This window comes from Pristis pectinata, chromosome 15, assembly GCF_009764475.1.
Source record: "Pristis pectinata isolate sPriPec2 chromosome 15, sPriPec2.1.pri, whole genome shotgun sequence".
Classification (NCBI taxonomy): domain Eukaryota; kingdom Metazoa; phylum Chordata; class Chondrichthyes; order Rhinopristiformes; family Pristidae; genus Pristis; species Pristis pectinata.
Window position 1 is genome coordinate 4,546,108 of NC_067419.1, and position 554,014 is coordinate 5,100,121.

The 554,014-nt window shown below is 46.7% G+C and overlaps 6 protein-coding genes across 7 annotated transcripts; 3 read left to right on the forward strand and 3 right to left on the reverse strand.

The window, feature by feature from the left end:
- Positions 1 to 7,900: 7,900 nt before the first annotated feature.
- Positions 7,901 to 279,740, reverse strand: LOC127578525 (transmembrane protein 178B-like). The gene is given in 5 exon segments (XM_052030665.1): positions 7,901 to 8,161; positions 8,163 to 8,211; positions 43,570 to 43,753; positions 211,520 to 211,633; positions 278,855 to 279,740. Coding segments are annotated over 5 exon segments (987 nt in total). The 5' UTR covers positions 279,234 to 279,740.
- LOC127578526 (uncharacterized) lies at positions 279,403 to 316,848 on the reverse strand. Its single transcript, XM_052030666.1, is given in 9 exon segments — positions 279,403 to 279,595; positions 284,656 to 284,753; positions 312,454 to 312,767; positions 313,916 to 314,280; positions 314,319 to 314,430; positions 314,477 to 314,603; positions 314,606 to 314,696; positions 315,103 to 315,259; positions 316,824 to 316,848. Coding segments are annotated over 9 exon segments (1,482 nt in total).
- mrps33 (mitochondrial ribosomal protein S33) lies at positions 315,203 to 320,118 on the forward strand. Of its 2 annotated transcripts, none has more exons than XM_052030410.1 (3): positions 315,203 to 315,292; positions 317,033 to 317,279; positions 318,897 to 320,118. In XM_052030410.1, the coding sequence occupies exons 2-3, from the start codon at positions 317,065 to 317,067 to the stop codon at positions 319,000 to 319,002; spliced, it is 321 nt and encodes a 106-aa protein (XP_051886370.1). In that variant the 5' UTR covers positions 315,203 to 315,292; positions 317,033 to 317,064; the 3' UTR covers positions 319,003 to 320,118. The 2 variants fall into 2 exon arrangements, with proteins under 2 accessions (XP_051886370.1, XP_051886369.1); XM_052030409.1 differs by lacking the exon at positions 315,203 to 315,292 and adding an exon at positions 315,353 to 315,721.
- Positions 320,119 to 376,471: 56,353 nt separating this feature from the next.
- Positions 376,472 to 461,590, forward strand: braf (B-Raf proto-oncogene, serine/threonine kinase). The gene is given in 20 exon segments (XM_052030384.1): positions 376,472 to 376,504; positions 376,506 to 376,568; positions 392,305 to 392,562; positions 399,449 to 399,552; positions 407,173 to 407,275; positions 409,917 to 410,065; positions 411,379 to 411,498; positions 418,356 to 418,515; positions 419,576 to 419,615; positions 422,028 to 422,147; positions 429,248 to 429,384; positions 431,808 to 431,925; positions 434,313 to 434,397; positions 437,743 to 437,919; positions 438,435 to 438,481; positions 443,543 to 443,661; positions 452,224 to 452,355; positions 454,119 to 454,253; positions 457,369 to 457,522; positions 460,629 to 461,590. Coding segments are annotated over 20 exon segments (2,265 nt in total). The 5' UTR covers positions 376,472 to 376,483; the 3' UTR covers positions 460,652 to 461,590.
- Positions 461,591 to 470,385: 8,795 nt separating this feature from the next.
- wee2 (WEE2 oocyte meiosis inhibiting kinase) lies at positions 470,386 to 493,636 on the reverse strand. The gene is made up of 11 exons (XM_052030402.1): positions 493,226 to 493,636; positions 490,845 to 491,065; positions 487,634 to 487,691; positions 484,988 to 485,157; positions 482,626 to 482,747; positions 480,020 to 480,166; positions 478,420 to 478,530; positions 478,048 to 478,133; positions 476,818 to 476,988; positions 473,691 to 473,836; positions 470,386 to 471,186 (listed from the first exon to the last, which is right to left on the reverse strand). The coding sequence occupies exons 1-11, from the start codon at positions 493,523 to 493,525 to the stop codon at positions 471,033 to 471,035; spliced, it is 1,686 nt and encodes a 561-aa protein (XP_051886362.1). The 5' UTR covers positions 493,526 to 493,636; the 3' UTR covers positions 470,386 to 471,032.
- A 9,880-nt stretch (positions 493,637 to 503,516) lies between these two features.
- On the forward strand, positions 503,517 to 552,263 carry LOC127578386 (differentially expressed in FDCP 6 homolog). Its single transcript, XM_052030356.1, has 12 exons — positions 503,517 to 503,771; positions 512,586 to 512,726; positions 514,370 to 514,552; positions 516,220 to 516,450; positions 529,460 to 529,606; positions 536,508 to 536,616; positions 537,238 to 537,419; positions 539,171 to 539,278; positions 542,961 to 543,127; positions 544,184 to 544,361; positions 547,915 to 548,005; positions 550,417 to 552,263. Exons 1-12 carry the CDS (start codon positions 503,676 to 503,678, stop codon positions 550,650 to 550,652), a joined length of 1,869 nt encoding a protein of 622 aa, XP_051886316.1. The 5' UTR covers positions 503,517 to 503,675; the 3' UTR covers positions 550,653 to 552,263.
- The last annotated feature ends 1,751 nt before the right edge of the window (positions 552,264 to 554,014 follow it).

The following is a 554,014-nucleotide window of genomic DNA, read 5'->3' on the forward strand; positions in this document are numbered from 1 at the left end:
ATAGGTCTCTTGAGGAATATAGAGTAGCAAGGAAGGAACTTAAGAAGGGGCTGAGGAGAGCAAGACATGAAGACATGAAAAAAGACATGTAAAGGCCTTGGCGAGTAGGGTTAAGGAAAACCCCAAGGCATGTTTCACTTATGTGAAGAGCAGAAGGATGACGAGAGTAAAGGTAGGTCCGATTAGAGACAAAGGTGGGAAGATGTGCCTGGAAGCTGTGGAAGTGGGTGAGGTTCTCAGTGAATACTTCTCTTCAGTAATCACCAAGGAGAGGGGCCTTGATGACGCTGAGGACAGTGTTGATGAGGTTAATGTTCTAGATCATGTTGATATCAAGAGAGAGGATGTGTTGGAGGTTTTAGAAAATATTAGGGCAGATAAGTCCCTGGGGCCTGATGGAATATTCCCCAGGCTGCTCCACGAAGCGAGGGAGGAGATTGCTGAACTGTTGGCTGGAATCTTTGAGTCCCTGTTGTCCACGGGAATGGTACCAGAGGATTGGAGGGTGGCAAATATTGTCCCCTTATTCAAAAAAGGTAGTAGGGATAGTTCAGGGAATTATAGACCAGTGAGCCTTACGTCTGTGGTGGGCAAGCTGTTGGAAAAGATTCTTAGAGATAGGATCTATGCGCATTTAGAGAATCATAGTCTGATCAGGGACAGACAGCATGGCTTTGTGAAGGGCAGATCATGTCTCACAAGCCTGATAGTGTTCTTTGAGGAGGTGACCAGACAGATTGATGAGGGTAGTGCAGTAGATGTGGTCTACATGGATTTTAGTAAGGCATTTGACAAGATTCCATATGGTAGGCTGCTTCAGAAGGTCAGAAGACATGGGATCCAAGGAAGCTTGGCCATGTGGATTCAGAACTGACTTGCCTGTAGAAAGCAGAGGGTTGTGGTGGAGGGAGTGCATTCAGATTGGTGGGCTGTGACTAGCGGTGTCCCACAAGGATCGATTCTGGGACCTCTGCTTTTTGTGATTTTTATTAATGACTTGGATGAGAGGGTAGAAGGGTAGGTTTGCAAGTTTGCAGATGGCACAAAGGTTGGTGGTGTTGTGGATAGTGTGGAGGATTGTTGAAGATTGCAGGGGGACATTGATAGGATGCAGAGCTGGGCTGAGAAGTGGCAGATGGGGTTCAATCCGGAGAAGTGTGAGGTGGTACACTTTGGAAGGACAAATTCCAAGGCAGAGTACAAAGTTAATGACGGGATTCTTGGTAGTGTGGAGGAGCAGAGGGATCTGTGGGTCCATATCCACAGATCCCTGAAAGTTGCCTCATAGGTGGATGGGGTAGTTCAGAAAACTTATGGGCTGTTAGCTTTCTTAAGTTGAGTGATCGAGTTTAAGAGCTGTGAGGTAATGATGCAGCTCTACAAAACTCTGGTTAGACCACACTTAGAGTACTGTGTCCAGTTCTCGTCGCCTCATTATAGGAAGGATGTGGAAGCATTGGAGGATGAGGGGAGGCATGATAGAGGTGTACAAAATATTAAGAGGAATAGATGGAGTGGACAGCCAGCGCCTCTCTCCCAGGGCATCAATGCTCAATACTAGAGGGCATGGTTTTAAAGTAATGTGTGGGAAGTTCATGGGAGATATCAGAGGGAGGTTTTTTACCCAGAGAGTGGTTGGGGCATGGGATGCGCTGCCTGGGGTGGTGGTGGAGGCAGGTACATTGGTCAAATTCAAGAGATTACTAGCTAAGCATATGGAGGAATTTAAAACAGGGGGATATGTGGGAGGAAGGGGTTAGATAGTCTTAGGTGAGGTTTAAAGGTTGGCACAACATTGTGGGCCGAAGGGCCTGTATTGTGCTGTACTGTTCTATGATTCTATGATATTTAACTATATGTGGGTGTGCTGTGTGTTGAGGTGGTTCAATGTTACGGAGAAGTCTTGATGGATGGAAGGCAAATGCTCTGTGAGTGATGGGGGTGTAGCAGTGCATGAGGCTGCTGCCACAGTTCCTTAGTGATGACCCCATGGGTGATTCATTAAAACACGAACAGTACTCCACAGACTCTTTTGTTGTTCTATTTGTGTTGTCTCTTGTAAAAATTGGGTATAATTTATGTTTAATTTACATTTTTCTTGTGAATGCTGCTTACCTGATGCTCTGTGCCTGTGATGCTGCTGCAAGTAAGCTTTTCATTGCACCTGTGCACACATGTACTTGTGCAGATGACAATGAACTCGACCTTGACTTTGAGGTACATCCACTGGCCTCCTCCATATCCTTCCAGGGCCTGGATTGGCTTCCTTGGCTGTTTTGCACAGAAGACTTTCCTCAGTCTCTCCACCAAAACATCCAGAGGAACTGAGAAGCTAGGCCTTCTCTGTGCTCTGTCAGAGCCCCCACCAACTTTCTCAAACCTGTGGAGTGATGTCCAGCAGTAGTTGGAAGCTATGAGCATCCCTCCTCCCTTTGAGAAAGGTACAGCAATCCCAATATCCGGGTGGGAGTCGAACTTAATGGCCACGTGGCACTGGGTCATTGATGTAGGTGAATCATCCCTCATGATCCTAGCCATCATTTTCCATGATTATCCATGTTCTCCATGAGCATGTGTGGAATTTGATTGGGATTGGAAATCAGGACCAACATCTCATCTTGTACCAAGTTAATTGATAAATTGGATGGAGGGATAAAGTTTGATACTTAGTCTGCAGACACAGTAAGAGTGTGTGAATACCAGTATTTGTAATGGGAATGTGCACAGATTAATTGCCTCAACTAATTGGGCAGTCAAACCATGGAACTTAATATGAGATGTGTGAGATCATTCTCTTTGAATCTTGGAAAGGGTAAGTCAGGATATTTTGTAAAGGGTAATACAATTTAACCATGGACACTGTCTCTGAATGTGTAATACTGCTGCGGTGTGGCTCTTGCTGTGGCCTGGATTTTGTTGGAATATTGGCCTTTGTCTCCAAGGAGACAGACTGTATAGCAGGATGGATCCAATCTGGTGAATCTCCCAGCAAATCAGTCTTCTCTCAGCGGTCAGCGATGATGAAAGGTGTCGTCTCCTGAGCTATCACATGGCACGTACCAATAACATGCCCACCACTGCCCATTTTGGGTTTCTCCAGGACCATGCTGCTCCAGAGATCATCATGGCCTTTGTCCACACATGGACCAGAGAGCTGAACTCCAAAGGTGAAGTGAGAGTGACTTCTCTTGCTATGAAGGGCAGCACTTGACTGAGTATGGTATCAAGAAGCCCTGGTAAAACTGAAGTCAGTAGGCACCAAGGAGAAAACACTCCTCTGGTTGGAGTCAAAGCTCACAGCAAGGATGACATTGTGGTTCTCAGATATCAATCGTCCCAGCCCTAGGACGTCACTGGAGGAGTTCTTCAGGGCAGTGTCCTAGACCCAACCATCCTCGGCTGCTTCATCAATGACCTTCCTTCCGTCATAAGGTCAGAGGTGGGGATGTTTGTCGATGATTGCACAATGTTCAATTTCATTCACAACTCCTCAGCAAATGAGGCAGTCCCTGTCTGAACGCAGCAAGACCTGGACAACGTTCAAGCATGGGCTGATAAGTGATATTTGTGCCATAATAGTGCGGGGACTTACCATCTCCGACAAGAGAGGTTTGAAGCACATGTGCATATTGTCCAATAGCATTATTATCTCTCCCACCAACATCCCGGGAAGTCACTATTGATCTGACACTCAACCGGACCAGTGGATAAACACAAGAGGGTGAAGAATAATCTCCAGTTGCTTGTTTGAGTGTAGCTCCAAAAACACTCAAATAGCTCAATGCCATTCAGAACGAATGCAGTCCATTTGACTGGCACCCCATCCACCAGGCCCGAGCATTCATTCCTTCCACCACCAACACACCATAGTGGCGGTGTGTGAGCTAGAGAATGCAGCCCTACTCTGACACCACCATCTGCTGGTTCGCCTCACACCATCTTGACATTGAAGCTTATTGGCCATTCCTTCATTATTGTTGGGTCTAAAATCCCGGAATTCCCAACCCAATAACACCAGGTGGATCTCAGTGATTCAAAAAGGGGAGGGAGGGGGAGAGAGTCACCTCCACTGTCTCAGGGGCAGTTAAGGTTGGGCAATAAATGCTGGCCTTGTTGACGCTCCCCCCGGCTTGAAAAATTAATCAAAACTAAGGAATGCTTGTGCCGGTCGGAGCCCCGGAGAGACTCCATCTGGAATGCTGGGATCGGTATAGGAAAATCCAACACAGATGGAGGAGAGGATGCTGTGCAGATTCACCAAAATGACACTGGGAAAAGTAAAGGCAGCACAGAAAAGAAGCAAGCCAGGAAGCGCTTCCCCACACAACAGAAGGCAGAAACCTGCTCCTCTGTCCCCCGAGGGATCTGTCAGTGCTCCGTGTGGTGGAGTTTCATGCTGTGATTGATGGATTTTTTTTGGAGTAAGGCTGTAAGAGAATTTGGAACAGAGACAGGAAAGTGTGGGTCAGTCTTGTCTTGGTTGGGTAATCCGTGGACAGTGCGGTTGCCTGTAATTTATTAAATAGAGGCATTTCCTTTTTTAGTAGAAAACTCTGTGGAGGCAGAGGTGGGAGTCAGGGCTTCAGATGACAATATAAACCTTTAGAGCAAAGCCTGAGCTGCTGTGGGTTTATAATGTCAGTGGTGGGGAAGACCAGGCATCTGATCAGGAAAGGTTGGGTTGCAACTTTGCCCATGGTTCTCATCAATCGGTCAGTTAATCATTCTCCTAAACTTATATTTCTTCTTTTTCTCCCTCTCAACTTACAGTAATGTCGTTGTTTATTTTGTTACATAAGTTATGCATAATTCATGTTAAGTTTATGTTAACTTATGTTTGTAATGTACTGTGCTGCTGCAAAAAGCTAATTTTCATGGCATTTATACCCTGGGTATGTATGCCTATGAGAATAAACTTGAACTTGAACTTACATATTAATGTTACCTTAATGTTATATAAAATCACAAGGCCGGGTGGATGCTGAGTCTAGAAGAGGCCTGCTCAAATATTTTGGGCCTGGTGGACCATTGTGTGATCAGATGAGATCCATTTACCAAAATTGTGTGTACACATCCACGCACATGATGCAGTAGGTGGACGGTAATCCGTTTGACTTCACTTGAACGATCAAGGCCGAATGTGGCACAGACTTTGGAGCCCAAACCAGGCCCTAACCGAACAGCTGGGGCCAGTTTCAGATGTATTTAAAGCTGGGGCACTGCTGGAGAGCCTAAAGACTCCAATCTTCCTCCAAGTCCTTCCCATTGTTACTGATCACCTCTCCCACCCCCTTCCCGTGTGCTGGTCCTCAGTGGCCCAATATCATCTGCCCAGCTCTCCTGATTCATGAGCTCGGACCCTCTACAATCTACTGCACGATTCTCTCTCAGACTTGATAACTAGAGAGACTGCAGGTGCTAGAACAAAGCAATGGAAGAACCCTGTGGGTCAAGCAGCATCCGTGGAAGTCGACGTTTCATGTCAGACACCAGTGGTCCTGATGCAGGGTCTCGACCCAACATGTTGACTTACATCTTTTGCTTCCACAGATGCTGCTCGACCCACTGAGTTCTTGCAGCATTCTGCTTTTTTTTCTCTCTCTCTCGGATTCCTTTCTTTCCTGACCTCAGCAAGTTGCCTCCTCTATCGCGTGTGACCCCCCACTAGGTCCTGTAGGGAGGGCAACCAGTGGGCCAATCCAAGCGTTAGCATGTGCCAAATTTGGGGGTGCAGCTCTAGAACTTGGGAGCGTAGTTTCCGGACAAGAAGTTGGGCATTTAGGAATGAGGTGCGGAGAACTTCCTTCACTCAAGGCATTTGTGAATGTGGGCTGTGAACGTTCACCCAAGGTTAGATTCTGAGGGAACCAATAGAAACGGAGACTGCGCAGGAGAGTGGAGTTGTAGTAGAAGGCCGGCCTTGCTCATTGAACAATTCAGCAGGGTTGTGCCAGTTCCTATAACACAACAGCACGTCTGAGAGCCTGGATTCTTCTTCCCAGGAGCCGTTCCTTTGTTTTGGAGAACCGCATGCATCTTCCTTCAGGTAATGAGAGGTAATCAAGGAATACTAGGGAGCTGCAGCTCAGTTAACTTATAACCTATCATCAGGAATGAGTGGAGTTGATAACTAAGTGTGGGGTGCCCACAGACAGTGAAAACATTCCATCAGTCAAGTAGTGCCAATATGGATTTCCATACACCATGAAGAAGGCCATTTGACCCACTGAGTCTCTGCCAGCACTCAGAGCAATCCTATTCACCACTAATTTTCCCTGTAACCTACTCTTCCCACACTTCCATTAACTCCCCTCAGATTCCACCACGAATCTACCCACTGGGGACGATTTACAGCGGCCAATTAACCTGCCAACCTGGGCGTCTCTGGGATGCGGGAGGAAACCGGAGCACCCGGGGGAACCCCACACGGACACAGAGAGGAACTCCACATAGAGAACACCGGATGTCAGGGATTGGTGTTCATGTACAAGATCATTAAAATAGTGGAAAAGTCTTAAGCAAGGCTGGCTTTAATATCTCAGGATCTGGAATACTGGGATGTAGAAATTATTCTGCAGCTGCACTAAACCCTGGTTATACCATTTCTGGAGCAGTTCAAGACACTGCATCTTAAGAAGGTTATATTGACCAGGCAGAGTTGGCAGAGTTAATTAATGTAGAGAGATTTCCTAACCTGGGTTGTATTTCCTGGAATTTAGAACAATAGGGGCGATTGAATTGAATGGAACTAATATTGTGGAAAGCGAGAAAAACCGAGTCCCTTGGTTGGGGTCTAAGATGACAGCACAGTAGCGCAGCTAGTAGAGCCACTGCCTTGCAGAGCTGGAGACCCCGGTTCGATCCTGACCCCAGGTGCTACCTGTGTGGAGTTTGTACGTTCTCCCCGTGACTGTGTGGGTTTCCTCCAGGTGCTCTGGTTCCCTCCCACATCCCAAAAGACGTGTGGTTGGTAGATTTATTGGCCACTGTGCCTTGTCCCTGGTGTGCTGGTGGGTGGTAGAATCTGGGGGGGGGGGGGGGGGGGGGAGGTGGTTGATGGGAATGCGGAGAGAAAATAGGATTTAACGTAGGATTAGTGTAAATGGGTGCTCGATGGTCAGCATGGACTCTTGTGGGCTGAATGGCCTTTTTTCTATTGTCTATCTCTCTATCACTGGGGAGTACAGTTTGAAAACTGGTGACAGGTCTTTCAAATGTGGCCTTAAAGGAAGACTTCACCACAGAAAAAAACAGGAGTAATTCGAAACTCTCCTCTGTGAATGGCTATTGGTGCTCAGTGAACTGTTAATCTTCAACCTGAGACTGGTGGATTTTTATTAACTAACAGTGTTGAAGGATATAGGACAAGTCGGAGTTAGTTCAAAGTAAGCCGTGATCTAAATGAGTGGTAAATGGCCTACTCCTGCTCCAATGTTTCAATGACCATCTCAAGCCGTTTGATGATGGGGTTGAATTTTAATTAAAAAATAATGAAGATCTCATCACACATTATCAGGGCATAATTCAACCCCTGATTCAAAGTCAGTTTCCAGTACAGTTTATTTCTGCAGGGAAGAAAATAAATTACAGTTTCACGAGTTACACTGATCGTAAAATACACACACACGCACACCCACGCACGCACAATGTTGGTATGAAAGTGATCTGTGAAAATACATTCGACACACAAAGTTCTGGGTTTAATGGAGGAGATTTCTGTACACTACATCAGGTAAGTTGGGGCATATCCACCTGATAAACTTGACTAATCAAATCTATTCATCAGCACAACCAAGATGTAGGAGGGTGATCATCTCTGTTGAATGGAACAGTATAGATACAGCATATACATAGTGTTCTTCTTCATCAAAGAATTAAGACTAACATATAAGTTCAAGAATTATACACTGCTCAGGGTTTGCTGTTGAATAATTTTCCCAGCTTGTGCCATCAAAAGGTCCATCAAGCCAGGCACCAAGTTGAGCAGACCCCTGGCTGGTTTCCCCTCTGAAATGGCACATCCTTTGAGCTCTAGCAGACAGTCCCCATTCTCCGGCCTGGATTTTGGGTAGCTTGTCCTGGGGACGGTCTGGACCGAGGGCGCCAGAGTGCAGAGAAGCCAGCAATGAGCGTCAAGCCGAGGGCCGCCCCAGGCACAGAAACATGGACCAGCCGTACCGGGCTGATGTCACGGGCAGACCGTACAGGTATCTGGGTAGCGGGAGAGTTCAAAGTAATTCCAGCGACGCAGGTGCCACAGTGAAATGATGCCAAAACGTCCCTGTGAAAGAGACAAGAACTTTTAATTAAATCCACACAGTAGCAACAGCCCAGTAAAAATCTAAATGCATAGACAAGGCAGCTCGAGAATGTCTTGGTAGCGACGTGGTACTGTGACTTCTCATTCAAAGGTTGTTTGATGAAGGATTCTCCTTCCCCTGTTCAGCTTTGCAGTGCTGGTCATCCTGCCTCCCCTCCTCCCATGACTATGTGGGTGGGGTCACACAGGCAATCCTGGGTACACTACCTTGGAGCTATTACACGGAACATAGAAACCGTACATCGCAGGAACAGGCCTTCGGCCCACAATGTCTGCGCGAACACGATTGCTGGATTAAGCTAAATCTCTTCTGCCTGCACGTGGTCCACATCCCTCCACTCTCTGCACATTCACGTGTCTAACAGCCTCTTAACTGCTGCTATCGGATCTGCTTCCACCACTAGCCCAGGCAGCCTGTTCCAGGCACCCACACTCCCCGTGTTAAAAATTTACCTCACACATCTCCTTTAAACTTTTCCCCCTCTCACCTAAATGCATGTCCTCTAGTGCCTGACATTTCTACCCTGGGGAAAAGATTCTGACTGTCTACATTATCGATGCCTCTCGTAATCTTATAAACTTCGATCAGGTCTCCCCTCAGTCTCTGAAGCTCCAGACAAAACAACCCAACATTGTCCAAACTCTCCTTATAGCTATTGATCCATGTGAGATGACAGCTCATTGAATAATGAGAGAATATCACAGGAGCAATGATTAAAGCAATGCAAAAGTGGCGATATAAATTTCTCCCGCTCTTATAATTGGCATGTAAGCTAAGATGAGCTACTTTGAGCCAACGACCCGCACTCACTGCCGATAGTTGGGATAGCACAGTGCTGTAGAGCTGCTATTCACAGCACCAGTGACCTGGGTTCAATCCCAACCTCTGGTGCTGTCTGTGTGGAGTTTGCACGTTCTCCCTGCGACACTGCCTGCTTCCTCTGGGCTGTAAATCGCCCCCGGTGTGTGGGTGAGTGGTGGGATCTGGGGGGAGTTTAAGGGAACGTGGGGGAGAATAAAAAGGGTTCAGAGTAAACAGGGGGGGGGGGGGTTGATGGTCGGTATGGACTCGGTGGGCCGAAGGGCCTGTTTCCATGCTGCATGACTAAGTCCTCGCTTTATCTTGCTCTCCTCCATTCTGTGTGACTTCAAGGGGACCAGGGTAAGCTCTAACTGGCAATATTACCTGACAGCTAGTACCTTGTAAGAATTGCACAAAATAGATCTACTGGGTGGGAAAACACCTCTGTGAGGAGAGACAAGACCTTTTAGTTGAAGCCACATCATTGCAACTGAGTTAAAAACATGAATGTATAGACAAGGCAGCTACAGAATGTTCTGGAAGCAGTTGAATTCTGAGCAATGACACGGTACATTAACCTCTCACACAAAGGCTCTGATGAATGATTTTCTTTCCCTTTCAATTTTGCAGACCTGGCTCCATCCGACCTCCCACTGCACAGCGCTCCTTGCAGACCTGTCCCCAGTACCCCTGGTCCTCACCTCCTCTCCCCCCGCCCTCCACCCTCAGCAGATCATCTTTCACAATCTCTGCCACCTTCCACAAGATTCCATCACAGGACACACTTCCCTCCTCCCTTTAAAGGTAAGTGATAAGATAAGATCTCCTTATCAGTCACATGTACATCCAAACACACAGTGAGATGCATCTTTTGCGTAGAGTGTTCTGGGGGCAGCCCGCAAGTGTCGTCACACTTCCAGCGCCAACGTAGCGTGCCCACAGCTTCCTAACCCGTACACCTTTGGAATATGGCAGGAAACCAGAGCACCCGGAGGAAACCCACGCAGACACACGGGGAGAACGTACAAACTCCTTACTGACAGCAGCCGGAATTGAAGCCGGGTCGCTGGCGCCGTAAAACATTATGTTTCCGCTACACTACCGTGCCTGCCCTTTTCAGCATTTTGAAGAGACCCCAAAGGACCCCCCTCCATCCCCACCAACCACTCTCCATCTCTCGGCACCCTCCCTTGCAACCATTGGAGATGCAACAACTGTCCTCACACCTCTTCCCCTCCCACCGCCCAGGGACCCAAGCAGTCTTTCCAGGTGAAGCGGCGATTCACCTGCACTTCTTCCTATCCGGTGTACTGCAGTCAGTGCTCACCACGTGGTCCCCCCTACACCGGAGAAACCAAACGCAGATTGGGTGACCACTTTGTGAAACAACTGCGCTCCATCTTCAGGGGCGGGTCCTCAGCTTCCTGTTGCCTGGCACCTTTAATTCTCCATCCCAATCTGACCTTTTTGTCTGTGGTCTCAAGAACCGCGATACCAAGATCCAAAGTAAACTTAACGAACCGCACCTTATCTTCCATCTAGCCATGTTTCAGCACTCCAGCCTCAACAATGAGTTCAACAATTTCAGATGCTTTGCTTTCTTCATGGTCATTTCTGCTATGGGTCATCCATCTGCAGTGTTGACTCAGTTTTTTTCCCCTCCATTACCACGGCCTGACCTGCTCGGCATTTCCAGTATCTCAGTATCTCACTGCTTTCACCTCTTCCTTTGTGTGTTGCCCCCTCAACCTGTTCTAACCACCCTCATTAACCCATCAACCAGATGGCCTCATTGGCAGCCAATCACGATGCCACGCTGCCTTCACCCAATCAGAAACGTTACTTCTGTCCAATACGTCCCTCTCTGCAACTTAAAGCAAACGTTTTCTCTCTGACAAAGGGTCTTCATCTTGAAACATTATCTCAGTTTCTCCTTCCACAGATGCTCTCTGCCCTGCCAAGCGTGCCCAGCATTTCCTAATTTTTATATAGACAGACACGTTCCCCACCAGTACTGTACCTCAGTGTTATACAGTGACAGACCCATCCCCACCAGTACTGTACCCTAGTGTTATACAGTGACAGACACGTCCCCACCGGTAATGTACCCCAGTGTCATGCAGCGACAGATCCATCCCCACTGGTACTGTATCCCAGTGTTATCCAGTGACAGACCCGTCCCCACCAGTACTGTACCCCAGTGTCATACAGTGACAGTCCCGTCCCCACCGGTACTGTACCCCAGTGCTATACAGTGACAGACCCATCCCCACCAGTACTGTACCCCAGTGTTATACTGCGACAGATCCGTCCCCACTGGTACTGTATCCCAGTGTTATACAGTGACAGACTCGTCCCCACCGGTACTGTACCCCAGTGATATACAGTGACAGACCCATCCCCACCGGTAATGTACCCCAGTGTTACACAGCGAAAGATCCGTCCCCACCAGTACTGTACCCCAGTGTTATACAGTGACAGCTCCGTCCCCACCGGTACTGTACCCCAGTGTCATACAGTGACAGACCCATCCCCACCAGTACTGTACCCCAGTGTTATACAGCAACAGACCCATCCCCACTGGTACTGTATCCCAGTGTTATACAGTGACAGACCTGTCCCCAACAGTATTGTACCCCGGTGTTATACAGTGACTGACCTGTCCCCATCAGTACTGTATCCCGGTGTTATACAGTGACAGACCTGTGTCCAATGGTACTGTATCTCAATGTTATACCAAGACAAACCTACCCCACCAGTGCTGTACCATTGTATTATTAAGCACAGGCCTTTACACACATTATTTAATGGATCAATGTGCCTTTTGGAGGCTCACCCTGACTGCAGAAGGACAGACTGCTGAACCTCTGTGTATTTTTCTCAGTTTTCACGTGTCCAATGCAGGCTGATGGATTTGCTGGCATCATTGGTTTGTAGGTGATTATGTCCCTCAGTATTGTGTAAAAATCTGATAATAGCCCCCGAAGAAGGAGGAGGTGAGTCAACACTCATGTTGAGAGGGCTTGAAAGGAGTCGACAAGGGAATAAGGCTGCGATGCCACCATGAACTCGTGTGTAGCTGCATTGTTGACAGGATGAGCGTTTCAGGTGGTTTGAAGTGGATTAGTTCGGGTGGGCTGTTTCCACAGACCGCCCTCTGATACACAAGTACATTCATAAGGAGGAAAGGATTGTCAATCACACACTTAAAAATAAATTTCCATCATTACGCACTTGACAGAACAGGTTGCTAAATGGATGGCATTTGAATTCAGTAAAACGTTTGATGGGTACATATTAAAACAGTTTTTATTTTAAACTGCCACCAAAGACTTCCAAGTACCTATGAATTATCCAGGAGTGGCTGTGCTATTATTAAATAGCATTTTCTTCCAAACATTCCTGATTCAGGAAGAGGTTTGATCAGCTGATAATTGCCCTTCTGTCTTGGTTGCCCTGCACATAGTTATTGAGATAGAGGAACCTGGCCCATTGCCTTAATAGATTGGATTCACTGCTATTATGTAAACTGGGGTAGTGCTGACTCCTTTATTTTCTCCGCGTTACAATTTGCTGATCATGCATCCAATTGGCTTGAGGCAAGAGAAAATATAATTGGTACAAGGAATGGAAAATAAGGGAGGGGAAGGATATATTAATGAAGCAAGGACCTTTCCGTGTCCTTGGTGACAGTGGTTGAGGCAGGAGTTGAGTTTGAAACTGAGTGGCTAACCTGGCCTAACGCTCCCAGTTGCAGTATAGAAGGATTCCTTTGGATGCTGTGTTAAACCAAGTCCTGGCTGCTCCGTCATTTGGGTGGGTAATGTCCCAAAGCACCAGTTGCAGAAGAGCAGAAAGAGCTCTTACCCTTTTCCTGGCCCATATTTATCCAAGGGCTCTAAATAGACCAAATGCTTATAGAACACAGAGCAGTATAGCACAGGAACAGGTATCTGTGCTGACCATGTTGCCAATCCACACTAATCCTGACTGCCTGCACATGGTGCATATCCCTCCACTCCCTGCTTGTTCATGTGCCTGTACAAATACCTCTCAAACATTTCCATTGTATCTGCTTCCACCACCTCATCTAGCAGTGCGTTCCTCTCTGTGTAAATAAAACCTTGCCGCGCCAATCTCCTTTAAACCTCCCCCCCCCCCACCTTAAAGCCTTGAAGCTATGCCTTGTAGTATTTGACATTCGATTACTTTATTATTGTTTGTGGGATCTTGCTAGGTTTGTCTTAGAACAACACTGGATTTTGGAGGTGTGTTCCTTGCTGAACAATAGCTGCCTCAGGTACCTGCAATTTTCACCCATAAACCTTACATCTAGAATGAGTTCATAGCTCATAAAATGGCGCTCGGTGAGGGCTGGTCTATAGAAATAATGTGGCTCTGACGGGCAGGAAGCCCTTACTGAGGAACACCACTTTCTTTTGCTCTTTTCTCTTTAATTATGAAGTGGAATTTTTCAATCCACCGGCCTCGAAACGAAAGCTCCCACCAAAGAGCACTGTGGGAGCACCTTCCCCGAAGCACACCTCAAGAGGCTTCAAGCAGGCCGCTCACTGCCACCTTCTCAAGGGCCATTGGGGGTGGAGGGGCTTGGAACACTCACATCCAAGAAAACAAATAGTTGAAACAAAAAAGTCCAAAGCTTTACAAGGACTGCCTTACAGGAGTTAGCTCAGAGCATCAGACCAAAATTTGAATCGAGCTTCTCCCTGAAGGGGAAAATACACAACCAAGGTCCAGAGAAATGGTTTTAAATGGGTAAGAAACTTTAAGTTATTCCCAGCACATTTCTGACAGTTTTTCAAAGAGTCCATTGAATATCTTTTTCCCATTATTGAGCGATTCAATACCAGAGGGCATGCATTTAAGGTGAGGGGGGTAGGATCAGAACAGACATGAGGGGTATGTTTTTTACTCAGAGAGTGGTGGATGCCTGGAGTGCGTTGCCTGATAGGGTGGTGGAGGCACATTCATTGGGGGCTTTTAAGAGGGGCTTGGATGGGCACATGAATGAGAGGAAAATAGAGGGATATGGGCACTCTGTAGGTAGGAGGGATTAGCCTTGTCAGCACAACATTGTGGGCCGAAGGACCTGTTCTGTGCTGTACTGTTCTATGTTCTATGTTCCTACATGCAGAGGAGGCCATTCGGTCCTCACACATGTGCTGGTTCTCTCTGTCCAAAGGGAACTCCCCACTTCCATCTCAGTTCCTGATCAATTGCCCTGAATCCCTTTCACATTCTTTTATTTGAACCACTGACAATTTTGTTTTAAGCAGTTTTACTGTCTTGGCCTCAAAGGCCACGCACAAAAACATTCTCCACTTTATCTAAGCCACAGTGTCGGGGGTGATATACAGACAAACATTGAGGACAGATTAACGCTCAGAAAGCAGACAGCAAAACAAACGGGTCATTTTTGGGTTGGGAATCTGGGCTGGGTTGGTCCTGGGCTCGATCTGTTCACAATCTATGTCAATGAATTGAACACAGGGATCAAGTGTAATATATCCAACTCTGGTGTGGATCTAAAGCCAGGTGGGAATGTGGCCATAATTCCCATAATCCCCTGAGCTCCAGAAAATGCTCTATCCATTGTGTGGTTGCATCTTATAAGCTGTCAAGCCACAGCAAAACAGCAGGAGAAGACATCCCCCATGATTTGCCACAGGTTTCCATGGGATTCCAGGAGAGCTGTTCGTGAAGCAGAAATTGAGTGAGTGACCCTGACGGTGTCTGTGCCATTCAAACACTGGCATTCCCAGCTGGGCTCTCAGGAAAAGAGCAGAGCGAGGCTTTCTCTTGTTATTCTCGAGAGCAACTGCTTCTCTACTTGAGCTGTCGAATGCAACCGATGTTTACAGAACACAGTCTCTGTCCCAGGAGCCCCTGGCTACTTCAGGTAGGGGTTATGTTAGTGAATGGCTCTCACTGCAAGGTGTCTCCTCCTAAGGTCTCTGAGTAGGACTTACATTGGGTGTTCCTTTGCCTAACACAATCTAGTACCCTCAGGAACTGCTTCAGTCTGATTCACCCACTGCTCTGCACTCATCAGTTGCCCCAGACCATGCTTCAACCCTGAATGCACAATGTCCCACTCACTGTTATGATGTCCAGTGACATCTCCCGCTTAATACCATCCAGGTCGATGGAGCCTGCTTGATCAGCACCCCATCCACCACACTGAAAACCCCTCCCTCCAACAGTGGAGCCCCCTGGCCACAGTGTGTGCCATCTACAAGCTTCTCCAACAGCCCCCCCCAAATAAACCCGTCACCTCTCCCTCTTCAAGGGTGGCTGGTGCATGGGAACAGCACCGCCTCCAGCTCACACTCCCTTCCTGACTTGGAAATGTGCCAGCACGTGCCATAAGCGACAGGATACTGAGGAATGTCAAGGAATAAAAGGTCCCTGAACAGCATGTCCACAGGTCCCTGAAGGTGGCAGGCCAGGGAGGTATGATGGTTTAGAAGTCACATGATATATTGGCCAAGGGGCTGAATGTAGGAGCAGGGAGGTCTTGTTGGAGCTGGTTAGGTCACAGCTAAACAAGCAGGCACTGAAAAAGGAGTTGACAGCACCGGAGAGAGTTCAGAGGAGACTTATGAAGGTGTTATCCGGGCTGGAGGTTTTGACAAGCAGTGATAATTTTTCCTCTGAAAAGAGGAAGCTGTGGGGAGATTTAACTGAGGTATGTACAGTTCTGACATGGAGTGTATAGGAAGGACCTGCTTCCTTCAGTAGGGAGGTAAATAGGTAGAAGCATTAGATGACCATCATTGAAAGTTTTTCTTACCCAAAGACTGGTAGGGGTCTGGAGCGCACGACTAGGTAGAGGAAGAAACTCTTTTCTCATTTTAAAAAAGTCTGGTCGATCACTTAGTGTGCCATAAACAGTGTGCGCTACATATGAGTGTGTGTACCTTTAAGATCTGTGTGCACCATGAGGCATGACCTTGATACATTGTTGTACCAGACACTGCTGTTAGCTTTGTAAGTGGCTGCCTTCAATAAAGGATGTGCTGTTAGCCCAGACTTGTCTAAGCAATAGAAATTGCAGCAACACTAAAGAAACCCATTGAATGGGGGTTGAATAGCTCCTCAGCTGGCAATGCAGACACAATTGGCCTTGTTCTGTAGAAAGGGAAACAAAGGACCACAGAGGCTGGAATCTAGATGGAAAACACGACAATGCTGGAGGAACTCAGCAGGCCGGGCAGCATCCGTGGAGAAAAACAGGCGGTCAACGTTTCGGGTCAGGACCCTTCTTCAGGACTGAAGATAGGAAAAGGGGAAGCCCGATATATAGGAGGGAAAAGCAGAGCAGTGATAGGTGGACAAAAGAGGGGAGGCGGGGTGGGCACAGGGTGGTGATAGGTAGATGCAGGTAAGAGATAGTGATGGGCAGGTGTGGGGGAGGAGGGGAGAGCAGATCCACCGGGGGATGGGTCAAAGGGAAGGAGAGAGGGAAAAAAAGGCTAGGAAAGGGAAGAAGAGAAGAAGCGTGGTGGGGGGTAGGGTTATGTGGGGGGGGGTCAGGGGGTGTTGTGGGGGGAGGGGGGGGTGGGAATTACCTAAAGTAGGAGAATTAAATGTTGATGCCGTTAGGCTGCAAGGTTCCAAGACGGAAAATGAGGTGCTGTTCCTCCAGTTTGTGCTGGGAATTCTCCTGGCAGTGGAGGAGGCCGAGGACGGACATATCAGTGATAGTGTGGGAGGGGGAGTTGAAGTGATCGGCAACGGGGAGATGCAGGTCACGGTTACAGACAAAGCGCAGGTGTTCTGCGAAACGGTCACCTAGTCTGCGTTTGGTCTCACCAATGTATAGGAGGCCATTGTGCTGTAAATTTCTATGATTTGGTGATGCTCCATTGGTGCTGGATGAAATATTGAACTCTCAGCCTGATGGCACTGTGCACCATTCACTGGATGGGCAGTTTAAGAAGATCCACCACCAGGTGTGGGCAATAAATACTAGACTTGCAGCACAAACTTGAATAAGAAAGGAAGAACCGTGTTCCTTACAGCAGATGTCACAACTGTCTCATACTGCTTTGCAGCCTGGAAAGTACTTCCGTAAAGCTGGAAGTGATTGTACACAGTGAGGTCGTGGAAATAGCAATGTGATAATGATAAGAGAGTCTCTCAGTGATAAGGGCGGGACAAATCTTTTCTAGGAGACTGGGTGTTACACCCAAGCTTTTCAGAATAATGTTCTGGGATCTTTTACACCCACTTGGGGCTTCTTCCGAGAAACAGCACTTCCAGCAGTGCTCCTCCCTCACAACTGTACTGGAATGTCTGTGTCTTCCAGAGGGGAGCTTAAACGCTCCATTTTCTGAGGGTTGTGAACTGAGCTTGAGTTAATATAAAATGAAGGGAAAACTCCTGAACATTCACCCACATCATCTAACGTGAACCAATAAAAATTAATACAATGCCAGTTTCTAGCCAACTACAGGCATGGCTACTTCAGCAACATTTTAGCTCAATGCATCAAACATCCAATAAAATCAGTCGGCATCACAAGCATCCTTATTGAGCAAACTTGCACCAAATGGAGTAAAGCACATGCAATGGTCAAAAACCATTTCAATTCCTCTTTTTACTAAATCTTTTTACTTACCAAGCTGCACACAGAAAGCTACACGCTGATGTACATCTACAGTGTAATTGGTTTATTATTGTCACATGTACCGAGATACAGTGAAAAGCTTTTGTTTTGCATGCCATCCAGACAGATCATTCCATATGTAAGTACATCGAGGTAGTACAAAAGGGATAAAAGAAACAGAACACAGAATATAGTGTTACAGTTACAGAGAAAGTGCAGTGCAGGTAGACAAATAAAGTGCAGGGGCCATGACAAGGTAGACTGAGAGATCAAGAATTCATCTTTATAAGAGGTCCACTCAAGAGTGTAACAATGTGTACTGAAATGTTAGACCACAACAGTGTTAATCATTATCATCTACTAATCGTAATGATTAATGATAATAATTATTAACACTGTTGTGTTTCCCATCGAGTTCTGGGTGAGGTATATCTAAAGACACTATAGGAAGCTAGAGAAAAAGTTGTGGGAGCCCTCGCTGAGATACTTGCAACATCGTTATCCTCTGGCGAGGTGCTGGAAGACTGGAGGATCACAAATGTTGTGCCTTTACCTAAGAAGGGCGCTAAGGACAGACCTGGTAATTATAGACCCGTTAGCCTAACATCTGTGGTAAGTTGCTGGAAAACATTCTGAGGGATAAGATATACTTACATTTGGAAAGGCAGGGGTTAATTAGGGGTTGCCAGCATGGCTGCATGCGTGGGAGATTTTGGCTTACGAATTTGATTGAGTTTTTTGATGGTGATGAGGAAGGTTGACGAGGGGAGGGTAGTAGATGTAGTATATATGGATTTCAGTAAGCCTTCTCATGAGGTTCAGCATGGTAGGCTGCTCTGGAACGTTAGACTGCATGGCATTGAAGGAGAGCTAGCAAACTGGATACAAAATTGGCTGGATGGTAGGAAACATAGGGTGATGGTGGAAGGATGTTTCTCAGACTGGAGGTCTGTGACTAGTGGGGTGCCTCAGGGTTCGGTGCTGGGCCCATTTTGCTGTTTGTCATCTATATCAACGATTTGGATGAGAACGTACGAGGAATAGTTAGTAAGTCTGTCGATGACACCAAAATAGGTGACGTCGTGGGCAGTGAAGTGGAGTTCCAGGAATTGCAGCGGGATCTTGATCGGTTGGGTAGGTGGGCTGAGGAATGGCAAATGGAATTTAATTCAGACAAGTGCAAAGTGTTACATTTTGGAAGGACAAATCAAGGTAGGACTTTACATTGAATGGAAGGGTCCAGGGTACTGTTGTAGAACAGAAGGGCCTTGGAGCACAAGTGCATAGTTCCCTGAAAGTGGTGTCATGGATAGACAGGGCAGTGAAGAAGGCTTTTGGTACGCTGGCCTTCATCGGTCAGGGCATTGAATATAGAAGCTGGGAGGTTATGTTGCAATTGTACAAGACGTTGGTGAGGCCACACTTACCAGAGTATTGTGTTCCGTTTTGGTCACCTTATTATTAGGAAGGATGTGATTAAACTGGAAAGAGCACAAAAAACATTTACAAGGACGTTGCCAGGACTCGAGGGACTGAGTTATAGGGAGAGGTTGGACAGGCTGGGCCTTTACTCCTTGGAGAGTAGGAGACTTTAGGAGTGATCTCATAGAGGTGTGTAAAATCCTGACCGGCATAGATAGGGTGAGCGGTCTTTTCTTCAGGGTTGGGGAATTGAAAACGAGAGGACATAGTTGAAAGGTGAGAGGTGAAAGGTTTAATAAGAACCTGAGGGGTTACGTTTCTACACAGCGGGTGGTAGATGTATGGAACCAGCTGCCAGAGGAAGTGCGTGAGGCAGGTACATTAGATACATTAAAGAAGTATGTGGACAGGTCTGTGGACGACAAGAGTTTAGAGGGATATGGGCCAAGTGCCAGGAAATTGGATCAGCTTGAATATACATCTTGGTCGGCATGGACGCGTATGGGCTGAAGAGCCTTCTTTGGTGCTGTACAACTCTATGACCCCATTAAACACATCTGGACTTCCAATTTAGCAGAGGCATGTGGTGATTGGCTTGGAAACCTGAACAGAGCTTGGGGAAGGAGCTCCTCTGTTCTCTGCACTGACCTCGCAGGGTGCTATCTGGAACTACACACAGTATTTCCAGGTTTCTGTAACTTTCATTGCACAATATCTGCAGTCTATGCTTTGCTGATTATCCCACTGGGAGTTAACCAGAAGTCCAGGCCTCCCCTTACTCACTCCCGCCATTCCCTCCACCTCCGCAAGCCCTCACCTCCAGCCACTCCACTGCCCCTGACAAGATCCATACCACCTAATTCTCTTAAATGTTTCTGTGTATTTACCTTACTGACAATAATTTAACCAGTCAGCAGGAAAGGAGCAAGTTTGAAATGGATATATGAGCATAATATTAGACATGCCCCTAACACAGGTTAGTTGTACTGAGCACTCTCAATACCAATGCAGCACAGAGTTTGATGCAGAGCAGAGTTAGTTCTACATACAGAGCAAATCTCCCTCTATTAATCACACCCAGGGGAAAACAAAGTGAATTAAAGCTCCCGCTAGTGAAAAAAAAAACCTGGGTGCTGGAAGAACGCAGTGGGTCAGGCAGCATCTGTGGAGGGAAATGAACAGTCGATACTTTGGGTCAAGACCCTTCATCCAGACTGAATGAGTAGAGTGGAGACAGCCAGTGTAAATAGGTAAGGGGGAGGGGTGGTCAAGAGCTAGCAAGTGATAGGTGGATCTGGGAGAGGAGGGCTTGATTGGCAGATGGAGTTAGGTGTGGTGGAGGGAGGGTGGAGATGGTGACAGAGGCTGGGAGGTGATTAGTGAGGACAGCAGCTCCCTCTACCGTGTCCCAAGGCTGGGACAGTACAAGGTTAGATGGAGAACTAAGTTCCGTCCAGAGTGTCCCGTTAAATACAAATGCTTTTGAAGTGTGCCATGCATTGAGGGATACAAACTGAACGTGAGGGTCATAGGATTTGAAGGTTTGATGAGGATAAGGATTAGGGGCCTAAGAGGACAAATCCGCGAACATCCGTCAAGTGCTGCCACTATTACATCTGGGCAGCTAGTCGGAAAATTGGAAATCAATGCCATTAATTCACCAATTATCTGTGCATGCTTTGGAATTACAATGCATGATCTGTCCAGTGTTATTAATTATGGAAGTGACATCTGATCAATTAGTTGAATATCACCAGTGGATATATATTGTTGTTAAGTATTACACTGTATGGCTTCTGGTTATATTCCTCCAAATAATCATGGTGCATCAGTGGATTCCCAGTTCCAACTGAGAGGCCGATATCAACTGGGAATAATGGTGTTCCAATAACAAAAATACATGCTGGGAACACTCAGCAGGTAAGGCAGCATCTGTGGAGGGAGGAACAGAGTTAATGTTTTGGAACAATGACCTCTCATCCCTGATGCTGCCTGATCTGCTGGGCTTTTAACATGGAGCGTAGAACAGTACAGCACAGGAACAGGTCCTTTGGCCCACGATGTTGTGCCAAATTAATTAAACTAGTAATCAAAAGCCTACTAAACTAGTCCCTTCTGCCTACACGTCCTTAGCCCTCCATTCTCTGCACATTCATGTGCCTATCTAAAGCCTCCTAATCGACCCTATTGTATCTGCCTTCACCCCCACCCCTGCCAGCACATTCCAGGCACCTACCCCTCTCTGTGTAAAAAAACTGGCTTCAAGTTGCATTTCTTAAAGACCTCCACTGGAGGTGTGGATGTTTGTGGGGCAAATCATGCTAGGTGCTGTACTGACGAGGTTATCAACACCAGTGCAATATGTGCACGGAGTAGGTAGATTATCAGTGTGTAATGCTGATCTGAAGGCAGAGCTGTCAATGTGAAGCTTGACAATATGGCCTCCCCTAACCTCACGTACCCAGCAGCAGGCAGAATACACCCAGCAATGTCAACCAAAGGGTTCAACAACTTCCTTCAGGCCAGCTCTGCAGTGGCTCCTTCTCACAGTTGACGTGAGTCCACGAGTACTATAGAGAGTCATAGAGTTGTGCAGCAGAGAAATGGACCATTCGACCACATCCATGCCCACCTACACCAGTCCCATTACAGTTGGTTCGGACTGTGGGACCCCTCAGCCTAGCAGTTGCTGAAGGATTCTCGGTGACTTTCAAGGCTTCTGTGCAAATCAGTTATGGCCAGATGTGGGTGCATTGCTTGCCATTGCCCTGAGCGACAGGAGAGCGAGCAGAGGACAAACTGAGCATGAGGAAGGGAGTTAGGTGAGGGAGAAGAAACCTCACAAACAGCTCAGGTAGCAACACTGCTACCCAAACAACAAGAAGCAACAGGCGAGCCCACTGGACACTGAACAGAATATTTTTAGAACATATTGTATGGCACTTGGGATGTTGACGCAGCTGGTATAGAGCATTTTGTAGCGGAACAAATAGCCCTGGTCAAGTCAGACCTAGTGGGGATATAAACAGGCCACTGGATTGTTCTCTTGAAGATAACAAGGTTACAGGGTTGTAGCAGTCTTTGTAGTAACATCAATGGGAATACAGGCGGAAGTACACAGGAAAGATTTAATTGGACTGTTGGCTCCTGATGGGCTGATTGTGAAATTGCTACAGGATGGGAAAAAGACGGGGTTCCTCATAAAGCAAATAAATTCCGCAGGGACTCACGGAGAGGTGACAGGTCTGTTAGCCAAGTGGTCAGCCAGAAGATAACAGTACAAATGACCCTTGGAGGCACGTGGTTTTGATTGACTCATTGAAAGGAAAGGATGTATGGACACAATCAGATAGCGGCAGGGTTCAGTGAAGAAGTACCAATAAAATGTTTGTATATTGGCCAAGAACATGCTCATCTACGGCATGTCCTTAGAATTGGATGATACAGGTCACATGTAATAATACTTAGGGTATAATAATCACTGAACGACTTGTCCTGGAACTCTGTATTTGAATGCTCGAATAAACCAACAAACAAATAGACTAAGTACTCTGGATTTGGAGGATGATTGAATTTCCACAAGCACAGGCACAGTAGTGTAGCGGCTCGCGTAACGCTATTACAGCACCAGCGACCCAGGTTCAATACTGGTCACTGTCTGTAAGGAGTTTGTACATTCTCCCCGTGTCTGCATGGGTTTCCTCCGGGTGCTCCGGTTTCCTCCCGCATTCCAAAGATGTACAGGTTAGGAAGTTGTGGGCATGCTATGTTGGCGCCAGAAGCGTGGCGACACTTGCGGGCTGCCCTCCAGAACACTCTACGCAAAAGATGCTTTTCACTGTGTGTTTCGATGTACATAAGATCGTATCCTATCCATCTTAAAGCTGAAGCCAAAATCAGCTGCACCTGCAATCTTAGAGCAGGGTGCGTTGTCAATAGTTGTCAAGGTGACAGTTCCAGTGCATCCGTGTCCTTCCAGGTTGGAGCTGGAGATCTTTGCAATATCTCACAGGGCACCACTGACTGCTGCTTAAGAGATGCTTTCTGTCCCAACATGCTGAAAACCTTTCATTACCTCTAGTCAGTCAGTGGAGACAGTACATAGTTTTGCTTGTGTTACAAGTTTCCCCAATTTGTAGGTTCAATTACGTCATTTTGTAAGTACCATACGTTACATATATAATGGGATGCCATCTCCTCAACATACATTTGGTGTGTTATAGAGTCAGATACTCATAGAGTTACACAGCACAGAAACAGGCCCTTCAGCCCATCTCTGCTGACCATCAGTCACCAGGCAGTAAGTTGGTGCTGGTATGCTGCTTCATTCTGTGGCAGTCCACCATGACACCAGGAGCAAAAGAAAAACTGTTCACTAGACAAGATTTCTCTGCCAGATGATTCTAGTGAGCAACCCCAGCCATTACAAACCATGCAGGCACACGAGATGCAACAGGGCGTGCTAAAACAATATTGTCGCCGTTAGCCCAGTCTGCAGTACCCCTGCACTGCTCAGCGGGGTGGGTGCCATGCAGCTCCACTGAAAGCTGCAAAATCTACTCTCCCTACAGCCCCGTCTTCTGCCGTATGGGAGCACGTGGACGAGAAAGGGGTGACGGAACTGGGACAAGAGCTCCTTTCTTCTCTGAGAAAGATCCATCTGAGAGAGATTCCTGTAACCACAGTCCTAATTATTACATAGAACATCACAGCGCAGTACAGGCCCTTCGGCCCCCGATGTTGTGCCGACATTTTATCCTGCTCTAAGATCTAGCTAACCCTTCCCTCCCACATCGCCCCCCTATTTTTCTATCATTCATGTATCTAAGAGTCTCTTCAATGTCCCTAATGTATTTTCCCCCACAACCTCTGCCAGCAGTGCGTTCCATGCACCCACCACTCTCAGTGTAAAGAACTTACCCCTGACATCCCCCTTATACCTTCCTCCACTCACCTTAGACTTGTGTCCCCTCGTGTTAGCCGAGAAACAGCCCTGAAACTTTAACTTCCCTCTGCTACTGACATTCACACCATACGTTCAACCACAATGCAACAATGAATGCCACACTGTGAACCTTGCAGGAAAGATGCTGAATGAAATAACACCTTTTGCGTATGATGGTAACTAATCACCCTTCTGCATTACTTAGTGCCTCTCTTCCCTGTGCATTTGCCAGTGCCTTCTATGTCATAAGGAAATATATAAGGAACAGCTGAGTGATCTCGCTCTGCAGTGAGCTAGCACCAACTCTCTCCCCTATCGGGCTCCAGCTCGCGTGACCAGTGCCTACCAATCTCTCTATACTGTCTCCAAAATGAGATGCGGTGTTGGGTTCTGAGCTGGTGGCCGTGAGTGTGAAACAGGGTCTCAGTGTGTCTGCATCGTCTCCCCTTCCTGGCCTGTCTTCCTGACAGTGTGAAGCGGAAAGGGGGAGAAATGCTTGTGACAGCGTGGGGAGGGTAGAAGGAAGACACTTACATCGTTCATCCGTGAATCCGAGGGGAGTATACGGAGGGGGAGGTAGGACATGGAAGGAAGGATTGGGTCTTTGGTGTCGGTCTGACCCCTGCACAGCCTCACTAATGGCTGTTCCCAGCTTTGACCACCAAGGTGACATTGCTCTGACCAACTGTCCCCTGCTAGTTAACTCCTGCTGCGTCGGGTCTTTCCCTACCTTCTCTGAGGTGCTTTATGGAGTGCTGTGCAATGCGGCTTGGGTGAGTTAGCTGATGTGGTTGAGTGCAAGCAGTGAGATGTGGGTGTGAAGCTCACAGCAGAGTTAGTGTGTGAGGATATCAGTGTTAGGAATCCAACCCGATGGAGATTGTTGGTCAGGATAAAGTGGGCAGTAATACATCTGAAGGTACATTCACTGAGCTCGATGGCACGTGTGAAGTCACTGAACGTCCTGCGATATTACATGGAGACACTAGAGACCGCAAACGCTGGAATCTGCAGCAACAAACAATCTGCTGGAGGAACTCAGTGGGTCGAGCAGCATCTGCAGGAGAAAAGGAATTGCTGACATTTCGGGTCAAAACCCTGCATCTGGACCCAGGTCAACATTTCCTTTCCCCCCGCAGACGCTGCTCGACCCACTGAGTTCCTCCAGCAGGTTGCTTGTTGCTGTGATATTGGGACTTGACAACTGGACTTGATGCTTAGCGCTGTCTACTCCCACCTCTCTCTCAGCACATATCCCGAGGGTCCCCCCCCCTTCGGATTCAGGGGATCTCTTTCAATCTGTGCTTCCAACAAGTCTGGAGCCTGCTTCCTTCCCACCCTGTGTCCCCAAGTCCGATTCACTTACTTCGCAACTCCCAGGCTTGGCTCCTGTCACATCCCCTGTGAAAGGCACGGCTCGGCCTTAACCAGCCGGCTTAGCTGTGATGTGAATGAGTTGTGGAAACATCCATCAAGGATGAGCAGCATCAAGTTTGGGACTTGTGTGATCAACAGCACTTCACGTTGTCAGCGCTGGTTGAAAGGTTATCCATTTTAGCAAAACCAGCCTTGGAGAAATAAATCACAAAGTTGGTCTCAAATGGATGGGTACCTGTCTGTCCCATGAACACCTCAATTTGCCACGGTGTTTTTTTTAAACATCACTTGTATCTTCAGTCAGCTATGACCACACACTGATTGGCTTTACATTCTTTAGCCCTGCTGGTCCTGTAGTGTGTGCTCAGAGATTGCAGATACAGTTGAGTGAAAGAGTCATACAGCACAGAAACAGGCCCTTCAGCCCATCGAGTCCATGCCATAGAGACAAGATGGGGGAATGCTCCCCAGAATCGGTTCTGAACTGTATTATGGTAACACCGCCTCATGCCACAGCAAGGAAGATATCTTTAAACAGCATCTTACTGTACCACTCAGGGAGAATTAACCACTTTGACACAGAGTGGATTTTTCCAAGTAAACATATTAATTAAAAAGCAGAAAATGCTAGAAACATCAGAAGAAGTGTCTTGGACTTGAAACATTAACTCTGCTTCTCTCTCCACAGATGTTGCCTGACCTGCTGGGTGTTTCCAGCATTTTATGTTTCTATTTCAGATTGCCAGCATCTGCAGTTTTTCTGATTTTCAACCACACTAGTGTGTCCACTGAGACTCCAAAACTTTAATGAGATGAGTGCTCAAATAAACTCACTCACAGGCATTGTTCGGGCAGGATGTATGTGCTGCTCCAAAATGTGGCATGGAGTTTTGCTTTAGATTAGATCAGTTTATTGTCATATACACCAGGGTGCACAATGAAATTCCTTGTTTGTATGAAGCCCACAGAGCAAACAGTAGACATGCTAATAATAAACACAATAAATACAGCAATGAGCACAAAACAGCAGAAAGGTGCAAAGACTGTAGTGCAATCTGGAGTAGTGCATAAAGAAATGCTAAAGTGACAATAACGGAATAACCGAGAGAGGTAGAGTTAAGGGTTCGAGAACAAGGCAGCACCACCGGGAAGGGGATGTGAGAGAGCTGATTGGTTCAGGAGTCCGATAGCAGCGGGGAAGAAGCTGCTCTTGAGTCTGGATGTCCGGGCTTTCAAGCTCCCAGAAGGTAGAAGAGAGAAGAGGGAATGGCCAGGGGTGCAGGTGTCACTGACGATACCGTTAGCCTCCTGAAGCAACGCACCGTGATGGTGGACTGGGTGGAAGAGGTGCCGAGCCTATGACGGACTGGGCAGTGTTTACTCTCTCGGGTTCCGTCGGTCTAGAGCAGAGCAGTTGCCGTACCAGGCTGAGGTGTAACCCCCTCAGGGTGTTTCTATAGTGCATTTGTAGAAGTTCGAGAGAATCCTTGTGGAAATGCCGAATCTTCCCAGACGCCTTGGAAGGTACGTATGCTGATGCACTTTCTTGATCTCCGCTTCAGTGTGGAGGGACCAGGAGAAGCTGCCAGTGATATGAATGCCAAGGAACTTGAAGCTGTCCACCATCTCTACAGCAGCCACATTGATAAGGAGAGGGTTGTGTTCACCCACTCAGCTCAACAACCAGCTCTTTCGTCTTGCTGATGTTAAGGGCTAGGTTGTTGTTCTGACACCATGACACAAGGTTTGTGATCTTTTCACGTCCAACCAAATGACAGACAGACTTGGTTCAACATCTCATCTGAAACGCATCCAGTCAGTGTCATTACCCAGGAGGTGACTATGTGGGCTGTGTGAAAGAACACTCCTATTCATTCCATTGCACTATTCACCAGGAGAGCTGTAAAATTCCCCCTTTCAGCGTTTACTGTCAGCCCAGCTCAAGTTGGGGGACTGCACTCATAATCTTCCAACTCAGTTTGTTTCCCCATCTCTTACAGGTGCTCGCAGTCCTTAATCACATCCCAAAACACTGACTCTTTTCCATTATTCCCACAGTCAATGAATGTTCCTTAGGTATCACCATATTCCAAAGGCTTCACCACCCAGTCACCAATCAACCGTTCCGGCTTGTCGACTGGAAAGGGCTTTGTTCTGGCAGGAGTGAATGGAATTCAGAAGTACTCCAAGTCAGGCTTCTAGCCCAGCATGGCGGCTTGTGGCTTCTCCCAGCTGAGGATCACAGCCTCTCACTTTGTTGACTTCTGGGTCCTTCAGTCAAGGGAAAACTGTGGAAGGAGGAACATCCACCTACCAGGCCTCTTACTGAAAGGTGAAGCTCAATGCATTTAACAGAGGCCTTTCAATGCTGCCATGGTTACTGGGTAGTTCCCTCTCCATAGATGAAAGTTTTGTAAATCCTACAGCTGGATGTAGAATGGAGAGGGGAAAAGGCAGGATTATGAAACAGAAACAGCTTTCTGCTTTCACCTCGAGTGATGCTTTCAGGCTCCAGACCAAAGCTCACTCCTGGGATTTATCTTATGTTTGACATGTTACTTTCAATCACATATTAAGTGTTTTATGTTATACACAAGGTAGTGGGGTCACAGAGGAAATCAGAGACACACTTCAACAACCTCCACACACTTTGTTGAAATGCATGTTTTAATTCACAGATGGCCAAGGTTAGACCCTGGATTGTGCACTGGAAACCAATCTCAATCTCATCCAAACAGGACTCGATAGCCGATCAGTGAGCTGTTTTGCCGAATTAACCTTCATTGTAGTTCCCTCTCTCCGTCTTCCTGTTCCCCTCCTCACACCTTCCACTACTCTCACCTGACCCTCCTTCCTCCTCACTCTATCACCCTTCCCTCTCCTCTCCCCTATCCTTCTACCCTTACCGTCACACTCACCTCCTCCTCACCCCTCCTTCTCTATCATGAAACTCTTCCCCCCTTCCTTTGTTTCCCATGTTCCCGATCCCTTCATTCTCCATCTCTTTTATTTCTCTCCACCATTCTTCCTCTCTTCATTCCCCCTCTCCTCTCCCGCCTCTCCCACCATCTCCTCTCCCTCTGCATTTTCCCCTCCTTCTCCACCCTCCCAATCTATAAAGAAATATGAACACCCATAGGCCATACAGTCGCCCTCTCTAAGCCTGTTCTGCCATTAAAGAAGATAAAATTGATACTCTAGCTTATGTCCACTTTCCTAAAGTTCCCGAAAGGCTATTGCTCCTAGTCTTGAGGATTCCCACTGATCCTCCTGAAATGGAGAACTCCAAAGATTCACAACCCTCTGAGTAGAGAAGGTTCTCCTCATCTCACGTTGACCCCACTGATACCTTGGCCACTGCTTCTAGAGTCTTCAGTGCAAGGGAACAGTCCCTCACCATCCATTCACCTTCCAAGCCCACCACCCCTACCAGCTAGAAGGACGAGGGCAGCAAAAGCATGGGGGCCACCACCCCTGGAAGTTGCCCCTCCAAGCACACACCATCTTGACTTGGAAATATATCGCCGTTCCTTCACCGCCACTGGGTCAAAGTCCTGGAACTCCCTCCCTAATAGCATTGTTGGATGTACCCTCACATCACCTTCCCAAGGGCAACTTGGCATGGGCAATTAATGCTAATTCAATACAGTTCTACAAGATCTCCTCTCATTCTTCTGAACTCCAGATAGGTCAGGCTCACCCTAAATAATCCTTACAGGGAATCCCATCATCCCAACATTCCAATGAATTTATGCTACAAATCCTCCAAGGTGGACAGCCATTTATCCTTCATAGATACGGAGATCAGAACTGCATCAGGGGTACCCCCAGATATCTCCCCCTCTCCCTTTTCTCTCTGTTTCCCTCCCTCTCCCTTTCCCCCTTCCTTTCCTTTTATCTCTTCTTCTCTTCTTCCCCCTCCCCTCTTCCTTTCTGCCATTGCCCTTCCCTCTCCACCACCACGTGGGGCTACAGATTGGGGATGGTGGGGATCTTTGGGTAACGATACGAGGACTATTACGGTTACACACAGTATTGGATGCATTTCCCTTGAAAATACTTTGGACCTGAGTAGTTCATCCAGCTGCTGCATTACTGCTGGAATTGATTGGACATTGACCACAGTGGGATGAATGTGGGGCTGCTTGGGACCAAGTCATAAATGAAGAAGCATTTCTAATGATTTTTTTGTTGTCTTCCAAATCAATCTCCAGGAATTGCATTTCTTTAGATAAATGCAGAATGGCTCGTTCTGAGTACCTTTACTCACTGAGAGATGAGAAATAAATTCTATATCTTTATGAAATGCAATCAAATGGATTTTTATCTCAATTCATCTGGAAGGAATAAAAACAAGAATTGGGAATTGAACTTTCGGCACCAGGGAGGTAACTCCTCTTGGCACAGATCCAGCACAGCTGGAAGCCTTCTTCCTCAGACTGACGTAGAGATAGCAGTCTAACCCCTGTAACACTGCCGTGGGGATAGGACAGAAAAATTGCATGAAGGTGGAAGATCTTATAGAGTCAGGAGAGTCCTACAGCACGGATACAGGCCCTTCGGTCCAACCAGTCCATGCTGACCATGGTGGACACCCATCTAGTCCCAACTTCCTGCGGTCGGCCCATATCCCTCCAAGCCTTGCCCCTCCATGTACCTATCCAAGTGGTTCTTGAATGATACAATTGTACCTGCCTCACCCACTTCCTCTGGCAGCTAGTTCCATATACTCACCACTCTCTACGTGAAAAAGTTGCCCCTTGTCCCTTTTAAATCTTTCCCCTTTGACCCTAAATCTATGCCCCCTAGTTTTGGACTCCCCTACCCTGGGGAAAAGACTGTTACCGACCACATTATCTATGCCCCTCATGACTTTATAAACCTCTATAAGATCACCCCTCATTCTCCTACGCTCCAAGGAACAGGTCTTTAATCCTGGCCAACCTCTCCCTATAACTCAGGCCCTCGAGTCCCGGCAACATCCTTGTAAATCTTCTCTGCACTCTTTCCAGTTTAACCACTGACTTCCTATAACAAGGTGACCAGAACTGGACACAGTACTCCAAGTGCGGCTTTAGAATGATGAAGCAGGCTCGAGGGGCTAATTCAGCTGATATTTCTTAAGTTCCTAAATACTTGAACTTGAATTCCCCCACTGCCACTATGGGATTCAATGGATCAGATACCTGGCTCCTGACCCTGTAATTTAACCACCACTACACTACTCAATCCTCTATTATTGCCTGGGACGCGCAAGTGTGTTGGAGTCACAGACTCAGAGACAGCCTTTGGCCCACAATATCATGCCGACCAGTTACACTGATCCCATTTACCAGTATGTAAATGAACAAGTATTTGACTTTCCAAGGCACAGAAATCTGTAGCCCTCCGTGCCTTGGAAAGTCAAATACTTGTTCAATATTATGAGAGTTCCTGCCTCCAGCATGCCCTCAGGCAGTGTGTTCCACATCACAGACGCCCTCTGGATGAAACAGTTCTTCCTCAGATCCCCTCTAAACCTTGTACTTTTGCTGTAAACCTATGCCCTATAGTTGTAGGTACGTCCGTTATGGGTAAAAGTTTTCTCCTATCTATCCCGTCTGTGCCCCTCACAATTCAGTATGGCCGACCTGGGTAACAAACAGGTGTCGTTTTTACAGATTTCCTTAAGTCGATGTTGTCTATAAGTCGGAAAGTACACAAAAATTACTCGATGTGGTAACTGCACCATCGCTGTATTGTAATGAACTGCATCAAAAGCATAAGCCTGATAAGAAAGAACAATTACTAAAGGTGGGGGGAGAGAGAGTGAGAAGAGATTAGTTCTGCCACTCATATGTACATACGTCAGACTTTTTAGTTCAATAATATTATGTGAGCTCATTCGTATGTACGGGGTCTATAAGTCGGGCGTTCGTAACCCAGGGACGGCCTGTGTACCTCAATCAGGTCCCACCTCAGCCTCCATCGCTCCAAGGAAACCAAACCCAGCTCACCCAATCTCTCCTCACAATAGTGCCTCCTTGTCAGAGACACCTTTTCCCAGATGCAACGTGAAATGCAGGCCCTGTCTTCCTTCTCAGGTGGAAGCAGAAGACCCCTTGTATCTTGTCTAGGAGTTGGGGAGTCATCCCTGTTTATTGCCGAATACACGTTCTTCAGCCAACATCGCCAAAGCGGACTGCATTGTTATTTGTGGGATGACATTGCTCTTTGTGGGACCTGGCTGTGTGAGACTTGGGGGCTGTGTTTCCTACAGTACGGCAGAACCTCTGCTTCAAACTCCATTCAAAAGTCTGCAAACATACAAGGATTTTGTGAAAAATGTGTTATAAATAAAACTTTTCTTTCTTTCTTACCCAACAAAATATGTGTCCAAGTTCATTCACCCACTTCCAGGGCTTCACTGACATCAAGTATTGCTCTCCAGTGTTTGGCACTGGCTAACTCAGAGAGCAGCCAGGTATCAGAGGACCCTGGTTGTTTAGCTACTGGTTGCACACTGAGCTACAGGATGGGATGGCTGCTCATTACTTGTCAGATATCCCATGCGAGATTTTGCAATGCCACCTGATTTCTGGCGGAACTCATTGAAATGTACTTGTCGCAGTGTGAAGCTCATTGCTCCTGTTCTTCAGTGCTGTGTCAGTCTCACTGTGAGATGTATGGGAGTTTATAGCTTTTGTGTTTCATCCTATTCTTTTTTTGACTTTCAGTCCTTAACTTTTGCTCTGAAATGTATCCTTCACTGTATGTATTTAACTGACTGATAACTCAGCAGTGATCTGGATATGCAAAGAATTGGATCAGTTAAGTGCCTGGGTTAAGGGATAACAGATGGATGTTATTGGGGGAAAATAGTGGAATGGGAGGGATAAATCAGATGGTAAAGAATGTGCTTCGGTTCTAATCAACAGTTTCAATGTTTTGCAACTACCCGACGCAAATGAGTTCTACAGATATGCAAGAAGGAAATGTCCCCACAGTTTGACACCTTGCTAGAAGTGAGTCTGTGTCAGGTCGGGATTTTTAAATGATAAGGCTGACTCTGGGTCCATTTTAATGTGGGTTATTTGTCTACCTGCACTGCACTTTCTAACTGCAACACTATATTCTGCATTGTTTTCTTTTTACTACCTTGATGTAATTATGTATGGCATGGTTGATCTGGATGGCACGCAGGACAAAAGGGTGTTCACTGTATCTCAGTACATTTGACAATAATAAACCAATACACTGGATGTTTTGTCAGAGAGCAGAGAAATGAGGGGGCGGGGGGAATGGACGGTAACAGTGCAGGCCACTGTGACTTCTGCTCTTTGCAAAATTATCCTTTCACAATCCATAAGTAAAAGTAGACAAAGAAAGGCGTCCAGGGTGATTGCTGATCATTGAAAGCAGTACGCAGTCAATGTAAGGTGCTTATTAACTAGGTTTGCCTCTTAAGGACATTTATCTGCAGGTCGATCCACTCAGGTATTGTACAGCTCACTGGTGTGATGGAATCTGGAATATTGCTTGGGCATGATATTCAAAGGGGCACTGATGCTGTACAGATGCCTCGGGGTGAATGGGAAGAATCCATGAGAGACTGCCAGAGCCAAGTGAGTTAGCAGCAGTGAACAGAAAATAATTGAGGGGATGTGATCCTGATTCAGAGGCTGAAGCTCAATGCTTAACTCAAGCAGTGAATGTAGAGTGTATTGACATGAATATCAAATGAATGAGCCTGTTTAGTTTTCCTTTTACTCTGCAGAGTAATGGACCTGTAGAATCAATCACCAGCTGAACCATTAATATTGTGTCAGTTAGTGCAATGAGAAAAGTGTCCTGAAAATTGCATTAAGGAGAGGGTTGGGGTTTGTATAGTCAAAACAGGTGGTGTCTAACAAGTACTCTGTTGAGTGAGATGGTTCCTCAGTCACAGTGTGACACCAGGGAAACAGGCTATTCGGCCCATCATGTCTGCACCAACCACCTGGCATCCTGACCAAACATTCACACTAATCCCATTTTTCCATTCACATCCCTACTAACCTCCCCCCCTCCCCCCCCCCCCACCCTGACCTACACACTAGGTACAGCCGCCAATTAACCTACCAAACCTCAATTCTTTGGGATGTGGGAGGAAACCAGAGCACTCAGAGGAAACACAGGTGGTCACAGGGAGAACGTGCAAACTCCGCACACACAGCACCCGAGGTCGGGTTCGAACCCGGGTCTCTGGCACTGTAAGGCAGTGACACTAACTGCTACAAGGAGGCACAAGAGAGACCGCAGGTGCTGGAAATCCGGAACAACGCACACACACAATGCTGCAGGAACTCAGCAGGTCAGGCAGCATCTGTGGAGGGGACATGGACGGTCGACGTTTCGGGTCGAGACCCTTCATCAGGACTGGAAAGGAAGAGGGCAGAAGCCAGAATAAGAAGGTGGGGGGAGGGGGAGGAGCACGAGCTGGCAGGTGATAGGTGAGTCCAGGTGAGGGGGGGGGGAGGTAGGTGGGTGGGGGAGGGGAAGGAAGAGGGAATGACGTGAGGAACTGGGAGGTGATGGGTGGAAGAGGCAAAGGGCTGAAGAAGATGGAATCTGATCGGAGTGGGAGCATGGCATAAAGGGAAGGGGTGGGCAGGTCATGAGGGCAGGGGAGGGGAAAGAGAAGGGATCACAGGAATGAGGGAAAACAAAGGGGGGGGGGAAGGAAAACAGAGAGGAGGGGTTACGGGAAGTTAGAGAAATCGATGTTGATGCCGTCAGGTTGGAGACTAACCACGACGCCACATAAGGGTTGCACTATTGGAGTTATCCGGATGGTACAGCACATGACGAGACAATTTGTCCCACTGACCCTATGCTGTGGCATCTGGGCCCTCACTGCCTCACTCCTCACACAAAGCACACCAGCTTCTTTGTGGCCTAAAAGCAAATAGAAACTGCAGATGCTGGAAATCTGAAATAAAGAAGCAGAAAATGCTGAAACTGCTCAGCTGGTCAGGCAGCATCTGAGGAGAGGGAAGCAGAGATGATGTTCCAGTTCGATGATCTTGACGATTAGAACTGGGAGAAGCAAGAAAACAGGTGTGGTTTAAGCTGCAGAGAGGGGTGGGGGAAGGAAGGGTGGAGAGAACAAGAGGGAGTGTGTGAGATAGAGTGGAGACCCGGGAGTATCCTGGAACACAAGTGGTGATGGTACCTTCTGAGAGAGGGCAGTGAAGGCTTGTTTATCACAGATGATCTGCCTGCAGGAGATTTACATAGAAGGAGATGGTCTTCTTTTCTCACCTCTATTCTCATTCATTTCCTTCTGCAGGAAGGGTTACAACAGGGTTCTGTCCCTGAGAACTATTCGTAACCCGAGTTGTCTGCAATCCAGAAACGCAGCCGGCAATGTACTTAAATAAAAACATAGGCCAACCGAGGGCAGTGTGTAGTTAAACCAGGGTGTTTAAGTCAACCACTCAGATATTGACACAAACCGAGTTCCCACACGGCAGGAGATGACTGCAGCCCCACAGCAGCTACCACGCCGGTCTCCCGCACGCTTGTTCCTATGTACAGGCTGTACATAAGTCAGGTGTTCATAACCTGGGGAGGATCCTGTATTTATCCTTCACCAATAACATCCATTCGCTCAGGCTCCATCCTCTCACAGACATACTCTCTGTTCTATCCACCTCTCCCCCTTCTCTGCAACCTAAAGCATGCTGGTTTCCTCACTTTCCCCAGTTCTGATGAGAGGTTTCTCACTCCACGGATACTGCCAGACCTGCCGAGTACATCCAGCATCCTCTCTCAGACTTTCGATTCCTCTGTGGTGCATGAGGTAAGAGGAAAGGTGGCTTGGGCCATCCCAGGACATTGGAGCCAGCTGAGACCCAAGTCCTGCTGGCAATTCTGTCATTGGCCTTTTGCAACAGTTTCAAACACTGCGGAGGTTTAATGCGATGAATGGAAGCAGCTGGACGGCTGTGAGTGACCCATTCTCTTTGCAGAACTCTCCATCCTGAAGAAATGGATATCAAATAATGCAACAAACGAGGTAATGTAAGATTGATGGCTGGAAAGCAGGTAAACATTTACATTAAATTATTGCCAGCTCGCCTTCGGGGTCTTTTGGTGATGTCTCGGAATCCATGTACGTTAACAATTATTTTCAGGACTTTCTGCCAGATCCATTCGATCAGCTTAATTAAATGGGAATAATCTGACTGGGAGGTAAAAACAAGCCCCGATATACAGAGGGATGCATTTAATTAGAATTCAAGTGCATTAATAAGATCAGGTGGTTATCTCAAAATGGACAAAAGACTGAAGGCTTGACAAGCTTCCCAGTTAGATCGGAGAAGGTTATTCCTACGGATCTTGAACAATAAAAGCCGGAGAGATTGGAGGCTCCTATTTTTGGAATGATGGCTACACGGGGATGTTTTGGAAGCTCAGTTGGTAAAACGTGTGAGTGATCATAGCAAGTAAACCAGCAGGTTCGCAACAACGGAGAGAAAGGAGGCAATAAAAAGGGGAGAGACAGGAAAACAGCGACCAAAATAACTGGAGACACAAGAGACTGCAGAAGCCGGAATCTGAAGCAGGAAGCAATCTGCTGGAGGAACTCAGTGGGTCAGGCAGCATCTGTAGGAGGGAATGGACAGTCGACATTTCAGATTGAGACCCTTCATCTGGACTGAAAGAGTAGAAGGGAGACAGACAGTATAAAGGGGCCAAGGGGTGGAGCAAGAGCTGGCAAGCAATAGGTGATCGGCAGATGGAGATAGGTGGGGGATGGAAGGGCAGAAATAGTTCAGAGGTCCGGAGGTGATTGGTGGAGGCAACAAAGGGGCTGCAGGAGATGGAGTCTGATAGGAGAGGGTGGAGCATGGAACCAAGTGAGGGAGGTGGGGAGGGCAGATAGGAACAGTGGGGGGGGGGGGAATGGATCCAGTGGGAGGAGTGTGTGTGGGTGATGGGCAGTGGGATGGGTGGAGGAGGGGAAAGAAACAGGGTGAGGTGTTGGGTGTGTGTAGGAGGATCTGGGTATTGGTATTGGTTTATTATTGTCACTTGTACCGAGGTGCAGTGAAAAACTTGTCTTGCAAACCGATCGTACAGATCAATTCATTACACAGTGCAGTTACATTGGGTTAGTACAGAATCCATTGGGATAGTACAGAGTGCATTGATGTAGTACAGGGTAAAAACAATAACAGTGCAGAGTAAAGTGTCACAGCTACAGAGAAAGTGCAGTGCAATAAGGTGCAAGGTCACAACAAGGAAGATCGTGAGGTCAGAGTCCATCTCATCATATAAGGGAACCCTTCAATAGTCTTATCACCGTGGGGTAGAAGCTGTCCTTAAGTCTGGTGGTATGTGTCCTTAGGCTCCTGTATCTTCTACCCGATGGAAGAGGAGAGAAGAGAGAATGACCCGGGTGGGTGGGGACTTTGATTATGCTGGCTGCTTCACCAAGACAGTGAGAGTCCAAGGAGGGGAGGCTGGTTTCCGTGATGCGCTGGGCTGTGTCCACAACTCTCTTCAGTTTCTTGCTGTCCTGGGCAGAGCAGTTGCTGTACCAAGCTGTGATACATCCAGATAGGATGCTTTCTATGGTGCCTCGATAAAAGTTGGTGAGAGTCAAAGGGGACAAACCGAATTTCAATAGCCTCCTATGGAAGTAGAGGCACTGGTGAGCTTTCTTAGCTGTGGCATCTACGTGATTTGACCAGGACAGGCTGTTGGTGATGTTCACTCCCAGGAACTTGAAACTCTCAACCCTCTCGACCTCAGCACCGTTGATGTCGACAGGTGCATGTACACTGCCCCCTTTCCTGAAGTCAATGACCAGCTCTTTTGTTTTGTTGACATTGAGGGAAAGGTTGTTGTCATGGAAAAGGTACGGGACGGGGATCAGGATAACCCCTCTGCCCATTTTGGAATATTGCTGTGGGATTTTCACATCCAGCAGGGAGGGAAGCCAAGCTGTCAATTTAGAGGGACTCCCCGTTGAGAAGCACCGTCTCCCATTCTTCACACCAGCGTCAGCTGAGTCCCAGGCAATGGAGAGGGAAGGTTCGGTCCTGTACCCGACTAGCGCCAAGAAGCAGCGAGGTGCAGTCACGCAGCACAGAAACAGGCCCTTCAGCCCACCGTCAAATACCTATCCCATCCACCAGCACTTGGCCGTAGCACACTCTGCTTGGTGACTCAAGTCCTTGTCCAGATGCTTCCTGAATGTTGTGAGAGGAGACCAGTTGAGGACGGGTGAAGCAGAGCTGAAAAGCCTGCTGGGTTTCAGTTTTGGCGAAAGTAGCAGAAGATCCCCAAATTTCCTGGCTCTCGGCAGTAACGACTCAGTGGAAGGAAATCGATTCCGTGGCAGTGGTTTTCATTGACGTAACACTGGTTCATGAGGGACCAATTTCAGGGTGCAACATCCTGTGTTTGTTCATCAGTAGGGGTTCGTCCACCATTGGTTGGTGAACATCAATGAACCCCAACTGAAAAGGGTATTGGGCCTCGTGTGTAGGTAAAGAGTGGTCCTAACAGCTGTTCCTAGACCCCTGTCAGAGCTTCCGCATGACTGAGGGGAGCAGAGCTGGATTCCGACCACGACCATCTCACACACAGGCTTATCCAGCAACCCCAGACACTGCCACATTGCCTGTCCCGCTCTCTGCAGAGAGTTGTGGGCAACAGCTCAGCACATCACGGAAACCAGCCTCCCCTCCATGGGCTCTTGTCTATACCTCTCACTGCCTCGGGAAAGCAGCCAACATAATCAAAGACCCACCCACCCCGGACATTCTCTCTTCTCCCTTCTCCCATCGGGCAGAAGATACAGAAAGCTGAAAGCACGTACCGCCAGGTCAAGGACAGCTTCTATCCCGCTGTTATAAGACTAGTGAATGATAAGATGGACTCTTGACCTCACAATCTACCTCATTACTGCCCTTGCACCTTATTCTGCCTGTACTGCACTTCCTCTGTAACTGTAACACTATATTCTGCATTCTGTTATTGTTTTCCCTTGTACTACCTCAATGCGCTGATGTGATGTAATGATCTGTATACATGGCATGCAAAACAAAGTTTTTCACTGCATCTCGGTACATGTGACAATAATAACGCCTGTACAATGGATCTTCAGCACCATTGCCTCTTCCTTTATTTCTATTTTTAGACCTTCCCAGACTGTGCATGTGTCCCTGTAATGCAAAGGTTCCATTTCCCCACCTCTGACATTTCTCACTCTGATGAACATAAAATTCATTACTGGAAGGCTTTTATCTCCCATACATCTTTCCAAACATCGACATTATCTACTGTTAGCACCAGACACCTGAAGAACAGATAATAGATTTATCCATAATCCTTCAGGGAAAAAAGAAAATGTGGTTTCAGCAGATTGTGATACAGAATCTGAATGGCTTCAGCCAATGTCACCATTTTAATGACTTTCTCAACTCAAACGGATTGTACAAGAACATTAAAAGGCAATCGAGTCCATATCATGGACCTACATGAGGGACAGAATGTGCCAAGGAGGGAGTTAAAAGAGAATAACTTGTGTTAATTGAGTCCTTATTGAATAAGTCTGAACGTCATAGAATCACAGAGTTATAGAGTATGGAAACAGGCCCTTCAGCCCAACGTGTCCCTGCCAACCAAGGTGCCTAGCTGAGGTGGCCCATATCCCTCTAAACCTTTCCTGTCCAAATGTCTTTGAAATGTTGAAATTGTACCTGCCTCCACCACCTCACCCGGCAGCTGGTTCCCTATATCCACCACCCTATGTGTGAAAAACTTCTCCCTCAAGTCCCCGTTAAATCTTTCCCCTCTCACCTCAAACCTGTGCCCTCTAGTTTCAACTCCTCTATCCTTGACTGTGACCATCCACCTTATCTATGCCCATCTTGATTTTTTAAATCTCCATCAGGTCACCCCTCAGCTTCCTTCAGTCCAGGGAAAATAGTCCTAGCCTATCCAGTCTCTCCTCATAACTCAAGCCCTCTAGTCCCAGTAGCACCCCTGTGAATCTTTTCCACGCCTCCCTAGCTTAATGACAATACAATGTCGTGGTCTTTCTGAGGTTACCGTCCCCAAAAAACTGACCCTGACTTACCTTTACCTCAAATTACCCATGTATATTACAGGGGCTGCCTTGGTGCTCAGCTCCATCCATTCATTAGGTTCGACACTGGACGGTGGGATACATTTCCAGGCAGCGGAATTGACATACTGGCATTGGGTTTGCTATCTGAAAGTGGCATGGTGGGGATCGTACCAGGAAATTACGCTCTGGATGTGAGATTGGAACTTTAATAGTGGCATGTGTAAGTAAAATGTGTTTCAGGATGGTGGGCTTTTATCTGAGGTCGGGGCCGTACTGGGGGTTATATCGGGATTTGAATACAGTGGTTTGTACTCTGATAGTGGTTGGGAACTGAATGATTTTGTTGGCACCCAGCTGCTTGTATCTTTGTTCTAGAGTTGGTATCTGGGGATAGGGTTGGCATTTGGGCAAAGGGTTGGCATCAGCCATCTGTGGTTGGTACTTGGAGTGGTTTGACATCTGGGAGGGTGGTGGTGTCTGTGTTGCTTACAATCCTGGTATTTGGGGGCTGGGATTGGTATCTGAGGGCATGGGAGGTGGGTTTGTATCTGGGGGTAGGGAGGATGATTGGTATCTGGAGACATGGCATTGGTATCTGGAAGGAGCACATGAATCTGAGCTACAATTGGTATTTGGCAGAAGGAGTTGGTATCTAAGAGCTCTGGTTGGTGTCTAGGAGGTGGTGCTCATATCTGAAGGTGTGGGGTTTGTATGTGGGACGTTTGGTATCTATTGGAGGAGTTGGAATGGGACTGGTGTTGGAATTTGGCATACAGGATTGGTATATGGGGACACAGTTGGGATCTGTGTGCTGAGGGTCATATCTGGGCACCTTTGCCATCTGGACATAGGGTTGTTAAATGGCAGGTTTGGTATCTGGGGCAGGAGGTTGGTATCTGTGTGCTGAAGTAGGTATCTGCGGTTAGAATCTGCGGAGGAGGTTGGTATCTGAGATTAGTATCTGCTGAGGGTATCTGGGGCTGGGTTTTGGTGCTGGATTTGGTATCTGGGGTTGGTGTTTGGTGCTGAGTTGGTATCTGGGGTTGGTATTTGGGTTTTACGGTTGGTACCTGGGGTTGATATTTGGTGCTAGGATTAGTATCTGGGGTTGGTATTTGAATTAGGGTTAGTATCTGGGGTTAGTATTTGGTATTAAGGTTGGTATCTGACGCTGATATCTGGAGGTGGTACTTAGTATTAGTGTTGATATCTGGGATTGGTAACTGGGGTTGGTATATGGTGCTAGGATTAGAGTTTGGGGTTAGTATCTGGGGTTGGTATTTGGTGTTAGGGTTGGTATCTGGGTTTGGTATTCGGTATTGGGGTTGGTATCTGGGGTGGTATCTGGGGTTGGTATCTGGGATGGTGTCTGGGACTGATGTTTGATGCTGTGTTGGTATCTAGAAGCTGAGATGAAATGCTCCCTCTCGCTTTGAACCGGGATTACCCTGGCTGGGCTTGTTGAGGTCCAACGTCCCTGCACCTGCTGCCCTCATGGACCTGCTGGGGAGCTCCTTCCATCACCAGCACACTCTGTTGCAGCTATCAGGGAATCAGGGAGCTCCTCTTAAGAGGAGGTCCCCGGGGAAGCTTCTGTGGAGGCATCGGAAGGGCTCTAGTTAAATAGGGCTCCTGTCCCTATATTTCTCTGCTGGTTACCAAGCAGCAGCTCAGCACCTGGTGAATGGTCATGGTGACAGGATCAGAGCTCGCTGTGTGATGAGGTGCCTCACCCTTTGCTCCACCTTGCCTTGTTTGTGACTGTCAGATGAATAAAGCTTAAGTGAAGGAGCACTGGTTGATGTCTATCATTGTGCGGTGATAGATCAGCAGGATGGCAATGAGCTGATTGACTGAAGTCTCTGTCAGTTGCCCTTTGCAGATCATTAGCTCTCTCTGACAATCGCATCCACAGGTTTTCAATCAACCTGCAGTGTGCAACAAGTGTAGTGAGCGGGAGAAGGTAATTTACCTCAACAAACCTCTCTTGTTGCTCACAACACCCACTCACTTACCCTGTCAATGCTTCTTTCTGCATCCTGAAATGTAGTGGACACCTCTTGAAAGATCTGGCCTTGGTACCTGATAACCCTCGCTTTGGCTGCACTGTTTTTGCCCCTGATTTTAAAGTCGAGTGCTTCCTTTTGCATTTCTTCCTGGGATGTGGGCTTCAGCTTTCATTGGCCACCAAACTGTAGTCTCTTGTCGAGCTGCTCCCTCACAGCTCCAGCGACCCAGATTCAATTCTGACCTCTGGTGCTGACTGTGTGGAGGTTGCACATTTGCCCTGAGACTGTGTGGGTTTCCACTGGATGCTCTGATTTCCTCCCACATCCCAATGACTTGTGGGCTGTAGGTTGTCCCTAGTGTGCAGCTGAGTGGTAGAATCTGGGAGGGTGGCGGGGGAATTGATGGGAACATGGGGAGAAATACCTTGCAGGGAAATTAGTGGGGGAATGGGATTGCTGTGTGAGTCAGTACAGGCTCGATGAGCTGAATGGCCTCCTTGGTCATGTGTGCATCATACGTGAAGGTGACCCGAGAGCATCCAACGTTGAACAAAAGTGACAGGCTTCCTTCACTGACAGACTTTCTCCACGGATGCTGCCTGGCCTGCTGAGTTCCTCCAGCATCAGAGTGTTATTCATCTAGATTCCAGCATCTGCAGTCCTTTGTTTCTCTTGTGAAATTAGTTAGCTTTTTACGCTAATCTGTTAGCTTTTTCTTGCCATTTTATCCATTCAATATCCCTTGGATTAATAGATTTTACTGAATTTCTAACTTGCTGTAGAGAGATGTGAGCCCATAATGTTAGGTTACTAGTCCTGTCCCAGAACCACAGTGCTCCCAAACCCTTCTGTTTACATAGCAGATCTGTCTTGGCCACATCAATCTTCCTTATTCGCAGCATGTAAGGCCTCATTGTCTGCAGAGACAAGCCAAGCCCATGCAGGACAAAGAGATAAAAGCTCAGCAGGTCAGACAGCATCTGTGAAAAGAGAAACCCTTCTGAAATGTTGACTGTTTCTCTCTCCACACAAGCTGCCTGACCTGCTGACTGTTTGCTTCAGATTTCAGGCACTTACAGTTTTTTTTAAATTTTCAAGGTGCTAACTGCTTTTTGATGTTAAACCATCTAGTTCTGGCAACTTCTATTGTCTGTCTCAGTGTGGTTCCCAGATAACTTCTCCCTATTGGCTTTTGACTGCCAAACCCCTTCTCCAATTGCTTTGTAGCCCTGTTCTTTGTTTGGTGCACCTTTCAGCTTGAAACCCTTGCCTTCAAGTCTGCATTGCACTTTTGTTTTACATTTATTTTCAGGAACTGGGTATCGATCATAGTCAAAGACCCCACCCACCCGGGACATTCTCTCTTCTCTCCTCTTCCATCGGGTAGAAGATACAGGAGCCTGAGGGCACGTACCACCAGACTTAAGGACAGCTTCTACCCCACTGTGATAAGACTATTGAACGGTTCCCTTATACGATGAGATGGACTCTGACCTCACGATCTACCTTGTTGTGACCTTGCACCTTATTGCACTGCACTTTCTCTGTAGCTGTGACACTTTACTCTGTACTGTTATTGTTTTTACCTGTACTACATCAATGCACTCTGTACCAACCCAATGTAACTGCACTGTGTAATGAATTGACCTGTACGATTGGTTTGCAAGACAAGTTTTTCACTGTTACTCGGTAAAAGTGACAATAATAAACCAATACCAATACCAATACCAATATGATGACAAGGGCAATATTTATTGCCCATTCCTAACTGCCCGTGAGAACTTCCAGGTTCATCCCTCGTGTCTCACCCCCTTTTGATGAAAGGCCATCAACCTGAAACATTAACTCTCTTTCGCTTCTCACAGATGCCTCCTGACTTGCTGAATGTTTGCCGAATTTTCTCCTTGTATTTCAAGTTTACAACACCTGCAGTAACTTTGCCTTGGAATCCTTACATCCTGGGATGTGACCGGATGGGAAAAACTGGATGGACAACCTTACCTCCCATGAGGAACAGTAAGCCAGCCACGTACTGCATCAGTCCCCGATCCCAACAGCAGCCAAGGATCCCGATTATCCAGCCAAAGAGGATGATAGCAACTGCCATTCCCATGAATCCAGCTGTCATCCGACGCAGATCTGCAGAGCGAAAGAGAGAAGGCAAGGCTCATTAATCTTTACAGGGGAAGTGTCCTTTCTCCCACTGCTGATGTCTGCTGCCATAAAATATCTGCTTGGCTGATTGTTCTGCCTGTGTTAGAGTTGTACAGTAGAGAAACAGGCCCTTCGGCCCACCATGTCCATGCTGACCCTTGTACTTCTCTATACCAGTCCCATTTACCCGCATGTGGTCTGTAGTCTTCTCTATTCCTGTGAACTTAATATAGGTCCTAAAAGAATGTCCCACAGAGGGCCAAGACATTCCCGGTGAATATCAGGTGGACAACTCATTCAGATAGAAATCAAGGTACCTGACGTTGCAGAATTCAATATCGAATCCAGAAGGTTCAGCTTGTTTTTTTTAACATTTTTTTCTTTTTCTCCCCTCTTTGAGTGGAGGACGTGCCCAGCCTGACCTGCCAGGTGTGTCTTCCTGCTCTGCATTTTGCAACTTCTACATTCTTTTGTCTATGTTCTCACTCTCGAACTGCTCCCATTCACTCATTGACCAGACAACCTTGTTTACAGCTTATCCCCACGGACACCCCAGTTTTACCTAATCAGAGACACCCCCACTCCCCCCAGCTTTACACACTTCTTTTGTCTCCTTCTCAGTTCTGATGAAGGGTCTTCGATCTGAAATGTTAGCTCTGTTTCTCTTCCCACAGATGCGGCCTGACCTGCTGAGTATTTCTATTGTAGAGGTAGAGAAAAGGCTGTCAAGAATTAGTTAATGAGCAGTCTGGTCAGTTTCCAATTGGCTGGGGAGGTGGGGTGCCCTGATGATGGATGCATCAGATCACCAATGGCAGGGGTGTATGGGCGGGGCATTTGCAGGTGAGAAGTCATGAGGTGAGAGAACAGCAATTGTTCCTGTCAGAATTTGCAACCTTAGATCTTGCAGTATTTGAGGAAAAGAGTTGGTCTGCAAACATGCCACCATCCCTTCCCTTCATGCTACTTGGTGCTCCCCTGGATTACCTGTGACCCATCCCCATGGTGATTACTAGCACCAAGTGGTGGTGCTTTCAGGAGGGTTCGACTGCATTGGGGAAATTAGCAGTAGAGGCGATATCTGGGCTGTGAAGTGAATCACTAACGTGTAAGGTCTAATATCACTCCCAAAGTACATCACCAAGACTATTTGTGGAACAGCACAGCAGAAGCTGACTACTGGCTCTTTTAAAGAACAATCCATTTACTGCCTTCCCCACTCTTTCCTGACATCATTGAAATTATGCTTCCCCACGCAGTTATTCAATTCTCTTTTGTAAGCTATAGCTGAATCTTTATCCACCACCATATCAGACAGTGCAGATCACTGCCACTCAACGTGTCAAACCATTTTGGCTCCTGTCACTCTTGATTCTTCAACCATTTTCTTTCACTCTGTGCCCACCTCATTACCATGTCTCCCTCCCACTGGAAACAGCTTCATTTAGTTACTCCATTTAAGGCGTCCATGATTTTAAACAAATTTTTCCTGTTTTGAGAAGCAAGAGACTGCAGGTTTAAATTTCACGGGCGAACACCTCCCAGGAGCATCTCCACTGCCTACTATTTGTCAAACCTGCTCACGTCTCGTAGTAGTTCACAGACTAGTGCCCTGCATATTGACAAACACTGCAGCCATTTTGCTTAGTGCATGACCTCTCACACGGGAAACCTGCCCTAAAATGGTTTGCAATCAATGAATCTGCGGAATGCTGTAATGCAGAAAACACAGCAATCAATGTGCCACATCGAGATCCCATACACTGTTACATGATAAGAGCCAGAGCACCAGTTTGTGTTGTGTGCTGCAGGACACCAGCAGAGTTCTGACCAATGTTGTGAATAGTGCTGTGGGATATTTGATCTGAAATAGCAGACAGGAGTCTGGAAATTGCTTTACCCTTTAGGGGCATTAATGTAGTGTCATGGGCCACCCTGGAGTTCCAACTAGATTCAAAGAACAGCACTGTTGGGTTTCCCTGTTCAATGCCACAACTTGTATAGAGTTTCATATTGATCTACTGCGCACAATACAGTCAGCACTCTTCCAGCTACTGAGGTGTGTTGCTACTTATTGAATGGATGCTGCAGTGGTGGGAGGGATGGAGAGTACTCCCGGGGGACCTTTCCCATCCATTCACCAGGGGACTGGGGAAGAATAGCGCCTACAAGGATCATGTTCTTTGTACAAGGGGCCCACAGAGACCCTCAAGGTGCTTGTGGCAAGATGTTGCCAGTGAGGAGGAACACTGTGTGAATGCTGTCCATGAAGGGTTGTGCTTTGGGGAAGCCTACAATGTAGGCAAGTGTCAGTATGTCCCCTGCCTGCTGCCTTGGGCTGACTTCTCCCGTGAGTGTGGAGTTTGGGTAACCTTGCTAATGCAGCAGTGAGCTGCAACTGCGAGATGTGGTGGAAATTAGCACCGGCAGCATGCAACAGTCCTAAGGGTAGGAGTGAGGGTGACTGTGACCCTGACCTCCACGGACCAGTCCAGGCACACCTATGAGGCTGGGTTAGAGGTCACAGCTCGATGCGGATAACAATGTAGTTTGAGTGTTGGCCCACTCTCAGGACAGTGCGCAGTTCTGGTCACTGAGGATGTCATTAGGCTGGAAAGGGTGCTGTAAAGGTTCACGAGGATGTTACCAGGACTGAAGGGCTTGAGACCAGATAGACTGGGGCTTTTTCCCCTGGGGCGCTGAGGGGTGACCCTATCAAATCATGAGGGGCACAGAGAAGGAGGATGGTCGCGGACTTTTTCCCAGAGTCTAAAACCAGAGGGCATAGGTTTAAGGTGAGAGGGGAAAGATTTATAGGGAACCTGAGGGGCAGGTTTTTCACACAGAGGGTGGTGAGTATATGGAACGAACTGCCAGAGGAAGTGGAAGAAGCGGGTACAATTACGTTTAAGATACATTTGGGCAGGTACATGGATAGGAAAGGTGTAGAGGGATATGGGCCAAATGCAGGCAAATGGGACTAGCTCAGATAGACAACTTGGTCGGCATGGACAAGTTGGGCCGAAGGCCTGTTTCTGTGTTGTAATGTTCTATGTCTCTATGTTTCCATAAACAATTAGTGAAGCTGGGTGTGTTGTAAGTACAAAGTCATTTTTCAGGATAGTGAGGTTAAAAATCAAGACTGTCAATGGATGTTGATGTCACTCAGTGGCACGGTAATGTAGCGGTTAGCGTGACGCTATTACAGCGCCAGTGACCCAGGTTCAATTCCGGCCGCTCTCTGTAAGGAGTTTGTACATTCTCCCTGTGTCTGCGTGGGTTTCCTCCGGGTGCTCCGGTTTCCTCCCACATTCCAAAGGTGCACGGGTTAGGAAGTTGTGGGCATGCTATGTTGGCGCCGGAAGCGTGGTGACACTTGCGGGCTGCCCCCAGAACACCCGACGCAAAAAGATGCATTTCACTGTGTGTTTCAATGTACATGTGACTAATAAAGAAATCTTATCTTATGTTAAGTGTCCAGCTCTCAGTTCAAGAGGGCCACTGACCATGGATCTGATATCCAGACCTACCTTTACATAGCTTCTGGGATCAACAACCTTCATCTCAATGGGGGGGGGCGGGCGGGGGAGTGGAAATCACCTCCCAATAGCAAACGATCCCGAGCAGCCAAGCTGTGAATGGAGGCAGGAGTCCTCTGACACTGAGGCAAGAGTGCTACTGACTAAGCCAAGCTGATACTGGGGCGAGCACGGTTCTAGCAACAGTCGTCAGAATGGGAACCCATGGTTGGAAGGTTGCCTTCTAATACCCACTGAAGTGTTTATACAGCCATACAACATGGGAACTGGCCCGTCAGCCCAACAACAGTCGTCAGAATGGGAACCCATGGTTGGAAGGTTGCCTTCTAATACCCACTGAAGTGTTTATACAGCCATACAGCATGGGAACTGGCCCTTCAGCCCAACAACAGTCGTCAGAATGGGAACCCATGGTTGGAAGGTTGCCTTCTAATACCCACTGAAGTGTTTATACAGCCATACAACATGGGAACTGGCCCTTCAGCCCAACAAGTCCACACTGACCATCAAACACCCATAATCCCATATTATTCATTTCCATCAAGTCTCCTCAGATTCTACTACCCACCTACACACACTTGAGGCAACTTACACTGACGGTGCTATAACACTTGCCATTTCCAGCTGACTACCATCCCTTAGCATCCGTGGAAGGCTGGCTGTGTCCCCTTGATCAACATCGGCACCATTCTGTTAACAGCGCTGTAGAAATGCAACATTTGTTTGCTTGCTTCCTCTGTCAACAAGCCATCCAATCTCAGTCAGTGCCGCAGCTGAGCCCAAGTCTGTCCTCCCCAAATCCCCTTCACGTTGTTTTGTATACCGCTCGCTGCCTTGTGTTTTCCTACATCAGACTATAAGAGTGTTATAGTACACTTCTCCCCTGAGTATAATCCAGCACTGCTTAATTAGGGCCTTGACATTAATTAAATGCTGAATATAAAATGAGAAATGAAATGAAGTGTCTTGCTGACAGTATTATTACATTTATGAAACTAAGTGAGTCCCTGCACATAGATTTGCAATAAAGACCCATCTACGAGAAGCTAACTGGAAGCTTTAAGCATTAGCATACGGTAATGTTTATGCTATCGGGCTGGTAGTCCAGAGAGTCTGAGCTCAAATCCTTCTGTGACTGGTTGAGCATTTCAACTCACCTTAACACAAAATTAACTGCAAGTAATCGAAGCCTGTTCTCAGTTAAAAGTGGGCATGAGCTGGCAGGTTGCTACGAGACACAAATAGTGGCAAGAAGGAAGGACGTCGGTGTCCTTACCCGGTCTGACTCCAGCCTCATACCTCTGTGGCTGGCTCTTAACCAGGCTTTCAAAGGATGCAACAAGACACTCATCTGTATCGCATGGTGAGTGTTGGCAGGCCATATCACAGTGAGACCTCACCTGATGCCTGTACTCCCCAGTAGAAGCTACTCAGTGGGTCTCAGCAGTACTAGCTCCATATGGTGATTGTTTTCCATCCCGCTGGTGCCACCAGAAACCTGAAAGAGATCAGCCGATAGCACGCAGTGGTGACGGGACCGGCGTGGTCCTTTGTCAGCTGATGGACTCTCACCCCTCAGTCAGAAGGTCATGGGCTTCCGCTCCAGAACCCAGGTCTGAGCCCCTTGATCCAGACTGGAATATCGACACACCGCCCGAGAGAGCCAAGTCAACAGAGTTGCTGCCTCGAGGGGATTGTGAAGCCAAAAGCCGGTCAGCCCTCTTGGAGCGAGGTTAAAGTTCTCACACAACCGGCTCAAAGGGCACCATTTGAGAGGAATGAAGAAGACACGCTGTCATGTTCATTGAGGGCTCATCGCCATATTCTCATGGGCAGCTGGAGATGGCCAAGAATTCCTCACAACATAGAAAGAGGCAATTTGGCCCGTCAAGTCCATGCCAGCTCTCAGACTATCAATCCTATTTCCCAAGAAACAAAGGACTGCAGATGCTGGAATCCAGATGAACATTGAATTCTCCCACTTTAAGTAATCCCCCCCCCCCCCCTTGCCCCCAAACGCCCCCCCCCACCACGCTTCTCCTTTTCTTCCCTTTCCTAGCCTCTTTTTTTCTACTTTTTCCCCTCTCTCTCCTTCCCTTTGACCCATCCCCCAGTGGATCTGCTCTCCCCTCCTCCCCCGCACCTGCCCATCACCATCTCTTACCTGCATCAACCTATCGCCACCCTGTGCCCACCCCGCCTCCCCTCTTTTTCCCACCTATCACTGCTCTGCTTTTCCCTCCTATATATCGGGCTTCCCCCTTTTCCTATCTTCAGTCCTGAAGAAGGGTCCTGACCCCAAACGTTGACGCCTGCTTTTCTCCATGGATGCTGCCTGGCCTGCTGAGTTCCTCCAGCACCATAGTGTTTTTCAATCCTATTCTCCCACTTACTTTCTGTGTAACCCATTTCCTCTCACACGCCCATTAATACCCCACTCATTCTCCTACCTCCCACCTACAATGGAGGTAATTTAAAGCAGCCAATTAACCTACCAACCCGCACGTCTTTGGGATGTGGGAGGAAACCGGATCACCTGGAGGAAACCCACATGGTCACAGGGAGAACGTGCAAACTCCACACAGACAGCACCGGCGGTCAGGATTGAACCCAGCTCTCTGGCGCTGTGAGCTACCAGCTCTACTAGCTGCACACAGTGCCCTTAAATCCCGAGAACAAATGAAAATAAAGGCTGCAGGCAGTTGCCAGAATGACTGGGGATCTGCTTGCTTTTACGGGGATCATCTCTCCAGCCTCTGGGAATTTCCCCTATGCACCCTGGCCTGTGTTCATGCTTCAACCAAGAGCACAAAAACAGATTATTGTGATCTTTTCATTGCAGTTTGAGTGACTTTGCTGTGTGCAAATTTATCTGCCACTTTCTCCTGCAGTGTCTGCATAGCATAACAAGTACTTCAGTGGCCGTGACCTGCCTTGGAACATCCGGAGGAAGTGAAGGGCACTCTAGAAATGCACTTTCTTTTTTTTCCCTTATCTTTGTGATCTTTGCTGCCAAGGGAAAGATTAAAATGTAATTAGATAAACAATTTACACCACAGACCTGAAAAAATACAAGGGCAACACCTTTACGGGAGGAATAGTCCAGGTACTGTCAGCCACAGTAGACCTCTAAGTTGTCACATTTTGAAGTATGATGAGCAGGCTAGTGAAGATGCATGGGTTAATCAAGGACGGCAACATGGATTGGGAATTAAAGGGTTAATGTATGAGGACCATTTGATGGCTCTGGGCCTGTACTCACTGGAGTTCAGAAGGATGAGGGAGGATCTCATTGAAACCTCCCGAATATCAAAAGGCCTGGATAGAGTGGATGTGGAGAGGATGTTTCCAGTAGTGGGAGAGTCTGGGACCAGAGGGCACAGCCTCAGAATAGAAGGGTGTCCCTTTAGAACTGAGATGAGGAGAAATTTCTTCAGCCAGGGGGCGGTGAATCTGTGGAATTCATTGCCACAGACTGCTGTGGAGGCTGTCATTGGGTATATCTAAAGCGGAGGTTGATAGGTTCTTGATTAGTAAGGGCGTCAGAGGTTACGGGGAGAAGGCAGGAGAATGGGGTTGAGAGGGAAAAATAAATCAGCCATGATCAAATGCCAGAGCAGACTCAATAGGCCGAATGGCCTAATTCTGCTCCTATGTCTTATGGTCTTAAAGGCAAGTCGTATGTGACAAACAGATAAGGGGTGTTAAGTGGTGCATAGTGAGTTAATTAGATAGCATGAAAGAAGTGTAGCCAAACGAGTGCAGATGCTGGAACCTGGAGCAAGAAACTACTGGAGGAACTCAACGAGTCAGACATCATCTGTGGAGGGAAATGTACTGTCGACGTCTCAGGTCGACCCTACACCTGGACTCAAAATGGGTGCTGGGGTTTGCAATTCATTACTGGCTGGTCCATTTGATCAGCACAACACTTGTACTACAACCTCGCGAAGATGGTGTCAGCGACCAGCCAGCTCTTCCTGTGACGTCCATCGTCTTAGAGCCACGCACGAGGCTGAACCTCATGTGTCCACACCCCTGAAGGGGTCGCGCTGTGTTGCTGGAGAAAGCCCCGTCACACGTTGCCGGAACCTTGGCATAGGCAGGGCTGATCATGGTCATCCCAATTTCCTGGAGGTCTTGGTTAAAGTAGGCGGGGGGTGGGGGTAAGTGTGGACCAGGAATTCCATCGGGGACACACTGAAAGACGAGTGGGTGGAGGTAGCCAGCTTAGGTCAATCCCAGGAGGCAAGTCCCGAAGACACAGCCACGAACAATCTGCTGGAGGAACTCAGCGAGTCGAGCAGCATCTGAAGGGGAAAGGAACTGTCGACATTTCGGATCGAAACCCTGCAAGCTCAACCCCATGAGGGGTGGAGCTTGCAGCAGATTGTCTTCTGCAATCTGATTCTCCAGCGGATTGTCTTTTACTGTAGTATTAGCTCTGGAGACCAATGTCCATTTTCACAACACTCCAACAGGCTGCCTGCACTGCTGAGGGACTGCACTCAGTGTCTGTCTCCTGAACACAATAGGAGCAGGACCATTAGGACCATTCTTACTTCCTTCAAGAGATGGTGGGAGGGATCGTCCTGAGATCTGGTAGTCCTTAGTCACGGACTCATGGAAACAGCCTCTTCAGCCCAACGAGACCATGCTGACCGTCAAGTACCCATTTACTCCAATCCCACAATAATCCCATTTTATTCTCCCTGCGTTCCCCATCCACTGACTCTGCTGAAGGTACTGTGGAAGGAGAGCTCCAACTCAGACCCACTTAGCAGCAAACATCCAGCTGATAGGGTCCCCAGTGTCCCTTCTCCACTTTCAGCTGTCAAGAGGCAGAGGTAGCACGGTGCACTTTCTCAAGGAATTTTTGAGCACATCCTTGAATCTTTTCCTCGGTCTGTCTGGTAATCTCTTCCTGTGAGAGAGCTCAGAACAGGAGGTCTGTTTGGGGCATCTGGTGTTGGGCGTGTGAATGACATGGCTTGCCCACTGGAGCTGATTTAGTGTAATTAGAGCCTCGACACTGGGGGCATTGGGCTGGGATGAACACTGACATTGATTCACTTATCCTTTGAGTGGATTTGGAGAACTTTGCAGAGACAGTATAACTGGTTACTCTGTGGAACAAAGGCAGTGTGCACCAGTGCTTAGACATGCCTGCTGTAGGCAGTCCAAGTCTCGGAAGTGTTTAGAACATATAACATAGAACACCTACAGCACAGTACAGGCCCTTTGGCCCACAATGTTGTGCTGACATTTTATCCTGCTCTAATATCTATCTGACCCTTTCCTCCCACATAGCCCTTCATTTCTCTATCATTCATGTGTCTACCTAAAAGTCTCTTAAATATCCCTAATGTATCTGACCCCACCACCTCTGCAGGCAGTGCGTTCCATGCACCCACCACTCTCTGTGTAAAAAACTTACCCCTGACATCTCCCTTATACCTTCCTCTAATCACCTTAAAATTATGCCCCCTCGTGTTAGCCATTTTCATCCTGGAAAAAGTCTGTGACTGTCCACTCGATCTATGCCTCTTATCATCTTGTGCACCTCTATCAAGTCACGTCTCATCCTCCTTCTCTCCAAAGAGAAAAGCCCCAGCTCGCTCAACCTATCCTCATAAGACATGGTCTCCAATCCAGGCAGCATCCTGGTAAATCTCCTCCGCACCCTCTCCAAAGCTTCCACATCCTTCCTATAGTGAGGCAACCAGAACTGAACACAATACTCCAAGTGTGGTCTAACCAGAGTTCTATAGCGCTGCAACATTACCTTGCAGCTCTTGAACTCAATACCCCAATTAATGAAGGCCAACACTCCATATGCCTTCTTAACAACCCTATTGACCTGCGTGGCAACCTTGAGGGATCTATGGACGTGGACCCCAAGATCCCTCTGTTCCTCCACACTGCTAAGAGTCCTGCTATTAACCTTGCATTCTGCCTTCAAATTTGATCTCCCAAAGTGTATCACTTCACACTTCTCTGGGTTGAACTCCATCTGCCACTTCTCAGCCCAGGTCTGCATTCTATCAATATCCTGTTATCATCTACAGCAACCTTCTACACTATCCACAACACCACCAACCTTTGTATCATCAGCAAACTTACTAACCCACCCTTCCACATCCTCATCCAAGTCATTTATAAAAATCACAAAGAGCAGGGGTCCCAGAACAGAGGAGGTCAGGGATCACAAATAGACCATGAGTTTTGTACAGGCTTGATCTGTAAACATGTTTTACCTCACACGGCCAAAGACTGTTCTAGTGCACAGGAGGTGAATTTCATCATTGACACCTGCCTTCTTTGGGTGATAGCTCCCAAGATAAGGCAAGTGGTCTAACCTTTCAAGGGTCTGAAGCTTTATTGTCAGAGGGCCATGTGGTGCAGTGGGGTTAGGCAGTAGAGGACTCTGGATTGGCACTGACCCCTGCGGCACCTCACTCACCACTGATTGCCAATCAGGAAAACACCCATTTATCCCAACTCTCAGCCTTCTATTGGTTAACAATCCTCTGTCCATGCTAATACCTTACCCACAACTCCGTGCATCCTTATCTTATGGATAAGTCTTTTATGCGGTACCTTATCGAACACCTTCTGGAAATCCAAGTATATAACATCCACCTGTTCCCCTCTATCCACTGCGTTCATTATATCCTCAAAGAACTCTAGTAAGTTTGTCAAACAGGAATCCATGCTGTGTCTGCCTGATGGAGCCACTTCTATCCAGATCGCTATTTCTTCCTTAATGATAGCTTCAAGCATTTTCCCGACTATAGACGTTAAGCTAATTGGCCTACAGTTACCTGCCTTTTGCCTATATCCTTTTTTAAACAGCAGCATGACATTCGCTGTCTTCCAATCCGCTGGGACCTGCCCAGAGTCCAGGGATTTTGGTAAATCATCACAAACGCCTCTACTATAACTTCTGCCATTTCTTTCAGTACCCTGGGACGTATCCCACCAGGATCAGGGGACTTGTCTACCTTTAGGCCTACCAGTTTGCTCATCACTACCTCTTTAGTGACAGAATTGTATCAAGGTCCTCACCTCCCATCGCATCCATAACATCTCTCTTTGGCATGTTAGATGTGTCCTCCACCGTGAAGACCGACACAAAATAGTCATTCAAGGCCTCGGCCATTTCCACATTACCCACTTCTATTGGCCTTTAGATGTCTGTGGTCTCTTTATACTTCATAAGTATATTCAACAGATTGCAAGAATGTAAAAGACTGCAGGAAAGTGGAGGCAGGCTTGTGGAGTGGGCAAATAGGCGCACATGGGGGATGTCCCTTGCAGTACGTTTAGGGAATTGAAATGGAGAACTCTTTGGAAGGTAGTGGGTCGAAAGACAGATCTAGAGGGTCAAATACTAGAGGTGGGACCACAGACATCTAAAGGCCAATAGAAGTTTGGGTTATTGTAGGGGAGTCATAGTGTACAAGAGTGTTAAAACATTGGGCATGTTTGGAGCTGTGTGTGAAGTTTTGCAGAAAAGGCATCGAAATCAATGAGATTATAGACTGTAGAACAGACCTTTTACAAATACTATTTCTGTTGGAGATGAAAAGACTAGACATTTAATGGATGTTACATTACAGAGGGTCCTTCTATTGTGGATAAGGGAAGATTATTTCCTGTGGCTGTGAAGCCAGAGCTGGGAGATCGTTAATTTAATGTGGTTTTTAATCCCCAAAATTCCAGTTGCAGCTAAGAGATAAGTGGGTCTGGCAACAAACAATCTGCCGGAGAAACCCAGCAGGTCGAGCAGCACCTGTGGGAGGAAAGGAATTGTCGACGTTTCGGGTCGAAACCCTGTATCAGGAGAAGTGCGTGGTCTCTGGTCTAGCGACTTGTTAATTCTCTGGAAGCTTGCAATATTGATGTTGGTTGAGTTCTATTAGGCAGGAAATTTGGAGCAAAGATTGGTAGAATGAGCGAAGGCAGTTAATTGACTGGTGGAGATGGTTCACAGGGCTGAATGGCCTAATCTCCTACACCTATTTTTTCCCGTTCCCTTTAAATGGCCATTGACTATTCTCACTCAGGCACCTTCATCTCTGTGACCCTGTCAGTCACACGTCAGGCAAAAAAGAGGTTATTGAAAGAGAAAATTAGGGATGTTTGTATGAAGATTTATCGCATTCCTACAGGCCACAGACTGACAATGACATCACAGAGTCCGGTCACACCTTATTGTCCTATTGATCAACTGCAGTCCGATTTCTTCATTATGTGATTATTCCTCTGCTTGACATGCAATATTCAGCTGACAAACGGCATAAAGGAGTTGGCAAGGAAGGCAGGAGATTGAATCTGAGGAAGCAGCTTGTGACAGGTACACAGTGGAATTAAATTTTTGACATCGTAAATCATTGGGGAAGGTGAATGTTCCCAAGGAGCTTATTTTTTGCAGTGTCATTTATTTTGAGTCTGGTACTATTCCAGTTTCATCTTTTAGTAGACGAGGCAGAGTCAGATCAACCCAAGGCAAGTCTTCAGATAAGGAGCCGGTTTAACTTGGGCAGATGATGGGTTGTGGAAACTGTAATTAAGAGCTGAACCCATTAAAGATGGCCACAGAATGCTCCTTCATCCAAAACATGGCCACTCAGACCCTCGAGCCTCTTCCGTCCCCCGGTTAGATCAAGACTGACCTGAACTTCAGCTCCATTCCATTCCCCTACCAAAATCTATCCATCCTACACTTGAGATACCCAATTAACACCCCCTAACCCACCAATATTCATAGAGAGTAATACAGCAGAGAAACAGGCTCTTCGGCCCAACCTGTCCATGCTGACTAAGATGCTGACCTTTCAGTGTTTGGCCCATATCCCTCCAAACCTCTCCTCTCCATGTACCTCTCCAAATGTCTTTTAAATGTTGTTATTATTCCTACATTAACCACTTTCTCCAGCAGTTCATTCCATATACAGACCACCCTCTGTGTGAAGAAGTTGCCCCTCAGTTGCCTTTTAAATCTTTCCCCTCTCACCTTAATCCCATGCGCTCTAGTTTTAGATTCCCTTTCCCTGGGAAACAGACTGTGTGCAATCACCCAATCTATGCCCCTCATGATTTTATACACCTCTGTAAGGCGCGTTCGGCGAAAAGGTTCCAGGTTTCGAACACAGTGTGAAAGTGCGCTTCCCAATTTCAGTGCTTAAATGGGTCCCCTTAAGTCAGCTGATTTCAAAATGCTGCAGGCTTCTTTGATTTAACACTGGCGTGCGAGACTGTGGAAACTCAGATCCTAATATTTCTAGTGTCCAAAATCCAGCCCGTTAGCAGCATTGCTGGATGGATCACCAGATCCCAGCAAGGGCTGGGTAACTGATGTTAAAGGGGGGCAGTGGTGAGGCATGCATTTGAACTGAAATTGGAATTGGTTTATTATTGTCACATGTACCGAGGTGCAGTAAAAAACTTGTCTTGCATAACGTTCACACAGATCAATTCATTGCAACAGTGCATTGAGGTAGTACAAGGTAAAATAACAGAATGCAGAATAAAGTGTAACAGGTACAGAGAAAGAGCAGTGCAGGTAGACAATAAGGTGCAAGGTCATAACAAGGTAGATTGTGAGGTCAAGAGTCCACTTGGATGAGCAGCATCGTTAGAAAGAGAAGCAGAGTTAGTGTTTCAGATCTGAGTCGACTTTCGCAGAGTCGGGAAAGAGAGAAAACAAGTTAGTTTTATGTGGGAAAGAATTAATAGGACTAAGAGAATATCTCTGACAGGGTTGGACCAAATTGGAAGTTACAAGGTTTCTAACTCATTTGGTCTTGCCCTTTCAAAGATATTCCCTTTAACCTATTTGTCCCTTCCCCACTTTCTCTACTACTGAAATCGAACTTGTTTTATCTCTCTCTCAGTTCTGACAAAGGGTCCTGTATCTGAAACATTAACTCTTGCTTCTCTTCCCACAGGCGCTGCCTGACCAGCTGAGCTTTTCCAGCATTTTCTGTCTCTGGATTTCAGATTTTCAGCACTGGCAAGATTTTTTTGTTGATTTGCATTTGCGACGGATGAGCAATTCTGAAGATCAAAGAGCAGTTCTTATGTTGAATTTCTAACTATTGGCTTAAAAAGACCCCAAAGCCTTGTTGCAAATTCCTCCTGAAATTCAGCAGGAGGGCTGGGGATGGATGTGCCAGGGTTACATAGAAAAACTGGTTCAAGAACTCCTTCATCCTGGGGCTCTTCCCTCCCATCTCAGAGGGAGATGATCTTGCAAGGTTAGGAAAAGTTTGTCCGAAAGCTGCAGTTAATGCATATTTAGTACATTTGTACGTGATTTACAACCACGTTGCCCAATCTAAGGATCATCCTGTGTATTAAGTAACTGCACATGGAAGTTATGTGGACATGACATCCTGCAATTGATGCTCATTAAATTTTCAGTGGATAAGCTAAGTGAAGGATTTTATTCATTTTTCATAGTATGAGGGTCACTAGCAAGGAAGGAATTAGTCACAGCACAAAAACAGGCCCTTCAGCCCAACTTGTCCATGCTGACCAAGTTGTCTGCCTGTGCTAGTCCCATTTGCCTGCATTTGTCCCATATCCTTCTAAACATTTCCTATCCGTGTACTGTTCTAAGTGTCTTTTAAACATTGTAATTGTACCTGCCTCTACAGCGATCTCTGTGGAGCTCGTTCCATATACCCACCACCTTTTGTGTGGAAAAACCTGCCCCTCAGGTCCCTTTTAAACCTTTCTCCTCCCACCTTAAACCTGTGCCCTCTAGTTTTAGACTCCCCTACCCTGGGCAAAAGACTATGACCATCCACCTTATCTCTGCCCCGCATGATTTTATAAACCTCTATAAGGCCACTCCTCAGCCTCCTGCGTTCCAGGGACAAAAGCCCCAGCCTATCCAGCCTCTCCTCATAACTCAAGCCCTCCAGTCCCGGTAATATCCTCATAAATCTTTCCTGCACCCTTTCCAGCTGAATGACATCCGTCCTATAGCTGGGCGACCAGAAGCGCACACAATACCCCGAGTGTGGTCTCACCAACGACTTGTGCAGTTGTAACATGACGTCCCAACTTCTGTACTCAGTGCCCTGAGCGATGAAGGCAAATGTGCCAAAGGCCTTCCTCACCACTCTGTCTACCTGTGTCACCATTTTCAGGGAACTATGTACCTGTACCCCAAGGTCTCTCTGTTCTATAACACTCTCCAGGGCACTGCCATTTACTGGGTAAGTCCTGCCTTGTTTAACTTACCAAAATGCAAGATATCGCACTTGTTTGAGTTAAATTCCACCTGCCATTCCTTGGCCCATTTCTCCAGTTGATCTAGATCCCACTGTAATCTTGGACAACCCTCTCCACTGCCAACACCACTAATTTTGATGTCATCCACAAACTTACTAACCATGCCACCTGCATTCTCATCCAAATAGTTAACATAGATGACAAACAACAGCGGACCCAGCACCGATCCCTGCGGCACACCACTGGTCACAGGCCTCCAAACTGAAAAACAACCCTCCACTCCCACCCTTTGACTCCTTCCACCAAGCCAATTTTGGTATCCAACTGGCGAGCTCACCCTGGATCCCATGTCATCTAATCTTTTGAACTAGCCTACCACGTGGGACCTTGTCAAAGGTCTTGCTAAAGTCCATGCAGACCTCGTTTATCGTCTTAGTTGCCTCTTCAGAGAACTCAGTCAAATTTGCGAGCTGCTTTATCGCTCATCTCTAATTTCGTTTGAGGAGGTGATTTTGAGGCTCTTTTTTTGGATGCATGCAGTGGTGGAGGGGCATCACAGTGGCACAGCTCATAGTTCTGCTGCCTCACAGCGTCAGAGACCTGGTTCAATCCTGACCCCATGTGCTGTCTGTGTGGAGTTTGCACGTTCTCCCTGTGGCCACATGGGTTTCCCCCCGGGTGTGCTGGTCTCCTCCCGCATCCAAAAAGAAAGTGCGGGTTGGCCGCTGTAAATTGCTCTGAGTGTGCGGGTGAGTGGTGGAGCCTGGGGGCGAGTTGACTGAGAAAAAATGGGATTAGTGTAAGTGGGTGGTTGACAGTTGGCAAGGACTCAATGGGCCGAAGGGCATGTTTCCTTCTATGGACCCTATGAATATTTAGGATGGTTGTAAGGGCTGCTTTATCCTGGATGGTATCAAGCTTGTAGGATATTGTAGCTCACTCATCCAGGCAGGTGAAGAGTGTTCCAGCAACTTCATAGTTGCTGGAAAGGCTTCAAGCCAATAGGATGCAGGTCACTCACCACAGGATACCCAGCCTGTGACCAGATCCTGTAGTCACAGTATTTATGTGGTTGGTGCAGTTGAGTTTCTGGTCAATGCTGACCTGCCCAGGATGTTGATGGTAGGAGACCTGGCAATGTTGCAGCAAATGTGTCAGAAATATGGCAGAGATCTGGCAAATGGAGTGGGAGAGTCTAAAACTGTCGAGTTTGGCAGGAAAATAAGAGTGTTTAGGAGTAATTAGGAAAGCTAAGAGAATAGCGGGTGCACCTGTCCTGCAGGTGGGACTGGACTTACCCACGGATTGTGATGGAGAAGTCTTGCACATCGTAAGGTGAGTCCAATCACGTCATGCTCTTGCTAGACTGGGACACTCATCCCAGTTTAGACACCAGCCCTGAAGTGCCAGTGAGGAGGACTTCTCAAGATCAACTGGGCTGGGAGAAACTTTAAACCTGGTGTCGTAGTCAGCACTGGGCAGCCTGATTTTATCTGATATTAATTCACACTCTATCTGATTTTATTCCTACTCTGTTTTCATGCAATTGAATGGTTTCAAATGGGCCAGTTCACAGGGCAGATGAGATTCAACCTCATGGCTGTTGGTCTGGAATGACAAGTCAGGCTAGGTATCCATCTCTGAAGGACATTGGAAAGGGAATTCTCAAAAGTAGGTCAAATTCAACAGCTCATCACTGATGATAACAAACATTCCTCGGTTGTGTAGAAAAGAATGCCCTTGTTTTTTTTAAGTGTTTATTTTTTTCAAGGTCAATGTGTTGCTGGCAAGTCTGGCCTTTAATGCTCATCTCTAATTACCCTTGGACTGAACTTGTTTGGCCACAGAGACATTTAAGAGTCACATAATAAGAGTAGGTTTGCTTCCCTTAAGGACACGTGAATTGTGGGTTTTTGCAAATCCGGTATTTTCACGGTCATCATTACTAAATAACATATTAAATATTAAATTTCAGCTTGTCAACTGAACTAAAATTCCACAACTGCCCTGGTAGAATTTGAACTCAGGTCTCTAAACTGGTAGATCAGGTCTCTGGACTACTAGTCTTGTAACTTAACTGTGGGTCACTACTCTACACTGGCTCGGTAGAAGACAGGAGGGGAGGTAGAAGGAGGCCATTTGGCCCATCTATGCTAGTTCAAAGAGCAATCTCATTCCTCATTACTTTTCCCTGTAACCTCTTCGTCCATATTCCCATCAGTTCTACCCCCTACCCATGCTATTTATAGGGGCAATGTATAATGGCCAATTAAAATACCACACTCATCTTTGAAGACAGAAGGAGGCCATTCAGCCCATTGAGTCCATTCTGGCTCCCATTCCCTCCAGTAATTTTCCCTGTAACCTATTCTCCCCACATTCCCAACAACTCCCCCTAGATTCCACTACTCGCCCACCCACTAGAAGCAATTTACAGCGGCCAATTAACCTACCAACCCGCACGTCTTTGGGATGTGGGAGGAAAACTGGAGCGCCCACGCAGTCAGAGGGAGAACATGCAGACTCCACACAGACAGTAGCTGAGGTCAGGATCAAACCCGTGTCTCTGGAGCTGTGAGGCAGTGGCTGTACCAGCATTGCCACTGTGTCACCCACAAGGAGTCAACGGAGGGAGTATCCTTCAACAGATGCAGGAGTTGGAGATGCTGAGAATATCTGCTCACGGGTGGTTTGTGCTGAATACTAATGATCAAGTATCAAAAATACTTTTGTGATCTAGCAGGAAAAAACAGCCAGCAAATTACATGCCTGATTTGACCAGGACCCATTGATGATGAAGGTGCAGTGGAGCTCCTGGGGATTGAATGCGAGCTGAAGCCAGCACTTTCCAGTAGAAGCCCACTGGAACCAGCACGCTGAAGCCCAGGGAAGCTCTGTGATTGGATGGAGACCAAGGGGGACTGAATGACACGGTGGTGCAGGCTGAGAGAGGAGCTGCAGGCTTGTTAATCACAGCTGATCTGTCCAGCAGAGGTGTAAATAAAGGGAGATCAGCAAGGACGGAGGAGGAAGAAGTGCTGGACTAAGTCCTCAACACAGCAATCACTGGAAATCTAAATGAAAAAGAATGCTGGAAGTCCCCAGTAGGTCAGGCGACAGTGCGGAAGGGAGGAGATGGCATTAGCATTGCAGGGCGATGACTTTAGATTGGGACTGGCCAGTTCAGATACAAACTGGAGATGCTGGTTGTGTGGTGGCGATGGTGGGGGGTGGGTGTTAGTGCTGGTTGGGGTTGGTCGGGGTAAGGTTGGGGTGGGTCATTCAGCTGGGTCAGGAGACTGGTGAGTGGGGTGTGGGGGCCAAAAGAGAGCCAATTAGGCAAAATACTTAAAGGGGGGGGGGGTATACCTTAGAACACAGAATGCTGGAACAGGCTCTTCAGGCCACTGTCTGCACCTAACACGATGCCAAATTAAACTAAATCTCTTCTGCCTGGATGTGATCCATATCCCTCCATGCCCTGCACATTCATGTGTCTATCTAACAGCCTCCATCTTATCTGCTTCCACCGTTAACCCTGGCAACCTGTTCCAGGCACCCACCGCTCTGTGTGTAAAAACTTGTCCCGCATATCTCCTTTAATCTTTCCCCCTTCTCACCTTAAATGCATGTCCTGTCGCACTTGACATTCCTACCCTGGGAAGAAGGTTCTGACTGTCCATTTTTATCTATGCCTCTCATAATCTTAAAAACTTCTGTCAGGTCTCCCCCTCAACCTAGCTGGGTTCCTAGCACTGCTCTTTTGACTTGTTCAGGGAGGTGCCCTTTAACTGGAACAGAAGCAAGTTTCACGGGCTTATTGGGTGGACTGTGGGTGCACCAGCTGCTCAGATGTCACCAAGAATCTCAGAAGGTGGCGCCCACATTTTGCAAGCTCGTGGAGATCATTGAACGCATCCAGGCTCCTCCCTGCATTATCATTGGACACAGGGCTAAAAACCACAGGCCTTAAAAATACCCTGGTCACCAAATTTCTCAAACCTTTCCTTCCCCAGTGGAAGTTGGACTGTGCGGCAAATAACAAGGTGGTGCTTGAGCAGTTCAACTTATGGGCCTTTGCAATCATTGCCTTAATTTGCACTTGGATGATGGGGTAGAAGGGTGGGTTGGCAAGTTTGCAGATGACACAAAGGTTGGTGGTGTTGTGGATAAGGTAGAGGATTGTTGAAGATTGCAGAGGGACATTGATAGGATGCAGAGCTGGGCTGAGAAGTGGCAGATGGAATTCAATCTGGAGAAGTGTGAGGTGGTACACTTTGGAAGGACAAACTCCAAGGCAGAGTACAAAGTTAATGGCAGGATTCTGGGTAGTGTGGAGGAGCAGAGGGATCTGGGGGTCCATATCCACAGATCCCTGAAAGTTGCCTCACAGGTGGATAGGGTAGTTAAGAAAGCTTATGGAGTGTTAGCTTTCATAAGTCGTGGGATCGAATTTAAGAGCCGCGAGGTAATGATGCAGCTCTACAAAACTCTGGTTAGACCACACTTAGAGTACTGTGTCCATTTCTGGTCGCCCCATTATAGGAAGGATGTGGAAGCATTGGAAAGGGTGTAGAGGAGATTTACCAGGATGCTGCCTGGTTTGGAGTGTATGCATTATGAGGAGAGACTAAGGGAGCTAGGGTTTTACTCTTTGGAGAGAAGGAGGGTGAGAGGAGACATGATAGAGGTATACAAAATATTAAGAGGAATAGATAGAGTGGACAGCCAGCGCCTCTTTCCCAGGGCACCAATGCTCAATACAAGAGGGCATGGCTTTAAAGTAATGGGTGGGAAGTTCAAGGGAGATATCAGAAGAAGGTTTTTTACCCAGAGGGTGGTAGGGGCATGGAATGCGCTGCCTGGGGTGGTGGTGGAGGCAGGTATATTGGTCAGGTTCAAGAGATTGCTAAATAAGCATATGGAGGGATTTAAAATAGAGGGATATGTGGGAAGAAGGGGTTAGATAGTCTTAGGTGAGGTTTAAAGGTTGGCACAACTTTGTGGGCTGAAGGGCCTGTATTGTGCTGTACTCTTCTATGGTTCTATGGTAAATTTGGGGAAGCTCCTCAAATAATTGAGAAGTCTGTACAGATGAAGCTAGGATATGTCCAATAAAAAAAAGACTGATCTAAAGAGATAGGATTGCAGAAGCACCTGAAGGAAGGTTAGAGGGGAGCAAGCATCGCTGGACTCGGGGGTTCAGTGGGCACATGGGTGATGGTGGACTGTGATGAGATTTACGATGATGATCCTGGGCCGGAGAGAATCACAGGCCAAGGTGCTGAGTATGATGAGAAATGAACCTCATTAGATAACTTGCCTATGCAACTGTAGCAGAAATGCACAAATTAGACACAAATGGAAATTGTTTACCTTGCATTTTGTTCCCTTCGGGGAAGAAATAAATTTGGGCCCAAGACTCGGTCTGAATGTGAAAGGCAGTCAGTGCTAGGGATAAAGACTCCACTGATAGGAATTCAAACAACTGACTGGCATCTGAAACCCAGAGGCGTTGTAGCAAATGGAGCAGTAACATTTCCAGCACATGCTCATTATGAAGTACTGGAGAGACAGACACATTGCTCAGCTCTGTCAGGCCTTATTGTAATGTGTCACATTTTCACTACATTGTTGAGTCAATACATATCTTCCCATCCATCCATCCACTGATCTACTCCCTTTGGAATGCTCACATATCCGCGGATCAGGCCTTAATGAGCCATGATCTTATTGCGAACGACTGGATTAACCTTGCTGGTTTGACTGAAACCTGGCTCGATGCTGGTGCCACCTCACTGAAGCCTTCCCACTGTTACATCTTCAACCACCTGACCTTCATCGGCAGACCCCACTGCAATCAGCTCCCTGGCTCTGTCTCCTTATTCAAGCATCTCATCTCATACCATCGCCCGAGCCTTACCCCAAGCTTCTCACTGAGATATTTCCAGCACTCTTCTCCCCTTGGGCTCCGGAGCAAGTGCCATCACCCTCACTGATCTCATCCTCTTCTTAACTCATCACCCTTCTCCAGTTCACAGCTTCTGATCCTCTCCTGCGTGAACTCTCCACCCCGTTGCCCTTGTGATCCTTCATGCCAATTCTCCTCACCTTCAGCACAAACAAAGCCATCACCAACCATTTTTTGGAACCATCATTCACGCCCAGCTTTACCTCTCTCTGTGTCTGTGTCACCAGAGGAATAGTCCCCTCTGTCACTTATGGTGACATATTCAAACTCCCAGTAGCCCACCCTTTGCCCTTTACTTACCAAAACACCCCATCATTTTCTCCTTCTGTGTTGTGAGTATCAGCAACCTTTGTGCTCCCTGCTTTAAAGTTAGAGCAATGTTTGCTTTTCACCCGTTTCGAGGCGTCCCTTGGCATTTGGCAACTTACAGAAGGTTTCTGCCAGAGTTCCTGCAATTTTCTCCCTTATTTCCTCGAGAATCCTCGGGATGCATCTTAATCACCTATTGAGATTCATTTCTTCACTAGGTTTGCACAGCTGTTTGGCAGCCTTACTGGCATTATAACCTATTCCTTTTGTTTCCAGACCAAATAAATTAACCACCTCCTCCCCGGTAAAAACACTGCAGCAAAGACACATTTCCCACTGAGTATCAGTTGTCTTGCACTCACCCAACCTCACTTCTAGTAAGATAAGATGATCTCTTTATTGGTCACACGTACATCAAAACAAACAGTGAAATGCATCTTTTGCATGGAGTGTTCTGGAGGCAGCCCGCAAGTGTCGCCACGCTTCCGGCGCCAACGTAGTGAGCTGCTTTATCCCCCACACTTTCTTTCGTCATTCTAATTATGAGTGACTTGCCTTATAGGGAATTCTTCATTCCCTTTTTGTTTACCCGTAACAGGGATGTCACCTTCTACAAAACTTTGCCATTTTCTTCCTGGCCTTTATGAGTTTCTTTGTATTCCTGCTTAGAATCATAACGTCGTACAGCACAGAAACAGGCCCTTAGGCCCACCATGTCCATGCTGACTATTATGTACCCATCTTTACAGACTCCTATTTATTGACTACAGCTCCACCTTCAATATCATAACTCCAGACAAGTGCATCTCCAAACTCCCAGACATAGGACTCAGCATCTCCCTTGGCAACTGGATCCTTGACTTTCTGACCAATAGACGGCAATCAGTGAGGATAAGCAGCAACACCTCTGCCATGATTATCCTCAACACTGGTGCCCTACAAGGCTACGTCTTATACACTCATGACTGTGCGACCTAATTCTGCTCTAACTCCATCCACAAGTTCGCAGACAACACCACTGTAGTAAGCAGTATCTCAAACAGCAATGAGCCGGGGTACAGGAAGGAGACAGAGAGTTCAGTGGCACGATGCCATGACAACAACTTTTTCCTCAATGTCAGCAAAACGAAAGAGCTGGTCATTGACTTCAGGAAAGGGGGCGGTGTACATGCCCCAGTATGTATCAATAATTCTGAGGTGCAGATGGTTGAGAGCTTCAGGTTCCTAGGTGTAAACATCACCAATAGCTTGTCCTGGTCCAACCACGTAGATGCTATGGCCAAGGAAGCTCACCAGCATCAGGAGGCTAGAGCAATTCAGCATGCCCCTGTTGACCCTCACTGATTTTTATAGATACACTACAGAAAGCATCCTATCTGGTGGCACCACAGCTTGGTACAGCAACTGTTCTGCCCAAGACCGCAAGAAATTGCAGAGTTGTGGACACAGCCCAGTCCATCACGAAAACCAGCCTCCCCTCCGTTGACTCTGTCTGCACTTCCTGCTGCCTCAGGAAAGCAGCCAAATAATCAAAGACGCCTCCAGCCCGACATTCTCTCTTTTCTCCCCTTCCATCAGGCAGAAGATACAAAAGCTTGAAAACATGCACCACCAGCCTCAAGGACAGCTTCTATCCCACTGTTATAAGACTATAGAATGGACTTCTTGTACAATAAGGATGAACTATTGACCTCACAATCTACCTCTTGCACCTTATTGTACAGTAACACTATATTCTGCATTGTGTTATTGCTTTTCCCTTTGTACTGCCTCAATGTACTTATGTTTAGAAATGATCTGTATGGATGACATGCTCAACAAAGTTTTTCACTTTACCTTGGTACATGTGACAATAATAAACCAATTACCATTTACCAGCATTTGATCTGTTGCCTTCTATGCCATGGTGATTCAAGTGGTTATCTAGATACTTCTTAAATTTAACCAGGCAGGAATGTCTTTAAGCTTGGGGCCATGTACACATTGGTTAACTGGTTCCAGAATCACCTTCTTCAGGCAACTCCTCCATCGCTCTGCCCTCCCAGAGGCTAGGATCAATCCATCAAGATTCCTCCAGCGAATAACGCTATTTCTTGGTATTTGTTTGGTGATTCTTGCTAATGCAATGATCGCTGGTGCTCATGACACACCCGACTTTGTGCTGAAGAACTGAAGGGCTTATTACTCAATCAGCTTAACGATGTTTTCTCCCCTTATTGTCTCTTATACGAGCCAAGCCACAAGACAGGTCACTGACTCCAGCCTGTCTTCCAGTAGAGATGTTATTACCCCAGTCAACTGCACGAAAATTTTGTGCTCCCGGCTGTTGCAACTGGTCCCTTATCTCCCAGCTGCAGCTCAGAGCTTTTACCTTGTCATACGGTCATAGAGAGGCACACAAATGAACAGGCCCACTCAGTCCACACTGACCATCAATCACCCCATCAGCCACGTTCCCCACATTCCCATCGACTACAACCCCCCACCACCAACCCCCCCCCCAGATTCTACCACTCACCTACACACTCGGGACAACTTGCAGCCAGTTAACCAGAGCTTTGGGATGTCAGACCACCTAGAGGTCACAGGGTGTAACAGATTCCTAAGTCGGCTTACAGACTTCCCAGCCACCTGCCTTTTCTGCTGCCAGGAAGAGACGGTGTATCGTGTATATGCGAAGTGTGAGAGGTTGCAGCCTCTATTTGAGTACCTGAACATGCTCCTCATGTTTAGGCTGCACTTCAGCCCCACGTTCCTGATTTTTGGTCACCTGGTGTGGGGGTGTGTGGGGCGGGGGGGGGGGGGGGGTGGTGGGTCGGTCGAGGGATCTCCTGATCACTTTGCTTCTGGACCTAGCCAGGGTGGCCATTCATGGGTCTAGGTGGTGGGCTGTCAAGGTGTTCTACTCAAGCCGATTGCCTGCCCCTCTCCTGGGGTTATGTCTGTGCCCATTCCTAGGTGTAAACATCACCAATAGCTTGTCCTGGTCCAACCGTGTAGATGCTATGGCCAAGGAAGCACACCAGCATCAGGAGGCTAGAGGTGTGGGGAAGGGGTGCGCGGTATCCACAGGTACAATGAGGGATTTCTGGGACCAGCGGGCGCACCAGGGGCTTGAGTGCATTCTGGATGGCGACGACTGTGTTATAATCTGAAACTGTAAATTGTGTGCATCGTGAAGTATTGTAATATTGAAGTAATGTGATTCTATCATCACTGAATAAACTACCCATGGAAAAGGGGAAAAAAAGGTAAAAACAACAGGGTCACAGGGAGAACATGCAAACTCCACACAGACAGCACCAGAGGTCAGGATTGAACCCGGGCCTCTGCTGCTGTGAGGCAGCAGCTCTACCAGCTTCACCAGTGTGCTGCTCTGTTATCCTGGATATCTACAGCAAGACCCCCATTCATCTCTGTAATAAAATGGTTCTGTGCTTGTTCTTTTTGTTTTCATGTCCTCTCTCACATGTGCCTCCCTACTGAAGTTGAAATATCCTGCTACAGTCCCCACTTCTCTCTTTTCATGGCCTCATCTAAACGATTTATATCCATCCAGATATGCATCTCATTGATTGGAATCATCCTACCATGTCCTGTGACGTTAATGTTGTGTAATTCATCAACTCCTGCAAAGCTTTACAGGTCACATCTTACTTTTCAGCCTTGTGTTCATGCACTAATCCAATACGGTTAACCACTGCTATCAACTATTTAACAGGCCACCCCAGGCAGCAAACGGGTTCCGTTTTTACAGATGTTCAATTAGTCAATTTTGTCGACGTCGGAAAATACACAGAAATAACTTGATACGGTAACTGCACTTCCTCAGAATCATCGTGAATGGCATCAAAAGACTGAACAAGTACTAGGTGGAGAGAGGGGGGAAACTAGTTCTGCTGCTCATAAGTACGTATGTCGGACTTTTGAAAGTTAATATTATGGGAGCTTGTTCATATGTAGGGGTGTCCCTAAGTCAGCTGTTTGTAACGCGGGACGGTCTGTTTCTATCCCACCAATGGAATCAGAATCACTGACACCTAATGTGTGTTTTCATGGGTAAACTTTACCCCAGTTGGGATGAATGATCTCCATTGCACCACCCCACTGATGCCAAATTTTAATCCCCCTCCCTCCTGTGACACTTTATTCTGCATTCTGTTATTGTTCTACCCTGTACTACCTCAATGCACTGTGTAATGAATTGACCTGTACGATCGGTTTGCAAGACAAGTTTTCCACTGTACCTCGGTACAAGTGACAATAATAAACCAATTCCAATTCCATTCTCAATTGCCCACCATCCTGTGTGTCAAGTCCTCTAACCCACTGGTGTGGGGACTGGAAGATAGGAAGGGGTGGCCCTAACTAGGTCAGTCAGGCAACCCTTTGCATCATCTGAAAGTGCGGCGGGTGAGTCTGCTGGTCAAGTCATCTGTGTAATCTCCATCATGTAACTCGTGGCAAGCATGGATAAAATGGAGCAATCTTTTCTCTCTCTCTCTCTCTCTCTCTTCTGAGCGCTGGCTGCTTTCAATCGAGTTGTAAACAAGTTGTTACACTGCGGGGGAGTTGTAACAGCAGAGGACTTGCAGATTGCTCCGTCGCGTGGAAGCAATGATTAATCAGTGAAAACTGAGACTGCCACTGCAATACGCGGCTGTGTAATCACCTTCATTTAGAAAGTGCCTCCTCGGGAATCAGAGCGTGGGATTGGGGATGAATGTTAGGTCCCTCAAAAAGGGGAGGAAGATTCTTTGGAGGCCTTGGAGGAATAGACAAGAACGGAACAGGAATATTAGCCAGAGTATTGGAGGGGAAGGAATATGTGCGCCCGGTTACAGGCTCTGTCAGGTTACAGTCTTCGGATTGGCTTGCAGTTCAGACTGGTTTTGCTGATAGCATTTTGATCTCAGGATGGGGGGCTGCTGCAGCCTGTGGAAGGGTAAATGGAGGGCTGGCGCAGGGAAGAGTGGGCAGCGGGGGTGGTGCCAACCAAGCCTGTTTTCATTGCCCCTCATCAACTGTCCCTGGCCTTTGCTGCAGTCTGCAGGGTGAAGGTGGCACCAGTGGCCCATTGTGCCCATGCCTGAGGCTCCCCTCTCCCACTCTTTCCCTGTCTCCTGTTCAAGTGAGGCTCCGACTGCCCTTCGATAGATTGAACCTGCATTCACCACCCGGTCCAGCAGTGCCGCCAGATCGATGGCTGTAAAAGTCTCTTAAGATATCTTTATTAGTCACATGTACATCGAAACACACAGTGAAATGCATCTTTTGCATAGAGTGTTCTGGGGGCAGCCCACAAGTGTCGCCACGCTTCCGGCGCCAACATAGCATGCCCACAACTTCCTAACCCGTACGTCTTTGGAATGTGGGAGGAAACCGGAGCACCCGGAGGAAACCCACACAGACACGGGCAGAACGTACAAATTCCTTACAGACGGTGGCCGGAATTGAACCCGGGTCGCTGGTGCTGTAATAGTGTCACGCTAATCGCTACACTACTGTGCCTGCCCTCAGTTTTTATGCTCAATGATTTGAAATCTGTGATCCACATCCTGCTGCTGGGCATGGTTTCGTTCAGAAGTGTCTATTCACCTTATTCTTTATAGTTATTCTCTATAGTGTTGGATTCGACTGTTTTAATTAGTTTTTTAATGTGTATAGTGTTTAATACACCTCAAGTGGCTGTACAAGGGATGGCTGCTTCCTAGCTTATTGGTTCGTCCATCAGGTGAGTGTGTGTTTTCTCATTGGTTGGTTTGGTCACAGGTATCTAATAGGTTTTCTGATTGGACTATTGTTAGCGAAGGAGTTCCTCTTATCTCAGGTATAAAAGGTGTCGTTTTTTGTTAATCTCTCTCTTGCTCCCTTCCCCCCCATGCCCCCCCCACCCTCCTCCCCGCCCCCAACCCTAGCTCATCTTTAGTTCCCTTTGTCTTGGCTCATCTCCCAGTAGTAAAGCCGGTGCCGTGTGCTCTGTGACTGTTTCCTTGTTTTAAATTTTTCCAATAAAACTTTGTGAAGCACCAAGTTGTTTTCAACTCATTCTTGGACTCCTGAAAGAACCTGCGGATCTGAAAACAACCGGATCCGATAGTAGTAATGACTGATTTTCTGACATCAGGCAGTAGCAGGGTAAGCTGGGTGAAGATAGCATGTTCCCTTCCCAGTAGCTCATTGGTCAGGTCTCCTGGGCAGCACAGTGGCGCAGCTGGTTGAGCCGCTACCTCGCAGCGCCAGAGACCCCGGTTTGATCCTGACCTTGGGTGCTGTCCAATGTGGAGTTTGCACGTTCTCCCTGTGACCGAGTGGGTCTCCTCTGGGTGCTCCGGTTTCCTCCCACGTTCCAAAGACATGCCAGTTGGTAGGTTAATCGGCTGCTGTAGATTGCCCTTGGTGTGTGGATGAGAGGTAGGATCTGGAGGGAGTTGATGGGAATGTGGGGAGAATAACAAATGGGATTAGTGTAGGATTGGTGCAAGTGGGTGTTTGATGGTCAGTGCGGATTTGTTGGGCTGAAGGGCCTGTTTCTGTGCTGTATCTCTCTGTGGTAATTAGACAGCTTAAAATGGCAATCAGCTTTTTAAAATAATGAATTCAGTTCTCAGATTACTACAGTGGGATACAACCTCTGAATTATTAGCCCAGTTCTCAGTTTAGCAGAGCCGTAACAGAGCCACTATGCTGCTTTATCCAGTAAGCAGGTTAAATATTAGTTGATGCACACTTCTCCGAATTCTTCCTGACAGCTGCAGAAGGGACAGGGCTGTCCCTTGAGGAACTGACTGGATCACTGACTCCTTGGCAATGAGCTTCCATTTCCCACCTTCGCCTGCCAATCTACTTCCCATCCGGACTGACCAAGGTGTACCGCTGGGGGAGGGAGGAGGTGCGGGCAGCAGGGAGCACCGTGTAATGCGGGGGATGCACTTGTCAATCAGCATCTTCGAGGCGAAGGGGCAGCGGTAATGAAGGCACTGAACGGCCTCAGGGAGAAAAGGAGAAAGCTCACAGCCCAGGAATGAGTGAGAGCGGCTGTGACAGCAGAACATCGCTGGTACGACACACAAGTAGTGCCTTCTGTTGTGGTACAGCTGGCAGAGCTGCTGCCTCACAGCTCCAGAGACCTGGGTTCGAATCTGACCTCCGGTGCTGTCTGTGTGGTGTTTTACAGTGCCCAATTAACCTACCAATCTCCCAAATGCTGCTGTAGATTAACATGACTGTGTAAATGAGTGATAAAATCTGGGGACAGTTGACAGGGACGTGGGGAGAATTTAAAAAAGTGGGTTTAATGTAGGATAAGTGTAAATGGGTGGCTGGTGGTCAACATGGACTCAGTGGGCCAAAGGGCCTGTTTCGACACTGTTTCTCTCACTGTCTCTCTCTCTGTCTCTCTCTTTACTCCACTCCAACTATTAAACACACACCTACACTAATCTCATTTCACTCTCCCCACATTCCCGTCAACTCCCCACAGATTCTACCACTCACCTACACACTAGGGGCAATTTACAGCAGCCAATTAACCCGCCAACCCTTACATCTTTGGGATGCGAGAGGAAACCGGAGCACCTGAAGGAAGCCCACGCAGTCACTGGGAGACCTTGCAAACTCCACACAGACAGCACCGGAGGTCAGGATTGAGGCAGGCGTTCTACCTGCCACCCTGGCTGATGCTGGGATCTTACTCTTTGTGGCCCTGCTGCACTCACAATGAGCTAGGTGGGAAATTTAGAGTATATTACCCAGACACAGTGATGAAGGAATGGCATGTCAAGATCCCACAAGCAACAATGTGGTGAAAGACCAGTTTGTTGGTGATAACTGATAATTGGTTTGTTATTGTCACATACACCAGGATACAGTGAAAAACTTTGTCTTGCATGCCATCCATACAGAACAGTCCATGCATGAGTACATCGAGGTAGTACAAAGGAAAACCGATGACAGAATGCAGAATGTAGTGTTACAGTTAAAGTGCAGTGCAGGTGGACAATAAGGTGCAAGGGCCACATTGAGGTAGATCGAGAGATCAGGAGTTCATCTCATCATATGATGTCTGTTCAAGATTCTTATAACAGTGGGATAGAAGCTGTCCTTGAGCCTGGCGGTATGTGTTTTCAAGCTTTCGCACCTTCTGCCTGAGAGGAAAGGGGAGAAGAGAGAATGGCTGAGTGGGAGGGGTGCTTGATTATGTTGGCTGTTTTCCTGAGGGAGCGAGAAGGGAGGCTGGTTTTCCTGATAGACTGAGCTGTGTCCACAACTCTCTGCAATTTCTTGTGGTCTTGGGCAGAGCAATTGCCATACCAAGTCGTGATGCATCCAGATTGGATGCTTTCTGCGTTGTCAGAGATAGAATGCTGGCTGGAATCTTGGAAGAAATACCCTCACGATTGTACTGGGGGTTCTTTTGACCTCCACCCGTACTGGACAGATGTTGAATCCAAGACCAGAACAAAGGGTATCGAATGAAGCAGCTGACCCTCAGTCCCGGACTCAAAGCCTCGAACAGAGCTTGAACCCAACCCCTGCTGATATATGGGCGAGAGTGCGACCAACTAAGTCAAGCTGACATGTGCAACACACCTTTAAAAACAGAGCCATTTTAGGAGGATATCTCAGAAAGTAACTTCTGATGAAGGGTTTGTATTTCTCCAAGGGAAGTCCAAGTGCTAATGAAATGTTAACAACGGAAATGAAAGGCCTGTCATTTTCTCAGTCTCTCAGGCTGGCTGTGTGCTGCCAGCTGCAAGGGGACACAGTGCTGGAAGAGGTGAGAATACAAGGGGTCCTGACTGCCTTATGCAAAACTCACTCTTAGATGGATCACTGAGTGCTTTCAGTTGGAACAGAAAATGCATAAGATAGCAGCTGCACAGTGAATTCATTTACTAAACCAATCTGCTGAAACTCAAAAAGAGATAAGCAATGAATAGATGACTTGAGATCTGACATCTTCCCCTTGATAGAGCACTTACTGCATGAGGAGAGTCTGTTCTTCTCAAAGGCACAATGAAAGTACACTCCACGATACAGCCCACATTCAACTGCTTCACACAGTGCAGGTTCTTACTGACAAAAGCTCAGGGAAGGGTTGGGGCTCGTGTTATGGGAACCAAACAAGCTTGAAATTAGATTCTTTTGGTTAAACTGCGATAAGGTTTGGGGCTGGTGTCACAAAATGGTGGGGGAGAGGAGGGAAGAAGAGGGAATAAAAATTAAAATCGTCATCCTTTGAACTTCTACATAAGATGGATAAGACAGCGAATGACTGAAGGAGCCACACACCGGCACGAATTTTACGTTCCCCATTCAAACTGGGTCCCAGGTTTAAATCTGGTCCTGTCGGATGGGATGAAAGACTCACAGAATCATTAGTTATCCAGCACGGAAACAGGCCCTTCGGTCCAACTTGTCCACGTCGACCAAATTGTCTACCTGAGTTAGTTCCTTTTGTGTTTGTCCCATATCCCTCTAAACCTTTCCTATCCACGTACCTGTCTAATTTTAAACATTGTAATTGTGCCTGCCTCTACAGCTTCCTCTGGCAACTCATTCTATATACCTGCCGCCCTCTGTGTGAAAAAGTTGCCCCTTGCGTCCTTTTTAAATCTTTCCCCTCTCGCTTTAAGCCTATGCCCTCATGTTGTAGACTCCCTTACCCTGGGAAAAAGAACATGACCATTCACCTTATCTTCAGCTCTCCTTTCCCTACCGGGGATTTAAGCACAATTACCGCATGATTCCTAAAATGGGAGTACCATCATCCCCAAAGTTCTCTCCGAGTCATGGCCCACCCAGGCATTCCGTTATTATCCTGGAATGTGGGATTAAGCAAAGACAGCAGTAGTCATGAAGAAAGGAGAATACATACAGGTCTGGGCACATCCACAAAATGGAGAGGAAAGTGGATTCTGTGGAGTCCAAATTCAGTTCCTGGTGACTTGTGTCCGCAATAGTAAAAATGTCTCAGTGTCACTTCAGTGGACTCAAAGACCCTTGTGATGTGGAAATGCATAGAAAAATCACAATAATATGTTCCTTTGAGGTTACAGTTGATAAATAGTTGGGAAAGTTGAAAGGGAGCTTAATCCTCTGCCCAATTGTACCAGAGCTGGTGTATTTGAAGGAATACTGTGTGTGTGTGTGAAATGGAAGGACCCCCTACCTGAGTATCGGAATCATTTGTAATAATTGTTTAAAAGTAGATTTTTTAGGAGCCATACTTGAGAGATAACAGCATGGAAACAGGCCCTTCAGCCCACTAACCATCTGCCTACAGTAATCCTACATTAATCTCATATTTTTTTCTCCCCACACTCCCATCAGCTTCCTGCCCACACCCCCCGCATGTTGTCAAAATGTCTCCATTGAACGTCCAACAGATCATTGGTGGAACCTCAGATGGACCTGCCACCTAACCATGTTCAGCGGAGTCTTGCCCAGTCCTGACAGGGCTAGATTTTATCTATTCGTTGTCAATCACTCTCGGCTTGGGAGGAATACCAGGCATATATTTAGCACCACCTAACCCTCCATGTGGGAACAGGGTAAATTTAAATCAGATTTTACTTCTTGCCCGATCCAACGCCCCATCAAGATCTGAGGTACTCCTACTCTGTTGGATAAAACCCTCTCCATTGTGTGTTTTCCTTCAGCATTTGTTTGCTTCCTGACCTTCTCTCAGCTGAACGTAAGGTGGCCTCATCCGTCACTACAGTCTCAGCTAGGAGTTTTGGGTAAAGGGTATCATATGCCTTGAAGTCCTGGTGTAAAGCTAACAATCATTACATATCAGTGAGATTTCCCGCTGTTTTCCCAAATCTGCTGCTTGGCTTCCAATTTCCACCTCTCGCTCCCTTTCACATGGTGATTCACTTGCTCAACTCAACTTCTCCAACCCAGAGCACTACTGCAGCCCACTGAATCACTCAGCTCTCTCAAACACACTCCCTTCTGCCCCCTCCTATTCTGTTCCTCCAGCTGTTCTACTTCTGTTTCACCCGTCCTGACGCCACCACCTCCTGTTAGTTTTCCTTCAACTGAGGAACTTTCTTCACTGTGACTAACAGGGCCCTTGATTGCATCTCTCCCATTTCTGCACACCTGATCTAACCCCATTCCCTTGCTTTTAGGACCACCACAGGATTCCCCGTGTCCTCATCACCCCTGGCAACCAACAGATTATCCCCTTCCCACTTTTGTCACCTCCCATGTGATGCCATCGACAATATCTTCCCTTTGCTCCCCTTTCCAGCATCCCAAAGGGTCTGTTCCCCCTGTGACCCCCCCCACCGCCCCCCCCCGGTTTACCCTCCAATCACCTCAGCAGCCCCTCCGTTCCCATGGCATCAAACTGCAAGCTTAGAACGGCAGCTAGCAGTTAGACTTTTAGAAAGTACAATGGGAAAAGAAACCAACTTTGCACAGGCACCAGCTTACTGTGAGAAGTAGGTGAAACCAGCCATCTGAATAAACAGGCCTGGGGTTAAGGGTCCTTCACCCTTTGTGGTCACAAAGTTGCTTGTCTATAGGTTCAAACACTCCTCCTCAGTGGAACAATAACTTACTTGCATTTCTTTCCACTGGACTATATTCAAGGTGGCACCTCTTCCACATTTGAAAAACCAAATGTAAATTGGATGGTGATTTTGCAAAAGCATGATCCCGAGTTTCCAGTTGCCTGTCATTTTCATCCTCCATCTCATTCCTGCTCTGGTCCCTTCACCCTTGGACTCCTATGAAGGTGAAGGCAAGCTTGAGGAATAGTGTCTCCTGATGGGGCACTTTACAGCCTTCTGGACTCAGATCACAGCCCACTAGCTCGCTTTGGTGATGATTTAGCTTTGCCTACCTGCCCCAGGTCTATACTTGTCTTTTGCTCCTTCCCAGCCCCATTAGCTAGAAGGCCGTCATCAGTGGGAATCTACAGGCCTCAGGACTGGGTCCCCTTCTATTTTCAGTATAAATTAATGACTTTGGCTTCATCGTGGCAGACGAAATCAAAGAAGTTGGCAGATGGTACGAAAATTGGTTGTGTGGTGAGCAGGGAAGCCTCAGACTGCAAGAAGACATAAACGATCTGGTCAATTGGGCAGCAGGGGATGCACTTGGGGAAGCAGAACAAGAGAATGTACAATAAATGGCAGGAAAGAGTATGCAGGACGGGGTGACCTTGGGACGGTAGGTCCATGGACCGTCAAAGGCGGCAGGACAGGTTGTTAAGGTGGTTAAGTGCCACCCAGGAACATTCCTTTATTAGCCCTAGACCCTTGATATCAGGGCAGCGTTTGACCGAGTGTGGCATCAAAAAGCCCGGGTAAAACCGAGGTCGAACTGAAGAGGAAGAGGAAGAGGAAAGTGTGAAGAGGAAAGCAGTCCAATGGTTGAAGTCACACCTCGCACAGAGGAAGAAGATTGTGGTTGTCCGAAGTCAATCATCCAGCCCCAGTACATCACTGCGGGAGATCCTCAGGGCAGGGTCCTAGGACCAGCTGCAAAATTTGCAGCAGTTACTTACTCAGACTATTCCAACAGTACCTCCCAGTCCTCAAAAGGACAAGAGCAGCAGGTACATGGTACACCACCACCTGCAGGCTCCTCTCCGAGTTGTACACCATCCAGATTTAGAAACACTTTGCAATTCCTTCCTTGTAGATGACTTGAAATCCTGGAACTCCCTGCCCAACAACACTGTGGGAGTTCCTCTCCTTGAAGAACTACAGAGGTCCAATGTAGCCACTCACCACCACCTTCTCAAGGGCAATTAGGGATGGGCCATAAGTATTGGTCTAGCTGGCAATGTTCAGATCTAACAAAAATGGATGCAAGTAATAGAATATAAGGATAGGGTGGTCATGCTGGAACGCTAGTTAGACCACAGCTTGCGTATTGCAGATGGCTCTGCTCACCACTTTACAGGAAGGATGTGATTGCACTGGAGAGGGTGCGGGGGGTGGGGGGTGGTGGGTGGAATAACATGAGGATGTTTCCAGGACTGGAAGATTGTAGCTATGAGGAAAAGATTGGATAGGCCGGAGTAGTTTATAACTGAGAAGGCTGAGAGGAGGCTTAATTAAAATCTATAAAATCATACTGCGCCAAGACAAGAGTAAATAGGAAAGGTAAATTTCCCTCAGCAGAGGCATCAAAAACCAGGAGGAATTGATTTAATGCCATTGGTGAGAAGGATTAAAAGGAGAGACGAGGAAAGACATTTCACCAAGAGGGTGGTGGGGGTCTGGGACTCCCTGCCAGAGAGGGTGGGGAGGCAGAAAGTCTCATCACATTTAAACAGTACTTGAAGAGTCATAAGGTGGACCTTTAGCCCACCACATCCATGCCGACCTTTTTGCCCATCTATACCAATCCCATTTGCCTGCATCAGGACCGTATCCTACCACCCCCCTCCCTGTCAAAACACCTCTTAAACACGGTGACCGGATCTGGCTCCACCACTTCCTCTAGCAGCTGTGATCTACAGGGCCATGGACCCAGTGGTGGATGGTGGGATCAGGCTGGGGAAGCACCGACAATGGGCTGAATGGCCTCCTGTGACGTAAATTTTTGGATTTCTCTTTTAACTTCAGAGAATCCAAGTCTAACGAAAGGAGTGAGTTCAGCCCCAGGCCCTGAGTTTTCACCTGTGTGGGTTTTACAGTCCAGGCATGTCCTTCATTACTCAAACAGCGGCAGATTAATGGCTCATCTCTCTGCTAAAAATGTTTATCTCCAAAGTGTTTATCCGCCCTGCCAGACTCGCATTGCATTACCGGCAGGATTCCAACCATAGGCAGCAGCGCTAAACACCAGCACTAAATCACAGCTGTTTGTAGGTGCTCAGGAACAGCACAACCGTGCTCAGTCTTAGAGGGGGAGGGGGTAGGAGGGTATGCGGGGAGGTTGGAGGGGTAGAGGGGAGAACTGGGAAGGGAGGAAGGAAGAGGAGGGGACTGGAGGTAAGAAGGGAAAGGGGAGGGAGGAAGATGCTGAAATGGGAAGGGGCTATTAAGAGAAGGAGGGAAGGGAAGACGAAGGGGGAAGGAAGGGATAGAGGGCAGAGGTTGGAGAAATAGCTGTAGATCATGAGCCGGGGTTCCGTTGCACCCCTTTAACCAATGGTGGGCCTGTGTAATGTCTAGTCCACTAGACTCAGTGGTCTCCACTGACCAGGAGAGCCATACAGAGGGACCACTGGGAGTGACTGATGTAGGCATACTGTACAGAGGATGTAGCTCAGTGTGACGTGTGTCACCTATCCAGAGCAGCCTACGTCCCTGATTTTCCTGAATTAGAGGGCTTCATAGAACTATGGAGTCATAGAGAGATACAGCAGAGGAACAGGTCCTTCAGCACACTGTCCACACCAACTATCAACCACCCATTTACACCAATCCTACGCTAATCCTCATTTTATTAGATAAGACTTTTTTATTGGTCACATGTACATCAAAACACACAGTGAAATGCATCTTTTGCGTAGAGTGTTCTGGGGGCAGCCCGCAAGTGTCATCACGCTTCCGGCGCCAACCTAGCATGTCCACAACTTCCTAACCCGTACGTCTTTGGAATGTGGGAGGAAACTGGAGCACCCGGAGGAAACCCACGCAGGCACGGGGAGAACGTACAAACCCCTTACAGACAGTGGCCAGAATCAAACCCAGGTCACTGGCACTGTAATAGCGTTATGCTAACCGCTACACTACCATGCCTCGCAACATTCCCAGGAACATCCCTCCAGATTCTACCACTCACCTGCAAACTAGGGGAAATTTACAGCCACCAATTAACCTACCAACCCTGCATATCTTCAGGATGTGGGAGGTAACTGGAGCACCTGGGGGTGGGGTGGGGTGTGGGGAAGACACACATGGTCACGAAGAATGTGCAGACTCTACACGGACAGCAACCAAGGTCAGGAGTGAACGCCGGTCTCTGTGAGGCAGCAGCACCAACTTTTGTGCCATTGTGTTGCACTGTGTCATAGAGTCAGCACAGAAACACTGGTTCATGCCAACCAAGATGCCCATCCAAGCTAGTCCCACTTGCCCGCGACTGGCCCATAACCTTTTAACCTTTCCTGTACTGCCACACAGTTTCTGTTGGAAAACTGATGTTAGGGCAAAAGGTGTTTGGGAGTGATGGATTCCTGACAGTATACGCCACATGGAATAGGGCAGACTGATGGTCTCCATCATGAGCAGTTATTCAGCTCACGTGACCAGTTCCAGTTCTAAAAGCTGCTCTCAACTCTCACGTAATCCATCACTGTGATCATTTAGTTTACTTCTTGGCTGTGAGTGTGGCTTTCAGCATTCATCGATCATATCCATGTCACATAGGTCTATGCACTCTCTTTAACACCATAATGGATCCTCTCTCGCTGCCATGGACGGTGCCAGGAAAGTGTGCTTCCAAATGTATGGCCCTAATGGGACCTTGCACCAAACACAGACTATTATCTTTCATTCTGTTTGTGCAGCACCATCACCTGATGGATCAACATGGGTTCTCCAGCATCCTATACTCTCCCCTACTCTGCCCCATCACCTCCTCTCCTGTGCCCACTCTTTATATTGCCAGACCTGACCCCTTCAGGGAGAGCTTGGCATTAGTGGCTGATATGCACAGAAGGGATACCTCATCCATTAGGTAGGTACTGAAGGAGTTACCCAGAGTTATCTCCTGAACTAGCTTCAGTTGCCTAAGGCAGTGGGAGAGATATCTCCCAGAGTTTTTATCCCGAGTAAGCTTTGTCATCTGTTTCCTTGCCTCTCCCAACACTGATCATGTCTGCAGGTGGGGAGCAGAGTGGTCTCTCACAAGTTATCACTGTCATGCGGGACAGAGTAGATGGATCTTTAGAGAATTAGTACTGAGGGAAGGCAGCGCTGTCTGAGGAGCAGCACTAGGGGAGTGCTGAAACGTCAGGCTGAGGTGCTATCTCTCCGAGAGCAAAATTAAATGGTGACCTTGGCTGTATCGTAAGAAGAGGTGGGGTAGTTCCTCTCCTGTGGGCTGGTCAATATTCATCCCCTAACCAGCAGCAGCAACACTCCTCTATTTTGCGACTGTCTTTCTGTGTGTGAACAGGCTGCTATGTCACAGAGTCACAGTCGTGCAGCACAGAGACAGGCCCTTCAGCCTGACTGGTTCATGCTCATCTACACTCATCCCATTTACCTGCATTAGGACCATATCTTTCCATGCCTTGTCCACTAAAGTGTCTGTTGAAATGTCTCAAATGATTGTATCTGATTCTGCCACCTCCTCTGTCAGCATGTTCCAGATATCAACCATTCTCTCTGTGAAAAGGTTACCCCTTGGATCACTTTTAAAGCTCCTCCCTCTCACCTTAAACCTATACCCTCTTGTTTTTGACCCTTTACTCTGGGACATCCTGGGCACATACAATGGACTCTGCAGAGGACATGGTGCAGACGCAGGTTATTTCTTCAATAAAGCATTCCGGGACATGAGCCTCACTAATGGACCTGGCGATAATTGCCTTGTGGACTGTACACAGAATTACAGAGCGCACAGTACCTAGACAAGGTCCTTCACCACAATGCCACATCAGGTTCAATGTCCCATGTGGATAACCAATGGCTGAAACGTCCTGGTGGGAGGTGGATCACATGTCAGAGCTTGGGGTGCAAGGCTTCAGTGTTTCTTACAGCTGATGAACCCGGTTTGCATCCAGTGGCCCTCAACTGCCTGAATTCCCCAGCACAGCTTTGCACTGAGAGCACTACATCCTGCAATCCACCCCCCAGCAAAGGTGAGGTGATCACCCTTCCCTTCTGTTGCTCAGCCTTGAGAGGCCTTTTACAGAAGAGAGAGAGTTTCAGACTTGCAGTGCCCAACTGTGAGAAGAAGTGGTTCTTGGCACCACCCTTGGACAGCGTGGCTGTAAGTTTAAGATAATGACAACTTGATCTTGATTCCTCCACCAGAGGAAACAGGGTCCCTCTGTGCAGTGTGCTAAAACAGTTCACCATTGTGAAAAGCTAGCTAAGATTGTGATTCAGCCTTCTAACTTCAAGGGAACGCAAGCCCAGTCCATGGAACCAGTACACATCATCGAGAGACACTTTAGTGACAGTATACTCCACCTGCACTGGTTAAAATTTCCTTCCAGAGGAGAGGTCCCCAGGTCCAAATCAGAAAGGTCCTGACCTGTTCAACTGAAGCTCTTCTAGACACAAAGGCAAAAGCCCAATAGATCCTCTGAGAGAAGTGGAAATAGGAAACACACACACAAACACATATGCATATGTATACGCACACACACACAAAGTCACTCATACACATGCATACATACACACATGTACATAGGTACGTGAGTGGGCTCGCGCACACACCCACACATGCAAATACACTCACAAACGCACACATAAATACATGCACTTACAGGCGCGTGAATGCACTCACAATGCATATGTGCACTAAGGCACACATAAAGATTCTCATGCATGCATGCACGTGCACTCACACGTACACACACACACGTGCCCACATACACAATACATACATGCACACACACACACACACACACACACACACACACGCACTCACACACGTGAGCACGCAAAACTGAATGGGGGATGGTGGGGTTGGAAGAAGAATTGAGCCAGGGCTGTGGTGGTGTTGGGGCAGGGTTGTTCAGGATGGGGTGGGGGATGGAGAGAGGGGTCATAGAACATGGAACAGTACAGCACAGGAACAGGCCCTTTGGCCCACCATGTTGTGCCAAACTAACTAAGCTAATGATGCCTAATTACACTAATCCCTTCTGCCTGCACATGGTCCACATCCCTCCATCCTCTACACATTCATCTGCCTATCTAAGAGCTTTTTAAACGCCTCTATCAAATCTCCCTCCACCACCACACCTGGCAGCACATTCCAGGCACCCGCCACTTTCTGTGTAAAAAACCTATCCTGCACATTTCCTTTGAAATTTCCCCCTCTCACCTTAAATACATGCTCTCTGGTATTAGACATTTTGACTGTGAGAAAAAGATACCAACTGTCTACTCTATCTATGCCTATCATAATTTTATAAACCTCTATGTGTTCTCCCCTCAGCTTCCACCGCTCTAGAGAAAACGACCCAAGTTTGTCCAACCTCCCCTTATACTACATGCCCTCTAATCCAGGTAAACCTCTTCTGCACCCTCTCCAAAGCCTCCATATCTTCCTATAATGAGGCAATCAGAATTGAATGCAATACTCCAAATGTGGCCTAACCAGAGTTTTATAAAGCTGCAACATAACTTCCTGACTCTTGAACTCAATGCCTTGACTAATAAAGGCATGCATGCCATATGCCTTCTTTACCACCTTATCAACTTGTGCAGCTGTCTTCAGGGAGTTATGAACTTGGATCCCAAGATCCCTCTGTACATCAATGCTGTTAAGAATCCTGCCATTAACTGTGTACTTTCCCTTCACATTTGGTCTCCCAAAATGCAACACCTCACACCTGGCTGGATTAAACTCCATCTGCCATTTCTCTGCCCACATCTGCAACTGATCTATTTCCCAGTGTATCCTTTGGCAAACTTCTACACTATCCACAATGCCACCAACCTTTGTGTCATGTGCAAACCTACTAACCCACCAATCCACGTTTTTATCCCAATCATTTATATATATCACAAACAGCAGAGGTCCCAGTATGGATCCCTGCGGAACACCACTAGTCACAGATCTCCAACCAGAGTAAGACCAATCGACCACTACCCTTTGTCTTTTATGGGCGAGCCAATTCTGAATCCAAATGGCCAAGTCACCATGGCTCCCATGCATCTTAATCTTCTAGATGAGCCTCCCATGAGGGACCTTGTTGAATGCCTTGCTAAAATCCATGTCGACAACATCCACAGCTCTACCCTCATCAATCACCTTGTCATCTCGTCAAAAGAACTCAATCAAGTTAGTAAGACATGACCTGCCCTGCACAAAGCCATGTTGATTGTCCCCAATTAGGCCATGCTTTTCCAAATGCTCATAAATCCTATCCCTAAGAATCCTCCCCAATAGCTTCCCTACCACTGACGTGAGACTCACTGGTCTATAGTTTCCAGGATTATCCCTATTTCCCCTCTTGAATAATGGAACAACATTAGCTACTTGTCAGTCCTCTGGGACCTCACCTGCGGCTAGAGAGGAACACGAAGCTCTCAGTCAATGCCCCAGCAACCTCGCCTCTCTCTACATCTGAGGTATATTCCATGAGGCCCTGGGGACTTGTCCACCTTAAAGTTCTTCAAGAGACCATTGACAAGGATAGAGGAAGAGTGTCCGGGATCACAGCTGAACATTCGACGATTGTGGCTGGGGATGGTGGGGAGTGGGTTGTTGGCAGCAACATGGGATGGGTGGGTGAGGTGTGAAAACCAGGACAATGTAGGGTGCAAGGTCTGTGAGGGACACATGTCCCATCCAGCTCTGCCTCAAAGGTGCCCAACTATGATCACTTCTGAGGCAACATTGAGTGGAATGTACTATTTTATAGTCACTGCCCGATTAACCTGAGTGGTCAACGTGCTTCATACATTACTGGGAGCCTGCTGTCAGAAGCAGCATCTGACAGTGGGTGAATTCACCCAAGTGCAACAGACACAGAAATCACAAGGCAGACTCACCCTGGAAAAGGCCAGTGGAATTTCCCACTTTTTAATGTATATTTTCAGGATGCATGTGTCACTGGCAAGGCCAGCATTTTATTGCCTAATCCCTAATTGGCCATGACAAGGTGGGGGGGTGAGCTGCCTTCTTGAACCACTGCAGTCCTTCTGGAGAAGGTGCTCCCACAGTGATGTTGGGGAGGCAGTTCCAGGACTTAGACCCGTTTTGTAGACCGAGCACATTGCAGCCACTGTGAGCCAGTGGTGGTGGGAGTCAGTGCCAGCATGGCTGATTGGGTCTAATGGGGGATCAATTCTCACACACTCACACGGTAGAATGAGGCATAGATATTTTAAGTGGAGTATAACAAGGAAAAGTCTCTCACACAGTATAATGGGGCATTAAACATACATCATATTATAGGAAATAAATGAATAAATACAGTATATTGAAAGTGAAATGTGAAAAACACCCATATCCATATATACACACACACATACACACACACACACACACACACACACACACACACACACACACACACACACACACACACACACACACACACACACACACACACAATGTAAAGGAGAATGTACTGCCTCCCTTTTGGACTGCAGACATTGAGGTCTAGGTACTGAGAAATGCCAATGGATACAATCGTAAAGATTCCTCCCCCTCAGGAGTGGAATGTTGAAAGGATAAGATTAAGGAAACGGAAAACTATTCCCATCACAAGATTTTGAATATAATGAATTGGTTTGACTTGCTAATTCACATTGCCTTGCCCTTCTTGATTTAATAAACAATCAAACACTTTTCCTTAATGACTTAGTCAAATTTCCCCAGCAATATCTGCAGCCTACAGCTTTGGAGCAGGCTGTTACCCGATATATACAATGATATAATCCACGTCAGATGGGTTTGCAACTCTGCTGAAACAAGAAGTATTATATTGTTCCATTCACTAGCACAGCAGCTGCATTCATCTCTGCCTGGTGATGCTGTGTGCTGGTTTTCATCATATGTAGAGTCACTCATTCACAACCTGGGGACGGGCAGCAGTGTCTGAGCTGCACTCAGCAGAGAGGGAAGCTTTGCTCTTGGTGTATGGAGAGGAAAGGGTAACCAGAAGATGTTACCCTGGCAACAGTATATAAATCGCAGCACACATGATAGCTGATGAGAACCAGTGTAAGTATAGATACAGACTCCATAAAGATAATCCCAGGATAATAATAACCAAACATCAGTTAAAACATCAATGGGCATCACATGAAAGAGAGAACAATCAATACTCTCCTTCAGTGTTAGGTTTCCATTTCATGCACACATTTGGGTCTTTTGTAATGAGCCAATAAAAATTTGCTGAAGAGAACTTATAATTTAATATCCCACACTGTGGTTTGTACCGATTGGACTTTTTATACCCTGGGTTGCAAACTGGTTAGACGGGCCCAGAAACTTGCTGCATGCTCACTCTTATTCCTGGATAAGACCACAGTTGGCCAACTTCACCGGGCTCAGGAAGACCACAGGAACACTCTCTAGTCCGCCTGACCTCTGCACCAGCCAGTCAAGCATCAAGAGCACGGGGCTCAGCTTCGGCCAACCATTAAAGAACCTTACATCTTCAAACACAGGAGACGGGTTTGTGATCGAATTCACCACTGCTTCAAAGAACCCAGCGCAGCCTTTGGTTAATTGAGAAGGGTGTTTGAAGATCAAGACCTCAGACTAGGCTCAAAACTCATGTTCTACTGGCCAGCGGTGATCCCTGCCCTTCTATATGTTTCTGATGCCCGGACTAGCTGCAGCAGGGACTTCAACACACTGGAAGAATTTTTCCCAAATTTCACCAAGTACCGCAGAAGAGAACCAATTCCAGTCCCCGGACATCCCCAGTAATGAAGCCCTAGCAACATTGGGCAGGCCACACTAAAACTGATGGTGAACACCTGACCCGAAACATTGACTGCCTGCTTTCCTCCACAGATGCTGCCTGACCTGCTGAGTTCCTCCAGCATCATCGTGTTTTTCATCTAGATGTGAGTGTCTGCAGTCCTTTGTTTCTCTAGGTGGACTCTTGAGCTCCATCGTGGGAAGAGATTAAAGGGAGGTCAGAGGAAAAAAGTTTAAGGATGTTCAAAAAAAAATCAAGTACAAGTCCAGCAAGTAAAGGTCAGTCCGTTTAACCCTGTGGTGGGAAACATTGATTTGGGGCAGGATTAATGGTCACCTGGAGGAAAATGGATGAAGTAAAGATAAGATTTTTTAAGATATCTTTATTAGTCACATGTACATCGAAACACACAGTGAGATGCATCTTTGTGTAGAGTGTTCTGGGGGCAGCCCGCAAGTGTTGCCATGCTTCCGGCGCCAACGTAGCATGCCCACAACTTCCTAACCTGTACGTCTTTGGAATGTGGGAGGAAACGGGAGCACCCGGAGGAAACCCACGCAGACACACGGGGAGAACGTACAAACTCCTTGCAGACAACGGCGGGAATTGAACCCGGGTCGCTGGCGCTGTAAAGCATTACGCTAACCGCTACACTACCGTGCCTGCCAGCACAGATTCGTTAAGGGTAAAGTTAACCAATCTGATAGAACTCTTGGATGAAATAACAGAGAGAGATGATGAGGATAATGCAGTTGATGTGGTGTTCATGGACTTGAAGAGATTAAGGTGGCACTACCAGGCTTATCAGTGAAGCTGAAGCACCTTCCAGCTTCTGGGACCATTCCCATTCTCTCCTCCTCCATCTGCCTATCACCTGCTAGGTCTTGCTCCACCCCTTCCTTCCACCATTTTACACTGGCTCTCTCCCCACCACCACCCCTATCTGTCCAAATGAAGAGTCTTAACCCGAAATGCCAACTGTCCTCTTCTCTCTCTAGATGCTGCCTGACCCGCTGAATTCCTCCAGCGTTTTCTGTGTGTTACCTAAAGAAGATGGCGCACTAACAGCTTCTCAGGGGAATACATGGCAGACTTCTTAATGGTGACCAATTCTCAGGGAGAAATGAGAAAGGGATCCTTATGCTGTGTGCTGGATTTTCTGCACCTTTTGTGCAGAGCTCCCTCCCACCACGACACTGGAGGAGGTATAACCTGGGGGGATTTATGTGTTCAGGGTAACGTCAGCATGGGCCAAGTGACTTGACTTGACTTGACTATCTTTTTCTTTATCCCTAATTGACCCAAACTAGCAGCCCGCTTGGTACGTTGTTCCAGGTTCATAGTCACATTTTGGGCCAGACTAGGGAAGGAGGCCAGATTTCCTTCCCATTGGATTTTCACTCTAACCCATTGGTCATGGTTACTGATGCCAATATCTCAGCTGCAGATCGATTTAGGTAATTCACTGGAATTATAATCCCCCAGCTGCCAGGTGGAATTTGGACATCTCCACATCATTAGTGCAGATCTCAAAGTCAAGGTCAAAGTCGAGTTTATTGTCATATGCAGGCACGGTAGTGTAGCAGTTAGCATAACGCTATTAACAGCGCCAGTGACGGGGTTCAATTCCGGCCACTGTCTGTAAGGAGTTTGTACGTTCTCCCCATGTGTCTGTGTGGATTTCCTCCGGGTGCTCCGGTTTCCTCCCACATTCCAAAGACGTACAGGCTAGGAAGTTGTGGGCATGCTATGTTGGTGCCGGAAGCGTGGTGACACTTGCGGGCTGCCCCCAGAACACTCTACGCAAAAGATGCATCTCACTGTGTGTTTCGATGTACATGTGACTAATAAAGATATCTTATCTTACATGTATGCTCAGGTGCAATAAAAAACTTACTTGCAGCAGCACTACAGGCACATAGCAACATATACAAGAAAAAACATAAATTATACACAATTGTTACAAGAAAGAACACTACTAGAACAAAAAGGTCCATTTTAGTGCAAAGTGATCAAAGTGGTCATAGTGTTGCTAAACTGTAGTGATTACAGTTATGCCAGCTGGATCAAGAACCGAATAGCTGTTCTTGACCCTGGATTACACCCACATGCTGCCTGTCATGTTGATCAGCTGTGGCTCATTCAGAAGAGTGAGGTGGGGGAAGTGGTGGTCACATTATCCCTGAGAGGTCTGTTGGCTCGAAGTTGCACATAGGGTGTGCTGTGCAAACTTATCTTCAGTTTGCTGTCTGGATTTGATACAAATTCGGGCAACAGGGTTGCAGATGTTCCATTGTCTACCTTGTGAAGGACAGCCAGACTCTGTTTTGTGTTGTTGAAATAACACTCACTAATCTCATCTGTCCTCCCTCCTGGTGACGGATGGTTTATCTGGGATTCTGTCACCAGCTTGCAGTAAGATGAGTGCAAGTTCTCTCAGCACACACAAGCCTTCAGACAAATCGAGCCAAGTCCCAGATGGATGCAGTATGGAACTTCTGGGGAACTGGGCTTCAATCATTGGAATTCTGGGGGAGTTGACAAGCAGGAATCTCACCTAAAGCAGTGGCTGATGTTCAAGCTGCATCCAGGGCTGAGCACAAATCTGGGCTGCAGCGCCCAGGGAGGGCTATGTCACCGGAGACATGCAGGAGGCATTAAACCAAAGTACTGTCTCCATTCTGAGGTGGATTTTCATAGAATCTTAGAACATCTACAAAAGAGAAATTTGTGGCCCACTGTGTCTGTGAGGGTCTACAGATAGAATGAAGGTGGCCCGCTGTGTGAGGGTCTGCAGATAGAATGAAGGTGGCCCGCTGTGTGAGGGTCTGCAGATAGAATGAAGGTGGCCCACTGGGTGAGGGTCTACAGATAGAATGAAGGTGGCCCACTGTGTCTGTGAGGGTCTACAGATAGAATGAAGGTGGCCCACTGTGTGAGGGTCTACAGATAGAATGAAGGTGGCCCGCTGTGTGAGGGTCTACAGTTAGAATGAAGGCGGCCCACTGTGTGAGGGTCTACAGACAGAATGAAGGTGGCCCACTGTGTGAGGGTCTACAGGTAGAATGAAGGTGGACACTGTGTGAGGGTCTACAGATAGAATGAAGGTGGCCCACTGTGTGAGGGTCTACAGGTAGAATGAAGGTGGACACTGTGTGAGGGTCTACAGATAGAATGAAGGTGATTGGTACAGGAATCAGAGAACTTTTTTACACAGTGATTAGTGTCTGAAATCTACTGCCAGATGTAGCATAGAAACAGATTCAATTGCAGTGCTCTAGAGGGCACTGGTAAGCACCTGAAAGGAAGAATTTGCTGTGGGGAATGGGCAGTGGAGTGGGAAGAGCATATATTGAGCTGGTATGGACACCATGGGCCAAATGGCCTTCTGCTATGATTACATTCTGTGATTGTGGTAAAGAAGTGCCCAGTCTAATCCCAGCTTCCTGCACTAACTCACTGCTCTTCAAGATAAGATCCAGGTCCCGGCTGAAGGTGACAAGTGTTTCTGCCTCAAGCCCCCTTTCAGGCAGTGAGTTCCTGACCCCCACTACCGAAAAACAAAATCCTCATCTTCCCTCTAATCCTATTGCCAATTACTTTATACCTATTCCCCCTGGTTTTTGACCCAATGCCGAGGGAATAGTTTGTTCCTACTTGATGTGGGCCCCTCATAATTGTATGCAGCTCAATTAAGTTTCCACAGTCTCTTCTCATTCAAAGAAAATGTATTTCCTCTCAGCTACAATATTCCAGTCCTGACAACTTCCTCATAAGTCTTTGGTGGGAATCACATCTTTCCTCTAAGGTGTTAACAAGAACTGTATGCGGTGCTGAAGTTGTGGCCTAACTAGTGTTATGTATGATTCTGGTGTAACTTCCTCAATCTTACACTCTATGCCTCAACTAATAAAAGGAAAACATCCCAAATGTCTTTTTCACCAACTTATTGACATCCTGCTACCTTTAAGGATCTGGAGACTGCACTCTAAGGTCCCTCTGTTCCTCCATACAGTTCGATATCCTCCCATTCATTGTACATTCCCTTGCCTAGCTGGAGTTCACTAATGCACTACGTCCCACTTCTCCCAATTAAACTCTATTTACCACTTTTCTATGCAACTGATCAAGCCACCTTTACCTTTCTACAGTCTAAAGCTTCCTTCCTCTCTGTTTCTCTTCTCCCCCCTCCCATCTTAATATCTTATCTTCTGCCCGATGGGAGGGGGGAGAAGACAAAATGTCTGGGGTGGCCTTGTGATAAACAGAGAGGAAGGAAGCTTTAGACTGTAGAAAGATAAGATATTTATTTATTAGTCACATGTAGATCGAAACACACAGTGCAATACATCTTTTTGCGTTACTGAGGATGTTCTGGGGGCCGCCTGCAAGTGTCGTCACTCTTCCGGCACCAACATAGCATGCCCACAGCTCCTAACCCTTACGTTTTTGGAATGTGGGAGGAAACCGGAGCACCCGGAGGAAACCCACGCAGACATGGGGAGAACGTACAAACTCCTTACGGGCAGCGGCAGAATCGAACCCGGGTCGCTGGCACTGTAATAGCGTTACGCTAACCGCTACACTACCGTGTCGCCTGCTACATGCCTTAAAGCATGTGCCACCAGTCTCAAGTAAAGCTTCTATCCCGCTGTTATGAGACTACTGTACAGTCCCTAAGTACAATAAGATGGACTCTTGACCTCACAATCCATCTTGTTGTGGCCTTGCACCTTATTGTCTGCCTGCACTGCATTTCCTCTGTAACTGTCACATATACATCGAAACACACAGTGCAATGCATCTTTTTGCGTTCTGTTATTGCTTTTCCCTTCTACTATGTGATGAAATGATCTCTATGGATGACATGCAAAACAAAGTTTTTCACTGTAACTTGGTATATGTGACAATAATAAACCAATTTACCAATTTAAATTTACCGATTTTACTAATCTATGCATCATCTGCAAACTTCTTTATCATGTCTTCCACCTTAAAGTCTGCATCTACTAATACTGAGTACAGAAAGCAAGAGGCCTAATGCTGAGTCCTATGGAAACTCACTGGTGCCAGCCTTCCAGGTCATGGGGCCAGATAGAAGCAAAAGGTAGCATAGGTCTGGATGCAAATGGGGAAAGCAGGATCATCACCAGCTCCAACTCTCTGAAAAAATGGGATGTGATTTGAAATTATGATATGCCCCAAAATGTAGATTGAGAAGTGGAGGAAGTGAAATAGTTAATGGACCATGTGAAAGCGAGCAAGGTAGGAAGCCAAGCTGTGGAGTTTTCACCTTCTTTGATAGCTATCCCACCCACCGTGGGTTTACCCACTCTATGGGAATATAGGTGCAGGGTTGGGCAATGGAATCCCATCTTGGAAGTTCTCTTCGAAAATGAGTCCAAGTGTCTCACAAGCCCAAAGCCCTTCCTGCACAAGAATGCCCCATTCATTGATGTGTCTAATCTGTTTCGCTGCAGCCTCCTGCATCATATGGGGAGATCTGCTGAGAATCCTTCACTGGAGATGCTGCTCTCTAATTTAGCATTTACCACCATTTGCACAATGCTTAGCCAACCCTTTCCTGTCTCACTGCTCCCACCGTCACACGGTTCGCCTTTGTTACATCCTTTCCCTTTAGACCAACTGGATTCACACAGCAGGTTACACAGAGTGGCGGGTCCCAATGGCCAAGACCTTCCTGAGTTCCAACCTTGCTTGCAGATCTAGCTAAACACTCAGTTGTTGGTGCTCTTATCTCTATGTTTGATCACTGTGGGATCAAATCCCACTCTATACACTTCAGCACATGGATTTCGTTTGACAATCCGATGTAGGCTACATGGACTTCATCAAAGATCCCTGAAGGCGGCAGCACAGGTAGATAAGGTGGTGAAAAAGGCATATGGGATACTTGCCTTCTTTAGCTAGGGCTTGGATATAAGCGCAGAGATGTTGTGGTACAAGGTTATTAAACACTGGTCAGACCATGGCTGGTCAACTATCCATAAGAAGGACATGATTGCACTGGAGATGGTGCAGAGGAGATTCAGCAGGATATTGCCTGTGATGGAGCATTTCAGAGAGATGGGATGGGCTGTATTTGTTTCCGACTGAGCACAAGAAGCTGATAGGGGACCTGATAAGAGATATACAAAATTAGGAGGGACATTGATAGGGTAATAAACTTTTCCACTTAGCAGAGGTGCCTAAAGCTAGAGGGCATAGGTTTGGGGTAAGAGGTTTACAGGGGGTATGAGGAAGAAGTTTTTTACCCAGAGAGTGGTTAGAATCTGGAACGCACTGTTGAGTGTGTGGTGGAGGCAGAGGCTCTCATGATATTTAAGCAGTATCTAGGCAAGACATAAAAGGCTCAGGTGCTGGTAAAAATGGTGGGCTGAAGGGCCTGTTTCTGTGCTGTATGGCTCTATGACTCTATGGCATTAGAGCTCACATTAACATTCAGGTGAAGATGAATTAGCACCTAGCTCAGTAATACAGTGTGGCCAGAAATTTACTATCTGCCCAATCAGTTCTTCAAAAAGTAATAAAATGGCAGGAAATCTCAGAAAGCTAATCCTTTTCAGATTTATTTAAAGAATACAATGCATTTGTTCCCTGAATTTCTTATCACTGTGGGAGCCGAATTGATCAAAACAGTTTTCATTAAAATTCAGAATGATTCTTCTCCATGGAATTCCTTTTTTGTAACATTCAAGTAGACATTTTTTAAGGTCTTGGAAAAGAACGACTGGAGTTTGGAAAATAATGCCATCAAATTTAAAATTGAACTATGTGTTACAGAATGAGTGAATGATAAAGCTTTTCTTTAATTTCCACTTCTAGCCAGCCGGTTACTGATAAGCCAGGTAACGTTGTGTTGAAATAAAAAGTGCAAGTATCTAATTTCCAACTGGATTTTAAAGTTCCGCATTGCATTCATTGGGTGAGATAGGTGTCCTATGGTGAGTGCCTCACCCCCTGACAGACCAAAGCCTTTCCACCATCTGCAAGACTTAAGTTATGTGTGTGATGTCGGGGGATCACCGAGGGGGTTGGTGCCATTCTGAAGGGTTATATCAGGGGAACATCTCAGGGAATGGGGCCACTGTGATGCAACAGTGCTCAGTGGAGAGGTTATTGAGCCATATAGGCTACTCAGTGGCTCACCAAATATATCAGTGGTGGGAGACGTTAGTGGGATACCATGGGGTCCCATGGGAGTGCGAACTAGTGGGATATAGTGAGACATAGATAGGGCAGATCGTCAGTGTCTGTTTCCCAGGGCAGGGGTGTCTAAAACTGGAGGACATAGGTTTAAGGTGAGAGGGAGGAGGTTTAAGGGGGATCTGAGGAATACATTTTTCACACAGAGAGTAGGTGGTATCTGGAATGAGCTGCCAGAGGAGGTGGTGGAGGCAGGAACAGCATTTAAGGGGCATCTGGACAGGTACTTGAATGGGCAGGGCATAGAGGGATGTGGAATTAATGCAGCCAAGTGGGATTAATACAGATAGACATGACGGTTGGGACAGATGGGGTAGGCAGAAGGGCCTGTTTCTATGCTGTACGCCTCTGTGTCTTTATGACTCTATGACATCAAAGAGTCAGTGGGAGCAAGATATCAATTCCACTAATCAGGTGGAAGTCCCCATCGAAAGGAAGTTTGTCCTGATGCTAAGGGCAGTCACTCACTTTTCCTTTGGAATCCAGCTCTTTGGTCCAGCTCGAGGTCCTGAGTGAAACCCAAATTGTGCTTCAATGGACAGATTATTGATGAGTAGGTGCTTCTTCATGGTATTGTTAACGGTAGCTTCCCTCACTTTGTTGATGATCGAGAGAGGGCTGATTGGGTGGTAATTAGCCAGAGTGGATCTGTCCTGCTTTACTTGAACAGGATACACAGTACCTAGACGATTTTCCAGAATGTCAGCAGATGCCTGTTTTGCAACTGTAATGGAACAGTTTGGCTCAAGGTGCTGCTCATACTGGAGTGCAGATCTAGCCTTTGCTGAGTCCAATGCTCTCAGCTGTTTCTTGATATCAGGTGGAGTGAATTGGCTGGAGACTGGCTTCTGTGATGGTGGGGACTCAGGAGGGAGCTGAGGTGGATCACCTGATCAGCACAAATCTGCCCACTTCCCTCCACAGGTGCTGCCTGGACCCACTGAGTTCCTCCAGCATCTTGTTTGTTGCATCTAATGGCTGAACCTGATTGTGAATGCTTTAGCCTTATCTCCAGCAGGCATATACTGGACCCTGTCCATCGCTGAGGATGAGGAGGTTCTTGGAACGCAGAGCTTCGACCTGACTTGTAGGTTGTGAGATTGTTTCAGTCTGTCTGTTGCTCTGCTGCTTTTGCTGTTTAGCACCGATGTGGTCCTGAATTGCAGTTTTGCTAGGTTGGCACCACATAGTTAGGAAGAGTTGGTGCTGCTCCCATCATGACCTTCCGTACTCCTCACCGAACCAGGGTTGATCCCCCATCTTGACAGCAATGGCAGAGTGAGGGATAACCCAGGCCACCAGGTCACAGATCCTGCTGATGGACCACACTGTACACAGATTTACACTGCCAGATCTGCTCTGAGTCCATCCCATTTGGTAAAATGGTCCTGCCACACAACACAATGGACCACGTACTTGATGTGAAGGCGGGACGCCTACTAACGTTGTTGTGGTGATAGGTGAGGTTGCAGTGCTTTGATCTGATCCATTAGTTAGTGGGAGGTGGCTTAGCTCTGTCTGTCTCCTGCTGTTTTTTGCGGACGGGTACCAGACAGTGACTGGAAAACCCAGGGTTGCTTTCCTTCGAATCTGGAGTAGAGGGGGAGAAATTGCTTCCACTGGCAGCCCAAAGAGACAGATTTAAAATAATTGCCAAAAAAACACATATGGGAGTTGAAAAGTATTTTTTACACAGAGCGTTAATATGAACTGCAATCCACTGCCTGGAGGGATGCTGGAGGCAAATTCAATAATAACTAATTAAAGGGAAGTAGGTCTCTATGTAAAAGGGAAAAATACAGAACTTTTATGGGGAAGGAGTTGGGGACTGTAGGAGCTCATCCATTGCTCTTCCAATGATAGGATAAATGGCCTCATTCTACAGTAAATTGTAAAACCTAATCCAATGGTATTTTGGGTTATGGCAAGAGGTGAGGGGGGAAACTTTGATTTCAGCCTAGTTACGAATTCAAGTCTCTGGATTAGGGCTTGAACCCTGATTTAGAATTACGAGGACAGCCACTTTTGCCATGCTGCTCTGGCACCCATGAGCTGGTCCAGCCTCCTTACAAAACTTGCATCCTAACCGACAAAATGATTTCTATCCACTGTGGGTGTAGAGTTTTTGAATGCAACAGAAACAACTTCAAAAGTCAAGCAGGTGTCTCGAGTCCCAGTCCCCAGGGTGAAGAACTGCAGTTACCCATAATGAGTGAGTCACTCTCTGCTCTTGAAAGCACAGTCGGTGCTTTCACGATGAAATATTCATCAGCTTTAAATGAGTAGCGTGCCGTATAAGATGAAAGGCAGCGCTTCATCTGGTCTCAGTCCCACAGAGGGAGCAGGCAAAAGGGCTGGGGGTCAGGTTGGTGGGGAGACAGAAGGCAAGAGGGGGACACAACTTGGGGTGCCTGGCAACCAACCAGGAGATAATCCAGACAATAGGAAACAGGAGGCTACTTGCTCCCTCAAGCTTGGTCCTTGCATCCAATCCCAATACACTCCTGATCCCCAGCAACCTCACCAATCCTTGCCAGTCCTGTGGTGAAGAAGGTGCAACTCCCCGACATCCTTCTGATGTTTGCTGTGATTTTTCCTTGGGAGGGGGAGGCGGAGGAGGAGGAGGAGGGGGGGGGGTAAAGCCCGGATTTATTGATCATTCCCCCACCAGCTGAAAGGGCAATAGTGAGCATGAATTGCAGCCCGTCTTTTGTAACTGTACAACTGGGTGACCATCACTGAGGACAGTTCAGGCTCAACTGTGCCAGTGAAGGCTGGGTGCACCTTTAGGCCAGAGCCAGGGAAGGTCACGTTTCTTTCCCTGTAGATAAGAGTTAAATAGCTGATGTTGTCAAGTCACCTGGCACACCCCAGTCACTTTTTATTTCCAGATAGTTAAGAATAGGTGGATGGACTTGGAGCTTTCTGAATTACTAAACACCGGATTATCATCCCAGGAATAGAACTGCCAAACCATCCAGGGTATGATCTTCAAGGGGCTGTAACCCAAACTAATCTCCACTGCAAAATTCATCCTGTTACTGCTAGCTGGCATCCTCTAATGGAAGACTTAAACCTTCAGATTGTCTTTCCAGAAAAACAAAATTTAAGTCGCTGCGTATTTCAGCTGACTGACGTGCAGCAGCTGAACCACAAATCGGAATACTTGGATTTCACATTTTTGTCTGATCTGGATTTAGACAAGTGAGACATTACTGATTACCGTTCCCCTCCCTCCTCCCACACTCTTCTCAGCCTAGTGCTTTCCCCCATCGTTGCGACTGGTTCTTAAAGCTGTGGTGAAAAAAAACTGACGAAGGCTTCAGATCCTCCCGAGAAAATGCTCACGCTTACCTAACAAGGAGAAGGTGGATTACCTTTTACGTTCAGTCAGAATGTGTCAGCTTTTCGTCATTGGTTACAGGGTGAGCAGGAATGCCATTCATTCCACTGATGATGCCCCTGCTCAGAATACCATGTGTGACAGCACTGGAATGGCACAAGACATTTGGCCCCTGAACCACCTCCGTTTTTCATTCAGATCATGGCTGATTCATTCACCTGTGTAAGCTCCGTATCCCTTTAGAACCCTACTCACTCTTAAAGCCTTCAAACACCTTTCCAGTTTCACCATTTAATAAGATCTTGGTTGACCTGAGTGTCACTCCAACTCCACGTTCCCATCTACTCTTAGTAACCTTTCAGCCCTCCCTTTGCTTATCATCTACCTACTTCTGCCTGAAAAATATTCAAAGTTCCTGCTCTCATCACCTGTTGAAGAAGAGAGTTCCAAAGACCCACAAACGTCCAAGAGGGAAAAAAAAATTCTGCCTCTTCTCTGTCTCAGATGGGTGACCCCTTATATTTCAACAGTGATCCTTGGTTTTAGGTTCTCCCAGAAGAGGAAATGTCCTCTCCACATGCACTCTGTCAAGACTCCTCAGTACATTGAACGCAGAACAGTACAGCACAGGAACAGGCATGATGTCTGCGCCGAACAGGATGCCAATTTAAACTAATCCCATCTGCCCGCATGTGCTCCAGATCCTTCCACTCCCTGCCCGTTCATGTGCCTGTCTAAATGCCTCTTAAACGTTGCTATTGTATCTGCTTCCACCATCTCCCCTGGCAGCCCGTTCCAGGCACCCACCACTCTCTGTGTAAAAAACTTGCCTTGTAAATCTCCTTTCAGCTTTCCCCCTCTCACCTTAAAGCTATGCCCTCTGGAATTTGACATTTCCATCCTGGGAAGAAGACTCTGACGATCCACCCTATCTATGCCTCTCATAATTTTATGTACTTCTGTAAGGTTACCCCTCAGCCTCCGACGCTTGTCCAATCTCTCCTTACACACTTAATATCCTGTAATCCAGGCAGCATCCTGGTGAACCTCTTCTGCACCCTCTCCAAAGCCTCCACATCCTACCTGCAATGGGGTGACCAGAACTGCACACAATACTCCAGATGTGGTCTGACCAAAGTTTTATACAGCTGCAGCTTGACTTCCTATCATTTTACTCAGTGCCCCGACCGATGAAGGCAAGCACGCCGTACACCTTCTTTACCACCCTATCCACATGCATTGTCGCTTTCAGGGAGCGATGGATTTGACCCCAGGATCCCTCTGTACATCGTTGCTCCTAAGGGCCCTGCCACTTACTGTATACTTTTCTCTTATACTGGACCTCCCGAAGTGCAACACCTCACCTACACATTTCATTCAAGCCCCTCTCACTCTTCTAACCTCAGTGGTGAACAAGCTTAAGCTGCTCTCATTACTTTGGCCGAAGTGGACTCGAGACCCTCAGTGGTTGACTCTTATCGGTCCTCTGGAATAGCTCAGGAAACCACTCAATTCAGAAGGCAGTCAAGGAGGGACAATGGGTTGGGCACAGCAGTTAGTGTTGCTGCCCAGTTCCAGAGACCCGGGTTCGTCAGGTGCTGTCTGCGTGGAGTTTGCACGTTCTCTCTGTGACTGCGTGGGATTCCTCCGGGCACCCTGGTTTCCTCCCCCATCCCAAAGACGTGGGGGTTGGTCGGTTAATTGCCCCAGGGTGGGTGGATGGTAAGAGAATCGGGGGGTAGATGACGGATATATGAGAGAGAAGGGGTTACAAGGAAACAAGTTGTGGAAATAGGACTGAAAAGATAGGATAGATGTGAACGAGTACCTGGCAAGGACTCACTGGGCCAGGGGGCCTGAATCATATGACAATCATAAGGCAATAAATGACGGTACTAGAAGTGACGTCCATGTGCTGTGAACAAATTAACAGAAAGTAAGATGGACCGAGTAACTATGCCAGATTTCCTCCTTGAAAGAAACCATTGAACCAGTTGGATTTTGTTTTTGCTGGTTTCACGGCCAGTGTTACTTATACTTATTCTTAGTGCAGAATTTATTTTCCTTTTTCCGGTTGCTCTGCAGCTTTGTGGGTGAATGGAGGTAACACACTCTCTGCGCTGCCACTTCCCGCTCCCTCTGCGTCTGATGCCAGTTAATCCCAGGGGAGTCCTTGGCCTGTGCCAATGGCAAACCTTCCTTCATTTTACATTATGACACAGAAGGAGGCCATTTGGCCCATCAAGTCCATGCCGGTTCCCAGGGGAGCAATCCCAAAAATCCCTTTCCCCACCCCTCTTTATTTCACTGCACCCCTGCAACTTACTGTCACACATGCCCGTCGACTGCTCTTTGATTGATTTTGCCATTAACCAGTCGGGAGTAATTTACAGTGGCTAATTAACCCTCCTGCACAGCTCTGGGGTGTGGGAGGAAATTGGAGTCTGTGACAGAAACAGGGAGAATGTGCAAACTCCACACAGATAAGACAAGATATAAGATATCTTTGTTAGTCACATGTACATCGAAACACATAGTGAAATGCGTCTTTTGCGTAGAGTGTTCTGGGGGGCAGCCCGCAAGTGTCGTCACGCTTCCGGCGCCAACATAGCATGCCCACAACTTCCTAACCCCTACGTCTTTGGAATGTGGGAGGAAACCGGAGCACCCGGAGGACACTGGAGGTCAGGGTCAAACCAGGGTCGCTGGAGGTGGAAGGGAGCAGCACTACCTGCAGTGCCACAGCATGTCATCATTCTGCTGGAGCTGGGCTGGAGAACTCAGTGAGCAAGACACACAACTTGCTGGAGGAAGGGTCCTGATGAAGGGCCTTGACCTGAAACATCGACTGTTTATTTCTCTCCATAGGTGCTGCCTGACCTGCTGAGTTCCCCCAGCATTTTGTGTGTGTGTTGCTCCAGATTCCAGCATCTGCAGAATCTCTTGTGTCTCAGTGGGCAAATCTAGGCACAGGGAGTGGGCAGGGGAAATATGGAGCACCAACCTGAATGGCCAGGCTGCCAATTAAATCTCAAATGGGAGAAGTGACTTAAAATGGATGGAAGGAGGAAGGGGTGATCCCACACTACTTGGCCCATTTAATGAGCACTTGCAACAAAAATTACTCACCATTATGGAAAAAAAACGGTCCTTGTGATTTTCATACCCTCCAGTACATTTGACAACTAATTCAGTGTTTTTAAAATTACGAGGAAAGCCAGTCATTGAATAGTAAGAGTCCACCAACACAGCCAGACGTTTTGCAGAGGTTGCTAGGGGAACCATATTGGGCTGGGTACTGAGGCAAACATCCCTGCTCTCATTCAAGTCGTTGCGTTAGGTTCTTTGCAGCCTTGTGAGAGAGCAGATGCAGCCTCAGTTCAAAGGAGCGCAGTTCAAATCCCGTCACTGCAGGCAGGGAATTTAAGTTCAAATGATTAAAAATAAGTTTGGAATTTAAAATAATAATAGTTTCAGTAATGGTAACCTTGAAACTACCAGACGGTTATAAAAACCTGGTTCACTAACGCCATTCAGAGGAGGAAATTTGTCCTCCTTACCTAGTAGGGTCTACTTGTGACTCCAGATCCACCAATTGGTTATCTGGTTGACCTTTAACCACCTCCTCAGTTCAGAGGCAATTAGGGATGACAATAAATGCTGGCATTGCCTGCGACCTCAACATCCCGTGAACGAACACGTTTTGACAAGGCCTCGGCGAGACAGTGTGCCTGACAGTGCAGCACTCCCTCAGTAATGGAACGGCAGCCTGGATTATGCGCTGAAACCTTTGGAACAGGTCCTGAGAGGCTGCGATGCACTAATTCGCAGCTGACACCTTGTGTATGACACAGTGTTTCGGAGGCGGGAGACACCCAAGGCTGATGATGATCTGGCAGAGGCCATGTGAAAGGTCGACCCACACCAGGCCTGCCATCTGTGCTTGCACTGAGCGCAGGATGGAGCTATCAAGTACAACATTGTGATTCCCTCACCTTCAACAAATTAGTACTCAAGTCATTCTGCACGCCAGCTTGTTGCCACTTGTAACCCGATAATCCAGGCAAGAAAATCATCTGTGGAGATACAGTTCTGCAGATGACGATGCCTTGGCCTGTTTACTTCCCTTGGCTTTAGTTTATTTCTGTCGTGTATGATCTCTAGCATCATATTCCTCACAGTCACATCCTTGCTCTAATTTTCTTAAAGAGGAAAACATGCTCATTGGCCCAAATGCAGAAATACAAGGATTTCATGAAAGTAGAGCACAAAACAGCATGCACGGGGGCCAGGTCATTTAGTCAGCATGGAAACAGGCCCTTCAGCCCAACTCATCCATGCTGACTAAGCTGTCCACTTGAGCTAGTCCCACTTGCCTGCATTTGGCCCATATCCCTCTAAACTTTTCCTGTCCATGTACCTGTCCAAATGTCTGTTAAATGTTGTAATTGTACCAAAGTTAAGGTGTAGGAGAGAGGTAGGAAGTCAGACCTGACCGAATCCTTGCCAGCCTCACGTTCCCAGCTTTTCATTTCTCTTTCTCTTTACAGACACAGAAAGGGGGAGAGAAAGAGGAGAGTGACTGAGATATGGAAGCAAGAGAGGCGGGAGGGAGAGGAGAGAGCCCGAAAAGAGATTAGTGAGTAAGAGAGACAGAGAAAAGAGGTGAGAGGGAGGGGAAAGAGAGAAAGCAGGCTGCCCCCAGAACACTACGCAAAAAGATGCATTTCACTGTGTGTTTCGGTGTGCATGCGACTAATAAAGACGTCTTGTCTTATAAAGTGTGAGCTTTAGTGGAAAGAAGGCAGGATAGACAGGGAGAAAGATAGAAGGCTGAGAAATGGACAGAAGAGGAGCTGGTGATAGAGAAAGGCTGAGAAATAGAGAAGGATAAAGATCAGAATAAATAGAGTGCAGAGAGAGAGAGATGCAGTGTCAGAGAGGGAGAAACAGCAGAAGGAAATGGCAGGAGAAGGTGCGGGTAATGGGCAGTCGACAACCAACCTGGACTGGGGGCCACCTCAGTGTGACACACATCAGTAGGTCTCCCATCGAGCTGGTGAAGAGTCCAGCTCCACAGACTATCACTCCAACCCACTGAAACTCAGGGTTTGGCGAGTGGGAGAAAGAGGTGTTCTTCTGGGAGTTTGTCTGTTAAATTAACTCACTGAGCAGAAGTGGAGGCATGGCAGGACATCTCACATCCAATGAAATGCACATCCTATTCTATCTGGGAACCCCAGGAGTTCCCACAAGTGTTGGAAGTCTTGTCAAGTGCAGGAGCTCGAGCTGCATGCTTCGGTGCTTGAACAACACCTGACGTCGCTGGAAGCTATCCATGGATGAGTGTTCTGTGAATCACATCTCTGGAGGTGGTCACCCTGCAGAGTGGCAGCAGGGAGGGGATGGGTGACTGACAGGCAGACTAACAGAACAGGTAGAGAGCTCAGGAGACAAATCCAACTGCTAGTAACTACTGAGGGGTCATCGCACAGGTTGCCCTCCATCACCTCCTCTCATTGTCCAAAGAGTTGCTCCCGAATCACAGTGTTGGTTCTGCCCAACCAGAGGCACAGTGGACATGACCTTCACAGTGTGACAGTCAAAGACAGTCCCCATCACACCCCAGCCCCACCATCGTTGTCTCACACCCCCACCCCACCCCCACCACTGTTCCCCATCACACCCCCACCCCCACCATCATTCTCTCACACCCCACCCATCACACCCCCACCCCCACCGCCATTCTCCAACACCCCCACCCCACCCCCACCACCGTTCCCCATCACACACCCACCCCCACCACCGTCCTGTCATCCCCCACCCTCAACCATTCAGTCTCACCCTCACCCTCACTACCGTTCCCCATCACACCCCCACCCCACTCCACCACCATTCCCCATGATATCCCCACCACCACTCTCTTACCCTCACCCCCACCACTGTTCCCCATCACACCCCCCACCCCCCCAACCATTCTGTCACACCCCACCCCCACCACCGTTCCCTGTCAGACACCCACCACCACCCCTGTTCCCTGTCACATACCAACTCTACGGCACTGACTGGCTGTTACTCCGTCTAAATCTTTAACACTGTACCCAGCATCACAGTGGGCGCAACTTCACCACACAGACTGTGGCCGTTCATTGTTGCTCCCTGCCACCTTCTCACCCACGGGTGGGCGTGTGCCACCTTGTCCATGTCACCCTCACCTCAAGAATGAATATTTACCAGGGCTGTTGGGTTCAGAAGCTGTCTGCAGGGGCTGGGCTGCTGTGATGAGATGTCGGAATGGTTGTTCCCTGCTGGAATAATTGGTCAGCATCCGAGACAAGGAGTAGAGAGATCGTGACTGCCCTATATCCGGAGATGGAGGACATCTGTCCTCTTCTAATACAACCATGTGCCAAGTGACGCAATATAATAACATGCACCCTCCTGCCCCCTCCCCCTGCTTATTGCATTGGAGAGAGTGCAGGGCAGATTGACCAGGATGCTGCCTAGATTGGAGGACTTTAGTTATGGGGAGAGATTGGGTAGTCTGGGCTTGTTTTGACCTGGAGTGAAGGAGGTGAGGGGTGAACTGATAGAGGTATACAAGATTATGAGAGGCACAGTTAGGTTAAGATAAGATATTTATTTATTAGTCACATGTACATCGAAACACGCAGTGAAATGCGTCTTTTTGCGTTACTGAGAATGTGCTGGGGGCAGCCCGCAAGTGTCACCACACTTCCGGCGTCAACACAGCATGCCCACAACTTCCTAACCCGTACATCTTTTTGGAATGTCGGAGGAAGCTGGAGCACGCGGAGGAAACCCACGTAGACACAGGGAGAATGTGCAAACTCCTTACAGACAGTGGCCGGAATTGAACCCGGGTCGCTGGTGCTGTAATAGCATTATGCTAACCGCTACACTACCCTGCCACAGGTTAGATGGTCAAGATCTTTTTTTCCCATGAGGGCATAGATTTAAGGCGAGAAGAAGGAGTTTTAAAAAGAATCTGAGGGCTACATTTTTTTCACGCAGAGAGTGGTTGACATCTGGAACGCGCTGCCAAAGGAGGTGTTGGAATCTGATACAATTACTATGTTTAAGAGACAATTGGACAGATTCTTGCATAGGCAAGGTACAGGAGGACACAGACCTAATGCATGGAAATGGGATCAGGGTAGATGGACAAAGAGGTTGGCTGTGGACTCGGGTGGGCTGAAGGAGCTGTTTCTGTGCTGTATGACTCTGTGACGCTATGACCCTGCCCTGCCCCGGGATTTGACAGAACTCCCAAAGGAAGATGGCTCCTCTTTATGAGCACTGATGTTGGTGTTGGGCTCCAATGATCCACAGAACGGGCTCAGTCCCACAGTGGGAATCTGAGGCTGAAATTTGCTTTAGGTAAATGAAAGGCTGGTGTCAATAGAAGAGACCATTAATCGGTCCAACATCAGAATCCCCCATCCGGTTCACAGGATGCTCCAGGGAAGGAAACCTCCCTTACTTGGCCTGGTGTGACTCCAATTCCACACTGGTGTGGCCGATAAGGTGGCCTCCCAGAACACCCAGTTGGGTCACCTGGCCACCAGTAATCGGAGGAGATAGCGCCCAGGGCCAACCCCTAGGGGTAACGGGCAATAAGCGCCACTCCCAAGAAGGAAGGTCTTCATGGGGGAATGGAATCGCAGCAGCGGTATTGGTCACACGTATGTCGAAACACCGTGAAATGCATCTTTTGTGTAGAGTGTTCTGGGGGCAGCCCTCAAGTGTCGCCACGCTTCTGGCGCCAACATAGCATGCCCACAACTTCCTAACCCGTACGTCTTTGGAATGTGGGAGGAAACTGGAGTACCCGGAGGAAACCCATGCAGACACGGGGAGAACGTACAAACTCCTTACAGACAGCAGCCGGAATTGAACCCAGCTCGCTGGCGCTGTAATAGCATTACGCTAACCACTACACTACCATGCCTAAGCCGTGAAGGGCAGCCATTTCTCAAAAACTGGTGAGAGTGCCAGGTGCGGAGGAGAGAGAACGACAACTGCCCTTCACGACTCACTGCCACCCTCACGCAGAACAGAAAATCAAACAGGACAATTGTTGCAGCATTGGGCTGGCTGTTTTCCACCTCCCCACCCCCCCCTCCCTCACCACCCAACCCCTCTCCACCCTCCTCCTCCATCTGTCCCCTGCTCCTCCCCTCCTCCTAGTCCCTGGTTGTTTCCTTGTGTCTATCTCTCAGCCGATGCTGAAAAGGCAGGTGTGAAGTGAGACTGTGCAGGAGGCAGGTCTAGTGCACAGAAGGCTCTCAGCAGATAGTACCTCTCCCCAACTGCGTGCACAGAATTAAAACAGATCTGCGCAGGCAACTGTCAGACTGGAAGGAGCCAAGATGAGGGCCAACGCCCACCACTCAGGAGCCCCAATGCGGCGGAGAAGATGGGGGAAGGTGGGCAGTCCTGACTGGGAGACACTGACCGCTGGCCCCATAGGAAGTTGTGCAAAGGCTGAGGGACAGCAGGAGAGGTTTCAGGAACTCTGTCTCAGCAAATGGAGATGCACAGTGCAAGTCGGAGTTCACACCAGCATTGGGCCGTGGGTAGAGCAGAATTCACGAGCGTTTAGGATAGAGTTCGGTGAGGCAGGGAAGGCTGATAAACCTTGCTCTGCTCTCACCAGTTCTGGCCGCTCACAACCCCGCAGGATTTCTGGACGAGTTCTTCTGGTCGTTGACCAGAACTTTATCCCACCTGTTCTTCCCTCATCTCCATGTCGATGTCGCACAGAGAAAGACTCTTGCCTTTCCCACTCTCAGGAACCCCCAGAGCACAATACAGCCTATACACTGTGGTCATTGTTTTACAGGTTACATGGCAGGTCAAGGGAAATAAAACTGTTTATCTGAATACAGTGATGTGGAGGGAGGGGATCATACCAGGGAGACCTCCCTTGATCATCCATCGGAGAGGGAACCTGGACCTTGGTGCAACGTTATGTTTAACAGGTCACTGACAGTGTGGCGCTGCCTCCATTAACCATTTGCCATACTTCGTACCAACCCTTGGAGAGTACAGCCCTTCCCATTCTAACCGTTTGTCAGTGCTGTGCTCCCTAAGTACTAACCATTTGACAGTACATCACTCACTCCGCACTCACGCATTGATAGTACAGCACACAATCAGCATTAACCCTTCGAGAGTGCAGCACGCTCACAGGACTAACCCATACAGCAATCCGTTTTACCCCTTCATCAGCACAGCACTCAGCACTAACCCATTCCGTACAGACTCCCTCAGTATTAACCCTTTCAGTACAGACTCCCTCAGCACTAACCCTTTCAGTACAGACTCCTTCGGCACGAACCCTTTCAGTACAGACTCCCTCAGAATTAACCCTTTCAGTACAGACTCCTTCGGCACTAACCCTTTCAGTACAGACTCCCTCAGTATTAACCCTTTCAGTATAGACTCCCTCAGCACTAACCCTTTCAGTACAGACTCCTTCGGCACGAACCCTTTCAGTACAGACTCCCTCAGAATTAACCCTTTCAGTACAGACTCCTTCGGCACTAACCCTTTCAGTACAGACTCCCTCAGTATTAACCCTTTCAGTATAGACTCCCTCAGTACTAACCCTTTCAGTACAGAATCTCTCATCTAAATATCTAAAGGTTCATTCCCTCCACCACTGCAGTGTGTACCATTGATTAAAGGTACCATATCAACTTGGCAAGGACTTCCAAACCCAAGGCCTCAACACCAAGAAGAACAATAGCAACATCAGACAAAAATCTGCAAATTCCGGTCAAATGAAAAATCACTGTTTTTGGGAAATATATCAATCCTTTGTCATTGGTCAGCCAATGACAAGAACTCTGCCTAACTTTCCGTGATAGTACCTCAGTGAAAGGAAGTGCAACAGTTTAAGAAGGGACCCCACCACCAACTGGTCAAGAGCAATTTGGAATTGGGAAGAATTCAAGCCTCGCCGGTGATGTTTTCTGTGGGATCTTGCTGTACTTTCTATATTCCAACATTGGCTACACCTAAAGACCTTAATTGGCAGAAAAGCCCTTTGAATCATCCAAGGCTTTCTACATAAATCTTTTTCTTCGGATGCTTTGGAAATGCACAACATAGGAAGGAGATCAACTGAACAACATGGAGATAAGGAGGGGACAGAGAAATGCACAGCGATGGCGTCCATGCAGAGAGAAAGCTGAGGCAAGCTGGACCTGCAAGTTGCTTGAAGACAACATTTACAAGATGACTGGTTTGGTGAGACCTCGGTCGTGACCTGACAGTGGAACCGAAAAGTAAGCTAAGGGGTGGGGAATGAACCTTTTACATTTTTGGCCTGTGGTATAACCTGTTTAATCAATGCCTCAAGCAGCCCACGGACATAACCTTTACTGCCCCTCGTTTGTTTATAACCCACATACTTCCCTTTCAATGAATGAAGGTGAACAGTGTCAAAGCTGGGATATAGACATCCCCAGGGATGGTGGGAGGAGTTGGAAATAATTTAACCTAACTCACTGGGCAAGTTCTGATGGGCATCCGCTCTACTTACCTCCCAACTTTACTATGCAATGAAACCCCCTCAGTTGAAAACCCAACTTTCAGATCCTGCTGGATGCTTCTGACCCAGAATGATAACACATATCCCACCATGCGCTTCAAGGTTGGAAACTCCTAGAGGAAAATATCTTCCCTGAGGTAGGTCAGACAGCAGCAGGAGTCCAGGACAAGTGATTTTTCATTTCTCTCCCACCAGATAATGGGATGCTGGGGGGAGAAACTCGGGCATCTGGGCACTGGCTCCAATTTTTCACTCTTACTGCTTTGTGCACCAGCTCCCCAATGTACAGGCCACACAAGGATAATGACAACAAGGAATGTCTCACCACCCGCAGATCAGAGGAAGGGAGATGTTCTTCTTGATTGTTGCATCCTTGGTTTCTGATATGCTACTATCAATGGCCATGAATTGAGCTGAACTCCAGAATTCCTTCCTAAAACACCTTCTCTCCTCCTTTAAGAATCCCCCAACTCTTTGGCCCAGCTTTTGCTCTCCTGCTCTATCCCGCTATGTGACCCAGTGTGAGTTTTTGTCTGATGTTGATCCTGCAAAGCAACATTGGTCCTAGGGTATTGAAGGCACTGTCAAAATATATGACTTGGCAACTCCATCTATTCCTTTGCATAATGAAAGCCACCACAGGCCATCCTAGTTTTCAAAGTCTGCTGTACACTTCAAGCTCACATCATTTTTCACGTCAAAATTTCGTGTCATCCAAGTCAGTGATAATAAATCTGATTCTGAGCTCTTTTGACTGGGCATGACTTTAGAGAGAACATCTTGACTGTAGACACACAGAGGTATCTTTATCCAAGGCAGCTAATGACATATTTCAAAGGAATCATTTACCTGACACATGACTACAATAAAATGGTGAAGCTTGCACTGCCTTTATAGATCACGTATTACCAAGATTATATACTATTGTATGGTATGTGTGACCAAGATCATTCTCCCAATGCTTTGAATAAATAATGGAGGATTTATCATAATACCACAGACTGCCCTGAGGGGTAAGAGTTGTGGGAGGGTGTGACAAGAGATTTTTGCCACTTATCAGCCCGTACCTGAGTAGTATCCTGAACAAAATCAGAAAATGCTGGAAACACTATCAAATTGTCTTCAACCTAAAACAACAACCGTTTCTCCCTCCACTGATGCTGTCTGACTGCTGAGTGTTTCCAGTATTTTTTACTTTTACTTCAGATTTTGATTTTCGTTTACTGAACGGTGTCTAGGACTTTGTGCAGGTAGGCACAGACTGCTTTGCTATCTGCAGATTCACCAACATAATGGAACACTAGAATCACCTGTCAAAAGACCCAGCTTATTATACGAGCAAAGTAGATGAATGCATCAGAGCTGCACAACAGACCATCTGGGTATTATTCACACAATTCTAGCAAATAAATCCAACAATAAACTATGTACATTGTCCTTAAACAGAGAGTACTCTTGCCCCAACGTCAGAGGTTTATAGATTCAAATTCCGCCTCTCAGACTTGGACACAATATATTAGCTGATACTCAAGCACATCTGAAACCTATCTGCCCTCTTAGGTAGATGAATGAAAAACAATAGCATTATTCAAAGAACTTAGGAGTTTTCCCCCATGTCTCTCGAACAATACCACATAAAGTAGATGATCTGGTTATTATTCCCCTGCTGTCAGTAAACATACCACCACACTTGCTTCTGTAACAGAGGTAGTTACTTGGCTGGGAAATATCTTGCAAAGGCTTGAGGATTTTAGAAAGTGCTTTATCCTTCTTTACCCCAAACCCCTTCTTTATATAGAGCTGTCAAGCTAATAACCCAGAGACAGGACTAACAATTTACAGACGGTTTAAATGCGGTTAAAAACAATCTGGAATTTTACAAAAATACAAACTACTGGATTTTCATAACCACCTATCTGGTTAACAAATGACCTTCAGGGGAGGAAAAGTGGCATTCTTCCCAAATCTGGCCTCTACATGAATCGAAATAGAACATAGAACATAGTACATCACAGCACAGTACAGGCCCTTCGGCCCACAATGTGTCGACATTTTATCCTGCTCTAATATTGATCTAACCCTTCCCTCCCACATAGCCCTCCATTTTTCTATCATTCATGTGGCTATCTAAGAATCTCTTAAATGTCCCTAATATATCTGCCCCCACAACCTCTGCTGGCAGTGTGTTCCACACACCCACGACTGTGTAAAAAACGTACCTCTGACATCCCCCTTATACCTTCCTCCAATCACCTTAAAGTTATGCCCCCTCGTCCGCAGCAAGGTGACAATTTTAACACCATAGTGCAGCGGGCAGCATTAACTATTATACATTCACAAAAGCCTTTGACTCATTCCGGTGAGAGGGACTATAGAGCATCCTCATGTAATTTGGATGTGCTCAGAAAGTCATCCTCAGTCTCTCCTGCATAATGGCATGCAAGTCATGATACCAAAGAGTAATTGTATGATTGGTCACAGGAGCTTAGAGGTGCTTGTAATTGGGGCATACGTTACAAATAGACTGGATGTCATATTAGCAGTAATAAAGTGGAAGGCAAATACCTGGTATGTAGAGGAGATGGTTTTCCAGGTCAATATATCAGTAAACCAACTTGGAAAAAGACAATTTTAAGATAAGGTATCTTTATTAGTCACATGTACATCGAAACACACAGTGAAATACATCTTTTTGCATAGAGTGTTCTGGGGGCAGCCCGCAAGTGTCACCACGCTTCCGGCGCCAACATGGCATGCCCACAACTTCCTGACCCGTACGTCTTTGGAATGTGGGGGGAAACCGGAGCACCCGGAGGAAACCCATGCAGATACGGGGAGAACGTACAAACTCCTTACAGACAACGGCCGGATTTGAACATGGGTCGCTGGCGCTGTAAAGCATTACGCTAACCGCTATACTACCTAGTATTGTACAATGAGAAAGATTGATGAAATATCTAGTTGTAAAGAAGCTTGTAGGGAAGAGTGAGCATAATATGACAGAATTTTACACAAGGGTCTTAAATCCAAACGAAGAAACTATGAAGGTATGAGTGGAGATTACAGTTGTGGTTGATTAGTAAACTAATCAACCACGGTACAGTAGCGTAGCGGTTAGCGCAATGCTATTACAGCGCCAGTGATTGGGTTCGATTCCCGTCACTGTCTGTAAGGAGTTTGTACGTTCTCCCGTGTCTGCATGGGTTTCCTCCGGGTGCTCCGGTTTCCTCCGGGTGCTCCGGTTTCCTCCCACATTGCAAAGACGTATGGTTAACTTGGGTTTAAAAAATGGGCAGTGCGGACTTATTGGGCTGGAAGGGCCTGTTACCACGCTGTAAATAAAGTTTAAAAATTTAATATGATGATGGACAGGCAACGGCTTGCATTTAAAAATAATGCACGATTTGTAAAAAAAAAATTCTTTCACAGCATAAAATCCCAACAGGAGAAGTATTCCATCCATGGCTGACAGGAGGAATTGAAGAGAGTATTAATTCGAAAGAAGAGGCTTATAAAACAGTCAGAGATAGCACTAAGCAGGAGGATTTGGAACATTTTAGAACTCAGGAAAGGAAGACAAAGAAATTGATACAGAAAGGGAAGGAAGAATATGAGGAATGCAAGAGTTCTAATAAGTATGTCAAAAGGAAAAGACTAGCAAGGAATAATATGGGTCCCTTACAGACAGAGACAGGGAATAATGAAATAGCAGAAGAATTAAACAAATACTATGTGTCTGCCTTCATAGAAGAAGGTGCAAAAATCCTGCCAGTAATACCAGGGTTGATTGAGAATGAAGGAAATTAGTCTCAGTGAAAAAAGTACCAGAGAGGCTGGTGAGAGTGAAAGCCAATAAATCCCATTGATAGATGATCTGTATCAAGAGAACTTCGAAAGAGATGGCTGCAGAGAGAGTATTTGTTCATCATTATTTAACATTCAATGGATTCTAGAATGGTTCCTGTAGAAAGGCAGATAGCAAATGTGATCCTACTGTTTAAGAAGCAAGGGAGATAGGGAGAAAGAAAGCAGGAAATTACAGCCTTGTGATGTCCGTAGTAAGAAAATGCTGGGATCTGTCACTAAGGATGTAATAACAGAACACCAAAAAAAAGAATAAAAGTTAAAAAAAATACTGTGAATGCAGGAAACCTGAAACAACAAGCACAGCTGTGCCTTCTGGTGAGCCCTATAGCTCTGCATTTCACAGCTTTTATATCCCTTTGTTAGTGTTCTCTCTCGCTAATTTCCCTTAATAACCTATCAACCAGATAACGTTATCAACAGGTTATCCCCACAGTAACCTGGACTCACCCCATCAGAGATATTCCCTTTGTCCAATCCATCCCTCCCTCCTCTACCGTCTCTGCAACTTATAACTAATTTGTTTTCTCTCTTTGCAAAAGCAAGCTGCTGGAGGAACACAGCAGGTCAGGCAGCATCTGCTGAGGGAAATGGACAATCAACATTTTGGGTCGTCTCCTGCCCTGCCTGTGGGAGAGTCCACTGTTCCCACATTGGCTCCAATGTGTCACCGAAAGCATCCTATCCGGGTGCATCACAACTTGGTATGGCAACTGGTCTGCTCGAGACCACAAAAAATTGAAGAGAGTTGAGGAGACAGCTCAGTTCATCACGAACACCATCTTTCCCTCTATGGACTCCCTACTTCTCGCTGCCTCAGTAAAACAGCAAGCATAAGCAAGGACCCCTCCCATCCCGGACATTCTCTCTTCTCCCCCCTTCCATCAGGCAGAACTGGACCTCTTGTATGCTAAGATGGACTCTTGACCTCACAATCTACCTCATCATGGCCCTTGCACCTTATCGTCTGCCTGCACTTCACTTTCTCAGCAACTGTAACACTATATTCTGCATTCTGTTATTGTTTTTCCCTTGTACTACCTCGATGTACTGATGTTTTGAAATGATTTATATGGATGGCATACAAAACTAAGATTTTCACTGTATCTTGGTACATGTGACAGTAATAATCCAATTCCATTCACCTCAGAATCCATGCAACCAGGGCAAAAGCAAGTCATCCTCGATCCTGAGGGATAGAGAAGAAGGGTCATTTCCCACTCTGACTTTAGTCAGATGTTTCTACATCAGGTGGGGTTGGAGCTGAAAGTAATTTTTCAGATGAAAAAAAAATCACTCTTTCTAAATTCACTGTTAATTTTCTGCAACATTAAAGAAGCTGTTATCTGTAGCTTGGGCTTCACCTTGCTTTTAATCACATTTTTCCCACTGTCAAAGTACTTTGAGATTAGTCTGGTGTGAACAAGTTCTGAATGGTGGTTCTAGTTTGACGGATTCTATATTTAATTTATTTTCGCTGCTGCATCTGTAGTTATCTGTGCACAAAGCACAGTGGCAGTGGGCTGGTCAGCTCTCTTTTTCCACAGTCCACTTGACAAACCTCCTCCTCCTCTGACCACAGCAGACTGATAAGGAATAACTCCAGGTCTCTGCATTTGCCCATTTTCAATGGACAATTGTCCAACTACCCTCCAACCTCCCAGGAAGATAGAATGGTCAAAATATAACCATTTTAAAAAAGCTAATGGAGTAATGCAACAAGATAATGAAAAAGCCTGAAGGAAATTGACCTTTATCTCTCAGCTGTCTGGAATGAAGCAGAGAGGAATGAAGCAGGGTCTGCTGTATAAATCTCTGGTTGTCCAGAGTTAGGAAGCAGACTAGACCAGAGGCGGTCTGATCTTTCTACTGTTCATGCTGGACTTCTGTGTGCTGGTGACACTTCGACTGGAGCTCCTCAGTACCATCCGAATGCAAATATATTGGCTGTGGAGGGCATTGTCATCCAGATCAATCAGAGTAGGAGGGTAAAATTATGAGGTCAATGTTGGATGGGGCACAGAAGGGGGGTGAACTACGCAAAGTGATTGTCAATTAGAGATGACGGGGTAGATAGGGAGAAACTATTCTAGGTGTAAACATCACCAATAGCTTGTCCTGGTCCAACCAACCATGTGGATGCTACGGCCAAGGACGTGCACCAGTGCCTCTACATCCTCAGAAGGCTGAGGAAATCCGGCATGTCCCCGTTGACCCTCACCAATTTTATAGATGCACCATAGCAAGCATCCCATCTGGACGCATCATGGTTTGCTATGGCAACTGCTCTGCCCAAGGCTGCATGAAGCTGCAGACAGTTGTAGACACAGCTCAGTCCATCATGAGAACAGCTTACCTTCCATGGACTCTGTCTGCACCTCTCGCTGCCTTGGAAAAGCAGCCAGCATAATCAAAGACCCCACCCACCCCGGACATTCTCTCTTCTCCCTCTTTCATTGGGCAGAAGATACAAAAGCTTGAGAACACACACCACCAGGCTCAATGACAGCTTCTATCCCGTTGCTATAAGACTACTGAACAGACCTCTTGTAAGATAAAGATGAACTCTTGACCTCAAAATCTATCTCGTCGTGGCACTTGCACCTTGTCATCTGCCTGCACTGCACTTTCTCTGTATCTGTAACACTTTATTCTGCATTCTATTACTACTTTTCCCTTTGTACTACCTCGATGTAGTTAAGTACGGCACGATCTGTCTGGATGCCATGCAGACAAAAGCTTTCACTTTATCTCGGTACATGTGACAATAATAAACCGATTGAAAGTTATTTCCTCTGATGAGAGGGCTGAACTAAGGAGGTATGTCCTTAAAATTAGACAGGCCACTCAGGGGTGACATCAGGGACTATCTCTTCACACAAATAACTGTTAAGGCTAGGGGTGGGGGGGGGGGCAATTAAAAATTTCAAAATTGAGGCTGTTTGGGAAAATATAGCTCCTTTTTAGGTAACTGATCTTCAGAAGTCTGAAGCTCAATAGGACATAAATTAAGTGTAGTTGGAACAGTGCAGCAGAGTGACACAGCTGGTAGAGCCTCTGCCTCCCAGTGCCACAGATCCGGGTTCAATCCTGACCTCCGGTGCTGTCTGTGCGGGGTTTGTACGTTCTCCCCGTGACTGCGTGGGTTTCCTCCGGTTTCCTTGTAAATTCCAAAGACGTGCGGGTTGGTAGTAGGTTTATTGGCCGCCGTGAATTGCCCCTCATGTGTAGGTGAGGGGTAGAACCTGGGGGGAGTTGGTCAGAATGTGGGGAGAGCAGAAAATGGGATTGGCGTAAATGGGTGGGTGATGGTTGGCACAGACTCGATGGGCCAAAGGACCTGTTTCCGTGCTGTGTCTCTCTGACTCTGTCTTATGATTTTGTGTTTACCAGCCTGGCCGCAGTACAAACATACACTGTCTCTTTTATAAATATACACGGAGCATCCTTACATGAGAGAGATGTGAGCACGGTCAGAAGCACGAAAGGCTGGAGACTGACAGGAAAATGAAACAGACAGATGTGTCAGGGAGGAAGGGAGTTTATGATTCTCCTGTAGGGGACAGTCCTCGTGTCATGCCCTGTGAATCATCCAAATAAAAGAAACCTAAAAGGTCAAATACTTATACTGTTGCTTCTGTCACTGAATCTCACTGGATTTTGCACTGCTCTGTCCTTACTCTCACCAGTTAGAAGGTAATGATCACGCTATTCTGCTCCATTAACATCAAAGGCAATCAGCATTTAAGCCAACATTCATGTTGCCACAAAGTGAGAGATAATGGCGCCAGTGACAATTTATTTACTGAGACATGGGGAGTGCAGTCAGCTACGGAAGGCTGGTACTGTTGGTGAAGGGGAAGTGGTGATTAAATTCAATCTTTCATGTCATTATCGTAATACCTTTCAATACCTCGGGACATGCAAAGTGCATTACAACCAACTAACTACTTTTCAAATGTGATCGCTGCAGGGAATGCTATTGCTTGAAAGTACAACAGCTAATCTGTGCACAGCAAGCTTCCACTAACGACAACCTGATAATGACCCGACAGTCTGTTCCACTCTGTTGGGTGAGGGATTAAATGTTGGTGAAGACAGCATAAGAACTCCCCAATTCCCCTTCAAGGCAGTGTCACAGGATCTTAGTTCAATATCTAGTCCAGAAGACCTCTGAAGGTGCAGCCTTCATGCAGCACAGGGAGTGGTAGCTAGAGCCATGTGATTACATCACTGGAGTGGAACCTGAATTCACATGCTGTTGCCAACCAAGCCCAATCAGCTACCGCATCCTGGCTGATAGGCAAACATCATCAAAACTGGATTTAGACTGTTATAGTGTTGTTGCTACTTGAAGCAAACTGATGTAAGTAGAGGTAATCATGTGCTGGGTGCCCCTGACTGGCTGGTCCCTGATTGATCCAACCAATGTACTGGGTACCCCTGACTGGCTGGTCCCTGATTGGTCCAACCAATGTGCTGGGTGCCCCTGACTGGCTGGACTCTGATTGATCCAACCAATGTGCTGGGTGCCCCTGACTGGCTGGTCCCTGATTGGCCCAACCAATGTGCTGGGTGCCCCTGAATGGCTGGTCTCTGATTCGTCAGATCAATGCGCTGGGTGCCACTGACTAGCCTCTGATCCGTCAGCCTACACTAAATCATTTGGGTTATAAAATGCCGATTTAGAAATCTCAATGTTACAGTTGAGCAGACTGCTCTTTCAACTTGCTTCCCTGAATGCCCACCCAATACTGGGGAAGTGGGAAACAAATGAACTGAGAAGGATACCCCTTTCAACCTCTCCTCTTCACATTTTAAGGACAATCTACAGACCCATCTGATTTAAGTCTGGCAAGTTAGAGGTTCTTACAGAGCCACACACTGTGGGTTTGCACAGGGAGTGATAAATGATTCCAACTGGCCATTGTGAGTAACTCGAGGGAGGCAGGAACAAATGCCTAGATAGGTGAAGGGGTCAGTATTTGTCCACATTTAATCAGATGCGTGCCAGAAATGGATACTTAGCGGACTGAGCCTTAATCTGTAATTAACCTGTGCAGTACCAGCCCAGGGATTGATTGCTGGGACACTGTGAAGGGAATGTTGCTCCACACCTAGTACAGTCATGGAGTCATACAGCACAGAAACAGGCCCTTCAGCTGTCCTTGATGACGATCAATCACACACTTACATTGATCCAACCCTAGTCCCATTTTATTCTCTCTGCACTCCCCTCAACTCCCCTCAGACTCTGCCATTCACCTACACACTCAGGATGATTTACAGTAGGCAATTAACCAATTAATCTCTGGAATTCTCTGCCCCAGAGGGTGGTGGAGGCCAGATCATTAGATATATTGAAGATGGAGAGAGATAACTATTTGAAAGATCGAAGAACTGAGGGCGATGGGGAACTGGCACAGAAGAGGGGTTAAGGCCTGGGGTAGATCAGCCATGATCATATTGAATGGTGGCACAGGCTTGGGGGGCCGAGTGGCCTATTCCTGCCCTTATCTATTTTTGTTCTTGTTTACCAACTTATTCTTGCTGGGGCAGCACGGTGGCACAGCAGGTAGAGCCGCTGCCTCACAGCTCCAGAGATCCAGGTTCAATCCCGAACTCGGGTGCTGTCTGTGTGGAGTCTGCACGTTCTCCCTGTGACCTCATGGTTTCCTCCCACATCACTAAGACATGCGAGTCAGTGGGTTAATGGGTAGCTCTAAAATTACCCCTGGCATGTGGGTGAGTGGTAGAATGTGGGGGGAGCTGCTGAGAAAATGGGGAGAATAAAAAAATGGGATCAGGGGAAAAATGGGTGGTTGATGGTCAACACAGACCTATTGGGCCAAAGGGCCTGTTTGGTATTGGAATTGGCTTATTATTGTCACTTGTACCGAGGTACAGTGAGAAACCTGTCTTGCATACCTTTCGTACAGGTCAATTCATTACACAGTGCAGTTACACTGGGTTAGTACAGAGTGCATTGATGTTTCTGTGCTGTGCTGTATCTCTCTATAACTCTATAGGATCACAGTCCTAGCATCGGGAGTGTCTGATGCAGGGAAGTGGATGCTCTGGATGAATGCACCCAAGATCTATAAACATAAGGTCCACTGGGCAAGAGGGAGCAAGTGTACCATGAACTGATACTAGGTGTTAAAGCTGGGTGACCGGACGCTTTCTGTTCTGTTCACTCACGGTGTTATCCTTCGCTGTGGATCCTGGCTGTTTATCTAACCCCTCACTACTCACAGGCTGCGCTGTGACATGTTTACCTTTCATTGTGCCTGCTCCATCCTTAACCTTAAGGAGAGAGGATAATCAGTGAAGCATGTCATCACTCAGCTAAAGGTCATCTACCCTTTTAATTGGCTCCTCAGCTGGTGAGGAAGAATGGGGGTAGGGGAGGGGAGGGGAGGGGACAGGAGGGGAGGGGAGGTTGGGGGGGGGGAAGAGAGGTACTATTGCCGGTGCACTGTTTATCACTTGGACAAGGGTTGGCTGATTAATGACAACATGGGCTAATGCTTGGGGCAAGGCTCACATCAATCAATCCCACTCAACAGTTCATAATGTTATTAGAGATTAAGTAGAGAAGCCTACCATTTATATAACACCTTATCACATCTCTCAGCAGCAGTTCAAAATGTTCTGCGCAGAATGAGTAACTTTGAAACATCAACCAGAATTCCTTCGGAAAATGTGGGAACCATGTTGTGTCGTAGGGAATCCCAAAAATTGAAATGGACAGTCACTTAACTCATCTCGTAATTTTGGGATTTAGTTTGAGGGAGGGTAACTTCTGTGGATCATTTGCATACAGCTGAGAGGGCAAGGAGGGCCCTGATTTAACACTTACATCCCCACAGTGCTCGGGTTGACGTTGGCTTGAGCTTGGGGGATGAAAACTGGCTGCAGAGACACCATGTCACTTAGAGGGCTGACCTCAATAAGCCACGCCCACCATGGCCAAGAGAAGACAGGATGGCTGTTCAGTCTGTTGACACGCTTTCAGAAGGAATATAATTATGTTATAGAAACACAGGAAAATGAAGAAGCTGAACATGTGATATAAAAGCTGCAAACACTGATTTCAACAAGTTGAAATACCCTGCCTCTCCAGTTTGTGTTAGAACTGTCTCGTTCTGATGAAAAGTCATCAAACTGGAGCGTGAACACCATTTTATTCTCTTCACGGATGCTACACAATCTGCTGGGAATTCTCTTTTATTTCCAGTGGCTGTGATATTTTGTACCTCACAGGTCCACATTCACCTCCTGTTTACACCCCCTCCAGGCAGATCAGCCGTAACTGACAAGCCTTCACCACACTCTCTCAGCCGGCACCACCCACCACTTGGGTCATTCAGTCCCTTTTGGTCTCTATCCTATCACAGACATTCCTTTCATTCTCTCCACCTTTTCTCTGCAACATCTATGTCATAACTTTTCCCATTTCTGATGAAAAGTCATGAATTTGTATTCTGTATATACTGTTTTTTTTACACTATTTGTACTTGCACGATTTTTTTGTCTGTGTTTATTGTATGTCCTCTGTTCTATGTATGTCCTCTGTTGTGTGAGTCTGGGGGAATCGACATTTTGTTCCTCCATGTGTTTTTATAGCAGATGGGTGAATGGCAATAAAGTAACTTGAACTTGAACTAAGTTTCTTTCTGCACAGGTGTCGCCTGACCCGCTGAACATTTCCAGGATTCCCTGTTTTATTTACAGTTCCACTACTATAGACAGCCGTCTTCCAGAGGAGACTTGGAGGAAATGTTCCCACTTACGGTAGGTGCAGACAAGTTTTCAGTGTACCTCGGGAATGATCCCTCCACAGTTAGGTGAGCACTGGCTTCATCATTTAGTTTTCGTCACTGGAAAACATCGCAGGAGCAAGAGAAGGTCCCTTGAGACCACTCTTGCATCCTGTTAGATTGTGAGGCGGCACAGACTGGCACTTAGTAGAACGACTGCCTCACAGCTCCAGTAATCCAGGTTCAATTCTGACCTCGGGTGCTGGAGACGCAGAGACTGCAGATGCTGGAATCTGGAGCAACAGAAAATCTGCTGGAGGAACTCGGAGAGAGTCGAGCAGCATCTTGTGGGGTTGAAGGGAACTGTTGATATTTCAGGTCCTGTTGCAGGGTTTCCACCCGAAACGTCGACAAGATTTTTTTGTTGCTCCTGACCTGGGGTGCTGTCTGTGTGGAGTTTGCGTGTTCTCCCTGTGACCGTGTGGGTTTCCCCCAAGTGCTCTGATTTCCCTTCCACATCCCAAAGACATGCGGGTTGGTAAGTTGATCGGCTGCTGTGAGTTGCTCCAATATGTGTGGTGGAATCAGGGGGGAGGGGGAGTGGGAATTGATGGAGTGTGGGGAGAATAAAATGGGATTCATGTAGGATTAGTGTAAATGGGTGGTTGATGGTTGACAAGGCGGACTGAAGGGCCTGTTTCCGTGTGATGTCTCTCGATGACTCCACTTAATTCCACATCTCTCGATCCACCCAACATAACCTAAACCTAGATATGTCCAGAATCCCAGCCATTTGGGCGAGAGTTCCAGATCCCAACTTCTCTGTGTGTGTTTGACAGACAATAATGCTCTTTTCCTTGGGATAGTGCAGAGACAGCACTGTGACACATGTCCCTGGCTGTTCACTTCAGAAGCTACAATCCAGACACCTTGATTGGAAAACACTCGTTAATAAATACCTCCAGAGAGATGACAGGGACTGCACGTCAAATTAAAAACAAAACTGTTGGTTTAATTAAAAGAAAAATCTGCCAATCAAACATGGACTTAATTCATTCTCAAGGGGCGTTTGGGTTTTAGCTGAGTAGCCCTTTCTCTCCCTTAGTCACTCAAACCACTCAAAACAATTCATCCTGCAGCTGAAGCATTGCATTATTCTGAGAAGTGATTTCTGTTCTACCACCGAGTTTACAGAACTGAAGGAGGATTTTAAGGTAAATCTATGATGACAATGCCTGACTCTTGTATGGCTGACCTCTGACTTCTTGGATTGGGACCAGTTCAGCCTCATTCTCTGTTCAATGCGGTCAGGAGAGTGTCGGCAGAGGATGGGATTAAAACAAAAAAACAAAGCAGCTGCATCGTCAGCCCTTTCAGAGATGAGCGCAAGAATTAAAGGGAAGTGGATGCATGGGGAATTGCCAATGATGGTCCTGTCTTGTGTGAGAGGAACCTGGCAAATGGAAGTCCTCAGCAGCTGGAGCTGAATGCGGTATTAAGGTCACTCTGTCTTAGAGCCATACAGCAGGGAAGCAGGCTCTTCAGCCCATCAAGTCCGTGCCAACAGTCAAGCACACATTTATTCTCCCTGCATTCCCATCAACTCCTCTCAGATCCTACCCCATCACCCACGCACTAGAGGCAATTTACAGCAGTCAATTAACCCAGCGACCCCAATGTCTTTGGGATGTGGGAGGAGACCCGAAGGAAACCTACACAGTCAACAGGGGGAGCGTGCAAACTCCACACAGATGGCACCTGGGGCCAGCATTGGACCTGGGTCTACTGGGCTGTGCCACTGTGCCTTGTCAGAAGGTGCCATAGACGTTCTATCTTCTCAGCTCATCCAACCATCCCCACACCCTCTAAAGCACAAAGGATGTTTGTTTACATGTTTATGCGTTGTTTGGGATCTGGGAATTGTTTGGGAGGGCCAGCATCTATTGCCCACCTAACTGTTCCCGGGAAGGTGATGATGGATCCCCTTGGTGAACTTCTGCGGTCCTTTGGGTGAAGGCGCTCCCAAAGGGCTGCTGAATTGGCCATTCCAGGAATCTGGATGGCAAATCCAATGACATATTCCCCGTGGTTCTGCTACCTGGGGAGGTTTGGCAGAAGCTTAGAGCGGCAACAGAGCATTTTGTAGATGGTCATACTGCAGCCTCTTTGCATCAGTGGTAGGGGGAATAATAGTTTAGGGTAAACATCCCAAATATGCGCAGGTTGGTACATTAATTGCCCACTGTAAATTGCCCCTAGTGTGTGGTGAGTGGTAGAATCCGGGAGGAGTTAATGGGAATGTGGGGAAAATGAAATGGGATTTGTGTGGGATTAGTGCAAATGGATGTTTGATGGTCGGCATGGACTCTGCGGGCCGAAGGGCCTTTTTCCATTCTGTATAACTCTATGACTCCATTATAGGGGATGAGGGTTTGTGCTTCTTGAGCGTTGTTGGAACTGTACTCATCCAGATGTGGAGAGCGTTCCATCACAATCTTGACTTGTGCCTTGTAGATGGTGGAAAGGTCCTGGGGTGTCAGGAGGTGAGTCACTTGCTGCGGGATACTCATCCCCTGACCTGCTCTTGTAGTCATGGTATTTATATGGCTGCTGCTTTTTCTGAGGAGCCACGAATAGAATAGTAAATGAATTGAAGAAGAGAAAACAGAAACGAGGTGGTTAAGTTAAATCTTTGGACAACACTGACTGGACCCCAGTACTGGGCCCATATTTTACAAAGGATAAGACATTAGAGACTGCAGAGAAGATACTGACCACTGCATCTCCGGGTGCTGACCTGTGCTGTAGCCTAGGTGTGCCTCTGCACTATGAAGCCTGGTGATGACAGTGCTCAGCCCAGATGTTGCTTCACTCCATGAAACGATCATGAACTATACCATGAGCTCAGCAGTTGTCCTACAAAGTGAGCCCAGATGTCACTTATGTCATGCTAGACCTTGCCTGCACCGTGGGGCCAGATCTCACCTCTGCCGTGGGACCAGACCTCGCCTGCACCATGGGACCAGACTTCACCTGTGGTGTGGGGCCAGACCTCGTCTGCATCGTGAGACCAGACCTCGCCTGCACCAAGGGACCAGATCTCACCTGCACCGTGGGCTCAGGTGTTGTTGTCCTGCACTGTGGGTCAAGATATTAACCAATGGGCCTATATTCGATTCATTCTCAGCAGAGATTGGTATGAAGCAAGGTTTTGACATACAGTGTCTTTACTTCCTCAGGAGGCAAAAGAAATTCAACATGTCTTCATTGACCCTTACTAATTTTTATCGATGCACCATAGAAACCATCCTATCCGGATACATCACAGCTTGGTATGGCAACTGCTCTGCCTGAGACCGTAAGAAAGTGAAGAGAGCTGTGGACATAGCTCAGCACATCACAGAAACCATAGACTCTGTCTACACTTCTCGCTGCCTTGGTAAAGCAGCCAACATAATCAAAGGCTCCACTCACCCTGGGCATTCTCTCTTCTCCCCCCTCCCACTGGGCAGGACCTACAAAAGGACAACTTCTATCCCGCTGTTATAAAACTATTGAAAGGTCCCCTTGTACGATAAGATGGACTCTTAACCTCACAATCTACTTCGTCATAGCCTTGCACCTTATTGTCTGCCTGCACTGCACTTTCTCTGTAACTGTAACACTTTATTCTGCATTCTGTGTTGTTTTCCCTTGTACTATCTCAATGGTACCGATGTGATGAAATGATCTGTATGGGTGGCATGCAAAACAAAGTTTTTCACTGTACCTCGGTACATGTGACAATAATAAACCAATTTACCAATTTACCCAGCACTTCCTTGCTGCAGTGTTGATCTCACCTCCAACAAACTCACGTGGGACTAGAGCTAACCTTCTGCACTAATGGAAAACTCTGCAACACATGGGCTTGACACTCAGAACGACAGTGACCCGAACCTCTGTAGTTGAGCTGCAGCTCGCAGGAGAAGCTAGTGATCATGCACGGTCAGAGGCCGAGCTCCAAGCCATCTGCACCTTGTTCACTGCAGCACACAAGAGGATAGGTCCTACACTCAACATCCGCTCGGGAAAGGTCCTTGATCAACCTGCCCTCGCTGCACTACACTACCCCCAACAGTAAAGAGTCATGGTAAGACTCTGGAAAGTGTGGACCACTTCTATCTCAGGAGCCAACTACACACACACACACACACACACACACACACACACACACACACACACACACACACACACACACACACACACACGTGCATGTACACGCACACACATGTGCACAACACACACATGCACAAAACACACACAGATACACACATGCACTACATACACACAGATACATACACATGCACACACGCGCACAACACATGGATACACACACACTCACACGCACATGTACAAACATATAGACAACCAACATACACCCACCCACAAATACACACAGACACACAGAGATTACACACCAACATACACCCACAAACACATAGGGACACATACACACACACACAAACACTTAGATAATACACATCAACATACACCCACCCACAAACATACATACCCATATACACACAGAAGATACACCAACACAGACAGACAGACAGACAGTCTCTCTCTCTCTCTCACTCTCTCTCTCCCTCCCTCCCTCCGTCTTGAGCTTCAGTGCCACATTCCTCATCCCGAGATATTTGGTCAGCACTGGGTGTTCAGAATCCGACATGCTCCAGCCAACATTCACTGCCTGTCTATAAATGATCCTCAGTATCAGTATAAACCAGTACCGCGCCAGCATTTGTTTATGATGGTAATCAAAGTGGTATTAACGGCTCTCGCTGGGAATTCATTCCACACATTCACTGCCTTGTGGGCAGGGCAAACAGTCCATCTGATTACCAGTCCTGCTGCAGGCTTGTTAATGTTCTCAGTATGTGCCCCAGTTCCAAGCTTGCAGTGCAAGTTGATCAGCTACCTGCACCACTGAAATACAGATTGTTTATATTTTACAGATCTGTGTTTAGCCCTGTCCAAAGCCTTGCTTCTGCTGGACGACTTACAATTTGCAGGATGCAATCAGCTGCATGCTACTGATCTTCTGATACCTATTGTGAAATGATCTGAGTGTGTTTAAAATGAACTTGGCATGCTCTGTTTAGAGAGTCTCCCTCCAAATGCCATCCATAGCCCCTGCTGAATAAAAATGGGGAAGATAGGAACAACTTGAGTGTGTACGATGGAACGGGCAGAGGCTCTGGAGGAAGTGCAGGACAGATTTAACCATTCTAAAAGGGAACTGGGCCAGTACAGATGGCCAGGGAGAGGGACAAGCTGGGTTGCTCTTGCAAAGAGCTGTCATGGATGCAATAGGCCGAATGGCCTCCTTCCTGTGATTCTGCAATTCCACCCCTACCTGAACTAAGATGAAATGCTTACCGGAAAAGACCATAAGCATAAAATAAAACCAGGGACCCAGCAGGGAGCTTGTGAGCATCTCTTTATCCATGGAGCAAGCAGAATGTGGAACCTGCCGAACAAGGATTAGCTGAGCGAGAAGCACCGATGCAATTCAGGGAGAAAGGATTAGAAGGGTGAGATGAAGATGGGTGGGAGGAGCCTTGTGTGCAGCATAAACATCGTCACAGAGATGTCGGGCTGAATGGCTTGCTTTGTGCTCTTTAAATATGACAAGATTTATTCTCCGGTGTGGTGTTTCTGCACACTGGGATTAATTCAAGGTTCACATCGAATCCTGTTAGAGGTGTTAGGGAGATGACAATGCTTTTTCACATGAAAGGAATGTGACTCATCACTAAGGTAACTAGAATCAGTGGGCATTAAGAAAAAAAACTGCATTTCCATCACCCCAGCATGTCCCCAACCCTTCACTGCCAGTTAGTTGGTTAATGAGATGTGTCCATCACAGTAACGCAGGGAAGGCATCAGACGGTCACCACAGCGTGTTGCACAGAGGGAGGACTTTGGGTAGAATGCCAGGAAGAACTCTTCACCAGAACTGACCAAGGGGCTTTGACCTGAACCGTCAATTGTTCCTCTCTCCACAGATGCTGCCTGACCTGCTGAGTGTTCCCAATACTTTGTTGTTTTTATTTCAGGTTTCCAGCATCTGCAGTTTGCTCTGATTTTCTCCAGGAAGAACACACTTGTTCCCCCGAGTGTGATGGGATCTTTTCCACCCATGACATCTCATCTCAAAAACGGCGCCTCTGGAAGTTGAGCCCTCCCCACACTGATGTTTACAAGCTCAACTTGCTCTCAGGTGACCAAGTTGCGGGTGGCACAGAGTTGCAGCTAATTGAACTGCTGCCTCACTGCCCCAGAAGCCTGGGGTCAATCCTGACCTCCGGTGCTGTCTGTGTGGAGTTTGCACGTTCTCCCCGTGACCATGTGGGTTTCCCCAGGGTGCTCCGGTTTCCTCCCACATCCCAAAGATGTGTGGGCTGGTGAGCTATAAACTGCCTTAGTATGTAGGTCAGTGGGTAGAATCCGGGGGGGAGTTTATGGGAAAGTGTGGAGAATAAAATGGGATTAGTGTGAGATTAGTGTAAAATGGGTGGTTGATGCTCAGTGCAGACTTGATGGGTGGAAGGCCCTGTTTCCGTGTTGTATGACTGTGAGAATCCACAACTTCTGACACAGATGCTAAAGTCTGAGCACCTGACTCCTTACCTTCCCTTGTGCTGCAGTGCTCTTCCAGCAGTAGGTCTGTGGCTCACAGGTAGACATTCTCCGAGCTGGGTAGAGAACATGAGTATCTGAGAATGGTGAGGGGGTGGATCTACGGGGTAAAGGGGTAAGTTGTTCAGGGACCTGTGATACACCCTTTTGGGCTCCAGAATTTGGTGAAGAACTTGCTTGGAGAAGCAAGTGAGAGAGTGGAGGCAAGAGAAGGAACATGCTCAATGTTATTACTGATGTGTATCACTGTGCTTTCTGTCCTCTGGAGACTGCAGCCATTCTATTAATATTCTCCAGACGAGCTGAACCATTTCATGCATATTTCTGAGCAATTTATTTTTTATCTTGCTGCTACCTTCTTGAGAAGTCATTTGAAGCCAATTTGAAGCTCTGACTGTATCTGAGAGACCAGTATCTCATTTCAGACTCACTTTCCCTCAACTTCTCTCTCATGGTCTAGTCTTGTGTTGGGTGCAGACCCAGTGACACCCTATACAGCAGGCCGTTGGCCCTGTGGGGTGACTCCTGAAGTACCACAGGACCACTGGCTTGGAACAAACAGCTCAGCCCCGGTAGCACAACTGCCTCACAGCCCCAGTGACCCGGGTTCAATCCTGACCTCTGGTGCTGACCGTGTGGAGTTTGCATGTTCTCCCTGTGACCATGTGGGTTTCCCCTGGGTGCTCTGGCTTCCTCCCACATCCCATGTGTTGGTAGGCTAACTGGTAGGGTAGGTAAATGGCAAAAGAACCAAAGGGGAGTTGCTAGATATGAGAGAGAGAATGGGTTGCGAGAGAAATGGACTGAAGGGGTTGCTCTGGGGAGAAGCAGCATGTATCTGATAGTTTGAATGGCCACCTTCAGTGCTGTAATAAGAAGGAGGATTCTATCTGCCCTGAGTTGGCTGGATTCTTCCTGCCCACACTTTGGAGTTATGCAGGCCAACACCAACACCAAGACTAACACCAGCTCCAACACCAACACCAACACCAAGACTAACACCAAGACTAAGACCAGCTCCAACACCAACACCAACACCAACACCAACACCAAGACTAACACCAACACCAACACCAACACCAAGACTAACACCAACACCAAGACTAACACCAACACCAAGACTAACACCAGCTCCACCACCAACTCCAGTTCAAGTCAAGTTTCATCACCAACTCGAAGTGTTTGGCTCATTCAGGACCTTCTCATTCTGAGTAGCACCTTGCCCAATGTAGCATGGGAGGAACTCTTCCCTATCCATGATGTTGCCTGATCTGTCTACGACTTTTAACACTCTGTTGCAGTCGTTCAGATTTTTGTCGTCCCCAGAATTTTGCCTTTTGTACCCGAGGAGCCCCTCGTCTCGTACCAATGGGCTGCGAATACGATTTCCCAGTGCAGATTTCTCCTGGAAACTGGCCTCCAGGATAGGGAGATCGGAAGTTCAGTCTGGATGTGGAGGAGGGGTTGGGGGAGGCAAAATTAGTGACAGAACCTGGAGCAGGAGAAGAGATGAGCTTCACCCCCTTTAAGCTGGTCCTAACACTCTGCTGAGTGTTCCCCTTATGACATCATGTCTGAGGAGCGAGGAGGGAGGAGTGGGGGAGAGGGGATGTTCACTCCATGGGGAGTGCCAGGGAAGTCAGCGACTTAATAATTGGAATAGGAGAAGGCCAGTTGACCCCTTGTGCTTGCTCCACCATTTAATAAGACCATGGCTGAGCATTTATCTCTCCTGCACTAACCCTGTATCTCTGGAACCCACTCCTGCTTCTGGCCTCCAGAAAATACTAGCTCCCTTTCGCAGGCACGGTAGTGTAGCAGTTAGCATAATGCTATTACAGCACCAGCGACTGGGGTTCGAATCCGGCCACTGTCTGTAAGGAGTTTGTACGTTCTCTCTGTGTCTGCATGTGTTTCTTCCGGGTGCTCCGGTTTCACCCTGAGCCCCAAATATTGGCACGGTGCAACGGGTGAATCTGCTGGGTTGAACAACTGTCTGTCAAAGCCCTCTGGAGATGGTGAAACCTGGCCAGTGGGAAAATCAGAGGCTGTCAGCTTCCCATAATTCTAGGAGGTGAATGCCCGTGTCTGCTTAGGTTTCCTCCGGGTGCTCCGGTTTCCTCCCATATTCCAAAGACGTATGGTTTAGGAAGTTGTGGGTGTGCTATATTGGCGCCGGAAGTGTGGCGACACTTGCAGGCTGCCCCCAGAACACTCTATGCAAAAGATACATTTCACTGTGTGTTTTGATGTACATGTGACTAATAAAGAAATCTTATCTTATCTTATGACTTGGGGATTATACCTGGGAGAGCAGAGCAGTGCAGAGCTCGCTGAGCTGCTGCCTCACAGTTCCAGCGACCCGGGTTCAATCCTGACCTCGGCTGCTGTCTGTGTGGGGTTCGCACCTTCTCCCTGTGACTTTGTGAGTTTCCTCCGGGTGCTCTGGTTCCCTCCCACATGCCAAACGTGTGCAGGTTGGTGGGTGAATTGGTCGCTGCAGACTGACCCGAGTGCAGGTGGGTGGCAGAATCTGGGGGGCAGCTGATGAGAATGTGAGGGGAATAAAATGGGTGCTCGATGGTTGGCACGGACTTGGGTGGGGTGTGGGTGCCGAAGGGCCTGTCTCCATGACTCTGCCTTACGTTGCTTGGTTACATGAGCTCTTGACTGCCAGGGGATGTTTTCAAGAAGCCAAGGGGTTGATCCTGACCGGCACCTCTCCCCTCAGGTAACGCGCACCCTGCCTCTCACCTGCTGCCTGAAGCAGTGCGTGCGCCAAGTATCAGCGGGGTTAATTGGGTTTAAGCCATGTATTTATCCAGAACTACTATAATACAAAGGAGGCAGGAAACAAAAGCCAAGACCTTATTCTCCAGCGGGGAGCACAGCTGAGCTCGGCTCCAGCGCATCATTGATATTCAGGCCAGGGTGGCAGGGTGCCACAGTTACCATGGAAATGGAGGGGAGGCAGCTGTTACCTGCAGACAGCTGGAGAGAGGAAGAAGCAAGAGAATAATGTGTGTGGTTCTGATCACAGAGGCAAAAATAAAATCATGATTGGTAGGGCATAAAACGAATAGATGTTTTCACTTCAAGCTGCCTCTCCTTAGACTAATTGGGCCATCAAGATGCACAGGCCAACAGGTAATTAAAGCTCACAGTCATCTGTTATCAGTGCTCTACCAGGGCAGAGTCCCACTGGTCATGACCTGATGGATCAAAGTATCAGTGTTTATCTAAGTCCAAGCACTAACTGCTTTGGATCTCATGGTAACTGTCACTTGCGTCACAGCTTGGTATGGCAACAGCTCTGCCCAAGGCCGCAAGAAATTGCAGAGAGTTGTGAACACAGCCCAGTCCATCACAAAGACCAGCCTCCCATCCATTGACTCCGTCTACACTTCCTGCAACCAAAGACCCCACCCACCCCGGACATTCTCTCTCCTCCCCACTCCCATCGGGCAGAAGATACAAAAGCTGGAGGACACGGACCAGCAGGCCCAAGGACAGCTTCTACCCCGCTGTGATAAGGCTCTTGAACAGACCTCTTATATGATAAAGAACTCCTGATCTCTCAGTCTACCTCGTCGTGGCCCTTGCACCTTAGTGTCTGCCTGCACTGTACTTTCTCTGTAACTGTACCACTATATACTGCATTCTGTTATTGTTTTCCCTTTTGTACAACTTCAGTTCACTAATGTATGGAATGACCTGTCTGAATTGCACGCAAACAGAAGTTTTCCCACTGCATCTCTCTACATGCGACAATAATAAACCAGCTATCGATTCTTGCAATTTGGGTATGACTGGCAAGGTTGCCAGTTCATGCCACACTCCTGTTCATCCTGTAAACTGGTGGAGGGTCACCTGCGGACCAAGTGGTGAAGGGACTCCCAGGGCGTTACTAGCCAGGGTTCAGCTAACTCTGCCCAGGATGTTTGATGCCAGGGAGGTCCCTTCTTCAGTTTTGGCATCCAAGCACAACACACTCCCATTGATCTCTACACACAGCAGCACAGTGGTGTAGCTGCCAGAACACAACCTCACAGCACCAGAGACTCAGGTTCCATCCTGTCCTCCGGTGCTGTCTGCACGGAGTTTGCATGTCCTCCCTGTGACTGAGTTTCCTCCGGGTGCTCCAGTTTCCCCCCACATCCCCACGACATACAGGTCAGTAAGTGGGGAGAATAAAATGGGATTAATTGTGCCAATGGCAGCTGATGGTTGGTGTGGAATCGATGGGCCGAAGGGCCTGTTTCCATGCTGTATCTCCCAATGACTCTGTAACAACAGATTCTTGATCCACAGGATCACAGAAGTGGGCAGCACACAAGGAGGCCATTCGCCCCCTCGTGACCGTGCTGGCTCTTTGAAAGAGCAGTTCCAATGTGCCCAGGCCCCCTGCTCCTTCCTGTGATTTCTCTCCCACCACTCCCTCAAGCAGTGCAACAGCTCCTTTACCCGTTGTGTACCTGGTCACTGACTGATGGCGCACTAACTGTCCCATATCCGGGTTAGTGAGTAGCTTTCACTCCCATCAGCGAGGTTTTGCTCCTCATCCTCCCTCTGCCAATCTGTCTTCTGCTTACCAAACCTCCTACCCAGCGGAAACAAGCTCTCCTTTTATTTGTTTGATCAAAACCATTCATAATTTTGAACACTGCTGCTTGATCTTTTGTGGATTAAAATGAAGCAAGCATCATGTTCCCCCTTCCGTGTTGTATGCATTCTCAGCGCTGATGTCTGTCCACCTTACTTCATGTCAGTTCTAATCATTTAATTGTGTGCTCCCATTATATCACAGCACCTGCCATTTGGCTGTTTATTAGAATTTCTTCTCATGTTGCATGCTTGGAACCATTCCCGTTTAACGGGAACTGATGGACAATGCAGACTGGGAGGTATTGGACCAAAAGTGCAAGGGTTCGGAAAGGAAATGGAAGAAAGATGTCAGAAGGGTGTGCTCAGGAGGTGAGGTGGACTTGCAGGGAGGCAACATGCCCGGCTCACAGGTAGATCTGCAGGTAAAGAGAATATTCAAACCCCTCCACGCAGGTCAACAGGTGGCGGTGTGGCAATACTGCAGAGTACTGAGCATGCTTAATTGCTTTTGGGAATTCTATTGCGGAGACCAAAGCACATATTCCATTCCAACTATTCCACAAGGGCACAGAGGCATACAGTATAAAGGCAGGGAGCTTATGCTAGGACTGCACACAACACCAGTTGGACTACAGCTTGACTATAGCCTATCATGTTACAGTAGAGTTGTGATTACGCCAGACAGGGTGCAGAGGAGATTTACGAGGGTGTTGCCAGGACCAGTGAACTGTTGCGGTGAGGAAAGGTTGGATAAGCAAGAGTTGCTTTCTTTGGAACAGAGGAGGCTGAGTGGAGGTTGGAGTGAGGTGTATAAAATTATGAAGGGCCTTGACAGTGGAAATTGGAAGAGGCTATTTTCCTTAACATTGGGATCAAAAGATAAGTGGCATGATTGCAGAATACTTAGTGAACATAATAGAGGGATGAGGAAAATGTTTTCACCCTGAGGGAGCTGGAGGTCTGGAACTCACTGCCTGAAGGGATGAGGGAGACAGGACCCCTCATCGTATTTGAACAGTACTTGGATGTGTACTCAAAGAGTCACTGCAGGGCTACAGAGCTAGTATGGAAAGGCAAGGTTAGCTGCATAGATTCATAGAAATGATGCGGAAGGAGGCTATTGGGTCCATCGTGTGTATGTCAGTCAAGGATCCGCCCTGATCCCACCTTCCCAGACTAGATACCTAGCCCTGTGGGTCATGGCTCTTCAAGTACACACCCAAGTACTGTCAAGATGTGATGAGGGTTTCTGCCTCCCCCACCAACTCAGGCAGAGAGTTCCCAACCCCACTACCCTCTGGGTGAAACAGTTTTTCCCTTATCTCCTCTCCAACCCTTGCACGAATTACTTTAAATCTGTGCTCCCCAGTTTTTGACCCCACTGCTAAGGGAAATACTTACACTACTTTGGTCACTGACAATTTTAGACATCTCAACTGAGTCTCTGCTCAGCCTCCTCTTTTCCAAAGAAAACAACCTCAGCTTATCCAATCCTTCCTCACGGCTACAATATCCAAGTCCTGACAACATCCTCGTAAATGCTTTCTCCACCCTTGCCAGTGCAATCACACCTTTCCTGTCATGTGGTGTCCTGAACAGTGCACAGTACTCAAGCTGTGATCTGACTAGTGTTGCATAAAGTTCCAGTGAACCTCCCTGCTCTTCTACTTGATGCCTTGGCCATAAAAGAAAGTATCCTATATACCTTTCTAACCACTCTTGTCCTGCTACATTTAAAGATCTCTGCACATAATATTCCAGGGGCCCTCTGCTCCTCCACCCTTCTCAATATCCCCCATTTACTACATATTCCCTTGCTTTTAAATGCTTCCCAATGCAATGCATTACCTCACAGTTCCCCGGATTGAATTCCATCTGCCACATTTCTGCCCAGCTCACCAGATCGTCGGTGCCTTCCTGCTGTCTAAAGACTGTCAATCACAAGGGCAACCTTAGTATCATCTGCAGGTTGCACCTTCAGGTCGGGTAGCTCTTTCTCCACCCGCAAATAACCACGTTTTGTATTGTAAACGTTCTGTGACTGTAACACAGAAGATGCACCGTTAGAAACATCGTCTTCCCAATGAGACCTTTAAATGACACCCAATCTGCCCTCTCAAATGAGCGTACAGGATGGGAGAAGAGGAAAGGTCCTGTCCAATATTAGCCCCTCAGTAAAACAGGTTACCTTGACGTTATCACAGTCTGCTTGCTGTGTACAAACTGGTTGCTGCATTTACTACACTGTAACTGCACATCTTGAACACATTTCATTAGCTTGTTGGAATCTACCTTCAGAAACCCCAAGGCCACGAGAAGCCCCCGTCTTTTATATATTCAGCTGAGTCCGAAACATAAAATGGCAGGTGGAACCATGAGAAAGAAGTGCAGCCAGTGATTTGCCCATGTCAAGCTGGGAGCCCAACAGGGACAGCTGTGCCTGGTTTTCTGACCTTTACTTCAGCAAGCCCGATGCTTAAGTTGTTTACATGAGCTAATCAGTTCTTGGTGAGGCTTGACATTCATCAGACAAATGAGGCCAGGAAAATGCAAACAAAGCACTGCAAGATGAACAGAATTGGAAAGCAGGAGGTTAGGACAAATCAACATCAAACCTTGGTTGGAATGAATGCCCTTTGAGGACAGTCAACAAGGTTGACTCACCATTTTCCAAAATATTAACCAAATCTAGGTGTCTAGGTATAAGTAAAACAAGAATTTCAGGGGAAGCGTCCTAATCCAGAGAGTAGGTAGTGATAGGGAGCTTGAGGGAGAAAACAATGATGCACTTAAGATAACAGTGGATAATGATGAGGGTGGAAATAGGAGCATAACATTAGTGGGATGGAATGAAGAGGGGTGAGGGGGCTTGAGTGGCGTCTAAGCACTGGTCTGGCCTGTTGGGGTGAATGGTTGGCTTCTTGGATGGAAGGTCTCAGCAAGTTCTGCCGCAGGCAGGTTTGGGGGTTTCAGCTACAGGGCAGACACACAGACAGAACTGGAGCACAGTTGAAGGTGGAAAAGCAAAGAACCAGCCTTGCATTTATGTAGCACCTGTCACGACTTCGGAATTCTGAAGTGCTCTGTAGTTAATGAACTGCTTTATAAGTGTCTCATGTCAGGGAAGGGAAATTCAATGTGTACAACTGAGGTAAAGGAATCATTGAAGGATCAAAAGATATGGTGTTCAGGTTGGGACTTGGATTGCCCAAGATGTTGCATGGTGGAGTCAGCTTATACAGCCCCTTTATAGCTACTCCTGGGTCCTTATAGATAGAATGACAGAATTGTTACAACAAAGGCCCTTCAGCCTGTTAAATCTGTGCCAGCTCTTTGTAGATCAATCCCATTCCCCCATTCATTCCCCACTATAGCCCCTCAAGTGGCTATCCCATTCTCTCCCGGTCAATTCTGCTTTCCACCAACCTCACAGGCAGTGAGTTCCAGATCATACCGACCCGCTCAGCAAAAAGCATTCTCCTCACCTGCCCCCTCTACCTTTCCCCCAGTGCTTTAAATCTGAGCCCTCTGCTTCTTCAATCATCTGGTAGTAGGAACTGTTTCCCTCCACTAATCTTGTTCTACATCTCTATCAGATCTCCTCTCAACTTTCTTTACTCCAAGGAAATCCCTGCTTCTCCAGTCTGTCCCTTTAGATGGAATTCCTCATGCCTGGAACCCATCCGGTAAATATTTTCTGCTCATCCTTCCTAAAGTTGCAGACTACACACAAGTTGACAGAGTTGTGGACGATGAGGAAGGTTGTCAAAGGATACCATGGGATATGGATCAGTTGGAAATGTTGGTGGAGAAATGGCAGATGGAGTTTAATCTGGACAAGCGTGTGGTGATGCATTCTGTGACATTAAATGTAAGAGGAAAGTATACAGTAAATGGCAGAACCCTTAGGAACATTGATGTACATAAGGACCTTGGGGTACAACTCCATAGCTCCCTGAAAGTGGCAACACAAGTAGATAGGGTGGTAAAGAAGGCATACGGTATGCTTGCCTTTCTCAGTTGGGCCATTGGGTATAAAAATGGGGAAGTCATGTTGCAGCTGTATAAAATTTTGGTTAGGGTACATTTGGAGTATTGTGTACAGTTCTGGTCGCCCCTTTACAGGATGGATGTGGAGAGGGTGCAGAGGAGGTTCATCAGGATGTTGCCTGGATTAGACAGCATTAGCTATAAGGAAATGTTGGCCAAACCTGGATCATTTTCTCTGGAGTGCCAGAGGCTGAGGGGGGGGGGGGGGTGACCTGATTGAAGTATATAAAATTATGAGAGGCATAGATAGAGTAGATTGTCAGTGTCTTTTCCCCAGGGTGAAAATACCACTATCTACGTTAAATGAGGTGTTCAGAACTGCTCACATTACTTCCGTTGTGGCCTTACCTGTGTTTCAATATTATGTTTCTCCAGGTTCCGTATTACAAACTGCTCTCTCAACATGACCTACCACTTTCAAGGATTCAAATACACACTTAGGTCCCTCTGTAACTGCACTGACTCTAGAACTGATAATCGGTTGAAATGCTTTTCCACTGAGAGTCCAAGACGTCAGAAGAACTCATTTCTGGCAAAGGAGACTTCAGTTCAATGTCCCACCCCAAAGTTTTAAAAATATCAGACTGAATATTAGCTTCTATTTATCTTTCTTTTAGACAGCAGTTTGTCCTGAACTCATTTTACTTTAATGCTACGTTCCTGAAGGGGTCCTGCGGCTGACACATAGGTGGTCAAAGCCTTGCCCGCTTTAACATGTCAAATGGTGAGACCATTATTCAAATCGCACAGCGGCAGTTCTACACAATGTTACTAAATGCTTGTCATCTTGTGTTTCAGGACTGGAGATCGCAGTGATATTAACAGTGATGAGCGTTCGGAGGAGACACAACTATTAATGTCTTGTGATCCGTATCAAAAGAAAGGACACTTGCAGAGTGCAGCTGGAAGCTTACAGCTTAAATGACCATCATGGATAGGTGAGACCACACTTTGCTATTCAGCCCAGTTGTGTATTCAAGCTGAACTAAAACCATAAAATGCTGGAAGTACTCAGCAAGTCAGGCAGCATCTGTTGTGCGAGAACCAGAGTCAATGACCTTAAATAAGTGCTGGGCAAGTGACTAGTCAAGCATGTTTAAGATTGCAGGTTGGGGGAGGCGTGGAGAGAACAGAGGGAATATCTGTGACTGGGTGGAGACCATAAGGCACACGTGTTGGTACTGGCTGAGGGAGGGTGGTGAAGGCTTGCTAATTGCTCCTGATCTGTCCGGAGGAGGCTCAAAAAGAGAGGATAGAAGAAAATCCTTCTGGACTGTAGGATATAAAAACCTGCAGCTGCTGGAATTCTGAAATAAAACAGAGAACGCTGGAAGTATTCAGCAGGTCAAGGCAGCACCTGTAGAGAGAGAAACAGAGTTAAGATTACAGGTTGATGACCTTTCATCAGAACTGGCCAGTTCTGATACAAACTGGACAGGTCGGTTATCTGAAATAGTTGAATTCATTGCCAAATTCTGATGGTTATAATGGACTGAGGTGTTGTTCATTGACTTTACATTAGACTTCAGTGGAAAGGCTAAAGACTGAGAGTTCAGAATGGGGTTGGGATCGAGAACTGAAGTGACAGAACACTGAAGCTCAGCATCACCTTGTGGACTGAGCATAAATATTCTACAATGCAGCACCCAATCTGCATTTGGTTCCTCCACTGTGGAGGAGATAACACGGTGAGCAGCGAATGTAGTACACAGCATTGGAAGAAGTGCAAGTGAATCGTTGCTTCACCTGGAAGGACCCTTTGTGTCCCTGAATGGTGGGAAGGGGAAAGGTAAGGGGCACTTGTTGCACTTCCCGTGGCTGCATGAGATGGAGATTGGGTGTGGCTCGAAGTGGAAGAGTGAACCAGGAAACGTGAGGGAACAATCCCTTTGGAATGCCGGGCGGAAGTGGAAGATGTGTCTGGTTGAGGCGCCTCGTTGGAAATGGCTGAAGCCACAAAAGGACGGACGTGGCGGTTGGTGACAAGGAAGGTGGGTGGGAGGAGAGGGTGTGGGAGCAGAATTGCAAGAAGTAGGAAGGACATGCCAACTACAGTACAGAGGAAGCCATAGATGAGGAAGAAGAAAACATCTGGGAAGCACGTGCAGAAAGTATTGACATCAGAAGAGACACAACAACGCTGGAGGAGCTGGGTGAATGGGATGGAGTCTTTACAGGAAGCAAGGTGGGTGTGGGGGTCCTTTGGTTAGTAGTGGATACCGGTTCTAACCTATCCCATGAGATGGAGAATGAGAAGTCAGGGAAGGGAAGAGTCAGATACGGAGCAGTGTGGAAACAGCCAGCAAAGGTAATGAGGCTTCCAAGTTCTAGACGAGAGCAGGAAGCAGCTGCACTGTCAACAGTACGTTGGGCAAAATGGTGAGGAAGGAGACATGAATGGGACCAAAAGAAGAACTGCTCCATGTATCCCACAACGGGATAGCATGGTTTTGGCCCATGAGGGGTCCCATGGCTATACCTACGACTCGGAGCAAGTGTGTGGAGGAAGTTATTCAATGTTAGAGCGAGTTCAAACATGTGCAGCGCAGGGGTGGTGGAGGGGACTGGTTGGGCCTCAGTTCAAAGAAGGTCACTCAGACCATCCAGGTGTGGGATGTAGAGGGACAGGACATCCACGGTGAAAATAAGCCACTTAGGACCAGGGAACTGGAAACTGACAAAGTGGCAGAGGGCATCAGAGGTGCTGGAGATAAAAATATGTTTCTCTCTCCACAGAAGCTGCCCAACCTGCTGAATATTTCCAGCATTTTCTACTTTTACTTCAGATTTCCAAAACATGTTGTAATTTTGCTTTCGATGGGTATCGAAGCTTTCTGTCTTACCTGTCTGTATGGACTTATTTCATATTTCTGTCACATTTGATATTTTTATCTCTAAGCCTTCTTCCCAGAATCAGTTTAATTTTTATAATTCCAGCCCCTCACTTAATGGGGGGACAGGAGGTCACCTTCCATTGATATGAACTCAATGTGACCCTCAACCCTCCCTACGTGTCATATAAAAGAATCACTTCACGCTCCAGGAAGAATTACATTAAAATTTAATGTCTGGCCGTCACACTCCCTGACTTTTAAAGCAGGGCCATATTTTCTGCAGGGATTTATACCGGCTCAATGGCAGGGGAGGGAATGAGCAATCACCTTCATTGCACCTTAGGATGGAATAGAGGGCAAGGAATAGAGGAGAAGGAATAGGAATCCAATGGCAGAGAAGATGCACATACACAGCAATTCTCCTGATGTTAAGATGTTCTGGTGTACCTCATCATTTAACCTTTACTGCAAGATGCTGTTAGGTATGGAGTTCGATGACTTGATGCCATGATCATGAAGGACTGGTGTTGTATATATGGTTAGGGTGGTGTGTGGCACAGTGGAGCAGCTGGTACAGCCGCTGCCTCACAGCGCCGGAGACCCAGGTTCAATCCTGACCTCGGACGCTGCCCGTGTAGAGTTTGCATATTCTCCCTGTGGGTTTCCTCCGGGTGCTCTGGTTTCCTCCCACATCCCAAAGGCGTGTGGGGTGGTAGGTTAATTGGCTGCTGTAGATTGCCCCTAGTGTGTAGATGAGTGGTAGAATCAGGTGGAGTAGATGGGAATGTTATAGGGACAATTAGTTTCAGAACAGGACTCGATGGGCTGAAATGGCCTCCTATGTCATAAGGACATATGGGAATGTATTTTAGCATGGACAAATCTTTCTCTCTGTAGGTATGTGTGCATTATACAGGATCCTGATTGGATAGGTACACCTGTTTTGCAACAAGGCAACAATGTCAGACATACTGTCTACACCAATAGCTTAAAGTCTCAAGTAACAGCTTAAGGGTACTGCCTTCCAAAATAAACCACTACTGACGTCTACGTTGGGGCTCAATGTGCTTGTGAATACACTGCAAACTAATGACAAGAATCGTAGCTTTTCTTCAGGATTGCTGAAAGACATTGAAGACATTCCCTGGGGAAGTTTTAGGGTGAATTCACAGATCTTGCGCTGTGTTTTGCTGGAATCTCATTTATTGATGGTCTCCGTGTTTATCGAGTGCGCACTATTGCAAGGCAGAGTGGAGAGGGGTGCCAGGTTTACTTATCACTGGAATGTCACAGGCACCATGGAACAGGACAACAGGGCTAAATCAGGAGCCCTGCACGTGTGACTGTGCTCAAGAACCATTTAGTCCATCTATCAAATGGAAGGGGATGTTCTTTGAAGCGAACAATATCACAGAGGCTACAGGAGAATACAACACCACGAGAGCCCAACACCATATGGTACATGTGCGTGAGAAAACAATATTCCTGACAGAGATCGGGCCGGGAACTTGCAGCACAACGAGCAACCTTCTCACCTCTTGCCAGGTGAAGGATGTCATGTTTAATGATGCGCAAAAACTGGACAATCACTTTAATCTGAAGCTGTGAGAAGAACTTGAAAGCTACACATATGGGACCAGGGGGCCAGAAGCAGGGTGAGACAATTAGTGAGTACCTTGTTTCATCTGGCAAGAACTTGCCCTTGCTTTGCAGTTTTGGTGTTTGATGCTCCCCCACCCCCACATCCCCAACTAGCTTTGTGTGGGGGCTGGTGGGGGGGGGGGGAGGGGAATCAGACATTGGGAGTATCAGATGTGTTCAGTCTCTGGTTGCCTGATGTTCACCTATTTTCACTGGAAATGGTTTAACCTTGGTGCTGGGGAAATAATCAGGGACAGAACCAGAGGACAGGGATTGATTAGAGAAAGTCAGCATGAACTTGTCAAAGGCAAATCATGTCTAGGTTACACAGCATGGAAAGATGCCCCTCAGCCCATTGTGTACATATCAGTCATCAAGTAACTACCTACATACACCTACCATAGCCTCCCCTGCATTGGCATTTTAACTACTATTTATTAAACATTGTGAGAGTAGCTGCCTCCATCACCAGCGCATTTCAGTTTTCAACCACCTTCTGGCTGAAAAAATTCTTCCTCAAGTCACCTCTAAACCTCCTATTCCTTACCTTAAACCTATACCCTCTGGTTATAGGCAGCATGGTAGTGCAGAAGGCAGCATGGTAGTATAGTAGGTGGCATGGCAGTGTAGCAGGCAGCATGGTAGTGTAGCGGTTAGCGTAACGCTATTACAGCGCCAGCGACCCGGGTTCAATTCCGGCCGCTGTCTGTAAGGAGTTTGTACGTTCTCCCCGTGTCTGCGTGGGTTTCCTCCGGGTGCTCCGGTTCCCTCCCACATTCCAATGACATATGGGTTAGGAGCTGTGAGCGTGCTATGTTGGCGCCGGAAGTGTGGCGGCACTTGCGGGCTGCACCCCAGCACATTCTCAGTAACGCAAAAACAATGCACTTCACTGTGTGGTTCAATGTGCATGTGACAAATAAATAAATAAATAAATGTCTTTTTTTTAATGTACTGGGGTGAGCAGAACATAGAACAACAGTGCAGGCAAAAGCAGTTGTTTAAAAGAAAGCTGGAGAAGTATATATATGCTTGATAATAATGGACAGGGCAATGGGCAGAGGATGGGGTATTCGGACCAACTGGACTGCTCTTACCAACAGCCAGTGTGGACTTCATCCTTCCATACTGTAACAATTCTATTATTACATGAATCTTAGAACCTTAGAATTATTACATGAATCTTGCTTTCCATTTTTTCCCTATCGTTCTATTCTCCTCCTCGTATCAGATGAGCTTTCTCCAATGACACTTCAGAATGAAATAGTCCAGGAAACACAGAGTAAGACTGCCTCTGTCTCCAAAGAGAAAGGATCTATGGGCAGATGAAGCACGGCTGAGGCAGGGGCAACAGTGAACAGTGAAATCCACCACATTCAGGCCAAATGCCCACAAGACAATGACTGTCGACACTACACGTTAAAATGACTGACACACTATATATACTTCAAACAATCATGTATCAAAGACAGTATACACTTCAAGTAATAATGTGTCAAAAACACGATACACTTCAAAAAATAATGGGTCAAAAACACTATGAACTGAAAACAATAATATGTCAAACACATTTTACACCATACACACATCCGCTCAACCTCAAACACTAATGGCTCTGACACACTGTCTATACCTCAAACACTAACGACTCTGATACACTGTCTAGACCTCAGTCACTAGAGGGTCTGACACTGTCTATACTGCAAACAATCATGCATCTGACACACTCTCACCACCTCAAACACTAACAGCTCTGACACACTGTCTATAACTGAATCATTAAGGGGTCTGACACACTGTCTACACCTCAAATATTAACAGCTCTGACACTCTGCCTATGCCTCAAAGACGAAGTGGTCTGACACACTGTCGACAGCTCAAGCACTAACACATCTCACCCAAATTAGGAGTGTAACGGATGAGAAAATTGAAGCAAACATAGAGGTTAAAGCAAGCAAATCCAGTTGGCAGGTCAGGCAGGGGCAGGACAGGGAGTGTGGAAGGTCTGATGAGCTAAACTGCATTTACTTTAACACAAGAGACCTGACTGGTAAGGCAGATGAACTCAGAGCATGGATAGGAACACGGCATTGTGATATTGCAGCTATTACGGAAGCATGGTTGAGGGATGGGCAGGACTGGCAGCTCAATGCTCTGGAATATCATTGCTTCCAGCGTGATAGGGATGGAGGGAACAGAGGAGAGGAAGTTGCACCATTGATTAGGGAGAACATCACGGTAGTTCTTAGAGAGGATATCCTAGGGAGACAAATGGATAGAGCTTAGAAATAAGAAAGGGGTGATCACTTTGATGGGATTATACTACAGGTCCCCCAGTAGTCAGTGGGAATTAGAGGAGGGAGATTGTAGGTAGCTGTGGGAATAACAGGGTTGTAATAGTAGGTGATGGAGGACATCGAAGCTAATGAGTTCAGCGAAGAGAACATGGATATCTTGGAGCATATCAACATTATGTAGGAGGAGGTTTTTGAGGTCCTGAAATGGATAAAGATCCTAGGTGTATCCTAGGACATTATGGGAAGCAAAGGAGGAGATTGCTGGGCCTCTGCAGAAGTTTTCTTTGTTAGCCACAGGTGAGGTACCAGAAGACTGGAGGATGGCTAATGTTGTGCTTTTGTTTAAGAAGGACAGCAGGTATAAGTTAGGCAACTACAGGCCGATAAACCAAACATCAGTGGTTGGAAAGCTATTGGAAGGGATTCTGAAGGACAGGACTTATTTGCATTTGGAAAAGCAAGGACTGATTAGGGATAGTTAGATTGGCTTTGTGTGTGAGAAATCATGTATCACAAATTTAACTGAACTTTTTGAAGAGGTAATGGACAGGATTGGCAAGGGCAGGGCAGTCGGCATTGTCTACATGGACTTTAACAAGGTTTTTGACAAGCTCCTGCATGGCAGGCTGGTCCAGAAGGTCAGATCACATGGGATCCAGGGTGAGCTAGCACTGAGTACAAGAGTTGGGACATCATGTTACAGCTGTACAAAACATTGGTGAGACCACACTTGAAGTACTGTATGCACTACTGGTTGCCTAGGTATAGGTAGGATGTGATTAAGCCAGAGAGGGTGCAGAAGGCATTCACAAGGATGTTGCTGGGACTGGAGTGCTTGAGATATCTGGATGGACTGTTTTCTTTGGAGTGAACGAGACTGAGAGGTGACCTTGTGGAGGTTTATAAGATCATGAGGGGCATAAACAGGGTAGGTAGTCATAGTCTTTTGCTGAAAGTAGGGGTGTCTAAAACTTAAGGTGAGAGGGGAAAGATTTATAGGGGACCTGAGAGGCAAGTTTTTTGCACAGACAGTGGTGAGTAAGTGGAACGAACTGCCAAAGGAAGTGGTAGAGGCGGGTAAAATGATAACATATCAAAGACATTTGGACAGGTACATGGATAGGAAAGGTTTAGGCCAAACTCAGGCAGATGGGCCTAGCTCACGTGGGCACCTTGGCTGGCATGGATGAGTTGGGCTGAAGGGGCCAGTTTCCATGCTGTAAGACACTATGACTCTATGATCAACAGGTATCACCCTCTCTCTACACTGCAAACAGTAATGCCCTGACACACTGTCCACACCTCAAACACTAACAGAACTGACATACTGCCTGCACCTAAAACACTAAAGGGTCTGACACACTGTCTACACGTCAAACACCAACGGATTTGACACATTGTCTATACGTCAAACGCTAATGAATCTGACACACTGTCCACACCTCACACTTGAGCAGATCTGCCACACTCAATATATCTCAAGTACTAAGTGGTCTGTCACACTCTCCACACCTCAGACACTAATGGGACTGACACACTGTCTACACCTGAAATACTAATGGTCTGACACAATGCCTACAGCTCAACAATTAAAAGGTCTAAGGCACTGTCTACACTTGAAATAGTAATACCTTTCACACACTGTCTACATCTGAAACACTATTGGGTCTGACACTGTCTACATCTCAAGCACTAACAGGACATATATCCTGTCCACACCTGAATCATTAAGGTGCCTGACACACCATCTACACTTCAAACAGTAATGTCCCTGACACATTTTATGCACCTCAAATACTAGTGGGTCTGACACAGTGTCCACCCCCGAAATATTAATGGGCCTGATACACTGTCTACACCTCAAACACTAATGTGTTCTATACATTGTCCACACTACATAATCTAACGGTCTGGCATATTGCCTACACCCGAAATGTTAATGGGTCTGACACATCGTTTACACTATAAACACTAACAGGTCTGACAGACTGTCTACACATCAAACACTAATGGCCTGACACATTATCTGCACCTCAACCACTAACCGAGATGTCACACTATCTACATCTCAAACACTAAAGGTTCCGATACACTCTCTACACCAGAATCATTCAGAGGCCTGACACACCTTCAACACCTTAAACACTAATAAGTCTGACACATTGTCTACAAACAAAGCACTAAGTTTTCTGACAAACTATCTGTACTTCAATTGCTAATGGATCTCATACTGTCAACATCCAAACACGAATAGGTCTGACACTCTCTCTACACCTCAAACAATTACAGGCCTGACACATTGTCTACAACTGAATCACTATAGGGTCTGACACACCGTCTACACTTCAAACACTAACAGGTCTGACACACTATCTACACAAACATTCATGGTCTGACATACTGACTACACCTCAAACACTAACAGGTCTGACACACTGACTACACCTCAAACACTAACAGGCATGACATACTGTCTACACCTCAAATACTAACAGGTCTGATGCACTGTCTACAGCTCAAACATTAATGGTCTGATACACTGACTACACCTCAAACACTCACAGGCTTGATGCACTGTCTACAGTTCAAACACTAACAGGTCTGATGCACTGTCTACACCTCAAACACTAATGATTTTCCACCTTTAATTCAGATTAGTCAGGCATCCTGAACTCGTGTTACGTCCTCACATTGCATTTGGCTCCACCCCCTTGAAGGCCAGTAAGTCATTTTAAAATCTGACCTTTATTATTTTCCTTTTAGCTTTAGTTATTAACTTCCATCTGATGGTTTTAGCTCCCTTGATGTGTTCTCTTGGCATGGGCTCAGCATCGCGGCATTGCAAGCTTGCAGAAGTCCTGCCAGAAGCATTGCATCCTGTCACTCTATCAACCGAACCCCCAGGGAAGGGATTAGTGGTCATTTCCATTCTAAGCGCTATGACTCACTCCATTTTATTTGAATAATTTAAATCAATTGGAAGAAAACGCTCCTCAGCTCTTTGTTAATGGTTATTACATTCTCGGAAAGCTGCAGATACTGCAATAACTGGTGGGTCACTGCTTATTCCTAATATGGCGGGAATCATAAAGACAATAAATGAAGGACCAGCAGTTATATGGAGCCTTCTACTACCCCAGGACATCCAAGTCTTCCACCAGCAGTAAATTATTTCTTTTTATGTGCAATCAATGACGTACCACGGGCACCGCAGTAGCTAAGGTACGCACAGCAATATGGCATAAGAGGCAATATAAGAAAGGCCGAGTTACTTTGGTGTTGGTGTTGCTCTGCTATGAATGCATGGAGCACTGTTTCAAAAGGTGGTCTTTCTGAGAGGGCAGCACTCCCTCTCACTGCACTGAAGTGCCAGTTATGACTGAAGAGAGATGTAAACTCCAGTCTCCAGCTCACAGGTGGGAAAGCTCTCAGTGAGCCTGTGCTGCACTGAGCATGATGTCTCACAGCTCCAGCGGCCCGGATTCAACCTGAGTTGTCTTCCTGTGGGCTTCCTCCAGGGTGCTCTGCTTTCCTCTCACACCCCAGTGATGTGTAGTTGGGTTAACTGGATACTGTAATTCAACCCCTGGTGTAGGTAGGTCATAGAGGAGTCATGGTGTCACAGAAACAGGCCCTTCTGCACCGAACATCAACCACCCATTTACACTAATCCTGAATTAATCCTATTTTATTCTTCCCACATTCCCATCAACTCGCCTCAGATTCCACCACTCACCTACACAGCAGGGGTAATTTACAGCGGCCAATTAACCTACCAACCTTCATGTTTTTGGGATGTGGGAGCACTCAGAGGAAACCCAGGCAGTCACAGGGAGAACGTGCAAACTCCACAAAGAGAGCACTGGAGGTCAGGATTGAACCCAGGTCGCTGGAGCGGTGAGGTAGAGACTCTACTAGCTGCCCCACTGTGCTGCCCAAGTTAATGGGCATCAGGTTACAGGGAAATAACTGGGGGGAAATGGGACAGGTGGGATTGTTTTGTGAGTCAGTACTGACTTGATGAGCCAAATGGCCTCCTTTTATGTTGTAAAGAAATATGAGAAATTACACTGTAAGTACTTTACATTGTCCCAGTCTCTGATTGGTTAGAACTGACCTCATTACTACTGAGAAGACCAACCACCATCCCTGTTCCCTAGATCCATCACTGCTGGGATTCCGTGTGAAGGGGTGAACTCTTGGGGAAGTTAACCCCCTGCAGAATCTGTTTATACTGGACAACCTCCTGACCTTTGCGTCTAACACCAACTCCCATGCTGGTCTCAGATCTCACACACAGGCCACTGGGAGTCTGTGGGATTCTAAGCTACACAGCAGAGTTGTTTAAAAAGCACCAGCTTAATATGAAATGGGTTGCTTAGCCTAACATCTGTGGTCTGACATCAAAGCAATGTTTGAATAAGGACCCAAGGCCTGTCTTCAGACTGATGTACGCTGGTTCTAACATGAATCATAGATTGGAATAGTCCAGTCAACTGGGTTGAGGCTGGTTCTTATCGCATCTGGGATAGGGTGAGACTCTGGTGGCAATTTAGTGGGGTCGTGTACCCGAGGATGCCTAAAATTTGCCCAATCCTGTAGTGGCAGGGTACGACTGAACTACCAGGCAGAAGACGACTCATCTACCTGTCACTAATCACCAGCAGAACATGACTGAACACAACAGTGCAATTACAACCATACCAGCTCATTATATAACTGTATGACTGCAACCAAACCAGCTCTTTATATAACCACATGACTACAACCAAACCAGCTCATTATACAACTGTCCTGATGAAGGGTCTTGGCCCAAAACGTCGACTGTTCATTTCCCTCCCTAGATGCTGCCTGACCTGCTGAGTTCCTCCAGCACTTTGTGTGCATTGCTCATTGTGCAACTGTATTACTACAACCAAATCAGCTCATTGTGCAACTGTATTACTACAACCAAATCAGCTCATTATACAACTGTGTGACTACAACCAAACCAGCTGTTTCTACACCTGAAGAATACAACAAAACTGCCTTCTGCAGTATAGCTATCAGGGTAATGTAAGACTGAATTACCTGGTAAAGTATTACCAGGTGGGTTCTCACCGCACAGCTAGCTTCTGTACATCTGGTAGAGTATGACTGGACTTGCAGAATCTCTACAGCTTGTGGAATGTAAATCCCTGCCTATCATTGTGCACTTTGTGGTACACAACTGAACACTTTGAGCGAGTGAGCATGCCTGAACTGCAGAGTAGAGTACGGTTCAACTGCCTGTCTTTCTACACCTGATGAAGTATGGCCCAATCAACTATCTCTTCCCCTTAATCCAGATTGTGTGTGTGTGTGTGAGAGAGAAAGAGAGAGAAAGAGAGAGAATGAATCATGTGCACACTTAGCAGAATGAGGACGTTTGAAACACCTTTGTCCGCACATTTGTAAGAGTGCAGAGTATCTGCAAACTCCCAGTCACTGTACAGCAGGCAGTATGTCTTTTCCCCAGGGTAGGAGAGCCCAGAACTAGCGAGCATAGGTTAAGGGTGAGAGAGGAAAGATTTAAAAGGGACGTGAGGAACAAGTTTTTCCACACAGAGGGTGGTGAGTATGAGCAGCCAGAGGGTTGAGGCAGGTACAACAGTATCATTTGAGAAGCCCTTGGATAGGTACATGGAGGGGCAGGGCTTGGAGGGAAATGCAGGGAAATTGGGACTAGTTGGGCAGGCACAGTGGTTGGCATGGACTAGTTGGGCTGAAGGGCCTGTATCTATGACTCTATAATCATGACTGAACCCACGATCTCTATACACAGGGCAGCAAGAGCATGACTGAGCTCCTTGCATGTGTACAGCTGGTACAGATAGTCCAGTCACGACTGTGTGGCCAGATTCTGCTCTAACTCCATCTACAAGTTTGCAGATGATACCACTGTTGTAGGCCGTATCTCAAACAGTGATGAGTTGGAGTACAGGAAGGAGATAGAGAGCTTAGTGGAATGGTGTCATGACAACAACCTTTCCTTCAATGTCAACAAAACAAAAGAGCTGGTCATTGACTTCAGGAAAGGGGGCAGTGTACATGCACCTGTCTACATCAACAGTGCTGAGGTCGAGAGGGTTGACAGCTTCAAGTTCCTGGGCGTAAACATCACCAACAGCCTGTCCTGGTCAAATCACGTAGATGCCATAGCCAAGAAAGCTCACTAGCGCCTCTACTTCCTCGAGAGACTAAAGAAATTTGGTTTGTCCCCTTTGACTCTCACCAACTTTTACCGATGCACCACAGAAAGCATCCTATCTGGATGTATCAAGGCTCGGTATGGCAACTGCTCTGCCCAGGACCGCAAGAAGCTGCAGAGAGTTGTGGACACAGCCCAGCGCATCACGAACACCAGCCTCCCCTCCTTGGACTCTGTCTTTACCTCTCGCTGTCTTGGTGTAGCAGCCAGCATAATCAAAGACCCCATCCACCCGGGACATTCTCTCTTCTCTCCTCCTCCATCGGGTAGAAGATACAGGAGCCTGAGGGCACGTACCACCAGACTTAAGGACAGCTTCTACCCCACTGTGATAAGACTATTGAACGGTTCCCTTATACAATGGGATGGACTATGACCTTACGATCTACCTTGTTGTGATCTTGCACCTTATTGCACTGCACTTCCTCTGTAGCTGTGACACTTTACTCTGTACTGTTACCGTTTTTACCTGTACTACATCAATGCACTTTGTACTAACTGAATGTAACTGCACTGTGTAATGAATTGACCTGTACGAGTGGTTTGTAAGACAAGCTTTTCACTGTACCTCGGTACAAGTGACAATAATAAACCAATACCAATACCAACTGAACCCATTGTCTGTGTATACTCTCCAGTGTGTGACTGAGCTTCCTCTTGTGCTTCTCCAGGAGGGAATGACTGGTGGTGATCCTGCTTGTTCCAGGAGGGTTTCAGAGCTTCCTTCTTCACATCTGAAGGCAGCTCTATGAACTTCTCATTAAACACTGCTGCTTAACTATTCACTCATTGCATCACAGTAAGGTGCAAATAACAGAGTGCTCTGTATGTGATTGAAAACTGAGATCCAGCTGTACTGGAATCAAGCCTATTGCTCCTACTTTGTTCCTTCATTACTCGTATTACCTTCCTCACTCTTTCCTTCCCTGAATGATTATGAAGATCCCACCTCAGCACCAGTTGATATGTACAGTGCATCACCCCAGTGCTGAGACATGAGAATTATTGTATGTATGAGACTTAGGTCCATTGAAATCATCTTCTCCTATTCCATTGGGAACTTGAGACAGCTTGGAACTCATTGCTTGAGGGGCTTGTGGAGGCAGAGACTCTCACAATATTTAAGAAGTATCTAGATGAGCACTGAACCGCCAAGGTATAAAAGCCCATGGACCAAGTGCTGGCAAATGGGATAAATGGGTGCTTGATGGTCAAGTGTGGACATGGTGGGTTAAAGGGGCCTGCTTCTGTGCTGTATATGACTCTATCAGCATTGCAGTTGCGACCATCAACTTCTCTCAGTGAGTCTACAGCAAGCCGAGGTAGGAGGGAGGAGAATACTGGAAACCATGGCCTTGTGTTGCACTTTGGAAAGGAGCAAGTCCTCTGGCGCAACTGAAGGAGTCTTGTATGTTTTCGTAAGGGAAAACGAGACGGCTATTGGGTGTTCCAAGTGGAGGCTCAAGAGGTTGGGATGGCTGGCTGCCTCGAGCCTGACTGGGCCTGTGCTGTGGCTGGCATTGGAGGAAGCTCAGTGCTGTGATGGTTAGATAGCGTTGGGTTGGGAGCTGGCTTTGGAGCCCATTTCTGTCATTATTAAAGATTAGGGTTGCATCAAAGCCCATTGATGGCTGGGAGTGGGGGAGGCATCAAGAGCCTTTGCTTTGACGTTAGGGCAGGGAGAAGACAGCTCCTCCTGTGCTGATCGGAGCAGAATGGATTGCGCCAGGGATGTGGTGAGTGGATTCCCTCCACATCTCTCAACATCTTCCCAAATGTTTGAGATTCTCTTCATTGCACAACCTCTCACTTTTCTGGATTAAATTCCATTTGCCACTTTCCCAGAAAAACAAAGGACTGCAGATGCTGGAATCCTGATGAAAAACACGATGATGCTGGAGGAACTCAGCAGGCCGGGCAGCATCCGTAGAGAAAAGCAGGCGGTCAACGTTTTGGGTCAGGACCCTTCTTCAGGGCTGGAGATAGGAAAAGAGGGAAGCCCAATATATAGGAGGGAGAAGCAGAGCAGTGATAGGTGGACAATGGAGGGGAGGCGGGGTGGGCACAGGGAGGTGATAGGTAGACAGTGATAGGCAGGTGCGGGGGAGGACGGGAGAGCAGATCCACTGGGGAGTGGGTCAAAGGTACGGAGAGAGAGGGAAAAAAGTAGAAAAAAAGAGACAAGGAAAGGGAAGAAGAGAAGAAGCGTGGTGGTGGGGGGTGTGGGTGGGGTGTTGTGGGGAATCTACCAACCCGCCCGTCTTGGGGATGGGGGAGGAAACCAAAGCACCCAAGGGAAACCCACACGGTCACAGGGAGAAGGTTCAACCTCCACACAGAGAGCGCCGGAGGTCAGGATTGAACCCAGGTCTCTGGAGCTGTGAGGCAGCAGCTCTACTGGCTGCGCCACTGCGCCGCCCCCTTTGTAAGAAACCGGGCAACAAAGGACATTCACGGTGAAGAAAGGTGAAGTGAAGGACAAGTAGATGGGTGCATTTGTAGCTCTGAGCAGCAAAGGGGATCTTGTCAGGAAGGAATGGTTGGGCCTGTGAAACAGAAGTGTGGATCCTGGCTATTGTTTCCCGGATCTAATATTGAGCACATTGCATGTGCAGTAAAAGGCACGGCCTGGAACTCTGCGGAGTCTCCCGACTTCCTGCTGCAACTCAGCTGAGAGGCACCCGGACCGTCTACGTGTTGCCCATTGCGGAGAGTTCCATTTGTGTGGGGAGTTTCATCGACACATTCTTTCTCGCTTTTTGCCTTTGCAAAACGGGCCCATTCGCCAAGTGTCTGCGTGGTGTACCAGCTCGAGGAATCTATCAGCAGGACCAAGTAGGGATGCTACCTTGAATAAAATAGAAGACACTGGAAACACTCAGCAGGTCGGGCAGCTTGGGTGGAGAGAGAAACAGAGGTAACATTTCAGGTCAGTGACCTTTCACCAGAACTAGGAACAGCCAGGAGTCAAACATGTTTTAAGGTGCAGAAAAGGATGGAGGACAATGGGAATGTGTGTGATGGAGAGAGACTGGACGACACGGTGGTCTTGGTGTTGGCTGAGAGAGAAGGCGAAGGCTTGATGAGTAAGCAGAGAGGAGAAGGGAAAATAATGCTGGGATGGTACAGTATGAAAGACTGCTGGAAACCTGAAATAAAAGCAGCTCTGGTAGGATCCATGGAGAGAGAAAACTTGCTGCACAACAGTGCTGCTGGTGGAGCCGCTGCCTCACAGCGCCAGAGATACAGGTTCGATCCTGGCCTCGAGTGCCGTATGTGAAGTTTGCATGTTCTCCCTGTGACCGTGTGGATTTCCTTCAGGTGCTGCAGTTTCCTCCCATGTCATAGAGTCATACAGCAGAGAAACAGGCCCTTCGGCCCAACTGGTCCATGCCGACCAAGATTCCCGTCTAAGCTAGTCCCATTTGCCTGTGTTTGGCCCATATCCTTCTAAACCCTCCCTATCCATGTACCTGTCCAGGTACCTTTTATGGCAGCACATTGAAAGACATGCAGACTGGTAGGTTAAATGGCTGTTGTAAATTGCTCCTTGTGTGTGGGTGAGTGGTAGGATCTGGGGGAGTTGACAAGAATGTGGGGAGAACACAAAAAAATGGGATTAACGTAGGATTAGTGGATATAGGTGGTTGATGGGCGGTGTGGACGATGGGCTGAAGGTCCTGTTTCCATGCTGTATTTGTCGATGGCTTTATTAGAAGTTGGTGACCTTTCCTCAGCTGTGACACAAACTGGAAAGGTAGGTTATCTGAAATTGTTGAATTCAATGTTGAGTCCTGAGTGCTGTGAGATGCTGAGTTGGAGGATGAGGTGTTGTTGCTGAAGCTTACATTGGGCTTCATTGAAACAGTGTCTGATGCCAAAGGTGAAGAGGTTAGAGTGAGATAGAGAATTAAAATGACAATAAGTGTTAGCTGAGGGTCACTGTTGCAAATTGAACAGAGGTGTTCCGTAAAGTGGCTTCTTTAATCTATGGAAGACCATGTCATCAGTGCATTTGGTCTCTGCAATCTACAGAAGATTACGTCCTCGACGCCAAATGCAATACATAGATTGGAAGAGGTGCTTCACCTGGAGAAGTGCTTGGGCCCCTGGATGACGGGAAGGGAAGAGGTAAAAGGGCAGGTGTAGTGGTTGCATGGGGAAATTCCATGTGGGGGGGGGCGTGTTTAGTGAAGATGGAAGAGAGAACCAGGGAGTTGCAGAGGGATCAGTCCATTCAGAGTGATGAGGGGAGGGGAGGGGACAGGAAGGTGTGTCTAGTGGTGGCAAAATGTTGAAAGTAGTTCTCAAGCTTACGTTGGGCTTCACATGAAGTGTTGGCAGCCCGAGTCAGAAAGGGCAAGAGTGTGAGTGAGATGGGGAATTAAAATGACAGCAATGGAAGATCAGGGTCACTCATGTGAACTGATAGGAGGTATAGCGGAGAGACTGGATCCATAAATTGGAAGAGTTGGAGCAAAATTGGATCTGGACCATCCACTGAACATCTCTTCAGGAAACTGTCAGGTGACTTTTGCCCACCAACCTCTTTGCCTCCTCTCTTGAGGGTGCTCACCCCATGTTGAGGGCCTCATTCAATGGGTGCTGGCTGCTCTCTGGTGTCCTTCATGTGAGGTATTTTACAACGGGGCTTAAGGTGATCCACTTCCCAGTAGGAGACCCTGGACAGTTCTCAGGAGCAGGTTGCCTGGTGGATTCCCCACCGCTAATTCACCATCTGTGGTCTTAATGTGAAAGGCCACGCTGAACAAACCCTGCCATGAGCAGTCGCACTATGTATTGTGTGTGAACAGGGATTCCGTGTGAGAGGGGGTATGTTACAGGGAAGCCCAGCAAGGGATGATGGGCTGAATGGCCTCCTTCTCTGTCATAAGGAAATATGAAACATCAGTCTTTTTCTCTGACTCCCTGTCTGCAATAAGACTAGGCAAATTATTACTGTTAACAAATGGTGGACCACGTCATATCTCTGCTTGATTCACACCCAATTCTGCTGTTAGGTTCCAGTAGCCCACACGGAGCAGCGCAATGCTGCAGCAAGAGGACCCTCTCTGTGGTGTCCTGGGATGCCTGTATGTGGTAGGCATTGGAGTGGCACAGTGGTGTCGCTGGCAATGCTGCTGCCCCACAGTTCCAGTGAGCCAGGTTCGATTCTGACCTCCGGTGCTGTCTGTGAGGAGTTTGCACCTTCTCCCTGTGAACGCGTGGCTTTCCACCAGGTTCCCCCCATAACCCAAAGACATGCGGGTCGGAAGGTAAATTGCCCCTGACCTGTAGCTGAGTGGTAGATTCTGGGGAGATTTGAGGGGAATGTGGGGAGAATAAAATGGGTCACTATTTCCAATCTTCCCTCCTCCACTTGCCTATCACCCCCTCCTCACCTGGATCCACCTGCCAGCTCTAGCTCCACCCCTTCCCCTCACCTCTTTATACTTCCTATCTCCTCTTCCATCTCTTAGTCCAGATAAAGGGTCTCGACCTCAAACATCGACTGTCCATTTTCCTCCACAGATGCTGCCTGACCCGCTGAGTTCCTCCAGCATTTTGCTTTTTTTCCTTCCAGATTCCAGCATCTGCAGTCTCTTGTTCCTCCAGAGTGAAATGGTATCTGTGTAGAATTGGTGTAAATGAGTGGTTGATGGTCAGTACAGACCTGGTGGGCCAAAGGGCCTGTTTCTGTGCTCTATGTCCAGGTGTGTTATATGAAAGACTTCCAAGAAGCTGAATGAGTGGGTAGAGTGCCTGACGCATCTTGCACTTAAACCGATTGAATCTGGGAGCGGAGTAGAGAGAGAGGCAGGCTTTGCAGTGCCTGTATTCAACAGGGATTGCTGCTAATCAGTCACACAGCAACAGCTCTCTGTCATCATGAGAAAGAACAGCAGCGCCAGTGCAATTTAGATTAGCAGTACAGCTACACAGCATGGAGTGCACTCTCTCAGCAGGCCAGATATAAAAGTCTGATTACTTCATTTACTCTGCTTCCAGGTATGAGAGCAAGAGAGAGGGAATTTATTTTCTCACTTAACTGCCTGCATTTGGCGGAGAACAAATGATCAAAATTTGCTGGGGAAATCTGTGAGTTAAATGCGCTTGCTGTTACTAATGGGTAAGTTGTCCAGCAAGTTGTGACGGGGAAGAAATACAAACTGCCTCAAGCTACCAGATGATTTGGGTTTCTCTACTTTTCAGCCCCATGGTAACACCGGTCCGCCTCAACCTGCAGAAAATTCTACACATTAATTACCATCTAAACTCCCTGCAGAAGATTAAAATGGTATGCAATAACATAAGGGCTCCTCTAATGACAGGACTTGTACCCTGGCAACAACATTCAACCTCTGGTTCAACAGGGGAGCTTAAAACCACAGAGTTTCAACCTGACTCTTAATAAATTGTTTTTGAAATTTCTGTTAATATATTACATTTATTTTACTTATTTGCTTTTGTCTTGCCTCCCTTTCCTTTCTATTTGTGATTCACACTGCTCCCTTCCCCGTTGTCCCTCTGACAGCAGAGATAGGATCTGTAGGCATTTAGAGAATCATGGACTGATTAAGGACAGCCAGCATGGCTTTGTGAAGGGAAGATCATGTCTCACAAGCCTGAAAGGGTTCTCTGAGGAGGTGAATAGGCAGATTAGTGAGGGTAGTGCAGTAGATGTGGTCTACATGGATTTTAGTAAGGCATTTGACAAGGTTCCACATGGTAGGCTTCTTCAGAAGGTCAGAGGGCATGGGATCCAAGGAAGCTTGGCCATGTGGATTCAGAATTGGCTTGCCTGTAGAAAGCAGAAGGTTGTGGTGGAGGGAGTGCATTCAGATTGGAGGGCTGTGACTGGCGGTGTCCCACAAGGATCGATTCTGGGACATCTGCTTTTTCATGATTTTTATTAATGACTTGGATGAGGGGGTAGAAGGGTGGGTTGGCAAGTTTGTAGATGACACAAAGGTCAGTGGTGTTGTGGATAGTGTGGAGGATTGATAGGATTCAGAGCTGGGTTGAGAAGTGGCAGATGGAGTTCAATCCAGAGAAGTGTGAGCTGGTACACTTTGGAAGGACAAACTCCAAGGCAGAGTACAAAGTTAATGGCAGGATTCTGGGTAGTGTGGAGGACCAGAGGGATCTGGGGGTTCATATCCACAGATCCCTTACAGGTGGATAGGGTAGTTCAGAAAGCGTATGGGATGTTAGCTTTCATAAGTCATGGGATCGAGTTTAAGAGCCACGTGGTAATGATGCAGCTCTACAAAACTCTGGTTAGACCACACTTGGAGTACTGTGTCCATTTCTGGTCACCTCATTATAAGAAGGATGTGGAAGCGTTGGAAAGGGTGTAGAGGAGATTTACCAGGATGCTGCCTGGTTTGGAGAGTATGGATTATGAGGAGAGACTAAGGGAGATAGGGCTTTACTCTTTGGAGAGGAGGAGGATGAGAGGAGACATGATAGAGGTGTACAAAATATTAAGGGGAATAGATAGAGTGGACAGCCAGCGCCTCTTTCCCAGGGCACCAATGCTCAATACAAGAGGGCATGGCTTTAAAGTAATGGGTAGGAAGATCAAGGGAGATATCAGAGGAAGGTTTTTTTACCCAGAGAGTGGTTGGGGCATGGAATGCGCTGCCTGGGGTGGTGGTGGAGGCAGGTACATTGGTCAAATTTAAGAGATTGTTAGATAAGCATATGGAGGAATTTAAAATAGAAGGATGTGGGGGAGGAAGGGGTTAGATAGTCTTAGGCGAGGTTTAAAGGTCAGCACAACATTGTGGGCTGAAGGGCCTGTATTGTGCTGTACTGTTCTGTGATTCTATGATTCATGCTTAAATCTCATCGAAGGAGATACGTGGCTGGTCCCACCATTCACATAGGACCCCAATGCCCTCATTGCCCTCCTTGCTGTTATCAGCACACAATCCCATTACAAGAACTCCAAGCCAAAGTGTAGGGGCAAAACCAGAGACATCCATCAGACTCCCTGCAGCAGCTGCTGCTGGGCCAGTGTCTCCCACCGGTAGACCATGATGCTGGAAGGATATTATAAGGTGGGTTTGGATTGTCCCCGATCCCTGGTACTTGTGGTCAGATCAAGTCTGGTGCAACATAATGGAACCTTCCCCCTCTCCATTCAACCTCAAGAGAGGCCACAGTAGGTGATGTCCAGAGCAGGCAAGATTAATTGCTGGCCCTTGTTGTAGAGTGACAGAGCGCAGGAACAGGTCTATTGATCCACTGAGTCCATGCCAACTACCAAGCACCCATTTACATCCCAGGTTTTTTTCATTCACCCGACATTCATGGAGAATTCCCAAGGAGAGCCGGTGTGTGATGAGCACTGATGTATTTCCCTACACAGTCTCGGCCTTGGATTCAGACCCATTAAACCAGGGCAGGACATACACAGTGAACGGTAGGGACCTGGAGAGTGCTGTTGAGCAGAGAGACCGAGGGGTACAAGTACATGGTGCCCTGAAAGTGGTAACACAAGTAGACAGGGTGGTGAAGTATGGCATGCTTGCCTTCATTGGCCAAGGCAATGTGTACAAGAATTGGGATGTCATGTCACAGCTGTTGAAGATGCTGGTGAGACCATACTTGGAGTACTATGTGTGGTTCTGGTTGCTATACAAAAGGAAGGATGTGATTAAGCTAGAGAGGGTGCAGAAATGATTGATGAGGATCTTGTCAGGAGTAGAGGACTTATAAGGAGAGGTTGGACAGGCTGGGGTTGTTTTCCCTGGAGCGAAGGAGGCTGAGGGGTGTTCTTGCAGAGGTTTATAAAATTATGAGGGGCATAGATAGGGTAGATAGTCACAGTCTTTTCCCCAGGGTAGGTGAGTCTAAAACTAGGGGGCATAGGTTTAAGGTGAGAGGGGAAAAATTTTAAAGGAGATCTGAGGGGCAAGTTTTTCACACAGAGGGTGGTGGGTATATGGAACGAGCTGCCAGAGGAAGTGGAAGTACAATTACAATGTCTAAAAAACATTTGGACAGGTACATGGATAGGAAAGGTTTAGAGGGATATGTGCCAAACACAGGGAATGGGACTAGCTTAGATGGGCAGCTTGGTTGGCATGAATGAGTTGGGCCAAAGGGCCTGTTTCCACGCTACGTAACTCGATAAACCTACGAATCTATCAACTTACCTCAATTAGTAGATGGTGGAAGAGTGCTGTAGTGTACTTAGCATGTGGAGAGGTAACAAGTGGGGCAGGGGTGGTACCAAAGCTACAAGTCCACCCATCAAAGTGTCTTTCACCTCCCCTTCTCTGTCAGTGATCTTACGGATAAAGGGTCACGGGCAGCAAGCAGTACCAGTCACTGAGTACCTCCCGTGGTACTTAAGAACATAAGAAGGTAAGAAATAGGAGCGGGGTAGGTCATCTGGTTCTGCTGTTTATCATAATCATAGCTGATTTTCAACCCCATTTTCCTGCTCTATCCCCGTATCCTTTGAATCCCTTAACATCCAGAAACTTATCGATCTCTGTTTTGAATGAACTCCATGAATGACCCTCCATAAACCTCCGGGACAGATTTCAAAGATCCACCACCAAGGAATTTCTACTAATTTCAGTTCCAAACAGCCTCTCTATTCTTTTCTGAGACTCTTCAACCAGGAGAAACATCCTCCCTGCATCTAGTGCGTCGAGCCCTGAACGTATCTTGTAACTTACGGTCAGATCAGCCCCCATTTTTTCTAAACTCTAGAGAATACAGGCCTAGTCTGCTCCAACTCAACTTATAAGGCAAACTCCTCTCACCGGAGCTGGTCAACTGTATCTTCACTGCACCCTCTCTATGCATCCATTTCTTAGGTATGGAGACCAAAATTGTACACAACACTCCAGGTGCAATCGCACCACTGCCCTCTATAATTACAGTAAGATATCATTACTCCTGTCTTCAAATCCTCGTGGAATAAAGGCCACATACCAGCTGCTTTCCTAATTGTTGCTGCAGCTGTACGTTAGCTCTCAGTGACGTGTACAAGGGCACCCAGGTCCCTTTGAGCATCAACATTTCCCAATCTATTCCCATTTATAAAATACTCAGCACTTGTGCATCGGAGTGGACACCCCCACATTGTCCCATACTGTACTCTGTCCGCACGTGCACCTCCACTGTACAGAATAGCAGTATTACAGACCGCAGCGTAAGGTGCAAAGGCACCTTTTGAACTTGGGCAGTATCACAGGGTCCGAGAAAGAAGTTGATTTGAATCACAGAGCAGTACAGCAATGGACCCTTTCAGACCACCTCATCCATGCCGACTGTGATGCCCATCTCCACTAATCCCATTTGCCTGCATTACCCCTGTGTCCCAAGTACCCTGCCTAAATACCCTTTAAACATTGTAATTGCTTCTGCCTCAACCACCTCCTCTGGCAGCTCGTTCCAGCTATTCCCCACCCTCTCTATGAAAAGCTTAACCCCTCAGAGTGCCTTTAAATTTTTCCCCTCTCAGCTTAATCCTGTGCCGTCTAGACTCCCCTGCCTCGGGAAAAAGATTCTGACTATCTGTCCTATCTGTGCCCCTCATAATTTGATAAACCGTTATAAGGTCACCCCTCAGCCCGCTACATTCCAGTGAGCCTATCCAATCTGTCCTTATAACTACAGCCCTCCATTCCTGGTGAATCTCTTCCTCAGTCTCTCTGTTGCTACCACATCCTTCCAGTACTGTGGCAACCAGAACTGTAAACAATACTCTGAATGTGGTTGAACCAATGCTTTGTACAATTGAAACATGATGTAGAAACTCTTAATCTAAATGCCTCAGCCTATGAAGGCAAACATACTAAATGCCCTTGTCACCACCCTATCCATCTGTGTTGCCACTTTCAGTAGGCTATGAACTTGCACCCCAACATCTCTCTGTACATCAAAACTCCTAAGGTCCCTGCCATTGATTCCAATGGAACTTGACTTCCATTACGTCACATTTGTCTGGATTAAATTTCATATCCCTCGACTCCAACCAACTTTCCAGCCAATATATGACCTGCTGTATCTTTCTTTGCTATCTACAACTCCACCAGTTTTCATGTCATCTGCAAACAGAAGTGGCAATCAGGCCTACAGCCTGACATAACCAACTGGTCTGGAATATCGGAGGGAGTCTCTGCTCTGGATTCCTAGCTTGGAGCCTTGGACCAAACTCCCAGATCCTGGTCTCCCTGACCAATGACCAAGGTGGACAGCAGAACCCAGATCCAGGCCATGTTACCCCAGCCCCATGCTGCACATGTTCCACCTCCCGCTCAGGGGCTCAGGTGGGCTTCAGCTGATGGCAGCAGGTGTACCGGGTGGGCAGTAAGACCTGGCAGGATCAGGGAGCAGATGGCAGCTTACAATGGCCAGGAGCCTGTGCCCTCCAACCTCTGCCTATCACAGGTTCAGAGCGAGCTGTCGAACAGCGGGAGCCATCACATTTATGCCGCAGTGTGGCAGCAAAAGTGACATCAAGGCTGCACAGGTAACTAATGGCACTATTAATGTAACAATCATTTCAATGTACTGAATGAGTGACCTACATTACTCTGGTGTGCTCACAAGCAGTGCTCCAGCTCTCAGCGCTGAAAAGCTGAAGCATAAGGACAGACATTAACCACTGCAAGGCACAGTGGTGGTGAAGTATGGAGTGCAAGAGAAAAGTGCAAGCAGGCACCTGGGACACAGACTGAGGATCAAGCTGGATCAAACCAGGTGTCCTACTGTGGGAGAAGCCGGGATCATACCGGGTATCCCATTGTGGGAGAATCTGGGTTCAAACTGGGATTCCCAGTGTGGGAGAATCTAAGAGGAATAGATAGAGTGGACAGCCAGTGCCTCTTTCCCAGGGCACCAATGCTCAATACAAGAGGGCATGGCTTTAAGGTAATGGGTGGGAAGTTCAAGGGAGATGTCAAAGGGAGGTTTTTCACCCAGAGAGTGGTTGGTGCATGGAATGCGCTGCCTGGGGTGGTGGTGGAGGCTGATACGTTGGTCAAGTTCAAGAGATTGTTAGATAAGCATATGGAGGAATTTAAGATAGAGGTATATGTGGGAGGAAGGGGTTAGTTATTCTTAGGTGTGGTTTGAAGGTTGGCACAACATGGTGGGCTGAAGGGCCTGTATTGTGCTGTATTGTTCTATGGTTAAACTGGGTGTCCTACTGTGGGGAGAATCTGAGATCAAACCAGGTTTTAGTGCAGTTCCGTTTTCGGGAATTGTGTGCTGCTGACGACCAGCATTTATTGCCCGTCTTTCCTTGCCCTTGAGAAGGTGGGGCTGAGCCGGCTTCTTGAACCACTGCAGTCCTTCCAGTGAAGGTGCTCCCAGAGTGATGTTGGGGAGGCAGTTCCAGGATTCAGACCCAGTGATGGTGAAGGAATGGCAATACATTTCCAAGTCAGGATGGTGTGTGACTTGGAAGGGAACCTGCAGGGGGTGGTGTCCCCTGCACTAGCTCGGGGATACCATCTAGACCTATACTGGGCCTTGACCAATATCTTCGTGTCCTCCCTAGCCACAGGCAAGGTCCTGGAGGACTGGCGAGTAGCTAATGTTGTTCCAGTATTCAAGAAAGGAAATAGGGATAATCCTGGAAACTATAGACCGGTGAGTCTCACGCCAGTTGTAGGGAAGTTACTGGAGAGGATCCTTAGGGATAGGATTCATGAGCATTTGGAAAACCATGGCCTAATTAGGGAGAGTCAGCCTGGCTTTGTGCAGAGCAAGTCGTGCATTACTAACTTGATTGAGTTTTTCGAGGAGGTGGTGAAGGTTATTGATGAAGGTAGAGCTGTGGATATTGTCTACATGGATTTTAATAAGGTGTTTGACAAGGCCCCTCAAGGGAAGTTCATCCAGAAGATTAAGATGCAAGGGATCCATGGTGGATTAGCCATTCGGATTCAGAATTGGCTTGCCCATAGAAGACAAAGGGTAGTGGTTGATGGGACTTATCGTGGGTAGAGGTCTGTGACTAGTGGTGCTCCACAGGGATCCATACTGGGACCTCTGTTGTTTGTGATATGTATAAATGACCTGGATGAAAATGTAAATAGGTGAGTTAGTAAGATGATACGAAGATTGGTGGTGGTGTGGATAGCGTAGAAGACTGCCAAAGGATAGAGCAGGATATAGAGCAGTTGCAGATTTGGGCGGAGAAATGGCAGATGGAGTTTAACCTGGCCAAATGTGAGGTGTTGCACTTTGGGAGATCAAATGTGAAGGGACAGTCCACTGTTAATGGCAAGACTCTTAACAGTGTTGATATGCAGAGGGATCTTGGGGTCAAGTCCATAGCTCCCTGAAAGAGGCTACACAGGTTGATAGGGTGGTAAAGAAGGCATATGGCATGCTCGCCCTTATTAGTCGAGGAACTAAATTCAAGAGTTGGGAAGTTGTGTTGCAGCTTTGTAAAACTCCAGTTAGGCTGCATCTGGAGTATTGCATTCATTTCTGGTCGCCCCATTACAGGAAGGATGTGGAGGCTTTGGAGAGGATGCAGAAGAGGTTTACCAGGATGCTACCTGGATTAGAGGGCATGTGCTACAAGGAGAGGTTGGACAAATTTGGGCTGTTTTCTCTGGAGCGGTGGAGGCTGAGGAGAGATCTGATAGCGGTTTAAAAGATTATGAGAGGCATAGAGACAGCTGGTAACCTTTTCCCAGGAATGAAATGTCTAATACTAGAGGACATGCATTTAAGGTGAGAGGGGATAGGTTCAAAGGAGATGTGTGGGGCAAGTTTGTTTTACATAGAGAGGGGTGGGTGCCTGGAATGCACTGCCAGGGGTGGTGGTGGAGGCAGATACAATAGGGGCATTCGAGAAGCTCATTGCTAGGCACATGATTGTGCAGGAAATGAAGGGATATGGACATTGCATAGGGAGAAGGAAATAGTTTAGTTGGGCATTTGATTATTAATTTAATTAGTTCGGCACAACATCGTGGGCTGAAGGGCCTGTTCCTGTGCTGTACTGTTCTATGTTCAGCTGCTCTTGTCCTCCTTAGTGGTGGAGGCCATGGGTTTGGGAGGTGCTGTTGGAGTAGCCTGGTACAATAAGAGCAGTGCAATTTGTAGATAATGCACACTGCAGCTAATGCGTGCCAGTATTGAATGCTTAGAGTGCAACTAGCGGGCTGCTTTGTTCTAGGTTCCGCCAAGTTTCTTGAGAGATGTTGGAACTGCAATTACCCAGCAACTGGAGAGTTTCCATCGCACTCCTGAGTTGTGCCTTCTGTAAAGACCTTAGGGTTTCAGGAGGTGAGTCACTCACTGGAAGTTGCACAGCCTCTGATCTGCTTTTATCGTCCTGCTATTTCTGTAGCTGGTCCCATTGAGTTGCTAGTCAGTGGTAACTCCCAGGATGGAGACTTGGTAATGGTAATGCCAAGGGTACATAATTAGACTCTTTCGTGTTGGAGACAGTCATTGTGTGTTAGCTTTGTAACGTGATTGTTACTTGCCACTGATCAGCCTGTGTCTGAATGTTATCTTGCTGCCTGCAGGCATGGGCTGCTTGATTTGCTCAAGAGTTTTGTACGTGATTGAACATTATGCAATCTTCTTGCAAACATCCTCACTTCTGGTCTTATGACGGAAGGAAGGTCATAGATGAAACAGCTGGAGATGGTTGGACCCAGGACGCTGCCCTGCGGAACTCCAAAAACCACAACCATCTTCCTTTCTGTGAGGTATGACTCCGAAGCCTGGAGTGTTTTCCCCCTGGGGCCCGTTGACTTCAGGTTTACCAGCCCTCCATGATGCCCACTCCATCAAATGCTGCCTCGACATCAAAGCCAGTCATTCTCACCTCACCTCTGGAATTCAGCTTTTATTCTGACACCTTGTGATTTATACCACAGAAGGAAGTTATTTTGCCCAAAGAGTGAATCCATGCTGAATAGAAAACTTTATTAGTTTCTCTCTCTCCTCACAATGATCTGGAACCACGCAAGTTACAGCTCTGGGTGCGTGCTGCTAGGGGTGTTTTAAGAGGTTTTGTCTCCCATCTCCTTCAGGAAGTAAGTTCCAAACAGAAACTACTAATTGGGTGAACTAAGATTTCCTCAAATCCCCTCTAACCTCTCTACCAATTACCATGTCCCTGAGTTACTGAGCTCTCTGTCAAAGGATCTCGATCTTCTTGTCGACAGCTCAGTTAAATCTCCCCTCAGCTTCTCTTTCAAACAACCCAGCCTTGTCAGTCCCCTTTCATAACTATAATTCTCCAGTGTGCTCGTAAGTCTCCTCTGCACCCATTCCAGTACTGATGCATCCTTTCTGTCGGGTGGAGAACCGAACTGGATGCAGTGCTCCAGCTGTTACCTAAGTAGTGATTTATGGGGGTGTTTAAAGAGGAGTTGGATACATTTTGAAAGAATGGGTAACTGAAGGTTATGGGGAACTGGCACAGAAGAGGAGATGAGACCTGGGGCAGATCAGCCATGATCATATTGATTCGTGGGGCAGGTTAGAGGGGCCGAGTGGCCTCCCCTGCTCTTATTTTCCTAAGTTCTTATGTCCACTGCAGGTACTTCCTGCTGTTGACCATCCAACATTTTCCAGCTCCACAGTAGGTGTTCACCTTTCCTAGGTAAACTCTTGTATCTTGTGGTAGCTGATCCCTCAGGATGAACTCCTGGATCCCAGAAACAATCCAACTGATGATGATTGACTGCAAATCTGCAAAGCTGCAGTTATCCGCAAACAATCTTAGATCCATCAGGAAAGTATCCAAGGGTTCTCCCTGCTTCTGTTAGCGTGTGAAGAGCTGGTAATGATCAACTGTTTCATTTCCAGGCGATTGCAACGTGCTCGGAAAACATCTGAGGCACTTATTCTCCAGGGCCTCACTTGAGAGCTTCATGGCATGGTGCCGTTCTCTCCCCTTGTGACCAACGAGATGCAACAACATCTGCTCTGGTTTATCTTCTGTGGCCACTTAATATACAGTGTGAACACCTTCCACTCCTCAGTCGCTCTGTCTCAGAAGTCCTCATGGACTCATCTCCCAACAGTTATGTAGGAAATCTGCCCACAGAATCTGTGCCAGGTTAGTCCAGTCTTTTGAATGGAGGACAGTGGCAGTGAGAGAGGTTATTAAGTCCTTTAAATTTTTCTTCATTTTTAGTGCACTTAATTCGAAACATTTTTGGTAGAAATATTTCCTTTATTATACAAGAACGCAATAAGCCGAGCAGGCTACTCAACCCCTGGTGTGTACACCGCCATTCACTGAGGTCACAGCTAATCGTTTACCTCAGCCCCACTGTCCTACAACTAACCCCATATCCTTTGATCTCCTTAATAGTTAAAAATCCTTTGATCTCTGTTTTGAATGTACTCAGTGACTGTGTCTTTGCAGCCCTATAGGGTAGAAAATTTCAGAGATTCACCATTCTCTGGGCGAGAAGTTTCACCTCATCTCTTCCTTAAATGGCCGACCCCTTAATCTGAGGCAGACCCCTGGCCCTGGACTCCTCAGCCAGGGATTTCTACCCTTGACCTGTCTGTGACTATCAAAGATGTTCACACACTTAATAGGTACTTGGACAGGTACATGGATAGGAAAGGTTTAGAGGGATATGGTCCAAATGCAGGCAAATGGGACAAGCTTATAAGGGAATCTCGGTTGGCATGGACCAGTTGGGCCGAAGGGCCTGTTTCCATGCTGTATGACTCTATGATATGATCAGTCGCATTGACAACTTTGCCAACCAGTAGCCTGAGGGATGGCTTCACCCACACTCAAAACAATTCTGTGGAGGGGCTCATCTCTGTCCATAAGACCATAAGACATAGGAGCAGAATTAAGCCATTCGGCCCATCGAGTCTACTCTGCCATTCGATCATGGCTGATTTATTATTCCCTCTCAACCCCATTCTCCTGCCTTCTCCCCGTAACCTTTGATGCCCTTACTAATCAAGAACCTATCAACCTCCACTTTAAATATACCCAGTGACTTGGCCTCCACAGTCATCTGTGGCAATGAATTCCACAGATTCGCCACCCTCTGACTAAAGAAATTCCTCCTCATCTCTGCTCTAAAGGAACGTCCTTCTATTCTGAGGCTGTGCCCTCTGGTCCTAGACTCTCCCTCTACTGGAAACATCCTCTCCATGTCGGTAGCAGTCGATTGGAAAGGCATCACGTTACCTGAGAGACATCGCACCTGGGGGCCTGTTGCACAAGAATGCAAGGAAATAGGAACAGGAGAAGACCACTTGGCCTCTCAAGCCTGGCCCAGGCCACAACTATTCTTGCCTATGGTCCTGAATTCCCTGATCTTTCAAAAAACAATCTACCTCTTCTTTAAATACTCCCATTGATCTACCCTCCCCAATCCTCCAGAGCAGAGAATTCCACAGATTCACCACCTTCTGCAATAAGAAGTTTCTGCACACCTGAGTTCAAATGGCCACCCCCAAATCTTGTGACTACATCCTCTTGTCCAAGACTCCCTGATTGGTAGTTGGTAGTGAAAACATCTCAATATCTACCCCAACACATCCCCTTGACATCCTAGTTTCAGTAAGATCACCCCTCATTCTTCTAAAGTCAGGCCAGTGAGATAAACTCTGCCTTTCAGTGGAAGCTCCACACCAACATTTTTTCGTGACACTTGTGGAAGGAATAAATATTGGTCAGGATACCGGGAGATCTCCAATGTCCTGGGTGCCATTGAGCCTTCTATCTCCACCCAACATGAGAAGTCTTCAACCCCAGCCCCATGGAACCATAGAACAATACAACACAATACAGGCCCTTCAGTCCACCATGTTGTGCCGACCTCTAAACCACGCCTAAGACTATCTAACCCCTTCCTCCCACATATCCCCCTATTTTAAATTCCTCCATATGCTTATCTAACAATCTCTTGAATTTGACCAACGTACCTGCCTCCACCACCACCCCAGGCAGCGCATTCTATGCACCAACCACTCTCTGGGTGAAAAACCTCCCTCTGATATCTCCCTTGAACTTCCCACCCATTACTTTAAAGCCATGCCCTCTTGTATTGCGCATTGGTGCACTAGGAAAAAGGCGCTGGCTGTCTACTCTATCTATTTCTCTTAATATTTTGTATACCTCTATCATGTCTCCTCTCATCCTCCTTCTCTCCAAAGAGTAAAGCCCTAACTCATAATCCTCATAATCCATACTCTCTAATCCAGGCAGCATCCTGGTAAAATCAGGTATAAGGAGGCCCCAATCTGCTTCCTTATAATAACACTCTATTGTTGTTATCAATTATTTCCACCAGTATTCTGCACCTTTGTGGCTGCTTCTAATGTAAGTATTTTCTGCAATAGTTCATCCGGAGACCATCAGTGCCCCATGATCTGCACTTCTTGCATTAACCCTGTCTGCCCAGTCCCAATCTTTCAGTCAAAATTGTCTGCCATTCTGGATCTTTCTTAGTACTTGCCTGTGTATCTGTTTCTCCCTCCAACAAGGTTTCTTCTGCTGCCCACATATGGCAAAGAAGGCATTTGGCATGCTTACCTTAATTGGTCAGGGCACTGAGTACAAGAGTTGGGGTGCCATGTTATAGCTGTACGTTAGTGAAACCACACTTGGAGTATTGTGTGCAGTTCTTTTCGCCCAGCTATAGGGAGGACGTCATTAAGCTGGAAAGGGTGCAGAAAAGGTTCACAAGGATGTTACTAGGACTGGAGGGCTTGAGCTATAAGGAGAGATTGAATAGGCTGGAGCTTTTTCCCTGGAGTATAGGAGGCTGAGGGGTGACCTTATAGAGGTTTATAAAATCATGAGGGGCACAGATGACGTGAATGGTCTTTTTCCCAGGGTCGGGGACTCTAAAGCTAGAGGGCACAGGTTTAAGGTGGGAGGAGAAAGGACACCTGAGGGACAAGTTTTTCACACAGAGGGTGGTGGGTGGTGGGTGGTGGGTGTATGGAACGAGCTGCCAGATGACGTGGTAGAGGTGGATACATTCACAATTAAAAGACGCTTGGACAGGTACATGGATAGGAATGGTTTAGAGGGATATGGGACTTGGTCGGCACGGGCAGGTTGGGGTAAAGGCCCTGTTTCCATGCCGTCTAGGCCATGAATCTGTGAATCTCTATCCTTGTATTGCTTCAGCTCCCTCTCCCTTCAGCCTGAACTTGCAAATCAATCAGCCACGGACCAAGGTCTTGTTATGTTACCATTCACTCCCTGCTCAATGCTTCCAGCAGTCGGAGGGAGAGAATTCCTTCCCCTGCCTTCGGGCAGTGAGACAATCAGTTACTGAGATGCCTGGCAATCAGGGGTTTCACTGCAGGGGACGGGCCCAGCAGGACTTTATTGAAGGAAGTCACATTTATCTTCCGCTTGACACCGAATGAGTGAGCTGGAGTCCATCGCTGCCTCAGGCTGTCCATCACTTGTTGCACATGCGGGCCGATAATTGAAGGGGGACTGTTTGATTGAGTTCATGAACTGACAGCAAAGGCTGCTCAATAAATCCTGCCAGGATTTTGTAGCCTCCAAACCCGATGACTCCTGGCTGTCCACAGTCCATAAGCCTGAGTTCATCCAAACTCTGCTGCATCTCCTGACTTGCACCAAGACCTTCACCCCTCATCGCTGCGTTTCTGGCAAGGCAGTGCGTTAGTTTTAAAATGTGATGAATTAAAAACCTCCTCCAGAATTACAGTCCTCCACAAGTTCCCTTCCTGTGCTACCACGAGAGGTGAAACCCATGCACTTTCAGCTCCTCTGTTACCAATGTTGTGGGTCTCTACGCAGGCGAGACAGCGATTTCCTTGCTCCCCAATCGGTTCGCCAAGTTGACTGCCCATGCTGCAGTCTCCCCCACAGCGGGGGGAAATAATTGTGGCACACCGTTCACTCTGAAATCCTCTTCAGATAGATTGTCCACCTATCTCCATTGAGCCCTTACGTAAGCTTGAGGAAATTCCAATCAGGCACATTGCAACAAATGAGGCTCAACATTGAGTTCAATAATTTCAGAGTATCCTTTTTGGACAGCAGCTGTTGATAGAATTCTCCATCTTCCACCTCCCCCTTGCCACCTCTCCCACCACCATCCTCCTTTGGCTTCCTTTCCAGCCCTTCTGTCTTTTAATCTCTCCTCCAATCACATACCTTCCCTTTCATTCCCACCCACTTTCTCTAACGCTGAACCTGACTGTAACCCGTTTAAGCTCTTAGCTTTTTCCAGTTCTGACTAAAGGTCTTCAACCTGAAACTTTGACTCTGTTTCTCTCTCCATAGATGCTGCCCGACCTGCTGAGTCACAGTAGGCACAGTAGTGTGTGTGGGCAGGCATGGTAGTGTAGCGGTTAGCATAACGCTTTACAGCGCCAGCGACCCGGGTTCAATTCCCGTCGCTGTCTGTAAGGAATCTGTACGTTCTCCCTGTGTCTGCGTGGGTTTCTTCCGGGTGACGTTCCAAAGATGTACGGGTTAGGAAGTTGTGGGCGTGCTATGTTGGCGCCGGAAGCGTGGCGACACTTGCGGGCTGCCCCCAGAACACTCTACGCAAAAAGATGCACTTCACTGTGTGCTTCGATGTACGTGACTAATAAAGGTATCTTATCTCATCTTATCTTGAGTGCTTCCAACATTTTACATTCATCTGGTCAATGTAATATAGCATTAGATATAAATAAAAGAACAACATTCAATTAAGTCTTTCTTAGGGCAACACAGTGGCACAGCTGGTAGAGCCACTGCCTCACACCTCTGGCGACCCAGGTTCAATCCTGACCTCCGGTGCTGTCTGTGTGGAGTTTACACGTTCTCCCTGTGGCCACATGGGTTTCGTCTGGCCTCTCCAGTTTCCTCCCACATCCCAAAGACATACAGGTGGGGAGGTGAATTGACCTCTGTAGATCGTCTCTGGTGTGTAGGTAAGTGGTAGAATCTGGGAGGAGTTTGATGAGAATGTGGGGAGAATAAAATGGGATCAGTGTAGGATTAGGGTAAATGGATGCTTGCTGGTCAGTATGGATAGTGGGCCGAAGGGCCTGTTTCTGTGTTCTATGATTCGCTGACTCTGCAACCCCACGGTTCTCAAACACTGCGTGGCCAATGTGGTACTTCTTGTTTCCAGTCACTATTGCAACATAGGGAAACACAGCCAGCAAGATGCTCCACGGGAGCCGGAGGTGAGGTAGTGATAGCAAAGTAATGCAGATCTGAAATAAAGCTGTTTGTTATCAATGATCAGATTCTTTCCTTTCATCCATTTTCGAGGATCTAGGCATTACTGGCATTCATTGTCCAATCCTAAATACCTTCTGAGTGGGTGTGACATCATTTCAGAGGGCATTTTTAGAAGTTCAACACGTGGTGTCAGATGGAGCCAGACTGGGTCTGAAGGATATCAGTTAAGCAGGTGGGTTTCCACAACAACCCGGTAGCTCTTGTGGTCACTATTGCTTAGAGTAGTCACGGCTTTTGCAAATTCCAGATTGCCAACTGATTGCCAGCAGCCACAGTGGGACCTGAACTCTGTCTCTGGATCAAGACTCTTGACGACAAGTCAGGTAACAACAGCTGCACCACTACCCGAACCGGTTTTTGATGTTGAAACCAGTTGCTACTGGTATCGGTTTATTATTGTCACATGTACTGAGATAAAGTGAAAAGGTTTTGTTTTGCATGCCATCCAGACAGACCATGCCATACGCAATCACATCGAGGTAGTAAAACAGAATGCAGGATATAGGTTTGCAGTTACAGAGAAAGTGCAGTGCAGTGCAGGTAGACAAATAAAGTGCAAGGGCCACAGTGAGGTAATTTGGGAGATCAAGAATTCATCTTTAGCATATGAGAGGTCCATTCAAGAGTCTTATAACAGCCAGATAGAAGCTGTCTGGTGGTACGTGTTCTCAAGCTTTTGTATCTTCATCCCGATGGGAGGGGGGAGAAGAGAGAATGACTGGGGTGGGAGGGGTCTTTGATCATGTTGGCTGCTTTCCTAAGGCAGTGGGAAGTGTCAGTGAAGGGGAGGCTGGTTTGCGTGATGGACTAGGCCGTGTTCACAACTCTCTCCAATTACTTGCAGTCTTGGGCAGAGCTGTTGCCATACCAAGCTGTGATGCAGGTGAAGGTGTTACCGCGAGATCCAGAGCAGTTTCTGCTTGGACCAGATAAACATCAGATACTTTGATTCATCAGGCCATGACTAGTGGGACACTGCCCTGGTGCAGCAGTGATAATGGATCACTGTGAACTTTAATTACCTGTTGGCCTGTGCATCTTGATCCGGATAGGATACTTTCTGTGGTGCATCTATAAAAATTGGTGAGAGTCATTGGGGACATGCTGAATTTGCTTCACCTTCGGAGGAAGTAGAGGCGTTGGTGTGCTCTCTTGGCCATAGTGTCCATGTGGCTGGACTAGGACAAATTGTTGGTGATATTTACACCAAGGAACTTGAAGCTCTCAACCATCTCCACCAACTCCAGGGTACCAGGGAGCTCTCTCCCATTCTCCTGTGAACAGTGGTCAGAGGATACTTTACATACTGTTGGGTTAATGACTCATCTGAACAGTAGCACCTCTGACAGTGCAGTTTCCCTCACTCCTGTGGCGGCAATGTCATCATAGATTGTTGCGGTGAAGGTTTCCAGAGTGCAGCTCTCTCCTCCCGACTTTCTGACAGAAGCAACAGAGATACCACGGAGCCAGTGGTGGAACTCATTCTCCTGCCCGGCAGTCCTCTCCCCTCCATCGTCTCCCACTGCAGCTCTTACTTCATCACCGCCACAGAAAACATATCCGAGGTGACCAACCCTCAGCAGAGGGCCTACGCCACCACGTCACTTCCACCGAGGCTCGGCGAGGGCGGCTTGGGACTCCCTCTGTCCAGATCCCGTGCCTCTCAGGAATCCTGCTGCATCCATTCTCCATTTCATTCCGCCAGAACCACCAGCAAACAAAACCGTTGCACCAAGCACAGACACAGGATGTGTGTTGTCACATCCGCCTGGCATTGCTTTTAAAGGCCTCATCAAATGCATTAATCCCCCAGTGCCGATGAAGATTAGGGGCACAGCTCACAATGGGGATCACTTCACGCTTACAGTGCCGATCCCCCTACCTGCCCCTCCTCCCCTCTCCCTCCAGGTGTTACTTATTCCACAAAACCACAGATTTAAAAGAAAGGAAATCTTTTTGGTAAATGTGATTCAAAGGTCTTGCTGATATTCAGTGAGTGACTCAACTCTCCTGCTGGCTTTATTCAGCTGCACCGGATTTAGCTCGGTTCTCTGTCTCTCTTGCTCTCTCTCTCTCTGCTGGATAGGCTTCAGTGCTCATCCCCATCCACCGAAATATCCCAAGTAAAAATCCTGTTGCTCAGCCAGCTCCATCAACAAGGCTTACACGAGTAAGGGCATGTGTGCATACATCACCACCCATGTGCCTCATTGGCATCTCCCTTCTTAAAGCTAGTAAGGGTGTGTGAAGTACAAGCCATTTCACAACCTGTGCCACTGTGTCGTCATCAGCTGAAATGATCGGAATCGTCTGTTTTTCCTCAGAATGAGGCCATTTCGTCAGGTCTGTGCCCCACGAAATCTCCCTGTAGCCTCTTCTCCCCACATCCCCATCAACTGCCCCCAGACTCCACCTCTCATCCACACACTAAGAGCAATTTGCATTGGCCACAATTAACCTACCAATCTGCAAGTCATTGGGATGTGGGTGGAAACCGGAGCGCCCGGAGGAATCCCGTGCAGTCAGAGGGAGAACATACAAACTCCACACAGACAGCAGCGGAGGTAAGGACTGAAGCCAGGTCTCTGGTGCTGTGAGGGAGGGGGTCTACTAACTGCACCACTGTGTCACCCACGCTGCTGCTGACACTTCGGTGATATCGAGTTAATTAAAGTTCTGGTTTGCCCTTTCTGGCTTCAGTCTATCCCATTACTCAGTCCTCTTCCCAAATCCTAAGTTCCCAATTTTAAGATGACAGGCCAAGCAAACAGCAATGTCTAAGGATGCATTATGCAATCATATTTCACACCATAATCTGCAATAGCTCTGACTGGATACAGTTAGATTCAACAGTACAATTACCTTCATATTAATGAACAGGCTTTTCTCCCCCCAACTAGGTCATCTTACCCAAGCAACAAAATAAACCCTACCCACCCTCTTGCTCTTAACTCTGGCTCTTTAGTGGAAAGAATACACATCAATGTGGCTGTTAGGATGCAGGGGGAGCATCAGTGTGTTTATGTGGGTGGCAGGGTAGAGTCATAGAGTAATACAGCAAGGAAACAGGCCCTTCAGCCCAACTTGTCCATGCTAGAGGCAAGGTATGATTCGAGAAGGGAGCTCAGGCCCATGGCAGGTGCAGGCCATTATCTGGTGGTAGAAGAAGATTAGAGGGATGAGGCTCAATTGGAGAGTGTGAAGAGTGGTGAAGGGGAAATCTTTTACTAGAGGGGAACTTTTGGTGCTCAGTTTATGATGCTACAGACAGTGTTACAATGAGTTGTGGGTCCAGCTCCCTCCTCCCGCAGGTTTCCCACCCCTTCCAAGAAAACAGCAGCAGGAGGAGGCCACTCAGCCCCTCAAACCTACCCTGCCGTTCAATATGGCCATGGCTGATCTACCCCAGGCCTCATCTCCTCTTCTGTGCCAGTTCCCCACAGCCCTGAACTCCCTGATGTTTCAAAAATTCATGTACCACCTCTTTAAATACCCCCAGTGATCTAGCCTACAAAACCCTCCTGGGGCAGACGATTCCAGAGATTCACCACCTTCTGCGAGTTCCTGTGTATTTCTGTTTTAAATACTGCCCCCTAATCTTGTAATTATGTTCCCTCGCTCACAACTCCCCCACTAGTGAAATCATCTCAGCACCTGCCCTGTCACATCCCCTCTTACATGTTTCAAAGAACACCCCTCATTCTTCTAATCTCCAAAGAAGGTAGTTTTAATTTCTTGACAGGGCAACCCTTTCATCCCAGGAATTAGCCTTTAATGCATGCGGGTTGGACTTTGGAAGTATTGTTGCAGTTATACATGGTGTTGGTGAATTAGCCTAGTGAATCCCTTTCAGATTGTCCCCAACACCAGCATATCCCTTCTTATATAAGGGGAACTAAGCTCTGAGCCAGCCTCACCAACGCCCTGTACAGCTGTAATAGGGTTGGCACGGTAGTGTAGCGGTTAGCGTAACGCTATTATAGCGCCAGCGACCCAGCTTCAATTCCGGCCACTGTCTGTAAGGAGTTTGTACGTTCTCCCCGTGTCTGCGTAGGGTTCCTCCAAGTGCTCCGGTTACCTCCCAAGACGTACGGGTTAGGAAGTTGTGGGCATGCTATGTTGGCACCAGAAGCGTGGCGACACTTGCGGGCTGCCCCCAGAACACTCTACGCAAAAGATGCATCTCACTGTGTGTTTCGATGTACATGTGGCTAACAAAGATATTATATCTCTTATCTCATATCTTAACAATACTTCCAAACTCCAACCCGCATGCAGTGGAAGGCCAACATGGCCTTTGCCTTCCTAATCACCTGCATCAACTGCCTGGTAACGTTTTGTGATTCATGCACCAACACACCTAGATCCCTCAATATCATTCACTTGCATTTCTCTCTCCATTTAGATAATAACCTGCCTTTTGTTTCCTCTTACTGAAGTGCATGACCTCAGACTTTCCCACACTGAATTCCATTTGCCTAGATTTTGCCCACTCACTGAATCTATCTATATCCCATTGTCGAGTCCAAAATATCCTCAATGCAACCTGCCCTCCCAGTGATTTCAGTGTCATCGGCAAACTTGGATAACCTACTTTCTGCTCCTTCTCCAGGTCATGAATATAAACTGTAAATAATTGAGGGCCAAAGACTGACCCTTGGGGCACTCCACTTGCTTCAACCTTCCAGCCTGAATAAGACCCATTTATTCTGGCTCTGTCCTCTATGTGATAACTGAACCCATGCCAACCCACTTCCCCCAATACCTGGAGCTCTTATCTTGTGAACCAGCCTTTTATTCGGCACCTTGTCAAATACCTTTTGGAAATCCAAATACACTATACATATCTGGAGCAACACACAAAAAGTGCTGGAGGAACTCAGCAGGTCAGGCAGCATCCACAGAGGGAAATGAACAGCCGACGTTTCAAGCTGAGACCCTTCATCAGGACAGGAAAGGAAGAGGGCAGAAGCCGGAATAAAAGGGTGGGGGGAAGGGGAGGAGCACGAGCTGGTCCAGGTGAGGGGGGAAGGTAGGTAGGTGTGGGGGGAAGTGGGAATGATGTGAGGAGCTGGGAAGTGACGGGTGGAAGAGGCAAAGGGCTGATGAAGATGGAATCTGATAGGAGAGGACAGAGGACCATGGAATAAAGGGAAGGAGGTGGGGAACCAGAGGGAGGAGGGTGTGGGTGAGGGTCAGGTTGTGAGGGTGGGGGAGGGGAAAGAGAGCGGGTGAAAAAAAGGGAGGGGAACAGAGGGGAGTGGTTACTAGAAGTTAGAGAAATCGATGTTGATTGGAGACTACCAAGACAGAATATGAGGTGTTGTTCCTCTAATCTGTGTCTAGCCTCAACGTGGCAGTAGAGGAGGCCATGGACAGATATGTCAGTATGGGAATGGGAAGCGGAATTAAAATGGCTGGCCACCGGGAGATCCTGGCTGTTGTGGCAGACAGAGCGAAGGTTCTCGATGAAGCGATCCCCCAATCTGCGTCGGGTCTCTCCAATGTAGAGGAGGCCACACCGGGAGCACCGGATGCAATAAATGACACCAGTGGATTCACAAGTAAAGGACTGCCTCACCTGGAAGAACTGTTTAGGGCCCTGAATGGTGGTGAGGGAGGAGGTATAGGGACAGGTGTAACATTTGGGATGGTTGCGGGGGTAAGTACCTGGAGGTGGATCGGTGGAGAGGGACGAGCGAACAAAGGAGTCACAGAGAGAGTGATCCCTGCAGAAAGCAGAGGGGAGGGGAGGGGAGGGGAAGATGTGCCTGGTGGTGGGATCCCATTAGAGATGGCGGAAGTTGAAGAGAATATGTTGGATGCCGAGGCTTGTGGGGTGGTAGGTGAGGACAAGGGGACCCCCATCCCTGTTATGTCGGAGGGGGGGGGGTGGTTATGGGGTGAGGGCAGACATGGGGGAAATGGAGGAGGTGCGGGTGAGGGCTGCATTGAGGGGAAACCCCGTTTGCTGAAAAAGGAGGACATCTCGGATGTCCTGGAATGGAAAGCCTCATCATGAGAACAGATGCAGCGGAGGCAGCGGAACTGAGAGAAGGGAATAGCATCCTTGCAAGTGACAGGATGGGAAGACATAACTTTAGGAGTCAGTGGGTTTGTAAAAGATGTTGGGTAGATAATCTGTCTCTGGAGATGGAGACTGAGGGACCTAAAAGTGGTCTGCAGCTTCCCCTCTATAGACTCTGCCTGTTATATCCTCATGGAACTCTGGCAAATTTATCAAACATGATTTCTCTTTCATAAAGCTATGTTGATTTGGTTTGATTGCAGTAAGCTTCTATAAATGACGTTATTTCTTCCTTGATTATAGACTCCAGTATCTTGCCAACAGATGTTAAGCTAACAGGCCTACAGCTTCCTGCTTTTTGTCTTCCTCCCATCTTGAACAAGGGCATCACGATTTTCCAATCCACTAGTACCCTCCCGAAACTCAGTGAGTTTTGACAAACTTCAACCAATGTCTCCACCGCCTCTCTAGTCACTTCCTTTAAAATCCTTGGATGCAGGCTATCCGATCCTGGTGACTTGTCTGCCTTTAGTCTCATTAGTTTCTTCCGATACCTTGTCCCTTGTGATAGAGATTGTTTCAAGTCCTTCCATGCTATTTGAATCTAGCCCATCTGTTATTGTGATGCTTGCAGTGTCCTTTGTCAAGAAGACAAAGGCAAAGTACTGGTATATTATTATCTGCCATTTCATTGTTTTTCGATATAATTCCCCATCTCACTCTCCAAAGTCCTAAATTTCCCATAGCTATCATCTTCCTTTTTAAATATCCATAGAAGTCCTTGCTATATGTTTTGATATCATTTGCCAGTTTTTTCTCATAATTAATTTTCTGTCTCCTTATTAGGTTTTTACTCTCCCTCTGTTGGTTCCAGAAAAATCCCCAGTAGCACTTCCCAAAATTTGTAGGCTTTAATTTTCGAATTAAGATTTTCCTTGACCTCCTTTGTTAACCATGGATGGTTCATTTTTCTCATGGAATTCCTCTTTCTAATTGGAATAAATGTCTGCTCTACGTCAGGAGCCTCAGACAGTGAGTGCATGCCCGGTGTCTCCTGGAGTAATGGACAATAACAAGAAGTCCCCAATTTTTCCCATCTGAATATTTGCTCAGCTGACTCTTCCTCTGGCCCTCAGAAGCCCGACACTTGGGATGCAATCTCTAAGCTGTCCCAAGGGAAGCCAGGATGGAATGTGTTTGGAACAGTTTGGATATGTGACTGGTGGTGGGTACTGGAAATGTGAGGTTAATGAACTGAAAACCTTCCCAACCCCCTTCATTGCTTTAAAAATAGCAGACTTTCAGTGTGCTGTGTCCACGTGGGCCAGATCTCCAAGAACAATGAGAGGAAATACAGGAAGGAACATAGTGGTATGGTATCAAGACAATAACCTTTCCTCCAATGCCATCAAAACAAAAGAGCTGGTCATTGACTTCAGGAAGCAAGGCAGAGTACATGCCCCTGTCTATATCAATGGTATTGAGGTGGAGATAGTTGAGAGTTTCAACGTCCAAGGTGTAAATATCACCAACTTGTCCTGGTCCAACCATGTAGTCTATATGGCCAAGAAAGCACACCAATACCTCTACTTCCTCAGAAGGCTAAAGAAATTCAGCATGTCCCCAGTGACCCTCACCAATTTTTATTGATGCACCATAGAAAGCATCCCATCCAGACACATCACAGCTTGGCATGTCAACGGCTCTGCCCAAGACTGCAAGAAATTGCAGGGAGTTGTGAACACAGCCCAGTCTATCGCAAAAACCAGCCTCCCCTCCCATTAACTCTGTCTACACTTACTGCTACCTTGGGAAAGCAGCCAATATAAATAAAGACCCCTCCTACCCTGATCATTCTCTCTTCCTCCCCGCCCGTCCCCCAATCAGGCAGAAGATACAAGAGCTTGCAAACATGTACCACAGGCTCAAGGACAGCTTCAATCCTGCTGCTATAAGACTCTTGAATGGATCTCTTACACGATAAAGATGAATTCTTGATCTCTCAATCTACCTTGTCATGGGCCTTACACCTTATTGTCTGCCTGCACTGCACTTTCTCTGTAACTGTAACACTATATTCTGTATTCTGTTTTGTACTCCCTCAATGTACTTGTGTGTGGAATGATCTGTCTGGATGGCATGCATACAAAAGCTTTTCACTGTATCTCGGTACATGTGACAATAATAAACTGATTACCAATTACCACCTTAAATAATTTCCATGCTTTAACATCAAATATAGCATTCTCAGAGGTGGGGGGGGGGAGGGGAAGAAGAAAAGAGGGGCGATTAACGCTCTCAATAAATTATCAGGAAAGGGACAGAAATGTTCTAGTGAAAATCTTAGGTCTAGGATTGATTCAGGCTCTGATCATTAACACTCAAAGTGGCGGGCAAGAAAATTCATTCAGTCCAGGGTAAAAACATGCTCTCTACAATAGCAGGTTAGGATTAACAACAGGTCCAGGATCTTGATGGTGAGACACCCATTTAGGGGATGCTCACTCCAGGTGTCAGTGGACTAATTCTGGTTACTGGTGATTGTTTGCAACCCATCTTTCTTCTCCACAAGCTGAGATCAATATTTGAAATCTGAACACAATTGTTTAGCAAAGCACCGTGAAGTGTTACAAGAAGCCCACGTTGCTAAGTAACAGTAATCACGTAAGGAACCAAAGGTTCACAGCTCAACCTGTGTTAAAGAGCAATGGAACTTGTCAGTAAACAGATCAATAACTGGAGCCTTCCAAGCATTCTAATCGGTTCTAGCGATGTTGTTCTGAGAACTACAACTTGCATCCATATTGAGGCACCACTTGGGACATTTTACAGTGTTAAATGGAGTGTATCAAAGCATTAGTTGTGGCTGTTTGATTTGGTGCAATGTTGAAAGGTGCTTCTCAAAGGAAGACCACCAGAAGTTGATCAAAAAGTGACCACAGGGTGTGAACATTTGCAGGGTTCTTCAACCACCCTTACTCCCAGAGGGAGAATGCTTAGGCTTTGAGGAGATCTTTACAGTGAAGATTTTGTAATGCAGGAACCAGATCAAACAGATCAAGCAGAAATTCCCATTGCAGAATATAGAGGACTGTGATTGATGGAAAGGGTTGGAGATATTGGGGCAGGGTTGCAAGGATGTTGCATGGGCTTTTGATATTGGGAAGGGACAAGCATCATAGTGGAGCACGTAGTGAGGAGCCCCCCAAAACCAGTGAGCTCGGGCAAGAACATGCAGTTGCTGTGTGCAGTTTGACGTAGGACTAAATGTAAGGCCCTGGTCTCAAAGCAGCCCAGGCAAGGATGGTCGGTTAGTGAAGGCCCACTGTCCATCTCTTCCCCAGCAGTAGATAAAACTGGCCCTGAAATTGATGTTGTGTTTTCTCTTTGAAACATGGTCTTGAGAAGGTGTGTGCCAGGCCTGTGTCTTACTTCTGGTAATGACAGAGAGAAGCAAAGAACTAATTTCGTGACAGGTCTAGTTACATACTTACATGTCCAGGGCTTGAAAAGCCTACCAGCCCACAGATGCCTTGTACCACTTCCTTGGACTAAATACCCCTGCCGCCACCACACTGTGAGAGTTACAGGGCAGGAATCGCCAACCTTTCAGGGACAAGAGCAATGATATTTCAGCGGGATCTGCAGCTCACAGCACCAGAGACCCGGGTTCAATCCGACCTCCGGTGCTGCCGGCGTGGAGTTTGCACGTTGTTCCTGTGACCCCCCCCCGTGGTTTCCTCAGGGTACTCCGGTTTCCACCCACGTCCCAAAGATGTGCAGGTTGGTAGGTTGATTGGCCGCTGTATATTGTCCCCACCGTGTAGGGCAGTTGATGGGAATGTGTACAGAATAAAATGGGATTAATGCAGGATTAGTATGAACGGGTGCTTAATGGTTGGCATGGACTCAATGGGCTGAAGGGCCTGTTCCCATGTTTCTTTGGCTCATGTTTTTAATCGCTGAGCAATTGGACTGTGGCACCTTCACCGCTCTATAGTGACAACATAACTACAACAACGTAGTGACCAACTCTTCACCAAAGAATAAATGTCAGCCCGGTGGAAGGCTGAGTTCTGTTGACCATGTCAGAGTCAGAGTTTGAGAGAGTGGCAGAACATTCTGCTCCTCCTCCCCAGCCCAGAGATGGTGAGTGGTAGAATTTACAGGCTGTCGATAGCAATGGGAAGAATAAAATGGGATCAATGTAGATGGGATAGTTGATGGATTCGATGGACTGAAGGGTCCGTTTCCAATGCTGTATGACTCCACCGGCTGGAGCTCACCACTGGTAACAAGCACAGCTTGGGTACGTGACCAGCCTTCCTCCTTTGAGCAGTTGGGTCTGATTGGCGGAAGTGTACCAAGGAGAAGGGCAGAGGAGTGCTTTGTGTAAGTGTGCATGGCATTGAAATTACAGGGGATGGCTGTGTGGAGGGCATTCACTGATCTAGCCCAGCTTCCTAACCTACACTCACGGAGATAGTGTGCTGACTTCAGGACTTGTGGTGGATTCCATCAACACCCCCACAGATTTAAGTTCAGCGTTCTCCCTCTAGCACCACTGTATACAGCCACTGCCCATTCACTGTGCTAATGCTGCCAGACCCACTTCTTCACCGAGATGGAAGTGGTAACCAAGGGCCAGTCAGCAGTTGCCGAGGTGTGCTGGCTAAGGTTCTGATTCACTAGTGGAGCTTCTGACAACAGCAGTGATTAGCCTCTCTTGCTTATCAGGGTCTGCCTGTTTATATCACTGCCCTCAAGGTGTAGTTGATTAGCAACATAGGTCATCAACATTACAACTGTGCAGAAGAGCAGCTCATACGCCATGGGAACAAAGTCTTTAGACCATGACTTAACAGTGAACTAGCAAAGACGGTTATCTTCCATAAGTGGGTTTTGGATGCATACAAGGCTGTCTGAGTGAACGTTGCCACACTCGGCAGGCACAGCAGTGTAGCAGTTAGCGTAACACTATTACAGCGCCAGCAACCTGGGTTCAATTCCCGCCGCTGTCTGTAAGGACTTTGTACGTTCTCCCTGCGTCTGCGTGGGTTTCCTCCGGGTGCTCCGGTTTCCTCCCACACTCCAAAGACGTACAGGTTAGGAAGTTGTGGGCATGCTATGTCGGCGTCGGAAGCGTGGCGACACTTGCGGGCTGCCCCCAGAACACTCTACACAAAAGATGCATTTCACGGTGTGTTTTGATGTACATGTAACTAATAAAGAAATCTTATCTTATCTTACTGTGAAGGCTGTCCTTTGTGAATGGTCCTACAGACCATGTGCGCGGGAGTGGGGCTTGTGGACAACCTCCCCACTGTCAGCCAAAGGGTTAATTCCATTCTCAGAGCCACGTGTGTATACTGGAAAAGAAAAGTCCCTCCAGTCTTGGGGAGCTGTCAAAAGGATATGGCATGCTTCAACCTCAGCTGTCAAATGATTTCTCAATGCACATTCACCACTGTTTCCTCTGCAATCTGCTCTCCATCACTCATCTGACAATACCTGCCAACATTTTTCATTCAAAGGTCCTACTTTATCACACCTCTCCTGTCTGCTGCCTGTGTCCTGCAACCGACTGAGGGAGATGAGGCTGAAAATACCACAGCTGGAGCAAGGCCTTTGGTGCCCCGGGAGAGGAGGCTGATATTTCATGCTTCTTTATGAGATTGAAGGGTGCCATTCATCTATGCTAGCTCTCAGAGAAATACTTCCATTCCCATTCCTCCCCTTATTTCCCCTGTCAGCTAACTTCTCTCCCACGCACATCAACTCTCCCCTGATTCTGCCACCACCCACCTACACACCAGGGGCAACTCACAGCAGATAATTAACCCACCAACCCGCACGTCTCTGGGATATGGGGGGGGGAGGGGGAGAACCCCTGTGGCCAGGGGGAGAACGTGCAAACTCAACACAGACAGCACCCTGGCGCTGTGAGGCAGCAGCATTACCTGCTGTGTCACTCTGCCACCCCCTTGGTACTTCAGGAGACCCAGCTTTGTGTCAGCTGTGGCTCAGGTTGGCCCTCTGGCCTCCAATTCAGCAGGTTGTGGGTTCTAGACCCACTCAGGGTCTAGTCAAGATACTTGACTATTTTTAACCATTATGAGAAGCTTAGACAGGGTAGATACTCAGAATCCTTTATCCATGACAGGGGCATCAAACAACAAGAGGGCATAAGCTCAGTGTGAGAGGAAGGAATCTGAGGGTTAAACTTACAGAGAGTGGTTGATATTTGGAACTTGCTGCCGGGAAGATGGTGGAATCAGATAACCATTTCAATAGAATCTTAAATAGGCAAGGCGTAGACAGACTCAGTCCTAATGTGGGCAAATGGGATGAGAGTGGATGGCCAAAGAGGTCAGCATGGACATGGTGGGCCGAAGGGCCAGTTTCTGTGCTGTATGATTCAGGAACTAAACATCAGTTCCTTTCCTGCGTTGCTGCACTTTTAATGCAGAGCTAACTATGAGAACCCCAGCCTCACTGCTACTTTGGCAGGAGCATCTGGGGCATTCCTTTCTTAAAGGTAAAATGGAAGGGATGTGATACTTAAAGAAGCGCTGATGGCTGAATTCATCCACTCTCGTCACTGTCTGGATCACTCAGAGTGAATGGAAGTGACTCCATGGCATTTAGTCAAAGGGCAGGTCACTTCCCTCCAGAGTCCTGGCCAACCTCTATCCTTCAACCAACATCATTCCAACAGTCATTAACACACCGCAGACTTTGGGATCTTGCCGATTAAAAATTGGCTCTTGGAATTCTACGTTACTCCAGAGACTATACCTTCACATTGGCTGGAAAGTACCTTGCAGGAATCCAAAGATGCAGGAGGGGTGATAGGGAGACACATCCTTTTTATGTTGTCTTGGTGCTGTCACAATAAAAGCGACAGAGAATGAGAATGAAGTTCATATCAGCTTAATTATTTCTAAATTGTCTTTAAGCCGAGTTTTACTGACCACTGGAGCAACAAGCAAGGTAGTGTAGTGGTTAGCATAACGCTTTACAGCGCCAGCAACCCAGGTTCAATTCCCGCCGTGGTCTGTGAGGAGTTTGTACGTTCTCCCTGTGTGCCTGCGTGGGTTTCCTTCGGGTGCTCTGGTTTCCTCCCACATTCCAAAGACATGCAGGTTAGGAAGTTGTGGGCATGCTATGTTGGTGCTGGAAGCGTGGCGACACTTGCGGGCTGCCCCCAGAACACTCTACGCAAAAGATGCATTTCGCTGTGTGTTTCGATGTACATGTGACTAATAAAAATCTTACCTGTTGGAGGAACTCAGCAGGTCAGGCAACATCTGTAGAGGGAAGTGGACAGTCAATGTCAAACATAGACTGTCCACTTCTCTCCACAGATGCTGCCTGGCCTGCTGAGATCATCCAGCAGTTGGTTTTTGCTCCAGATTCCAGTACCTGCAGTCTCTTCTGTTTCCATTTTACTGACCACTGAATCATTTGTCAGGATTCACACCCGATAGTCTCTCATCATATCTCCTACTGGATTTTTGTGAGTGGTCATGGACAGGAACTTCTGCTTTATTTTGGAGTTTAATCCAGCCAAGTGTGAGGTGTTGCACTTTGGGAGATCATATGTAAAAGGACAGTACCCAGTTAATGGCAGGACCCTTCACAACATTGATGAATAGAAGGATCTTGGGGTCCAGGTCCATAGCTCCCTGAAAGTGGCTGCACAGGTTGATAGGGTGGTAAAGAAAGCATATGGCATGCTCGCCTTTATTTGTCAAGGCACTGAGTTCGAGAGTCAGGAAGTTATGTTGCAGCTTTATCGAGGCTTCAGAGGGCTTGTGCTATAAGGAGAAGTTGAGTAAACTTGGGTTGTTCTCTCTGGAGCGCCAGAGGCCGAGAGGAGACCAGATAGGAGTTTATAAGATTATGAGAGGCAGAGATAGAAAGATAGCTGGTATCTTTCTCCCAGGGTCGAAATGTCTAATACTGGAGGGTGTGCATTTAAGGGTGAGAGGGGGTAAGTTCCAAGGAGATATGAGGGGCAAGTTTTTACGCAGAGAGTAGTGGTGCCTGGAATGTGCTGCCTGGAGTGGTGGTGGAGGCAGATATGATAAAATGTGCAGAGAATATGGACCTTGTGCAGGCCGAAGGGATTAGTTTAGTTGGATGTTTAATTACTAGTTTAATTAGTTCACACAACACTGTGGGCAAAAGGGCCTGTTCCTGTGCTGTTCTATTTTAACAGTATGATGGTTCTAGGTGAAGTAACCATCCAGACTACCTTCAGCACCCTCTGAAAGAGCAGCCTTTCTTCAGTAATGACACACCCATGATGCAGCGCTGACTCTCTCACTAGTGACACCTTGAACATCACAGTCCTGACTCAGTAGTGACTCTTCCCATGTTGTAGCACCTCCCTCAGTGCCACCTGCCTCTCACAGAACCGCCCCCTCAATACCGCTTTGGAGTGTCAGTCTGAATGATGGGCTCTAATTTCAACAAATAGGCAATCCAACTGAGGGATCTACAGTGAGAAGCCAGGGTGAGGCGGAGGTCCTGGTTCAGGGTGAAGAGAGGATTCGAGAGCAAGGTCACAAAACAGAAAAAAAAGCAACTCAGCGAAAATTTATTATTCAACTAACATCATTAAAGCAGAATAAATGTTCACAATCACATCACAGTTTGTGAGATCTTGCAGTATGCAAACTGGCTGCTGTATTTTCTGTGTTACAACAGTCCTACATCGGGTGTAAAGCAGGTTGGGGCGTTCTCAGATTACGTAAGGCACACAATGTGCCAGGTTATTCCTATTTCTAGTTGTGCGTGCGTTCTTTTTCTCACTTAGACCATGTTTCTCTTCATAGTATTAGTGATTTCATCAGTGACTAGGCTTGAACCTCCTGGGGCTGTGTGAAGATGCCATAAGGCTACAAGTCAGAGACTTTGCTTATTGATACCAAGACTTTCAGCCTTGAAGATGGCAGGGTGGTGCAGATAGCAGAGCTGCTGCCTCACAGCTCCAGAGACCCAGGTTCGATCCTGACCTCTGGTGCTGTCTGTGTGGAGTTTGCACGTTCTCCCAACGGCTACGTGGTTCTCCCCAGGTGCTGCGGTTTCCTCCCACATCCCAAAGACTGTGGTTTGGCAGGTTAATTGGCTGCCGTCCATTGTCCTAGTGTGGTTAAGTGGCCAAGAGGTTGATGGGCATGTGGGAGGGAATATAGCAAGCACGGTAGTGTAGCGGTTAGCGTAACACCTTACAGCGCCAGCGACCCGGGTTCAATTCCCGCCACTGTCTGTAAGGAGTTTGTGCGTTCTCCCCGTGTCTGCGTGGGTTTCCTCCGGGTGCTCCGGTTTCCTCCTACATTCCAAAGACGTACGGGTTAGGAAGTTATGGGCATGCTATGTTGGCGCCGGAAGTGTGTCGACACTTGTGGGCTGCCCCCAGAACACTGTACGCAAAAGATGCATTTCACTGTGTGTTTCGATGTACATGTGACTGATAAATAAATCTTAAAAAAATAAGTTGCTGAGCTACAGGAAAGTAAGGAAGAGCGAATGCAGCTGTTGGGAGCTGGCATGTAGGTGACAGACTGAATGGCCTCCTTCTGTGTTGTACAAAGTAGCCTAGGGTTGATAGTCACAGTACTGGTTAATACTACTGAAGCCTGACACCGTAATGCATCTAACCTTGCCACAGCAGCGTCCAATTTATCAGGATACAACCTCACTGGAGTCCACTGTCAGCTCTCTCACAGTGGGCTCCCAACACATAAATACAGGGGTAACGTTCCCCAGTGTCACCCCGAGAACCCGTAGAATGGGGCTTGTGCTGGAGGTTGCTGATGGTTTGCTGCAGAGCGTGCTTCAGAAACAGGGCGCACTTCCTTACAGTCACAGCTGCAGATTCTCCCTCTGATTCCTTTCCCTCGCCCGTTCACCTCTTCTTTCTCCTGCTGCTTCCCCTCTCCTTTATCCAGACCCACCTCACTCTACTTGGATTCTCTCTCCCTCTTCAGTCTCCTCTCCAGCCTCTTGCTTCTCCCTCACCTTCTCTTCCATGTATTGTTATTGGCCTCATTCCCCTTTGCTACCAATTCCTCAGGACGGCACTGGCAGTTCTCACCCAACATTAATTACCCCGGAGTTGGTGCTGTAACGGAGAGGCTTGCTAACTATTTCAAATGGTTTTTAAGAGTCAGTCATGTGGTCTGGGACTGAAGTGACAGATCAGGGAAGATCTTCCTGAGACAATGATAATCATAGAGCATAGAACATTACAGCACAGTGCAGGCCCTTCGGCCCACGTGTATATGTGTTTCCAGAACATATGATACAATGAGTGGAAGAGCAGACTTCTCTACATGGGTGGTCCTGTAAGCCAGGTGATGCATTTAACCCTGTTTCCAATGGGACATTTACATAGAACATAGAACATTACAGCACAGTCCAGGCCCTTCGGCCCACAATGTTGTGCCAGCATTTTATCCTGCTCTAAGATCTATCTAACCCTTCCCTCCCACACAGCCCTCCATTTCTCTATCATTCATGTGGCTGTCTAAGAGTCTCTTAAATGTCCCTAATGTATCTGCCCCCACAACCTCTGCAGGCAGTGTGTTCCACGCACCCACCACTCTCTGTGTAAAGAACTTACCCGTGACATCCCCCTTATACCTTCCTCCAATCACCTTAAAATGATACCCTTTCATCTTTCCCTACAATCCACTTGTTTCACGGCTGCTTTCACAGATATCAACTTTTCATTTCCAGATTCTAAAAATTCAGTTCAAATCCCAAACTATTATTGGGATCAGAAATCACATGATATGCATTACTTGTTCATACCACCGTCTACCATGGTACTCAAGCCCAAGGTTCTGGTAATCCAGTTCTGTGGCCCTGCACATCCAACCCTGAAGCCCCAGTGATCTAGGCCTGAATCCTGGTAATCCTGGGGTCCCTGTTCATCCAGCTGTGAGCCCCTGATATTCTGCTCCCGAGACCCTGGGAATCCAGCCCAGAGCACAGGGCAATCTCATCCAGAACATGGCTAATTGGGCTGCAGGTGGTGAGTCATGGGTCACACAGACCTCCTTCCCAAACCCCAGGTATAGTCTCACCTGTGGCAAAGCTCACCCACGTATAATTGCTGATATACCACGTACCCAAGTGACTTCAGTTCAGTGCGGTGTCAATGGCGTTAGCAGGGACAGGCAGTCATGTCAATGAAGCCCTCTGCATCTGAAGGGTGCGGTCAGCGCCACACTGAATGATATGCCCCTGCACTGTGAAGGACAGGGAATGGGCACTGTTATCTCTCCAGGATGAGTCAGCCTGGCAGCTGGCAGCCTCAGGCAGGGCCAGTGCAATCTCTGCCAGCCTTGCCATCATGATTAACGAGCTCAAGGACAGGACGCTGTGTAATTGAATCTTGCTGGCAAGGTATGTGCGTAGAAAGAGCCTTGCTGTGTTTTTGTTTCATTGTGCACGTAATCTGTGCGATACCTGGACTGGAAGTGTTTGATGGGACAGTATATAGGGAACATTACTCTGCATCTAACCCATTCTGTCTCTGCCCTGGGAATGATTATGGAGACATTTAATGAGGCCTTTCCTCTACATATGTCCTGAACGGCAGCTGCCCTGGGAGTATCTGATAGGACAGAGTTGAGGGAGCTTGATTGAGTATCTAATTTGCATTGCACTCACCTCTGGGTGTTTGATGGGACAGTGCAGATAGAGCTATTGTCTATCTCACCCATCTTGTGCCCACCATGGGAGTGTTTGACAGGACAGTGCCGATAGAGCTTCACTCTGTATCCGGGGAGATTTTTACAGAACGTGAGAGTACTTGACCCTAACAACTGCATGAAAAGAAAACTACTGCATCCAAGGCCCTGATTTTTCTGGCAGAAAGTGATCTTTGAAGAGAAGCAGCTGGTACTACTGAACACACACGGCAGCCTGAGCCAAGCAGTTCCTTTCTCAACACCTAGTTCACCCAGTGATTTTAAAGGAGACCTGCATGCCACTGGTAGGGATCCTGTCTTCCAAAGATAGGTCCCCAATTGGAGCTAAAGAAGTTATCTCGGCATTGTACAACTAGTCCTCGAAAGGGGACTGTCTCCAAAATAGAGAGAAATGCCCTGTTTCACTCAGTGTTCAGGACATCCTGTGATGCCTTTGAACAGAATCTGAGGGCCTTTCTCCAAACCTCTGACACTGATACATGGTGCTTTCTCTCAGCCTATTGTATCAATGGAAACCATCAGGTATACAATCCACATGCCTAATGGTTTACAGTTAGTGTTACACCTGTCCTGATGCAGAAGGCAATACAGACCAGGAGATTCCAACTGATGCATTCACTCACTCATAATTTTGGTTCTTGTTGATTCAGTCCAGTTTACCCAATGCAACTCTTGGCTTACTGCAGTGGGTCAATGGGCAAAGAACCATCCCATTCTGATCTCAATCCAGTAACACGGTTGGAAGGGGACTGCTGGATAGAGTGAAGGTGGAGGATGGAATGAAGATAGGAAGGACCACGTGGATAAAGCAAAGTAGGGACAGTGAGAAGATGTAGAGACGATAGATTGAGATTTGAGAGAGGACAGAATGAAGGCCGTGCCTGTTTTGGCTCCGTGAAACAGCTTTCCAGTCAGTCCCAGCCTCTGCTTGTTCCCCGCTTCATAGCAAACTTTCTTTTTTCAGCGCTTTGTCCAATTCCTTTTTGAATGTGATTGGGAAATCCGGTGTGCAGCCCAGATCACCACAACCTGCTGTGTAAAGGAAAATCTGCTCACATTCCACATTGCCCCTACTTCCTTCATTTAACACCTTTGGCTACCTCCCATCAGGAAACCCTGACATACTTTACGAAAACCCTTCTGACTTGGCACACCTCCATTAGAGCCCCTCGTGTTTCTCTGCTGTAATGAGAACAACACCAGCTCCTCCAGTCTCCCAGACACCCGGAGCTGGTTTATTCCACTGAGGGTGCACTACAGCACTCTCCATTCCTTTTGATTAGGTACCTTCCCACCTGCAGGCAGGACCTTGTCCCTTCACCAGGTGACCATGGTCCTCTCCATGGCAAGCACCTCCAGGCTATTTGTCTGCACAGAGCAAGCACCACTACCAAGAACAACCCTGATGACTGGCAGGGCACCAGAGTGGGTCCCCAGGTTGATGTTCTGGGGCAGCCAAACTGCCGCAACTGTAGCCCCTTGTCTGAGACCGTGTGACTGCACAGACTAAGCCACAGTGTGGGCTGTAACTCTGGGACCCTCCTGATCTGTGTGGCTCACTCCCACACTGGGCCATCAGCCCCCGGCACTTTGACGCAGGAAATCCAGAAAACTCTCAGCTTCGGCTGTCTTTCCGTAAAGGAGGACTGACCATTCAGATGGAGGAATCGCTTCCAATTCCAATTGTTTTTCGGACTGCCTGACCAGACACAGCTCTCTCCCACCGCAGCACACACTCCTTGCCCATCCTCCAACCCTGCACCTTGCCTCTGATTCTGTCTCAGTAATTTACATAATGATACACCCGCCTACCGAGGGCTTAAAGTGTTCAGAAACACCGGGCCCTTTTTAAATCTTCAGGCGTGTGAAGTAAAATCAAAGCATCTGTCAGGGAGAAAAAGCTTTCTCTTCTTGATTTTGTCTCCTGGTTTGAGTTATTCGTTAATGTCTGTGTTCCGACCCACTCAGTGATTGCCTGCCACCTGTCAGTAAGCAATGATGCGTTAATTAGCAGCCAAGCTGAACTGATGGGTAATTACACAGAGACATTCCTTACCCAACCCACTTATGTCAAATTCTACTTACAAAACACTGCTGTCACATCCAGCAGCGGGGGGTAAACATACTGCCTGCCTTACTTCCTGACGGCTTTCTGCCTGCCCCATGCCCACCCCATTTCCCATTCCCCTCCTCAAACCCAGTGCCCAACTCTCTCCCACCTATCACCCCCCAGCTCTGTCCTGTCATCCAAGCCGAAGCTCGAGCCCACCTCTAACTCATTCTCTGACCCAACTTTATCCTAAATTCTGTTCTACCTCTCTCTCTCAAACCCTCTTCTTTGTCTCTCAACTGATGCTTTACTAATATAGAGTTGGAAAAGATGCCGGTCCTAATGTTAGTGAGTCCTGCACAGGGGTTTGGTCACCTTACCTAAGAAAAGATATAGTAGTGTTGGAGGCAGCCCAAAGAAGAGTGACCAGGCTAATCCCTGGAATGAGAGGATTGTCCTATTAAGAGAGGCTAATCATGTTAGATCTATATTCCTTGGAGTTTAAAAGGGTGATCTTATTGAAACACATAATATCCTAAGAGGGGTCAGACATGGTAGACGTTGAGACAAGTGGAAGCACCTCGAACGAGGGGACATAGTTTCAAGATAAGGGGCCGGTCACTTAAAACTGAGGTATGTGGAGATTTCTTTTCACAGAGGATGGTGAATGCCTGGACTTCTCTGCCCCAGAGAGTTGTAGAGGCGAGATCATTACACGTACTTAAAGTGGAGGTAGATACATTCTTGAAAGATCGGAGAATTAAGGTTAATGGGGAACTGGGAACAGAAGAGTTGAGGCCAGCCTGGATCAACCACAATCATATTGAATGGCGGGGCAGGGTTGAGGAGCCGAGAGGCTGACTGGGTTTCTTGTGATGGAGGACAGGACATTTTTCCTCCCTCACCTCCAATGGCTGGAGCCATCAATCAGGGAAACACTCAGCAGGCCAGGCAGCATCCTTGGAGAGAGAGCAACAGTTATTGTTTCAGGCCAGACACTCCTTTGCCAGAACTCTATGCCTAAAACAATGACTCTGTTTCTCTCTCCACAGATGCTGCCTGACCCGCTGAGTGTTTTCCTTTAGCATTTTCTGTGTTTATTTCAAATTTCCAATAACTTCAGATTTTTCATTTGCAAGAGAATTTAATTTGCAGGGTTCCATTAGGAATGGTCTGAAAATATGACAGCAGGCAGAGATCTCCATATTGAGCTACTGATGTAATCGTTATATCAAAGCATCAATCTACACTACTTAGTTGATATAGAGACAGAATTATTCACTGGCTGAGCAAAGCCAGAGCTCTGACAGTTCTGGCACCGAATGTTCCTCGTATCTGAGGTAACTATTTGAACTGCCTGCCTCTCAACCTGCAGAGCCAGCAGAACATAGCAGAGTACAGCACAGGAACAGGCCCTTCAGCCCACGATGTTGTGCTGAACTAATAAAACTAGTAATTAAATGCCTAACTAAACTAATCCCTTCTGCCTACGTGATGTTCATATCCCTGCACATTCATGTGCCTATCTAAGAGCCTCTTAAAGATCGTATCTGCCTCCATCACCACCCCTGGCAGCGCATTCCAGGCACCCACCCCTCTCTGTGTATAAAAACTTGCCCTTCACATCTCCTTTAAACTTACCCCCTCTCACCTTAAATGCATGCCTCTAGTATTAGACATTTTGACCCTGGGAAAAAGATTATGACTGTCTATCTGTGCCTCTCATAATCTTATAAACTCCTATCAGGTCTCCCCTCAGCTTCCACCGCTCCAGAGAGAACAATCCAAATTTGTCCAGCCTCTCCTGATAGCACATGCCCTCTAATCCAGGCGGCATCCCGGTAAACCTCTTCTGCACCCTCTCCAAAGCCTCCGCATCCTTCCTATAATGAGGCAACCCGAATTGAATGTAATACTCCAGATACGGCCTAACCAGAGTTTTATAAAGCTGCAACATAACTTCCTGACTCTTGAACTCAATGCCTCGACTAATAATGGTAAGTATGCCATACACCTTCTTCACCACACTGTCAACCTGTGTAGCCACTTTCAGGGAGCTATGGATTTGGACCCCAAGAACCCTCTGTACTTCTTGAGAATTCCTGATGTGAAGTAAGGCAGAGATAGGGATATCCGTTACCACAACAATAAGTCATTTTTTAGGTTAACTAATTGAATCAATACTTAGGGCACTTGTGCTAAATTGCTCTTAATGCAGGGCTTAGATCCCATACAACCTTATCAAAAGAAAAGGGAGATAAATGTGTTTCCAGAACATATGATACAATGAATGGAAGAGCGGACTTCTCTACATAGGTGGTCCTGTGAGCCAGGTGATACATTTAACCCTGTCTCCAATGGGACATTTACATAGAACATAGATCATAGAAAATTACAGCACAGTACAGGCCCTTCAGCTCACAATGTTGTGCCGACATTTTATCCTGCTCGAAGATCTATTTAACCCTTCCCTCCCACATAGCCCTCCATTTCTCTGTCACTCACGTGGCTATCTAAGAGTCTATTAAATGTCCCTAATGTATTTGCCCCCACCACCTCTGCCAGCAGTGCGTTCCACGCACCCACCATACTCTGTGTAAAAAACTTACCTCTGACATCCCCCTTATATCTTCCTCCAATCACCTTAAAATTATGTCCCCTCGTGTTAGCAATTGTTGCCCTGGGAAAAAGTCTCTGTCCATTCGATCTACGCCTCTTATCATCTTGTACAACTCTATCAAGTCACCTCTCATCGTCCTTCTTTCTAAAGAGAAAAGCCCTAGCTTGCTCATCCTATCCTCATAAGACATGTTCTCCAATCCAGGCAACATCCTGGTAAATCTCTTCTGCACCCTCCCTAAAGCTTCCATATCCTTCCTATAATGAGGCGACCAGAACTGAACACAATACTGCAAGTGTGGTCTGACCAGAGTTCTATAGAGCTGCAACATCACCTCATGGCTCTTGAACTCAATACCCTGACTAATGAAGGCCAACGCTCCATACGCCTTCTTAACAACCCGATCGACCTGCGCGGCAACCTTGAAGGATCTATGGACGTGGACCCAAAGATCCCTCTGTTCCTCCACACTGCTAAGAGTCCTGCCATTAACCTTGTAATTTGTAAGGCCAGCGTTTAACATCCATGTCTATTTGCCCTTGTTGAGCAGCTTCCTTGAAGTGCTAAAGTCCTTGTGGCGCATATAGTCCTGAATACTGATTTACAACCTCACCCAATCACTGCAATTTTTGGGCTACCAATGACGGAATCTGGCCGCCTATCTGCTGCTGCTTGTCGTGTGATTGCTTTTGTTACATTAATGGCCAAGCGATCCATTTTGTTTAAATGGAAGGATCCAATACCCCTACTACTTTTCAATGGTTCTCTCAAACTATATCACGTTTAAACTTAGAAAAAATAAGGAGTGGCACTGTTGATTCTTCGCTTAAATTTGAGGAAGTTTGGAGTCCATTCATTCAATATTTTCATATGATATAGATCCCTTTTCAATAATCTTTGAACAGAGGAGCGGAGTTGATGACATAATAATGCTCTTCGTTCATCGAGAAATATCAGTCCAATTTTTTTTTCTTCTGAAATTTATTTCTAGTTTGTTTCATCTTATTATTTACAATTTTTTTTCAATTTGTGTTTTTTTTCATATAATAAATCTTTTTCTTTCTCATTTTGATTTTTTTTGTAATATATTCATTTACTAAGAAACCATGGGGCTTAGAATATATCTTTTTTTATTCTTTATGACTATATATGTCATGATTGTCCTCCTGATCTCTTTGTATTACGTGTATAATTACCAATGTTATATGTATTATTCTGTATTAATTTGAAAATTAATAAAAAGATCGAAAAAGAAAGATACTCCAACAGTCCTGTCCGGTGGGAATTCCATGAAAGTAACCCAGCCACAGATCGGCACCACATTTCCTAATCGAGATGACATGTGACCTGGAAGGGAATTTAGAGGTGGGGCTGCTCCCAAGCATCTCTGCCCTTACTTTTCAAGGTAGGTACTGTTGAAAAAGACCAGAGGATCTGGTACTCAGAGCAGACTGCAGCCAAGGTACACTGCCAGTAGAGGAAGTGAATGCTTCACTTGTTGATGGAGTCCAGATTGAGCAAGCTGCTTTGCCCTGCTAGAAGTGAAAACAGAGGATGCTAGAAACACTCAGCAGGTCAGGCAGCATCTGTGTTTCGACCGGATGACTTTTCAACTTGGAAAGATTAGAGATAAAAGCTGCCAAGAAAGGGAGAGGTGCAGAGTAAATATGAAGATCTCTGAAGGTCTGGTAAAAAGGACAGATTAACTGGGGTTAGGTATCTAGCCCTGGCTTTTAGTAATTACCAACCAACCAACAGCAACTTACATATGGAGCCTTTGATATGGTAACATGCCCCTTGGAGTTTCATTGGTATATATTCAGAGACAATTTGGCTTCAAGCATCACAGAGAGGGATAGAGACAGACTCATAAACTGTCCAGCAAGTAGTGGGCCCGAAGGAGATTTTGTAAAAGTGAGCAAGAGTTAGAAAGGCAAATGGGTTGTGGAAGGAAATTCCAGAGTGTAGGGTCTCGAGAGCTGTTTGTGGTTGTCAAGGGGGAAAGATGGAGATCAGAGATGGGGAATAAATGGAACTGGAAGACTCCAACAAGTTCAAGTTTATTGTTATAGACATATATACCCAGGGTATAAATGCCACTAAAGTTAGCTTTTAGCAGCAGCACAGCACAAACAAGACACACACAAGTTAACAAAGTTTTAATTTAACATAAATTATACATAACTTATTATACATAACAAAATAAACACAACGACTTTAGTGCAAGTTGAGCGAAAAAAGAAATATAGTCTGAGGCAGTGTTAGGGTTTTTCAGGTTGGTTCAAGAACCTGATGGCTGTGGGGAAGAAGTTGTTGTTGTTCCTTGAGGTGTGGGTCTTCAGAATCCTGCACCTCCTGCCTGAAGGCAGCATCGAGAAGAGGGCATGGCCCGGATGGTGGTGGTCCTTAATGATGGATGTTGACTTCCTGAGACATTGCCTCTTGTAGATGTCCTCGATGGTGGCAAGAGCTGTACTGGCTGAGTCCACAACTCTCTGTCCCCTCTTGCATTCCTGTGCATTGGAGTTTCCATACCAGGCCGTGATGCAACCAGTCAGAATGTTTTCCACTGTACATCTGTAGAAGTTTGCCAGGGTCTTCAATGACATGTCGTCTCTCCCTAAACTTCTAGGAAAGTAGAGAGGCTGGTGCACATTCTTCATGGTTGCATCTATGTGCTGGGGTCCTAGGATAGATCCTCTGAGATACTGACACCCAGGAACTTGAAGCTGCTCACCCTTTCCACCGCTGACCCTCCAACGAGGACTGGTGCTTGTTCAAGCGTGAGATCGGAGAAGCAGGATGAGAAGTATTAGAGAGAGGGGTTGCTGACGGGGGGGGGGGGGGGGGGGGGGCCAATGCACACCACCTCCAGCCAGTCGCTCTCTGCAGGAGGACACAGCATAGGATTTGGCTGCGAAATAGGCTGAAGGGTTTAGGAGCCAGCAGTACGTTCACTGCATGCTGGAGCAGTACAGCACTGGTGAGGAATAAGAATCGTAATTTACTTTCTGAATTAGCCCTTAGCATTGGGTAAGCAAAGCGTGGCACCTGGAATTAAGATAAAGGCCATGTTAAAGTGAACATTCTCTGCTGCGGAATACGAAAAACTGCAGCACCATCGTGGATTTCTGTCCACAGGCTTAAAGGACGGGCTTATCTCTCTATTACAGCTGTGAACATGCAGCAGTAATTCACTGTCTTGGTAGATGCCCACTCCAGGCAGTTGGGTATTTATCTCCCAGATACAACTGGCAGATCATTTTACAATGTTCACTCTGGACACACTCAGAACTGAATCTGGGTCAATACCCACACTGGCAAAACCAGTGGCTTCCATTCTCCAGCATTAATAACAAAGAGCTGTGGCTCAGTGCACAGAGCTTCAGCCTCTGAATTAGAAGGTCGTGGGTTCAAGGCCCACGCTGGATAGATGTGCATGTAGACATGAGGTCCGTGCGGTCATTCAGTCCAGCACTGAGGACACAGGCACTCACAAAGGAACTGTGTTTGGGGAAGGACAGCTGAGGTTGTGTATGCTCTGGCAGGTGGATGTAAAAGATACCTTAGCACTCTTTCAAGAGCAGCAGAGTTACAGATACAATCAAACAACATGGAAACAGGCCCTTTGATTCACCGTTCCATGCGGAACATCAAGCACCCATCTACTCTAATCCCATTCTATTCCTCTCATCTGCCCCAGACTTTACCATTCACCCACACACTACGGGCAACCTACAGTGATCAATTAACCTACCAAACCTGCACGTCTTTGGGGTGTGGGATGAAAACCGGAGCACGCGCAGGAAACCCACACGGTGCAAACCACACAGACAGCGCCAGAGGTCAGGATTGAACCTGGGTCACGGGAGCCCTGAGGAAGAAGCTCTACTGGCTGTGCCATCGCACTGTCACTTGTCCTCTGTATTTTGGCAAATACTAATCCATCAACCAATGTCATTGAAACAGATTACCTGATTATTAACACACTGCTGTGTATAAAGTGACTGTTGTATTTGTTACGTTACAGCAATAACTGAACCTCAGAAACACTTCACAATGACTGCAGAGTCCAGAAAGATGCTACAGAAATGCACGTCTGTCTACGTGCTTGTACTTGTCGTGCATTGTCTGCCCACTGTGTAAGTCATTGGCAGTGATGTAGAGAAACTGCTTCACGCGGGCCCAGGGATTCCATCAGTTTGACTCTGCCCTTCCTCCGAGGATCAGTGGGTCACATGGATTCGCCTCCAACCCAAGGACCCTTTAGCTCAGAACGCTTCTTCTGCTTCTCCTCACCACTTAAATCAACAGAGCCTATTTAGGGTTCCTGCCGCGATGATCCACTGTTGAGGTAGAGGTACTGATGCATCATTTTTATCAAGCTCAGAGTGAAACAGATGTCCATATAGACAAATGGACCTAATTAGGGAGAAGCAATAGCATTGTGATGAATGAACCCAATTGCATGCCTTGGACGCAAATAGTCCAGAATTAATGGATAAGTCTGCTTCTACTCAGAGAGCAGCCAGTTTTCATCCTCCGCGATGCTTGCTTAGAAAATATTTCATCGAAATCCTGCAGCAATAGATAAATCCTGGAGCCACGATCAATCTGTGCAAGTAATATTCACACCATATTTACAGCAGACAAAGACTGTTGCAAGACGCATTGTCTTCCTAACATTCATCATCAATGTTCTGTGGGTTACGCTGACCACAAAGAGATGAGCCAGGTAAATACCTTTAGGAGGAAGTCAGGGCCTGAGTATCCTGGGCCAAGTCACACAGTTCCTGATTCCACCAAGCTCTTCCATGTCAAAAGAAATGTGACGGAACGCACTCCATCTGCCTGGGTGAGTGCAGCTTCAGCAACACTGAAGAGGTCTGTCATCATCCAGGACAAAACAGCTGCTTCGTGGGCACCCCAAATGTTCATTCCCCACACCAGCGGCGTACTGGTGTGTGCCTTCTATGAAATGCACTGCAGCAGCAGGCCAAGGTTTCTTCAGCAACACACCCAGACTTCTGTCTTCCTCCACCTGGAATATCACTGCCTCCAAGTTCCACTCTATGTCATTCATTTGCCTGTCCATCGTGTTAGTTCTCAGCAGTCATGAGGTCGATCCCTCAAGGTCATTGGGTCATAAGGTTCAAACACCCTCTGTCAGGAGCTCTGCAAAGAGAGCAAATCTCCGATACCTTTTCAAGCAGGGTTAGAGTTCGGCATTAAATGCTGGCATTGCCAGTGATGGCCACATTGCTGAGAATGGATTAAAAATGAAACTTGCTTCCCACTCCTAGCACTAGTTGAGCATGCTCTGTGTTCAATGAGCTGAGGGCCGTTAGCATTGACCATTAAGCACTGGAGCTCATTGCTGCAAAATAAGTCTCCCTCTACTCTCCCTGCTCTGTGACCAGCCTCAGGAAACTCCTCTTACACAAACCATTGTGCAGAATATCTGAGTGAGACCATCCATCTCAGCACGAGTGCTATCCAGAGCGTCAATGTCTCACCAAAGACACAGCTGGAGAGAAGCCGAGTCATAATTCTAGTCTCCACGGTATCTACATTCATGAGTTAATAGATTCCTTTGTCTAACAAAATACAGACACAACATTTTAATATGGTTACATTAAGTGTTCCTTCTATAAGTTATGTTGTATAACTGCTGAGCCTCATTCTCCAGTTAGTAATGCCCAGCTGGATGAGAAGGAGGCTAACAGCCCCTACCCAGCCAGCTGGGACCTTTCAGCAGGACTGAATCACCCTTCCAATCGGATTGCTGAGCCTTCCTCCAACTGAAATCAAACAGTTTCAAGAGGAGCAGGCTGTCCATTGGCAGCACTGCAGTGCAACTGGGAGAGCTGTTGCCTTACGGCTCCAGAGACCCCGGTTCAATCCCGACTGTCTGTGTGGAGTTTGCACGTTCTCCCTGTGGCTCTGGTTTCCTCCCACGTCCCAAAGATATGCTGTTTGTTAGGTTAATTGCCCACTGCAAATTACCTCTCCTGAATCTGGGGGGGGGGGGGTGGTGGGGTTAGTATGTGGGGAGAATAAAATGGGCATCTTTAGTCAGAATCCCAACCTGTTACCCGATGCTGTGTGGAAGGCAGAAATTCTCTCCCGGTCTCCCACTGCGGTTTCCACAGGTAGAAACCTGGCAGATCTGACTAATCCTGCCTCGGACTAAAGTCAAAGTCAAAGTCGAGTTTATCGTCATATGTATAAGTCCATGTGTGCACAGGTGCAATGAAAAACTTACTTGCAGCAGAATCACAGGCACATAGCATCAGATAAGCAGCATTCACAAGAGAAACATAAATTAAACATAAATTGTAGACAATTTTTACAAGAATGAACACAATCAGAACAAAACATACAAAGTCCATTTTAGTGTAAAGTGGTCAAAGTGGTTATAGTATTGCTACACTGTGGTGATTAGGGTTTTGCCGGGTTGCTTCAAGAACCAAATGGTTGAAGGGAAGTAGCTGTTCTTGAACCTGGTGGTGTGGGACTTCAGGCTTCTGTAACTCCTGCCCGATAGTAGCTGCGAGAAGATGGCATGTGAAGATAACCGCATCCAGCAACTGTGCTGCATCCTATGAGTGAGACTAAAGCCTCTCCCTGTCGGCACAAATGGGGAGGATCCCACTTACCAATATTTTGTGTTCAATGTCATTGGGACAGGGCCGCTGATCATTTATCTTGCAGCTGCTTGAAGGAACACAACTTAGTCGCTGTGTCTGCCTATGCAATAGCAGTGATTATATGTCAGAGTAACTCATGCACTGTATAAGGACTCTGTCCGTAACAATGTGCTGAATAAATGAATTTTACATGCTTTCCAGTTGGATGATTTAAGCAGATTACTATACTCCCTAATTTATTAAATTAGTTTTAATAAAAACTGATTTAGCTCCTTTTCTAGCCCCACGTTGCTCCAATGCATGGGAGCCAATGAGTATACCACTGGGACCAACAAACAGCAGTGAGTGAATGGGGCTGACACAGTTGGGGGCATGCTCGTCTGCCTGAGAAAGTAGTGGGTTCAAGTTCCATTGCGGAGACGTTACTCAAAAGTCTCAGCTGAGCCTGCAGGGACATGCTGGGAGTGCTACATTGTCAGAGGGGGTATTACAGATCTAAACACAGCCTCTCTGTCTCCACTACCCAACCCTACCCTACCCTCTCAGGTGGATTTGAGGATCCCACGGTACTATTTCAAAGGACAATCCCGGCCATTAGAAACCACTCAATCACCGTTTCCAAAGCACATTATCTGGTCACTAACACACTTCAATTTGTTTTTGCACAAAATATGTTTTCTACTATATGACAGTGACTAAAATGGATGTAAAATACTTTGGGATGACGTGAAAGATGTTATGTAAATGGGTGCCTTGCCTTGGGTGACGCTGGTTGCTGGATTAACGCCACAGGACCTTGGGGAACAGAAGGAAGCTCTTGTGCCCACTAGGCTTGTTCCAGCTATTTGAACTGACTGCCAGTTCATCCCACTCTCCACACCTCCCCTACTGTTTCTCCCTTTCAACTATCTATCTTTTCCCTTTCAAAATCTATGGAACAGTGCAGCCTAGATAATATTCAATTGTTGAGAAGTAAGTTCTCACCACCCTTCTGATCCTTTTGCCAACTGCATTAAACCCAAGTCCAATGGGTTACACACCTTCCTCACTACCAATAATTACTTCACCAGAACCCTCCATTAAACTTCCCCCTAACCTCCGTCTGAAGGAGAACAATCCCGGTTCCTCCACATGAACGGAGATTTGTTTACCATCCCAACATCAGTAATGCCGGCAGTCCAGGGAACAGTTGCAAAGGAACTGAGTGATCACAGAAGGTAAGTACATGAGGTTATCAATGCAAGCTGACAGAGGATATTTTACTTGGACTGCATTAAATCGATGCTCAGTTGTAAGGGTTGATTTCTTCAAACACAGAATTATCATATTAAAGCAGCTGGGTGCCATTCAGATTTAGAGCAGCTTTCAATACAGAGGCTAATTTGGCAGCTCAGTAAGTCAATAAGGCAATCCATTGTATTAAGTCAATAGAGAGGCCTTTCTCTCACTGGATATAACATGCAGGGAAGGATTAGGCCTGACTGTTTCCACCCTATTTTTACAAAACTACACTCCTGCGATGTGATTTTAGGGTGGTGGCTGGTCCCGAGGGGGCTACCCATGCCAGTTGGCAGGGGTGATTAACTAGGGTCCCCATCCCGGGTCGCTCCAGCAGAGTGTGTGAGAGGTGAGGAAGAGCCCACAGAGCATTGGAACAGGAGCCACTGGAAGGAAGGAGTCTCACTGGGAGGGCAACACGGGAAAACAGGCAAGAGGAAAAAATGCCCTGGAGACACTTGGCCAATCAGGCAGCAGCCGCAGCAAGAAAAACACAGTCCGTGCTTCAGGTTGATGGCCTTTCATCGGAGAGCTCAGCCACTCATGGGACAATCTGCAGGGAGACGTCCCCGTGCAATTGCTGGCCTGGCCCTTTTAAGAGGGATGTCACAGGTGCGACCAGGCAGTGTGAGCCGCCTCAGTGCAGTTAGCAGCTGGCACACAATGCAGTCGCATTGCCCAGGGGGTGGAGGGGGCAGACGTTCAGGCTGGGTGGCTTGCCAGTCAAAGGAGATGCACGGCCCTGGAAGGTGTCAACCTTCTAGAGTGTCGTTGGAGCTACTTCTACACAGCCATGGGCAGAGTGTTCCATCTGGGGAGGTGTGGGGTTGAGGGGAGGAGGGGTTAGTAAGGGTTTAGTAAGGGCTGAGTACCTGTCTCTGAAGGTCTCTTCCAGGCATGGTAATTCAGGGTAATATATCTGGTCAATGGCAATCACTTCCCTCTTACCCCTACAACACTTGGGAAGGGATGGTGGAGGATTCAGCCAGGGTAAGATTGTTGATGTCAAGGGTAGGTAGCTGGATTTTCTGTGGGGGATGGGATGGGATGGGAAGTGCCTAGTGTAGCGGTTAGCTTAATGCCATTACAGCACTAGCAGCCTGGGTTCAATTCCAGCTGCTGTCTGTAAGGAGTTTGTACGTTCTCCCTGTGTGTCTGCATGGGTTTCCTCCGGGTGCTCCGGTTTCCTCCCACATTCCAAGGACGTAAGGGTTAGGAAGTTGTGGGCATGCTATGTTGGCGCCGGAAGCGTGGCGACACCTGCAGGCTGCCCCCAGAACACTCAACGCAAAAGGTGTACTTCACCGAGTGTTTCGATCTACGTGACCAATAAAGATACCTGATCTTAGCTTCCTCCCCGCACCAAAGGATGATTAATCTGGCCTTGCAGTGTGGCCAAGAGGAAGCCTCTCATTGTCACACTCTCTCTCCAATATAAGATAAGATCTCTTTATTGGTCACATGTACATCGAAACACACAGTGAAATGCATCTTTTCTGTCAAGTGTTCTGACGGTAGCTGGCAATGGCCACATCTACATGAGGGTTAAATTGTGGAGGATATATGAAGCCATTATAGATCACCAGACCCTCTCTCTGTTGGCCTGGGATGTGGGTGTTTTGGTAGGCATTGGAGTGGCACAGTGGCATAGCTCATAGAGCCGCTACCTCGGAGCTCCAGGAACCCAGGTTCAATCCTGATCTCCAGCCCCCCCTGTATGGAACTTGCACATTCTCCCTCTGATCACATGGGTTTTTCCCAGGAAGAAACACCCAGAGGAAACCCACAGCATCACAGGGAGAACTTGCAAATTCCACACAGAGGTCAGGATTGAATCAGAATCAGATCTATTATCACTGACTTAGATGACGTGAAATTTGTTGTTTTGCAAAGGCATAAAGTTCCTCTAAATTACAAAAATAAATAAACAGTGCAAAAAAAAAGGAATAATGAGGTAGTGTTCATGGACCATTCAGAAATCTGATGGCAGAGGAGAAGAAGCTGTTCCTGAATCGTTGAGTGTGGGTCTTCAGGCTCTTGTACCTCCTCCCCGATGGTAGTAATGAGAAGAGGGCATGTCCCGGGTGGTGAGGGGTCTTAGTGATGGATGCCACCTTCTTGAGGTACTGCCTCTCGAAGAGGTCTCGATGGTGGGGACAGTTGTACCCATGATGGAGCTGGCTAAGTCTACAACCCTCTGCAGCCTCCTGCAATCCTGTGCATTGGAGCCTCCATACCAGGAGGTGATGCAACTAGTCAGAATGTCCTCCACTGGATCCCAGATCTCTGGAGCTATGAGGCAGCAGCTCTACCACCATAACACTGGCTTGTCACTGAGCTCAACAACTTTAGCTCATAAATCACTGCCACTACTTTCTCTTGACAGCAGGTGCTGGGAATGGGCAAAGTGCGCCACAGGGAACGGAAGTGAAGGAGCCGACCTGAAATTTAACCTTATTTCTCTCACCTGACCATCAGAACCTTCTCTGCATTTTCATTTCAGATTTCCAGCACTTGCGATATTTTGCTGACTCTTATCATCTGTTTTGTCTGCTAGGACATGGAGCAGACAAAGGTTCCTTGACTCAATTACTGATATAGAAGCCAACCAACATGGAGCAGGTATTAGACAGGAAGAGCAATTGCCCCAGGTTTGCTTAGTCCTTCAGATATTTCCTGGGAAAACACAGCAACTGAATCTGCAACTTATTGCCCGCAGAGACGACTAAGCAAGAAGGGACAAACTTTACTTTGTTGCTATTGAGAAATCTCAGTAAAAGGATGAAAGAGCCCTTGTGTCCAAGATCACACCAGGTTTATAAAGGTGATGAACACAAGAATACAAGACAATAGGAGCAGGAGTAAAGCAGCAGGTTCCTCAAGCCTGCCTCACCAATCGATATGGTCCTGGCTGGTCGATGCTGGCCTCAACTTCTCTTCTGTACCAGTTCCCCATAACCCTCAATTCCTCGATCGTTCAAATACTTATCCATCTCCACCTTAATCATATCTAATAACCTGTCCCACACCGATCTCTGAGGTTGAGAATTCCAGAGATTCACTCCTCTGAGAGAAGAATTTTCTAGGCAGCTGCTTTAATGACTGGTCCCTTATTTGGTAGCTATGTCCCCTTGTTCCTGACTCTCCCACTAGTGAGATGAGGTAGATCATTGTCTAGGCGATGTTGAGCTAAGGTTTTATGAATATTTGAGGAGGGAGCCAAGAAAGCAGAGAGGAAGGAAGGACAAAATGATTACCAGAAGGGATACTCTGTCAAAGTACAAGGTCTCGTTGAGGAGCATTCAGGATGGTATTGAGAACCTCAAGGCCATAGATCAGAAGCAAGCAATGGAAGGGGTGCCCCAGCTCACAAATTACCCACCCGCCTGCCTCATCAGCTACCACCTACCCCAGCTGTGGTAGAGTGTGTGGGTCCCACATGGGCTTCATCAGTTACCTCAGAACCCACAGAACCGGTGTGGAAGTAAGTCACTATTGATCCCAAAAGACTGCCTAACAAGTTCATGGTATCGAGCAGTTTCCAGGCAGTAAATCTGAGCTCCAGTAAGCACTGATTTATGATTGCAAATTATGTTTTTGTCTCAGACACCACTGTCAGTGTTGGTTAAAGCCAGTGGTGTGGGAGTAGGTCCCAGGTTGCATGACTGGGGTGAGTGGGTCCCACTGACTTAGTCTTTGAATGCCCATGAATGTCAGGACTTTGACCGGTTTGACACGGGGTATGATGTGGCCAGCAGCAACACCTCTACACAGTGTGTGAGACGAGTCGTTCCACTCCACTCGCACGACGTCGGACAGTCCAGAGTCTCGGGGGGGGGGGGGGGGGGGCAGCTGAGACCTTGGGAGGGAAGAACCATACGTGGTTTGCTTGTGAACTATCCTCTGAAGTTGCAGTCAACACAGACAGACCACGCCAACCAAAATCCTTGGACCTAAAGGGACTCCAGGATGAATACAATGCCAGAGACATTCAATACAGGCTCAGAGTCTTCTGAGGTATTGGTATTGGTATTGGTTTATTATTGTCACTTGTACCGAGGTACAGTGAAAAACTTGTCTTGCATACTGATCGTACAGGTCAATTCATTACACAGTGCAGTTACACTGAGTTAGTACAGAGTGCATTGAGGTAATACAGGTAAAAACAATAACAGTACAGAGTAAAGTGTCACAGCTACAGAGAAAGTGCAGTGCAATAAGGTACAAGGTCACAGCAAGGTAGATCATGAGGTCAGAGTCTGTCTCATTGTATAAGGGAACTGTTCAATAGTCTTATCACAGTGGGAAGAAGCTGACTTAAGTCTGGTGGTACGTGCCCTCAGGCTCCTGTATCTTCTACCCGATGGAAGAGGAGAGAAGAGAGAATGTTCCGGGTGGGTGGGGTCTTTGATTATGCTGGCTGCTACACCAAGACAACGAGAGGTAAAGACAGGTTTGGACTCTCCCAACTAAATGAGGGTGGGTGTTGTACAGTCATATGGAAACAGACCCAACAGTCCACACCAATCATCAAGCACACATTTACACTAATCCCATTTTATTTTTCCCACATTCCCAATGAACTCCCCCCAGATCCTACCACTCACCCAACATACTAGGGGCAGTTTACAGTGACCAACTAACCCACCAACCCGCATATCTTTGAGATGTCGGAGAAAACTGGAGCACCCGGAGGAAACCCACAGGGTCAGAGGGGAACATGCAAACTCCACACAGACAGCGCTGGAGTTTGCCTACATTATGAAACTGGTGAACGGCATGTTGTGATGAGAAGATTGTGGCTCTGCAACGGGATATAGATAGATTGAGTGAGTGGGCGAAAACCTGGCACATGGAGTTTAATGTGGGGAAGTGTGAGAGAATGTACTTCAGTAAGAGGAATAAAAAGGTGTATTATTATCTAAATGTAGACAGACACCAGAAGTACAGAGCAATCTGGGTCTTCTTGTGGATAAATCATAAAAAGTTAGCAGGAAGGTGCAGCAAGCAGTTATGAGGGCAAACGACATATTGGCCTTTATTGCAAAGGGGTTAGAGGTTAGAAATAGCAAAGTATTGTTACAATTGCATAGGGCACTGGTGAGGCCACTCCTGAAGTACTATGCACAGTTTTGGTCCCCGTGCCTCAGAAGGGATATAGCGGCATTAGAGACAGTCCAAAGGAGATTCACAGGGCTAATTCCCTGGATGAAGAGCTGTCCTACCAAGGGAGGTTACACAGGCTGGGTCTGCATTCTTTCAAGCTTAGAAGAACGAGACATGATCTCGTTCAAACATGAAGGATCCCAAGGGGGCATGACAGGATCGATGCTGACAGGATCGATGCTGAGATGTTTTCACTGCCGGGAGAATCTCGAACAAGGGGACATAGTTACAAGTGGATGGTCATTTAAAACCAAGGTGCGTAGAAATTCCAGCTCACGGAGGACGGTATCTCTGGAATACTCTGCTCCAGAGGGTTGTAAAAGCTGTATCATTAGCAGTGGGGGTAGATACATTTTTGAAAGATCAGGCTATTGAGAGTGACGGGGATCTGGCACACAGGAGGATCTGAGGCCTGGGGAAGGTCAGCCATGATCATATTGAATGGTGGGGTAGGCTTGAGGGACCGAGTGGCCTACTCCTTCTCCTATTTACTTGTGTTCCTGTGGAAGTCAAGATTGAACCCAGGTCACCGGAGCAGTGAGGCAGCAGTCCTACTGGCTGCACCACAGTGCTGCCCATTTCCGTTGGTTGCTCCAAGCGTGATACCGTGCTAAGGCGGCACGGTAGCGTAGCGGTTAGCGCAACGTTATTACAGCACCAGCGATCGGGGTTCGATTCCCGTCGCTGTCTGTAAGGAGTTTGTACATTCTCCCGTGTCTGCGTGGGTTTCCTCCGGGTGCTCCGGTTTCCTCCCACATTCCAAAGACGTACGGGTAGGTTAATTTGGGTTTAAAATGGGCGGCACGGACTCGTTGGGCCAGAAGGGCCTGTTACCACGCTGTAAAAATAAAAAAAATAATGGCCAAAATCAGGTTTTTGTCATGTTTGGTTGATGATTAACCATTGTCCAGGACACCAGGGTATCTCCCTGCTCTTCCACAAAGATGCCATGGTATGACTTACAACCACTTGAGAGGGAGACCACCCTCGAGTTATAGTCGTATCAGGTATCAGCCTGCATTATGGACAAGAAGTAGAAGTAGGAGTAGGCCATTTGGCCTCCTGATATCCTGCTGTTCCATTCAACAAGATCACGGCTGGGTTTCTACCATTTTCCTGCCCTTCTCCTCAACATCCCACAATATCCGGAAATCTATCGATTTCTGAGCTCAACGACTGAGCCCAAAAGAACGCTGGGCAGAGAATTCCAAAGATTCAGCACCATCTATCTCTTCATTTCACTCCTAAACGGCTTAACCTTTATTTTGAAACTGTGACCACTGATTCTGGACTCCCCATTCAGGGGAAACATCCCCTCAGTTTCTACCCTCTAAGAATTTTGCACTTTTCAGTGAGGTCTCCTCTCATTCTCCTAAACTCTAGGGTGTAGAGGACTAGACAACTCAATCGCTCCTCATTTGACAGACTCATCAGCCCAGGAACCGGTCTGGTGAATCTTCACTGCACTCTCTCTGTAGCAACTATAAGGAGACCAAAATTGTACACAGTATTCCAGCTGTGGTCTCATCAAGGCTTTGTATAATTGTATAAGACACATTTATTCTTTAATTCAAATCCTCTGGCAATAAATCTTGTCCTTGTCCTCTTGCCTACTGACCGAGAGTGCCACTAAGTGAGCCACAGCTGGTGTTTTCCTCTGACTTGCTCCTGCACCTGCCAGCGATGGGTCAGAGAGAGAGTTACAATGCCACTCTCAGCGCTGCATTCATCAACACCAAAGGCGGCTTTGAAGACACGCGCAGCAACTGGTCTTGCGACAGTTATCACACTAGGATTAGCGGCCTTTACTATTCATGAATGCAGACATAGAGGGATGCAGCATGGAAACAGGCCTTTTGGCCCATCAAGTTCGCACTGACGATCAACATAAGAACACAAGAAATAGGAGCAGGAGTAGGCCATCTGGCCCGTCGAGCCTGCTCCGCCATTCAAAAAGATCCACCTACCTGCCTTTTCCCCATAGCCCTTAATTCCCCTACGATGCAAAAAATCTATCTAACTGTGTCTTAAATATATTTAATGAGGTAGCCTCTACTGCTTCCCTGGGCAGAGAATTCCACAGATTCACTACTCTCTGGGAAAAGTAGTTCCTCCTCATCTCCGTCCTAAATCTATTCCCCCGAATCTTGAGGCTATGTCCTCTAGTTCTAGTCTCACCTACCAGTGGAAACAACTTTCCTGCCTCCATCTTATCTATCCCTTTCATAATTTGATATGTTTCTATAAGATCCCATCTCATTCTTCTGAAGTCCAATGAGTATAGTCTCAGGTGACTCTCTTCATAGGCTCACCCCCTCATCTCCAGAATCAACCCAGTGAACCTCCTCTGCACCGCCTCCAAAGCCAGTATATCCTTCCTCAAGTAAGGAGACCAGAACTGCACGCAGTACTCCAGGTGCGGCCTCGCCAGTACCTACCCTGTACAGTTGCAGCATAACCTTCCTGCTCTCAAATTCAATGAAGGCCCACATTCCATTTGCCTCCTTGATCAACCACCCATTTACACTAATCCTCCATTAATTCCTTTTTTTCTTATTCCCCCCCCAAATGCTATCATCCACCTACACACCAGGGGCTATTTACAGTGGCCAATTAACCTACCAACCCACATGTCTTTGGGATGGGGGTGGAAACCCATGCGGTGACAGGGAGAACATGCTAACTCCATACAGACAGCACTTGAGGTCAGGATTGAACCCAGGACTCTGGCACTGTGAGGCAGCTACTCTCCCAGCTGTGTCACAGTGCCGCCCTATTGTACGGCTCCTTGCCAACGTTCTTTGCCCACTTGCCTTGAGCTCCTTGCCAACGATCTAAAGGTATCTATTTAAGTATCACTTTTCCTGGGAAAGATCTCTGGGGGCTGTTGAGGATCTGTAAGTTTTAGTCTGCTATTCCAAGGACCTGACGATTATATTCCTGCTGGATCTGGATTGTACCGGAGGTGAAAGTGCAGGAATTAATCGTGAAGTGTTTCTCAAATCCACGACCTTCTGACTCAGTGCTTCTGTAGCTAGTCAGCGGGAGTGAGAAATCCTGGCAGATTTCTCTTAAATCCTCATTAAAGTTATAGAGATACAGCATGGAAACAGGCCCTTCAGCCCACCAAGTCTGTGCCAACCATCAGACACCCACTTACACTTATCCTTTATTCTCCCAACATTCCCGTCAACTCCCATCAGATTCTACCCCTCACATACACACTAGGGACAATTTACAGCGGCCAATTAACCTCCCAACCCACACGTCTTTGGGATGTGGGAGGAAACCGAAACACCCGGAGGAAACACACACGGTCACAGGGAGAGCGTGAAAATTCCACACAGACAGCACCTGAGGTCGGGATCAAATCCGGATCTCTGGCACTGTGAGGCAGGGGCGCTAACCAGCTGCACTTCTGTTCCTTGTTGTGTGAAGCTCAGGTCAGGGTCACCCGGACAGAACTCAAAGGTGAGGCTTTTTAAATGCAACATTGAGTGAAATTCAGAAGCCCAGGACTGTTTGCTTCCTGCTGACTCAATTGGCTTCGGATCATAGTCAGGTTACCAAATGCACATCATTCAACATTGCCTGATTATTTGATTAAAAAAATTCAATCAAAAATATCACTGGGAGGCATAGAACCAAAAAAAACACCAATTAAAAGTGACCTTCTGAAGTGATTCTAGCTGGCTGGTTTTATAGAGTCACAGAGTGATAGTCATAGAGTCATACAACACGGAAACAGGCCCTTCGGCCCAACTCATCCATGCCAACCATCTAAGCTAGTCCCATTTGCATGCCCTTGGCCCATAGCCCTCTAAACCTTTCCCATCCATGCACCTGTCCAAATATCTTTTAAATGTTCTTATTGTACCTGGCTCAACACTTTTTCTGGCAGCTTTCATATACACACCACCCTCTTGTGAAGGAGTTGCCCCTCAGTTTCCTTTAAAATCTCTCTCCTCTCACAAACTTATACCCTCTAGTTTTTGATTCCTTTTCTTTGGGAAAAAGACTGCGTGCATTCACTTTATTTATGTCCCTCACAATTTTACACACCTCTAAAAGGTCACCCCTCTGTCTCCTACGCGCCAAGGAATAAAGTCCTAGCTTGCCCAACCCCTCCCTACAACTCAGGCCCTCAAGTCCTGGCAACATTCTCACAAATCTTCTTTGCACTTATTTCAACTTAATGACGTCTTTCCGATAACAGCATAACCAAAAGCGTACACAATACTCCAAGTGCAGCCTCATCAATGTCCTGTACAACTCAGCACCCTAACTCAGCGTCCTAACTAATGATGGCCAGCATGCCAAACGCCTTCTTCACCACCCTGTCTACCTGTGACACCACTTTCAGCAAACTATGTACTTGTACTCTTAGGTCCCTCTGTTCCACAACACTCCTCACCACCCCTCCCCACCACCACCACCCCCCCCCCACCCCGGGCCCTACCGTTCACTGTTAAAGTTCTGCTCTGGGTTGACTTCCCAATATGCAACACCTTGAACTTACCTGAATTGAAAGCCATTTGCTATTCCTTGGCCCACTTACCTAGATGATCAAGATACCCCTGTAGTTTTTGATTCCTCCCTGTCTGTGATACCACTTATTTTAGTGTTATCTGGCAATGACAAACAACAATGGGCCCAGCACCTATCCCTGGGGCACACCACTAGTCATGGGCCTCCAGTCTGAAAAACAACCTTCTACTATCACCCTCTGCTTCCTGCCATTGTGCCAATTATGTATCCAATTAGCCAGCCCTCCCTGGATCCCATGCGATCTAACCTCTCAGACTGGCCTACTATGTGGGACTTTGTCAAAGGCCTTGCTAAAGTCCCTGTAGGCAAAGTCCACCACCCTGGCCTCATCAATCCTCTTGGTTACTTTTGAAGGCCGAGGGGAGGGTGGTTGTGGGACAGGGCTGGCTCCTGTTACAGTACACGAGAGCTCACTCTAATTTCTAAAATGAAGGTGACGAGGGGCACCGCGGTGGCGGGGCGGGGGTGGTGATGGTGGGGGGGGGGGGGAAGGGCGGGAATGAGGAAGAACAGAGGACTGATCTTTGCATTGTAGGTGAATCCTTGGCCTGACATGAGATGACCCAGAGTGGACACAGCCGGATGACAGAAGAAAGACTTTGGATGCGCAGGGGGTTCTCACTCCTACACCAATATCCCTCACTTCACATTTCCATCAGTTTCTCTCTCCCAATCTACATTCTTCAAGTCTCCTGGGTTACAGCGATACACCTCCTTTCCTCAGCCTCATTACCTTTCTCCTCTCTGCCTTCACTCCTTCCCTCGGTGACCCCTCCCCCTTCCCCTCCTCCTCTTCCCCTCTCTCAACCTCTGTTCTAAAGAACTTAACCCCAACCCAGCCAATAATTTCTCATTACTAAACTGGTCCAGCTTCGTACATTTCCTTTGCTCAGCTTGCCCATGACATCTGCCCTTGACCCTATCCTGACCAAACTAGAGTCATACAGCACTGTAACAGGCCATTCAGCCACTGAGTTCGTGCTAACCATCATCCACCCACCGACGCTACCGCTGTACTAATTCTATTATATTTCTCCCCACTTTCCCATCAACCCCATGATTCTACCACTCACCCAGTTTACAGCAGTCGATTAAACCTACCAGCCTGTAGTTGGGACGTGGGAGGAAACTGGAGTGCATGGAAACCCACACGGTCACAGGGAGAACGTGCAAACTCCACGCAGATAGCGCCTGAGGTCGGGATCGAACCCGGATCTCTGGCTCTGCGAGGCAGGGGCTCTACCAGCTGTGTTACTCTTCCTTGTCTCACTTATCTCACCCTTTTCTTTGCTGGTCTATGCTGGCTGCCTTTCCAACAAGCCCTCAGCCTCCATTCTTCCATGGTCCCAAGCTCCTGTTTCTTTAACCTCCGGCAGCCCTATATCTTCTGAATTTCTGCTCCTTTACAACTCCAGCACATCCCCAATTTTAATTACTCCCCCAAAGGCAGCCTGTTTTCAACTGCCTTAGCCCTCCTCTCCAGAAACCCATTCTTAAACCAAGCGTTTTCTCACCAGCCCTCACAGCTCCTCTTGTAGTTCAGTCCAAGTAGGTTGCAATACGTATAGATGACAAGGCACCTTATCAGTGGGTCCACAACAGAGCCAATCTCAGTAAAGATCAGTGTTGTACAAGGCTATGTCATTGTCATGACACTTTTCTCAATCTTTCTCACCGCAGTGCTGTACCTCACCTCTAACAAGCTTCCTACTGGGATAAAGCTAATCTACAGGACTAATGGGAAACTGCTCGACGTAGGTCTCCCCTACAGTACTTGCCTTTGTGCATGTTCGGAGGCCAAGCTCCAAGTCACCGTTCACTCAAGCGTTTGAGAGGATAGGCCTTACACTCAGCATCCGCAAGAGCAAAGTCCTCCTTCAAACCGTTGTGCGTCACTGGCCCCCCCCCCCCCCAATGGTAAAAGTTCCCAGTGAGACCCTGCTAAACGTGGACCATTTCCCACATCTTGGGAGCCACCTTCTGACAGAGGTGGACATCAGTGATGAAATTCCCCACTGCTTTCGAGCTGAGGGAAGGGGTGGGAAATCCAAATCCAGCACAAAGCCCATGGTCTACAGCACAGCAATGATCCTTGTCCTCCTGTATACTTCTGAGACATGGACTACCTACAGCATGCACCTCAAAGAACAAGAAGGATGCCACAAATCCGTTCAATCCTCCAAATGTTTTAGCAGGTAAAGGGAACCAGTATCAGCTTCCTCTCCAAGCCCACATCCCCAGTACTGAGGGCCCTTGTTACACCCAGCTGGGCAGGTCACATCATTCACATGCCCAACACCAGATTCCTGGAAGAGTCCCATATTCCGAGCTCTGTCAGGGGAAGCAATCACCAGGTGGACGGAGGAAAACATTCAAGGATGTGCTCAAAGCCTCCTCGAAAAAAATGCTACATTCCCACTGACTCCTGGGAATCACTCAAAGTGGAGAAGGAGCGTTCAGGATGGTACTGAGGACTGCACAGAGGTTCTGTGTAAGTGATGGAAGGGGTATACATGCTACCCACACACCTCCCTCATCAGGCACCTCCTGCCCCATCTGTGGAAGAGTCTGTGCCTCAGGACCCACAGAAGCAGAGTGGAAGTAGGTCATCCTCGATCCTGAGAGACTACCTGCAAAGAATGTCCCGCTTTCTCCAAACAAGCCACAGAAATCCCATCAAGCAACAATCCTGAGCCTGTTATAACCAGAAAAGCACAAGGGTTATAGACTTACGTAGGGAGTGCCACTCGTCTTGCCGGATGGTTTTTGTGATGTTGTATGAAAGGTTTTTCGGAAGGATTGCTGAGGAGTAGTGATATTTGATTGGTGTACACCTGTCTATCACACCTGCCGGAAGAAAAACAAAGGACTTGTCAAAAACATTGTATGTCATTTCTCCTGCACAGCTCATCCACGATGGGTTCTATTAATTCCCCCCCACACCCCTTCAACAACACCAGAATTTCTTTCTGTGCCTTCCATCTCTCTCCCTATCCCAAATGTTGGTATCCAGGGAAATCTGGCTGTCTGCGTGAGTGACCCAGGAAGGTAGCACACAGGTACAGCAAGTAATTGGGAAGGCTAAAGGAATGTTGGGATTCACTGCAAAAGGGATGTAGGGCACGGGTAAGGCCACATCTGACATAACACTAACAGTGGGGTCTCCATATTTGGGGAGTGGTATATCTGCCTGGGAGGCGATGTAGAGAAGTTTCATTCTGTTGATTCCTGGTACGAAAGACGAGGAGACTGGGTCCATCCACTTCACAGAGAAGAACGAGAGGGGATCTCGTTGAAGCAGACAGGATTGATAGGGTAGAAAATGCTCCCTTTGGTAGCGGGATCTAGAAATGAGGCTGCATGTCAGGAGCACACAGAAGCGAAGTTGGCCACTTAAGATTTAAATGAGAAGGAATTTCTTCTTCAATAGAATTCTGAATTTTTGGAATTCTCTGTCCTGGGGAGCTTAATCATTAAAGATATTCAGAGCTGAGATAGACAGATTCTTGGATGACTAGAGTACGGGAATCAGGAAAGAGAGTGGAGTTAGGCCAGTGTTGGGTCAGTCATGGTCACTGGATGGCAAAGAGGAACTGAGAGGCTGTGTAGTTACTTCTACTGCTATTTAATGCAGTTACTTCCCGTTTGCTCTCCCCATCCCCCACTATCTCCTCCATCTTCCCAGCATGTCTCTTGCTTCCATCTATCCATTTCCTGCTCTGGCACACTCTCTCTTAGTCTCTCTCTCTCTCTCGCCACCCTCTCTCTTTCTCTTTTGCCACACTATTGCTTTGTCAGTCTATCTGTCCCTCCCTCTCACACACACGCAGAGCCTTCTCATCTCTCGCTCGCTTTCTATCCATCTGAGTCTGACTGTGTCTGAGACCAACTTTCTCATAAAAAACACACCAGTGGTGAAGATTGACAATAGCAATTGGGAGCAGGAGTCCTGACATGTGATGTCTGCCAGGGATCAGTCATCCAGACAAAATCCAGACAAAGTAGGCTGCCTTTCATCCTGTTTGCTTTTGATTTCAAATACCATCCTTACCCTGGACTGACCTCCATGTGACTCCAGTTCCACATTGATGTGTTGATTCCTAGCTGCCCGCTCATATGAGCTAGAAAGCTCTCAGGCTCAAAACAGGAGCTGCCCATTACTTTCTGAGGAACAACAGGACCTTCAAACCTCCCGAGAATGACACTCACAGCTTGGGCAGGTCCTGCTCCAGCAGAAACTACCCAGGTGGTGACAATGAACGCTAAAAGCTCAGGTCGGTTGTACAGAAAAACTCCAGGACCTCACGCACCACAGGCACAAACTTGCACTAACACTAACGCAAATTAAACAACACCAACCTCACCAATGCGACTGAATACACTAAAGAATTTGAGAGCAGTTGTTAGAAAAACAGTGGAATTCTATGCTTCAAGCCAACACAAACTGAATGCTTAATTATTTAAGGAAGCTTCTATTATTTATTACTTTAGCTTTTATTAAACCACAGCACTTTTGGATTAACAGGCAGCCTCCTGCTTTCTTCACCACTTAGCTCACTTGTCTCATCGCCATGGTTACAACACCGGGTCTACTGGGAGAACTCCATTCTGCTTCCACACTTTGTTAGTCCCTCAGAATCCACCACCTAAGCAAGGAACTACGCTCAGGAGCAATCCACGTCAACAGATTTCCTTTAAGGCCAGGAAAACGGGTCGTTGTCATGTATATAAGCATAGCACAATGCCCACTCTGAGCATCTCCATCCTTCCACTGGCTTGTACAGCTATTTCTTTAATATTCAATCCTGAAAGGGTCAAAATTTACCCAGTTAAAAATGGGATAGATCAAAGACATTATTCTCAATCCTTGTGGAAATCTCTGTTCCTCTCCCTGTCAAGGTTTGAGGCTTCTTACCCTTATCCACACTATCATCAACCTCCATAAGGTCACCTGCTCCTCCCCGTCTCAACTAATTCACCGCTAAAACCCTCAGCTAATGCCTTGTTGTATCTTGACTCAACTATTCCAAATGCTTCACTGGCCAACCCCCCATCCACCAGCATCCATAAATTTAAGCTCAAGCGTAAACTTTGCTGCCTATATCCTAAGTCACCCATCAACCTTTGCTCACTGCCCTACATTGACCCAATGCCACTGTTTTAAAATCCTCTTCCTCATGCTCAAACCCCTCAATGATGCCTAACTCTGAAAACACTTCTAGCTGACATCCCTTCAAACTGATGAAAACAGAAAATACTCAGCTGGTCAGGCAGCGTCTGTAGAGAGGGAAATGGAGCCAAGGTTTCAGTTTCATCAGGACCAGGGAAAGTGAGAAAACAAGCCCGTTTCACTGTGCAGAGAAAGGGTTGGGATGGAGGGTACAGAACACAGAAGGTGGAGATAGTGAACTTGGCTGGAGACCAAGGGAGACTGAATGACACAAGTAATGGTGGTGCCTGCTGAGGGAGGGGGGTTATTGTTAGTTAGTGGCAGCTGATCCATCTGAAGGACGTGCAAACAGAAGATGAATGAGAGCATCGGTGTACCATTCAGTAAATTTGTAAGCACAATTTTGACATACAAAACTACTAGGGCAGAAATAATGCATAAGATCAGTGTCCCTGTTACTATCCAAGATACAGTCAGTGCAAAGGCATAGATGGCAGATAATTGTTAAAGAATCCTTTTCTAGTCAGTATATAGCAAGCCCAACAAAAGCAGGTTCTGGATTTAATTTTTGTGATTGAAACTGGGTAGGCAGAAGGAGTATCAGTGGGAAACATTCTTGCAGGAATTCACTTAGAATTAGCATAGTTATGGAAAAAGACGGAGATAAGGTTGGAACAAAAGGTTTAAATTGGGTTAAGGCCAATTCTACAAGACTGGGAAATGACTTTGCAAAAGTAGATGGGAACCAGCTACTTGGAGGTAAATCAGTCTCAGAGCAGTGGGAAGAGAGTCATGATTGAGGAAAACATCTCAGGAAAAGGTTGGGACTGTGAAATCTAGAGCCCTCTGGATGCCAAGGTGTATTGAAGGTAGGATAAGGGAGAGAATGGGAGCTTATGTCAGACATCACAGGCTCAACACAGCAGAAAGCCTGGAGACAATAGAAAGTGCTAGGGTGGAACTAGAAGGGAAAGCAGGAAAGTAGGGGGAGAGTATGAAAAAATGTTGACAAATAAAATCAAAGAAATATGAGGATATTTTACACGTACATAAAGAGCAAGGTGATTTAACTACAAATAGAGTATTCCCCTTGTATGGAATCAAAGGACGCGGTAAGGTTCCTAATGAGTATTTTGTGACTGTCTTCACAAAACTGGGGATGAAACTGATGCTGTAGTTAAGCTGAATGAGTGCAAAATCCTGGATGGGATAAACATAGCAAGAGACTAAGTATTAAGGTGTCTAATGTTTTTGAAAATGGATAAGTTGTCAAGCCCGGAAGAAATGTATCCCAGGTTGTTAAAAGAAGCAAGGGAGGAAATTGCAGACATTTTGACTGCAAGTTTTCAACCATCCCCGGCTACAAGGCAGGGGGTGGGGGGAGTATCAGTGGTTTGGAAGACTGCTACCAGTTCTACTATTGTTTAGAAAGGGAGGAGGGTATAAGGAAAGTAGTTATAGACCAGTTCATTTAACTTCAGTGGTGAAAAAATTACTGGAATCTAATCTAAGGCCATGGAATAGACTTTCAGTTTGGAAGTGACAGAGTGACCGTGGGCAGTGGGCAAGGATTTGGTATGGTGAGGCTGAGTCTCACTAACTTGGTTGAATTCTTTGAGGTGATAACAAATAGGGGTACAGCGCTTGATGTAGTCTGCATGGATTTTAATGGGGTTTGTCACAAGGTCTTACATGGTGGGCTGGTTGCAAAGTAAAACCCCCTGGGATCCAGAGGAGGGTGACAAATTGGATCCAAAGTTGGTTCATTGGCAGAAAGCAAATGGTAGTGATTGACAGATGTTCTGGAAGGTCGGCACTAGTGGAGTTCCACAGGGTCTTGTTTTTTTTTGCAATATATATTCATGATCTAGACCTAAATGTAAAGGGGATCGTAGAGGAGTTTGTGGATGACAAGAAAAGTAAAATGGCTGTAAGGTTGCCAGAGAGGAGGAAAGCTTTAGACTGCAGGAAGATATAGATGGCCTGGACAGTTGGGCAGAAAAATGGAAAATAGAAATTAATGCAGAGGTCATGCATTTTTGGAAGGTGCAGCTACGCAAGGGAATATACAACAAGTAGCTGTTAAGTGGCGTGGATGAACAGGGGGACTTTGATCCACAAATTCTGAAAGGAGGACAGACAGTGGTTTAAAAGGCACTGGATACACTTTCCTTTACTAGCTGAGGCATAGGATCTAAACAAGCCTTTAAGGAACGACTCACCAGTCTTCACCACTCTCCCTCAGCAGACATTGCCACCACCTGTGTATCATTCAGTTTCTCTTGGTCTTCCCCCATCAGCCATATTCCCTTCTCTCCATCCCTCTCCCCCTTCTCTGAAGTGATGAATATTCTGAGCGGTTTTTTCTTTGATTATAACAGAGTATAAGAACAAGTGGGATTGTATTAGAACTGTATGCAGAATTGAGTTAGACCTCAATTCTGATCACCACATTACAGGAAAGGTGTGACTACACTGGAGAGGGTGCAGATGAGATTTATGGGGATGTTGCCAGGATTGGGAAATTGTAGCTGTGAGGAAAGATTGGATTGGCAGGGGTTGTTTTCACTGGAACAGGGAAGTCTGAAGGGAGTCTTAATGAGGTGTATAAAAATATAAGATGCTTAAATAATGTAAATAGGAAGGATCTATTTCTCTTAGTAGAGGGGTCAAAAACCAGGGAAAAAATAGATTTAAAACAATTGGTAGAAGAGTTAGAGGAGATAAGGCAAAAAAAATCGCCTAGAAAAGAGTACAGTTTTAAGGTGAGGGGGGGGGGAGTTTAAAGGGATGTGCGGGGCATGTTTTGTTTTCACACACACACACACACACACACACACACACACACACACACACACACAGTGGGTGCTTGGAACTCACTGCCAGGGGTGGCGGTGGAGGCAGATACGATAGTGGCACTCATGAGGCTTTTAGGTAGGCACATGAATATGCAGGGTAAAGAGGGATATGGATCATGTGCAGGCAGATGAGATTGGTTTAATTTGGCATCATGTTTGTTACAGACATCGTGGGCCGAAGGGCCTGCACCTGAGCTGTATTGTTTTATGTTCTATGTAGAGTAGAGGGGGGGGTTTGAAGAAGTGGGAGAGGCAGAAACACTCATTACATTCTAACAGTACTTGAATGCCTACTTGAAGAGCTGTGACCTGCTACGAAACTCGTGTGGGAAGGTGGGATCAGGCTGGGGAGCTAGCACAGGATGGGACAAATGGCCTCCTTCTGTGTTGTAAATCTTCAGTGATTCAGGAAGAGTGCTCCCTGTCAGTGAAGGTCTGTACTGTCAAAGTCAAAATCCAATTTATTGTCATACACACAAGTACATGTGTGCACAGGTGCAATGAAAAACTTGCAGCAGCATCACAGGCACATAGCATTAGATACAGAGCATTCACAAGAAAAACAAATTAAATATAAATTATACAAAATTAAACAAGAAAGCACACAATTAGAACAAAAAGAACAAAGTTCATTGTAGTGCAAAGTAGTCACAGTGTTGCTGTACTGAGTAGTGATTATGGTTGTGCAGGCTGGTTGAGAAACCGAATGGTTGAAGGGAAGTAGCAGCAGGCATGTTCTTTGTGTAAGGGGACAGGGAGACCCTTATGGGTTACAGCTAGGCACCAGTGGCAGGACTTTGCCGAGCAGTATTCCGTAAGGAAGAACACCACAAGTGCGCTTGCACCGTGGAGAAGCCGGCAATACAGGCAAATGACCGTGTCCACACTCTGCAAGGCTGGTGTGGGCTGAAGGAGGTGCAGCCGACTTTGCCTCTGAGACCATGGAGTTTGGCTGCATGGGAAACCTGTGAGATGTGGCTGAGATCAGCCTGCAGAGATCCTGTGCCTGGGAAGCTGAGAGCAACTGCACTCCTGACCTCCAGAGGCACAGCACATCAGGCACATGTGTGCTGTTGTACTTGAGGTCACAGATCTCAGCGAGGACCAAGAATGTAGTTTGGGTGCTGGCCCTTTAAGTAGCAGACTCAGCGAGGACAGGGGCGGAGCTGGTGGGCAGCACAGTGGTACGGCTGGTAGAGCCGCTGCCTCACAGCGCCAGAGACGCAGGTTCAATCCTGACCTTCGGTGCTGTCTGCGTGGAGTTTGCACGTTCACCCTGTGATTGTGTAGAATTCCCCCAGGGGCTCCAGTTTCTTCCCACGTCCCAAAGACGTGCAGGTTAGTAGGTAAATTGGCCACTGTAAATTGCCCCTAGTGTGTGGGTGAGTGGCAGTATCTGGGGGGGAGTTGATGAGAATATGGGAAGAATAAAAAAATGGAGTTAATGTAAGGCTAGTGTAAGTGGGTGGATGATGGTCAGTGCGTACTCTGTAAGGTCTGTGTTGTACTTCTCTATGTCTCTATGAGTTTAAATCCTGAGTGTGAGTAAATAATAACTGTTATTTTACAGACCAATCAGGTTTAAAATCACACTGAAGATGACCTTTGGAAACAACCCCTCCTGTTAATATCATTTAGGGGGAGGGGTTTATACCAGAGGATGCAGGGAGGATGTTGCCCCTGGCTGGGGAGTCTAAAACCAAGCAACACAGAGTAGAGGGGTCAGAGATGGAGAAAACTTTCTTCACCAAGAGGGCAGTGAATCTCTGAAGACCTCTGCCTGAGAGGGGATGCTCAGTCACGAGAATATTTGGTATTGGATTTTCCCCAGGCTGCTTCGAGAGGCTAGGGAGGAGATTGTTGAACCGCTGGTAAGGATCTTTGAGTCCTCGTTGTCCACGGGGATGGTGCTGGAGGATTGGAGGGTTGCGAATGTTGTCCCCTTGTTCAAAAAAGGTAATAGGGATAGGCCAGGGAATTATAGACCAGTGAGTCTCACGTCTGTGGTGGGTAAGCTGTTAGAAAGGATTCTAAGGGATAGGATTTATGAACACCTAGAGAATCATGGACTGATTAGGGACAGCCAGCATGGCTTTGTGAAGGGAAGATCTTGCCTCACAAGCCTGATAGAGTTCTTTGAGGAGGTGACAAGGAAGATTGATGAGGGCAGTGCAGTGGATGTGGTTTACATGGATTTTAGTAAGGCGTTTGATAAGGTTCCTCATGGTAGGCTTCTTCAGAAGGTCAGAGGCCAAGGGATCCAAGGAAGCTTGGCTGTGTGGATTAGGAATTGGCTTGCATGTAGAAAGCAGAGGGTTGTGGTGGAAGGAGTGCCCTCGGATTGGAAGGCAGTGACTAGTGGTGTCCCACAGGGATCGGTTCTGGGACCTCTACTTTTTGTGATCTTTCTAGATGACTTAGATGAGGGGGTGGAAGGCTGGGTTAGTAAGTTTGCGGACGACACTAAGATCAGCGGCATTGTGGATAGTGTGGAGGGCTGTCGGAGCTTACAGAGGGATATTGATAGGATGCAGAGCTGGGCTGACAAGTGGCAGATGGAGTTCAATCCGGCGAAGTGTGAGGTGGTACACTTTGGAAGGACAAACTCCAGGGCAGAGTACTGGGTAAATAGCAAGGTACTTGGCAGTGTGGAGGAGCAGAGGGATCTGGGGGTTCACATTCACAGTTCACTGAAAGTTGCCTCACAGGTGGAAAGAGCAGTTAAGAAGGCCAATGGGATGTTGGCTTTCATAAATCGCGGGATTGAGTTTAAGAGCCGCGAGGTGATGATGCAGGTTTACAAAACTCTAGTTAGGCCACACTTAGAGTACTGTGTTCAGTTCTGGTCGCCTCATTATAGGAAGGATGTGGAGGCGTTGGAGAGGGTGCAGAGGAGATTTACCAGGATGCTGCCTGGATTAGAGAGTATTGAATATGAGGAGAGGCGTAAGGTGCTAGGGCTTTATTCACTGGAAAGGAGGAGGATGAGAGGAGACCATGATAGAGGTATATAAAATATTGAGAGGAATAGATAGAGTAGACAGCGCCTCCTTCCCAGGGAACCAATGCTCAAGACGAGAGGGCGTGGCTTTAAGGTTACGGGTGGGAGGTTCAGGGGAGATGTCAGGGGAAGGTTTTTCACCCAGAGAGTGGTTGGTGCATGGAATACACTGCCTGGGGTGGTGGTGGAGGCAGATACATTGGACAGGTTCAAGAGCTTGTTGGATAGGCATATGGAGGAGTGTGGGATGGGGGGATATGCGGGAGGAAGGGGTTAGATAGTGTGAGGGTGGTTTGATGGACGGCACAACATGGTGGGCCAAAGGGCCTGTTTTGTGCTGTATGGTTCTATGGTATTGGTTTATTATTGTCACATTTACTGAGGTGCAGTGAAAAACTTGTCTTGCATACCGTTCGTACAGATCAATTCATTACACAGTGCATTGAGGTAGTACAGGGTAAACACAATAACAGAATATAAAATGTCACAGCTACAGGGAAGTGCATTGCAGGCAGACAATAAGGTCAAGGTCAAACAAGGTAGATTGTGAGGTCAAGAGTCCATCTTATCGTAAAAGGGAACTGTTCAATAGTCTTATCACTGTAGGACAGAAGCTGTCCTTGTGCCCTCAGGCTCCTGTATCTTCTGCCTGATGGGAGAGGAGAGAAGAGAGAATGACCTGGGTGGGTGAGGTCTTTGATTATGCTGGCTGCTTCACCAAGGCAGCAATCAATAGGTTTTGGGATTTTAGGGATGTCAAGGGTTATGGGGTTAGAAGTGCAGAGATAAAAGATCAGGCATGATCTTATTAAGTGATAGAGCAGGTACGAGGGGCCGAATGGTCCACTTCTGCTTCTGTTTCTTATGTTCTTAAAAAGGTGCTACCACCATGCAAATCATTGCCAAAGAATCATCGATCTTCCTGGAGGATGCTACAACACCCAGAAACCTTGATCTGGGCTAAGCGAACCTTCAGCTGGCCGGCACTTTCTTCACTAGTCGTGTGAAGGAATTCCTCACCCATTAAATCAGGATGAGTTGGATGGCAATCTTCATCAGGATAGTGGCTGAGGCACGCTGGCCAAGACATTGGAGAGAGTCTCTCATCTCCATTCAATGTCACACTACCTGTAACTTACACCTGAATCCACAACCACAGATTATTTTCAGTTGACACAGAAAGAGGCCATTTAGCCCAACTCTCAGGGCAAACCCATCAGTTTCCTGTAACCGATTCTCCCTCACATGCCCATTAACTCCCACCGATTCTGCCACCACCCTTCTATGCCAGGGTTAGTTGGCAGGCATGGTAGTGTAGCAGTTAGCATAACGCTATTACAGTGCCAGTGACCCAGGTTCAATTCTTGCCGCTGTCTTGTAAGGACTTTGTATGTTGTCCCCATGTCTGTGTGGGTTTCCTCCGGGTGCTCCGGTTTCCTCCCACATTCCAAAGATGTACAGGTTAGGAAGTTGTGGGCATGCTATGTTGGCGCCGGAAGCGTGGCGACACTTGCGGGCTGCCCCCAGAACACTCTACGCAAAAGATGCATTTCACTGTGTGTTTCGATGTACACATGACTAATAAAGATATCTTATGTTACCTTAATGTAAAATAACCAATTAACCCACCAACCCACACTTCTTTGGGATGTGGGAGGAAACTGGAATACCCAGAGGAAACCCACATGGTCGCGGGGAGAACGTGCAAACTCCACACAGACAGCACCCGAGCTCTGGATCAAACCCGGGTCGTTGGAGCTGTAAGGTCGTAATGCTACCTCACTGTGCTGCCCTAATAAGAGCACTGCAGCATCACTGAATTGACTCTGCACTTACTATAAAGGACACACAGAGACATAGCGGAGAGATGACACTAATGCAACGCTATTGCCTCCCCTTCGCCCTCATCAGACTAATACCCCTGCTGTTTAAGCTGCCATTCCATTCTCCCTCAGCTCTCCCTACTCCCTCTTTTCTTCCAGTGTCCCACTGTGAGCCAGATCAGCAGGACCTCCGTCCAGGGAAGGGTTAGGGTGGATCCTCCAGCTCTCGGCAATGCTGCTGCTAATCCCAAGAGCTTGCTTCACTTTGCCCCAGCTCCAGAACTGCTCGTTAAACTTTAATTCCTGCAATGCGAGTGTCATGACCAAAGCCGGAATTCATTATCCACGCCCCAGTTGAACGGTTGGTGGTGGGTCTGACTGAATCGCACCAGGCAGGTATCTTCTGTACCCGAGAACCCTGGCCCTCCACTTGCCTCACAGATCGATCTCATGGCCGCTGGACCGAGTCACATGGTAGCCAGGCCAGGACTGTGAGATTCTCTCCCTCAGGATCGCTAATGAAATGGATGGAAATTAATGAAATTCTGGCTGCTTCATGGTCACTTTTACTAATATTGTAACAGTTTGTTTCTCGCAATGTTAAAATAAGATGCAAATCAAATTTTCAACTGTGAAAGTCAGGTTCAAATTCTCATTTTCTGAGTTGTTGCTCCAGCAGTAAAAGTATTTCAGTACCAGCCTCTGCACTACCATTCCAGTAATATGGACACTGAAATATTGTTGCAGAAAACAATCTGCTGGAGGAACTCAGCGGGTTGAGCAGCATCTGTGGGGGAAAGGAACTGTTGACGTTTCGGGTCAAGACCCTGCATCAGGACACGAAATGTTAACATTTCCTCTCCCACACAGATGCTGCTTGACCCACTGAGTTCTTCCAGCAGTTTGTTTTTCGCTCCAGATGTTAGCATCTGCCATCTGTTGCGTCTCCACTGGGTTACAGGTCCAATACTATGAACACTAAAGTATCATACTCTATCTTCCATTATTTTTAAAACACAGCATTATTTTCCTTCTCTCAGGGAATTTTTAAAGGACATTTGTTCAGAAGATGTGGATGCCACTGGCAAGGCCAGCATCTATTGCCTATCCCTATTTGCCCCTGAACAGTGCAGGCAGCTAAGAGTCAGGCATGGAGGCCAGATGGGGTAAGCATGGCAGATTTCCTTCCATGATGGGCATTCACAAACCAGTTGTGTTTTTACACCAACCATTATATCAACATTTGTTTTATTGCGAACTTTTGGTTTCCTCTACCCTGTTGAACTGTGGAGGCTGAGCCATTGACGAGTTCAAGGCTGAGATAGAACGGGCTATGAGGAACCAAGTATTATGAGAACCAGGCAGGAAAGCAGAGGCAAGAGATCCGATCAGCCATGATCTTGCTGAACAGAGGGAAAGACTTTAAGGTGAGAGGGGAAAGATTTCAAAGGGACCTGAGGGACAACTTCTTCAAGCAGAGGGTCTTGTAGAGGTGTATAAAATCAAGAGGGGCATAGATAGGATGAATGCACTCAGTCTTTCTCCCAGGGTTAGGGAATCAAGAACTAGAGGGCGGAGGTTTAAGGTGAGAGGGGAAAGATTTAATAGGAACTTGAGGGACAACTTTTTCACACAGAGGGTGGTACATATATGGAACGAGCTGCCAGAGGAAGTGATTGAGGCAGGTACAATTCTGACATTTAAAAGACATTTGGACAAGTACATGGATAGGAAAGGTTGAGAGGAATATGGGCCAAATGCAGGCAAATGAGACTGGCTTAGATGGGCATCTTGGAAGGCATGGACCAGTTAGGTCTATGCATCTATGACTCTATGACACCACAGAACCAGGCCCATCGGCCCATCGAGTCTGGAATGACCATCACCCAACCACCCATTTACACTAAGCCTGTACTCTTCTCTGTTAATCTCCCTACGTTCTTGTCAACTCCCCCCCCAGATCCTACCACTCACCTACACCCTTGGGGAAACTTACAGCAGCCGATTAACCTACCAACCCGCACGAATTCATGGTGTAGGAGGAAACCGAAGCGCATGGTCACAGGGAGAACATACGAACTTCACACAGACAGCACCAGAGGTCAGGATCGAACCCATGTCGCTGAAGCCGTGGGACAGTATCTCTACCAGCTGTGCCACTGTGCTGCCCTACTGTATCATCCTTCCCTGGATTACTACTCCAGCAACATAACCACTACAACATGCACTGCAGCATTTTACCATGGCTTGTTTAACGGTCTGTCTATACCTCTCGCTGCCTTGGTGAAGCAGCCAGCATAATTAAAGACCCCACCTACCCGGGTCATTCTTTCTTCTCCCCTCTCCCATCAGGCAGAAGATACAGGAGCCTGAGGGCAAATACCACCAGGCTCAAGGACATCAAGGACACAGTGATAAGACTACTGAACAGTTCCCTTATACAATGAGATGGACTCTTGACCTCACAATCTACCTTGTTATGGCCTTGCACCTTATTGTCTACCTGCAATGCACTTCCCTGTAGCTGTGACACTTTACTCTGCATTCTGTTATTGTTTTTACCCTGTACTACCTCAATGCACTGTGCAACGAATTGATCTGTATGAACGGTATGCAAGACAAGTTTTTCACTGTACTTCGGTACAAGTGACAATATTAAACCAATACCAATACTACCAGAAGCCGCAGCCTCCACTGCCTAAACAACAGGGCACCTTGTACCTGGGAACATCACAATGTACAGATTCCCCTACAGGTCGCACTTTGTACTGGCTCAGAATTACATTGCTGTTCTTTCATCAATGTTGGGCCTAAACCCTTCCCTTCCAACAACACTGTGAACCCCTTTGCCATAAAGGCTACAGTAGTTCAGTGAGGATACTGTCACCACCTCCTCAAGGGCAAGTGCGATCCTTCCAGCAGCAGCTGCCTCCTTTCAGTGAACATGGTCCATATTGTTCCTGTGATTATTAGTTCGGTAATAAAATCACAACAGCACTGTTCTCTGGGCTACTAGTCACTAATATAACTACTAAAGTACCATTTGCTGAGTTACCAGTTCCATTGACTGTGTAACCAATCTGAGAACATGATCACTACAGTATTGATCAGCTGGTTACTGGTCCACTAATATAATCAATACTGTGCAGTTCTTCAGGTTACTAGTATTGAAATATAATCATAATGCTATTCTTCTGGTGACAAACACAGTAATAAAACCACTGCTTTGCTGCTTTCTATGTTTACAAATCTTGTGATTAACATTTTATCACTGTTCTTGGGGTTTCCCAGTGTTACTTGTCCAGCTAAATGTCAACGTCCTGTATTGTTCTTTGTATTACTGACCTAGCAACATAACCACTACAGTACTGTCAGCAGGGTTACTGGTCCAGACGATATCGTAGAATTCTTTGTGTTACTGATCCAGCAAAATAATCACTGCAGTACTGTTGTCCAGTTACTGTTCTAATCCAGTAATGTATTCAGGGTTCCTGGTTTCCTCTCAAATCCCAAAGATGTGTGGTTTGGTAGGTTAATTGACCACTGTAAGTTGCCCCTGGTGTGTAGGTGAGTGGTAGAATCTGGGGGAGTTGATGGGAATTCTTAATGGTTGTGCAGACTCAGTGAGCCAGTTTCCGTGCTGTCTCTCTCTCTGTCTCCATAAGATATAGGAGCAGAATTAGGCCATTCGGCCCATCGAGTCTGGTCCGGCATTCAATCATGACTGTCTTTTTTTTGCAACCCCATTCTTCTGCCTTCTCCCTGTGACCCTTAACCCCATAACCAATCAAGAACCTATCAATCTCTACTTTAAATAACACCCAATGACTTGGTCTCCACAGCCCGTTGTGGCAACAAGTTCCACAGATTCACCACCGTCTGGCTGTAGAAGTTCCTTTCAGTTTTAAAAGGGATACACCTTTACTCTGAGTCTGTGCCCTCAGATCCTAGACTCTCCTACTACTGGAAACATCCTCTCCACATCCACTCGATCCAGGCCTTTCAAGTCTCAGTGCATACAGACACCAAAGTATTGCTCCCTGGGTCACACCTCCAGCCATGTAGAGATTGTTCTGAGTTCCTTCGAGTTACTAATCCAGTAATTTACTAATCCAGCAACATTTCCTGGTTATGTCCACCACTGAACCATTCTCTGAGTTATTGACCTTGTAATATAGCCATTATTTCCATTCTCCATGTGGAATTCTCCATGTGGAATTAGATAGGTCCTTGGGGGGCTGTGGGGAATTGGATTGATGAGGGGCTGACAGAGACTCAATGGGCTCAACACCCTCCTTCTGTGTTGGAACTACAACAAGGGATCCAGGGAGGCTTGGCCGTGTGGATTCAGAATGGGCTTTCCTGTAGAAAGCAGAGGGTTGTGGTGGAGGGAGTGCATTTAGATTGGAGAGCTGTGACTAGCAGTGTCCCACAAGGATCGATTCTGGGGCCTCTGCTTTTCGTGATATTTATTAATGACTTGGTTGAGGGGGGTAGAAGGGTGGGTTGGCAAGTTTGCAGATGACACAAAGGTTGGTGGTGTTGTGGATAGTGTAGACGATTGTCGAAGATTGCAGAGGGACATTGATAGGATGCAGAGCTGGGCTGAGAAGTGGCAGATGGAGTTCAATCCGGAGAAGTGTGAGGTGGTACACTTTAGAAGGACAAACTCCAAGGCAGAGTACAAAGTTAATGGCAGGATTCTGGGTAGTGTGGAGGAGCAGAGGGATCTGGGGGTCCATATCCACAGATCCCTGAAAGTTTCCTCACAGGTAGATAGGGTGGTTAAGAAAGCTTATGGAGTGTTAGCTTTCATAAGTCGAGGGATCGAGTTTAAGAGCCGTGAGGTAATGATGCAGTTCTATAAAACTCTGGTTAGACCACACTTAGAGTACTGTGTCCAGTTCTGGTCACCTCATTATAGGAAGGATGTGGAAGCGTTGGAAAGGGTGCAGAGGAGATTTATCAGGATGCTGCCTGGTTTGGAGAGTATGGATTATGAGGAGAGACTAAAGGAGCTAGGGCTTTACTCTTTGGAGAGGAGGATGAGAGGAGACATGATAGAGGTGTACAAAATATTAAGAGGAATAGATAGAGTGGACACCCAGTGCCTCTTTTCCAGGGCACCAACGCTCAATACAAGAGGGCATGGCTTTAAAGTAATGGGTGGGAAGTTCAAGGGAGATATCAGAGGAAGGTTTTTTACCCAGAGAGTGGTTGGGGCATGGAATGTGCTGCCTGGGGTGGTGGTGGAGGCTGGTACATTGGTCAAGTTCAAGAGATTACTAGGTAAGCATATGGAGGAATTTAAAATAGGGGGATATGTGGGAGGAAGGTGTTAGATAGTCTTAGGCAAGGTTTAAAGGTTGGCACAACATTGTGGGCCGAAGGGCCTGTATTGTGCTGTACTTTCTATGATTCTATAATTCTAAGGATGTAACCACCGCTGTACTATTCCCCACGACATAGCAACATAACCAGCACAGTACCAGTACCGCTGGAGTGTTACTGGTCTGGCAACATAACTAAACCATTACATAATTTATCCCGAATAATCACTTGGCAATGTGCCAGATCTAAGATTGTGACACACACATTGAAGTTGAATCTATAACACAGTCAGCTCTAACACTGTCAATGGAATGCAGTTGCTTGGCAACCAGCACATTTTGTACGTGATTACACCTTCAGGATGCCTGTTTCTCAGTCCCATTGACAAGCGGCAAGAGAGGCTGGGAGAACGTGAAGGGGTTGTCCAGCTCTCCCACAGAATCTGAAATCTGTTGATTAGTATCTGAAAAGTCTACGTTTCAAGCAGCATTAACAGAGAAGTTCACACAGAAGCTGCTATGACCAAGAAGGACTTGCATCTGTGAGAGGCTGGATTAAAGGATCCTGCACCTCATTCTGTTGAGAAAACAAGACCAGTTCCTGCATTTGACAGCTCAAAGGCCACAGGCTGAAAATGTCTCCTGATTACTGTCACAGAGAACAGAACCAGGCCCTTCAGTCCATCTCATCCATACTGGCCAAGATGTCTATCTCAGCCAGTCCCATTTGGCTCATATTCCTCTGAACCTTTCCTATCTATGAACCTGTCCAAATGTCTTTTAAGTGTAATTGAACCTGCCTCAACCACTTCCTCTGGCAGCTCGTTCCATATACTCACCTCCCTCTGTGTGGAAAACCTGCCCCTTAGGTCCATTTTAAATCTTCCCTCTCTCACCTTAAATTGATGCTCTTTAGCTTTAGACTCCCCTATCCTGGGAAAAAGGCTGTGACCATCCATCTCATCAATGCCCCTCTTGATTTTCTGTGGGTAATCAATGTGACTAAACCCACATCAGCAAGGTCAGCCCAGGACCCTCGCCCAGCCCAGGGCCTTGATGGTCTCGACTTCAGCGTCAACGGTGCTGAGGTCAAGAGGGTTGAGAGCTTCAAGTTCCTAGGAGTGAACATCACCAATAGCTTGTCCTGGTCCAACCACATAGATGTCACGGCCAAGAAAGCTCACTGGTGCCTCCACTTCCTCAGGAGGCTAAAGAAATTTGGTATGTCGCCGTCAACTCTTACCAATTTTTATCGATGCACCATAGAAAGCATCCTATCTGGATGCCTCACGGCTTGGTACAGCAACTGCTCTGCCCAGGACTGCAAGAAACTGTAGAGAATTGTGGACACAGCCCAGCGCATCACGGAAACCAGCCTCCCCTCCATGGACTCTGTCTATACTTCTCACTGCCTCGGTAAAGCAGCCAGCATAATCGACCATATCCACCGCAAACATTCTCTCTTCTCCCCTCTCCCATCGGGCAGAAGATACAAAAATCTGAAAGCACGTACCACCAGACTCAAGGACAGCTTCTATCCCGCTGTTATAAGAATATTGAACAGTCCCTTAGTACAATAAGATGGACTCTTGACCTCACAATCTACCTTGTTATGACCTTGCACCTTATTGTCTACCTGCACTGCACTTTCTCTGTAACTGTAACACTTTACTCTGCATTCTGTGTTGTTTTACCCTGTACCACCTCAATGCACTGTGTAATGAATTGATCTGTACAAACGGTATGCAAGACAAGTTTCTCACTGTACCTCGGTACAAGTGACAATAATAAACCAATTCCAATTCCAGCCTGTGTTGGATGAGTTGGTCTCATCCTTGGGGCTGTGTTACACGGGGCTGTGAACATCAAAGCCCCTTCCCCATGGTGCCATACACAGCTGGAGTTGTACCTGGTGCCTGGTGGGCATTGATTCTGTTCTCCTGCACAACATCTGCTCTCTGACATCAGAAAACTAACTCATGTTTTACATCAGGGCTGCTGAGGGTCGACACTGGATGCTGCATTACTGCCTCCTAACAAAGGCCCTTCACTGGACTTTGAAAAGTATCAGCATATCTTAACACTGTGAGCAGCTCCTTTGTGACGTTTCCTCCTATTCCTTACAGATAGGGTAGGTGAGAAACCCTCTGATACATCAGAGACACAACGCCCAACACACTGACCAGCCATCAACCAAGCCAAATCCAACGCTCGACGCCTTCAGCAGAGAAGGGAAGAAATTCAACTTATCCTGAAGTAGTGAACATACTGAGAGTAACATAACATCCATGAGAGAGGTAAAAAGCCATCACAGTGGAATAGACATTGTGACAGTGCAATAAGCACCCAGATCAGCTTGATAAATACACCTTACGGGTAACAGTATTAGAAACCCTGTGACAGAGTGCACAGGTATGTCTGTGTCAGAAACACAGTGAGTGTGGTAAACACCTGTAACAGTGAAAAACATCCAAAACGGTGTTGAGAAAGACTATAACAGCGCTGAATATCTGTGTCAGTGTAACTGGCACCCACAGAATGCTACAGACATCTGTAACAGCGTAATACATGTTTGAAACAGTACAATAAAACCTGTGGCAGTGTGTTAAGCACCTTCAACAGTGGTAATCACAAGTTATGCTGTGATAGCCACTTACAACAATAAGTGTAACAGTGGGATAAATACTCATCAATGCACTAAACACCACAACGGTAGCATAAACACAGCCAGTGCACAATTACCAGCAATAATATGAGTGGTAGTACAGTGATCACCCACTATAATGCAATAGTGACAGAACAATAAAAAAAAACCCTGGTAGTTTCAGCAAAGGAAGACAAAAAAATGCAGACACTGGAAATCTGAAATAAAATCAGAAAATGCTGCAAACACACGGCAGGTCAGGTAGCATCAATGGAAGGAGAAACACAATTAACATTTCAGGTCCTGACCTGCTGAGTGTTTCCAAAACTCTCTGGCCTTATTTCAGCAGAGGAAGATGTTGCTGAGATTCTCATCGGGATAAAAATTGATGAAGACTAGATAGTAGGAAGGATAAATGCACCTAAAATGGATAAATTACCTGATCCTGATGGAATTACTGAGAGAGTTAAGGGGGGGAATTGCAGAGACTCAGCCATGATCTTCCAAGGATCCTATGATTCAGGGGGTGGTGCTGAGGACCGGAAAACTATAAATGTCACGCCCTTGTTCAAAAGAAGATGCAGGGTTAAATCCAGTAACTAAAAGCCTATCAATTTAACCTCTATCATGGGAAAAGTTTGAGAGTGTAGAAAAGATTTATGAGGATGTTGCCAGGACTAGAGGCCCTGACTTACAGGGAGAGGTCGGCCAGGCTAGGTCTTTACTCCTTTCGCGTTGGAGAATGAGGGGTCATCTTAGAGGTTTATAAAGTCATAAGGGGCACAGGTAAGGTCGATGGTAGCAGTCTTTTACCCAGGGTAAGGGAGTCCAAAACTAAGGGGCATAGGTTTACGCGAGAGGGGAAAGATTTAAAAGGGACTTGAGGGGCAACTTTTCCACGCAGAGGGTGGTGAGTTTATGGAACGGGCTGCCAGAGGAAGTGGTTGAGGCAGGTACAAGAAGCACTTGGGTAGGTACATGGACGGGTGGGGCTTGAAGGGATATGGGCCGAACGCAGGAAATTGGGACCAGATGGGTGGGCACCATGGTCAGCAGGGACTTGTTGGGCCAAAGGGCCTGTATCCGTGCTGTATGACTCTTATGACTGTAAATAATTGCAGCAGAATTGGATTGATTAGAGAAAACTTGCATGTATTTATTAAGATAAAATCATTTTTAACTAACCTGATAAGAGTTTTTTTGATGAAATAGCAGAGAGAATTGATGAGAGAAGTGTGGCTAATGTGGCATATATGGAGTTCCAAAAGACATTTACTAAAATGCTACATAAGGAGCCGAGAGGAGCTATATAGGACTCGGGTCAGACCCCACTTGGAGTACTGTGCTCATTTCTGGTCACCTCACTACAGGAAGGATGTGGAAGCCATAGATTTACAAGGATATTGCCTGGATTGGGATTCAGAAGAGATTTACAAAGATGTTGCCTGGATTGGGGAGCATGCCTTAGGAAAACAGGTTGAGTGAACTCGGCCTTTTCTCCTTGGAGCGACGGAGGATGAGAGGTGACCTGATAGTGGTGTATAAGGTAAGAGGCATTGATAGTGTAGATAGTCAAGAGGCTTTTTCCCAGGGCTGAAATGGTTGCCACAAGAGGATACAGGTTTAAGGTGCTGGGAAGTAGGTACAGAGGAGATGTCAGGGGTAAGCTTTTTACTCAGAGAGTGGTGAGTGCATGGAATGGGCTGCCAGCAACAGTGGTGGAGGCGGATACCATAGGGTCATTTAAGAGACTTTTAGATATGTACATGGAGCTGAGAAAAATAGAGAGCTATGGGTAAGCTTAGTAATTTCTAAGGTAGGGACATGTTCGGCACAACTTTGTGGGCTGAAAGGCCTGTATTGTGTTGTAGGTTTTCTATGTTTCTGTGTTTCTATTACAAGTTGTCATCAAGATTGTAGCACACGAAATGAAAGGGGCTGTAGTGGCATGGATAAAAGACTGGCCAGGTAACAGAGAGAGCAGGAAGAAGGAGACTGAGGTGACATGATAGAGGTATATAAAATTATGAGGCGTAGATAAGGTAGATAGCCGGAGTCTGTTTCCCATGGTAGGGGTGTCTAAAACTTGAGGGCATATGCTTAAGGTGAGAGGGTAAAGCAAAGGGATTTGCAGGATAAATTTTTCACACAAAGAGTAGTTGGTATCTGAAATGGGCTGCCAGAGGAGGTGGTGCAGGCAGAGACAGTAGCAAGAGGATCTGTACAGGTAGACGAAGGAGCAGGGCACAGAGGGATATGGAATTAATGCAGACAAGTGGGATTAGTATAGATAGACATGATGGTCAGCATAGACATTTCTATGCCGTACAACACTATGACTTGACAGGCTGAACAGCCTCCTGTGTTGTAACCATTCTGGGATGAGGAGTCACATGAAGTGCTGCTTAAATGGAACACTGCTTCAACAGAGAGTAAAGGTCAGAAACTTGTGAGCCTGGGAATAAGGTGAGGAAGGAGCAAGAGGTGCCACCATGCCTCCAATTCATATTTCCTTATGACATAGGAGGAGGACATATGGCCCATCGAGTCTATTCCAGCTCCCAGAGAAATCCCCTCAATCCCAGTCCCCCAATTACTTACCTGCAATTATTCCCTCCCACATGCCCATTAACACCACTACCCCCAATTCTCCAAACCAGCACCTACACTAGAGGCAATTTACAGTAGCTAATTTACATAACAACTGTCCTATTAACAACTGTCCTAAAAGGACATGACCTCCTGAAGAAAGGTCCTGACCCAAAACATTGACCGCCTGCCTTTCTCCACAGATGCTGCCTGGCCTGCTGAGTTCCTGCAGCATCATTATGTTTTTCATCTAGATTCCAGCATCTGCAGTCCTTTATTTCTCCTGGACCAAAGTGTCCAGGTAGCTTTCTCCTTTCTTGTTATATCATAATGCCCGCAGCTTAGAAAATCTTTGGGATTTGGGATATGGGATGAACTCGAAGCAGCTGGAGGAAACCCACATGTTCACAGGGAGAACGAGAGCTCCACATAGGATCCAAGGACAGGATTGAACCCAGTGGATCTACTAGCTGAGCCACTGTGGTAGCTTAGGCAGAAAATACATTGTAGCCAGAGTGTTGCAGTTACAGCTTACGGTGTATAAGATTAGATGCAGTATTTAACTCTTAGGATAAACTAATTGATTATGATGGCATGGTAGCATAGTGGTTAGCACAATGCTTTACAGCGCGAGCGACCCGGGTTCAAATCCGGCCACTGTCTGTAAGGAGTTTGTACGTTCTCCCCGTGTGTCTGTGTGGGTTTCCTCCGGGTGCTCCGGTTTCCTCCCACATTCCAAAGACGTACCAGTTAGGAAGTTGTGGGCATGCTATGTTGGCGCCGGAAGCATGGCGACACTTTCAGGCTGCCCCCCAAAATCACTACGCAAAATATGTATTTCACTGTGTGTTTCAATGTACATATGACTAATAACGATCTTATCTTAAAAAACAAAGTTGATATCAAGTAACTGGAAACATAAGCAAATTGAGTGCAGTTATCAAATTCTATAGGGATTGCAAGGCAGGTGATGTATTGTAACTGCAGCATTTGGGAGCTGGAGATCAGTGAGATGCTGGCAACCACACCTGTCATAAGGGTCACCAGTTTAAGGAATCACCAGTCTTTCAGCTGGTCTGAGCTGCAGGCATTAGGATATAACTGGGGGTTTGAAACTTCCCTGGGCACATTGATACAGGAAGCAGTCCAGGTCAGGTGGCAAATCTGGGTTGGGCAGAGGTCAAGGACTCTGAGTCGAACAGGTAAGGGGAATCAGGTGGCAGTGCCAGGGGAGTTTCAACCGAAGCACTTGTCCAAGTGGGAGGCAGACTGAATGGATGAGGGCAAGGACTACAGTGAGAAACGATGAGCTGGCTGCAGAACCATTATACAGGGGGGTCATTCAAGTGGGGAGAAGAACGAAGAGTGGCACTGCATGATGGGTGCTGTCCTCAGGGCCAGAGTTATGGACATCTCCTCCAGTTTAGAACCTGTTTTTATTTCTAATATCCAGCATCTGCAGTTGTTTGCTTTTCCCCCTGGTTCTAGATTCCCTCACTTGGGAAGACATTCTCTCTGCGCTGGCCGCTTCAAACACCTCAATAAGAGGACCGCTTTTTCTTCTAACCTCCAGAGAGAATTGGCCTAATCAATATCAAGATACAAAAGCCTGAGAACACGTACCACCAGTCTCAAGGACAGCTTCTATCCCTCTGTCATAAGACCCTTGAGCAGACCTCTTATACGATAAAGATGAACGTCTAATCTCTCAATTTACCTCATGATGACCCTTCCCTTTCATTCACCGACCTGCACTGCACTTTCTCTGTAACTGTAACACTATACTCTGCATTCTGTTTTTTTTCTTTTGTACTACCTCAACGTACTTATGCATGGAATGAAATGTCTGGATGGCACGCAAACCAAAGCTTTTCAGTGTATCTCGGTACATGTGACAATAATAAACTAATTACCAATCCACACTCTTTTGGAATAGGCGTCCCCTTCATCCCAGGAATCAATGGACTGAAAGTTTCCTGCACTACCTCCAAGACAAATATATCTTCATCTAAATAGGGATACAGGTGTCGTCTCACTAAAGCTCTGTGCATTTGTACATTTCAGCTAACTCGCTGCCTGATCTGCTGGGAATTTCCAACGTTCTCCTCTTGGTTACAGGTTTCAGCAACAGCATTAACTTGTGCCTTGGCTTGCTTCCTCTCTCTCCAACTTCCCTCATTAACCTATCAACAAGACGGTTTCAGCAACAGCTTATCACCATGGCAATCCCAGTCTCACCCACTCAGAGATATTCCCTTGTCCCATCCACCTCTCCCTCCCCCACAGTGCAATCTAAATCCAAAACCTGCTTTCTCTCTTGCCCATTTCTGAAATGTGAACTGTTCCTCTCTCCACCGCTGCTGCCCAATCTGCTGAGTGTTTCCAGCATTTTCTGTTCCGCGTTTCAGATTTCCAGGCACCTGCAGTTTATTGATTTTGAACAGTTACAGCAAGGCCTCCCTGTATTGTCTGCACCCGTCTTTCAACAGAGGCCAAAATTCCAATTGCTTTCCAAACTTCTTCCTGTGCCAGGTTTTACCTTCCCACACTTTCTGTAAGAGGACACCCAGATCTCTCCGAACACCAGCATTCAAGAGTCTCACACCATTTACATAACGTCTTATGTTACTACTCTTCCAATCAAAATGGATCACTTCACATATCTGTGCATTATCTGCACCATCTGCCGTGTCTTGGCCCACTCACACAACTTATCTTTACCTCCTTTAAGGCTCCTCACAAAATAACTCCCCCCTCCCCCACACTGTTTGTATTGTCAGCCAACTTGGCTACAGCACAGTTAGTCCCTTCCTCTGACAGCAGTGCAGGTTTTAAATAGTCGAAGGCTCAGCTGTGGCAGCCCACCAGTTACCGCTTGCCAATCTGAAGCTGACACGTTCGCCCTTGCTCTCTGCAAAAGCACAACACTGCAGACGCTCTAATTCTGAAATGAAAACAGGAGATTCAGGAAACACTGAGCAGTTCAGGCAGCATGCATGGATGGAGTCAATGCTTCAGGTTGGTGACAGTGTAATAAATCCTGTGACAGTGTTATAGAATCATGGAATCATACAGCACATCAAGGGGCCCTTTCGGCCCACCTTATCCACGCTGACTGTGTTGCCTATCTATGCTAATCCCATTTGCCCGCATTAGGCCCATATCCCTCTATGCCCTTCCTATCCAAATACCTGTCCAAATGACTCTTAACTGTTGTAGTTGTATCTGCCTCCACTACCCCCTCTGGCAGCTCATTCCAGGTATTCACCACCCACTGAGTTAAAAACCTACCCCTCAGATCTCCGTTAAATTTCTCCCCCCTCGTCTTAATCCTGTGCCCTCTAGTTCCAGACTCCCTTGACCCAGTAAAACAAAATCCTGACCATCTATCCTATCTATGCCCCTCATCATTTTATGAACCTCTGTAAAGGTCACCCCTCAGCCTACTATGTTCCAGCTAGAATAAACCCAGCCTATCCAATCTCTCTTTAACTACAGCCCTCCATTCCAGGCAATGTCCCGGTGGATCTCTTCTGCACTCTCTCTATCGCTTCCACACTCTTCCTTTAGTGTGGCGACCAGAACTGTACACAATACTCCAAGTGCATTCTAACCAATATTTCGTACAGCTGCAAGATTATGTCCCAACTCTTATATTCAATGCCTTGGCCTAAGAAGGCAAGCATACTAAATGTTTCCTTTACCACCCTATGCACTTGTGTTGCCATTTTCAGTGAGCTACAGACTTGCACCCTAAGGTCCCTCTGTACACCAACACTTCTAAGGTCCCTGGCATTCACTCTGTATGTCCAACCAGAATTTGACTTCCTAAAGTGCATTATCTCATACTTGCCTGGATTAAGCTCTATCTCCCCCTGCTCCACCGAAGTTTCCAGCTGATCCAAGTCCCGCTGTATTCTTAGACAACCTTATTCACTATCTATGTCTCCACCAATTTGTTGATACTTGTGAAAGTCTGATAAACATCTGCAATAGTGTGATAGACCCAGTAACACTGCGATAAACATCTCCAACATAACATTAAGCACTGTGTCTGTGTGATAAACCCAGGGGCGAAAATAATCTAAATTCCTTATTGGTAGCTAGCCACATAAATTCTGCAGCCATGGGAGCAGGTTAGAGGCTGGGTTGCCTTCAGTGAGTGACTCACCTCCAGGCCCTTCCACCATCTGCAAGGCACCAGTTGCCTGGATAAGTGCAGCTCCAGCAACTTTCAGGGTTTGCCACCATCCAGGACAAGGCAGCCTCCTTGATTGGCACCCCAGCTACCATCCTAAACTTTCACTCCCTCCAGTGGCTGCAGTGTGAGCCATCTACAAAACGCACTGCAGTTTCTTGCCTGGGCTTCTCTGATAGTGCTTCTCAAACCTCTAACCTCTTATCAACAGGATGGACAGGGGAATATATCACACTGTCATAGAATAGATCACATTGTCATGGGGTATATCACACTGTCGCACAATATATCACACAGTCATGGGGTATATCCCATTGTCACACAATATATCCCATTGTTGCACAGTATGTCACACTGTCATGGGGTATATCACACTGTCACAATATATTACACTGTCACACAATATATCACACTGTCACGGGGTAAATCACACAAAATTAATCACTCTGTGACTGTCGTTGAATATATCATAATATCTATCACACAGGGTATATTACAGGGTGTACTACAGGGTTTCTCACACTGTGGTAAGGTACATCACAATGTTACAGGTCGATCACGCAGGGTGTATTACACTGTCACGGGGTTTATCACCTGGTCAGGGAAACGCCACCACCTGCAGATTCCCCTCCAGGTCGCACATCATCCTGACCTGGAAATATATCACCAGTCCTTCATGGTCACTGGATCTAAATCCTGGAACCCCCTCCCCAACAGCACTGTGGGAGCACCTTCACCAGAAGGACTGCAGTGGTTCAGAAAGGTGGTTCTCCATTACCTGCTCAAGGGCAATTAGGGATGGTTAATGAATGATGGCCTTGTCAGTGTTTGAAAAAAATAAATAAATTTTAAAAATCTGCAACAGTGTGATACAACCTGTGAAAATGTGATACGCATGTGTGCTAAACTTAGTCACATTGTAATAAACACCTGTGATGGTGGATAAATCTTGAGAGAGTGTGAAAGAGACCTGCAGTAGTGTGAGAACACCTGCAGAATGATAAACCCTCTGACCAGGTGATAAACCCCGTGACGGCGTGATCGACCTGTAACATTGTGATGTACCTTACCACAGTGTGAGAAACCCTGTAGTACTGTAATATACCCTGTGTGATAGATATTATGATATATTCAACGACAGTCACAGAGTGATTAATTTTGTGTGATTTACCCCGTGACAGTGTGATATATTGTGTGACAGTGTAATATATTGTGACAGTGTGATATACCCCATGACAGTGTGACATACTGTGCAACAATGGGATATATTGTGTGACAATAGGATATACCCCATGACTGTGTGATATATTGTGTGAGTGTGATATACCCTGTGACAGTGTGATATGAACATAAATGCATTCCCTCTCACACACGCTGTCTATGAGCAGGTAATAGTCTTCACCTGCTAACATTCTATACTGTTTCCAAGACCCTTAATCCTCTTTTTCCTGGTCCAGGGAATCCAAAGTGAAGCAAACCATCTTCAAGTAATGTTCGCTGATTAAATAATGCAAACAATGGTGAGAGAATGGGGAACAATAGGGCCTCAGCTATCAACAGTTAACCACAGCTCACTGACCTCCATGAAGTGAAACAGAAGGGACCCTATGTCCCATTCAGTCTCTCATGTGTTCCACTCTATCTCAGATATTCCCTTTCTTCTCCCCACTCCCACCCCCAAATTCTCTGCAACTTAAAACATCTTCATTTTCTAACTTCTCTTCAATCTGATGCAAGATCACTGACCTGAAGCATTACCTCGGTTTCTCTCTCCACAGATGCTGCCTGACCTGCTGAGTATCTTCAGAATTTTCTGCTTTTACTTTGAACTTCCAGATGAGCCCTGTGCCCAATATGTACTTGCACACTAATGTTTCACACTCTTGTGGCACTGTTAATAGTTGTCATTTTAGGGCCCACGAAAGTACAGTTAAAGGTCTACCCCTCCGAGATCAGAACCTTGGTTTTGTTTGTGGAGCTCAGCGGGAACCCTGAAGTCCAGGTGACATTGGGTTTGGCATCCTTGGGAAAATCTTTGTACAATACTAATTGCTCTGTGCTTCATAAAATGCATTACATAAAATTTGCATAATGGCCATCAATTCCATGCAGAAACAACATATTATTTGGTTGGTGGAAGTTCTGCAGCATTGCTCTGTAAGTGAGAGGATTTACTGTTTAACAACCTCCTTCACACGAGCTTCTGTTTTTCACATTTAGAAACCTGCCTAAAATCCCCAAAATGGTTCAGAAGGAGCATATTATTTCAATTGAATTTACAATCAGAATAAAGTGGAGTCACTGACAAGGACCAATCAGATTGGACGTCATGATTCAAATCAATCATCCAGTTGAGCTGAAATCACTGGGACTTAAAGCTCAGAGAAAGAAATGCATTCATAAGAAAACAATTTCTGCTTCGATTTTTAAACTGTCAGTACAGAAACCACTGAAGCTGCTCATTGCAAATGCTGTCTCATGTGAGCAGCTTATAATAGACAAGGAGCAGCTGCTGGTATTTCAAATACAAGGCTTGACTGACAAAGCTTCAACAATTCATCACTGAGATTCTTTATAAGGATTTTGGAAAAAGGAAAGCAACTTTCAAATCCTCTTTTGGTTTTAACACATGCTCTTAGGAACACATTGAAGTCATGCAAAACTCTCTGCAACTGCAAGGGCAGAAGAGAATAAGCTGTCTTGACATTGCATCATCAAACGCTCCCTGGGCAGATGGTGAGTGGGGTTAGACAAGGTAAAGTTCTCTCTACACCAACACAAACATGACATCCTTGGAGGGCGAAGCTGAGTTAAACATTTCAGGTCACTGACCTTGCATCGGAACTGGGAAAAGTTGGAAATCAAAAAACTTTGAAGTTGCAGAGAAGGGGGAAGCAAGAGAGACTGGATGACACAAGTGCTGGTGGTGCCTGCTGAGAGAGGGTGGTGAAGGCTTGCTGATCTGTCTGACGCTGGTGTGAACAGAAGGAGATGAATGGTGAGAGCGGAGAGAGAAATTGACAATGCTGGAACCGTGAGATATAAAGACTGGAGTTGCTAGAAATCTGAAGTTAAAGAATTCTGGGGGCACTCGGGTCAGGCGGCATCTGTGGAGAGAGATAAGTGGGGTCAATGTTACGGCTGGAAGACCATTCATCAGAACCAGCCAACACAGGAGAGGCTGGATATCTGAAGTCCTTGTTGTTCTGAGGGATGTGATGTGCCCATTCACAATATGAGGTACTGTTCCTTGAGCTTACATTGGAACAGGATGGGGGGCCAAAGACAGAGGGGTCGGAGTGGGACGGTGATGGAAAATTAAAGTGACAGGCAACTGGAGGCTCAGGGTCACCTGCCAATTGCCTGTTGTTTTAATTCTCATCCAGCGAACGATCAGTTCTGACGACAGGGCATCAACCTGTAACATTAATTTACTTTCTCCCTCCACAGATGCTGCCTGACCTGCTGAGTATTTCCAGATTTCCAGCAAATGTAGATTATGTTTCTCAATGACATACATTGCACAGGTTAGATAGAGTGCTCCTCCCTCTACAAATTCTCCATTGAAGACTACCTGGACAGGCCCAGTGTGAGTTAGACACAGAGTGAAAACTTTTGAGAACTGGTGTAGCAATTTAGCTACAGAGTAAAGCTCCTTCCCCAACTAATATTCCCAGGGTTGGAAAAGCAAGGGCTAGTTAAAGTGGAAAGTTCCCCATACAATGAATACTTTGAACATCTCCAGCACAAGGTTAAGACACTGTCCAATCAAACACTTCTAAGGCAGGTACCATGGGCTACAGACAGATAAACAGATCCTATGAAACTTTCCAAGACAAAGCCAACATTGGTTAATGAAGTCTCCCTACACTACAGCATCAAAGTCTACCAGGCCAGGTGAAGAGCAGCATAAATCCAAAGTAAATCTCCCTTAAATCCATGCAGTTAATTAATCTCACAGGGTTAATAGACTGTAGATTGGATTGCATGTAAAGTTTCCACTGCACTGAACCATTAAATATTCCCAAGTCAGGTGCAATACAGCTGGGATAAGGCTCCATCACACTATCCCATTAAACACTCCTAGTACAAGGTTAGGTACAGAGCTAAAGCTTCCTGTCTGGTACCATCAAACACTTCCAGGGTAGGTGTAGCATGGGTTAGACACCAAATAATGCTTCCTTAACGGTATCAAATACTCCCAAGGTAGGTACTGCATCTGAGGTCATGTTAGATGGAATGTGAATCAACCCTGCATTGCTTTTTATACAGAAGAAAGCTCTAACAACCCAATCCAATTAAATACTTCCAAAACAGAACCAGCACAGGCAAGCGCACTGAGGACAGGTAAAGCACCAGCTGCTTATGCTGAAAAGATCTCTTCCCATTGCCCCAGTAATTTCCTCCAGGGCAAGTACATCATTTGTACACCAAACACAACCATGATAGGTACAACAGGGTCTTTAGTTCCTGTTGCATTGTCCCACCCAACACTTCCAGGATGGTAGAGCATGGATTCAATGAAGAGGAAAGCTCAGTGTACACAGCCCTACCAAACAGTCTCACTAACTGGTGTGGAGCAAATCCCAAAACCTCAGAATTGTTACAGTACTGGAGGAGGCCATTCAACCCACAGAGTCCAGACTGGCTCTATGTACGAACAATACCAGTCGTACCAAACCCAAGCCCCTCCCACTATCCCCCCACCCACCACCACCTCTCCCCACACACCTGCAACTTCTTCCCTTTCAGACTCTTGCCAACTCTCTTTGAACACTGAATCTGCCTCCACTTCTACCCTTGACAGTGTGTTCCAGAACCCAGCCACTCTCACTGCAGAAAATATTTTTCCTCAGGTCACTTCTAGTTCTTCTGCCAATTTCCTTCATCCACTGTCCCCTGGTTCTTGAACCCTCCACCAATGAGAACAGTTTCTCTCCATCTGCTCTCTCTGTGCCCTTCATGAATTTAAAAACCTCCATTAGACCTTCCCACAACCTCTGTTGTTCCAATGAGAACAATCCTGCCTGTTCCTATCCATCTGCACAACTAAAAACCCCTCTTCACTGAAATCATCTTGGCGAATCGCTTCTGCACCCTCCTCTAAAGTTTCTACACCTTTCATTAAGTATGTTTTACAGATATTCACCCTGACCACTGCTCTATACCTCCATTTATAAAGCCCAATTATGAAAATTGAAAAAAGAATGTTGAAAACACTCAGCAGGTCAGGCAGCATCTGTGGGAAGAGAAATGGAGTTAACATTACAGGTTGAAGACCCCTCATCAAAACCGGGAAAGGGGGATAAAAAAGCAGTTTTTACAACCCATCCCCATGGTACATTCACCCATCTGACTGCATAACCCCTACAACTCATTATCAGAGCAACACTGGCCTCACCATCCATGGAACTCTGGGCTTTAATTTCCCTGCCCTTCTCCCTGAGACCTCCTCTTTAGTGACCTTCCCTGTTGTCCAGTACAGCGTTGCCTGCCAAGCTTTGTTTCCCATTCACCTGTACCAGGTCTGCTCTCATCCCATTGGAATGCTCTATATTTTTTTCCTCACAGATATTCTAAATTCTTCTGATATTATGATCGCTGTTTCCTAGATGCTCCCCGCTGCTATTTGCTCCACTTTGCCTGGCTCATTACCCAGAGCCAAGTGCAACAATTTTATCTCCCTTGTTGGGCCAGGAAGCTCCTGATCTAAGCATGTTTCAGAAACTCCTCCCCCTCTTTGCCCCTTGCTTGTCCCAGTCTATATTTGGATAGCTCAGCCCCCCCCCCCCATTCATTCTACTCCATGGCTTTTGCACATCTCAGCAGTTTCTCTGCAGGTTTGCTCCCCAGTATCCTTCCCACCGGTTGGCATCCTGTACAGTGTAATCACACCTCTATTGCTTCTTTACTCTAAACAGATGGTTCCGTCCCTGATCGTCCCAGGATATCCTCTCTCCAGCACCACAAAATTCTCCTTCATCATTACCCTTGCTCCTCCTTTATTCCCTTCCTTACCTTTCCTGACAGGCTTGTGTCCAAGGATGTTTAAAAGCCATTCCTACCCTCTTCATTAAAGCCAAGTCTCTCTTTGTTGCCATGACATTGTAATACCATGCAGTTAACTGCAACATCACAACCTCTCTTGGAACCCACTCCATCACCTGCCCAACTTCTCCGCACCTATTTCTGAGCCCCCTGCCCAGCACTCCACTCTCCAACCCACAGCCTCTGCGTTCCTCCTTCTGATACCCATAATCCATTCCCCAACTTCCTCTGCAATGAAGGGAGACCTTGGAGGAACCTCCACTACATGCAGCATCCGTGTCAGGAGCCAACACAACTGGGAAGTTGAGTCAAACTTTATACTAACAACTGAGATCCATGGGAAGAATTTGGACCTCCCTGCTCCATGCCAATTATTTCTTGTTCGAATGTTCATGCCCATGTTATCAGGCTTCTGAGCTCCGAAGAGCCATAATTAACAGAGAACAATGGTGCACCTAATGGAGTCGCTGCCTCATGATGCCAGGGGCCCAGGTTCAATCCTGATCTCTGGTGCTGCCTGTGTGGAGTTTGCATATCCTCCATAACAGTGTGGGTTCCCTCCGGGTGCTCTGCCTTCCCCCCACATCCCAGAGACGTGCGGGTTGGTAGGTTAATTGGCCGCTGTAAAATTTCTTTAGTGTGTGGGTGAGTGGCAGAATGTTGGGGGGGGAGGGAAGTTGATGGGAATGTGGGGAGAATAAAAAGTGGGATTAATGTAGGATTAGTGTAAATGGATGGTTGGTGGTTGGCACGGACTCTGTGGGCCGAAGGGTCTGCTTCCCTGCTGTATCTCTCTAACTGCAGCAAATTGGCATCGATACAGGAGCCTTCAGCAAGACGAACCTTTTTGAAATTGGGTCACCAGAAGACGTAAGCAATCACTTATACTGGTCAACTAACAGTGAACCCAGGATATAAGGAGTCCGGTTTGGTTTGGAAGAGTCTGTCCTCAGTACATGTACCCAACCAGTAACCATCAGTGAGAGGATCCTGCAGCTGGAAGTGGACATAAGCCAGATGTTCAATGCTGGAGCCCTCAGGAGGATGAGACTTGTGTCCTCCCGCAGACGAACACTTGGTTATACAAGATAGCAACCAGTGAGTTTTATTCGCAACAGATCATCGCAAACATCTCCGCAGAGCAGACCTATTGTTCTCAGTGATCTCATTGCCCTTGTAGGTAGCTCTGAGAGCACAGGGAGTACGTCATTGACCAACAGGGCAGTGAGAACAGCTCGGGACACTCCCTGTGCTGCTTGCCCTCACAGCAGAAGTGCCCTGCTCAGGATCCTGTATGGCAGCCTCCTGACCCATTGCAGAAATATTTCAGAGCTACCGTCAATCCACAGCGCCAACTGTGACACCGACTGTAGTGCCGACAGTGCCATTGTCAGGGCCAATCTCCAACTGCACACGGACAGTATCCGTCACACACAGCTAAGATGCGAAGCTTGCCTCTGTCTTCACGAACGTGAAGGACTCTGGCACTTGAACCAGCTTCCATAGTGTGCCTGAGCATGTTCCTGAAAATGGGAAGCCTGACCCCGACACCCTTTAGCAATGTCTCAAGAACCCTTCACTGCTTGTTGCCAGGATTGCCTGCAGAGGGAATGATACCCTGACTGGTTGGATGCGTCTGGAATATCTGCCTCTCTCACTCACAGCAAAGTACAGCCAAGCTCCCCAACTCTGCCTCAGCAATCAACATCGGCCCTCACTTCCAAGGAGGCTGAGGCTGGGTTCAGAAAGTTTTCACAGAATGTGCCCAGAGGTAAGATGTGTACAAGAAGGTTTTGATCTCCTTTGAAAGGTTGTCAGCGCAAGAACAGAACAAGCTGTGTACAGAGTAAAGTTCCTTCTGGACTGCCCATCAAAACACCACCCAGGGCGTTTGTAGCACAGGGCAGCTACAGACTAAAGACTTGCCCCAGGGAAGGAAGGGCATGGGTTGAATATAGAGGAAAATTCCCCTTGGATAGTACCTTTAATTCTATTCACAAGCCTTCAGCAAATGAATCAGACCTTGCCAGCAAGTGGTAAGACTTAGACAGCATTCAGGCTTGGGCTGATATATGGCAGATAACGAGCGCAACACTAAAGTGCCAAACAGCGACCATCTCCACAAAGAAACGTTTAAGCTACCTTTGGCATTCAATGTCATTACCACTGTGGAGTCATCTGCCATCAACATCCTGGGGGTCACCATAGACCAGAAACTCAACTAAGTCAGCTACAACAATGCTGTAGCTACAAGATGTTGGGTATCCTGCAGTGAGTGATACATCTCTTGATTTCCCCAAGAGCTTTCCATCTACAAGGCAAAAGTCAGCAGTGTGATGTTATACTCCGCACTTGCCTGTGTTAGTGCAATCCCAGCACCATTTGACTGACATCCCTTCCACCACTGGCATACAATGGCTGCTGTGTGTATCATCAACAAACTGCACTGCAGTTCCTTGCCCAGACTACTCCAACAGCACCTCACAAACCCACAACTTCTATCTCCAAGAAGGACAAGGGCATCAGCTGCAGGGGAATACACCATCTGCAAGTTCCTGCAAGTTACACAAGATGTTGGCTTGGAAATATATTATCAGACTTCCATTGCCACTGGATCTAAATCTTGGAACTGCCTCCCCAACAACACGGTGGGAGTACCTTCACCAGAAAGTCTGCAGCAGTTCAAGAAGACAGCTCACCACCACCTTCCCAGGGGTAGTTGGGGATAGGCAATCAGATGCTGCACGTACAGATCCCTAAAACTGAATAAACAAAAAAAATCCCACAGCCAATACACCATGGGTTATATGAAAACATGCAGCTCTTCCCACCCTTCTCTTCAAACACTGGAGGCAAGTTCGATGTGGATTTCCTAGGCAGTGATATTTTCTCTGCACTGCCCCATCAAATACTCCCAGGACTTGTACAACAGCAGTTAAGAATTCACTGTAAACAACCCCAGAAAACTCCCCCAGCACAGGTTAGATACAGACTAAAGCCTCCAGCTTGCTTTCTGAATAAACACTCACAGGCTAGATACTGCATGAGCTAGATGCAGATTAAAATTCTTCTGCACTACCCTGTCAAACATTGTCAGATTAGGTACAGCATAGTTTGATACAGTTTTAAGTATCCTCACTCTCCCAAGGCAGGGTTGGTACAGATTAGGCAGATTACAAAATTCTCATTATACAAGCCCATCAAATACTTCCAGAACAGATACAGCTGAGTATGTATGCAGAATAAATTTTGTTCCAGATTACTTATCCCATATTATTCCTACTTTGGCAGCGTTTGTTAGGTTGCAATATAATTCTCTCTGGGCTGCCCCACTGGAGATAAGTACAATGTCTGGAGGATAGCTCCTTCTGCACTGCTACATCAAGTACTCCCTGGACAGGTACACTACAGGTTTAATACAGAGTAAAGTGCCCTCCACACTGCGCTCCTTACACTCCAAGGAAAGGTACAGCATGCATTTCATTCAGGGTAGAGCTACCCTGCTCTGTCAAGCTACAATTCTGTAGAATCATTGAATTGTACATCATGGAAACAGGCCATTTGGCCCAACTTGTCTATGTCAACTCGTGGGCCTCCTTCCATGTTAATCCTGTCACCCAGCAGGTCTATAATCCTCTATGCCTAAGTGATTCAAATGCTCATCTAAATACTTCTTAAATGCTGTCAGTAATCCAGCTTCAATCTCTCTCAGGCAGTGCATTCCCGGTACTTTCCGAATGGGGTAAAAGTTCAAGGTGCAGCTCCTTCAGAAATGCCTCACTAAACCCTTCCTGGGGAGGTAACAACAGAGGGCAAGGTAGGGAATAAAGCTGCCATCACACTCCCCATGCTCAGGCACAACAAGGGTTAGATACAGAGTAAACAACTTCTATTGTTTCCTTAAAGAGATATGGAACAGACTGGATAGCACAAAAGCTTTCCTACGCTGACCTGGGCAATAAAATGACGAGTTCATTCCTCTGGTCTTTTTTTTTGACTACAATACAGCACCATGGTCAGCAACACTGGAACATGTGCCAGACACCCAGATACTGTAACAGGATAACACCAATCACTCTTCCACAGAGCTAGGCTGAGTACTTCTAACAAAGGGTCATCAATCTGAAATGTTAGCTCTGCTTCTCTTCCCCCAGTGCTGCCGGACCTGAGGAGTGTTTCCAGCATTTTCTGCTCTTATTTCAGTTTATTCCGATATTCACTATGTTAAATAATGCTTTCCGAACCACAGTCCTGTTCCCAGCTTCGTTTCAGGGCTTAACTGTGGATTATTTTGTTCTCAACTCCTCACATTGAACACATTACAAAAACCCTGCCATTAGTAGCACTGAGTGCTGCTCAGATTTAAAGCCCTCAACCACGCATTCAATTTGCTCCATATTCTCCCTCTGCCTATCTCTGTAACCTCTACCAGCCTTACAACCCTACAGGGTATCAGTACCCTTACCCTAGCCTCTGGACCAACCTGAATTCAATCACTAGAAATTGTGCCTTGAGATTCCAATGTCCTAACCCTGCAGTCCCCTGCATGAACCTCTCATCTCTCCACCTCTTTTATAATGCTCCTTAAAGACAAACTCATACTTATATTAATCTCTTTTTCATATTTTCACATGACACAGCAGGCCAATCAGCCCATCGAGTCCATGTCAGCTCTCAGAGCAATCCCATCAGTCTGATTCCCCACTTATACCTCTCCCACCCACTCCCTTTCACATGCCCATCCTACCACCCATCTACGCTAGAGACAATTTAGTGCCCAACTTTCTTCCCAGCACGTCTTTGAGATGTGGGAGGAAACTAGAGCACCCGGAGAGAACCTACGCAGTCATAGGAGAGAACATGCAAACTCCTCGTAAGCAGCGCCAGAGGTCAGGATTGGACCTGCACCCCTGGAACAGTGCAGCAATAGCACTGCCTGCTGTGCCACTGTGCTGCCCTCTTTAACCAAACCTTTGACCATCTGTCAAGTTTTCTCCAATAATATTCCTGTGAGTTGCCTTGGGATATTTTATATAAATGCAAATTAATGTTGAACAGCTATTTGTGAGGAGATATTGGGTTTATAGAGCTAAAATTGCTAGTCCCTATTTGAATATCCTTGATCCTTCCTTACCATACCCCTCAGTCTCTGCAAACTGACCGAAATCTCTCTTCAGCACACTGTAAGTTTGTACCCTGATGCTGTGCTCCCAGTGCATGCCATTCTTGTCACACAACCACTGTCTTCCACTGTGAGCGCAGCATTGTGGAATATCTTCCTACTCCCTAGTCTTGGTTAAAAAATTATTCATGCAATTTTACTTACTTGTGTGCAAGAAAATTCTCTTAAATTGTGGTTACGTTTTCGTTTTTCTTGACTATTTTGTTCTAATTCTAAAAGCTACCAATAGTGTATTTTTCTGGCATCTAGTTCCATTAAATCTGAATTTTCAAGCACTAATAATGGGAAATTAGCCAATCCCTTTTTCTTTAGTTTATTCATTCACAGAATGTGATCGCAAATATTATCAGTTTGTGACTTCACTGGTAGAAGCTCTCTTTCTTTCTTTTTTCAATCTTTTTATTAGTTTCCAAATTAATACAGATTAATGTAGAACATCGATGATTGTACATGTAATACAAAGAGATCAGGAGAACAATCATAGCATAGATAATCATAAAGAACAATAAAATATTTAAAAAACCTTTAGATCTCACGATCTCTTAGTAGATGAGTATAATATAAAAGAAAGGAAAGAAAAAGATTTATTGTGTATATAAAAGAAATGAAAAAAAATCCCCAAATCAATAAAAAATTGTAAATAATATAACAAACCAAACTAAAAAGAAAATTTCAAAAAAAAAGACAAAAAAAAAGAAAAAAATTGGACTGAAATTTTTCAATAAAAACAGAGCAATATTATGTCGTCAACTCCGTTCCTCTGAATTGAAAAGTTATTGAAAAGGGATCTATATCATTTGAAAATATTGAATAAATGGACTCCAAATATCTTCAAATTTAAGCAAAGGATCAACAGTACCAGTCCTAATTTTTTCCAAGTTTAAACATGATATAGTTTGAGAGAACGGTAGAAGCTGTACAAACCGCAACAGTTTACTTCATGGAAGTCTTGTGTGAAGAATGCTCAAATTTACAGGCCGTATTATTAAGGCATTAGGAACTGTACAATCCTATCAATGTTTAGCTACTGAAAGATAGACAATTGTAATTAAAATGGAAATATGGAGCTTGACAACACAAAGCAACCAATAAGCACTATATAAGCACTAACCAATAAGTGACATTAACAGAGAGAAAAAAATTAGGATGCAACATATAAGTGACTAGACAAAATTAGATTCTAATGCTTATTGGACCAGATATCCAGGGATTAATTAATTACAGATCAGGTGAGCTTGGGCATTAATTAGAAACAGACTAAATACATTCAGAGGCTCAAAGTCAATGCATAATCAACCAATACATAACAGACAAGGTAAATAGCTTTAATATGGAACTGAAATAAAGCAAGAAGTTCTGAAAATACTCAGCTGGTCAGACAGCATCTGTAGAGAGAGAGAAAAGTCAGAAGATAAGCAAGTTGTAAGATTCAGAGAAGAGGGAGGGTTGGAGAATACAAAGGCAATGTCTGTGATAGGGTGGAGACCAGAGAAATTGAATGACACAGGCGGTGTGTGTGTCGGCGGAGAGCGGGTGGTGAAGATTCGCTAACTGCAGCTGATCTGGCTCCAGGTGGTGTAAGCAGGGGGGCGATGTGAGTGAGGACGAAAGAGGGGGAGAAAAGGGCAATATTGCAGCTGTGAGCTACAGAATGCGACAGCTTAAAATATCCAGCAGGGCAGGCAGCATCTGTGAAATAAGTGATGAGCTGAGTTAATGTCTGATGCAAAGCTGACTAGGGCTCATGCAGGGTCACCGACTCAGGGCTCAATAAATAAAAGTTAGTTAAGGGGTAGATATGTAGCAGGCCAGGGAAACTCTGACATCCCTACAAAACTGATCAGCAAGATCAGTATAGCACAAAATAAGGTGAATCAACCCACTCATTTGACCTTGGCTCTTTCAATGAGCAATCCATTGGGTGGCAACTTTTTCTCCTGTGCATATCCATCCACCTTTCTTTTGTTAGCTATTGAGTCTGGACCCCTCATTCCCAATTTCACTTTTGAATTGTTCCAGCATTTTTTTATTGTTTTCATTTCAGATTTCCAGCATTTGAACTTCTTTTGATCTTCATTCCCTCTGGTAAAAGATCCTCCAGCCACCAGAGCAGGTTATTTCTGTTTTATCTGAACCTTCTATAGTTTGAGTCATTGCTATTAAAGCTCCTCTTAGACTACTCTGGTCTAAGGACAACAATGCAGCCTCAGCACAAAATTGTAATTTCCTCATTCCTGGAACCATTCCATTAAATTTCTTCTGCATTCCCTAAAAATTCCTATCCTCCTATGCACTTTAAGATGCAATTCCCTGAGCTGGACACAGTACTCCAGCTGGGATGAATCCTGATGTCTTATATAGGTTTACCATATTTTAATGGTTTCTGTATTCTATGACTTACAGCATTTAATGCTTTTTTTAAACTACCTTATAACTACCATAAACAGTGGAGTAGAATTGCAGCAGAGCTTGTCCTGTGAAACATTAGAAAATTCATGTCTAATGATACTCAGAAACAGAAATTTTAAAAAAATAGGAACGGGGTAGGCCAATCAGCCCTTCAAATGTATTCTGCGATCCAATACAATCCTAGCTGATCATCAATCTTAATACCGTACTCCCACTCTCTCACTGTGGCCCCAGATGTTTTTTGGTGTCTAGAAATTTACCTATTTCCTTCCAACAAAGTCAAGAACAGGGGCTTCAGCAGCAGATGAACTGTGAAGGGGCTAGAATCGGCCACTGTTACAGAGGTGATAAAGGACTCCTTTTGATGGAGTGAATAGATGATCAGAGGCAGGATTAAAGAGTATCCATGGTTGTAGATTGTCTGGCTCAGTCTCCCAATTGCCAGGGCAAGGGATGGAGTCAGTTCCTAGGAGCCAATCCATAACTAGTCAGGTATATTCAGTTACTAAAACACAGCAAGCCCAGTGAAGAGAGTACTTAACACATCATTGACTAGCTAAGCTCAAATCCAGGACAAAGTTCAAACTTGGAAAAACATAGGTCAAAAAATAAAATCAGAGTTGTTGAAGGAAAATCATATCTCACTAAGCTGACCGATAAAGTAATGGCGAAGGGTCATAAGGCTAGTGTGAGGGATGTGGTGTGCATGAATTTTCAAGAAGCATTTGATGAAGTGCCACAGTGAAAATGAAACCCATGTGTTTTCAAGGGTCAATAGCAGCATGGATACAAAACTAGCTCAGAACGTGGTGATGAGCCACTTTTCATAGAGTCATAGAGCAATACCGCATGGATACAGGCCCTTCGGCCCAACCAGTCCATGCCCACCCATCTAGTCCCAATTTCCTGCATTCGGCCCATATCCCTCTAAACCCAAGGCAGAAGACTCGATGGTCAGAAAACATAGATTTACAGGGAGTGGGGAAAAGAATTCGCGGCAACACGAGGAAGTGTGTTTTTCAAACAGACCACTTACTTTAGCCTCAGGTTGGGGAAGCTTTTAAAAATAATAATCAGGGAAAATTTTAAAAGGCACTTAGCAAAGTCTTAATTGATACAGGAGAGTCAGCACAATTTGTTAAAGGCAAATTATGTTTGGCTAATCAGATTGAACTTTCTTGATAAGGAATGCCGTAGGGGTTGACTATGTATACTACACTTGCCTGCCCATTCCGAAGTTCCAGTGAGCCCGGTTCAATCCTGACCCTCTGGTGGAATTTGCACGTTCTCCCTGTGACAGTGTGGGCTTCCTTCGGGTGCTCCGGTTCCCAAAGATGTGAGGGTTGGTATTGTCGGGCTGCTGTAAGTTGCCCCTTGTGTGTAGGTGGGTGGCAGAATCCGAGGGGAGTTGATGGGAATGTGGGGAGAGTAAAATGGGATTGGTATAGATGGGTGTTTGATGGTTGGCACGGAGCCAGTGGACCGAAGGACCTTTGCTGTATGGTTCTGTGACATGGATATTCAGAAGGAGTTTAATAAAGTCCCATATAACAGGAAGGTTCACAAAACTGAGGCCCATGTAACTAAAGAGTCATCAGCAGCATGGATAAGAAATTGGTTTAAAGGCAGAAAGTTGTGACAAATGGTTGTCTTTCCTGAAGAGCGCAGCCAGCAGTGTTCTCTAGGGGTCAGTGCCGGGACCACTGCTTTTATTTTTGGATATATATTAATAACTCACACCTGGGTACTTGGGGTAAAATTTTAAATTTTGCCGATGACCCAAAGCTTGGAAGTGTGGTAAACAGCGAGGAGGACAATAATGTACTGTGGGGAGACATAGCTAGGTTGACTGAGTGGGTAGACAGATAGAATTCACTACAGACAAGTATGAAGTAGTAGGCTTTGGCATAAAAAATAAAGAAAGGAAATATAGACTAAATGGCACAGTTCTAAAGGGGTGTGCAGGAACAGAAGGATCTGGGTGAACAAGAGCATCAATTCTTGCAAGTGGCTTCGTATAATGAGAGTGTGGTTAATGAAGTACATCGAAGCACAAGTATAAAAGCAGTGAAGATCTAATGCTCCAGAATGAAAGATTAGTTAGGCCACCATTGAGTACTGTATCTAGTCCTGGTCACCTCACCTTAGGAAGGAGGTGGGTGTACGAGAGGAGGTGCAGCAAGGATACACTGGACTGGTTCCAGGGCTGAGGGATTTCAGCTGCAAGGACAGAATGGAGAAGATGGGGTTATTCTCCTTGGAATGAAGAGGATTGAGAGGAGATTTGAAGGAGATTGTACAAGATGGTTCAAGAGCTAGGAGTGATCAATTTAAAGCTTGTAGCAAAAGGTTCCAGGGAGATGCGAGGAAAAACTTCTTGGTTGTTGAGGGTAGTTATAATCTAGAACTCACTGCCTGTAGGGGTGGTGGATCAATCAGGGCTTCAGAAAGAACTGGAACGGAGAAAGGATGAGGAATGAGTGGGTGGCTGGGTAGGTGAGGAGGGGTTTGGTTTGATCATGTTTCTCCACCAGGAGTTGGCACACACTCGAGCATTGAATGGCCTCTTTTCAGTGCTGCAATGACTCTACGACTCCATGTCTTCATGATAAACAACTGAGCAGATAAACAGAAGGAACCAGACAAATTCAGACTCCGCCACAAGAAGAAATGGAAAACAGATGTGAATGCAGTCTCATTGCTTGAAAATTTTGAAAACCATTAGCAAATATACTCTGAAATAATCAGCGATTTGAAGGAGAGATTATATTATCTGAAAGGGTATTTTGTAACAAATTGCCATCCTCCCGAACCGATGCTGAGTGTTAAAGATAACCGTGTATGGTACAACTAGTCCAGGTGGCAGTGTCTCCCTGGAGGAGCCATTCACTGAATGCCACAACTGTCATCTGCAATTTATTTAGAAGGAGGCTTCTGAAGTTAATGCTGCATAAGCAGATGTATAGAGTAAGCATGAGGTGTCGCACTAATCATGCATTCTCTGATCCACTCATTAATTTACAATAACATGATGTTGGCCTAGAAATTAGATTGGGCCCAAATACCATGGGATCGTGTTAGATTGGCAGTGTCACCTTATCGTTAGTCAGGCGGGCAGCCAATGCTACTCAGGACACTTAGGACAAGGGGTTGACAAACTGGCCTCATGATGCCTCTAATAAATAACCAACCCCTGCCCACCCCCCATCCCCCCCTCAAGGCTTGTACCGAGTAACAATGGGGTAGGAGTTTTCTCCTTTCATTTTCTTTCACCTTTATTGTATTTCACCCTAGGTACTTGTCTATTCACAATGAAATGTTACCCTTTCCTTGTCCATTCACAATGAAATTTTATCCTTGCCCTCTCTTTAATTTCATTAAGGCCCCTTTGCTGTTTCAGAAAGAGAAGCCAAGCCTTCCTCAAGTTGCAGAATCCCAGGATCTGACTCCCGGGCAGACCAGTTCAGAGATTGGCACTGAGACAAGAGGAGCCATCAATGGATGGTGGATCACCGGTACCAACTATGGAATAGGAGACAGAATTCCATGGATACAGCTGGCTACAGGTGAGATCACATACAAGATGGGCAGCACAGAACACAGAACACCAGATCCCAGGGTTGGGTGAACTGAAGAAGGCTAACAAGCAACAGTAAAGTTTATATCACCTGTCAGATCTGATGGCTCAGAACAAGGAGGAATTTAGCTTACACTGAGTATAGAGGCTCTTCTCTATACATAATATAATTAGTACTTTTAACACTTCTGACACATAGCCTGGTCACCTTCAGAGGGCTACAATCTATTCTAAACATGGAATAAACCTACACAATCTTAGACCACCAGGTACCAGTTTTAAATTTGTAAAATGGACACACTAGATTGAATTGTAAGACTATTCAATATGAATAAGTGGTAGGCAGTTAATTTAATGATAATACAACACTTTACTGTCCGAGTGGGTTTAGATACCAATAAAAATGTTCTCTCTGCTTTCCAATGCAGAGTAAGAACCACCAGCTGGGTTTACAGCAATCAGCAATGTATGTAGAGCAACTTATCATCACCACTCAGGCTGGCTGAGAGCACCAGCACACTTGGAGATAGCTCTCTGCTCCTGGAAAGGGACACTTGTCTGAGGCAGTGATGGACTTGCACTGCTCACATCAAATAGGGCATTTGTCACAGAGGGATACAGCATGGAAACAGGCCCTTCAGCCCACCTAGTCCATGCCAACCATCAGCTACCCATTTTTGCACTAATCCTACCCTAACCCATTTTATTCTCCTTGGAACCCACGTAGTCACAGGGAGAACGTGCAAACTCCACACAGACAGGACCCGAGATCAGGATTGAACCTGGGTCTCTGGAGTTATGAGGCAACAGCTCTACCACGTGCTGCATGTTTGTATGAACCACTTTTACTTCTCCCCAAACCATGACCGGAAGGGAAAAAGCTCGCTTGTATTTGCTTTATGTGGCAGGAATGCACACCAAACATTTGGGTATGTATCCCAATTCTTCCCTCACAAAGCCCCTTATTAAAGATATAAATGCAGCCAATGTATGGTCGAGGCTAGCATCATCTAATCTTAGTTGGCACAAAGTGACAACCACTTCCCAATGTAAATTCCTTCCCAAGGCATTGGGGATTAACTGGACAGGCATTCTGATATGCAAGTCATAGAATTGTACAGCAGAGAAATGGGCCCTTGTGGCCCAGTTCATCCACACTGACCGTGATGTCTGTCATCGCTAATCCCATTTGCCTGCACTAGACTCTATATCTCCTATCCAAGTACCAGTCCAACTGCCTCTTAAATGCGGTAGTTGTATCTGCCTCTACCACCTCCTCTGGCGGCTCCTTTCAAATAACCACCACCGTCTGTATGAAAAACCTACCCCTCAGATCTCCTTTAAATTTCTCCCCCCTCACCTTAAACCTGTGCCCTCTACTTCTAGACTCCCCAGCCCAAGGAAAAAGATTCTGACTCTCTATCCTATCTGTGCCCCTCATAATTTTACAAACCTCTATAAGGTCACCCCTCAATCTCCCACATCTCAATGACAATCAACCCAGTTAACACAATCTCTCCTTATAACTACAGCCCTCCATTCCAGTCAACACCCTGATGAATCTCTTCTATACCCTCTAGTGCTATCACTTCCTTCCTGCACTGCGGCGACCAGAATTTTGCAGAACACCCCAAATGCAATCTAACCACTGTTCTGTCCATGTTGATTTACAACGTGATGTTCCAACTCTTGTACTCAACGCCTTAGCCTATGAAGGCAAGCAATACCAAATGTCTTCTTCACTACCCTATCCACCTGCGTCACCACTTTCAGTGAGCTATGGACTAACAATCCAAGGTCCCTCTGTACACTCCTGAGGTCCCTGCCATTTACTCTGTATGTCCCACAAGAATTTGGCTTCCCAAAGTGCATTACTTCACATTTGTCTGGATTAAATGATATGTACATACAGGGAAGTGTTCTCAGAACTGGGCTTATCCTACCGACCCTCCCTCAAAAAAATGTTTTCACCCTGAATGTATTTGGATTGTGCCTGAGTGGGTGGTAGATACAAGTACTCTCACAGTATTCAACATGTATCTAGACGAGCACCTGAATCATCAAGGCATGGAAGGTGACATACCAGGTGCTGTAATTGGGATTGGCATGGACTTGCTGGGTCAAAGTCCCTGTTTCTGTGCTCTATGATTCTACGACTTAATGACTAAAAGCTGGGCATACTGGTCAGAGATGAGTGCATTCAATTTGCAACTCGCTAGTTTTTAATTCTGTGATGAAAAATTCAGAAGTTACAAATTGGGTACACTGACCCTTGTGGCATTTTCTTCGTCCATTAAGCAAGATCAGCAGAAATAGATGAAAGAGTTTGCTGTGCTATTTCTTGTGGTACAAAACCACCGCATAGAACACATAAACTACACCTTTGCAAACGCTTTCATTCACTGGAACAATCTGATAACAATGTGAGCATCAACAATCTCTTTCATAAATTCAGTGAGAATGAATCAGTTCATTTTCATAGAATCATTTGAAAACACTTGAATCTCCATGATGAAGGGAAATGGGGATGTGGACCAGAGATAAAAAAAGTCAGCTCTGCTCAAAGGAAAAGACCAATCAGCCTTTCAATTACATGTACTAATCTGACCAGTCTCAATCTGCTGTATCAGAACTTGAGATAGCGAATAAATTGCTAAACCACTTGTCCTGTTGCACCTATGACTATGACCCAATACCAGTGGATTAATTTCAGACCATAAACCACACAGTGCTGAGAGAGTTCTGCAGTGTTGGAGTTGTTATTTTTAGATGCAATATTAAGCCAAATCTTCCTCTGATGTGTGTCACGAATCAGAGACAAGGAGTAGGTTTTCTTCTGGTATTGTGGCCAAGATTCCACCCACAGCCACCAACTGATCATTCGTTTCAATGTTAGTTCAGAGATAGTGTTGGGCAATTTGCCAGTGATTTTGCCTACATTGCAGTGACCGGATAACAAATTATGAAGCAGTTGGGTTTGATCTTAGCAATATGTTACAGCATTATAGAAATAAAAAGGTTTTCTTTTTTTTTAGCTCTTCATAAAGTGCAAATTTATTTGGAAATAATTTGTTGTTATACTGAAAAAAAAGTCAGTGTATGCTGTAAAGAACTAAATGCATCCCTACTCCTGGAAATGTTATGATATTACAAAGAAATCAAAATATAAGTGTTTTAAATACTTAGGAGGTCAGGAAGCATGTGTGAAGAAAAAGGCAGATTTAATGTTCTGGGGTCATTGACTTTTCATTATATAACTCAACAATGAATGTGATTTTGGTCTTTGGCTACATGGTCTTTCAGAAGGCCTTCGACAAGGTGCCATACAAGGTATTATTAAACATTATCTCCCAGTATTGGGAGCCATATACTAGCGTGGATTGAGGATTGTTATCAGCTAGAAGAAGGGGCCACTGCCTCAAGATAAAAAGTCAGCCATTTAGGACAGATGAGGAAAAAAGTCTTCAATCGGAGGGAAGAGAACCTTTTGAATTCTCTACCCTAGAGGGCTGCTGAGTCGCAGTCACTCTGTACATTCAAGACAGAGATCAATAGATTTTTGGATATTAAGGAAATTCAGGGATATGCAGGAAAGTGGTGCTGCGATAACTGATCAGCCGTGATCTCATTGAATGGGGAAGCAGACCAAGGGGCTGAATGGCCTACTCCTGCTCTTCTTTATGATCTTCTGTCATGAGATGGTGACAGTTGCTCCTGTGACAAATATATGCTCATCACGGCCATACAATGTGCATAATACACAATATATGAAGTAGGTATCTCCAAATTGGACTGCACCGGTTTTGGTCTGCTAAACGTCCTTGTAGCATCGCATTGGGACACTTCCACCTACCCCCACCCTCTGCAAAACAAGTGTGCAGCAGCATCAGTGCGGCTTTCATCTCACAAGATGTTCTGTCACCGCCCGCAGTCTGTCTCCAGTGGTATCATTGGAGCATGGCAAAGTGGAGAAAGCTGTATCTCACTAACGCACGATCATCGGCATTTAAAGGTACGATCCTGACGGTAGCCAAGCACCAGTGGCCCAGAGGCTTCCATGGGGGAAGGGGGAGGGGGTTGTAGGGTCAAGGGTCTTCACCGCTGTGTATCCGCTTCCCTCCCTGACACCCGCCACTCCCAGTCCCATGCTTGTGCTACCTGCCAGGTGATCACTGGGCCAACCTTAACATATTTGCTTATTAGTTGCATTCTCCAAGAAGCACGTTCTTAACATGAACACAGAATGGGCAGGTTGGACACTTTCGGTCAGTTTTGGGACTGACTTGCAAGTGGCTCATTGTCAGCAGAGTAACCTTGGGAATGTGGGGAGAATAAAAGTGAGGTTGGTGTACTTGGGTGCTTAATGGTCAGTGTGGATCTGGTGGGCCAAAGGGTCTGTTTCTGTGCTGTATGACTCTCTAACCTAATTTAAGAACATTTTGTTGAACTGCTGTTTTTTGTGTGTGTGTGTGGATTTTCCAACAGTGGTATTTTCTGGACTTCTGAGCTTCAACTCAAGGGATGAAAACATGTTGCTCAATGACTGACATCATTAGGTGGACATCCAAGGCTGAATAGACATTGGACCCACCAGTGTGAACCACACCTAAGCCAATTTTTGCACTTGATGTAATTTCACACAGATATGATCTCTAATACAATATAATTCTGGTTAAAACTGACTTACTCCCACAGAACTGAGAAGGAAACAATACTAATCAATCCAATCTCTGTACAAGAATGTCCAGATGATAAAAGTTAGCTTTTGCTACATCTGTGGCACTTACCTCACTTTCTACTGGATACACTGATACAATATTCAGAAGCAATCTGATTCGAATTCACATGAACAGGAAGTAAAGCTTAATCTATTTCAAAATGTTTCTGATATGGAATAACTTCCAGAGCTATAATTACGATTACAGATTATGTCAGGAAGCAGTGAATTATCACCAGCAATGCTGTGACAAGATCACTTTCTTTAGAACACATTGTACATTTCAGGACAACGGATAGCTCAGGTGCAGTAAGCAAATGCAAGGCACTTTATTGAATTCCAGCACCGCTGACAGGTTCAGTACAGCAAATAAAGATACTGTCTATATGATGTGTGTTAATGAACTTCAAAACAAAGGACAGCTCAAATATTGTGAGGATACTGGCCCCACAGGTATTTGCAGCTTTGCAGGCAGCTTCAGGATGATAAACAGAAGGAGAATTTATCAATGCTGTGAATTGTTTCACGAATGTAGAGAGCTCCATATAGCAACAACAGCATGTATGTCTTCTATATCTGTGCATCTTACTGAACAACACAACTATCAGGAGTAAACCCACTGTATTGTAATAAAACAATGGACAAGAGCCGCTGTCAGTTTCCAAAGACCTATCTGTTCGGTGAGATCTAATGGTCTCAGAAAAAATTTTAAATTATGTAATATTGAGAGTGTGCCAAAAATTAGAATATTCATCCAAATGCAGGCTTTCTATTTACTGTGATTATTTTTAAGCCTGGAAAATGAAGCACTTTTCATTCACAGGATGTTAGACTTTCCTTTTGTTTATGCCTGCCCCCCACCAACTCAACATCTACTTCTCACTTTTTCTTGGCCTCACTCTTCCCCCAACCTTTCCTATGTTGCAACCTCTGTCTCATGTTCTTTCCCAGATGTTTTCATAACTGTCCCTCCTAAGTTGCAGCCACACTCTCTACATCGTTCTCAAAAAGTTACTAGTGTTGGAGTCAATTCATTGGCTCCAATTGCAATTCTTTCTTTCTCAAAAGCTCCAAGTGCGGGGGGACTCAGTCACCCCGTCCTACAAATGACAAGCTTTTAAAGACCAACCATTTCATCTAAGCTTACGGTGAGTTACACTGATGCTACAAGTCAAAGGCCATTCAGCCCAACTGGTTTGACTAACATCCTGGTTCGACACAAACCACAGCCCACCCTTCTGCATCGATACAACATTTCATGTTTATCTAGCTTCCCCCTTAAAGCATTAATCCAATTTGCCACAGCTACTCCTTGGGTAATGCTTTCTATATTCTTGATACTAAATATAAAGAGGTTACTCCTACTTTCCATATTGGTCATGTTGGTGGCTGTATTTTACTTATGGTAATGAAATCTAGTCCTCACAAGAGGAAGCATCGTGTTGACTTTTACTGTTGGTTCTAGTCAGTATGTTAGATTTTCCTTGTATGCTGAAATTAAAGTAAGTCCAGGATTCCAGAGTTCATTCCAACTCTGAAATGCCCAGTGGTCACTGGACTACTGGACCAGAGCACAGTCTTACTGCGAATTCCCAGCTTAGGGTGAGATGATCATCCTTTCGGCCCTGTGCTAGGTCAAACTTTAGGGGCACAGACCTTCTGGGTAGATGGGGAGACACATGCCAGATAAAGTTTAATGCAAAAAAATGCAAAGAGATATATTCTGGTAGGGGCGATGAGAATAGAAAATATGTTATATTTTTGCCCATAGTTTTGAACCCCTACAAGTAAAAACATTTGCTCTAGATCTGTCTTATTGAATCTTCAGCATTTTAAAGCCCTTCATCCCATCTCCCCTCAGCCTTCATTTTCCTACAGCAAGCAGCCTCATCTTGTTCAATCTATCTCATCCTTATAACCTTTCAGTTCCAGTATGATTATATTGAATTGTTTTTGTTCTTCCTGTGATGCTTCACTATCTTGTTTTATAACATGGAACCAGACTTGTGCACAGCGCACCTAGTGTGCTCTAAGGTTCTACATAAGTTCAACACATTTCATTGCTTTTCAATTCCCTTCCTCTAGAAATAAACTTAATGCTGGTTTTGCTTTTTTAAATGGACATTAACCAGAGTCGCTATCCCTAATGATTTACGTGTCTGAACCCTTTTGTCCTTTTGCCCTTCTGTTCCATTTAGATTCTTATCTGGAGTCCGGTTTCCTACCAAAGTACATCACCTCACACTTTCGTATCGAAATTCATTTCCCAATTAAGCTGCAATGCTACAAGCTTATCGATGTCTCCTTGTGTGTATTTACAATCCTCTTTTCAATTAACCACACCACCCAATTTGATATTGTCTTCAAGATCATAAACTGCATTTCCGGTTCATATTCCAAATCATCAATATTAATTATGGACATCAGAGGTCCTAGTGTCAATCCCGGTGGAACATATTTGGCCAATTTGAGAGACTCAGCTTACTCCAAATTCAATTTTCTATTCTGTTCTCAGCACTGTATTCACTCTGTGACCCATCCCCTGAATCCAAGTGTTCTGAATGTAGTTGTGTGTCTACTATGTAGCTCCTTTCTTTTATTTGTTTTTGTTTTGTGACTGGGTGTTGCTGGCAAGGTCAGCATTTGTTTCACATCCCCAAATGCCCTTGAGAAGGGGATGGTGAGCTGCTTTCTTGAATGATTACAGTCTTTCTGATGAAAAAACTCCACAAGTGTTCTTGGGTAGAGTTTCCTTGTCCAAATGTGGCACTTTCTGGACCATTTCAGGGTGTACTCGAAAGTCAAATACCTGGGAAGAGTCTGGAGTCACATAGAGGCCAGGTAGGGGCAAGGATGGCAGGTTTCTTTCGCTGAGCACTGATGTATTCAATGTCAGACCAACAGTTTTTGTGGTCATCATAATGAAGGCTAATTATTTTTCAGCCAAATTCCAGATTGTTAATTGGAATTGAGTGCCATGGTGGGATTTGAATTTAGGCCTCTGGATTGTTAGTTCAGGTCTCAGAATTGCCAGTCTGATGATTTAGTCACATCACCACCACTTCCCTCAGACCTTTTCAAGAGACCTTTGAAAGTCCAAAATCATCTACTCTTCCTGTTACATCTTCAAAGAATTCAAATACCTTCCTATTTTAAAGTTGTACTAACAGCTTTGTGTTACATCATTGGTTTCCAGATGTACTTTTGGTCTCCCTTGTTTTCCATTTTAATTCTCAATCATGGCAACAGCGGTAGCTCAGTGGACCTAATTTTCCCTGTGTCAGCAGGTTAGGTGCTCAGATTCCACTCTGGAGATCTAAGCACAAATTGTGGACTGCGGAGGGAATGCAGTAATGAGGGAGCTGACAACTTGCATGTGACATGTTAAGCACTTTTGTCCTTTCAGGTAGATTCCACATCAATCAGAGTTGTCCCGACCAAGATTTTTTAATTGTTTAAGTATCACTAAAGAAATCATCTGGTTATTTGCCTGATTGATGAACTGTAGGAGTGTTGTATGCTAATAGGTTGCTGAAATTCCCTATGTCACAATAATGACATCACTTCAGAATGCATTGGCCACTCCTGTAGTTGTGAAACGTGCCAAAGAAATGCAAGAACTTTTTATCTTAGGCATATTCTGCACATTGTTCTCCAAGTTGCTTGTTTATTTTGCAAGTACAGGAACTGAGCTACATTCTGTTAAGTACTTTAAAGAAGATGTATGAGCTCAGAACCAGGCCAAAAGAGCTAGTGGCAATGTAGGCACTGGAAACTAATCAGAAAGTGCCAGTTTCTCAGCTCAGGAGGAAAATAATATCATAAAGGCATTGTAGATCAATTGTGAGGAATTGATGCTCTAAGGAAGAAGGGTAGGCTAATATCTCAAAAGCAAATCATTATCGCAAGTGGTCTGCTTAGCTTTTCATCTCTGGTGTTGGTTGACTTGATGTGCATTCTTTATTGTTTAGTTCTGCAATGTATGGTACACTATATCACATGCTATAAGCTAGTGGCATGGGTAATTAAATGGTGCGAATACAAGTCACAGATGTTCTATCCCACATAGAAAACAGATGTAGTATCCCAGGAATATGCTGCAGAGTATTTTAGCATCTGCTCTGTGTGGGTGCCTGTTCAGTATATTTCTCACATTGCATTTACTCAGTTTATGCGATGCTAATTTGGATTTGGACCAGCAGTTAGAAGCATAGCACTTCCCCTTTCCCATACCTCAGCTGCATGCTGGTTGAAGCATTTATTGCACCTTTTCATATCCAATTCACTGCAAAATGAGCATCACTCAGGACTGGAGATGCAAACAAATATATCCACAAAAATAGACACAATTTTAATGTAATATCAAATATGTACTATTAAGTGCATGGTTGCCCCTGAGCTTTTCTCATAACTGCAGTGACATTTGCAGCTCCTTTGTGGCCTAACTGACATGCACTTTTGTCACCCAGACAATCTTGGCTTAATCGTATCACAGACTCCCTCTAATCTCTCCATTCTTTCCCCTGTCTGCAAATTTTCTTATTTTTCCAGTTCTGATGAAGAGTCATCAGTCTGAAATGCTGACTCTGCTTTCTCTCTCAGCAGATGCTGCCCGACCTGTGGAGTATCCCCAGCATTTATTCTCTGTTTCAGGTTTCCAGCATCGGCAGCTTTTTGCTGTCGAGTGACCGTAAGATTTTCAGTTTTACCAAGCTCCAAGATTACCTACCAGATGTCACTTATTTCCAATCACCTGCCTTCTAAATGTTCCAAGTGCCACCAGAAATGATCCTGTACCTAAATGAATGAATAACCAGTGTGGATCAGCTTCTCCTCCAGGAGTAATTGATGCAACCAGCTCAATGGAGCTTGGCAATGTTTCAGCACCCTGGATAGCTCCTCGGTCGCTGGGATTTAGTGTGTGCACCATCATTTTACTCAATTGACAGCTGCAAGATAAGTGTTGTCACTGTAAAGTGCACTGTGCAATTTTAGCATTTCATGTAGCTCCAATCTGATTGTTTTGCACTTCCTTCCTCCTTGTCCAATGTGTAACAGTCAGTGTTTTAGCTGTGTATTTTCCAGACACATTAATGCAGATTTTTCATAAAACATTATATGCTATTGTGACCCTATCACCAACATTTTCATTGTTTAATGTACACATTATTGATTTCCCTACAGTCACTCCGAATGGTAATAACGTTAAGCATTTAGAGACGTTTCAAATGATTCTGAAGATGTCACATAAATTAATTCCAAGGTAACAATTTCACTGAGTGATTTTCTACCAAGAAATCAACAAAGCCTCACGTTTCTCCCACCGCGCCTGTGCCTCGGCATCTTAACATGACATTAGCGTTTAAGTAACTAAGGGAGAGGTTGTTGATGGCAATGAGATGGGTGGGGGATGGTTCGATGAAGCTCACACACATCCATTCCTGACGCAGCGCACCAGGCAGTTTGTATTGCAGGAGCAAAGGCACAATCATTCTCCGAGACCACAGCCAGGAATTATAAAAAATATTTGGTTGCAACCTCTGGACATCCCAAAGCACTTTAAAGCCACTGCCGTAATGTAGGAAGCATGGTAGCTGATTTATTTGTAGGAGGCTGCCACAAACAGAAAGGCCAAATGATCGGGTTTATCAGTGATATTAATAGTGGGCTCACAACTGGTAGGACAACGGGGACAATCTCCAAACTAGTACAATGTGATCTTTGACGCCCTGATACAGTGTGTAGACCGGGCCTCGGTTCAACGTTTTCTCTGGAAGGCAATACAGAATTCCTCAGTGCTTCACAGGTGTGCCAAGCATCATTTTTTGGTTGGATTAAACCCATCACGTTCACACTCGGAGGCTACTGCTAGTAATTGAGGCACAGTTGATACTGGGTAGTCAGAGGAAGCTGGAGGTGACTGGTGATCTACTTATCCAGTGAGTGGGAATTCAAGGACGTTCAGACCATTATGTCTGTACAAGTAAAAAAATGCACTCTTACAACCTGATCCCACCTTTCAGCACTGGGTATATACCTCTGCATGTCACAGCTCTTTAACTACTCATCAAAGTACAGTTTAAGTGTGATGAGGGTTTTGACCTCTATCATTCTTACATCTATGAGTTCCAGATCCCACTCTGTACATGAAAAACTTCTTGCTCAGCTCATCCCAATCCTTCTACATTGAATGGGTGCTCTCCAGTCTTTGGCCCCTCAGTTAAGTGAAAATCTTCCTTCCTATTTATTCTGTCTACACCTCCCAAAATTTTGTGTAAGTCTCCCCTCAGCCACTCCTGTTCAAAGAAAACAACCCAAGCTCACACAGTTACTATTCATCGGTACAACTGTCCGGCTGTGGCAACGTCTTCCTAAATCTCCTCTCCAACCTCTCCAGTGCAACCACATCTTTCCGGTAATGTGTTGACCAGAACTCTGCGCAGTACTCAGACGCTGGTCTAATTAGTGTTGTATACAGCTCCAGCGTAATATCCCTGCCCATACCTAACAGGGAAAAATTAATGGGACAATGTGAGCTGGCATAGACTCGATGGGCCGAAATGACCTCCTTCTATGTCATAAGGAAAGACATAAAATACATTTCCTTGCTGGGCTGATACAGTAAAGCATCCTGTGTGAGTTTTTAGGCACCTTATCTGCTTACCCTGCTACCTTTAAGGATCACTGGGCATACACCACAAGGTCTCTCTGTCCAAATCCTCTAATTTATTCTATATTCCTTTTCTTTGTTGCATCTTCCCAGTTGCATTACCACACACCTCCTCTCCAACTTCTCTGGGTTAAATTCCATTTGCCACTCTTCCATCCAACTGACTGATCATCTACGTCCTCCTGGAGTCGAAAGCTTCCCTTCTCCTTGCCAACCACACAACCAATTTTTGCATCATCTATAAACTTCATTAATATCTTATAAAAATCAAGGCATCAGGTACAGAGTCTGTACAACCCCATTAATAATAGCCCTTAGTCCTAAAAACACCCATCAATCATTACCCTCTGCTCCCTGCCAGTGAGCCAACTCTTAGTCCTGTTTGCCACCCCCCACCCCTTGGATCCCATGCACCTTTATACTTTGACCAGCAGCCATGCAGGACCTAGCTAAAAGCCTTGCTGAAATCCACATAGCTTGCACACATTGACTCTGTTTGCCACCTCCTCGAAAATTTAATCAAGATAGACATGGCCTTCTCTGAACACATCCATCCTAATCTGTGTCTCTCTAAATGAAGCTTTATACAGTCCCTCAGAATTGATTCCAATAATCTACCCACCACTTAAGTTAACCTCCTGTTAGTACCCTATTACCCTGTTATTACTGTTTAGTCCTTCTTTTTCTAAACAATAGTACAAGACAAGGAGTCCTCCAATCCTCTGGCACCACAATGTTGCTACCAACATTGACCTTGAGTGGGGATTACCATCAATTTCGGGGCCAAAGAGTTGCTATCACGACTGACAATGAGGTAAGACCAACATGGACTTCCATTGACATGGAGTAGGATACTCTTAATAGTAGGGTGGGATCACCATTCCAGATGCAGGGTTTCGACCCGAAACGTCGACAATTCCTTTCCTCCCACAGATGCTGCTTGACCCACTGGGTTCTTCCAGCGGATTGTGTCTTGCTCCAGATTCCACCGTCTGCAATCTCTTGTGTCTCCAGCTGTACTAACCATACCACTGTGCTGCCCAGTGTTGACCAGAAACCAGTCAGCACTTTAATTCTCTGCCCTGTTCCCACCCTAACCTCCTTGTCTTCAGCCTCCCACGTTGCTCCAATGATCCCAACGTGAACTCGAGGAGTTACACCACACCTTCCATCTCAGTACACCGAACTCTCCATACTTTATACAGAATTTAACAACTTCAGGTAACCACTCCACAGGTGTGGTTTTTTGCCTCTGTTTCCACTACCAGTCTTTGAAAATCCTTGTTACCTTTGCAACTGACAGAGATTTCCTCGGTTCTCTCCCACCGCCCCCCCCCCTCTGCAAATTGTTTTCTCATTTTCTGATGAAGGATCCTTGACCTGAAGCATCGACTGTATTTCTCTCACCGTGGACGCTGCCTGACCTGCAGACTGCATCCACTACATCCCATTTTGTTTCAGCTTTCCAGCATCTGCAATGTTTTAGTAAAAGCGTTTTTCTATCCTTGTTTCCCAACATACAGAGAGTGCAGAGTTGTAGATAGTGCTCTCTAATTATATGTAGCGTAGCGGTTAGCGCGACGCTATTACAGCGCCAGTGATCGGGATTCGATTCCCGTCGCTGTCTGTAAGGAGTTTGTATGTTCTCCCCGTGTTTGTGTGGGTTTCCTCCGGGAGCTCCGGTTTCCTCCCACATTCCAAAGATGTACAGATAGGTTAATTTGGGGTTTAAAATGGGCGGCGCAGACTCGTTGGGCTGGAAGGGCCTGTTACCACGCTGTAAATAAAATTTAAAAAAAACTCACTTCCGCAATATGGAAATGCTGGAGAGAGCTTGTTCAGTGGAATTGAGGAGCTGCTGGTTCCTATCTATTCAGGCAACATGGCGGACACTGATGCTTTGAAGAGAAAAGTTTCAAGGGTTGCACCCTGACTTTACTGCACACCAAATATTGTTAGATAGCTTCCCATTTTGAGGATACTTTAAAGGAGGGTCAATTCTAGCCATGGCCAGATCCAGCTGGTGCCACTGTCTTTATCTGAAGATGTCTTCATGATACCTTATGGCATTATCATTGACGGAATGGAACTATCGCAGATATTATGGTAAAATTAACAACAGGAAGGTATTGAAATTGTGATAGGAAAACACATGATTATCGGGCAAGACTGATATTAACTGGAGCATGAGTACAAAGGTTTGTGGGGTGTCATTATTAGTGATAGACGACCACTGACACAGTCGGGACTGCCACAAACAGTGTAGTGGAACTGTCGATAACATCGACAGTTATAAGACAATTATAAGCAGCATTGTGATGTTGCCATTGACAATGGTCTAAAGGAGCCATTGACAATGTGTGAGAAACATCATGGTTAGTAGGCTGGGATGACCATTGGTAGCACAGTTAGATACCAAAGATACTAAGGATGGGATTCTCAGTAAATTAAGATTACCATTGATAATGTGATAAACCTATCAGTGAAAGAGGGTCTGCCATTGACCAGAGAGCAACACTACTATTGACTTTGGGGCTGGAAATCATTGGAAGTGGATCAGACTACCAGACATGGAGGTCTAAAACTACCAAGCATAAAGCTTAGGTCAACCAATTTGAAAAGGATGGGGCCAGCACTGGCACTGGGTTTGCTGACCATTGTCACAGATGAAACCATTGATAGAGGGAGAACACTATGATTGGCAACAGGGTGGGATTGCCATTGGCCATGAAATGTTCCAGTAATATTGTAAAACTGCCAATCATAATGTCAGTGACAATAGTGTAGCACAACTGCTGACAGTAGAGTGGGCTTATCATTGACGATAGGGTTGATCTAGACTGTGGGATGAAGTCAACGGAGAGAGACTTCACCTGACACCTGACTATAGTGTCGGACCAGCATTGGTGTAGACTGGAGCTCTTTTCTTTACACTGCAGTGACACTATAACTGAGACCGACACTTAGACTGCATTGGGGCCACCACTGATTGAAAAGGATAGGGCCACCATTACCTGTAGGTGGGATTACCACTGAGAGAACTGGAAAAAGCATTGACAAGGGGTGACAGACCAGTGAAGGATGTGGTGGATGGGAGGGAGGGGCACCAATGTAGGGTGGTGGATGACTGACTGGCACTGAATGGGGGGGGGGGGGGGCTGGGTACCAGCACCTTCAATGGGACGGGGCCAGCAATGGGTGGGATGAGCAATGTCAGGGAGAGCATCCTGTGCTAATAGGGTGAAAGTACCACCAGTAGGGAGGGTAACAGTGGGAATGCAGTTGTCAGAGGCTTGAGAGGGCATGGTCTGTTACAATCATCAAAGGAATGCAGGGAGTCAGCTGGGATGACTGTTGGCAATGATATAAGTACTGCTGACAACAGGATGGAACAGCCATTGACAGCATTGAGTGTGGAATAGGATTATATTTGAAAATGAGGTGAGACTACCAATAAAAGAGGGTGCAACCATCACTGACAGCAGGATGGGCCCATCTAACGTCGGATCCGGTTACTTTCAAATCTGCAGGTTCTTTCAGGAGTCCAAGAATGAGTTCAAAACAACTTGGTGCTTCAAAGTTTTATTGGAAAAGTTTAAAACAAAGAAACAGTCACAGAGCACACGGCACTGGCTTTACTACTGGAAGATGAGCCAAGACAAAGGAACTAAAGACGAGCTCAGGCCGGGGGGGGGGGGGGGTGGGCAGGGGGTGGGCAGGGGGGAAGGGAGCAAGAGAGTGATTAACAAAAAACGACACCTTTTATACCTGAGATAAGAGGTATTCCTTAGCTAACAATAGTCCAATCAGGAAACCTATTAGATACCTGTGGCAAAACCAACCAATGAGAAAACACATTCACCTGATGGACAAACCAATAAGCTAAAAAATCGGTTATACCATGTACAGCCACTTCAGGTGTATTAAACACTATACATGTTAACAAACTAATTAAAACAGTCAAATCCAACACTAATGATAATCTGGATCTACTGCTGACCTGGAGATAGAGCAACCCTGGGCCGAGATTACCATTAACTTTGGACTGAGATAACATTAAAGTGAAGCAGGACTGCCATTAACGGTGGGGTGAGAATATTACTTACACCTGGTATGGAACTAATATTGACCTTGGTAAGGGATATCATTAACAGTGGGTGGAACGACCATTCACAATGGGGCAAGACCACCACTGAAAGTGGCAACGTTATTTCCTTTGATAGCAGGTTGTATCACTGAGAGTAACAACAACACCAGACTACTACTGACACCTGGGTTGGACTATCTTTGTTGTATGACTGCCTTTGAAAGTGGTAAAACAACACCATTGATGGTGGCATGCCACCAAAATTAAGGCAGGTTACTGGAATAATTTCACAGAGCTACCACGGACATACAGCAGGGCTTAAACAGAGTCAAAGTCATGGAAACAGGCCCATCTGGCTACAGTATCTGCACTGACTGTCAAGTATCTTAATAATAATCCCACTGCAACATCAGCCCCAGATCACTGTCAGCCCCAGGGTTAATTGGTATATGGTAGCCCCAGTCCAGTGACAAGGGTAATACCATCCTATTGTCAGTGATAGTCTTGATCAACTATCAATCATCTGATTGATATCAATCATAATCAAAGACCCCACCCACCCGGGTCATTCTCTCTTCTCGCCTCTTCCATCGGGTAGAAGATACAGGAGCCTGAGGGCACGTACCACCAGACAAGGAGAGCTTCTATCCCACTGTGATAAGACTATGGAATGGTTCCCTTATACAACGAGATGGACTCTGGCCTCACGATCTACCTTGTTGTGACCTTGCACCTTATTGCACTGCACTTTCTCTGTAGTTGTGACACTTCTCTCTGTACTGTTATTGTTTTCACCTGTACTACCTCAATGCACTCTGTACTACCTCAATGTAACTGCACTGTGTAATGAATTGACCTGTACGATCGGTTTGTAAGACAAGTTTTTCACTGTACCTCGGTACAAGTGACAATAATAAACCAATACTGATATTATCTCCTTTACCATTGGAGGCTCTTATCAATTATCACTGTGAATTGCACTAATAATTACCACTGTCATTCCATCCTACCACCAGTAATACTGCTACGTCCCTGTTATTGGTAATCTTTCCACACCACCAATCGTAGTCCGATTTCACATCAATAGTAATCCCTTTGCGACTGTTAACGGAAAATGCCCACATCCCATGTCATTCACGGTTCTGCCCCATAGTCAACGGTAGTTGCAACTACTGTCAATGACAGTCTTTTCCCAGTCTCAATGATAGTTTTACTTCAATGCCGATGGTATGTCTACCTTACTGTCCAATATAGTCTTACCACGTCGTCAAAGGTAGCCTTACCCCACTGCCAGTGCAATTCAACCTTCTGTCAAGGGTAATCTACCCTCACCAACAACGGAAACCTATTCACTTTCAGTTGTAATCCCACCCAATTATCAATGGCATTTAATCCCCTTTCAGTTGTAGTCCCACATCACTATCAATGGTAGACTTAACCCAAAGCCATTGACAACAGTAGCCTCACTCCACTGTCAATGATTGTCTTTATCCACAAAGAGTGGCAGTTTTACCCCATAGTCAGTGCAAGTATCACTGCACTCTCCATGATCGTAAGGTTGCTCTGAATAATATTGCATCCTACTTTCACAGACCTTGTTCCACTTGTAATCCCACCCAAATGATTATGATATTCTTAAACCAATCTCAACAGTAATCGCACCATATTGTCAATACTATTCCCAACCTACAGCATCCCTGTGAGAATGGGACAGCCAGCTCATTGATAGTGGCTGTTCCCCTGCACCATAAATTATAGTGCCACTCATTTGTCAATAGTAGGTTCAGCCTTTTGACAATAGTAGTATCACCCACGCTTATTTCTCCCACAGCAATGGAATGGCAAATTACCAAAATGCCAATGGTAGGCTTACGCCACACTCAGTAGTAGTCTTCCTGCACTCTCAATGGCCATCAGACCTTGCCATCAATGATACTCCAACTCTTTATATTAATGGTATTCCCTGCCAATGCTAGTTTCACAAAAATAACAGTTTCACCATCATCCATTGTCAATGGTGGTGCCTAACTAATGACAATGGTAACCTATGCTACAGCTAACAGCATTCAGACATCAAAAGCACTCCCAGCTCAATGTCATTGCCATTTCTACCCCAACATCAGAGATAGTCCCATCCTACTGTCAACAGTAGTCACCCCATATTGATGCCAGATGCCCCATCCTGGTATCAATGGAACCCCCACTGCCAATTGTTCTCACTCCCGGTCACTTGTGGTTCCACTTCCCACAGTCAATGGCTATCCACCTTATAATCAATGAGAATGTTATGCACTATTGACAGTGATCCTAGTTTAACCCAATGTCATCGGCAGTTCCCACTCCTTTGTCAATGGCAGTGTTATTCCATTGAAAATGAAACTGCTACCTGTGCCTCAGTGACCAATTACCCCACTTTCAACGATATCCGTACTTCACTATAAATGGTGTTCCCACTGTCCTATAAAAATAGTTGCTCCCTATTCTCTACAGGTGTGTGACCCCAGTGCTTTTGGCAACCCCATCCACTTTACCCTCTCAAAAGTCAACCCAAGGCACAGTCAATAGTCATCCCAATGTGCTATCAGTTATGATCACAGCCCGGTATCAATGGTGGTCCCAATCTACTCGCCCTGTCTTATGGTGGTCACACCTTCAGTCAGTTCTGATCCTACCCCCTTGTCAATGGCAGTTATAGTTCATTATCAATGGTAATAGGGCAGTATTATTGATAATGCCAACCGCAGTTGTGCCACTGTCAAAAGTAGTTCCATATACTGTCAACAGCATTTTTATATCACTGTCTGTGCCAACCTTCCCCCATACAGCAAATGAGTCCTACCCTGCTATCAGCAGTAGTCAATCCCAACATTAGCAGAGGGATGTCTCTATCATTGGTAGGGTGTGAGACAGCCATTGACTGCCAGAGTAAGACTACCAGTGACAAATGAGTAGAACTGTCATTGACTGTGGGGTAAAACTACCATCCACTGTGGTGTTGCACTCCCATTGAAACTACCAATGGCATTAGTTTGGAACTAGCATTAATAATGGGGTAAGGTAACCTTTTAAAATGGTTAACATTAAAACTGACAATAAATAAGACTACTAGGGACACCAGGTGTGGGACTATGATTGACAGTTGGATAGATCTTCTATTGAGAGTAGCAAGGATAACACATCCTTGATAGTAGTGCATCAGTGACTGTTGGTGGGACTACCCTGAACAGGGTGCTGAGACTGCTGCTGACACTGGGATGGCACTACAGTTGACAATGAAGTGGACCTAGCATTGACAATGGTTTGAAAGTACCATTGACCATGAGCTGATGTTACCGATGGAAATAGGGTAGACCTACCATTGCCTTTAGGGTAGGACTGGCAACCAAAAGGATGGTACTACCATTGGTTGTTGGTAGGACTACCACTAGCAATGGGTGATACTAACACAGAGAGATCTGGCTACAACTGACAGAGGAAGTTAACAGCAGGGGGGGATCAATTACCAGCGACGGCGTGGATGACAATCAATGGCAAGGTGACCACTCATTGTAAAATGAGAGTGCCATGATCAGGCTGTGAGATTACATTCAGAATGGAGTGGTCAGAAAGGTGAAGGCATTACCATCTATTCTGTGACACTGGGATTACACTGTTCTTGTCAGTGGTGTGGTGATAGTGGGGTTATGACAGTCTGGTGACACGACCTCTGACAGTAGTGATAGATGGATGCCATTGCACTTGACCATTGTGTAGTGACATCAGGGCTGTGGTAATAAGGTGATACTATTATTCACGATGGAGTGACACTGCCTTTGACAGTGCAATAGTTACAGAAGGTTGACACTATCATTACCAGTGGAGTGACACCATCATTGACATTTGGATGATGACAGTGGGGTGAGCCTACTGTTGTCAAATAAGGTGACTACACTGTGACAAGACTATTTGTTCACTAACTGTGGTATCAGTGACCTACTGGTGACAGATCAGATCTAAAGCAGTGGCATAATATTCTTGCATTGTAATAAGGTACAAAATTGGAGTCTGATTTTTGTGCTTAAGAGAAGCTAGATATTGGTTTTATTAACTGTGTATTACACTCCAATGTCCCTTAAGAAGTTCATGGATTGGTCATTTCACAATAAACGAAGATATGTTGCCTCATAGTGATTGGACTATAACTACCTAATAGTGAGGCGCGCAGACCAAAAAGTCTTAGGTTCAATTCCTAACCTGGGCAGATCCAGTCTCATTGCTTCCACTTTAAAGAAGGGAATAATTTTGAATACCAAAGCCTTTTAAACATTGTACATGCCATGATCCCATGAACAACAAAGGAACAACAAAATTCTGAGTGTTGTTAGTCAAGGAAGATCTGGGTACCAAAATGTAATACTCTTCTTCAAATAAACCTGTTTATTGAACCACCAATAGCAACTCATCCACAAAACCAACATCTCTAGCAATGAAACACAGTGTTAATCCCATACAAATGAAGACTGCAACTCTGTGTCTGAATATCCCCTTATCCATAAAACTTTCCATCGTATATGACCATCATTAGGTCTGCCAGGGGAAGAAGTGTTTGCATTCAGACCCGTCATATTTAAATAAGGCTGCAAATATTTCCACAGGTTAACAATAATCTCTAAGGAAAGAGAGAAGATAGGAAAACAACAGCATTGCCACCTGTCAGACTATTAACTAGTTTAACAATTCTTCCACTACTTCACACCACTTCCCAAGGCAAGTGGGTGAAGATACAAAAACAACATGTGCTCAAATCTCTGGAGTGGGGATTGAACTCACAGCCTTCCGACTCAGTGCAACCACTGAGGCATGGTTGATAGCCAATTAAATTAGAAAACCATTCAACGCAGATGGTTTGTTGAAAATGCAAGTGAAATCTCCCCGCAAAACAGTGGGACATTTTGCGAGGCACGACGAAATTACAAGGCAGAAGAGTGGCACAGTAGAGCCACTGCCTCCCAGCTCCCGCCATCGGGGTTCAGTCCTGACCTCGGGTGCTGTCTGTGTAGAGTTTGCGCGTTCTCCCTGTGGCCGTGTGGGTTTATATTGGGTGCTCCACTTTCTTCCCACATCCCCAAGATGTGCAGATTGGTAAGGTAATTGGCCCCTGGGGTAAGTTGGTGGTGGAATCTGGGGGGGGGGGGGTGGGAGGGAGTTGATGGGAATCTGGATAGAATAAAATGTAGAGTTAGTGTGGATGGATGTTTGGTGGCTGTTGCAGACCTCGTGGGCTGTACCAGCTGTATCTCTACAAGACTCTATGATCTATTCTTTGGTGTCTGGTCCACCTTGTGACTGAGCAAGATCCGTTTAACCGAAATACTGGTGTCCTCTTGTCGTACACCAAGGAGCCAAGCTGCAGTGTGTGGATCTGCATCAACACCCGCTCCCGAGTTTTAATTCAGCTTGCTCATTCTTATTAAGTCCTGAAGTCCCAGAGCATTCTTTGTTTTTTTTTTCTCCTCAACCACAGTAGCCCAGACAAAGCCACAGGCAACATGCTAAATGTGGTCTTGTTTTGACCTGCACAGAATGAACTAATCTCTTTGATGATTTAATCATAACTCCTGAAAATGTTGTCCAATACCAGCTTCATGCTGATAGGATACTTTCCACAAACCTCTGCCTTTTCTATATTAGATAACAGGCCAGCCATTCTCCTCTGTGAATACACGCTCCCACTGTGACAAATTAATCGTTTAGCTCATCATCTTCCCATGTTTCCTCCTCCTTAAGATCTAATGTCATCCTCTCCGAATATTTCAATGTAGCCTTAACAATGAACTCCTGAAATAAATGGGATCCCTTCCACTGCTCCTGAACTATTGAGAATGATTAACAATTGTGCTGCTCCTTACTGGAAGCCTTATCCACCAGTCTTATTAACTAGTGTTGTCAACTCAGTGCCAGATGACACCAGCAGTCAAATAACACTAACCAGCATTAGCAGACCAAGTTCTGTAACAAACTACTATCTTGCATTTGCGATCTCGTATCGCAACAAATTAACGTCACCAATATGTGCTGGGATTTACTGATGCCAACAGTTCAACAGAACTGTTCGTAATATATCCTCACAAAGCAGTGCTAACAATTCCTTATCACAAACCAGGTAAAAATATTCTACTGGTAGCAAAGATAGAGTAACTTTTGGAACCAGTTAACAGTGCTTAACTGATAGTTCTAAATCATAGAAATTTACAGCACAGAATGAGGACACTCAGCTCATCACATTCACACAGACCAAAAAAGAAATAGTAAGACGAATCCCATTTCCAACACTCGGTCCTTAGCCCTGTAAGTTATATCATAGCAGGTGCTGAACCAGAAGTATTTGAAATATCACTTTCAGCCGGGGAGTTTCAGGTCCCTACCACTCTTTGACTGAATAGCCCTTCCCTCAAATTGGCTGTAATCCTTTTTCATCCATTAATCTACACCCTTAGATGTGGACTTCTTTGTTAAGGATAATAGTTCTTCGTCATAGTGTCTCATAACTTTATACAGCTCAATTGAATCTCCCTTCTGTATCTCCATTAAACATAAATCACCCCAGACCAGCCAATATTTCTTCCTGAGCAAAGTTCTTTAAATCTGGTAACCTCCTCATTATTTCTGCTGAGTTCTAGTCTAATGTCATTAATTAGAGATGGGGCAAAATTTCACAGACCAATGCTTAGGGCCTAACAATACTCACTGGAGCTAACTATTCAATATCACTAACCACTGATCACTGCCAACCAATCACCAGTGCCTAACATCAAGAACTGGTACCACCAGACTTGCATGACTACCAGCACCAGCAGTTCTGTTATCATTAACAGATGATAATGATATTACACAGTCTGATACCACTGATGAGAATTACCAATCTGGTATCACTAAATAGCACTGCAAGGATAGCAACACCATCCACTGTTGATAAAACAGTGATAAAACAATGATGATGTCCTCATTTCAAAATGTTTTATTAATTACCACCATCAATTAGCTATCACTGATCGTGCCTCAACTTGTACTAATGTGATGGTCAATGTCACTCGGCTAGTGCTAGATGTCAGCAACAGACTCCAACAGTCTAATGTCACCAATAAGTACCATTGGTTAAATATCAAAATCCTATGCTAGAACCCTAATATCGCTAATTATTGTCAGCAGTCCAACATTGATAACTATTGCTAGCAATTAAGCATCTCTGATGATTGTGAGTAAACTAACTTCACTAACTAGTGCTGATAATCCAATGTCATCAACTAGTGCTTGTAGTCTAATGCTACCAACCAGCATAGCAGTCTATCATCTCTCACTGATGTGAGCAGTGTCATTTCACCAAACAGCAAGAGGAGTCTATTGTCTCTAACCAGTTACTGTATTAAAATATGATTAAGCGTGCTGGCAATCTCATTTTATTACACAACGGGAGCAATTTAATATCACTGACTAGTGCAAACAGTCTAATGTTAATGAAAGATGCTGCCAATCCAATGTTACTGTTGGTGGTTTAACTTCCTTCTGTCTAATCTCAGTAAAGAATACAGTTATATCGATATTGCTAACCAGTACTATTACCTAACGTCAGTGATCAGTGACAATACTTTAATTTCAGCAACTGATTAACATCCAATATCACAAGCCAATAATTCCCATCCAACGTAACTAAGTGTTGCTACCACTTTATTGTAAGTGATCAGTGCCTCTTCTAGTTCAATGTCTCAGGCAAGTGTTTCTAATGCAGTGTCACTGACTAGTCCTCATGATGCCGATTTGACGGGGTTGGACGGGTCCCAAAGCCTGAGTCTCACATTGTTACCAGTACCAGCATCCTACAGGATTCGCAGCTCTAAATTTTTGTTTAATTGTAACACTTCTGAAAAGCTTTGAAAATTCAAGAAGCAATTAACTGTTCTCCACCCACGTAGGTGTACGCCAGCTGGTAGCAGTCTCAGTTACAGAGCTGCACAAACACAGCCACCCACCTCCAACCAGGGAACATAATGAGAAAGACACATATGACGGAATTCCATTCGTCCCTTTGAAACTGCGAACTGTGCCATCTCCCATCCTCTCTGTAATCTCAGTATACTGGAATCTACGCTGGTCACATGTACCCTTCACCAACTCTCCAACTCCATCCCTTCCACTTCACTTCAAGCCCATGGGACTCCTCCCCTCGCTCACAGATTCCCTCCTCCTGCCACCTGCAAACACACGGTGAGACCTTACGAGAATTCTTCTTCCCTCCTACCCTTTTCATACCTCGGAGGCCTCTTGATCCCAGGCTCTGGTTTTCAACAACAAGAAGTGAACCCTTTGCCTGCATCGGCCTGGTGAGGTTGACATCCAGCGGTCTAAAGCGGAAAACCTTAAACTTTCAGTCACCACACATCAGCTTCATTTTATTCCACAGGAAGCATGGTCTTTAGGCCCACCTAAAGACCATGCAAAGACCATGTCAACCAGTACTCAAAATCCCAGACGGCCACTGGGTACCGATGCCACCTTATTTTGGAAAATCTGGGTCTAGATGCAAATGTTTGCTCTGTTGTGTTACCCAGAAATTTGCTTCTCAAGTATTAAGGAGATCAAGGAATCTGGGGTTAGTGCAGGAAAGTAGCACGGAGGTAAAAAAAAGATTACCCCTGGTCTTATTGTTATGATGGAGCAGGAACGTGAGGCCAGATGGTCTACTCCTCCTTCTATGTTCCTATGCTATTCGGATGCATCTGCTTTTAATTCCTTCCCGTCACCCACTCAGTTGGTGCTGGGTTAGGCGATCAGAGACCAGGGTACAGGGTAGGTAGAGATCAAGGCCAGGATTCCGCTCCTGATTGCTACCCAATCACGCAGTTGGGCATTAGTTGAAGGAAGAACCAAGCACAAGCTGATGCCACAGTCGAACGGGCAGCCAATGCTCGGACATCACCTATAGAACTGCCACTGGTGACAGAATGCCTGTGGGAGGACAGACCAGGGTAGAACAGTCCCCTGCAGGATATTTATGTCATCCCGTCTGACTGAGGTGGGTAAAGGGGAAACGTGAAGAGTTCAGAAAATTTCACATGGTTCCTGAGCATCTAGCCTCTGACTTCACTGTAGCTAGGATACAGTGAGTGTTGAACCTGGAGGGTGGACGTACATAACTTCGCTGAAGCATTTGCAATGAAAAAACATTCAAGGCCCGTCCAATCTGACCCTTGCCCCCAATTAATTATCCACAGTCACTCACAGTTCCCCTGCTAAAGTAGAAGGTAATTACCAGAAATTCAGAATGACCCCATTTGGGGGTTAAACTACGAGCACAGGTTCCATTGCACGGGTTTATATCCACCGTTCCCCCCCCCCCAACCACCCCCACCCCCACCTTCCACGAGTGTTTGGGTAGCTAGTTGGAGACTTTGGGGGTGATTATAGGCAAGAGGGAAGGAAACTATTTGGCTGGGCGAGGGAAATCTAGGAAAAAGGGGAGGATGGCAATGACCAGGGAGCTCTCCTGGACACAGGGTGCTGGAGTAATGTAGAGCTCCCTCTTCCAAAAGCTGTGTGGAGTTAGCGGTCAACTCACAATTTCAACGCCAGGACTTTTGCTTTGCTGGGCGGGGGGGTTGGGTAAATGTAGCTGGGCAGAGGGCAGCCTGGGTGGAATAGGACAGGCGGGAAGGGCCGAAGGGCCTGTGGTGGACCACAAACAACCCAATCATCCACCCCCCCCCCCCTTCCCTCAGAAGCCCCACGTACCTTTGGCGATGAGCTCGGCGATGTCCTGGTCGAAGCCGAGCCGGTGGCAAGTCCTCCACAGGCCGGTATTGGTGGAGTTGTACATCCTGCCGCACTCGTCGGCCGCGCTCATGGCGAAGAGCTGGCGCCGGTTGCGGGCGCCGAGCAGCCTCTCCTCCCAGCGGTCGAGCCGGCGGCGGCTGGCGCGCAGGGGCAGGTTGTTGGAGGTGTAGATGAAGCCCGGGTGGTTGGTGCGGCTGGCGTAGTTCCTGCACCTCTCCCGGTGCCTCCTGGCGTCTGTCTGGTACCAGTGGTCGGAGCAGATGGCCACGGCCAACATGCCCAGGGCGCACAGGGCCATGGAGAGGCCGGCGTACAGCAAGAGCCGCCCGGCTGCCATCTCATTCACGCCACAGCCTTCAGCATCCTAGCAGCGGGAGGGGGGGTGGGGAAAGCACGGGGGGGGGGGGGGGGGGGGGAAGGTGGGGGGTGAGATTGAGAGGCTGGGGAAACACAAACGGGGAGCAGCGAGAGGAGGGGGGTGGTGGGGAAGGGGAGGAGGGGGGTGGTCATTCGCCGCCAACCTCGGCGCGGGAGGAGAAGGTGGTCCCCGCGTCAACGGGCTGCAGCCCCGAGTACTGGCATCTGCCTCGCCTCACGTCAGGAGCTCTCCACCATTCCCCCTCAGCCCGCCCGCCGGACTCCCTCGCCGGTCTCCGGGACAAGCAGACTGGGGTGGGCGGGTGTGTGCACAGTGGCAGTCTAAACAAAAAAAAACAAAACAAAACAAAACAAAAGCCTCCTGCTTTAAAACAGATAATGATCTGCAGTCACAAGCAACCGTGCAGCCCCGGAATGAAGATCCCCAGGAATGAAATACAACAGTCAGCCGGAGAGGAGGGAGGGAGGGAGGGAGGGGAGGGGAGGGGGGGGGGGGGAAGAGAACTGATGTAATTCAGCCGAAGGCTGGATCATATTTTATTTATCCGCCTCCTTAAAGCGAGGGCGTCGGATGTGCGTGCTGCAAAGCGCCTCCTTCCAGCCGTGGAGATCCCGGCTCCGGCCACCGAGAACAATGCCCCGGTTTCAATGTTTTGCATTGTGCTCAAGGGAAGATAAAATGAAAGTCCCTTTTTGTTCAACCCCCAGGTTATAACAGACCGGGCAAGCCACGCCTTAGCGAAATGTTACATCCACAATGAAACGTGTCAGTATTTTAAAACGCGTTTGATGCTCAGGTAATCGCTTTTTTAGTTTGTAAAATGAACACTGGCATCCGTTGAAAGTCCGGATTTATTTTGGTTTATGGCCGTTTAATTAAAACGCGCTTTGTTGTGGAGCAGGCTGGCATTAAAGCGGCGCTGGACCTACTGAACGGTGAAGGGTTAAGACGTTGGGGTGGAGGGTGAAGGGAGAGTTTTATTTTGCGAATCAGTTTTCATAGTATAATACACCTGTCAGATAACCTCGAAAGGGGGGGATAATCTACAAAAGATGGTCAAGGATTCATTTTCTTTCAAATGTGCTTTTTTTTTATCAGTTGCTTACTTTCAGATATATTGTTCAGGTAAAAATCAATCGCCTTTAAGGTTCAGTACCACGCTGGGAATGCGTGGATCGGGGGGAGGGGGACACTGTTAACGAAGTTGGGACCCGCGTTTTACCCTGGGGGGCCTGTCCTCAGTCTGCTGTGGGTTAGTCCTTTCACACCGGGGTTCTCACTGGGATTATGTCATGTGCACCCCTAAATGGCTTGAAGTTATCAGTCCATTAGACCGTTATATTTCCGGACCGTCCCGCTCTCAGCGGTGGGAATACCATCTCTGTGTTAATACGGAGCCCGCTTTGGGAAGGGCTTGGGGTTGGGGGTGACCCCACGGCCACCATAGCGAGGGGAATCCCGACCCTGCCTCGCTTATAAACGTGGAGACACAAAGGAGAGGCTGCAGATGTTAGAAATCTGGAGCAACACACACACACACACACACAAAGCTGGAGGAACTCAAGCGAATCGGGCAGCATACAGGGTGTGAAATGAACAGTAGATATTTCGGGCCGAGGCCCCTTCATCAGGGCCGAGACGTCAACTGTTCACTTCCCACCATAGATGCTGCCCGACCCGCTGAGTTCCTCCAGCATATTGTGCATGTTACTCGCTGATAAACGTCCGAGGAAAAGCTCAGTTGCCCTACTGGTCGGGGGTACTCGCACCGGAGGGAAATTCCGCCCGGGGCAAAAGGTGCGAGGGGAGTTAAAGAAATGAACTCTTTCATCCTTCAGAAAGGCACCGTATCAACCATTATTGACAGGGCTGAAAGGCAAAGGAATAAAAAGAGAGGCCGAGGTAGGTGCAGCGTTATGTCTTTGCAAGAATGAGCAGGAATCTGCACTCCCAGCGGGTACAGAATATAGTTTGGCGTCACTGTACCCACCAGCTACTGGTGTAGAAAACATTCTACAGGCAATACATGACCTGTGGTCTGAAACTGAACAACGTTAACCACAAATTTGAATCTTAAAGTAAAATTAAGAGAGTTTTGGGAAGACAAATTTGACATGGTAGCAGTTGTCTGGCGAGGAAAATTCCATATCACATGAATAATGTGAAAGCTGGATTTGGCTTTAGAAAAAAATCTAATGGTAACCTGTGATGAGTGTGTGTGTGTTTATGTGTGTGTGTGAGAGAGAAAGAGACAGACAGACAGACAGAGATGCAATGATTGGCAATGATTGCACATTGGCAGCCCTTGATTAGCTGGGAGACTGGTGAATTTATGGAGGCATTTGGGAAATTTAAGCGAAAAGGTAAACTGACAATGAATGGTTTTCTGGAAGGCATGAAGGTCAGCTACATTCTCTTGCAGATGGGAGAGAAAGGCCTGGATATTTTCAACAGTTGGGAATTAAGTGAGTCAGGGACTAAACGTCTTGACAAGATCTTTGAAAGATTCAGCACTGAGCCAAAATTGAATCAATGGATCTACAGATAGGAGCTCCAGAGCCTGAGGCAGGAACAAGTTGAGCCACTTCATGGTTTTCTTACAAGGCTTGGAAACACAGGTACAAGCTCAAGGAAATGGATCAAATATTCTTGGACAAACTCATTGGGGATTCAGCACACCCAGATGTGTAGAAAGTCTTGATGGAGGAAGAGGAGCTTCCTGGTGTACAAGCTACAGAAACAGTCAAGAGCACAAGCAAGCAGATAAAGGCTCTTTCTTCTCAAACAGCCAAAATCTGGATCCATCCTGGGAGAGAATGCAAAGTCGATGCAGCTTAGACAACAGAATACAACCCAGACTGCAAGAAGGCAGTGCAGGATGATGACTTCAGACAGGAAGAAAATACCAGGCGTGCCCATCATGTGTAAAACTCAACCGAAGGGAGAAGACGTGCATACTAAAGTGTAAATCTCCAGAGAAAATGCCAAAAGAATACAGGGACCGATAGCAGAGGGAGGGAACCAGGTCACGCAGACCATGAAAATTGGCAGAGAGTGTGAGGACACAGCAGATACTGAAATCTTCGGGGGAGGGGTCTCCCAGAGATCACAAGATCACAAGACAAGGGAGCAGAAGTAGGCCATTCGGCCCATCGAGTCTACTCCAAAGAAAAGGAAAAAAGAAAAAGAAATGAGAAATTGAGGGGGGGGGGCAAAATAAAACCTAACGCCAATTTCCGACCTCATCCCCATATCCCTTGATACCCCGACTATTTAGATATCTATTTATCTCTTCCTTAAACGCCTCCAATGATCTGGCCTCCACTGCTGTACCTGGCAAGGAATTCCACGAATTCACCACCCTCTGGCTAAAGAAGAGGAATGAAATCCACACAACTGTCCAGATCAGAAAAAGGATAAATCCACACCCATTGACAACAAGCTAAGCCTGGATACAAGAGCAGAAAGTAACATTATACAAATCAGGTTATCCCGAAAGGTCTTCCTGAGAAACCTAAAAGATTATGGATATCCAAAGGGCAAATTTCCAGAACTTGGAATGACCCAAATCAAAGGGATGCAGAAAGGGATGCAGAAATTGTTGCCAGGATGGGTCCAGAGTTTGGCTGTTAGCTGCATGTCTGTACCTCAAAGATGGAAGGACCTGCCTCCTTGGGTCAGAGGAGATGTGAGGAAGTACAGTGGGTTTCAGTTAAACCAGGAGGTGGAGGAGGTGGCACTGATAATTGAATGCCAACCAGAATCAGGTCTTTTTGTCACTGACATTTGTTGTGAAATCCCGGTGGATCTGCTCTCCCCTCCTCCCCCACACCTGCCTATCACTATCTCTTACCTGCATCTACCTATCACCACCCTGTGCCCACCCCGCCTCCCATCTTTTGTCCACCTATCACTGCTCTGGTTCCCCCACCCCCCCACCATATATTGGGCTTCCCCTTTACCCATCTTCAGTCCTGAAGAAGGGTCCTGACCCGAAATGTCGACCACCTGCTTTTCTCCACAGATGCTGCCCGGCCTGCTGAGTTCCTCCAGCATCATCGTGTTTTTCATCTGGATTCCAGCATCTGCAGTCCTTTGTTTCTCTCTGTCGTGAAATGTGTTGTTTTGCAGCAGCAGTACAGTGCAAGACATGAAAATTACAATGTTACCAAAAACAAATAAATAGATCAGAAATAAATAGATAGATAGATAAAGTAAATAGAGTGGAAAAGGGCTATCTTCAACAAAAAGCAATATAATAATAAAAACTAATAATATGATAATAATAAAATAAACTTTTTGTTCTAATTGTGTTCATTCTTGTAAAAATTGTGTACAATTTATGTTTAATTTATGTTTATATTGTGAATGTTGCTTGTATGATGCTATGTGCCTGTGATGCTGCTGTAAGCTTTTCATTGCACCTGTGCACACATGCACTTGTGCATATGTCAATAAACTTGACTTAGATTTTGACTTTGACTTTGACTTTGACAAAACAGATCAAACGCAGATGTTTCAGAAGCTTTTGATGTCACAGTTGGAAGTTTTGAAGGTTTTGAAGATCACATCACCATTGACCTCCAAGTGAAGCCAGTGATACTTTATAGGGAAAGTGGGTCAATCACATTAAATAGAAAGCTTCTAAAGAAGTTGCAAGGGATGGGTCAGAAGGGGTTATAGACAAGCTCACTAAATCTATTTACCAGGAGAACTCCATTGTGAAGAGAGAGAACCCCTTTGACGGCTGGGGTGTTACCTAGACCCAAATGACTTTAATCAGGTCATCGTGTGGAAACACTACCCAACAATTCACTGTAGCATTGGTTAAATTTTCAACAGACCTGGTACCATAAATGGGAACTAGAATGAGAAGGTTGATGAGCAATCTTCACTGTTGGCAGTACATAACACCACTTGTCACCAATTCCTTTAATCTAAGTCTCATCTACTATGCCAATATTCCTTTGCACCTTCTGATACAAGCTCCAACATCTACCTTTAGGCCTTCAAAAAAGCCATGATATGTTTCAGCTGGAAGTGGACAAGATCTACAAAGGATGCAAGGCAGCAGTAGGCATAGCAGATGAGATCTAGGTTCAAGGAGTGGATGACAAGGTCTTTTACTGGCATCTCCATGAAGCAATAGAAAGAACCAGAAAAGGCAGAACTCGAACTAAATGCTGAGAAATGCATCATAAAAAAGAAAGATTAGCTGTCCCTGGAAATATTATCCATGCCAAACAGAGTTAAACCAAGCCTAGAAAAAGTCACGGCTACAAAGGAGATAAAAACACCAAGAACTAGAAAGAGAAGCTTTCTAGGCCTATTCCAATACATGAATTCTTTCACTCCTCTCATGACAGAACATAGGACAAACCTGAGTGAACAAATGATGAAAGTTGCTGAGTAACAGAGGCCATAATCCATGGAACATGTTTTAACAGACTTAAGGAGGAGGTGTGTACTGACGTGATTCTGTCAGAACAGAACAGGAAAAAAAACATCATTTTATGCCTGAGAGCAGCTCCAATACAAGAGAATAAGTCAATACCATTTACAACAAAATCACTCACATCAGCAGAAATGAGGTTTGTCAACACAGAATGGAAACAATGAGCAGATGGAAGGAAGTTCCATATCTATCCCTAGGAATGAAAACTCATAGAAGAAAGTGTTCAACAAACCCTTGAGTAAATCCAGAAGAAGAAAAGTGTGTAGAGCACCAGAAAGACTTCAAAAATTATTCTCAAGGCTTTAACAGTGATTAAGAAACCAGGAACAGAAATAATGCTTGCAAATGGAAGCACTGCCTTATCCATTACCACATTGGGAGCTGAGGTGAGAGATGTAGGTCTAGATGTTCATGTCTCAAATGAATAAGATCAGAGACAAAACCAACAACGAGGAGGAGTTGCATATGCCTTCTCAACAAGTGACCGATGAGTCGTCCCCGAAAAGACATAAAAAATATTGCCGATGATCAATATCAATATCAATATCAATATCAATATCAGAGGAGACACCTTCCTGGAAGATGCTGTCCCAGTGCTGGGTGCAGGATCATCAGAACCAAAAAGGTGCCTGGAGAATAGCTCCATGAGATTCATGAAGACCTGGTGGGTATAAAGGACCTTTTCCTGATTTATCAAAAACAAGAAGGTATGGGTTTAAAGTAAGAGGTAGGAGATTTAAAGGGGATCTGAGGGGTAAGTTTTTTTTATAGATAGAGTTTTTTATAGCTACTTGGAATGCGCTGCCAAAGGAAGTGGTGGAATCAGATACAATCACTGCGTTTAAGAGGCATTTAGACAGGCACTTATTTAAGCAAGGCATACGAGGGTACAGTTCTTATGTGGACAAGTGGGATTAATACAGGATGGCAAAAAGGTTAGCGTAGTGTCGTGGGCCAAAGGGCCCATCTCTGTGCTATATGACTCTATGACTCTATATGAGACTTGAGAGACGTTTCAACTACCTATTGGTTTGATACCTACAAAGGTACAGAGAGAATAATGTCAACATGCTGTGTATTCCTGAAATATCGAAGTACATGAAATAGAGGAGGTTGTGGCTACTGAGATGTCACCAAGATTGGCATACCATGGAAGCTAATTGGTTTACACACAATCAAGGAGGTCTCCTCATAGCTGTAGACCACCATGAAGATGTAAAACTGAGAGCTACAACAACCACCACAGCAGTTCCAGATGAATGGTCTCGACCCAAAATATCGACTGTCCATTTCTCTCCACAGACGCTGCCTGACCCACTGAGTTCCTCCAGGGTCTTGTTTGTTACAGCAGTTCAAATCCTGTTAATAGAACAAGAGATTCCTCGTAATACACGTCTTGAGAACTTAGAGAGTTTTCAGAGTGATATGGGGTCACCATCATAACCTTGTCCCCACACTATCCAAGAAAACACATGCCATGGAGAGAACGGTACAACCAGTTAAGAGAACAAATCAGAGAGACAGGGGAAGATCTGACCCTTGCCTTATTGTCATTCTTGGCTACAGGTCTTCGGGTTGATGGAACTCATCTGCCCACAGACTGAATGGCAGAAAGTAAAAGAGAACTTTACCAAGCAAACTTTATCCTCCACAAAACTAAGACAATGACTGACTGATGTATAAGGTAAAAGAAGCCAACACTACAATAACCATACATCATTTCTCGAGTGGGGAACTAACTCACGTACAAAATCTAGTTGTGAAAACCTGGAACCCAGCTAAAGATATCAGTGATGTTACTACCCCCAAGTTATTCATCATAACGGAGACATGTCCTCAGAAGAGATGGAACAGAATCTGCCCCCAGTCTACATCAGAAATGATGAAGAAAGATACCCAGCAACATCAAGGATAACTTCTACATCAGGAGTGATAGGCACCACATCACTAGCCCAGTGCATCCACATCGCAGAGAGGGATGGCCACATTCAAGTCCATGAAATGGATATGCAATATCTTACCTCCCCTGAAATATCATGGGTGATGTGTTAAGAAACATGACAAGTGAACATGGGGTTTAAGTTTAAAGATCGAGCATCCATGTTAGGCTTTAAGAAAAATGTCAGAAAAGCCATTCTTTTGAAAAGAAAAAGACACTGTTTTTATTGCAAGAATGAATAGGCACAGGTATACTGTGGAGAAAATACACATGGTATATGTTGGCAGCACATGCCTGTGGTGTGATAGTGACATAGTGTAAACCAGGGAACTGAGCCTAATAGTATAATTGAGGAACAGAGATCTGGGAACAACAAGCCAAAACACAGTAATAGGGAGGTGGGCTTGAAACCACTTCCAGCCTGTCTGTCACAGAGAACCCCAGCCTTACGTTACATGTTGACAGTTAACCATCTTACAACAGATAGCATGCACTGACCAAACCCGGAGAAAATGTATCCTCACAGCCATTCTCACATAAAGAATGAAAGATCTTGCATTTCTGTAGCCCCTTTCACTTCTTCAGGATGTCCCAAAGCTTTTTATAGTCAATGAAGTACTTTTGGAAGGAGTCACAGTCACAGGATGGGAAATGTTGCGTACAGATTTCCACTGAGGGGATTCCACAAACAGCAATAAGATGAATGAGCAGTTCATTATGGTGAAGTTGGTTGGGGGAAGAATGTTAGCCACATCACCGGGAGAACCCGCATGCTCAAGTCTGAAATAGTGCCACACAATCTTTACATGCTATAAATGCTAATGAAGCCCAGAATGGTCTGGGCCAACCAGGGAGATGATTAGCTGTGTGTAGTCTGCTTGGGGGAGAGAGTGGTGGTATAATCCATTCCTGTTTGCTTCTGAATGAATAACACAGCTGACTGCAACTAACTGGAAGAATCACCTCCCAAACCCTGATGCCACATTGGCCATTTTCTCCATGCACGGCATTGGGAGGCATCATCATGATGTCTTTTTCACTTATAATATGCCAATACTTCCTGATATCTTGCACTACTGCTGATTATAACCTGGGATATACAACATTATAACAGGAGAATGTTACACTAGCTGGACCATCATGTTAAATAATGTACCATAAGGGGAACATGTCTTAACCTGACATCCCTTTAAAAAGCAAAGTTGAATTACTGTAAATAGAGACGTACTGAGGCCAGTTATGGAATAATGCTGCATGTGGAAGATTTCAGTTTGATCAGCAGCTGCTTGTATATTCCTAGTGCCAGGTCAGAAGAAGACAACCGGCATCCAAATATTTGGTGAAGGCAGGTGGATTTGATTGTGCTGCTCCCACACCATCTATGATCCATCCCCTCCGCATTAGCAATGGTATATGGTGCTCGTGTCAAGCTGTCAACATGTAACATAGGGCTGGGGTTCTCTGTGACAGACAGGCTGGAAGTGGTTTCAAGCCCACCTCCCTATTACTGTGTTTTGGCTTGCTGTTCCCAGATCTCTGCTCCTCAATTATACTATTAGGCTCAGTTCCCTGGTTTACAAGCATTGCCCGTGATTCAGGACTATGACCGCACATACCCCTGGTCAGTTTCATGCCGGATATTCTGTCGCATTATCCCTGCTTCTTCCTTCTGCTGAGGCTGGTACTTGCTTAAATCACTCTGGTTCTACCGCTCCATTCATCTCCTAGAGTGAGTAGCAAAAATTCCAGATTCCAGACTTTGAGATCCGTTAGGAGAGAAACACAGAATAGCAGAGAGGGAGGGAGAGCGGCAATGCAGAAAATCCTGAAAGATGCAAAGTGCTGGGGAATATATTGTTTTTAAAAAAAGACTGCAGATGCTGCGATCCTGAAGTAAAATCAGAAACTGCTGGGAACACCGAGCAGGTCAGGCTGTATCTGTGGGAAGAGAAACAGAGTTAATGTTTCAGGTCGAAGACCCTTCCTCAGAACTGCCTGACCTGCTGAGAGTTTCCAGCATTTGCTGTTTTTATAGCACCATTTGCAACATTTGGCCTATGTAACAAACACAGCTTGTTTTTAAAGTGTTAGAGGCATGGAATTGTCGAACCTCGTGGCGCAGGAGGAACAGGCCTCTATGCCTGCTCTTTGGAGGAGCCATTTCCAGAATCAGAATCAGGTTTATTATCACTTACATGTCATGAAATTTGTTGTTTTGCGGCAACAGTACAGTGCAAGACATAAGGACGTGAAAATTACTATAAGTTACAAAAAGTAAATAAATAGTGCAAAAGAGGAATAACGAGGTAGTGTTCATGTACCATTCAGAAATCTGATGGTGGAGGGGAAGAAGCTGTTCCTGAATCGTTGAGTGTGGGTCTTCAGGCTCCTGTACCTCCTCCCCAATGGTAGTAATGAGAAGAGGGCATGTCATAGGTGGTGAGGGTCCTCAATGATGGATGCCGCCTTCTTGAGGCACCGCCTCTTGAAGATGTCCTCAGTGGCGGGGAGGGTTGTGCCTGTGATGGATTTACTTCATTCAGGGCCGCTCCCTTCCCTACATTTTTTTTAAATGTTTACTTATCAAATTGATCCTTACCTTCTGTAAGTTACTCTGGATTCTAGACCACTTTTACGCCATGTCCAAATAACCTGCAGTACATAAGTAATTATCGAACCCTTTCCTCTTCTTTCAATGATCTGAACTTGATTCCCACTGCTTACTGATCAGTGATCTATGACGATCATTATTCTTCATTTACTCTATCAAAACCCCTCAGTATTTGAGGGGCTTTCCACACCTCCTCTTAACATTTTTGTTACAATCCCAATTTCTCTAGTGGTTCCTCACAAAACTCCCCCACTTGATATTGCCTTCACTTCCGCTGAACCAGTGACGTCAACAAATTTCCCTCTTTGCTTTTGAGTTCCACACCCCTATTTATAGGATACAGCAGTTTACATCACTGCAGTCTGAAAACATTTGTCAATCACTGTTCACTGATGTTTTAGACAGCTTTCTGTGCATGCAGTTCCATTATCTCGGATACCCTATGCTTTCTGTGCTGCAGATTATCAAAGAGCAAAATGCAACCAGTGCATTTCTATTGTCAACACAATGCAAAATCAATGCTGGCTGAGCGTTTAATAGAAACCTGCCAACAATCAATGTCGGACTTAAGTTTTATATCTTTCACCCTTTTGTCATCCCTCTGGTACATATCCCATAACCAAATATATTCAAAGGATTATTCTTACAACTTGTACAATCCTCATTCTGACTTCCCTCAATTTTCTAATTCAGATGCCTTCTGGGTCAGGGTCTTTTCTGTATTGAATTTGTTAAAATATTTCCAGCACTATAATCTGTAGCTACCACATCTAAGCTCTGAAATCTCCTCCTCTTGTGCATTTCCTTTCCTACTCGCTCAGCTTACTGTGAAAAGATTTCATTCCGAACCTCTCCGTTTCCAATGTTTCCTCTTTTATTTTAGATTAAAAGCCTTCTCCTTCATCAGTTCCTCTTTTTGTATCCCTCTGTACCCTTGTCTCTTCCTACCACCAGTCTCCAAGATATAGGAGCTCCTCGGATTCTAGTCCCTCATGAATCCCTGATCCACAATGGAGGCACTGCCTTTAGCTAATAACATATCCAACTCTCTATCTCTCTTTATCCCCTAAGACTGCTCTCAAAGCCTCTGTCTTTGACCAAGTGTTTGGTCACCTGCCTTGATAGCTGCAAGCAAACTACTGCAGATGCTGGAGATCTGAAATGAAACCAGAAAACCTGAAACATCAACTCTGTTTCCCACTCCACAGATGCTGGCTGACCTACTAAGTGTTTTCCAGCATTTTCTGTTTTATGCCCCAATCTCTTCTTCAACTTATTTCAGTATTTTTTTTCTGATTATGCTCCTCACTTGCAGCATTTCATTTCATTCAAGAACACCTGAAAATAGGAGCAGGAGTAGGTCACCAGGCCCCTCCAGCCTTCCCCGCCATCCAATCCGATCATGGCTGATCTATGCTGGCTGCAACTCCTTCTCTGTGCCAGTTCCCCGTAGCCCTCAATACCCCGATCTTTGAAAAATTTATCTGCCTTCACTTTAAATACTTCTGATGACCTGGGCTCTGCGGTAGAGAATACGAGAGATTTGCCACCCTCTGCACAAGTAAATTTCTACACAGCTCAGTTTTAAATGACCAGCCCTTTATCTTTCAACTATATCACCTCGTTTAAGACTTCCCCACCAGTGAAAATACCTCAACCTTGTCATGCCCCTTCGGAATCTTATGTCTCAATAAGATCACCATTCATTCTCCTAAACTCCAATGAATACAGATCCAAAGGTAAGTTATTTATAAAATCCTTCATTGCATTGCCTTCCTGATACTTCATTGCCTCCGTTGCCTTTCTCCCTTCCTTTCCTCTGTGGCCGATCTTCCTATTCATTGTCAAGATTTAATTTAATCAGGAATTCTCCTCCTAGCAACCATTTTCTGTGCTCTTTAGTATTTATGAGAGCCCCTGTTTGAAAGTCCCCCCTCCCCACACCCCCCCCCCCGTCTCTATTGTCTCCCCAGTTTGTCAGGGGTTCTTGGAGCAGACTGCCCCCTCCTTTCCTCACCAATCCTGAACTGGTGGGAGGAATTGCATCGCCTTGTCTTGCCGCTGTAAAAATGGACCTAAGAGTCCAGGCCAAATGAATTTAATAAAATTCTAGCTTTTTCCCATTTTGTTACAACATTTGGGAAAGTGGACTCTTAAATGTCCCTCACCTGAAGTTCCTCAGCCACAGCTCACCACAGAGGCACAAGGTATCCAAGGAATACAGTAATGCAAGGGCATGAGTAACAAAACCAGCATTATTTAGCACAGTTCCAACATTCGCACTGGATTATAACCCAACCTCTGATGGAATGAATGGGCATTTGAACAGGTATTTAAGAGGCACTTGGACAGGTAAGGTAGACAGGAAAGGCGTAGAGGGATTCAGGCCTAATGCAGACAAGTGGGATTGATGAAGATAGGCACCATGTTCGACAGGCCAATTCTGTGCTGTATGATGCTGTGAATTGAGTGGTAATGTGGACAGTCCTCAAACTTGTAACATATTCTGCTTGTAAATCAAGGTACCAAGTAACACTAGAGACAAACCTTCTTGGGAGAAACAAGCATTTTCAAGCCCCTGATTCCCATTGAGCTGGATATAACAGAATGTAAGAAAGCGGGTGTATAAGGCAGAGGAATGTGAAGTCAGAGCTGGTGTCATCCTCCTTATATTCTTCCTCCTCATATTCTTCCTCCTCTATCCGTTCACACCAAAGGACAGTCAAGGGCACAAAACACAGCGTTATTTGAAGAGTATTCCTGATAAAATAGTCACAGCAAGCTTCTAAAATATATATTGTCCTGTTAATGCACGTTATGCAGTGGCTTGTTAAAAGCAGGCCAGATGTCTGGAAGACATAGTCTCAACTGTCTGTTAGATAAGAAATGTGGTTGATAAATTGTGAGTCAGTCAATGAGAAGGCAAGAAACAATACTGAAGTGAACATGGGTTGTGTCATAGATGTACTGGGAAGAGTAGGTCTCAATGTTGCAGGGAACTAAAGAGTATTTGTATCAGATGTCCAGAGAGTAACAAACAATCTAACACATCAAACAGTTGTACAAGTGATCAGAGCTAAGGGCACAGCTAGTAGAACCACTGCTTCACAACGCCAGAGACCCCTGTCCAATCCTGACCTTGGGTGGTGTCTTGAGTTTGCATGTTCTTCCAGTGATCACGTGGGTTTCCTCCCACAAACCAAAGACGTGCAAGTTAGCAGGCTAATTGGCCACTGTAAATTGCCCCTAGTGTGAAGGTGAGTGATAGAATCTGGGGGGAGTTGAAGAGAATGTGGGGAGAATAAAAAATGGGATTAAAGTCGGATTCATGTAAAAATGGGTGATACGGACTTGATGAGCCAAAGGGCCTGATCCCATGCTGTATCTCTATGTCTCTATGACTATAACTCTAACCTCACCAAGTTTATGTCAACAGTGTAAACACAGAACCGGATGACGTATTGTACCACGGTTGTTCTACATAACTAAAGCCCTAAAAGATTCAACGCATGAGGGATTCTTGGGCAGCCCTCAACTGGTCTTAAACAAAAATCTAAAGTGCTGGAAGCACTCAACAGGTCACGCAACATCAGTGGGGAGAGAAGCAGAGTCAACCTTTCGGGTTGAGGTCCCTTTGTCAGAACTGCAAAAGTGAGGAAGCAAACATCTTAAATTACAGAGAGGGGGTGGTGTAGAGAGAACAAAGACATTGTCCGTGAAAGGATGCTCACCAATGTTGTCAAGGTAACAATTAGTTTAAGAATCACTGGTTTGAGAAAACAAGAAAAAATATTGGAATGGGAAGACACAGCCACATCTGTGGCAATAAAAGTTTACCTGCAATTGTTGAACTCAGTGTAGAATCCTGTAGGTTGTAATGTGTCCTGCTGGAAGATGAGGTGTGGTTCTTTGAGCTTGCAGTGGGCTTCGTTGGAGCAATGTAGGAGGCTGAAGACAGAGTGGAAGTGAGACAGAGAATTAAAGAGAAAAAAGAAACTCAGGGTAGCCCTTCTAGAGTTGAATGGACATGTTCTGCAAAGTGGTCACTCGGTTTGCATTTGGTTTCTCCGATGTAGCAGAGGCAACCTACAGAGTTGAAGGAAGTGCAGCTGCTTTGCTACTTCGTCTGGAAGAAATGTTTAGGTCCCTGGCTGATTGGGTAAAGAGGTAAAAGTGCTTCTCCTGCCACTGCAGTGGAAAGTGGCAAGGGGAGTGCTTGGTGGAGAGGGAAGAGCAGACCAGGGAGCTTCAGAGGGAATGATCCCTTTGGAGTGGAGGGGAAGATGCATGCGGTGGTGGGGGGATCCTGTTGGAGGTGGTGGAAATGATGGTGGATGATCCGTTGAACGTGGAGGCTGGTGGGATGGAAGATGAGGACAAGGCATGTTCTGGTAGAAGAGGAGGTGAAGGCAGAAATGTGGGAACTACGGGAGACGTGGTTAGGAAATGAGTCAACTATGGTAGAGGGGAAGACATTTTTTGAAAAAAATGGAACACTTCTTAAGGGCACTGGTGTGGAAAGGCTCATCATCAAACCACAGATGATTGAGGTGGAGAAGATGGGAGAATGGACTGGAGTCCTTATAGGAAACAGAGTGGGAGACAGTGTGGTCGAGATAGTTATGGGAGTTGATGGGCTTATAACATTGGTAGCTAAACCACTACATGAGATGGAGATAGTGGTGTCAGGAAAGGGAAGAGTCAATGATGATCACGTAAGAGCGAGAGCAGGGTGGAAACTGGCAGCAAAAATATTGAGAAACAAAGGGCTGCAGATGCTGGAAACTAGATGCAGGGTCCTGACCCGAAACGTTGACCGCCTACTTTTCTCCACGGATGCTGCCTGGCCTGCAGGGTTCCTCCAGCGTAATCGTGTTTTTGAGTTCTGTGTGAGTGCAGGAAGCAGCACCAATACCATCACCAATGTAACAGAAAGTAAGTTGAGGGAGGTCTTGATAGGGATTGAAACAATTCCAATTATCCCCACTAAAAGACAGGCATAGCTGGGGCCATGCCTACGCCTTTGATTGGAGAAAGTGAATGGAGTTGGAGGGGAAGCTGTACAATGTAAGAACGAGTTCAGCCTGACAAAGGAGGGTGGGAGTGGTAGATGGACGGAGAGTGGTTGGGGTTCTGTTCAAGGAAGAATCAAAGGGCCCTTGGACCATCCTGGTGTAGGGCGGAGACATGGACGTCCACAACAAAGATGAGCCAGTTGGGACCAAGAAACGGTCAAAGTGGCAGAGGGCATCGGAGGTGTCACAAGATGTGAGAGGGAGGGGACTAGGGCCAAGGGGGAAAGGGTGGAGTCAAAATAGGAAGAAATAAGTTCTGTGGGACAAGAACAGGTTGGAACAGTCAATCTACCAGGATGGCTCTGCTTGTGAATCTTGAGGAAGTAGAGGTGGGCTGTGCACACTTGGGTGGCCGTGAGGTTGGAGGCTGAGGAGGGAGAATCTGTCGGGGAGACGATGGCCTGATGTTCAGTGACAAGGTGAAACTCTCTTCCTTTAAGAGCGGAGGGTGCAGGGGCTTTGGATATTTTTAAAGTTGAGGTATTGATCCTTCATAAGCAAGGAGGTAACCATAAGTAACCATAGGGAGATAGGAATGCAAAGTTAAGGTCGTAATCAGATCTGTCACGGTCTTATTAAGTGGTGGAGAAATGTTGAGGAGGCTACTCCTGCTGCTTATTCATGTGTTTATATGTAGTCTTCTAACCAGGTCGGTAGTTTGCCCTCAGTTCCACGCAGGATCTTGTTGAATGCCTTCGGAACACCCATAAAAACTCTTTTATTTTAATCCTGCAAAAAAAGCATGGTTTTCACCAGCCCTTAAGTGAGGGGGCCATTCCAAAGTCAAAAGCCAACATATCGCCGTCGGTCACAAACATAATGGGACACATAGCTAAGGAAGGCAGGATTCAGCTGCCTTCTAGAATTTTTCCATCTAGATTCCAGCATCTGCAGAATTCCCTCCTAGAGAGATATTAGTGAGGCAAATGGGCTTTTAACAACAATCCAGCAGCCTTGTGGTCATCAATGCTGATCTTACTTTTATATTCCTGGTTTATTTAATTAATTGCATTTAAACTTATCATCAGCTGTGATAGGATTTAAACATGTCTCTGGACCATTAGTCCAGCTATGGACTGCTAGTCCGATAACTCAACCTGCACCGTGATATATTTACTTCGGTCACATCCTCGAAATAATTGAGTTAGTTCATTTTCATAAAACAGCCAAAGCTTCTCACAGAAATTTAGCCAAAAGTGGGTGAAGAAAACAAGACTGATTCTTATTAAAATTGCAAAATGAATCTTGAAGAATTGGATGATGAATGAGCTATCGATTTCAATAGCTCACCAAAAGAAGGGCATGAAAAAAGCAATGCTTAAAGCTTAAAGCAAATATTAATCACAATGATGTTTACAATAAATGATGGAGACAGAGCAAGGGTCAGTTCCGCAATCAAGACTGCTTCACTCCCCAAGCTAGCTGGTGGGACTTCCAGTGGGGTCACACGCATGGGGTTGCATATAAGATTGGGTTAGTTTCAGAATCAGGTATAGGGTTTGGAGCCATGGAACATAGAACAGTACAGCACAGGGACAGGCCCTTTGGCACAAGATGTCTGCACTGACCGTGATGCCAAGCTAACTAATCCCATCTGCCTGCATATTGTCTATGTCCCTCTGTTCCCTGCTTGTTCACATGTCTGTCAGGGTGTTAGTTTACAGACAACAGGGCAATTGCCCCACGTGTTTGTTCTCCTCATTACTTGAGATTATTAGCCCCACTGCTGTCACTTTGATTTGGCCCGCATCTTCATTCCCTTGGTCCAATTCCACCTGCCTCTATGCACTTGCCTTTAGGGGTCACACCAGAGAGAGTTCGGGCAAAATATCACTTTGTTTAAAAGATGTTGTTGAAGGAACAGTTATATGTTTGGGCTGGGGTTAGGGAAAGAGTTGTAGTTAGAATTAAGGACAAAGTTCGGACTCTTGAACGGACCTCTCATACGCTAAAGGATGAACTCTTGATCTCCCAATCTACCTCGCCGTGGCCCTTGCGCTTCATTTGTCTACCTGCACTGCACTTTCTCTGTAACTGTGACACTATTCTGCATTCTGTTTTCTTTTTACTACCTCAGTGTGATTATGTATGGCATGATTTGTCTGGATGGCACACAAAAGAATTTTCACTGCATCTTGGCACATGTGACAATAATAAACCAATACAATCCCAAAGTGAGGCTATGAGTTAGAGATTTTGGGATTAGGAACAGGTATAGTGTTATGATTACAGTAAAAGAAACAAATTACATTTCTATAGCACCTTGCTTGACCTCCAGACATTCCAAAGTATTCTACTACCAATGGAGTCCTTTTATCAAATGATGGTCAATATTGTGGAATTAAGTTAGGGATTAGAGTTAGCAACTAACCGTGGAAAATGCATACCGTCCACCATCACCAAGACCCACACAGGGCCACAAGACACTAAAGGCACATCTGCACGCCGCTGGTGAGGTGATACGTTAGATAAGTTTTAAGGGGAACAGAATTCCCGAATTGTTTTATTCAATGCCACAAAATACATTGAAGGATGGGATCTAGGAACCCGAAGGCAAAGATCAGGACTCTGGTGGTTAAAGTTGTGGTTTCTTCATACTTGAAAACATAGAAAGCTCAAATCTTTAGCTCAATCTCTCAGGTGCATTTCTGATCCATCTCATTGAAAGAAATTTAATGTTTAAGAAGGGGTTTTAGCATGTTTTGCACAAAGCCATTTGCCAGCATTATCACAAGAGGCGTGCTCTCGGACACTGTGCTATCGGGGGTAGGGGTAGGTGCCACTCTGCTACCGGGACATGGAAGTCTCATGTGAAAAGGTTCCACCAAAGAAACTCGCCCTTCTTGCCCATGGAAGTCAAGCAGAGCCAGACCCAGTCTCCTATTCTGAGGCCTCCTTCTCCACCTATTGGCCAGCAGGAGCATTGCAGAACTCCCCAACAGCTGAGTGTGACCTGGAACCAACCCATAAGTGTGACACCGGGCACCAGGTTTCCAAGTCTGGGGGGGGGGGGGGGGGGGTGGCCACCCTCCTGGATGTGTTACAAGGCTTCCTACCTCCAGATGCCTGGCCTGATATCAGTAGTAGGAAAAATGCTCAGATCTATTATCGAGGAAGTGGTAACAAGGTACTTAGGAAATAAAAGTAGATTTGGGCAGAGTCAACATGAACTTATAAAAAATTTATTAGAGCTTTTGAGATGACAGCCAGTAGAACAGATAAGGGTGACCAGTGGATATGGTGTGCTTGGACCTTTAGAAGACCTTGCATAAGGTGCTACACAAAAGTTAGGAAGTAGATGCATGGTATCGGGCGTTATATACTGGCATGGATCGAGGATAGGTAGATGGACAGAAAACACAGACTGGGGAATAAATGGATCGTTTTCAGACCAGCAAGCTGTGACTTGTGGAAATCAGTGCTGGGACCCTGCCTGTTCACAATCTCCGTCAATAGTTTGGGTGAAGGAACCGTCCAGTGTGCAGTTATGGAGTCACAGAGTCATACAACACGGCAGCAAGCCCTTCGGCCCAACTCGTCCGTGCTGACCAAGTTGCCTACCTGAGGTAGTCCCATCTGCCTGCATTTGGCCCATGTCCCTCTAAACCTATAAAACTAGCCGTGAGTTGTAAAGAGGATGCAGCGAGAACTCAGAGGGATATGGATAAGCTAAGTGAATTGGGGAGGATGTGGCAGATTAAATATAATGCAGAAAAACATGAGGTCATCCACTTTAGTGGAAAAACAGAAAAGCAGAGCATTTTTAAAATGATGAGTGATGGAAAGGTGTTGGTGTTCACAGAGACCTCAGTATCCTTGTACATGAATCACTGAAAGGTAACATCCAGGTACAGTAAGCAATTAGGGAAAGCTACATGTATATTGGTCTCTATTGAAAGAGAATTTGAGTTCAAGAGTAAAAAGAAATTATATTTCATAGCAGTGCCTCAGGGTTGAGGATAACTTGCCTTAGTTCCGGTTCAATGGGTTCTGAGGTGACTGATGAGGCTGTATTGGGACCCACAAACTCTGCCGTAAGTGGGGCAGGAGGTGCTTGGCGGGGCACCCAGCTGGATAGTTTGGCACACTCCTTCTGCGATCCTCATGGTGCTTCCTTGTGACCTGACGCAAGGACTCGGGGGCTTTCACTGCCAGTCCCAGTGTTCCTTCCTCCCTTTGAACCGATCACAGCCCAGGGATTCCCAGGACACACTGGGATGTTACATACTTTCAAGGAAGCTTTCAGAACATCTTTGAATCATTTCCCCTGTGCTCCTGGTAAATTAAAGTCAAAGAGTTATATAACACAGATTCAGGCCCTTTGGCCCAACTTGTCCATGCCAACCAAGATGCCTCCCTGAGCCAGTCCCATTTGTCTGCATTTGGCCTATATCCCTCTGAACCTTTATCCATGTACCTGTTCAAATGTTTTTTTTAAATGTTGTAATTGTACCCCGTGTCTACCACTTCCTCTGGCAGCTCGTTCCATATACCCACCACCCTCTGTGTAATAAAACGTGCCCCTCATGTCCCCTTTAAATCTTTCCCCTCTCAGCTTAAACCTATGCCCTCCGGTTTTAGACTCCTCTACCCTGAGAAAAAGATTGTGGCCGTCCAACTTATCTATGCTGCTCGTGCTTCAATATCCAAGGGAGGATATACCTGCGATTGAGGAAATGCAACAGAAGTTCACACAATATTCCAGGTGTGGTCTCACCAACATCTTGTAGAGCTGTAACATGATGTCCCAACTCCTGTACTCAATGCCCTGCCCGATGAAGACATGCATGCCTTACACCCTCTTCACCATCTTGTCTACCTGTGTCACCACCACAACATTCCCCAGGGTGCTGTCATTCACTGTATAAGCTATAGAGTCGTATAACACGGAGACAGACCTTTTGGCCCAACAGGCCCATGCCAACCAAGATGCCCATCCAAGCTAGTCCCATTTGCCTGCATTTGGCCCAAATCCTTCCGAACCTTTCCTATCCGTGTACCTGTCCAACTCTCTCTGAAACGTTGTTGTTGTAACCACCTCAACCACTTCCTCTGCAGCTCATTCCATTTATGTACCAATCTGTGTAAGAAAAGTTGCCCGTCAAGTTCCCATTAAATCTTTCCATTCAATTTTTGATTCCCCAACCCTGGGAAAAAAACTGAGTGCATTCACCCTCTCTATGCCTCTAACGATTTTATACACCTCTCTAAAGTTACCCCTCGGTCTCCTACGCTCCAAGGAAAAAGGTCCTAGCCTGTCCAACCTCTGCCTATAACTCAGTCCCTCTTGAGTCCAGGCAACGTTCTTGTAAATCTTTTCTGTACTCTTTCCAGTTTAATAACATCTTTCCTATAGCAGGGTGACCAAAACTGAACACAATGCTCCAAATCCTGCCCTGGTTTAACTTCCAAAAATGCATCACTTCACACTTGTCTGAGTTAAATTCCATCGGTCTTTCCTTTGCCCACTCTCCCAGATGATCTAAATTACACAGGGTAATGGTGAGATCACACCTGGAAGATTGTGTGTGGGTCTGGCTTCACTATCCGAGGGAGGATACGCCTGTGATTGAGGAACTGCAACAGAAGTTCACTGGATTGATCCCTGGAATGGAGGATTTGTTTATGTGGGGAAAAATTAAGAAGAACCTGAATTCAGAAGAATGAGTAATGATCTCAGAAGGGTCACAGCCTCCAACTAGGGGGTTGGCTGTTTGGAATAGAGATGAGAAGAAAATTTAATATGAAGAAATTTTGGAATTCTTTAAAAGCTGTGGAAACTCAGTCCATGAGTATATTTAAGGCAGAGGTTGGTATATTTTTGGATATTAAACGTTCATGCAGGGAATTGGCACTGAAGGAGCAGGATTAGGCCCTTCAAAACTGCTCCTGGTCCCCGATCCCTCCGTCAAAGGAAACATCCTACAGGCATCTACTCAGTAGAGCCCTCATGTATGTTTTAATGAGGAGACCTCGCATACTTCTAAACTCTGGAGAACAGAGGCCGAGCCTTTTAATCTCTCCTCCTGTGACAGATCAGGACCCAGTGGGCTTTGGAGAGATGTTTGAGCAGTCTGTGGTGAGCCCTGGAACAGGGTCAGTCAGGTCAGCAGAGTGTCCCTTTAAGAAATATGGACATAAAAAATATAGGAAATAGGAGCAGGAGTAGGCTAACTGGCCTCTCAAAGTTACTCTGCCGTTCATCAGGACATGGCTGCTGTACTAACTCCACAACATTTTCCTGCCCTGTCCCCATATACCTTAGTATTCAGAAATCTATCAATTCCCAAATGAATTCAATGACTGAGCCTCCACGGTCCCCTGGAAAAAATTCCAAAGATTCACCACCCTCTATCCTCATCTCAGGCCCGAATGACCTGGCATTTATTTCTGGTGCTAGACTCCTCTGTCAGGGGAAGCATCCTCCCTGCATCCAGCCTGTCAAGCCCTCCTAGAGTTTTGTACTTATCAAAGATGAACTCTTGATTTCTCACTTGAACTTGAACAAACTACCTCCACCGTTGTAGGCCATATCTCAAACGGCAATGAGTCGGAGTACAGGAAGGAGATAGAGAGCTTAGTGGAATGGTGTCATGACAACAACCTTTCCCTCAGTGTCAACAAAACAAAAGAGCTGGTCATTGACTTCAGGAAAGGGGGTGGTGTACATGCACCTGTCTACATCAATGGTGCTGTGGTTGAGAGGGTTGAGAGCTTCAAGTTCCTGGGAGTGAACATCACCAACAGCCTGTCCAAATCAAATCACGTAGGTGCCATGGCCAAGAAAGCTCACCAGCGCTTCTCCTTCCTCAGGAGGCTAAAGAAATTTGGTTTGTCCCCTTTGACTCTCACCAACTTTTACCAATGCACCATAGAAAGCATCCTATCTGGATGCATCACGGCTTGGAATGGCAACTGCTCTGCCCAGGACCGCAAGAAGCTGCAGAGAGTTGTTGACACAGCTCAGCGTATCACGGACACCAGCCTCCCCTCCTTGGACTCTGTCTTTACCTCTCGTTGTCTTGGCGAAGCAGCCAGCATAATCAAAGACCCCACCCACCCGGGACATTCTCTCTTCTCTCCTCTTCCATCGGGTAGGAGATACAGGAGCCTGAGGGCACGTACCACCAGGCTTAAGTCAGCTTCTACCCCACTGTGATAAGACTATTGAACAGTTCCCTTATACAATGAGATGGACTATGACCTCATGATCTACCTTGTTGTGACCTTGCACCTTATTGCACTGCACTTTCTCTGTAGCTGTGACACTTTACTCTGTACTGTTACTGTTTTTACCTGTACTACATCAATGCACTCTGTACTGACTCAATGTAACTGCACAGCGTAGTGAATTGACCTGTACGATCGGTATGCAAGACAAGTTTTTCACTGTACCTCAGTACAAGTGACAATAATAAACCAATACCAATACCAAAAGTCATGGCCCTTGCACCTTATTGTCTATACGCACTGCACATTCTTCGTAGTATTATATTCTGCATTCTCTTATTTCTTTTCCCTTTGTACTACCTTGATGTACTTATGTTTTGGAATAATCTGTATGGATAGCATGCAAAACAAAGCTTTTCACTGTATCTCGGTACATGTGACAATAATAAACCAATTACCAATTATTAATGAGATCTCCACTCATTCTTCTAAACTCCAGAGAATAGAGTCTTGGCCTTTTAATACCTCCTCTTACGACAGACCTGCCACTCAAGAACCAGTCCGGTGAATTTTCACAGCACTCCCTCTGTAAAAACTAGATCCTTGTTTTTAGGTAAGAAGACCAAGGTTGAAAACAATATTCCAGATGTTCCCGTATAATTGGAGTAAGGCATCCTTACTCTGGTACTCAAAACCCGTGGCAATAAAGGCTTACATGCTTTTTGCCTTCCTAATCCCCTGTGACACCTGTACGTTAACATTCAGTGATGTATATGAAAGAACACCTAGGTCCCTTTGAACATCAACATCTCCCGATCTCCCACTAGATAACAAAGAGCAGATTATGTGTTATTTCTGCCGAAAAAGATCACCTCCCATTGTACTCTGTGTGCTATATTGTTGCCAACTTACTCAGCTTGTCTATACCACTTTGAAGCCTCTTTGTGTCCCGATCACTGCTCACATCCCCACTCATTTTTGTGTGATCAGCAACATTTTATTTGGTCATGTCTGCCAAATCATTGATAAAGAACAATCACAGCACAATTCAGGCCCTTCGGCCCACAAAGCTGTGCCGAACATGTCCTTACCCTAGAAATTACTAGGCTTACCCATAGCCTTCTATTTTACTCAGCTCCATGTACCTATCTAACAGTCTCTTGAAGGACCCTATCGTATCAGCCTCCACCACCGTTTCCGGCAGCCCATTCCATGCACTCACCACTCTTTGAGTAAAAAACTTACCCCTGACATCTCCTCTATATCTACTCCCCAGCACCTTAAACCTATGTCCTCTTGTGGCCACTAATTCAACCCTGGGGAAAATCCTCTGACTATCTACCCTATCAATACCTCTCATCATCTTATACACCTCTATCAGGTCCCCCCTCATCCTCCATCTCTCCAAGGAGAAAAGGCCGAGTTCCCTCAACCTGCTTTCATGAGGCATGCTCCGCATTCCAGGCAGCATCCTTGTAAATCTCCTCTGCACCCTCTCTATGGCTTCCACATCTTTCCTGTAGTGAGGTGACCAGAACTGAGCACAGTACTCCAAGTGGGGTCTGACCAGGGACCTATATAGTTGCAACAGTACCTCTCGGCTCCTAAATTCAATTCCCCGATTGATGATTGATATAGCTTGTGAATAGTTGGGGACCAAGTACCACTCCCTGTGGTACCCATCCAGTCACAACCTGTTGACCTGAGGACCATTTATTCCCACTCTAGTTTCCCACGATAGTGTAGGGGCAGGCACAGTAGTGTAACGGTTAGCGTAACGCTATTACAGTGCCAGAGACCCGGGTTCAATTCCGGCCACGGTCTGTAAGGAGTTTGTACGTTCTCCCCATGTCTGCGTGGGTTTCCTCCGGGTGCTCCGGTTTCCTCCCACGTTCCAAAGACGTACGGGTTAGGAAGTTGTGGGCATGCTATATTGGCGCCGGAAGCGTGGCGACACTTGCGGGCTGCCCCCAGAACACTCTACACAAAAGATGCATTTCACTGTGTTTCAATGTACATGTGACTAATAAAGAGATCTTCTCTATCTGTTAACCAGTTCTCCAATTACATGTGTTCGGCAACCATCTGCAAATCCAAATACTGTATATCACATCCACTGGTTCCCCTCATCTGTACCACTAGCCACACGTTTAAAGAACTCCAGTAGATTAGACAATTATGATTTCTTGTGAAAGAGGAGTCACAGGTAGACAGGGTGGTGAAAAAGGCTTTTCACATGCTGGACTTCATCATTCGGGGCATTGAGTATAGAGGTTGAGAGGTCATGGTGCAGTTGTACATGACGCTGGTGAGGCTGCACGGTTTTGGTCACCCTGCTATAGGAAAGATGTTATGTTGCCAGGACTTGAGGGACTGAGTTTTAGGGTGAGGTTGGACAGGCTAGCAATACATTAAAAAATGCTGGAGGAACTCAGCAGGTCAGGCAGCATCCATGGAGGGAAATAAACGACGTTTCGGGCCGAGACCCTTCATCATTCCCTCTATGGATGCTGCCACGGTCTTTTCCCCAGGGTTGGGGAATTGAGAACTAGAGGGCATAGGTGAGAGGGGAAAGATTTAATGGGAACCTGAGGGGCAACTACTTTTACACAGAGGGTGGTCAGTATGTGGAATGAGCTGCCAGAGGAAGTACAATAACAACTTTTAAAAGACAGCTAGACAGGGACATGGATAGGAAAGGTTTAGAAGGTTATGGGCCAAACACTGGCAAATGACACCAGCTTGGATGGGCATCTTGGTTGGCAAGGACCAATTGGGCCGAATGACTCTAAATCCATGACCTTGTTGAATGGTGGAGGAGGCATAGGGGATACTTCTAATCCTTTTGCTCTTATGTTGCCCCCACACCCAAAGTTTGAAATGTAAACAGAAACACTTAAAAAACATTCCAAATATTAATTTTCTTGTACTGTGGCGACTCACCTTACCGGTATCGAATCGGCTCCCGAGATCGCGAGCGTCGTCGGAGGCCCCGACCCAAGATGGCGCGGGGCCCTCCTTCTTCTCCATCGTTGGGCTAGGAAAGCCCGCGCGCGGGAAGGTCAGGTGACCCGCGCTGACATCAGCGCGGGAATTGAAGCGCAGGAAGAGTTAGCGCCCCTGTCGAGCAATCGACTTCTGACTCCAAGCAACCGACTCCGTGTCTTTATTTTATAGTAGAGTAGCTAGCCGCTACAGTACCATGATTTTCCTTTGTTGCTGTGTGTAGCAGTGATCAGCTCTCAATGGGTGTGTGACTGAGTACCAACGACCTGCTGTAACTGGGTGCCACCATCTCTTCCATGAGCGTACCTTGGATTAAAAAGCAACAGATGAGCAAAAGGTTAGGCCAGTGCCAGATAACCAATGTGCTTTGGGTACTTGGAACTGCATCCAAGCCAGGTCATTGGAGATGCCTGCACATCAAGAACTTCCAGATCATAAGTTCTTAATTCAAGCCAATGAAGGTAGGCTTCATCCAACTGTGGATGCAAAACATCTTCAGTTCCAGGCTCCAAGATAAGGGCAGAGACCCTGCCTCAAGTGACTCACCTCTCTCCACCCCAAAGCTCTTCCATAATCTTCAAGGCACAAGTGCAGAGTGTGTCGGAATACTCTTCTCTTGTCTGGATAGTTCAACCCCATCTACGACAAAGCAGCCCACTTTATTGGAACCCTATCTGGCATTCTAAACCTTCACTCCCCATCACCAGCAGACCTTAGATGTAGTCTGTACCACTTACAAGATCTGCTGCCATTACTCACCTAGGCTTCTCCATAAGCACATCCTACCAACAGGGACTGAAGATACATAGGAACACCATGCATGTTCACTTGTAAATGAATAAAAAGTAAACTCAGGGAATACAGGCTAATTCTATCCAATTGGCCCTTGTAACTTAACTATCTATACTGCAACAGTGCATTAAATCTTATAAATATATACTGCAATCTCTCCAAGGCCAATAAATTCCTCCTGGTGTCATGCTTAAATCTGACCACAATATATCAATATGGTTTGACCCAGAATCTGTGCAACTGAAGCATAGCTGTTCCCATCTCCACCACTTACTGAGCCTTCTCTCTGGCAAACGTGAAGACAAGACTGACTTTTCTTTCACTCATTATTAATGTAGTGAACAATCTGAGGCCCCGGGATAGATACCCAGGCAACATTCTGTCACATCCCATCAATCAAATATTTATTTATCTTTATGAAGGGGTACATGATGATGTGCATTGTACTAAACACTTTGAATGACTCATTTTTTCTACAGTTTTACTTTTAAAAAGCCTATTTCAGTGCAATATGTTCCATTTGTGTCAAAGTCGAGTTTATTGTCATCTGCACAAGTACATGTGTGCACAGGTGCAATGAAAAACTTGCTTGCAGCAGCATCACAGGCACAGAGCATCAGATAAGCAGCATTCACAAGAAAAACATAAATTAAACATAACTTATACACAATTTTTACATCGAGTATTTTGCTTCAAAGTCAGTCCAACTTAAATCTTGATTAACAATAAAAAGCTGCAAATGCTGGAAATCTGAAATAAAAACATAAAATGATGGAAACACTCGGCAGGTCAGGCAGCACTGGACATGAAAAGTTAACTCTGTTTCTCTTTCTACGGTTACTGTTTGAGCCTGCTTAGTGTTTCCAGCATTTTCTGACTTAAATCTTGGCTTGTGTGTGATCTTTATCCTTCAATAACTTAATATCAATTGTCACAGTTTTCAAGATTCTCCCATTATCATCATAATTCTCATCTGTTGTGCGTTATCACCCTACTATGGCCCTTTCCCTTGTTTCGAGCATACAAGTTGTCCCCTGGTAACAAACAAGTTCTGTTTTTATAGACATCCATAAGTAGGTTTTGTCAGAAAATGCACAGAAGTCACTCGATATGGTAACCATACCACAGTATTGTGATGAATGGCATCAGAGGCACATAAGACTGATAAGAAACAACCACTAAGAGTGAACAGAGAGGAAACTAGTTCTGCCCCTCAGAGGAATGAACATGAGTATGTGCCATAGACTTTTGAATTTAATAACATTATGGGGACTTGTTTGTATATAGGGGTGTCCATAAGTCCAGTGTCCGTATTCCGGTGACAGCCTGTATGTCTCACAATATTTACAGTGAGTGTAGTAGAACCCAGGAAATCTTGGGAAAACAAAATTCTCTTTACTGTATGGTAGTTTAATTATTCTTCCAGAGTTAAAACTATATGATAAATCTTATATTATAAAGAAAATAGAAATTGGATTGATTTATTGAACTGAATAGTATAAGTGGCAGCCAATATTCTCAGACATGGTTAGTCCTGGTGATCAAAGTCAAATTTCTCCCACACTGTCATTTGGTTGCAAAGTTTCCAAAGCAGAGCAGGGTTTATCATGATGGAAATCAGAGACCTTTAGCTTTAATGGGTGTTTATTGGTCGGCACAGGGGGTAACACCCATAACAGTGGGGGAGCCGAGGGGCCCGATTTGCTGCTGTGTGACTCTTTCCTCATGGGCAAAATTAGCTTCAGAATTTGAAAGCAATTTATTTCCCCAACAGGGGTGAGCTGCAGTGTGCCCGCACTGCAGATACAAGAAATGCTCGGCCTTTCGCCTCCGTTGCCAGCTTCAAGCGAGGAGCAGTGTGCTCAAGCTGCTCAGGGCAGTGCACCGCCAGTCCCCACAGGAGGAGGGGAAGGAGCCGATGAATCCCCGCCGTGGGGGGAGGGGGGGGGAAGCAGTGGGCGAGGGCGGGAGGGGGAGGGGAGGGCGATGGGTCGGGGGGGGGGAGGGAGGGCGGGCGGGACGGGGAGGGGAGGGGAAGGGAGGGCGGGCGGGACGGGGACGGGAGGGGAGGGCGGGCGGGACGGGGAGGGGAGGGGAGGGCGGGGCGGGACGGGGAGGGGACGATGGGGCGGGCGGGACGGGGAGGGGAGGGGAGGGCGGGCGGGACGGGGAGGGGAGGGGAGGGCGGGCGGGTCGGGGAGGGGAGGGGAGGGGAGGGGAGGGGAGGGCGGGGCGGGGAGGGGAGGGGAGGGGAGGGGAGGGCGGGACGGGGAGGGGAGGGCGGGCGGGACGGGGAGGGGAGGGCGGGCGGGACGGGGAGGGGAGGGGAGGGGAGGGGAGGGGAGGGGAGGGCGGGGCGGGACGGGGAGGGGAGGGGAGGGGAGGGCGGGGCGGGACGGGGAGGGGAGGGAGGGGAGGGAGGGCGGGCGGGACGGGGAGGGGAGGGAGGGGAGGGCGGGCGGGGCGGGACGGGGAGGGGAGGGGAGGGCGGGCGGGACGGGGAGGGAGGGGAGGGCGGGCGGGACGGGGAGGGGAGGGGAGGGGAGGGCGGGCGGGACGGGGAGGGGAGGGGAGGGCGGGCGGGACGGGGAGGGGAGGGGAGGGCGGGCGGACGGGGAGGGGAGGGGAGGGGAGGGGAGGGCGGCGGGACGGGGAGGGGAGGGGAGGGCGGGCGGGACGGGGAGGGGAGGGGAGGGCGGGCGGGACGGGGAGGGGAGGGGAGGGCGGGCGGGACGGGGAGGGGAGGGGAGGGGAGGGGAGGGCGGGCGGGACGGGGAGGCGAGGGCGAGGGCGTGCGGGACGGGGAGGCGAGGGGAGGGCGGGCGGGACGGGGAGGGGAGGGGAGGGCGGCGGGACGGGGAGGGGAGGGGAGGGCGGGCGGGACGGGGAGGGGAGGGGCGGGCGTGGACGGGAGGGGAGGGGAGGGCGGGCGGGACGGGGAGGGGAGGGGAGGGCGGGCGGGACGGGGAGTGGGATGGGAGGGCGGGCGGGACGGGGAGGGGAGGGGAGGGCGGGCGGGACGGGGAGGGAGGGGAGGGCGGGCGGGACGGGAGGGGAAAGGGAGGGGAGGGCGGGCGGGACGGGGAGGGGGCGGGCGGGCGGGACGGGGAGGGAGGGCGGGCGGGACGGGGAGGGGAGGGCGGGCGGGACGGGGAGGGAGGGCGGCGGGACGGGGAGGGGAGGGGAGGGCGGGCGGCGGGACGGGGAGGGGAGGGGCAGGGCGGGCGGGCGGGACGGGGAGGGGAGGGGAGGGCGGGCGGGCGGGACGGGGAGGGGAGGGGAGTGCGGGCGGGCGGGACGGGGAGGGGAGGGGAGGGCGGGCGGGCGGGACGGGGAGGGGAGGGCGGGCGGGACGGGGAGGGGAGGGCGGGCGGGAGGGGGAGGGGAGGGCGGGCGGGAGGGGGAGGGGGAGGGCGGGCGGGAGGGGGAGGGGAGGGGAGGGCGGGAGGGGGAGGGGAGGGCGGGCGGGAGGGGAGGGGAGGGGGGGAGGGGAGGGCGGGAGGGGAGGGGAGGGGAGGGCGGGCGGGAGGGGAGGGCGGGCGGGAGGGGAGGGGAGGGTGAGGGGCGGGCGGGAGGGGGAGGGGAGGGAGGAGGGGAGGGGAGGGGAGGGCGGGCGGGACGGGGAGGGGAGGGCGGGCGGGACGGGGAGGGGAGGGGCGGGCGGGACGGGGAGGGGAGGGCGGGCGGGACGGGGAGGGGAGGGCGGGCGGGACGGGGAGGGGAGGGGAGGGCGGGCGGGACGGGGAGGGGAGGGAGGGCGGGGACGGGGAGGGAGGGAGGGCGGGCGGGACGGGGAGGGGAGGGGAGGGCGGGCGGGACGGGGAGGGAGGGGAGGGCGGGCGGGACGGGGAGGGGAGGGGAGGGCGGGCGGGACGGGGAGGGGAGGGGAGGGCGGGCGGGACGGGGAGGGGAGGGCGTGGGCGGGACGGGGAGGGGAGGGGAGGGCGGGACGGGGAGGGGAGGGCGGGACGGGGAGGGGAGGGAGGGCGGGCGGGACGGGGAGGGGAGGGGAGGGCGGGCGGGACGGGGAGGGGAGGGGAGGGGAGGGCGGGACGGGGAGGGGAGGGGAGGGGAGGGGAGGGACGGGACGGGGAGGGGAGGGGAGGGACGGGACGGGGAGGGGAGGGGAGGGCGGGCGGGACGGGGAGGGGAGGGCGGGCGGGACGGGGAGGGGAGGGGAGGGGAGGGGAGGGGAGGGGAGGGCGGGACGGGGAGGGGAGGGGAGGGCGGGACGGGGAGGGGAGGGAGGGCGGGACGGGGAGGGGAGGGGAGGGGAGGGCGGGACGGGGAGGGGAGGGGAGGGCGGGACGGGGAGGGGAGGGGAGGGCGGGCGGGACGGGGAGGGGAGGGGAGGGCGGGCGGGACGGGGAGGGGAGGGGAGGGCGGGCGGGACGGGGGAGGGGAGGGAGGGGAGGGACGGGGAGGGGAGGGGAGGGACGGGGAGGGGAGGGGAGGGCGGGCGGGACGGGGAGGGGAGGGGAGGGCGGGCGGGACGGGGAGGGAGGGCGGGCGGGACGGGGAGGGGAGGGGAGGGGAGGGCGGGAGGGGAGGGGAGGGGAGGGCGGGCGGGACGGGGAGGGGAGGGCGGGCGGGACGGGGAGGGGAGGGGAGGGCGGGCGGGACGGGGAGGGGAGGGGAGGGCGGGCGGGACGGGGAGGGGAGGGCGAGGGCGGGACGGGGAGGGGAGGGGAGGGGAGGGCGGGACGGGGAGGGGAGGGAGGGAGGGCGGGCGGGACGGGGAGGGGAGGGAGGGCGGGCGGGACGGGGAGGGGAGGGGAGGGCGGGAGGGCCGGCGGGACGGGGAGGGGAGGGTGAGGGCGGGAGGGCGGGCGGGACGGGGAGGGGAGGGGAGGGCGGGCGGGCGGGACGGGGAGGGGAGGGGAGGGCGGGCGGGCGGGACGGGGAGGGGAGGGGAGGGCGGGCGGGCGGGCGGGACGGGGAGGGGAGGGGAGGGGAGGGCGGGCGGGCGGGCGGGACGGGGAGGGGAGGGCGGGCGGGACGGGGAGGGGAGGGGAGGGGAGGGCGGGACGGGGAGGGGAGGGAGGGGCGGGACGGGGAGGGGAGGGGAGGGCGGGACGGGGAGGGGAGGGGAGGGCGGGCGGGCGGGACGGGGAGGGGAGGGGAGGGCGGGCGGGGCGGGACGGGGAGGGGAGGGGAGGGTGAGGGCGGGCGGGCGGGACGGGGAGGGGAGGGGAGGGGAGGGCGGGAGGGCGGGACGGGGAGGGGAGGGGAGGGCGGGAGGGCGGGACGGGGAGGGGAGGGTGAGGGCGGGAGGGCGGGCGGGACGGGGAGGGAGGGGAGGGCGGGAGGGCGGGCGTGGAGGGGAGGGGGGGAGGGGGGGAGGGGAGGGGGGAGGGGAGGGGGAGGGGAGTGGGGAGGGGCAGGGGAGATGGGAGGGGAGGAGGGAGAGGGGGAGGAGGGAGGGAGAGTGGCGGATGGGGGGAGGGGAAGGGGGAGGGGGGGAGGGGAAGGGGGAGGGGGGGGAGGGCGGGCGGGACGGGGAGGGGAGGGGAGGGCGGGCGGGACGGGGAGGGGAGGGGAGGGGAGGGCGGGCGGGACGGGGAGGGGAGGGGAGGGGAGGGGCGGGCGGGACGGGGAGGGGAGGGGAGGGCGGGCGGGACGGGGAGGGGAGGGGAGGGCGGGCGGGACGGGGAGGGAGGGGACGGGACGGGGAGGGCGGGCGGGACGGGGAGGGGAGGGGAGGGCGGGCGGGACGGGGAGGGGAGGGGAGGGCGGGCGGGACGGGGAGGGGAGGGGAGGGCGGGCGGGACGGGGAGGGAGGGGGAGGGCGGGCGGGACGGGGAGGGGAGGGGAGGGCGGGCGGGAGGGGGAGGGGAGGGGAGGGCGGGCGGGACGGGGAGGGGAGGGGAGGGCGGGCGGGACGGGGAGGCGAGGGGAGGGCGGGCGGGACGGGGAGGCGAGGGGAGGGCGGGCGGGACGGGGAGGGGAGGGGAGGGCGGGCGGGACGGGGAGGGGAGGGGAGGGCGGGCGGGACGGGGAGGGGAGGGCGGGCGGGACGGGGAGGGGAGGGGGAGGGCGGGCGGGACGGGGAGGGGAGGGGAGGGCGGGCGGGACGGGGAGGGGAGGGAGAGGGCGGGCGGGACGGGGAGGGGAGGGGAGGGCGGGCGGGACGGGGAGGGGAGGGAGAGGCGGGCGGGACGGGGAGGGGAGGGGAGGGCGGGCGGGACGGGGAGGGGAAAGGGAGGGGAGGGCGGGCGGGACGGGGAGGGCGGGCGGGCGGGACGGGAGGGGAGGGCGGGCGGGACGGGGAGGGGAGGGCGGGCGGGACGGGGAGGGGAGGGGAGGGCGGGCGGGCGGGACGGGGAGGGGAGGGGAGGGCGGGCGGGCGGGACGGGGAGGGGAGGGGAGGGCGGGCGGGCGGGACGGGGAGGGGAGGGGAGTGCGGGCGGGCGGGACGGGGAGGGGAGGGGAGGGCGGGCGGGCGGGACGGGGAGGGGAGGGCGGGCGGGACGGGGAGGGGAGGGCGGGCGGGAGGGGGAGGGGAGGGCGGGCGGGAGGGGGAGGGGAGGGGAGGGCGGGAGGGGGAGGGGAGGGGAGGGGAGGGCGGGCGGGAGGGGAGGGGAGGGGGGGAGGGGGAGGGCGGGAGGGGAGGGGAGGGGAGGGCGGGCGGGAGGGGAGGGCGGGCGGGAGGGAGGGGAGGGGAGGGCGGGAGGGGGAGGGGAGGGGAGGAGGGGAGGGGAGGGGAGGGCGGGCGGGACGGGGAGGGGAGGGCGGGCGGGACGGGGAGGGGAGGGGCGGGCGGGACGGGGAGGGGAGGGCGGGCGGGACGGGGAGGGGAGGGGAGGGCGGGCGGGACGGGGAGGGAGGGCGGGCGGGACGGGGAGGGGAGGGGAGGGCGGGCGGGACGGGGAGGGGAGGGCGGGCGGGACGGGGAGGGGAGGGGAGGGCGGGCGGGACGGGGAGGGGAGGGGAGGGCGGGCGGGACGGGGAGGGGAGGGGAGGGCGGGCGGGACGGGGAGTGGAGGGCGGGCGGGACGGGGAGGGGAGGGGAGGGCGGGACGGGGAGGGGAGGGCGGGACGGGGAGGGGAGGGGAGGGCGGGACGGGGAGGGGAGGGGAGGGCGGGCGGGACGGGGAGGGGAGGGGAGGGCGGGCGGGACGGGGAGGGGAGGGGAGGGGAGGGCGGGACGGGGAGGGGAGGGGAGGGGAGGGCGGGACGGGGAGGGGAGGGGAGGGCGGGACGGGGAGGGGAGGGGAGGGCGGGCGGGACGGGGAGGGGAGGGCGGGCGGGACGGGGAGGGGAGGGCGGGCGGGACGGGGAGGGGAGGGGAGGGGAGGGGAGGGCGGGGCGGGGAGGGGAGGGGAGGGCGGGGCGGGGAGGGGAGGGGAGGGCGGGGCGGGGAGGGGAGGGGAGGGCGGGACGGGGAGGGGAGGGGAGGGGAGGGCGGGACGGGGAGGGGAGGGGAGGGGAGGGCGGGACGGGGAGGGGAGGGGAGGGCGGGACGGGGAGGGGAGGGGAGGGCGGGACGGGGAGGGGAGGGGAGGGCGGGCGGGACGGGGAGGGGAGGGGAGGGCGGGCGGGACGGGGAGGGGAGGGGAGGGCGGGCGGGACGGGGAGGGGAGGAGAGGGACGGGGAGGGGAGGGGAGGGACGGGGAGGGGAGGGGAGGGCGGGCGGGACGGGGAGGGGAGGGGAGGGCGGGCGGGACGGGGAGGGGAGGGCGGGCGGGACGGGGAGGGGAGGGCGGGCGGGACGGGGAGGGGAGGGGAGGGGAGGGCGGGAGGGGAGGGGAGGGGAGGGCGGGAGGGGAGGGGAGGGGAGGGGAGGGCGGGCGGGGAGGGGAGGGCGGGATGGGAGGGGAGGGGAGGGCGGGCGGGACGGGGAGGGGAGGGCGGGCGGGACGGGGAGGGGAGGGGAGGGCGGGCGGGACGGGGAGGGGAGGGGAGGGCGGGCGGGACGGGGAGGGGAGGGGAGGGCGGGACGGGGAGGGGAGGGGAGGGGAGGGCGGACGGGGAGGGGAGGGAGGGAGGGCGGGCGGGACGGGGAGGGGAGGGGAGGGCGGGAGGGCCGGCGGGACGGGGAGGGGAGGGGAGGGCGGGAGGGCGGGCGGGACGGGGAGGGGAGGGGAGGGCGGGCGGGCGGGACGGGGAGGGGAGGGGAGGGCGGGCGGGCGGGACGGGGAGGGGAGGGGAGGGCGGGCGGGCGGGACGGGGAGGGGAGGGCGAGGGCGGGCGGGCGGGCGGGACGGGGAGGGGAGGGGAGGGCGGGCGGGCGGGACGGGGAGGGGAGGGGAGGGCGGGCGGGCGGGACGGGGAGGGGAGGGCGGGCGGGCGGGCGGGACGGGGAGGGGAGGGGAGGGGAGGGCGGGACGGGGAGGGGAGGGGAGGGCGGGACGGGGAGGGGAGGGGAGGGCGGGACGGGGAGGGGAGGGCGGGACGGGGAGGGGAGGGGAGGGCGGGCGGGCGGGACGGGGAGGGGAGGGGAGGGCGGGCGGGCGGGACGGGGAGGGGAGGGGAGGGCGGGCGGGCGGGACGGGGAGGGGAGGGGAGGGGAGGGGAGGGCGGGCGGGCGGGACGGGGAGGGGAGGGGAGGGCGGGAGGGCGGGACGGGGAGGGGAGGGGCGGGACGGGGAGGGGAGGGGAGGGCGGGAGGGCGGGACGGGGAGGGGAGGGGAGGGCGGGAGGGCGGGCGGGACGGGGAGGGGAGGGGAGGGCGGGAGGGCGGGACGGGGAGGGCGGGCGTGGAGGGGAGGGGGGGAGGGGGGGGAGGGGAGGGGGGAGGGGAGGGGGAGGGGAGTGGGGAGGGGCAGGGGAGAGGGGAGGGGAGGAGGGAGAGGGGGAGGAGGGAGGGAGAGTGGCGGATGGGGGGAGGGGAAGGGGGAGGGGGGGAGGGGAAGGGGGAGGGGGGGGAGGGGAAGGGGGAGGGGGGGGAGGGGGGGAGGGGGAGGGTGGGCGAGGCAGGGGGAGGGAGGGAGGGGGAGGGGAGGGAGGGAGGGGGAGGGGAGGGGGGAGGGGAGGGGGGAGGGGGAGGGGAGGGGGGGAGGGGAGGGGGGAGGGGGAGGGGAGGGGGGGAGGGAGGGAGGGGGAGGGGGAGGGGTGAGGGAGGGAGGGGGAGGGGGAGGGGTGAGGGAGGGAGGGGGAGGGGGGGAGGGGTGAGGGAGGGAGGGGGAGGGGGGGAGGGAGGGAGAGGGGGAGGGGGGAGGGAGGGGGGAGGGAGGGGGAGGGGGGAGGGAGGGAGGGAGGGGGAGGGGGAGGGAGGGAGGGAGGGGGAGGGGGGGGAGGGGGGGGAGGGAGGGGGAGGGGGGGAGGGAGGGAGGGAGGGAGAGGGAGGGGGAGGGGGGAGGGAGGGAGGGGGAAGGGAGGGAGGGAGGGGGAGGGGAGGGAGAGGGAGGGGTTGGGGGGGGAGGGGGAGGGAGGGGTTGGGGGGGACGGGGGCCGGAGTGGTGCTGCGGTGGGCAGCCGCGGGTCGGGGAGAGAGGTCGGGCTCTGCTCCGCGCTACGGCCCGGAGGGTGGGGAGTCCCGGCTCCCCGGGGAGGGGGGGACGGGGACGGGGGCTGTCGGGGCTGGGGGAGGGGGGCTGTCGGGGCTGGGGGAGGGGGGCTGTCGGGGCTGGGGGAGGGGGGCTGTCGGGGCTGGGGGAGGGGGGCTGGGCTGGGGGTGGACACCCGCGGACCTTCAGGAATAACAGAGACGGAGGGGCCGCGGTCCGGAGGCTGCCTGGGCCGGGCAGAGGAAACCCTCGCACCGCCGCTGTCTGCTCGCTCGGAGCTTCTGGGGGCCGCGACCGCCCGGGACACGGGGCGGGGCTGGGCTGGGGTGGGGGGGGGAGGGGGGGAGGGGGGGAGGGGGGGCGGGGAGGGGGGGAGGGCGGGGTGTAGTCGGGGGAGGTCGGGGGAACATACCCTGCTGGAACTCCTGCCTGGGAGGGAGGCAGGCGGTCGGGGGAGGCTGTTGACGGACCGGCTTCCGGCGGAAGCTACAGGCGGAGGGCGCAAGAGGGGAGCGCAAGGTGAGAGGCCAGATGAGGTGCTGGGGCAGTGAGGTCTGTTACTCTGGATCCAGTGCTGGGGCAGTGAGGGCAGACGATCCAGTGCTGGGGCAGATGTGGTCCTGTTACACTGGATCCTGTGCTGGGGAAGTGAGGTCTGTCTCACTGGATCCAGTGCTGTGGTGGATGTGGTTCAGTCACACTGGATCCAGTGATGGGACAGAACAACCACTGAGGCTCAGGGATTTGCCAGTAGTGACAGGGCTGCCTCTGCATCACATTGCTGCAGTTCTGTGTGTACATCAATCATAGTGTGACACTGGGATAGCATTTTGGGATTGTTTTATCACTGTACAATTCTGGATTACAGAATTGGGCTGCAGGTCCGTCACTTTTTTGTACTGGATGTTTGCTCACTTTATAACACTGGGTTACAGGACTTGTAATCAGGTATGTTGTTGTAAGACGCTAATCTACGGGTGGTCCTTCTGTCACTGTGTAATTTTGGAAGACAATACCATTTTGTAGTTGTGCATTTGGGTCAAGGACGTGTCACTGTATATTTGGGGTACAATACTGGGAGGGGAACACAAGTTTTTTATTATAACTTTGGGGTACAGTACTGACCGCAGATCTGACTCTCTTTAACGTGTGTACAGTAGTGGGTACTCCTCTCACGCTATAACATAGGTACAGGCAACTCCTGTGTTCCAGCAGTTCAAGTGCTGTAAGTTCACCCTTACAGCATTCACAAATCATTACCTAGAAATTTGAGATACAAAATAAAATTCTCCTGGAATTTATCTGGGGGAGAAAAGTAAATCAATAAAGGGAAACTTATTTTTTCAGTTCATGTTTCTTGACACATGCGCAGATGATGCAGCTTAGTATTCTGGAAAATTACGATACGGAGCATTTTCAAGGAATGTCCACACCTATAACACAGGGATCACCTGTATTATACAAAGGGGATGGTCAATGATTACTGTACTGGAGGGTGCAGTTCTGTCGTTGTGTATTGGTATCAAGGATTGCAGGTACAAATTTGTCTTTAATACTGGAATACAGTACTGAGTCAATCCCTGTCTAACACAGAGGTATAACACCAATATCATATGGTTGAACAGGTCTTTCACTGTATAGCATGGGTACAGTACAGTGGGTATGTTTGTCACTGTAGAACTTGTTGAGGGGTAAGTGTGGCAATAAGTAATATTGAAGTACAATAATGGAGGCATGATCCTGGTGAATACAGGTCTATAACTATTTAATTGTACTGTGGAGCAATACAGTGCCATGGAGCAGGACTGTCACTATCATGGATTTAATACTAGCTGGCAAGTCTGTCACTGTACAACACCAGAAATGTTACCAGTGAGGACAGGTCTGCCACTGAAACACCATAGGTCTGTCACTATAATGAGTCCACAACCTTGGGGGGAGAGATGGGGGGTGGGGGTTAGGCTGTCACTGTATAACATGGATACAGTACTGGGAACGTATCTATCACTACAACACTGGGACACAGTACAGGGGGCATGTCATCATATACCATGGGTAATGTACTTGGAAGACATTTGATCGGTACTGCATTTCTGTAAGCTACGTTACTGATGGATACAGGTCTATCGTAGGTGGTAAAACATCTCTTTTGAGAATGGAAAGGAAAGCTTTTGGAGTTTGTTTTCTGCATAGAGACATTGGTCAATACTGAAGCCTGCTCGCAGTTTTAGCACTTTAGTTTGCTGTTCTGCTTTGCAGGGACTGTCTTCTGTTGTTCCTGAGAAGCTGTGATGTCCACGCTGTCCAATTATGGGCGACGTATGATGCGCCTAAGTGCACAGATCTTTCAGGAGGTTGTTCGGCCTACTGATGACCGCTCGATGAAGGTGGTGAAGCTTTTCAGTGAGCAGCCGCTGGCGCTGAGGAAAGAGGTGTATGATTGGTACCCACAACATAACCACTACTACACCCTGATGCAGAGGCTGCGATTCCTGGGTTTGTACAGGTAAAGTTGCCTGTTTCCCTCTTGTCCTTTGTTGCATTGCTTTCTTGGTGATCACTATTCAAGATGATGTGCCAGGATCACAGTGAAGCAGGTCCACGTGTGAAATCATGGGCTGTTTAGACAAGGAATGCAGAAGTTTAGCACACGGTCCTTCCATCTCTGAGTTTAAACTAAGTTAACAGCCTGTTTTTTTTTTTCAGGTCCATCATGGAGATGATTAATCAGTCCATTGTGAAATGATGGCTCCTGAACTTAAGCATTTTGTTCTGCTCTTTAGTCCTCTGTTCATGGGCAGTTTCAGATAACCAGTCTTTCCTGCATGTGTCAGAACTGGCCAGTTGTGATGTAGGATCATCCACCTGTAACATTAACACAGGTTTTTCCTGTCTACACAGATGCTGTCTGATCTGCCGGGTATTTTTAGTGTTCTATTTATCATAAATTTGGATGAAGGATCTGTGAACAGATCTGCTGATGATGCAAAGATAGGTGGGTTAGCAGGTTGTGAGGAGGATACAAAGAGCCTGCAGAGGGTAAGAGATAGGTTAAGTAAGTGGGCAGGAAGTTGGCAGATGGAATATAGATGTGACATGACTCACTCCAGAAGAAAGAATGAAAAGGCAAATTATTATTTAAATGTAATCTGATCTGAAAATGTTGTGCACAAAGGGATCTGTGATCCTAGTACATGAAACACAAAGGGTTGGCATGCCAGTTCAGCAAGTAATTAAGTAATTAATGGAATGTTGGTCTTTATTGTAAGGAAGTCAAAGTCGAGTTCATTGTCACATGCACAAGTACGTGTGTGCACAGGTGCAATGAAAAACTTCTGGCAGCATCACAGACACATAGTATCAGATAAGCAGCATTCACAAGAAAAACACACATTAAACATAAATTCTGCACAATCTTTACGATAAAGAACACAATTAGAACAAAAGAAATCCATCATAGTGCAAAGTGGTCCTAGTGTTGCTATACTGAGGCAGTGATTAGGGTTATATAGGTTGGTTCAAGAACCGAATGGTTGAAGGGAAGTAGCTGTTCTTGAGCCTGGTGGTGTGGGACTTCAGGCTTCTCTACCTCCTGCCTGATGGTAGCTGCGAGAAGATGGCATGGGCTGGATAGTGGGGATCTTTGATGATGGATGTTGCCTTCTTGAGGCAGCACCTCCTCTAGATACTCCCGATGGTGGGGAGGGATGTGCCCGTGATGTATTGGGCTGAGTCCACTGCTCTCTGCAGCTTCTTACATTCCTGCGCATTCGAAATGCCGTACCAGACCACGATGCAACCAGGTGAGTATCAAGTTAGGATGCAACAGTACAGGTTGCTGGTAAGACTGCACTTGGAACACTGCATATTGATTCCTGGGGTAAAGGGTTTGATGGATGAAGAGAGGTTGAAGAGGTTGGGCCTATACTCATTGGAGTTCAGAAGAGTGAGAGGTGACGAGAGGTTAGAATGTAATAACGGTTACTAAATCCAAAGTGTTTGGGGATTGAGTCTGGAGTTCTGACCAGGGGTTCTGCACCACAGGGTCACGGTGTGAGATTAGAACGATCAGTTGCAGCCACCAGGCAGGCTTTGACAATGTCCGGTCTTTTTGTCTCTGCAGAGACGAGCATGAGGATTTCAAAGATGAAATGAAACGGCTCAGGAAGTTGCGAGGCAAAGGGAAGCCGAAGAAAGGAGAAGGGAAGCGAGCCACGAAGAAGAAGTAGGGGCCAGGTCTGGTCAGACTACTGGCTCGCCCTCTTTGACCAGTCACATCTGCCTGTCTGTCTCTCGCTGCACAGTCCCTTTTTGTTGCTTTTAAAACAGCGAATTTTGCTTCGTCACCTTCCTTCCTTTATTTCCCTCTCTCGTGCTGTGGGGAGTGTTGTGTGTCTGGTTCTCAAAGCAGCAAAGTTTGGATGTAAGGAGCAAATCTAAGCCAAATTGCCCATGCCCCTGGTGGTCTGGTTGGATGGGTTAATTAAACCACAGAATGAGGAAGCTGTCAGGTTCAATTCCTGATCTGTGCTTTTAGGACAACCTCAATCTGGTTGCTAAAATTAAGGGCTGCTGGCATGGGACCTCAAATCTGCCAAAGATTTGGTTGCTAATCAGTGAGCCAGAAATGGGTATTGGGATGGAGTTATTATTGGGGTGGTGCCTGCCTGTGGTGGAATAGCCCAAGAGTATTCACAGCCCATAAGGGAAAGCACTGGGGACCAGTGACGCCCATGGGACCAGTTTAAACCAGAGGCTTTGGGATTAGGATTAAAGAGAAAGGTCTCAGCCACTGCCACAGCAGTAGTTGACCAATGTGCTACCCAGAGCAACAGAGAAAGAATGCTGGATGAGGGAGCACTGATTAACAATACCACAGCTATAACTGTCCTCATCTGACACTGCAGTACCAGTTTCAGTTGTGTGGCTGTGGGTAGCAGCATGAATCTCACCAACCCCTTCCACCCCACCCCACTACCTCTTCCACTGTCTGTCCCTTCAACACGATATTGGTTCAGTTCCTGAACGACAGCCACATCGATATTTACTACTGAGTGCACGAGAGGGAGAGTGTGTGACAACTTTAATATGCTCAGGGAGCATTGTGGACTCCGCTGCAGTCTTTTGAACTGATATATAACACCAGGCAACTTGCTTAACTATCTGGAATGGTTCTGAGTGTTACATTTGCACATTGGCCTGCGATTCATGGCAGTTTGTAACTGGCTTGTAACCAGGTGTGAGTGTAACGGATTAGTGGATTCTGATGTGGGACATCTAATTTCACTGGAATGTGATGCGAGTACAGCAGGTAACTCTGCTGTTGTAATAAATGGTGAAATGTGTTGGAGTTGTCTTGTATTTTTCTCTCTGTTGGCTGGAAATTTGAAGATCTACTGAATGTAAAATCTGATTAAGCTGGGGAAGGTAACCTTGATACAATGTGGAGGAGCCAGGTAAGGCCACGGAAGTGCACAAGACAGAAGCATTCAGTTTCCCCTTTACACCTCACCCCTAGGATCTGGCACCTCAAAGACCAGGAGCTCTTCACTCAAGTGAATGTTCTGTGAACCTAGACCAAGTGGTGGCTTATCTAAGTATCCCAGCCAAGGACAATACTACCATTACTCAAAACCTCCTTCAGGAAGAGCGACGGGTTCTCCGTCATCCAGCCAGTGTAAGGCTTTGAGGTCAAGACCTGTTCTAGTGTTTCATCTGTTACTCAAGATGATGTCAACTAATTTGGCCCAGATAGACCAAGAAAGTGAAAGTCCAGAGTGCCACACTAAATGTGCTTAGTGAATGGTTGGCACACACTCTGCCCATTTGTTATCTGCACTTTTATTGAAGTATGAAATGTCTTTGGATTATTAGGTGTTGACACATTCTACGCTTTAAGTTCTATCTCAGCTTTTCCTCAATGACTGGGTGTGACCACCATACCAGAGTTGAACCGATCACTTGGACTAATTTGTGAAAAGATGGGCGAAGAGAGAGAAAGTCAAGCTTCCTCATTCAGTCAGCTGTAAACCAATGCCTTCTTATCCCAACCACCATTATCCAGTAGACCAACAGGTCAGGAGAAACTTGCCTTTCCTAGAAGCTTCTAATCCCTTCAGGCAATTGTCCAAGCTCTGTTGGCCAAAGTGCCTCAGAACTTCATTAAGCTAGCCTCATTTCCTCAACTTGCCCAATTATATTTAACCAATTCATGCTAATCTTCATCATCAAAGGAGCATTGAAATATTGCGTTTGTGTTACTGGACCAGCACTGGAGGACTGGACTGAAAGTCCAGAGAACATGTGCTCATGGTGCTAGTTTAGCAATTGGAATTCAGTTTAAAAAATGGCTTGGGAATAAATAACCGGTATCTGTATGAGTAACCATGGACTGTTGAAACGTGAGTGCAAGTTGCCGAATATCACCCGGTTCAGAAACATCCTCTTGGAAAGGAAGCCTGCAGTTCTTACCCGTCAGGCCTGTTTGACATCGTTCCCATGTTGTTCTTAAGTGAAGAACACTCTGAAGTGACCTAGCAAACCACTCAGCTGTCAGCCGTTAAAGCAGAACGTCCATCACAACTCTCTTAGGACAAGTAGGGATGAGAAATAAATTCTAATCTGGCCAACAATGTTCACACCTCAAGAATAAATATGCTCGTCTGGCATCTAGCCCTACTCTAATTTTCTGCGGAGGCGGGTATACCCGTGGGGGTGACCACAGAGGCCGACTGGTAAAGGAGAGAATGACGATTGAGACTCAGAAGGTTGAGCAGAGATGTTGAGGCATAGTCACTCAGAGACCATGCCTTGGATATCTACCTAGTATTGGCATTGGTCATTTGGGAAGTGGGCTTTCCACCCATTATGTTGTAGAGTCAGCTCACACGTCTGTAATTGTAATTGGTAATTTGTTCATTATTGTCAAGTACCGAGATACTTTGCACGCCGTCCATACAGATCATTCCGTATATTAGTACATCAAGGTAGTACAAAAGGAAAAGCAAGAGTAGTGTGCAGAATATAGTGTTACACAGAGAGTGCAGTGTAGGTGGACAAATAAGGTGCAAGGGCCATGATGAGGTAGATTGAGAGATACAGAGTTCATTTTTATCGTACAAGAGGTCCATTCAAGCATCTTATAACAGCGGGATAGAAGCTGTCCTTGAGCCTAGTGGTGTGTGTTCTCAAGCTTTTGTATCTCCTGCGTGAAGGGGGAAGAAGAGAGGATGACTGGAGTGGGTGGGGTCTTTGATTATATTGATTATATTGGCTGCTTTCCGGTAGTCATGATAGTCTGGGCTGAGCATGAAAGATTGCAGCGTGCTGTTGCGCAGAGGGACTTGGGAGTGCTTGTGCATGAATCGCAAAAGGTTGGTTTGCAGGTGCAACAGGTTATCAAGAAGGCAAATGGAACGTTGGCCTTCATTGCTGGAGGGATCGAATTTAAGAGCAGGGAGGATATGCTGCAACTGTACAGGGCACTGGTGAGGCCGCACCTGGAGTACTGCGTGCAGTTCTGGTCTCCTTACTTGAGGAAAGATATACTGTCTTTGGAGGCGGTGCAGAGAAGGTTCACCAGGTTGATTCCGAAGATGAGGGGGTTAGCTTATGAGGAGAGAGAGAGTCGCCTGGGTCTATACTCGCTGGAATTCAGAAGAATGAAAGGGGATCTTATAGAAAAATTATGAAAGGGGTAGAGGCAGGAAGGTTGTTTCCACTGGTAGGTGAGACTAGAACTAGGGGACATGGCCTCAAGATTCGGGGGAATAGATTTAGGACAGAGATGAGGAGAAACTGCTTTTCCCAGAGAGTAGTGAATCTGTGGAATTCTCTGCCCAGGAAAGTAGTACAGACTACCTCATTAAATATATTTAAGACACAGTTATATTTTTGCATCCTAGGGGAATTAAGGGTTATGGGGAAAGGGCAGGCAGGTGGATCTGAGTCCACAGCCAGATCAGCCATGATCTTACTGAATGGCGGAGCAGGCTCGACAGACCAGATGGCCTCTTCCTGCTCCTATTTCTCATGTTCTTATGTTCTAAAAGCAAATTGCTAGAGGAACTCAGTTGGTCAGGCAGCATCTGTGGAGGGAAGTGGATGGTCCAGCTTTCGGGTTGAGACCCTTCATCTGGACCGGAAGAGGGGAGGTGGCCAGTGTAAAGAGGTGAGGGGAAAGTGTGGGACAAGAGCTGGCAAGCACTGGGGCCGGATGGGATCTATCCAGGGTTATTACAGGAAGTGAGGGAAGAGATTGCTGTGCCTTTGGCGATGATCTTTGCATCCTCACTGGCCACAGGAGTAGTGCCAGATGATTGGAGGGTGGCAAATGTTGTTCCTTTGTTTAAGAAAGGGAGTGGAGATAACCCTGGGAATTACAGACCAGTGAGTCTTACTTCAGTGGTGGGCAAATTATTGGAGAAGATTCTTAGGGACAGGATTTATGGGCATTTGGAGAAGCCCAGGCTGATTAGGGACAGTCAGCATGGCTTTGTGAGGGGCAGGTCGTGCCTCACGAGCCTGATTGAATTCTTTGAGGATGTGACAAGGCACGTTGATGAAGGTAGAGCAGTGGATGTGGTGTACATGGATTTTAGTAAGGCGCTTAATAAGGTTCCAAATGGAAGGCTTATTCAGAAAGTCAGGAGGCATGGGATCCAGGGAAACTTGGCTGTGTGGATTCAGAACTGGCTCGCCCATAGAAGACAGAGGGTGGTGGTAGATGGAGTGTACTCTGCCTGGAGGTCAGTGACCAGTGGTGTTCTGTACGGATCTGTTCTGGGACCCCTGCTCTTTGTGATTTTTATAGATGACTTGGATGAGGATGTGGAAGGGTGGGTTGGTAAGTTTGCTGATGATGCAAATGTTGGTGGTGTTGTGGATAGTGTAGAAGGTTGCTGTAGATTACAACAGGATATTGATAGAATGCAGAGCTGGGCTGAGAAGTGGCAGATGGAGTTCAACCCAGAAAAGTGTGAAGTGATACACTTCGGGAGATCGAATTTGAAGGCAGAATACAAGGTTAATGGCAGGACTCTTAGCTGTGTGGAGGATCTTGAGTTCCACGTCCATAGATCCCTCAAGGTTGCCACGCAGGTCGATAGGGTTGTTAAGAAAGCGTATGGAGTGTTGGCCTTCACTAGTTGGGGTATTGAGTTCAAGAGCTGCGAGGTGATGTTGCAGCTCTATAGAACTCTGGTCAGACCACACGGAGTACCGTGTTCAGTTCTGGTCGCCTTATTATAGGAAGGATGTGGAAGCTTTAGAGAGGGTGCAGAGGAGATTTACCAGGATGCCGCCTGGATTGGAGAGCATGTCTTATGAGGACAGGTTGAGCGAGCTAGGGCTTTTCTCTTTGGAGCGGAGGAGGAGGAGAGGTGACTTGATAGAGGTGCACAAGATGATAAGAGGCATAGATCGAGTGGACAGTCAGAGACTTTTTCTCCAGGGCGACAATGGCTAACACAAGGGGGCATAATCTTAAGGTGATTGGAGGAAGGTATAAGGGGGATGTCAGGGGTAAGTCTTTTACACAGAGAGTGGTGGGTGCCTGCAGAGGTTGTGGGGGCAGATACATTAGGGACATTGAAGAGACTCTTAGATAGACACACGAATGATAGAAAAATAGGGGGCTATGTGGGAGGGAAGGGTTAGATAGATCTTAGAGCAGGATAAAATGTTGGCACAACATTGTGGGCCAAAGGGCCTGTACTGTGCTGTCGTGTTCTATGTTCTATGTTCAATAGGTGGATCCAGGTGAGGAGGGGTGATAGGCGGATGGGGGAGGGGAGAGTGGAGATAGCGAAGGAGGCCGGGAGGTGAGAGGTGGAGGTGACCCAGGGCTGCAGATGGTGGACTCTGATCGGAGAGGAAGGTGGAGCCTGGAACCAAGTGAAGGAGGTGGGGGGGGCAGATGGGAACAGTGGGGGGGGGGACCCAGTGGACTCTCCATTTCCCTGCACGGTTTTCAACGGTCAGTGACAGCACAGATCAATTATGATCAGTCCCTTCAGCTGAACAGGTATAGCCCATCTTCTCTTAATACGAAATAATTAACACTCTTGTGCTTCCCCTCAGCAGATAGTTCATCATTTTTGTCCCTCCACGTCCTGCATTAACTCAAGAACACCCGTGTTTTGTGGCAGCTATTCTTCCACAGCAGGTTAATTGACCTTCATCTGTGATAATGTAACGTCTACTTTCTGTGCAATGCAGACACCTAACTCTCAGAAAACCATAATTAATCCCCGTGTGAGTTGTTTCCAATAATAGCACTAGTAAATCTTAAAAAAATCAACACCAGCCAGGCAATAAATTCCTGTCACAGTGAGGTACCAGGCAGTCGCTGGTGTTTCTGGAGTTGTATCCCTTACAAGGGTCACTGGCTCAGAAGAGTAAGGGAGAAGGACTGGAGGGGAAGAAGTTGAAAAATGTACTAATTGTACTTAAAATAAAAACAGAAATGCTGGAAATAGGTCAGGCAGCATCCGTGGAAAGTGAAACAGAGTTAAAATCGGACCGCAGTCTACATGTGGTTGATTTGATTTTCATTAACTGTACATAGAATTGGGTATCCGACAGCAGGAAGAAGTCACAACCATGCCTCTGCTAGAATGGAAACACCAGTTGGGATCTATAACATGTGGAGAAAAAGTATGAGAACACTAGTGTACAATGAATCCTATTTTCCTGAGTTTCTACAGTGGAAGCTCATATGGGCCCAGGCTGTGCCTGTCTTTTTTGCATTACGTGGAACAATCCTTCTCAGGCCCCTCAACTGTTTTTCCAGTATATCGCCAACATGTTGGTGCTGCCTGCAATCATACAGAACTCAACATCTTCATCACTTTTGCTTAATTTCCCTCCTGTTCTCACCTTCACATGGTCCATCTCTGACTCTTCCCTTCACTTCCTGGATCCCACTGTCTCCTTTTCTGGGGGTAGGTGCCCCACAAATCTACATTAACAACTCCACTTGTTTCTCCCAACTCCCTGCCTGGATGAATTTGTTCTGATGACAAGATTTCCACACACTTGCCTCTAAGCTGTCTTCCTACTTCCAGAACTGGCTTCCCCTCTGCCACAGTTGACAGAGCTCTTGACTGTATTTCCCGCACCTCTGATCTCATGTCCTTCCCTCCTGGACAGAGCAAAGGCAGAGGTATGCGGCTCCTCAATGGAGGCTCCAATGCACAGGATCTCAAGATGCTGCAGAGAGGTTGACTTTATTTCCCGCACCTCTGATCTCATGTCCTTCCCTCCTGGACAGAGCAAAGGCAGAGGTATGCGGCTCCTCAATGGAGGCTCCAATGCACAGGATCTCAAGATGCTGCAGAGGGGTTGACTTTATTTCCCGCACCTCTGATCTCATGTCCTTCCCTCCTGGACAGAGCAAAGGCAGAGGTATGCGGCTCCTCAATGGAGGCTCCAATGCACAGGATCTCAAGATGCTGCAGAGGGGTTGACTTTATTTCCCGCACCTCTGATCTCATGTCCTTCCCTCCTGGACAGAGCAAAGGCAGAGGTATGCGGCTCCTCAATGGAGGCTCCAATGCACAGGATCTCAAGATGCTGCAGAGGGGTTGACTTTATTTCCCGCACCTCTGATCTCATGTCCTTCCCTCCTGGACAGAGCAAAGGCAGAGGTATGTGGCTCCTCAATGGAGGCTCCAATGCACAGGATCTCAAGATGCTGCAGAGGGTTGTAGACTCAGCCAGCTCCGTCACAGGCACAACCCTCCCCACCATCGAGGAACTCTTCAAGAGGTGATGCCTCAAGAAGGTGGCATCTACCACTAAGGGCCCTCACCATCTGGGACATGCCCTTTTCTTGTTACTACCATCAGGGGGGAGATACGGGAGCCTGAAGACCCACACTCAATGATTTAGGAACAGCTTCTTCTCCTCCGCCATCAGATTTCTGAATGGTCCATGAACCCATGAACACCACCTCGTTATTCCTTTTTGTGCACTATTTTTTTTCATGATTTATAGTTTTTTATTTCTTTGCACAGTTACTGCTGCTGCAGAACAATAAATTTCACAACATGTAAGTCAGTAATAATAAACCTGATTCTGACCCCTCAGGGGATCGCGTGTGTCGTGGATGGTATGAATGCGGTTCTTATTTGAAATGTTGCGTGTTGCGTTAGCGGGTGTAGTGTTGCGTGTGTTTCGTGTGTATTCGTTCACATTATTTTACTGTAGCTATGTAGTTGCTTAGTTGTTTCTTCTCTTCTGTTTTAGATGTCGTGTATTGACACTGGTTGTCCGTTTTTGTAGAGCTTTTAGTTAATCAACGTTTAAACCTGATTCTGAGCTTCAACAAGATTCCACCACCAGACGACATCTCTGCCCCCTACACCTTCCAGCATTCCAAAGGGTCCATTTCCTACGTGACTCCCTGGTCCGCTCCTTCCATCCCCACCAGCCACTCCCTTTCTTTCAGCAGTCTCCCATGCATCTGAAGGGTTTGCAACGCCTGACTTTTCACCTCTTCCCGTCCCACCATCCAGGGACCCAAACAGTTTCTGCGAGTGAGGGCAGTTCAGAGTGTGGTCTCCTCTATGCTGGAGAAACCAAGCACAGATTGAGTGACTGCTCTGCAGAGCACCTGCACTCAGTTCAGAGGAGCCACTTTAATCCTCCATCCCACTCTGACCTATCTGCCTGTGGCCTCCTGTACCGTTACAACAAGGCCAAACATAAGAAATAGGAGCAGGAGGAGGCCAACTGGCCCGTTGAGCCTGCTCCGCCATTCAGTAAGATCTGGCCGTGGACTCAGGTCCACCTACCTGCCTTTTCCCCATAACCCTTAATCCCCCTACTATGCAAAAAACTAACTGTGTCTTAAATATATTTAATGAGGTAGCCGCTACTGCTTCCCCGGGCAGACAATTCCACAGATTCACTACTCTCTGGGAAAAGCAGTTTCTCCTCATCTCCATCCTAGATCTACTCCCCTGAATCTTGAGGTTATGTCCCCTAGTTCTAGTCTCACCTACCAGTGGAAACAACCTTCCTGCCTCTATCTTATCTATCCCTTTCATAATTTTATATGGTTCTAAGCATTTTATAAGTAGGAGGAACAGCACCATCTGTCTGGGCATGTTGCAGTCTTCTGGACTCCATATCAAATCCTGTAATTTCTGGTAACTCACTCTGTCTCTATGTATTAGAACTGGCCTTTTCTGCTGTAAGTCTTCCATCTGTAATATTGGCTCAGTTTTTCTCTCTGCATTAGTATAGTCTGAGCTGCCAAGCATGACATACAGCCCTAGATTTCACCCCCCTTTATGTTCCTTTGTGTGTATTCTCACTCTCTAACTGCCCCATTAGCCCATCGACTGGATGATTTCTATGACCTATCTCTCCGGCAGCCCTGCCTTCACACGATCAGAGTATTCTCTTAATCCTATCCATCTCTCCCGCACCATCTCTGCATCTTAAAATTAACCCGTTTGCTCTCGTTCCCAGGGTTGCTGGAGCTGTGAGACAGCAACTCTACCGGCTGTGTCACCATACCATCCATTCTCTCTTTCTCCCTGCAGTGACCTCTCTCTCTGCAATAACCTGTAGCTCCATCTGTGCCTATCTTTCTCCTGCAATCTCTTCTAATGCTTTTTCCTCCCAACGTTCTTTCTTCCCTATGATTATCGGCTCTTCTCTGTCTCCCCAAAATGACCTTCCTCTCTTCTTCCCTGCAATGGCCACCCTCGCAAACTAGTTATAGATGAACAAGGATACTTATCTTGCTTGCTGAAGGTCCTGCACTTTCCATTGCTCTACTTACTTGCTTCAGTAATGTTTTAAGGACCATCACTTTGAAATGTCTACTCTCCTTCCCGGTTCTGGTGAAGGACCTTCAACCCGAAATGTTAACTTTGCTTCTCATTCCACAGCCTGACCTGCTAAGTGTTTCCAGATTTTTTTATTTCACCAAACAGACTATCTGGTCATTACTGAACTGTTGTTTGTCAGACAAATTGCCTTCGGGTTTTCCTAAATCTCAATAGTGCTAAACGAAGTGTGTAGTTGGTTGTGAAGCTGTTTAGGACATGCTAAGGTTGTGAAAGCCACTATAATAAAGATATTTTCTTCGAGTACTAGTCAAGTAGGGACCAAGCCATTCTTCTCCAACTATGATGCACCTCTGGAAATTTCTTGCTAGCAGACTCATGTCTTCAACATTCCACTGAGGATGGGAATTTCGCATGAAATGTTACATCTTATGGACTTGATTAGTCTGAACAGTTTTCAGAACGTAAGCCTTACCAGAAAAGGAACAGCCACTTCCAACATAAGAGTGAATGAGGTTTAAGAAATAACTCCAATGGCTGCATTCTTGCTGCTTCACAAATTGTTTAGCCATGAGATTTTTAGCTAATTGATTAAAATACAGCGACAAATCTTAATTTTCTAAAATAAAGGGTCCACTCAAACCCTAGTGACTCGCTGCTGCCATTTGGAGTATCTCACCAGATGGCTTTCAGCTATTATTACAACTACAACAAACATTAGTAGATAAGACTTCGTATGAGGGATTGAATGATGTATCCCCCCCCCCCCCCCCGTGTGTAAGTACCTAGCCTCGCCACAATGTTATCACTCCGTTTCGTGATTTACTCTATTCTCCCTTCCATGGACAACTCCTCAGCAATGATCACCTCTTCCTCCAACCTATTGTGCTCTATAAGCAAAAAGCATACTGCTGGAGGGACTCAGTGGGGTCAGGCAGCATCTGTGGAGGGAAATGGGCAGTCAGCATTTCAGGTCGAGACCCTTCATCTGGACCTTACATCTGGACTGTGATCTAGCCCTCTCTTTGATGATCTCTAAGTCTACATTGATCTATCTCTCTCTCTCTCTCTCTCGAATGACCTGTGCTGCTTCTACAATGATTTATAGCTCTTTCTGTACAATGATCTATCCTTAATCATTGCTATCCCTATAGTGACATGTTGCTCTCTCCCAATCTATTGTGATGTAGTACCTCTCTCTACAATGATCTATCCCACTCTGTTTGGAATGATCTACCCTTCTCTCCCTGCAATGATCAATCCTTCTGTCACTCTCAGCAGTGAGCACCCTCTTTCTTACAGTCTTCTTGCAGTGACCTAAGACCACTTCGCAACTTCTGTGGAAATGATTTGTTTCTCACTTGCAAAGCCATCAGCAGCACTAATCTCCCCTCTTTGGCCCTGAGCCATCTCCCTCCACTGACCTTCCTTCTGACAATGCGTCACTCACCCTGCAATGCCGTCTTTTACTTTGGAATTATCTCTTTGTGATGAAGTTATTCTCTCCCCGCATCATGATCCATGTGTGCATATCTCAACTTTCATTGACCTGGCCATCCTTTGTTGTGATGAGTATCACTCTGCACTGAACGTTCACTCTGTTCCTCCAATACTTTCTGTAACACTAACTTCTCTTTATCCTTCCAATCTCAACGTCTGTAGATGTTTTTAAGAATCTCTCTCTCTCCCTCCTCTCTGCGATGGTTTATATGATTCTCCACCATGGTCTTTCTCTTTCTCATAACCTGCCTGTTACCTCCTGTAATGAAGTCTGTTTCTTTCTCCCTTTTCCCATGGGCACCTATTTGTCTCAGTTTGTCTCTGCCATCATCTACTCTGAAGTTTTCTGTCAGCCTGATGATCGATCTCTCTCAATCTCTTTCTCTCTCTTTCACTCTCTTTCTCTCTGTTTCACTCACTCTTTCTCTCTCTCTCTCTCTCTCTCTCTTTCTCTCCCCCTCCCTCTCTGTTGCAGTGTCTCATCTGGGCAGTCAGCGTTTCAGGTCGAGACCCTTCATCTGGACTTTCATCGGGACTAATCTAGCCCTCTCTTTGATGATCGCTAACTCTACATTGACCTATCTCTCTTTCTCGAATGACCTATGCTGTCTCTACAATGATTTTTCTTTCTGTACAATGATCTATCTCTCTCTTCCTCTGATGACTTAATCATACTTCTGCAATGACCTTTGTTTCTCTGTGTGTAGTAACTTCTTAGACTCTATGTGATGACACTTATGTCTTCCCCTCTCTGCTTCTCTCTCAAGCAACACCTTCCTATCCCCCATCCTCCCAGCGGTGACCTTGCTCCTTCACCGCGATGATCCATCACTTTCAATTTCTGTAATGTTTTCTCCCTCTTTATAACAATCCTTTTGCCTCTGCCTCTGGGATAGGGGGGTGGGGGGTGAGGGGTGAGGTGGGTGGGTTCTCTGTTTCTCCCTCCCTTTCTATTTTCTGAAATAACCCACCTTCCTCCCTCTTGATGACATCTGATATATTTTCTCTACAATGGCCTGTCTCACTCTCAGTGAGGTCACTGCAAGGAGTTCCATGTGGTTGGTAAAGGAATACAATGAATTTCTTTCACAGATCGAGAACATAGAGAGATACGGCACGGAAACAGGCCCTTTAACTCATTACGTCTACACCAACCATCAAGCATCCACTTACACCAACCCCATTTTATTCCTCCTGGCTCTCCCCCTGATTCTCCCACTCACCTACACACTAAGGGCAATTTACAGGAGCCAATTACCTATCAACCTGCACGTTTTTGGGATGTGGGAGGAGACCAGTGCACCCGAAAGGAACTGCGTGGTTACAGGGAGAATCTGCAAACTCCACAGAGACAGCACCGGAGGTCAGGATTGAACCCAGGGTTGCTGGAGCCGTCAGGCAGTAGCTCTTCTGGGTGGGTCACTGTATCATCCACTCCCTGCAGTGACCGCTCCCTCCACACTAGCCTGTGGCTCCATCTGTGTCTATCTTCCTCTCACAATCGTTTGTGATTCTTTCCCCTCATTAATTTTTCTTTCCTCTGATAATCTGCCCTTCTCTCCCTCCCTGTCTCCCCAAAGTGAACTTCCTCTCTTCTTCCCCGTACCGGCGGCTCTCACACACTAATTATAGATGAACAAGACAGAGACACAAGAGAGACTGCAGATGCTGGAAATCTGGAGCAACACACACCAAACGCTGGAGGAACTCAGCGGGTCGGGCAGCGTCCACGGAGGGAAATGGACAGTCGACGTTTCAGGCCGAGACCCTTCATCTTGGTGGTCTCCAACCTGACGGCATCAACATCGATTTCTCTAACTTCCAGTAACTACTCCCCTCTGTCGCCACCTCTCTGTGTTCCCTTATCCTTCTGGCCCCATTACCCGTTCTCTTTCCCTTCCCCCTCCCTTACAACCTGCCCCTCACCCACACCTTCCTCCCTGCTTCCCCGCCTCCCTCCCTTTATTCCATGGTCCACTGTCCTCTCCTATCAGATTCCATCTTCATCAGCCCTTTGCCTCTTCCACCCGTCACCTCCCAGCTCCTCACATCAGTCCCACTTCCCCCCACACCTACCTACCTTCCCCCCTCACCTGGACTCACCTATCACCCCCAGCTCCTGCTCCTCCCCCTCCTCCCACCCTTTTATTCTGGCTTCTGTCCTCTTCCTTTCCAGTCCTGATGAAGCATCTCGGCCCAAAACGTCGACTGTTCATTTCCCTCCATAGATGCTGCCTGACCTGCTGAGTTCCTCCAGCTTTTTGTGCATATTGTATAAAGTGAACAAGAAGATTTGTCCTGCTTGCTAAAGATCCTGCACTTTCCATTTCTCAACTTACTTGCTCTGTAATGTTTTAAGGTTCATCACCCTGAGCAGTCCTAAATTTACCCCTAATAGGTCTAAGCACATCTCTCTCATCTCTGTAGATCTCACATTGCATTGAGATGCATTGTTTTGGATTTCCTCTTGCACCTTAATGCAGTTTGTTATTAGGTAAAAACAGACAGTGCCGGAAATACTCAGCAGGTCAGGCGCTAAAACAGAACTATCATTCTGATGTAGGGTTTGGGACCTGAAAAATTAATTCTGTTTCTCTCTTCATAGGCGCTGCCTAACCTCCTGAGTGTTCCTAGCATTTTCTGTTTCTATTTCAGATTTCCAGCATCTGTGGTTTAATTTGAATTTTAACTTTGTTATTGTATTGTATTGATATATTTGGGTGACCTCCGGTCATTTTTTTCACGAGCAACAACCTCACATTTGCTTAGGGATCCCTGTATCAGACATCCTCAGGATATGCCAACGTAGCTTAGAGGCACCTGTGCTACACTGGACACTGCTGAGCTTCATGTGGATGGCAATCTTGCCTTCATCGGTCAGGGCACTGAGTACAAGAGCTGGGATGTCATGTTACAGCCGTACGAGATGTTGGTGAGACCGCACCTGGAGTCATGTGTGTGGTTCTGGCCATTAAGCTGGAAAGCATGCAGAGAAGGTTCACGAGAATGCTACCAGGACTGGAGGACCTGAGTTATAAGGAGAGACTGGATAGGCTGGGGCTATTTTTTTCCTAGAGCGTAGGAGGCTCAGGGTGATAGTATAGAAGTATATAAAATCCTGAGGGGAATAGATAAAGTGAATGATCACAGTCTTTTCCCCAGGGTCAGGGAGTCTAAAACTAGAGGGCATAGGTTTAAGGTGAGAGGGGCAAAATTTAAAGGGGACCTGGGGGGCAAATTTTTCCCCTGGATGGTGGGTATATGGAATGAGCTGCCACAGGAAGCTGTAGAGGCGGGTACAATTACAATGTTTAAAAGACATTTAGCCAAGTACATGGATAGGAAAGGATATGGGTCAAATGCAGGCAAATGGGACTAGCTCAGGTAGGCAACTTGGTCGGCATGGACGAGTTGGGCCGAAGGGCCTGTTTCTGTGCATTTGTTGGATCACCACATTCCAGACCCAGATAAGAACACAGCCAGTAGATAGTTCCTAACTATTCCCAGCTTTTGTTCTGCAATTACCTTTGAAATTCAAATGGTGGATGGGTTGTGAAATGCTACATTAACTTCTCTAAGATGAACCTCGTCATCAAATATCAGTCTTTGTACATTGCATAATTGGAATTTGTGTGAAATATTTGATGACAGGTTATTGAACTGAAATATTAACTGTTTCTCTCTCTACAGATGCACTTTCCACTTTTATTTTGTAGGGCTGAGCAGATTCAAGGCTGAAATGAATAGATTTTTCAGTCCTTAGAAGATAGGAAGGTAGGAAAAATTATGGCAAAGGATCAGCTGCGGAAGTTCCAAGCTTGCCCGTACATTTTTGTCCCGGTGTCAGAAGTGATTATAATCAACTATGGCTTTTAACCTTTTGTGTAGAACCCAAATTCTCTGGGCTGTGTCTGAAGGAAATTCCATGTTTTTAATATTTTTATTGATAAACCAGACACCAGCTGGAACACCTTCTTTGAGGACAGGATGCGGGCATTGTTGACATTCATTCTCAATTCCTATTTGCCCTTGAGAAAATGCTAATGGATCCTGTCCTTGAACCATTGCAGGCAATGTGGTGAAGGTAGTCTCACATGGTTGTTACCAAGGAATTCCAGGATTTTGGCAATCAAAGAACATTGATATATTTATAGGCCCTCAAGTCCTTTGCTGGCCCGTTCTTGATTTGATGCTGGGTGCAAGTCCTATCACAAATGAATCACAATGCTAAAAATGTGTAGGACATCACATGGAACTTTGCCTGACACTAGCTGTTACATCAAACCGGTCACTGAGCTCATTGCTTGTGCTCACGGTACCGTGTACATCATGATGCAGGATCTTAAATGATGGTGATGCCCTTTTTCCTTTGGTGAATGACACAATACAGGAACACAAAAACACTAGAAAATAGGAGCAGAAGTAGGTCACCAGGGCCCTCAGGCCTGCTCTGTCTTTCAATATGATCATGGGTGAACTGCCCCAGGTCTCATCTCCTCTTCTGTGAAAAATCCCCATAACCCTCAATTCCATGATCTTTCAAAAATGTATCTACCTCTGCCTTAAATATTTTTAATGATCTATTCTGGAAAAATTCAGCATGTTCCTCTCAGAAAGCCACTCCAGTTGTCCAATTGTAATAGTCACTCCTGTTTCCTTTTTGGAAAGATAGAAGCTGTTGTTAAAGACATAAAGTACTTAGAAGGATTCAAGGCAGTCAGGCAAAGCCAGGGAAAGGGAAATAATTCTTGAACAATTTATTGGAGAAGTAATATGTTGTAGATAAAGGAGAACCAGTGGATGTACAATACAGATTTCCAGAAGGCATTTGATAAGGTGGCACATTGAAAGTCATTGTGGAAATTAAAAGCTTGTGGTGTATGGAGTGTGGTCTATGGAGTGATATATTGAGGTGGATAGGAGATTGGCCAGCTAACAGGAAACAGTAGGCAAAAATAGACCTTTCTCTGTTTGGCAAGATGAACCAAGTGGAATGCCACAGGGATCAGTTCTGGGGCCTCAACTTTTCCCGGGTTATATTAATAACTTGGATGGAGGTACCGTAGCTATGGTTGCTAAATTTTCTGATGACACCAAGACAGAGTGTGGGGAGAATATAAGGATTCCGCAGAGGGATATCAGTAGGTTAAGTGAACGGGTAGAGTCGTGGCAAAGGAGTATAATGTCGAAAATGTGAAATTGTCCATTTTGGCAGGAAAACTAAAGAAGAAGCGTGTTATTCAAATGACGAGGGGTGAAAGAGAGATCTGGGTGTCCTAGTGTATGACTGGCAAAGGGCTAGTATGCAGGTACAGCAAGTAAGTAGGCAAGTTAAATCGTGTTCTTTCTTGTAAAAACTGTGTATAATTTATCTTTAGTTTATGTTTTCCTTGTGAATGCTGCTTATCTGATGCTCTGTGCCTGTGATGCTGCTGCAAGCAAGGTTTTCATTGCACCTGTGCATACGTGTACTCGTGCGTATGACAATAAACTCGACTTTGACAAGTTAACAGAATGTTGTCATTTATTGTTAGAGGAATTAAATACAAAAGGGAGAGGTGATACTTAGGATGTGTGCAGCTCTGATGCAATTATATCTGGAACACTGTGTGCAGTATTGGTCCTCCTTAAATGAGGAAGGGCGTTACTCGTTGGAAGCAGTGCAGAGGCTCACTAGACTAACACATGGAATGGGTAGGTTGTGTTATGAGGAGAGGTTTTACTGGTTAGGCTTGCATGCTGGAGTTTAGAAGGATGATGGGGCATGCTTGAAGGGCTGATTGGCCTTCCCCCTCTCCTAATTCATATGTTTGTGCGATTCCCTACTCCATATTAAATAGGACAGAGAAAGAATACGGAAAGGATTGCACCCCCACTTTCTGTAAGTAATTGTGTATGGATTTGATCCTCTCCGAGTCACCTGCTCTTTCAATTAGTCAGCCAGACCTTAGATCATTGGGTTGTAATTTTGACGCAGCTGTCATCCGGCTCAACCATTTACTCATCGGTTTGTTGAGAATTGCATGGGAGTGCTCTTCCTCACTCTTTATAGCTCCGACAATGGTGATAAGAAAGCAATTTTGATGTGAGGCCAACATGCTGGTACTCTGCAGCGGGCACTATTGTGAGATCACCTTCACCGCACAAACTCTAGGGGTTCAGGAAGGCAGCCCATTGCCACCAACACGGATTCTCCTACATCATTATGTCATTTGGAGACTCCTGCAAATTTCTTTCTGGTCTGACCATCCCTCTTCATGACTGCACTCATTGCAGCTATTGGAACCTCAAGCTCAGCTGCACTGATGTTTACCTTTGCCTTTATCCTTCAAGTATTTAATTATTTAATTGCCTTGTCCTTTCTTAAAAATTCCTCTACCCCTTCATATAACCTGGACTAGATGCGCAATATAAACTCTTAAATGTATCCCTTTCACAGATTTTGTCTCAAGTGTCAGCACCAAACTATTCCTTGGTTTAGAATGGCCCAGAATCAATTTAGTTCTCACTGATGGTTAAACATCCCGGTCGCCATGTTTACTATCTCTGTGTATTTCTCAATTTAAGCCTGCTTCTTAAAGCTTTCCATATCTTATGGAAACATAGAACAGTACAGCAGGGATCAGGCCCTTTGGCCCGCGATGTCTGTGCTGAACACCATGCCAAATTTAACTAAACCTCTTCTCCCAGCACATGATCCACATCCCTCCATTCTCTCATTCTCATGTGTCTATCTAAAGGCCTTTTAAACATCACTATTGCATCAGTTTCCACTATCACCCTTGTCAGCCCATTCCAGGCACGTACCACTCTCTGTGTAAAAAACTTGCCCCACATATCTCCCTCAACTTCCCCTCCCCCGCCTCCTCGTAAATGCATGCCCTCTAGTGTTTGATATTTCTACTATAGGATAAAAATTCTAACTGCCTCTCATAATTTTATAAACTTCTATCAGGTCTCCCCTCAGCCTCCGATGCTCCAGAGAAAACAACCCAAGTGTGTCCGACCTCTCCTTACAGTTCATATCCTCTAATCCAGGCAGCATCTTCTGTACCTTTTCCAAAGCCTCCACATCCTTCCTGTAATGGGGTGACCAGAATTGCACACAATACTCCTAAGTGTGGCCTAACTAAAGTTTTACACAGCTGCAAGTGACTTCCTTACTCAATGCCCAGACTAATGAAGGCAAGTATGCATACACCTTCTTTACCGCCCTATCTACTTGTGTGGTGACTTTCGGGGAGCTATGGACTTGGACCCCAACATCCCCCTGTGCATCAATGCTGTTAAGGGCCCTGCGATTAACTTTGTACTCTCCCCTTACATTTGACCTCCCAAAGTGCAACAACTCACATCCTAGACCCTTGACACTGGGAATCAGCCTCAGAGCTCTTCTCAAGAACCCAAGAAAACAGGAGTAGGAGTAGGCCAATCAGCCCCTCAATCCTGCCCCACCACCCAACATGATCATGTCCAATCTATGCTGGCCTCCACTCCTGTGCCAGTACCCCACTACCTTCTATTCCTCAATTATTCAACTATTTATCTATTTTCAATTCCAGAGGTTCACTAGCCTCTGAAAGAAGTTTCTAGGAACCTCAGTTTTAAATGACCAGCCCCTTATCTTGCAGTTATGTCCCCTTGTCCGTGACTCTCCCACTCATGAAAATATCTCAACATCTACCCAGTCGAGCCCCCTTAGGATCTTATATATTTGAATAAGGTCACCACTCATTCTTCTAAACTCCTGGACATACAAACCCAAACTGTCCAGCCTCTCTTGATAGGACAACCCTCTCATCCCAGGAATTAGCTTGGAGAATCTCTTTTGAACTGTCTCCAATGCTACTATCGGCACTATCTCCAGCATCTGAACCTCTTCCATGTCCTAATGAGGAAAATTGAACTGACATCTGATCAAAGGTGCATTGTACAATCACAACTCCCACTGACTTTTATTCTACTGCCTTGATTACGTAGTTCGTCATTCTGCTGGTTTTGTTGAAACTGTATTGTCGATGCATATTCATCCTGAAGAGGTTCTGCCTTTTCTTTTTGGGTATGGTCCTTGACAATTATCTGTGATAAAGCTCGTGTTATTGTTCACCCTAGAATTTCCCCTGAATCACTGAAGATTTTGGGAGAGATTTGAGCACTGGTTGGCATAAAGCGGTGCTTACATCACAGTCGTCTCAACTTTGCTGCTAAAATCTGCATCTCAATTATCCTGAAAGAAAGTCACCAGGAGACTGGAAATCTTGTCAAAGGGTGTGATTAACTTGTCTGCCTCAGATCTGCCCTAAGTAATTACTGCCACTGTACAAAGTGAGGTGTAATTGTGTATACCTGAAGCAGATGCCACATTAAGGAAACTATCCCTGGTGTTACTCCTGATGGCTGTCTCAGGTTTGTTCCTCTTCAGGGTGCTGGAGGCTCAGAATGTTTTTTATGGCTGACGCAACACTGCTCGATGTCCTGCTTTACAGGAGTGACATTGGTTTCCCAATGGCAGTTCCTTTACTTTGTTCAATGAAGAGAGAAAGGAAGAGGCTAAACTGCATCATCACAGAGGATAATTTGTTCTTCCAACATGTTCGTCCCCACCCATCAGACCTACAATCCAAGAAAGTCTTACCTATACCTCACCGATGTCTCTGGAGCGTCCAGGAGATCTTGGGTGACCTTCCCCATGTTTATTGAGCAACTGCTTACCATTGCATCGAGAAAGTAACAAGGCCCCATTCAGGACACTTGTACAATTCATTTCCATCACAGCAGAAGGAGACAAAGAGAGGTTTCAGCACCACAGACTAACAGTGTTTCCATAGTTATAAAGAGAAATTGTGGCACTTGGAGTTTATATCCCCCTGAATATCCAAACTTTTAATATAATTTTATGACTGGGATTGTCCTTTTAAAATCTTTGATTCTGGCCTCTTCCATTTTCAGAACTGTATGTGTTCCACCTCCCCAGGTCTTACAGGTCTGACCCTTAACTATATTTACCTGCTGGCTCCACTTCAGGACTGAGGAGTCGCCGTTGAGTATCTCGGAAACGTGGCAAGAGGGCTGGGCTGCAGGCGAGGCTGAAACAACGTGGTTACAAGGCCCCTCTCCCCAGCTTACTACTAGCTAACATCCAGTCCATTGAGAACAAAGTTGATGAACTAAGGGCAAGACTGACCTACCAAAGAGAGCTGAGGGACTGTTGTGTGCTATGTCTCACTGAAACATGGCTCACACCTGCCTTACCTGACTGTGCTATTCAACCTGAAGGCTCCTCAATTCATCGAATGGACCGTATGGCATCCTCAGGCAAAGTTAAAGGCAGAGGGGTCTGCTTCTTAATCAATAACTTATGGTACTCGGACGTGACGGTCCTGGCGAGCTCATGCTCACCCAGCTTGGAATATCTAACGGTAAAGTGTCGACCATTCTATCTGCCAAGGGAGTTCACTTCAGCTACCCTGATGGCAGTCTACATCCCACCACAGACGGACATGAAGCCTGCACTCAATAAGCTATACTCCATGGTCAACAACCTTGAGACAGGATACCCTGAGACCCTCTTCATCATCACAGGGGACTTCAATCAGGCCAACCTCTAGAGTGTGTTACCAAAATACTACTAGCACACCTCCTGCTCCACCAGGGGCACTAACACCCTTGACCACTGCTACACACCCATCAAAGATGCCTTCCGAGCCACCCCTCATCCTCACCTTGGGAAATCAGACCACCAGGCTGTGCTCCTCCTCCCTGCATACAAACAGAAACTGGAACGGGAGGATCCGGTACGGAGAGTCGTGCAGTGCTGGTCTGAGGAAACAGATGAGCTCCTACGTGACTGCTTTGAGACAGTGGACTGCTCCATGTTCAAAGACTCAGCTGCCAGCCTAGATGAGTATGCCACCACCATCACAGACTTTATCAGCAAGTGTATGGAGGACTGTGTACCAAAGAGGACAATACGGGTGTTCCCAAACCGGAAACCATGGATGAACCGGGAGATCCACTCCCGACTGAAGGCGAGGACTGCTGCACACAAATCTGGTGAACCTGATCTGTAGAAGAAATCAAGGTATGACCTTCGGAAAGCTATCAGGGATGCCAAGAGACAATACCGACTCAAAATAGAGTCCCAGACCAGCCGTCAGTTATGGCGGGGCTTGCATGCCATAACAGGCTATAAAATGAAGTCGGGCTGCATAGTTGACAACAGCGCATCCCTTCCTGATGAGCTTAACACATTCTATGCGCGTTTTGAACAGAAGGGAAGTGGATTGTCACCACCACCCTGACAGCCTCCAATGCAGCTGAACCTGTGATCACAGTTGAGGACGTAAGATCAGTCTTCCAGAGGGTGAACACGAGGAAAGCACCCGGCCCAGATGGTGTCCCTGACCGTGTGCTCAGATCTTGTGCTGATCAGCTGGCAGAAGTATTTGCAGACATATTCAACCTCTCCCTGCTTCACTCTCAGGTTCCCACCTGTTTTAAGAAGACCACTATCATCCCGGTACCAAAGAAAAGCAAGGTAACATGCCTCAATGACTACCGACCAGTGGCTCTGACATCCACCATCATGAAGTGCTCTGAGAGGTTGGTCGTGGCACACATCAACTCCAGCCTCCCAGACAATCTTGACCCACTGCAATTTGCCTATCATTGAAACAGGTCTACAGCGGATGCCATCTCCCTGGCCCTACACTCAGCTCTGGAGCATCTGAACAGTAAGGACACATACGTTAGACTATTGTTTATTGACTACAGCTCTGCCTTCAGTACAATAATCCCAAGCAAGCTTGTCACCAAACTCTGAGACCAAGGACTCAAAACCTCCCTCTGTAACTGGATCCTTGACTTTCTAACCAACAGACCACAATCAGTGAGGATAGGCAGCAATACCTCCAGCACGATTATTCTCAACAGTGGTGCCCCACAAGGCTGCGTCCTCAGCCCTCTACTCTACTCCCTATACACTCATGATTGTGTGGTCAGATTCTGCTCTAACTCCATCTACAAGTTTGCAGATGATACCACCGTTGTAGGCCATATCTCAAACAGCAATGAGGCGGAGTACAGGAATGGTGTCATGACAACAACCTTTCCCTCAATGTCAACCAAACGAAAGAGCTGGTCATTGACTTCAGGAGAGGGGGCAGTGTACATGCACCCATCTACATCAACGGTGCTGAGGTCGAGAGGGTTGAGAGCTTCAAGTTCCTGGGAGTGAACATCACCAACAGCCTGTCCTGGTCCAATCACGTGGATGCCACGGCCAAGAAATCTCACCAGCGCCTCTACTTCCTCAGGAGGCTAAAGAAATTTGGTTTGTCCCCTTTGACTCTCACCAACTTTTACCGATGCATCATAGAAAACATCCTATCTGGATGTATCACGGCTTGGTACGGCAACTGCTCTGCCCAGGACCGCAAGAAGCTGCAGAGAGTTGTGGACACAGCCCAGCGCATCATGGACACCAGCCTCCCCTCCTTGGACTCTCTCTTTACCTCTCAGCCAGCATAATCAAAGACCCCATCCACCCGGGACATTCTTTCTTCTCTCCTCTTCCATCAGGTAGAAGATACAGGTGCCTGAGGGCACGTACCACCAGATTTAAGGACAGCTTCTACCACACTGTGATAAGACTATTGAACGGTTCCCTTATACAATGAGATGGACTCTGACCTCACGATCTACCTTGTTGTGACCTTGCACCTTATTGCACTGCACTTTCTCTGTAGCTGTGACACTTTACTCTGCACTGTTATTGTTTTTACCTGTACTACATCAATGCACTCTGTACTAACCCAATGTAACTGCACTGTGTAATGAATTGACCTGTACGATCAGTATGCAAGACAAGTTTTTCACTGTATCTCAGTACAAGTGACAATAATAAACCAATACCAATACCAATACTTGGCTCAAAACTCTGACATTCCTCAAACTCACTGCCTCACCCATCTCCTTTCTGCACCCTTTGGCAAAACCTTCACTGCCTGATATCTCTCTCTCTGGCCCAGTACCAATTTTCTGTTTGATAATGGCCCTGGGATATTTCCGTATAAGAGAGGTGCTCCATAAACACAGATTACTCTGGCTGTTTGTTGTCGAGGAGAAAAGACCATAAGTGGTTTAAAATGCAGCTATAGGAATGGTTCTCTGATAAATGGACATTTCTGGAAGTCCAGCTAGCTGTTAGTTCTCTGCCTTCTATTGGGTCCTCTAGAGAAAAGCTTGTCCAACCTCTCCTTATAGCTATTACTCTCTAATCCAGGCAACATCCTGGTGAACCTCTACTGCACCCTCTCCAAAGCCTCCACATCTTTCCTGTAATGTGGAGGTGCATCCTCTGGACCAGACACTCTGAGTCAGCCTGATCGGCCTGAGGTGTCTAACTTTATTCTGAAAGAGGACAATAGGGAAAATACTTGATTAGTTCCAAATGAAATATTTAACTTTGTTTCAATTTTTTTTTAACGTTGTCCAAAATCTGTAGAAATCTAAAAACCTGGCCGAGTCCCAGTCCTGTAGGTGTGGAAGGTTTGGATATCGGATCTTATTGGATAATACCAACAAACTTATCCCTGGTGTTAGTGCCATGTACTCCCCCAACAGTACTCAAACAGGAGTACTTATTGTCAGGGGCCACTCAGGCAGTACTCATTCTCAGGCAATCTGTTGTGTCAGCTATACTTCAGCTACTACGCGCATGGCAGGCTGACTCTTTGGGAACGAGGTCGTACCATCCTTTCTGACCCATGTTGGTGCTCTGAATGGTGCCAATGAGGGAGGTCATTACCTTTTTATATTACCTCAGACCTTCCTTACAGATATCCTAGAGTCATAGAATCATACAGGGGGAGATATCACAGAAATAGACCCTTCAGCCCATCAATTCACCCATTTACCCTGATCTCATTCCGATCAACTACACCAGATTCTTACCGCCCACTAGGGACCATTTACAGAGCTCCGTGGTTTCTTCCCACATCTCAAAGATGTGCAATTGCCTCCAGTGGAGGTGGGTGGCAGGAGAATTGGGGAGGGGGGGGGGTTGATGGGAATCAAAAGAACCCCACAGATACCAAGAGTCTGAAACAAAAACAGAAAATGCTTGAGAAACTCAGTAGGTCAGGCAGCGTCTGTGGAAGGAGAAGCCGACAGTGTTTCATATCTGTAACCCTTTGTCAGAACCATTGACATGTATGTGAGAGGCAAAATAGGATCGGTGCAGATGGGTGCTTGATGGTTGGCATGGATACATTGGGCTGAAGGACCTTTTTCCTTGATGTATGCCTCCATGACATATTTCTGCAGGTGTACCATAGTGGGAGTACTTAGGTGAGTGGGAATATTGTGGTATGAAGTATTTCGATGATCACCATACCTAAATAGGTTCCTGCTATGGCTGTATCCTTGTAATTTTACTGGAGGGTCACAAGCTGGATTAACATGAGCAGAAATTGCCGGTTTAGTGTGTTGGAGAGGTTGGTCTCTCATATTCGGAGGAACACACATCTCCAGACGATCATCCCAGTGTGTTCTGGGGGCCATTTCAGCAGGCACTATGAGATCACTGTGACTCTAGGATGACGAACACCTACAGAAGCACTGCTGTCTACTGATGCAGGTACAGCCACATTCTCCAGCCAATCTCCAGTAGAAGAATCTATGTCCCTGAAGGAGTTCCATTGGTTTAAAGTCATCTTGAGCTCCATGATTTGGTCAGGCATACTCATTGTGCCGCCAGTTATGATTGGCTCACTGGGACGTAGGTTTGCCTGATCAGGTCACTGACTGGTGCTCACTCGGAGAAGAAACTCCTCAGTGAATGACTGACAGAGCAGTTAACCTGGCATGCCCTGCAGAGTCTGTAGTGGTGGGCCTGAATTAGTCACTTCTAACTGCTCCTGCTGTGACCGACATTTGAGAGCCAATAGTGTTGATGGGTATTTTTTGCCAAAAGTTTAAAGCTTTGTTAATCTTCACTAATCTTCCTGAAGACAAAGGAACCTTGGTGAAGTGTGGGCATAGTGATTCTTCTGTGAGACTTTGAGGCCAGTTACTGTTGATAATTCTGTCTCCTTACTAACTTCTATTAATCCAGTACCACATGGCTTCTCAATGAGATCGATTAACAAGCTTTGCCACTGCATTTTCACTGTTCCCTAGCCGTAGGAGCAATTGTTGTCTTTGATCAGAATGCATCTGACTCCCATGAGTGCAGTGTCTACTCAAGGATCACAGCTTGGAGAAGTAACTGTCTGTGAAGTCCACTACACTCTAATGACAGAGTGTGCCCTCATTATGATACCTATGGTACCTACATTCTAGAATACCAAAGCCAAGGAGGGAGGTTATTACCCTTCGATATTACCTCCTTACCTGATCACTTTCCCCAAAATTCACCTTGCACACACTCCAGTTCCATCCCTTTGAGGAAGGGAAATACTGAGGCAAACATACAGAAACTGAATATAGATTCCTTTTACTGTATCAATGGTGCCAACATCAGGTTCCATTTTAAGTTAAATTAGTCTGGCCTGGGTTGACTTGTCTAGTTCTTGTCTAGTGGTTTATAGACTTGGTTTGCACTAGTGCCTGGGTTCTCAGTAGGGCTGTGTTTGGTATTAGCCAGGACATTGTGAAAATGGTTGCTCCCTTTCCCATTCCTCTTACAATCTGGTATCAAGATCTACCATTAAGGTAATTGGTTTGACTGTCCTATTTGTCTAAAGGTATTTGGTATCAGGGTCTTTTCTGTATTGCAGCTAGTGTGGTATGACCATATTATTCCAAAGGAATGAATCCTGACCCTGTCCACAGCCCTCCAGGCACTTAGTTATCTTTGGATCTTTGCTGACAACTATTAAGTTAGTGAACGCTGTCTCAACATCCCTCTGTTTACCTCTTGCCTTGTATCATTTCCTCCCTGAACACAGTACCTATATCTAATTGTGTAGTTAATATTTTTATGCAACGATTAAGTCAACCTTTCCAACCAATCCATAAACCAACTTTCATAGAGTTGTACAGCACAGAATCAGGCCCTTTGGCCCACCTTGTCCATGCTGACCATTGTATTTACCTATGCTAATCCCATTTACCCGTATTTCAACATAAAGTATGCTTTTTCTTGGTAATAGGCTTTGTTTGGAATAGTATTTACGCTCTTAGAATGATTCTGCTTGGTATCAGCTGGTGCCTCTTTAAGTCTAGACACATCATGGATATGTTGTACCAAGGTTTAGAGCAGCTTGTATTCATCCATCGTCTCATACCACAACCACTGAAAAGGAGAATCCTTCCACCATCCTGACTGCATCCCAGGGAATGGCTCTGCACAGCAGTAGTGAGGCCAGCGAGCCAAGTAGGCCTGTTACAGAGATGGCTTGTCTATGCAATACCTACAGGAGGCCTTTGGAGTTCTTCTGGTGCATGGGCCAAGATGATGTTTCAGGTAAATGTGATTTCATGTAATCAGGAGTAATGTAGCATTAGCTGAATTGATGGAACTTGCTGAACTTTCTTCTTTTTGGAGAGAGTTATTTGGTTCCCATCTGGAGCGACCTTCCCCAGGACTGGCGCAGTTAGTGAGATTTTGTAGGAAACCATGTACAAACAGTAATACTCTGCAGGGCGAGAGATGGCCAAGTCCTCAGCAAAGGGTTAGGTCTTGAGAAACAAGAGATTGCATTGTCCATGAGCAGGGAGAACACTTTGCACAGGCATTTGTTGACCACAGCAAAGCTAGTCACTTTATGCACAGGCTCCAGGGCAGTGAGTCCTAAAGCAGCATCCCACAGCAACAACTCTGAGGTCTGCCTTGGACACATGCACATAACTGAAATGTTTGAATCATTGAATTAGCACCTCTACCTCCTCTAAAGAAATCTGGCATGTCCCTGTTGACCCTCACCAATTTTTAAAGATGCACCATAGAAAGCATCCTATCTGGATGCATCGCAGCTTGGTATGGCAAGTGCTCTGCCCAAGACCACAAGAAACTTCAGAGAGTTGTGGACACAGCCCAGCACATCATGGAAACCAGCCTCCCCTCCATGAATTCTGTCTACATTTCCACTGCCTCAGTAAAGCAGCCAGCATAACCAAAGACCCCATCCACCTTGATCACTCTCTCTTCTCCCCCCTCCTATCAGGCAGAAGATACAAAAGCCTGAAAGCACGTACCACCAGGCTCAAGGACAGCTTATATCCCGCTGATATAAGACTATTGAACAGTCCCCTTGTACGATAAGGTGGTGTCTTGACCTCCCAATCTACCTCACCATGGCCTTGCACCTTGTTGTCTGCCTGCCCTGCACTTTCTCTGTAACTGTAACACCTTATTCTGCATTCTGTTATTGCTTTTCCCTTGTACTACCTCAATGCACTGATGTGATGAAATGATCTGTATGGATGGCATGCAAAACAAAGATTTTCTCTGTACCTCGGTACATGTGACAACAATAAACCAATTTACCGATTTATTTGCCAGTTTCATTGTCCATTATCAAATGATTCCCTCTGTTTAGCAAAGCTAAAGCCATTAGTTGCACAATAAAAAGACATTTTACTATTAAGTTAGTGAGATCTTGCAGGCTCCTTTCTGGACTATGCTTTCCCAAGAATGCATCAACAATGATCACTGACGGACTGTCAGTGTGAATCGCCTCTCACAGGACCTCAAAAACGGGCAGTCTATTGCCTACAGAAAACCAGGCAACCTTTCCTAGTTCTGAAGAAAGTTCATCCATACCGAACATTAACTGTCTTTCTTTCTTCACTGATGGCCTCCTGCGTGGTTATAAGGACAAGATAAGAGGAGGATGTCAGTAAGTTGTGTCAAAGAGTGACCCTCTGATCTCATTGCATGAGTACACCTTGTTGTCTGGAAGTTCTCTCGAGGACCCTTTCCACTGAGAACCCAAACAAGTAAGTAATAGCTGGGGCAAGCATATCCTGCCATTATGCCACATGACTTTGGTGCTCAGTAGGATTGTTTCTGTTAAACAGACAAACAGTTCCAATAGTCATAGAACCATAGAGTCATTGATCCATACAGCATAGAAATAGGCCCTTTGGCCCACCAAGTCCGCACTGACCATCAAACAGCCATTTACACTAATACCATTTTATTCTTGAGAAACAAAGGACTGCAGATACTGGAATCTAGATGAAAAACACGATGATGCTGGAGGCTGAGGTCTTCAATTTTACTCTTCTCGCATTCCCATCAACTTTATCCAGGTTCTACCACCCAGCTATACACCAGTGGCAATTTACAGTGGCCCAACCTACATGTTCTTGAGACGTGGGAGGAGACTGGAGCACCCAGAGGAAACCCATGCAGTCACAGGGAGAATGTGCAAACTCCACACAGACAGCACCCAAGGTCAGGATTGAACCCAGGTCTCTGGTGGTGTGAGGTGGTGGTCCTACCCGTTGCACCACTGTGCTGATGGCTTTATTAGCAACATTTGTTCTCATTTCTCACCATACCCCAAGGAATTATTGAATCCAATCAGCTAGTTTCATGAGGATCCTTATTCCAAAACATGATCAAAGTTTCTACAACTGGGTACCATCTACACATTTGGCTCTCAGAGTCGACCATCTCAGTGGGGAGGGTCATCCTGTGACTCTTTCTACTCAATCATGACAGACTCAATAGATGACAAGGTGTGTTGTCTTGTTTTAAGAATGCAGCATTGAGTTCTGGGGTCTCTTCTCGGAATGAGCTTCAGACTACGATACTCTGCTGTTCCTGGACCATGGCATATCACTATGACCGCCTTGCACCCTCAGATACAATGGCAATCCTAAACCAGGTGGCTGATGTGTTGATCTTCACCACTGCAAACTACCGGACTCGGGGATCTGTTGAATCTCCCGCATAGTTTCAAGATATTCTGGAGATCTTGATGGCTGCTGTATTAGACATGGCAGGGCCAATGACAATGTCTGTCATGAAATCTGCCTGTTCCATTTAAATATTACACCTTCCAGCAATAGTGCAACGTCCAGTGATTTCATACTACAGTCCAAAATGACCTTGAGAAGATCATGAGACAAAGGAGCAGAAGAAGGCCATTCGGCCCATCGAGTCTGCTCTGCTACCTCACCATGAGCTAAACTATTCCCATCTAGCCCCAATTCCCGGCCTTTTCCCCATATACCTTGATACCCTGACTAATTAGATACCTATCAATCTCCTCCTTAAACACCCCCAATGATCGGGCCTCCACAGCTGTACGTGGCAACGAATTCCACAAATCCACAAACCTCTGGCTAAAGATATTTCTTCTCATTTCTGTTCTAAATGGGTACAGTCTGAAGAACATGCAATCAGCATAAGACGTCAGTAATCTCACCTCAAATTGCTTTGACAATCTCTGCTAGTGATCACTGTTAGAAGACCATGGTTACATGAAATTAGCTAGCGTAGACATTAATGGGCTGGAGTCTCCAGACAATTGATTAAAAGCAAAATGTCGCAAAGGTTGGAATATGAACAGAAAATGCTGGACATTCTCAGCAGGTCAGGCAACATTTGTGGAGAGAGAAAAATGCCAATGTTTCAGATTGATGACACTTCATTCAAAAGATGGTGGGAAGTCCAGATGGGATACATATTGGGAGAGGAAATTGTGGGGACCCTGGCTGTAATAATCTGAGGTCTATATTGGTTTATGGTTTATTGGTTTATTATTGTCACTTGTACCGAGGTACAGTGAAAAACTTCTCTTACAAACCGATCTTAGAGGTCAATTTATTACACAGTGCAGTTACATTGAGTTAGTACAGAGTGCATTGATGTAGTACAGGTAAAAACGATAACAGTATAAAGTGTCACAGCTGCAGAGAAAGTGCAGTGCAATAAGGTGCAAGGTCACACAAGGTAGATCGTGAGGTCAGAGTCCATCTCATCATACAAGGGAACCGTTCAATAGTCTTATCACAGTGGGGTAGAAGCTGTCCTTAAGTCTGGTGGTACGTGCCCTCAGGCTCCTGTATCTTCTACCCGATGGAAGAGGAGAGAAGAGAGAATGACTCGGGTGGGTGGGGTCTTTGATTATGCTGGCTGCTACACCAAGACAAAGACAGAGTCCAAGGAGGGGAGGCTGGTGTCCGTATTGCGCTGAGCTGTGTCCACAACTCCCTGCAGCTTCTTGCGGTCTTGGGCCGAGCAGTTGCCATTTGACGGGTGAAACCTGAGTACTGGAAAATTTCAAACATTACACCTTTGTTCAAAAAAGGGTGCAATGGTAAGCCCAGTGACTGCAGACCAGTCGGCTTAACCTTGATGGTGGGGATACGATGATCAGAATCAGCAGTCAATCAGACAAATGGCAGCACAGCGATGCTGCAGTTCGTACAACTGTCCCAGAGCTCCAGTGACCAGGGTTCGATTCTGACCTCCGCTACTGTCTGTGTAGAGTTCACACATAGACCCTGTGACCATGTGGGTTCCCCCCCCCCCCCCCGGGTGCTCCGGTTTCCTCCCACACCCCAAAGACATGTTGACCACTGTAAGTTGGCCCCGAGTAGCTGGTGGGTGTGGAAAATCAGGTGAGCAGTGTGAATGTTAATGGACAGAAGTGAGGGACCAGCATAAATTCAATAGACCAAATGGCTCTCTTCAAAGTTGCGAGGAAGTATAAAATATGACTGGGGAAAGCCAGCATTGAATTGTTAAAGGTAAATTTAAAATTTAACTATTGAGTTTTTCATGAGGTAACAGAGACATTCGATGAGCAAAACGCAGTTATATAGGTACACATTGCCTTCCTTGCTCTTGTACTCCATGCCTCTATTTATAAAATTCTAGTTCTCACCCTGCTCTGTCACTTCCAATGAATCATGAACATTCACCCCTAGTTCCTCTTGAGAGCAGCAAGATGTTTAAACTGTAGAAAGCAAGGGCACATAACCCCTGCATACAGAGCTGGCTTTGGTTTGCTACTTTAGCTCTGCAGACAGAGGGGAATGGGGAATCATTACAGTAGGAAATCACAGGAATTGGGGGTTATGTAACACTGGTATTGGTTAAAAAAAAATTCCAAAATTAAGACGGAGACACAAGAGACGGCAGGTGCTGGGATCTGGAGCAACAAACAAACTGCTGAAGGAACAGAGGGTCGAGCAGCATCTGTGGTGGGGAAAGGAACTGTCGGTGTTTCGGGCTGAGACCCTGCGTCAGGGCTGAGAGTGGAGAGGGGAGATGGGCGGCGTACAGGAGAGGGGGAGCGGTGAGGCAGGAGCCCAAGGTGATTGAGGAGGGGTGAAGGATGACAGGCAGATGGCGCGAGATAGGGGGGAGGAGATGGGTGGAGTTGGGAGACAGAGGCAGGTGAATGATGGATGGACATAGAGGAAAAAAAAAGAGGAGACAGATGGAGTGGAGTGGAGGAGGGAACAGTGAAGGTTGGAGATGGCTTCTGGAGGGAGATAAGCAGGAACATGAAGGGCTGGAATCTGAAATTAAAGATTAGTAATCAAGTAATGTTGACAAAGATGAAGTCTGCTCCATCACGGAAAGGAATGCATGTGAACATTACGCTAGCATAGGTGTGAGACAGTTCTAATTTAGTGAAGACCTTTGCCCTGCTAATTCGGTGTACAGATCTTGAAATGTGGCCAGAGGGTATTGGTCATCATCCACTGCTCAATTACAGGCCACATTATAATCCCTGAAGAGCTGGATGTTCTGATGTGCCCGCGGTTACCACAACAATGAGTGGCACCCAATCACTCTGTGACACCTTTACCAACACCTCGTCCTCCTCCGGCTGGTTTAGTTCTTCTTCTATCTGAGATTTCAATGCTTTTGGGAGCATTCTAGTTTTTCAATAGCGTGCTTGGAATTTGATTAACTACAAACTTGAACTTGGTGTCCTTTAATGCCCATGTTTGAATCCATAATCATATTCTTGAGAAAGTGCTAGAACTGACATGTTAACCTTCACTGATCTGTACACAAGGACACCTTTCAAACTCTCATCATTTAGAAAATACTCCACATTTCTACCAAAGTGGATGATCTCACATATTTCCACACTATATTCGATCTGCCATGACATCAACCATTCTCTTAACATGTCTATTTCTTCCTGAAGCTATTCCGCATTCTCCCCACAATGCACACTGCCGCCAGGCTTTATATCATCAGCAGATTTCGATATATTACACTTTGTCCCCTCATCATAAAAGCATTGATAAGAATTGTGAACAGTTGGGGCACCAGCACTGATCCCCGCAGCACTCCTCTAGACACAACTTCTCAGCCCAGAATGATCTATCTATTCCTACTCTCTGTTTTCTGTCCGTCATCTAATACTCAATCCACCCTGGATATGACACCCAAACACATTGCTCGAATTTTGTTCAATAATCTCTTGTGTGGCATCTTATCAAAGGCCTTATGGAAGTAAAATACACATCATTTGGTTCCCCTTCATCTTTTCTTTCAGTTAGAACCTCGAAAATCTGTAACAGATTTGTCAAACGTGATTTCCCCGTAATAAATCCAACCTAATTCTGTCCAGTCCAAATATTACTTTCAGATTATCCTTTTACTTCCTGAATAATCAGTTCTTGGATCTTCCCTCCTACTGTTATCAGGCTAAAATGTCTGCAGTTGACAGCCTTCACTTTCTCTTAAATAGTGGTGATACATTTGTTACCCTCCAACCTGTGGGAACTATTCCAGAACATATGGAAATTTGGAAGCTGACAAATGGTGCATCCATTATATCCACGGCCAACGCATTTGAAGCCTTGGGATGCAGACCATCAAGTACTGGGAATAAATTGCTTTTCAGTCTCACATTTGTTTAAATCAATGTTATCTATGCAATGAGCTGCCCCCCTTGTCTCCCCCGCAACAACCCGCGCACCCCCCCCCCCGCAATGAACAGTCTCTCTTCTCTGTTTCCTCCTGCAATAACTTGTCTCTGTCTCTCCTCTCTCCCCCAGCAATAACCCTTCTACTCTCTCTCCCCCTGCGATGACCCTTCTCTCCCTCTCCCCCTGCGATGACCCTTCTCTCTCTCTCCCCCTGCGATGACCCTTCTCTCTCTCTCCCCCTGCGATGACCCTTCTCTCTCTCTCCCCTGCGATGACCCTTCTCTCTCTCCCCCTGCGATGACCCTTCTCTCCCCCCCTGCGATCACCCTTCTCTCTCTCTCCCCCTGCGATCACCCTTCTCTCTCTCCCCCTGCGATCACCCTTCTCTCTCTCTCCCCCTGCGATGACCCTTCTCCCTCTCCCCCTGTGATGACCCTTCTCTCTCTCTCCCCCTGCGATGACCCTTCTCTCCCCCTGCGATGACCCTTCTCTCCCTCTCCCCCTGCGATGACCCTGCTCTCTCCTGCAACAACCTGTTTCTCCTCCCTTCTCTCTCTCCCTCTTTATCTCTCTCTCTCCTCCCAACCCCTGCAACGACCCGTTGATCTGCCCATCACCCTGCCATGACCTGGCCCCCCCCCCCCCCGCCTCCCTTTTCCCTGCCATGACCTGTGTCCCGGGCTGACTGGCAGGGTTCCCTTTCCCAGCGGGGGGCGCGTCACCGAGACTGCATGACGTCACCGGCGGCGAGCCCTGACGTCACGTCCGGCCCTGTCTCTGCGCTGTAAGATGGCGGCCGCCAGCCCCGACCCACCGACGCTGAACGGGCCGGAGGAGTTGATGGACCCGGCGGGGGACGAGGCGGAGACTCTCAGCGTGTCGGAGGAGGCGAGTGCCGGGCGGCGGGGAGGGAGGGGCGCGGCGCTTGGTGAGCGGCGGCTCCGCTTGTCTCCCCCCCCCCCCCCCCCGGGCCTTGGAGAGCGGGCCCCCGGGTGAGAGGCTGCAGCCCGGCTCCGGGCGGGGAACGGGGTCCGGGGCCCGGAGTGGTCGGCGGGCGGGGGGGAGCACCCCCGCTGCCCGCGGCCCCGCACTGTCACTCGGCGGCTGCGGGACAGCGACCGGATTCCCGGTCCCGGCATCAACTCCGGCAGCGGGACTTTCAAACTCGGCAGGGATCAGGCGGCAGGTTGTCGTGGAGACGCGGCGGCGGCCCGGGCTGTCGCACGGTGCCGGGGCGGCACTTCAGCTGTAGAAACCCCCAGCACTACTCCCCGATGTGGCCAACGGTTACAGCTGTGTACGGAGCTGGGGGTGGGGGGGGGTGGGGGGGGGGAGACAGATGTCACTGTCTATAAATACCGGCCTGCAGTACTAGGGGCACGCATTTGCCGCGATGTTGACACTGTGACACAGTGCTGATGCATGAGATCTGTCAGTATAGTGCCAAGGTACAGTGCAGGAGGGTATAAGGTTTTCATTATGTGAGATTATAGGTGTTTTTGTGTGTGACAGAGAGAGACTGGGCTACATCATCGGTGGGGGGGGGGGGGGAGATGCATGTCTGTGACTATTACATGGGATACTTTACTGGTGGTTACAGTTATATTATTCTATAATTTTGGACTTCAATAGTGGCAGGTGCTGCTCGACCAGAGCAAAACACTGGGACAAAGGACTGGGCTCTTACTTTAAACATGGAGTGTTGCACTACTGGATACAGCTCTGTGTACCAATGGGGTACTGCACTTGGCCATGCAGAGCTGTCAATAGAACAGTGGGGGTGCATTACTGACTGATGCATGTTGGTTACCATAACATTGGGGTGCAGTACCATCATGTCATTGAGAATGTTTGTGGAAATGTGTTATTGTATAACCTTGCAGTTACTTGTACAGTATAACTTGTACTGTTGGGTAGTGGTCAAAATAACAAAAAGTGCATGTCTGTTTTTGACAGTGGGGCTTGGTACTAGTCCGTTACTCTTATATAGGGTTATAGCACTGGTGGATATTCTATATATTGGTGACGTAAACTACATTTTATAAAAGTTTATTATATTTTGGGTCACAGTATTTAGTGGTACAGATACTTTGCTATATATGAAAGGGGGTACTGTCATCATGGGTATGGCTTGTCGATACGATGAAAAAAGAAATGGAACTGCTAGCAGGTCAGAATGGATGGAGCAATGCAAACGATGGTTTAGGTTGACGATTTTTCTTCAGAATGTACTGAAATTATAGCACTGGAATATGGTATTAGCAGGTACAGACTTGCTACTGTATCTCATGTAGAATTTTTTATACTTGTCTGATATATGCAGTCATTGATATTAGGATATTCCTAGGTGTTGCATACCCCTGGACCTCACCTTCCACCCCAACAGTGTCCACATTCAACAGATCATTCTTGACAATTTCCACCACCTACAAAGAAATTCCACCACCAGAAACGTCATCCCCTCTCCTCTCCTTTCAGTATTTGGCAGGGACTGTTCCCTTTATGACTTCCCACTATCCAGGGACCCAGACAGTCTTTCTAGAGGATGCAGTGATTCATTTGCATCCTAGTGTACTGCGTTCGATGTTCACAACGTGGTCTCCAAACTAAACGCAGACCGGGTGATAACTTTGTGGAGCACCTGCATTTAGTCCGCAGGGACGACCCTGAACTTTCTCTTGTCTGCCGCTTTAATTCTCCGTCGCGCTCCCACTCTGACCTATTGGTCTGTGGCCTCCTGTACCATTATGATAAGCCCCAATGCAAGCTTGAGGAACGATACCTCATCTGTCTGGGCACATTGCAGCCTTCTGGACTTGATATTGAATTCTACAACTTCAGATAACTTGTTTGTCTGTATCAGTCATCCATCCGTGGTACTGGCTCAGCTTTTTGTTTTTTTATTTTTCTATCTCTGTGACTGAAGGACGTGCCCAGCCTAACTGCTCCCATTCACTTATTGACTAGATAACTTTGTTTACAGTTTGTCCCAATGGTCACCCCCCAGTTTTACCCCTTCAGGGACATTCCTCCTCCTCCTCCTCCACCCCCTCCCCCTGCAGCTTAACGAGCTTCACTTTCCTATTTTCCAATTCTGACAATGGGTCTTAGACTTGAAATATTAGCTCGGTTTCTCTTCCCACAGATGCCACCTGACATCTTGAGTATTTCAAGCATTTTTGTTTTTATTGCAGTATACCACTTTAGTATTAGAATATAGAACATTACAGCATAGTACAGGCCCTTTGGCCCACGGTGTTGTGCCAACGTTGTCATGGAGGGTTCGCATCTATCATTGCATAAACCTTGTGTATAGTACTTGATGATCTAGGTTTGCCATTTTATAATAATGTAATGATATTGGTCTGCCAATATGTATATCAGTCCATATATTTACTGGTGTGGTATAACACTAGTGAATAGTATGGGGGATATGGATGTATTTCGCTAACAAAATATTTCTATATGGTAGTGTATTAGTGTATTAGTTAATACACAGTAGTGTATTAACGGTGGGTACAGGTGCACTTTAAAATGTTATCGACTGATACAGGCTTGTGACAGTGTAATATCACAGTACAGTATAGGTGGAAACATTGTATAATATTTGCATATCATTTTCTGCTCCTGCCCTAAACTGGAAAACTTTCCAACTGTTCTCCTGACTTCACAAGGTAAATCTCTTGACTTCATCCTTTTCTTCCTTGATCTTCACTTCCGGAAATGGGGTGTTGACCAATATTCTCCAAAGCCCAATAATTGCCGCACAGCCTATATTTCCCGAGACCCCACTTCCTGTAAGGAATCCATTCTATTTTCTCAGTTTTAACATCTCTGCCACACCATTTCTGATGGGTCATTTCCGATGTGTTTCCTCAGCAGTGTTCAACAGAGCCCCCAAGGATTTCCCTTGTTATTGCCTCTTATTCCACCATATTTATCCTCCACCATTTACGACTCCTCCACTACGATACCATTACCAAACACATCCCTTCACCATTCACAAGCAGCAATCCTCGCTGAAATATCCTGGTCCACTCTTCAATCATCCCTCTCTTTCCAGTTACACATACCTGTTAAGTCCCAGGGGATGTGACACCTGCCCCTTTACTACCACCACCTTTTCTATTACTATATACTTTTCTATTCCTACACTGAACATTGAATTCAACAACTTGATGTAAACCAGCTGCTGGTTATGACAACATAACTATCAGCAGCTGCTGGTTATGATTATGTTGCCATTATACTTCCTTTCAACCTATCATTTGTTTCTTTACCATGCCCCTTTGTTGTGAACCCCAGTCCCTTTTTATTATCTAATCTCTTTTGCCTCCTACCTTTAATGTACACATTTTCTTGTTCTTCTTGTCTACCTGAATAGAATCTGTTACATCCAGTTCCGATGACAAAATCATCAATCTTATCTCTATCTGCACAGAGCTGCTGTATCTCCTTAGTATTTCTAGCATTTTCTGCTTTTATTTTTGAATATTGAGCAACCTTAAGCGTACCTGGCAGGGTACTGAAAACCTGTGCCGACCAACTGGCTGGAGGGTTCAAGGACATCTTCAACCTCTCACTGCTGCAGACTGAGGTTCCCACCTGCTTCAAAAGGACATCAGTCATACTGGTGCCCAAGAGCAGGGTGAGCTGCCTCAATGACTATCACCCGGTAGCACTCACACCTACTGTGATGAAGTGCTTTGAGAGGTTGGTCATGGCTAGAATTAACTCCTGCCTGAGCAAGGACTTGGACCTGCTGCAATTTGCCTACTGCCACAACAGGTCTACAGCGGATGCCGTCTCACTGACTCTCCACTTGGCTCTGGAGCACTTAGACAACAGCAAAACGTATGTCAGGCTGTTGTTTATCGAATACAGCTCGGCATTCAACACCACCATCCCCTCAGTACCAATGAACAAGCTTCAAAACCTGGGCCTCTGTACCTCTCTCTGCAACTGGATCCTCAACTTCCTCATCAGGAGACCACAGTCAGTGAGGATCGGTAATAACATCTCCTCCTCACTGACAATCAACACAGGCACACCTCAAAGATGCATGCTTAGCTCACTGATCTACTCTCTCTACACTCATGACTGTGTGGCTCGGCACAGCTCAAACGCCATCTGTAAATTTGCCGATGACACCACTGTTGTTGGCAGAATCTCAGATGGTGATGAGGAAGCATACAGGAGTGAGATAGATTGGCTGGTTGAGTGGTGTCACAACAACAACCTCGTACTTAACGTCAGCAAGACCAAGGAATTGATTGTGGACTGCAGGAAGGGGAAGTCGGGAGAACACACACCAGTCCTTATTGAGGGGTCAGTGGTAGAAGGGGTGAGCAGGTTCAAGTTCCTGGGCATCAACATCTCAGAGGATCTATCTTGGGTGCAACACATTGATACAATAATGAAGAAGGCACGCCAGCGGCTCTACTTCATTAGGAGTTTGAGGAGATTCGGTATGTCACCAAAGACTCTTGCAAATCTCTACAGATGTACGGTGGAGAGCATTCTGACTGCTTGCATCACCGCCTGGTATGGAGGCTCCAATGCGCAGGATCGAAAGAGGCTGCAGAAGGTTGTGGACTCAGCCAGCTACATCACGGTACAACCCTCCCCACCAGCGAGGACATCTTCAAGAGGCAATGGCTCAAGAAGGCAGCATCCATCATTAAGGGCCCTCACCATCTGGGACATGCCCTCTTTGCATTACTACGATCGGGGAGGAGGTACAGGAGCCTGAAGACCCACACCCAATGTTTTAGGAACAGTTTCTTCCCCTCTGCCATCAGATTTCTGAACAGTCCATGAACACTACCTCGTTATTCCTCTTTTGCACTATTTATTTTTGTAACTTATTGTAATTTTTATGTCTTGCACTATGCTGCTGCAGCAAAACAACAAATTTTATGACACGTCAGTGATGATAAACCTGATCTTTATTCTGATAATAGTGTGTTATTTTATACCAGCAAGTACTGATCATCACTGTAGAGCATGACTACTACTGGTAGATGCAGTCTATAATAGTTTAGTGCTGAGATACAGTACCAATGGACTTGAGTATAGTTTATGAAATTTGGATACAGGTACGTCAGTGTATAAAATGAGGGTACTATACAGGTGGATAGAAATTGTTCACTGTAACATTGGAGTACAAAACTCATTCCATTTCATAGTGATAGATACGATGCTTACAGGTGTTGTGTCAGTCACTGTGAAGATGGTACTGGTGGATATCTTGTTGGGTAATAGAGGGGAACATCATTTTGGGACTGATCAATCACTGTAGAACTCTGAACAGTGTGCCACAGGAACAGGCCCTTTTGGACCATGATGTTGTGCTGAACTAGTTAAACTAGTAATTAAATGCCTAACTAAACTAATCCCTTCTGCCTACAATATGTCCCTATCCTGCCATTTTCTTTACATTCACATGCCTATCTAAGAACCTTTATAGTATTTGCCTCCACTAATGCACCTGGCAGTGTATTCCAGGCACCTGCTAAAGTTGAGTTTATTGTCACATGCACAAGTATATGTACGCAGAGGTGCAATGAAGAACTTACTTGCAGCAGCATCACAGGCACATAGTATCAGATAAGCAGCACTCACAAGAAAATCATAAATCAAACACCATTTTTACAAGAAAAAATGTGTAAAACGAGAAAACTTGCCCCGCACATCTCCTTTGAACTTGCCTCCCCTCACCTTAAGTGCATGCCCTGTAGATAACCTAGGCAGTTATACATAAATGCCATGAAAATTAAGTTTTTGCAGTAGTAGTACAGTACAACATAAATTAGCATAAAACTAAGTTAGCATAAATTATACATGCATGACAAGAAAAACGTAACTACATTAGTGCAAGTTGAGAGAGAGAAAAAATGAAATGTAATCTGAGGTAGTGTTAGGGTTTGTTCAAGAACCTGACGGCAGTGGGGAAGAAGCTGTTGTTGAACCTTGAGGTGTGGGTCTTCAGGCTCCTGTACCTCCTGCCTGATGGCAGCATCGAGAAGAGGGCATAGCTCAGACGGTGGGGGTCCCTGATGATGGATGTCGCCTTCCTGAGACGGCGCCTCTTGTAGATGTCCTCAGTGGTGGAGGGAGCTGTACCCATGATGGAACTGGCTGAGTCCACCACTCACTGTAGCCTCTTGCGTTCCTGTGCATTGGAGTTTCTATATGAGGCCTTGATGCAACCAGTCAAAATGCTTTCCACTGTACATGTATAGAAGTTTGTCAGAATCTTCGATGACATGCCAAACCTCCTTAAACTTCTAAGAAAGTAGAGATGCTGGTGCACCTTCCTCATGGTTGCATCTATGTGCTGGGCCCAGGATAGATTCTCCGAGATGTTGACACCTATGAACTCGAAGCTGCTCACCTTTCCACTGCAGACCTTTCAATGAGGACTGGTGCATGTTTGTCTGACTTCCCCTTTTTAAAGTCCACAATCATTTCCTCGGTTTTGTTGACATTTAGCGCAAGGTTGTTGTTACGACACCACTCAACCAGCTGACATTGCTATCTGTGATTCTGCCGACAACGGTAGTGTCATCGGTGAATTTGTAGGTGGCGCTGCAGGTATGCTTAGCCCCACAGTCATAGCTATAGAAAGAGTAGAGCAGGGGCTAAACGTGGAACCCTGAAGTACACCTGTGTTGACGGTTAATAAGGAGGTGAATACAGTGGAGTACAATGCTGGTGGGTTTGTGTCTCTCACTGTGCAGCAATGGAGTACTGTACCAGCAGGGAAGGAACTGTCATTGCATAATACTGGGTACACTTGTGGTGTGAACATATCTTTCATTGTACCAAGCTGAGCTCCAGACTGGCAAACGCAGAATTGCCTGTGTTCAGCACTGGGTACAGAACTATCATTGTTTAATGCTGAGCTACTTTACTGGTGGGTACAGATCAATCACTGCGTAACACAGGTGTAATATTGGTCAGTATAGGATTACACTGCATATTACTGAGTTAGATCAATGATGGCAGAGGTCTCTCACTGGACAATTTTGGGATTTGGTATCATCTGGAATAGGGAGCTGTACATGATTATACACTTTTGTGGTAGAACACTGGCATACAGTATTGATGGGCCACGATATAACATTGGGACTTTCTGCTGAGTAACGGAAGTAAACTACTGTTGTACAAGCCTATCGCTGTACCTGTTGGTATCTTCCTCTTCTTAGATAGTCGCTGGCTTGCTTATACTCCAGATTTGTGGGTTCTAAAGTGGCTGATGAGCTCAATGTGGGAACTGCAGACTCTTTCACAGATGGGGTAGGAGATGGGTGGGGTAGTTTTTTTATGTGCATACGCAAGTTTCTTTGAGCTCCCTTGGCACGGCCTTGAGATTCTCTGTACCATCCCAAATCTCCCCCCCCCCCCCCGCCCCCCACTCTAAGCAGTCATAATGGGCAGACCATATCATTCACAAAGAAGCTTTGAGCAAATACTCCACTTGTTTTCTTTGTTCACCTGGTAATCTCCTCCCACAACACAGCAAAGAATGAAGTGTCTGTTTCAGGAGTCTAATTTCAGGTTGTGAATGATATGGTCTGCCCATTATAGCCGGCTGAATGTAACTAGGGCCTTGGTGCTGGGGACATTGGCCTGGGAGAGGAGGCTGATGTAGATATGCTCATCCTTCCAGTGAATTTGGAGAATTTTGCAGAGACAATATTGATGATATTTTTCCAATGCCTTGAGGTGACTGCTATAGTTAGTCCAGGTCTCAGAAGCATGATTTAATGTCAGATATGAGGTTTTGATCTTCAAATATCCTTTTCCTCCATTCGGCCCATTGAGTTTGCTCTGCCATTCAATCGTGGCTGAATTTTTTTTAAATCCCATTTTTCTTCCTTCTCACAACCAACCCCCTCACCAATCAAGAACCTAGCAATCTCTGCCTTAAATACACCCAATGACTTGGCCTTCACATCTCTCTGTGGCAATGAATTCCACAGATTCACCACCCTCTGGCTGAAGAAATTCCTCCTCATCTTAGTTTTAAAGGGACGTTCCCTTACTGAGGTTGTGCCCTCGGATCCGAGACTCTCTTACTAACGGAAGCATCCTCTCCACATCCACTCTATCTAGGCCTTTCAGTATCCGGTGGATTTCAATGAGATCCCCTTCCATCCTTCTGAACTTCATCGAGTATAGGCCCAGAGACATCAAATGTTCCTTATATGTTAAGCTGTTCATTCCTGGGATCATTCTTATGAACCTCCCCTGGACCCTCTCCAGGGGCAGCACATCCATCCTTGCTTATCCTTGCCCAAATTCGCTCACAATATTCCAAATGCAGTCTGACCAATGCCTTATAAAGCCTCAACACACCCTTTCTTTTATATTCTAGTCCCCTCGAAATGAATGCTAACATTGCACTTGCCTTCTCAACTCCAACTACTAACTCAATCAAGCAAAGGCTATGCTGGTACATTGAAGGTGATGGTGAATTTGGTTGTTAGTACACAGTGCTGATGGTTGCATCAATTTCTCTACTCTCAACTCCTCTCCTGGACGTAGCAAGGTTAGAGTTTCCCTGGCCCTCATCTTCCACCCACCGGCCTTTGTGTTGAACAGGTCATCCTTTTTAATACCACCACCTTCAACGTGATCCCAACCCCAGACACATCTTTCCCTCCCCTCCCCTCCCCTTTTAACCTTCCAAAGGGACCACTTCCTTTGCGACTTCCTGGTCCACCAAACACTCCCCGTCTTACGGTACATTCCACTATGGAGCAGTTGCCTTTTTATCTCTTCCCTTCTCACCATCCAGAGATCCAGACAGTCCTTCCAGGTGAAGTAGTGATTCACTTGCACTTTCTCTAAACTGGTGTACTGCATTTATTATTCACAACTCTGGAGAAACCAAGCACAGACTGGGTGACCGCTTTACAGATCATCTGCATTCAGTTGGTGGGGACAACCCTGAGCTTCCTGTTGCTTGCTACTTTAATTCTCCATCCCACTCCCACTCTGACCTATTGGTCTGTGACCTTCTGAACTGTTACAATAATCCCCAACACAAGCTTGAGGAACAGTACCTTGTCTTCCATCTGGGTATGTTGCAGGCTTTTAAACTCAATATTGAATTCTGCAAGTTCAGGCAAGATGCTTTATCCAGCTGTATCAGAACTGGCCAGTCCATCTGTGATATTGACTCAGTTTCTCACAGTCATCAAGACTTGAGTCGGGGGTGTGCTGGAATACTCCCCACTTGCCTGGATGAGTGCAGCTTCAATAATGCTCAAGAAGCTTGGCACAATCTAGGACATAGCAACCTACTTGATAGGCACCCCATCCACAATTATTCACTCACTCCATCACCAATGCACAGTAGTAGCAGCAGTTTGTACCATCTACAGGAGGCACTGCAGCAACTCACCAAGACTCCTTAGACACCACCTTCCAAACCCACCACCTCTACCAGCTAGAAGGACAAAGGCAGCAAAAGCATGGGGAACACCATCACGTGGAAATTGCCCTCCAAGCCACACACCGTCCTGTCTTGCAAATATATCATTGTTCCTTCACTGTAGCTGGGTCAAAATCCCGGAACTCCCTCAGTAACAGCATTGTTGGTATAACCACACCTATATACTAAAGCAGTTCATGACCTTCTCCCCAAGGGCAACTAGGGATGGGCAATTAAATGCTGGCTTAGCCTGCGAAGCCCACATCCCTTGAATAAATAAATAAAAGTCTAACTGAAAATCAAAAAATTTCAGATACTTGAAATCTGAAATAAAAACAGAAAATGCCCAGCAGGTCAGCCAGCTTCGGTAGAAAGAGAAACAGTCAACATTTCAGATCAACAGTCAAATTGTTGGTTCAAGGATGGATTTTATTCATCAGGAGACAGAATCTTGTATAGTCTACAAAGATATGTGCATAAATTAGAAGACGTGCACTCTCTCAGACCCTTTCATGCATTGTCCACTTGCACTTTTTGCCCTTGCTCTGCCACTTGTCCCATTCTCCTCTCACTATTCCCCCTCTCACCCTTCCACTGCTCCTCTATCTGCCTATTTCCATCTCTCCCTTCTTTGCCTGCCTGTGCTTCCTCCCTGTCTTGCTAGCCCAGGCCTCCCTCCCTCACCCTTACCCAGTGGCTGCTCCATCCATCTGCTCCACCCTCCCTGCCTCCCTTCCCCGGTGAACCAACCAGTCTTCCTCTCTTGACTGACTGACCAACCAGTCTCCACCAGCAAAAAAAAACTACTAGAAGATCTCAGCAGGTCAAGCAGCATCTGTGGAGGCAAAGGGATGATTGTCATTTCGGATTGAGATCCTGCATCAAGATTGTGATGTGTAGAGGGAAGATCACCAGTGTAAAGAGGTGAGAGGGAGGGGTGAACAGAGGCTAGTAGGTGATAGGTGAAACCAGATAAGGGAGGGATGATGGACAGGTGGGAGAGGGGATAGGATGTGTGAACTAAGGGAGGAAAAAACCCAGGTAGATAGGGATACAGGTGCTGGGTAGATGGAACGAGGCAGGGGAGGGTAACTAGACTTGGCAATGGTGGGGGGGGGGGGGCGCGCTGGGTGGTGCAGAGGGATAAAAGGGATGAACAGAGAACCTGAGTGGATTGGTGGGAGTGGGAAAGGGTGGATAGCCAGTCTCCACTACTTGCCCACCTTTTTCCCATTTCTTCCCTTGCCCATTTTCACTGTCTCACACAATATCACCCTTTGTGCTATTTTTTTTACCCCAGATCAGAAACCACCAATTTTTACTGAATACACCACACGTTGACAACTAACCCCATTATCCAGTTTTGTAGCTATCACATGTATTGTATCCTGGCTGCCTGTGTAGGTCCCTAGATCCACTGCATCATTTTCTCCACCTTTAGAATAGTTTATCAGACATTACAGTTCCCCAGATGGTATGTCTGTGTGACAAGAAATTACTGTGGTTCTGTTCATTAGCAATCTGTAACCAGAGTGCTCCACCAGAGTTTTGGGACATCTTTCTCATTTATGACCAAGCCAACCTTGTTTTTATTACAGCAGTGCATCTTATTGCGTTTGTGTCTGTGACTGGTTATCTTTCCTCCATCTCTGCTAATTTTCCATGGATTATCAACTCGTTGTTCTATTAACGCTTCACTAGCCCAACTACCTAATGCCAAAGATTTCACTAAAGCAACCTTATGTAGCTTGCATCTTCCTCATGCCTACTTTTCATTTTAATTCCTCAGAATGGAATTTTTGTTTTTTATCTGGTGTATGATTTTAGCCAGTATTGATCTACTGATGCAACACAATGCAGTGACCTCGATCAAATTACAGTCTGTGTAATCTCCAACTCCATGTGAAATAACCTGACCTACAGGTGTAGTTCCATCAATAGTGACATCCCACCATTCATATTCTTCCAATGCTCTGATCCCTCTTAAGATTATTTCTGTTTGCCTCCACCTCCTTGTTTCTGGGAGGTTTGGATTCGTCGGGTTATTGATTTAGACGCTGTAATGAATCTGTGATTTATGTTCGGCTTGTATCTGGCTTTTGTGTTGAACTATTAATGGTGTTTTTGATATTAACATAATCAAAGATATGGGCTTCGTGCAGGAAAATGGCACTGAAGTAAAAGATCAGCCATGGTCTTATTGAATTGTGCACAAGGGGCTGAATGGTCTTCTGCTGTTTCTTAAATTACTCCTTGCAACTTGCTTTCCCATCCATCTTTGCATTGCTAACAAGTTCGACCACAATACACTCGGTCCCTTCATTTAAGAGAGTAATATAGGTTGTATATAGTTGAGTCTCCAGCAGTGGTCCCTGTGGTAGCCAACTAATTATTACTTAGTAAACCAAAAATTTCTCATAGGAGGGATGGAAAGTGAAATGTTGGGCTATGAAAAATGGTTGGGGGGGGGGGGGAAGGGATGGAAAGGGCTGAATGGAATGAATAGATTTTTCTCTTTCTGTGATATCTTGTTTAACCAGGATTAATCTGCAGCTGGGAATATAGGAGATATATTATGTCACTGTATCCTCAAGCTCAACAGAGAAATGACCAAGGAGCTGTACTTTCTGCCCTTTACAATTTTTTTTTGACTGGACTGAGGATTTCTCTCTCTTTGGTTTGATTTTAAAGGTGACAACTCTTGAATCCTGCCCCTTGTGTAAAGTCCAGACCTTCTCTGAGAGAGGGTAGCTTTGTTCCATTGAATTGGTGATCAATTGTGGGTCAAGAACATGATCTCAATATGTCCAGTCAGAGAAGTTACAGCACAGAAAGAGGGCCCAAGACCGCATGAAATTGCAGAGTTGTGGACACAGCTCACTCCATCACGAAAACCAGCCTCCCCTCCGTGGACTCTGTCTACATTTCTCGCTGCCTCAGAAAAGCAACTAGTATAATCAAAGACTCTTCCCACCCCAGACATTCTCTTTTCTTCCATCGGCCAGAAGATACAAAAGCTTGAAAACATGTACCACCAGTTTCAAGGACAGCTCAGTCCTGCTGTTATAAGACTATTGAATGGACCTCATGTTAAAGATGAACTCGTCTTCTCAATCTACTTTGTCATGGCCTTTGTGCCTTATCATCTGACTGCACTTTTCTCTGTAACTGTAACACTATTCTGGATTCTGTTGTGGCTTTTCCCTTGTACTAATACAAAGTACTTGCGTTTTGAAATGATCTGTGAGGATGTCTTGCAAAACTGTTTTTCCACTGTATTTCAGTATGTGACAATAATAACCATACCCTTTGGCCCACTGCCCTCACTGACGAATAAGCATCCATTCTTACACTCATTTTAACAATTTTATTCTCCCCACATTTCTATCAATATCACCCTCCCAGACTCTACCACTTACCACTCAACCATAAGGACAATTCGTGGTGGCCAATCAACCTGCAAACCCTACGTTTTTGGGATGCGAGAGGAAACCCACGTGGTCGCAGGGAGAACGTGCAAACTCTCATAGACAATACCCGAGGTCAGGATTGAAACTGGGTCACTGGAAACTGTGAGGCAGAAGCTGTTATGAGCTGTGCCAGTGTGCTGCTCCAGAATGTTTGCAATATATCGATATAACAGGGTGGAGACATTGTTAAACCTCAGGATTAATCCTACCCAAGTATACTGCTGTCCCTGAAGGTAAATGTTAATTTCTCCTGCTTGTCAAAATGTATTGGACTACTCCAGAAATTTGAAATGACCAAAATTGAATTGATTTCGACCCTGCAATGCAAGTAACATCAGGATGAGGGGCTGCTGTCCAAGGAAACAGAGTATTAACATTATAATTGTTAATTCCCATAAGCTATCAGGTTTCTTTAGAAGCCCTATAGATGTATTACTTTTGTGCACTTCTCGCAGTTCCCTCTTCTTCAGTACGGAGTTGATAATCTTCTCAATTACCCTGTTCTGTACTGACCTGAAGGTTTGCACCTTTGACTGTGACCACCACAGTTGTCACCCTTCTGTGGTCTTGGGCATTCCTTTGGAATGAAGGGTGACTTGCTTCCACTCCTTTTGCCAGGGCTGCCATTGCCACTGCTACCATTGGGGTCCTCGACAGAGTGAGGTTTTGCTCTGGTGGCAAGCAGTTGTAAGACAATTGGAGACAAGGCTCTGGCACAGATGGAGGCAAGGAAATACTAAGATGTTTTCTGACCCCACACTCATGGATACAGACTCGTGATTTTTTCCCCCCTCTGGTCCTACCTCCGGCAGCACCCCTTCCTTGGTACTTAATCATCAGCCTCTTCACCCCTCCTCACCCCATCTTGGCCCTCTCCTCCCTCATTGACCCCCCCTCCCTTCTCCTTTCCCTCGTGGTTGCCCCACTCTGGGGTCTGTGTTTCCCAGGCCTTGCACAGTGAGAGATTAATCTCATGTCAACTTGTATATAATGGAACAACATATGAATGCTGACAGTGAGGCTGAGGCACTTGCAACTATGTTTAGCCAAAGGTATGAAGTGGATAATGGACCTCCCTATCGTCAAAGAAGCCAGTCTCCAGCCAGTTTGATTCACTCCACATGATGTCAAGAAACAGCGAAGAAATTTAGATACAGTATAGGCTACAGTATACAGTGTCTGACAACATTCCAGCTGTACTACCAAGGATTTGCACTTGAGATCAGACGTGTCTTTAGTCAAGCTGTTCCAAACCAATTACAACACTGGCAGCTACTTGCCATCTATGTGGAAAATTGCTCGAGCATAGCCTGACCACAAAACAGAGGGTAAAATTTAAACTGACTAATTACCACACAATCAGTCTACTCTCAGTCGACAGCAAAGTGTTGAAGTGCTATCAAGCAACACTTGCTAATAACCTGTTCACCAGAATTTAGTTTGGATTTTGCAAAGAACCCTTTGGTTCTACCTCATCACAACCTTGGTTCAGGCATAGGCTAAGGAGCTGAATTTCATAGGTGTACGATTGACCCCGATGTCAAGGCAGTATTTGACACGGAGCCCTGGTAAAACACATGTAAATGGACATCAGGTGGAAGCACTCTGCTGGTCTGAACCATACCACTGCAGGGCTTCCTGACAGCAGAATCTGAGGCCCAACTAATTTCAACTTCATCAATGACCGCTCTTCCATCATGGTCAGAAGTTGGGAATTTGATGATTGCACAGTATTCATGTCTAAACACAACTCCTCAAAAATGAAGCCTGTGACTACTGGGCAGGTCAGTGGTTGGATATCCTGAAGCGAGTGACTCGTCTCCCAACACCCCAAATCCTTTCCTTTATCTACAGGCCATATCAAGAGTATAATGGAATATTGTTATTTACCTGATGGTGTAGCTTCAAGAATACTCAAGAAGTGCGACGTCATCTAGGACAAAGCAACCCACATGGTTGGCATCTCATCCACCTCATTCCTTCCACAACCAGTACACAGTAAGCTGCGCTGTGTTCCATCTGAAAAATACACTGCAATTACCTGGGCTACTCTAACAGCACTTCCCAAACCAGAAACCACTACCACAAAGAAGGGCAAGGCTGGTATGTTCAGGGAAGACCCTACAGAAATGCTGGTAATATTTAGGCAAGTCAGGTAGCATCTGTGGAAGGAGAAAGTTAACATTTCAGTTGAAGGCTTTTGATTTTCAGCTACCATTGCGGGTGCCCTCCCTCCTGCGCACCCACCACCCCCCCCCCCCCCCAACTCCGGCTCCCCCACCCACCCCACTTCCCCTTGTCACTCACTATCCTGGCTTGGAAAATATTGCCATTCCTTCATTGTTGTTTGGGTTAAATCCTGTAACTCCCAACAACAGTGCGAGAGTACCTTCACCAGAACAACTGTAGCAGTTCAAAAAAGCAGTTCACCACCACCACCACCACCTCAAGGACAGTTAGCGATGGGCGATAACTGCTGGCCTTGCTGGTGATGTTCACATACTGAAAAATAAATTTACCAAAAAAATCAAGAAATGCTTTAAAACAAAATCACTGTTGAGTAGTTGCTATGATTTAGGAGGCGCGTGACTTAGACTTGATAAGGACAGAATGTTAGTCCTGATGAAGGGTCTCGGCCTGAAACGTCGACTGTTTATTTCCCTCCACGGATGCTGCCTGACCTGCTGAGTTCCTCCAGCACATTTTGTCTCTTGCTCCAGATTCCAGAATCTGCAGAATTTATTGTGTCTCCATGTCTGTAACTGGATTGGTTTTCAATGACAGTTCAGTAGTATTATGGTACTGTAAATGGAAAGAATATTTCTCATGTCACTGAATTTTAAATTCTACATCTGCCATGCTGGGAGTTGAACTATTGCTTTGGGATCTTCGGTCCACATCTTTGTTACTTCTCCAGTCATCTAACAACCATGTTATCATTCCAGTATTGCTGGATCACAGAGCTGTCACAGCGTAATGAATACTGATTTACTGCATAATACTGAGGTACTTTATGAGAGATCATGTGTCACTTGGATTTAGTAACCGGTTGATATAGATCTGTTGCCATGTTATAGTGGGGTATAGTATTAGTTTAAATGCAGGATCGGAGGATTGCAACATAGATTTTTCACAATTGTACAATAAAACTCCAATCATCTGGTATTTAATCGTTCAGAAATCCCAGTAGTTCTGCATCTGGGTCGCCCATAAGTACACTATAAGTCCTCGTTATCCGTGTACTTGTGAGGTTGGCTGTGTATTACTGACTGCGTGGGCCAGGTGTGTGGTTGAGCTGGTGGGAGGGGGGGAGGAGTGGGTGGTCAGGAACCTGGTTTGTGTGCGAGGCTGGAACCAAGGCCCAGGGTGAGGTGCCCTTGAATGTTTCACCTTGGAGGATGATACGAGTTGCATTCAATAGTCTCGAAAATCTGCTCGTCTGGCACCGCGAAAAGTCTCCAGAGTGCCGGATTATCAGATATTGCACTGGGTTCCAAAAGTTAAATTCTCATAATTTGCAGAAAATAGTTTGTATTTTCTGGAGTTCAGAACTTAGAAGGTAATTGATGTTTTCATATTAGGGAACTGAGGTTTTCCTCAATGCACCTATTTCTGGAGGTGGGGGAGTAGAGGACTAGTGGGCACGGTTTAGTAATGAGCTGAGCCTTTCAGGAGTGGTTGGATAATGCTTCTATGTATAAAGAGTGTTGAAAGTGGGGAAGTACTCATCTACAAAGTGCAATTGATTCTGGTGACTTGTTATTTTAAATCAGTGGTTGATGAGATTTTGATTATGAAAGGTATTGATGAGATGAGTTGGATCACGTCATTAGTGATGCCCTTGCATGGTGGAGCAAGCTTGAGGGGTGTATTGTTTAATCCCTGTCCTTGTGTTCCTAGACTGGAAAAGGTAAGGGTATTGAAATAGAGAGTCCAGGTTGATACACTGGAATACGGTACCAGTGAGCATAGTTCATGGTTCAGCACTGGGATACAAAATCTGTCACTAGTATTGAGACAACAGATACTTGTGGGTACAAGACTTGAACTACTTGTGCTATAACAGGATGAAGTACCGGTATATACCCTCACCTCCATGTTTATTTCTTCAGTGAGAAATCATCACCTCCCCATGGACAACCCTTTCTCATGTCTCCAGCACTCTCCTCCCTTTGACATTCTGTCTCTTGACTTTTCATTTCCAATTGCCAATGCAACATTGACCGCCTTGAATTCTCTGCTTCTCTCGCCGTTCCACTGTCAATCCTCTCTGAATGTGCAACCCTCTGCTCACTTTGCACTAATCCCACCCTCGTCATTAAACCCGCAGATGAAGGTGATGCTGTTGTGGTCTGGTACACTGACCTCTACTTTGCAGAGGCCAGATTCTCGGATTCCACCTCATGTCTTTCTCTGGACCATGACCCCACTAACGAACACCAGGCCACCCTCTCCCTGATCATTACTGATCTCCTCTCCACAACCTGATATTGCCCCAACCCCGCACAGCCAGCTTCTATTTCTTACCCAAGAATCATAAAAAAGGACTGCCCTAGTAAACCCATTGTTTCTTCTGCCCGCTCTTGCCCCACAGAACTCATCTCTCCATACCTTGACTCTATCTGATCTCCCCTTGCATTCCCTTCCCACGTACATCTGGGACACCTCTCATGCCCTCCACCATTTTGACAACTTCTGGTCCCAATTGCCTCATCTTTACCATCTCCGTCCCCCATCAGGAGGTCTTGGGGGCCCTCTGTTTCTTTCTGGAGGGAAGACCCAACCAGTTCCCCTCCACCAGCACTCATCTGCCTTTCAGAACTTGCTATTTCCCACAATAGCTTCCCTTCTGATTCCTCCCACTTTCTACAAAACAAAGGTGTAGCCATGGGCCCCAGCTATGTTGGCCTTTGTTGGCTACATGGAACAGATTTTGTTTTAAAACTTACTCTGCCACCCTTACCCCTCTTTTCTCAGCTACATCAATGACTGCAGTGATGCTGCTTCCTGCACTCATGTGGAACTCATCAATTCCACCCTGCCCTCAAATTCACCTGACTGATTTCTGACACTTCTCTTCCTTTTCTGGATCTGTGTCGCCATCTCAGGAGACAAACTAACCTTCAATATCTACGGTAAACCCACTGACTCCCCCAGCTACCTCAACTACACCTCCTTCCACCTGTGCCTCTTAAGTTTCTCTGTCTCTGCTGCATCTGCTGTCAAGGTGAGGCTTTCCACTCAAAGGCTCCTGAAATGTCCTCCTCCTTCATAGAACATGGACTCCCTGATTTAATTGATTGAGCCGTCATTTGCATTTTCTCCATTTCCCTCACACCTGCTCTCGCATTTGTACCACCCACCCCCCCCCCTCACAGAGGGTACCCAGCCCTCTCCTTTCACTCCACTAGCCTCTGCATCCAACATATCGCCATTGTTGCCAGCTCCAATGATCCCACCACCCTCCATGTCTGTCCCCCGCACTTTGCCCTACAACCATAGGAGGCGCAACCTATCCTACACCTCCTCTGTCGCCACCACCCAGGGACCTGAACAGCCCTTCCAGGTAAGGCAGAGATTCACGTGCACCTCCCCCAATCTGGTGTAAGCCAGACTCACCACCCACTCCCCTAGTTCCATCTACCCATCACCCACATACCTCTCCACCTGGGTTTTTTCTCCCTTAGTTCACCTTTCCTATTCCCTCTCCACCTGGTTCCATCTGTCCATTGTCCCTCCCTTACCTGATTCCACACACCACCTACCAGCCTCTGTCTCTACCCTTCTCTCCCTTCCCCTCCCCTGCTGAGCTCTATCTGGTATTTTTTTTCCCTTTCTTATATTTCACCTATCACCTACCAACCACTGTCTCAACATTCCCTCTCACTTCAATATACTGACCATCAACCCTTGGTCCTGATGCAGGATCTTGACCTGAAACATTGATTATTCCTTTGCCTCCACAGATGCTGCTTGACCTGCTGAGTTTATCTGTTGCTCTATATTCTAGCATCTGCGGTCTCCTGTCTCTGTCAGTACTGAACAATGGGCTACAATACTGAAGTTCTAGATTGGCACTGTAGACCAGGCGTAAATACTGGTAGATACAGAACCATCACTATAGAGCACTAAGTACAGAACTGATGGGTGCAGATGAGACAGTGTATAATGTAAGTACGTTGTATTGCTATGGTACTGGCTTTCCTACTCTGTGACATGGGTACAGAGATGCTACTAAAATGCATGGGGATACAATACTTGTGGGTGCAGGTCTGTCATTGTACTGGATGTATGGAGCAGGTGGGTCACGGTGTGATACTGACATATAGTACTGGTAGAAACTTGTTTGACTCTGCAATGCTACTGTGGTCAAATGGGCACCATCCATTCCCTGACATACAGGATTATTGGGTATGGATTATGGGCAGGCATGGTGGTGTAGCGGTTAGCGTAATGCTTTACAGTGCCAGTGACCTGGGTTCAATTCCTGCCGCTGTCTGTAAGGAGTTCATACGTTCTCCCCGTGTCTGTGGGTTTCCTCTGGGTGAACCATAGAACCATAGAACACTACAGCACAGAAAACAGGCCATTCGACCCGTCTAGTCTGTGCCGAAATGTTATTCCGCTAGTCCCACTTACCTGCACCCAGTCCATAACCCTCCAGACCTCTCCCGTCCATGTATCTATCCAATATATTCTTAAAGCTTGAGCCTGCATTTACTACATCAGATGGCAGCCCGTTCTACACTCCCACCACTCTCTGAGTGAAGAAGTTCCCCCTAATGTTCCCCTAATGTTCCCCCTAAACCTTTCCCCTTTCACCCTAAAGCCATGTCCTCTCGTACTTATCTCTCCTAATCTAGGATGGAAAGAGCCTACTTGCATTAACTCTGTCTATGCCCTTCATAATTTTGTAAACCTCTATCAAATCTCTCCTCATTCTTCTATGCTCAAGGAATAAAGTCCTAACCTGTTCAATCTTTCCCTGTAACTCAACTCCTGAAGATCCAGCAACATTCTAGTAAATCTCCTCTGCACTCTTTCAATCTTACTGATATCCTTCCCATAGTTAGGTGACCAGAACTGCACACAATACTCCAAATTTGGCCTCACCAGTGACTTATACAACCTCACCATAACATCCTAACTCCTATACTCAGTACTTTGATTTATGAATGCCATGATGCCAAAAGCCTTTTTTTTACAACCCTGTCTACCTGTGACGCCACTTTCAGGGAATTATGTATCTGAACTCCCAGATCCCTTTGTTCCTCCGCACTCCTCAGTGCCCTACCGTTTACTGTGTATGTCCTGCCTTGATTTGTCCTTCCAAAATGCAACACCTCACACTTGTCTGCATTAAATTCCATCTGCCATTTTCTGGCCCATTCTTCCAGTTGGTTCAGATCCCTCTGCAAGCTTTGAAAGCCTTCCTCGCTGTCCACTATGCCTCCAATCTTAGTGTCATCAGTAACTTGCTGATCCAATTTACCACATTATCATCTTCCCACTTTTCCAAAGACGTACAGGTTAGGAAGTTGTGGGCATGCTACGTTGGTGCCGGAAGCGTGGCAACACTTGCGGGCTGCCCCCAGAACACTCTACGCAAAAGATGTATTTCAATTACATGTGTGTTTCATGTGACTAATAAAGATATATCTTTTCACCATATAACAGTACTTGTGTTTGCAGGTCCACTTTTATGTAATGAGTGTTACAGTACTGTTGTTGTATAACACTAGGGCAGTGTGGTTAGTCGGGATCTTCCTATTAAAGTCTGCCAGGGCTGGTCCAGCAGTGGTTAGATACCTGCAGTCCCTTGTGTCTCCAGTGGTTAGATATGGTTCATTCTGCAATTCATTTCTATCTGTAATCAAATACATATGCATATGTATCCAATCTGAGTTGCGTTAGATAAATTTATACTTTGAATGAGAAGTTGTCCAACACTGTCAAGGCTTGCATCAAACTTTGTGTCCATTCTCAGTGAATATGAGATGTAGAACGGAAGTTGTCCATTCACCCCTCAAATATATTCCACTGTTCAGCTAGATCCAGTCTAATATATAAATCGACCATTTACCCACCTTGGATTTATTTGGACAGTGTTGGCGTCCTGACAGAGTTGCTGGCAAGTTGCCAAAATGCTTCAAAGTCAAGTCTAGTCTGATGTCTAAAGCCGCCTCTGGTCTGTTGGCAAAATGCCCCAAGTCATTCCACAGGGAGATATTCTAAGCCTTTGTTTGAAGTCTAGCTGTTGAGATTGCTTGGATTCCAGGGTACGTTTAGCATTGCGGTTTTAATGGCAGAACGCCAGATTGCCGTCCCTTTGCAGTTGTGGGTAAGTGCGCACCACAAATATTGTGGGAAAGCAAATCTTTGAACTCTTAATTTACCACAACATCAGATATAAAATAACTGGATACAGTAAAGTACAGATAGTGGATACACCACAGGCACTGGTGAATATATTTTCATAAACTGTCACAAGGAGCTTCAAAGAGGCCTAAGTGCATAAAACTTGACAATGAGCCATTGAGAACCTATTAGCTAGATGGCCAAACATTTGGCCATAGTGTGATTAAAGAGCTGTCATAATGTAGGAAAGAAGGTTGAAGGGGTTAGGGAGAGGAATTCTAGAGCGTATGGCCTTCAGCAGATGAAGACACTGTTGGCAGTGGTGGTGATTAAGAAGTCTGGGATGTACAAGGATCACAGTAGTGAAGGGTTGCAAGTCTGGAAGAGGTTTCAGTATCTGAAGTATGGACTTTGCATTCTTAGTGTTGTAGTACTGAAGTTCCTGCAGGCACTAGAGGCTGCAGATGCTGGAATCTGGAGCAAAAAAAAAACAAATTGCTGGAGGAACTCAGTGGGTTGAGCAGGGTCGGGGTGTTGGGGGGAGGAATTGTTGATGTTTCAGGTTGACACCCTGCCTCAGGACTGAGAGTGGAGAGGGAAGACAGCCAGTATAAAGAGGGAGAGGGGTGAGTTGGGCCAGGAGGTGATGGGTTGACCGAAGCAGGGTGAGGGATGACGGACAGGAGTCAGGTAGGGGAGGGGCTTGTGGAGTTGGGAGATGGGGGGGGGGGGGGTGGAGATGGGTGATAGATGGAAGAAGAAGAGGCAGATGGAACCAGGTGGGGGAGGAGAGGGTGAAGGTGGAGGCAGAGACTGGAGGGGGATAAACAGGGACCACACGTGCTAGAATCTGATGCCATTAAGGCAGAGGTGAAGGGCAGGTGGAACCAAGACACGAGAGGGGATACGATGGGTGAAGTGTGTGGGTCCTAGGTGGACGGAATCAGGACGCGGAGGGGGACGAGAATGGTTATGGTGGTGGGTTGGAGGTGGGTACGGAGAAGGGAACAAAAATTGGAGAACTGGAGGTGGATTGGAGAGAGAGAGAGGGGCAGGTAGGAGGTAAGGTACCTGAAATTGGGTTGTAGACTAGCCAGACTGGATGTGAGATGTTCTTTTCCTAGTTTGCGTTGTGCCTCACCCTGGCAGTGGAGAAGGCAGAAGACGGACAGGTGGCGGTGAGAATGGGAAGGGGAGTTTGAAATGGCATGCATCCTGGAGCTCAAGGTGGTCATTGCGACAGAGCGCAGGTGCTCATCAAACCAGTTGCTTAGTCGACACTTGGTCTCTCCGGTGTAGGGGAGCACCCAATGCAGTAGATGAGGTTGGAGGAGGTGCGTGTGAATCCTTTCCTCACCTGGAAGGGCTATTTAGGTCCCTGGATGGCGGTGAGGGAGGAGGTGTCGGAATGAGTGTTGCACCTCCTGTGGTTGCGGGGGAAACTGCTAGGGAAGTGAAGTTCCTGCAGGAGTGTAACACTGAAGGGAATGGTTGCTGGCAGAGGCTGTGTATTGTGGAGGGTCGTGGCTGTCACGTGACAGCACTGCCCACTACCTGGTCGGAAGACACTCCACTGCCAATCAAGGTTTGGCTCTGCCCTACCCATCAGCGCACACCTGACCGTTGGCCTCTTTAAGCCCCTTTGTACTTGGCCTCGGGGCCATTGGCCTTTGCAATTGATTAGCCCTTGCACCAAGCTATTGGCCCCCTGTAAATTACCTGGGCTGGACCCCCCTGCCCTCCAGCACTATAAAGGGCGCCACGTGTGCTCAGCTCGCTCTCTTTGCCATCTTCAAGGGACTGACCCTGCTTCACTCCAGGCCGAGTACTGTGGAACAGTGCTGGAGAATTGTTGGTGAAGTTTGCACTGTTAAAGGGTTGGGAGCGTTTTAGTTAGTGTCCCTAGTAGCATAGAGCCATGCCTGCACTGAGTCAAGGGGTGGCGGGTATCGTATTGTTTTACCTTGATTGTATGTACCTAGTTTGTTGTGTGTGTGTATTTTATTCCCATTACCATTTTCCCATGATAGTCTTTTGTAAATAAAATCATTTACTGCCAGACTGTGTTCAGAGTCCTTGCTTTTGAGACCTATTGAAATCTGTTTTCTCACTCACAACAGGCTGATATCCCTAATGGTGGGGTGAGAGAAATGAATCTGTGCTCCCTTTGAGGCTGTACTTTCCCCCTCTTTCTCACTCGCTTTCTAAAGCAACTCTGTAGGTTTGAAATTAATTTGCTTTGGCATTTTCTCTTGCACAGGTCTGGAACATCAAGCAGATGATCAAACTAACTCAGGAGGCACATTGAAGCCCTGTTGGACAAGTTTGGAGGGGATCATAATCCACCTTCTATCTACCTAGAGGTGAGTGCAGATAATTTTTAACCAAGGTCATTTCCTTTAGGGGAATTTTCTGCAATTGGTTGCTGACTGGGTTTTCTGTTGTGTATGGAAAATAGTGACCAAGTTGGGAGAAATGGGTCAGAAATTCACCTTATGGGACCACCTAGTGGCTAGAACCTGCAATTACAATTGAGGTCTGTCAGGAAAATTGAAGGAAGTCCTGCATGTATACAGTGTCATTCATGGCCTTTGGGTGCCCCAAAACACTTTGGCCAGATGCACATTGTAATGTAGGAGTTTCATTTCATGGATTTTGATCAAGCCATTGGGTTCAAGAACAGCTACTTCCCTTCAACATTCTGTTCTTGAACCAACCAGCACAACCCCTATTCACTACAGTTTAGCAGCGCTATAATGGTTATCAGATGACCAGTCAGAAGATGAGGTACTGTTCTTCAAGCTTCACTGGTATAGTGCAAGTGACTAAAGACAGATAGATCAGAGTGCGAGTGGGATGCAGATTTAAAGTGACAGTTGACCAGAAGCTCAGGGTCATAATTGAACAAAAACAATTGCTTCCCCTCGATGAAGGAACTGTATCAGGTCAGCTATTACAGTATATTAAATTAAAAGAATTACAATTACTTGCTATTTCACTCTGAAAGGGTGTTGGATGTTCTTGGTAGTAGGAAGGGTGAATGACAGAAATGCAGTTCTCTGCGAAGGCAACAAGGAACGGGGGTGTTGAGTATTGGTTGGGAATGAGTGAACCAGAGTGCCTGAGGGGGGGATGGCTCCTTTAGAAGAGGTGTGTCCTTCTAAATATAGAGACTGAGTTTTCGATATTTGCAAATTAGAAATTTTTTAAAAGCTACTATAACCCTCTTTTCCACACCATTACAAAACTGAAATTACGGAAAAAATTTTAGATTTTAATCCTTGTCAGAAGGGCTTGATAGCAATAATTTATGATTTAATTATGAAAATTCGTTCAGAACCACTGGACAAAATTAAGAATGATTGGGAAAGTGAACTCCAGACATCTTTACCTACAGAGACATGGAAGAAAATTCTTCCTTTAGTTAATACATCTTCAATGTGTGCCAGACATTCTTTAATACAGTTTAAGGTAGTTCACAGGACCCATACGTCAAAAGATAAGCTAGCTCATTTTATCAACATATAAATCCTATATGTGACACATGTAAATCGAATGTGGCTTCTTTGACACATATGTTTGGTCCTGTCCTCTTTTGGAAAAATATTGGAAAGATATTTTTAACATTATTTCAAATGTATTGAAGATTGATTTACAGCCTCCTCCTATCACTGCAATTTTGGTTTACCAAGGATAGAATCTGGCCATCTATCTGCCTCCGCTAACCATATGATTGCCTTTGTTACATTAATGGCCAAACGATCCATTTTGCTTAAATGGAAGGATCCAATACCCCGACTACTTTTCAATGGTTCTCTCAAACTGTATCATGTTAAACTTGGAAAAAATTAGGAGTGGTACTGTTGATCCTTTGCTTAAATTTGAGGAAGTTTGGAGTCCTTTTATTCAATATTTTCACATGATATAGATCCCCTTATAATAAACCTTTCAATTTAGAGGAACGGAGTTGACGACATAATATTGCTCTGTTTCTACTCAGAAATTTTAGTCCAGTTTTTTTTTTGTTTTTTTTAAATGTTTTTCTTTAGCTTAGTTTGGTTTGATATGTTGTTTATAATTTTTCTTATTGTTTTGGTATTTTTTTCTTTCTTTTATATTTTATAATAAATCTTTTCTTTATATTATACTCATTCACTAACAGATCGTTGGATCTACAGATTTTTTTTATACTCTTATTGTTCTTTATGATTATCCATGTCATGATTGTTCTCCTGATCTCTTGTATTACATGTATAAATATTGATATATTAATCTGTATTAATTTGAAAACTAATAAAAAGATTGAGAAAGAAAGAAAGAGACTGAGGGAAAAGGGGAAATCTATCCTAGTATTTGGAAGGAGAAACACTGTGACACGGGTATTCTTGTGTGATACAAGAGGAATTTTTAATATCCCAGTGCAGGCAGGTGTGTGTGTGTGTGTGGCAGTTGTACATCCCCTTGGCATAGCAGAGCACTACCTTATCTAATGACCTTTATGCTGTTGGAGATCAGGTTGTATCAACGGACTTGTATTTGCTTGGTACTTTTTACATGGAACATCTAAAATAGTGGTGTATAATTTATCTTTTGGGAGTTCCAGATTGACAGTCTGAAGGCATGTTAAATCAGATGTGATTTATTTTAACAACCAGATACTTGTGCACTTGTGTCTTTATACTTGTGACTACAATGATACAGCATAAAACAAGCTAATAATGGTTTCATAGATCATAGAAAGTACAGCACAATACAGGGCCCTTCGCCCACAGTGTTATGCCGACCTTTAAACCTCGCCTAAAAACTATCTAAACCCTTCCCCCCACAAATCCCTCCATTTTAACTTCCTCCATATGCTCCGTTTCCTTTCTTTAAAATGTGGAGAATTATAACATGTTTTTATATTTTGATTTCTTTTTGTAACTGGTGTTTCTAAATCCTTAGCAGCTGAAGAGAGTCATTCAGTCTGGGTTTTTTGGTCCATTAGTATTTCATAAAATACTGTTTTGCAAATTAAATTGAATTTTAACTGTTAAAACAGTTCAAACATGCTTTTGCAGGATTAAGGTAACATGCTGCAGTGTTTCTGGGAGAGAGCATTTAGAGAAGTCAGGCTCTATTGCCGACATTGCCCAGTGTATTGCTGCTTCAAGATTGTCATCCTGTGACCCTATTGTGCTGATCTGATTTGTTGAGACTCAAGAGAAAGCATGCTAACAAATGAATATACCACCAAGAAGACAAGCAAACATCTCACCTCTCCTTCACAGTTTCAGAAACTTTTCCATATCAAGTGCTCTGCTGTCAAGACAGAACTGCTTTGGATGAGCTCCAATGGTCTTTGGCTCCTAGTACAAGCGTTGGAATCTTATCACTCATTTAGTTCTCTTCCTTCACCAGTGTTCCAGACTGAACCAGACTCTTCACAATCTTGGCATCTTATTCAACCCTGAACTAAGCTTCAGGTATTTCATAATTCCACCTCACTAGCACAGGAGCAAGAGTGGGCCTTCATTCCTTAAGCCTGTTCCACCCTTCTCTTCTATGGTAGTTCATCTGTATCTCAATTTCATTTATCTGCCTTGGTTCCACAACCTCTAATGGCTTTGCCAAGCAAAAACACTGTCCTCTTTGCCCAACCTCAGCCCATCTGTTGTTAAAGCCCTTGCCTTGTTGCTGTGTTCACAAATGCCTATACTAATGTTTATGCAGATTTCCCACTCTCAAACCCATATGTCTGGGAAACAGACCTGGATGTAGGCCAACTACAAGGATGTAGCTTCACAATGTTAGAATAAAATATTCCAACTTGTCACCAGTGTTTCATAATCATCATTTCACAATATCTAACATCCATGCCCATGATGGAAAAAACATGAATAATTAACATGAAAATAGAATTGTGTGTTTGCTATTACTTAACCTGCTGTTACACCTGATACAGGTTTTTTTGTATATTGGGGCAAAAGGTATACCAGTAAGCGCTTTTCATACAAGTAAACCAGGAAATTGGTGACACAAAACTAAGCCTTGCACCTTCATGTGTTATGAGTAGGGCTGAGAGCATATCAACTCCAGAATCAGGAGCAAACCACAAAGCACTAGATTTGATCATACAGCAGTGGGGCTGGCCAACAGAGCCAGATGCCTCCTCGGATAGTGCTGTTGGTGATTCTGGATCAGTAACTTGAATTATAGGTTATGAAGACCTCATTGCATTTCAAATTAAAATCATGGCTGTTGGATATAGCATAAATTTAATTGTACTGTGAGAAGTACTGTATCTGAGAATTATGACAGCAAACCAATTAAGTACATGTCTTTGTATCCTCTTAGTTATTGTGAAATTTATTGTACAACTGCACCAGCAATTGCATCCTTAGTTTTGTTCCAAGTCTTTCATTGCAGATGAGCCCTGTGTTTGTTTGACTTGGACTGGTAGCTGGCATCTTTTCCTTGGAAGTCTGAGTAATGCTGGCTGAAGCAGCCATTTAGGTGGCTAAATTCTCAGGCACATTCACAACTCTGCAATCGAGTATCAGTCAGGACTAAAACGAGAGGCAGCACACAGAACAACTTAAAGTGGTAACTGAAGACTGGAGGCATCCTGCTGACAACCATGAGCACCTCGGCCTCTGTTTACCTCTCCTTTATAAATTATCGGACTCCAATTAAAATCAGATACTCCAAAGTCACGGACTAGCCTATTGTTAAGACTGGAAAACATGCTCCTGCAAAAGTTTTGTCTAAACTAAAGGCAACAATTTCCACTCTATATCTCCACACACACTTTAATTATCTCACCGAGACATTTTTGTAAAAGGGTTTCTCAAGGTGTGTTGCTAATGAATTCTTTTTAGCTGGAAGAGCTATGAGCAAGGGAACAACACCATATTTCAGGAAATTAAAAACTGATGGCTTCCCTCCCATCAATCTCTGTACTGATTTGAAAGAAAGCGAGGGCCTCCTGCATGCAATTGCTTCTACACTTCCTGCAGCAAATCACACATGGGCCACAAAAAGAAAAGCACTGTTGAATAATACAAGTGTTACTTTACTTTCCAGGAGAAAGCAACGGCAGCCCAATAAATGAGAGCTATGAAGAAAAACCAGCAAAAGCTGACAAAACGTTCTGCTTCACAAGGCTGCCAGCAGCACTGTATCTAGAAATAACTAAATCTATTTCTTTGCTCCACTGAACATACAAATGTATGAATTAGGTGCAGAAGTAGGCACCCAATTCAGCCCCCAAACCTGCCCACCATTCAGTAAGATTATGACTAATTTGATTGTAACCTCAACTTCATGTTCCCCTCTACCCCTAGTAACGTATTACCTCCTTGCTTATTAAACATCTGTGTCTCTGACTTAAAAACATGCAAGGGCTCCCTTTTACCAGCCCTTTGAGGAAGAGACTTTCAATGATGAACAACCTTCTGACAGAAAAAAAATATTGCCTCATTTCTGCCTTAAATTGGTGGCTCTTTATTTTTGAACAGTGACCCCCTACTTCTAGATTCTTCAAGAGGAAACTTCCTCCCCACTGTCAAGCCTCTTCCTGATCTTGAATGTTTCAATCAAGTCCCCTCTGTTCAAAGCTCCAGCAACCAAAATCCTAGCCTGTCCAACCTCTCATTAGACAACCCTCTACTAATGCATTAGCACCTTTCCTGAAGTAAGACCAAGACTGCACACTGTATTCCAGATGTGGTTGCACCAAAGCCCTATTCAACTGAGGCATTATATCCCTATTATATTTAATTCCCCTAGCAATAAACAATATCACTCAGTTGGCTTTTCTGATTACTTGTACCTGAATTTTAACCTTTTGTGAATCATGCACCTTCCCATTGCATCTCAGAGCTCTTAAAATCTCTTGCCATCCAGATGGTATGCTTCTTTTTCACTCTTCTGCCAAAGAGGACAGTTTCACATTTTTCAACATGTACTCCATATACTAGATCCTTGTCCGTAATCCTCTGCAGCCTCCTTATTTCCTCTTCACAACTTACAATCATATCCAATTTCCCAAGCTGGGCCAGAAAGAAACATTATGGAGTGGATATTGTGCATGTGTGTCAAAGATGGCTAAGGAATGATGCAGGTTTTAAAAAAAAAATCAAAAATAACAAACCTATACTAGGGTTCATCTGTGAAGGATAGAAAGTGTTGGAAAAATGTAGCAGGTCAGAGAGCATCCAAGGAAAGAGAAGCAATGACTGTTTCAGGTCTGCATCCCTTTCGCTGAGTTCTGATGAAGGGTCTCAGACCTGAAACGTCAGTTGTTTCTCTCTCCACAGATGCTGCCTGACCTAAATTTTTCAGCGTTTTCTGTTTCTACTTCAATTTCCAACACCAGCAATTGTTTTGATTTTCATCTATGGAGGAATGGAATTGAAAAACAAAATTTGTTAGACTGTGTAGTTTTATTCAGACAGATGATGTAGGTGCCCTGGCAAGACCCATTGAATGCCCATCTTTATCTCTCATTGAGAGGGTAGTGCTGAGCTGCCTCCTTAAGCCATTATAGTCCTTTATTGGGAGTAGATTGTAGAGTAGGTACTCCCACTATGTTCTTGGGTAGGGAGTTCCAGGATTTTGATGCGATGACATGGAGGAAGAGCAACATACTTTGGTCATGTAGATGTATATTTTGGGGAGGAAATTGCAGATGATGCTGTTTCCACGCACCTGCTGCCGTGATCCTTCAAGATGGTGGACCTCACAGTTTAGGAGGAATTGTCATAGATTCCAAGATGCAGTGTTGCAGTGCATTTTGAATGAACTTTGTTGGACTATGATGGATCGATCCATTATCCATATTATAATAAATGCATTGGAGAGGCACGAAAGTGATCACGAGGATGCTCCCAGTGCTGAGAACTAGTAAGTATCAACTGGGACACCTTTTATCTAGAAAAAGGTCAGCTAACAGTTGGCCTGAGAAAAGGTCCTAAAAGGATGTCACTAATTAAGGCAGTAAGGAGTTCAGATAGAAACTGTACAGAAAGTGAGAATGTGGAACTTGCTATCACATGGCATGGTGAAGGCAAATTGCACACAGTAAATGCATTTAGAGAAAGGGAAGTAAGTATCTGGAAGCAGAAAGGCTTTAGGAGGTTAATTCAAATGGGTTGAGATGAAGTAGATTTAGAGGAACTCGTATGGAGCAAAAGCATTTAGTTAGGCTGAATGTCCACCTCCTATCCTGACCCCTTCAATGCTGCTCTTCTAGACTGTGTATAGAGGAGAGGTGTAGAACGTGTCCCAGTGCATACTAGGTAACATTCAAGCAGGGGCTGATGAATAGCCAGTTAATATTCTTGCCATAAAAGTGCAAAGGAGAGGGAGTCTAATCATCTACCCTTGATACTCAATGGCATTGCCATTGCTGAATTTGCCACTATTTACATCCTGGGGGTTACTATTGACCAGATGAACAGGTCAGTGGCTGGGTATCCTGTGGTGAGTGACCCACCTCCTAACACCCCAAGGCCTTTTCACCATCCACAAGCCCTGTGTCAGGAGTGTGATGGGATATTCTCCATTTGACTGAATGAGTGCGGTGCCCACAAATGCTGAGAAACTCCACATTACCCAGGACAAAGTAGGCTGTTTAACTGATACTACACCCACCACTCTAAACATTCATTCCTCCCACTGTGCAATCTACAAAATGCACTGCTCTTCTCTCCTCGGCTACGCTGACAGAACCTTACAAACCTGTGACCGCTACTACTAAGAAGCAGGAGGGCACTAGGTGCATGGGAACACCAATTGCAGGTTCCCCTCTGAGTTGCATGGTCCTGACTTGGAAATATGTTGTTGGCCTTTCATCATCGCTGGGTCTGAATTCTCCATCTCCCTGCCCAATAGCACTGTGAGAGTTCCTTTGCCTGAAGGATTTCAGCAGATCAGGACATGGCTCTTCGTGACCTCCTTAGGGCAGGTGGAGATGAACAATAAATGCTGCCCTCGCCATTGGTGCCCAGATTCCAAAAAAGTGAATAAATCATTAAAGCTAAATCAAAGGCCACAAGCCATCCTTATGCAAGGGCTTGAATGTCTGATTCTTGCGACAGATTGAAGTGCAAGGGTTTGATTTGTGTTGTTGTTGCAGTCACTTTATCTACAACTCGTGAAGAGAGAAGGTGTTTATGTCCTTTTGGATGCTTCCAATAGTGATGTGAAGTACTGTGTGCTTTTAATCTGTTCTCTATGAACCAAAAGCTCTGGTTACATTCATAGTTCCAGCTAAATGCCTGCAGTTATACTGCAGTATCAAATATTAGACATGGTAAGATACTCTGATTAACTTGGAGGGAAAGTCCCACATGTAAACAGATGCTTGCTGCTTTTATCTGAATTCCTTTGAATGTCAAAGCTTTTTGTTTTAAACTTTGTACAATCCTGCTTCATCTGCACCAGGAAAGTGGGAAATATTTGTAAGGGAAAATAAAGCACTTTTCTTGTCAAGCCCCCATTATTAGCATTCACCATGTACAAATACAGCTTGGCTTAATGTAGATTGAACCTCCCATAATATTCACTAATTGCTAGTGTGGTTTAGATTATGGAGACACAATTCAATTCACTTCCTTCATACTTCCAATTCCCCAGACCCAACTGCCTCATCTTTACCATGGACATCCAGTTCCTATCCCATCAGGAAGGTCTTAGGGCCCTCCATTTCCTTCTGAAACAAAGACTCAACCCGTTCTCTTCCCCCAACACACTCATCTGCCTGGCAGAACTTTTTGTTCTTCTTTTTTGATTCCTCCCACATTCTACTAATCAAGGATGTAGCCACAGGCAGTCGTGTGGTCCCCAGCTATGCCTGTCTTTTTGTTGGTTACATGGTACAGTCCTTGTTCCATACCTACTCTAGCGCCCATCCCCAACTCTTCCTCTGCTATATGATCCCTAGGGCTTGGGCACGTGAAATTAATATTGGATTGGAGGGATTTTATGCTGACTAAAGACAGATATTTGCATGCAAGTTTATCAATTGCTGCAAGAGTCAGGTCATCATTTGTTCACGGGTTACGATAACTATTACAATAGTGTAGTGACTAGCTACACACTACAAAATGAAGACACAGAGTCGCTGGTTCGAAATCAGAAGTCGAATGAACGACAGGGGCGCGGTGCGCCTTTAATATCCCAAAACTTCCCGCGCTACAGTTCCTGTGCTGACGTCACGCGTGGGTCACTTGACCTTCCCGCGCACTGGGGAACAAGGAGGGCCCCGTGCCATCTTGGATCGGGGCCTCTGACGACATTTGCGATGTTGGGAGCCGGTTCGATGCTGGTGCGGTGAGTCGCTACATAACCCCCCCCCAGAACCGGCAATACTGTCACGAAAACCAGAATTAAATAAACTATGACTTGGGTGGCCTGCCCCTGCGCCGCGCTCGCTGGACCCCCATGGGTTGGTCCAAGTCTAAATGAGCCAGCTTCAACCTGCCAATCGTAAACACCTCCTCGCGCCCCCCAATGTCCAGCACGAACGTAGACCCATTGTTTCCGATGACCCGGAATGGCCCTTCGTATGGCCGTTGCAGCAGTGATCGGTGCACGCCCCTCCTGACGAAGACAAACTTGGAGGGAAGTCGGCATACGGGTCGGGGCCTGTCCGTGTCGCGAGGTGGGAATCGGGGCCAGGTTTCCAAGCCGCTCATGCAGCTGGTCGAACGCTGCGGCAGGTTTTTCCTCTGGCCCCCGAGGGGCTGGTAGGAACTCACCCAGGACGACTAAGGGCATTCCGTAGACCATCTCCGCGGACAAGGCATGCAGGTCCTCTTTTGGCGTGGTGCGTATCCCCAGCAGGACCCAGGGCAGTTCATCTACCCAGTTGGGCCCCTTACGGCGGGCCATGAGCGCTGACTTCAGGTGGCGATGGAACCTCTCCACCAGCCCATTGGATTGGGGTGATAGGCGGTGGTGAGGTGGATCCAGGAACCCCACAGGTCGGCGACGGCAGACCACAGGCCGGAGGTGAATTGAGCTCCCCTGTCTGAGGTGATATGTGCCGGGACACCGAAACAGGCCACCCAAGTTAACAAAAGGGCCCGTACGCAGGACTGGGTGGAGGCGTCTGCGAGGGGAATGGCTTCAGGCCAGCGGGTAAAACGGTCGACAATCGTGAGGAGGTACCACGCTCCTCGGGAGACTGGGAGGGGGCCGACCAGGTCAACATGGATATGGTTGAACCTCCGGCGGGTAGGTTGAAAATCCTGCAGGGGGGCCTTGATGTGCTGCTGTACTTTCGAGGTTTGGCAGTGAGTGCAGGACCGGGCCCATTCAGAAACCTGTTTACGCAGGCCATGCCAGGCGAACTTGTCTGACACCACCCGGACAGTTTTCCGGATGGATGGGTGTGCAAGGCCGTGAACGGCATCAAACACCCGTCGGCACCAGGCAGCTGGGACGATGGGGTGGGGTCTACCTGTGGAGATATCGCAGAGCAGGGTGCGCTCGCTGGGGCCTACCAGTAGGTCTTGCAGTTGCAGGCCCGAGACTGCGGTGCGATAGCTGGGCATCTCCATGTCCGTTCGCTGTGCCTCCGCCAAATGCCGAAATCCACCCCCTGGGACAAACTTGGATGGCGGGCCGTGACAGTGCATCCGCAACCACGTTCTCTTTCCCAGACAGATGGCGGACATCAGTGGTGAACTCTGAGATGTACGACAAGTGCCACTGCTGCCATGATGACCAGGGATCTGAGACCTTGTTGAAGGCGAAAGTCAACGGCTTGTGGTCGGTGAAAGCTGTAAATGGCCTGCCCTCCAAGAAGTATCGGAGGTGTCTGATGGCCAGGTACAACGCCAACAGCTCGCGGTCGAAGGCGTTATATTTGAGCTCTGGTGGTCGAAGGTGCCTGCTGAAGAACGCCAGCTGTTGCCAACGCCCTTCGATAAGCTGCTCTAGAATGCCTCCGACCGCTGTGCTGGAGGCGTCGACCGTGAGTGCAGTCGGGACGTCCGTACAAGGATGCACCAACATGACCGCATCCGCCAAGGCCTGCTTGGTTTCGACGAACGCGGTGTGAGCCTCTTCTGACCAAACAATGTCCTTGCTTCTGCCCGACAGGAGAGCAAACAATGGGCGAGTGATGCGGGCCGCGGATGGTATGAACCGGTGATTAAAGTTTACCACACCGAGGAATTCCTGCAGGCCCTTGATGGAGGTGGGTCTGGCGAAATGGTGGGTGGCGTCGACCTTCGCAGGCAGGGGCGTGGCGCCGTGTTTGTTGATCCGGTGGCCCAGGAAATCGATTGTCTCCAGCCCGAATTGGCATTTGGCTGGGTTGACGGTCAGGCCGAAATCCCTCAGGCGAGAAGGGAGTTGGTGGAGGCGCGTGAAATGTTCCTGGCAGCTGTTGCTGGCAATCAAGATGTCGTCGAGGTATATGAAGGTGAAGTCAAGGTCACGCCCGACCGCGTCCATGTGTCGTTGGAAGGACTGAGCAGCGTTCTTGAGACCAAAGGGCATCCGGACGAATTCAAAGAGGCCGAAAGGTGTGATCAGCGCCGTCTTGGGAATGTTGTCCGGATGTACCGGGATCTGGTGATACCCGTGGATGAGGTCGACCTTGGAAAAAATGGACTGCCCGTGCAGGTTGGCAGCAAAGTCCTGAATGTGCAGCACGGGGTACTGGTCCGGGGTAGTAATGTCGTTGAGGCGTCAGTAATCGCCACAGGGTTGCCAGCCTCCGGCTGCCTTGGGGACCATGTGTAGCAGAGAGGCCCATGGGCTGTCCGACCTGCGGATGATCCCCAGCTCCTCCATTTTTTTGAATTCTTCTTTCGCGAGGCGGAGCTTGTCTGGGGGTAGCCGCTGGGCGCGGGCGTGGAGGGGAGGGTCCTGGGTGGGGATGTGATGCTGGACACCGTGCTTGGGCAAGGTGGTGGAGAACTGGGGCGTTAGTACGGACAGGAACTCTGCCAGGACCCTGGCAAACCCGTTGGTCGACGTGGTGACAGAGTCGAGGTGTGGAGCCGGCAGCTTGGCCTCACCCAACATTTGGAAGGTCCTGGCATGTACCAAACGCTTACCCTGCAGGTCAACCAGCAGACTGTTAGCGCGAAGGAAGTCTGCCCCGAGGAATGGTTGCGCGACAGCGGCCAGGATGAACCTCCAAGTAAAGTTGCAGGCGCCGAACTGGTGTGCCAAAGGTCCAAATGGCACTGCCGTTGGCGGTTCTGAGGGCGGGTCCTGGTGAGCAGTTGCGAGTCTCGCAGCTGTTGGGAGGCATGACACTGACTTCGGCTCTGGTGTCCACTAGGAACCGATGTCCGGAACGCCCGTCCCACACATGCAAGAGGCTATCCGAGTGGCCAGCTGCCGTAGCCATCAGCGGCGGCTGACTCTGGCATTTCCCGGAAACGTGCATGGTAGCCGGCATCTGTGGGCGTCAACGCTCCACCGCTGGTGGTAGAAACACCATTGGTCGGTGTCTCAGGCCTGGTGGCGGGTGGGGTGCGTTCGGTTGCCAGGTCTGGCCTGCTGGGCCGCTGGGTATGTGGCGTGGCAACACGCTCGATGGATGCCCCGCTCTCCTTTTTTGCCCGCCAAAGGACATCCGCCCGGGCAGCCACCTTCCGGAGCTCGCTGAAATCGGCATCCACCAGGAGCAAGTGGATGTCGTCGGGTAACTGCTCCGGGAAGATCTGCTCAAACAGCAGGCAGGGTTTATGCCTGTCTGCCAGGGCCAACATCTTGTTCATGAGCGCGGGGGGGGGGAGGGGGTCTGTTGCCCAACCCATCGAGGTGAAGGAGGCAGGAGGCCCATTCGCGTCGGGAAAGGCTGAAAGTCTCGAGAAGGAGGGTCTTGAACTTATTGTACTTCTCCTCCTCCGGGGGCACCTGGATGAAGTCCTTGACCTGGGCTGCGGTGTCTCGGTCGAGGGCGCTCACCATGTAATAGCACTTGGTGTCATCCCTGGTGATCTGGCGAATCTGGAACTGGGCCTCGGCCTGGTCGAACCAGACACTGGGCTGGAGGGTCCAGAAGGTGGGCAGTTTAAGAGCTACTGCCTGTACCTCTTGCCGTTCAGACATCGTGGGTCCAAAAACGTTTGGGCCCGTCGGGGTCACCAATGTAGCGACTAGCTTCACACTACAAAATGAAAGACACAAATCTGGATTGAAATCAGAAGTTGAATGAACGACAGGGGTGCGGTGTGCCTTTAATATCCCAAAACTTCCCGTGCTACAGTTCCCACGCTGACGTCACGCACAGGTCACCTGACCTTCCCGCGCGCGGGCTTTCCTAGCCCAACGATGGGGAAGAAGGAGGGCCCCACGCCATCTTGGATCGGGGCCTCCGACGACGTTCGCGATGTCGGGAGCCGGTTCGATGCCGGTGCGGTGAGTCGCTACAATAGTACGATTATTACGATAACTATAACTATTACTAATCTATTACGATCATGTTCTCAGTGCACACTTCCTACTGTGTGCACTAACTACTTCCTGACAAAGTTTATCTCACTGTCCATTCAGACCACCCTCTTGGTACCTTTGCAAAATTAAACCCAATGTGCTCCACTGGAACAGGATTGAATGAATAAACCAAAGTGGATGTGAATGAAATGTGAAGATGCAGGAAGGGCAGCTGAATCAAGATTTCCTTTTTTATACCATTCCCCAGTTTACTGCTAGAATGTGCAGGGAATGCCATCAGTTTGGGGGAGGTACAGGTTTGAATTAGAGGTTGGACATCCTATCGTGGCCAATTTTAAAACCCAGGCATTTACAGATGTGATTTCAGAATTTCTAAAACATTGTTTTTCTCCTCTCACGCCCCACTTCAATCCTGTCCTCTGAATGTTGGTGGGCACTTTGACCATGGGGATCACTGCAACCAGTTTTGTCTACCAGCATCCAGGTGTGTCCTTGCCATCTTTTCAGTGATGAAATTCAAATTTTCTTTCTCTACCACCACTCCAACCCTTTCGTACTTCATCTTATCAGCCAAGGCTCCGAAGGAACTGGTGTTATGCTCAAGCAGTTATCTCCGATTTCATAAATTATACACGCAGACTTAGTAAGCTTCTGACTGTCACTGAGAGAGTTAATGTATGTGACCGGAGCCACGTCTTTACTGCTTTGAGGTATTTTGAATACATGGAGAGACTTGAGAATCCAGGAATGTTCTTAAAGCAGAGAAGGCCGTGGGGACACAATAAAAGAGATGTGGTCAATTTTAAAAAAAGGATTTGAGCGAATAAGGAAGACTGCTTTCTACTGGCTGGAAGCTTTATAACCAGGGAATATAAGTTCAAGGAAATTAGCAAAGAAGGCGGCACGGTAGCGTAGCGGTTAGCGTAACGCTATTACAGCGCCAGCAATCGGGGTTCAATTCCTGCCGCTGTCTGTGAAGAGTTTGTACATTCTCCCTGTGCCTGCGTGGGTTTCCTCCCACATTCCAAAGACATACGGGTTAGTAGGTTAACATGGGTGTAATTGGGTGGCATGGGCTCGTTGGGCTGGAAGGTCCTGTTACTGTGCTACATAAATAAAGTTTAAAGTAAAGTTTAAAGTTTTAAAAACAAAAGGGACCTGATCCGGATATGCCTGTAAGCAGATTCAACAATATCTGTAAAAAGAGAATTCAATAAATACCTGAAGAGGAAAAGTTTCAGGACTCTGGGGGGGAAAGGGCAGGGAGTTTGAACAAATTGGAAAGCTCTTGTGAAGAGCAGGCGCAGGTTCGACGCATCAGAAGATCGTTTGATCCATTGTATAATTCTGCAATTGTTAACTGATTTCCCAAATAATTGGTACTGAGCTTTAGAGTAATTTTCACAGGTTTAAAGTGATGGTTTCAATTGAAGATTATTCAAAATAATGTTTCACACGGTATATGGATATATTATTGATATTTGTGCGTGTAAATTGTTAACTGGCTAAATTGCACATGTCTGAAATAACTTGTTTTGACTTATCTCGCCTACTCTATATTAATACTATTGCAAACTGGACAACGCAGTAGCGCAGTTAAGTAGAGCTGCTGCCTCACAGATCTGACCCGGTCCAATCCTGACCTTGGGTGCTGTCAGTATAAAGTTTGCACATTCTCCCTCTGACTGCTATGGTTTTCCCTGGGTGTTCTGATTTCCTAGAGTCATACTACACAGGAACAGGCCTTTCACCCAACCATCAGTATTCCTTCCACTTACCAGCACTTGGTCCACAGCCTTCAAGTATTGGTGATGCAAGTGCTCGTCTAGATAATTGTTAAATGTTCTGAGAGTTTCTGCCTCTACCACCCTCCCAGCCAGTGTGTTTCAGATTCCAACACCTGATCGATGTCCCTCATAATTTTGTATGCCACTATTGGGTCCCTTGCTGGCCTTCTCCACACCAAGGAAAACAAATCCAGCCCATTCAGTATCTCCTTATAACAGAGGCACTTTATCCCAGGCACTGTCCTGGTGAATTTCCTCTGCACTCTCCAGCACATTCCTGTTCTTTCTAGAGTGTGTGACCGGAACTACACAATATTACAGTTATGGCCGCGCCAATCTGAAATAAAGCTGCGCCATAACTTCCCTGCTTTTGTATTCTGTGCCCCAGCTAACGAAGGCTAGCATCCTGTGTGCCGCCTTTACCTGTGCTACCATGGTAAAGGATCTTTGGACTTGTACACCAACGTCCCTCTATTCCTCAGTACTCCCCAAGGGCCCAACCATTATTATCTATACACTATTCTTATTTTAACCTCCTAACATGCATCACTTCACACTTATCAGGATTAAATTCCACCTGCCATTCCTTTGTGCAACTTACCAGTTGGAAAATATCTTTCTGTAAACTCCTCACCAATGTTTGTATCATCTGTGATATGAGGTTTCTTCCTACATCCCAAAGATGTGCTGGACTGGTAGGTTAATTGGCTATTGTAAATTGTAGATGGGTGGCAGAATCTGGGAAGAGTTCATGGCAACATGCAGAAAATAGAAAGGGGTCAGTATAGGATTGGTGTAATGGGTGCTTGATGGGCCAAGGGGCCTGTTTTCTCTATGGAGCACTGCAACAAGTGATTACTATTCTTCAGTTGCTGATTAATTCCCATTCTGAATTGTGTTCCAGGCATATGAAGAGTATACAAGCAAGCTGGATGCATTGCAGCAGCGTGAACAGCAACTGTTGGAGTCCATCGGCAATGGCACGGAGTTCACAAACACTAACCCCACCAACACTGACTTGATGGAGCCCTGCACTCACCTTTCTGTCACTCGGAACTCTCCAAGCCTGTTACAGAACCCACATGACAGTTCGCGGGCCAACCCCAAATCGCCTCAGAAACCCATTGTTCGAGTCTTCCTGCCCAACAAACAGAGGACAGTGGTGAGTAAATACAGTGAAGGGAGTGACATGAGATTCTGAGGAACAACTACAGGCCAACAAGTGGTCCTAAGTTCATGAAGACGGAAAAACAATAAGGTAATTTGTATTGTGGACCTTCATGGACATAATACAAATGTATTTCCTTAACATCGCCTATATGCACCTATAACTCCTAACCACAGGCAGATTTCTTTTTTGTTTTGGATGTTGTTTCCTGTGTTCATCTTGTTAATAGTATTTTCAGTTTGTGTTTCTGATGTGTTCCCTAAACAAACCTTGCATTCATGGTCCACCCATTCATGTGCTACTCAATCCCATTCAGTATGTCCCCACTGTTACATGCTTGGTGTAACCGTTAATTGTGCCCCCCTCCCTTTCACCTGTCTGGTCTCCTGTTTTATATGCCCAATGTTCCTCCATTAAATGCATTCCCTTTTCACATGCCCTATTAAAGATGTCTCCACTCCACCCCCTTACTCATGAACCCTATTAAAATTTGCTCTCCAATTGACTACACAATCTACTCCACATAAAGTGAGCTTCAATTTGCTGGTCTGTTGCCATTAAAGTTCAATGGAAAATAGATGAAAAGAAGCTGTGGCCTGATGGTTTGCTCCCTGAGATCCATGTTTGTTCATTATTGCTCGACGATAATTTACACATTCTTGGAATGCACTGTATATTGCAAATTTTAATGCTAGACAAACCTGACAAGTAGACGTGTCTTATGCACAGGCTACCTTCTCTCTGGTGTTTTCATCCTAGCAAAGCCGTTCTGCTAATGCAGCAAGTCCTTCACTTCACGCCAGCTGTTGTCCCAGCTCACCCAGCATTGTAACATTTATCCCTGGCCCTGGCGCTTGCTACTGGCACACAGTAATGCTTCACTGTACTGGAGCTGTTGAGGTGGGCTGGGGAGGATTGGAAACAGCTGAATTTCTGGTGGTTGATAAGATGAAGGGCAGAGAGAATGTGCACTTGTGGATCCTGGCCCAGTTATGGGTAAGGACGTTAATAGTCACTGGTGATTTCATTTTACAGAATCCAGCCTAATGAAACAGTTTGACAAAAGGCTTGGTGCTAAGTCTCCAAAAGCAGGTTGCTGTTAATCATTGCATCAAGGCTGTTGATGTTTCATAGGATAAATCATGATTTTTCCTTAGATCATTAGGCAGTCCCCAACTGATCTGGAAGAGTAATTGCTTCACTGATTTATTAATCAAATCACAGATACATAGTTGAGCCTGAGCATTAAGTGTTTTGTTCCTCTTGAAATCTATATCTCTCACCACCTTCAAGACCACCAGCAAACCTCTCTCTTTGATCTTCTTAGGCAGTTCGGTGACAAATTTTGATTATGGTTTTATGAATCCTTCCAATCTTGCTACCTGCTGTGTTCCTTTGTATGGGTGTTGTGGGAGAAATGGTCCAATTTATGTACACTTTGAAAGTCTATGTAGTCTAGCTTTGGGTCTTACGATTGTGTTTAAGTTCTGGTCGCCTCTTTGTAGGAAGGATGTGGAAGCTTTAGAGAGGGTGCAGAGGAGATTTACCAGGATGCTGCCTGGATTGGAGAGTATGTCTTATGCGGATAGGTTGAGTGAGCTAGGGCTTTTCTCTTTGGAGAGAAGGTGGATCCAAAGTAACTTGATAGAGGTGTACAAGATGACAAGAAGCATAGATCGAGTGGACAGTCAGAGACTTTTTCCCAGGGCGACAATGGCTAACATAAGGGGACATAATTTTAAGGTGATTGGAGGAAGATATAAGGGGGATGTCAGAGGTAAGTTTTTTTACACAGAGAGTGGTGGGTGCGTGGAACACACTGCCGGCAGAGGTTGTGGGGGCAGATACATTAGGGACATTTAAGAGACTCTTAGATAGCCACATGAATGATAGAGAAATGGAGGGCTATGTGGGAGGGAAGGGTTAGATAGACCTTAGAGCAGGATAAAATGTTGGCACAACATTGTGGGCCAAAGGGCCTGTACTGTGCTGTAATGTTCTATGACTTGTACTGCTACCAGTCTCCTCAACCAAGTTTTCATTTCTGCCTCTGCCATGGTCCACAACACCAATAGTACAAAACATTGGTTAGACCTCACTTAGAATATGGTGTACACTTCTGCTTGCCACACTACAGGAAGGATGTGGTAGCAATGCAGGAGAGACTCACTGGGATGTTGTCTGGAATGGTGGGCTTTACTTTGTAACAAGAGGGTGGATTGGTTGGATTTATTCTCACTAGAACGCAGGGCGACCTTATAGACGTTTATAAAATTGAGGGGCATAGATAGGATAGATGGTCAGTGTCTTTTTCCTAGGGCAGGGGAGTCTAGAACTAGAGGGCACAGGTGTAAGGTGAGTGGGGAGAAACTTAAAGGAGATCTGAGGGTGGTGAATATCCGGAATGAGCTACCAGAGGAGGCAATGGAGGCAGATGCAATTACAACGTTTAAAAGCTGTTTGAATAGAGACTTGGATAGGACAGATGTGGAGGGATACAGGCCGAATGCAGGCAAATGGGCTTAGTATTCATAGGCATCATGGTTGGCATGGCCGAGGTGGGCTGAAAGGGCCTGTTTCTGTGCTTTACAACTACGGTTCTATGAAAACGATTAGTCCCTGTCACCCTGGCTTTTCCCAGGTATGGGCCTCAACTCACCTCCTGTATCCAAAGGAAGCAGGCTTGAAAGATATTTCATTCACAGACCGATCTGACTGGAACACACAAAATGCTACAGGGGCCTTGTAATTTTCTGCCAAAAGTGGTGTATTATTGTAGCATCGGCCTGACTTGAGATAAACGCAAACCTTTCTCTTCTGCAAATATTTGATTAGCCGATTCTTCCTCCTTTTCCTCCCTCTAACCCAAAGTGGTTCTGCCTTGGCCTGACGTTGCATTTTTTCCGTCATATCTTTTCTATCTCCCCCTGTACGTTCTCCAAAAGCACCATTCTCTGAGACACTCTCTCCCTCAATGCAAGCTTTTTATCATTTGGCTTCGTACCTCCTGCATCTTGGTGGTTGAATTTTTTAGAATGCTCCTGTGAAGCACCTTGAGACATTAAGAATGCTAAAGAAATACATCATTGCTGTTATTTAGTGATATTTTATATTAAAAGTAAATGCAAGTCATTGCTCTAGACCATTTGTTGCCTAGAAGTGAAAGAGAATGCTTGCATGGTTCTGTTGGGCTGTTTCACATATTTTATTCTCACCTTTCTGCTTTATTCACCAGTTTTTTTTAAACACTGCTTTTCACTGCTATGATCTTATTTCCCTTTCACTAATTGCCCCATTGATAAACCTTAACAGGATATCTATGTATCCTTCACAATCCTTGTTGAACCAGAGTTGATTCCCTAGCTTGGTTTTGATGGTAGAGAAAGAGAGATGCTGGGCCATGAAGCTTTTGGTGGTGTACATTTAAGCTGCTGAACTTCCATAGTGTCTCATGAATGCCTAGTTCTGAGCTGCCAGGTCAGTTCTGAGATTAGCCTATTTAGCATAATTGCAGTTTGACACATGATGGAGAGCGTCTTTGGTGTGAAGATGAGATTCTGTCTCCACAAGGATTGTGCAGTGGTCACTTCTCAGAATCAGGTTTATTATCACTGACTTGTGTGTTGTGAAACATGTTGTTTTGTGGCAGCAGTACAGCACAAAGACAAAGTATAAATTACAAAATAAATAGTGCAAAAAAGGGAACAATGAGGTAGTGTTCATAGGTTCATGGACCGTTCAGAAATCTGATGGCGGAGGGGAAGAAGCTGTTCCTGAAACGTTGAGTGTGGGTCTTCAGGCTCCTTTACCACATCTGCGATGGCAGTAACGAGAAGAGGGCATGTCCCAGATGGTGAGGGTCCTTAGTGATGGATGCTGCTACCTTGAGGCACCACCTCATGAAGATGTCCACAATGGAGGGGAGGTGGGTGGGTCGGCGGTTGTGCCAGTGATGGAGCTAGCTGAGTCTACAACCCTCTGCAGCCTCTTCCGATCCTTTCCATTGTAGCATTTTGCATTCTACAATGAGGACAAGGTCAAGTAAGATTATCCCTCATGTTGGCTCACTCACTACTTACTGTGGACAAAATTTGGCAGCTATATCCTACAGGGCTTGGTCACCTTGGTCGGTAGTGCTGTTACCAAGCCACTCTTAGTGACGGACAATGAAATCCCCGACTTGCAGTACATTCTGTGCCCTTTCTATTTGCAGTGCTTTTTCTAAGTGTAGCATGGAGGAGTAGCATTGAGTGGGTGGTGTGATAATAAGATGGGGATTGTGTTGCACATAATGCCATGAGATGTTGTGGTGACTATCCTCATGGGATCTGAAGTGAGGACTTCCAGGAACACTTCTTGCCACGTGTACCACAAGGCTTGCCCCTTTGGCGGGATGCCTTGTTAGGACGTAACCAGGGTAGAGAAAGGGATATGCCAGGCCATGGGGTTATGGATTATACTGTAATGATCATGTATATTTATGCTGCCAAACATCCACGGAGTCTTGTGGATGCCCAGTTTTGAGCTTCCTGAATCTGAGTATAATTATGTCAGGCTGTTGGTTGACTAATTTGTGGGACAGCTCTCCCAATCAGATGCTAGTCCTCAGCTGTTTAGGAGATGAAGTTTGAAAGGTTGACTGGGCTGGGTGCAACTTTGCTGTGTCCACATGACATCAGGTTTTATTCTTTTTTTTTCTGATTTAATATGGTGTCTTGCAATAATGTGGGTTGCTGAGCCATTTCAGGGGGAAATTAGAAGTCAGCCAATTGTGGATCTGGAGTTACATTTAGACCAGATTGTGAAAGGATGACATCATACAAATGAGTGGCTCTCCTATTGGAGAATAAGCGGGGAAAGATGGCAGTATACGATTCAGTAATTCTCATGTTTGGAGATAATATTACATAGAGTCACACAGCACGGAATCAGGCCCTTCAGCCAAACTGGTCCATACCGATCAAGATTCCCTGTCTCAGCTAGTCCCGTTTGACCGTGTTTGGCCCATATTCCTCTAAACCTTTTTATCCATAGAACTGTCCAAGTACCTTGTAACTATTGTTGATGTACCTGCCTTAACCACTTCCTCTGGGTTCCTATTAAATCTCTCCCCTCATCTTAAACCTATGCCGTCTATTTCTTGATTCCCCAACACTGGGGAAAAATGTGCACATTGACCCTGTCTATACCCCTCATGAGTTTATACTCCATAAGATCACCCGTCATTCTCCTATGCTCCAGTGAAAAATGTCCCAGCCTGCTCAACCTCTCTCCATAACTCAATCCCTTGAGTTCTGGCAACATCCTCATAAGTCTCTGCTGCACCAGCATGGCTTCCCTTAGTGGAAGTGCTGGGATGGCATGGATTAAATTCCTGCTGTTTTCTGACCCAAAGGGAGTTGCAGTTAGGATGTAATCTCGTGCAGAAAAGAGAAGTCATTCCCCATTACTGGACTGTATCCCAGCCTGGTGTGCAGGTCCAGCCAATATATACCAGCTAACCTGTACTCTAGTATGAGTTTGTCACAGATTTGCCAATGTGTCAATTTTACATATGACCACTCCAGACTTACTAGAGGACATCAGTCTTGGAAGATCCTGGACTAAGTCCAGAGTGGCCATGTCACAGTCTGTGTAAAGTGGGCGCACTGGACAAAACTGGCCCATAGTGGAGGGTGCACCACCACTGGTGCAGTCCCCTGCATGTATTGCAGTGCATGACAGCTCTTCATGTGCAAGAGCATGTACTTGCCTACCTTACATAAACTGGAGCCTGTGCCCTTCCCAGGAACCTGCCCACCCCCATTGCCTGCATGGGTGTCAGTTCATCCTACATGTACTAGGGCATGTCCTCTACATTTATCTGTGTTCACTTCTGGCCAATATGTTAACGGGCAAATTTCATTTAAGGGGGAGATCAGTAATGACTTTGCATATAAATAAAATAAAAATAAAAAATAAAAAATATTATGGAGCGGTAATCAAACGTATATCAATATCCAAGTATTGAATTATTTCTGAGCATCAGCAATTCCTATTTCTGATGTTGCAGAAAAGTTTTGATTGTGTGGGATGTTTCATGGTTGAAATATACCAGAATTTATAGTGATTTACAGAAAAACAGTTGCTGATATTCCACGTGTAACATGTTACGACTTCAAACAATAAATCTTCAGCCTGATGCGTTGTTTTGTGTGTATTGCAAACAATACTGTTTAAATGTCATGCTTTATGTTAAAGTGAAAGGAACTTAATTGTGGGATTATTAGATTAAAACAAATGGATGGGAATAAAATAAAACAGCCAAAGGAGCAGTTGAATTCCTGGCTACAGTTCTTTTTGCTGTGTGTCAGTGATCAAGGGTCAGCTATAATTTTGTGTCTGCTCTGTAGTGATGCTGTCATCAGAATAGAGATGATTCCCTGTTGGTAATGCCCACATTGCTGAAAATCACTGAGATTTATTTTATACACAATTTGTATTATGGAATTATTCTCCAATAACTGTATTTTCTGGAGAAATTGCACCAATTTTATAGGGAAATCGCTGAAGTTTTAATATTCTGTTTGCTACAGACTCCTTATAAACAGCCTCTGTAAATTTTGTTTGCTCTAAAATATAGTCTCCTGTTGTCCAACTTTCAAGTTCTTGGCTGGCACTGTGGTGTCAGTGGAGTCTGCAACGGTCATTTAGGAACTCCACAGCAGCAGGGTCACTAGAAATAATTGATGGAGGAATTACCGCATCATCTCCATTCTGACTCCAGATTTTTGCTGTCATTGTTTGCAGCTTTGGCTGGCTCAACGGCGTCAGCAGACAGTGTGAGAGAAATGGCAGCAATGGTATATGCCACATATTAAACTTCAGTTGTCTTTTCTAGGTCCCAGCACGATGCGGGGTGACGGTGCGAGACAGCCTAAAGAAAGCTCTGATGATGAGGGGACTGACGACAGACTGCTGTGCAGTCTACAGAACACAGGATGGGTGAGTGGTCTAGCAAGTGAGGGCACTGCGCTGTGGGGAGGGGAGGCTTCAGGAGGTGATTGCCACTATAGGAATGAGCGGTTGTGACCCCTGAATAGCTGTTGCCCATTAACCTTAAAATGTTTTGCCAAGTTGTGCAGGTGCGAGGTTATTTCCCTTTGGAGACAGATGCTGTTGCTCCAGTCTGGTAGGGACCAGGATCGGTGCACCACTATGTACCACCACCCTTTGGTTTGTTGTCAGCAGCAGTAGTCCACATTCAGGCGTGGGCTGATAAGTGGCAGGTAACATTCTTACCACAGAAGTGCCAGGCAATGCTCATTTCCATTCAGAGACTTTCTAACCACCTACCTTTAACACTCAATGGCATTATCGTCATCAGACCCCTCACCATCAACATCATGGGCGTCACCATTGACCAGAAACTCAGCTCATCCAGCCACATAAATAGGCTGCAGGAGTTGGTCACATGATGGGTATCTTGTGACAGGCGGCTCACCTCCTGACACTCCTGACCTCCCAAACTACTCACCCACTTATCACAGCTGGCAAATCTCACATTGGCCACAGTTACCTGAAACCCCACAGAACTGGAAAGGAAGCAAGTCATTCTTCACCTCAGAATACAGTCTAATATCATTGTAATGCTACAGTGTAATGCTTGATGCTACCCACTATCCAATTTTGTTTGCCAGTGTCCCTAACAGAATCAGGCCTGTTGTCAGGCATCCTCTTGAAAATAAAGGCCTCTCCATTATCTACAAGGCACAAGATGGGAGCATGATGCAGTACTCTCTACATGCCAGGATAAGTGCTCCAAACAAGAAGCCTCTAACACCGTCCAGGACAAAGCTGCTGGCACAATTGCCATCTGTTACTTTAAACATTTATTCCTTCCACAGTGGCTGCATTCTGTACTATGTAAAAATGCACTCCAGTTGCTTGCCCAAGCTATTCAGATAGCTCCGCCTAAACCCATGATCTCCATGACCAAGGCAGCTTGGGCCAGCAGGCATATGGGAACGGCATCACCGACAGGGTTCCCTCCAATTCGCAATGTCATCCTGATTTAGAAATACATTGCTGGTCCTAAATCCTGGAACTCTCTTCCCAGCAGCATCAGAAGTGGTTCAAGAAGCCGGCTCAGCAGCACCTTCTCGGCGGCAATTACACATGGGCTATAAACGCTAGCCTTGTGAGCAATGTCCAGGTCCCAAAAATGAACCGACTAGTTACTCAGTTTGTTGTCATTTATTTCATCATTTATTCATGGGATGTGGACATTGCTGGCAACGCTGGCGTGTTACTGTCTGTCTGTAACTCCAGAACTGAGCAGGTAATTAAGATTCATTGTGGTCTCCAAACGAGACTGATGGAGGAATTATTGAAACACCTCCATTCAGCCTAGCAGTGTTGGTGTCACTACATGCAGCTTCAGCTGACTGTGTCTCTGGAGTCACAGAGTGCCAGAGTAGGAAAGGATGACAGAGTTCTTTCCCTGAATTAGATGGGATTTTTTGATAATTCAGTCGTTTCACGGTTACCATTACTGAGACTAGTGTTTTTTTTAAATTCTACTTTTATTCGATTATTTGAATTTAAATTTTCCAGCTACCAAGGTGGAATTTGATCTTGTGCCTCTGGTCCAGAACTTTGACTGCTAGTCCAGTAACTGAACCACTGCACTATCGTAGGATTCGTCAGTTTGTTGTCAGTGATCTCTGTTTGTTGTTGGTAGGATTAGTGATTTCTCAGCTATCAGAGTTGAAAATGTCATAACTCCTGTTGTGACTGCAAAAGCTCCTGTCATTGCTTGTTCTACTCAACCTATCTTCAGCCTTCAGTGCAGTTAATCCCTTTCAGTGTCTTCTCTGTTGTCTGACTGACGTGGACGATGTTTACCAAGTTCCTTTCTCATCTACTTAGAAAGCTTGATGATGAATCCAAGCAGCGGTTGAAACGGACATACAGTGGCATGCAAAAGTTTGGGCACCCCTGGTCAAAATTTCTGTTACTGTGAATAGCTAAGCGAGTAAAAGATGACCTGATTTCCAAAAGGCATAAAGTTAAAGATGACACATTTCTTTAATAATTTAAGAAAGATTACTTTTTTATTTCCATCTTTTACAGTTTCAAAATAACAAAAAAGGAAAAGGGCCCGAAGCAAAAGTTTGGGCACCCTGCATGGTCAGTACTTAGTAACACCCCCTTTGGCAAGTATCACAGCTTGTAAATGCTTTCTGTAGCCAGCTAAGAGTCTTTCAATTCTTGTTTGGGGGATTTTCGCCCATTCTTCCTTGCAAAAGGCTTCTAGTTCTGTGAGATTCTTGGGCTGTCTTGCATGCACTGCTCTTTTGAGGTCTATCCACAGATTTTCGATGATGTTTAGGTCAGGGAACTGTGAAGGCCATGGCAAAACCTTCAGCTTGTGCCTCTTGAGGTAGTCCATTGTGGATTTTGAGGTGTGTTTAGGATGGTTATCCTGTTGTAGGAGCCATCCTCTTTTCATCTTCAGCTTTTTTTTTACAGACGGTGTGATGTTTGCTTCCAGAATTTGCTGGTATTTAATTGAATTCATTCTTCCCTCTACCAGTGAAATGTTCCCCATGCCACTGGCACATGATGGATCCACCCCTGTGCTTAACAATTGGAGAGGTGTTCTTTACAAGAAATTCTGCACCCTTTTTTCTCCAAACTTTCCTGCATCCTCACCACAAAATTCAGCATCAGGAGTTTGCAAAAGAACATCTAAATAAGCCTGATGCATTTTGGAAACAAGTCCTGTGGACTGATGAAGTTAAAATAGAACTTTTTGGCAATGAGCAAAGGTATGTTTGTAGAAAAAAGGGTGCAGAATTTCATGAAAAGAACACCTCTCCAACTGTTAAGCACGGGGGTGGATCGATCATGCTTTGGGTTTGTGTTGTAGACAGTGGCACAGGGAATATTTCACTGGTAGAGGGAAGAATGAATTCAATTAAATACCAGCAAATTCTGGAAGCAAACATCACACCGTCTGTAAAAAAGCTGAAGGTGAAAAGAGGATGGCTTCTACAACAGGATAACCATCCTAAACACACCTCAAAATCCACAATGGACTACCTCAAGAGGCACAGGCTGAAGGTTTTGCCATGGCCCTCACAGTCCCCTGACCTAAGCATCATCGAAAATCTGTGGATAGACCCCAAAAGAGCAGTGCATGCAAGACAGCCCAAGAATCTCACAGAACTAGAAGCCTTTTGCAAGGCAGAATGGGCGAAAATCCCCCAAACAAGAATTGAAAGACTCTTAGCTGGCTGCAGAAAGCATTTACAAGAGGTGATACTTACCAAAGGGGGTGTTACTAAGTACTGACCATGCAGGGTGCCCAAACTTTTGCTTCGGGCCCTTTTCCTTTTTTGTTATTTTGAAACTGTAAAAGATGGAAATAAAAAAGTAATCTTTCTTAAATTATTAAAGAAATGTGTCATCTTTAACTTTATGCCTTTTGGAAATCAGGTCATCTTTTACTCGCTTAGCTATTCACAGTAACAGAAATTTTGACCAGGGGTGCCCAAACTTTTGCATGGCACTGTATGTATGATTTAGGAGCAGGCATAGGCTACTCAGTTCCTTGAGCCTGATCTGCCATTTAATAAGATCATGAGTGATCTGATAGTGAATGCAGTTTTGCCGCCTTGCCTGCCCTTGGTAATCTTTATCTTCTGTGCTTATGAAGAGTCTATCTACCTCTGCTTTGAAAAATAACCAAAGATTGCTTTTCCACTGCCCTCTGAGGAAGAAAGTTCCAAAGGCCAGGACACTGAGAAAAGAAATATTGCCTCATGTCTGTATTAAAGGCGCATCACTTTGTCTTTAAATAGTGACTGCTTGTCTGGAGTCTCCCACAAGAGGGAGCATCCTTTCTACCTCAACTTTCTCCTCCAGCCTCTCAAGACCCCTCAGGATCTTGTATGTTTAAATAAAGTTGACTTTCACCCAACCGGATATAGGCTTAGCCTGTCCAACTGTTCATCCTAAGACACCCAGCCCTTCCTGGATCAGTCTGGTTAACGTTCTCCGGCCTGCTTTCAGTGCATCTACAGCCTTAAATAAGGAGACTTGTGCACAGTACCCCAGATGTGCTCTCACTAATGCCCTACATAACTGGACCATAATGTCCCTACTTCTGTCTTCAATTCCCCTAACAATAAATGGTAACATTCTAGAGCAAAAAAAAACAAACTGATAGAGGAACTCAGTGGGTCAAGGAGCATCTGAGGAGCCAAAGGGATAGTTGACATGTTGAGTCAAGATCCTGCAACAGGACTGAGAGTGGAGGGGAGATAGCCAGTATAAGGAGGGGAGGGGAAGGGCAGGAGCTGGCAGGTGATGGGTGGAACCGGGTGAGGGGGGAGAGGATGGGCAGATGTATCCAGGTAGGTGACAGTGAGCAGTTGATACATGAGACAGTGGCTGGTAGGTGATAGGTAGAGACAGAGAAGGAAGGCGGCAGATGGAGCCAGGTGGGGGGAAGGAAAGGGTGGAGGTAGGTACAGTGGCTAGAAGGTGATGTGTGGAAACAAGAGGCTGCAGATGCTGGAATCTGGTAAGTTAGGACGGTGATGTGGAACCAGATAAGGGATGGAACCAGAGGCTAGGAGAACCAGAAGGTGCGTGTGGATGATGGGCAGATGGAACCAGGAGGAGGAGGTGAATGAAACTGGGTGATGTGTTGGGGGGTGGGGAGAACCAGATGGAGAGAGAAGGGAGCGTAGGGAGTGTGGGTTACCTGAATTTAAAAATTCAATGTTTATACTATAACATTCTGTTAAATGTTCCCAATTACTTGGTGTACCTGCATACTATCCTATTGCGAATTATGTACGGGGACATCCAGATCCCTCTGCATTACAAAGCAATGAAATCTCATACCATTTATATAATATCCTTTTTATCTTTAATGCCAAACAGATAATTTCACATTTTCTGCATTATACTTCATTTGCTGGATCTTTACCCATTCACCTAACTGAACTTATCTATATTCCTCTGTAGCCTCCCTATGCCCTCTTCATAACTAACTTTCCTGCCTTTGTCATCAACAAATTTATCAAATGTATTTTCAGTGCTTTCATCCAAGTCATTTATATAGATTGTAAAATGTTGAAGCTGCAGCACTGATCCCTGTGGCACTCTACTTGTTACAACTCGCCAACCCAAAAAATTGACCCATTTTTTGCTTGCTGTTTCCTGTTAGACAGCCTGACTTCCACCCAAACTGATAGGAAACCTCTATGCCATGAGCCTTCTTTTCCGCAATAACTTTTAATGTGGCACTTTATCTTATACCCTCACTGATTTCCCTTTATCCACAGATATGTTACTTCTAAAGAACTCCAGTAACTTAATCAAACATGATTCCCCTTTCGCCTGATTACATTTGAATTTTTTTTAAGTGCCCTGTTATAACATCATTAATAATGGCTTCAAACATTCTTGTGAATTTCTTATGAATGTTGCGTATCTGATGCTATGTGCCAGTGATGCTGCTGTAAGTTTTTCATTGCACCTGTGCATACATGTACTTGTGCATATGACAATAAACTCGACTTTGACTTTATATTCTTCAAGACTGGTGTTAAGCTAATTAGCCTGTAGTTTCTCCCTCCCTTTTGAATAAAGGAGTTACTTTCAGTATTTTATCTCACTAGCCGCTTCTATGACCCTAGGATGAAGTCCATCAGTACCCAGAGACCTGCCAGACCACAGCTCCAACAGTTTGCTCAGAACCATTTCCTTGGTGATTGTAATTTTCCTGAGTTCCTTTTCTCTTCCAATTCCCAATTTAACAGCTATATTTGGGATGGTCCTTGTATCCCCTTTAGTGAAAACCTGTTTAATTCATCTGACATCTATTTTCCATTTTTAATTTCTCAGACTCACTTTCTAAAGGACTAATGCTCACTTTGTTAACTTTTCTTTTTTAACTATCTGTTTTAACCCTTCCTGTGTCCTTTATATTGCTAGCTAGCTCTGATTCGTGCCCTAAATTTTTCCTTTCTTGTTAATGTTTGGGTCATTCTTTACATTACATTGTTTGCACTGGAATATATGTTGGTATTTTGGGCACTTTGGAAGTTGTTCTATTATACTTTAAACTGGTTGCTGGCATTGATTTATTACGATTTGTCTAGAAATTGTTGTGTGCTCAGATGACTTACTTATTCAGAGGACTTTTCTGTAACCACTAACAAGAGGAACTAAACTGCTTAAAATGAAAATAACTGGCTCTGTTTGTTTGTTCTGTCACAGTGCTAAGCTTTTCTGCTGAGGTGCATTGTCAACACATATTTGTAGTTTTCATTCTGATTCCTTTTTAAGATGCAACTGATGGAATGAATAGAGTTCACATTTTTAGTCATTCAAGTGAACAGTGCTATATCTAATCTTGACTATTCTTTATAGCAACTAGTCATAATAGTAGCTATAGTTGTGTAATTCTTAAGCTACCAAAGTAAAGGGGCTTTGAGTGGGTTATCAGATCTCAGGCACTTGTGTAACAGCATTAAACCTTCCACTCCTTTCAGTTCATGCTCGCCTGTGGTGCAAATAAATTTTTGGTCCATCCAGTTTTTTTTAATTAGCGAGGGGACAGGATTGGTTGGAAGCTTGGGGATGGTGAATTGCAAGCTCACCATTCCAGGTTTTCTCTTCTAGAAGGCTAAAAGGCCCACTACACGACGGGTGAATTTCATACCCTTACAACTGGAGTCAGTGCCCTTGGGTCCTCAGAGGGCAAGCCTGCATGTTGAACTTTGCAATAAATCAAGTAAAGAAAAGGTTATGGTGTTTTTACTTTGTTTTGCCAGGTATATCTAAGTACAGATCCATTTGGTAACCCTTGCCAATGTATCAAATTGCACTATTTAGTTATAAGTACCCATAGTGTGGGCATATGCACCATGAAAAGAGACCAATTTATTAAATTCAATTATTTTGTTTCCATCAAACCTGGCTGCTGCCTTGTGCTTATCTACCAGCATGCGTCCTCTCGCACACCAAAAGCACCGGATTCATTGAACACCAGTGTCCAAGTTGGTGGCAGAACAAAACCTAATTAGAAACAGAAAATCTAAGAAACAGCACATAGCCTAGCTCCATACTGACTGTAATCCTGGGGACGTAATCTGATGTTGAAGGTTACATTAGAAGCTTGGCACAAAAGCTGTGGTCTCTGGTTGTGCTCTCGGTTCATTTTTTTTCCCCTCTCCTTGACACTGTGGTGCTGGGTCATTTTGTACCTGTGGATAACCATGGTTTTTTCCATTGGATCTGGGTCCATAGTATGTGTGGGTCCTGGACAAGGGGACAGCAGGAGTACTGGCAGAGAGCAAGCTGCTGTCACCAGCTGAATTTAGGGTTAAGTGCTGATTGCATTGGTCTTCTCCGTAATTGAAATGCTCGCCCTGATCATATTTATCTTGCTAGATGTTAGGAAATTGCAGCATGCTTTTCCGTGCAGCGCTTTTGATTTAAGGAAAGCACCATTTGGTTTAGCCTGGTTTATGTTTTTGTAGAATGCCAGAAGCCTCCATCCAGTTTCTAATCAGTGCCAACTGAGTTTTGTGTTGCTTTCAGGGAGAAGAAGCCGATCGGTTGGGACACGGATATGTCCTGGTTAACAGGAGAGGAGCTGCAGGTGGAGGTGCTGGAGCACGTTCCACTAACCACACACAACTTTGTGAGTGTCTGCGACTCTCAGCAGGTTACTTATGATATATAAATAGTTGGAGTTTTTTAGGTAAGCCTTTAACAAAGTAGTCTACTTGGTTTAGAATACTTGCACTGTTTACCTGTGGCACAGTATTCTTGGGCCATGCTGCCATCTGATGGGCTAGCATCCGCTATGGTCTAATGGGGAGGCATAGCTGTGTTGGGGAGAGGACATCAGCCCTCAGTGCCACTGATAGATTGTCTAGGTGTCACTCTTCATTCTACAAGGAATCTCTGGTGCAGATTGAATGTTGCCAGCTGGATATGGGAGTGCTTGGTACCTTGACTTCCCCATCGCTAGTCGTCTTGTTGAAATGCCCAAATTCTGTGCCAACTTTAGTTTCTGGGTACCACCAGCGGTACTATGACATGCTCCTGCATGACTAGGGGTAACAGTGGGAGGACTATGCAACTGACCAGGTGAAAGTTATCCAAAAGCAAAGTACTGCTGATACTGGAAATCTGAAACATGGTCATAAAATGCTGGAAATACTCAGCAGGTCAGCCAGCATCTGCAGAGAGAGAAACAGACTTAACGTTTCAGGTTTCACCTATCAGAAATGGGAAAAGTTAGGACTGAAGTAGATTTTAGGTTGCAATGGAAGTGGAGGGGGCAATAAGATCTGTGACTGGGTGGGGACCTGAAGAAACTGAATGACAAAGTGGTGGTGATATCAGCTGAGAAAGGGTGGAAAGGTGATGTAAATAAGAGATGAAATTTGAAATACTGAGGAGGTGAAGGGGGGAGAAAAAGCACTGAAAATATGAGACACATGACTGGAGTTGCTGGTTATCTGAAGTTGTTGAATTAATTTTGGGGTCCCGAATGCTGTGATGTGCCAACTGTAAACAGGAGCTGCTATTCCTCAATTTTGCTGGAACAATGCAAATGGCCAAAGACATGAAAGGGGGAGTGGGACAGAAAATTTAGTTGACAGATAATTGGAAGCTCAAAGCTGGCCTTCCTCTGAACAATAGTGTTCTGCAATTCGGTCATTCAATCATTTGGTTTCCCAAATCTAGAAGAGGCTACGTGGTGAACACTGACTGCAGCACACAAAATTGCAAGAGGTACAAGTATATCACTGCTTCATTGGGAAGGACTGTTGGGATTGTGGGAAGGAAAGGGGTAAATGGGCAGCTATTGCCCCTCTTGTGATTGCATGTGAAGGTGCCATAAGAAGAGGAATGGAAATGTGGACCCAAATGTTGCGGAGGGAGAAATATGGCTTTAGGCTGCTGAAGAGGGAGGAGCATAAAGTCAGTGGTTGGGGCATAAAGTGAGAGGTATTGGAAATCATAGCAAATGATCCATTGTATGTGGAATTTGGTGGGGTGGCAGGTGAGGACACTGGGAGTCTTAGCAATGTTCCGGGTAAGAGCAGAGAGTTTGAGGACAGGGGCGGGAAATGGAACTGATGCACTTAAAGCATCGTCAGCTACGGTGAAAAGGAGACCATGGCTGTGGAAAAATGAGCTATCAGAAGCACTGGATGGAAGGTGGCATTGTCAGAAGAGAAGCAGTGGAGACAGGACGTGAGAGAATTGAATTGTCCTGAAGGGTAGGAGGAGGAGGTCCGGGAGTCCACGGAGGTTGTGGATACTGGTTGTTAACCTGAAACGGAGAAAGAGAAGGGAAGAGTTGAATGTGAACCAATTGAGATTGGTGGGAATTGGCAACAAAAATCATGAAGCTTTTGAGTTCTGCAGACCATCAGGGAGCAGCACCAATAGAATCAGCAGTGTACTGGGGGAAGAAAAAAGATGAGGGAGCAGGCCTGAAAGGAGGAATGTTCCACATGTCCCTTGTAGAGACGAGTGTATCTCAGACCCAAGTGAGCTCTGCCAGGCAGAGGAGGTTGATAATGGATGAGCTGGCCAATTCTCTGTTTGAGGAGGAAGTGAAAGGCACTCATGAGGTTCTGATGTGGGATGAAGGTGCAGAGGGACTGGACATCCATGGGCTCAGAGCAGGATACTGTTAAAGTGGCAGGGGCAGTCAGAAAAGTCATGAATGTAGGTGGGATGAGAGTGGATGTTCTCTTCAAAAATGATAAAGAAAGCAAGCCTTGAGTCTGGAATAAACAAAAAGCCCATCAACTTTAATGCCACGTGTATCCCTGATTTTCATTGCTCCCGTCATTGGTGGCCAAAGCTTTAACCATCTTTCCCCTAAACTCTGAAGTTCCCTCTTTAAACATCAGTGCCAAGTCTGCCCTTAAAATCATTTGTCTATCTGAATTTCCCCTCCTTTGGCCCAGTATCAATTGTTTTCACCTTGTATTTCTTTGAAGTGCCGTGGTCTGAATTGTGATATTAAAGTCACTATATAAATGTCGCTATATAAATGCAACATGTTGTTTGTTGTATTGTCGGGCACTCTTTATAGTAATAGTCACATCTGCATTAATCTTTGCTGAAATCACCATGATGACACTGAAATGATGTCTGATCGCACTTATCTAAAAAGGTGATGGTTATGACCCGTTTTGAACGAGTCTCTACTATCTGCAGAACAGTGGGAATGTCATCTATCTGTTGGCTGCTGTTGTGACTACAGTGTTAGATTCCTCCTGTTGGGCTCTGACTTTCACTTCTTTCCCTTCCAGGTTCGAAAGACCTTTTTCACACTGGCGTTCTGCGATTTTTGCCGTAAACTGCTGTTCCAGGGTTTCCGTTGTCAGACATGTGGGTACAAGTTCCACCAACGCTGTAGCACAGAGGTCCCCCTCATGTGTGTGAATATCGACCAGCTAGAGTAAGTACATTGGCACTGCAAAGGAGACGGTGGGGTCTATTGTTTTGGGAACGATTATTATTTAAAGCCTTTGATTGAGGTTGGACGGGAGTTAAAAGGGATCTGCATTCAGATGAACCCTTGTAATTAAATAGGTTCAAGCACAGGCCAACAGGAGCAGTCAATGCCTTTCCATTACTTTCATCTGATAAGCTTAAAAGCTCAGTGAAAAGCTAAAAAGAAAAAGCTTGGTGGTCTTGGTCCTTGACAGGAGACCCAGAGGTTGTATTCAAAGTCAACTCAATCATTGTGGCCATTTGTGGGCTGGCACCAGAAATGACTAAGGATTGTTGTAGATACCCAGTTTCCTTCAGTGAAGGGAACCTCGTGCCCATGCCCAGTCTAGGTTTACATCTATTACCCCTTGTTTGATTCACTGGAGTTCTGTGCCAGCTGGAATGATTAGGCACGGTATTCGTATTGGTTTATTATTGTCACTTGTACCGAGGTACAGTGAAAAGCTTGTCTTACAAACCGATCGTACAGGTCAATTCATTACACAGTTCAGTTACATTAGATGTAGCTATGACAAATGTACCAGCATAGCTTGGAACAGATGCATATATAAAATAGCAGAAAAGGTCATAGACTCATCTCAGATGGATGTCAACGTAATTTGCTCAAGAATTTGATCTGGGAATTGCACCCCTGAGACTTCAAATCATGGTAATTGTACTTAGTCCTTGAAGATAACGTGGTCCCCCTCTGCTGATTATGGTATAGTTTTTCACCAAGCATATTTATGGGATGTTTTATTACATAATATAAACCATAGAACATTGGGTAGCACTCTTATTTCATGGTTTAAAGGTTCATGGGTTCAACTCCAGGGAATTAAGCAAAAATATCCAGACTGCCAGTAAAATTCATTACTGTCTTTCGAATGAAACATTAAACCAGTGCCTTACCTGTCCTGTCAGGTTGACGTGAAAGAGCTCATGGCACTGGTATGAAAATAAAAGGGAAACTATAATTGGTTTCCTGACCAATACTTACTCCCCAGTCAACATTGTGAAAATACATTATCTGGTCATTATCACATCCCTACTGGTGGAAGCTTACTGTTCATAGATGTTGCATTTCCTCTGTTACAATAGGCACCGCACTTAATTGGCACAATGTACAATATAAAGTGAAGTTATCCTTGCTTCTCAACAGAGTGTTTTCAGTTTGTTAACCAAAAATAATTGGAGCAATATTGTTGAGATTTGTGAAATCTTTTCCCATTCCCTCACTTACGCTACCTTGTTAGTTATTTTCCAATCTTTTTCCAGTTTGCTAATTCTTTCACGAATCTATGAGAACCATCCAATTACCCAAGAGGATGTATCATCCATAGGAACACCAACTGGCTCAGGGCTGTATCCATCGGTCCCACCCTCCGACTCCACAGGGTAAGTCATTCTCAGGACGCTCACTCACTTCCAGTTGCTCTCTGGTGCACTCACCCCTTCCCTCGACTGTGGTCCTTCCATTCCCTCTCTGGGTCTCGCACCTCTTCCGTTGTGTATTGTCCAGGACTCGGTGAGTAGCTCCCCCATGCATCATGCCATGGACGGCACAGCAGATAGTGCTGCTGCCTTGCAATTCCAGTGACCTGAGTTCAGTCCTGACCTCGGGTGCCACCTGTATGGAGTTTCCACGTTCTGCCTGTGACCGCGTGGGTTTCTCTTAGGTGCTCCAGTTTCTTCCCACATCCCAAAGGATTGCTGGTAGAGTTACTGGTTAGTGTTGGTGGTTGACAGGAAAATTGAAGTGGTGACAGAGAGCATGGGTTGCATAGACACTGGTAGGGGAATGGGATCAATGGGATTGCTCTGAGAGCTGGCATAGACTCAGTGCCCTAAATGGCCTCTTCCTGTGTTGTAACAAAATATAAAATCAGTGAATGACCATCGCTGTTTGGAGTAAGTGATGGCAGCATAGTGAATGGTCCTGAGGATGTTACCACCTCTCACAGAAGGCCACGTGGTTGACTGAAAAGGAAGCCTTTAGACTGCAGGAAGATATAAATGGCCTGGTCAGCTGGGCAGAAAAATAATGAATGAAATTCAATCCTGTAGCAGTATTGCCACAGACAAAGGGTACTGAGAAGTGTGGGGGAAAGGAGGAAAGTTGCCGTGTTTGTCCACAGATTCGTAATGGTAACAGTGCAGGTAGATATAGTGGTTAAATAGGCATGTGGGATGCTTTGCTTTGGGAAACACAGAATACAGGAAGAGGGGGGATATTGCTGGAACTGTGTACAACACCAGTTAGACTACAGCTTGAGCACTGCGTACAGTTCTGGTCACCGTGTTAGAGGAAAGATGTTGTTGCACTGGCAGGAGTGGAAAGGAGATTTGTGAGGATGTTCCCAGTACTGGAAGACTGTAGCAGTGAGCAAAAGTCAGATGGACTGGGAGTGTTTTCTTTGGAACAGAGGTGGCTGAGCAGAGATGTAATTGAGGTGTCATACGGTTATGAGGGACAAAGGTAAATAGAAAGGATTATTCTCCAGAGCAGAAAGGTCAAAATCCAAGAAGATTTAGAAAAGAAATGGAGGAAAAAAAGAAAATAGGTGCCTGGAACTCACTGCTGAAAAGGGTGGTAGAGACATTTACCCTTGTCGTGTTTAAATAGTACTTGAAGTGATGTGACCTGTAGAACTGCAGGCCAAGTGGAGAAGGTGGGATTAGTTTGGGGAGCTCTTTTATTTCTTTCAGTATGTTTTTTCGTATTGAAAATGTTCAATGTGATCCACAACATTGAGGCTCTAACAGAAGGAACTGAGTATAGATCCTCCTTAGCTATTCATTGGATTCAGTACAATTTATAATCTGTCAACACATCAGTGTTAACATTACTGAGATTTAACCCTTCCTTGAATCCAATTCTGGATGAAGAACATGGAGGGAGGGCCTCCCAGGTGAGATTTTGTGGTGAGGGCCCTTGTCATAGGGGTGGTGGTGGTGGTGGGGGAGGAGAGGGGATTGGGAAGAGAAGTAAGAGGAGGAAGTGGTGGAGATGAATAATGAAGATGTGAAGTGGGAGGTGAGACAAGAAAGTAGAGTGAGAGAACGTGTAGGATTGAGTGTGGGGAGAGAGAAGTTGGTGAGGAAATGCTGACCTTTCTAAGAGAATTGGCTGCAGAGATTGTTAACGCAATACTGGCCTTTATAAATTCCCTAGACACTGGATCAATCCCAGTTGGTTAGACAGTAGCAAATGTAACATCACTGATTAATAAAATGGCCAGATAGGAGAACAATATTGCCAGTTAGCACGTCATTCATCACAGGTAAATGCTCGAAATCATTGTTAAGGAAGTGGTTGCGCAACATTTTTTCTCATCTTGGAGTACTGTGCTCAGTTCTGGTCACCTCACTACAGGAAGGATGTGGAAGCCATAGAGAGGGTGCAGAGGAGATTTACAAGGATGCTGCCTGGAATGCGGAGCATGCCTTATGAAAGCAGGTTGAGGGAACTCGGCCTTTTCTCCTTGGAGCGACGGAGGATGAGGGGGTACCTGATAGAAGTGTATAAGATGATGAGAAGCATTGATCAGGTAGATAGTCAGAGGCTTTTCCCCAGGGCTGAAGGGCCTGATTCTGTGCTCAGCCCAATACATTAAGGCAGATCAAGTGGAGCCGATAAAAGCATATTTGAATTTTCAAAAGGTATTCGATAAGGTGCCATTGAAATTAATAGCTCACAGGGTTAAAGGTAATATATTGGCTAGGATCGAGGATTGGCTCAAATGCAGAAAGATTATTGATAAATGGGCCATTTCAGATTGACCGGCTGTTTCTTGTGGTGTGTCACAAGAATCGACACTGGGGACCTGGCTATTTGTAATCTATTGCCTACTTTCTTTTCTTACGTCTTTAAGTTTATTATCATGAGTGGCAAGGACAGACCATTCTGGAATTCTGGAGAGATTTCTGAGGGATAATGTATATATCTGGAAAGACGGGTTGTTTAGGGGTATCCAGCATGGCTTTGTGCATGGGAGATCATGTCTAGTGAACTTGATTGAGTTTTTTTTGAGGAGGTGACCAAGAAAGTCAATGAGCGCAGGGTTGTATAAACCACATGACTTCAGTAAGGTCTTTGCTAAGATCCCACATGGTAGGCTGCTCTGGAATCCAGGGAGAACTGGCTAATTGGATACACAATTAGCTTGATGGTAGAAAGCAGAAGTTGTTTCTCAGACTGGAGGCCCGTGACCAGTGGTGTGCTTCAGGGGTTGGTGCTGGGCCCACTGTTGTTTGTCATCTATATCAATGATTTGGATAAGAATGTACAAGACATGGTTAGTCAGTTTGCAGGTGATACTAAACTAGGTAGCATAGTAGACAATGAAGAAGTTTATCAAAAATTACAGGGGTATCTTCATCAGCTGAGTAAGTGGGCCAAGGAATGGCAAATGGAGTTTAATTCAGGTGTGTGAGGTGTTACATTTTGGAAAGTCAAATCCAGGTGAACTTTCACAGTGAACAGTAGGGCCCTGGGGAGTGTTGTAGAACAGAGGGACCTTGGAGTACATGTACATGGTTCACTAAAAGTGGAGTCAAAGATAGACAGGGTGGTGAAGAAGGCTTTTGGCCTGCTGGCCTTCATAAGTCAGGACACTAAGTATAAGAGTTGGGAGGTCATGGTGCAGTTGTACAGGATGCTGGTGAGGCCTCACTTGTATTGTGTTCAGTTTTGATTACTTTGCTATAGGAAAGATGTTATTAAACTGGAAAGAGTGCAGAAAAGATTCACAAGGAGGCTGCCAGGACTTGAGGAATGAGTTATACGGAGAGGTTTGACAGGCTAGGACTTTATTCCTTAGAGCAGAGGAGACTGAGAGGTGATCTTATAGAGGCGTATAAAATCATGAGGGGCATAGATAAGGTGAATGCACTCGGTCTTTTTCCAAGAGTTGGGAACTCAAGAACTAGAGGGCATTGGTGAAAGGGGAAAGATTTAAGAGGAACTTGAGGGGCAACTTTTTTTTAAAAACACGAAGGGTGGTATCTATGTGGAATCAACTACAATAGGAATTGGTTGAGGCAGGTACGACAACAACTTTTAAGAGATGGACGGGTTTAAGATTATGGGCCAAACACTGTCAAATGGGACTAGTTTGGATGGGGCATCCCAGTCAGCATGGACCAGTTGGGCCGACGGGCCTGTTTCCATGATGTATTACTCTATGACAGAGATAGTGTCACGGCTGCGGAAAAGGTGGACGTTGTGGAGGGATTGTCTACGGAGTCTCTGTGGGTGGAGGTTAGGAACAGGAAGGGGTCGATAACGGTGCTGGGTGTTTTTTATAGGCTGCCCAATAGTGACAGGGTTATTGAAGAGCAGATAGAGAGGCAGATCCTAGAAAGGTGTGATGGGGGATTTTAATTTCCCAAACATCGATTGGCATCTCCAGACAGTGAGGGGTTTGGATGGGGTGGAGTTTGTTAGGTGTGTTCAGGAAGGGTTCTTGACACAGTATGTGGATAGACCTACAAGAAGAGAGGCTGTGCTTGATTTGATATTGGGTAATGAACCTGGTCAGGTGTCAGCTCTCTCAGTGGGTGAACATTTTGGTGATAGTGATCATAATTCTATCTCCTTTACGTTAGCACTGGAGAGGGATAGGAACAGACAGACTAAAAAGGTGTTTACTTGGAGTAAAGGGAATTATGAGGCTCTCAGGCAGGAAATTGGAAGATTAAATTGGGAACAGATGTTCTCTGGGAAAAGTATGGAAGATATGTGGCAAATATTCAGGGGGTATTTGTGTGGGGCTCTGAACAGACATGTTCCGATGAGACAGGGGAGTCATGATAGGATACAGGAACCGTGGTGTATGAAGGCTATAATAAATCTAGTCAAAAGGAAAAGAAAAGCATACAAAAGGTACAGAGAGCTAGGTAATGTTAGAGATCTGGAGGAGTACAAGGCTAAAAGGAACTTAAGAAAGAGATTAGGAGAGCCAGAAGGGGACATGAGAAGGCCTTGGCGGGCAGGATTAAGGAAAACCCCAAGGCGTTCTACAAGTATGTGAAGAGCAAGAGGATGAAATGAGAAAGGATAGGGCCTATCAAGTGCAGCAGTGGGAAAGTGCGTATGGATCCGGAAGAAATAGCGGAGGTACTTAATGAATACTTTACGTCAGTATTCACCACGGGAAAAGATCTGGGGGATCGTAGTGGGGACTTGCAGTGCCCTGAAAAGCTTGAGCATGTAGATATTAGAAAAGAGGTGGTGCTGAAACTTTTGGAAAGCATCATTAGATAAGTCGCCGGGACTGGATGAGATGTACCCCAGGTTGCTGTGGGAGGCGAGGGAGGAGATTGCGGAACCTCTGACGATGATCTTTGTGTCGTCCATGGAGACGGGAGAGGTTCCGGAAGATTGGAGGGTTGCGGATGTTGTTCCCTTATTCAAGAAGGGGAGTAGGGATAGCCCAGGAAATTATAGACCAGTGAGTCTTACCTCAGGGGTTGGTAAGCTGATGGAGAAGATCCTGAGGGGCAGGATTTATGAACATTTGGAGAGGTATAATATGTTTAGGAATAGTCAGCATGGCTTTGTTAAGGGCAGGTCCTGCCTTACGAGCCTGATTGAATTTTTTGAGGATGTGACTAAGCACATCAATGAAGGGAGAGCAGTAGATGTAGTGTATATAGATTTCAGCAAGGTGTTTGATAAGGTACCCCATGCGAGGCTTATGGAGAAGGTGAGGAGACATGGGATCCAAGGGGACATTGCAGTATGGATCCAGAACTGGCTGGCCCACAGAAGGCAAAGAGTGGTTTTTGAAGGGTTGCATTCTGAGTGGAGGTCGGTGACCAGTGGTGTACCTCAGGGATCTGTACTGGGACCCTTACTATTTTGTGGATGACATGAAGGTTGGGGGTGTTGTGGATAGTTTGGAGGGCTGTCAGAGGTTACAGAGGGACATAGATAGGATGCAGAGTTGGGCTGAGAAGTGGCAGATGCAATTCAATCCAGATAAGTGTGAAGTGGTTCATTTTGATAGGTCAAATATGTTGGCAGAATATAGTCTTAATGGTAGGACTCTTGGCAGTGTGGAGGATCAGAGGGATCTTGGGGTCCGAGTCCATAGGACGCTCAAAGCGGCTGCGCAGGTTGACTCTGTGGTTAAGAAGGCATATGGTGTATTGTCCTTCATCAATCGGGGAATTGAATTTAGGAGCCGTGAGGTACTATTGCAGCTATATAGGTCCCTGGTCAGACCCCACTTGGAGTATTGTGCTCAGTTCTGTTCGCCTCACTACAGGAAAAATGTGGAATCCATAGAGAGGGTGCAGAGGAGATTTACAAGGATGCTGCCTGGAATATGGAGCATGCCTTATGAAAGCAGGTTGAGGGAACTCGGCCTTTTCTCCTTGGAGAGACGGAGGATGAGGGGGGACCTGATTGAGGTGTATAAGATGATGAGAGGTATTGATAGGGTAGATAGTCAGAGGCTTTTCCCCAGGGCTGAATTGATGGCCACCAGAGGACATAGGTTTAAGGTGCTGGGGAGTAGATATAGATGAGATGTCAGGGGTAAGTTTTTTACTCAGAGAATGGTGAGTGCTTGGAATGGGCTGCTGGAAACGGTGGTGGAGGCTGATACAATAGGGCCTTTCAAGGGACTGTTAGGTAGGTATATGGAGCTGAGTAAAATAGAGGGCTATGGGTAAGCCTAGTAATTTTTAGGGTAGGGACATGTTCGGCACAGCTTTGTGGGCCAAAGGGCCTGAATTGTGCTGTGATTGTTCTATGTTCTATGATATTGGAGAGGAGGAAGAAAGATTGAGGCGATAATGAGGGATGAGACTGAAGGGTAGAAATAGAGGTTGAAGTGGGCCAAGGGGACAAGTACATTTGGAATCATTTACTACCAGCAATGCCTGCTCTTCCCACAGACAAAATAATTTGCTGTTCAGGAACTATCTTGGAAGCAATGCACATAGCACTCTGAGCATTAAATCATTTGCCATGTAGGTGTACTACACTGATCCCAGGAGTAATTCCTGGTCTCACCTTGTTCAGTACTTCATAATAGCCACTTTCCATGGTTGAATTCTCTTCCTGTCCGGCATAACAGCTTTGTTGAAATGCTGAAGTTCCTCAAGTATCATAGTGTGAGAGGGAGCTGTTGCCTGTGGTACTGTACTGCAGCTTGGGTTGGGAGGACAAACAGCAAGAAGACAAGTGGAAACCCGACCTGCTGCTGAGAGCATGAATAGAATGGATATTTTTGTGTTTACAGGTCCCTTTCTCACCCCGTCGCCTCCCCAACAAAATCCATCCCAATTCCACAGCCTTTCAGACCCGGGGAAGAAGACCAACGGAATCAGTTTGGACAGAGGGACAGATCATCCTCCGCTCCAAATGTACATCTCAACACAATCGAGCAGGTCAACATTGATGTAAGTATCTCTCGCATCAGATGTTTGCCATTGAGTGTTCAATGGGATAAGTATTCTGCAGTGTTGACTATGCTCAATGATATCGTTCTTCATTAGGTCAGAAGAACTTAAGCTGAAACACTAGAGCCCATAATTGAGACACGCCAGCACGGTACTATGTTGTCTTTCAGATGAGTTGTTAAGAAAAATCCATCTGCATTGAGGTAGCCTCTGACGGTCCCAAGAACAAGGGAGTTTTTTCCTATTGTTCGGGCTAATACTTATTCCTCAAACAATGCTCCTAAACAATTGGCAAGATGGCTGATCTTTCTGCTTTTATTGGAAGTTGGCAACCTGCTGTTCAAAAGTATGTCACTGAGTGTGAAAACTTTTGAGATAGCTCTTTACAATATCTGATCAGTAGATGGGGAAATAGTGATTTAACCATGTGGTACATAATGACATTGTGTCATGCATCTTTCTTGCTCTATTCATTTGGAGGTCTCACAGGTTGAGAATCCTGTGAAAACCTTTCACCCACTACACCTGGAGGCTTTGTCTCCTTGGTGGTCTTGGCAGTTATTACCGTTGTCAAAGCACTGTACACCTGGAAGCCAAAGCAGTGAAAATGGGGAGGCCAATTCACCTTGGCAACATAACAGAAGCCTGATGTTGGTTCCTGAGCCCTAAATGGGTGTTTTTGTTTTACAGAATGAGAACCATGGCTGGTTGTCTTCCCCCAAGCCTGCCCAAATGCCAGATGCACTTGGCTGAGGTCATCTAAATTGGTACAGATGTTGGAGTCTGAAACTTTTCTGATTTCCATAGCTTGTTTACTCTAAACCTTGCGCTTATCAGTCTTTGGAACAGAGTTGGTGCATGCTGTATGTAAAACTCTCCTGGGAAGGAGGTGCTGATAGTGGTTAACCATGCTGCCCCTTGAACTCTCTTAAACCTGCCCCTCCGGTGAACCCCCCAGTTGCGACAGAAATGCATCTTTTTCAGTAATCCAACTGCAACCAGTTCTTAGCAGTGCAAGTCAGTGTGATGGGATGGCTAATATTTGATTCTTGCCTTCCAGGGTCTGATCCGAGACCAAGATCTACAGCGCAGTGATGGAGGTAAGAGCATGTTGTGTGACAATCTGATCTCCTAATGGTTTACAAGTTTCTTGAAGGGAGTTTTTAAAGTGAGATTGAGGTTTTCTGGTTCTGTTGTGTACTTTTTCTTTCCTTCTTTCTTTCTTTCTCTTTGCCTCCCAACAAGTTACCTCATCCGTTTCTTGCATGAATTTTGTGCTTCTCAAAATGCCCAGCTTGCAGACAGTTGAAACCAAGGTAATACTCTGGGCAAAGTTGACAACTTATGCTGTACAGTGCTACATTAGGGCAGTTTTGCCTATGAGCCAGGATCCCCCAGAATGACCTGGATTTAGAACAAATAGTCATAGTGGAATGCTAATATGTGACACACTGTGTCTTATCTCTGCTTATAGTTTAAGTTTTAAACTGGATTTCCCATCCTTCCTGGAACGGTAGATTCAGAATGGCACAGATGGAGGCCATCTGCTTTTTCCCTGTAGCCCCGCAAATAGCTATCCCTCAAGTGCTCATCCAGTTCCCTTCTCAAAGCTGTGGCTGACTGTCCTTGCATGCAGAGTTCTGGCTCATAGGCAATTTCTGTATTTAAAAAAATATTTTTCCTCACATGCCCCTGATTCTTTACGGTGCCCTCTGTGGTCCCATGTCAATGGGGTGCTTAGTTCTGATAGAGTAATGCCAACTATCTTAATGAAAGGGCACTTAAATGTTAATGCAACAATTATTTTTGACATGTGGATAATGGAAGAAATATCAAGGTAGGTAGATGCAAGCCAGCAATGTCATTGTCGTCGGGCTTGCTTAAAGCCATTAGCTTTCCCATAATAAAGAAATAAAATCAAACCAAGCACTTCTGGGATCCTTTGATTTTTTTTTAATCTCCTTTCTCCCCAATCTCGTTCCCAGAAGTTGATTCTGTGCTGGCAGGTGACTTGCCCTCTTGCTTCATCCTAAGCGAGAGTCTGGGTATAGGTTGGTAAACTCTTTGATCACAGAGGGCATCAGAATCGAGCCTGAATCTGTCTCATTGATGGTTTCCATGCCCACATTGTGGATGAAGAGTAGGATCCCAATCTGACTTAAAAGTAAACCCTCTTTAACACAATCACAGTGCCTCAAATCTGTTATGATCAGTGAGAGCGCAAATAAGGGACCCTGTTGAGCTTCCTATATATGTGGCTCATTAAACTTTCAGGTTGTTTGGGATAATTTCAAGTTGTGTCTTCCCCATTGATCACAATAAGATTGTCAAATTCTATTGTTCAGCTAACGGTTTTACTTGTCAAGGTCATACACCTGAGTTCCCAACGGTTTCCTGCTGTCCAACTCCAGCACAACTCCTGGAGCATACAGGTGGACCTGCAGTCATCGCTGTAGCCGGCAAGTGAGAAGCCACTGGTGCCACTAGTCTTGTTCAGAGTAGGGTGTGAGGGAATCACAGTTCACCCTACTTTTGATGCTGCAGTACTGTTAACGGCACAACTGCCAGCACTATTTGACCACCACAATTTGGAAGGTTGCTATTTGTAACTATGTCTTTGCTGCTTTACATTTTAGGGGAGCATAGCTAGAAAATCTGACCCTTAACCACCCTAAGATTTTAATGAAATCTTAAAGGCTGTGTTTCAGAGCCAAATATCTGCTGATGAAGGGAAGATAATTAACTTTTCAGAGTTGCCAGATATTCTCACCACTGCTGTGGCCTTCTTCAGTGAGTTTATCTGTCTGAGCACACATATGGTGGATTGGGTTTCTACCTTCTATATTGGCTCAAGTGAGCTACATTTACTAGCCGAAATACTTTGAGAGTGCCCTGGCGACTAGTAACCAGAGTGTGAGGTGACACTCTCCAAACCCATGTTGCTTTCAGTGTGGGAGTGGGTGTCAAGGGAGAGTTCACTTTAGGAATTTGTTTAGAAATTGCCGTGTAATGTGATCAGTCCCAATTTTCCATTCTTATAGTATTGAACTCCTGTGAAATTAGCAGGAATTACAATTGACAATTACAAATAATTCTACTGTTATTCTTAAGGGGAATAAAACAAAACACTAAAAGCTATGCATTAATCCCATTTTAAGCCCAGAGTTCCTTTAGGGCAAAGCACATTGTGCACTCAGTTGATGAGCACCACCCATGACATGAGGTGTAGCCCAGTTGTAAAGCTGTGATGTCTGTCCACTTGTATGTTTCCCAGATGATTTATGAATGAGGGTTTGGCCAGCAAGGATTAAATGGGACCAGTGTGTGTATGTAAGAACTTTAGTCTCTGCTCTTTCACCGGAAAGAATTGTTGATGGACATGCACTGTACGAAACAAGGGAAGGTCTCCCAGCTGAAATCCTACAATTTTTTTTCTCTCCAATAGGAAGGAACCCTGTTTACAGGGTTTTCTTTCCCTGTTCCTTTACTCCTTTTCTTTTCTCTTCCCACAGGCCCCTTGACGCAGCCGGTCAGGTGCCTCAGGAAGTACCGCTCCCGGACTCCCAGCCCTTTGTTGCAATCTTACCCCAATGACATTGTCTTTGATTTTGAGCCTGGTCCCGTATTCAGAGGTACTTGGGCACCTCTCCTCGCATACCCACCTCTGCACGTTCCCCCCCAGACATACTTACATCGCACCACACCGGTTCTCTCACCACTGCTTCTTCACCTGAGATTCACGACCACTCCACGGATCCAGGAACTTTGGAGCAGGTAGTTTGATCAGAAGCAGTATCAGGCTGAGGCCTTGCAAGTAAAGGCTTCCCCCGCAGTGAAATCGGCTGCAAACATTATTCACTGGGAACAGCAGATGGATGCCCCAATAAGTAGGCAAACATTTGCATTGGTGGCTGGAGCAATAGAAATTGGTATGTTTCTGTGATGTTTATGTAAATATACAAGGCAATATTCAAGCAGCTAGAAGACCGCAATTTGATGAGCATGTAGCTTGTATTCAAGGGCCACAAACGTAAGACATGATTAAGCAAGAAATATCACCTGTCAGCAGTGTTCTAGGAAGATTTGAGTCTCATCCTTATCTGGACCTGCTGAAAGTTTGTTTACAATGACTTGCCCTTACATCAGAGTAAGGCAGTGATTACAGAAAGCAGTCACAAGGCCAGGGGATGTGGATGGGATATGATGCTGGGGAACAGTAACTGTGACTTGTATAGTTGTCAGCACTCATACATGCATTTATAATTCATGTGGCCTGTGATATATGTGCTTACAAGTGGCTTTTAACTCCCTCCTTTAAGTTCTTACCCATAAGCAGAGTCATAGCATTAAGATGCTGGTACAGATTTGAGGTTGTTGCTGAAAAAAATCAAAAAATGATAACCCAACACTAACCATACTGATTACTGATAAAGTTGCATGACAGAGGAAGGGGAATGTATGAAACCCATTTTAAAATGATTGCAGCAATATATTAATTATTCAGTGCAATGAAATGGCAATGTAAGAAGGGGGAATAGGTGTTTTAGATGTGTTTAATCCAGTTAGGAAAATTTGAACTTGACACGTTAAGAAATTTATTCTTTTGTGCACAGTCCATGAATTCCTTTGTGGCTCGTTTCTGTTTGTTAACCCGAATAGACAGACTGTAGTCAAGGAACGATTCAACACGTGGATCAACAAACAAGTTCCCCTGTAAAGTACTAGGTAGAAAGGGAATAATGCTCTGCTCCTCATGATGGAACCCAGGACAGAATTGTGTTTTGCCATGTAGGTGATCTGTGGATCTTCTGAAGCAAAATGCAGTGGATACTGGAAATCTCAAATAAAACCAGAAAATGCTGGAAATCCTTAGCAGTTTGGGTAACACCAATGGAAGGGAAACAGATGGTTCAGATTAGAGATGTTTCTCTCGCCACATGCTGCCTGACATGAACATTTTCTGTTTTTTAATGGTATCCTGACTTTGTTTGGGAATTGTGCAAAACTAATCGGTTTCTTTTAACAGTAAATGAAAATCAAAAATTGCAGATGTTGGAAATCTGAAGTAAAAACAGAAGGTGCCAGAAATGTTCAGCTGGTCGGGTAATGTTTTTGGAAAGAGGAACAGATTTAATGTTTCTTGTCAAAGACCCTTTACCCGGCCTCTTACCTCTTCCCTTCCCACCATCCAGCGATACAACGAGTCTTTCCTGATGAAGCAATCATTCACACGAACTTTTAGGTACTGCATTTGGTGTTCACTATGTGGTCTTCTCAGCACTGAAGATCCAAATGCAGGTTACTTCACATCTTAGAGTAGCAGTTGTGTTCAGTCTGCAGGAGTGACATCGTGCTTCCTGTCACTTACTGCTGTAACACTTCATCCCATTCTTACTCCGACCTCTCTGTGGGCTACTGTATTGTTATAACGAGGTCTAACGTAAGCTTGAGGAACAGCACGCCATCTTCTCTGTGGGCACATTAGAGCCTTCCGGACTGTGTTGAATTCTACAGCTTCAGATAACTTGCTTTCCCTGTCTGTATCAGAATGGGCCATTTCATCCATTTGTGATTTCAGATCAGTTTTTCTCTTTCCATTAGCACAGCCTGACATACTGGGCATGTCCTGCAGCCCTGCACTTTCCAGCTCTTGCATTCCTTTGTTTGTGTTCTCACTCACTAAATGCCCACATTTCAAAGCTTTTATCAACAATGTTCCCTTTCCCTAACTGTCTCCACTAACCCACCAACCAGGTGACCTAGTATATAGCTCATCTCCAGGGCAATCCTGTCCTCAGCCTATCAAAGTTATTCCCTTTGTCCTATCCGTCCCTCCCCCACCTCCCTGCAGCTTTTTCTCTCCTTCCCAACTCTGACCAAGGTCTTTGACCTGAAGCATTAACTCTATTTCTCCTTCTACAGATGCAGACTGACCTACTGAGTGTTTCCAGTATTTTCTGTTTTCATTTCTTTTCATAGTAAATTGCATTTGTATGAAGTCATCATTGTAAGTAAATGATACATAGTTAGCCTGGTACAGAATATGCTTACCATTTAACTTCATCACAGGGAATGTAGGAGCAGGTTGGAAAGAGCCAAGTCTAAGGAACACAGTGAACACTGTTCAAGTTTAATTAGCTGGTTAAGTTTCTTGCTCTTTGTCAAGTGAAAATTACCCACCCCTTTGATGCTTAAATTGTCAGGGCCATCCAGAAACGAAAGGGAAGATTTCTAGTTCTTATTTATCCTTCTAGTTCTGACAGTGAGTCAGGTTGGTGAAAGGAGACTTCTGGATCAGTATCAGGTTACCAAGACAACAGTGGATCAACTTGATTTTACGGCCTCCCATCACAAGAGGCATACCCAGCTATACCTCCAAGAGTTACGATTGCATTCTCTTTCTTGTTGGCTGACTGCTTCCAGAAAAATTCCAATAACCAGCCAAAATTATTAAAAGACATAATAATGATTTGTAGAGGTGTACAACACTGAAACAGGCCCTTCGGCCCACCAAGTCTATGCCAACCATCAAGTTCGCATCTACATTAATCCCATTTACCAGCATGTGATCCATTGCCTTGGCGATTCCAGATACCATTTAAATGATGAAAATGTCTCTGCCTCCACCACCCCACGCAGTGCGTTGCAGATTCTAACCACCCTCTAGGTGAAAAAATTCTTCCTCAACCTCTTTGGCCTTAACTTATGCCCTGTAGACTTAGACAACTCTACCATGGGGAAATGTTTAGCAGAAGTATATTATGGTGCCCCTAATGCCTAAGGTGCTTCCCTGAAATGTAACTAGACAAAAATTTGACACCAAACCAAAGAAAACAGATGACCAAATGATTTGTTGCAAGGGAAGGTTTCAAGAAGTATCGTAAAGGAGAAAAAAAGAGGCAGAGGAGATAGGGGAGGAATTTCCAGAATTATGATCTTGAAAGGTGAAGGAACAGCCACCAGGTACTTGCTCGAGGAATGGGATATGCACAAGAGATGGAGAAAAACGGAGCTCTTAAGGTTTGTAGCACTGAAGGAGGTTGCAGAGGTGAGAAGTAGTGAGGTCACGGAAGCATTCGAACAAGAGTTGAGGAATCTCAGTCTGTAAGCATTTTGGAATCTAGGAGCCAATGAGGTGAGCAAGTACAGGAGCAAGGGGCAAATGAAGCTGACCACGAGTTAGGCCGTGAGCGGCAGTTTTGGATGACCTCAACCTTTTGGGTGGTGAAATACAGGATGCTGCCAGGAGGGCATTGGAATACATGTATCTGGAAGTGATGGAGCCATGGGTGAGTGCTTCAGCAGAATTTGGTATGAGGTAGGTGTGTAGATATAACAACTCGAGGGCCTGAGCTCTCTTGGGTGAACAGATAAAACTCACAAACAACGTCACAACTCTTCAGAAGATGGTACAGTGAGCTAGCACAGTAGTCAAAGTTTAAAGTTCATTTCACTTAGTTCCAACTAATCTCTGCATCCTAGAAGGTTCAGCCAACACTTATTTGAATCCACCACTTGTCAGTAAGCCCTTCACCCACAATGGTTCACAGCCCTCACTTGGCATTTCCCCATACTCTTTCCCTAAATGCTCACCTTGTTGCATCACCATCAGCACCTTTTCTTAGATACTTTGAACAGCACAGGAGGCCATTCAATCAATCTGGTACATGCCGGTTCCCAAGGGAGCAATCCCATAGTTCCTCCCCTCCTTATTTCCCAATATCCCGGCAAATTACTCTCTCACGTGCCCATCAACTCCCCTCTGATTCTTTTTTAAATTAAATTTTAAATTTTATTTACAGCGCGGTAACAGGCCCTTCCGGCCTAAAGAGTCCGCGCCGCCCATTTTAAACCCAAATTAACCTACCCGTATGTCTTTGGAATGTGGGAGGAAACCGGAGCACCCGGAGGAAACCCACACAGACACGGGAGAACGTACAAACTCCTTACAGACAGCGACGGGAATCGAACCCCAATTGCTGGCGCTGTAATAGCGTCGCGCTAACCGCTACACTACCGTGTTGCCCTTCATTTGAAAATCAAATACCATGATTTACAGTAGCAATTCACTTACCAGCACATCTTTGGTTGTGGGCGGAAACCAGGACAACCAGGTGATACCCACATGGTCATGAAGAGAATGAGCAAACACCACACAGACAGCACACGAGGTCAGGATTGAACCCAGTTCTCTGGAGCTGTGAGGCAGCAGTGCTGACTACTGCACCACCAGGCTACCAAGGTGTCTGGCTAAGCTTCTCCAAGACCCGATTGTGCCATTGTGCCCCATTGTGAAATGGATTGGACAGTGGTATAGATTGCTGCACTGAAGGTGCCATATTATTAAGTGTAGTTATCAGAGGCCCTTTGTGCCAGAGATGGACCTCCTGCTGGAATAGCTTATTCCTATTAGATGCAGCCAATTTCTAATATAATCCAGATGTTAGTTCATTTCATGCTTAATGCATACCTTTCGAGCTTAGAGCCCATTTGCCCATTATTAACTCCAAAGCTATTTTAAAGTTGTCTCTGTTTTGTGCCATTATCGATTTTATCATGAATTGTAATTTCACCCCTTCTCAGGCCAAAAGGGCTCTGATTTTGGATTTAGCCGAGGAGACTCAATTGGAGAATGGGCTGGCTGGGCCAAGTGGCCAATTTCTGAGCAGCATATATTTAAACATGTTGGCTGGTTTGGTGTTCCAAATGAGCAAGTCAGTAACAGAACAGACTTGCACTTTCAGAGTACTTCACATCCTACCAAAATTCCTTCCGACCCAGATTCGTATGTTGAAGTGAAGTCCCTTGTAACAGTTAGGAGCACTTCCCTTCAGCAGAAAGTTATTAAGCACCAGCCTCCTGTATTCAGTGAAAAGCAGAAGGAAAAAGAGAAGGAAAACATTCTGTATGAGCAGGGAGGCACAGGATGGGGAGATCACGGTTGCTATAAATACTATGTGAGCTTGTACTCGGGGGTGGTGTGGGTGAGGGCTGGTGAAAAGGATCAGATTCAGCTTTCTTGAGGCCTTCGAACAAAATACTGCTTCTGGTCAGCACCTGGTTTCTCTGTCAAACACATTCCTGCACTGTTTTATAATTTAGAGTCACTCCTTAAGTTTAATGAAAGAAACTGTATACCTTCTCTCTGGGTTATCTATCTTCTCATTATATGCCGTATAATACCTTTTTTTGGCAAAAAGAATTCTTTAATGTGCTCATTTAAAAATAATCTTGAACAAGAATAATCTTTAGTAAGCAGAATTCAGAAATGACTTGCATTGACATGATTTTGATGTACAACCCAACTCAGATTGAAAGGTCTACAGTTTCTGTCATGTGCTATTCTTACATTCTGTACTTTATGCTTTTGGGGGCTGGGAAGAAATATTCTTTCCATAAAAATTACTTTTTACCTCCATCCCTTCCCAAAATTACTTTATACTTCCATCCCTTCCCTCTTTAATGTATTAATTAAAGAGCAAGTTATTAGTTGGGATTCTCTGAGAATGTAGTGTTTTTAAAAAGGAATAAAGTAGTGTTAACATTGAGCTTCAAATGTGCTTAACTCTTTAAGCCAATCTGCTTATTTTAATTAATATAGTAGAAGTTATTATGAATGTATATTTGGAAGATTAATGAATGCACCGTTGTGTAGTTCTCTAGACAGGTGCAGAGGTACAGGACCATGGAGGCATTCACTTACTGGGACACAGTACCCAAGGTGGTTAATCTGGTGGGGTTGCAGTTCTGAGTTTTGACTCTTGTTGTGGTACAGATCCAGTGCTTGTACCCTGTTGGGATAAAATTCAATAGTGTTAACTCTCTTTGGGGTATAGTTCCATGGGAGAGATGCCTGTTGTTTAGTTATGGTTCCATAGGACCTTGCTGTTGTTGGGCTACAGTTCCGTGGGTGCCGGCTGTTGGTGGGGGACAGTGGAGGGGTTGCTAGTAGCAGGAAGATGAAAATGTCTAGTCTCCAGAATTGTATTTTTAGCTGTGGGAAGCCTATCAACCAAGCGCCAGGAACGATGTGGCACCCATGTTAGTACCTTCAGTGGATTGTCTCAGCTGGGTAGATGGAAAAATAAAGCAAGCCATAGCTTTGTGTGGGGCCTCAGTAGTACAGCCCTGTTTAAATGTGAGTTTGCCAGTTGTATAAAGACTTACTTAGTAGCAGCCTTTGCCCAAGTCCTCCACAAAGTAATCTTAAAATTTTTAGTTGCTGATTTATAATCCCTTTGAGTGCTTTATTCAGTTATGAAGCCTACAGACTTCCAGCCACTCTGTATTTCTTTTTGTTCCAATTTGAAGTCAACACAAAGGCTTGTAGAATGTGAACCCCAGTAACAGATTGCCCACTGCTCAATAACACAGTCAGGTTTGGTGCTAACTTTGTTGCTGCATAGCTAGCTCACTGCAACAGAAACAAAAAATATCCGGTTGACAGCTGTAACTTCACGCTTCACTCTTTCTCTTTCTCTTCTCCTCCACCTCAATCACAGATTCGGCATTAGTTATGTGCATGGTCACCCCTTTTTTTGGGAGCCACCTTGGCTGCAAGGTCATTCACCGGTGTCGTACCCTGCATGGGCTGTCAAGATTATAGCTTAGCTCATTGCCTTGTAAGGATCACTGGTTGCTGTAGTATTAATTGCTTTCTCTCTTACCTGTTGATTCCTCTGTACCCGTTCCCATTACAACTTCTGTTTTATATATAAAAAATTACAAACAGGATCCACCTCAGGGCTTTCCGCCACCCCACCTGCTTCACTCCCTGGATCTCTGACCAGTGTCAAAACATTGCAGAAGTCTCCTGGCACGCAGCCTCGAGAGAGAAAGTCATCGTCATCTGAAGACCGGAATAAAATGGTAAGCTCATCCTGCCTAGTACAGGAGTGCTGAGAGACTGAGATACTGTACTGGGTGAATGATGTGGACCAGGGGATGAATCAGGGCTGAAGATCTTTAAGCTTCCCTGATCTAGAGAAGGTGAGCTCTGCCAGGATTCTAACCCTTGGCCATCCTATGCACCCTCTTATCTTGCAACCATATCTCTCCATTTGAAACTCTTCCATTAGTGGAAGCATCTCAACATCTACCTCTTTAGGGTCTTGTACTTTTCAATAAGATCACCCCTCATTCTTCTAAGCTCCAAAGAATACAGATCTAGCCTTTTTAGCCATTTGTGATAGGGCAACCCTTTCACCCTGGGAAGTGGCCCAGTGAATCTCTTCTTAAGTCCCTCCAATGTTAGTAGACCTTTTCTTAAATGGGTACACTAACATTAGAGGGCTCATGGACTCCTTTAGGGATTTATCCATAATTCTAATGGCTATTTCAGTAAAAGAGGTGTCTGCAGACTTCTGGATCTTTTCTTTAACTTTGGTTCAAGCAGGTCTATGTTTATTAGAACTGCTAGATTTGATCTGGAACTTCTTACTTCTAGGAATCTATGGGTTGAATTCTTTCTTCCCATTTGTCAATGCCTCATTGGTCACCCCCAAATTTTGGCCTGATATAATTTCTTGGCTTTTGAGACCTCATTAACTCAGTTGTTGGATGGCATCAGAGAAACCTTGGTCAGTCTGCTTTTGCTAGCCTTGGAACTTGTGGGGAACTTCCTGATCTGGTTCAGAAAAGATTCCTTGTCCTGTTTGGCACTCAAGAACATTGCACCCTGAAAGGATTTCTTCTGATGGGGCATTTTACATGGCCCGCTAAGTATTTCAGCCAAGAACCATTCCTGGAAATGTCTTTCTATTCAAGGCGTTTCATTGATTTACCCTCCAATCAACCAGAACAAGAATTTGAGTGTGGGGTCTTATTTCTGAACCTCAGTGTGGATATTCACTGAGGAGAAATGGAAACCATTCTCAACAGAGAAAGAGGTACAACTTTGGACAATGGACTTGAGTTAAATGAACTGTTCATGTTTCTGATACAAACCAGAAGCAAGGCCATCAGTTCTTGGTCTTGTGTGAAGGGAAAGGATTGGAATAACTGTATTTTTATATTGGAGGGGGAGGTGGGGTAAGGCAAGGGATGTGCAAGGAGAAAGAAATGGGGCTGGGTTACATAAGTTCCAATTACCACAGGTTTGAGGTAGGCTGAGGTCAGTGGATGAAAGAGGGATAACACCCTCTTCTGTCTGTTGGAGAAGGTTGCACTCATTGTTTCCTTTGGGCACTAAATGCAAACAGCAAAACTTCTCATAGATCAGATTCTTAAAGAAGGCATGCTCCCTTCACACCATACACAGAGCTCTGGTGATGAACTTTTACTGATTACAAGGGAAAACCTTTTGTTGAATACTCTGTAGAACAAACTGAGATTTATGTCTTGACTTTTGTAAGGGCATGGTATTACAGGTACCAGTTCTTGCTGGGGTACAATTCCCCAAAGGGATAATTAATGCCTTATCTGTCAGAATAAGTGCCTCTTGTCTTGTCCAGGAATCGGAGGTCTTAGCTCCTGGTAACTTGTCCCTTGACGATAGTTTCATGAGGGCAAATAATAGCCAATGCTTTATATAAATTTTAAAAAAAATTAAAACTTCAGATACTTGGAATTGTAAACTTACAAAAAGTACACAGGAAGAATGCATTTCACAGGAAGCCAGTGTCGATATATTTCTATTGATTTCAGCAACCAAGTCAATGCCCAGAAGGAAGTAGGGGCAGGTATGATCCCCAGAAGCCTGCTCGACCATTTAGCAAGTTCATGGCTGATCTGTTAATTATCCCAGCTCCACCTTCCTGCCTGTTCCCATAGACCTGATTGCACACAATCTCAGCCTTGAATATATTCAATGATTCAGCCTTCCCAACTCCTTCACTTTTGCAGGCTCTGATCTCATTGCAGCAAAGTACCAATCCTACCACCTTTTCAGCATAACATCCTCCTGTTACGTAGTCCAGTATCCAGCTTTTGTCTGTCTGCCCGTCGTGCTACCTCTTGGTGCATGGCAAGTCAAGGTTCCTTCCTGTGTGTCAAGAAATAGATGCCTAAGATGAAGTGGGCTCGGCTGAGGTTGAATGGAGAGGTGAAGTCATTTGTTAGACAGATTTGGACACAGGGCCTATTGCCTGGGAAATTGCAGGAACAGACTGCTGCCCCCCGTGTGTGGCGGTATTCTGAGAGTGGCCTCAGTGCATGATGGTGGATGGAATGCTTAATGTGTGTGGCATGGTTGTGAGAAGAAAGTTGGTGTGAATGGCACTTTGAGAATGACTATATTTAACACTTAAAGCTCAGTTTAAATATTTGTATTTATAATGTTCTGTTCTTTGTAGAAAACTATAGGCCGAAGAGACTCCAGTGACGACTGGGAGATATCAAATGGACAGATCACGCAGGGCCAAAGGATAGGATCAGGCTCATTTGGAACAGTATATAAAGGAAAATGGCATGGTATGGAATATGGAATAATGAAAAGGTTGTCATTGCCTTTGAGAGGGCCATTGTTGAAGGGAATCAGTGCCTCCAAATTACGTCAGAAAATCTCAGTGATCCAAAGCACTTGGTGTATGTTACTCCAATGCAAAGATGTCCTAGGAATTATCAGTCCATTGAATGTCTCCTGTAACCTCTCGCAGAACCATAACTGCTATGTTTTACAGATGGTTGTTCTTATACTCATTGCCAATGAAAGAAAGATTTGATAGCAACTTAATGTTAAAATGAGGGAGCACATTTTGCGAGACATGCTATCCTGTGCAAAAGTGAAGGGAGAGGGAAAATATATTTAAAAAATTTATTTTGGTTTTTTTGCTCATGTTAATCTGGCTCGTGCTGAACAATATACTAGCAGTTTTAGATTTTAGAGTTTGTGCACTAACCTCAAAACCAAAGGCATGGAGAATTCTGCAGAATGAAAAGGATGCTTTGTGCACTGAAAATTCTTGTCCTTTTGAATCTTGCGATGCGAGACTTATGTAGTTGGTTTAACATTGTGAGTGAGCCAGTTGTTTGGAAAACCTTGCATTGCAAAACATTGATCAGATCCAGGTCTTGTTCTGCAATAGTCAGTTGCCTTCAGTATTATCTGATATTTCCATTGGGAGGGAAGGAGAGTGATGACCCTGATGGACTTTGAGCTGGTAAATGATTTCTCTGTGAGTGTTTTAGCTATTCAGCTTGTTTTCTTAATTCAGTGTCAATTATTGTAGTGCGTTGTTGTTATGAGAAAAGGTTCTTTTGGATCTCAAAGGTAGAGGTATCTGGACACAGTGTTTGTACTTTAAAAAGGAGGATTTTATTTACAAAGACCGACGCGGGAACAGAATGTGAAGGAACAAATGCACACTCCCACACTCGTACTCGGGTGATCGCGAAACGTGGGGGAAGTCGCGACAGGTGAAGTGCGCGCATGCACACACACACGCAACAAACTAGTACAAATGATCAGGGAATGAACAAATACTTTGTCTGAACCCCCTGAATCTGGACAAGCAACGGCTCCACGCTACTGGGAATCTACTTAGGGCGCTCCTAGACCCCTGTGGAAGTGCACCCTCTCACCTGTGGTCTTGACCCCGGCAGCAATCGGAAAAGAGAAAGAGCTACCCACGTGTACCACCTTTTATAGGGCTGTAGCTGGGTGGAGCCAGCTCAGATAATTCAAACAAGCCAGTGATTCAGGGTCAAGAACACGGGTGGGTTACAAGCCAATCCTTAGGTGTGCTCTTAATGGGTGGGGTGGAGCCGGACCCTTGATTGACTGTGGTGTAGCTTCCGACCCGATGGGCAATGCTATCATCCGACCATGGAGTTCAGTAGTGTTGTCACTGTCATCTGACAGCCATGGCCTTTCATACTACAGTTGTAATATCTTTGAAAATCCAGTGCGCTATGTGACTGTAGTTTTGCCTTTAGTCAGCTGATATCTTCTTTCCACTGACTTAGGAGTGTGTGGCTGTAACCTAGTCCCTCTCCAGAAGGAGTTAGTGCTAGGGCTTGCAACTAACCATTCAACTGCTCACTACTGTTGGTTTTGTGGGATAAAAAGATCTACTATAAGAACCCTCATCTATCAAGCCAAGACTGCAGTAACAAAATAATTAGAATTCAGCAAAATAAAAACAGAACTTTCTCTCTTTATCTGTCAGTGGTCTTTTAGTGGTAGCACAGATGTAACTTTCAAGACTATTAGTAATGTTACAAGGAATATGAAACAAAATGGGTAAAAAGCATATTCTAATTGAACTGAAGAACAGGCTCATTTTCATGTATCAGGATGCTTGAGGGAAAATAACAAGAGAGATTCAATCACATGAAACAAACTGACCAGCAATCTGACTATATAATCAATATAAGTTAGTGGAGATCTGGATGTATCAATAACTGTTGATAAATTCCTATAAGCACATTTGGAATGAATAGCAAAGGAAGAGGTACCTTTTAAGAGACACCAGATGATTGAAGCTGGTTTTAAAAGTGCAGAATATACCCCAGTACCTAAATCATTACTCACCTCGGTATCTTGTCTCAAAATTATAGAGAGGTCAGCATAAGCTGAATCTGATGGCATCTGGAATAGTATCCCTGCCACGCTAACCTTCCAACTGGGATAAATTGACAGCAAGCAGTTGCAAAGTCCTTCCCACATCCATCCTGCCTGTGATAAGCATACATTGGGAGTTTAATTATGTTCATTTACCCATGGGATAAAGTCTCAGCCATTGTGTGAGCCAGACCATTTCTCTAGTCTACCTCTACCTCCGTTGTGATAGCCGTTTGCCACTTCTGTGCCTTATTCTGTGGGTCTGTTATGTGCTATAAATGCTGTTTGTTCGCAGGTGATGTTGCAGTGAAGATGCTGAATGTTACAGCTCCAACACCTCAACAGCTACAAGCCTTTAAAAATGAAGTAGGAGTTCTCAGGTAAGGTTAACAGAGCAATCCTGGGAGGCAAAATCTATGAGTAAATCAGTGCATAGTTACTGAGGAAACATTAGTTGTTGCTTTAAGATAATGTATCATCCTTGGAGGTATACATCTGTTGTCATTAGAGATATATGAATGATGTTCTGGCGTTAACAATAGATGGATAGTATGTCATTCCTGCAAGTATGTGAACGATGTATCATCCTTGAAGGTGCATAGATTGTGTGTCATCCTTGGAGGTATTCAAATAATTTACAACCTAGATCCTTCCAATTAACTCTGTTTGGGCCCATCGTATTTTAATGCATCCTAATTGTCCCTGTTCAGCTTTCTCTGTTCCATAGAAAACAACTGCAGCATATCCAGTTTCTCATTATAGCTAAAATTTTGCTAGTCTTTCTACATCTCGTCTGTGTCTTCTCCAGTGCAGTCACACCTTCTGTGTAATGAGATACACAGTGCTCAGACTGTGGCCTTACTGTTCCAGCATAACCTCCCTGCAATCACATTCTGTGCCTTGGCTGATAAAGGAAAACATTCCATGTGCCTTTTTAGGTACCTTATCTACCTGCCCTACTACTGCTTAAAGACCTGTGCATGTATGTGCCAAGGTCCCTTGTTCTTCTCCGTTTCTCAATATTTTTCACTGTGTATTTCCCTACTTAGTTATACCTCCACAAATGCAGTCTAAACCTTTCTTCCTTACTGTCATCACATGCCCAGTTTTTGGATTATTCCCTTTATCTGACTTAATTCTAAATCATTAATTTACATTACAAAAACACAAGGAGTTGAGTACTGAGCCCAGTGAAATCCTACTGGTAACAAACTTCTGGATGAAGAAACCGTTGCCAGCCATTATCATTTTTCTTCTTGCCGCTGAGCTGATTTTGGATCCAGTTGTCCATGTTCCTTTGTACTCTCCTCTCCTTTGGGGCATAGATAGAATGGATATTCAGAATCTTGTTTACCCAGGGCAGGGGAATCTAGAACTAGAGGACACAGGTTTAAGGTTAGAGGGGAAAAATTTAATGGAAAATTTGAGAGGTATGTTTTTCACACAGAGGCTGGCGAATATTTGGAACGAGCTGCTAGAGGATGTAGTGAAGGCAAATTCAATTACAACATTTAAGAGGCATTTGGAAAGGTACTTGGAGAGAAAAGAAATAGAGGGATTAATGAAGGCTGATGAGATTAGTGTAGATGGACATCACGGTTGGCAGAGACAAGCTGGGCTGAAAGGGCCCATTTTCTGTGCTGTAGGTCTCTATGATTCAATGTATACCATGGGCTTTTCGTACTTTGACCAGCCAACCATGTGCTACCTTGTCAAAAGCACCTTAAAAACCCACCTAGACAGCATCAAGCACTCCTTGTGCTTTGACTCCTTGTTACCTCCTCCGAAAATTCAATCAAGCCGGTCATACACAACCTTTTCTTAAATTCCTGCTGTCTGTTCTTAATTAATTTATGCTTTTCTAAATGAAAATTTATACAATTGCTGAAAATTGATTCCAATAACTTGTCCACCACCGAAGTTAAATTGTCCCTAAATAGTAAACTATTAGCAGTAATCCAAGCCCCTGGAAACCATGGAGATGTGTGGATGGTGTGACGTTATTAGCGGTACATGCATGGTGTCCCTTGCGCACTCTTCCTCTACTCTCACTGTATGGTTCATCAGATAGCAGTTCTTCCCTTCATGGACAAAAACCAAACTGCTGGAGAAACTCAGTGGGCCAGGCAACATCTGTGGAGGCAAAGAAATGGTAGAGGTTTCAGGTCGGGTCTTTGCATAGGCAGCAAGTGTCAGCAGTCTATTTGACTGTGGTAGTCACTATAAAACCCAGTCTACTTTTCCTTTAGTGTTAGTTCACATACAAACACATATTTGGCAGAAGGTGAATAAAGGCTTGGATTTGCCCAATTGCAGACTTTGTTTTCTAATGCCAATTGCATACGCCAAATACTATTGTGGTTAGATCATTCATATTAGTCATATGTGGATTGACCACTCTTCTTATTTAAGAAAATACTTCAAAGCAAATCATGAAAAATGTTTTCTAACCATTTTAGCTGTGATGTTGAATATTGGTGAGACCATAATAGGAGTGAAATGGACCAGATGATGCAAATGCCCTCTGTCTGATATTTATTTATTTATTAGTCACATGTACATCGAAACACAGAGTGATATGCATCTTTTTGCATTACTGAGACTATGCTGGGGGCAGCCCGCAAGTGTCGCCACTCTTCCGCCGCCAACATAGCAATATTTTCCTGTGTGGCTGTTGATACCTCCAGTCCTATTGGAGAAGGTAGCAAGCCAATCAAAAGGGTTGTGACTAAAGTGATCAAAAGTGGTGTAAATCAGGTATGGAATGAAAGTTCCATAAGGAATCTCCAGAAGGAGATTGCTGGTCAAGACTACACTGCAATTTGTGTAAAGTGCAGTTTTATCAAGTGTCTATTTTTTTAAACTTTCTGTCAAAAAAAAAGATTGGATATGGGCACAATTTCAATGAATACCTGAAGCTTGGAGCATCTTCTGGTATGACGCTCAGCTTCTCCCCCACGCTCCTTCCACCTCTCTCCTTGTGCCTAGCCCCACCCTGCTGCCACTGACACAGAAACGTTCCATTGGAGGAGGGGTCGAAAACCAAGATCCAGAAGTGACAGGATTTTTTTTCCTTTATAAAGTGAGTGGTTAGGGTCTGGAATGCACTCTGTGTAGACGTAGGGGCAGATTCAAAAAGTAGCTGGATGGATATCTGAAGGTGTGGGATTAGCTTTTGCCATAGCTGGTACAGACTTGAGTGCCAAATGGCTTCCTTCTTCACTGTAGTTAGTCTGTGATTTTTTTTTGTTGATTTTTTGGCATTTCCCACCCTCCACTGGCTCCTCCCCCCAATTTTCTCCAACCCTTGTTGCCCCACTCTGTGTCCCAAGTGTATGTTCCACACCTCCGCTCCCCTCCCCCCTCAATTGCCCCTCTATTCCCCAATTCTCAGTGAGTAAAATGTACCCCAAACAATCGATGATTCAGTTGGTTTGGCTAGGACTGAATGGGTCGTAAATCCATCTTGACATTGACTGCTGTGGGAGAATGGTTATGACTGCATGGGAATAAATACATAGTCGTTTCTAATGAGGTAAATTGCCTGGATCAAATAGATATTTTCTAACAAGTATCAGACCTTCCTTTCACCATAGTTTAGTTCAACACCATTCTCCAATACGGTCTTTCAAAACAGCTTGGAATTCTGAATATGCCTCAACTCCCAATATTTAACTTCTAAGCTTTACTGGATGATAAGTTAATGGATTTTTTTTTCCGTCTAGAAAAACTCGGCACGTGAACATCCTTTTATTCATGGGCTACACCACGAGTCCACAGCTCGCCATCGTGACGCAGTGGTGTGAGGGTTCCAGTCTGTACCACCACCTTCACATCATTGAGACCAAGTTTGAGATGATTAAGCTAATCGATATTGCCCGCCAGACTGCACAGGGCATGGAGTAAGTCCAAGGTTTCACCAGTAACCAGAGCAACATGTGTTGACCTGTTAAAGGTCTCAGACTCGAAGAAAAAAGCTGCTGGGAACGTCATTGTTGGTCTGGTAGCTGGATGGGTAGAACAGTGAGCCTCCTGTCTCCTCTGGCCTGGTGGATACCAGCTTCTGCCATACCAGCCACTCCTCACCAGGAGGACTCAGGCCAGTTTTGGCTTGCTGTTCACGCCCACAAATGACAGACAACTTCCTTGGGCTGTGTCACTCACTGTGGACAGTGCCTCAATGATCATCAATGTTGTTAAGAAAGGGGGGATGCAAACTTTGATAAAGAAATGGATTCACTGTGTATGCCCTGGAATTTTCAAACAAGCCTGTGCTTGAACTGCACTGTATCTTAAGAGCAGCAAGTTAGGTTGAAAGACATCTAGCCTGCCTCCAGCAGTTCAATCTTGTACCTCATGTTGAAATTGTTTACTAACATTGGATAAACAGAATGCTAATGATTGTTGTTCCTTGCAGCTACCTGCATGCGAAATCCATTATCCACAGAGATCTGAAGAGTAATAGTATCCTTCCATACCTGGAGTGTATGATGTGGTTGGCGTTACACCATCAATGTGCAGGGCCTCTCCAATGGCCTATTTATAAAGGCAATGAGCACCTTAGCCAAACAGGCCAGCATGGCTGGTTTTGATCTATTTTTACCAAGAGCAGCAGCAATTTGGAGTTAGCTGAGGATTCTGTTCCTAATCCTAATACACAGAAAGAGGCAAATTTTCTCGGCCCCCGGATGTCGCTACATTTTTTTCAGGGCAGAGTCTCAGGAACAATCATGGTCCTGTTGAAAGGCAGAACAAGTTCATGGTGCCAGATGCCCTACTCCTGCTATTTCATGTTCTTAATTGACGGCTGTTTTATCAATGGCTCTCCCTCCTGTCATAAGGCCAGAAGTAGGAAGGTTTGGTGATGGTTGCATGTTGTTCAATTTGGTTTGAAGTTCCTCAGGTAATGAAGAAGTCAATGGCCAAGTGCAGCATGTCCTGCATGATGATCAGGTTGGATTGATAAATGATAGTAACATTTATGGCTCATAAACGGAAGTGAAAGAGCATGACCACCTCCCTCAACAGCAGCATCATCTGTGAGGGCTGATGGGAAGAGATTATCTTTGACCAGAAACTTAACGGGGTCAGGCACATAAATATTCTAAATAACAAAAACAGATCACAGGTTGGTGTGTAATTCACCTCTTATATACAAATTGCAAGTCAGGAGAAATACCTTTGTTTGTCTGGATAAGAGGAGATCCAGTCACACTGAAGAAGTCCCAGACCCTACAAGACTAAGTACTTTCCATGATTGGCTCCCTACCCATCCTAAACGTTCTTTCTTCCACCCCACCACCTACTACTTAAATATTCATTCCCTCACCAATAATGAACTGTGTAGGTGGTAGGCAACTGAGCCAAAGTCCAATGCATCATCTTTTCAGTGGTTTCTCCTAGCCATCTGGAAGGTGATAGCACCTCCTAATTGTACTTCTCAATTTTGGAAGGGGGAATGCCATCACCTACATCCCTTCCAAGCTGCACACCATCCTGAATCGGAAGAATAAACACTGTTCCTTCTTTGTTACTGGTTAAAAAAAAATTTCTGAACCTCTATACCCAACAGTATTGTTACCACTGCTACAGTTCAAAATGGGAAAGGCATTAAATGCTGGCCATGCTAGTGATGCTGATATTCCAAGTATTATTAGAAACGGTCCTTTAGTATTTCTAACTCCACCAACGTACGAACACCAGCATTAATAAATACTTTGAAATATTGTAGATTTGGCTCCAGTGACATCACATCCAGTCTCTCATTTTCTGTTTCCAAAAATGTTCCCAGTTTTGCTCCAGCTGAACCCAAGTTCATTGAGGCCAAGGTATCGTGTTGCTCCTTTCCAGTTAGCGTTTAACCTTCTTAAAGCACAGGAACTTGCACCACACAAGAAGGCCATTTGGCACAGCATGTACGTACCAGTCCAAAATAATTATATGGGCCTATCCTACTTTCCACCTCTCAATCCTTGGCCTTGTAAGTTATAGCACATCGTGTTCACATCCAGGTTATTTTTAATGTAGTGTGACTAAAGCCTCAACCATTCAGTCAGTTTCAGAGCCCCACCACTATTTGGGTGAAAAAATATTTGCTCCACTCATCTCTAATTTTAGCTATTCTCGTGGAAGTAGTTAACGGTCAAAGGAAAATGCACTTTCATATTCCTCGCCTAAATAGCTCTCAATTTTATACGCCTCAATTAAATCTCCCCCTTAGCCCCTTCTCAGTTCTGAAGTAAATAACCCCATTTTTGCCAACCTTTTTGCTTGTAATTAAACCTCCATCCTTTGCAATATCCCTGTAAATCTACTCTGAGCCCTCATTGCTTCCATCCTGTAAATGAAGTGCTAGGATTTCTGTGATACTACACCCATGACTCTCTCTAATGCTATCATATCCTTTTCATAATATGACCAGAGCTCTGTGCAGCATGTGTATTGTAGCCTAAGTAGTCTTTTATACAGCTCCAGCATAACCACCCTTTCGTATACTGTTAACTCAGCCAATAAAGTATCCGGTATGCCTTCTGAACTGCTGTGTCCCCCTGGCCTGCTGCTTTCTGGGACATGCATTCCTGGGTACCTCTGTTTGTCTATACTTCTCATCCTATTACCATTTGTTGTGTAATCCCTTGTGTTGTTTGACTTCAAGCATTGCATTCCATTGGCCACTTTTTTGCCACCTAACCACTGATATTCTCGTGAAAGTAGTTAATGGTTTATTCTTTAGTTTCACTATCAACCATCTGTATATTTCATAATCTTGTCCCTCTCCTCCACAATTAAATTATTCACATACACAGCAATTTTTTTTAAAAGATGGGGCCAAGAACCAACTTCCAGGGAATCTCACTGCAAACAATCCTCCAGTTACTAAAACACCTGTTGATCATTACCCTTTGCTTCAAGCCACTTGAGTCAGTTTTGGATCCCACATCTCTTTCCCTTGGATCCCTTAGGCTTTTACTGCTATCGTCCATTTGACATTTAGAGCTTCAAAATTAATGTAGCCAATTTCAAACTGCTCCTATCGAGTGTAGACAGCGCAAGACATTGCCCTGATCTTCATTACCCCTTTCCCTTCTGTTTTTAATTTCTTTCACTGTTTTTCTCTGAGTACCTGTCTGGGGTATAGTCTGATATGTTGACTATATATCAGACTATACCCCAGAGGCCCCTGGGTCCAAGTTCATTATTTATACTACCTCCTCTATTTGTTCTTGGTGTAGATCAGGTAGGATGCCAACCTGTTCCATCAGCACCTCCTAATATACCACTAAGGTGAAGCTGTCTAATTTTGTCCCAATGTTTAGTTTTGTTCCTAAATCCTGTGCGAGATCCTTTTATACCAAGACTTTTACAGAAATTTGATTGCTTACTTCCAGCAGTTCCTTAAACTTTCAGAACCAAAATTACTATGTTTTCAATTTGCCATCAAACAATACCTGCTAAATTAGATTGGTAGAATCCTATTCTCACCAGCATAGGGAAATGATCCAAGTTTGATAGCTGGGAGGTACTCAGTTGCCCATTAGCTGAGATGGTGATCTTGGATTTGCCACCAATCTTTTTATTAATCTCCCACCAGGCATTGAATTAAGTGTTTGTGTTTACCTTCTGGAAGATAAACACTGTTTCCTAGTAACTAAAGATTCCTGCCTTCTGGATTAATCAGTGGCAGTCCTAATGAGCGCACTTTATTTTGCCTCAAACCAGTGAAGCATGATCTCTTGGTTAGTATGGATACTAGAGACGGCGTACTGTGTCAGTGGACGGTCACTTTTTCGGGATTTACCTGGACCCTTGTTCACTCCTCGCAGAATGCATGGCTTCCTGCTGCTGATGAGCAACAGTTCCAACCCTCCTGCTGCTAACATCTTGTATTGTGTTCTATGATGACCAGTACTTTTCCAGTGGCCATAAGCATAAGCACCACCTTACTGCATCCTTATGCTACACCGCTGTTGTAATTGTAACCTGCACTGGGCAACATGAGATTCCTGGGTATCTCCACTGACATGTAGTAAAATTAGATGGTAGGGTCGAGCCCTTTAACCAACCAGTTGAGATTTACTCATGGGCATTGTACTCACAGTAGTGGTGGGCACAATTAACATCAAATGAGCTTGGTGTGCTGTTTGATGTCACAGTGACCTCTGCACAGAAGTGCTGGTAGTGGGTTTGGTCTGTGTCCTCTGCTCTAAGAAAATGGCTCTCCAGCCCAAATGTTTGGGCTTGCCTGCATTAAACTGAGGCTTCATTAGCTCTCTAATATAGACATAAAACATTTCATGGATCTGTTCTGAACAAAAATAAATAAGGTACCTGACTAATATTTTTGGCTCAATCAACTTGTCTAAAATGTCAGACAGAAGCATAAGTGGGGTATTCAGCCCCACAAATCTGCTCCATCATTCGTAAGATCTTGGCTGACCTTTTACCTCATTACCACTTCCCTGCACTAACCCCATATGCCTCAATATATGAAAATCTATCAATCTCTGTCCTTATACTCAGTGACTGCGCCCACCCCAGCTCTCTTCTGTAAAGAATTTCAAAGGTTCAGCAACGCCTAGGTAAAGAAACTTCTCCTCATCTCAGTCCTGAAGGACCAATCCTAATTTTGAGATGGATAGGAAAGGTTTAGAGAGATGTGGGCCAAAAGCGGGCAAATGGGACGAGCTCAGGAAGGCACCTCGATTGGCATGGATGAGTTGGGCCGAAGTTCTCTTTCCATGCGGTGTAACTCTGAGACTGACCTTTGGTTCTGGTCAGCCAAGCCAGCGAAGATCATAAACCCTGAAGCTACTCTCTCAAGCTCTGTGAGAATTTTGCATGTTTCCACGTTATCACTGCAAATTCTTCTAATCTCTGGAGAGCATAGGCTCCTCCCAGTAGACAAATGCCCTCATCCCTGGAATCAATCTGGTGAAGCTTTATTGCATACCCTCTATCCTACCTTGGGCAGGGAGACCAGACCAATACACAATGTTCTAGGTGCTGTATCACCAGGGACCCATAAGAGCTCTTTGCTCTTCTATTCGAATCCTCTTGCAATAGAGGCCCACGTACTATTTGCCCTCCTAAATGCTTGCACTACCCTCAGTTGTTACTGTATACATCCAGCTCCTTCTGAACACAACACCATTAAATCTCTTAATGTTTAAGAGATTCTTTGCCTTTCTAATTTTTTTGCTAAAATAGGTGATCTCAATTTTTTCCACATGGGAATAGAACATTTGGTCAATGACACACTCCTTTATGTGGGGTGTGGTTGACCGCTGCATTTCTTACAAATGTGTTTACACTTTAAAACTGCTCCAAAATGCTATATAAACACACATGCCTTTATTTAGCTGGTTTTAAATATAGAGGGAAGCATGGATTGTTTAGTCCTCTCCAAGGATAGAAAGGAATATAATGGTTCCCTCTTCTGTCCCTTTTTCTTGTCAGTGGATTTCAGCAATGAAGATTTGTATCATTTCTAGTGACATCTCTGAGTTCCTTAACCTCAGTTCATAGATATTTTTCTACATGAAGACCTAACAGTCAAGATCGGGGATTTTGGGTTGGCAACAGTGAAATCCCGGTGGAGTGGGTCACATCAATTTGAGCAGCTGTCTGGGTCTATCCTTTGGATGGTGAGTGATTAACCTATGTCTGAAAATTATTATGAGTATGGAAAAAGAGAACTATAGCATATCTTTACGATCATTTCATTTCCAGTTCGGTCAAATCTAGTTGTAATTAGATTATGCTTACGACTTAAGAGAGCAAATGCATTATGGCCAAATTTGCCCATGATGTAAAATGATGTGAAACAGTTTGTAAGGACATAGAGTCTAAACAAGGGTATAATGGGTTAAGTCAGTGAGCAATTAGAGGAAGAATAGAATAGAAGGATTTTTTTTTATATAAATTTGGAATACTATGGAACATTGCTGTGGAGTTTTGGGTTTGACTCTGTCTCAATACAGATTATGCAGACAAGGTTAAGTGAGCTGATGCTGTGTCATTTGATCCCTGAACAAGTTCTTAACATTGCTAGACTTCTTGTGGTTCCAAAATATCATTGCCACCTGTTTCTTTAAACAAAAACAAATCCATTGTGACCTTGCTTACAAGCCCAAGGATTCTGTTTGTCGTTGTAGGAAAAAGTTGTGCAGCTTAAACTGGAATTGATTTTTTTTTCTCTTGAATCAAAAAATTAGGCAGAACAACAAAATCACCTGAAGTATCCCTATCCCTTAAAACAAATTTGAAGTAGTTGGATTTTAAAACTTTTTTACGTGAAAGGTTTTTGAATCCGGCACTCTGCATAATTTATGGTATTGCCCAGCATTGCACAATGACCTGTGTGGAATTATGCTCCTTATCATTTCTTCCACCTTTAATTCAGATCATTATATTAACTGTAACAAAAAAAATGAGGAAGAACAAAAGTCAGTAACTTACATTGTCATTTCCTCTTTCTTCAGGATCCTTTGTTACTTTGTTGTACAGATAATGAATTGGAGAAAAGTAATTTGTCACCATTCATTTTAATTTAAACTGCTTGAAATATGAGCAACTTTAACTTGAAACCAATTGTGCTTTGGGAAGGTCAGTTTATTCAAATGCAGCTGCTGTAATCTAAGCTTCCAGGTGACATCTTTTCTCTAACAGCAAACACTTACCTCATGCGTGGTTCCTGCAGTTTAAGTCACTTCCAAACCAAAGCATTATCTCAAAAAAAGGAACGCAGAACTGGTCACGTACAAGAAAAAAGACAAGACTACAAAAGGTTAACAGCATTCAGCTCTGAACAGAAGAGTGACTGGTACCTGAACACAAACAGCAGACACGTATAGAAAGATGTACTTTCAAACAAGCAGCCTTTAAAACAAACTGAGTCTGGATCCCCTTTAATTGCATCTTTACATGTTTCATCTTGTTGCATCACTTTTGGTTGCATCTTTAATTATCTGGGTAAAATTGTCGTATTCTGGCAAGGTCATTCCTCCAGGATCATAGAGTCTGTTTGTAAAAGTTTTTGGGCTCTTGGTAAGACTTTGGTAGTGGCCAGGATTTCAGAATAATGGTTGCCCACTTGAGGAGAAGTTTCTTATGAATCTTTGGAATACTTTATCACAGGGCCCTGTGGAAGCTAATTCATTGAATTGGTATTGGTTTATTATTGTCACGTACCGAGGTACAGTGGAAAAACTTGTCTTGCGTACCATTCGTACAGGTCAATTCATTACGCAGTGCATTGAGGTAGTACAGGGTAAAAACAATAACAGAATACAGAGTAAAGTGTCACAGCTACAGGGAAGTGCATTGGGGGTAGACAATAAGGTGCAAGGTCGTAAGGTAGATTGTGAGGTCAAGAGTCCATCTCATCGTATAAGGGAACCGTTCAATAGTCTTATCACAGTGGGATAAAAGCTGTCCTTGAGCTTGGTGGTATGTGCCCTCAAGCTCCTGTATCTTCTGCCTGATGGGAGAGGAGAGAAGAGAGAATGACTCGGGTGGGTGGGATCTTTAATTATGCTGGCTGCTTCACCAAGGCAGCGAGAGATATAGACAGAGTCCATGGAGGGGAGGCTGGTTTCCATGATGTGCTGGGCTGTCCACAACTCTCTGCAGTTTCTTGCAGTCCTTGGCAGAGCAGTTGCCATACCAAGCTGTGAGGCTTCCAGATAAAAGCTGGTGAGTGTCAAAGGGGGCATGCCAAATTTCTTTAGTCTGAGGAAGTAGAGGCGTTGGTGAGCTTTCTTGGCCATGGTGTTCACATGGTTGGACCATGACAGGCTATTGGTGAATGTGCTCAAGGTTGAGGCAGGCAATTATTGGAGGGAGTCTCAAAGGTCATGAGATTAGGAAGGAAAAATAGAGTTGAGGCCACGATCAGATCATCCACAATTTTATAGAATGGTGGAGCAGGCTCAAGGGGACTTGTGGCCAACTCCTGCTCCTATTTCTTTTGTTCTATTGTTTTACATGTCAAACTCTGTTACTGTTGTTGAGATTTTTCTCATAGAATTTTCGTCAAAGTAAAACCTTCCACTCCCAAACCCAGATGAAAAGAAAACCTTGCTGGTTGTTTGAAAGTCTTCACCCTCCAAGGTTCAACCTGGGGACGTGGAGAAGGGGAAAGTCTGAAAAACACGATGACGCTGGAGTAACTCAGCAGGCCAGGCAGCATCCGTGGGGAAAAACAGGCAGACAACGTTTCGAGTCAGTACCCTTCTGCAGGACTGAAGATAGGAAAAGGAGAAGCCCAATTATATAGGAGTGAAAAGCAGAGCAGTGGTAGGTGGACAAAAGAGGGGAGGTGGGGTGGGCACAAGGTGGTGATAAGTAGATGCAGGTAAGAGACAGTGATAGGCAGCTGCGGGGGAGGAGGGGAGAGCAGATCCACCGGGGGTGGGTCAAAGGTAAGGAAAAAAGAGGGGTAGAAAGACAGTCTAGGGAAGAGAAGAAGCATGGTGGGGGGGAGGAGAGGGGGTGTGGTGGAATACATAGTGGGAGAATTCAATGTTCATGCCGTTAGGTTGCAAGGTTCCAAGATGGAAAATGAGGTTCTGTTTCTTCAGTTTGCGCTTGGAATTCTCCTGACAGTGGAGGAGGCCGAGGACTGACGCGTCAGTGATAGTGTGGGAGGAGGAGTTGAAGTGACCGGCAACGGGGAGATGCAGGTCATGGTTACGGACAGAGCGCAGGTGTTCTGCGAAACCGTCACCCAGTCTGCGTTTGGTCTCACCAATGTAGAGGAGGCCGCACTTGGAGCACCGAATGCAGTAGATGATATTAAGGGAGGTGCAGGTGAATCTCTGTCTCACCTGAAAGGACTGTTTGGGTCCTTGGATGGAGGTGGTGCAGGGGCAGGTGTTGCATCTATGGCAGGGGCAGTGGAAAGTTCCCTGGGTGGGAGCGGGATGGAAGGAGTGAACCAGGGCGTCGGGGAGAGCGCGGTCCCTACGAAAGGCAGAAAGGGGTGGGGAAGGGAAGCTATGTTGGTAGTGGGGTCCTGTTGGAGATGGTGACATTGGTGAGACCAAACGCAGACTAGGTGACTGTTTTGCAGAACACCTGCGCCCTGTCCGTAACCGCGACCTGCATCTCCTTGTTGCCGGTCACTTCAACTCCCCCTCCCACACTATCCCTGATATGTCAGTCCTCGGCCTCCTCCACTGCCAGGAGAATTCCAAGCACAAACTGGAGGAACAGCACCTCATTTTCCATCCTGGAACCTTGCAGCCTAACGGCATCAACATTGAATTCTCCCACTTTAAATAATCCCCACACCCCCTTCCCCACAAACCCCCCCCCACCACGCTTCTTGTCTTCTTCCCTTTCCCAGCCTCTTTTTTTCCTACCCCCCCCCTTTTTTTTCCTCTCTCTCCTTCCCTTTGCCCCATCCCCTGGTAAATCTGCCCTCCCCTCCTCCCCCGCACCTGCCCATCACTATCTCTTACCTGCATCTACCGATCACCACCCTGTGCCCACCCCGCCTCCCCTCCATTGTCCACCTATCCCTGCCCTGCTTCTCCCTCCTATATATCGGGCTTCCCCCTTTTCCTATCTTCAGTCCTGAAGAAGGGTCCTGACCTGAAATATTGACCGCCTGCTTTTCTCCACGGATGCTGCCTGGCCTGCTGAGTTCCTCCAGCATCATCGTGTTTTTCATTTGGGTTCCAGCATCTGCAGTCCTTTGTTTCTCAAAGGGAAAGTCTGTCTCTCTGCAATTCAAAATATGGACTGTGGAAAATGCCTTGCAAGCTGCAAACCACCTTGAGAGCACTGGGATGGGCAAACAATTAGTTCTGAAAGCTCCTTGGTCTGTGACCAGGGCTTTTCTGGTAGAATTGGGTTGTTTATGACCAATTGTAGCCTAGCATGAGACCTGATTAAAGGCTCAGCCCGCAACCCTTGGGCCTGTCTTTTAACAATGGACCATCTACCTTGGAAGAGTAGCCTGGGATGAGGGGAAGAAGAGCACTCTGCGCGGGTTATGTGGGCCAGGAGAGGTTCTCTGGTTGCTGGTCTGAAGTAAATCCACATTTTCAGAATGGTTTTATGAGAAGTAGTGAGCAGAGGAAATAATATTGCTTTGTTTATCTCTCTAACACAGTAATCAGAGCAGGTTTGCTGCCCCCCGCCCCCCCGGTGATTCTCTGATTAAACATTTTTTATTTGGAAATGAACAGCTAATTCAAGTCAGAAGTCTTTGTGTGCTTTCACCTTTCTTCAGCATCCTGCAAGAATTTTCCAGTGATGCAAGCTGAGGTTTGTACCAGTGTTTGAGCAGTGGAGATGGTTTAACAGATAATCCGATTTGGGGATCTAAATTATCATTTAAAGTTTGGAACCGTAGAACAATACAGGCCCACCATGTTGTGCCGACCTTCAAGCCACACCTAAGACTATCTGACCCATTCCTCCCACATATGCCTCTATCTTAAATTCCTCCATATGCTTATCTAACAATCTCTTGAACCTGACCAACTTATCAGCCTTCACCACCACCTCGGGCAGCACATTCCATACACCAATCACTCTCTGGGTGAAAAAGCTCCCTCTGATATCTCCCTTGAACTTCCCACCCACTACCTTAAAGCCATGCCCTCTTGCACTGAGCATCGGTGCCCTGGGAAAGAGGTGCTGGCTGTCCACTCTATCTATTCCTCTTAATATTTTGTATACCTCTATCATGTCTCCCCTCATCCTCCTTCTCTCCAGTGAGTAAAGCCCTAACTCCTTTAGTCTCTCCTCATAATCCACACTCTCTAACCCAGGCAGCATCCTGGTAAATCTCCTCTGCACCCTTTCCAACGCTTCCACATCCTTCCTATAATGAGGTGACCAGAACTGGACACAGTACTCCAAGTGTGGTCTAACCAGAGTTTTGTAGAGCTGCATCATTACCTCGCGGCTCTTAAACTCGATCCCACGGCTTAGGAATGCTAACATTCCATAAGCTTTCTTAACTACCCTATCCACCTGTGAGGCAACTTTCAGGGATCTGTTGATATAAACCCCCAGATCCCTCTGCTCCTCCACACTGCCCAGAATCCTGCCATTGACCTTGTACTCCGCCTTGGAGTTTGTCCTTCCAAAGTGTACCACCTCACACTTCTCCGGATTGAACTCCACCTGCCACTTCTCAGCCCAGCTCTGCATCCTATCAATATCCCACTGTAAGCTTCGACAGCCCTCCACACTATCCACAGCACCACCGACCTTTGTGTCTTCTGCAGACTTGCTAACCCACCCTTCCACCCCCTCATCCAAGTCATTAATAAATATCACGAAAAGTAGAGGTCCCAGAACCAATCCCTGTGGGACACCACTAGTCACAGCCCTCCAATCTGAATGCACTCCCTCCACCACAGCCCTTTGCTTTCTACAGGCAAGCCAATTCTGAATCCACACGGCCAAGCTTCCCTGGATCCCTTGGCCTCTGACCTTCTGAAGAAACCTACCATGTGGAACCTTGTCAAATGCCTTACTAAAGTCCATGTAGACCACATCTACTGCACTACCCTCATCAATCTTCCTGGTCACCTCCTCAAAGAACCCTATCAGGCTTGTGAGGCAAGATCTTCTCTTCACAAAGCCATGCTGGCTGTCCCTAATTAGTCCATGATTCTCTAAATGCTCATAGATCCTATCTCTTAGAATCCTTTCTAACAGCTTGCCCACCACAGACGTAAGGCTCACTGGTCTGTAATTCCCTGGACTATCCCTACTACCTTTTTTGAATAAGGGGACAATATTTGCCACCCTCCAATCCTCCGGTACCATTCCCGTGGACAACGAGGACTCAAATATCCTAGTCAACGGTTCAGCAATCTCCTCCCTCGCCTCACGAAGCAGCCTGGGGCATATTCCGTCAGGCCCTGGGGACTTATCTGTCCTAATATTTTCTAACAGCTCCAATACATCCTCTCTCTTGATATCTACATGCTCTAGAACACTAACCTTACCAACACTGTCCTCAGCGTCATCCAAGAGAAGTATCCATTGAGAACCTCGCCCACTTCCACAGCTTCCAGGCACACCTTCCCACCTTTGTCTTTAATCGGACCTATCTTTACTCTTGTCATCCTTCTGCTCTTCACGTGCGAGAAAAAAGCCTTGGGATTCTCCTTAACCCTACTCGCCAAAGCTTTTTCATATCCCCTTCTTGCTCTCCTCAGCCCCTTCTTAAGTTCCTTCCTTGTTACTCTATATTCCTCATGAGCCCTATCTGATCCTTGCTGCTTACACCGTATGTATGCTGCCGCTTTCTTCCTAACTAGTTGTTCCACCTCTCATCACCCATGGTTCCTTCACCCTGCCATTCTTTCTCTGCCTCACCGGGACAAATTTATCCCTAACATCCTGCAAGAGATCCCTGAACATCGATCACATCTCCATAGTACATTTCCCTTCAAAAATGTCATCCCAATTTACACTCTCAAGTTCTAGCCTTATAGCCAATCTGCTCCTCATTATTCCTGCTGCTACCGGGGGGCCTATAGAATACTCCCAGTAGAGTAACTAAAGTAACTTGTAATTAAAGTTCCCTGCAAAGGCTCAACATGGTGTAGCCATGGCCAGTGCAGGTCATATTGGCCCAGGCTTAGGAAAAGTGTCAATAATTAAGCAGGAGTTCCTGGTATCAATCATTATCTAACGATTCCATCTATAAAGTGCAGCACAACGAACAGCCTAATTCCTCCAAAATTAATCTTCACTGATGGTCAACAGTGAGGTGTCAGAATGTGGATGCCTCTTGGACTTCTGACCCTCGGAATGAAAGGATTGGACTCAATTTAAGGTGAAATGTAGTCCACTAAGATATCTTTATTAGTCACATGTACATCGAAACACACAGTGAAATGCATCTTTTGCGCAGAGTGTTCTGGGGGCAGCCCGCAAGTGTTGCCATGATTCCGGTGCCAACATACCATGCCCACAACTTCCTAACCCGTACGTCTTTGGAATGTGGGAGGAAACCGGAGCACCCAGAGGAAACCCATGCAGACACGGGGAGAACGTACAAACTCCTTACAGACAGTGGCTGCAATTGAACCAGGGTCGCTGGTGCTGTAATAGCGTTACGCTAACCACTACACTGCCTGCCTGCTAGATCCTGGTGTGCATGATTTTCTTATGCTAAGACTCAAGATTTCCAGAGCAGCCAGTTAGATCCATATCAGAGAATCAAGAGGCACTAACTATCTGTCCAGGTCTGCAACATTGTTATGATGACCCGGAACCCCGTGTATTTTCACATTCCCTGATGAGGCAGGGTCTGCCTCTTAATGATCTTTATCTTCTCATTCTTCAGGCTGAAGGTTCCACAAGTTCAGAGCAAATATTTTGGGGACTGGAGGCAGGAAGAGTAGTAAGTGTATTAATACAGAAAATGCCAGAGATACTCAGCAGGTCAGACAGCATATGTGGAGGGAGAAACAGGGTTGTTGCTTAAGGTCAATGACTTTCCGTCAGTATATTATTTGTCACAGAGTTCATACAACACGGAAATGGGCCTTTTGACGCACCATGTCCATGGTGACTAATCCCATGTTTCCTTTCACATTCCCATCAATTCCATATAAACTTCATTTAAGGTCAAGATCAAACCCGAGTCTCTGGAGCTGTGAGGCTGCAGGATTAACCACGTGCAGCAGTGCCAAATATATTTCAGTTGTGTCAGTTTGACCTATCTTTTCTATTGAAGGTTTAGTTACTTTGACACTGCTAAATTTCAAGTGGATGGTAACAATTTTAAGAGGTAGAAGAATAATAAAGCTATCCTCAGATGGAATAAATCTCTCCAATGCCCCTTCTTAGAAAGGGATAAATCTGTCAATTTGTGCAGGATGAATCCATTTCACTTGCTGCAGTACTCACAGTGAGTTTAGACATAACAACCTAACTTTCATTAGTTTTTACACTTTGGTTTCATGGTCTTGTTTTGTGTCTAAAGCTATTTCTATATCTATCAGTCCCAGTGAGCACCAACACTAACATCTTGAAGCTACAGCACGCAGCCCATAATTTTCAGTTTGAACAGATGGAGATTCACAGACTGCAGCCCTAATGTTCCTGGAGATGTGCTCTCTAGGGGCTCGGTATCTCACACTGACCACCCTCATCCTATAGTTTTCCAATTTTCACCAGTAAATCTGAAGTATAACCTCGCTGACCAAACCTTTGCTTTCTCTTAGGCCCCTGAGGTGATCCGAATGCAAGATAAGAACCCCTACAGTTTCCAGTCTGATGTTTATGCCTTTGGAGTGGTTCTATATGAGTTAATGAGTGGACAGTTACCTTATTCAAACATTAATAACCGTGATCAGGTGAGTAAACTGCTACAAAATTCCATTATTTTCGTTGGTTTTATTTTCATGCTCATCGTTGTGGAAGTATCAGCACCCATTACCCAGTGGAGGCATCAGACACTCCCAAGGCTCGGGTTAGATAAAACTAACCGATAAATTGCATTTTAACAGTGCTGTGCTTTCCTTTTGAATGCTAGGCGATCCAGTGTAGTGGAAGCACTTGTGCAGTACGGTGGAACAGTTTGATGAGACCGTGTAGATCACTTGAAAATTACTAAGTTAGTGATTGGGGAATGTCTGAGGAAGTAATTTGTATGGATTTCTAGAATGCATCTGATAAAGTCCCTTGTAGGGAAATGTTTCAAGCTGAACCTCATGGAATTGAAGGCAAAACATTGAGCTGTCTTTGAAGTTGTCTGAGGAGCAGGAGACAAAGCAAGAATAACGCGCAGGTATTCAAATATCCTGCACAACCTGCTCCTATACATGTAGGTCATTTATACCCTCACACTTGTTCACCATTCAGTAAACTCATGTCTGCTTGTAACCATCTATATGCCTTTGCTCCATAATCCTGAATAACTTTATTTAAAAGTTTCCTAATTTATAACCTGAGATAGAAAACTGACCCAGCATTGCTGACTACAGAAGAGTTCCCAACTTGTATCTTTGAACACGGAGGTGTTTCTTAACTCCCTGAAAGGACAGCTTTTAACTTTAGACTATGTCTCCAAGTCCTAAGCCCCATTTTTACTTTGTATCTATTCTTTGTTTTATCTGCTCCAAAGTCTTTGATAGGACGTAATAGAAGGAAGTTTACCTGTACTGAACTCGTGTTTTGGAACAGAGTAAAGTCAGCACTGGTCGTATTGCTGTGCCTCCTCCCCAGGCTCCAGAGTGTTCCTTACTGCATCAGTGCAATATGTCTTACGTCTGTTCACCAGGCAATAGGCAGTTTCCCTTAACGCAAATCCCAGTTCAGTTTTGCAGGCCTTTCCCCATGGCTATCTGGCTCTACCCCTATCCAAACTCATCCATAGTGTGTGTACACACCATTGTGATGGAAAGAATCTACACATGTGGCACCAGCATAAGGAGGGTCAGGTAGCTTTATTCTGTGTCTACAGATAAATTGTATTCATTTAATTCTAGCCATCTGATAACTTAATCTTTGATACAAAGATCACACTTTGCTGTGTTGCTTTTAATTTAAGCGCAGAAGTTACTTGATTATCACTGGAACAACTGCAGCTTTTTTCTTTGGGACACAAATTCTTGTGGTATATCTGGGCTGGAGTGCACCTCACTGCCACTGAATTAAACCAGAGAAAGGAGATAGCACGTGCATCCTGCTCACAGCCTCAGTCGTTCTTCAGGGTCTTTCTGCACTGGTCTTCCATATCTCAAGGGAGTGATGCTCCAAGTTTTCAATAAATGCAGTGGGAATGGTAAAGAATTGAATGATGAGTTAAATTTAAATGTTAGGTAGTAAGTCCCAGTATAACAAGATATGGACCTGCAGCAGGTCCCAAGTTAAATTTAATTTTGTGAACATATTCATAGCACCTCTCCATTCATGAGTGACCCAGCCTACTCCCTACCATCGGAGCCAAGGCAAAACATCAGATAGCCGGGAAATGCTTTGTGAGAAGTTCCTGTGTTAAACCAGAGGTGGAAGTAGCCACGTAATCCTGCTACTGGGTTAGATTTAAACCTTCATCTTCCAGGTTTGTTAGTTGTTGTTGGTTCATAGTGCTTGACCTCTCTGATTTGTCTTTCAGATAATCTTCATGGTTGGCAGAGGTTACCTGACCCCTGACCTCAGCAAGGTGCGCAATAACTGTCCTAAGGCAATGAAGCGGTTAATGGCAGATTGTCTGAAAAAGAAGAGGGATGAGAGGCCTCTTTTCCCTCAGGTGAGTGTTACACTTGGATCCTCAATCCCCAATTCAGTGACAGTTTGGTCACAAGAACTGCTGAGAAAGTGGGCAGTGAGTTCCAGGGTTGTACAACACAGACACTGAATGTAAAACAAAGGCATGTTTGATTTGTTCAAAATGTTAGCGGGCCACAATTGGAGTTATGCATACAGTTTGGAGTGCCTCTTTATAGAAAGGATAATGCAGTCCTGAAAAGGAATAGTAAATTCAATTACGTTGAATAAACAAAAAGTCTGAAAAGTCAGGGCCATCCAAGCACAGATTTAAGGGAAGGCTGTGTGTGACCAAGGATTGAATTCTTTGAGGAGGAAACCGGAATGGTTAATTAGGGTGTTGGATGTAGTCTATGTGAATCTTTAAGCAAGATTTCTGGCAACGTTACTTGTGCAAAGTTGGTCAGGTAAGTAAAAGCCCATGGGATCCAAAGTTACCTCAGTGGCAGGAAGTGGAGGATAATAGTAGATGGGTGTCTTGTGTCTGGAAAGCTGTTACCTGTGGATTTTCACAGGGCTCAGTACAGTCCCTTGCTTTTTGTAATATAAATTGATGATTTAGACCTGAATGATTTTTTTTGGGGGGGATGCAGAGTGGTGTGGACAAAATCCAAACCAAGCATCAGATTGCAGATTATTGGAATGTGTTGCTTGGTAGTGGTCTCAGTGCCGCCATCCATAAATATCCCCATGTTTGAGAGGCGACTTATGAGGGACTATTTTGCTGTGTTAGATTTCTCCTGTTTTCTGTGGTCAGCGAAAGCCCCAGCAATTTTTCATTTAGTGGAGTGAGTGCCAGTGTTGCAACAGTATTGGACAAGCTTGGCTAGCAGTGTGGCTAATGTGGAAGACAAGTCTTCAGCACTGCAGCTGGAATTCTGCAGGAGCCTGGAGTCTTTGTTGTGTCCAGTACTGTCAGTCATTTCTTTACATAGCACCGAATGAATCAGGTGACTTCAGTGGTGGAAATTCACGGAGGTCTCCTGTTCTGTGACCATGTTACCTACAGTACCTGTTAGAAGTGGTGTCCAGTGTATAGTGGTTCTGATTCATCGGCTGAAGGTAGATAGCAGGTGGTGTTCAGTGGGATACTTTCTTGTTTGACCTGATACCATGAAACTTCATAAATGTTGAAGTCAATGTTGAGGATACCTGGGACATTCACTCCCAACTGGTGGCCCACGATGTCCCCAGATGGATCAGCCCTGCCGGTGAGACAGGATGAACTGAGGGATCGTGGTGGAATTTTGTTTTTGTTTCCTGAATTTTTGGAATTTTGGTGGAGTTTGGTTGTATGATGTGACGATATCTACGTCAGATTGTTGCCTGTCTGATGAAAAACACGATGATGCTGGAGGAACTCCAGCATCCGTGGAGAAAAGTAGGCGGTCAACATTTCGGGTCAGGACCCTTCTTCAGGACTGAAGATAGGAAAAGGGGAAACCCAATAGGAGGGAAAAGCAGGGCAGTGATAGGTGGACAAAAGAGGGGAGGTGGCGTGGGCACAGGGTGGTGATAGGTAGATGCAGGTAAGAGATAGTGATGGGCAGGTGCGGGGGAGGAGGGGAGAGCAGATCCACCGGGGAGTGGGTCAAAAGGAAGGAGAGAGAGAATTAAAAAGAGGCTAGGAAAGGGAAGAAAGAAGAACCGTGATGGGGGGTGTGGGGATTACTTAAAGTGGGAGAATTCAATGTTCATGCTGTAAGGTTGCAAGGCAGAAAATGAGGTGCTGTTCCTCCAGTCTGCGCTTGGAATTCTCCTGGCAGTGGAGGAGGCCAAGGACTGACACATGATGATGCTGGAGGAACTCAGCAGGCCAGGCAACCTCCGTGGAGAAAAGGTGCCTGTCTGGTCTGGGGGACAGTTCTCCCAATTTTTACTGAGCAGGACTTTGCAAGATCGACTGGGCAGGGTGTAGCTTTGCCATGTCTGATGCCTGGTGTTCCAACCGGTTTTGTTCTTGTATAATAATGGTATCTAAAGACAAAGAATGTAAGTTGGCAGAGTGAACATCAGAGGGATGCAGAGGATTTCATCACCGTTGTGGTTATGAGACTGGGGAGGGAGTGGGGGCAGAAGTACAGAAAGTGTTTTAACTTCATAAAGAACAAAGTGAGGGAAGTTACAGACTCTAGAAAACAAAGACCGTTCATCTGTGCATTAATTTGCCTTGGCTATAAAGTGTGAGTAATGTCTTAATAAATCTGGGGTTATCTAGTGCTGCACATTTGGTTCATGCTGTACTTGTTCATGCTGTGACTTTGTGCAACAGGTAAATGCAAGGCAGCTTCAAGGAACAGAATGGCCCTGGCATTGACTTGCTGTACCACACACCACCAGGACTGAACATCAGATAATCCCAGCTTTCTGTGTTTCATTTGGTACTTCCGGAAAGACACGTGCTGTGTCTAATGAGCATTGGTTTCTGTGTAGTCCAAGCCCAAGCAGCAAGTTGTCTCTGCTGTGGAGCTTCATACCCTGACTGGTGTAGCTGGTGCCATCTCTCTTTTAACCCTCCAGAGATGAGCTTTTGAAGTCGGCCAAGACCCAGTACAAATGTGTACAAGCATCAGTACACGTATGGTGAAATGAGGCAACAAATTCTACAACAGCCACCATGTGGCTTTCAATAGCTTGGCAATAGTCAAACTTTCTCTGCCAGTGTGGATAAAGACCTGTTTGTGCATTCCAATGGATATAACTTGCAGAGAATGAGAAAAAGTGCACCTCTGATGTGATTTGACATGATCATGCTCTTTTGAGGGCCATCAGTACAAGCCGATGGCACCTTTAGATCTTGCTGGCAAGTTGGATGCTGCAGGCTTGGACTATGTATTACCTGTACCAGAATCAGTGTCAGAGGTTTCGTTTCTCCTGGCTCCAAGCTCTAAATCTTGAGCCCAGATATGCCCCTGTGGCCAGCCATTGATTCAAGGTTCTTACTGGAAACCTTTGACACTTTTATTGGGTGAGAAGGTGGAGGGAGCTCCAGGGTGTGGGAAATTGCTGAGGGAAAGTTCTGATGAGTGATGAGGAGGAACTGCAACAGGCTGAAGGTTCTTAGACCAGCTTAACGATGAAGTACTTTTGCATTGCAGATTCTTGCTTCTATTGAGCTGCTGGCCAGGTCCTTGCCAAAGATTCATCGCAGTGCGTCAGAGCCCTCGCTCAATCGTGCTGGCTTCCAGACCGAGGACTTCAGCCTGTACACCTGCGCTTCCCCAAAGACGCCCATCCAGGCCGGAGGATATGGTAAGTACCCGTGTGGGGAGAGGGAGCATTTCCCCATTCTCCAGAGTGGGCCCTCGTGAATTTGGTCCATTTGTCAGTTTACAAATAGGTTACGAGGATAATGTTCCCCACCCTCCTCTGTTATTTTCTCCCTTGTCCCGGGATTCTCTGTCATCATTGCTGACCATGTTTGATCCCTGGTTCTAGTGGCCTATTATTGTCAGCCCTATTTAACCTTAATGGTAATTGGTTTATCATTGTCGGATGTACTGATGTACAGTGGAAAAACATCAGTACATTGAGGTAGTACAAGGGAAAAGCTTAACAGATAACAGAATGCAGAATTTAGTGTTACAGTTGCAGAGAAAGTGCAAGGACCATGATGAAGTAGATTGTGAGATCAAGAGTTTATCGTACAAGGGGACTGTTCAAGAGTTTTATAACAGCGGGATGGAAGCTGTCCTTGAGCCTGGTGGTACGTGCTTTCAGGCTTTTGTATCTTCTGCCGGGATGAAGGGGGGAGAAGAGGGAATGTCCAGGGTGGAATGCCCACATCTTTTAGCATGAGAGCAATTGCTGTATAATGTAGAAAGCGCAGCCACTATCATTCACACAGCATGATCCCACAAACTGGTATACAATAATGTCCAAAATATCAAGTTAGATAGCAGTAAGGTGAAGGGATCCCAGTCTCCAAGTCCAGGCACACCATGACATACCATAGCATCCTAGCTGGCTGCTGGATAGGTTTGCATGCACAGTGGAGATCTTTTACTGCTTCATCTTATGACCTGCACTTTCCGTAGGTGAATCTGAGCCTCCTGAGGTCTGAAAGGTAACTGTCCTTAGCCAGAAGACGTTAGCAGGGCACCTTTGGGGCCATTGACCCCATGTGATGGATTGTACTGTGAAGAGCTGACATCTAGTGGCACCTGCTGAGTAGCACAGACAGGGTGAGAATATTTGAGACTAAATTGTGCCTAATATTTGAGCCTGACCAGTGCAACTCAATGGGTGTTTTTAATGGTTTTTGTCACCACCCCCCCCCCCCCCCCCCCCCCATCTTTGGTTCTACCATGTGCTGTTTTAAAAGATAATAGTGAATGGTAGGGCCCTGGGGAGTGTTGTAGAATAGAGGGACCTAGGATTACAAGTACATGGTTCCCTGAAATTGGAGTGACAAGTAGACAGGGTGGTGAAGAAGGCATTTGGTACGCTGGCCTTCATCTGTCAGGGCACTGAGTATAGAAGCTGGGAAGTTATGTTGCAGTTGTACAAGGCGTTGGTGAGGCCACATCTGGAATATTGTGCTCAGTTTTGGTCACCCTGCTGGAGGAAAGATGCCATCAAGCTGGAGAGAGTGCAGAGGAGATTCACGAGGATGTTGTCGGGACTCGAGGGACTGTGTTATAGGGAGAGGTTGAGTAGACTGGGACTTGTTCAATGGAGTGTAGGAGAATGAGGGGTGATCTTGTAGAGGTGTATAATATCGTGAGGGACATAGATAGGGTCAATGCACACAGTCTTTTTCCCAGGGTTGGGGAATCAAGAACTTGAAGGCATAGGTTTAGGGTGAGGGGGGAGAGATTCAATAGGAATCTGAGGGGCAACTTTTTCATAGGTACATTAACAACATTTGAAGGGCACTTCGACAGGTACATGGATAGGAAAGGCAGGTAAATGAGACTAGCTTGGATGGGAATCTTGGTTGATATGGGCCAGTTGGGCTGAAAGGCCTATTTCTGTGCTGTATAACTCTGACCAGTGCAGTTTTTCCACCTTCAGAGAGGCCTGGCTTTTGACATGTTCCAAGACGTCCTGGCGAAATCAGAATGGGGAGCTCGGGGCACTATTTACTGTTCCTCCGTTGGAACGTTTTGAACGTTAGTGTTTCTGCTTCAGTGGAATATGTGCTCAGTAAAGCAAGGGCTGTGGCAGTGCCGTGACTGGAGCAGGTTCCATTTCGGGTGCTGGCTGGTTCACAGTAACTGGTGTGTATGATGGACTGCAGAGTTTGACACACTGCTTCAGCTGTGGAGACCAGGCACTTTGTCTGGCATTATTAGTTTCCACACAATAAGCTTCTTCCATTGAGATTAATGCAGGACCATGATTATTGCCAATTGTGACTCACCCTGCCCAACCCTGGCTGCACTGCATTCAGTAGTTGTTCACCCTGTCACCTTTCTCTGGATGTGAACCCAGCCTCAGGAGGTGAAAGACCTCAGGCTGATGCACCTAGATGTTCATGTGGTAAAAGCAATCTCCTACTTGAGCCCTCCCTGTCATTTCCCCCCTGCACAGTCAGAGTCTCACTCCCAATACACGCTGCCCTCGGGATGGCTGCAGTAACTCTTTGTGTATGTGCCTTTACGAAGAAGGTCTAGAATAAGATACAAGGGTCCATATAGAGGTTCATCCCGAGCAGCTGCATACCAGAGGACTCTGATCTGTTCCCAGGGATGCATACCAACATAAACATTTAGTGCTGCTGGAAGATCATCAACGATGAAAGACACTCTGTGGTCTGCCCGAAACTTGTTGGTCTTCCAGCACTAAGAGATGTCAGTGAGGGAATGCTGTCGACTGACACATTCCAGACTGCAGGTGTACGTGTTAAGGGATGCACTGAAGCTTGGTGTGGCTAATGCAGGGGCTTTATGGGGAAGGACTGCAGTCTGAGGACCTTCTGCCTCTAGACACTGGGGGGCTCAGGCCTGTGCAGAAGCCTCTCAAACACTTGAAGTTTGCATCATCCCAGGAGGCCATGTGAGTGGCAGTGGTGCTCTGTACACAATGTGGTATCACCACAAATGCATAAAAGCAATAACACTGTGAATATATCAACTGAACAACACCATGAATGTAAAGAAAGCTCTTCACTTTTTAAAATTTTTGTATATAGTTTTATAAAAATTTTATTTTTGACATAAAAAGTTAAAGCTCAGTCTGTACTGGCCCAAAAAAGGCTCTCGAAGTCCCAAGTCAGACACGGCATGGGTTAGAGAGAAAGCACATTGCAACTCATCTCATGCACTGCTAAAGTTGATTGAGTTTGACTATAGGATCAGTCAGCCTTACCATGCAAGCACTTGGGCCTTAAATGCAATTGTTGTGCCTTTTACAGGAGAGTTTACTGCATTCAAATAGATGGATCGTCATCGCCACCACCACCGACGAAGCAGGTGTCTGCCATCATGTCTTGTGTCCTTCCAGTTTTTCTGGGGTTTAGTCTGCAAAACAGAAACTACAGCTGCTGAGGGAGCTGCCTGAGCCACAGTTGTACCATTTTAAAGACATTCCGCCACCAGTTTCTGCCAAGCTGTAGTTTTGAAGTTGCTTGACTCGGAAAGCGAGTTCCCTTTTAACCAGCGTTAGAAGCTGAAAGCATTGATGGTCTCCCTGGAGGAAGAACAAAATGGCTTCTTCGGACACTGCTGGGGTGGCCGTCGTGGTGGTGAGAGGGCAGGGGGTCAGTGGTGGAGAAGAATCGTTGGAGCTCAAAGGCCAGAAGATGTTAATCGTGGAACGTGATTCTTCTGGGCGATTGTACTCCCGCGTCCTCTCATTGCCTCTGCCCCAGGCATGGTTGTGCAATAACCTTATTTAATAGTGGGAGAGGGCTGTTACAATTGAATGGGTCTGTAGCCAGGTGACTTGATTGGCCCATGTCCCTCTGTCACTGGGGGATGGGGCGCAGAGATGCGCATTAATACTGAGCCAGCGTTTACTTACATACATTTTTTTAATTTATTTGTTCTATTTGACCAGCTGTCTTTGCATTGGTGGTATCCCTACTGCTCTCGAGTTCTCCCACTGATGCTTTTGTTCAGGATATCTTTGTACTTGTCCCCTACATAGGTTCTTTGCGGTTGTCCAGTGATTCGAACGGTTGTCTGGTAGCACCAGAAGGCAAGTGAATTCAGGGGAAAGTCACTGTTTACCCACAAAAGGCGTTTGCTTCTCTCTAATGTTCTTGGTGCTTAGCGTGCATGGTGGGGGAGAGTGACTTGCCTTGCTGTTCATCTCCCTGGCTGTGGAGTGGGTGTTTAATACTTGAGCAGGACTGAACTGTGAAACAGATTTTAAATGCACACCAGGGATTGGGTGGGTGGTGGGGGTGGGGGGGGGGGGGGGGTTTACAATTACTGTCAAACCCAAGCTGTGTTTGTTCTTTTAGGGTACAAAATGGTGGCATCAGTGCTCCCAGACTGGAGAGTAAATGAGCCAGGGAGGCAACTCCTGTGGGCACTGGGATTGCCACACAGTGGGGTAGTCAGGAAAGTCACTGGGGGCAGGATGGGAAATAGCAGAGGGGCACTCCAAGTATTGGCAGTCATCCATGGAAATGGCATCTGGAGGAGGAGGGGGGAAAGGTTCTGCTTCAGATGGATTGTTAGCCATTTAAAATCCTTGCATTGATGAGCCACTGATTTAATAGAAGACCCCACCCATTATTACAATGCAGGTAATGTTACTGGGTGGAGCAAGGTCACTACCAGTACGTGCAAGTATTTAGGTCACTTGCAGTGTTTGTGTTTTTACAAGTTGTCTTCTGCAGGTTAATTTAAAGACCTCAGAACTTGGCCCTGTGAGATTCTCCAAGCCCAGACAACTGTGATATCTCAAACCAGGGACCAGCCATTTTATCTTTTTTATGTCCTTGCATATTTTATGATTGCGAATTAGGTAATGAGGAAAGGCTGTTCACCTAATTATTACTATTGTTTTCCCTGAAGCCCCCACCTTGTCCCTTTCAATGTGTTTTAAACATAAATAGTTTTATTCTGAGATCCAGGTTTGTTTATTTTCTGGGCTTATTAGTTGCTTGGCCTTCACAGTCAGAGTACTTTTTTTGGCTAGTCTATCGCCATTTCCAGCTTGGCGCAGTGGATTCCTACCAGCTCGGCGCAGTGGATTCCTACCAGCTCTGTCCATGGTGCTGATCTCAGTGCAGTTCACCAGGCAGAAGGTTGAACTGCTCATTAAATTAGTTGATTCCTTTTTTTTTAAAGAAAGGACAAAGGACTGGTGTGATATTCAGGTGTGCCATGGGCGTTGGACCTTGCCACCCTGACCCAGAGTTGCAACCATTCCAATGACGCTCAAGACAGCTGATTCAAGCTTTTGCTCAAAAATCTGGTGTTTTATTTCTAAGAAACATTCCTTTTGTTACAAGGATAGTGTTAATAAGGTACAATGCAATTCCTTGAGCTCTGCTACAATTAGCATGGGGTCTCTGCGTTGGGGATCTTTCTATAATCACCTACTGAAAGACTGGGCTTTGCACTACGTTGAGAGACCCTGCACAGAGGTCACCTGAGTAGTAATTTCCTCCTGGAGCTGTCTTGCAACTTGGTTAGTTATTTAAACGCTAAAATCTCACAAGGGCCAGTTTAAAGCACCGAGTGTTGTCTTTCACATTAAGCAGTCTAAACAGCTGTTGCAGATGACCTACCCCCCTTACAGTTGGTGTGTTACTAGCAAATATTCATGGGCTACTGGTAACGCAAATTGTGAGGGTTTAGGCTGTGGCCACAGATCCAGCTGCCTACCCCAGCAGCAAGTGCATGTAGGTGAAATATCAAAGGATGTGACTGTTGACAGGATGGGGTGTATGGTTTCTTGCAGCCTTTTGGAAGGGTCTATAGGGACAGTGGCTCATTGCCAAGGCTGAAGGATGTGATATCTGAAAGTGCAAACATACGAGCAGAGAATCATGTGTTTTCCACAAGGTAGTGTGAATCTGCAAGTATAGTAAGCATTTAATTCACTCCCAGTAGCAGCTGGCCACCAGGTATCCCGATCAGCCTCACCTGCTGCAAGGTCAGAGGCTCCCAGGTGATCAGCCTCTGCTTCAAAGTGATTGCTTTTAATTTTGTGTAAATGTATGATGTGTATACAACTGAGCTTAAGGTCAATGTACAGGTACAGATTTTTTTTTAAAAGAGGGAACTGGATAAAGACAGAGAGGGATCAGTTGAGGCAAATGTTTATACTGTGAAAACAATACTATTGGTTTAAGTCTTTAAAAAAAGAATCATTTCTATCCACAGCTACACAAATCACACAGGTGGTGGGCAAGATCCAGCATCCCTGCACTAACTGGAAAAACTCCCTGCTTTTCTGCCCAGTCCTGCAAGCTTTCTTTGGCTAGGTCCTCACGGTTTCCTGTCCTTGTACATGACCTTTTAGTTCCTTACCCTTGTGGACTGGAGCTATTGGCTCATCCAATAGAGGGGCTGATGCCAATACCCATTTGTTCAAAGTGCAGCAGGGTCCTAGTTAGTAAATACCATTGTCTCCATTCATGGTTTTGTTTATAAATGAGAAAAAGCATAGCTTCGCGTGGTCAACCTGTCTCTCCCGCTTTGGAAAAGTGTGAAGACAAAGTCACACTGCATTTCCTCCCCACTCCTCCCAAACCTTTACCCATGGTTTCCTTCTTGTAAATTTGTACAGTGGAATATATTGTCAGTTTGCTATAGAGCATGGATACAAAGTTTTGATAGAATTCAAAAACCTTGTGTAAAGTTATTTAAAAGATTGTATTATAAAAGTTATATGTATGTGAATATGGAAAACATGCTATAATAAAGGACCTGCATGAAGCTCCTTGTCTGCTTCTGGCTTGTTATTAAGTATTCTCCATTTAGATGGGTTGTTTAGGAAACAATGGACGTGAGCTACACCAGTGGAGTCCTACAAATAGGCAGTGGTAGAGGGGAGAAATCTGATACTTCTTCCTATGACAGTACACTGGCCACACTTTTCCACACCATACAGCCAGCTTGAAGGTTCTTCCTTCTCTTCCCCCCCCCCCTCCCCGGCCCTGAGTTTCTCCAGATTCTAGTACCTGCAGGGTCTTGTGTCACCATGCTCATTGCCCTGTCTGGATTCTCAGCCTTACTACAATTCCTAACCCAGCTGTATAATGGCTCTGCACCATCCTGTATACAGGAAAAGCTGCCCTCTGCTATCCCAATTGCTTAAGGGAATTAAATACATCACTTCTAGGAATGGAATGCATAGTTGAATCAGAGAGCTCTGCCCTAACAGTAGTGGCAAACTGTCAGAACCAGCTATGACAAAAGTGGTGGGGTACCCAGTTGCATCAAGGGTAAGACCAACAACACAGGATCTCACTAGACACCTCCACAAGTGGACCTCACTGTTTGGCACATGGGAAATGGTGTAGCTATTTTATACAATGTAACAAATTGGCAATCAGACTGATCTTCAATCCAGTTACTGGATATTCCAAAAGGTATTGGCAATAGTGAAAAGTAAAATAATCTAACCCAAGCTTAACTCATTTAAAACTCTGCACTTCTCCCCATGGGTAGATACTGAATCACAAGCCACTATTCACATGTAGCTGCTTCAGTTACCTCTATTATTCATTGCCAAATCCAAACTTACTATTACACTAAAATCTGTTTCAAGTTCTAACTTCAAGAAATGTTAATCTCCAGTAGCAAGGTCAAACAGCTTCCACCACAAAGTAGATTATGATTACATTTGTCTAGTTTTAAGACAAGGGCACAAAAAAAAAAAAAGAATAAATTGGAGAAAAGCCAAAATTTAAAAACCTAAATGACTTGGAAGATAAAAATTGGGAATTTAAATGCTTACTGAAATCCCTGTAGTTTCTGAAGATCCTACAGCCTGGAAGGTTTAGCTGCCCTTGGCTCTACCCTTGCACCTTTAGTTATTTAGTGTTTACTTCATCTTTTGGTGGTATTTCCTGGGTATATTCTGCTAAACCATAAACATGAGAAACCATGGATGCAAAAGGGCAGAATTGGGAAAAAAAGCAATACTTAATTCTGGTACCTAGCAGTTAAAGTGCAGATATGTGACAAGGAAGACCAAGATTAGGAGTGGTTTAAACAAGAGAAATTTAGGCAAAATCCATCCTGGTGTACATCACCCCTGCTTCCCAAAAAGCTGGTGCCAGTCTAGCAGATGTCTCAAGATTTTCTAGTCCTCTGGTCATTCAGAAGACCACAAGACAAGGGAGCAGAAGCAGGCCATTTGGCCCATCGAGTCTGCTCCAAGGAAAAGGGAAAAAGAAATGGGGAATGGGGGCGGGGGGGGGAAGAACCTATTCTAATCCCAATTTCCGGCCTTATCCCCATATCCCTTCATACCCTGACTATTTAGATATCTGTCTATCTCCTCCTTGAACACCCCCACTGATCTGGCCTCCACTGCTGTACATGGCAAGGAGTTCCACAAATTCACCACCCTCTGGTTAAAGAAATTTCTCCTCATCTGTTTTGAAACTGTACCCTCTAATTCTAAGATTGTGCCCTCTGGTCCTGAACCCTCTCCAACATCTGCACATCCTTCCTAAGACATGGGGCCCAAAACTGCACACAATATTCCAAATTAGGCCTCACTAGTGCCCTGTAGAGCCTCATCAACACTTCCTTACTTTTATACACTACCTCTTGAAATGAATGCCAACATAGCATTCGCTTTCTTTACCACTGATCTGACCTGGTGGTTAACCTTAAAGGTATCCTGCACGAGTACCCCCAAGTCCCTTTGTACTTCCGTACTTTGAATCTTCTCCTTTGGAAGCAGAAATAAGCAGGCAGATTATTATCTAAAGTGTAAAACTGCACATTTCTCAACATTGAATCTCATCTGCCATTTCCTTGCCCATTCTCTTAAACTGTCTAGGTCTCTCTGCAACCTTTCTATCTCCTCAATACTCCCTACTCCTCCACCTATCTTGGTGTCATTTGCAAACTTAGCCACAAAACCATTATTCCATTATCCAAATAGTTGATGTACAAGGTAAAAAGGAGCAACCCCAACACTGACCCGTGGCACACCACTAGTAACCGGTAACCAACCAGAACGAGATCCTTTTATTTCCACTCTGCTTCCTGCCAACCAGCCAATGCTCCACCCATTCTGTTATCCTACCCGTAATTCCATGACCTCTCATCTTATTAATCAGTCTCTTGTGAGGGACCTTATCGAAGGCCTTTTGAAAGTCTAAATACACAACATCCACAGCCTCTCCCTTATCCACCTTGCCTGTGATTTCTTCAAAAAACTCCAATAGGTTGGTCAGGCAGGATCTTCCTTTCACAAAACCATGTTGGCTAGGACCTATCTTGCCTTGCACCTCTAGGTATTCCATAACCCCATCCTGGAGGGGAGATTCCAATAATTTTCCCACCACTGATGTCAGACCAATAGGTCTGTAATTTCCTTTATGCTGCCTCCCACCTTTCTTATACAATGGAACTACATTTGCAACCCTCCAGTCCTCTGGAACCATGCCGGAATCTGTCGATTCCTGGAAAATTATCACCAATGCCTCCACTATCTCTAAAGCCACCTCCTTCAGAACCCGGGGATGCACCTCATCCGGTCCAGGAGACTTATCAGTCTTTAGCCCATTTAGTTTTCCTAGCACCTTCTCCCTAGTAATCTTAACTGAACTCAGTTCCATTTCGTGAGTCTCCTGACTAACTGGCACATTGCTGATGTCCTCCATGGTGAAGACAGATGCAAAATATTCATTCAATTCCTCTGCCATCTCTCTATTGTCCATTACAATACCTCCTGCACCGTTATCGATTGGTCCTATATCAACCTGTGTCTTTTACTCCTTATGTATCTAAAAAAACTCTTAGTATCCTTTCGAATGTTATCTGCCAACTTCCTTTCATAATTCATCTTTTCTTTCCTAATGACCTTCTTAGTTTCTCTGCAGGTTTTTAAAAGCTTCCCAGTCTTCTGTTTTCCCACTAATTTTTGCTTTTGTACGCCGCCCCTTTTGCTTTTATTTTAGCCTTCACCTCTCGTTATCCACATTTGTGCTGTTTTTCCATTAAAAACTTTTTCCTTGGAATATCTATCCTGCATTTTCCTTATTTCCTGTAGAAATTCCTTCCATTTCTCCTCTGCCGTCCCTCCAGCTAGCTTACTCTTCCAATCAATTTGGGCCAACTCCTCTCTACCATTGGTGTATTGATATTTCAGTGGAACAAAGGAAATTACAGTTATCAGCTTCTCCTTCTCAAACTTGAAACTGAACTCAATCATATTGTGATCACTAGTTCCTAATGGTTCCTTTACCTTTAGTTCCCCAATTATCTCCGGTTCATTACACAGCACCCAATCCAAAACAGCTGATCCCCTGGTGGGCTCTTCAAGTTGCTCCAGAAAAAAGTCTTAGACATGCCACAAACTCACTCTCCTGAGTTCTACTGCCTTGCTGGATTTCCCAGTCCACCTTCATGTTAAAATCCCCCATAATTATCTTCACATTGGCACGCTTTTTCCTATCTCAAACTGCAACTTATCGTCTACTTCCTGACTGCTATTAGGGGGCCTATATATAACTGCTACTATTGTCCTTTTACCCTTGCTATTTCTTAGCTCCACCCATAAGGATTCCACCTCCTCTGACCCAATGTCCTTCTTTTCTATTGATTTTATATCACTACTAACCATCATGGCCACACCTCCCCCTCTGCCTACCTGCCTATCCTTCCTATACACTGTGTACCCCTGGACATTCAGTTCCCAATCACATCCATCATAAAGCCATGACTCGGTGATTGCCACAATGTCGTATTTATTAACCTGTAGTTGTGCCACTAGGTCATCTACTTTATTCCTAATGCTATGTGCATTTAACTATAGTACATTTAGTCTGGTATCTGCTATTGATTTTGTTGTACTTCTATTGTTCAGCAGAAGATAATATCCCACTCCTCCAGGGGATTTTGCTGATCAATTCCTTGCATCCCTGCACAGAACCTCAAACCTATGCTAATGTCTCTCTGCTTCCTTCATGAACCACATCCTCTGGCTATTTGAAACCAGAGGTATCATCCCCAATACTGGATTGAGTCTGAAGAAATACCTGCCTCTTCCCTCCCAAGCAGAATTCAAACCACCACAGGCTACATCACATGCCAATTCATCACTAGATAGCAAATCCAAAGGATGAGGCAAGGAAATCATCCAGAATTCTTTGACTAAAATACAAAACTGTTGGTGGATGAGTGGGATCATGGCAGTTGGGTCATGAGATGACCACTAAACCTACAGACACAGGTAGTGATGGGATTGGAGTACAGAAGTAGTGAGGAGATCTTGCTGAGATCATACCAGACTTTTGTGAAGACCAATTGGAAGCTTTGGCAAATCTGATCCCAGGACTAGATATGGACAAACAGATTCCTGGAGTGGGAGATTTTTCCTAAACTTCAGGGACTGAACCAAAGCTCATTGAGAAATACAAGGTTTGACAGGGTAGATACAGACAGGTTTTCCCTCTCGTGCAGAGGAAAATCAAGGAGACCGAAAGGTAGGCTGGCTGTTAACCACGAGGAAGACTTTTCTATACAGTGGGTCGTAGAACATTGCCCTTCTCTACCAGAGGACGACTATGGCAGTCAAGTATATTCAAGGCAGAGACAGATTTAATGGACAAAGGAAACCAGGGTGGGTAGATTTGGGGGGGTGGGGCATTTAAAGGACAAAAATCATGAAACAAAAAAGTTGCCAGTAGGCAGCTCATTGCTAATGAAGTGGCATAGGGATCAAGGGTACAATGGTGGATGCCTCTCCTCCCACCTCACCATCCCCCAGGTTGGCAAGTGCACAAGAATGTAGGAATCAATGATTCATTGTCCTGACTGAGTGGGACATCTCCACCATTAAGGATAGTATTTGTTAGCAGTCCAGTTTACCGAAGCTCTGGCCAAAAGGGATTAGAAAGCACTTGAAGTTGCTACAATTCTGTGTTGCTTCCCAACTTGAAGAATTTCAACCTGCCCTGATATTTTGCCAAAATGTTTAATTCCCGGTGTTTTGCTTCATGCCCTTTATTTACAAAGACAGAATCATAACCCCCATCCCTCATTCCCCCAAACTCTCCAAAAGGTCTGATCAATTCCATTCCTTGCATCCCTGTACAGAATCTCAAACCAATGCCAATTTGTCTGTGCTTCCTTCATGAACCACATCCTCTGGCCCGTTTAAAACAGGAGGTACCATGCTGCAAGAGTACATCTCTAATCCACCAATTTTTTTCCCCACATCCTTTCTGTACTTCCTTTCCTGGAAAACATCCAGAAAGCTCTCGGCATCAAGTTTCCTCCTACCTTGCATATTTGACATCTAGGGACCCAGCCACCCCCCAAAAAACTGTTCAAGTAACCTTGATCTCCCACTGGCATGCCATTCAAATTACAAGATGGTCTTTCAACCACCTTAGCCAGCTCACAGTAATACCGATTTTGCCCTAGTTGAGAATATTCACAACAGGCCTTTGAATTTCGACCCGAGTGTGCTGACTTCTAATGCCCCTTTCACCTGCACACCTTCATTGCCAAAACCCAATGCTCCCAAATTAGTTTATAACCACCCCCTCCCCATTTCTAAAAGCTCCCCAAATGCATCTATGAATTTGCTATCTTTACATCAACACCCATTCAGAAGGAGCGATTTCCAGCCAGTTATTTTTGCACTTTGGTATTTGCCCAATCCTGGGATTAAGAGCTACCAGGTTTGGGAGCTCTTAATCCCAGTAGTGAAACAGGAGTTTAAGCATCCTGTAATGCAATGATAGTAAATTACTTATTTCTGGTAAAAGATTGGGCAGATGAGTGTGAAGGTACAAGAAGCCAACACATTGAATCAGTACTTGAGCATTACAGGTGGATACTGGCCTTTAGATAGGATATCTCCAGTGGTCCTACAGCCACCTTGATCCAAATATTGACCAGAGAACCTAGAATTCCAGTCCTGATCCCAGCTGGCCCAGTGTGGGCAGGGGGTGATGAGCTGCTCAAGGCACTCATTCCCTGGATGCAGAACTGCAACTAAAAAAGTCACAAGCAGGTATATGAAAATTAAAACTTTAATTAACATTGAATTCTCTGCCGAATTCAGTCCAGTAAAATTAGATAAAAACCATTTTAAAAGATTCTCCATTTAGCATACTCACTGGATAAAGGTTCTGTGTCCCTGTGAAACAGCTCAGACCTGCTGTACCCCTGGTAAGGGCATCACTGGTCTGCTCAGATACTGGAAAGTTCCACGACAAGGAAGTGAGAAACACTTGAGCAAACTCAGAACATCTGAGCAACACCTTCACAGCTGATCAGTTCATTGTCAACAGGTCTAATTCTCCAACTCTCCTCCAGAGACAGGAGGCCCAAAAAGTGAGATAGCTGCATTAAAAAGGTTTAAACAGTTCAATCTGCTTAATGGTTTGCACCTCAAGATAGCCACCTCCCAGCAGATTGGAAACAGGGAGATTCAAAAGCAACATTTACAGAGACACCATTTTGAATTTAAAATACTCTAGATAATAGTGCCATTGCACAACAATGCAGTGTTCAAGGTCTAATGAGACCCTTTTTAAAAAAAAATCCAAAACCCTTGACTTATCTTTAGTTGGGCAAGTTAACCAAGTGGTAACCAAATGTTGTTACTGAAGGGTACCCAAGATTGTTGTCATTCTCCTCTTGTCCAGCGAGACCAGCCCTCAGTATCCGCCACAGTTGAAGCTCACTGAGCGGCTGGCTCTGCTCCCCACCATCCTATGGCTCTTCTCTGGGAGGACCAGTCTCTTTCCTGGATGCGGAGATTTAACCTCAGACTGCAGAAAGCCCTGCGAGAGTCTCGCCTTCATCAGTTCCCTAAATGCAGTTGGGAGAAAAGCAAGAAAGAGGTAGTTAAGCCTAGGAACTAGGGTGCTCCACCTGCTAGATGCAACAGGTGGGTCATGTGTATCGGGTGGGATCCAATATTGAAGATGCCTCCTTTAGCAGCTTTGTGAAGGTAGGAAGTGTATAAGAGCCACCTGCGTAACAGCACCAAGGAACTTGAGCATAGAGCCACCACAAAGGGTTGCCACACCACATCTGGCCCTTCATGCAGTTCTGTGCACTTCCAGGGGAGAGGGAGTGTTACAACCAAGTCAGAGCACAATGCCAGGCAAGCCTTTTCTAAAGGTGGCCAAGAGCATCGAGAACTCCCATTGTTCCCCCTCCCCCCCCCCCCGCCCCTCACCATTAGCCTGGGTCAGGAGTCAACTCCAGCAGCAACAGCTTCAGCTGCTCAGGCTTTCCAGAGGGCAGCTGGTCTGGGCAAGGAGAAAGCTCAGTAGTTTGAGAGCCACAACAAGCACACAGACTCTGGCACATACATTGGGGCATTGTACATCAGTGCACTTCCTCCAGATCAGTGTGGTCATCTATGTATGGAACCAAAAGAGATTTTGAGGGGGGGGGGGGGGGGTGGCAAAGAAAGTAAAAAGGGGAGATAAATGAATTTTGTGCATCCATATTTACCCTGGAGAGACTATAGAACTGAGGCAAAAATAGTAGAGAGGTCAAGGACTGTATCTGGATTACAGAAGAGGTGGTGCTGGCTATCTGGAGGCAAATTAAAAGGTAGATAAATCCTAGGGAGGCTACTGCAGAAATTGCAAGGACCCTGGCAGAGATGTTTAAAACATCCTTAGCCACAGGTGAGGTGCTGGAGGACAGCTAATGCTGTTCTGTTGTTCAAAGGCTCCAAGAATAATCTGGGAAATTATAGGCTGGTGAGCCTGATGTCAATCATGGGTAAATTACTGCAAGGTATTCTAAGGGACAGGTTTAAGTACTTGGATAGACAGGGCCTGATTAAGGATAGTCAGCATGGCAGGTCACGTCTAACCAATCTTAGTTTTTGTTTGAGGAGGTTACCAAGAAAGTTGAAGGAAAGGTAGTGGTCATTGTCAAAAGCCTTGCTAAAGTCCATGTAGACAAAGTCTCACATGGGAGGCTGATCCAGAAGGTTAAGTCACTTGGCATTCAGGATGAAGTAGCCAATTGGATTCAACATTGTCTGGCATCTCCTGCTAGCCAATGGTAGTAGATGGTTGTCTTTCTGACTGGAGTTGTTTATCATCTATATTAATGATTTAGATGATAATGTGGTAAACTGGATCAGCAAGTCTGCAGATGACACCAAGATTGGGGGTGTAGTAACCAGTGAGGAAGACTATCAAAGCTTGCAGATACTTGTCTACAAAAGAAAAAAAGGCAGATGGAATTTAATGCAGACAAATGTGAGGTGATGCACATTGGAAGGACAAACCAGGGCAAGATTTAGTGAATGGTAGGGCACTGAGGTATGCAGTAGAACAAAGGGACCTGCGAATATAGATCCATAATTCCTTGAAAGTGGCATCACAGGTAGATTGGGTCATAAAGAGAGGTTTTGTCACATTGGCCTTCATAAATCAGGGCACCAAGTACAGGAGTTGGGATGTAATGTTAATGTTGTACAAGACATTGGTGAGGCCAAATTTGCAGTATTGTGTGCAATTCTGGACACCTACCTACAGGAAAGAAGTCAATAAGCTTGAAATAGTGCAGAGAGAATTTACAAGGATGTTGCTGGGACTTGAAGACCCGAGTTATAGGGAAAGGTTGAATAGGTTAGGACTTTAATCCCTGGACTGCAGGAGAATGAGGGGAGATCTTAGAGGTATACAAAGTTGAGGGGTACAAATAGGGTGAATGCATGCAGGCTCCCGCCCCTCCTCCCCAAAAGGTTGGGAGAGACGAACTATAGGTTTAGGGTGAAAGGTGAAATATACGAGGGGACTCCGAGGGGGAGGAACAAGCTGCCAGCAGGAGTGGTAGGTGTGGGTTCAGTTGTAGCATTTAAGTTTGGATAGGTACATAGACAGGAGGGGTTTGGAGGGATATGATCTGGGTGCAGGTAGGTGGGACTAGGCAGAAAGTCAGGTTGGCATGGACCGGATGGGCCGAAGGGCCTATTTCTGTGCTGTAGTACTATTGACTCTGACCTGGGTTCAGTCCTGACCTCTGATTTTCCATGACTGTTGGTTTCCTCTGGGTGCTCTTTTCCTCCCACATTCCAAAACAAGGGGTAATTGGCCACTAAATTGCCCCTAGTGTAGATAGAATGAGAATTGACGGATACAAGGAGGAATAAGTTAGAGGAAATGTGGGTGAAATAGGACTTATGGGAATGCACAGAGCCAGCAGAGACTCCATGGGCTGAATAGTCTTGTCATAAAATGTGAAAGGAGAATCAAGTTTAGACCTTTTCTCTAGATACAAATATATAGTCACTGATCCTTTCTCACCCCCAGTTACTGAAACTTAGGTCTGCTGCTCAATACCTCTCCAACATTGCCGTCCTGAAACGTTCCACGTTGAGTTCTTTCCGGAGCTGGGAAGCCACCTTGCTGGAATTCCTCCGAAGAACAGGGTGTCGGGTGAGGGCAGCAGATGAGGGTCGCTCCACAGGATCAGGGCTGATCAGTTGCTGCTTCGGGAGAGAGCAGGCATTAGAAAACCAGCACTGAATGGTGGAAGGAGATCAACATTTGTTCAGCTGTTGGAAATTAAAATATTCATCTTGTGTCAAGAACTGAAACAACTCAAGTTAAAATTAGTGTACTCAGTCTTCAGTTGATCCCAGTTCTGGTTCCCTCCCCCCCCACCCCTAAAGTGTTAATATTTGTTAGAGAATAACAGATTCTTGCTATCCCTATGACCAGACCATATTGGGCTTGCTCTAATGGAGAAGTCTATGACTACGATCTAGGTTAGACAGCAATGCTCCCAGTGTCCTGCAATTTTTTCCCCAAAAATGTGTTACATCTGCTTTGTCCTCACATCCATCTTATCACTAATGCCAATTAAGCAATGTGCTGTCAAGGCACATTTAAGGATGGGTCATTTGAAATTGTGAAATAAGTAGAGGTCTTCCTAAGAAAACAATATTCCCTCCCCCCCACCCCCAAATTACCAAAATTTCTCCAAGAAATCAATAAGGACTGCACTGTGAACCAGCAAACTGGTTCCAATAATTAGTCATCTCATTGAGGTCCACATTCAAAGCTTGATACCATATTGACCCAGATCAAGCCAATACTGCCGGGATTGAGGTGCTAAAAAACATCAGCTAGAAGGGGAAATATCATTGAAGTTTGGGAATGTCAAGTTTAAATTCCTCAAACTGACTGCTCCCTTCCAGGGTGTCTTTATTTCATAAATGTTGAGGTGCTGAGTAATTGCTAGTTTTGTATTACAGCTGAGATAAAACACCCAATATTGCTATTCAAGAAATGTGAAAGACTGTCAAACTGGTATCCATTTTAAGAGAACAAAAAGTAAAGCCAATGGATAAGCTGCACTCAGGAGGCAACATTCACCTCCTATCCTATTAATCTTGTCCAATGGAGCTGCATCAAGTTTCATTCACCATCAGAACATCCATCTACATCCCAATAAAGAAATAGCCCCATAGTTGCAGGGAAAGACATGGGCCTTTTTTATTAAAAAAAGGGAAAGAATAGCATTTAAAAACCTGCCAGCAAATTTGTCCAAGGACAAGCAGGGTGTATAAAGGGGAAACAGTAGATGCAGTGTATTTAGATTTCAAACACATTCAATAAGATGCCATATGGACAAGATTACTGCACAGGTGTATATAGGGTTGGGTAATGTCAGCATGATAGAGCAGCTAACAGGCAGAAAAAGTGGGTCATCTGCAGACTGGCAATCAGTAACTAGTGGGATATTGCAGCTCAACCAACTGCAGTCTAGTAATGATTTGAAGGGACAGAGCACTGTAGTTAAACTGAGAGATAGTGGTGTTAGAAGGTTAGAGGACAAAGCCTGTGAAGAGAGATGGGTTAAGCGCATGGTCAAGCTGTTGGCAGATGTAATGTAGGGTGGGAAGATACTAGGTCAGAGACTTAAATTTCAAATGGAGACTACAGATGTTGTAAAGGGACCTATGTACTCCAGTACACAAAACATGCATGTAGGTACAGCAAGTAATTTAGCAATGAATGCTAGTGGCACATTGGCCTTTATTGCCAAAGACAAGGGAGCTCTGATGCAACTTTACAAGGTACTGACTGCAGAGAACAACTGTGTACTTGAGGATGTACCAATGTGGAGATTGTTCACTAGGCTGAAGGGGTTGATGTGAAGGTTGATCCCACACTCACTGGCATTAAGAATAAAAAGGCATGATCTTACTTAAACCAGATTGAGGATCATTGACATTGTGTACACTGCCCATTTCCCCTACTGGGGACATTAGTTTCAGAATAAAGGGTCATACTTCAGACAGGCAGCAGAGCTGCTGCCTCACAGCTCCAGTGACCTGGCTCCAATCCAACCTGTTGCTGTCTGGAGTTTGTATGTTCTCTGTGACTGTGGGTTTCTGCCGGGTGCTCCAGTTTCTGCCCACATCCCAAAGATGTGCTGCTTGGTAGGTCAACTGCTTACTGCAAATTGTGCCCCCCACCCCCAAATGTAGGTGGGAGCATCAGGGTGGAGTTCATGGGCATGTGAGGGAGAATAGGTTACAAGGAAACAGATGGGGTGGGGGGGGGGGAAGAATGGGATTGATGGAGTGCTCAGAGCCAGCATAGACTCAATGGACCAAATAGTGTCCTATCATGAGAAAGTATTACAAAGACATGAATTTCCCAAGGGTTGTGAACCTTTGGAATCATCCACCCAGAAGCTGGGGATGGACACTTGAACAAGAGCGAAAGGGTTTGAGGAGAGTAGAATGTGGTGCCAAGGCCAAGACTGGGTCACCCACCATCCTACTGAATAGCAAGGCAGGCTCAAGAGGCTGATGGGGACACACACCTCAACTGCTGATATTTGACAGGGATGTGGATAACATTGGAACACAGTGGGTAATGTCATCTCTGGGACCCCCACAGCCAGGTGGAGAGGATTGATGTGACCTCCTTGTGAAAAGCAGATCACTGAGTTGTAGCCCCTCCACCCCACCCCCAAAACAAAGTGCTGGAGGAACTCAGTGGGTCAGGCAGCATCCATGGAGGGAAATAAACAGTTGACATTTCAGGTCAAGACCCTTCATTGGGACTCGGTTGTAGCCTGCTGTCCTCAGAAGCCCCAAATAGCAAGTGAGCAGTGGCAGGAACTGAGAACCATCTCTCACCCTCAAGTTGTTGTGAACAAGGGGACAGAAGACAGACTGATTCAGAACCAAGCAGAGGAGCTTTGTGCTGCATCCTGTTATTGTTTTCCCTTGTACTACCTCAATGTACTGAAGTGGTGGGCATGGATTACATACAAGTTTTCCACTGTACCTCAGTACATGTGACAATAATAGACCAGTTTAAACATCCGATCTGCAAAGCTTGTAGCACTACAGGTTACATTTACTGCCCTCAACACCAACTCTCCCCTCACCGTAGGGGGAAATCCACCTCCCGCCCCATCACACCACAAGGATAGGGAGTTACTTGCTTTCAGAAGGTTGAGAAATTCAGGAGAGAGTTGCTGAGGAATTGTGGGGAGGTTGCCTTTCCTGATGTAGTGCCAAGGCAGGCCATTGTGAGGGAGCTCATCTGCCCCTGCTGCCAGGGCCAAGGTGAGGCCCAGTGCAAAGATGTCGGCTTTGGGCAGATTTGAATAGTCCTGCGGGGAAATCAGAAGACAACACGTTGGACATTGTCTTGACAACAGTCATCTCAAAGCATTTGCCACCAGGTACATTTGCAATGCAGTGTTGCAAAGCAGAATTTATCAGCTGCTTAGGGACAAGTGTGCAATGGTCACAGCGGAGAAACAGCAAGGGGCACTCCCTTCTCCTCAAACACCATGTGATCATTACATCAACCTTGGGATAGACAAGGCAGTGTTCCCCTTCCACAGAGGAACTCTTGGTACTGCATAAAAACAATACAATTCACTGCAGTGTCCCGATAACTCTGGCACTACCACAGAAAGCAGCAAGACCAAGGGTCTATTCTGTCAAGGGTTCTCAAGCATTTATTCTAAAACAGTGCACTTCAATTAAGAGGTAGATTCTGCAATTCATACAAGATAATTCAAAGAATACTGACACTGCCATCTCCAACACCCCCTGCCCCCAAACACAAATATCCAGGGAGGTCACCTTTGGACAGAGACCAGTGGATCAGCCACAATATTGTGGCTACAAGAGCAGGTCAGAAGCTAGCTGTCCTATGGTGAGCAATTCACCCAACACAAAGCTCTTATCTTCAAGGTACAAGAGCTGCAAATTACTTGTCTAGATGAGTGCAGTGAATCAAAGGACAAAGCAAGCCTGTTTACTTGGTACTCCAGTATTCATTCCCTCCATCGCTGGCATCTACAACATGCACTGCAGCAACTCACCTGGGCTACTTTGGAGCATCTCCCAAACCCACTTCAACCACCTTGAAGGACAAGGCCTCAGGCTCACATGAACACCACCACCTGCAGGTTTCTCCCCACAGAACACCATCCTAGCTTGGAAATGTCATCCTTGGTGGGACTCCAGCAGCATTGCAGGAGCACCTTCACCGGAAGGACTGCACAAATCAGGAAAACTGCTTCCTACCACCTTCCCACAGGCAGCAAGTGCTGCCCCCGTCAGTGATATCCACATCCAATACGTGAACAAGGTCGGTTAACCCCAGGTCCTCAATAGGAACAAGAGATTTTTGCCAAGTTTCTCAGAATAACACTTGCCTCTTGCAAGATTTCATTTGCCAAGAAGCAGCTGTCTCCTTCCTCTACCTGTGGATTGGAGATCGATGTTACGTGGCCAAGGTCACCTGAAAGCAGCAAAGATTCACAGACTGGATAGAGGATGAGAACACCAGGCATTATAATCTTCATGACAGGCAAACACCACGTCAAGTTGTAGAGGCACAATATTAGGATCCTGCTTTGTTGATGAACAGGTGCTCGGCAACAGCATATTTGGGGAGAAGTGGTGGAAGGGAATGCACAATCCAATGCAAAACTGAAGAAATCAGTTTAAAAAGTTGCATCAGGGGAGTTGGAGGTGAGGGGGGAAATTGGAGAAGCAGTGAGGGAGAGGGGAAAGGCAGCACTCACCAAGTTTGTACAGTACATTGGTCACCAAGCTTCCTTCCTCATCAGTGTCACTCTCCTCTTCCACACAACCAATCACATCAGGTGTCACTCTTTGGCAAATAAAGATGTTGCCTAAATAGATGGCAAGGGTTATCCATTATTGATTAGCCTTCGTGTGGGCCCAGGACATCAGAGCTCTTGATGCACAAATGGAGATATGGGCCTTTTGCCCACAGACAAACCTGCCGGTCTGAAGCATCACACAGATGTTGGGGAAGTGTGAAATATCAGAAGATGGAGACCACTCAGCAGGTCAGGCTGCATCTGTAGGGTGAAGCAGTTAATGTTTCTGGCTGATAACCCTTCTCAGAATTGAAAGGCCAACCCCAACTAAAAGTTCATTAACAGAAACAATAACTTTCCACAGATGCTGCTGAACAGCTGGGTGCCTCCAGTCTTCCATGTCATTTGAGACACCTCATCTTCAGAGCTCGAGCTGAACCTCACTGACGGGCCAGTGACCAATTCGTGGGCCAATCCCACTGATTCAAGGATGGTAGGTGGGGAATTGTGGGCATTTCCAGCACGTGCTGAAGATCAGGAGGCTTGGGTGGCCAATCTGTGCTGTTGGTCTGGTGTTAGACAGCTGCAGTGGAGATCCGAGTCAGTGTCAGAGCATGGAAGCAGTTCTGCCACCCCACCATGCCCATCTACTCCAACCTCTGCCCACATTTGGACAATATTCTACACTTTGCCTATTCATAGAACAGTACAGCACAGAACAGGCCCTTCAGCCCAGTGTTGTGCCGACATAGATATTCCCTCCTACCTACGGGAGGCCCATATCCCTCCATTTTCCTCCCATTCATGTGCCCACCCAAGCCCCTTTTAAAAGCCCCCAATGTACTTGCCTCCACTACCCTATCAGGCAACACATTCCAGGCATCCACCACTGAGTTTAAAAAAAAACTTACCCCTCATGTCTGTTCTGAACCTACCCCCTCTCCCCTCAAATGCATCCCCTCTGCTATTGGATCACTCAATAATGGGAAAAAGATATTGCTTGTCCACCCCATCTACGCCCCTCAGTTTATACACTTCCAACAGATCACCCCTCAGCCTCCACCGCTCCAGAGAAAAGAGCCCAAGTTTGTCCAGCCTCTCTGATAGCACATGCCCTCTAATCCAGGCAGCATCCTCAAACCTCCTCTGCACCTTCTCTAAAGCCTTGACATCCTTCCTATAGTGAGGTGACCAGAACTGGTGACCAATATTCAGATGGGTAAGTGCTGCTTAAATGTTGCAATTCTACCCAATTCCTCCACCAATGCTGGCAGCACATTCTAGATATCAACCACCGTGTTCCCATCCCATAGAGACCATTAATAAGCTTGCTTTGCAGTGATATGGGCAGTCAGTCAACATGGAACTACTACACCACCACACTAAACTGCAGGGAGGGATTTGAACTCTCCCAATCGATTCAGGCCCTTGGATTACTAGTCCAATAGCATTGCTATGCCACCATTCCTCAAGCATAAACTTCATAGGCAATTGTATTACCAGTTGTTTAAACATCACCCAGTGGACTTCAAGTAATAGAGCACACCCCACTACTCACTTGGCTTGACGTCCATGTGAACTAGACTGGAGCTGTGAATGTACTTCAGTCCCATCGACACTTGCAGTAGGATCTCCTTCAGCTCCCCTTCAGTCAGTAGTATCCCCTCCAGTAAATTCTCCATCAGTGCATCTGCCAGACTGCCCCCTGAAACCAGACCACATGTGAATGTTTCTTTAGTGAAAGTGGAAGCTGCCTTGCCCCAGACATTTCACGGCTCCTGGCATTTTCCTCTTAGCAGTGTGGAGGAACAGAGGGATCTTGGGGTCCATGTCCATACATCCCTCAAGGTTGCCACACAGGTTGATAGGGTTATTAAAGCGTATTGAGTGTTGGTCTTCATTAGTTGGGGGTATCGAGTTCAAGAGCCATGAGGTAATGTTGCAGCTCTATAAAACTCTGGTCAGACCACACTCGGAGCATTGTGTTCAGTTCTGGTTACCTCATTATAGGAAGGATGTGGAAGCTTTAGAGAAGGCACAGAGGAGATTTACCAGGATGGTGTCTGGATTGGAGAGCATATCTTATGAGGATAGGTTGAGTGAGCTGGGGCTTTTCTCTTTGGAGAGGAGGATGAGAGGCGACTTGATAGAGGTGTACAAGATAAGAGGCATAGATCAAGTGGACAGTCAGACTTTCCCAGTGTGAAAATGGCTAACATGAGGGGGGCATAATTTTAAGGTGATTGGAGGAAGGTATGGGGGGAAATGTTAGGGGGCAAGTTTTTTTTTTTAAAAAAAGTGGTGCGTGCATGGAATGCACTGCTGGCAGAGGTTGTGGGGACAGAAACATTAGGGACATTTAAGAGACTCTTAGATAGACACATGAATGATAGAAAAATGGAGGGCTATGTGGGAGGGAAGGGTTAGATCGATCTTAGAGCAGGATAAAATGTCAGCACAACACTGTGGGCCAAAGGGCCTGTACTGCACTGTAGTGTTCTATGTTCTGATAATTAGGTGGGGAGATGACCAAACAGGAAGCAACACCAGCCAGTCACAGGATGATAAATTCCTCAAAGGGAGAAGTTCCTCAGGTACAACCCAATTCAGGATGTCCTTGGTTCCAAATGGGCAAGTATCAGGCAGGTCAGTGCCAAGTACAGATGGCAAACTCTTACTGTATTGTCCCTATGATCAGAGGAGCCTCATGTAACAAAGCTTGTACCAAACACTGGCCAGTTTGAGGACATACCTATCATCCAATAGGCAAGTTGTCTGCCAAATTAGAGGGTGCAATGTGAAAACTTTAAAATCCACTCCAACCTATTTCCCAACCCAACCATGAGGCAATAACTAGATACAGGAAGTGTGAAACATCAAAAAGTTCTAGAAGTTTAAAGGCACACAAGATCTTCACTTGCAGTCTCTTTCTATTTAGGTAATAAACTGCCTTTTGATTCCTCTTACTGAAGTGCATGTCCTTGCAATTCCCCACATTAAACTCCATTCGCCAGGTTTTCACCCAATCTTTTTCTATCCCATTGCAGAATGGGTGTCCTCATCACAATAGGCCCTTCCACCAGTTTTAACTTGGAAACTTCACACTGCATTACTTATATATGGCATGCAAACAATAGCTTTGCTGCATTTCAGTACATGTGGCAATAGACCATTTACCTTGGTCTCTAATGTGAATAACAAACAATGGAGGGCAGCAACTGCTCTATAGGCACCCTCCCCTCACCCCAAACCAAGGATGGGGCACAAACACTGCCCATTACACTGGTTCCAACATTTTCAGATTTCACCTCAAGTATTCAGGTGAAGGTGTTCTAAAGTAGCAAACTATTCATGTTGCCCCAACTCCAGAGAGGGAAGTGAAAGAGCAACTTGGATTCTCCAGCTGCCCAGGTAATAATTCTCTAGAGCTAGAGGGGAAAAAAAATGCTTCAATCATGATCCTTCCAGGGTCATCTCATCAGGTTTAAGCAATCTCCCACCTTCAGTAGGCCCCTCCATTTATGCTGCCCACCTACTACTGCAAGGGTGGGCAGACTTTTCTCCTCCTCCCACCAACCCCCCCCCCCCCCCCCCCAAACACACACAAGGCACCTCATCCTTTAATGGTTCAGGGTTTGGTGGTGATGTGGGCAAGAGGCTGGCACTCAAAGGACTCGAGCCCTTTTCACACAGCCCCCCCCCACCTCCCCCAGACTCTGGCCTCCAATCAAACTACATACAAAAACCAATTACCACTGGTTATCAATGGGGCTATTTGAAAGGCCTAAGCTACCCTACTCTTTTGTTGCAGAAAACCATCCCAAATGCATTCATAAATGTCCTCCAAGGTACTTTTGACAACACAATTGGCCCTAGATCTTCATCTCCACCCAGTTTCTGCTTCCCATTCTCTACTGCCCCAATTTTGTCTGTTATTACCAAGGCAAACCGACCCCCTTCCCATGGTCTGCCCTCCTCCATGGCAAGTATCCTGGAATGTTTGCTCCCAGTCACCATGTGACCACATTCCTGCTGGCTTTTGACCAAATCCCTGTGCTCCTGGGTCATCAATGTACTCTGGTGCACAAGCTTGGTTAGTGCTCCAACGTCCAAGTCAGTATCTCCCACAAGAACAGTGTTATCTTGCCAACAGGTGGTCCTTACCGTTACAGTACTCGTTCTGGATCAGCATGTGGTCATCCTCCGCCCAGGCTGAATAGTAGCGCACTACATGGGGATGATGCCCTAGCACAGCGTGTGCGTACACCTCGCGGAGCGCGGACTGCCTGTGGAACAAACAGCCGTGACGATGGACTCCCAGGGCAGCCCAGCTTACCCCAAGTAAAGAGACCAGCAGCCTTATGGCCTGCATTGCCACTCACGTGGGCCAATGCTTCAATATAATAAACTCACCACAATGCCATCAGCACAAAGCAATATTGATAGAGTATTACCAATAGGTACTAGTTAGAGGGAAGGGAAGTACCATAAGCACCAGTCTCTAATCTTATCCTTCGTCTTTCATGCTTGTGCATGACAAGGTGTAGAATCATTAATTATACAAATCAAAACTGCAGATAGAGTCAGGTTTATACACCACAGAAACAGGCCCTTCAGCCCAACCAAGATGCCCATCTAAGCTAATCCCATTCACCGTCTAAATTTTTCCTATCCATGCACCTGTCTTTTAAATGTTATTTCACCTGCCTCAACCACTTCCTCTGGCAGCTCATTTCATATGCACACCACCCTCTGTGCAAATAAAGTTGCCCCTCAGGTCCCTTTAAAATCTTTTCCTGCTCTCACCTTAAATTTGTCCTCCAGTTTTAGATTCCCTTTCCCGGGGGGTGGGGGCAGGGAAAAGACCGTGCATTCATCTCATCTATGGCCCTCATGATTTTGTACACTTCTGCAAGGTAACCCCTCAGTCTCCGACACTCCAAGGAATAAAGTCTTAGCTTGCCCAACTTCTCCCTACAACTCAGGCCCTCAAGTCCTGGCAACATCCTCAAATCAGATTTGCACCCTTTGCTTTAACAGGAGCCAAAGTCTGAAATATTAAAAAGTGCTGGAAACACTCAGTACCTGTAAAGAGAGAAGCAGTCAACAATTTGGGTCAAAGACCCTTCAGAAATGGGAAAAGAAAACCAGCTTTAAGTCTCATTCTCTCCACCTCGTCTGCCATTAACTTGTCTTTCTAGGTCCGAAAGTCTACCTGCAATGCCGTTTCCCTTTCTCCAGGGACCCAGCCTGCAGCACGTTTACAAGCATTTTGCTTTTCACCAATTATCCGAGTTGCAGTACTATTAACTACACAAACTGCAGCTTAATAGGTATATTCTGCACTGTTAAAATGCCAAGATCCAAATTGGCTGAAGTTGCTAGGATACTTAGCTAAAGATTTCTGGAGGCCAGGAACAGGGGTGTCAATAGCTCAGCACTGGCTCTTTAAGCTGAACCAGTCAGTCCACGAGCATTTGGATAAGAACACTGAGCACAGGGACAATTGCTTTGTTTTGTGTATTGAAAGAGAAAGAAAGGACTCCATAAACATCTGGTGTGGGGGCCCAGTAGTGATACTGGAGAGAACAAAACTCTAGCCCTGGCCAATTTGCAGGGTGCTGACAGTAAAGGAGCACTAGTGCAATGGGCTACATGTGTTCATTAGCAATACTCATGCACGGTCACACTTAACTGTCAATCTTTGTTGCAGGTCAAAGACCCTGAGTCAGAACTGGTCAGTTCTAACAAAGGGTCTTTGATCTGCAACATTAAATTTTTCTCTTCCCACAGATGCAGCCTGAACTCATTTCCAGCATTTCCTGTTTTCAGGATTTCCAGTATGTAGTGATTTTTAAAGTGTCTCATTCTGATAACCTGAAATTCAGCTTCTCACATCAAAACAGTTTGCTACCTATCCTCTTGACTCAGATAGGAAAGGGCAAGAGAAATATGGGCCAAACACAGGCAAATGGGACTAGGTCATTTGGGCAACTTGGGCCCATTTCTGTGCTATACAACTCCATGACTGACTAACTCTGAATGACCCAGAGGTTAAAAAAATCTAAACTGAATTATTAATATACCATTCACAACCTCTTTTCAACTACAAAGTATGTGTGCACCAGGAAACAGCAGCCATTTGCACACAGCCATATTGTGCAATGAGATTTGACCAGATAAACACAATGCTTTGAGGGACAGGTGCTGACTAGAACATCAGCCAATTCCTCACTTTAATCCCATATCCAGCAGCAGAACTGCAGACCCCCTGCCTCAACGCTGCACCAGTTTCGCTGCAATTTTCTAGGGTGGCATTTGAACCCACAACCTTCCAAAAGATGCCAAGGCTCCCTGCCAAACAATGGAGCAAGTTTTCAGTGGGAATCTCAAGGCCAATGCCTGCTGACCAGCACGATGTGGAGGTGAGCATTTGCTGCTGTCAGTTCAGGCAATTGGCTTGGTTATCTACCAATTTGTCAGCTTGAGAATTAGATTGTCCAAGAGCAGAAAGCTTGACACTCACTCATCTACCGAGCCGGACAACGGTCTCTTCAGCCGTTTAATGGCATACAGGCAGCCATCAAGTCGCTTCACGCACTTAAACACTGCCCCAAACTCTCCACTTCCAATCTTCTCCAACTCATAAAATTCCGTGGCATAACGGGAACTCATGTTCTCACGGATATTGAGCCTCTGGAGGGAGAGAAGCACATTCAGGTAAAATAACTTTCATTGTTCTTATAGCTGCAGTGTGGAGAAAGTGCTCCTATAGTGTTGTTAAAACAAGGAGTTTGAAGATGAAAGGATCAGCAATATTTTTAATTCAGTGGTGTCTAAATACCAGATCTCTTAATGGTCAAGTAAATGTTTGTTATACACACACAGGACAGAAATGTAGCCCCTTGCCTTCACTCCAATCCCACTGGATGTCACTGCCTTGTGAAACACCCCAGAAATTATTGGCGAGTCCCAGCTGCTGTCCAAGTTTTCTATTATTCATTTCACCCTGGGACTCTGCATTAATGTAGTTTGTCACAGTCCCCCTGCTCTATATCAGATGCCATTTGCCAAAAAACCTTGTGATATTGGGAGCCATGCATTTACTGATGCCCATTCACAGAATGCATTCCTTTAAATAAGGCTCCTCTGGTAGACAGTCCAGCAGAATGAACTGAAGGGGAAATACCCAAGAACATGGAGAATTACTTAGTGTTTAGGGTTCAAGAAGGAAAAATCCATTTTAAACTTAAAACTAATACAAAAACCAAACTACAGCAATTAAAGGAAAATCGGAAAAATCTAAACATTGACAATCTTAAATTTGGGGCATCAACAGCTACTTCAATTGTCAGGCAAAAGGCAGTTGGTTGTTAGGCACCCTGCTCACTGTAGGATTGTATTGGAACACCAGCAAATCTGAAGCTCGAATCAAATGACTCATGGTAGAGTCCCAAAACTGCATGATGTCTGCATTCCCCTCACCCAGAGAGAACCCCAGCTTTTATACTGCAGTCAGCTCAGAAGGGTTCTAGTCTAATAGATGGACTATCTATTTGGAGTCATGCATCAAATGACCATTGACTCAACCAATGAACTAAAAAGGCTCTAGAACACATCTTGCAAATTGTTTCATATGAGTGCTGGCATTTAACAGTAAACTCAAAAGATAATACATGTTTCTGTTGGGTCTATGAACCAGAATCAAACACTAGCAACTTGGGGCAGCAGAGTGCTGCTGCTACTACACAGCTCCTGAGCTCTTGTGCTGTCTGTGTGGAGTTTACCTGTTCTTCCTGTGACCATGCTAGTTTCTCTCCCCCCCCACCCCCCCCCAGGGGCACTGGTTTTCTCATTAAGTTAATGGCCCCTGTGATTTGCCACTGGTGTAGGTGGTGGTGGGGTAGGAGAATTATGGAGTTAAATAGATTACAGGAAAATTGAACTAACAGGGGATGGTCTATGAATCAGATTAACTGAATGGTCTCCATGTCATAAGGGTGAAAATAATGGGAGGGACATTAATAATTCCTGCAGAGAAATTTCATAACTCTCAATATTTAAAAAGTTGATAAGGTGTATGGCTTAGCACGATGCATGCACAAAAGTCAGGACCAGCTACATAGTTCTCCAGTTGGACCATGCTGTGTTTTTGATCAAACGTCAGTCACAGAAAATAAAACTGCAGATGCAGGAATCAGAAACAAAAATTATGGAAGAACTCAGCCTCTGGAAAGAGAAACTAGTCAATGCTTCAGGTCAAAGACCCTTCCACAGAACTTTGGGGGGGTGGGAAAGAAAAAGAAACACAAAGAATGGAGGGTTTTTGTTTTCGAAGCAAAGCTGGGGAAGGAGTGACGGTCAAAACAAGACTATCTGGAGATTGGTGAAGACAGTCTCAGTGATGAGGAGCTCAAGTACTGAAGGTAAGCTGGGTATTTGAGAAACAGGGAGCAGCATGCTAATGGAAAATGAGGAGACAGCAGTCTACCCAAATTTAGAGAACTCAATGCTCATTTCAAGGAGGTTAAGTATGGAAGTGCCTAGACAGAGGACCAGATGTTACTCTTCTAGTTTAACTTGGGCCTCACCAAGGGAATGGAGGAGGCTGCAGATAGAGGTCAGTGGGAATGAGAATTAAAGCAGCATGCAACAGCAGCTCAGGATCACCCCTATGGACCCCATCTGCTTGACTGGTTGTTCGTCCAGCCATTTGTTTTTGCTCAGGCATCAACGTGGCAAAGGCAAGGACCCTCATAGGGCCAAGATTGGAAAGGCAAAATGAAAAGGATGACAGAATCAGACCCCAGTGAATATTTAAAAGCCAAGCAGACATGATATAAACCTGGGTCATTTTGGAACATCCAAATGATCTCCATGTGAGCAAAATCCTGTTGTAGGCAGTTTCGGGCTGGTGTGGATTAACTCAACAACTCTAGGATACAATCCAATAAAAGTCATATACGAGAACAATTGACTTGCCTCAATATCTTGCCTCCACCTCCCAGACACTAAGCCAATTGCAACACAACCTCAGAGGAGATGGTCTGTTGTAGACCAGGAGTCAAACCCAGGCAGACTAATGCAGGCTTTAGCAGCAACAGACAGGGTTAGGCAGGAGCATTCTTGTATTAAGTAGCACTGGGTGTGTATCTCAGGGCGATCTCCTCACCTCCGACGGTTGCAGAGATTCCTCTGTGTCTCCATCCACCATCTCAACACGTTTCCTACTGTGAGAATGAACGAAATTTAGACATCCGCCAAATATGGTAGGTAATAAACATCATTCAATTCTCAGACAAAGGAGAAGAATCAAACTGAGAAATGAATCAGTGCTGATTGCTCAATCCAAAGGTGACCAATCTCCCTCCAAGCAGCACACTGCACTGATTCCTTCACTGTTGAACCACAGCAAGAGCGGCCAACTCTGCACCAAGACACACAAGGTCACTTCAGTAATTGCAGTCTTTCAAATGGGGTAGATGTGAGAAGTTTAAGCTGCAGATCTGTCAAACTGCAGTGGATCTCTGCCACCATCTCTGGTAATACACCAACTCCTGGGTGCATCAGCACGTGAGAAACAATGTGGAGACCATCTTCTGTGCCTAATTAACATGCTGGTCAGATGACCAACAAGTGCTGCAGCTATGGGAGATCAGAGATGGACAATCTGTGGTGAGTGACTTATCCAACACCTTTCCACCATCTATAAGGCACATGTCAAAAGCATGATTAAATACTTGGTTTGCCTGAATGAGTACAGCTCCAACACAAACCCAGCATCCAAGACAAAGCAACTTGTTTTTGGTGGAGTGGGGGGGGGGGGGGGGGGGGGGTGGTAACCATTCATTCCCTCCATCATAGCACACCACAGTTAGAGTTTACCATCTGTAAATGCATAGGAGATTTTGTCCATGCTACACCTGAAAGCAAATCTCAAACCAACATCCTTCTAGCAAGGGCAAAGGCTGCAGGTTGCCCAAGTTGTACACCATCCTGACTTGGAAATACACCACTGCATCCAAACCCTGGAACTGCAACCCCAATAGCACCTTCACCAGAAAGGCTAAAGAGATGGGGGCTCAAGGGCAGGAGATAGTCTCCCCCACCAAGAGCCTTTAAGTTAATCCACTTCCTTCAGTATGCAAATTCACATAACAAATCCTTGAAAGACTGATCAGACATAGCAAGCTTCAAGTCTCATGGATGTGGCACTTTGAGAAAGGATTGAAGACAGAATCAAGGTGGCATTAATCATAGTGTAACAGTCACAGTCAGAAATAACTTCATTTGGGTAAAGATGGTCAAGGCCACAAGATTGGCTCAATCTAATTTCCTCCCAATCGTGAAAATAGTGTTTTTAATGACCAATAGTAATGTTGTTTGAAGCGGCACCAAAGGTAGACTCAAACTTGCATCAGAACAAATCCAACTCAACCCCAATTATTGCAAATGTCCTTATTCTGCACATGTAGAATTTACTCATATTGAGTAAACCCTTCCCCATCTCTGGCTAACCAAGTATCTGGCTTTCAGTGTTGCATTTTGTTCAGTCTGCAGTTTCATTGTTCTTCCCCCCACCCAAGTAGTTTATTAAACCCTATGCAGCATCATTTTAAGAAACAAAAACCACTACATTGTCCAATCACCAAAGATGGTATTGGAATAAATCAGAAACAATATTTCACAGGTACTGTTTTGACAGCTCTCTCAGCACACTGTCCCTCCAATGTGTCCAGCAACATTTAGACCCTGCAGCTTGTTTATTGTTCAACTAGATCACAAGAGATCTGCACCCCAAACTCCAATCCCCAACACCCTTGGCTAGCAAAATATTTTCTATGTAAACAACCCAATATTCACTGCCTTTTGCAGGAGTCAGATTACTGCCATTCTTTGCATGAATTAATTGCCAGACTGTCTTTGTCGGAGACTCTGACCAAAAAACATTTCCATCATGCCTTTTTGAAAAGGACAAAACCTCAGGCAAGTGGGTATTCCAGGGAATGCAAGCCAGTTCTGTGGATTCACTTCTCCAATTAACCCATGGCATTGTGGTAACCACTTGGTGAATTTGCATTGCACTCCTTCCAATGTGAAGGCATTCTTTGAGATGCAGTGCCCAGCACCCAAGATTGGTATTAGTTTATCATTGTCACAGTGAAAAACTTTTGTTTGCATGCCATTCAGACAGATCATGCCATCCACAAGTACATCAAGGTAGTAAATAGAAAAACAGATTGCAGAATAGCATGTGCAGTTAGAGAAATTGCAGCACAAGTGGACAAGGTGGTGCAGGGACCATGACAAGGTAGATTAGGAGATCAAGAGTTCATCTAAAAGCTGACCAGAACTTTGTACAATTGTAAGAGGTGTGTCCTTTATACTCAACTTTCATTTGAAGACATTAACACTGCATTGCTGTTTTGTACCCAACTAACATTCTAATGGTCCAAGCCCCAAGTCCCATTGATCTTCATTCTGGCTTAACTGTATTTAATAAATGGATTTTTAGTTTAACCTGCACCAATTCTCCTCATAATTGACCACACCAATCGGCAAACTTGGATACAGCTTTGTTACCCAAAGCTTTAGTGATTAGTTTTGATCATTAAGCCATCAAGATACCAGCAGTGACCACTTGCAAGTAAATGCAAACAGCCTGTATTCATTAATACACAAATTTGATGCAGCTGTTCAAGGTATTGGGACAAATAGCCAAGAGGATAAGAAAACCAGAATGGAAGGTTAATAGGTAGAGGGGGATCAGGAAAGAACCAACAGGGTTAGGCAGTGGAAATCTCAGCTGCCAGAAGATGGAGCAATCAAGGACATGCAGCAGGCCAGAACTGAAGCAGCACTGATACAAGAGATTAAACAGAAGGATGAACATTTTAAAAATCAAGGTTGTTAGCCAACTAAGAATCACTGTAGATGAATCATATGCAGAGAGATGGACAAGCTAAATGAGGATATGACAGGAGAATTTTGCACAGGCCCACATTATCTTCATTTTGTCACCTAACCAATATCTTGCAGGTCAGTTGTTTGGTTTCAGTTTTACATTAGTTAGAAATGGGATTTACAGAATGTTTCTTCACTGGAGTACCTCCTCACCACCTCCCAAAAAAAATATTCATAACACTGCAGTACAACCCTTGCACTTTATAGATGCATTCCCACCTCAATGCCAACAGCTCGAGATGTTGACCCAGATGTGAAGATATTCACGCACAAAAGACACCAAATACTTAGTGCTCTTCCAATTCTATTCAGTAACAGGCAGCTGAAGGGCTCAGTTAATGCTTCACTAGTACGCTCACTTCAGAAAAAAAGCAGTGCTTTAATACATTCTCTGTTCACCAACCCATGGCAACTTTTACCTGCCTCTTTCTTCAATTCTCTTCCTCCTCTTTCCCGTTTTCTCATTTTTCGTGCTGTGTGCAAGGCCCAGCTCGTGGTACAGAGTTGGGGTGAAGGGGTTTACATTCACTGTTGGCACCCAGTGGTGCTCAGAACCAGTAGCGAAGCCCAACGGTCGGCGAATCCTCGAGACGGGACCTTTATTGGCAGTTGAGATCTGTCCAGCCTTGGAGAACAGACTCTAGAAACAAAGAGGCAGTAGCTCCATTAGATTCGAGGGACAGCTGTACAAGGAGGAATCCCACCCAATGAAGAGTGGGTAAAAATAAGAAACCCAGGTTCCTAGTAACTTGATAATTTGATCATGAATTTTAAGTACTATTTCCAAAGGTAGGGAGATGAGAATGTTCACTTGGAGAATTTGTCATACTTCTGAAGCACTTCAATAGCAAACTGCAAACAAAGTACTTCTGAGACAATGGGTAAGGTAGATCCCAAACAGCATTTTTGGTGTTACATTGGGGTGAGCACAGAGTGCAGCAGGGAGTGGGCAAAAATAAAGAGATTGCAGGTCAGGTAGGTTTCTGATTCAGATCCAGGAGCCAAGGCACTAATGAGATTAAGGGACTGGTGTGCTTTGATTAGCTTGGGGAGGTCAGAAGCTAGCAGAGAGCACTACAGAAATCAGTCTTGTCAGACACGTAGCAGATCTGGAAGAAGATAATAATCACACAAAGTTGAACGTAACAGGAACAAGACTGTCAAATCTGTTAGCTAGGGAAAAGGGTAAGGTATGAGTGATGCTTGGGAGAAGATTAACTGGTATTAGTTTGGGTAACAAGAGACAAGAAAATATTTAAACTCAATCCACCCCTCAATTAGAAACAGGCTGCTTGTATCATTCAACATCCTTCTGAAACCACTCTCACCCTGGAGATCAGGCTTTCTGGCTGGTAAGGAAGATCTGTGGAGAGCAATACAAGTGTTATATTAGATCAATGACCCTACATATACACCACCGTTCCTTCACCATCACTGGGTCAAAATCCTGGAACTCCCTCCCCAATAGCATTGTAATTATACCCACACCTCAAGAGCTACAGTGGTTCAAGGCTGCAGCTCACTATCACCTTCCCAAGGGCAACTAGGGATGGGCAATTAAAAGCTGGCCCAGCCTGCAAAGCCCACACCCCTTGAATTGGAATATAAACACTGAGCAAGCTTCTACCAGAGAGACAAAATCTTGTCTAGAGTCTCCCTCCACAGATGCTGTTTGAGCATCTCCAGCACCAATCTACTCATCTTACTGGCCAAGGTACTTTGGACTGCAAGGGTCTGTGTTGTGCTTTATTTCAAAGGCCACCTCCCCCCCCCAACCAGTAGACAAGGGCACCAACCTGAATCTCTTGAAGAGAGAGAAATTTGGGACCTATTACCCTCCAGTTCAAGTACATGGCCAGAGTCACAGTGGAAGGGTTTTACAAGGAGGAACACATTTGGGAAACATTCACTCACTTCAGCAACACACTGGAGGAATTCAGCAGGTCAGGCAGCATCCATGGATGAAAGTGGACAGTCAACATGACCCTGCAGTTCCATGTGTTTTCACAAGAGGTGCTGTCTCAAGAAGGCAGGATCTATCACCAAGGATTCCCACCATCTTACTATGCCATCCAGGCCATACCATGGCAGCAAGGTAGTGTAGTGTTTAGCATAACACTATTACAGCGCCAGCGACCCAGGTTCAATTCCTGCCACTGTCTGGAGTTTGTATGTTCTCCCTGTGTCTGCGTGGGTTTCCACCGGGTGCTCTGGTTTCCTCCCACATTCCAAAGACGTACAGGTTAGGAGCTGTGGGCATGCTATGTTGGCGCCAGAAGAGTGGCGACACTTGTAGGCTGTCCCCAGAACGTTCTCAGCAACACAAGAAGATGCATGTCACTGTGTGTTTCGATGTACATGTGACTGATAAATAACTTATCACAGCTACCAGTGGGCAGGAGGTACAGAAGCCTGAAGTCCCACACAAGGTTCAAGAACAGCTACTCTCCTACGACCATGAAGATCTTGAGGAGGTCTGCACAACCCTTACACTACCTCAGCGACAGAGCACCACAGACCACCACTTGCACTACCTTGGGCTTGTCTCCGAGTCTGTTTTGCACCAAGGACTTGCTTTTGCACACAGTATGGTACAAGTTTACTTACAATTTATATTCTGTGCGTTGTCTGTACTTCAGTGCCTGTGACGCTGCTGCAAGTTTTTCCAATGTACCTGTACCTCACCGTACTTGTGCACACGACAATAAGCTCCGCTTGACTTTGAGAGTGGTTTCCAGAAGGATGCCGAATGCACGGAACCATTCGGAGGAAGGGAGAGAGAACCGGTACACACACCCACCTTGGGAGTGTAGGGAGTGTCACAGAGGCGCAGCTTCCTCCAGTTCACGCAGTGTACGGGAGTGTCGGGACACTCCGCCCTCCCCACCAGGCGGACCCGAGGGCTGCGGGGCGCCCTCTTCTCCCCGACCGGGAAGCGGCTGAAGGGCGAGATGCATTCCCTCCTGGGCGCCGGGGACGGGGCGCCTCTCTCCTGGACGTGGAGCAGGTCGCAGAACTTCACCCCGACCTCCTCCTCCTTCTCGTCGTCGCTGGAGAACTGGAGCTTCTGGGCGATGGCACTGAGCGCAAGGCGGCTCATCTGGACACGGGGAGGGTCCCCCTGGGCTGGAGGGGAGGAGAGGGGGGAACCAGGTCCTTCCTGATAGTGACACTCAAACCAAGCCTCCCTGCTCCGGCTGCTTCCCTCTTGAATGTTGGCTTCCCCGCCGCCACCTCACGCCCTTATACCCAACCCCTGATTGGGTCACGTCGGGACAGAGGCTGGAACGCGTCGATAATTATAGGCGGTGGCTCCAGCTTAGGGGGTTGGTCACACATGGATCTCCCCCCACCACCTCAGCCCAGCCCAGCCGCTAAACAGGTGGCCAATTAATGAAGCTCCAGCCCCCCACCCCCCTCTCTCTCTCACCACCACCCCCTCCCCCCCCCCCATAATGAATGCTATGTGCCCACCAACTCGGCTTCTGTGTACACAGTTCACTGTATTATCTCACCATGTGGCACCAACCGGTGGGCAGACAGCTCTGTGGTTTTTGCACTGTGATCCACCCCAAGGAAGCCACCACTGTGAAAATGAAATGACCGGGCTGTTACCAGATCTATGAACCAAAACCTCAAACTGAGACTGAATACCTTGTGTACAGGCATCCTCTCTTATTTCCTTAACCAAAACATTTTCATTCAGCATGAGAGCAGTGGGCACTAGCAGCCAGGCAGCATTTCTATTAGCTCAAGGACTTGTTTGAATCTCACCAAGGCAGTTTTGGAATTTAAATTCAAGTAAATAAATCTGGAATTAAAAGCTTCTCATGGAGTTATGCAGCACGGAAACAGGCCCTTCACCCCAACCAGTCCATACCGACCAGTGTAGCAGTTAGCATAACGCTTTACAGTGCTGGTGACCCGGGGTTCAAATCCGGCCGCTGTCTGTAAGGAGTTTGTACATTCTCTCTGTGTCTGTGTGGGTTTCCTCCGGGTGCTCTGGTTTCCTCCCACATTCCAAAGACGTACGGGTTAGGAAGTTGTGGGCATGCTATGTTGGTGCCGGAAGCGTGGCGACACTTGTGGGCTGCCCCCAGAACACTCTACACAAATAGATGTATTTCACTGAGTGTTTCGATGTACATGTGACTAATAAAGATACCTTATCTTACTAGAATACTTCAAATGCTCAAGGACATGCACTGAGAGGGGGAAACGTTTTTTTCACACTGAGTGGTAGGTACCTGGAACAGGCTGCCAGGGGTGGTGGTGGAAGCAGATACGATGGTGGTGTTTAAGAGACTTTTAGACAGAAACATGAACATGCGGGGAATGGAGGGATCTGGATCGTGTGCAGGTAGAAGAGATTTAGTTTAATTTGGCATCTTGTTTGCCACAGACATCGTGGGCTGAAGGGCCTGTTCCTGTGCTGTGCTGTTCTGTGTTCTATCTGAGCTAGTCCCATTTGCCTGCATTTGGCCCATATCCCTCTGCACCTCTTCTATCCATGTATATACAATACATAACCATTGTACCCGCCTCTACCACTTCCTCTAGCAGCTTGTTCCATATACGGACCACCCTCTGTGTGGAAAAACTAGCCCCTCAGGTCCCTCAGCCCCTCAGGTTCCCTGAGGTTCCAGTTTAGACAACATTAATCCCAGCCTGCAATAATTCCTACCCTGTTTTCTACCTCAAAATTAATTTGCTGCCTGAGCAATAAGTTGCCCCTAATTCCATTTGTTCTCTTTTTTACCAACAGACTCTTATGTAAAACCTTGTCAGATGCATTCTGGAAGTTCTTTAAAATTACATTCATATATGATTCACATATAGTAACTGTGTTGTTATGTAGTTATAATAAAGAACTACAGTTCCCAGTAGGCAATGCAAGGGGTCACATGGGGGATCAGGAAGTGGCTGTAAAAAGAGAGGGAAAGCAAGCTGCCTGATGTTGGTTAATAAAAATGTTCAGATGTTAAACCCACGTGAAGTTTGTCTCTTGATGAAGAACAAACATAACAGTAACCACATAGCTACTTGTATTGTAACCATGAATCTGCGAGTGTTGTTAAAGTAAAATCACCTGGTTCACTAAAGTCCTTCCAGAAAAGAAATCTGCTGTCATTACCTTGGCTTGAATGTGACTCCAGAACCACTGATGTCTTCTCAAATGACCTGGCAAAGCCCACACAGTTGGGGGACAATTATGGATGGGCAATACATGCTGGTCTTGGCTACGATTTCTGCTTCCCATGATTGAATAAAGTGAGTCATCTTCCGGCACAGAACTGAACCTATCATGTCAACTGTGAAACCAGGCTTTGTCTTTCAGTAATGAGAAAGGGACATGGACGGCAATAGCAGGAACTGGGCTGAGACAAGTTGAGCTCTGCTATCATCATTCTTTCCGTTTCACTGCACTTCAGACACTAACTGTATCAGTCATCGAGCTGGTGGGCTGATGACAAAATAAATCTTGGGCACAAAGGCATTGGAAAATATTTCAAACCCTGGAACATCACAGCTCAGAGACACACCGCAAAGCACTGCACATTTTAAAGACAATTTATTCCCCACCTTTCATATTTTGCAGGGATCCGTAAACTTAAACAAACTGTAAGGAGTTTGTACGTTCTCCCTGCATGTCTGCGTGGGTTTCCTCCGGGTGCTCCGGTTTCCTCCCACATTCCAGAGATGTACGGGTTAGGAAGTTGTGGGCATGCTATGTTGGCGCCGGAAGCGGGGTGACACTTGCGGGCTGCCCCCCAGAACACTCTTCGCAAAAGGATGTATTTCACTGTGTGTTTCGATGTACATGTGACTAATAAAGATATCTTAAAATAGTTTTGAAATCCACAGATTTAAGTTTGGTATAAATACAATGAAAAGCTGAGGTCCCAGTTGAGGCAACGGGGATCCCAGCCGAGGCAACTGGGATCCCAGCCGCAATAATCCCAGCCCGCAATAATTCCTACCCTGTCTTCTACCTCAAAATTAATTTGCTGCCTGAGCAATAAGTTGCCTCTAATTCCATTTGTTCTCTTTTTTACCAACAGACTCTTATGTAAATGCACTCTGGAAGTTCTTTAAAATTACATTCACAGGATGTAACACTACATCCCTAATTAGTGTGTTGATCCCATTACCTCTACAGGGTATCAACTGATGTATTGAACAAAGACACTGGAAACCAAGGTTTAGTACAACTTGTTCTTTATTAGCACTTCGCATTTGATTCACTGTTCCAACTTATCATTTATTACACCGTGATGGATATTCACTTTCTAGACCCCAAGGGGCTTATTGCTAACCTCAGCTTTTTAGCACAACAGCAGGAACCCCAGGAAGGTTTGTTGATCTCCTCAGCTTTTCAGTACAGCAGCAGAAACTGTCCAAGGTTCAAGATTTTTGTTGTTCACTAAATTAAACTTCTTTTTAGCACATCAGCAGAAACCGTCTAAGGTTCGAGATGTTGGTTGTTTGATAAGTTAAACTTCTAACCGGTACACTTTGTTCGCCCTCTTGACTTAATCAAGAGAAGCAACGGGGTCCACGTGGGCCTAATTAAACACTCCATCCACCTGACCTTAAGAATGTAGTTGAGAAATATCACATACCGATGATGCCAACTAGTGGAAAAAACAGTATGAATATTAGAAGGCAGTTAGGGTAGGTAGGAACGACAGAATGAAATGACAGAGAGAAGGGGTGACAGAAAGAAGAACTAGAATTAATTCCTCACCGACGCACTGTTCGTCTGCGACTTGTTGGTATGACTTTTTAACTTGTAAGGATTCTACTTGTGTTTGGAAATCCCTTGTAAGTTACAAATCTTTGTTAAGAAGTACTTATTAGAATTAAACACGTCTCACTTAAAATAAAATAAACTGTATTTAGACTGCTTCGTTAGCTGGAAGTATCTCTTCCTTGGTTGAGAGCGGGGACCCACCACTTGAAATAGTGATTGTTGACAGCTAGACTTTTCTGTAGAGTCTGAAGTAATGAAATAAACTAGTCCTTGAAGTGTAGGTTGACACGTATAATCTCCCTAAAGTGAGGGTACTCGTAGATACTTATACCAGATAGAATTTAAAGCCTTGACTTAAGTTTAGAGCTCTCGGATGGTACATCCAATATCATCACAATACTAAATCACAAGAACTCACAGCTTGGACTCAATCAGAATCAGATTTATTATCACTGACTTATATGACATGAAATTTGTTGTTTTGCGACAGCAGTACAGTGCAAGGATATAAAATTACAAAAATAAATAAATAGCTCCAAAAAAAAGGAATAATGAGGTAGGTTCATGGACCATTCAGAAATCTGATGGTGGAGGGGAAGAAGAGTGTGGGGTCTTCAAGCTCCTGTACCTCCTCCCCGATGGCAGTAATGAGAAGAGGGCATGTCCCGGATGGTGAGGGTCCTTAGTGATGGATGCCGCCTTCTTGAGGCACCGCCTCTTGAAGATGTCCTCTGGTGGTGAGGGTTGTGCCCGTGATGGAGCTGGCTGAGTCTACAACCCTCTGCAGCCCCTTGCGATCCTGAGTACAAGAAGAGTACAACCTGTGTGAGATGAACCAGCCAGGCTCTCTCTGAAGGGGGTGGCAGTCTTCTCTGGGTTCTGAACTCAGGTCCTCCTCCTTGTGATAGTTGTTCCCAGGTTGTTGCCATGGATGTCTCAGACAGGCATTTCTTTTGTACAATTTTTCCTCCAATCCTCTAAAGGCTTTCTTTGTTCTGACCCCCTGCCCAGGACTCTCATGACTCTGAAGTCAATCATTTCAAGTTGTCGCTCATCCAAGGACTGGGTTAACAAGACATGGCTGTTTTCGTATCAGGCTAGAGAGTTCTTTAATTATAAAGGTGGCTGTTCATACTTCACTGTCCATCAGACCTTTCACAGGATGGCAGTTCACAGACACCTTTATCTGTTGATAGTGTTTTCCAGGTCAGATCACACAGCTGTAGAGCTGTCTCAGGTATGCTTTCTCATCGAGAAGGAGGAGAGAGAGAACAAGGTTATTAAAATATACAACCCTTGTAAAGAATGTAAGAATTGAGCAGGACCAGCAGGAATTTATGAAAGGAAATCGTGTTTGATTAATCTAATGAAGATGTGACTGGCACAATACATAAGGGGGAAGTAGGGGAACGAGGGGCGACTTTATAGAAATGTTTAAAATTATGAGAGGTATAGATAAGATGGACGGTAATAGTCTTTCTCCCAGAGTAGGGAAGACCAAAACTAGGGGGCATAGGTTTAGGCCGAGAGGGGAAAGATTTAAAGGGGACTTTAGGGGCAACTTTTTCACGCAGAGGGTGGTGAATATATGGAACGAGCTGCCAGAGGAAGTGGTAGAGGCAGGTACAATAGTATCATTTAAGAAGCACTTGGATAGGTACATTGGGGGGGGGGGGGGTGGGGGGGGGGTGCTTTGAGGGATATGGGCCGAATGCAGGAAATTGGGACTAGCTGGGTGGACACTGTGGTTGGCATGGACTGGTTGGGCCGAAGGGCCTGTATCTGTGCTGTATTGCTCTGACTCTGACAATTACATGTCCATCACATGACCACTGAACTTCTTTGTTCTGTTTCCCCACATCTCCTCTTACCCAGCAGCATGTCCTCCCGGACCCTGTTGGGATACTTGCTCCGGCTGTGTCTCCAGCACCAATGTATCCTTCAAAGGAACGTAAGAAAACAGGAGCAAGATTCCGGCTTCTGCCCTGTTCCCTTCCGGTCCTGGTGAAGGGTCTCGGCCCGAAACATCGACTGTTTATTTCCCTCCATGGATGCTGCCTGACCTTCTGAGGTCCTCCAGCATTTGTTGTGTATTGCCAGGAGCAGGAGGCCACTCATGCCTACCCCACCATTCAACATGATCATGGGGCTGATCTGCCCCGGGCCTCATATCCTCTTCCGTGCCAGTTCTGCACAGCCCTCAATTTGCTTATCTTTCATAAATGTATCTACTCTTTTAAATATTTACAATGATCCAGCCCCCACAACCCATGGGGGGGGGGGGGGGGTAGCAAATGCCAGGGGTTAGCGCGACGCTATTACAGCACCAGCAATCGGGGTTCAATTCCCGTCGCTGTCTGTAAGGAGTTTGTGCGTTCTCCCGTGTCTGCGTGGGTTTCCTCCGGGTGCTCCGGTTTCCTCCCACATTCCAAAGACGTACGGGTAGGTTAACATGGGTTTAAAGTGGGTGACGCGGACTCATTCGGCCGGAAGGGCCTGTTACCACCCTGTAAATAAAATTTTAAAAAATTCACCCTTGCCCAGATTAAACTCCATCTGCCATTTCTCCACATCTATATCTGAAACCATCTGCAAAAAGTAATCCCTCAGTTTTAAATGTCCGCCCCCTAGTCTTGTAACTATGTCCCCTTGTCCAAGACTCTCCCACTAGTGGAAGCATCTCCACCTCTACCCTGTCAAATCCCCTCAAGATCTACGTGTTTCAGTAAGATTCCACCCACCCCACACCCCCCCCCCCCCCCCCGCCTGTCTTATGACTCCAAACAATATAGGCGTAATTTCTTTAGCTGCTCATGCCAAACAGCCCCCTCGTTCCAAGGAAAGAAACTATAAATCTCTTTGGGCCGACTCCAATGTCAGGATTGTTCTTTTCATTGCCCTCAATCAAACAATCTGCTAAGGTTTGTCAGGCACAACTTGTTCTTGTGGGATCTTTCCGACTAATTCGCAGTTTAGAAAACATCATCACTTTCAAACAGACAGGTCACCAGGGATTCTGCAGTGCGTATTACGGGTGAAGGGGTTGTATTGTATGTGACTTAGTCTTACAGAGGGAACAAGTTGGATCTATTGTCTGTGCAGTGGCGCAGCTGGTAGAGCCACTGCCTCACGGCTCCAGTGGTCCAGGTTCGATCCTGACCTCGGGTGCTGTCCGTGTGGAGTCTGCGTGTTCTCCCTGTGACTGTGTGGGTTTCCACCAGGTGCTCCAGCAGCTAATAGAATGTGGGAGCTGGTAGGTTAATCGGCCATTGCAGGATGTCCCAAGTGTGCAGAATCTGGGTGGAGTTGATGAGAATGTGGGGAGAATAAAATGTGCTGTATCTACGACACTCAGCTGTTCTCAGGCAATTCTAGGCTGGAGCTGCCTCAGACGGTGTCAGTGACCACAAGGCTGATGAGCAGTGCCTTCATCATCAGCCAGGGCACCTGTTCCAGCTTGTTTTTCGGGAATGAGTGAGACTGAACCTGTTCTAATGTCTTCCTCGGCAGCATAGCACAGTGACACACACTGCCCACATTCATTAGCAGCCGAGCCCTTCATCAGGCGAGGTGTGAGGACAGGGAACTGACAAACTCGTCCTTCACAGTACATGATCTAAGCCAGCGTCATGGGAGAAACTTCACAAAGGAAGGCCATTCTGCTCTGGGAATGTATTTCCTCTTGCAATACCGCTTGGAGTCAGCTGGTGTCACTAGGGAGCTTATTTTAAACAACAACAACCTTGAATCTGACTGGCTACTGAAGGAAATACCCTAAAATGTTAAAAAAAAATCGAAACTTAAACGTTGACATCTCTGGAGCTGGAGACTGTCAACAAGTGGACAGTGTGGGTGTGAGTTTCGCTAAAACAGTTTAGAGTTGATTGTGTGTGGGTGTTTGTGTGTTTATAGCCTTTGTGTATATGAGAATCCAAGTATTAATGTTTGTGTACATGTACCTTTCTCCATGTGCAGGTGAATATCCTTATCCATACACAGTTTCTTGCTCCCACACTAAAAGATGTATGTAGAGCAAAAGACAGACAGAAATCAGAGAGCGGGGTAAAGGGATAATTTCAGGTTGAAAGCTATGCCCGGTGAGTGCTGTAGGTATCAATCTTGTAGCATTGATATCGGTCTACATCAATGATGTTGAAGAGAGCAGTATATGAAACGTAGTCTGCTGATGGTACAAATCTAGGTGGCAGTGTGGGTGTTGTAAAGATGCTTCAGTGGGATACAGACAGTGAATGGATAGGGACATAGCAGGTGGAATATGCAAAGGAAAAAACATTAGGTCATCCACCTTGGTGGAAAAAAAATGGAAAATCAGTTATTTTTCAAATGGTGAGTCATTGAAAAATGTTGGTGTTCAGAGGGACCCGGGTGTCCTTGCAAGTTAACATGCAGGTACACTGAGCAATGAGGAAGGCAAATGGCCTTTATTGAAAGATGATTTGAGCAGAAGGGTAGAAACATCTTGCTCCAATTAGATAGGGCCACACCTTGGAAATAAAGTGTTCAGGCCTGGTCTGTCTCCCAGGAAGGATACATGTCTGATAGAGGGAGTACAGTGAAGGTTCACCAGATTGAGCCCTGGGAGGGCGCATTTCCCAGGTGAGGAGAGAATACACAGACAAGGCCTGTTCACCTTTGTGCTTAGAAGAACGACAGGGAGTCTCATTGCAATGCACAAATTCTTATGGAACTTGCTAGGGCAAATGTAATGTTGGTGTTTCCCACCCCACCCCACCCCCCACCCCTCCCCGCTGGGGTCTTTAGAGAAACAAAGGACTGCAGATGCTGGAATCCAGATGAGAAACACAATGATGCTGGAGGAACTCAGCAGGCCAGGCAGCATCCGTGGAGAAAAGCAGACGGTCAACGTTTGACCCTTTGACCCATCCCCCAGTGGATCTGCTCTCCCCTCCTCCCCCGCACCTGCCCATCACTATCTCTTACCTGCATCTAACTATCACCACCTCGTGCCCACCCTGCCTCCCCTCCATTGTCCACCTATCACTTCTCTGTTTTTCCCTCCTATATATTGGGCTTCCCCTTTTCCTATCTTCAGTCCTGAAGAAGGGTTCTAACCTGAAACGTTGACCGCTTGCTTTTCTCCACGGATGTTGCCTGGCCTGCTGAGTTCCTCCAGCATCATGTGGTATTTAGAACTAAGGGTCACAGTCTCAAGATTTGGGTCATCCATTCAGGGCAAAGTTAAGAAGAAATGTCTTCGCTCAGAGTTTGATGAATCTTTGGAATTCTCTCCCTGAGGCAGTGAAAGTGCACTCACTGAGTACATTCAAGGAGGCGATCAGTGGACTTTTATTAAGGGAATCAAGGGATGTGAAGGTAGTGCAAGGAAGTGGCACTAAGGTAAAAGATCAGCCGTGGTGAAGCAGGCTTGAGTGCCCACTCCTGCTTCTACTGCCTTATTCCTTTACACACACACACACACACCCAGCTCAGGGTCCATATGTACTCACTGGTAAGTGCCTTGTCTTGCACACTGGTCAATATCCCTCCCTGTCCACCCGCTCAGTGCCTCCACCCACTGGCCACCATCGTTTATCCACTGGTTACCTGCCAATGGGCCACAGCCTTTAATCACCCACTGGTGTGCCCTTATGCACTGTCCACTTTACTTATCCAGTGGTCAGTGCATTATTCTACCCAGTGGCCAGTATCTCTCGTTGTCCCAGTGGCCAGAGACTCTCCCTACCCAGTGGCCAGTACATTTACTCTACCAAATGGCAAGTACCACCCTCCCAGTGGCCAGTTCCTCTCCACACCCAGTGGCCAGAGCCTCTATCGCCATCCACGAGATGATGTCAGCGTAACTGGTGCCTGAATGGACCCGGGGAGGGTGGGTATTGGGGTGAGTAGGGGTGTTGGGGAGGGTGGGGTGTTGGGGTGGGTGGGGGAAGTGGTGGGAGGGTGGGTGTGGGGATGTGGTGGGGGATGGGTGTGGGGGCAGTGGTGGGTGTGAGGGGGTGGAGGGGGAGTGAAGTGGTGGGGGGTGGGTGTGGGGGTTGGGGAGGGGGTGTGGGGGAGGGGGGTAGGTGTGGGTATGTGGTGGGGGTGTGGGTGTGTGGCGGGTGGGTGTTGGGCGGGGGGGGGGAGTTCTTACACAGACTGTGTGGGTGACCCTGGGGTCTGGTTTGGGGCCCGGGAGTGTAAGGACTCGGGGTCCGGTGTCTGAAGCGACTGCAGCCCAGACAGTCCCATCCCCACCCCACCCCACCCCCGGGCCGGGAGCGGCGCCCTGGTGCTAGGACACGCCCAGGCGGGTGGCGGCTTCCACAGGGCATCAGCTCAGCCGTGAGGGCGGAAGCAGAGAACAGAATAGAAGCTGGCGGAGCGGACGGGGCCGACGGCCGCTCCCTGTCCCCTGCAGAGGGGCTAGCACGTCCACGCTGGCCGAATAGCCCAGGCGCCAGCTCCGGTCTGCCCCTCTCCCACGGGGTGGAGACTCGGCCGGGACCCACGAACCATGGATTTAAAGAGCGAGCTACTCAAGTCCATCTGGTACGCCTTCACCGCCCTGGATCGGGAGAAGAGCGGCAAGGTGTCCAAGTCCCAGCTCAAGGTAAATCCTCCGTGCCGGGACAACACCCAGAGGCGAGCCGGCAGTACTGAGGGAGCGCCGCCCGCTCCCTCACACGGCGTCCTCGGCCACCGAATGGGTCTTAAAAGTCCCCTCCCCCAGGTGGTGGTCTAATAACCAGCTGGGGAATGGGGAATACACAAAAAGTGCTGGAGGAACTCGGCAGGTCGGGCAGCATCCACGGAGGTCGACGTTTCGGGCTGAGACCCATCATCAGGAGGCTGCCTGACCTGCCGAGTTCCTCCAGCACTTGTGTGTTGCTCCAGATTCCAGCATCCGCAGAATCTGGGGAATAACGAGTTGGATAGATGGAGGGATGGGCTTCCTCGTTGGTGGTCCCACCGGGTCGACTTGCTGCCTCTCTTGTCCTAGGGATTCTGAGGTGGGCCAATGTTGGAAACTCAACCACAGGGGGATGCCTGCTAGGTTGGGCGGCTTAGAGTGCAGTGGGCTCCTTCCACTGTTTGTGCTAGCCCCGCTGGTGTTACTCTTGCAGCCAGTCGAGGAGCTCCATGCCTTCCCGGGTGCTCCTCCAAGGCCTTCCCATGAGTTGGTGAGGACGTTGGAAACTTTGAGAACGTCCTTGAAGCGTTTTTCCCCTGACAGAGCTCAGTGCTTGTTTTGGGAGTTTGGTGTTGGCCATGTGGGAGGTGCTGACTGCCTTCCAGAGCTTTTTAAAAGCTAATTTCAGTGTAGGTGACCATGAAATCACTGGATTATTGCAAAACCTATCTGGTTCAGAACTGAACTGTGTTGTTGGCCTGGGAGAGGGTCACCCCTTCTGCCATTTTACAGTGGCACAGCTAGTGGAGCCACTGACTCACAGCGCCAGTGGAAAGGGTTTGATCCCGACCTCGAGTGCTGTCTGTGAGGAGTTAGTACGCTCTCCTGGTCACCACGTGGGTTTTCTCCAGGTGCTATCCGTTTTCCTCCCACATCCCAAAGACGTGGGGGTTGGCAGGTGGATTGGCTGCTGTAATTTTCCCCCTAGTGTGTAGGTGAGTGGTTGAATCTGGGGTCAGTGATGGGAACGTGTGGAGAATTTTTAAAAAAATGGGATTAATGTAAGATTATTGTAAAGGGGGTGGTTGATGGTTGGTGTGGACTTGGGTGTAGAACATCCTGTTTCCCTTCCTCTAAGGCTCTAATAACATCGGTATTGAGATGCCTGCAGTAGGTAGTCCATGTGTCAGGAGTGTAGAGGAAAGCAGTGATAACTGCCGTTGGTGCTGGGTTTGCGGTCTCGGCCTTTGAATGCTCCATTCCCCGGTTGCCCAAAGGCTGTGCTAGCTCACTGGGAGTGATGGTGAATTTCATCACCCACTGTCACTCAGAGGTGGCTCCCGAGCTACAGAGAGTGATCCAAGTTTTCCAGGATCTCACCATGTTGTCAGACAGGGGAATGGTGTGCAGTGGGGGTAGGTCGGTCAAGGACCTTTTGTCTTCTTGAAAGTTTAGTGCAGTGACCACCCTTTCCCTTAATATAGTGAAGGACTCAGTGATGCTTAGAGTACACATGCAGTTCAGCATCATCTGTGTACAGTAATCCAATAACTGAGATTGGGATCTGGAGAGGGGATGATGAAGAGGGAACAGTTTCCCTTTTATCCTGTGGACCAGCCATGCCACTGGGCACCTTTTTGGGCAGTGTTGCAATGAGAAAGGTTGGAAAAAAAAGGTCGATGCACTGACACCACCTTGATTGGACCCGATCTACATTGGGATTGGGTCTTTGGCGGATACATTGGTTAGGATTGCAGCTTGCATGTTATTGTGTAGCAGAAGTAGAGCAGTGAATGAAAGCCATAAAAAACTTACAGATGCTCAAAATATGAAACAAAAAGAAAATGCTGGTAAAACTTAGCAGGTCAGGCAGCATCTGTGGAGAGAGAAACTGAGTTAACATATCAGGTCAAAGACCTTCGTCTGAACTGGAAAGAGAGAAAACAAGCTGGCTTTTAAGTTGAGAGAAGGTGGTCAAGAGATAGATAGAGTGCAGCAGATATCTCTGAGACAATGGTATTCTATCCTCAGTCTGTCCAGAGGTGTGGGAAATGGATGAGGTGTGGTCAAGGGCTCTGTCTGCTGCATTGTTTGAGGAACCCTGTTTAAGGAAGAATGAAGACATTTCAGAGGCAACTGTGGAAAGATGTAGAATGGTGATGAATTTCATTTGAAAGCCATATTTGTGTAGGGTTCTCTGTAGTCCCTCTCATTTTACAGAGGTTGAAAATGGCTGTTGTCTATATTCTTAATGGGTTTGTCAAGTGGTGAAGATCATGTCCATTGTACCCCCTGCTGTGGGAGGAACTGGCTGGGGAGGACATTTGTGATGTTTCTTTCTGGTCAGGCAGTGGAGAGACCTCTCCGTCGGTGGAAATAGAGATGGCTCCTTTGTCATGTGCATTGTACGTGACAGTGGAGAGCGATGAGTGGGAGAGTAAGCAGCTGGACAGACTGGTAGTGAGGAGTAAAAAGTCATTAAAAAGAGGAAGGGACACAGAAATAAGCTTGGGGAAGTGAAGTACTTTGCTGGTAAGAGAGAGAGGGAGAGAGAGAGAGCAAGGTGCGATGAAATAGAGAGAACGGGGAGCAATGAGCTAGAGAGTGAGAGAGAGTTCATAGTTGCAGAGACCGTCAGATGTGATGAGGGAAAGAGAGTGTGAGTGTGCTTGGGAGAGTGGGTGGGGTGGTGGTGGTTGAATGAGCTGGAGAAAGAAAATGTGAAGTAATGAACTGAAGCGGGAGAGAGATTCCTTTTGCTATTAAGGCCAATATCCTATTTGCTGTCTTAGCTGCACGTTTGTTTTCAGTGACTGGTGTACAGAGACACCCAGGTGTCCGGATGTCAACATTCCCAGCTTAACACAATTTTAAATAACGTGCCACCTCTTTTTCAGCTCGTGTCCCCACTATACTGCCCCAGCACGTATTTTCTCACTCGCTCAATCTGTCCAAGTTGCCTTGAAGCCTCCTCACAATTCACCGTCCCACCCACATTAGTTTTAGAACATAGAACAGTACAGCACAGGAAACAGGCCCTTCAGCCACGATGTTGTGCCGAACTAATTAAGCTAATGACACCTAATCCCTTCTGCCTGCACATGGTCCTTGTCGCTCCATTCCCTGCACGTTCATCTGCCTGTCTAAGAGCTTAAACGCCTCTATTGTATCTGCCTCCACCACCACCCCTGACAGCACATTTCAAGCACCCACCATATTCTGTGTGTAAAAAAAAACTTGCCCCCACATCTCCTTTGAACTTTCCCCCTCTCACCTTAAATGCATGCCCTCTACTACTAGACATTTTGACCCTGGGGGAAAAAAGATACCAACTGTCTAGCTACGCCTCTCATAATTTTATAAACTTCTATCAGAGGCCTCAGCTTCTGCCACTCCAGAGACAACAACCCTAGTTTATCCAACCTCTCCTTATAGCACATGCCCTCTAATCCAGGCAGCATCCTGGTAAACCTCTTCTGCGCCCTCTCCAAAGCCTCCACATCCTTCCTGTAAATGAGGCGACCAGAATTGAATGCAATACTCCAGATGTGGCTGAACCAGAGTTTTATAAAGCTGCAACATTGACTTTTAAACTCAGTGCCTCAACTAATAAAGGCAAGCATGCCGTTGGCCGCCTTTACCACCCTATTGACTTTTGCAGCCACTTTCAGGAGCTATGGACTTGGACCCCAAGATGAGCCGGCACTGATCTGATGAGTGGAATTTCTTAAGGAAATATTTGTAGAAGGTTTTCCAGTCTACCTTTATGTTCCTTGCAGGTTTACTCTCGTACTCTATTTATGCTCTCTTCATCAATTTCCTTTGTTCTTTGCTGGAATCTAAACTGTTCCCAGTCCTCAGGCTTGCTACTCTGGAGATCCTACAAAGAATCTAACACTATCCTTAGCTTATTTCGTCAGCCTTGGTGGGTTACTTTACTTTTCATATTTTACATCAGGTAGTAATGTATAAACTGCTGTAGTTCCTGCTTCTTGTCCCCCTCTCCATTTCCATTTCACCCCATTGTTTTCTCTACAGCCTCCCCTTTCCGTTATTTTAGTTGCATCCTCTTCCTTGGTAAACATCAGAACCTAGTTTGCATTTAGTATTCAAGCAGTACTTGCATCTCTTTGTCTTAATCCCAAGTCCGTCCCACGTTCCTCACTACTCACTTGCTGTTTGCATACAGAAAGCTGCTGTATTTTTTTAACTGTCGTTCTCATGTTCACACATTCCCAATTTCCTTTTCCTTTTCTCTTCCTCTCTCTGCAAACAGTGTTCCAGCTGGAGTTACCACCTGATGTAAATCATGTGCCTTTCTTTTATTTCATAATCTTCTCTGTTCCCTGTGTTATCTGGGGACCTCTGGCTTTGATTCCTTTACTTCTCCCTCTTGTGGGATCCAAGGTGAAGCCAAACACAAACTAGAAGAACAACACCTCATCTTCCACTTGGATAGTCTACAGCCCAATGGTATGAACATTAAATTTTACAATTTCAGGTAACCCTCTTTTGTGTTCCTTTCCCACTCCCACCTGTCCACCCAGGGCCTCCCTCCCTTTGTTCACCTTTTCTGGCCCTTCACCCCCCCCATACCCACACTCATCGTCCTCTCCCACCTGGTTTCATCTGCCCATCATCCCCCGCCCCCCAATCTGGTCCCACCCCTCACCTGCCAGCCCCTGTCTCACCCTCCCTCTCACTTCTACGTGCAGACGATCCTCCCTCTACATTTTTCAGTAGTGACGCAGGTTCTTGACCTGAAACGTCGACCATTCCTTTCCCTCCGCAGATGCTGCTCGGCGCACTGAGTTCCAGCAGCAGTTTGTTTTTTGCTCCAGGTTCCAGCATCTGCGGTCTCGTGTGTTCACATTAATGCCAGTTTTTTTCATTCTTCCCACATTCTCATCAACTCCCCTCAGATCTACCGTTAACTTGCACACCCGGGTAATGTTTTGGTATGATTTATTATTGTCACCTATACTGAGGTACAGTGAAAAACTTGTCTTGAATACCGTTCGTACAAATCAATTCATTACATGGTGCATTGAGGCAGTACAGGGTAAAAACGATAATAGAATACAAAGTAAAGTGTCAGAGCTACAGGGAAGTGCATTGTAGGTAGACAAAAAGTTGCAAGGTCATAACAAGGCAGACTGTGAGGTCAAGAATCCATCTCATCATGTAAGGGAAGCGTTCAGTAGTCTTATCACAGTGGGATAGAAGCTGGTTCTGGTGATATGTGCCCTCAGGCTCCTGTATCTTCTGTCTGATGGGAGAAGAGAGAATGTCCTGGGTGGGTGGGGTCTTTGATTATGCTGGCTGCTTCACCAAGGCAGCGAGAGGTATAGACAAGAGTCCATGGAGGGGAGGCTGGTTTCTGTGATGTGCTGGGCTGTGTCCACAACTATCTGCAGTTTCTTGCGGTCCCAGGCAGAGTAGTTGCCATACCAAGCTGTGACGCACCCAGATGGGATGTTTTCTAGGGTGTATTGATAAAAGTTGGTAAGTGTCAAAGGGGACATGCCAAATTTCTTTAACCTCCTGAGGAAGTAGAGGCGCTGGTGAGCTTTCTTGGCCGTCGCATCTATGTGGTTGGACCAGGACAGGCTGTTGGTGATGTTCACTGCAAGGAACTTGAAGCTCTCAACCCTCTTGACCTCAGCACCATTGATGTAGACAGGTGCATGTACACCGCCCCCTTTCTTGAAGTTAGTGACCAGCTCTTTTGTTTTGCTGACATTGAGGGAAAGGTTGTTGTCATGACACCATGTCACTGAGCTCTCTATCTCCTTCCTGTACTCCGACTCATCGCTGTTTGAGATACGACCTACAACGGTGGTATCATCTGCAAACTTGTAGATGGAGTTAGAGCAGAATCTGTCCATGCAGACATGATTATATAGGGAGTAGAGTAGGGGGCTGAGGATGCAGCCTTGTGGGGCACCAGTGTTGAGAATAATTGTGCTGAAGGTGTTGCTGCCTATCCTCACTGATTGCAGTCTGTTGGTCAGAAAGTCAAGGATCCAGTTGCAGAAGGCATAGCAGCCCACACGTCTTTAGGACATGGGACGAAACTGGAGCACCCGGAGGAAACCCATGCAGTCAGAGGGAGAACGTTCAAACTCCACATGGACAGCATCTGAGGTCAGGATTGAACCTGGGTCTCTGACGCTGTGAGGCAGTGACTCTACCAGCTGTGCCACTGTGTTGCCCCAAAAACAAACCCACTCTAACCGAATGGATTCTGACATTGGCTTCTCAAAGACATCCTTTCTCTCCAACACTTTAATATCTCCCTTAATTAGCACTACCACCCAACTTCCTACTTTCCCTTCCCTATCTGAACTTCTCGAATCCTGGATTAATAAGACCAGTTGTGCTGTGTTTGACCAATAAACCATAATCCTCCAAGATTATTTGTAGTTGCATCTCACCAACTTTATTCTGCATCTCACAAATCTCATGCTACCCATCCAGGTATAGGGAGTAAAGATCTGGGGAGAGAGCAGAGTAATGAGTGAAGGTTATTTCTGTTATACCTGTCCTCTGAGTTCAGTCCCAACCCATCTGAGTGGGGTGCAACTAGTCCAGACTCACAGGACAGCGCACCCCAGAACTCTTTTAAAGGTTTATTAAAACCGAACATGTGCATGAATAAAGTAACATGCTAGAGGAGTTTACCTCCAAGTGACTCATCATATCTGTCACGTTTGAACCAATTTCTTCAGTTCCACTGAGCCAGAGCTTCACACCTTGACTTTTGTTGTCTATTCTGCTGTCAATGTTTCTTAGTCACTGCTAGTTACAGCAAATGGATCACAGTGACTAATTGAATCATGGCCGGTACATGAGGCACAGTTCTTATCCAAGCATTTATCTAAGTTGTCATTTGTGAGCTCCATACTTGCAGCCATCATGGAGTAATTCTGATGTTTTATACATCTAGCTGTCATAGGCACGGTAGTGTAGCGGTTAGCGTAACGCTATTACAGCGCCAGTGACCCGGGTTCAATTCCGGCCACTGTTTGTAAGGAGTTTGTACGTTCTCCCCGTGTGTCTGCGTGGGTTTCCTCCGGGTGCTCCGGTTTCCTCCCACATTCCAAAGACGTACGAGTTACGAAGTTGTGGGCATGCTATGCTGGCGCCAGAAGCGTGGCGACACTTGCGGGCTGCCCCCCAGAGCACTCTATGCAAAAAGATGCATTTCACTGTGGGTTTCAATGTACATGTGACTAATAAAGAAATCTTGTAATGCACTCAAAAATATGAAGGAGGAGAACTCTCAGCCCCTCAGCCCCGCTCCACCATTTAATAAGACCAAGGCTGATCTGATTATAATCTCACCCACTACCACTGTAACCTTCCTCTTCCCTTAAAAGACTCTCGTCAAAGGTAGTGGAAGGTAGAATTCCAAAGACTCCCAACCCTTTGAGAGTAGTCAGATGTATCAATTCCCATTTCTTTTTGGTGGGGAGACTATAAGATTCCATCCAATTGACTTGATCTAAGTCGACTCAGTTCACAGTGTTACATAGAACAATACAGCACAATACAGGCCCTTCAGCCCAACATGTTGTGCCAACCTTCAAACCACACCTAAGACTATCTAACCCCTTCCACATATCCCTCTATCTTAAATTCCTCCATATGCTTATCTAACAATCTCTTGAACTTGACCAATGTATCAGCCTCCACCACCACCCCAGGCAGCGTATTCCATGCACCAACCACTCTCTGGGTGAAAAAGCTCCCTCTGACATCTCCCTTGAACTTCCCACCCATTACCTTAAAGCCATGCCCTCTTGTATCGAGCATTGGTGCCCTGGGAAAGAGGCACTGGCTGTCCACTCTATTTTATTCCTCTTAATATTTTGTACACCTCTATCATGTCTCCCCTCATCCTCCTTCTCTCCAAAGAGTAAAGCCCTATCTCCCTTAGTCTCTCCTCATAATCCATCCTCACTAATCCAGGCAGCATCCAGGTAAATCTCCTCTGCACCCTGTATATAACTGGGCAAGAGAGAGAACTTCCGCAGGTTAAAGGTCTTACTGTTGTTGTCTCACACGGTGTTCCTCCTGTGGGAAGCGTCGTCAAGTCCTGGAGTGTAAGGACAGGTGGAGAGAATGGGGAGCAGCAAGAGGGAGAGGGTAGGGAGCTAACGAGGAGTGGAGGGTTGGGAGTAACGAGTGGGGGGAGGGGAACATGTGAAGTAAGAACCAGGATAGTGTGTGTCCTCGAGGTGGAACACTCTGTGGCTGTAAAGAGTGATAGTAATGAGGAATCTGGAGTTTGTGGGGAATAACCAGATAAAGTAACGAGTGGGGTGTAACATCCTGAAAAGTGGGTTTTATGATGGCGGAGAGCACGGAGTAGTAAACATGTAGCTGAGTAAAGAAATGAGCTGGAGGAAGAGGGGAATAATTAGCAAGGGCCATAAACTGGAAGGGATGGCAGCAGTGGGTTCATTGTGCTGGAGAAATAACCAGGGGTGCGGCTGACAGAGCTGGAAAGGCAGTGCAGTGATGCTGTGGAGAGTGACCTCTGATATGTTGTAGATTGTAATCAGTTATCATTGTTTACAGTGACATGTAGCTGTACATGCACATGGACACACAAGTCACAGCTTCAGGCTCACACATTTGCACCATCTCCAACCCTCTCGGCCAGAGGCCGAGTGTGTGGTTGTCAGGGCGACTGACTGTGGGCTGGGGGAGTGGCAAGTGTGGATGGTTGCTGTGTGCTGCTTGACCAGGCTTAAGCTCCACTGAACGCTCCGCTGTCTCTTGCAGGTGCTGTCACACAACCTGTACACAGCGCTGAACATCCCTCATGACCCCACGGCCCTGGAGGATCACTTCCGCGATGACAATGATGGGCCTGTCTCCAGCCACGGCTACATGCCTTACCTCAACAAGTACATCCTGGACAAAGTGAGTCGGTGCTTTCAATTGGCCTATCTACTATCAACCACCCACTTATGCCAATATCATTTTACCCTCCCCGCACTCCGACCATGCCCCCCATTTCACCACACACTAGAGCAATTTTACAGTGACCAATTAATCTACCAACCCACGTGGGAGGAAACCGGACCAAGTGAGAACATGCAAACTCCACACAGACAGCACCTGAGGTTAAGATTGAACCTGGGTCTTCGAAACTGCGAGGCAGCAGCTCTGCTAGCTGTGCCATGGTGCTACTTTGGCTGATCTAGGGTTTTCTTGCAGACCCCACTAGCTGGTTGTGTTCCACCCTGACTGGGCACTGGCACAGAACACAACGCTGGCATTTTCAGGCTCTTGCCCTCTGGAATTCCCAACACCTGACTCCGGCACACAAGAGGGCGACCCGCTGAGCTCAGGGAACTTGGGATCAGTGGCAACAGTAATTTTCCTTCAACATAGCTAAACGCCCCAAAATATTGAACAAGATTTGATGCCAGTGCGGATAAGGAGTTATGGAGACAGGAGACCTAAAGCTTTGTCAACGAGCCTGTCGTGAAGGAAAGATGTGGGAAGTTTTCAGGGGGGAATGCCAAGAGTTTGGAGCTCTGGCTGCCAAAAACATAGGTGCCAGTGGTGGGGCAGTTACTGTCAGAGTGGGATATAGGTCAGAACTGGAGGAGTGCCAATATCTCAGCCATCCACAGTGCGGTTTACCTACACACGGAGGAAAGGCATGGTCTTCCCACCCCTTCCTCAAGTACTGCTGCTGTATCGACCTCAGACGCTAGTTGGGTTAAACTGATGTGTTGCACTCCCACTAGCCCCAGTTCCTCAGAAACAACCCTCTGACAGTGCAGCGTGCCCACAGTCCGAACCATTTGACAAGGCACAGCTCCCTTAGTCCTGACGCAAAGACTAGCTGCACTCCTGTCCACCTGTGCAGATCTCGTCCATTATGGATCCACTGAGGGAGCAGTCTGTCCTTGGTGCTGACACTTCAAGAGTGCAACACCGCACACTAGTGATACAGTGATGTTGCAACATCCGCTCACTTTCACCTTCCAACACTGCAATGTTCCCCCAGTACTGACCTGACAACAGTACAGCGCTCCCCCGGTACTGACCCGACAACAGCACAGCGCTCCCCCGGTACTGACCCGACAACAGCACAGCGCTCCCCCGGTACTGACCCGACAACAGCACAGCGCTCCCCCGGTACTGACCCGACAACAGCACAGCGCTCCCCCGGTACTGACCCGACAACAGCACAGCGCTCCCCCAGTATTGACCCGACAACAGTACAGCGCTCCCCCAGTACTGAACCAGGGACAGCACAGCGCTCCCCCAGTACGGACCCGACGACGGCACAGCACGCCCCCAGTACTGACCCGACAACAGTACAGCGCTCCCCCAGTACTGAACCAGGAACAGTACAGCGCTCCCCCAGTACTGACCCAGGGACAGTGGAACACTCTCACTGTATTGCTTCACAGACTGTATAATGTTCCCTCAATGCTGATCTTCCAACCACACAGCACACACCCTGGTGTATCAACTGACCAAACCTTCCTTCTTCCCTCAATGCTGTGAAGTACTTGCACCATCTAACTCCCTCCATCTTCTACCAGGCACAAGATGGTAATTTCGCCAAGGAAACCTTCAATGAACTCTGCTGGACATTGACTGCCCGAAAGAACTACAAACCCTCAAAGAACCAGGGCCTGATCTCCGAGCGTGAGGCCTTCATGCTCTGGTGTCTTTTCAACTTCCTGTCCGAGGACAAGTACCCCCTCGTCATGGTGCAGGAGGAGGTGGGTCTGCCACATTGTATTGTGTGGAGGGGAGGTTCCATGTTGGGACTGGGTGCAGACAGACTATGGCTCTGTAAGTTGCTTTTTTGCCATGTGTCTAACCTGCCATGGGCTAGGTAACCTTCATCTGCCTGGGACCAAGTTATCAGACAATAACAGCTTGCATTTAATCTCCTGAAGTGTTTCCCAGAAGCAGAATCACGGACATGAGTGTCTAAGGCCCGAATTAGTCTGCCACTAGTTAATACCATTTGGGGGAATATAAATAGATTTGATCGTTATCTCCTGCCATGGTACAGTCTGTTTTTAAGTCACAGAACAGAGACATCTGCCAGTGAACTTTGCAGATCCTTCCCCTCCCACCTCACAATCTGTGGGCAGTGGTTAACCACACTCATTGCAGTATGACCCAAATTCTCACATGTCTTGGCACAGAACTAGATATTTGCCAAACTTTAACTTCCTGCTGTGCTACCCAGGGAAACAACTGAAGAGGAGATGACCTATAACGGTAACCAAGGTGACATAGCCACATATGTCATTGTGAATTCGTGGTACCATCTTTTTTTTATTTTAGACCATGGTGAATTTACTAAAGTGAGACTACTGAAGAGCTACTGGTCAGAACATTAAAATGACTTGCTCTTTGGGCCCATCCAGTACATAAAACACTTCCTAAAAAGGATTCAACGTGACTTGTAACAAGCAGAGCAATGTTTGCAATTCTGTACAACCATCCACCAGCGTTGGGGCAAGTTTAGTAAACCCAGATTAGGTATATTGAAGTGAATGAAAGGTGATTAATATACAATGAATATGTACACCAGGAGTCAATGAGCTGCTTAGTATACTGGGATCATATATAGAGGGAGTTAATGGGAAAGGGTTCAGTGTTAGGCATAAGGGATTAAACGGGGTGTTTAGTATACTAGAATCGCGTACACTGAGAGTCAATGGGCACTTGCTTTGTTCACTGGGATCATGTATACTGGGAGTTAATGGGAAAGGGTTTAGTGTAAGAATACTGGGATAATACCTATTGGGAGTCAATGGGAAAGGGTATGGTGTGCTGGGATTAACCACACTGGGAGTGTGGCTGACAGCTGGCGTAGTGAGGCAGCAGAGGGGCCGGTGATGTCCGTGGAACCTCGGCAAACCACAGAAGATGGGAAAAGGAGACACGAGAGACTGTAAGTGCTGGGAATCTGGAGCAACAAGCAGTCTGCTGGAGGAACAAAGTGATGCTGGAGGAACTCAGCGGGTCAGGCAGCATCTATGGAGGGAAATAGACAAATGACATTGTGGGTTGAGGCCCTTCATCTGTCCAGCACTGAGTTCCTCCAGTATCTCATGTGCTGCTCCAGATTCCGGCATCTGCAATCTCTTGTGTCTCCAATCTGCTGGAAGAACTCAGGAGGTTGAGCAGCATCTGTGGGGGGGGGGGGGGGGGGGGGGGGGGGGTGGGGAAAGGGGGGGGGGGGGGGGGGGGGGGGCGGAGAGGAATTGTCAATGGTTTGTGTCAAAGCCCTGCATCAGGACTGAGAGGAGAGAGAGCCAGTATAAAGAGGAGAGGGGGAGTGGTGGGACAGAGGCCAGAGATAATTGGTGCAGTCTTGTTCTGTTCTCCCATTTATCTAGATCCATTTTGTTTATCTTGGTCCGTTCAGGTTGTGTACTTACTAAGGAAGTTGTTCACGGCCATGGGACAGGAGTGGCTTCATGAAGAGGAGCTGAGCAACCACTTCATGCAGAACCCCTCCCTTGATGGAGCTGTCACTGTCTGGCAGTTCCTGGACCTGATGGAGTCGGGGAGGTTCACCAAGCCAGCCAGCAAGGAGTCTCTCGCTCTGGGGATCTGCTCAGTTTATGAGGAGCTGGTGTTGGACGTGACACAGAAGGTCAGTGGGTATTTCCTAAAGCAGAGATTCCCAAACTGTGACACGTGTGTTCCTGGACATCTCCAAAGCAGTAAGGGAGAAGTTGGCTAATGGTTCTTTTGAAGGAGGCATTGCGTATTTGAGCTGGATGCTCGGATTCTCCCCAGTGCCTACCCAGTTTCCCGGGCTGCGGTTGGGCATTCCCAACACAGCGCCATCTCTCCGTTGTTCCACTGGAGTCGGCCCAGGAGATGGACCAGATCTCCACAGGGATAAACCGGCAGTGCTCCCTCAGCAACTGGCTTACTCTGAGTCAACGGGGATTTGGAAAACATCAAGCCTTATGTTTTGTTCAAAATTAAATAGAAGTGAACAATTTCAGGAAGTAATAACATGATCAATGTGATTTTATATACAGAAGTCAGGAGTAGGGTCATTGTTTTGCGATCAGGTGACATTATAAACTGCAGGATCTAAACCTACGTGGCAGTGGGAATTCAAAAACAGTGGATGTTTATGGCCTTCTTAACAGGAATAAGACCTTGGGGAGTAATGTGAAGAAGAATTTGTTCTGGAATGAGTTCAGCGCCTGCAGAATTTGGAACTCACTGCATGGTGTTTGGGAAAATACTATTTCTCAGGTAGAAGTGGTCGATGTCTGTGTGTTGAGCCACTACACTAGTGCTCGGTATCCACTGGGGTCTCCATTGGTTGTCAATATTGACAGGAGGTCTCAGAGGTGGTACCTGTATTAACCAGTGCTTAACACAGAGTTTCTCTGCTGCCATTTCACTTTGAGAAGTGAAGTTGAAAAATTATTAATTATGAACTTAGTTCAATCAGTAAAAATTTAGATTTCATTGCAGGCATCTTCTTTTAGAAGTGATTTGTGTGACAGAGTTCCAGGGCCTGGTGTTGAACTGCAAGCTCAGGAGCAGGGTCCATGGGGAGTAGGCCTTGTCAGAATGAGCATTTCAAACAAGATTGTCAAGAGATTGGATGGCAGGGTGTTCTGCGATTTGAATTTCAGCTTTTAGACACGTGTCATGAAAATGCAGCCAACTCTGTATCAGTGGCACACAGTGTGTGCTCATGCAAATAGGAAGTGCTGTGCATGGGGTGTGTCATTCGTTGTTCACCGCTCAGTGGAGTGTTTGTGGCTGAAAGTTGGTCAGGCGTTTCTGCTTTGTACAGATCTTTGGCCATTCACAGATAACCTCGCTCCCTGTGCTCCATCCACAGCAGCTTACATAGAACATCAAACAGTTCAGCACAGCAACAGGTCCTTCAGCCCACCATGTCTGTGCCGACCATGATGCCAATCTAACTAATCCCATCTGCCCGCACATGATCCGTACCCCTCCACTCCCTGCCTGTTCATGGGCCTGTCTAAGTGCCTCTTAAATATTGCTATTGCATCTGCTTTCACCACTTCCCCTGGCAGCGGGTTCCAGGCACCGACCATTCTTTGTGTGAAAAAACTTGTCTCATAAACCTCCTTTGCAGTTTGTCCCTCTCACCTTAAAGCTATGCCCTCTAGTATTTGACATTTTCACCCTGGGGAGAAAGACTGACTATCAACCCTATCTACGGCTCTATTAATTTTATATACTTCCATCAGGTTACCCGTTGAAGGGACATTTGGTTCTGCAGTGTACTGTGGGCGGGCCTGACCGACAGGCAAAGTGCACCGCTATCTCTCCACTCATTACCCTGTTGCTTTGGGTGCCTCAGTGGTGGTTCCGTTCGCTGTGATGTGTGAGCTGGAACTGCGAGCCAGAGCCGAGATCCTGTGGGATCGGAGTATAACGTGGGAAAACGTGTGGGTATGCCCGAAACTTGTTGGTCTCCCACCACTGCGGGATGTCCGTAGGGGAATGCTGCTGACTGGCACGTTCAAGGCTGCAGGAGTACGTGCCGAGGGACGCACTGAAGCTGGGTGCAGCCAGTGCAAGGGCTCGGTGGGGAAGGACTACAGTTTAAGGTTGTTCTGCCACAGGAGATGGAGGGGTGGGGTCAGGTGAGGAAGTCCCTTAAATATTGTAAATATGGGATTAGGGTAGCACCCCAGGGACCCACACGAGTGGCATCGGTGCTGTTTCTTTTTTTATATGAAAAGGTAACACTAATGATTGATCTGTACACGAATGTAAAGGTTTGCACTGTTTTATTGTTGTATGTAGTTTGTTTTTTATGATGAATAAAGTTTATTTTGGATTAAAAAAAATTTACTCAAGAGGAAGAATGAGAATACAAATTAACATTTAAACAGAGACTACACAATGGAATGAGGCTGAATCTGCGGAGTACTGTGTACTGTTTTGGTCTCTGTATTTAAGGAATTTAAGGGGTGGTGCAGAGAAGGTGCACTGTGTTGATTCCTGGCATGAAGGGGTTGGCATGTGGAGGTGGATCTGGTGGGGTTTCTACCTGTTGGAGTCCAGCTGATCTCGTGTAAGGTTCTGAGGGGGATTGACAGGGTGGACGCTGGAATCTGGAGCAACAATCACCCTGCTGGAGGAACTCAGCGGGTCGAGCAGCATTTGTTGGGGGGGTGGGGGGGGGGGGAGGTGCAGGAATTGTCAACGTTTTGGGTCGAAACCCTGAATCAGGACTGAGCGTAGAGAGGGAAGGTAGGGAAGGTAGCCAGTAGAAGGAGGTTGAGGCGGGGGGGGGGGGGGTGGTGGTGGGTGGTGGTGGTGAGGACATGGTCTGGTAGGTGATAGGTTGACTGAGAAGTGGTGAAGGACGACGGGCAGAAGGAACCAGGTGGGGGAGGCCACCCTACCTGGGTGACCTACAACGCAATGAATGTTCCAGTTTCAGGTAGCCCTCCCCTCCTGTGTTTCTCCCGTCCCCCTCTGGTCACCCCATTTTTGTTCCCTTTTCCAACCCTTCCCCAGACACCGACATCACCCATTTTGATTCCCTCTCGCTCCTGGTTCCATCCAGCTACTACCCACACACTGCACCCACCGTATCCCCTTCCCCACCTGGTTGCAATTGCACTCTCCATCAGTGGTTCCTGTTATCACCTTCCTGACATTATCAGATTCCAGCTCTTGTGGCCTTTGTGTCTCTGCTTATCACCCTTCAGTCTTTGTCTCATCCTTCGCCCTCCCCTCCGCTGTCTCCATCTGCCTCTTTTTTTTACCTCCTTTATTAACTTGCTACCCACCTGCCTCTGTTTGGATGCTGAGATTTCCCCTAATGGCAGGCACGGTAGCGTAGCGGTTAGCGCGACGCTATTACAGCGCCAGCGACCCGGGTTCAATTCCGGCCGCTGTCTGTAAGGAGTTTGTACGTTCTCCCCGTGTCTGCGTGGGTTTCCTCCGGGTGCTCCGGTTTCCTCCCACATTCCAAGGACGTACGGGTTAGGAAGTTGTGGGCGTGCTGTGTTGGCGCCGGAAGCGCGGCGATACTTGCGGGCTGCCCCCCAAGAACACTCTATGCAAAAGATGCATTTCACTGTGTGTTTCAATGTACATGTGACTAATAAAGACCTGATCTTATGGGGATATCTATAACCAGGAGGTATGGTCTCAGAGTGAGGTGTCACCTATTTAAGGCAGACTTACAGAGGAATTTCTTCTGAGAGTTGCGATTCTTTGGAATTCTCAATATCAGGGAGCCGTGTTCAATATATTCAAGGAGGTTGACAAGGTACTTGAACGCCAAGAGAGTCATGGGGTGAGATTGGGAAAGTGGTGTTGAGACCAAGATTGGATTAGCTATGATCTTGCCTAATGGTGGTGCAGTGGGTAGAGGGACCAAGTGGCCTACTCCAGTTGCTGTTTCTTATGTACATATATGATGGTCACAGGGCAGATATGCCTGGAACCCTGCTGGAGGGCGCGATGAAGTGTTCCCAACTCCTCCTGGAATGTCTGGGGAGCCACAGTCCTTCTGGGCAGAGCAGTGCATTCAGAGACCAGTTTTCTAAGTCACTTGGATCAGAAACCTTCTGCAGATTAAAAACCAGACAAGCATCTGTGTCCGGAGTCCTCCACCTGGATAGGTCAAGGTCACTGCCACCCTAAGCTTTCAATCCTGGCAACACTGGCTGATCCCAAGAAGTTGCTCACCACGGCGTTCAGGATGTCACTCATGCCCTCCACTCAAGGAAGAGGGAACATTGTCATTCTCCTGAAGCAGGCTTGGTGGGCAGAAGGATTTGATAGAATCTGCCACATTTGGGAGCTTCCTGACGATACAGGGAGCATAGGATTGCCTTCCTGGCAGTTCTGGCTCTCTTACGGACCTGTCCCTCAAGGGATTTGAGAGTGGCCGTGGTGCCAGAGTCCCGGGTTCAATCCTGACCTTGGGTGCTGTCTATGTGGAGTTTGAACATCTCCACATATGTTTCTTCCAGGCGCCCTGGTTTCCTCCCACATCCTGAAGACCTGCGGGTTGGTTGGTTAATTGTCCACTGTAAATTGCCCCCTAGTGTGTAGGTGAGGGGTGGGATCTGGAGGGGAGTGTGAAAAGATTAAAATGGGATTAATGTAGGATTAGTGTAGATGGGTGGTTGAGGGTCAGGGTGGAATCAGTGGGCTGAAGGGCCTGTTTCCATGCAGAATCTCTCTACAATCCTGTAAATTGCAAGGGCTTTCACTTCCTGCACATCCAACTCATGATATGGAAAAGGTTCCTTGGGGTCGGTGCACCTGTGAGTCCACATGATCCTCCTGAGACGATCTACATTATCTGCCGTTATTTCAGCCACTACATTACCAGAGGTCTGCATCTCTGGGGATAAGGGATTACTGATTGTTCAATGGCTTCTGGTTTTGGTCCATGCTCTAGTAAGTCCAACTGAGCACTGGTACAGTGACTAACGCAGCACTGCCAGGAGCTTGGTGGAGGATGGAGTTGGTGTCCTCGAGTTGCTAGTGTTTGCACTGCTTTGGGAGTGCTGTCACCTTCGGTCACTTCTGCAAGCCGTGGTTAATGGTGAGAGCAGCATCAAGCATGCACAAAGTAACCAGGGTAGTTGGGCAGGATCCACGGAAGGTCGGATCGTTCCTCGGCTCTCCATATCTGATTCCTGGCCACCATCAGCACAATTCTCTGCCCCAGTGTTAGTCAAGGCATCGAGGCTTTACATCTGTGACTCTCTCGGCCTCATTACGTTGTGCTGCCATGCTATGTGACCTGATGTTGCACTGCAGCGTTGAGCCCAGGTGAATCTCTCATCTGAGGGAGCCGGGTGTATGACTCTTCATCTGTGACCCTGGCAGATCAGTGTAGCTGCACAAAAAGTGTGACACAAAGCCACTGCTATACAGAGCAAGGAGTCCAAACTTTGGAGCAGTGATGAAGACTGGAAGCCACAACATACCTGTGGGCACATCTACGTTTTACTTTCCAGGCACAGGGCAGTGTGCGGAACAAGAATGGTGCTGGTATCATTACACATTGAAGGTCCAAAAACAGATAGAATGAAGGAGAGTAGCTATTCTATAGAAGTTTAAGGACCAGGAGGCTGACTGACCCAGACTGTTCCTTCAGATTGCTTGGCGTGGATGGAAGATTGACTAACAGGAAACAGAGTAGGCATAAATGGGTCTTTTTCTGGGCGGTGAGGTGTAACAAGTGGTGTACCACAAGGATCGGTGTTGGGGCTGCAGTTTGCTACAGTTTGTATAAATGACTTTGATGAAGGCACAGAAGGTACAGTTGTTAAATTTACTGATGACACAAAGATAGATGGGAAAGTAAGTAGTGAAGTGGACAGGAGGATGTTTCCTTGTCCTCCCACAAGAGGTGACAACTCCTACAACTTGAAGAGCAACCTCTCAGCATTTAACTTCTCAAACACTCAGAATTTTAGTGATCATTTGTACTTCTTGGTAAACTCCAGGTAGTATAGAACAATCTTAATCTCTCTTGACTGCGTATCTCCTTTATTCCAAAGAATCAGTCTTCTGCATCTGGAATACTATATGCTGTTCCGGTCACCACACTATAGGAAGGACATGGTTGCACTGGGAAGGGTACAGAAGAGATTCACTGGGATGAAGTGCTCCTGCTATGAGGAGAGACTGCATAGGCTGGCTTTGTTTTCCTCTCAAGCAGAGGAGGCTGAGGGGAGACATGAATGAGGTGTGCAAAATAATGAGGACATCGATAGGGTAGATGGTGAGAAACTTCTCCTTTTAGCAGAGGTGTCTAGGACCAGAGGCACAAGTTTGAGGGAAGGGGTAGGAGATTTAAGAGGGGATGTGAGGAAGAGGTTCTTCATCCAGAAGGTGAAACCTGGAACACACTACCTGAGAGGTGATGAAGGCAGATACTCTCACAACATTTGAATATCTAGATGAGCACTTGAAACACTAAGGCAGCGAATGTTAACAGGCCAAGTGCTGGAAAATGGGATCTGTTTAGACAGCCAGCACAGATACAGTGGACTGAAGGACCTGTTTATGACTCTGTATCGATGGTCCACTGGCTAGGACATCCTGCTTTAGATTATGGAGACCAAAACTGCACAGACTACTTTAAACAATGCATTACCACAGCTCTGTCCAAAGCAGCAAGACTTCCGATGTACTCCAATCACTGGCAAAAAAAGGCCATTTACCTTCCTAATTGTTCGCTTTACCCTGTATATTTACTTACTGTTCATGAACCAGCCACCAACATCCTTCTACCCTTGATCGTTAAGTAGTGTATGACCTACTAAAAGAAATATTTTTTTCCTTTTGTGACCAAAGTAAGAAAACCTTATTAGAATTGGTATTGGTTTATTATTGTCACTTGTACGGTGAAAAACTTATCTTGCATACCAACTGTACAGATCAATTCATTACACAGTGCAGTTACATTGGGATAGTACAGAATGCATTGATGTAGTACAAGTAAAAACAATAACAGTACAGAGTAAAGTGTCACAGCTACAGAGAAAGTGCAGTGCAATAAGGTGCAAGGTCACAACAAGGTAGACCGTGAGGTCATAGTCCATCTCATCGTATAAGGGAACCGTTCAATAGTCTTATCACAGTGGGGTAGAAGCTGTCCTTAAGTCTGGTGGTACGTGCCCTCAGGATCCTGTATCTTCTACCTGATGGAAGAGGAGAGAAGAGAGAATGACCTGGGTGGGTGGGGACTTTGATTATGCTGGCTGCTTCACCAAGACAGTGAGAGTCCAAGGAGGGGAGGCTGGTTTTCGTGATGCGCTGGGCTGTGTCCACAACTCTCTGCAGTTTCTTGCAGTCCTGAGCAAAGCAGTTGCCGTCCCAAGCCGTGATGCATCCCAGATAGGATGTTTTCTGTGGGGCATCGATAAAAGTTGGTGAGTGTCAAAGGGGACAAACCGAATTACTTTAGCCTCCTGAGGAAGTAGAGGCGCTGGTCTTGGCCTTGGCATCTACGTGATTTGACCAGGACAGGCTGTTGGTGATGTTCACTCCCAGGAACTCAAAGCTCTCAACCCTCTCGACCTCAGCACCATTGACGTAGACAGATGCATGTACACTGCCCCCTTTCCTGAAGTCAATGACCAGCTCTTTTGTTGACATTGAGGGAAAGGTTGTTGTCATGACACCATGTCACTAAGCTCTCTATCTCTGTAAAAGCAAATTGCTCCCTTTTAAGAAGTGCAGCACAGTGGCACAGCTGGTAGAGCCGCTACCTCACGGCTCCAGTGACCCAGGTTCAATCCTGACCTGAGGTGCTGTCTGTGTGGAGTTTGCACATTCTGTTCTCGCTGTGACCGTGTGGGTTTCCGTTGGGTGCTCAAGTTTCCTCCCACGTCCAGAAGACGTGCGGTTTGGTTAATTTGCTCCTGGTGTGGGTGGGTGGCAGGAGAATTGCGGGGGGGGGTGGGGTGGGGGTGGGGGTGGGACTGAGAGAGAATACCCTGCAGGGAAATAAGGGAGGGAGTGGGACTGATTGGAATACCCTGGGGGCTGACACAGATGGGCGAAATGGCCTCTTTTCATGTTGTATGAAAATATAACATGAGAAAACAAACATTGCTGACTTTGCCTAAACATACTTTGACTTTCCAAGCACGTAACCAGGCCCTTAAGAACGAGTGCCAGCATTTTGCTGACAGCAGATGTCAGCCCCAACAGGTCCACGGTTCTTTTCCTCTCCTTTCTTATGCAATGGCGTTTGATTTGTTACCTTCCAATTTGTTGGAACGACTGCAGAATCCAAGGAATTTGGATGGTGATCAGGAATCTATCACTATATCTACAAGCATCTCCTGTAGAAGCCAGGGATGGAGCCAGGAGATCCAGAGAATTTGTCTGTTTTAGTCCCCCCTTAATTTCTACAGGAATTCTCCATTGAGAAGCAATTTCCTTGGTGCCAGTGCATCTTTGATTTTCTCTCCATTTTGCCACATTTATTGCTGCACAATATTTGTTTAATGTCCCAGCCATTTCTTTATTCTCTGACATAAAATATCCCATTTTTACCTCTAAATGCAACCTAGGTTTTACTTCTTGTTACCCCCTCCTTATTTTCGTAGTTGTAGAAGCTCTTACATTTTTTTATGCTTGCAAATTTACTCATACACGCTGCTTTCTGTCTTTATCAATGTTTTTGATCGTCTTTTGCTGTTTCCTGTATCTCTACCAATCCTCCAGAATACAACTCTCACTGACAACATTATAAGCTGCTTTTAGTCTAATATTATCTCTGGTTAGCCATGTTACTCTCTGTCAAGAATTTTGAATTGTTTCCTGAAACGCTTACCACTGTTTTGTAACTGGCAGATCTTTTAACTAATTTCCTAATTTACCTTAACCAATGCACCTCATACCTCTCTTTCAACTTGTTAACTTTTCTGGATGTGGGGCTGACAATTGGCCAGTTTTTATTGCCCTAATTGCCCTTGAGAAGGTGGTAGTGAGCTGCTGTCTTGAACTGCCACAGTCCTTCGGAAGGTGCTCCCAGTGCTGTTGGTTGGGGTATTCCAGAATTTAGTCCCAATGACAAGCCACAGGAATGTTTTTCCAAGCCAGGATGGTGTGCAACTAAAAGGGAACCAATAGGCAATGGTGCATCTGCTGCCCTTGTCTTCCTTGGTGGTAGAGTCACAGGTCTGAGAGGGGCTGTCGGAGCAGTCTGGACGAGTAACTGCAGTGCATTTTGTAGCTGGTACACACTGTAACCACTGTACACTGGTAAGTGGGGGTGAATGTTTACAGTGGTGAATGAGGTGCCAATCGAGCAGGCTGCTTTAGCCCAGATGTGGTTGAGTTTCTTGGTTCTTGTGAAGCTGCACTTGTCCAGTCAAATAGAGAATATTCCTTTGTGCTCTTGTGCTGGTAGATGACGGAAAGTCTTTGCAGTGTGGTAGGTGAGTCACTCACCACATGATGCTCAGCCTCGGACCTGCTCTTATAGGCACTATTTATGTAGAGATACAAGAGACCGCAGATGCTGGAATCTGAAGCTAAAAACAAGCTGCTGGAAGAACTCAGCAGGTCAGGCAGCAGCTGTGGAGGGAAACGGACCGTCGACCTCTCAGGCCGAGACTGCATCAGGACTGAGAGGGTGGAAGGAAGATTCTTTTTATTCTTTCAAGGGATGTGGGCTTCTCAGGCAGAGCCAGCATTTAACTGCCCATCCCTAGTTGCCCTTGGGAAGGTGGTGGTGAGCTGCCTTCTTGAACCGCTGCAGTCCCTGAGGTGTGGGTGTACCCACAGTGCAGATAGGGAGGAGGTTCCAGGACTTTGACCCAGCGACGGTGAAGGAACGGCAATATATTTCTAAGTCGGGATGGTGTGTGGCTTGGAGGGCAACTTCCAGGGGGTGGTGTTCCCCGTCCTTTTGCTGCCCTTGTCCTCCTAGCTGGTAGAGGTGGTGGGTTTGGAAGGTGCTGCCTGAGGAGTCTTGGTGAGTTAATTAGCCAAAGTGAGAGGGAGGGGTGAGATAGAGGCTGGTAGGTGATGTTGGAACCAGAGGTGGGGGTGGGAGAGGGGAAGATGTGGCTGGTGGTGGGATCTCATTGGAGCTGACAGAAGTGGCGAAGGATGATGCAGAGGCTAGTGGGGTGAAGGCAAGGATCAGTGGAACTCTATCTCTGCTCTGTCTAGGGAGAAGAGAGGGAGGATGAGAGCAGGTATTACAGGATGTGATGGCTCTATCAACCACAGCGGGGAGGGGGGGAGGGGAGGCCAATTCTGAGAAGGAGGAGGACAGTTCAGACACCCCAGAGTTGAAAGCCTCATCTTAAGCACAGATGCGGCAGAGACAGAGAAACTGAGAGAAAGGGTTGGCGTTCTTACAGGGACAGGGTGGGAGGAGGTGTAGTCGAGGTAGCTGAGAGTCTGTAGATTTATAGTGGATATCAGCAGTTAGTTTGTCTCCTGAGATGGAGACAGAGAGACCATAAAAGGAAGAGAAGTGTCAGAAGTAGTCCAAGTGAATTTGAGGCAGGGTGGAAGCTGGTGGCAAAGACGATAAATTTGATGAGTTCTGCACGAGTGCAGGAAGCAGCCTCAATGTAGCAGAGAAAGAGTTGGGTAGGGATGGCAGAGTAGGTTTGGAACAAGGACTGTCCCGTGTAGCTGGGGCCCATGTGAGTGCCCATGGCTACAGCTTTTGATTTGTAGAAAGTGGGAGGAATTGATAGAGAAGTTGTTGAGGGTAAGAGCAAGTTCTGCCAGGCGGATGAGTTCTGGTGGAGGGGAACTGGTTGGGTCTTCGTTCCAGAAGGAGGTGGAGGGTCCTGAGACCTTCCTGATGGGGCATGGAGGTGGAATAGAGACTCGACATCCATGATAGTTGAGACTGGGCAATTGGAGGTTGCCAAGATGGTGGAGGGCATGAGAGGTGTCCCAGATGTAGGTGGGGAGGGACTGGACAGGGGAGGTGAGGTAAAGTCAAGGTATGAGGAGGTGCGTTCAGTGGGACAAGAGCAGGCAGAAACAGTGGGTCTTCCAGGGCAGTCCCCTCCGTTCCCTTCTGCCTTCTCTTTCTCCATTAATCACCTTTGGAAGGTTTGCACACTTGGATGTACGGTGCTGCCCTGCCAACGTGTTCGGGTTTGCATGTGACCAATGGCAACCTTTGCAAGTTGGACGGACATTTTGTGGAGCTGGAATTGTTACTGAACTCAAGACTCAGAGGAGCAAGCATTAGGGGTAGGTATGGGATGGGAAGAAGAAAAGGGCTGATGGTGCTGCTTCAATTCAGATGAGCCCACTGCACTTTCATTGTGATATTTAAATAAAGCCACTGGATGTTGGGAGGGGTCAGAAAACAAAGTAAGTTGTAAATGATCCCCAAAATAATAATGAAAATCATGAAATCTGAAACAGAAAGATCGACATTTAGTCACCTCGAAGCAGTTCTGAATCAAAGGACGTTGTTGTTAAAGTTCCTATGGCTGACATCTTTTCCTTATCAACAAGCAATCTGCTGGAGGAACTTAGCAGATCGAGCAGCATCTGTGGAGATAAAGGAATTGTTGACATTTTGGGTCCTGAATCAGGACCATGTTGACAATTCCTTCCCCCGCACCCCCCCCCCCACCCCCCACAGATGCTGCCTGACCGGCTGAGGTCCTCCAGTAGATTGTGTGTTGCTCCAGATTCCAGCATCTGCACAGTCTCTTGTGTCTCTACCTTTTCCTTCTAGTTTGTAGTGACTGGGTCAAATCACAGAGTCCCACAGAGGACCTTCCTTTCCTTACCAGTTCTCCCAAACATCCCGTCACAATGAAAGCGCTTGTCAGCCCAGGGTTTTAAATAAAGGGATTCAGCAGAGTTGTCAGCGCAAAGTTGGACATTTTGCACACTGCTGAATTAAATTCATGCACTGACGATGCGGGCGGTCACGTATTTCAGTAAGAGGATCAAAAGGCAGATTGTTACCTAGATGGAGAGAGACTGCGAGTAAGTGAAGCAGAGGGGGAACTAGATGTTGTAGAGCATGAATCACAAAGAGTTAGCAGTCAGGTGCAGGAAGAAGTTAAAAAAAAGTCTTTATTGCAAATGGGTTGGAGTTTAGAAATAGGGAAGTTTTGTTACTATTGTACAGGGTGTTGGTGAGGCCACACCTGGACTACTGTGCTCAGTTTTGATCCCCTTGTTTGAGAAAGGATTTAGTAGAATTGGAGACAGTCCAAAGGAGATTCATCAAGGATGAGAGGGTTGTCCTATCAAGAGAGACTAAACATTTTGCATCTGTGTTCCTTGAGGGGCGATTGTGCTGAAGTATCTAAGATCCTACGGGGGCTTGACAGGGTAGATGTCGAGATGTTTTCACAAGTGGGTGAGTCTTGAATGAGGGGGTAGAGTTTCAAGATAAGGGGTCAATTATTTAAAACGGAGGTGTGTAGAAATCTCTGAGGATACTGAATCTCTGGAATTCTGTGCCCCAGAGAGTTGTGGAGGCCAGATCATTAGGAGGGCTTAGTGTGAAGGCAGATAATTTTTTTTAAACAACCGGGGATTGAGGTCTATCCAATCTCTCCTGATGACCACATCCCTCCATTTCCAGGCCACACCCAGGTGGTTCTTATCTCTCCGTAGCTACCACAGTCTTCCTGCGGTGTGGCGATCCTGTTGGAATTCCCACAATCTGCACCAGTGGTTGCAACCAGGTTCAATCCTGACCTTGGGTGCTGTCTGCAGGGAGTTTGCACGTTCTCCCTGTGGTGACATGGGTGTTCCAGTTTCCTCCTGCGTCTCTAAGACGCGCTGGTAGGTTAATTGCCTGCTGTAAGTTACGCCTTGGTTTAGGTAAGTAAGAAAAGAATGAAAGGGGGTGGGGGTTGTCGGTGGGCATACAGGAGAGAATAAATTGCAGGGGAATAAGGAGAAATAGGAAGGATGGGATTGCTCCCCTTAGAGCCAACATTAAAGCAAAGGACTGAATGGCCTCCCTGTGTGATATAATAAGTAAGATGGGGGTTTAAGAGAGACGTGTGTGTTAGGAGCCTGGAGATTTGCCTGGATTTTGCCCTCGGGGTGGGGGGGGGGGCAGTGTTATCTAACTTCTTGCCCCCCACCCCCCACCTCTAACTGCTTGACCACACTTTTTGATTTCCCTCTGCCTCTTTCCACAGGGTTACATGTGGAAGAAAGGATATGTTCGGCGGAACTGGAATGAGCGCTGGTTTGTCCTGAAGGCGTGCAATATTTTGTATTACGTCAACGAAGACCTCAAAGAGAAAAAGGGAGAAATTCATCTCGATAAGGACAGCACAGTTGAGGTGAAGTGCGCGGGTGAGGGTGTAAAATACACCATTACGTCAAGCGTGACCTTAGTCCTGGGACAGACCATTCTGTCACTGTACAACACTGGGGGAAATGTTTCTAATGGGAACTGGGTCTGTCACTGTACAACACTGGGTTATTGTAATGAGAGGCACAGGTCCATCAATGTATAACACTGGGTACAGGTCTGTGGTGCAGATCTGTCACTGTGTAACACTGGGTACAGTACCGAGAGGCACAGGTCTATCACTGTACTACACTGAGGTACAGTACTGTGGTGCAGGTCTGTTGCTATGTAACACTGGGTACAGTACCGAGAGGCACAGGTCTGTCGCTGTGTAACACTGGGTACAGAACTGTGGTGCAGATCTGCCACTGTGTAACACTGGGTACAGTACTGAGAGGCACAGGTCTGTCACTGTGTAACACTGGGTACAGTACCGAGAGGCACAGGTCTGTCACTATGTTACACTGAGCTACATTACTGAGAGGTGCAGTTCCATAACTGCAGCTTTTCATAGAGTTACACAGGTTGGAATCAAGTCCGTCAGCTCAACTCATCCGTGCCAACCAAGATGTTAGTCCCATTTGCCTGCATTTGGCCCATATCCCTCTAAACATTTCCTATCCATGTACCTGTCCAAATGTCTTTTAACTGTCGTAATTGTACCCGCCTCTACCACTTCCTCTGGCAGCTCGTTCCATATACTGACCACCCTCTGCTTGGAAAAACCTGCCCCTCAAGTCCCTTTTAAGTCTTTCCCCTCTCACCTTGAACCTATGCTCTCTAGTTTAAGACTCCCCTACCCTGAGAGAAAGACTGTAACTATCAACCCTATCAATGCCTCTCATAATTTTCTAAACCTCTGTAAGGTCACCCCTCAGCCTCCTTCACTCCGGGGAAACAGTCCCAGCCTATCTGATCTCTCTGTATAACTCAAGGCCTCCAGTCCAGGCAACATCCTGTGAATCTTTCTGCACCCTCTCTCACTTGATTGCTTCATTCCTATAGCGTGGTGACCAGAAATGTACTCCATACTCCGACTGCAGCCTAACCAACAATTTGTATAACTGTAATAAGATGTCCCAACACCTGTGCTCAGTGCCTCAGCCAATGAAAGCAGGGGTACCATTCACCTTCTTCACCACTCTGTCTACCTGTCTTGCCGCTTTCGGGGAACTATTTACATGTACCCCAAGTTCTTGCTGTTGAATTACTCTCCCCAGGGCCCTGCCATTCACTGTGTATGTCCTGGCCTGGTTTAGCTTCCCAAAATGCATCACTTTGTGCTTGTCTGAGTTAAATTCCATCAGCCATTAGCTTGTCTACTTCTCCACTATACTACCACTGTTTGGTGTCATCTGCAAACTTATTAATAATGCCAACCACATTCTCTTCCAAGTCATGAATATATATGACAACAGGGGACCCAGCACTGATCCCTGCAGCACACCACTGGTCACAGGCCTCCGATCTGAAAAGCAACCCTGCACTACCACCCTCGAATGAGCTACCAGAGGAAGTGGTTGAGGCAGGTACAGTTATGACATTTAAAAGGTACTTGTACAGGCGCATGGATAGGACAGAGGGATATGGACCAAACACAGGCAAATGTGACTAGCTCAGTCAGGCAACTTGGTCAGCATGGACAAGTTGGGCCGAAGGGTCTGTTTTCAGGCTGTATAGCTCTATGACTCTGTGCGGTGATTCGTGCGCAAGGACACCCAGCTCCTTCTGAACATTTGAAAAAGTAGTCTGCTCTCCTATATTTTTCTGTCAAAGTGGCGACTTCACATTTTTTTTTCGGATTTTATTGCATTTGCAGGCCACTCGTTCACTTCTCACAAACCTTACTGCCATCCAGCTTTGTGTCATCGGCACACTTGAATATATTATGCACGGTCTCCTCGTCCAAATCACAGTTGGTGCCCCAGCAACAATTTCTGCTGCACTAAGAGACTGATTAAAAAAATTACTAAACCACCCGTCCAAAAATGACCCATTCATTCGTACTCTCTGCTTTCTATCCATCAACCACTCCTCAGTTCGATCCAGTGCATTACTCCCAATCTGGTGTCCTCTCATTTTATTTAATAACGATGTGGTTCACCATCGAAAGCCTTCTGAAAGTCCAAACACGGCACATCCACTGATTTCCTCCTTGCCTGTTCCACCAGTTACAACCTTAGAAAAGCTGTCTCAGAGATTTGTCAAACATTATTTCCCTTTCAGGAATCCTTGTTGATTTTCCCAGTCTTCTTGTTGTTTTCAGAGTGCCCAGATACCACTTGTACAGAGCAATACAGCAGGGATACAGGCCCTTCAGCCCAAACAGTTCATGCCGACCATGGTGCCCAATTTCCTGTGTTCGTCCCATAACCCTCCAAGCCCCTCCATGTACCTATCCAAGTGCTCCTTGAAACCCCTTGTAATAGATTCTAGCATTTTCCCAGTTACTGATACCAGGCCTGCAGTTCCCCATTTTCTCTCGTCTTCCTATCTTCCAGTTGTGGGAATGGTCTTGGAATCTCTGGAGTTTCAGAAGGTGACAGCAAGTGCATCCACCATCTCCATGGCTGCCTCCTTCAAAACCTTTTTGGTGCAGATTAGCATGTCCTGAGGATATATCAGTGTTGCTGGAATGGGGAATTGGAGTCTGCATGAGTGATTGTGTAGTGTTGGGGGAACGGGGAATTGGAGTGTGCACTGGTGGTTGTGTAGTGTTGGGGGAACAGGGAATCGAAGTCTGCACTGGTGGCTGTGGGGGAACGGGGAATTGGAGTCTGCACCAGTGGCCGTGAACAGGGTTTGCTCCTGACCTCCAGTGCTGTCCATGTGGAGTTTGCGCGTTCTTCCTGTGACAGTGTGGGTTTCCACCAGGTGCTCCGGTTTCTTCCCACATCCCTAAATGTGCAGATCAGTTAATTGCCCACTGTGACTTACCCTTCGTGCAGGTAAGTGAGAAAAGAATTGAGGGTGTCAGGGGCTAGGGGAGATGGGGTGTTTGATGGACTTGTGAAAGGCAATAGGTTGCTGGGCTGCAGAGAAATAAGGACGAGGATGGGACTGCTTATCACCTTCAGAGTCAGGTTTATTATCACTGACTAATATGTCATGAAACTTGTTGTTTTGCAGTGACAGTACAGTGCAAAGACGTAAAATTCCTATAAATACAAAATATATATAGTGCAAATGAAGGAATAACGAGGTAGTGTTCATGGGTTCATGGACAGTTCAGAAATCTGATGGCAGAGGGGAAGAAGCTGTTTCTGAATCATTGAGTTTGGGTCTACAGGCTCCTGTACCTCCTCCCTGATGCTGGTAACGAGAAGAGGTCATGTCCCGGGTGGTGAGGGTGCCTAGTGATGGATGCTGCCTTCTTGAGGCACCACCTCTTGAAGATGTCCTTGATGGTGGGGAGAGTTGTGCTCAGTCTGCAACCCTTTGCAGCCTCTTGTGATCCTGTGCATTGGAGCCTCCATACCAGGCGGTGATGCAACCAGTCAGAATGCTCTCCACCGTACATCTGCAGAATTTTGCAAGAGCCTTTGGTGACATACCGAATCTCCTCACACCCCCAAAAAAGTAGGGGTGTGCCTTCTTCATGATTGCATCAATGTGTTGTGCCCAGGGTAAATCCTCCGAGATGTTGACACCCGGGGACTTGAAGCTGCTCACCCTTTCCACTGCTGACCCCTCAGTGAGGACTGGTGTGTGTTCTCCCGACTTCCCCTTCCTGAATCCACAATCAATTCCTTGGACTTGCTGATGTTGAGTGCGAGGTTGTTGTTGCGACGCCACTCAACCAGCCGATCTATCTCACTCCCGTACACCTCCTCATCACCATCTGAGATTCTGCCAACAACAGTGGTGTCATCAGTGAATTTATAGATGGCATTTGAGCTGTGCTTATCCACACAGTCTTGTCAGCATTTATTGGCTCTCAATCCCACTAATTTAGCCAATACTTCTTTCCTAATTTCTGATATCTTTCAGTACCTGTCTCAGTCAAGACTTGCTGTTCTACTTCATCTCTGTGAAGAGTGACACAAAATATCTCCTGATTCAATCTATGAGAAACTTGTGTTTCCTTTTTACCCTATCTGTAGAAGCTTTTACAGTCTGTTTCATTTCTTGCTAGACTTCTCTCGTATTCTGTTTACTGCTTTCAATTTCTTTATCTTCATTTGCTGAGTTCTGAAACTTCAGAATTCTCCAACGCTGCCATTTTGACAGTATTACAAGTTTTTTCCTCTAACCTAACACTAGAGAAAGATACTCTGGTTTTGCTCTGGTCAGGCCACATTTCCTGTTACATTTTTGTGCCTTTAAGGAGATATGTTACTTCTAAACTTTATACCACTTCTTAAAACTTTCTTAAAATAGCTACTGCTGTTTTACTGCCATTCCATTTGAAAGTAGTTTCCCCAATCCACAATAACCTACCCAGTCCTCATACCTTATCGATTCCTGTGAACACAGATCTGGCCGGCATAGGTTAAGTACCATTACACCAGTGGTGGTATAGGGTTGTCATTATATTATGCCAGGGTATAAAAGAAAGCAGACCATAAAAGCATTGATAGATCGGTTAAGGAAACGTGGGTGCCTTACAGATTGAGAAAGGAGATACGTTGCACCTGCTTTCATCAATTAAGACAAAAACATCTCAGAAAAAATTGGAGAACAACATTTTTGGACTGACCTGAGTAGCTGAAGGAAATTAGTATTGGAGAAACTGATAGGACTGAAGGGTGATAAATCCCTAGGACATGCGTCCTAGGGCTTTGAAGGAGGTGGCGATGGAGATGGTGAATGCACTGGTGGTCATCTTCCAGAATTCCATAGATTCTGGAATGGTTGCCACGGATCAGAGGGTAGCAAATGTGACCCCACTATTTAAGAAAGGAGGGAGAGGGGGAACAGGGAACCGCAGACCTGGCCGCCCGATGTCAGTAGTAATAACAGGGCCCTTGGAAAAGAATGATAGGATTGGGCAGAGCCGACATGGTTTTATGACAGGGAAATCGTGGTGGACAAATCCATCAGAGGTTTGTGATGTTGTATTGAGCATAGTCGAGAAGCTGGGCACCAGTTGGTGCTGTGTATTCGATCTTTCAAAAGGCCTTTTAATAAGTAGCCACACCAGAGGTTATTAAACAAAATTATAGTGCACATCAGAATAATAAACTGGCATGGATTGAGGATTGATTAACAGACAGAGGGTGGGAATAAATGGGTCATTTTTGCATTGGGAAGCAGGGTGTCACAGGGAGGGTGCTACACTGGTGGTATATCTGCCATTACACCTGGGTATTCCATGGGGAGGTCCCTGACTGTAACCGTTTTACGCAAACTCCAGTACTGCGCAGCACTACTCTCACTGTATTGCACTGGGGTACAATTCTGGGGCACCGGTCTGAGAGTCTATCACAGGAGCATACTGGGGGATGGACCTGGGCTGTAACTGCACTCTATGCGGTACAGTACTGTGGGCACAGATAGATCATCAGAGTCAGTACTGGGGGCAGGGACTGTCATTGTATTACACTCAGCTACAGTCAACAGTGCTATGGAGTACACTAATAATGTACCATACTGGGGGCACTGGCCTTTCATTGGCAGAGTACACCTATCGCAGGATTATACCGAGGTTAGCACAAACCTCTCACTGTGTTGCACTAGGGTATATTACAGGGGCATAGATGTGTCACTGAGTTACACCAGGGTACAATACTCAGCATGTTTATCACTAATGTACTTGAGTACATTACTGGGGCACAGGTCTGTCACTATTACACCAGGGGTACTCTCCTTAGGGAGGCACATGTCTCTTGCTATATTACATTGAAATTGTAGTACTGGAGCACAGGTCCGTCACTCTGCTTCACCAAGGGGGCTTGGTGTAGTTCTACCGCTGCATTACACAGGGTACAGTATGGAGACAGACATAGCCTGTATTAGACTGGGACACTCTAGCCAGGGGAAAGATCAGGGGGTACAGATCTTTCACATTATTGTACAGGGGTCATTGTAATGCACTGGTGTACGGTAGATAGAGGCACAGCTCTGTCACCTTTTAAACTTGGCTGCTAAGGTGGGGCTCAGTTTCCTCGCTGTATTACACCTGGGTACAGTACTGGGGACATGGGTCTGTCACTATATTGCATCAGATTACAGTACTCGGGGCACAGGTCTGTCACTGTATTAGACTGGGGTACAGCTCTGGATTCACAACTCTGTCACTGCATCACAGTGTACAGTACGGGGGACTATGGTCTCTCAATGCATTACAGTGTACAGTGTGGGGAACACTGGTCTTTCACTGCATTACAGTGTACAGTGTGGGGAACACTGGTCTGTCACTGCATTACAGCGTACAGTGTGGGGAACACTGGTCTTTCACTGCATTACAGTGTACAGTGTGGGGAACACTGGTCTGTCACTGCATTACAGCGTACAGTGCAGGGGCCACTGGTCTGTCACTGCTTAATCAAGGCTCTTGTACTTCTCCCTCAGGATTGAGGGTAACTTGCTTCCACTCTGAGGTGCCTGATGCGGCCAATGTGGGGCCCACCACAGTGTACTGGGTGGGCGGGACTCACTGTATTACGCTGGGTACAACACTGGGTCCCGCCCACACAGTACTATACCCAGTGTAACACAGTGAGAGTCCTGCCCACCCAGTACTATACCCAGTGTAATAGTGAGTCCTGCCCACCCAGTACTATACCCAGTGTAATGCAGTGAGAGTCCCACCCACATAGCACTATACCCAATGTAACACAGAGTCCTGCCCACCCAGTACTATACCCAGTGTAACACTGGCAGCCTCCTGTCTGCTGCTGTGTGCTCCTGAGTCGGGCCCTTACTCTGAGCTTGTTCCTGGCCTGCAGGCGCTCCTGGACAAGGACGGGAGACGGTGTGTGTTCTGCATTAAAACTGCGAATCGAACGTATGAGCTGAGTGCATCCGACACCAAGCGTCGCCAGGAGTGGATGGAGAGTAAGTGACGGTCGGCCTCCCGTCCCTCTGGACACGGGGGTTTATTATTTCCTTTGCCTCCTTTTGCACCTGTTCATTGGTGGCTCTTCATGAAGTGCTCGACAGAAGGTATTCCCATTATTCCCAATCCACCTGTAGATTCCCTCCAGGTCACACACCGCCCTGACTTGAAAACGTATCGCCGATCCGTCACCGTCACTGGCTCGAAGTCCTGGAACCGCTTACCAATTCGTGGAAAGATCTCCCGACTCTCAGGTATCACTGAGGTGGGATACACATCCAAGTCAGGATGGTGTGTGACCTGGAGGGAATCTTCAGGTGGTGGTGCTACAGCACCTACTGCCCTTGTCCTATCCAGGAGGTAGAAGCCAGGGGTTTGGGAGGTGACGTGGAAGGAACCGGGCCGAGCTGAGGCAGTGCACCCAGTGCTTGGTTCCTCTAGGGAGGAACCCTGAATCCAAGACACTCCCCCGCCTCGTCTGCTTCCCTCCGGGAGCTCGGGATTGGGGAACGAACTGAGCCCTGACCCGTCGCACAGGATGCTGGACTTCAGAAGTGGGATCTGGGTCTGTAACGTGAGTGGTGAGTGTCCCCCATGCCTCTGTGTTGTTTCCTGCGCAGGTATCACCACCGCCATTTGGCTGCAGTCAGCGAACAAGCCCCCCCTGCACAAGGAGCAGAGGGGGCGGCGGCGGGAGCAGCGGCAGCAGGTGGCACAGAGGAGGAGGGAGGAGGAGCAGTGGCTGGCTGAGCTGAAGCAGGAGAAGGAGAGGCATCTTCGGGAGCTGGAGAGGCTCAAGCAGGTCTGTTAGACCACCCCACCCCCACCCCCCACCCCCCCCGGGCTCCCCTTCAGGTCGGGGGTCCCTGCCCCCGTCCCCGTCCCGCGCCACTGGTGGATCGGTCTGATCCCGAGACTGGGTAGGGGAGGGGGTGCATCGAACAGGCGGCGTGGCGGCCCCCGCGGGCAGGTACTCAGCTGGGACGTGGTGCGTGGGCTCCAAGGGCTTCTGGTTGCCTGCTTGTGACAGCCGGCATGTCGGTGAGAATCCAGGGCCACGTGCTGGTTTAAGAACCACAACGTGTTGGACCATGCACAGTGTTCAACCCAGTGGAGCGGGTGGGGGGGGGGAGGGGTGTGTGTGTGTGTGTGTGTGTATGCTTGAATTATGCATGTGTACTTGTGTGTGTGTGCGTGCCTGTGTATGCATACTGTTTACGTACGTGTGTGTGTGTATGCTTGAATATATGCGTGCGTACTTCCGTGTGTGTGTGTGTGTGTATGTGAGACCAAAAATTACGGGCAGGCACGGTAGTGTAGCGGTTAGCGTAATGCTATTACAGCGTCAGCGACCCGGGTTCAATTCCCGCCGCTGTCTGTAAGGTGTTTGTATGTCCTCTCCGTGTCTGCGGGGGTTTCCTCCCAGTGCTCCGGTTTCCTCCCACATTCCAAAGACGTACGGGTTAGGAAGTTGTGGGTATGCTATGTTGGTGCTGGAAGCGTGGCGACACTTGTGGTCTGCCCCCAGAACACTCTACGCAAAAGATGCATTTCACTGTTTGTACATGTGACTAATAAAGATATCTTAAAATACCCGGATTTAAACCCACCCCTTCCCCAACCCTCTTGCCCTTCCGATCCCTTCACCTCTCACCTTCCCCAATCTCCGTCACCCTTGTTGTAAGTGCCCCTTTTTGCCTTCTCCCTCCGCGTTTGCTGCCTCTCTGTGCTGGCCTCGCAGTGGCCGGTACCCTGGCCACACCTAGTGCCCCCAGCCCGCTGATGCTCTTGGAGCAGGTTTCATCCTATTGCCGTGATTACTGGGCCCGCCGTCAGCCCCAACGGTGGTCAAGTCGAGTTTGTTGTCATGTGCACGGGTGCAGGTACAATGAAAAAACTTGCTTGCAGCAGTAGGTACACAAAACACACAGAGTATAAATTAAACATAAATTGCACAAGATACTGAAGAAAAAGAAGACAGTGCAAAACAAGACATTGGTGCATAAAAACACAATCAGAGACAAGTCCATGGCAGTGCAAGAGGTGGTCTGTGGTGTCCTGTTGCTGAGGTAGGGTTAGGGGTGTGCAGGTTGGTTCAAGAACCTGATGGTTGCAGGAAAGTAGCTGTTCCTGAACCTGGCGGTGTGGGTCTTCAAGCTTCTGTACCTCCTGCCTGGCGGTAGCAGCGAGAAGAGGGCATAGCGCAGATGGTGGGGATCCTTGATGATGGATGCAGCCGCCTTGAGGCAGCACCTCCTGGAGATGCCATCAGTGCTGGGGAGGGCTGTGCCCGTTGTGGACCGGGCTGTGCCCACTATTCCCTTCGGCCTTTTGCGTTCCTATGCATTGGAATTGCCGTACCAGGCCTTGACGCAACCAGTCAGGATACTTCCAACAATACATCTTTAGAAGTTTGTGAGGGTGTTTGCTGACATTGCCGAATCTCCTTAAGCTTCGAAGAAAATAGAGGCACTGGTGCACCACCTTCTTCAGTGCCCGTCTTCCACACTCTTGGCTGCTCCACATCACAAACCCTTCTTATTGGTCTCCTAGGCCCAGGAGGAAGCTCAGGCCATTTGGCGCAACAAGGAGTTCCAGTGGACGGGGCAGCAGGAGGAGATGCAGCAGACAATGCAGCGGCAGCTACAGAAGGCTCAAAAGGTAGGGAATACCAGAAGGCCTGGCCATGTGGTTGGGCTCGAGCCCAGGACTGGCTTTGGGCCTGGGCCTGGGGCTTGGGGGGATGGGAGACCGGGACTGGAGTTGGGCCTAGGGCTTGGGGTTGAGCCTTGCCAGCAAGGCCCAGAACAGGCGGCCGAAGCAGCCCTCACTCGGGGAGGGTGCCCTAAGGTTGGTGTGGAAGCCTGGTGACTGGAGTACACTTGGTTTTAAACCATGCTGTACCTGCCTTGAGTGTACGTGTGGAGGACGGGGAGAGGGAGCTGCTCTCTGGATCAAACCTGAGTTGGATTGAATGTTTTGTGGATGATCTTTGGGTAGATGCTAGTGTTATAGCTACGCTGGAGGATCGTGAGTACAAACGGTATCCATAGGTCATCAAAACCATGGCAACAGTTTCTTCAGGGCTGTGACCTTGGTGGGTTAGTGGTGGAATCTGGGGGAAGTTGCTGAGAAGGCGGAGAGAGTAAAAAAAATGAGATTAAAGTTGGATTAGCGTGAATGGGCGGTTGATGGTCGGCACGGACTCGGTGGGCTGAAGGGCCTGTTTTTGTGCTGTTTCTCTCTCTCTGTGACTCTGTGTCTCACCTGCTCCCCCGCTTAGTGATGGAATGCAGGGTGGGGTCCTCGGGGGGGGGCCAAGCCGAGGTGGCAGACGCTTCAGTCTTGCCTTTCGCACTCGTGTACTGAGCCCCATCACCGTCGGGGGTGGAGACGTTCATGGAGTCTCCTCCTCCCTGTTGTATTGTTGACCACTGCCCGTGATTCACTGCGGCAGGATCGCAGAGCCGAGCCTGTCGATCTGTACCGAAGTGCAGCTGCATATGGTTTCACTCTCCAGCTAGCTCGTGCTGTGACCAGTCTGGCTGTGTTAGGTAGGGCAGCGTCGAGGGACGTGTCCTCCACCTGCCCTGGCGGTGATGGACACAAGGTAGGTGTCGTCCCTTGCCTCAGTATGAACGAATGCACGCCCGCCTTGGAGTTCTGAGGCTCAAAGCTTCACCAAGATTAGACCGAATAACTGTCGGATAAATAGAACTAAAGCCTACAGTCAGAAAAGAAGGAAGCTGTATATGCACAGTGCAATTTATGAAATAAAAACACTGGAAGTATTGCGGCAGCATCTGTGGAAAGAGAACTGACTGTTCAAAGGGTGGTGGACCCAAAACATTAACTGTTTCTCTTTCCACAGATGCTTTTCAGTTTATTTTTCAGACTTTAAGCAACTGCTTTTCATTTTGCTTCCCAGAGAAGTTTTTGCATCTAATAAGCTTCCTTCTCAGTGGCCGGGAAGGAGGGGAGAACTGGTGCCTGCTCGATGACCTCCTACTCCCGGACCAGAAGCAGCGGGGGGTAGCTTGCTGACTTCCACATGGAGGTGCTCCCCTACCTCCTTTCCCTGGGGGCTGCTCGGCCCACTGTGAGCTTCCCCAGACGGAGATAAGCAGGGCGTAATGAAACAACCTGGACCTCTTCATTGGTCACATTAAACGTTGGTGAGGGCAGAGCAAAGGCTGTCTGACTGGATGATGAGGTAGACCATGTGATGTAACCATGGAAACAGGGAGAGAAATCCTGCCCACAGCGAGGAGGTCAGTGAGGAGCACAGTCAATGTCGGTTGGGTGGGAGTCCAATGAAGACCAGGTAATGAGGAGGAAGAGGACACAGGAAATAAGAAACACCCGGCCTTATCACCAAGGCTAAGTCCGAGTGCCTGTCTTGAGTTGCAAACTCTGCTGCATTAGTCAAACCTCGGTCAGGCCAGCAGGCTGGGGTCTATCACCTGTCCCTCCTCGATGGTCCAGGAACCGGGTGACAGTGAGATCTGCCAAGGTCATGGGCGCACAGCTCTGCAGAGTATCCCACCCGAGGTGGAGCAGGGTAGGGTCAGAGGCGGTGACCCCATCCTCCGGCCTCCCTCAAAGATGGCCAAAGGGGACAAGGTGGTGCGAGGGAGACTTGTGTTTATGTAGTGGAGACACAAAGGATGGCAGGTGTAGGAATCTAGAGCAAAAAAACAAGCTGTTGGAGGAACAGCAGGTCAGGCAGCATCTGGGGAGGGAAATGGATAGTTGATGTTTTGGTTCAAGACCCTTCATCTGGATTGTGTTTATATAGTGTCTAATACATCCCCTTCAGGGTGTTCCTAAGCACTCTACAGCCAGTGAGGTAGCTCTGAAGTGTGGGCCTGGTAGTAATGAAGGAAGCAGGAGCCATATTACGTACATCAAAGCAGCAGAAGGATTTGCCTCCTACTTAGGCGGTCCCCTGCGGTCGAGACTGACTTCCACTCTGGTTTTGGGGTTCTGCACGGCCAGTATGGAGACCACGGACTCTTCCACAGATGGGGAAGGAGGTGCCTGACAGGACGGGTAGGTGGGTAGGTCGTGAGCTGGGGTTCTCCTTTACACGGGGGTGGTGGTGGGGGGGGGAAGGGTGCTCCTGATGCATGGAGAGGGTTCTCAGCACCACCCTAGGTGGTCCTTCTCCACTTTAAGCAGTCATGGACCAGAGATTCCCAGGAGTCAGTCAGTTGCATTTCCTCAAAAAAACTTTTGAGTACGTCCTTGGATCTTTTTCTCTGTCCTCGTTAAAAATTGCTTCCCAAGACGAGAGCTCGGAACAGAGTTGTGTGTTTAATGGTGATGATGATTTATGTAGTGATGGTGAGCGAGGGTTAAGTTTTAGGAGACGGTGTACCACATGTACGTGGAGTGTGAGAGGCTGCAGCCTATCTGAAGGGGCTGCTGCTCAAATTCTGGCTGCACTTCAGCCCCACGCTGCTGATCTATGGCCACCCAGTGCGGCGCGGGGCGGGTCGCGCGAGGGATCTCCTGGTGGGTCTTCCCCTGGGCCTGGCCAAGCTGGCCATCCATGGGTCCTGGCGGCGGGCGTCCAAGGGTTCCGGCCGGTCTGCCTGTCCGCCCATCTCCTGTCCTTACTTCCGCGTGCGGGTGTCCTTGGAGAGGGAGCACGCGGTATCCGCAGGCACCCTGGGTGAATTCCGCCATTGGTGGGGGGGGGGGGGATTGCGCTTGTCGTGGGCGGTGAAAATGCGATTCTTATCTGAAGTGTTGCGTGTGCATTTAGTGGTTGTTAGCGTTATTGCTACAGTGCTGCAGATGCATAGTTTATTTTTCTTCTCTTTTCTGTATTAGTTGTAGCATTTTGACACTGGATGTCCTTCTGTAGTGCTTTTAGCTAATAAACATTTGTATTAAAAGAAAGGGGTTAAGTTTTGGCCGGTGGCACTGAGAACAACTGCCCCACTCTGCGTTGTGATAAAGGCACACGTTAACTTGAGTGAACAGGCGGCCCCTGAGTTTGACATCGCTGGAAGTGTAGCACTTCCAAGAGTAGGGCACTGATGGGGAGGGGTGGGGGTTGGGGGTTGGGGGGGGTGGGGGGGTGCGGAGTGGTGCCTTAGAACCATCCAGTACGCCAGCAGCTGCCAGAGGGAGTAAACTGGAATGGCTGCTGCTAGCCTTCAACGGATGGAGGTCAGAGAACTGTAGGGACACGCCGCGCAGAAACAGGCCCTTCGGCCCACCCAGTCCGTGCCGGCCATCGACCGTCCGGGTGCACTAATCCTGCGTGTCGGGTGCCCGCTGAGTTAAATCGGTCTGTTACCCCTCCGTCCGTGTTGTTCCCCTCTCCATGCAGGACAACTTCCACCTGCAGCTGGAGGTGGAGCAGAAGGAGCTGGAGGTAGGAGCCCAGCGGCGCCGGATTCAGGAGCTGGAGCGGACGCGGCAGGGGCTGCAGCAGGCGCTGGAGGCCGAGGTTCAGGCCCGAGCCAGAGAGCAGGAGGCGCGCTCGGCACAGGCAAGGTGCAGAGATGGGCTGGCGCGGGGAGGGCCGTGACCGTACTTTCACTGAGCTGTTTAACCAGTGCAGGAGCCCCCCGCCATCTACCTGTCACGTTAACCCACCCCACACCAGGGCCTCTGCTTCACCCCTTCTCGCGGCGGGGCTGTGGCGAAGCCAGCGTTGCTGAAGACCACTTCAGAAGCTCGTCCAGCATACAGACTCCCTCATTCCCCCTCGGGCACAGGATTCCTGCTATGTCCCCAACACCCAGCCGCTTGGCGCAACTGGCAGAGGAGATATTTATTTATTAGTCACCTGTACATCGAAACACTCAGTGAAATGCGTCTTTTTGCGTTACTGAGAATGTGCTGGGGGCAGCCCGCAAGTGTTGCCACACTTCCGGCGCCAACATAGCACGCACACAATTTCCTAACCCGTACGTCTTTGGAATGTGGGGGCAAACCGGAGCACCCGGAGGAAGCCCATGCAGACACGGGGAGAACGTACAAACTCCTTACAGACAGCGGCGGGAATTGAACCCAGGTCGCGGGCTCTGTAATAGCGTCACGCTAAGCACTACACTACCGAGCCGCTGTCTCACAGCTCCAGCGATGGTGACCTCAGGTGCTATCTGTGTGGAGCTTGTCCTCCTCCCGATGATCACGTGGGTCTCCTCCCACATACCAAAGGCATGCAGATTGGTAGGTTAATTGGCGATTAGGGGGAATAAATTGGGATTAGCATAGGTGGGTGCTTGATGTCTGGTGCTGATTCAGTGGGTTAAGGGACCTTTTGCCAGGCTGTTTGATTATCACAATCCCTCCTTCACTAGGGGAAGTGCTGAAAGAAATATTGTTCACTTCCCAGCCAATATTGATCTCCCAACCGAGAACTGAAAGCCAGTTACCGGTTGCTTGCCGCATTCCTACTCGTGGAAGCCGACCTACTTGACTGCAGCATTGCCTGCGTTACGGCGCTTCCAAAGTCTCCCTGTAAAGCCGGCCACCGTCAAACGGTTCCATGCAGCGAAGCCTCCCCCACTCACCCCCTCCCTCTCTGTCCTCTCTGGTTTACAGGCTGTTGCAGGAGGAGGAGGAGAAGCTGAAGGAGCTGATCAGGCTGAAGGCGGAGCAGAATCTCAGCCCGCATCACCGGCGGGAGAGGAGGCAGCAGATCTCCGACAGGGAGCAGACCCTGCAGCGAGCAGTGGAGGGGCTGAGAGAGAGCAGGAGGCATCGCAAGCAGGATCTGGCTGTGAGTTAACTCGCTCGGCTTGGCCACCACCCCCACCCCCCCCCCCCCCCCGTCCCTCGTCCCGTTCACCAGGCCGTGGCGGGGAACTCGCCTGACAAGTGTGTCTAATGTTCTCTGAGGATGTAACAAAGAGGGTGTTGCGTGTAGGAGTGAAGGTTGCCTGAGGCTACAGGAGGATCTTGACCAGGTGGAAAGTTGGGCAGAGCGTTGGCAGGTGGAATTTAATCCCGACAAGTGTGAGGTGATGCACTTGGGAAGTCAAGTAAGGGAAGGACATACACAGTAAATGGCATGGCGTTAAGGAATGTTGATGAACAAAGGGGTCCAAGTCCACAGTTCCCTGAAAGTGGCAACACTGGTAGATAGGGTGATGAGGAAGGCATTTGCCATACTTGCCTTCATAGGACAAGGAATAGAATATAAAGGTTGCAAAGTTTGAGATAAAACACTGGTTTGGCCAGACTTGGGAGTATTGCGTGCAGTTCTGGTCGCTGCACTGTAGGAAGGATGTGCTTGCAGAGGAGATTCACCGGGCTATTGCTTGGATTGGAGGACTTCAGTTACGGGGAGAGATTGGACAGACTGGGCTTGTTTTTCCTAGAGTGAAGGAGGCTGAAGGGGTGACCTGATAGAGGTTTATAAATAGTGCAGATAGTCAAAATCTTTTCCCTGTGGTAGCGCTATCAAAAACAAGAGGGCATAGCTTTAAGAGGAGAAACGGGAGATGTAAAGGGGATCTTAGATGTAAGTTTAGCGCGCAGAAAGTGGTTGATATTTGGAACACGCTGCCAGAGAAGGTGGTAGGATCGGGTACAATCACTATGCTTAAGCAGTGTTTAGACAGACACTTGAATCGGCAAGGCATAGGAAGATACAGACAGTGCAGGCAAATAGGATTAGTGTCGTTGGGCAAGAAGGTCAGCATGGATGTGGTGGGCCGAAGGGCCTGTTTCTGTGCTGTATGTCTCTGTGACTCTATGATTGTATAAAGGGGAACCAGTAGATGTACTGTTTGGATTTCCAGAAGGCATTTGACAAGGTGCCACATAAAAAGTTACTGCGTAAGACAAGAGCACATGGAGTTGGTGGTAATATATTGGTGTGGATAGCGGATTGGCAATCTATCAGGAGGCAGAGAGTGGGGATAAATGAGTCAGTTTTTCATTGGAATCAGTAGCTCATGCCACAACTATTTACAATCTGTGTTAATGACTTGGATGAAGGGTCAGGGTTTGCTGATCATTCAAAAGTAAGTGGGTTAGGAAGTTATGAGGAGGCCATAAAGAGCCTTGAAGGGTAGAGAGCGGATTAGTGAGTGGGCAAGAAGTTGGCAGAAGGAGAATAATGTGGGAAAATGTGAGGAGCCTCCACTTTTGGAAGGAAGAATGAGAAAGCATATGAGTATTTCAATGGAGACTAGAAATTGTTACAGTTCAAAGGGTCTGGGAGTGAACTGTCCGAGCTCCACGATGCTCTGACATTAGGTCTTGTGCCATTCAGCTGAACCACCACTCCTTGCAGCTTTATGACCTACCACCCTGTGAGATCAGTCTCTTAAGCAGCAGGTCATCTTATCTGCGAGATGCTCTTTGAGCCGGTCAATGCGGCAGGAACATGAGAGCACAGGTTTAATATGAGCACAAGAGTTACACGGGAGATGGTCTGGAAATTCGTGGATGCTGTTGGATATTGGGTTCCAAGGAACTTTTAAGAGCATTTAGACAAGTGTGTATTGAGATAGAGTGAAGGGGAGCAGGAATAGGCCACATTGGATAGGGAAAGATTTCAGGGATAAAAAGGAATGGGGATTGAATACAGAGTAAAGTTCCTCTTAAGAAGTCCTGTCAAACACCCCCAAAGACAAGTTGAGGATACCGATCTTCTCACCTTTTCTCTGTTTGAACCTGAAGTGGCACAGACAGGGTGAACGTATACAGAGAGAAATGCATATTTCTCTCTTTACAAGTGCTGCCTGAGTGTTTCCAGCATTTTTTTATTTCAGACTTTGGCTCATGTTGAAGGAAAGGATGCAAAGATGATTTCTGAGGATGTTGCCAGGACTCGAGGGCCCTGAGTTGTAGGGGGAGGTTGGACAAGCTAGGACTTTATTCCTTGGAGTGTAGGATACTGAGGGGTGACCTTATGGACTTGTGTAAAATCATGAGGACATAGATAAGATGAATGCCACAGTCTTTTTCCCAAGGAAAGGGAATCAAAAACTAGAGGGCATGGGTTTAAGGTGAGGGGGAAAAGGTTTAAAAGGAACCCGAGGGGCAAGTTCATGCAGAGGGTAGTGTGTGTATACCGAATGAGCTGCCAGAGGAAGTGGTTGAGGCAGGTAATAACAACATGTAAAAGATGCTTATACAGGTACATGTATAGGAAAGGTTTAGAAGGATATGGGTCAAACACGGGCAAATGGGACTAGCTTAGATGGGCATCTTGGTCAGCATGGACCAGTTGGACCGAAGGGCCTGTTTCCATGCCGTATTACTCTATAACTATGAACATAATAGAGGATTAATTCTAGGCACACACTCTGGTAAATTTACATCACCTATTCCAAGCAAAGAGCTACAAATTACAGGTGAGCAGTGTAATGTTTGTGGCATTGGTCATTGCTGCTTTAAGGCGCTACCCCTTGTGTTATGTGACCAATTTCTCTTAGTGCTGCTGCAACATTGTTTAGTGTGGAAAAACCAGAGTCTGTCTGTCTCTGTGGAAAAGCCACTGTAAGAAATGACATCCTAATTGGTAATTGGTTTATTACTGTCACATGTATCTCACTGAGATGCAGTGAAAACCTTTGTTTTGCATGCCATCCAGACAGATCATTTCACAACGTAAGTACATCAAGGCAATGCTAGGGAAAAGCAATAACAGAATGCAGAATCTACTGTTACAGAGGAGGTGCAGTGCAGGTAGAAAATAAGGTGCAAGGGCCATGATGAGGTAGATTGTGAGGTCAATAGTTCATCTTTATTTACAAGTGGCCCGTTCAATAGTTTTATAACAGCGGGATAGAAGCTGTCCTTGAGCCTGGTGGTGCATGTTAGCAAGCTTTTGTATCTTCTGCCCGATGGGAGGGGGGAGAAGAGAGAATGTCCGGAGTGGGAGGGGTCTTTGATTATGTTGGCTGCTTTACGGAGGCAGCAAGAAGTGTAGACAGAGTCCATGAAGGGGAGGCTGGTTTCCATGATGTGCTGAGCTGTGTCCACAACTCTCCAAAGTTTCTCGCAGTCTTGGGCAGAACAGTTGCCGTACCAAGCCGTGATGCATCCGGATCAGTCGGCTTTTCTGTTACTTCATTCAGTACCCTGGTGAATTTGAATTGCTGAGCATTTTCCGGTATCTTCAACAGAGGCAGGTCAGAGGGTAAGCACTGTCACTGAAGGCAACTCTCCAAGCCAGTGCTCCCTCAAGCTGACCCCTCCTCCAGAGAGTAGCACCCTGGGCTGGTGGTATGGTGCTGCAGGGTATTCTGTCCCTTGGTGCTGTGCCCGATGTGATGGTGGACCAGCGTGGCCATGTTCAACTGTCCTTCTCTCACCAGGCAGCGAAGACAAAGCGGAGGCAGGCCAGTCGTTGTGTTAAGCAGTGGAACGTGCAACTCAACCGACTGATGCAGCCGATCGTCCCCGGAGGTAAGGTGGCTGAGGAAGCTGCGGTGGGGTGTGGAAGGTGGTGCGGAGTGGGCACTGATGTAACCACATTCCCTGGGGGAGTGGGGAATGGGGCAGTGCTGAGGACATTTCCTAGGGAATGGGGCAGTGCTGAGACTGGGATTGGGGATGTTCTCTGGGGAAATGGGGAATGGGGTAGTGCTGAGGACATTTCCTAGGGAATGGGGCAGTGCTGAGACTGGGATTGGGGACGTTCTCTGGGGAAATGGGGAATGGGGTAGTGCTGAGGACATTTCCTAGGGAATGGGGCAGTGCTGAGGACATTTCCTAGGGAATGGGGCAGTGCTGAGACTGAGATTGGGGACGTTCTCTGGGGAAATGGGGAACGGGGCAGTGCTGAGGACATTCCCTACAGAATGGGGCAGTGCTGAGACTGGGATTGAGGACGTTCTCTGGGGAAATGGGGAATGGGCCAGTGCTGAGGACACTCCCTAGGGAATGGGGCAGTGCTGAGACTGGGATTGAGGACGTTCTCTGGGAAGATGGGAGTGGGGCAGTGCTGAGGACATTCCCTAAGGAATGGGGCAGTGCTGAGACTGGGATTGAGGACGTTCTCTGGGGAAATGGGGAATGGGGCAGTGCTGAGGACATTCCCTAGGGAATGGGGCAGTGCTGAGACTGGGATTGAGGACGTCCTCTGGGGAAATGGGGAGCGGGGCAGTGGTGAGACTGGGATTGAGGACGTTCTCTGGGGAAATGGGGAATGGGGCAGTGCTGAGGACATTCCCTAGGGAATGGGGCAGTGCTGAGACTGGGATTGAGGACGTCCTCCGGGGAAATGGGGAGCGGGGCAGTGGTGAGACTGGGATTGAGGAAGCGTTCTGCTGGTGAGATTGGAAGAATGTAACAGTGGTCCTGATGGTTCCTGAGCTTTGCTCAGGATGGAGGGGGTTATAGGGCCAAGGGAGGTCATTCCTGTTCACATACCATTGACCCACTACACCTCAGTTTCTTTTGCCCACCGTTGCTCCATTCTCCTTGCAGCACTTGGCCAACAAAGTCCACCTGAACTTGGAAACCTTGAGCTTGGAGTCAGCAGTGTTTTTTGGGGGGAAGTTGTAGGCTCCTGCTCACCTTTGCATACAAAATGGGGGGTGGAGTGTGGGCTGGAAGTCAGGGATGTAGGTGAAGGTGGGGGTGTGGGAGAATGAGGTGTCATTGGGGGATTTGGGGTGTGTTTGGGGAGCAGGAGATGGGTGGGGATCTGGGGGTTGGGGAGTGGGATTGGGGTATGTGGTGTTGGGGTGTGGTTGAGGGGTTTGGTGAGAAGGGTGGGTGTGGGGCTTGGGAGTTGGGGTGGGCGTAAATCTGGCAGGTGGGGGAGGGACGCCACAACGGGAGGCAGCGGCCCCTCTCTGCTGACTGAACATTGAATTTTCTGCTGCTGTCACTCAGAACCTCTCTGATCAGTTTGTGGTTTCTGATCAGTGCGGTTGGTGTAAGGTGAGCAACGTCTGGGTGCGGGCTCAGTGGAAAAGAATTGTCATGGCTGGAAAGTAGTGAGTTGTCCCATCCGGGCCCCTGCCGGGGGTCGGGGGGGAGGTGGGGGGGCAGTGTTCATTCCCCCACCGGGGCTGGGTTGGAACCCATCTCTCTCAGACCCTAAAGCCCCGCTCCAGTCACTCTGCATGACCAGTATCTAGCATGTCTTTCTGTGTGTGATGCAGACCACTGGATCATGTCTATCAGCAGGAAGTTTCATACAGCCGGTTTCTGTGGGTCAAGATAGTTGTTATAGCATGGGGTGTGTCAGCAGTGTGGGTATTGCTAGAGGTGTGACATTTAGCTGGGCTGTGGCTGTCAGGCAGTGTATGTGGTGTTCTTCATACCACCCCCCCTCACTTGTTAGACCCCTGAATCTTGACTGACCATCTTCCCCTTGGTGGCCACCCCTTTCTCACTCCTCGATTTCCCAATCCTTCTCTCTCATGTCTGTCTCCCTCCCTCCCTCCTCCTTGCCCCCACACTCCCTTTCTTGGTCCTTGTCGTCATTTATTGGCCTCTGCTTGTGTACTGCCTCAGTTTCAAACCTTCTCATCCTTGCGTGGCCTCGCCCCTCCCTGGCTCCATGAGTGTCTCCGGTCCCACAACTCTCCCACATCTCCGCAATCCCGGCGACTCGAACATTCCCGATTTTCTCTCCTCCATTACTGAACCGGGGAAATCACACCCACCACCAATACCTCTTTCTATCTCCCACTGCTACTATAAGCTGCTCACTTTTGACCAAACCTTTGCTCACGCCCCTGTCCTATGTGACTTGGTGCTACACCTCATGAGATTACAGTCCTGTGAAGCGCCTCAGACATTAGGGAGGCCCTGTGCAAGTGCGAGTGAATGCTGTCCCGTAACCTTTGATCTTCACGTTGCAGCCACCCAGAATAAACAAAGAAGTGATGTCCTGAGCCACAGAGGAGGTGGAGCCTTCCCGTCCCTGGACCTCAGCACCAAGCAGCCCCAGCAGAAGATGAAGGTGCAAGATAAGAGCGACAGACCCAAGGGCTCGACCCAGGCCTCCGAGGAGACCTCGGAATCTGACTCCGACGACTATGAAAACATAGAGGAATATTTGAAGAATGTGTCGTTGACAGGATCGATGTCGCCCTAGGAGAGCGGCAGTCAGTTGTGACGGCGAATTAGGCGGGAGGAAGGTGTGAACAAGTCGCACAGAGGTTTCTCATTCCACACTGGACACCAGCAACAGACACTGCTGATTTCATCTTCCCCAGTGGATGAGGGAACCCCCAACATCCAAACACAGAGAGCTGGAAACTCCATTGGTTGGAAGCCTCATGGACACAGGGGAAAGTGGAGGCAGACCCAGCGGCACAAACAGCACTGAAAGATTTAACCAATGATAAAACATTACCAGTAACAAATCTCCTCTGTGCCTCATTTTTCTATAGGCCACTGTTGTTTTATTTGCAGTGATTGATGTGGAAAGTAATTTTCTAAAAGTTAAATGATTTGTCTATGACAGAGTCACTGAGGTTGGAGGTGAGGATCCACGGGAGGAAGGAGACTGGTCTGTCTGCTGAGAGAGGGGAAGAGAGGCTCACTGGTGCAAATATTACTGAGACAGGAGGAGGGATAGGGAGATCGATGGAGTTTATGGATGGAGCTATAATGGAGACAGGGAAAGGAATCCATGAATGAAACATTACTGAGGGGCTTACTGGAAGAGAGCGGTAGAGAATTCCATGGGTGAGGGTGTTACTCATCATGTACAGAAATAAAAGAATAGGCCATCAGAGCCTGCCCCACCATTCATCAGCCTGATCTACCTTAGAGCCATTTCCTGCATTATCCCCTTGATGCCCAGAAATCTCTTGATCTGCATTATGAGTGAACACAATGACTGCCACACCCCTCTGGGGGAATTCCAAACATTCACCACCCTCAGAATGAAGACATTGTTCCTCATCTCAGTCCTAAATGGCCGATGGCTCATTCTGAAACGATGCCCCCTGGTCCTAGAATCCTCAGTCGGGGGAAATATGCTCCCTTCAGCTCGCCTGAATAGCTGGGGCCCAAGCATGGACCCCTGCGTTATCCCACTAGTCACAGCCTGGCTACCCCAAAAGATCTGTTTACTCGCACTCTGCTTTCTGTCCAGTAACCGATTCTCAGTCCATTTCAAGAATTTAACCCAATTGGGGTAACCCACTTGGTTAGCCAATCTCCTGTGCAGGACCTTATCAAAAACCTTCTGGAATCAAAACGCAGCACATGCACGGGTTTCACTTATCACACTCTGAAAGAAATCCAACACATCAGTCATGATTCAATATTGACTCTGCTCAATCCTATTACTCTTTCCAAGCTATTCTGGTCTTACACCCATCACATGAACGCCAGCATTTTCCCAACCTTCAGCTCACAACTCAGTGTTTCCCAGTTTTCCCTCTCCATCCATTCTTAAATGGTGGGGTCACAGTTGCTACCCTCCAATCCACAGGAACAATTCTGGAATCTACAGAACCTTGGAATATGACAACCAGAGCACCCACCTCTTTCAAAACTCTGTAATACGGATTATCCACTCCTAGGGATTTATTAACTTCCAAGCTCACTAACATACAGTATCTAGTACTATTTTTTGACTATTAGTTATTGCCTTCAATAACTCATGCGCTTTAGGTCCCTGGTTCTCTGATGTATTCAACAGGTTTGGTGCATCTTCTTCTGCCATGAAGACAGACAGAGGGTATTTGTTTAATTCTTCTGCCATTTCCCCTTTCATGAATCCTCCTGTCTGTCTGTAAAGGGGCCCACATTTGCCCTTGTATTCTCCTCTTTACGTACCTATAAAGACTCCTGTGGTCTGTTTTTCTTATTCTCACCAGTCTACACTCATATTCTTTCCAGCCTTATCAATTTCTTGGTCCTCCTCTGCTGAGTTCTAAAATGCTCCCCATCTTTGCGCCCACGTTATTTCTGGCAACCTTGTGGCTCTTGTTTTGTTTTAACACTATCTTTAATTTCTCTGGTGAAACTCAAAACTTTTCCTTTTGAGTTTATGTGCCTTAAGTTTGAGATTTTTTAATGTGTGCGTTATTTATTTTCACGTTAACCGTTACCTCTCTTCTGTCATGCCTTTAAATGTATCCTCCCAATCAACCTCAGCCAACTCTCTCGCTGTTTAGATTTAAGACCCCAGTTCCACACTTGGCGCTGAAGTACAGGCAAGTCCCGTGTTATGGCCGATCAGGTAACTGAAATTCGCCTCTTATGGAATTCACAAATCCATAGTCAAAAATCTGAGATACAGAATAAAATTCACTTCCAATGGAATTTATGGAAGAAATGTAAATAAATATGCTTTTTTTCATCGCATTTCTTGATGCATTTGCAGATGACACGGCTTCACGTTATGGAAAGTTACGATACGGATCATTTCCTAGGAACTCAACACCCCCTCCCCCATAATTTCAATGTAAAATTCTATCATGTTCAGTCTGTCTCAAAGCCCACTCAATAATATTTTTAATTAATTCCATCTTGTTGCAGAAAACAAGATCCAAAATAGTTCTTTCCCCTGTTGGTTTGTCAACATACTTGAGTCATATTGATCCAGAAAAGTGACTTGAATCTTTCACCTTATTACAACAAATTTGATTTGCCCGGTCTATCTGTAAGTTAAGCTCTCCCATAATTACAATCTTACCCTGTTACACGCACCTCTAATTTCCTGATTTAAGCTGCACCCAATATCACAGCTACTATTTGGTGGCCTGTGAATAATTCCTATGAATGTTTTCTGTCCCTTCCTGTTCCATAGCTTGACACGGATGGGTTCCAATTCTATATCGGGATCTGTCAAGCCAAGATGATTTTCTCCTCACTGCACTGAACTAGTGTAGTAATAATACTACTACACAACACCTTTTTTTTCCCAAATATCAAATACCCTGGAGTATTTAGTTGCCAGTTCTGTTTACCTTCGACATTATAACCCTTTACTTCAGCTACCTTCCTGCGAATGTGGTGAGCATTCCAATAAAATGCCTTTAGTTTTCCTGAACTTTAACCCCCTTTGTTGCTGGACTTTTGTTTTCTGCTGCTTATTTCACCTACTACTTTCCTAACTTCTCCTTCCCGCTTTGCGTCGCTCCTTCCTGAATTCCCAATGCCCCCCACCCCCCAGCCAAGTAGTCTGGAGAAGAACGAGGGACAGACATTGGACGGAGATATTACCGACACTGGCAGAGACAGAGGTTGCAGGGAGGAGTGTGTTTGTGGAGATGTGACATAGAGCAAAGGAAGTAAAAAATATTCAGTTACATCACCCCTCACATCTACCCTGTTGTTCAATAAAATTATCTCATCCATTTTTCTGCCTGACCTCTATATCTTTTGACTTAACTTCCAAAAATCTTGATTATTCTCGATACTGAGCTTACACACCCTTAAGGATAGAGAGGTCCAAAGATTTACAACACTTTGATTAAAGAAGTCCCTCCTCAACCC

What these genes read in the sequence shown, in the direction of transcription:
- mrps33 (XM_052030410.1), top strand. Translation starts at nt 317,065, where the DNA reads ATGTCCACGCTGTCCAATTATGGGCGACGTATGATGCGCCTAAGTGCA. An exon ending in CGATTCCTGGGTTTGTACAG is followed by an intron (nt 317,280 to 318,896) that starts GTAAAGTTGCCT and finishes TTGTCTCTGCAG; the next exon opens with AGACGAGCATGAGGATTTCA.
- LOC127578386 (XM_052030356.1), top strand. Translation starts at nt 503,676, where the DNA reads ATGGATTTAAAGAGCGAGCTACTCAAGTCCATCTGGTACGCCTTCACC. An exon ending in TGTTGGACGTGACACAGAAG is followed by an intron (nt 516,451 to 529,459) that starts GTCAGTGGGTAT and finishes CTCTTTCCACAG; the next exon opens with GGTTACATGTGGAAGAAAGG. An exon ending in GCAGCCGATCGTCCCCGGAG is followed by an intron (nt 548,006 to 550,416) that starts GTAAGGTGGCTG and finishes TTCACGTTGCAG; the next exon opens with CCACCCAGAATAAACAAAGA.
- wee2 (XM_052030402.1), bottom strand. Translation starts at nt 493,525, where the DNA reads ATGAGCCGCCTTGCGCTCAGTGCCATCGCCCAGAAGCTCCAGTTCTCC. An exon ending in CAATGTACTGTACAAACTTG is followed by an intron (nt 478,134 to 478,419) that starts GTGAGTGCTGCC and finishes TGCTGCTTTCAG; the next exon opens with GTGACCTTGGCCACGTAACA. An exon ending in AGGACGGCAATGTTGGAGAG is followed by an intron (nt 471,187 to 473,690) that starts GTATTGAGCAGC and finishes AACTGCATTTAG; the next exon opens with GGAACTGATGAAGGCGAGAC.